This window comes from Cupressus sempervirens, chromosome 8, assembly GCF_028749045.1.
Source record: "Cupressus sempervirens isolate cs-2001-9-10 chromosome 8, ASM2874904v1, whole genome shotgun sequence".
Lineage (NCBI taxonomy): Eukaryota > Viridiplantae > Streptophyta > Pinopsida > Cupressales > Cupressaceae > Cupressus > Cupressus sempervirens.
Window position 1 is genome coordinate 704,438,026 of NC_143125.1, and position 576,716 is coordinate 705,014,741.

Here is a 576,716-nt window from a genome sequence, read left to right on the forward strand (position 1 = left end):
AGGCACTACATAGAACAGAATTTCTACCTCTTCTTTCTAGTGCTGAAAATCACTGAATAGAGGCAACTTTTTAAACACTTGACTTCCATGAAAAGAAGCATGAAAATCAAAATAACTCAAGTGATGATGCTGAACTTTGATCTGCTGATTTGGCACAGGTGTAAGATTGAAAATCTTTTACACCACTGATCAAACTTTGTAGAGTTGCCACCTCTTTACAAGAGGAATAAAATAACCACTGTTGTGATCTACTTTTACATTTCAATTCTTTATAATAGTAGGTTGCAAATAGCACTTTAAAACTTATCAAGAATTTAAAACTTCCTTTCCAAGATCTATCAACAGTTTTAGATCTGCCCATACAACTAAAAGTCTTCCAAAATTTTGCAATGAAATCAACTAGGAACAAACTAGTGCAGAGATTTTGAGAGTCGCCACTCACTCATGTGATAAATAAAAAATAATTTTTAAATTGACAAATCTGAACCAGTTCTTCAATGTAGGAAAAACTTGCAGATCACTAACACCTTGAAAAGAAAATACACTTTATAAATCATTTCTTGACTCTGAAACTTTCTCAACAGCACTTGCAAACTGAACTGATTGAAGATAGACCTATAATAGTCATAGAACACAATTTTCATCCAATTTTACAACATACTGCTATCCATGAATAAAGCTCAACTGGGGAACATGAAACTTTAGCAAGGAAAATAAGAAATGCCTCTTGCTATATTTATGCTATATTCAATCTGTCTCATGTCAGATATTTTGATTCTTTATGAATGCAACTCCCCAGAAGAGTCACCATTTTGTTGGTGTTTGAAAATGTTACAGGCTTTCTATTATCCCACTGAGAAAGTGATAGGTCTAGGGGTAGCTAACTCCCATTTTCAACATGCCCATTCAGACACCAGGCCAACTATAAGGCTAGACCCTTCTTATTCTTTAGGCTCTGCAAAACCTAGGTAGGTGCACCTATAGATTCTTTATATGGTACCAATTATCAAAGCATACACTAAATATAATATGAAGAAGATTAAACCCTTATTTCTCCTGATAACTCATGAAATAACATCAATCTATAGTAGCTAAATGTAGATCTAGGAACCTAATAAGCTAAGTGAGGGCATTCTATTATAGCTCCTCAACATGAAAGGGAAAAAGTGTTTGATTAACAATGTTGATGTTCAACAAATCATCCAACATGCAAAAGTATAACAAGTGATCCTATAAATGATTAGTGCCTAATCCATTGGGCAATTCCATGAATTCAAAACATACATCTATGACATCAGGACATATTCTATATACCCAAACATCAAATTTATCTAATCAACTTGTGATTTAGACATCAATGTTCATTCAGGTCTCATTCTCACACAATATCCTTCTCAAGTAACCAGTAAACTTGTTAGAATATATCAAGCATTTACTTGGCCCTTTGGTCCAATAGAAAAATACATCAAATGTACAACCTGAAGGGTATGCAAATGGATCTTAGATCTTTGTTCCAAGACCACATAAGGCTTATAGATTGTTGAGATAGGAGACAAGAACCAGAATGAAACTAGTAAAATTACTGCTCCTATGTATTCATTTCCTTGAAAATATACATTCAGATGCACAAAATTAAAACGTGAAACAACCTAACATCTCAGAAATTTCTATATTATATTTACACTTGATGTTCACATGAGAGAAATATGTTGAAGAATGAGGGTGGAATCACAAATTTGGATCCAACCAAGTGGTCTGACAGAAAGACTGAAGATTTTCAACCCACAATGCTCTCCCAGTAACAAAAAACTAGAACCCCCTAAATGGAAGAAAGAAAGAATAATATAGCAAGGAGATGAATTCCTAGATTGAAACTGAAGATGACAAGTGTCTATTTGGAGTTTGATCTTGTGCAACTGAAAACCTCTTTCATCTCTCTACCATTTGATCTAATTTTTTGTTTCATCATTATCTGCAACTGATTTGCAAATATCCTAGTTCAATGATGAAATTCTTTGAATAACCAAAATATCTAATTGCCCCATGAAAATACTGGTGAAAACTTCATTGTTTACTAAGTAAATTTGAAAAAATTTGACCCTAACTACATTTCCATTGCCTTTTACTGATATTCAAGTCATCACCTTATTAGAAATCAGTTCTGAGCTTTAATACCTAAATTCGGTTGCACAATAGGAATCTGGAAGAAAACCTCCTATAGCTCAAACAAACTGCTACCTATGTAAAAACTAACTCCAAAATCAAAAAGTTCATCTTCTCCTGATTTTGGCAATATATAATATCGCCTATTTTTCTTATCGAAATCCCCTCAAAAGTTGGTTTGAAAAAGACTCCTCTACTAGAAATGGCTTAGGTCTGCATATTTGGATTTTAAAATTCAAAATTTAAAATATCTAATGTTTGAACATTAGAATGGATCCCTTTGAATTTAAAATCAAATCTGAACGTGCACTCATTTTTGAGGAAAAATATTAAATTTTTCATTTTAAAAAGGACATTTTTTTTCCCTCTGCCTTCCAATTTGAGTCAACAAGCTTTGATCGAGCCTTTTTGCCACATGGTAGCCTCTAATTGGCCGACCACCACTCCCAGATGCCACATCATCATCTATGGGACCTGCACCACATGTCACCATTCTGCAATCCTACATTGTTTAACCGATGCGCATCTTCATTTTGAAGAAATGCACTGTCCATTGGATCTGCCACGTGGCAGCATCTTGTGTGTTGCATCTGAATTGGTTATCTATGCCACCTCATCATTGATTGGGCTGATGCTACACATGGCAAAAATTTGCATTCCCATAATTTTTATCACTTGAGCATCTTTATTTTGCAAAATTACATAGACTGTCCAATCTTGCCATGTGGCAAAATTTGACAATCCTATCTTGTTCTGCTTGTTTGGCACCACATCACTGATTCAGCCTGCACTGCCACATCAACACTTTCACTTTTTCATTTGAAATTTGGTATATCTTTTCTTGCTGATGTCATCCACAACCAACGGGGTCCACCTCAAGGTCTACACTCTTGCCTTTAAAAAGGTGTGTCTTTAAGACACAATGTTATATGTGTGGATTAGTATTTAAATACATGAAAACATGCCCATGGGAGCAATGTAGGACAATGTTTATGCATCTCCTCTATTTCATGCAGGTGCCTTCCTACATATCGACATGGGTTTTCAGCGGGCTTCCCTTTCCCATTACTCTTTACCATTCCTATGGATCCCTACCATAGCTTTGGGTTCTCAAGCGCTACCCCTACCTTTATGTGATTCTGCTCTTTAATGCTAGTTGCTTGTTGATGGCATTTTTCTTCATATATGCAATTTTTTTATCTCCCTTGGCATGGAGTTTTCCAATCTCATGCAGGTGCTCCTTTTGTTTTGGACGCAGGCTATTCTTCAGCGATATTTGTGTATTGCTTCCCTAATCACTGCGGCTTTAGGTATGGCCTACGTGTGGAGTGCTCCTTCCTCCTTTTAAACTGACACCCATTTTGCATGGACATGGGTAGGTGACCTCTGCCATAGTGAGATGCCTCTTTGGTAGCCGACAACCCCTTCTATTGGTGGCTCTCCTTCCAACATGGAGTTCTGTTCATGCATGCACCTTATTTATCACTGCTTTGCGTGAGTTCTCCTTTTAAATATCGCTACCTTCATCTAAAATGCAACCCCCTCATCACAAAAATGTGAGCTTCTTGTTAAAAATGTGGATTGTCTTTGTATAAAGCTTTAATGCATGGACTTTGGTGTTGACCACACACTTCTTAAAAAGTGAATCACTTTCTCACTTGCTCGCTTCAAAGACAGAGATCTATGTTCTGAATGTGGACATCTGATCATGATGCCATGAGAAACCAATTCCAAAGTGTGGATAGCTTTGATTGCTGCATGAAGGGCTGTCACTTTATTTGCACTTTCTTTGACTTTGGCTAACTATTTTGTCCTTCTAATAATCTAAAATCCATTTTCTCCAATAACTTCTTCACATGATTTCTCCCTTCTTTTTGGACTTTCCAATTCATTTATTCTATTTTCATCGTCATATGACTGTTTCCTCATGTTTCTATCTTCACCTTCATTGACATGCACTTCATGTTTTTCTTTCTTAGATTGTTTATTTCTTTCTATGGATTTCTTAACATTGGCAACTATTTTAAGGTGACTTCTTGCTTTCCATATAAGCATCTTTCTGCCAACTATCAATTTTGCATCAGGAGGTCAGTTGACTAGCCTTAAAAATTGACACAAACCTCTGATCAGGCTTTGAAATCTAACCCATTGATTTTTGTTCCACACTCTGGTACTATGTCGAATCTCATCTTATAATGATTTCCCAGTCAAAAGATATTGACTGTCAAAGTTGTCTTCTCAGAATTACCTGCAAGTAAACACGTTGGAAAACAACAAACTAGCTCTCGAATCAGCTTGGAAAACTAGACAAATGAGCACATGGGGAAATGAAAATTGTGGCACTCATTCTCTATCATGAGGACATTATGGATTTATGATTTAGGCTCATGATGAATAACTGGGCACAAATGGCAGACATTCAAAGTAGGCTACTCAGAATTTTGCAAATAGGAACACTGATTGAAAGGTGATTTTGGCAAACAGAACTGATCTTGAAAAGTGTGCATATGGATTCGTCAAGATTTGAAAACTGGCAAACTTGTAGTATTTTCAATATAAAATATAGGGAAACAAACCATTTGATCTCACCTATAACAAATCACGAGATATGACATCACGAACAGGGGTTCCAATAAATCTGCAAATACTGACACCAATAAAACTTTATAAATTCCATTTGGAATTACGTTTGAAAACTGATCAAATGAATTTTTCATAAGCTAAAACCTGAAACATAAATAGTCTTTGACCTCTACAATAAAATGCAAAAGGAATTTCAAAATTTTTGTCAACTAGTCAAAATTTATGGCACGTCAAACAACGCTTCCCAGAATTATGTGCAATGTGCATCAGCATGACAAATTTAAATGACCAAATTTGAGGGATTCAAAACTTGATCAAACAAAGTTGAAATGACTCAAAATGTGAAACATAGTTTCTTAGGTATGGATATTAGATACTCCAAAAGTGCCTAGTTATGACACATTTTTGGGTGCAAGATATTCAATCGCAAACACAGGCTCCTTTCATTGTTTGACACGTAGGGTAAAATACAAATTAAACATTGGCTCAAAACAGGACTTCGCCAAATAGCTTAGAATATCAATTTATCATTATAGAATAGGTGAATGGGCTAAATGAAGGGTGTTAGAAACATTGAACACCAATTTTGCACTAACTCAATAGTGGGGTACATAGGCTTCACAAAGCAATTATAGGCTTAATTTTCTCAAAATTTTCAAAATGTGACTAAAAATGAAGCATGCTATTTTCAGTCCCAACAATGGCTCTATCTGGGGATGCATGCCCCTTGCAGGCATGGCAACATTCCAGATCTCTCGAAGAAGCAAACCACACACCTGAATAGCATAACTTCCTCTCGAACAGCTTTATTGAAAGCAAGAAACTACTACTACTACTATGTACAAGTGATGGCTCCAGGCCACCGAAAAGTTTTCAAAACTCCTCACCTCTTTCATACACTTGATTTTCATTTACATTCTCCAGAGGTAAACTGAAATTCTCATTTCCATTTGTTTCACCAATCAAATCAGCATATTGAAACAAATAACTTGGCAAAACAAAGCAACTTCCTTCATTTTGATTGTGCATATAAAATTCAAAGACTACTTCCTCTTCATGCTTACTATGAGAAAAAGCATTAGCATGCTCATGACTACAGAAATTGAACTGAGAATCAAAATCCAACGATGATTCATGCATGCTGATTGAAAACACAAAAACTTCATAATCTATATCATTGACCAAGTTGCAAATACCAAAAACTTGCAACTCACCTTGTGTCTCCCGATGCAAAGAGTATTTGGAATCTGATTGCTGCCTACTTGCAATCGTATCATTCAATAAATTAGATTCATCTTTCACTAAAACCTCTTCACATTCAAATAACTAATTAGTCACCAAATTTGAAAACTCATTCTAAAAGTGTTGATCTAAACTATGTTGATCACTATCATTTTCTTCCTCTAACTGAATGTCGAAATAAACCTTGAAATTATCTTTACAAGACTTATCAGCACATGAAGAAAATCTATAATCTAAATGACAACCTTCACTATTTTCCTCTTCATCATATGAAACATCAAAACAATGTTCAGCAAGATCAACATAAAAACAATCTGAAATATCATTAACCTTCCCTTCATTAACATTGCCTACATCTAGAAAATTGTCATGTGTAAAGTCATTTGAGGAACTATCGCCTACACCTCCAAATTCTAACAAAGATTGTTTGGATTATACCTCTTTTTCCACATCAAACTTTGGGGAATTGATTTGAATGAATGAGAAAGTATTATGAGACAACATATGAAGATCCTTAGAGATACTTGCGTGCTTTTCAATTTCACGAGCCAACAATTCTGAGATTTCATTGAAGCTTAAGAAGATTGCCTCAAAAATCTTCTCCTGGCTGTGGTTATTATCTGGATAGCATGAAGAACTTACAACAATAGGATCCTTAGTGTAACAATCTGGAGAATCAGTATTATTACAACATTCATTCTTATCATGGCAATCACTCGATCTACTGTTGTTACAACTTTCTTCAACTTCATATGTACTATAAAAGAATTTATCTTCTCTTTTATATCCATTTGTAATCATCATCTTATATCTCCTCAATGAATCTTTCAATTTGTAAAAACCTTTGTAATCTTATAGGTGCTGGCCAATTGACTGAATCGGGCACTAGAACATCAAGGAAAACAATAGGTAAGGAAGATTCCTCAGGTCTACAATGAAAAGGCATCTTACTAGTTACTGACTTAAGCCTTAAATAACATTGTTCAGCATTTAAACCTTGAGTACTTCCTATTTGAATTCTTATAAGATTGACAATCCTTTTGTAGACCAGTCTATTCAACATAGCAATGTTATTATTCACTATTTCTAAACTCTTAGAATTTGGCAAACTAATCTCAGATCTGATATCTGATTCCATTATAGAACAGAATTTCTACCTCTTCTTTCTAGTGCTGAAAATCACTGAATAGAGGCAACTTTTTAAACACTTGACTTCCATGAAAAGATGCATGAAAATCAAAATACCTCAAGTGCTGATGCTGAGCTTCGATCTACTGATTTGGCATAGGTGTAAGATTGAAAATCCTTTACACCACTGATCAAACTTTGTAGAGCTGCCACCTCTTTACAAGAGGAATAAAATAACCACTGATGTGATCTACTTTTACATTTCAATTCTTTATAACAGTAGATTGCAAAAAAACACTTTAAAACTTATCAAGAATTTAAAACTTCCTTTCCAAGGTCTATCAACAGTTTTAGATCTGCCCATACAACTGAAAGTCCTTCAAAATTTTGCAATGAAATCAACTAGGAACAAACTAGTATAGAGATTTTGAGAGTCACCACTCACTCATGTGAGAAATAAAACATAATTTTTCACTTCACAAATTTGAACCAGACCTTCAATGTAGGAAAAACTTGCAAATCACTAACACCTTGAAAAGAAAATACACTTTATAAATTTTTTCTTGACACTGAAACTTTCTCAACAACACTTGTAAACTGAACTAATTGAAGATAGACCTATAGCAGTCATGGAACACAATTTTCATCTAGTTTTACAACATATTGTTGTCCATGAATAAAGCCCAACTGGGGAACATGAAACTTTAGCAAGGGAAATAAGAAATGCCTCTTGCTATATATATGATATATTCAATCTATCTGATGTCTGAGATTTTGGTTCTTTATGAATGGAACTCCCCAGCAAAGTAACCATTTTGTTGGTGTTTGAAAACATTACCGACTTTCAATAATCCCACTAAGAAAGTGACAGGTCTAGGGGCAGCTAACTCCCATTTTCAACATGCCCATTCAGACACCAAGCCAACTATAAGGCTAGACCCTTCTTCTTCTTCAAGCTTTGCAAAACCTAGGTGGGTGGACCTATAGATTCTTTATATGGTAATAGTTATCGAAGCATACACTAAATCTAATATGAAGCAGATAAAACCCTTATTTCTCCTGATAACTCATGAAATAACATCAATATATAGTAGCTAAATGCAGATCTAGGAACCTCATAAGTTGAGTGAGGGCATTCTATTATAGCTCTTCAACATGAAAGGGGAAAAGCGTTTGATTAACAATGTTGATGTTCAACAAATCGTCAAACATGTAGAAGTATAACAAGTGATCCTATAACTGATCAGTGTCGAATCCATTGGGCAATTCCATAAATTCAAAACATACATATGTGATATCAGGACATATTTTGTATACCCAGACATCAGATCTATCTAATCACCTTTTGATTCACACATCAATGTTCATTCAGGTCTCATTCTCACACAATATCCTTCTCAAGTAACCTGTAACCCTTTTAGAATATATCAAGCATTTACTTGGCCCTTTGGTCCAACAGCAAAATAAATCAAACATACAACTTGAAGGGGATGAAAATGGATCTTATATCTTTGTTCCAAAACCACATAAGACTTACAGATTGTTGAGATAGGAGACAAGAACCAGAATGAAACTAGTAAAATTACTACTCCTATGTATTCACTTCCTTGAAACTATACATTCAGATGCACAAAATTAAAACATGAAACAACCTAACATCTCAGAACTTTCTATATTATCTTTACACTTGATATTCGCATGAGAGAAATATGCTGAAGAATGACGGTGGAATCACAGATCTAGATCCAACCAAGTGGTCTCACAAAAAGATTTAAGATTTCCAACCCACAATGTTCTCCCAGTAACAAAAAATTGGAACCCCCTAAATGGAAGAAAGAAAGAATAATATAGCAAGGAGAGAAATTTCCTGATTGAAACAGAAGATGACAAGTGTCCATTTGGAGTCCCATCTTGTGCAACTAAAAACCTCTTTCATCTCTCTACCATTTGATCTGATTTTTTGTTTCATCATTATCTGCAACTGATTTGCAAATATCCTAGTTCAATGATGAAATTCTTTAAATCACCAAAATATCTAATTGCCCCATGAAAATACTAGTGAAAACTTCATTATTTACTGAGTAAATCTAAACAAATTTGACCCTAACTGCATTTCCATTGCCTTTTACTGATATTCAAGTCATCACCTCGTTAGAAATTAGTTTTGAGCTTTAATATCTAAATTTCATTGCACAATAAGAATCTAGAAGAAAACCTCTTGTAGCTCAAATAGACTGCTACCTATGTAAAAATTGACTCCAGAATCAGAAAGTTCTTCTTCTCTTGATTCTGGCAATATATAATATCGCCTATTTTTCTTACTAAAAACCCCTCAAAAGTTGGTTTGAAAAAGACTCCTCTACTAGAAATGGCTCAGGTCTAAACATTTGGATTTTAAAATTCAAAATTTAAAATATCTAATGTTTGAACATTAGAATGGATCCCTTTGAATTTAAAATCAAATCTGAACATGCACTCATTTTTGAGGAAAAATATTAAATTTTTCATTTTAAAAAGGACATTTTATTTTTCCCTCTGCCTTCCAATTTGAGTCAATAGGCTTTGACCAAGCCTTTCTACCATGTGGTGGCCTTTGATTGGCTGACTATTGCTCTTAGATGCCACATCATCATCTATGGAACCTGTGCCACGTGTCACCATTTTGTAATCTTGAATTATTTAACTAGTGTGGATCTTCATTTTGCAAAAATGCACTATCTGTCAGATCTGCCACATGGCAGCATCCTGTGCGTCGCATCTAAACTAGTCATCTACACCACCTCATCGTCAACTGGGCCCATGCTACCACATGGAAAAAAATTGCATTCCCACAATTTTTATCTCCAGAGCATCTTTATTTTGCAGAATTGCGCAGACTGTCAAATCTTGCCACATGGAAAACTCTGACAAAAACATCTTGTTCTTCTCATTTGGCACCACATCGTTGACTTGGCCTACGCTACCACATCAGCACTTTTTCTTTTTCATTTAAAATTTGGTATAACTGTGCTCCTTAGTGTCATCCACAACCAATGGGGTCCACCTCAAGGTCTGCACCCTTACCTTTAAAAAGGTGTGTCTTTAAGAAACAATGTTATATATGTGGATTAGTATTTAAATACATGAAAACATGCCCATGGGAGCAATGTGGGACAATGTTTATGCATCTCCTCTATTTCATGCAAGCACCTTCCTCCATATTGACGTGGGTTTTCAGCAGGCTTCCCTTTCCTGTTGCTCTTTACCATTCCTATGGATCCCTACCATAGCTTCGGGTTCTCAAGCATTGCCCCTGTCTTTATTTGATTTTGCTCTTTAATGTCGATTGCTTGTTGATGGCATTTTTCTTCATATATGTGATTTCATTGTCTCCCTTGGCATGGAGTTTTCCAATCTCATGCGGGTGCTCATTTTGTTTTGGATGCGGGCTATTCTTTAGTGCTATTTGTGTATTGCTACGGCTTTAGGTATGGCCTGTGTGTGGAGGGCTCCTTCTTCCTTTTAAACTAATGCCTTGCTTGCATGGACATGGGTAGGTGACCTCTGCGACAGTGAGATGCCTCTTTGGCAGCTGGCGGCCCCTTCTATTGGCAGCTCTCCTTCCAACATGGAGTTCTTTTCATGCGTGCACCTTATTTATCACTGCTTTGTGCGGGTTCTCTTTTTAAATACCACTATGTTCATCTAAAATGCAACCCCCTCGTCACAAAAATGTAAGCTTCCTATTAAAACCATGGATTGTCTTTGTATGAGGCTTTAATGCATGGACCTTGGTGTTGACTGCCCACTTCTTAAAAAGTGGATCGCTTGCTCACTTGCTCGCTTCAAAGACTGAGACCTCTATTCTGTAGGTGGACATCTAATCATGATGCCATGAGAAACCTATTCCAAAGAGTGGATAGCTTTGATTGCTGCATGAAGGGCTATCACTTTATTTGCACTTTCTTCAACTTTGGATAACTATTTTGTCCTACGAATAATCTGAAATCCATTTTCTCTGATAACTTCTTCACATGATTTCTCCCTTCTTTCTAGACTTTCCAATTAATTTATTCTATTTTCACCATCATATGACTATTTTCTCATGTTTCTAGCTTTAGATTCATTGGCATGCACTTCATGTTTTTCTTTCTCGGATTGTTTATTTCTTTCTATGGATTTCTTAACACTAGCAACTATTTTAAGACCTAATATAGACATTTCCTTGCATTTGTACATGGATACCTAATATGGCCTCATTGTTGAGACCCATTCTTCATCTTATCTTAGCTTTTGTAAGCTTAAGTGCATTCCCCTAAGTTGCACTTAAGGGGAGTGTTAGAGTAAATAATTATTATTTGCACGTTTACTTAAGTTTACTTAGCTTTAATGCATTTGTTTATTAGTTGTAGTCTAGGAGTTGTTGACTACATGGGAGTTTGTTCCTATCTAATTCATACTTAGATCCTCACCTTAATCAAGGACATTCCACCTTTTGTGGACATATGCTTAGTTGTCATTCTTATCTCCTAGCTTCTTCTAGCTTGTTTTAGAAGTCTCCTTGAGGCCTTTATATTTAGGATCTCTCATTTTTATTTGCATGCAGGTGATCTTGGCAAGCTATGAAGTTGTTTTTCATCAACTTCTACATTAAGATGATACATTAAGCCCCCACTTTACCAAGAGTATGGACTTGATGCAAACTATTTGCAAAGTAAATCACAAAGAAAAGATAGTCTTGTTAAAATAAAAGTGACAAAGAAGTCCTCAAGCCTCTAGACACTCAAGCCTTAATTAACTCCAATATCACAATAAGAGGGACATCTCTAGAAAAAAAGAGAAAAAGAAAAAAGAGTATGATTATATCATCCATTGAGAAATTATGTCCCATTGTAAACCACACAAGGAAACTAAACAATTGAAAAGATGGAATTGAACTACCTAGTGAATGTGGCTACTCACTAGTCTACCCATCAAGGATTCACCTTTAAGAATATTCTATTCTATGAAAGTAAAATCAAAAGAGATCCAATCTTAAGAACACCTCTAACCTTAAGGGATCAATAATATTTGAAACTAGAGTGATCAAGAGATCCTAAAATATAAATCCATACTTTAAGGATTAGTCACTAAAAAAGGAAAAAAGTATCTTGAAAAATAATAAATGTGTATTGAAAAGTTTGTGTGTGTAATAAGTGAGATGAGCATATGCTACCATACTACATTCATTTCTAACACTTTAATAGGAGCAATGGCTTGAATTTAAAACATAAAAAACTCCATGAATTAAATTTCCACTACAAACTGCCCCCAAACAAAGATAAATCAGGGTAAATACCTCATAAACATACAAAAATTTAGAAGGGATCTACCTACTATGGGGTCAATATGATCATAAGATAATATATATAATATTATTGCAAATGAATTGACATCTTTCCCCAAAGAAAGTAGAACTATAATCACAAAGGAGGAAAGATCACATAAGAAATATAAAGAAGAACCTTTTTGGACCATGACCTAGAGAACAAAAAGAATTAGTGCTACCAAGTCGCAAATTCAAGTAGATTACAAAAGGAAACATGTATGAAAAATAGCACAAGTAAAACATAACATGAAACAACATATGGAAGAATAGAGATACATATAGAGGAATATTGCAATAGGTTTGATTCTTTTATCCCGTTGCACCAACGAAGCAACAAAGATTGTATGAAAGAATCTAACAACATTTAGAAAACATATCACGGGAGAAACACAATATAATAGACAAACACACAACAAAGGCTACCATAAAGAAATAGCCAATCAAGTTTATTTCCTACATCCCCATCTCATTTTTTATAATTTATGGAAGGTGGATAACTCGTAAGATGGATTATATCCAACATAGTAGGAATAATAGCTAGTTACAAACAAGGATCCTTTTGGGAATCACAATGTTCAATACTAGGTGTAAGTGTTAATTGTAAGGAAAGAATATTGGGTAAATCAACATCAATGTCAATAGTTTCATAAGGAGTATCTTCATCATCTAAACTAATCAAAATAGGATATAAGATATGAATAGAATCATCAGAATCATGTAACTTAACATCATTATTAACAATAACCTCTTTTAACACATCCTGCATAGTTCTATCCAAAGAAGATAAAGATTTTTGAAGAATAGAATTACGAGATTTAGCTTCAACATGATTCTTTTTATGATACTTTCTAATAGATTGGTTACATTTTGTAGGATTTGAGAATTTGGCTTCGATAATGCGCCAAGATCACCTGCAATGCAAATAGCTTGTTGAAGAGAAACCTAGGGAGCAAAGAGCTTGAAGCAAATACCGCACAAGAATATTTCACAATAGAAAATTAGAATTGCTATGTGAAAATAGAATTGGAATGAATTTACAATGAGTGAGAGACCACTTATAAAGGCCTCATGGAAGCTTGTAGAACAAGCTGGAATGTGGTAGGAGATAAGGTTGACAACTCAGCACACATCCACAAAAGGTGGAAAAGATAAGTATGCTAAAGGGAAAAAACTCCCGCGTTGTCAACAATTAACCTCAACTACATGCATTAACCTAAGTAAGCTTAAGTAGTAGAATAAATAATTAACAATTAATTAAATATTTACTCTAACACATTTTACTTTACTTGAAATTTGTTGAGAACTAGGAGGAACAATTACAGGATCCTTCATATGTCCTATATGAGAACTAATATGATTACTAATAGACTAAAAAGTAATAGGAGAAGCTTGATTAATAGATGTCAAAGCCATAGATAGAGAGGTATAGAAGGTGTAGACAAAAGACCGTAGTTAAGATCCTTAGGAGGTAAGATTAACTCAAGAATATTCCACTACTTATAGGCTTGATATGAATGGAAAAGATTATCAGGTTGAGCAGGGCATGAATTAGGTAATGAAGGCCAAAATAAGTCAATGGAAATAGCATCCCTAGGCCTAGAAGTATGGTATAAACTATGATAAATTGTCTTCACTTATTCATCATAAGAAAAACTTAGGACATTTATCAATAGGTGAAGCAAAAATATGCATGGCATTTAACCATTGTAAACCAAGCTTAACTTGAAATTGATTAGAAGTAGGAACAAAAAAAAAAGGTGGTGTTCACAATATTTTTGCAAAGTTCAACTAGTAAATCAATAGAACTAAATGATGGGTAAACAAAACCATTACAATTTTGAATCTATAAATCTAATTTGTCATAAAATTCATGTTACTAAATTTTCATAAAAAGATTTTCTTCTTTAATAACATTGACTAAGGAAGTAGGATCAATAACACAACCATGAGTAGGTATCTCAAAAAATCTTAGCATAAATATAAAGGGGAACCTTAGGAGCTTTAATAGTCTCAGAATCATAAAAGGTAATCAAAAGTTCCTGAGGTTTTTATTCTTAGGTTGTTATTGAGTTCTAGGTTGAAGCTTCAATTTAGGCATAGGTTTCAGTTGAGGTAGAGCTAAAACTTGATATTGAAGTGGATGTTGAGATTGAGGTGGAGATATAGATGGAACCACATGATCCACTTGATTAACCACATGATTAAGATCATCCATCTTCGAATCATACAAAATATCCATAAAAGATGGTTGAAAAATAATATTACTATCATGTGTAAATAAAGGATTCATATAGATTTGAAAACTTTTATTAGGAGGAGAAATAGATTTATTCCCACTACCATCAAAATGATCAATAGATAAAGCATTAGAATAAATTAAGTCCTGAACCTTATGTTTTAAAGAATAACACTTCTTAGTATCATGACCATTTTGGCGATGATATTGACAAAACCTTTCAGATCAAAAAATTTAGCTGCCATTGTAGTAGGAAAAGGAGGATGAGTAGGAAGTAAAGTAATCATATTAGTAGTTAAAAACCTCTTCATAATAGAATGTAAACATTTAGAGAGAGGAATAAATGTATGATTCAATCAAAAAGCAGTGGATGTAGAAGTGGCATTGTGAGATGCAGCAACAACTTGATCAATAGCTACATTTTCTTGTTTACTTATCTTGACATAGTTGTTAAACTTTTGAACTTTATTTGGATTAGGAGTAGCATCACTTTTACCAATAGGAACAGGAGCCATTAGAGTGGTGCTCTCAAATCAACTAACTTGTAATTGATAATGATGTTCAGCACTGCGCAATGTTGTTGAAAAGAAGTAAATTTACTATGCAAAATCTTATCTCTAATATCTTTTTACAAATTTGAAATAAATATACATTGAATATCAATATCAAGAATAGGATAGGAAATATAAGCATTGAAATGCTCAAATCTACCAATAAATTTTGTCAATTTTTCTTTAGAGTTTTCTTTACAATGCACCAAATCAATCAACGACACTTGTGGGCCAATTTTTTTTTTAAATTATTGAATAAAAAAATTAGAAAGTTGATGAAATGAATGAATAGAATAATGTGTCAAAGAAAAAAACCATTATAAGGCCTTGTCACAAAAATTTTGAGCAAACAACTTTGCTAAAATCCTATGATCATGAGCATAATCACTACAAACAATTTGAAATGTTTTAACATGATGAATATGGTGTCCCTTACCATTATAATTCTCAAGTTGAGACATATCAACTTGGTGAGGAACATGAGTATGAATAATATCCTGAGATAAAGAACTTCCCATATCACAAGTAGGGATATTTTTAAAAAAAATGAGTCAAGGATGCAAGTTGTTATTGTAAAGATGATATAGTTTGAGCCAAAGTGATAATTTTAGAATCATGAGAAGAAATAGGAGGAATATCAACATTAGATGCACCAGGTAAAGTGTAAGAAGCTATAGGAATAGAAGTCACTATTGGGGAACACTAGGAACTACAACTGACCTAGGAGTAGAATAAGTAAAAAGAACATTGTGATAAGAAGATTGTGATGTAGGAAGGGACACAGGAGGAATACTCATAGGAATAGAGGGAACTATCATAGTCACCAAAGGAGTGTAAGTAGGAACACTAGGACAAGGAATAGAAGAAATTTCAACACTATTTATAGGAGGAGTCAACTCTAAATCTTGAGATTCTTGAGTTAAATGTTTAATGTTGGAATGCACAAGAGATTAACACCTTAGTCACTATCACAAAGAAATTTCTTAAGAGGCTCTATAGCTTGAATAAAATCCTAATTATGGTTTTCTTGAAAAAGCAAATTATCCATTTTATCAAGTTGGTTTGAAAGTTTTTGAATTTTTTTAGGAGGAACTCTTAAAGAATCATCCTCATTATGAGATGAGTGAGAATATTTGTTCTCCATAAGAGGATTAGAATCAAGAAGAATCAAAGTCTCATCTAGAATCCTAAGGAAACGAGAAGAAAACTCAGGCTCAAAGGTACTCATAAGTCTATGACTACATCTAACCTTAAGATTAGAAGTAGGACTAGAAGTAATAAAGCTCATAAACCAATGCATGAAAAATAAACTAAACTATTAAAAAAAATGTATTTCGAAAGAGATTTTACAATATTTTGAATTTAAAATGCAAGAGCATAAACTAAATATATTCTTGAGGCTAGAAAATACCTAATGAAATGAAAGGAAATATAACACCACAAAGTACAATAGGGCATCTCATTCCACAAAGGATAATATGACAATAAATGTAATGCAAGATTTAAATCTAACACCAAAAAAGAAAGAGTTGTAAATCATGGGTTCACTAAAATGAATAGAAAAAAAATAGAAACCCTCTTAACAACCCTAATTTTCAATGAGAAATATCCAAATTGATTAAGCACAAGAAAGCATTCAATAAAGAAATTGATCAAGTAATGAAAAATAGGGATAAAGAGGGAGTTATAAGATCTTTCTATTATGGGAGAGTATGTGCTTAAATCTTGAAATAGATAAAAGACATACACTAACCTTGAATCTAGAAAATGTTGTTTTTTGATGTATGTATGTAGTTTCTAGAAAATTTGTAACCTATTCTAGACTACAAATGTTGAGATGGAGAAAACCCAAAAATGTTTTGTCCTTTTGAAGGGAGGTCAGCCTTGACCCTGTTGGCAGGGCATAATCTTACCCCAAGGCATAACTGTACCTCGAAAAGTCACCCTTGACCTACACTGCTCTAACAAAATTTATGTTCACCTATCTTACAAGTTTGACGATAACGGTATCTTAATCTACTCTCCAATTTTTTGATCCTCACCTATATCTACAATAAAAATTGCTTTTTTGTTGGATGGGGGGTTTGCCTTATTCAAACCCCAGTTTGGAATTAAACTTAAAATATAATTGAAATAATATATATGTATAAACAAAGTAAATGGAACTATTCACTTTACTTATGTGGAAATCCTTGTGGAGGATTCAAATCCTTGAATCCACAAGTACAAATTCTCCAAATGTATGTAGGATTCCAAAAATCAATTTCATTAGATCTTCAACACCAATCTCAAATGTATCTTTGTATAGAAGAAGGCTTGGATGAATGTGGATAGAGAAATCTTCAAGAAGAGGGCTCCATAGAGATTGTATCCTTCAATGGCTAGTAATTGTCCTCCTTGATGAATTAGATGCTTGAACACTTGAATGCATGATAGAACTTCACTTCATGGAATAATGGATGTAGAAAGGTAATAGTTCACTTGATATCACAATGCATCTTTTTTCTTGGAAAAAAATGAGAGGAGGAAGCTTCCTTATATAGAGATCTAGGGCACTAACTGCTAGAGAAGGCCAACATAAGAGCATTAAATCCCATTTAACCTTATACACTAGGAATGGACATAGATTAAATGTAATTAAAGAGTCTGTCATTCTAAAACTTGAAATAGCTGACTCAAAAGTAGGAGAAGATACTTTCTGAAGCCCAAGTCCTGAAACTCCCAAAAATTTAAAATAGGACCTAGGGCCAAGGATGAGTTTGACCTTGCCCTAGGTTAGGGTTGAGTTCATCCTTGACCTAGGTTAGGGTGGAGGTCAACCTTGACCTAGAGCCAAAGTCCTCAGTTTTAAAGAGTGGTTTGTCATAAATAGGCTAGAAATAGAGAGAGAGAGAGAGAGAGAGAGAGAGAGAGAGAGAGAGAGAGAGAGAGAGAGAGAGAGAGAGAGAGAGAGAGAGAGAGAGAGAGAAATAGTTAGATTTATGTAAATACCTATTCAAGGCATTTGACATTACCCCAGAACACTTACTCAGAGGGATAAACACTACTAACATGGAAGTGTTTCCATTTTAAGATGATATAAAAGGTTTTAAAGTGTGTTGATTTAAATGTCATTAATGCCACACTCCTATTGTAGGAAAAAAAAATTCTAAAAGACACGATGATTTTCATTATTAGTTGCATAATTTTTTAAGCTTTTAGAGAAAATTTGAGTTACAAAGTGATTTAAAATGACTTTCCAGTATACAATATATAGAATTTATTGAATTATTTAGAATAAACAGCTTAGAAGGAAGGAGAATTCATTGCATAGGCTTAAATTAAAGAATTTGCATCATAAAAAAAAAAAGCCTTAGCTCATTTATTGAAGAATGGATACATATTTTTCTTGGTTCTATTAATGCAAAATCTATAAATGATCATGCTTTTAGAGATCCATATGCATTCTATAGAGATGTAGAGGTTCTAGATAGAAATGGATATGAATTATTCCAATTCTTTTACAAGAACATAACAAAGAAGGTTCAAGTTTTCCACCCTTGGGTTAAAAAATTATGCAAACTGATTATGCCATAAGTATTTGTGGATGTGGACCTAGAAAAGACATTAATCAAATTTGAAAATCCAATCAGCAAATCATTCCATGGGAGAGACAAAAGCATTTTCCTATCCCTAGACATAGAAACATTGATAGTGGTATTCAATCTAGGAGGCCCAATGTCATTTCCTATTGACATTGATGACCTAAATGAGAATTTCAAAAGCCAAAAGAGGCTTTATATGGGTCAAAAAATGACAAGACATAGCCTTATGTCCAGAAAATAAAAGGGAAGGAGATAAAATCATTCCTCTCAAATTCTTTCAAAGATATTTCCAAAATCTAGTCTTTGGCATCAACAAAGCCTTAGGTTCATAAGGAACCATGAATGCCCTAAGAGGATATTATGGCATGGCTTTAAATATTGAAGACCCTAAAACCAATGTTGGGTATAACTATGTGACATTCATCATTGACAAGATCCCTAAGAAGATCATTGATGCACAATAGGGACAATTGGAGAACTTTAGGCTCCCTCACTACTCTTTGATCATGCATTTAATCATGTTCAAAATTGATGCAGGCAAAGGATGAATAACTAGGGCCAAAGGCTCACCCAACTATCCAAACTACCCTGCAAGAGTTAACACAATAGAAGCAAACACAAGGAACACCAACCAAAGGAGGAAAAAGAGTGAAATAATTCTATTGATTCATCAAAATATCTTCATACATGCCTAGCTATAAGGCCTTTTGGGTTATGGCCAATTACAAATACATTCACATTCAAAGATTCAACAACAAATTTGCACTTACAGTTCTTCTCTTTTTTCCCTTCTTCCCAAAAACATTTCCTAACTCTAAGCCTAAAAACTCTATATATACTTTCCGAAACGGCTTACATATCATTCTAGAACATTACATAAGAGGAAAGCCAACCCAATAACAATCTGGATGCATCCCAAGAAAGGATCTTAACATAAATGTCACAATCAAAATAAATCTCACAAGTTAGCTTGTCAAAATCTCATCTAAATACTGACACTTGGCGCATGAGGGGTCACTCAACATACACTGGGTAGCTCGACACATGAAGATTCACTTGACATACACTGGGTAACTCGGCACATGAAGGAATTGCTACAGTAACTTGGCTCCCATTGAGTGCTATAGTAACTCAACTCCCATTGAGTCCTACAGTAACTCAACTCTCATTGAGTACTACAATAACTCGACTCCAATTGAGTGCTATAGTAACTCGGCTCCCATTGAGTGCTATAGTAACTTAGCTTCTATTGAGTGCTATAGTAACTTGGCTCCCATTGAGTGCTATAGTAAATTGGCTCACATTAAGTGCTATAATAACTTGGCTCCAATTGAGTGCTACGGTAACTCGGTTCCAACATGCAAAATGAACAAAAAATGGGTAAGATAACAAGGTAACCCAGGATGCTGCCACATTAGACAACCAGGGTTGAAAGAAATGATTCTTTTGAATCTTTGAGATGTTGCAATCTAAGTTGAATCCAACTCAAATTAAGAAATCCATGAAGCATCTTCAATAGGCCTATTCTTCCACTTCACCAAATATTCATAGTAATGTTTTCCTCTTGTGCTCTTGCAACCTCTATGATCCAATATCTATTCAACTTCTTCAATTTACTTCTTAGGATAATCTTTTGATACAAAAACTTCATCCTCTGACTCATGATACTTATACAAATTAGCAATATTGAATATAGGAGATATATCCATGTCATCAAGTAACTCAACTTCATAAGCATTACCACTCTCAAACTTCTTCAATATCGTACAAGGTCCAAATTTCTTCATCTTAAGCTTACTGTATGTTCCAATTGGAAATCTTCCTTTCTTCAAATGAACCATCACCTCATCACTAACTTGAAAATCATGGTGTCTTCTAGACTGATCAGCATTCTCCTTATATTTTTGATTACTTTGTTCTAACCTCAACTTCACTTCCTTATGCAAAGACTCCATAAAATCAGCAAATTCTTCTCCTAGAGTGTTTTCCTTTTCTTCACCAACAACATCTCTCAAATCTGATATACCTATAGGATGCATTCCAGTAATAATCTCAAAAGTTGTCTTCCTTGTACTCCTATTCACATAATTATTATATAAAAATTTAGCTTGTGCCAATACCATCTCCCAATTACTTGGGTAATTCCCAACTAAACATCTCAACAAATTACCCAAGCTTCTATTCACAACCTCTTTTTGTCCATCTATTTGTGGATGGAATGTAGAACTAAACTTCAACTCAATACCCATCTTCTTCTACAAAGTCTTCTAAAAATAACCAACAAACTTACTATCTCTATTAGAAATAATACTTCTTGGTAATCCATGCAATCTCACAATCTCTTTAAAGAAAAGTTCAGCAACATGCTCATCATTTGATGTCTTCTTACATGGTATAAAATGAGTCATCTTAGAAAATCTATCCACTACAAAAAATATAGAATCATACCCCTTAACTGTCTTAGGCAATCCAAGAAAAAAATCAATACTGATGTGAGTCCAAGGTTTCTTAGGAATAGTAATAGGTGTATACTGTAGACACCTAAAAATCTTTTAGAAAATAAAGTTTTTTTTATTTTCTGAAAAAGTCCTGATGACATCATCATTTATTAATTAATTAATTATTTAATTAATTTATTTATTTTTATGCCATTAAATCCCTTTATCTTAATTAAAAATATTTAATTAAGGAATCCCTCCCAAAAATGTTTAAATCTTATTTAAACATTATTTCCTTATTTATTAATTATTTAATTAATAAATTGACCAAAAATCCTAAAATAAATAAAAAATTTATTTTTTGCCCAAAAACTTGGCCAATTTCCTTATGACCAATAACCTCTTCCAAAATCTTCTAATCCTTCTTTAATTTTGATTAAAGGCTAATCCCATCATTTCCTACCCCTAATCCCAACTCAAAATATTTAATTAAGATTAAATATTAATCCTCATGTTTATTAAAAAAGTTTTAATAAATATCTCCTCAACCCAAACCCTTGAAATAAATAAAACTTTATTTATTTCCTAAAAATCTAATTTATCCTCATCCTAAGAAGTTCTAGACTCTTCTAGAAAGTCTTCATCCTCATCCTAGGAAATTCTAGACTATTCTAGAAAGTTTTTATCCTCATCCAAAGTCTAGACTCTTCTAGAAGATGTCTTTAAACCTAATCCTAATCCCCTCCTAACCTTGTCACATTCCCTAAACATGGGTTAAAACTTACTAACCCAAGCCAAAGTTAACAAATATCTCCTCCTTCACCCACCCTCATTAAATGCCATCCACTTGCCTATCCCTAAGCTAATCCTAAACCATCCTAATCCATCCTCTAATCATTTGCACAAGCCTAAACAAGCTTAAAACTTTCCTAATCAAGTCCAAGTCGAAATTGCTCTCATCACCCTCAAAATATCTCAACCATAAAACTTTATGAAGTCCACTAGGTCATAAATGACTCTTACAAGCCCTTTTATTGCTCTTACAAGTCATTATGAGGGTCTTTATGAAGATTTTATCCCTTGAGCCTCCTTTTTTGACTCATCCTTCCTCTTTCCTCCATCCTCTCACCATGTGACATGTGTCACTCCTTGATTGGCTATAAGGAAGCACAATCCATGTGCTCTCCTCTCATGCAATCTGAGCCCTCCATAAGCTTTTTCCCATCCTTGCATCTTAGCCCTCAAACCCTCAAGCCTCTTGCCTATAAATTGGATCCTTCCCCTTTTCAAAATAACACAATCCATGAAGTAAAGTTATAATGCTATTTTGAGAGCCAAATCCATACTAAAGCCATCTATCCACACCAAAAATCCACAATCATCCATTGAAGCCCTTTTTGAAGCATAAAGCTTGAGCATACATCCTATCTATTTAGACAAAGCTACTCAACAAGAGAGCTTCTTATTGAGAGATCCCATTAATGGCTCATATTCTCAATTAAGAGCTCATCTTAGTCTATCTTGAAGTTTATGAATTTTGTTTAGTTTGTAGAAGCTTTATTTAAATTTGGTTTCTATTAGCATACTAACATTTTCTGATATACATATACAAACCAGTATTTTGACTCACCCCTTTTGCAACTTGATAAACTCCACAACTTTTTACAAATTTATGAACATCCTTATACATTTGTGGCCAATAATACTTCTCTTTTAGCAAACTTAATGTCTTATCAATTCCAAAATGTCCAGCCAATCCACCACTATGCTTTTCTTTAATTAGGTTCAACCTCATAAGACTTCCAAGAATACACAATTGAATACCTTTTAACAACATACCTTCTTGAATGAAATATTAATCATACTTACTTATTTGGTTTGTCAAATTTGGTGCTTTGCACTCTCTCCATACCCTAGAAAAATTAGGATCAACATCATACAACTCTTTCATTTCATCAAAACTAAGAACTTCAACCTTCATTTTAGTCAAAAAAGAATGTCTTCTACTCAATGCATCAGCAACTTTGTTAGTAACTCCACTCTTATGCTTGATGAAAAATGTAAAACTCTACAAGTACTCAACCCACTTCATATGTCTCTGATTCAATTTATGTTGACTTCCCTAGTATTGTAAAGCTTTATGATTATTATACAACACAAACTCCTTAGGAATCAATAATGTCTACACTTCTTCAATGCTTGAAGAATGGCATAAAATTCTTAATCATGCACAAAATACTTCCTTTTAGCATCATTCAACTTTTCACTAAAGAAAGAAATAGGCTTACCTTCTTGACTTAATATAGCTCCTATTGCATTACTACCTGCATCACATTCAACTTGAAATACTTTGTTAAAATTAGGTAAATCTAATATACATAATTTAGCAACCTTTTGTTTCAAAGCCTCAAAACTCTTATTAGCTCTATGTGTCCACTTGAATTCCTTTTTATCTCCCCTCATTGTCTTATTCATAGCATTACAAATAGTACTGAAATTCTTTATAAACTTTCTATAAAAACTAGCCAAACCATGAAATGATCTTACCTCACCCACATTCTCAGGTGTAGGTCATTCCAAAATTGCTTTAACTTTCTCAAGATCCATCTTCAATCCATCAGCTGAAATCATAAATCCCAAATATACAATCTCCTCTTGCATAAAAGAACACTTTTTCAAATTAATCAACAACTTTTCCTATTTCAACCTCTACAATACTTGTCTAATATGCTCAAGATGTTCTTCCTTATTCTTGATGAATATCAGAATATCATTTAAATAAAAAATCACAAACTTACCCAAAAATCTTTTCAAAATTTCATTCATCAACCTCATGAAAGTAGTAGGTGCATTAGTCAAACCAAAAGGCATAACCAACCATTCATACAAACCATCTTTTGTTTTGAAAGTAGTCTTCCATTCATCACCTTCTCTAATTCTGATCTGACGATAGCCACTCTTCAAATCAATCTTGTTAAAATACTTTGCTCCACTTAAATAATCAATTATCTCATCCATCCTCGGCATAGGAAACCTATATTGCATTGTGATTTTATTAATAACTCTAGAATTAGTACACATTCTCCATTATCTATTCTTTTTAGGTGCTAATATAGTAGGTACAACACATGGACTCAAGCTTTCTCTAATCAAACCTTTCTACAACAACTCATACACTTGTCTGTTACGTTCTTCATTCTCTGTAGGTGTCAATCTATATGGTGCTTTGTTTGGCAAACTAGCTTCAAGAATCAAATCCATACAATGAGTTATGCTTCTTACTAGAGGTAAACCATTAGGAATATCATCAACAATTCTATAATTTCTACTGGTACTTGGCTATTACTATCTATTGTCACTTGGTGATTACTAGCTTCAATTGCTCAGCCATTACTACCAACACTCGATCCTTTACTACCAACACTCAATCCTTTACTACCAACACTCAATCCTCTAGGAACTATGGCAAAACAAACTTGATTCTTTTTCATTTCCTTTTCAAATTGTTTCCCATCAACCATGCAAATTTTTACAGTAGTACAAGTAACCTCATCTGAACTTTCAATCAAAAGCAACAAAGTTTGTTTCTTTCCATTTATCCAAAGAACATATTGATTCAACCTTCCATCATGTACAACATATCTATCATATTTTTGAGGTCTACCCAAAAAAATATGACAATAATCCATGGGCATAATATCACACAAAACTTCATCAAAGTAATGTCCAATTTTGAACTTCACAAGGCATTGTTAACTTACCAATATCTTATGCTCATCTTTGATCCATGAAACATGATAAGGTTTGGGATGTTTCAGCCTCTGCAACTACAACTTTGTAACTAGCTCTTTTGATGCCAAATTTGTAGAACTTCCTCTATCAATGATCACTTTGCAGCATTTTCTAGCCATCTTACATCTTATCTTGAAAAGACTTCTCCTTAAAACGGGTTCCTCATCACTTTCCTTATTACATAAGGTTCTTCTCACCATTAGATTTTATTTAGCCTTAGGTCCATTTGGTGAACCCTCATCATCTTCTTGAATCAAAACATTTCTACTACTTTGAGTACTTTCAAAGGATCTACATTCAAAAGATCTATGTCCCTCTTTACCACATCTAAAGCAATTACCATGAAATACACCTCTAGAATAGGAATTACCTCTTCCTCGGTAAGAATTAGTACCTCCTTGGTAAGAATTACCATTTTTCCTTTTGGTCTTTCCTTTATCATCATCCTTCCATTCAAATTTTCCTTTATCCTACATAAAAATATTAGATCTGCCACTTTCTCCATGAGATATACCTCTGCCTCTCTAGAATCTACCACCTCTACCTCGTTGCCTTTGTTCATTCTTCTTTGTCAAGATCTTCTCAGCTTTCAAGGCAGATGGATATGCTTCTTCTACACTTTCCTACTTCACAAAACTTGTTTCATCTTGAATTTCAGATCTCTATCCATTAATGTACCTTGCAATTTTCTCAATGTCATCATCCACATGTCTAAATCTGATGTCCAATCTATAGAATTCTTCAGTATATTCTTTCACAATCATTTCCTTTTGTTTCAAATTTTGCATTTTTCTCAACAGGCTAACTTGGTAATCAGCAGGGAGGAATTTGTTCTTTACCTTGTTCACCATCTTTAGCCAAGTTCCAATCTTCTCCTTTCCTCTCATTTTTCTATCAATTTGCAGGTGCTCCCACCATAGGGATGCATGACCTTTTAACCTAGTGACTACAATCTTCACCTTTCTATTATAAGGAGTGTTTTTATACTCAAAGGACTTCTCCATATCAGAGATCCAACCCAACACAACATTGGTATCCAATTTTCCATCATAAGGAACAACTTCCATAGCAGGCTTTGAATTTTCCCTAGACAACACTCACAACAATATTTCCTCATCTTGATCTTCTTCAGGTTCTAGATTATGGTTTGGTGTTACTACTTCATCATCACTCACATCATCAAGATGTTCTCCTCTCCTCTGGGCTATCTCTACAACATCTAATCTAGCTACAATTTGTCTCAACTGATCCAATATAGCATCATCAACATTTCTTCTACCATGAACCATCTTTACAAATCAGGTTTCTACAAGATCTTAACTGTCTGCAAGTTATAGGTCAAATCTGTAGATCAGCCATCCCACAACCAAATCCAAATCAAGGTTCTACATGATCCAATCTCCACAAGGATGAACCTCAGGCTCTAATACCAACTGATGTAGGAAAAGGATGAATAACTAGGGCCAAAGGCTCACCTAGCTATCCAAACCACCCTACAAGAGTTAACACAATAGAAGCAAACACAAGGAACAACAACCAAAGGAGGAAAAAGAGTGAAATACTTCTATTGATTCATCAAAATATCTTCATACATGCACTGTTGTAAGGCCTTCTAGATTATGGCCAATTACAAATACATTCACATTCAAAGATTCAATAGAAAATTTGCACTTACAGCTCTTCTCTTTTTCCCCTTCTTACCAAAAACTTTTCCTAACTCTAAGCCTAAACATTCTATATATACTTGCCAAAATTGCTTACAGATTATTGTAGAACATTACATAAGAAGAAGGCCAACCCAACAATAGTTTGGATGCATCCCACAAAAAGATCTTAAAATAAATGTTGTGATCAAAATAAATCCTACAAGTTGGCTCATAGAAATCCCATCCAAATGCTAACACTCAGCACATGAAGGGTCACTTGGCATACAATAGGTAACTCAACACATGAAGAGTCACTCAACATACACTAGGTAACTTGGCACATGTAGGAATTGTTATAGTAACTTGGCTCCCATTGAGTGGTATAGTAACTTGGCTCCCATTGAGTGCTATAGTAACTTGGCTCCCATTGAGTGCTATAGTAACTTGGCTCCAACTGAGTGCTATAGTAACTTGGCTCCCATTGAGTGCTATAGTTTCTTGACTCCCCTTGAGTTCCATAGTAACTCAGCTCCCATTGTGTGCAATAGTAACTTAGCTCCCATTGAGTGTGTTGGCTCCTAATTTAACAGTTTTGAAAATGACCACGACACTAGAAAAATGCATCTAAGGCTAGCAAATTCCAATAACGGATACACTTGAATGTAGTCTTGGGCCAACTATAAGGCATAACTCCTTCTTCACTTTAGGGTCTTCAAGACCTAGGTGGGTTAACCTTTAGATTCTGATGAATGGTGCCAGTGCAATTTAAACATAAATCTGAACCTATTTACTACATATGAAAACCACTTATATCTTCTAATAACTCATGCAATAACACGGATTTATAGTTGCTAAATGCAAATCTAGGAAATTTATAAGCTGAGTGAGGGAATCACAATTAAGTTCTTCAACATGAAAGGGAAATAACGTTTGATTAATAATGTTGAATTCAACAAACCCTCAGATATGTAGCAGTAAGACTTAATGATCCTGTAGCTGACCAGTGCCTAACCCATTGGGCAAATCCGTGAATCAAATGCATACATATGGATATCTGATACTTATTTATATATTTAGATATATGATCTATCTATTTACCTTGTAAATAAATATCTATGCTCAATATCAACCTCATTCTTACATGATATCCTTCTCAATAAACTGACAACCCTATTGATTCCCTGAAGCATTTACATAACCCCTTGAGTTACAAGTAAAAATGAAACAAAATACAGCCTTAAGGGGTTGCAACTATAACCTAACCTCTTTTTTCAAAGATCATAAAACATTGAAGCTTATTGAGAAAGGAGACAAGACTTAAAATGAAACTCAATCATTTGTTGTTCTTCGCATTTATCTCCTTGAAACAATACATTCATATGCATGAAATGAAAACATGAAAACACCTAACAGATCTAAACTATTTGTATTATCCTTCCTAATGTTGTTCATACAAGAGAATTATGTTGAAAGAATGGTGTCACAGTCATGGGAACACATCAAAAACTGGAACCAAAACCCGATATCACAGCAGTGAGTGGTTTTTTCTCCAAAAAATTGGAACCTCTACAATGAGAAAAAAAAGAGAATGATAAAGAGGATAGAAGAATTCCTCAATCTTCTCTATGCCCAACATCTGTCTACTTGGAATTCAATCCCTTGCAACTAAATAACCTCTCTCTTCGTTCTACCATTTTAATCTAATTTGGTTTCATCATTACTTTGTAACTGGTTTCAAAATATCTCTATTGAAATGATGAAAACTTTTGTGCCACCAAAAATATCTGCAAAACCTCATGAAATGCTGATGAAATCCCCATCTAACTGACTTAAAAGTGATCAAAATTGACCCAAACTACATTTTCACTGTCGTTTACCTACATTCAGGTTATTTCCATGCCAAAAATCAGTTTTGAACTTCAACACCAGAATACAGTTGCAAATTGGGAATCTGAGGACAAAACCTCCTACAACTTGAACAAATAGCTTCCTGTGTGAAACCTAACCTCAGAATCAAAAAGTTCATCTTCTCCTCATTCCAGCGATATATAACATTGCTATATTTGCCTCTCAAAAACTCCTGGAATAGTAGTTTGAAAAATAGTCCCTTTGCTATAAGTGTCTGGTTTGCAACTTAAAAATTCAAAATTTTAAAAAAAAAAAATCTCTAAAGTTTACACTTTAGAAAATATGCCCATTTTTGCATTGAAAACATGCACATATACCCATTTTTGAAAAATATTTTAAAAAGAAAATTTAAAAATTTTTATTTTCATTCACCCCCTGCACCTTAGCATGTGGCATGTGGCATCATATCATTGGCCACCCAACTACTCCATCACCACCTGCCTCATCAACACCATGTCATTTCATCTGGGCCCTGCTGCTACATGTCACCTGCTTGCATGTTTGCATTAGTTATCTGGTGAGCATCTCTATTTTGCGGACAGGTGCCCACCATTAGATGAAGACACTGGTCGCGATCCAAGTGCAATCCTCCACATCAGCATGATATCAGTTTGTCTCAAAATTTCTACAAGTTGCATCTAGCTATCTTCACAGGCCCCATGCTCAATGACCCTTGCCTTTTCAAAAGGCATTGTCTTAGGACACTAACGTACTAGTGTGGGGGAGTATTTAACATGCTTATTGTTTCAATACCCACTCAATGTGGGATAAAACTATTCACATTTTCTGCTTTTGACTGATTTTTTTACATGTTGCCTTTGTTTTGTCTTCAAGTGCACTGCTCTACATGTGTTGCCTCTGACTACATGAGGCTCTTTTTCTTTTTCACTCTCTCTTTCTAAATTTGGCACTAATCCTTTTCTTAATGCATTGACTATCTTCTTTGTTTTATCACTGGGCTCCTCTTCTCAAAATGTGGGTAGCTTTCTTAGCTACTTGGGAGCTTTTTCTGTTCCTTTATGGTGTTCTTATCTTCATTTATACAAAATATATCCTTCCACGTAGTTTGAGAGTCCCCTGCTATGCTTGAATCTTGCTTGGGTCTACAGATTCTTTCTTGTTTTAGCGTGGAGATCTCTTTTCCACTTGCTTGGCACTGAATGTGTCTTTGATTATTCTTTGTGCTTCATCAGCAATTGTGGCTTTTTTATGATTGTTAACTAATTTACTCCATTTGTAATGATTTTCTCTATTAATCACATGTCGTCTCCTACTTTTTGTGAGGCTCTTTTTTTATTTGATGGTGGCTTTTGATTCTTCTTTGTGCTTCATCAACAATTGTGGCTTTTTTATAATTGTTAACTAATTTACTCCATTTGTAATGATTTTCTCTGTTCATCACATGTCATCTCCTACTTGGTGTGAGGCTCTTTTTGTATCTTCTGGTGGCTTTTGATTCTTCTTTGTGCTTCACTAGAAACTGCAGCTTTTTTAGGATTGTTAACTAATTTACTCCATTTGTAATGACTTGCTCTATTCATCACATGTTGTCTCCTACTTGGTGTGAGGCTCTTTTTGTATCTACTGGTGGCTTTTGATTAGCTGGCTCCCTTTGGAATATGTGGGCACTTTAATTTTTTTTCATTACCATGATTTCCTGCTAATTATCATGGGTGTGGGTTGGAGTTATGTATAATATGCTTGCATCTTCTCTTGTTTTTCTCAGCTTTGACTACACTTTGTTCTTTAAAACATTTGGCTTCCTTCCACCTTGGTGTAGAGATCTACCCTTTCCAAACAACTCCCTTCATCTCTTCCTTCAATGCATGGGTATTTCTATTTATATGTTAGTTTCTCATCAATTTTAATTAAAATCCTTTGTCCATTTAGAATGCTGGTTGTTCTAAATGCACTCACGCTAAAATTCCATGCACAAATATTTGAGTCCCTCTCATTTGTATTGTTATCAAAATTTAGACTTTCAAATTATTAATGCCATCAAATAACATTAACTTTTGGAAAATGTATGGTCAGTTGTTTAATAATTAAAATTAGCATCTCCTGATTATAACTTTTGGAAAATGACCTTTGTAATGTTGTTTCCATCTTTTCTATCATTGAAACCATCTATTTGTTTTTTGTTACTCTTCTTTTCCATCTTTGTTGGTGTGTTATGTCAACCTATTCCCTCTTCGATATATCATTAGAAACCATTTCATCTTTGTGATCCACATAATTATTTAGCTTTGTTAGAATTTCAAGAGCAATATAATCACAAAACTCAACTGGCCTGGCAAAATTATTCAAGCCCCAAAGTGGGTCCCATTAAAAATTTTGCATTTCAAACACTTGACCATCACAAATCAATCCACTAACCATATTGAACTAACTAAAATCAGAATCAATCACTAAATAATCCATTAAAACATATTTTTTAACCCCTTTTGCAAGCTGTGAGATTGGTGCTAGGAGGCCCACTAGTTGGCCTTAAAAACTGATTCAGTCAAGTAACCAGACCATGAAAATTGGCATTAGTGTTCAATCCTACCTACTCTACCATACTGAAAATTCTTAGCCCATGAAGAATTCCCAGTCAAAAGATTTTAATTGTCAAACATCCATACTTCAATTATCCTGTGGACAAACAGTGTTAAGAAACATAAATTGGGCTCAGGTTCGGCATTATAAACTGGGTTATTGATCACTTAGGGTTCTAAAAACTAAGATGTAGGTTTTTTTCCATTCAAAGGATAAGAATCCATAATTATGGCTTATGAAAAATAATATGACAACTTTGGCAAATTTCTAAAAATAAGCACTTGGAAAATTTTAATTGGCAAATGTGTCAAAAAGTAATTTTTGGTAAACGGACAGACATAAGAAAGTATGCAGATTGATTTGCCATGACTTGAGAATTGGTATACTTGAAGGATTTTTAGGACACAACACAATGGTACAATCATTTTAGGCTTACTAGTCATGGGATCAAAGTTATAATGTGTTGAATAGGGGTATGGATCAATCTGGATACCTTAGCCATAACAAAACAATGCAAACTAGGTTTTAAATCATGTTAGCAAATTGATCAAATCAATTTTTCATGATCTCACAATTGGATCATATGAAGTGTCTGACCCCTAGAATACAATGCAAAAATAATTTCTTCATTTGGATCAACTGGGTCAAAGATATCATTGGTCGAACAGGAGTTCCCAAAATTGTGAATAATGACACATGCACAAAATAGTAAATGACCAACTTTGAGGGGTTCAAAGCCTAGTCAAATGGATTCAAAATGGGCTGAAAATTGGAACAAATGTTCTTTGATATGCATAATAAACATCCCCAAAGTGGTAGGTCATGACACATACCTGGGTAAAATATATTCAAAGACAAACTAGGCATCTTGTCGCTATGTGACACATGGGCAGAAATGCGAGTTTTGACACTAGCTCAAAATGGGACTTCACCAAATGATTCAAGATAGAAAAATAACATTTTGGATCAAATGAATATGTTAAATGAAAGGTTTTAATCCACTCAAACACCATCTAGGCCTCAAACTGACAACTAGCTACATATGCATAAAAAGCACTTTGGGGCATTAATTCTTCAAAATTTTCAAAATGTGACTGAAAATTGACCATGCAATTTTTATTCCCAATAGTGGCTTTGTCTAGGGAGGCATGTCCCTTGAGGGCATGGCAAGGATTCAAATCTCTGGGAGAAGCATACCACACACCAAAACTTCAAAAACTCCTCTTGCACAACTTTATTGAAAGTGGGGAAACAACTACTTCGACTATGTACAAATGATGGCCCCAGGCCACCGAAACTTTTCAAAACTTCTTAGCTCTATCATATACCTAATTTTCATTCCTTTCATCATGAGGTAAACTAAAATTTTCATTCTCCTTTGTTTCACCCAACACATTAGCACTTTCAATCACTTCGTTAGGCAAAACAAAACTACTATCATTATCTTCATAGTGTGTATAAAAATTAGACATGCTTTCTTCATCTTGCTCACTTAGAAAAAATGAATCAACATGATCATAACAACTAACATCAAATTGAAACTAATCACCATTAACTGAATCATGCATGTTGTCTACCAGAAACACAAAGTGCTCATATTCAACTTCATTCAACAAGTTACATGGATCAGATTGTAACTCATCTTGTGCATCTGGATATGAAGAAAACCTAAAATCTGATTTCTCCTCATTTTCAATATGAGCACTCCATAAATCAGACTGAACATATGCTGCATTTTCTTCACATTCCAACAAGTGATTAGATATCAATTCACAAGAATCATCATGAAATTGCCTTCTCGCAATATGTTCCGTATCAATCTCTTCCTCAAATAACTTACTAGAATGAACTAATTCATTACTATTTCTTTCCTCATCACATGAGCTATCAACATGTATCTCAGCCTTGTGAAAATAAAAAAACCATGAACCAGCAATAGACCTTATCCTTATACCTTTCGTTCCAACATGGAAGTCATGATGTGTATTGATGTACAGATTACCATCACATACACCTCCCAAACTTGACAGACCATATTCTGAAACTACATCCTCTTCAACATCAAATTTAGGGGAAATGGCTTCACCATATGGAAATGAAAAATGTGGCAAAGCAAAAGCATCCTTAGATAGATTAGCATACCTTTCAAAATCATGAGCCAACAAATTGGAAATCTCATCAACACTTAACAAGATTTTACTACTAGTTTCTTCCCCTTGGCTATGACCATTATCTACATAGCTTGATAAATTTGTAATAGAAAACTTGTTAGTAATATTATGAAAAATCAAAACTATGATTAATCCATGCATCTTCTTCTTTAGAAAATACCTCAACAACTGGCATCGTAACACATTCACATTCATCACTAGAAGAAAGACTAGTATTGTTGTTACACTTTTCCTTTTCTTGACAATCATCATCATAAAAAGATGAATCCACATTATGCATATTATTGTCCTCTAATTTATAAAACTAAGACTCTTCATATTCAGTATCACCTTCAATGGATTCATTACATTCATTAACATTAGACTCATTACCCTTCAAAGCACTTTCAACCTCCATGATAAAATCTTGGATTTCACAAATTTTATCTAATCTTCACTTGGTTGACCAATCAACTGAATGCGGCATAAAAATTTCTAAGAGCACCACAGGCCATGAAGATTTCTTAGGTCTAAAAAACTTGTCAAGATTCATAACTACTGACTTAAAATTCATGTAAATTTGGAATCCACTAAGACCCTTGACATCACCAATTTTATTTCTTATCATTATGACGGTCTTATTACAAATCTTTCTTTTCAATCTAGCAAAATTTGTATGAATGCTTTCAGGAGTGGCACATCATTTTTAGACCTAGACTTAGAATCCATCTTATAAACTATTAAAATGCCTACCTCTTTTTCTTATTGCTGAAAACACTAGATGGAGGCAACCATTTCTACCATTTAACTTTCATGAATGACAATGACATGAAAACTAAAATACCTTTATGTGTTGTTGTCTGAAACCTCAGATCTGTTGATTGGTACAGGTGCAAATATGAAATACTTCACACCGTAGATAGAATCCTTGTAGAGCCACCACCTCCTTGAAGAGGAAAATGAAATCACAAAAGTGATTCACCCTTTGAAATGAATTACTCAAGATCTTGATGACTGGAAGTTCTTTGTCCACTACTTACAATAGTAGACCTAGGATCTCATCAATTCCTCACTGAACCTTTTGAATTAGCACATCACAAATCTTAACAAGCTTATGAATGTTTCAACCTCTTCAAATCTACTCTTCTCCTACAACAACTAATCACAACTCATGTATAAAATTGCATTGGTTTAGAGATTAACTTTGAGTCACCACTCACATTAAGTGAGACATGAATTGCATTAAGCTTAAAGATACCATAAACTGATTTGAAACAACATCAGATAGAAGACACCTTTTCAGATTTACCTTGAAATTGAAAACTCTACACAAGGCTGAAACATAACTTTCTTAACTCTGAAACTAGAGCAACAACTCAAAACAAATTGAACTGATTGAAGGTATGCTCATTTCTCAACACAATTTGCATTCAATTTGAGAATTACTACTATAAGAAAATAAAGCTTACTGGGGAACACAGAATGCAACAAGGAAATGGATTGAACACATCAACTTACTACTATATAAAAACTTTCTCCATGTCATTGCTTCTATTGTGTTGAATCCCTTTAAATTCTCAAAGTTTGTCTATCATGAATCTCAACACAATTCCCCAGTAGAGTTGCCATTTTGTTGGCTCTTGATTTAATAGTTTTTAAAATGACCAAGAAACCAAACAAATGCATCTAAGACTAGCAAATTCCTATAACAGATACACTTGACTATAGTCTTGGGCCAACTATAAGGCATAACTCCTTCTTCACTTCAGGCTCTGCAAGACCTAGGCAAGTTAACCTTTAGATTCTGATGAATGGTACCAATGCAATATATACATAAATTTGAACCTATTTACTGCATATCAAAACCCTTTATATCTCCTAATAACTCATGCAATAACACAGATCTACAGTAGCTAAATGCAAATCTAGGAAATTCATAAGCTGAGTGAGGGCATCACATTTAAGTTCTTCAACATGAAAGGGAAAGAACATTTGATTAATAATGTTAAATTCAGCAAACCCTCAAATATGCAGTAGTAAGACTTAATGATCCTATAGCTGACCAATGCCTAATCCATTGGGCAAATCCATGAATCAAATGCATACATATGGATATCTAATACTTATTTATATATTTAGATATACGATCTATCAATTTACCTTGTAAATAAACATTTGTGCTCAATCTTAACCTCATTCTTACATTATATCCTTCTCAATAAACTGACAACCTTATTGATTCCCTAAAGCATTTACATAACCCCTTGAGTTACAAGAAACAATGAAACAACATACAGCTTTAAGGGGCTACAACTATAACCTAAGATCTTTGTTCAAAGATCATAAAACATTGAAGCTTATTGAGAAAGGAGACAAGACTTAAAATGAAACTCAATCATCTATTGTTCTTTGTATTTATCTCCTTGAAACAATACATTCATGTAGATCTGAACTATCTATATTATCCTTCCTAATGCTATTCATACAAGACAATTATGTTGAAAGAATGGTGTCACAGTCATGGGAACACATCAAAAATTGGAACCAAAACCCGATATCACAATAATGATTGGCTTTTTCTCCAAAAAATTGGAACCTCTACAATGAGAAAAAATGAGAATAATAAAGAGGAGAGAACAATTCCTTGATCTGCCCTATGCTTGACATCTATCCACTTAGAATTCAATCCCTTGCAATTGAATAACCTCTCTCTTCCTTCTACCATTTTGATCTGATTTGGTTTCATCATTACTTTGTAACTAATTTGAAAATATCTCTATTGAAATGATGAAAACTTTTGTCCCACCAAAAATATCTGAAAAACTTCATGAAATGCTAGTAAAATCCCCATCTAACTGACTTAAAAATGATCAAAATCAATCCAAACTACATTTTCACTATCTTTTACCCACATTCAAGTCATTTCCATGCCAGAAATCAGTTTTGACCTTTGACACCAGAATATAGTTGCAAATTGGGAATCTAAGACAAAACCTCCTACAGCTCGAACAGACGGCTTCCAATTTGAAAACTAACCTCATAATTGAAAAGTTCATCTTCTCTTGATTCTGGTAATATATAACATCACTATATTTTCCTCTCTAAAACTCCCAAAGTATTAGTTTGAAAAATAGTCCCTCTACTATAAGTGTCTAGTTTGCAACTTAAAAATTCAAAAAAAGAAATTTAAAAATCTCTAAAGTTTACAATTTAGAAAATATGCCCATTTTTGCATTGAAAACATGCACATATACCCATTTTTTTAAAATATTTTAAAAAGACAATTTAAAATATTTTATTTTTATTCACCCCCTGGGCCTTGACATGTGCCATGTGGCATCATATCATTGGTCACCCAACTACTCCATCACCACCTACCTCATCAATGCCATGTCATTTCATCTAGGCCCTGTTGCCACATGTCACCTACCTGCATGCCCACATTAGTTATCTGTGGAGCATCTCTATTTTGCAGGCATGCGCCCACCATTAGATGAAGACACTTGTTGTGATCCAGGAGCAATCCTCCACATCAACATGACATCACTTTGTCTCAAAATTTCTACAAGTTGCATCTAGCTATCTTCATGGACCCCATGCTCAATGACCCTTGCCTTTTCAAAAGGCATTGTCTTGGGACACTAACGTATTGGTGTGGGGGAGTATTTAAAATGCTTATTGTTTCAATACCCACTCAATGTGGGGATAATACTATTCACATTTTCTCATTTTGATTGAGTTTTTTACATGACACCTTTTTTTTTCTTCAAGTGTGTTTCTCTACATGTGTTGCCTCTGACTGCATGAGGGTCTTTGTCTTTTTCACTTGCTCTTTCTAAATCTTGCACTAATCCTTTTCTTAATGCGTTGATTGTCTTCTTTGTTTTATCGTTGGGCTCCTCTTCTCAAAACATGTGTAGCTTACTCTGCTACTTGGGAACTTGTTTTGTTCCTTTATGGTGTTCTTGTATTCATTTATACAAACTCCCTCCTTCTACATAGTTTGAGAGTCCCCTACTATGATTGAATCTCCCTTGGGTTTGTGGATTCTTTCTTGTTTTAGCATGTGTAGGTGCACTTTTAGTACACTATTTTTAAAACTTTTAAAATTGCCTCATCTAAAGAATTTCCCAAAATTGTTCCTAGTATGCTTAACAAAATTTCTATGAAATATTGAATTGGTTCTAAGCCTAGATATGGAAATGTGGAAGCAAATGGTTTTCCGCCATAGAGAAGCTCTTCTCGAATTTTTTGCAATGGAGTAGTCAACTTCAGATTTTCCACCGAAAGAAAAAAAAAGTGTAGTGGAAAACTCATTTTCCATTGTGTCTTTCACAGTCATTTTCAAATTTTCCATGGGAGAAGCAAATATTTCATTTTCCACCAAAAGGAAAAATACGTAGCGAAAAATTCATGTTTCGCTATGACTTTCGCAGGCAAAGTCCAATTTTGAACATGAGGAAAGAAAAGGCAAATCTTAATCCGCAATGAAGGTATATGGGGTCTAGCATCAAGATCACCCCAGAAAAATAATTTGTGAATCAATCTACATAAAAATTGTGCCCACTACATGGAAATGAAAAATTGAAGATTGCGTGCGCTTTTTGCACTCAAAAATAGAATTTCGACCAAGCATCAAATCCACAATAGAGAGATGGAAAAGAGCTTTTAATTGATTAAAAAATTAAAGATAATCTCACAATGATTTATTGCTTGAAGATTTGAACATCAAAGTGGCATTAAATGTGAAATGGAAAATTTATTTTCCACTGCACCTTTCGTAGTCAAAGTTTAATTTTCCACAAAAGGGAGAAGACACAAATTAAATTTCTGCTATAAGCATTCCAAAGAGTTTATCCCAAATTTTAGCAAAGAATTAACATCGTAAGTATGGAAGATAACATTCTTGCAGATTGAAGACATATGGATTATAGAGCATTGAAAGAAGAGTGGCTAGAAATTTTATTTTATCAATTCTAATTTTGCAACAGTCATATAGACTAGCATTCAGTAGTTCATATCTTTTGACTCGGTGATTTTTTTTTGATCGTTTTGGTTAGAATGCAGAAAACTAAGTTTGGAAGAATATATCCAGAAATGAGCTCGATCCACCAGTGGAATAAAAAGATATGCCCCACGAAAAATGACCATTTTTACCTAGCAGGAGTATTTATTTTTCTGTCTGCTCGACAAAGGAAAGATTTTGGATATTGATTTAACATATTTAAATGTCAATTGTTAAAATATAATTTAAATATGTTGATATATATCATTATTAACTTTAAAAGTTAATAAGCATACCAATTTTCAAAAGGAGAGAACGAGAAGTCAAAGAGACAAGATCAGTTACAGAACTAAAAAGTCACCAGAAGAAACCAAATGATTGCTGGAGAATGTATTTATTGTAAAACCTTTTCATTTGTAAGGGGCTCTTCTTTTCCGCAAGAGACGGGAAGCTAGAGTAGGGGGAAGGAACTTAGTTTAATTGTTTTCATTTTCATTATGCATGTTAAGAGTTCAAGTTTTTGTAATGGATTTACCATAAGTTGTGAGCAAATAAAATCTAAGTATTCTTATTTGTGATGTTCAAGGAAACATGGGTTTTATTCTGAATCAGAGCATTTAGTTATTTTTCCTTTAATTATAATCAATCAGAGTATTGTTATTTTTAGTGTTGGGCATCATCTTGCATTTTGTGTTGAATAATGAATGGGTTGTAGATCAGAGTATTTGCAGACATTCCTATTACAAGAATTGGGATTATTTAACACTCTCTTTCATTTCATTTTCTAGTGAATTTTCATACATAGAATTTACATTGCATTACCAATGTCAGGGAGTCATAGGAAGTGTGAATTCATGGGGTTTGATAGGTGTAGAACTGAATTCTCTACCTGACTTAGTTCTGTCTAGGGCTAGCTTGGTTTTCCTCTTCCGTTTTTGAGTTAAGAATGTACCCAATTAGTTTAGGAACAAAAAAATTCATTGAATATCATTGATAAGGGAGTTGTACCTTTAAATTTAGAAGAAATCTATCAACCTCATGATAGATTATCCAACTATTGCTATCAAATTGTTTCTCATAGATTTGGGCACATAAGAGTTACATTGGAAAGAAAAATTTGTTCAACAATAATGTGGAGAGCTCTTCTCCCCTTGCTTGGCACTGAATGTGTCTTTCATTCTTCTTTGTGCTTCATCAGCAACTATCACTTTTTTAGGATTGTTAACTAATTTACTCCATTTGTAATGATTTTCTTTGTTCATCACATGTTGTCTCCTACTTGGTGTGAGGCTCTTTTTGTATCTAATGGTGGCTTTTGATTCTTCTTTGTGCTTCATCAGCAACTGTGGCTTTTTTAGGATTGTTAACTAATTTACTCCATTTGTAATGATTTTCTCTATTCATCACATGCCATCTCCTGCTTGGTGTGAGGCTCTTTTTGTATCTGCTGGTGGCTTTTGATTCTTCTTTGTGCATCATTAGTAACTGCGACTTTTTTAGGATTGCTAACTAATTTACTCCATTTGTAATGATTTTCTATGTTCATCACATGTCGTCTCCTATTTGGTGTGAGGCTATTTTTGTATCTACTGGTGGCTTTTGATTGGTCGGCTCCCTTTGGAATACGTGGGCACTTTAATTTTTCTTCATTACCATAATTTCCTGTTGATTGTCATGGGTGTGGCCTAGAGTTATGTATAAAATGCTTGCATCTTGTCTTGTTTTTCTCAACTTTGACTACACTTTGATCTTTAAAACATTTGGCTTCCTTCCACCTTGGTATAGAGATCTGCCCTTTCCAAACAACTCCCTTCATCTCTTCCTTCAATGCATGGGTATTTTTATTTATATGCCAGTTGCTCATCAATTTTAATTAAAACCCTTTGTCCATTTAGAATGTTTGCTATTCTAAATGCACTCACGCTAAATTTCCATGCCAAAATATTTGAGTCCCTCTCATTTGTATTGTTTTCAAACTTTAGACTTTCAAATTTTAATACCATCAAATAACATTAACTTTTGGAAAATGTATGGTCGGGTGTTTAAAAATTAAAATTAGCATCTCCCAATTACAACTTTTGGAAAATGGCCTTTGTAATGTTGGTTCCATCTTTTTTGTCATTGAAACCATCTATTTGTTTTTTTTTAATCTTCTTTTCCATCTTTGTTGATGTGTTATGTCAGCCTATCCCGTCTTCGGTATATCATTAGAAACCATTTCATCTTTGTGATCCACATAATTATTTAGCTTTGCTAGAATTTCAAGAGCAATATAATCACAAAACTCTGCTAGCTTGGCAAAATTATTTGGGCCGCAAAGTGGGTCCGGTTAAAAATTTTGCATTTCAAACACCTAACCATCACAAATCAATCCACTGACCATACTGAACTGACTGAAATCGGAATCAATCACTAAATAATCAATTAAAACATATTTTTTAACCCCTTTTGCAAACTATGAGATTTGTGCCAGGAGGCCTACTAGCTGGCCTTAAAAACTGATTCAGTCAAGTAACTAGGCCACAAAAAATGACATGAGTGTTCAATCTTATCCGCTCTACCATACTGCAAATTCTTAGCCCATGAAGAACTCCCAGTCAAAATATTTTAATTGTCGAACATCCATACTTCAATTATCCTACAAAAAATAGTTTTAAGAAACATAAACTAGGCTCAGGTTTGGCATTATAAACTGGGTTATTGATCACTTGGGGTTCTGAAAACCAGGATATAGTTTATTTGCCATTAAAAGGATAAGAATCCATAATTAGGGCTTATGAAAAATAATAGGACAAATTTGGCAAATTTCTAAAAATAGGCACTTGGAAATTTTAAACTGGAAAATGTGTCAAAAATTAATTTTTGGTAAATGGATGGACATAAGAAAGTATGCAGATGGATTCGTCATGACTTGAGAATCGGCATACTTGAAGGATTTTTAGAACACAACACAATAGTACAATCAATTTAGGCTTACCAATAATGGGATCAAAGTTATAACGTGCCGAACAGGGGTACAAATCAATCTGGATACCTTAGTCATAACAAAACAATGCAAACTAGGTTTTTAATCATGTTAGCAAATTGATCAAATGGATTGGCCATGAAGTCAAAATTGGAACATATGAAGTGTCTGACCCCTAAAAAACAATGCAAAAATAATTTTTTCATTTGGGTCAACTGGGTCAAAGATATCATTGGTCGAACAGAGCTTCCCAGAATTGTCAATAACTACACAAATGCACAAAATAGTAAATGACCAACTTTGAGGGGTTTGAAACCTAGTCAAATGGATTCAAAATGGGCTGAAAATTGGAACACATGTTCTCTGATATCCATACTAAACATCCCCAAATTGGGAGATCATGAAACATACCTGGGTAAAAGATATTCAAAGACAAACTAGGCCTCCTGTCACTATGTGACACTTGGGCAGAAATGCAAGTTTTGACACTAGCTCAAAATGGGACTCCATCGAATGATTCAAGATGGAAAAATAACATTTTGGATCACATGAATATGTCAAATGAAAGGTGTTAAGCCACTCAAACACCATCTAGGCATCAAACTCACAACTGGCTACATATGCATAAAAAGCACTTTATGGCATTGATTCTTCAAAATTTTCAAAATGTGACTGAAAATTGACCGTGCAATTTTTAGTCCCAACAGAGTGCTACAGTAACTTGGCTCTCATTGAGTACTATAGTAGGTCAACTCGAACTGAGTACTATAGTACCTCAGTTCCAACATGCAGAATGAACAAAAAATGAGCAGGATAACAAGGCAAGTCAGGATGCTCCTACATCAAAAATTATTGATTCATTTAACCAAAGCGTCCTCAAATGCATAGAAGAATGAGGCAAAATACTACTAGTGCATACCTAGACAAGGGTATGGAAAAGGTTCCACTCATATTCAAATATCATTTCCTTTTATAATTATTTTGTGCATCTTATTTTTAAAATGATATAATTGGCTAATGAGAGAATACCTAGGAGTGTTAGGAAGGTTGTTAAGCCTAAAATATATTTTGATGATAGGAAAAAATTGACACATGATTGGGGAAGTGTATATTGTTATTAGAATATATGGATGCCCACAGCCACCTCACATCCTACCCAAATATGTCCGAGAGAGACTAGGGTTTGTAGAAGTGTTTTGGCAACTGATCTCACTAAAAATAGAATATTTAGGTAAATCTATCAAGAAAGGGACATTTTTGTGTAGATGCACTAAGGTAGGAGATTTTGAGATAGGAAAGAATGCTATAGAAGAGACTGATGTGTTAGTGTAAATAATTATTATTTATACTTTACTAAAATTTACTTAGGATAAATGCATTATTTTATTATTTATTAGGTTAGACATCTAGGAGTTTGTATATTCATATGAGTTGTCATGTTGACAACATAGTTTCTCGCACTCTTAATTAAGTACATGGTGTCTACAACATAATGTACATGACACACCTTTGTAGGCTTATTCTCGCATCATCCCACTAACTCCTGTGCTTAATGGAGGATAACCCACTCCTAGTGGACATGTGCTTAGTTGTGAGCCTTATCACATTGCTAACTCCTAGACATCCTAGAAGAATTCTAGAGGCCTTTATATACAGGCACTCCTAGTTTACTATAACATCAATTGAATATCATATTATTATTGTAATCATAATTTGTTGGTCTACTTTCTGCTAGTTATTGTGCTTCTTGGTCTTGGGTGATTTTGACCTAAGGAAAATTCTTACATGATACTTATTTGAGAGGGTACAAATTGCCAATTAGACCAGCCAGAACATGACTCCTGCAATGTAGTTAGGCATGCCCTAAAGAACATGAGGGGATGTAATTTATCTCCTACAAAACCTCTATGACAAGAAGATGTCATTGTTGACATATTGAATGAGGATGATCATATATAGAGATGTCCTAAGTTTTGAGTAGGAAATGAAAAAGTAGATCCATCTTTCAAAGGATTCTATGCTAAGGAAGATTTTTGGTCAAGATTAGATAAATGTGTAGAAATTTTTGATGAAATATTAGCACAAGTGCTAGAAGATATAAGGAAGAAGGTTGATATTAACTATTCTAATGAAGACATTGTTGTTGAAGTCAATGATGATGAGGAAGATCAATCTGAGATCTCAAAGTGGGCAAAGTAAAGGAATAAGAAACAAAAAATAGTGGAGATTCCACAAAAGGCTCAAAAAAAAGCCTTAGGGATCCTGCCTAGGGGTAGCCAGTACTTTTATGATGTCAAAAGTAGATATCGAAAATCTCAGGTCTCTAAGGATGAGAAAAGGGCTAATAAACTGTAATTGCAAGCCTAGATGATTGATGACAAGATCAATGAAGAAAATGAGTTTATGAGTGATGATAATTTGATCAAGATAGAGAGTTTAAAGTATTCTTGTTCAAGTTGAAACAAAACGAGTTGTCTCTACAAATGGTGCCAAGTGATTCTGATGAGGTAGTTGCTTATTTAGTGTAAAAACTACAAGAATATGATCCTGCTAGTGAAACCCCCATTGTAGAAGAGGCAAGAGACCTAGTGAGAAGAAGTGGTATGATTATTTTCCTAGAATGGAATATCAATTCCTCTTTTTTACTAGACTAGATGAGGAGATAAGACAATTCTATCTCATTTGAAGATAAATGCCTTGAAACTAGTCTCCTAGAATGTGCACAACAACTATCTTGTGTTGCAAGGAGTAGAATACAGATGTTTGGAGGTAGTTTCCCTATTATACACTCCATTTTTTGATAGCCTTATACATATGTTGACACAAAAGAAAGATCTTCCCAAGGTAATTGTAATAAATACTAGAAAAATGATAAACAAGGTAAAGGATCTAAATGGTTTATTTATTGGCAAGTTGTAGCTAATTCATAATAATATGAAAGTAGTTGTCACAGGAACACCAAATTTTGTTCCTATAATCTTAGAAAATGATGGCAAAGTTAAGTACCAATTGGAATGGTCAAAATCCTTTGATAATATTCTAAATCATCCTAGATTCCTAGCATACTACAATGATGAGGTATGTATAGTAGTGGTGTATGATTTGATTGACATGCTCTACAAGTTAGAAATAGAGATGTAAAAGATAACTATAGAGGTTAAGGCACAAATAGATTCCAAATGGAATAAATGCCTCAAGGAGTTATATGTAATTAGGGATGCCACTTGGACTGATATGGATACAAATATTGTCATTTGGGTGGTTATAGTAGACATAAAGGCCCTACCATCAAGGGAGAGTGACTAGGTAGTTTTAAGGATTTAGTTAGAGGCAGAAGGGACAAAAAGGAGAAGATTAAAGGCAAGGAAAGAAACAAGAGCTTGAAGACAAACAAAATTATGTTAAAGAAACCTACTAGAAGTACCACCTACTATTTTTGCAACTGCATCCTATGTTTTGATCAAAATACAAATAATGTTTGTAATGTAACAATAAAAAATATCTTCATATTTGTTTTCTAATGAATTTTTGACATGTGTCCTCCCATATGAAGCTTTTTTCAATCCTTCCTATAAAATGATTTCCAATATGTGGAATAAGGGTCCAAAGTCTATACAATTTTAATTTTTAATGCTATTTGCAACTGGTCCAATTAGTCTTTGTGTAAAATTTTGTGATATATTCATTTTTTACAATCTAGGAATACAAATGGATCCTGAATGAAAGTTTGGCATATCTTGGTTTATATTTTGAGTATTACACCAATAATGTATTGTTTTCAAGAAGGATTAATACAAAGGAATGTTTAACGATATCTATGTTTCTAAATTTTGTTTCTATTTTTCGTATGCTGGTTATTTTGGCCATATAGAGTTGTATTCCTAAAGTATACAATATAAAATTCATTAGGGTTGGGTCCCTTTTGTTAGATATGTTTTTAGAAAAGTTTTTGTGTAAAGTTTCTTATCTTTTAGCCATTATAAAATATATTTTCCCCTAGTGGTCAATGACTCAATCTTAGGTTTTGTTACTAGTCTTTGTAATAAAGTGAAAGATGGTTGATAGAAGGAAAAATATGAGATCTTATGTAAGGAAAAATTTTGATGTCCCAGTGTATATAGAATTACCAAAAGGTGGTAAAAAGAATTGGCCTAAGAAGAAAGGAGAAAGTAGTCATGCTTGGAAACTGAGAGATAATTTCTAGTTCTAGCCCATAATTGATAAAGAGGTTTTATCCCATAGCTTGAAATTAAGAATACTAGACTTTTATGAAATCTTCTAGTTACACCTTTCCATGAAGAGCTTGCTTAAAAAGAAAAAATGGTGTAATTTGTGGGAGATATTGATTTTAGACCAAATATTATATAAGAAATGAACCAGTGTCTTAGACCCAAAAGTGTCAATCTAATCTTAGGAAAGTCCCATACATTCAGAGAAATATGATAGATTTGGATGACCCTGTAGAATCTAAAGCAACAACTACAAACCATGATGACTTTTTTTTTTGAAGTAGAAGTCCTTAGAAGAAGGGTTGCTGAAGAAGAAACCAAATGCATCTGTTTGGAAAATGAGAAAGAAAAAATTACCATGAACACTCTCATTGAGAGAATTTTCTTAGGAGAATGGATGCTCTAAAGGATAAAAACAAGAAGTTGGAAGGGAGATCCTCCAAAGTGCATTCAGATGTATTTGGAGATGTTGAAGATCTGAGATCTAATGTCCAAGAGTAGGAACATTTTCTAAAAGAAAAAGAAGCACATGTTATCTCACAAATCCATCCTTATAAACTTGTTGAACTTGAGATCATAGACCTAACTATGAAACACACTCATAAAGGGGGGGGAAAAAAAGGTTGTAGGGATATAGATAAATGAACCTCAAGTTATTCTTGAAAAATCTACAAATCCTATTATGTCTAAGCTAGATCTAGATTTAGAAAAATCTAGGAAGGAAAGAGAAGAGTGAGCCAAAGAGCTTGAAAAGGTTGAGAACAAAGCTCAAGAAGCTAAAACTAGAAGTAAAATACAATTTATCAAATCCAATTCTTCTTTAGCTTCTTGGCCAAATTTGTCCTCACAAGTTGCATCCTCTATTCCCACATATGTACCAATAGTCACTAGAAAAAACATATCATAGTCAACACCTACTTCATCTTCTACTGTAATTAGTTAGATATCTGCTACTAGCAAATTCAACAGCTTCAAATCCCTATCCAAACTCAAATAGCTAGACCAAGCATGTCAATTTTTTTTTGGTTTTTTGAGAAGACCCATTTATATGGAGAAGGATAAACAAATTTCCTTTGTAGGCATTCCTAGGTTTCCACATCCTATTTCTAATGACTTGGGGGATACGGTTATAAAAAAATTTAGGCAAAAATGCCATAATAGGTGAAGAGAACCTAAGAAAACTCATTAAAATGATCAATGATTATGAAGTAGAGAATCAAGATGTAGTAATGAAGTTGTTTGTACATTCATTGACTAAGGATTCTAGGGACTAGTTTAGGAGGTTACCTGATGACAACATCAGTTGATGGAGTGATTTAGAATTTTTTTTAAAGTGCCATATGGAGATAATATAATGTTGGCTTTATCCTGAATGATTTCAATTATATTAAGAAGAGCTCAAATGAGGTCACCTTTGACTTCAATGTGAGATTTCATAAGGGAATGTAAAAACTATTCTAGTGATTAGACTTGTTGAATATGTTTGTCTCACTACTTACTTCAATGGATTTGATAGTAAGATGGCTTATACCCTCAAAGTCAAGGATCCTAGGACATTGAGAGATTCTTACAAGATGGTTGTGAATATAAAAAACAATAGGAGAGCCTTTGATAAGTTGGAAAGAAGAGATGACCCAAAATTGTTTAATCCAAGAAATAATAAGAAAGAAGGTGAAAAGCCTATTGTAGGTAAGAAACTTGAAGAGGATACAATGGGTCAAGCTCTAAACTACTTAAATACATAAATCCACCAATATACAATGAAAATAAGCCCAATACTAATTAGAAAGCCCCATTGAAAAATAATTACAATAGGCAGAATAGAATGCAAAACTTTTATTTATACCACTCAATGGAAGGATGGCAAGCCTATTGTTCCTACTACTAAGAATACTAGTGAGAAAAATGTGTCTGATCCTTTACCAAAAACATCTATCAACATGGCTGATGACCCTCAATGGTGTATGATCTTTCAATTTCCCCATTCTCTAGAGTATTGTGATGTTGCATTATCATTTGTTCTTGATTGGGAAAAGAATGAAGAATAGCTTGGTTATGATGGTGGAGTTGAAGATGTTGGGTGCAATATGGTGAGGTCATACTCTAATAATGCTTTTGACTGTGATGATAGTAAAAATGTTGTTTATGATAGAAGACATTTTATTAGTATAGTACAATAGAAAATATTCTCAAATGAAGATGAAGAAGATGATACTACTTGTAATCTGGTGTCATCAATGAATGAAGTAACTTTGAAAATGCCAACTAAAGAAGAGATTGATCATATCACTACAGGCATGGTTGCTTAAGTTTAGACTAGAGGCATAATGCATAGGGATGAAGGTAATAAATTGTCTACCTTTTTTATTAAGAAGACTGATCCAAAGAAAATAAAGATCAATGAGCCAAAGATAAGAGCAATATCAAGGTTAAGACTATTAATAAGAAATGGGAAGCCAAGAAAGAAGATATTGAAAAGGGTCCTAAAATTAATAATAATGATAGTAAGAAGGAAAAGGGATCATTGGTAATTACTATTATGAGTGACAAACAGAAAAAATTCAAGAATACAAGTTCATCTAACAAGAAAAAGGAGGTGAAAGGTATGTCAATTGATAGTTCTACTACTCCTCCTATTGATATGTTGTCACTATTATCTCAAATCATAGTAAAAGTTCCTTTACCAAAATTATTAAGAACCCTTGAGAATAAGAGTAAAGCCATAGCATGGGCCAAGGGTGTAGATAGTAAGATTAGTCATGACTATTATACAAATAAGATCCTTGATGAGCTTGAAAAGAAAATAGAAATTGAGGTTGTTTTGTTCCAAATTCAACCTATGTATTTAGATGATTCTATAAACTAGGGTCTAGGAAGTGTAGATCCTTTCTTCCTAAGTATCAATGTAAATGGAAAGACTTTGAAGAACTATATGATAGACTTTGCAACATCTAATATAGTAATGCCTTTTGATATAATTAAGGAATTAGGATAAAAAGTGGATACTCCTCAAGGTAGTTGTTGTGCTTTAGATAAAAGGAAAGTTACCATAATATAGACCATAAATACAATGCCTTACAAATTACTTTCTTATCCTAAAAGGGAACAAACCATGAGTGTCCTAGTTTTAGACATTCCACCCTAGTATGGCATTTTATTGTCTATAAAATGGAGTGCAATAATGGATGGAAGTCTATAGTCTAATCTATCATATGCCACTTTTCAAATTGATGATAAGTTGGTAAAAGTAAATAGAGAGCCCAAGAATATATACATGATTGAGCAAGAGGTTGAATATGATATGACATACTTTGTAGATATAGATGTAAATTATTTCAAGGCTGAAGTGTTGGTACTAAATAAAGATAAGATCAAGCCACCCATTCTAAAGGAAGTTGAGTCAAAGTCAAAGAAGGGTGACTTGTGGATGATGTACTTTGATGGAGATTACCACAAAGAAGGATCAAATATAGGCATTCTTTTGATTTCTTCTAAGGATTGCACTTATAATTTATATTTTACTCTAAGTTTTCAATGTACAAATAACATAGTAGAGTATGAAGCCTTATTACTATGATTGAGATTGGCTCATAAACATAGAATCAAATTCTTATATGTCATTGGTCATTCTAAGATAATTAATTCTCAAGTTAGAGGAGTTTATGTTTCAAAGAATAAAATATTGAAGAGATATAGAAATGTTGTTTGGGATATGATTGAATGTCATGATGCTTTTGGAATAGTCTAGAAAGATAGAAGTAAAAATTAGACAATAGACTTGTTAGAAAATATTTCTATTGTGCTTGATGATGTAAATTTTGTTGGTCAATCAAAAGTAGAAATACAGACTAGACCCTTAGTCCCTGATAACATCCAAAATTGGCAAGTCTTTGAAGAAGACAAAGATATAATAATATTTTTAAATTGTGAAGACCAATTTTGGGGGCAAGAAATTGATCGTGCAACTTATGTAGAGAATATTGATGGTAAGGAAACTATACTTAGACAAGAGGTTATGGAATTGGAAACCAAAATAATCCCGAAAGGGTTGGTTTTTTTTAGATACTATCTTTGACAGTCATGACAGATCCAAGGTGGAAAACAAAAAATGTAATGCTAAGGATTTGGAAGAAGTGAATATAGGGACTAATGAAGCACTTAAGAAGGTATACATTGGTAAAAAAATTAGCCCTAAGATTAGGAAAGAATTGATTAGTTTATTAAGAAAGTATAGACATGTATTTTCTTGGTCCTATGATAATTTAAATATATATAGAGAAGATTTATTTCAATATGAAATTCCTTTGAGGCATGGTGCAAAGCCTTTTAGACAGAAGCAAAGGCCAATCAATCCTACTCTTATGCCCAAAATGCAAAAAGAGCTGATAAAGTTAAGAGATGTTAGGATCATCAAGTTTATCAAGCATTCATCTTGGTTGTAAAATTTGGTTCTAGTTAGGAATAAGAATGGATATATTAGGTTATGTGTTGATTTCAGAAACATAAACATATCTTCATTAAAAGATAACTATGGTTTACCTAACATGGAGACAATGTTACAAAGAGTTACTAGAGTAGAACTCATGTACATGATGGATGGGTTCTCATGCTATAGCCAAGTGGTTGTAAAAGAGTTAGAATAGTATAAAACAACATTTACAACACCTTGGGGTACTTATGTTTATAGTAGAATGCCATTTTTCTTAACAAATGCTAGTGCTACTTTTCAAAGAGCTATGGATGTAGCTTTTGTATATATTATTGACAAATTATTAGTAGTATACCAGGATGACTTGAAATCTTACTCAAAAGATGATAATGATCATTGCATGCACATTGAAAAGGTAATCATAAGAGCTTTAAAATTTAGTATCTCTCTGAATCGTGGGAAGTGTGCATTTGATGTTATTGAGGGTAATTTATTCAGCCACTTCATTGGGAAAGGAGTTAGAATAGATCCTGAGAGAGTTGAAGCCATAGAAAAAATTTAGAAGCCAAAGAATGTAAAGGGTATCCAATCATTTTTTAGGAAAATAAACTTTCTTAGAAGATTTGTCACCAACTTTACTCAAATAAGTAGGCCCATTTCTAAGATGCTAAAGAAAGGTTCAAAGATCAAATGGGATGAAGAACCAAGTGTGGCATTTCATAAGATAAAACAAACCATCAAGGATGCCCCTATTTTAAGAGCTCCAAATTATGAAAAGCCTATGCACATCTTTTCTTTTGCCTCATTTCACATAGTTGATGTTGTCTTATTGCAAAAGAATGAGGATGGATTTGAACAACCAATTGAAATTTTCAATAAGTCTTTGTAGGCTATAGAGTTAAAATATGATATAAATGAGAAATAATCATATGCATTGGTCAAAGATATAAAGGTATTTAGGTGCTACTTAATGGGAGCTACTATAAATGCATTTTTTCCAAGTGTTGTAGTAAAAGACATCTTCTCATAATAGGAAGTTTCAGGAAGTTTCAGGGAGAAGATCTAGATGGATCAATAGGATCAAAGAATTTAATATTGATATCCAAATTACCAAGTTTTTTAGAGGTCAAGGCCTTTCTAAACTAATGGTAGAGGCTAACCTTGAAGCAAACAAGATCAATCAACTTGATGATGAATGTAGGAGTGATCTATGTGATATGAACACTACTAATTGGTACAAAGGTATAATATTTTACCTATAGCTTATGAAGGCTCCAATAGGACTCACTAAAAATTAGAAGAGGGCTATGAATTTGTAGGAAATCAGATATATTAATGTGAGAGTTTATTTGTTGTGGAGAAACATGGAAGGTATTCATTTGAAATGTGTAAATTAAAAAGAATCAAAGAAGATCTTGAGTGATATGCATTAAGGAGTGTGTGGGGGTCATTATATGGAAAAAACAACATGTCACAAAATCCTTAGGTCTAGCTTCTAGTGGCCTACTTTATTCAAAGATGCACAAGAATTAGTAAAGAAGTGTGATGCATGTCAAAAATTTAGTGAAATTTTGAAGTTTCCTAGAAATCTGCCATTGAAACTAGTTGAGGTGCAAACACCTTTCTAGTAATCGGGTGTTGATTTCATTGGTGAAATATCAAATAAGCCCAGTGGAGGGAATTCCTAGATTTTGGTTGCCATTGATTACTTTACAAAGTGGGTAGAAGCTATTCCAAGAAGAGCAGAAGAGAATAAACCAAGATACTCATAGCTATAAACAACCTAGAAAGAAATAGATTTGGGCAACCTATAACACCTAGTGGAATGAATATCACAAGCTACCTTAAAGCCCTTCTAATACTATTCCTATTCTAATTTAAATTTAGATTAGTCCTACTAAAATGCAATCTAGGAAGAGAGCAGAGATGCACATGAAAGATGAAATGGAATCCACCATGACTAATAACCCTCCACTAAAATGGAATCTATTAAGATATCATCAACTTCAAGTACATCTATCCTAAAATCCCATAGAGATTACTTTAATATGCATGGTTAGATTAGCTTGAGTAGACAATAAAAATGACATTAGAAATGTTGATCCAAAATAGAATTAATACCACATAAAATGTAGTTGTAGATAGATCAACCAAATCCTCCATTTTATACATGTCAATTCTCACTCAATTTTTGGAAATACAGGGGGAGAAGTTGCATACAATTGTGGATTCTTTCTATTAACTTAGAAAATTACATATATAGGCCCCCTACTAGGGTTCTTGACCAATTAAAAATTCATCAATTACATTACTAGAGCACTTGGATTGCTAAAAAATCCAACAGTCATCTATTACAATTCAATACATCAAAGAAAGAAAGCAGAAATGGTTAAAAATTCTCAAAATGATTCATATTCTTCTATGATCTGTTGGCACCAAAATTATATAATTTAAATCTCAATGATTTTAGTAGGTTTAAATCTCCACCATCAATCTCCTATCAATGATCATGATTAAAGTAGGAAAACCCTTTTTTATTTTTCCATTGTCTCTTCTTTATAACTTTCTTTCATTCAATATCTTTACTTGATGCAATGATGTGATTAATCATTTTTTGTTGTTTTGTTGTGTTAACTCTAGGTTTTATTTAACCCCTTGTGACCATGCCAAACACTAGCTTTTATTACTCCACTATGTTGACTCAAGGGTGCACTTAACCATGTATGACCATGCAAACAAATACTTTCACGTCATCACAATATTAACCTCAAATTACCTTCAAATACCTACAACCATGTGATCTTTGGCATTCATGGCATCACAACTTGAAATAGATCAATGTATTCTAACCTATGACCTTATGATGACCGTTTGAGGTTAACTGTTATCACTTTCATCGATTCACAACTTAAAATCTCTTGAATACTCCTTAGCTAGTAACCTTGGAAAAATAATTTACCTTAACAATTGTCATCTTTTGCACTATCACAACCTTAACTTCATGTTACCCTTAACTGCCAGTGATGATGTGACCCTTAGCTTTCACTAATTACAACCTTAACCATAGGTTACTCTTAACCTTCTATGATGATGCAATCATTCTAATTTTTCTCTTGTCGTTGCCTTAGCTCTAGGTTTTTTTCTAACCATGTGTAACCATGCAATCACTAATTTTCACTTGTTTGTCATGTTAATCCAAGGTTTACTTAAACTTCTTGTGACTCTACGAACACAATATTTTTTCTCTGTCGTGACACTAACCCTAGATCATCTTTAACCCCCAGAAACCCTACAAACAATGGTTTTCACTACTTTTCCATATCAACATCTGGGTTACCTTAAATCACCAGTGAACATGCAATGATCATTATTCTTTATGTTCTAATGACTAGAAAGATACATCTCTAAGGATCATTCTAATTCCATCTTAAAATGTCATCTATCAATCTAGTCTTCATCTAACAATCTGGATTTAATCTTTGAGCCATTTGACTTGTCAACTTTGCAATCTAGATGCATTAATTAAATATAAGCCATCAATTGGATTTCAAAGAAATTCACACCAACTTTGATCAAGTTCTTTCATCATTTCTGAGGATTTATCTACTTCTCCTATAGTCAATTTGACTTCTCTAGTTTTCATGATGGTCTTATGATCTGCACCTTGTTTCTGAATGTTGATCAAAATGTTTTTAGTCACCATATATTTTGAATGTAGTTTGATCTCTTCCTTTAGATGTATCATGCCTTCAATGAAATACTTGATCATAGAGTTAGAGTTTTTGAATAACTTCTCATCTAGAAATTCTTAAACTTACCCTTCCTTCCCTAATCACCTAATATAAATGAAAGAATTAGATTTCTTTTGAAAGCCCACCTATGTGTACGTAAAGGAATAGATGAGAAGAGAAGTTCCTTAAAGAAAATATAGACATAGACATGACATCACATTGACTTAATCCTAATTCTAGAAGTTTGAAAAATATAGGGGGCTAAAATCATGGAAACAACTAGCTCTGGTTGCGGAACTAGGCATGTTAGTGCCTAGGTAGGAACCTAGCAATCTCTAGTTTCACAAAAACTTTAGCAAAAACACAAAACAATAGGCTACGTTCTTCCTTTATTACAAAAATCATCAAATAGAAAAGATTAGTGCCTTAGTCCATTGGGTTGTAGAGTCTTAAATAACATAGGGAGATGTTATTTGTTTGGGTGGTGGAGAAGTAGGGCAGCCAAGACAAAATAAAATAAAACACACACACAAAATAGGAAAGAAAGGAAAGAAGAATAACTAAACTAAACACACACCTAACCTATCATATTTCTAGAGGTGAGATGAATCTCACCTTATGAAACCAATAGAAAAAGATACTCAAGTGAATCCACTTACAGATTGACTAAAGTATGATCCCTTCCTTCATAATTGATTTTCATCTCTAAATAGGATCCCTACTTGTAGCAGCATCAACAACATGGCAACTCCACATGTTTCTTTGATTATATGCACTAACTAACCATATATCCATTTAGGTCCAAATAACCATGTCTTGTTGTATATCTTAGTATCTTTATCTACACCTTTCCTATTATCCATTTGATGATCTCCTATCATGTTAAGTGATGGGACTCACATTTGTATCCCCCATTTTGAGTATCGTTCCAAATATTAAGTTTCTTTGAGCCCAATAGGTACATTTTCTTGCTTGTGTACCTAGTTGGTATATTAAGGTCTATGAGGTGTTTTATGTTTCTAACACCTTGCATTCAGTACATCTATTTTGTCTATAATGATAAAATAACATTCTGAATCATTCTACAAAGTTCTATTTTGAGTACTGTTCGATTCTTCAATTCTACCTAAAGTGTCAAACAGTGTATAGTAGCCTAGTTTGCCTTTGAACATTTCTTACCTAGAAATGTTTCATGATCCCACTAATTTGGGGATGTTTAATATGTATATCAAAGAACCTATGTTCTAATTTTCAACTCATTTCAAATCTATTTGATTAGGTTTCAAACCCCTCAAAGTTGGTTGTTCACTATTGTCATGTATTTGTGTAATTGTTCACAATTCTAAAAGGCCCTATTTGATCAATTATATGTTTGACCCATTTGACCATACTAAGAAATTTTATTTTGAATTGCATTCTAGAGGTCACATACTTGTGACACTCTAGATTTATGCTAGTGACAAATCTATTTGACTAGTTTTCAAAGATGATTTTGAATGTAATTTATAACTTTTTACTGGTGTCATAAAATGCCAATTGGTCAGTACCCTTGTTCATGATACTATAACTCTAAATCCATGATTTCTTGGACCAAATGGTTTGTACCACTACATTCTACTCAAAAAATTCTTCATGTGTGATAATTTGTAAACTTTGATGAATCTATCTATACACTTTCCCACAGTCATTCCATTTGCAAAAACCACTTTTCTATTGATGTTTCTAGTCTTGCAATTATGAGTAGCCCACTTTGTGTATTCTCAAAACTCACCCTATTATTCATCATGATCCCAAATCACAAAATTATGTTTCCCTCATGGCAATGAACTTATTCCAAAAAATTTGAGCCTTCAAGTGTCTATTTGCCCAGTTTTCAAAGCCAAAACTGAACACAATTTCTAGTTTCCTAACTTGCTTATCTATAGGTAGTTTTGACTAGGCAACTTTGAATGTCAATATCTTTTGACTAGGTGGTCATCATGTGATGAGATCAAACAAGATGCAAGAATGAAAAAAAGACTACGAACATCTCAGTCTTTAGAGCCTAATTATCTATTTGGGTCAATTTTTAAAGCCAGCCAATAGGGCATGTTAGTAGAAAATTACAGTTTGCAAATAAGTGATAAAATGAGTTCTAAATGATAGTTTAGTGGTTGAGTCAAATTTTAGCCAAACCCACCTTAGGGCCTAACTAATTTCATTATATTAGTGACAACTTGAGAGGCTTAAGTATGTTTTAAATGGGAGCATGAATAGAGTAGAGGATCTGATCAGTGTACTTCTAGATGGATGCAATCAAACTTTGTGATTGCAAATATAGTTTCTTGATGGTGTCAATGACTTTCAATTTCTACCACACATTGTTGGAAAATTGATAAATGAAGTTATTAATTTTTGATGGGTTACAAAGAAAGCAGTCAATAACAATTAGTTAGTTTGTTGATTGGTGATGTTGACTTGGTTTATGGAATTGATTTAGTATTAAAGGGATACCTGAGGGTGTGTCGATGCTAATGTGTAAAGTTAATTACTACCTATCTATTTCAAAATTGATGTAGGGTTATAGGCTCCAATACTCCATAACATTTTGGATCATTTAGTGATGCCTAAATTAATAACATTCTAGATAATTGAGTGATGTTTTGATTGCCATAAGATCAAAGGCCCAGGAGGAAGCTATCAGATATCCAAAAAATGGTGAGTTTGTGAGCTTGTTGTATGGTCGAGAAAGATAAATTTGAAAGCCACAATAAATATGATTAGATTATGTAGTTCATTAAGATGTTAGCATGAGATCAAAGAGAGCGAATAAGAGAATTAAGATGTTATGATTCACTCAAATATTTCAAATGCATAATTTTATGTGGGGCCTACCTAGATAATCGACAAGTGATAAGTACACATGTGGCATCATTGGACTAGAGGGAAAATTGAAAAGGATAAAAAAGATTTAAATCAGATTTTTCTAATCTAAGCGCATAGAGTTTCAAAAGTTGAAAAATTTAATTGATTTAAGATTTTATATAGTTTCAACTATGTAATTTTTTTAATTTTTCATTTTTAATGATTGTTCATGGCCTGGGGCCTAAAAATTCAAATTGATCTCAGGGGCATGATTTTTGTCTAAAATATACAGTGTAATATAATGACAAAACCAAGAAGAAATGAACTATCCATTTTTACAATCAATTTTTGTACAGATATTCATTGAATGCAGCCACAAGAGGTTTTGTGATTTCGAGGCATCCTTAGTGCAAATGCAAATTTGATGTTTTCAAAAGGAAATAGGATCAGATATAGCCAAATTTTCATCAGATTTGATTCCATTGACAACTTTAAGGATGATTTGATTGTTTTAAAGGTAGCTGGAAATAATCAATTTTTTGCCAATAGTATAGTTGAATTTCATGGCAAAAGTAGAAGTGACAAGCCAAAATCAAATTTGTGGCTCCAACATAGTTTATGATGTGTATTTGATATTTTCTTTAGAGGATATTTTGATAATTGTTTTAAAGGGATATATCAGATATTTTGTTACATCATTTATGGTTTTTGATTATAGGTAGATGAAGAAAGATCAATTTTAACAACATAAGATTGAAGACAATTTCAGTGGGACACATGTCAATTTTAGATTCCAGATCTTGAAACATCTTCTCTTCTATATATTCTTCTTCTCTACTCTTTATAATAGTTCCAATTTTTGAGATTTTCTCATTATTGTGAGACCAAAAAGGTTCTAGAGGTGGAGAATTTCCTGACTGTTGTGATACCATTCTTAGTATTTCTTATGTTATGAATAAAAATAGTGTATTTATTTTGAAGTATTCTATCCTACACAATCATTCCTTGGTGTTATTTTCAAGTGTTGACATACATATGATGTATTAATTTCAATGAGATTAATACAACAGTTTCATTTTTCTTAGTTTCATTCTGATTCTCATCTCCCTCACCTATCATCTACAATTTTTTGTATTTAAGAATGAAGAGCTTAAACTCAAGTGCAATCCCTTAAGGTTGTATGTCTGGATAAATTTTTTATTGGAATAAAGGGCCAAGTAAATGCTTATTTATATTGACAAGGTTGTAGTTTTCACTAGGAGGATTTTATAATAAGCAAGAGAGCTTTTTATGAAGATAGATGTATATTTGCAAGTCAGATAGATAGATTAGATGTCTATTTATATGAGTATACTTTAGGTGTCCATGTGTATGTTAAGGTTTAGTTGATGCCCAATAGATAAGAGACTGGTTAGTTTAGAGGTTACACACTTTTGTTGTTGCATACCTAGGTTATGTTGCTCAGATCCTAATCTTTAATTGAATATCTTTTCCCATTATGTTTGAGGAATTAAAAGAGTTTTCCCTAACTTGGTTTATCAGGTTCATGGGCCCTGCTATTAGCTTTTTCATGAACATGAATGCTTGCATAAGCATAGAAGATTAAGGGGTTTTATTTGTTATCTAGATTCAGTTGTATGACTTACAATGGTACCATATAAAGAATCTAAGGTCCACCTACCTAGGTCTTGTAGAGGCTAAAGAAGAAGAAGGAATTATGCCTTATAGTTGGCCCAAGATCAGCAATCAAGTGCATCCATCGTAGGAATTTGCTAGCCTTATATGTATTCATTTAGTTTCTTGGTTATCTTTAAATCTATTAAATTAGGAGCCAACAAAATGGCAACTCTAATGGGGAGTTTTGTAATTTGAAGGGTGATTCAATACAATTATGAGAAAGGCATGTGCAAAGGTTGTTAATAGTAACAAGGTAATGCTGAGGTTTCATGCCTCCTAGTGATTTTTTATCTAGGATAGCAGTAGCTTTGAATGTTGAAAAAGATTGTATTGTTAGTATTGATTCTATCATCAATTACTTTAGCCAGGAAATATTTTCAAAATGTTGTATTTTTTAGAGTCAAGATTGAATAAGCATGGTTTGTTCTTTGTTTTTCAAGATTGTAAATCTATAAGAGTGGTTTGATGATTTTTGTTTCTCTATCATTAAAAGTTTGGTTCAAATTTTATCAAGTGACAAATCTTGTTTTTATTTTTCATGTTTGTGAGTGATGACTCTATCTCTATACCAATGTATCCTAGTTGATTTCATGTTAAAAATTTGAAGGATTTTTAGTTGTATGGGCAGATCTAAATCTCTTGATAGTTTCTTGGGAAATAATTGTTTCTTGAATATTGTCTAGTGTTGTTACTTCTACTCTTATAAAAAATCTAATGTTTGAAGGTAAATCATAGTAGTGATTTATTTATCTTCTTAAAGGAGGTGGCAGCCCTACAAGGTTTTCATTAGTGTGTGAAAAAGTATCAGTTCACACTTGTGCCAAAATCAGTAGAGGAAAGGTTTTACATCAACATTGAAGATATTTTACTTTTCATGAAAGTTGAATGTTAAAAAATTAGTACCTCTATTTAGTAATTTTCAGCTCTAGAGAAAGAGGTGAAATTTTTATTTTAAAATGGAGTCAGACATTAGGTCTAAGGTTAGTCTACCAATTTCTAAAAATTTGGAAACTACGACTAGAAATATTGTTATGTTGAATAAGAAAATTCACAATATGATTGTTAGTATAGTCAAAGGGGAAATGGGAAGTATTCAAGGTCTAAATGTTGAACAAGTTTATCTAAAGTTTAAATCAAAAATCAGTATGATGCCTTTTCATTCTAGACTAGAGGAATCTTCCCTACCTAGTGTTTTCCTAGATATTATAGCTCCCAATTTAGTTAATTGGCCAAGACTAATAAGGTTACAAGAGCTTTTGCAAGCTGAGAGATTCAATAAGGAGATGGAAAGTGATAATGATGGAGTTCATATTATGTCTACTAATGATGATAGGACATGTGCTAAAAGTCAAGGTAATGATGAAAATAATGAATCCATAAACAATGATAATCTATCTTCCAAATGTAAAGAGATGGATTTAGCTTTTAATGAATCAAAAGATTGCAACCAGCATAAAGAAGATAAATATGAAATTGAAAATGAGTCTTGTGAGAGTGAGTATGAGATCATAGAAGTTTATAACAGTAGTAGAGGTAATGATTGCTATGATAAAGAAGAGTGTTGTAATGATTCTGATATTTTAGATTGTTGTACTAATGCTACTTCTACTATAAATTTTTCATATCATCCAAATAGTAATCATAGCCAAAAGAAGATCTGTGAGGAAGTCTTCTTGAGCCTTGATGAAATTTCAGATTGTTGGATTGTGAGTTTAAGAAATTCGTAAGTACTTCTATGGATGTTTTTATTCTCCCTCATAATGTTTCTTCATTTAGTCAAGTCACTTCCCCAATGTTTGATTTTGAAAAAGATATAGAATCTAAAAAATCTTTATCAAATTGGAGGTGCATATGATAGTACCTCAAATGTATGTGCACATGATAACTTGCTGGATGCAAGGGATGTGTTTGAGGGGAAGTTTTCTACTATCTCCATTTATTTTTCGTGTTAGTGATTGTACTACAATATGTTTTGATTTTTTATGAGATAAGGAAAACAATGAAAATATTATTGTTGATTCTAAGTTTCCCTTTCATACTAACAAATCATTTAACGGTAAGTTTATAAAGTTCAATGTTCTCTCTAACAATTGGTTTGATGAGAACAATGATTGTGATCAACATGTTTTCAATCAGCTTTTTCAGAACAATTTTTCAAACTTGGTAAATAACAAGTTTTTTTAGTGTAAAGAAGTTTCAACAAGTGGTAAATCTAATTTGATGAGTAATATGACTACAAAGAGGCAAAAATCATATTTTACATTCTCTTCATATTTGAATGCACAAGGTGAGTTACAAATTGATTCATGTAACTCATTGAAAGAAGTAGAATACTAAACTTTTGTGTTTTTGGTTGAAGGTGTCCATGAGTGAGTTAGTGATGATCAGCTTCAATTTGATATCAATATTTATGATCATGCTGATTCATATTTTCATTGTGAGCAAGATGAAGAAAGTATGTCTAGTTTTTATATGCACTATGAAAGTGATGATGATAGTTTTGTTTTGCCTAATCAAGTGATTGTAAGTGTTGATGTGTTGGGTGAAACAAAGGAGAATGAAATTTTAAGTTTACCTCAAGAAGATGTTAATGAGAATCAAGTATATGATAGAGGTGAGAAGCTTTGAAAACTTTTTGGTGACCTGAGGCCATAGTTTATATAGTTAGAATAGATTCCTTGTTTTCAATAAATTGTTTAGAGAAAGTTTTTGTTGAAGTGGTCTTCTTCCTCCAAAGATATGAATCCTTTCCATGCCCAAAACGGGTATGCATCCCTAGATAGAGCCACTGATGGGACTCAAATTTGCATCCCCCATTTTGAGTACCATTCCAAATTTTGAGTTGCTTTGAGCCCTATAGGCACATTTTCTTGCTTGTGTACCTAGCTATCATATTAAGGTCTATGAGGTGTTTTATGTTTCTAACACCTTGAATTCAAAATTTCTATGTGTTCTATAATGATAAACTGGCATTCTAAATCATTCTACAAATTTATATTTTGAGTAATGTTCAATTTTGCAATTCTACCTAAGCATCAAACAATGTACAATAGCCCAGTTTGCCTTTGAACATTTTTACCCATCCATTTTTCATGAACCACCAATTTGGGTATGTTTAATATGCATGTTAAATAACCTATGTTCCAATTTTTAGCTCATTTTGAATCCATTTGATTAGGTTTTGGGCCCCTCAAATTTGGTTGTTCGCTATTGTCATGCATTTGTGTAATTGTACACAATTCTAGAAACCCATATTTGACCAATCATATCTTTGACCCAGTTGACCATACTAAGAAATTTCCATTTTCATTTCTTTATAGAGGTTTAATATTTGCTACAATATAGATTTAATCTGGTGTCAAATCCATTTGATCAGTTTTAAAACACGATTCTAAATGCAATTTATAACTTTTTACTAGTATCATAAAATGCAGATTGGTCGATACCCCTGTTCATGATGTTATAAATCCAAATCCATGATTGCTTAGATCAAAAGGTTTGTAGCACTACATTCTACTCTAAAATTAATTCAAGTGTGCCAATTTGTAAACTTAGAGGAATCCATTTGTACACTTTCCCATGGCCACTCCATTTGCAAAAACCACTTTTCTACTAATGTTTCCAATCTTGCAATTCTGAGTATCCCACTTCGCATATTCTCCAAACTTGCCTCATGCCAATGAACTAATTCCCCATTTTTTGTTCCCTTAAGCATCTTTTTGCCTAGTTTTTGAAGCCAAAACCAAACACAATTTCCATTTTTCTAACTTGTTTATCTGCAGGCAATTTTGACTAGGCAACTTTGAATGTCAAAATATTTTGATTGAGTGGTCATCATCTAATGAGATCTGACAGGATGCAAGAATGTAGAATATGCTACCAACATCTTAGCCTTTAGAGCCTAGTTATTTGTTTGGGTCAGTTTTTAAAGCTAGCTAACAGGCCATGCTAGCAGAAAATCATAGTTTGCAAAGAAGTGATAAAATGAGTTCTAAATGATAATTTAGTGATTGAGTCTAATTTTGATTATTGACAAATGTTCATCAAATTAGTTTTAATTGGAAATTGTTTGAAAATGAAAATTTTTAGCTGGACCCACCTTGGGGCCCAACTAATTTCATTAGATTAGTGACAACTTGAGAAGCTTAAGTATGTTTTAAATGGGAGCATGAATAGAGTAGAGGATCTGATAAGTGTACTTCTAGATGGATGCAATCAAACGTTGTGATTGGTGGTATAGTTTCTTGGTGGTCTTGGTGACTTTTGATTACTACCACACATTGTTTGCAAAATGATAAGTAAAGTTATTGATTTTTGATGGGTTATAGAGAAAGCAGTGAATAACAAATAGTCATTTTTTTTATTGGTGATGTTGACTTGGTTCATGGAATTGATTTGGTATTAAAGGGGTACCTGATGGTGTGTCGATGCTGATGTGTAAAGGTACTTGTTACCTCTTTGTTTTGAAATTAATGCAGGGGTACAGGCTTTAATAATCCATAACATTCTAGATCATTTAGTGGTGCCCAAATTAATAGAAATAGTAAATACTCAAGATCTTCACAAACTAAAAAGAGTAGGTAGAAAAGCTCCATGTTATAGTAGGGGAAACTACTAGTGAAGGGAAGCCATTCAAGGAATGGAGGATGAACATCCTTTTTAATAAAAATAAAGGAATGCGTGTTTTCAAAATTTTCCAAGGATTCTTATGAAGGCAAAGGACATGGTTGATAGGAATTTAAAAATCAATAGGGTTGTGTTCGAACAAGGGACCACCTATATTTTTAAGGTTAACCCAAAATGGAGGGGGAATTTTCTACATGCATTTTGAATTAATCCACCTTTAGCTCCATTTTTAGAGACAACCAAACCATCCTCAACATTATGAATAGTATCCATTTCCCCACATTGATGATGAATTTTTTATATGCATGTCTAGAAGCTATGGTAATGAAGAAACCCATGGTGTCAAAGGAGAATAGACAAAGATCACATCTTGCAAGAAGTCTCATGCCAGATGAGGAGAAATTAGAATTGCAGAATGAAGGGTACAAAGCCCCACATTATAAGAGGATCTCCATGATATTGATGCCTAGGGCTCCATCCATGTTGAAGGCATGGTGCAAGGAGACTAGGTAGTAGTACCAATGGTGGCAGCTTGAGAACAGAACAAGGCAATCAGTAGGGGATCCCCATGCAAAGGAGGAGCATTCAAGTATTCAACATGGCCATTCAAAGGGCACCAGAGTAGATCCATGAGCAAAAGGTTCAACTGCAGCAAAAGATGCACTTCATGTAGACGAAAGGAGGAGCTTCCCATGGTTGGAGGCACCCATGTTTTGAAATGTAGCCTACACCAAGTGAAAAGGAGACCATAACATTGATGGGTGGAAGCCACAACATCAAAGGTGGCCATAGCTTAGGGGGAGCCATTTAGAGTAGGTCCTTGTTAGACAGATGGAAGATTGACTAGTCTTTTCAAGAGCCCTACTCAAGATGTATATCCCACATTGATTGGGATTTAGTTCTCAAGATATTTTAATAGCACAAACATGCAATGTTATAGTGTCTTAATACACACACTTTATGGGAAGTGTGAAGCTTATATGGAGGGGCCCATTTGGCCATCGAAATGCAACCGTAAAAGCATTTTGACCAATGATGCCTATTTCAAGGTGCCATGTGGCATCATTCTAGGAGTCTCATCTTAAGATTGGGGAGGCAGGATCAAAGACCTATGATATTATGCTGGAAAGAGGGAATCATAAAATTGTAGATGGAAAAGTAAAGAGCTTTGATGCTATGATTGTTGTGGGATCGGGGCATAAAATTTGAAGTTTCCTAATGTTCTAATTGTCATAAGATCGGGAATCCCAAGCAAAATTCATAACATATCACAAAAATGGTGAGTTTGTGAGCTTGTTGTATGGTCAGGAAAGATAAATTTGAGAACCATGACAAAAATGATTAGATTGTATAGTTTATTAAGATGTTATTGTGAGATCAAAGGGAGAAAATAAGAGAATTAAGATGCTATGATTTATTCAAATATTTCAAATGCATAATGTTATGTGGGTCCTGCCCAGATAATTGACAAGTGAGAAGTGGACATGTGGCATCATTGGATTGGAGGGAAAATAGAAAAGGATAAAATAAAGTTTTAAATCAGATTTCTCTAATCTGAGCACATAGAATTTAAAAAGTTGAAAAATTTAATTGATTTAAGATTTTATATAGTTTCGACTATGTAATTTTTTTAAAAATTCATTTCTAATGACTGTTCATGGCTCGGGGCCTAAAAATTCAAATTGATTTCAAGGACACGATTTTTCTCTAAAATATATAGTGTAATATATTGACAGAACTAGGAAGAAAAAAATATTCATTTTTACAATCAGTTTTTGTTTAGATATTCACCAGATGCATCCATAAGAGGTTCTGTGATTTTAGGGCATCCTCAGTGCAAATGTAAATTTGATGTTTAAGAATGAATAGGATCAGATATAGCCATATTTTCATTAGATTTGATTTCATTAACAACTTTAAGGATTATTTGATTTTTTTAAAGTTAGTTGGAAGTAATCAATTTTTTTTCAATAGTACAATTGAATTTCATAGCAAAAGCAGAAGCGACAAGCAAAAATTAGATTTGTAGCTCTAGCACAATTTATGATGTGTATCTAATATTTTCTTCAAAGGATATTTTGCTAATTGTTTTAAAGGGATATATTAGATATTTATTTACATCCTTTATGGTTTTTGATTACAGGTAGATGAAGAAAGATTAGTTTCAACAACATCAAATTAAAGACAAGTTCAATGGGACACATGTCAATTTCAAATTCTAGATCTTGAAATGTCTTCTCTTCTATATATTCTTCTTCTCTACTCTTTATAGGGGTTCCAATTTTTTAGATTTTCTCATTATTTTGAGACCAAAAAGGTTTTAGAGTTAGAGAATTTCTTGACTGCAATGATACCATTCTCATTATTGTAGAACTAGATCTTAGTGTGCAAGGAACATTAGCAATAAGAGAAACATTCACAAACTAAAACTATATTCACATATGAGATTAGACAAAGGAAACAATTAAGGAATGCAAACCCAAAAAAGGAAACACTCCATGCTTCCTTGATTTTGTAGATGTGTCCTTTGATGTGGATGTATGCTCAAGATGCTCAAAGCTGCTTCAATGGAGATGGGTAATGGCAAATTGGTAGCTTTGTGAGCTCTCAATTTGGCATTATAAGGTTATGGGTATGCCTTTTGGCTCTCAAAAGGGCATGGTAACTTTAGCTCAAAGATTGTTTTTGTGAAATGGCTTGGAATAGGATTCAATTTATAGGCTAAGGGGTAGAGGGATGGAGGGCTTAGATGCAAGGATGGATGAAGGCTTAAGGAGGGCTAGGATGCACTCAAAGGAGAGCACATGGATTGTGCTTGTTTAGCACCAATGGGAAGGTGACACTTGTCATAAGGAGGATGAGTGTGAGAGGGTAGGGTAAAGGGGTTGTTAAAGGCATGATGAGTGGGGTTGAGTATGTAAGAGAGATATAAGAGGAATGAGTGTGGAAGAGGGAAGAGTGTGGAAGATGGATGTAAGAGTCATGAGTGGGCTTGTAAGAGTCTTTTATGGTTTGTAAGAGCACTCATGACTTGGTGGTTGGGATTTTTGAGGGGAGACTTTGGTTTGGATTAGGAAAGTCTTAAACTTGTTTAGGGAATGTGACAACATTAGGGAGTGGATTATGCTTGGGTTTAGGATTAGATTAGGAATGTTAGAGATGTGCAAGTGGATGGCATTAATGAGGGTGGGTGAGTTAATGGCTAAGCTAGTTTAGTATGGGTGGATGGGGTGGATTAGGCTAAATGGAAGATTAGGGATAGGTTTGGATTTGAGGATTTTATTTATCAAATAGATTTATTTAATAAATGGGGATTTTTGGAATTAGATAGGAGAAAAGGATTTAATTGATAAATAATAGATTATTTGATTTATCAATTAGGACTATAGATGATTAATTAAATTAATCAACTAGGGATGGCAAAGGATTAATTAAATAAGAATTTAATTAATGAAGCCTTTAGAGATGGCTAAATTAGATTACCAAAGCATTGTAATCAAATTTAGGTGTCTACAATTATTTCTTATGTTATGAACAACAACAGTGTATTTCTTTGAAGCATTATATACTTCACAATCATTCCTTGGTGTTATTTTCTAAGTTTTGACATATAGATAATGTATTAGTTTCAATGAGATTAATACAAGAGTTTCATTTATCTTAGTCTCATTCTAATTCTCATCTCCTTCCCCTATCATTTGCAAAGTTTTGTGTCTAATAATGAAGAGCTTAAACTCAATTGTAATCCCTTAAAGTTGTATGTTTGGGTAAATTTTCTCTTGGAACAAAGGGCCAAGTAAATGCTTGTTTACATTGACAAGGTTGCAATTTTCACTACGAAGATTTTACAACAAGTATGAGAGTTTTTATGAAGATAGATGTCTATTTGCAAGTCAAATAAATAGATCAGATTTCTAGATATATGAGTATACTTTAGGTGTGTCCATGTGTATGTTAAGGTTTAGTTGATTCTTAATGGATAAGGGACTAGTTAGCTTAGAGGTTAAATGTCTTTGCTATGCATACTTGGGTTATGTTGAGATCCAAATCTTTAATTGAATATCTTTTCCCTTTATGTTTAAGGAAATAAAAGAGTTTTCCCTCACTTGGTTTATCAGGTTCATGAGCTTTGTTATTAGCTATTTCATGAACATGAATGCTTGCACAAACATAGAAGATTAAGGGGTTTTGTATGTTATCTAGATTCAGTTGTATGCCTTACAGTGGTACCATATAAAGAATCTAAGGTCCACCTACCTAGGTCTTGTAGAGTTTGAAGAAGAAGGAATTATGCCTTATAGTTGGCCCAAGATTAGTAGTCAAGTGCGTCCATCATAAGAATTTGCTAGCCTTAGATGTATTGGTCTAGTTTCTTGGTTATCTTTAAATTTGTTAAGTCAGGATCCAACACCAAGGAGGGGGAGAAACATACACTTCCTTTAAGAAAGTGAGCTAACTTTTGTAGTTCTCTATACATCCTCATGAGCCTAAGAATAGGAAGATGTCACCTTCACCATGGAATCTACTAGTTTATGGTCTATCAATTCATTGCTTTGAAAAACCAAGTCAATTTCATCCCTTCCCTCTTTCAGTGTATTAGCACCGCCTTCACAATTTGAATGAACATAAAGAGTCTCACAAGCCAATGACCTTTCTTCAAGTTTTAGTTTCATAGTTAAGTCTTCTCAAGTGGGTTCATCCATGTGGAGGGGTGATAGGAACTCAAGACAATCTCGTCTTCCTCACTATAAAAAAATTTGCATCTACCAATGGAACTAATTCTTCTATGAACTGATAGTTGATCTTAGGACTCTTCTTATCAATCACATCTTTATCAAGGATAATAGTCTTACTAGTGGGTTTGTGAAGTTCCTTCTCATGTTGACACAACCATTCTTTGGGCTAAACTTCATTTCCTCTTTCTTCAACTAGAGTCAAATTAGTAACTATTGGGAGATCATGAAGGGAATGCTCTAGTGTTGGTAGATGATCATCAAAAGATTCTTCTTTAGGGGACTCTTATGGAGTATTGTCACCTTGATCTATTACATCAAGAATAGCCTCTTATCTACCAAAGACTACAATAATAAGAGAGCTAGAATTAGGTGATATTACCATGGGAACTTCATAATTAGGTGTAGATGTTATCTTCATCTTTAGGTCCTTTCTCTTTTCCTTTTGTTGATCCTTCAACTTGTCAAATCAGTCACAGAGGTGGTCACATATATTTCTTTCTTTAGGGTCATCTCCTTTGTTGAGGCTCTCTGAAAGATTCAACAAGATCTTCTAAAAGACCTTGTCCTTATTTGTATGGATCTCTTCAAGAGTAGGCTCAGGCCTTGGCCTCTCCTTGATGTTCACATCAAGAATTTCCATTAGTAATTTAAAAATCTAAAAATCATAAAGAATAGATTCATATGACCTCACTAGGGGTTTTTCATGTTTAACTATTTTTACTTGTTTTAACTTCCTTCTTTCACTTTCTACTAGGTCTTAGAGTCTTTAGAAATGGGTACAAATGTGGTTCCAAAACATCTTTGACATATGGTCTTCTATATTGATGTTTTTTGGGGTTGCATAGGAGATGCTCTCTCTATACTTGTCAAAAATCTCATGAAGCACATTATCATTTATGGCATGAAGATCTTCAAGAGTAGGAATAAATTTTAGCCTTTCTTTCTTCAACCTCAACTTCTCTCTTTGCATGTCGAATCTGGAGCATGCACATTTCCACAAGGAAGCAAAAACATGAGCATCTTCAATGCTAATATTATTTTGGATACCATGGGAGATACTTTCTTTATATATAAGCACAAGCTCTTGTCGCAACTTGCTAGTAGTCTCACTAAATTCTTGAAGAGTGGGCTTAGGCCTTGGCCTTCTCCTGATCTTTGAATTTGTCATGGCCATTGAGTTACACTAGACCTTGTTAGACCAAAGATAATAGGTCCTTTATATAGATTCATCATCCTCCATCCTAGAGGAGGAACTATTTGATTTCTAATAATACAAACCCAAGCACTAGACTTTGATTCAAATCCCTAGTGGAGTCACCAAAAACCATTGGTTAACAGTTTGTCCCTCTTGCTAACTTTCCTATTCCTTGACTCTAGATGCCTAGAGTTGAGGAACAAAATGATGTTAGCAAAATGTGGGTTTGTGTATGTGTTATATCACTTCCCTCTGATTTATAAGGTACAACTCCCTTATATGCAATATATGTAATGAATTGTGTCTTTAATAGATCATTGGGATGGGGGTATGCTCTTAACCTAAGAGAAGAAGAGAATAAACTAGGATGCTTGTAGATATAAACACCCGAGGTAGAAATAGATTTAGGCAACCTATAACACCTAGTGGAGTGGATATGACAAGCTACCTTAAAGTCCTTCTACTACTACTCCTACTCTAATCATTTAGATTAGTCCTACTAAAATCCAATCCAAGGAGAGAGTAGAGATGCACATGAAAGATGAAATAAAATCCACCATGACTAATAAACCTCCACTAAAATAGAATCTAGTAAGATATCATCATCTTCAAATACATCTATCCTACAATCTCATAGAGACTACATTAATATACATAGTTAGATCAGTTGGAGGAGATAATAAATAGAACATTAGAAATGTGGATCCCAAATGGAATTAAGACCAAACAAAAACTAGTTGTAAATATCAATCAAATCCTCCACTTCATACAACCTCTTGATTCTCACTCAGTATCTAGAAATACAAGGGGAGAAGTCACACAAAATTATTGATTATTTATATTAACTTAATACATATATATGCCCCATCTTAGGGTTCTTGGCTAGTTACAAATTCATTAGTAACATTAACAGAGCACTTAAATCGCTTAGAAATCCAATAGTCATCTGTTACATATATTCTACTTTGATTTTTTGACACAAAATTCATATAATTTGAATCACAATGATCATAACAAGTTTAAATCTTCACCATATATTTCCTATCAATGATCATGATTAAAGTAGGAAAACCCTTTTTATTTTTCCCTTATTGCTTCTTTGCAAGTTTCTTTCATTTGATATCTTTACTCGATGTGATGAGGCAATTAATATTTTTTGTTATTTCACTATGTTAAAATTAGGTTTCATTTAACCCCTTGTGACCATGTGAACACTAACTTTTTTTTCTTCACTATGTCAGCTCAAGGTTGCACTTAACTACATGTGACCATGCAAACACATACTTTAGCTTCATCACAATATAAACCTCAGGTTACCTTCAACTTCCTATGACCATGAAATCTTTGGCCTTTGCAACTTCACAACTTGAAACAAGTTCAATGTATTCTAACATGTGACCTTGTGATGACCATTTAAGGTTGATTGTTATCACTTTTATTAGGTCACAACTTAAAATGTCTTGTATACTCCTTAGCTAGAAACCTTGAAAAAACTTTTTACCTTAACCATTGTCATCTTTTGCATTTTCACAACCTTAACTTCATGTTACCCTTAACTACCAGTGATGATGTGACCCTTAGCTTTAGCTGCATGACAACCTTAACCATGGGTTACTCTTAACCCTCTATGATGATGCAGTCATTCTATTTTTGCTATGTTTTTGCCTTAACTCTAGGTTTCTTCTAACCACTCATGACCATGTGATCATTGGTTTTTTCTTTTTCACCATGTTAACCCAAGGTTACTTAAACTACCTACGACACTAACTTGAGACCATCTTTAACCCCCTATGACCCTATGAATAATGGTTTTCATTGCTTTTCCATATCAACATCTAGGTTACCTTTAATAACTGACAAACATGCAATGATCACTAATCTTTATGATCTAATAGCTGGCAAGATACATCTCTAAGGACCATTATAATTCCATCTTAAAATGTCATCCATCAATCTAGTCTTTATGTGTCGATCTGGATTTAATCTCTCAACCATCTAAATTGTCAAATTTTTAGTGTAGAGGAACAAATTAAATATAAGCCATCGATTCAATTTAAAAGAAATTCACACCAACTTTTACTAGGTTCTTTCATCATTTCTAAGGATTTATTTGCTTCTCCTATAGTCGATTTGACTTCTCTAGTTTTCATGATGTTCCCATAATCTGCACCTTGGTTCTAAGTGTCAATCCAATTGTTGTTAGTCATCATACATTCTAAATGCAATGTGACCTATTCCTTTAGATATACCATGCCTTCAATGAAATACTTGATCATAGAGTTAGAGTTTCTAAACAACTTTCTTCTCATCTAGGAAATGCAAAGACTTATCCTCCCTTCCCTAATCACCTAATATGAACAAATGAAACATTAGATTTCTTTTGAATGTCCACCTAGGTGTACACAAAGGGATATATGAGAAGAGAAGTTCCTTAAAGTAAATCTAGACATAGACATGACATCACAATGACTTAATCCTAATCCTAGAAGTTTGAAAAATATAGGTGACTAAAATCATGGCAACACCTCAAAATAGTCTAAATGACATGTAGAAGTTCATACAGATTTATAATGAAGGTATTGTTGATGAAATAAAATTGAGAATGGATGATATCTTATAATTGGATGAAACAAGGAGGGATGCTTCTATACAAAATTCAAGGTTACAAGCATAAATGAAGTATTTCTATGACAAAAGAGCATCAAATAGAAAGTTTTAGCCTGAGGATTTGGTATTATTATGGAATGCTAGACTAGAAGAGAAAGGTGAGAATGGTAAATTTGATCCCATCTGGCTTGACCCTTATCCAATCCATGGTAATAAAGGTGAAGATTCCTATTTCATAAGAGAACTATCTAGTGATATTCTTGTGCTGCTAGTTAATGGACAGTACTTGAAGAGATATTTTTGTTAAAATACTTGAATTTCCATGAACATTAGTTAGGGTTTGTAAATTCTATAAATTTTGTAAAGCCTATGTATATCCTTGTATAGTATAGTTTTCCTTATTGTTTTTTTCTATTTCCCTGCTTATTTAGGTGTGCTCTCTGAAGTAGTTATCAATTTTTATATCAAGTATGCGGTCTACTTAACTAATAAATTTTGAATTCTTGCATGGATAAAAGTTATCCATTATCCCATACAAAGCCATTGATGGCCTAATTTATCATCTACCTAAAATTTTGTGAAATCTTGTGAAAATCAAGAAGAATTTTTTTCTCATTTCTTTAGAGTTTCTAAAAGTTTATCTTTCCCTCATGAAAAAACCCTAGTGCAATTGTCTTGTCTTTTGTTTCATTGCAATTCATTCAAAATTGACTTTCAATTATTAAATTAGGATATATAAAAAAAATTGACTTATACATTTATATCCCTAAGTTTCTGAATCCTTTGTCTCATTATATATCATGGTTCTATTATTCTTTAAGTTACGATGTTGTAGAAGTCATTTAATCACAACATCATTCTATTCTGGTCACTAACTATGTTGAAGGGTGTGAGGATGTGAAATGGTCTATCATTAGTTCAGTACAACTTTGTAGTGGTTATTAGCATTCATGATAAGGGTGTGAAGGAGAGATATAATGGAAAGTGCATGACCGTAAGTCATTTTTGTCTTAAAGAGATTCAAGTGCAATGTTATGAATAGAAGAAAATAATTAGCTTCAAATAGTCATAACAAGGTCACATCTTTAAAAGCATTGAGTACATTTAAGTTGCAAACGTGTGATGGCATACAACTAGATTTGAAGGACTTGTTTTGTCGATCGAAGCAATTAGATAAGCTTTAGAATTAAAGTTGTGATAGTGTGAAAAACATAAACATCAGTCAAAGTTGAATCATCATTTCATCATAGGAAGTTAGATAAACTATGAAGTTTGAGTCATGAAGATGTGAGAGAAGGAAGTGGTTATTTTTTAGAGTTATCACATGCTCACAGATGGTTAAAAGAAACCTTTGGTTAAGGTGGCAAGGCTGTGATAGATTGTAATCCCATCATTGCATGGTTAAGGAAAGAATTAAGTATTCTGGATGTGATGTTGTGATGGAATGAAAAGGTTAATATTAAGAGGATATTGTATTACCACAGGTCAATTAGCATTGAAGATATTTCAAGTCACAATGTTGCAATAGAAAGAAATGGTTAAACTCAGATGATCATTGCAAGGTTGTAGGAGGCAAAATAGTTAAGAGAGTTTAAGTTGTGAAGTAGTGACAACAAATGAGATAGTCAAGTTAACCTTTGATCATAGCATCACAAGGGTAAGATGGAAGCTAATGTTCCAAGTATTGACATTACAATCATGTTTGTTATTATTGATGCACACTTATTTAGATAGATAGTATCTACCAAGATTATTGTATAGTTAATAGTGTTAACTAGACATTTCAGTCTCTACCGAGTTATATATTTGCTACCGAGTTCAAGGAATAGTATTTAGTTTGCACCAAGTAGTTTCTACCATAATGATGATCAATAGTGTAAATTGAGCTTCATAAAGTTTATTGAGTTCTTCAGTGTAAATTGATTTGTATAGTGCTTATCGAATTCATAGTTATAGTAATGTGAACCTAGTGTTAATTGAGCCACTTAGTGTTAACCAAGTGATTTAGTTTATACCAAGCTCATAGTAATAGCATTGATCAAGCTATGTAGTGTGAATCAAGTGATTCAATTTATATGTTGAGTTTCATAGTATTTACACAGTCAATAGTGCAGGCCGAGTTCAGACTACTTGGAAGTGATATAATGGAAAGTGCATGATTGCAAGTCATTTTTGTCTTCAGGAAATTCAAGTTGCAATGCTATGAATAGAAGAAAATAATTAGCTTCAAACAGTCATCACAAGGTCACATGTTAGAAAGCATTGAGTTCATTTAAGTTGCAAAGGTGTGATGGCTTACAATTGTATTTGAAGGAGTCTTTTTTTTATGGAAGCTGTTAGATAAGATTTAGAATTAAAGTTGTGATGGTGTGAAACACATAAACATCACTCAAAGTTAAATCAACATTTCATTGTAGGAAGTTAGATAAACTATGAAGTTTCAGTCATGAAGATGTGAAACAAAGCAATGATTATCTTTTAGAGTTATTGCATGCTCACATATGGTTAAAAGAAACCTTTGGTTAAGGTGGAAAGGCTGTGATAGATTGTAATCACATCATCACATGGTTAAGGAAAGAGTTAAGTATTCGGATGTGATGTTGTGATGGAATGAAAAGGTTAATATTAAGAGGATATTGTATTATCATAGGTCAGTTAGCATTGAAGAGATTTCAAGTCACAATGTTGCAATAAAAAGAAATGGTTAAACTCAGATGGTCATCACAAGGTTGTAGGAGGTAGAATAGTTAAGAGAGTTTAAGTTGTGAAGTAGTGACAACAAATGAGATAGTCAAGTTAACCTTTGATCATAGCATCACAAGGGTAAGATGGAAGCTAATGTTCCAAGTGTTGACATTACAATCATGTTTGTTATTATTGATGCACACTTATTCAAATAGAAAGTATCTACCAAGCTTATTGTATAGTTAATAGTGTTAACCAAGCATTTTAGTCCCTACCAAGTTCTATAGTTGCTACCAAGTTCCAGGAATAGTATTAATTTGAACCAAGTAGTTTCTACCATAATGATGATCAGAAGTGTAAACTAAGCTTCGTAAGTTTACCAAGTTCTTGAGTCCAAACTAATTTGTGCATTGCTTATTGAGTCCATAGTTACAGTGATGTGAACCTAGTATTACCTAAGCCACTTAGTGTTAACCAAGTGATTTAGTTTATATAGATCTCATAGTAATAGCATTGATCAAGCTATGTAGTTTGAATCAAGTGATTCAATTTATGTGTTGAGTTTCACAGTATTTACCAACTCACTAGTGCAAAGGTTGTAGGAGGCAGAATAGTTAAGAGATTTTAAGTTGTGAAGTAGTGACAACAAATGATACAATCAAGTTAACCTTTGATCATAACATCACAAGGGTAAGATGGAAGCTAATGTTCCAAGTGTTGACATTACAATCATGTTTGTTATTATTGACGCACATTTATTACAATAGATAGTATCTACTAAGCTTATTGTATAGTTAACATTGTTAACCAAGCATTTTAGTCTCTAATAAGTTCTATAGTTGCTACCAAGTTCAAGGAATAGTATTTAGTTTGCACCAAGCCGTTTCTACCATACTGATGATTAGTAGTGTAAACTGAGCTTCATAAAGTTTACCAAGTTCTTCAGTGAAAACTGATTTGTGCAGTGCTTATTGAGCTCATAGTTACAGTAATGTGAACCTAGTGTTAATTGAGCCACTTGGTGTTAACCAAGTGATTCAGTTTATACCAAGCTCATAGTAATAGCATTGATCAAGCTATGTAGTGTGAATCAAGTGATTCAATTTATATGTTGAGTTTCATAGTATTTACCAATTCACTAGTGCAAACCAAGTTCAGACTACTTGAAAGTGATCAATTTGGATGAGCTTCTACATCTACCAAGTGCATGATGATGGCAAGCATTGATAGTGGATGTCAAGTATCAGAACCTCACTAAGCTAGTCTTCAAAACCTAAGTTCTTTCAGTTGGGCCATCTTTGTGTATTTTGTGTAAACTTGTATTGTAGACAACTTTGTTGATTTGTAATTTGGATTGGTATGTATAAAATATATTGTATCAAATCCAAAATAAGAATATGGAAGTAATGTAACAAGAAGAGAAGAGCATAAGAGTGAATTAGAAAGGCTACAACAATATAAGGAGAACCAAATATTTATCTATCACAACAAGGTGATCATTACACTCAAAGGAATCTCACTCAACAAACTAAGCTGCAAATCAGAGATCAACCACTGTTTCATCCTAATTGGTGGATCAATTAAATCCTTTCACAAGGTAAACTTAACAGTCTTTTTTAAATCTCTTTACTAACTATATATTTCATTTTATGTTTTTTAATCCTTTTGCAAGGTGGACCAAATAGTCCTTATTGCTCCTTACAGGGAAAATCATCAGAAGTGATCATTGTAAGCCTTAACAAGCAAACTTTATATTGCAGTACTAAAACTTGTGGGTATCATCAACACCCTAATTTTACTTTCTATTTGGAAGTTTTTTGGGTCACCATATTATGTGTCAAAAGTGTTATGAATGTTTTAATGCTTTCAATTTTTTATGCATGCAATTAAATCATATTACAAATAAGGATTAATTGGTAGTAAAGGATTAATTTTGATTGTTTATTGATTCACCCCTCCCCTCTTAGTATATTAGCATATTACATTTATTTCCAAAAATTGGTATGAGAGCTTTGTGGTTCTCAAGAAAGTAGTTTAATAGCTTGAGCAAAGATCAGAGGCTATGGAGGTTTTTAGACTTGACAAGGCTATTGACAATGAGAAATTGGATTTGGAATTGGTTATTGGGAAACTCAAGAAAGCAAAGGAGAAACTCTCTCAATCCTTGAAAAGAAGAAAAGATCTTGCAATCCAAATGAATGACCAACTCTATAGTGAAGAAAGAATTGAAGATATTCATTCAGAAAGAAAACTAGATGAAGCCCATGAAACAATCAAAGAACTATTAGAAAAGAATAGTTCACTTCAAGAAGAAGTAAGAAAGTTGAGAAGAGAGAAAAGAAATTCAGTCAGTAAGATTATGTGAAGTCATGGAAAAGAAAAACAAGGTAAACAAAGATATAGAAGGAAAGAACAATGAAATTCAGTATCTATCCCTTCAATAAGAAGACTTTATTGATTAGCTCACTAAAGAAAATGAAGAAATCATGAATCTAAGATCAAAAAATGAAAGATTACAGAATGATCTAAACACTAAAAAATAAACCAATGAGAGGATGATGAAATCTCAAGCAGACATGAATCAATTGAATGAACAAAGTCATTATAGACAAAAGGGAAAAGCAGGAATTGGATATATAGAAGAAGGTGATTCATCCAAGCATCAAGCTCAAAAGAATCAAAACCTACTTGTAGTCACTATGGTAAGATAGATCATACATCAAACAAATGTTGGAGCAATGGGAAAGAAAAATTCAATGGAAAATGCTACAATTGCAATCAACATGATCATAGAGCTAATGAATGCAAAGAAAAACCTAGATTTGAAGGCAAATGTCACAAATGTAAGAAACATGGGCACAAATCTTTAGAATAAAAAAATATGATATTGAACCTAGTAGAACAGATTGTAAAAGCTATATGTGGTAATACTTGGTGCAGATGTCATTACTATGGAGAATTTGGACACATTGGAATGAATAGTGTAAAACATCACATGAGGACAAGAGATACTACCAAAAGATGTTTCATTTGTACAAAACTTGGTCATCTTGCCAAGAACTATATGATTACTAGAAGAATTAAAGATGAAAAGAAATCCAAGGTTGGTAACATTAGAAAGTAGATGAGATAGAAATGGTTTCTAAAATCTTCTGAGAATGCTAGACTAAAAAATGATGAACATGTCATCAAGAATTGGGTGACTCAAGCATTTCCACTTGATCTCTTGCAAGGAGTACTAGAACTAAGATTCTGAAGAAGACATCTCACATTAGTTCTAGTCAATAGAATGGAAGATCCATATCAGCACTCAAGATATAGAGGGATCACCAAGTACTCAAAGATGTCAGTCATTATTGAGTTAGGTCAGGTTGTAAGACCCTACTGAGCAAGGATAGGAGCTACCCAAATTATTGTGTAAACACAGAGTCATGGATGACTCTATTGAGAACTTAATGCAAACAAAGTGGATGATAGTCGATCATTTGAGCAAACAATTGTACCAGGCATTTATGGTGATCAAAAGAAGAAATTTGATAAAAGGGTGAAATTGAAGTCATCTCTCACCACAATTTTTTTACGGCTATTTTTGTAGAATGATCTTAGTGCATCAGAGTCATCTGTGCAAATCACTCAAACCTTTTGAGAAAAATGGCATCCACTAGTAGCAAATCAAAGAAGGGATCTTATATGTTAGTTTGAGGTGTGGAATAGAAGGCACCAAACTTTAAGTTGAGTCTGGTTATCGTAGAAACCCTAGATCCAAGTGGAGCTCAATTAAAAAGTCCATCTAAGGTATTATTGATTAATGACATTTTTTCATGTTTTTGGTGTGCTATTCAATATTTTGGAACTTTGGAAATGGATGAATCCTTGAAAGAATTGTGTGTTAAAACTAGAGCATCAACACCTTGAAGCAAAGGGTTTAACTCACATTCTACACATGCCATGTGATTTTAAGATTAAATGGATAAGATTTATCCTTAGTCATGTGCATAATGGTCAACTATGGTTAGAAAAACCTATTTTGATAAGAAAGAAGATGATCTATAGGATCATTGGTCTTCCTATGCTAACAAAAGATAAAATGACCAAACCCTAAGTTGGGTCAAGCTTGAAAAGAAAACTCGTGCCCAGTGGGATGGAATAGGAATGAAGATTAGATATGTTATAGATATAGAACTAAAGTTTTGGATACATGTCATTGTGCATAAGATATATAGCTCGAGTGGACTCAATAGTGTGCCATGTGAAGTAGTGGATCTCGTATACAAAGTGGGCAAGAATAACCTATCACTTGACCTTGCCAAGTTAATGTAAACTAGTTCAACAAGAATATAGAGAGTATAAGAACTTTAAAAAATCCTTGTAAGTTTGGTTCACTCTTAACTTGTCTATTTTTCTATGTGCAAAAGGTACAATCATATGGAGGAAGGGTGTACCTATTCTTTATCATATTAATGAATATATAGCTGAAATGAGAGAAAACTATGTTCATATTATGGGCAATTACTTTGATGCATTTAAGGATAAGATGAATAATAGATTTAGGATCCTAAAGAAACTTGTTGATGATTACAAAGATGATGTTTGTTTCATGGTTGATAGTGATAAAGTATTTATTCAAGCGGGTAGACCGAGAATTGCATGCATCAAACCTCTTGGTTATGAGGTTAACATTGATAAAACCAAGGACATTATTGAGGCACTGATTAATGAGCCTATTGACCCAAAATTTGCATACTTTAGCACCTATGATGAAGCAAAGGCAAGAATAGAACTTGAAATAAAACTCCCTTAGGAAATCAACAAAGGGAAGAAGAGAATTGCAAAATAAAAAACCAAATCCACTCTTTTGTTGGCTGAAGGAAAAGGATATGAAATTGAAGAAGATTAAGAAAAAGATGAAGAGAAGTTAGAGGAAGAAGATCCATTAAAGAAGAAAGGTAAGATTATTATAACCTACCAAACCATCTACTATTGTGTTCATAAGAAGGTTATCTAGGAAGAAAATTGATAAAGAAGGAGGAGATGTAATTTTCAAGAAGCCTCCACCCACCTTTCAAGAAAAGTTAAAAGAAATAGATTCAAGATCTGGCATAAAAAACTTTAGATCTCTAAGGTATGAGACAAGGACTATAGAGGAGGAGAAGCAAATTGAAGACATGGTCATTTCTAAACTAGGAAAATGGAAATATTCTCCAGATCAACTTACTCAATAGATTCCAAAAGAGTTGATGGAAAAGATTATACCAAGATGGGATCATGCAAGGAAAACTACTAAAGACATATATGAGCAGACCCTACGGCAACTCGTACTGAGCTTGAACAACAAAAAGGTGAAAGGTTCCATCAAGAAGAAAGAAGAAAAACTTACCTTGACATTCAAAACTTGTCTTATATTGATGAATGACATTGAACGTATGGTAAGGAATGCCACCAACACATGGAAAAACATGTACAATCTTCACAAACAAAGTGATTTTATTGTTAATTTTGATGACAATGATAAGGAAGAAGAAGGAAATAATGATGAAGAGGGAAGATATGATAATATTGGTGATGAGGAATAGGAGCAAGAACAAGAAGCTACCGAGGAAGACTTACCTAAAGTTTAGAACACTGAGGAGAGTAACCCAAAGAAGATAGCAACAATGATCATAGCCTCACTTCCTCATTCTCCAAGTGAAGCACCAAAAACATCAACCCCAGCGAAAGCTACTATAGGATTGATTGTGTCAAACATTGTAAGTACAAGAGCTTAATCAATTTTTGCACTTGTTCATCTTAGTACTTCATTGAAAAAAGTGATAAGCACTTCATCTACTAAGTAGTTAGCACTTCCTCCTCCATCAATTTTGGTTACATCAGGTACTTTGACAATAAGTGTAGTATCTACTTTTTTAGCTAGTCCTACTATTTCTACCAATTTTTCTATTCCTAGCATATAAATAATAAGTGCAAGGATAGTTGAGAACAAGCCTAAACTGAGTACAAAATTTTTGAGTGAAGGTAAAGAGAAGGAAGAAGAAATTGATATTGATAAGGAGATTGTTATTCCAAATTGGGACATCTCCAATCTTAATCCTGATCAGATGCATACATTTGGAGAACTTCTTTAGAAGAAAGTTAAGCAACAGAGGCTTAGACAAGAAAGAAATAGAGAATTTCAACTAATTGAAGATGCAAAGAATATTCTAGCCAAGGCACTTAGCATAGATGTTGACACTTCTCAACCAATTTTGATTTAGTTAGTAGAGGTACTCCAGAAATTCAACAAAAATTTGAATGGATAAGAGAAATTGTTGTGGAGAGCGAAGAACAAATTTGAGAATAAAGTTTTGGAGCTAATTGCACAAAAGATTGCAATTCATCAAGTAGATATTTCTACTATTCTAAGCTCACTCAAGACCTCTTGCAACAATGTGACTTTATTATTGAGTAATCTTTGTAATACATCAATTTTCACCAAGGAAATAAGAGATAAGCTTTCAAAGATTGATGAAGATTTGCAAGCAAGTGCACAATAGTTATAACTTGACCTAAGTTATAGTTATTCCCACTAGACAAAGATCAGATTCTTAACTGATATACAGGCATAATTGCTAAGAAAAGAAGCCAAAATAAGAGCTACATTAATAAACATAGAGGGCATGATTCTACCAAACATGGATGCATTGCAAAAACATATTGTACATGGTAAAATTCTCATCCATAATAAAAAATTCTCAATTGTAGATCACATGATAGAACTTTCACTAGAAGTTCAAGTTGCATTGCACACATGCAAGTTATTGCAATAAAATTGGGACAAGACAATGACATTGATTCTAAAGGTATATCTAGATTTCTTGTCACATTTTGGAATTACTATGTAGTATTTAGCATACATCTTTGGCAAAAAGTAGGAGAGTGTGTATATTATAAAGAAGAGAAGATATATATAAGATATAGTATATATAAAAGGAGAGCAAATGTATATATCATATATGAAAAGATGTAAAGTATATTGTATATATATGTATGGGGGAGAATTATAATATTATACATGTACATATGCTTAGAGAAACATCTCTTACAAAATAAATTTTGGAAAATCTCAAAAACAAAGTACTCTACCAAGTTGGAGACATGAAGTGATAAATAATAGGTGTTCTTATTTTGTTTTGAATTTAGTTTTGACTAATAAGTATTTTTGTCACTAATGCCAAAGAGGGAGATTGTTGACATTATAGTCATGTTTGTTATTAGTGATACACACTTATTCAGATAGATAGTATCTACCAAGTTTATTATACAATTAATAGTGTTAACCAAGCATTTCATTCTCTAGCGAGTTCTGTAGTTGCTACCAATTTTTGGAAACACTATTTAGTTTGTGCCGAGTAGTTTCTACCATAATAATGATCAACAATGTAAGCTAAGCTTCATAAGGTTTTCTAAGTTCTTTAGTGCAAACTGAGTTGTGCAGTACTTACCAAGTTCATAGTTATAGTGATGTGAACCCAGTGTTAACTGAGCCACTTAATGTTAACCAAGTGATTCAGTTTATACTGAGCTCATAGTGATAGCATTGATCGAGCTATGTTGTGTGAATCAAGTAATTCATTTTATATGCTAAGTTTTTTAGTATTCATTGAGTCACTAGTGTAGACCAAGTTCAGACTACTTGGAAGTGATCAATATGGACCAAGCTTCTACATCTATTAAGTGCATGACGATGTCGAGCATTGACAGTGGATTTTGAGTATCAAAACCTCACTGATCTAGTCTTCAAAACCCAAGTTCTTGTAGTTGGGCTGACTTTGTGTATTTTTGTAAACTTGTATTGTAGCTGACTTTGTTGATTTGTAATTTGGATTGGTATATATGAAATGTATTGTATCACATCCAAAATAAGAATATGGAAGTAATGTAACTAGTAGAGAAGAGCAAAAGAGAAAATTACAAAGGCTAGAGTAGTATAAGGAGAAGCAAAGATTTATCTATCATAGCAAGGTGATCATCACACTCAAAAGAATCTCACTCAGCAAATCAAGTTGCATATCAAAGATCAGATACTATTTCATCCTAATAAGTGGATCAGTTAAATCCTTTCACAAGGTAGACTTAATAGTCTTTAGTAAATCGTTTTGTAAGGTGGACCTAGTAGTCCTTATTGCTCCTAATAGGGCAGATCATTAGAAGTGATCATTGTAAGCCTTAATAGGCCAAATTTATACTATAATACTAAAGCTTATGGGTATCATCCCCATCCTAGTTTTACTTTCTATTTGGAAGGTTTCTATGTTACCATATTATATGTCAAAAGTGTTATGAATGTTTAATGCTTTCAGTTTTTCATGCATGCAATTAGATCAGATCACACATGAAGGATTAATTGGTAATAAAGGATTAAGTTTTATTGGTTACTAATTCACCCCTCCCCTCTTAGTAACTTATTCTATCACATATATTTCAAACACTAAGTTGCAAAGCCACAAAAAGCATATTGTAGTCAGAAGAAATGTTCATCGCTCTTTCACAAGGGTTTAAGATGCAGTGACATTTTTAGTTGTGAATGTGCAAAAAGTGAACAAGAAATTAGAATCTAAATTGTCACATCATGTAAGAGGTGAAAGATAACTTAAGGTCATAGCTACAAAGTAGCAAAGGCATGGAATTGCAAGATTGGAGGAGTTTAGTTGCGGTTAAGAAGTGAAGTTGCAAGCTTTTGAACAAAGGAAATGTTATAGTTAATGGTAATCACCACATCTTTGCATGGTATTATTTTCCATTAGTATTTGAAGTTGTGAAATGGCAAAGAAAAATTTATCACAATTTTGCAAGATTTCAAAGATAGTGGAATTTTTGAGTTGAGATATTGCAAGATAGAGCAGCAGTCAAAGAAAAAGGTCAGAGCAACATCGTACAATTAGAGCAAGCATCATGTCTAGTGCTTGTGAAGGAGTGAGAAGGTAATTATGTGAAGTATCATATAGTCACAACAATAAAAGATGTTAAGTTCCAAATTATGGAAAAGATGTGAAGTAATGAATAAAGAGGTTATCGCCAGATCATAGTGGTTAGAAAGATAAAGTGTTAGTTAGTTGCAAAGTAATGAATAAAGGGAATGACAAGGTCACAAGCTAGAATTAGTAGTTAAAGAAAATAGGTGTGTGGTTTTTAAATATAAAATATATCATTATTCACATGGTCATAGCCAAAAATAACAAAAGAAAAGAAACTGCAACAAAGTAGTGATAAAGAGGTGATCGCATCATCACAACTTGTAGTTTTAATGCATAAAATAGTTTTCAATGGCCATGTTTGAGTTGGACAAAAGACTATGATCTAGTTGTAGAAAATATGAAAAATTGAATATTTTTCTATCTTTTCAAGGATTGATAGGTTTTGAAGTCTGTTGATTTAAATGCCATTAATGTCATGCTCCTATTGCAAAAATAGATAAATTCTAAAAGACACAATGATTTTCATTATTAGTTGCATAATTGATTGAGCTTTTAGAGTTTATTTGAGTTGCAAAATGATTTGAAGTGACTTTCTAGATTAAAACATATATAATTGATTGAATTATTTAGAAGAAATAGCTTAGAAAGAAGGATAATTAATTGCACAAGCACAAATTGAAGAATCCCCATCACAAACAAAAAGCCCTAGCTCATTTGTTGAAGAATGGATACATATTTTTCCTAGTTCTACTAATGCATAATTTTCAAATGACCATGCCTTAAGAGATCCATATGCATTCTATAGAGATGCAAAAGTTCCAAATAGAAATGGATATGAATTATTCTTGTTCTTTTAGAAGAACAAAATAGAGAAGGTTCCAATTTGCAATCCTTGGGTTATAAATTTAGGCAAATAGATAATGCCAAAAGTATTTGTAGATGTAGACTTGGTAGAAGCGTTGATAAAATGTTACAATCTAGTTAGCAAGTCCTTCCATAGGAGAGATAGAAGCATTTTCCTGTCCCTAGATAAGGGAACATTCATCTATGCACTTGATCTGGGAGGCCCAATTTCATTGCCTATTGACATTCACGACCTAAATGAGAAATTCAAAAGATAGAAGAGATTTTATATGGGCCAAGAAATAACAAGAGATATCCCTATGTCTAGAAAGGAAAGAGAGAGATTCCAAAGAATAAGGAAGTAGATAAAATCAAGCCTATCAAATTCTTTTAGAGATATTTCCAAAATACTATCTTTGGCCTCAACAAAGCCTTAGGTTCATATGGAACCATGAGTGTCCTAGGAGGAAATTATGTCTTGGCTTTAAATATTCAAGATCCTAACACCAATGTTGGTTATGACTATGTGACATACATCATTTACAAGATCTATGAGGAGATTGTTGCTACACAATAGGGACAACTGGAGAACTTTAGGTAAAGTAGCTAATTCATAATAAGATGAAAGAAATTGCCACAAGAACACCCAATTTTTTTCCTATAATTTTGGAAAGTGATGGAAGAGTTAAGGGTTGGGTGCAATGGTCAACATCCTTTGATAATATTCTAAATCATCCCAAATTCCTAGCATATTGCAATGATGAGGGAGGTATAGTAATGGTGTATGATTTGATTGACATGCTCTACAAGTTAGAAATAGAGATGTCAAAGATAATTGTGGAGGTTAAGGCACTAATAGATGTCAAATGGAATAAATTCCTTAATGAGTTAGATGCAGTTAGGGATACCACTTAGCCTGATATAGATACAAAAATTGCCATCTGGAAGGTCATAGAAGACATAAAGGCCCTACCATCAAGGGAGAGTGACTAGGTAGTTTAAAGGATGTAGCAAGAGAAAGAAGGAACAAAAAGGAGAAAAGTAAAGGCAAGGAAAGTAGCAAGAGCTTGAAGAAAAACATAATTATGTTAAAGACACCTACTGAAAGTGCCACTGACTAGTTTTGCAATTGCATCCTAATTTTTGATCAAAATATAAAGAATATTTGTAATGTAACAATAAAAGAATATCTTTGTATTTTTTTCCATTGAATTTTTGACATGTGTCCTCCCATCTAAAGCCTATTACAATCTTTCCTATAAAAGGATTTCCAAGATGTCAAGTGAGAGTTTGAACATTGTAAAATTTTAGTGTTTATGCTATTTACAATTAGTCCAATTAGTCTTTGTGTAAAATTTTGTGATGTATTCAGGTTTTGCAATCTAGGAATACAAGTGGATCTTGAATGATAGTTTATCTTATCTTGAGTTATATTTTGAGTACTACACCAGTAATGTATTGTTTTCAAGGAAGATTAATATAATGGAATGTTTTGCAATATCTGTGTCTCTAAATTTTGTCTCTATTTTTCATGTGCTGGTTATTTTGGGATTGAATGAGCAAGGTTCATGCAATTTAATGTAACTAGGATAGGTTGTATATCAATTTACTATTTCTTTTGATTCAAGGAATTAAGTAAATGCTTCAATAAATTGGTAGGGTTTCTAGACATATGAGAAGGATATCATAAGAATGGGGTTTAGGGTTAACTACCAATAATTTAATTGTAAGGCAAATAATAGGTCAACTTTTTTTGGCTAGACTCTATATAAAAATGGATAAGACACTAATCATTAATTAATATACAAATTATATACACAATTAAATCCAAAAAAAAATTAGCTATTAAAATGGATAGTGGGAACCTGATAAAATTCATATGCAAATTGTTAAGTTCATGTGGTTGCACAAAGCACAAATTAAAATCAAATAAATATTTACTTTCTTGTAATGAAGAATCAAACTATTGGTCAATTGTTATTTATAATAGTATCTCTCTCAATTATAGTTAGTTGCTATAATCCAAGAATTTTTGCAAATTCAAGAAGAGTTATTGACCATTTTTTGCTATAGGGGATACATCCGAAAGAAGAATATTAGTGAACATATGTTTCAAGAAGGAATCATAAAACTAGTCACATTTCCATCCCTAAGTTGCACCTACCTTGGCCCTGCAGAGCCTAAAGTGTAGAGAATCCTTGTGATCATGTTAATGTTGGTCCAGATCTAAAGAAAATCCAGTTGATTATAGGAAATAGCTAACCCTTAGATTTAAATTTGTCTACTGCATCTTAGTATTGGGTCTTTTACAACCTAGTAGTTTTAAAACACCAACAAGGTGATCTTGGTAGTTAATTGTAAAGTGATCACAATGTCACATGTTTTAATGTAATTAAAGGACTTTAAGTGGAAAAACTACAAAAAGTACCCCAAGACATTCAAAATTTTAATTGTCACACTATCGTAAGTGGTTAATGGTAATCTAAGGTTAAGTCTATGTAGGAGTGACATTATGTATTCACATGTTCACAAGTTGTTAAAGGCAACCTTGACCTAACATAGTGAAGTAATGAGAGCCAATCATTGCATTATCGCATCAGCTAAGGGTATCATATGAATGATAGTTGCAAAGAAGTGACAAGGGAAATATAAGGAGGATTTCTAGGTTTTAATTATGATTATTGATTTGAGATCAATGGTGAGAATTCAAACTTATGTGACCATTGAGATATGAATTATATGGATTTGGTGCTAATAAAAAAATATGAAGGAAATGAAGATTTTCATAGGGTTTTGAGAGTTGCATGAACATAACTAGTCACTAGGTATTCTTAGAGGTGTCAAGAGATTAGGATCATCACTTCGAAAGATGCCACACATCTATACCATGTTTGAGATTAGATATTTCCATGTTTTATTCATATTTTCATTCTATTATGTGACTATTGCACTACAATAACTAAGGAATGGTAGAAAAATATAAATGTAATTTTTGATGATAATGAAAAGGTTGACAAACTTGATAGTGAATTGGCTCTATAATTCCATTTACCTAATTTTCTCTTCATGTTTTTTTTTTCCATTCAATTCATATATTAGTTCCACATCGAGAGTTGAAGGAAGATTACTTGTGATTCTATGATCACCTTGTGGATTCCATTTCACTATGGTATATATAGTATAGGTAATTCCATTTACTTTTTCCACATGTGCTTTTGCTTCTCCTCTTGTTTGTTCCAATGAGCCTCTGAAAGCACATTATTTTGAGATCCTTTTCATCTTGTTTTAGACAATTATCTTGTAGAAACTTTTATGATTCTATGGTTTTTAGTGAAGGAACTTATGCGTTTATGAATACATTATCTATATGTTAAGACTTGAAGTTGAAGAATAGATAGTTCAGATATGCTATATTTTTTTGAATCTATGGACTTCTATGGTATAATGAAGGAATGTTACATAGTAATAAATGTTTTCTCATCCATGCTATGTTTGGGTAGATTCTTTCCTATAGCCATTGGATTTGCAAAGAGTGATAGTTTGAACATTATATCTTTTCTAACATTGATGATGAAATGAATATGTGTATGTGGAAGTTGTATCCATTTAATGTTTTGTAGATACTTGCCAAGCATATTCATAGTCAACACTTCAGTGCTAAGTCAAAGCCAATCAGATTTTTGAATCATCACAATGAGTAGAATATTGCGTGATTTCTAGTATGGCAGCATACGAATATAGCTCCCTAAACCTACTATATTCTTAGAGGAGTTAATTGTAGTTAATGATATTTCTGTTGTAAACTTTATGAGTTTGTAATTGATCCTTGTTAATGGAGTGATTGTACAAGTAGGAAGTTGTTGTAGTTTTCCTTTAAATAACACCTGTTGTAGCTTTGAAAGAAATTTTTTGAAGGAGATAGAATAGATTCATTTTCAGTAGTGTGTGATCTTATTTTTAATCAGATGTAATCTCTTACCATGAATGAATAAAATACAAGGTTCAAGTTTCCATCTTCTGTTTTGATTGTCTTTGATGTTCACTCATCCAAAGGGACCCACTTGGTGAGTGAACTTCTTTGTTAGAATAGATTTCATTTCCTTGTTTTTCTCTTCACAAGGTATAATTTTGTTGTTCCTGGAGCCATTGATAATAGAATCAGTGAATTCTTCCTGCAGCATAGGTCCATAGATAGATTTACTATTTGCAACATTACTATAAGCTCTAAGATAAGATGTTGTTTTAGTTCCTAGTTTAAGTCTCCTTTGGCATTCCCTTTGTTTTAGTGGTAATGACTTAAAGAAAAATCAAAGCATCTAGTTTGCAATCACCCTCTCAAGCTTATGCTCCTAGATTGACAATATAAAAAGAAGTTAGTATGTTATTTTTAGGAAAATACATGATTCTATCTGATGCTCCCAGGTTGATTGTATACAAAGAAGTCAATATGTTATTCTTAGGAAAATACATGATTTTGTCTGATCATGGAGTTTCTATGAAAAGATGTCAAATCTTTTGTTACTAAGGTATTAAGATGACTGGTGAATTTTAGCATTGTTGTCATGGAAGGTGTCAATCTAATTCAACCCTGAAGCCATTATGTTAGCTTAGATTTTTCATTATTTTGTATGCATATAAGATGAGACCTCCTTGGGATATTTCTTCCCCATAATATTTCAGAAGATATTGTTAATCCTAAACTTGAAGAACCTCATAGCAAGAATGAAGAAGAATCTTTTAAAAATCCATTCACTGCTACTCAAGAATGAATACCCTCATCCTCTAATGAATCCTTACATTTGAATGATCTCTTTGCTAAACTTGACTACCAAGATAATCCACTTGGCCTTATTATCTATCAACCACCACTGCTAGTACCTCCAGAAATGGATTAGCCTCATTTCCTTTTCTTATTCCTCCTCAGCATGGTAACCAAAATTTGAAGAACATATAAGCTAGTGCACTTCCCAAATTAAATGGCCTAATAACTGAAGACCTTGAAAACTTTCTCTTTGAGTTCAATATAATTTGTAAAGTTATGAATATACAACTGATACCCATAAACTGAAGTTGTTTCCTTCTACCTTAAAAGAAGCTACTCTGAGATGGTTCATGGGGTCAAGTGTCAATGCTATAGTAGATTGGCCTATAATAAGAATATTGTTTCTCAAAAAGAATAAAGAGTATTGTAGGGTCAAGATTTGAAAGGGGATAACATTTTCAAAATGTCTCAAAAATGATGAGACCCTGGACAACTATGTTTCTTGGTTCATGTTCAACTTGTAGCATAATACACAACATCAACTGAATGAGGAATCAAAGAAGCATATTTTTCTAAGAGGCATGAATGATGGAAGCATTGAAGCTCTAGTTATTATGGAAAGAGAAGATATCACTCAAAAGACTTAGACTAATATACAGAACATATGCCTAAATTATTCTAGAGCCACTATGAAGAAAGGTAGGGGACTTAGAGATCTACCACATAAGTCCAATGGTAGTTCAGGAGTATCCAAGATGGAATTATCCAATTTTTTGTCAGATTTCAAGCAAGACATCATTAATGATATAGCCACTCAGCTAGACATCATGCAAGCTAGAAGGGAGAAAGATGGAGTTGATGCCATGTTGAATAAATACTGCCCACATTGTAGGGAAAAGAAGAGCCACTATACATGTAATTTTGTTGCAAGTGTGGAGATACAACCAATGCCTACTGAGTTCAAATCCATTGATTAAAATGGAGAGGTGCTTTATGTCACTCAATGAAGGTCATGGGCTCAATGAAAAGGTATGCCACAAGATCCTCTTCAAAGTTATAGTAATAATAATCAATGGAAAAAATGTAGAATATTGGTTTTAGTGGAAATAATAGTTGGTAACAACTACACCAAGGTTGGCAAAAAGCTTAGCAAGATTGGTAGAAACCTCATAGCAACCTCAACAAGGTTGGCAACAAACTCATAATTGGAATACCCAACCTAGTTAGAAAACACTATTTCCACCACCTCACTAGCAAGCTCTAATGCCTCCTCTTGCAGCCACTGATACTCCTCCCAAGTAGACCCAACTACTAGTTTAGCCTAATCCTAAGTGAAACAATACTAAACAATAGGATCAATAGCAAAGCTATGCTATCTCCTTGAATGATATTCACTTAAGGTCAGGTGCCTCTTCTTCTTATAGTAACTAAAGTTGAAGATCCTCTGACTGAGCACACAAATGAGTCAAATTAGTAGGCTTCTCCAATAGCCAAAGAACCTCCATTCCCCCATAAATTGATGAAACAAAGCCAACCCATAGAGAACCATGTAGTCATTGATTTTCTTAATCAACTAAAGCAGATGATAGTAAAAATACCATTACTAGATGCTATTAAGGAAGTCCTTATTTATACTAAAGCTATTAAATAAGCATGCATTAAATAGTCAGGAAGGAAGAGGAAAGATCCAAAAACTATTCATGTCCTAGGAGAGTTGTTTGATTTAATGTTGGAGAAATTAATTGTACCTAATTACTCCAACTATGGGAGTCCTACAATTATAGTCACTATCCATGGGATCCAAGTTTAAAATTATTTAGTTGACTTAGGAGAATCTATAAATATCATGACAAAGGAGGTATTTTCTTGACTGCATATCATTTTCCTCAAGGAGATCCCTACCATAGTTTAGCTTGTTGATAGCTCTACCATTAAGCTAGATGGGATGGTAGAAGATGTCATAGTCACCTTAAATTCTTGGGAGTATCCAATTTATTTTGTTTTTCTCTCCCTAAAGGATAATATAGGAGGACATCTTTTAATTTTAGGAAGACCATGGTTGGCCACTATAGATGCCTATATAGCTTGTTGATTTGGAAGGAGGACAATATCCAATGCATTCATACCAAGAACCTAACTTTATACTCCCCTGCTCAATCATTGTTACTAGATGACCAAGTAATATGGTCAGGCTTGGGTGGTGATGATCTAGAAGTTAATTCCATTCATTGGTTGATGATGATATGTAGAGAATCATTTATAGTTGCTCGAGAAGAAGATGAAATAATTTCATCTATTATTCTGAATGAATATACAATAGAATCTCAAGTTTTTTCCCAAACTAAATGTATCTTAGAGACTATATTACCATCCTTGACTTCACCACATCATTCAAAAGCTCCATAATTTCTCCACTTGTTATTACCTCATGCAATGGATTCTTCTCATGTTGCCTAATTATTCATGGTAGATAAGGTTATTAAGATGGAAGTTTTTCTAGACAAAGAATTGAATGTAAAAAATGCCTTATCATCCTCCCAACAAAAGATTATTTTATAGTTATTGCAAGAAAATCAAGAGCATTTTCTTGGGATTACACAGACATGAAAGGATTAGATCCTATGCTCTACACTCACAAGAATTACATCAGCCCTAACTTCAAACTTGTTCAAAAACCTTAGAGGAGAGTTAACCTTGTTTAAAAACATATAGTTAAGAATGAATTCCAAAAACTACTAAGTGTTGGTTTTATATATCCTATCTCCAATAGTCAATGGGTCTCACCCTTGGTTATAGTCCCTAAGAAGGGAGGGAAATGATAAGTTTTTGTAGATTATAGAGACCTCAATTCAGCCACTAAGAATGACCAATTTCCCTTCCCATTCATAGACCAAGTCCTTGATAATTTAGCTGGCAAAAAATATTTTTCTTTTCTAGATGGCTTCAGTGGTTACAATCAGATACAAATAGCCCTACAAGATCAAGAAAAGAAAACTTTTATATGCCCATGGGGAACATTTACATACTCAATTTTTTCTTTTGGCTTTTGCAATGCCCCATCCACATTTCAATGAGCTGTCATCAATATCTTTTCACATATCTTTTCAAATCTACATGGATGATTTTACTATTTATGATGTCAAGACTATAAACTTTTCTTAAATAGTGAAAATGTTTTATGATGATGGAGGAAGGTGCAATGTAAGGCCATTTCATCTCATCTAAGGTCATCCAAGTAGATCCAGCAAAAACTAAAGTAATTAGTACATTACCTACACCAAAGAAGCAAAAGGATTAAATAGTTTTTTGGGATATGTTGGATATTATAGAAGATTCATTAAAAACTTTAGTCAACTTGCAACACCCCTCTATAATTTTCTTAAGAAGGATTATGAATTTCCTTAAGACTCTGATTGTGCTATATTTTTCATATAGCTTAAGGAAGTTCTTACCACAACATCTATTCTGAGAGGACTTAATTGGGGACTACCTTTTCACATTCATATAGATGCCTCAGAATATGCTATACGTGTCATGCTAGGACAAAAACCAAACTTGGTTGAACATATTATTTATTTCATCAATAAGAATTTGTAAGTTGCAGAGTTTGACTACATAGTAATTGAAAAGGAACTACTTGTAGTCATCTATGCCCTCAATAAATTCAGGCACTTTATTACTGGCTATGCAATATTTGTCCACATTGACCATTCTACTATAAATTTTTTGGTGAACAAGCCTACAATATTAGGAAGATTGGCTTGCTAGTTGTTACTCATGCAAGAATTTGATATCACTATAGTAGATAAACATGGAAAGGCCAATGTGGTAGCTTATTTTCTCTCTTTGTTACATGTCCCTGATGATCTTGTAGCCATTGAAGATAGCTTTCTAGATGAACACATTTTTCTATTGTTAGCACAAAACCCATGATATTTAGATATTGCTAACTATCTCACCATAAGTAAAATGCCAGTTTACTTCTCTACCAAAGCAAGAAAATTGCTAGCAAATAAGAGCTTTAACTATTCATGGATTGCTTGATTTATGTTCTATACTAGACCTGATCAAGTCATGATTTGGTGTCTATGAGAGGATGAAACATATGATGTCTTAAAGGCATGTCATGATGAGCCCTATGGAGGCCACTTTGCAGCTAAAAGAATAGCTTTCAAAATCTTGACAGCTGGGTATTATTGACCAAGTTTTCACAAGGATGCAGCTAGATATACAAAGAAATGTGACAAGTTTCAATGTATGAGAAGACCAACTAAATCAAATGAAATTCCCTTGTAGCCTCAAGTGGTTGTTACACCCTTTGACAAATGGGGGATTGACTTTGTAGGACTTATTGAACCTTCTTCACAAGGCAAATCCTATATTCTAGTTTGCACTGACTATGTAACCAAATGGGTAGAGGCCAAACCCATGAAACACTCAAGGGATATCAACATGGCCAAATTCTTGTATGAATCTATCTTTACATAGTTTAGAGTGCCTAGGCTTTGTTTACATCTAATTTGATAACTACTCTTATGAAGGGGTATACTATCAGGCATGATAAATGATCACCTTATCATCCATAGTCTAATGGTAAAGTAGAAGTCACTAATAGGGAGCTTGAATTGATCCTCACCAAGATAGTAGCTCCATAGGAAGGATTGGGCTACATGCCTTCTGCAGCTCTCTAGGCTCATTCAACCACCTAGAAATCCACAACTAGTTTTACTCCCTTTGAGCTTGTCTATTGTAAGCCAAAAGTAATGCATATAGAATTTGAATATAAAATATTGAGGACTATCTTGGAGCTTAGTATGGAACTCACTATTGCACAACAAGATAGAATCTTGAGTTTAAATAGTCTAGATGAATGGACAAAATTTGCATTGAATAAGACCAAACTCATTCAGCTCCAGAGAAAACAATGGCATGATAGGTTTATCAAAGAGAAAAAATTTATTGTAGGAGATTGGGCAGTCTTTTATGACTCAAAGTACTAGCATAATCTAGGAAAGTTCCAAACATGCTGGTGAGGAATATATGAGATTGTTGCCATATTTTCAAATGGTGCAGTTTAGCTATCTACCATTGACACTATCTACTTCAAGTTACTTGTCAAAAAAAATTGCCTAAAGCTTTACAATAAACCAATTAGCCATGAGGAATTCTTGCAACAATTCCAAAACAATGAGGATATTCTTGTTCCTAGAGCCAAAGAGTCTAGGTCTCCTACCCTAACTCCTAATACTTCTTGACTCTATTCAAGGCATTCATAATAAATACTTTCTTCTTGAAAGTAATTTCTTCACCATCCACTCAAATTCACCTTCTCTCTTTCCCATCTTACCATTTCATCCCATCACTCTATCAATTTTGATAATCTTCTCCAAAACATGTTTCCTACAATAGTTGCCAGGTACATACCGCATAACTTTGTATTCATTTTATTTTATTTTATTCATACTTTGTTAGGAATTGGTATTGTTCATAATTTTTCACTCTGGCATATCCTTTCCTAATGGGATCCATGCCTTTTCATCATTGGGAGGAGCGAAATATTTAAATATTTGTTTTCAATTAATTTCAAATCATGTGTAAATTTAAAAATTCATTGAAATGACTAGAAGTAATTGAATGCTTAATATCACAAGTTGATGACTTGTCCTTCTATGATTGCATCATTATGAGATTTAGGACATTAAAAGAGGTTACTTAAATTTTAATGATAATTTTCAATGTGTTCAAGTGTCAAACCTATACACAAGCCAAAATTATGAAATTTGATGTAAAAAGGCTATTATGAGATATTATGCATTAAACTCTCCAAGTACAAACCATTTTTTTGAGTTTTTTTGAGATAACCAATGCCATAACATTGCAAAATTTTATTCACCAAGCTCTAAAATATCAAGATTGTGCCAAAATTCTACTAAAGCCAACAATGGGTGTAGGTCTCTAGATGAGCAAGTCAGTTGATCACTAGGTTCTTCTGGGTGATGCAGTCAATTGTAAAATGTTTAGAAGGGGATGGTTTGATTATTAGATTATTTCAAAGGATTTGATATCTTTAATTCATGAGCACCTTAAAGGATGGCATTAAAGTAGTTAAGGGCCTGAGAATTGAGTACATAGAAGAGGTGGTAGTTGAGGTCGCTAGGTTACCCCAAGAAGGCAAAAATTGGTAAAAAGAGTTTGACCTAAGGACAATTAGGGCACAATTTAGTGTACACCAGGACCCTCCACTATAAATTGACAAGAAACAAGGTACTTCTAGATTATCCTTGTTGATGGAGCTTATTTAGCTAGAAGTTCTTTTTTGAGATTTGATTGAAAAGATCATTGCTGAGAGAGATTATTGAAAGTGGGAGATTGTTGAAGAAGACTATGTGTTTCAATCATTATTTTGTCACTGATGTCAAACCTACTATTTTCTAGTAAGACAATTTCTTATAAGATTCAAGTACTATCACTTAGTTGATTGATGAAGAGGATTTGATCAATAAGAGGTAACAATAGCACCTAGAAGAAAGGTGGAGTTATGATTATGTAATGAAGTACAAGGATCAATTATGATAGTGATGACATGATGTGTTGATAATCTACTTAAGGTTACAAAGTTTGGTTATACCTAGAAAGTTTAGAAGAAAAAGTTACACAAATTTTATCTGTCAAGCTTGACCAAGTGGATAGTAGGTGCCAAGCAAAGCCAGTGCAAGATAAGTAGAAAATTAGTTGGAGTGAAGTAAAAGTTCATTCTAGTGTATGCCAAGAAAAAAATTTGATGCTGAGTAAAGTTTAGTTGATGCCGAGCATTAGTAAACTTTAGTAGGTGCCAAGTAATTTCATAATGGATGTTAGGTAATGTAGTATGTGTTGAGCATCAGAAGATTGATAATGTCAAGCTGTAGCATTATTTAAAAGATCAAATATTCGATGAATCTAAGCCAATAATTTTATTTTATAAAATTTCATGAACCAAGTGGAAGATAAGGTTGATGAGCTAGTGGAACAAAATTTGAGGTAAATCATTTTTAGGCAAATTCAAATGGATTCTAGAAGAATTTTCTAGAAGAGATATAAGATATGGGGTAGATACATTGTATCCTACCTAATCTATCCAAACCCTAAATTTAGAAGATGAAAAATGAGCGGGAGAATATCTTAATTTCCTACTTATAGGAATGTCTAGTCATGAAACAATGTTGTCATGTGTGAGAACCTAAGGAAGACAAAGAGTCAAGGGTTTTTCTTCAACAAGTGACTTACGAGAAGAGTTTGAAATGGCATGTCAAGAAAAAGGCTTAAGGAGATGAATGCTTGAATGGTGAGCAAGCTATTAGAGCTAAAAATTATGAAGGCCAAGTAGAATTAAGGACTAAATAGAGATCTATAATCTACAAGAGAAGTTGTAAGTTGTATTAGATTAAAGCTCTACTATTACTCTCTAACAATTGTGTCAGTTTAGGGTAGATCCTTTGGATTAAGTTTGACCTAATAGTCATTTGTAAATCCTTTAACTAGGTGGCATTCCAAGTGAATGGCCTAAAGTCCTCTAACAAGGCTCACTTCTAATAGGGTGATTGAAATCACTTAACCAGGTTACATTTAACAATGTGTATTGTAACCTTTAATAGAATTGGCCTTTCATAGGGCATCACTTCAGAAGAGTGAAAAGGAGTAGCATGTTACTAGTGGTTTTTCCCAAATTTGGTTTCCATGTAAATCATTGTGTGTCAAGTTTGTTGATCAATCTATTATGTTTCATGCTTTACATTTCTGCAAGTTGATTTGATGTAACCTACAAGTTTTTAGTGATTGCATAATCTTATGGATGCATGCATGAGTATGAATGTTTTATGGGTTCACTAAGCTATGAGAATTTTTATTTATACATTTGGAACTTGGATAACTAGTTCACTCCCCCCTCTCAATTATTATAAAGAATTCCAACAATTGGTATTAGAGCCATTTGCTTGAAGAGAACTAGTTTAAAGGTACTAGAAGCCCAAAGATCGAGATTTCTAAAAGAGAAGTACCCAAGCTCAACAGACATAACTTTCCTGCATGGAAAATTTTGATGAATCTACACCTTGGAGGACTTGGAGATCATGCACAAATCTACCATTTATGTGGAACATGTTGATCCTATTTGTCCCCCAATTGCTGAGGATATGAGGAAGAAGAAAGAACACAACCAAGCAATGATGGAGATTGTCTCTGCCTTAATGTATGGCAAGTTTGATGATATCAAAGTACTTGATAGTGCAAAGAAAATTTGGGATTCCCTAACCACTATCTATGGAGGAGATGCAAATGTTCTAAGAGCCAAAGTTGGAAGTCTCAGAGGTAAGTTTGATGACATAAGAATTGAAGAAGGTGAGAATATTGCTCAATATATTGAAAGGATAAAAGAAGTTGTCAATGCAATAAGAGGAGCTACTGGTAATATAGATGATGAAACTATTTTAAGTAAATTTTTGAGAACACTACTACCTATATATGCTATTAGAGTTTTTGCAATTCAAGAACTAAGATGTATTCCTAGGAATAAACTATCACTTGAAGGTCTGGTAGGTAGACTTATTGCTTTTGAGCTATCTAACTTTGATAATTACAAGCTAGAAAATATTGAATCTACTTTCAAAGCTAAAGTTTCATTAAAGGAACCTGATGAGAAGAAGAAGAAGAAAAAGAAGAAATATGTGTTCAGTGATAGTAATATAGATGAGGAGGATGTTGAATAGCTTGAAGCACTACTAGCAAGAAGATTCTATCAAGGTAAAGGAAAGTTCAAAGGTAAGTTACCCATCATTTGTTTTAATTGCAATGAGGTTGGTCGTATTGTTGCTAGATGTCCAAAGAAGAAGAGCTATAGAGGTGGTGACAAATATAAACGTAGAAGAGATGAAGACAACAAAGATTAAAAAGAAAAAGGCAAGAAGTCTTACTACATTGTTGAAGAGAATGATTCTAATGAACATGATGATGAGGTGGTGTATGTTGCAATGAAGGATGAATCTAATGAAGATGAGGCAACTGCACTTGTGACTTATGTGAACAAGAATAATAAATGGATTATTGACAGTGGATGTTCGCATCACATGACTAGAGGCAAAAGTAATTTTATTACCCTAAATTGTTATGATGGAAATAGTGTAAGATTAGGTAATGATGCACCATGTTTGATAAAAGGAAAATGTTCTATCAAACTCACAGATAAGATTTCATGTGGCAATGCTCACCATGTTGAAGGACTAAACTATAACTTTTTGAATATGTCACAACTAAACAATCTAGGATCCAAGGCTGAATTTGAAAATAAGATTGCTAAGATATATGACACAAATGGGAAACTGATTGGAAAAGGTGATCAAACTAGAAGTAATCTATTCCATCTTGATATAGAATGCCACTTGTCTTGTTGTAAAATTCAATGATGTATCTCTATGGCACAAGAGGTTATGTCAACTTTGATAACTTAGTTAGTATCAATAACATGAATGAAGTTAGAGGTTTCCCTAAGTTGAAGAAGCCTGATAATGTAACGTGCAAATAATGTCAACTAAGCAAAATGGAAAAGTCAAGTTTTTAGAGTAAAACTTATACCTCTAAAGGAATACTAGAAGTTTTTCATACTGACTTGTGTGGACCAATTGAAGTGCAAAGCTACAAGGGAGATAAATACATAATGATATTTGTTGATGACTATTATAGGATGATGATAGTTGTGTTTTTGAAATAGAAATCTAATGCTTTTCAAATGTTTAAATGGTACTTAGCACAATTTGAAAAGGAAACAAGTAAAATTCTAAAATGTTTGAGATCTAACAGAGGAGGAGAATTCACATCAAATGAATTTGAGATGTGTTGTAATGACAGAGGAATCAAAAGACAAACATCTGCCCCTAGAACACCTCCACAAAATGGAATAGCTAAAAGAAGGAATAGATCTATGATGGATTGTGCTAGAACACTCATGATGGAGAAGAATTTTGCTTTGAAACACTAGAGAGAAGCTGTAAGCACAACTATCTACACCTTGAACCATGTGCAAATCAAGAAAGCTACTCATTCAACACCTTTTAAACTATGGTATGTATACTCACCCAATGTAAAATACTTTAAGGTATTTGGAAGTAAATGTTACATTCTCAAAGATGTTAGGAATGGAAAGCTTGATGCAAAAAGTGAAGAAGGTATATTCCTAGGATATTCCACAAGAAGTAAAGCTTATAAGTGTTTGAATACTAGCACTAACAAAATTGTGGAAAGTGTAAATGGGAACTTCAATGAATATATAGAAGTGCATAAGGCTGAACCTATGAAAATGCTAGAAGAATACAAATCATTTATATACTTTTATGAAAGAATGTTTGTTGAAGAAGATGTTGTAGATCATGTTACAAATCAATAGCAAGTTATAGTGACTACCAAGTCACACCCTATGAATGTTGAGTTGCACTTAGGAACCAAGCTGCATGCAGATGCTGAGTCATAGAATGAAATGGATGCACATTCTGATTCTGAGATTAGTACACATGAAAAAAAGTTGAGATACCTAACAGAGATACATGCAATGATTCTAAAGTTGAAAGACAAAATGAAGAAACAAGAGCTGAACCAAGATTGTCTAAGTGTGTCAAAATACATCATCTTGCTACTCAAATCATTGGAGATAAAGATGCTAGAACAATGACAAGAAACATATTGAAAAATGAAACATCTTTGCTAAGAATGAAGGAACCCAAAATAGTAAAAGATGCACTAGAAGATGTTGACTAGTACAAAGCCATGGAAGAAGAGATTGAACAAATAGAGAAGAACAAAACATGGAGTCTAGTTTTGACCAAAAGACAAGAATGTGATTGGTACCAAGTGGGTATTCAAAAATAAGCTAGATGAAAATGGTGAAGTCACAAGAAACAAAGAAATATTAGTTTGCAAGGGATATGCAGAAGAAGAAGGAATTGACTATGGAGAGACATTTGCCCCTGTTGCTAGATTGGAAGGAGTAAAAGCTCTACTTGCTTATCCTAGATAAAAAGGTTTCAAATTTTATCAAATGGATGTTAAATTTTCTTTTTTGAATGGCATATTAGAGGAAGAAGTTTACATAGAATAGCCAAAAGGTTTTTCTAATGTTAACAATAAAAACATGGTATGTAGACTGCATAAAGCTCTGTATGGTTTGGAACAAGCACCAAGAGCATGGTAGGAGAGACATCATACTTATCTTGTGAAAATTGGATTTGAAAGGACTGATGATAACAACAATTTGTACATAAAGATAGAGAAAGGAAAAGGTATTTTGTTATCTAAAATATTTGTTGATTATATCATATTTGGAGGTCAAGATGATTTATGTAAGGATTTTGCAAATCAAATGAAGCAAGAATTTGAAACGTCTATGTTTGGAGAGATAAAAAAAATTGTGGGTTTGCAACTATATCAGATGAAATATGATATATACATCACTCAGTCAAAGTATGTCGAGGAAATATTGAAAACTTTTGGATTAGAGGACTCCAAACTAGTAAGCACACCTATGGTGATAGGACAAAAATTGTCAATGAATGATGACTTTGCTGAGGTGAACCAAACAATGTATAGGTCTATGATTGGAAAATTGCAATATGTCGTACATAGCAAACCTGATATTGCATTATCACTAGGGATAGTTGCAAGATTCTCTTCTAATCCTAGGAAAAATCATTTAATGGCTATGAAGAAAATAATGAGATTTCTGAAAGGAACAGAAGAGTTTGGTTTGTACTACAAGAGGAATGAAAAATTTTAATTAAGAACCTACACTGATGTTGATTGGGCTAGAAACATTGATGACAAAAAAAGCACCAGTGGAGGAGCATTTTTCTTAGGCAAGAAACTAGTTACATGGACTAGCAAGAAGCAAAGTTGTACTTGACAATATATTGTTAAAGCTAAATATGTTACTGCTACTGTATATTGCACAAATATTATATGGATCAAACAACTACTCAAAGGAATAAATGAAGAAATCACTAAACCAATGATATTTTATTGTGATAATACAAGTGTTATTAATATATGAAAGAATCCACTGATGCATACAAGACAAAGTACATTGCAATCAAGTATTATTACTTGAGAGAGTTAGTTCAAGATAAAGAGGTGAAGATGGAATATGTTAACACAAAGGAGAAAGTAGTTGATATCTTCACAAAACCATTACCCAAGGATCCTCATGAGTATCTAAGAGGTAAACTAGGGGCAATACCCCTATCAAAAGCTATCTAAGTAAAAAGAGGAGTGCCATGCATCAAACAAGATGATATTCATATGTTACACATTGATGAAGAGGATCTTACTTTAGAGCTGCCTAATGTAATCGAAGACCTAAAACTTCAAATCGGTCACAAGCAAGGTGATAGAGGGAGAAATTGAAGAAGTTGTAAAAGCTTATATTTGCATGATTAAGATGACAATTTTTTGGCATATGTCTTTGGCATTGTTGTCAAAGAGGAAGATATTCTACTGATGAAGAGCCATAATGTATAGGGAGATATTCTACTGATCAAATAAAGAGGGAGATAGATCAAACTAGTATCAATATGATTAATGACAAAGAGAGAGATATCAAGAGATTGTTGTCAAAGAAATAGAGAAGAATATCATAAAGAGGGAGTAATCCTAATCTACCTAGTTAGAGGGAGATATAGAAAGAGTAAATTTTTCTATAGGAAAGAGTGAATTTTGTAACCTAATCAAAAAATGGAAGTTGTTGATAGAGGGAGAAATATCAATACAAGTTTTCTTTTTGGTATTGTCTTACTATTTAAACCTAGTTAGTATTGGCTGACTTAGTTAATCAATTTGGTTTGCCATTAATGCCAAAGAGGGAGATTGTTGATATTTGATTGAAAAGATCATTGTTGAGAGAGATTATTGAAAGAGGGAGATTGTTGAAGAATACTATGTGTTTCAATCATTGTTTTGTGACTAATGTCAAACCTTCTATTTGCTAGTAAGACAATTGCTTATAAGATTCAAGTACTATCACTTAGTTGATTGATGAAGAGGATTTGATCAATAAGACATAACAATAGCACCTAGAGGAAAGGTCGAGTTATGATTATGTAATGAAGTACAAGGATTAGTTAAGACAATGATGACATGATATATTGATAATCTACTTAAAGTTATAAAGGTTGGTTACACTTAGAAAGTTTAGAAAAACAAGTTACACAAAGTTTTTCTACCAAACTTACTGAGTGGATAGTAGGTGTTGAGAAAATTTAGTCCAAGTAGAGTAGAAAATTAGTTGGAGTCAAGTAAAAGTTTATTCTAGTGTATGTCGAGAAAAATAGTTGATGCCAAGTAAAGTTTAGTTGATGCCGAGCATTAGTAAACTTTAGTAGGTGCTAAGTAATTTCACAGTGGATATCGAGCAATGTAGTATGTGTCAAGCATCAGAAGATTGATAATGTCGAGTTGTTGCATTATTTAAAAGATCAAAGATTTGATGAATCTAAGTCGATAAGTTTTTTCTCTTAAATTTTTTGAACTAGGTGGAAGATAAGGTTAATGAGCTAGTGGCCTTAGGTGAATTCAAATGGATTCTAGAAGAAGCTTCTATAAGAGATATAAGATATGGGGTAGATACATTGTATCCTACCTTATCCATCTGAACCCTAAATTTGGAAGATAGAAAATGAGTGAAAAAATATCTTAATTTTATACTTATAAGAATGTTGATCATGAAGAAATGCTTTCATGTGTGAGAACCTAAGGAAGACAAGGAGTCAAGGGTTTCGCTTGATCAAGTGACCTAAGAGAAGAGTCTACAATGGCATGTTAAGAAAGAATGCTTAAGAAGATGAATGCTTGAATGGTGAACAAGCTATCAAAGCTGCAAAGTATGAATGCCAAGCATAATTAAGGACTGATCAGAGATCTATAATCTGCAAGAGAAGTTGTAAGTTGTATCAAATCAAAGCTCTATTATTACTCTATAACAATTGTGTCAGTTTAGGGTAAATACTTTAGATTAAGGTTAACCTAATAGTTATTTGTAAATCATTTAATAGGGCGGCATTCCAAGTGAATGGGCTAAAGTCCTCTAACAAGGCTCACTTCTAATAGGGTGATTGAAATCCCTTAATGGACCACATTTAACGGTGTATATTGTAACCTTTAACAAGACTGCCCTTTTAGAGGGCATCACTTCATAAGAGTGAAAATGAGTAGTATGTTACTAGTGGTTTTTCCCAAATTGGGTTTCTACATAAATCATTGTGTCAAGTGTGTTGATAAATCTATTATGTTTCATGCTTTACATTTTTGCAAGTTGATTTGATAGTAACCTACAAGTTTTTAGTGATTGCATAATCTTATGGATGCATGCATGAGTATGAATGTTTTATGGTTCACTAAGTTGTGAGAATTTTTAATTATACATCTGGACCTTGGATAACTGATTCACCTCCTCCCCCCCCCCACTCTCAGTTATTATAAACTATTCCAACATGTTTATCATCTAGTGCTTCATGTGTGAAGAATGTTAGGAATACCTACATGCCCTACCTTTCAAGATTTATGCTCACCTACAACATGATTACAGATGGGTAAACCTTCTAAATTTTCTATTTAACATTGTTAAGAAGAAAGCTTACTTAGTGAAATTGGGAAAGGATCAGTCTATCTCTCACCATTGCTTAGTAAAATTAATCATAGAAAGGGAGTTGAATAAGCAATAAATTGGGCCATGGGAAGAGTTTTTGTAGTTAAAAGAGGTAGAGCCTAGGTTGGTCCATCCTAGAGGTTAGGGTTTTGGATGTAGGGAGAGAACATCTACTAGTTTCTGTAAAGTTGTTCCCAAAGCTGAAAATTTTCTTAAAGCCTCTCCCTCTAGTTCTAGACTGACTAAGAAGAGGATTTACAAAGTTGAACCCTCCACTACTAGCAAAAGGAAAAGAAAAAATGTAGAAGTTGATAGTGCCTCTAAAACCACATGATCTACTAAGAGTATGTCTACCATTAAGAAAGGAAAAGATAAAAATATGGAACTTGAGGTAGAAAGGATAGAACAACAATTAAATGAGGAAAGTAATATTAATGAAACCATGCACCCACAAGAGGAGGAAGATTCAAAAAAACCTCCTAAAGTGCATGTGGTAAAAATATTTGTAAGCAAGAGAAAACAAAAGAATCCTCCATGCTTGTCAACACCAACCATGAGGCAAAGTGAAAGGCTTTCTAAGGGTAGGGTTCCTAAAGCCTCTATTCCCATAGTTACCCTTGAGTTTTTTGAATGTGAAAAGGAGTCCTCTCCAGGTGAAAAATTGTAGCAAAATGAAACCAGTGAAAAGGAATGCAAATTCTAGAATCTGCAACCTAAAGTTGACGATAGTGTCAACTATGTGTTTATTGACATTGATAAGGAGTCTAGTGATCTTGAAATATCTAAGGAGTTTGAGGAAAATCTTGATATGCAAGATATTGGTGAAAATTGTGTAGAGTTCCCTTTAGAGGACTATCTAGAATTTAGACCCAAATTGTTAAGGAGGTAATAGAAAAACTAAATCAAGATGGGTTAGACAAACTAGCTATAGAAACTACTGAATCCAGTAGGGAAGAAAATGTGGTGACAACAGTTCTCATAAGAAAAGGAGAATTCTCCACACCACAGAATGTCAACAAAACTCCCCATTTGTCACCTAAATGGATAGACCTCTTTAATCAAGAACCATTGCCACCACCCAATCTATCCACACCTTTGTCCACAAGAATTAATTTGTTTCAACAATTGTTATGGGAGAGAACTCAATGGAAATTGGAGAAATAAAAATTAAGTCATGTTATTAATGAGTAGAGCTACTAGTTGAAATAGATTTTAGATCATAATGAAGTCTTGAAAAGAAGAATTGAGCAGATCATAGGATTGATTCTTGAATTAATGGAATGCACATTACCATCACCAATATATGCCTTATTTCTTAAAGAGAAATTTGCAAATTTTAAATTGACTAGAATTGTGGAAGGTTTTAATCCCTCTATTTCTACCCCACATGAGTTTTATGATGCATTTCAATCTATTCCCATAGCTTTGAAAAATTTACTATGTGAATTGTATCTCCATAATCTAGTAGTACCTAATGACACAGAGTGGAACCTAGTCCTATATGTAGGAGATGTGAAATTGAGAGCAAGGATGTCATGGATACATAATTAAATAAGTAGAGAACATCAAGTTGCACCTTACAAGGAGAGTGAAATGATAGCACCATTATTCATGAGACCAAAAGTTCAACATTCTAGATAGACATATCTCAATTAGATTTCTATCTTAGGCAATTCTGTAGGACTTGGTAAGTTGTGTTCAGTTAGAGAATGGGCCTTTATAGACTGGGAACAACACTCATCTCAAAATGTTGAGACAAAAATTGTTGCCTCAAGGTAGTGGTGGATTAGGATGCCACATGATCTACAAATAAGAGAACCCCACTCTCCTTATAATCTTAATCTTGCTACAATTAGGATTCTATGGTATATTGACTTGGGGAGAAATCAATGCAAGCATCAGTTACCATTAAGGTATCAACCCCCTGTTCTCCTGCAGCCACTATTAGAAGCAAATGAAAATGTAGAAGATCATGATATGATAGTTGAAATATGGTGCTAGAAAAGGTTCAAGGTGAATTATGGTTACTTTGACTATGTGAAGAATGAGCTAGAGGAAAGGACACCAAGTGACTAGAGAGTGCAGGCCTGGATCAAGAAATTCATGATTACTGGGAAACATAAATAGATCAGTTGGGTGGAATGAAGAACCTCTAAAAGGCCATTATTTTGAGATCCTTTCTATCTTATTTTAGACAATTATCTTGCAGAAACTTTGATGACTCTATGGTTTTAAGTGAAGGAACTTATATTTTTATGAATATATTATCGATATGTTAAGACATGAAGTTGAAGAATAGATAGTTTAGATATGCTATATTTTCTTGAATCTATGGACTTCTATGGTATAATGAAGGAATGTTACATGTTGATAAATGTTTTCTCATCCATACAATGTTTGGGTAGATCCCTTCCTGACACCATAGGATTTGTAAAGAGTGATAGTTTGAACATTATACATTTTCTAACATTGATGATGAAATGAATATATATATGTGGAAGTTGTATGCATTCAATATTTTGTAGGTACTTTTCACGTGTATTCAAAGTCAACACTTCAACACTAAGTCAAAGTCAACCAGATTGTTGAATCACTACAATGAGTAAAATATTATCTGATTTCTATTATGGTAGCACATGAATATAGCTCCCTCAACCTACTATATTTTTGAAGGATTTAATCACAGTTAATGATATTTTTGTTGTAAACTTTATTGAATCTGTAACTAATCGTCATTGATGGAGTGATTGTAGAAGTAGAAAGTTGTTGTAGTTTCTCATTAAATAACACCCATTATAGCTTTGAAAGAATTTTTTAGGAAGAGATAGAATAGATTTATTTTCAGCATCTTGTGATCTTATTTTTAATCAACTTTAATCTCTTACCATGAATGAATAGAATACAAAGTTCAAGTTTCCATCTTCTATCTTGATTATCTTTTCTATTCACTCATCCAAGGGGGCCCACTTGGTGAGTGAACTATTTTGTTAGAATAGATTTAATTTCCTTGTTTGTTTCTTTGTAAGGTAGAATTTTGTTTTTCCTATGGCCATTGATAATAGAATCAAGGAATTGTTCTTGTAGCATAGGTGCATAGATAGATTTACTATTTGTAGCATTACTTTAAGCTCTAAGATAAGATTATGTTTCAATTCCTAGTTTAAGTCTCCTTCAACGTTTACTTTTTTTAGTGGTAATGACTTAAAGAGGAATTAGAGGATATACTTTGCAATCATCCTCTCAATCTTACGCTCCTATGACAAAATAAAATGAAGTCAGTATGTTATTCTTAGGAAAACACATGATTCTATCTAATTATGGAGTCTTTCTGAAAGGATGTCTAGTCCTTTAATACTAAGGTATTAATCTTATCGGCCATGTTCCATGGCATGTTAAAAATAGTTTCATTGGAAATTGAAGAATAAATATGGATGAATCTATTAGCAACTTGTTGGATTCCATTTCACCTAAGTCTGATAGTTAAAGTAATTTCATTTTACCCTCACATGCATCTCTTCTTCCTTTCCTCTTTTGCATTTAGAATAGGAGTAAGGATTAGAAAATTTCAAGACAATCTATTATAGTCATTCCATTGGGTGTGATAGGTTGTCCCAATTCTTGAATTGTTTCTAACTACAAGCAATTTGGTTAGCCTTTACTACTCTTAGGTTAAGAGCTTATTCTATCATAAAATTTTGATCTAAGAAAGACATATTCATTTCAAGTCTTAAGGGAGTTGTACCTTGTAATTCATAGGGTAGTGATAGAACACATATACTAACCCATTTGTTGGTGGCATCCTTTTGTTTCTCCAAAACATTGGGTATTAAAAGAGTTGAGTTATAAACCTTAACAGGAGAACAAATTGTTAACCAACAAATCCCATCCATATTCCTTATGAAAACTCTAACTCTAATCTTGTTTCAAAATAGGGACCCTTTTGGTAAACCTAAGTCTACATGTAACCCTAACCATACTTGTAATGCTAACTCTAACTCTAACCCTATTTCTAACCATATGTTGTTTCTATAAAGCTAAGTCTAACTATAGCCCTAGCCATTTTCATAATGATAAGTTTAACTCTAACCCTAATTCTAACCAACCATCTTTAACTAAACCTAAGTCTAACTATAACCCTAACCTTGTTCATAACTCTAAGTCTAAAGTATAACAATAACCCTTATTGTAGCCAAATACTCTTTCACTAAACCTAGGTCTAACTATAACCCTAACCATATTCCTAATGCTAATTCTAACTCTAACCCTATTTTAAATTAGAGACCTTTTGCTAAACTTAAGTCTAACTATAACCCTAACCATACTTTTAATTGTAATACTAACTCTAACCCTAATTCTAACCATCCATTTGTCATAAACCTAAGTCTAACTATAGCCATGACATATTTGTAATGATAAGTCTAACTATAACCCTAATTCTAACCAGCAACCCTCTCACTAAACCCCTAGTCTAACTATAACTCTAACCATATTTGCAATGTTAAATCTAACTCTAGCCCTAATTCTAACCAACTACAATTTTACTAGATCTAACTCTAACTATAACCCTAACCATTTTCCTATGTTAAGTCTAACTATAACCCTTATTCTAACTAGGAACTCTATTTTTAAACCTTTAAATCCAACTATAACCCTAACCATCCTTTTAATGCTAAGTATAACTCTAACCCTAATTCTAATCACACACTCTTTTTATAAACCTAAGTCTAACTATAATCCTAACCATATTTTTAGTGATAAGTCCAACTCTAACCCTAATTCTAACCAGCCACCCTTTCACTAAATCTAAGTGTAACTTGTAATGTTCCCATCCCTATGATTTTCTCTGGAAATGATCTTTTACTATCAGATACTGAAATATCACTCAAGTGGGGCTATTGTTGAAGCAATATGATCTAATGGAGCAATACAGCTAGGTTTGAGGGGGTTGCATGGACACCAAATGAGGATGTATGATCAATGGAGAGGTTTTACATCACAAGTCATAAGGTACGGTGATGACCAATAGATATGTCGTACGGTGATATGAAGTAATGTGCGGTGAGTAGAAAATGATGGTCATACAATATTTGATGTAAGCACATAGAGTGTATGAAGTTAGATAGTAGGCATATAGGAAGGCCATACGGTCAATGGAGTGGGTCGTACGATGGTGGGAGAAGTCCATATGGTTGGTGGAAAAAAAGGAGATGATCATATGGTAGGCCTAGATGGTCATACAAAATGGTAATGGGAAGATGTATAGGAGTTGTGCTTAGCAACGATGATGGATGGTGTGCGGATCGAAGAGAAAACTAAGTCTTCTAACCAAAAAATTATATATCTAAATTTATGAAATAAATCCAAAAAAGAACAAAGGTTTGAACTCAAATAACCTTCAATTAATATTTTCCAAGAGATGGTGCTCCTATTTTCCAAATCTAAGCAAATTATTACATGCAACAATGGAATAGGGTGAGGGTTAAATCTCACCTAAACCACATGAACCAAATAGGGAAGATCTTTCACTTCCAAACTAGTAAAGAAATCTAGAATTCCAACAAGAATTCACAATACAAAGAAATAATCCAAAAAGCATACCTAATGAATACTAACAATCCGTGCTTAAATACCCATTGGGGAAAACTTTCTGAGAATGTACAAAGATAGCCGAGGATTACACAAAACTACATAAACAAAACAAAAATGGGTCCAAGATATATTAAATCAATCAGCCCATTAACAATAATTTGATTAATAATTTATTTTATAATAGGAACATTACAATCCTCCCATCCCAAATTTTTCTTGTCCTCAAGAAAATGTAATGCAGGATATTGTTGAATGTTCTCACCATCCCACATCACATCATCCAAGGGAAAGTTTTTCTAATGTACCAAATATTTCTTCACCATGTGGTTTTGTAGGCTCTTCTCATGTACTTTAATGATCTTGATCGGTTCTAATATGAGTTTTCCTTCTTCATTAAGCGGTAGAAGGTTTGTAGCTATTGGGATGTTCTGTCCTAAAAAATTCTTAAGACAAGAGACATGAAAAACATTATGAATATGACTCCCCTCCAGAAATTCCAACTCATACGCAACTTCACCGATGTGGTGAACTACCCAATAGGGGCCATAAAACCATGGCTTCATTTTTTCTTTCGCATTTCCCTTCAATGAGGATTTTTATTATGGTTGAAGTCCAAGATAGACCAAGTCTCCCACTTTGAAACTTCTCTTGATTTGGTGTTTTTTAGTGTACACTTTTTTTTGATTTTGTGCCTATTGTAAGTTTTCCTTGAAGCATCTCAGGATGTCCTATCCTTCTTGAAGCTAGTCCCTTGCCCTTGGTGAGTGATTATCACCTAGAACTATGTCAATGAAGGAAAGGGGTTCATACCCATATAGTGCTTTGAAAGGTGTCATCCCGTTGGACATGTGGCAAGTGGTATTGTAGCAATATTCCCCTAATGCATCCATTTGACCCATGCCTAGTGTTTTTTTGAAATATAGTTTTGAAGGTAGCCTTTGAGCCATTTGTTTATAATCTTTGTTTATCCATCTTTCTAAGGATGGTAACTAGTACTAGGTGACAATTCTATTCTACTAGCTAAAATAGTTCTATCTAGAAGATACTAATAAATTGCCCATCCTGATTACTAACAATGTTTGGGGGCAACCCATATAGATGAAAGACTTCTCTAAAAAATAGATCAGTTACTTGTGTAGCCTAAAAATTTGAGGGAATGGCAAAGAAATGTACATACTATCAACCACCATGAAGATATAATCCTTTCCATTCACCTTGGGAAGTCTAGTTATGAAATCAATAGACTTTCCCACTCTTGTTCTGAAATTGGCATAGGTTTCAGTAACCTAGTGGGTAGAGTATGTTTGGATTTGTTCTATTGGTAGACTTCACACTCTCTTAGATACTTAAAAAAAAACTCCTTTAAGACCTTTCCATGAAAACCTCTCCCTGAGACATTTGTAAGTTTTGAGGAAGCCTGGTGTCTAGCCAAGGGTGATTCATGTACCTCCTTCAATATTTTTTGCTTCAATTTGGATTCTGGCACTAAATATATCTAATTCTTATAGTAAATGATGTCATCCACAAGTTTGTACCAATCATCCTAGGTGTCTCCATCCATTAGCTCATAGGCAAATATGTTTTTTGAATATTCTACCAATAAATTTACTTTACAATCAATAAGTAGATGGCAAGTTTCATAGACAAAGCCTCTACAACCACATTATTCTTTCCTTTCACATATTCAATGTCAAAATCAAAATCTTGAACCTTTCTTATCCATTTTTGTTGCCTCTCATTCAAGCCCTGTTTCTCCAAAAAATATCTCAAACTATTGTGATATGTATGAATGACAAACTTGGCACCCACCAAATACTATCAAAACTTGGTTAGTGCATGTACGATGGCCAACATCTCTTTATCATAAATGGAATATAAGATTTTTTCTTGCCTAAGCTTCATGCACTCATAGGCTATGGGGTGTTTATCTTGCATCAGTACAATGCCAATGCTTTTTGTGGATGCATCACACTCTAGAATGAATGATTGAGTGAAATCAAATAATGCAATTATAGGAAAAGTGTGCATTGCTTCTTTTAGCTTATCAAAAGTGAGTTGCACCTTTTCATTCCACTAGAAGAACACCTTTCTTGTAAAATATGTTAATGGGGTGCTGAGTTGAGAGAATCATGTTGGAAGCATGAATGCTAATGGTACTCCTATGGGGAAGTATTGTAGAAACATGATTAGATCATTATCATGATGATATGTTACTTTCATGATTGTATTTGTCATTGATGTCAACATAGTAGTTTTGTGCGGTATCCAATACAAGAACAACAAAAAGATTAAGTATGTATGGATAGATCGTTGAGTACTTTCACTAAGCAAGGTTAAAGGAAGATACTACTAAGTGTATAGTATATGTAGCTAACATCAAATCATAAGATATTAAGTCTAGAAGAAGTCATGTAATTTTTGGTGAAGACTATTCTCAGATAGAGCTTACAAAGGCATGTTCTAGTAAACTTGTTATATCTCTTTGTAGAGTTGTTATTCTAAGAATTTAAAGTTAAAGATGTCAAGAAGACATTTTTGAGATGGCATAGCTAAGCTCTCTCATCATAATGTTACATGTATGGAAAGTTATTCAAGTTACAAGGTGAAAGATTAATGTTATCACTAAGTGTAATGTGTTCTTAATGAGGTCCTATAATAATTAATTGAGAAGGTGTAATAGTTGACTCAGGGAATTGTTGTATGGATTTGGTATAAAGGAAGGAAATTCTTCCTTTATCATGAATGGATGTAAGTGACTAATTGTAAGCAACACAAAGACCAAAATGCAAAGATAAGTAGAGCAGAGCAAAGGTAAATAAAACTTCATTGTCAAGGTTTTATTGTGTGATCCAAAGTTTGAAACTTAGATCCAATGTTGGTGACCTAGTCTACAAGGTTTGAAAGTGATTGGTCTAGTTGTTAGGATAGAGGAAAGAAGTTAAAGAATAGTATAGACAATCATTCTACAATAAATAGTTGAGAGATTAGTTGGACAGTGAGTTCAATGGTCTTTCCCTAGAAGCTATTTGGATAGTGGCTCCTTCTATCTTCTACAACTCCTAATAGGGTTGGCACAATTCCTAATAGGGTTAGAATCTACTAACAAGGATTCAAAGTCTCCTAACAAGTACTCATATGTACTAAATGTTGTAATTGACTTCTAATAGGGTCCATCCTAGAACAAGGAATATTTATATTAGTACATAATCTTGTGGGAATCATTCTCACTAGGGTTTTTGGGCTCTAATTAAGGGTTTCTCTAGTTAACATATCTGGTATAATTATGTATGTGCATCTTGTTATGGTTGATGTTTACTTTGGTTAAATGGTTAAGATTATTTAAGGTGGATAAATGTTTTAATTATTGGATAACTTATTCAACCCCCACCCCTTTCAGTTATCTTGGTGGACTATTATTTCTAACAATTGTTATCAAAGCATTAGGTCCTTGAAGATACAGTTTAACAACTTTGGGAGATTCATGGTGAACATATTCAAAAAGGATAGTCTGAAGTTCAATGGAAAAAATTATGACAGCTAGAAGGAAAAGATGAAGACACATCTATTGTGTATGGGTCTAGGATATTGGACTTTGACAAAATAAAAAAAACAATCATTGCTGAAAAAGATTTGGAAATGTGTACTGAGGAAGAAAGGGAAGTTTTTATGTGCGACATGAGAGCTAGAGAAGCACTATTGTCTACACTTCCTAAAATTGAGTACAACTAGGTTAACTCACTTATTACTTCTCATATGATTTGGAAAGCTTTGGAAAATAGTTTTAAAGGTGATGAATATTCTAATAAATTTTTGTTACAAAGCTAGATTTGTGAATTTCAAGATGCTAAAATGATGGAAGATGAATCCATAAGAACATATATAGGCAGGATATCAGAAATTACTACATGTATTAGCTCTCAAGGAGGGACCCAAAAAGATAATGAGGTGATATGGAAGATATTGAAGAGCTTAACACCACAATTTAAGCAAGTACTTCAAATGATATAGTTGTTGATCTCTTGTACCAAATATTTCAAATGAAACATTACTTGGGAGACTTGAAGCAATTGAGAATGAGCTTAGATAGTTCAAAGAATTGATCACAGCATAAACAGCTTTTACTGCAATAAATATTTGACCTAGTTTATCAAGGAACACAAGTGCTAGAGCATAATTTGCTAGCAGTAGTAGATCTGATGAGAATAGCAAGATAGAAGAAGGAGTAGCCTTTCTAGTAAGAAGAGAAAATTATGGTAATAAAATCTTTAAATGTTAGACTTATAATGAATTTGGTCATTATACATCTAAGTACCCTAAAAGAGAAAAAAAGTATAGAGAAAATTTTAGACCTAGAAGAGATAGAGAGTGTTTTTATGCAAATGAAGAAGACGATTCTAATGAACAAGCAGTAAGTGTTAGTGATGATGAAATAGGATTTGTAGCTATTAAAGAAGAAAGTCTAGAGAAAATGGATTTGGTATCATAGGTTGAAAATAAATCTAATTGGATAATTGACAGTGGTTGTTTACATCATATGACTAGTGATATGAACAAGTTTGTTGACTTCCAAAGTCATGATGGAGGCATTGTCAGAGTTGGAAACAATGCAGTGTCATGTTAAAGGTATTGGATCTATAACTCTTGTTGGTAAGACTAACACTAAGGACGTATATTTTGTTGATAGCTTCAAACACAATCTTCTAAGTGTTGGACAACTAGTGGATAAAGGTTATCAGTTACAGTTCATAGAGAAGATATGCATGATCAGAGACAAAGATGGAAATGTAATTGGAATAGGAACTAGATCTAGAGGTAAAGTATTTCAGCTAAATCCTACTAAAATGACATGTTTGGTTGCAAAGGTAGATGACAGTTGGTAATGGAATAAGAGAATTTTTAGATAAACTTTGACAGCATTGTGAAGACTAGTAGTATGTTTACAATTAGAGATTTTCCTGAGATTGTAAAGCCTACTAACTTAATTTGCAAGGAGTATGTATTGGCAAAGCATAACAAAACATCTCTTCCTAGCAAGAAGTTTATAACTACAACAAAATTGCAGATTATACATACAAATATTAGTGGTCCTATGAAGACTAAAGGATTCTATGGTGAAAGGTATTTCATGATTTTAGGTGATGATTTTTCTACAATGATGTGGGTTGCATTTCTTAAAGAAAAATTTAAGGGATTTGATAAGTTCAAGATATTTAAGAATAGAGTTGAAAATGAAACAGGTATGATTAAATGTTTAAGATCATATAGAGGAGGAGAATTTACTTCAAATGAGTTTAACATCTTTTACAAATAAAATGAAATCAAAAGACAGTTGTTAGCTCTAAGAAACCCTAAACAAAATGCCATTGCAGAGAGAAGAAATGGGTCAGTAAAAGAAGAAGCAACAGCTATGTTAGCTAAGAATGATGTATCCAATATGATTTGGACAAAAGTTGTGAATAAAATAGTGTGCACTATGAACAAAGTGCAAGTCAAGAAAGACACAAAAAAAGACCCCTTATGAACTATGGTTTGGTCACTCACCTACAGTTAAGTATTTTAGAACTTTTAATAGTAAATGTTATATCAAAAGAGATGATGATATTGGTAAGTTTGATGCTAGAAGTGATGAAGGTACATTTCTTGGTTATTCATTGAAAAGAAAGGCCTATAGATTTTATAATTTAAGAACTAAGACTATTGTTTAAAGTGCAAATGTAAGCATTGATGAGAAATTCAGGATACAAGAAAGAATAGTTGATTACAATTTAGATGATGAGAATGTTGCTACTAAACCAAGGAATGATGAAGTATTCTTTGAGACTAACAATGATTTGTAGAATGAATGAGAGCTATTGTAGAATGAATGAGAGCTAGGGTATGAACAAAGCTCAAAACCTTAAACAAAGATAAGAGTTGAGAAAATAGCTCCTACTCCTGGTAAGAATATGACAAAGAATCATCTACCTGAGTAGATCATCGGAAGTAGAGATAAAGGTGTGATGACAAGAAGAAGAATCAATGAAGAACTACATTTGATATCTCAAGTTAAACTAAAGAATGTAGATGAAGCATGTAAAAATGACTATTGGAAGTAATCTATGAAAGAAGAGTTGGATCAGATAGTGAAGAATAAGACATGGGAATTGGTCCCTAGACTAGCAGACAAGAATGTGATAGGAACAAAATCAGTATTCAGGAATAAGATGAATGAACAAGGTGAAGTGGTAATAAACAAAGCAAGATTAGTAAATAAAGGTTACTCATAGCAAGAAGGAATAGACAATGAAAAAATCTATGCTCATGTGGCAAGAATAGGAGTAGTAAGGTTATTCTTAGCATATGCAATATATAAGAAATTCAAAGTGTATCAGATGGATATCAAGTCAGCATTTCTAAATGGATAACTTGAAGAAGAGGTATACATAGAACAACCTAAAGGTTGTCCTTTAACAAATGATAAGAACATAGTGTGCAAATTGAAGAAAGCATTATATGGCTTGAATCAAGCACCTAAAACTTGGTATGCAAGGTTGGACAAGCATTTGACAAAGCTTCGATATAGAAAAGGTATGGTAAATAGTAATCTATATTAGAAAGAAATTGATGATGGATTGATAATTTTGGTAATATTTGTTGATGATATCATATTTGGAGGAAATTATGATGAAAGTGACAAGTTTGCAGGAGAAATGAAGAAGAAACTTGAAATGAGCATGATAGGAGAAATGAAATATTTTCTAGGATTACAGATTGTGTAGGACAAAGAAGGAATCTTAATTTCTTAAACTAAATATTTGAAAGATCTATTAAAAAGGTTTGGTTTGGAAACATGTAAACCCATTGGAACACCTATGGTAACTAGACACAAGTTATCTACAAAGGATGAGACACCTACTGTTGAAAAGAAGTACAAATTTATGATCGAAGGATTGCAATATCTAACAAACACAAGGCCAGATATAGAAAATGCAGTTGGAATTGTTGCAAAATTTCAAGCTAACACTAGAGAAGCACATTATACAATAGTCAAAAGCATATTTAGATACCTGAAAGGAACACTGGAGTTCAAATTGTGGTATGAAAGCTCTAATGATTTCACTTTCTATTCTTATACTGATGTTAATTGGGTAGGCAATATGGATGATAGAAAGAGCACCAGTGGTGTAGCCTTCTTTCTTGGAGGAAGATTGGTGTCTTGGCTAAGAAAGAAGTGGGACTATACCTCATAAAGTACAATAGAAGAAGAGTCTATTGCAGCAGTAAAAAATAGTATTCAACTTGTTTGGATGAAGTAGATGCTAAAGGATATAAGGATAGGGTTCAATAAACCTATTTTCATACATTGTGACAACACAAGCAAGGTAAATATGTCTAAGAATTCAGTGTTTCATTCTAAGACTGAGCACATTACTATCAATTATCATACATTGAGAGAGAAATTTGTAGAAAAGGAAATTAGATTGGAGTATGTAAGCAACAAAGAGTAGATTGCAAATATCTCCACTAAGCCTCTTCTCAAAGAGACTTTTGATTATTTTCAAGGTATGCTAGGGGTTATGCCCCTTCGTACGTCAAAGTAGATGATGAAAAAGTGTGTCAATCAGTGTAACAAAGCACTATTGTTTGTCTAGATTGAATGTTGATGCTTCCTATATGGGGTAGTATCCATGAAGGATAGAGTCATCTAGGACTCTTGTTGGATGTTTTTTTTAACAATGTCTTTGGACACTTGAGTAGGTCAAAGATAGTTGTTACAAATATTGATGGTTGCTAAAACCTTTGACATTGATGTCAATGGGGGAGAAGTACAGAATGAAAAAGTTTGGCAGAAGCATAAAATGGAAAAAAAGTTTGATATAGAGCACATCGAGGTATATAAACAAGGAAGAATAATTGATGAAGATGATTTGAAAAGAAAGGTTAACAATCTTTTGCAGTTGGTATTTTTTGAACTACATGTTTTTCATCTATGTTGCCATCAATGCCAAAGGGGGAGATTATTGGAAGCATGAATGCTAATGATACTCCTATGGGGGAGTATTATAGGAACATGATTAGATCATTATCATGATGATATGTTACATTCATGACTGTGTTTGTCATTGATGTCATCATAGCAATTTTTTGTGGTATCTAATAGAAGAATAGTGAAAAGATCAAGTTGATATGGACAGATCATTGAGTACTTTCACTAAGCGAGGTTAAAGGGAAATAATACTAAGTGTCTAGTATATGTAGCTAACCTTGAAAGCATAAGATATTAAGTCTAGAAGAAGTTATGTAAGTTTCAGTGAAGATTATTCTGAGATAGAGTTTACAAAGGCATGTTCTAGTTAACTTGTTATATCTCTTAACAGAAATGTTATTCTAAGAAGCCGAAGTTAAAGATGTAAAGAAGAAATTTCAAAGATGATGTACCTATGGCTCCTCATAATGTTACATGTACAAAAATTTATTCAAGTTACAAGGTGAAAAATTAATGTTATCACTAAGTGTAATGTGTTCTTAATGAGGTCCTATAATAATTAATTGAGAAGGTGTAATAGTTGACTCAAGGAATTGTTGTATGGATTTGGTATAAAGGAAGGAAATTTTCCTTTATCATATATGGATGTAATTGAATGATTGTAAACAACATAAAGAGTGGAATGTGAAGATAAATAGAGCAGAGTGAAGGTAAAGGAAACTTCATTACCAAGGTTTTATTGTGTGATCCAAAGTTTGATACGTAAATTTGAGGTTCATGACCTAGTCTACAAGGTCTGACAATGATTGGTTTAGTTGATAGGACAAAGGAAAGAATTTTTTGACTAATACCACTGATGATGTGAAAGGGCATGAACTTAAACTCTGTATTTACCGACAACATGCCCTAGGTACAATATTTCTATCATATACCAATTTTGCACTTGGATTGCTTCACGAAAAAGGACCAATCCTTCATGATCCTTAGGACTTCATCCAAATGCTTCAAGTGCTCTTCCCATGTCCTTCTATAAATAAGAATATCATCAAAAAATACCAGTAAGTACTTACATAATTGTTTACTAAAGATGTGATTCATGCATGATTGGAATGTAGTAGGTGCATTTGTTAATCTAATGGCATGACCAGGAACTCATAATGCCCGTAGTGACAATGAAAGAATGTCTTTTCTATGTATTCTTCCTTAATGCAGATCTAATGGTATCTAGAATAGAGATCTATTTTCAAAAAATAGATTGCACCATGCAATTCATCTAGCAACTCATCCATCCTTGGAATGGGATATATATTTTTATTACTTTTTTGTTCAACACATAGTAGGCCACACACATGCCCATTGTTTCATCCTTCTTTTTGACTAATACCAATGATGATGTGAAAGGGATAGAACTAGGATAGAACCATCCTTTCTCTAGTAGTTCCTAAATATTTTTTTCAATCTCATCTTTGAATTTCTTGGGATGGTGGTAGGGTGTGGTTATGATCGGCTTTGCTCCTACTTCCAACTTGGTAGTATGTTCAAACCCTTGATGTGGTAATATGACAAGAGGAATGTCTATAAAAACTTTATCATGATTACTCAAAATATTCTAGAGATGATCATCCTAGGGAGGTGTTTATTGGCCTTTTATAGGTTGTGTCAAGAAAAAATAATGTGCAACCCAAGCAACATCATCACACCAAAAAATTTCCTCCATCTAATGTGTGAAAACTTTCTTTGGACCCTCATTTGTCATTCTACAGAGAACAACCTTCTTTCTATCAATAACAAAAGTGAAGTCCATCTATTTGAAGCTCTGAGTGTATTCATCAAGTGTCTCCATCCATTGTATGCCCAAAATAACCTCCATATCATCAAGGTCCATTATGAAGAAATCCTTGGTCACCATGTGATTCAACATTGTGATACTTAGCTGAGGAACAAGGTGTGTGTAGGGAAGAAGAGTACTTTTGGTAACCTTGACCTAGAATCCTACATGCATCTCCATAGGTAGACCTCTTCACTTCACCAAAGATGATTTTATAAAGTTTAGAGTGGCTCTATTATCAAGCATCATCATAACCCTTTGTCCTTGAAGGGTTCCCCATACAAGAAACATCATGCACTTCAAGCTACCAGTTAGTGTGATAGTTCCTCCATGTCATATCAATGCTGAAATTATTTTTGTATGGTTCAAACTAACCATTTTGGTTTCCTTGTGGAGTTGGTTATCTTTGGAGTGTATATCTTCCGATTTGTCCTTATCATCGGACACAACCTCAATGTAGTGGGTTTTTCCTTTTCTGAGGCATCTATACCTAGGTTCCCATGGTCCTTTGAGTTGAAACATAGTTTCTTCCTTCAAAGCTCCTGCCTAGTAGCTTCATCCACTGACAAATTTCTTGGTGGAGGTTTGTTATCTTTGTCCCTCAGAAACACAAGGGGTTTACAATGTGACTAACCTCATGAGGATGACACCAATGATGATGCCATGCTCCTTGCCTTTAATGGCCTCTAACAGGGTGGTAGGATTGAACCCTTTTACCCAACCCTTCAGTGGTTCTATTAGTCTGTTCATGAAGAGCACTATCCATATCTTTCAAAAAAGTTTGTGACCAAAATAGAGAGTTTTTGAAATTTCATAATGTATTAGTCAACTGATCTAGTTTACTACACTTGTGCCAAATTTTTGAAATTAAGTTTCGAATCTTTAGTGTCAAATTGATCTATCAATCTCTCAATTAATTTCACATAGGTATTTATTTGGTCATGTCCTAGTGCAATGGTGTAGTAATGCCACCTTTCATGTGCAACTCCCTCCAAGTGTAATGCCACAAATTTAATTGCTTCTTCTTTTAGCATAGGGTTGGGATGGAAGTAAGTATCAACCTTCATTACCCATGCTTGCACAAATATGGAGCCAGATCTCTCAAATGGAGACAAATTTACTTTACTCAACTTCTTTCTGAGATCATCATTAAAATATCCTCAATTTGTGCCTCCTAAATATCTCATCCTATGATCTGCGTAATCTTTGTAGGATATATCTTCCTCCAAATTTGTATTCCTCCAGTCTTCTCTTAGTTGTTCTTGCATTTCTTCAAAGGTCAACTACTTCCTTGCATATAATGCCTCTATCTATGGGCAAAAAGATGACATGGAAGTGTATCGTCTTAAAATGGAAACACTTCCATTTTAAGAGTGTTTAGCTCTCCAAGTAAGTGGTTTGGGGTCATGTCAATTGCCTTGAATGGGTTTTTGAATTGGATCTAGCTTTTTCCCCTATTCTACCCTCTTTTCCACTTTCCTTTTACACTTTTCTGGCACTCTAGACTAAAATCCTAAGATTCTTGACTTTTGGGTCAAAGATGACTTTAGGGTCAAGGACAATTTTCGACCCTAATCCAAGATCCAAATTTTAAGATTCCATGATTTCTAGATGTTGGGTTTTAGAAAGAATTGTTTTCTCACTTCCAGGTCAACTATTTTGGTCTCTGAAATGGTAAACTCTTAAATTACATTTAATCTAGGTCTATTCCTAGGGGTTAACTTTAAATGGGATTCAATACTCCTATGTCGACCTTCTCTAGGAGTTAGTGTCCTAGATCTCTATATAAGGAAGCCTTCTTCCCTCATTTTGACAACCATTATCTTGCATATACACCTATTATGAATTTTACACTTACAAGTTCTATGAAGTGAAGATCTACTATCCATCAAGCATTCAAGCCTTCAACCATTCAACATTCAATTCATCAAGGAGATCCATTAGTAGCCATTGAAGGATTCAAGCTCTATGGAGCCATCTTGTTGAAGATTCATCCATTTCTATTCAAGCCTCTTCCTAATCCAAGATCCATTCAAGATTGGTATTGAATATCTAAGACAATTGATTTGAGACATCTTACATTCATTTGGAGCATACCTACTTGTGGATTTAAGGATTTGAATCCTCCACAATGATTTCAATATAAACAAGGTGGATAGTTTCATTGTAAACATATTGCAATTTCAATTCAAATTAATTTCAAGGTTAATTCCAAACTAGGGTTTGACCAAGGCAAAACCCCCCATCCAAACAACAACAAAAAAAATTTCTTGCAGGTACAAGTGTGGAACATTGAATATTAGTGCAGATTTGGATACCCTTTTCATCAAACTTGAGGGATCTACAAACAAAATTTTTGTTAGAGTAGTGTAGGTCAAGGTCGATTTAACTGGGTCAAGGTCAACCTACCATCAAAAAATAAAAAGATTTCTTGGTTTTGAAGATCTCATAGTTTCAGTTTAGCAACATCAAAATTGACAATTTTTGAGATTGTTTGATAAGGTATTCAACCAATTATTTTTTGAAGGTAAGTATCTTTATTTATTTATTTCAATATTAATCTCCAAATTTACTTTCCATATCATAAGAATCTATATGTATGTGTGAAATATAGGCTTAGGGTCTCTTCCATGTGCATTATTATAAACCCTATTCATTAACCATATTTTATCCCATACACGAAGGTCAAGAGAATGTTGGATGAGGGTTTTCTTTACCTAACACTAAGTTCGATCTATGACCATTTTGTTCACTAGATATTTTATTGTCTACCAACTTCTTGAGAGTTTCTTCCATGAGATGTTGAGTATCATTGATCTATGCCTAATTCCTCGCAAGTTCTCTTCGTAGTGCCATGAGATCGATAGTTGTGGGTTCTAGTTCTATAGCCATTCTATCAATGGAATGGGTTCTTCTTCACTTCTAGCTATAAAATCCCATTCACTATCCATAGGTTGGCAAGATCGATGCTCTGACACCATTGTAATGTTCTCGTCCCTAAAATTTTCTCTATAAATGATCTTTTCCTATTCGATACTAAAAATGTCACTCATGTGGGGCTCTTGTGGAAGTAGTGTGGACTAATGGGGAAATATAGCTAGGTTTGAGGGGGTTGTACAAACACCAAGTGAGGATGTACGATCAATGGACAAGTTGTACATCGCAGGTCATACAGTAGGGTGATGACCAATAGATATTTCATACGTTGGTATGAAGTAATGTATGGTGAGCAAAAAATGATAGTCGTACAATATTTGATGCAGGCACACAAAGAATTTGTATGAAGTCAGATAGTAGGCACACATGAAGGTCGTACGGTCAATGGAGTGGGTTGTATGGTGGTGGGAGTAGTCTATAGGGTTTTCGTGGAGCAAAAGAGATAACTATACAGTAGACCTAGATGGTCATACGGAATGGAAATGGGAAGATTTATAGGAGTTGTGCTCAACCACAGTGATGGATGGTGTGCAGGTCAGAGAGAAAACTAAGTCCTATAACTAAAAAACTTATATATCCAAATTTATGAAATAAATCCAAACAAAGATAAATATTTGAACTCAAATAACCTTCAATTAATATTTGCTAAGAGATGATGCTCCAATTTTCTAGATCCAAGCAAAGTATTACATGCAACAATGGAATAGGGTGAGGGTTGAATCCCACCGAAACTGTACGAGATAAATAGGGAAAATCTTTCACTTCCAAAATGGAAAAGAAATCCATAACTATAATAGGAATTCACAGTAAAAAAATTAAAATTAAAAAGCATACCTAACAACTACTTACAAGCCATGCTTAAATACTTGTCGAGGAAAACTTTCCAAAGGTGTACAAAGATAGCTGAGAGCTACACAAAACTATGGATACAAAACAAAAATGGGTCCTGGATATATTAAATCAATCGACCCATTAACAATAGTTTGATTAATAATTTATTTTATAACGGAAACATTACATAACTATAACCTTAGCCATATTCACAATGTTAAATCTAACTCTAACCCTATTTCTAATCAACTACCCTTTCACTAAACCTATGTCTAACTATAACTCTACTTCTAACCAGGCAACCTTTCCCTAAGTCTACTTCTACCCCTATCCATAACCATGTTACTAACTCTAAGCATACAACATATAAATAAATGGTTACTGTTAGTAAACAGTTTTTCTCAAATGGATTTATATTCAAAATGGAGAAAAATGCATACCAACAAATTGAATTCCTATAAAATGTTAAGGAATTCTCTGCTTAAAAGTTTTCTTCAGTAAAATAGGCGCAACTACCTTTATGAAAAAGAATAGTTTTTCAATCTTTTACCCCAAAGGAAAGATCTTTTCAAAACATAATCTACTGAAAGTGTTGAAACAACTTATTCTATTTCATCAATATAAAGTAGATTTGAATGCTAAAGAACCACTTGATCTGAACTATCAATATTATCCACATAATTGAAAGTCAAGTAAACAAGTAGGCAAATCAAATGAAATTCACTTCTCACAACTTCTCAAATTTTGAATAAGCAATCTTAGAATGAACAACAAACACAATAAAAGCTTTTTGTATAAATAGTATCTTCAAAAATATAGATTTGAAGAAGCAAATAGTAATATCTACCTCGAAAAGCCTTTAGCAAAATCAAACTATAGAGTTCTATTTATGTTTGTTGAAAATTTGAAATGCTAGATCTTCAAAAACTTAAAATTAAACCTTAAAAAAAAAATAGTTTTGTTTATCAGTCTACTAGAGATTAACCCTATGCCATACTAATTATTACATTTATATAAGGCATGGGGCTAGACAGTTGCCAAAATTACCCCACTAGGAGTAAAATAGTCTTTTAGTTAACACAATTGTGTTAATTGAAATGCAAGAAAGTAAAAACCAAAAAGAAAAAATAAGCAACTATCTATAACATTCTGATCAAGTAGCACCATCCACGCCAGCCACATTCCTCGCCACTTTCCATGCTTCATAGGTAGTTGAAAATGCAAAGATAATAGATTGATGAGGTAGACTAATGTAAGTGAGCCATTGTTTCCAGATTTCTTTCTCCTTCTTCAATTCCACTATCTTTTCCTCATGCATTTCCAAGTGTTTTAGGTTGATTATCAGCATGGCTTCAGTGTGGGCTACATTCAAAAGGTCCCACTTAGTTGGTATCTTCTTATCTTAGAGCTCCTATAATTTCTTCTAGACTTCTTTAATCACTTCCTCTACTTGGGCAACAGAGTCATCCTCTTTACCTGTGATGTGTTTGCCAAACCATTTGAGGTCTCGCTGAATTATCTAGTGTATGACCTTGAGTTCTTGCAGAGTTTCTTTAATTTTAGTTATTCCTTGTATCAATGCTTTGTTCCTCCATTCAATACAATCCTTGATTACTTACAAGGTTTTCTTGTCCAAACTAGCTACAGGACACTAGGCTTGAAATTTCTAAAGTCCAGATTCTTGGATATCTTCCAACCATATTACTATCTTTACCCAATTGCTTCTTTCTTTCTCATACCCTTCATTGCTCAGCTTTACCTTTTTGGTGATGGCAGAGATTTCTTTCAAAGCCTTATCCAAGAGATTTATGTGTTTCATAGTGTCATCTAAGACACCTTGCATCCACTCCCCTACTCTCTTTACAACCTCTTTGCACTTTTGCATATTATCAAGGGATTATTGATTGGTTGCAGAGGACACATCTATAATTGCTGACATCTCACTAATGGGTTTTTCTTTAGGGTGAAGGATGGCATTGATATACTATGCCATGTTTTTTATTGTTTCCTTCATCTCTTGTTTATCTTATTCATCCATCCATACCCTGTGTGCAATTTTCTTATTAGAGGCTTCGATGAACTCTATATCCAATTCGTGGTTTTCTTTTCCCAAGTCAACCTTTGTTATTTGGTAATCCTAAGTGGTTAGAGATTTTCGCGAGCTTCCATCTGGTGGCATGGCTATTTCAACTAACTAGTGCCCTGAGTTTTTATCAGATTTGATTCTCGATTCTGTCATGGCTTTCTTCACCTTATGTGTTTTCCCCAAACATTTACTAACTAAATCATCAATTGGCATTGAAAGAGGCACCATGCTCTACTTCCTTTCAACAGAAGTCTCCAACCACTTAGGTGTAACTAGTTCCTTATTAGCTAAAAGGGAGAACTTAGCCAAGGCGAGATTACTCTCTTGACTATCACTATTTACTGGTGACTTCTAGGGTTCTGGTACACTGTCCATCATAGGTGGTTCTTCTGTAGTCTCAAGATCAACTATCACTGTATGCTTGCCTTTAATTTATGATGCTTTCTTTGTGCTTGAATGGGTCACCCTTTTAGCCTTAGGAGTTCCTGCTTGAACTTGAACTTGAAGTGATTGTGGAATTTCTTTAGCTTCAACTGAACCTACAATGGGACCATGAACACCTTGGTTAGTGATAGCTTTTTTCTTTTGGGAGGCCTTTTTACTTTTGGTTTTTTAAGACTTTCCAGATGGATCGGGGGTAACAAAAAAATTTTATTTTATCCAATTTTCAGTCCTAGCTACCACATCTTTAGTGTGATAGAAAAAATCATCTTCTTCTCTTCTTCCCCAATCAATCTCAGCAATAGGCATGCATTCAATTTGGTCAATATAAAATGGGTCAATCACTTCTTCTGAATCTTCCTCTTTTAGCCTACATGTGTCAAGATCAACATTAAACATATTAATTTGCTTAACTGTTAGCCTCAACTATAGCCTTTTTCTTACTTCAAACTTGTCAGGACAATTTTCCCAATAGTCTTCTAAATGTGGAATGTGAACAAAAGAAACTGCATTTTTAAAATTGTTCCTGACAAATCTTGTGTAATCAAAATTTTCTTGAGGGAAGAAAGTCTTGAAACACAGATGGGTCAATGATTCTCTTATCAACATGGCTTGCTTTAGATTAGGGCATCTGTAGTGATCAATTTCAATAGGAAACAAAATAGAAGAGGACCTCTTGGTAATTTCAAAAGACTCTAGGATTGAGACAAATTGTCTACACATTTTAGATAAAATAATAGAGTCTAAGAAATAATGAGACAACTTCAATGGTTCACCTAAATAACCACCCCATCCTAAGGTATGTGAACCTAGGGAATTGAATATAAAAATAGCCATAGACTTGTATAGCTTGCATTGCTTCCTTAGATAGATTATTTTCATGACCCTGAAGCTCAAAAACTAACCTTCCTAGAAAGACATCATTTACTCTTCTAAACTCTTTACACAAAGTAGCTTCTTGGAGATCACTATAGTGTTGATAAATGGGCATTTCATCTATCCATGGTGAATGTGGAAGGTTGCCCCATTCTTTAGATGCTGCCAAGACATAAACTAAAAAGGAAGATAGAAAAAATGGACCAAAATTGTTGATAGCCACTAAACCCTTGTGTAAATTCTCAGCAATTAGGTCACCCCAATCAATGAACTTATCCCTGTATACACTAATATAATGTGCTAGAAATACTAATCTAATGAAAGCATTTACACATTAAACTAACATAACATATAAGAGAGACAAAGAGAAGACAAACTCAAATGAGAATGTGAGCCATGGATAAGCTCTCTCAACGAGATTTTTTCTCTTGTTTTTGAGATGTGTCTATGTGTAGATTGGGGATGTATGCTCAAGATGCTCAAAGTTGCTTCAATGGTGGAGATGGGTAATGGCAAATTGGTAGCTTTGTGAGCTCTCAATTTGGCATTATAAGGGTATGGATATGGCTTTTGGCTCTCAAAAAGGCATGATAACTTTACTCAAAATGGTTGTGATTTTGAAATGGCTTGGGAGGGGGTTCAATTTATAGGCCAATGGGTACAGGGATGGAGGGCTTAGATGCAAGGATGGGGAGATGGTTAAGGAGGGTTAAGATGCACTCAAAGGGGAGCACATGGATTGTGCTTGTTTAGCACCAATGGGAAGGTGACACTTGTCACAAGGAGGATGAGTGTGAGAGGGTAGGGTAAAGGGTTGGTTAAAGGCATGATGAGTGGGGTTGAGTATGTAAGAGAGATGTAAGAAGAATGAGTGTGGAAGAGGGAAGAGTGTGGAAGATGGATGTAAGATTCATGAGTGGGCTTGTAAGAGTCTTTTATGGTTTGTAAGAGCACGCATGCTTTGGTGGTTGGGATTTTTGAGGGGAGACTTTGGTTTGGTTTAGGAAAGTCTTAAACTTTCTTAGGGAATGTGACAACATTAGGGGGTGGATTAGGCTTGGGTTTAGGATTAGATTAAGGATGTTAGAAATGTGCAAGTGGATGGCATTAATGAGGGTGGGTGAGTTAGTGGTTAAGCTTGGTTAGTATGGGTGGATGGGGTGGATTAGGCTAAATGGAGGATTAGGGATAGGTTAGGGGTTTTTGGATTTGAGGATTTTATTTATCAAATAGATTTATTTAATAAATGGAGATTTTTGGAATTAGATAGGAGAAAAGGATTTAATTGATAAATAATAGGTTATTTGATTTATCAATTAATACTATAGATGATTAATTGAATTAATTAGCTAGGGGATGGCAAAGGATTAATTAAATAAAAATTTAATTAATGATGCCTTTAGAGATGGCTAAATTAGATTACCAAAGCGGTGTAATCAAATTTAGGTGTCTACAATCCCCTTCAACAATCTTTTGGATGAAGAAATACATCCATGTCTCCCAATGAAATGCATGATCATTTCCTTTGACTATGTTCAACAAAAGCACAATGTTTGCAATTTCTTTGATGAAATGTTCAATGGTTAATGGTTTGGGCAACCTTGAACCACCTTCTTCTAGTTTTAGGAGCTAGGACTAGGCTACTTTATTGTCATAGCTATTTTTTCTTTTGGCATACAAGCATTCTGCCTCCTCAAATGTCCATGGTTCATAGGGTTCCTTATGAGGGATCCTAAGGGATGAGCAAACACTGGTCCTATTGATTTTTACTACCACTTTCCCTAAAATTTTCTTGACACATGTCGTGTTAGGATCATAGTGGTTTGTGCATTCAATGATTAACTCTGGGCATGTAATAGCTACAAGAAATGCAGTGGCTTCAAGCAATCCACTATTAACCAGTTTCTGATATATAGGACCTGATTGGGCATTTTTGGCTCTTTCAATTACATCAATCAAGCTTTTGTTAACTAGGAATGTGTCTTGAATCTTAGGTAAAGAGCTAAGGAGACATGGTTTTTTCCAATTTGGGCATTTTGGGACGAAACAATGTCATGGCTTGCTATGGGGTGACAGGGTCTAAAAGATGCAAATGAAAACCTCAAAACAAAAACAAGCACAAGAAAAATTATAGAGGGTAAAGGCGATGCACTTACAGTTTGACAAAGCTTATCCTGCTACACCTTCTCACTACTAGATGATGCCAAAATTTCCTTTTGCAAATGGTAGAATGACCAGTGAAATGGCTAAGTAATGCATTTAAGGGATAACTTATGAAGAAAATCTTAGTACAAATATGGCAAGTAAATATAATAATTACTATTCATGTTTCGCGCATCGAAAAAGACCCTCTAAGAGATTTGTTATTAATGTCCATCAAATTCGCACGCCTATTAATGCTCCATGTCATCATGAAATGACAAACTTGCCTTTTCTCCAAATCTTGCCATATCAAGACATGTGCCTCCTTAACATCCTTATTTATTATTTTGCATGCCTTAGAAAATGTCATCATTGGGGCCCATTTCACCTTTTTTTTCCAAGGATTAAACCTACATGAAAACATAATGTCAGTACACAAAAAGGATATCGAAGTTGAAGTTGAAGTTTGAGATGTTCTGACTTCAACTTCAACAGGAGTGACTCGGGGCAGTGAATGTGGACTTTGATACATGGAAGACAATGAGAGGATGTGAACTTGAACTTGAAGTTAATTGAAGCTTCAAGTTCAACTTCACAATCAAGAAATGACTTATGCGTGAGACACCCTATGACACAAGAGAAATATGAGTGTGGTAATAGTTACATAATTCAAACTTAAATAAATTACTAACATTATACTAAATTGAAGAAAAATGATCATGTATTCAAATTACACAAGTAAAGCACTACATATAAATATAATTTTAAAAAAAAAGTAATAGAATAATTTAATAATAACTTTATAAAAATAGAATTAATAATTGCAATCCGAACCCTAAGGCTAATTGCAACCATATCCATAACATTTAAACAATTTTTTTTTTTTTAAATAGAAATAAAAGATATATATATATATATATATATATAGTCCCTACCATAGGCAGGAATACTATTGCATCCATTAGATGCAATTAAAAATTATAAAATATATTAGTTTAACCAATAAGATTCAAGTATTTTTTTAGGTTCTAAGTTTTTTATAAAGTTTGAACATTTTTATTATTTTTTGAAATGGTAAAAGCTATTTAACTAAAATCTTATTGGCTCTCACTAATAATAGTAAGGGAGAAAATTAATTTTTGAAACAAAAAAGAAAAAAGAAAAATTTAAAGCTCTAGCTTTTAGCATTAATTGTGCAATTAATATAATTATAATAAAAAGATATGTCACACCACACTTTACTTTACCATTAGTCAAATTAATAATAATAGAATGTACTAACTCATAAAATTTTGATTCATTTTGTCCTTAAAGGATTATCTTTTAAAAGAATCAAAAGTAATAAAAACTAAAAAATGTAGCAAAGAATTTTTAAAACTAAAAATTAAATAATTTCAAAAAGAATTTTAAAATGGTAGCTATTGTACGTACAATTATGTTTACTGATTATGTATTTAAAATTTAAAATATCTTATATCATTTTTGGGTGTGAAGAAGTTGATTAAATATTTTTTATAAATAAAAATAGTGCATAAAGATGACAATTAATTGTTATTTTTTTTCTAATAAAGAATTTTTTGATGTTAAATATTTCTTAAAAAATTATTTTTGTTTGCTAATTTTCAATTTCTCTAGTTTTTTAATCATATATTTCTTTCTTTTAGGATAGCATTTGGTTTCTAATTTTTTATATTGCAAAAATGTTAAAAATAAAATAAATTTATTGTACTGCAAACTCAAGACACAAAGAATAAGCAATTTAAATTGTGAATATCTTTTCTATATGTAGAGTTTAGTCATAACATGCTTATGCTTTTGTTAGGGTTTTGGTTGGTATTGTTTAACCTTGCACAAGATCTCAGTGATCCATTTGTTCACAACACATTACAAGACATTTATGACAACTTTATAATTGCATTCAAACTAATATTGTAGAAATTTTATTTATTATCTCAAGACTTCTCATAGAAAAACCAATAATGCAAAAAATGTATTGCCTTGTAATGTATGCGTGATTTTTTTAATGAAATTGAACAACATTTCTTGAGGGCTTATGAAGACGCTTTCTAATCTCAAAACTCTTGAAGTTAAAGAATTACATTTTGTTCTAAAATTCGTATACACTTTTGAGTTTTCCAATTTAGAGCTTGTTGTAACTTTTTTTGTAAAGGCGTTGACATTAAAATTATAATGATGCAAATAAGTAATTTTGCACTTGGTAAGAGCTATAACTTATCTACTCACATTCAACTACAAACATTAATGAAAAATGTAATTGTCTATGTTTCTCCACCCTCTTTAGTTCTTAAGTTCTATGTACAATTACAATTAATTTTAATACGGTTTAAAGATGATTCAACTTCTAAAAGATCAAAGGATATAAATAACGTTGTTCTAATACATTTAGCATTCCTTCAAATTAAAAAGTTTATTCCTCTATCTCAAGCCTTTATTGCCACACTCTACAATACTGTAATCATGACACATATGATTTCTTGTTAAAAAAAGTCTTCTATGGTGGGTTGCAATTGTCTATTAGATTATATAGTTATATATAATATGTCAAGAAGAATCATCCTTGTGCAAATGTCTATTTTATGTCAAATCCTAATCCACACAAAATTAGTAAGTGGAAAGGTGGTGACAATAAGAGCCAACGGTCCGCAAGAGATTCAATTCCTCGCATCATAACTATTCCCCGTTCTCCCGGATCTAGTGTCCTTTGATCGTGGTCGAGAGTTTAGAAGAAATTTGGCGCAACACGGAAGCAGCGTATTTAATCTAGCGGCTCGGTCGACAAAAATGAGGGATTTTAAGTATTATATTCTTAAACCCTTACATTCACCCGGAGGTTAAATTCTTTTCAACTTTCTGCCATGGAGGGTATGCGTCACACGCATCACTGATCCCTGTGAGGCTGTGAGCGCAAAATACCCCAATCGGTTTATTAGGGTTCCACCTTTTTCCTTGGTCTCTTTTCGAAACTTCGCTTCCGGCTAATTTCTTTAATCGCCTGTTACAGAAACATGGCCGTAAACAAGTTAGGAGCCGTTCAGTTTGTAAAGATGATTTTCAAAGCAGTTGTGTTGTTCATGATGTTTGCAGGGTTGATTATGGTTTCAGGAAAATGTCATGGCGGGGGATTCTGTTCGAGTGAGAAAGAATGCCTGAAATCTCTCTGCTCAGTTTGCTGTTGGAATTCGAGTCACCCAAATAATCTGGGTACATGTGCTCTAAAGTGTTGATAAAAAATGAAAATTTCACCAGATCTGTCATCATTGGATAGAGATTTCATATTTGCAGATCTGTCAACATGCCGGACAAGGATTTTATATGTGAAGATGTAATTTATGTGCTCAAGTAGGTTTTGAGGCGAGTATCTCCTAAATAGTGCAATATTTTATGTATTCAATTGGTTGTTTAGTTGAATATCTTCTGAGTATTGCAGAAATCATGCATTTTTTTGTGGGTTGAGATAATGTATATCTTTTAGATGCTTGGAGTTTCATCAAACGCATTAAGATTTAAATTCACCTTAGAGTTGTCCTGTTTTCACCACCGCTTCCCCTGCTACAGAGTTGTCCTGTTTTCACCGCCGCTTCCCCTGCTACAGAGTTGTCCTGTTTTCACCGCCGCTTCCCCTGCTACAGAGTTGTCCTGTTCTTACCACCACCGTTTCCCCTCTCTCAACCGCCGCCGCCGCCGCCGAACAGGCCACAGAATCCACTTGCGTCAGCCACACCACGCCTAAGACATACTCAGGTATATGTGGAGGTGAATATATTCTATAATCAGTACTGAGATTTATGCATTCAATTGGGTGTTGAATTCAAAATCTTGTCCATATTGCAGAAATCCGTGTATTTGTTTGTGGGTTAAGATTAAGTATATCTGTGAGATGCTTGGAACTCGTCAAAGGCATTAAGATTCGATATCAAAACTGCGTTTTGTTAACAAGTAGTACAGAAATCTTTTAAGTACATCTATCTGAAAACGCAATACGCTCCCCGTCTTTCCTAATACTGATGAAATTGGGAATATCCATTTAAGAAGCATGAACGGGCCACATATGTAACATGCCCGGAATGGAATTTATCTACTATGATTGGATAGGCAATTAGTAATCTGTTATTCCTTTTCAATTGCAGAAGGCAATGAAGTAAGAAGATTACATGGCTTATGCAGGGGGAAGTAGCCCACCATTTTTGTTTCCCAAGCTAAAGAGATCCCCTATTTCCCAAGGCTAATCTCATATGTGAGACTCATCCGTCCATGTACCGGTGGAATCAAACCTAACCAGTTAGAAAGCCGAACCGGCCAGATGGCTAACATTCTTGGGACGGAACGTCTCCAGCCATAGTTACGGGCCAAATAAGTCTCATGCCCCGCATAGAATGTATCCGGTGATAATGGGACGCATAATTTGAAATCTGCCATTACTATTTTTGTACCTACACATTTTCCCTGGTTTCTCGCTTCCAAAGCTAATTTCCGATGCGAGACTAAACCCTGGTCGAAATCATTATTTCCCAAACCGTGACGTAACTTTTAGATAACGTTTCGCATTTGAAGGGGGGCAACGCGTTTCTCCGTGTGAAACGCTGTAAATCAGAGGTGGCGCTGCTAAAGTTCCTAAACTTTTTTGAGAAACATTATTAATGTTGCTGTTATCTCTATAAAATTCTGCATTGTTTCAGCCGTAACCTTGTTAACTGTTAATATTTACCTGTATATCTCTAGTTTTTTAACATTTTCAGGCCAAGAGACGTAATTTAACTCACTTTTGGATGCGCTAAAGTTTGTATGCATGCAATGTAGAATGAGAAAATTAACGTTTTGTATATTTCAATAATTATTTGATACAACAATTTATTTCAAATTCACAAACATAATTTATTATGATCCATTTTTAATATATATATTTTGAAATAATATATAATATAGATTAGTTTATAAATAAAAATAGAATTTTTAAATTATTGAAAATATTTAATTTGATTATGTTTTTTAATAATTAATAATTTATTATTATTATTATGAGTATAGAAATCTTAAATTTTGTATAATTATGTGTATATATGCAAATACATATGCATGTATGTATATATCCTTTTCTTATACGAAACTTTTAGATATAACGTTTCCCGTCACGTCGCAGTTGCGGTTGAGGTTGCCGTTCCGTTGAACATAATAACAATAAGAAGAAGGTTGCATTGGTCCATCGTAACCAACTACTTCACCGCCGGACTTCCCGCGCTCGTTTAAAAAGCGCGTTATCAGACGTGAGTTTCTAGGGGGTTCGTGGCCCTTGTTTTGTCCTGCTTTCCCTTTGCCCACTTCGCTCGTCTATCTCCGCGGTGAGAGCATTTTTTCGGCAACATGTATTGCAGGGACAGAATTTTTATTATAATAATAATAACAACAATGGGTCAAACCTTGAATCGCGTGGAAGACAAATATTTTTTTAATTCCTTCAGTGACAGTAACGGGAAACGGAATAAAACAGGGCGCTGTATACGAACGGTGGGCTATTGGGGGTAATAGAAGGATAGAAAAGACGTTCCCTACGTAATATCCGGTGATGGGGCAAGGGCAGGTTTATTTGCTGTAAAGCCTGTCAGCCCGCCGACTAGAGGGAGGGCCCCTGTAGATTCCCAAATAGTCGAATGGTGCCCAGCCCGAATAGGACAGGACAGCCCAACCAATGATCGATCTCCAAGCGGAGTGTAGAGGCCGAGCCACTCTTAGTGGCCATGCAGCCAGTTATTTAGTAAATGATAGTACAGAAATAGACAAGTTTTAGTTTAAAAAATTAAAACTAAGTGTCTCCTAAGTAGGCTTTAGGAAATAACTGCACGCCATAACCTAATACTGGATTGGGTTTCTTAGTCACGGACGGACTCGCCAGGGTAATAAAGAGCATGTGAGATTCGAGTCGGTTTTGTGAAGAAAACAAGCTAAGCGGAAAGCAATATCAAGTAATGATAAAAGATATCTCATACACGTATTTTTCAAGGGCCCCATGGGCAATGGAAACGCCGAAACAGCATCCTAGACCACATGCTAGTACACGTCATTTGTCTTTACGGGAGGAGTTTGATCAAAACTAAATATGTCAATTTATCTATTATCATCATTGCCTTCCTTAAATTTAGTGGTCCCTCACTTTCAATTTCTCTAATGTGGTTAATATTTTATTTTTAGTTCCTAAGGGAGGCTTAGAATGAAAGGTAAGTCTTATAAGTTTAATTATAAGCAAAATTTAAAAAGAATTTACTCTTATATATATTATTTTTTTTTTTTTTTAATGAATAGTCCTTTTCAATTAATAAAATTTACTAAGTTTACAATTCACAAAAAAAGGGTTGGGGGATACAAGATCACTCCGCGAATGAGTTCACACGGTCGAAGCCGGAATTAACAATATGGCCTCAGCTAGAAACTATTCACTATTCATTGAAAAAAAAAAACTTTTAACAACCTCAGGGTGCCAAGGCAGTACCAGCAGAAGGAGGATCATCTTTATCAAGAAATCCCCACGCATCAGTGGGATTGTGGGGCGGACTGGAAACAGTATAGCCGTCAGCAGCATCAGCAGGATTTGGGGTAGTCGCAATCTCTGCATCCTTCTTGTCTGGTCGTGGAGAAGAAATTGCCAAGGTCAGCCGAGGAAACTTGCCAGAGTGTGCCCGTCCAGGGGGAGGAGCCGGGGACCAGCCAGAACCACCACGCGGTGGGGAAGCGGAGCGGCGCCTCCAACCGCCATGTCCACCACTGGGAGAGCAGTGGCGGGGACCCTGGGAGTGCAGCGCGTGTGAATGGCGGCCAGAGGATTGGCATCGGGAACGGCGACCGCGAGACGAACAGGCATCGGCCGAGGCATCCGGAGGCACTCTGGCAATGGTGCATGGAGCATTGCCCCAATGATTTAACAATTCCTGTAAGTGCGCAACTTCCAGGGAAACTTTATTAGCTTGCACCTGTATCTGCATAATGACATTGTTACAAATGCATGCCTTAGTGTACATTGCAATGTTAACATCCAAAAAACTGTGAGTGAATAAAACTGCATTCCTATCTTTCCACAGAGAAAACAAAATTTTCATCTTGAAGGTATGCCAAATCTAGGAGAACTTCCGAGGAATTCTGGGGGAATCACCCAGCAGGATCATGTGCCATGAAAAAGGTTCGGGCCTGAAAGGCTTGAAAAAATCATGAATCCAGTGCCAATAATTCTAAGCACGCTTGCAAAACCAGAAAATATGCAAAAAGGACTCAGGTTGACCATAGAAGGGGCATCTGGGATCAGGAACCCCAATGTGCTTGAGCCGAGGCCCCAGGGGAAGACCTTGGAAGGCAAGGCACCAAGCAAAGTGGGCAATCTTAGGTTCTGTAATGGCACTCCAAATGGTGTCGAAAGGTTTTCTAAATTGAGAAAGAAAAGATTGCAAATGCCACCATTGATTAAGTGTGTCCACCATTGGAAGGTGGGGCAAAAGCCATCTGTACCCCATATTGGGCTTATAATTGGTAAATGGAGTGGCAGGATACCACTTCCAATCATGCCACCAAGGACGAACAGACTGAATCCCCACTTTATGAACTAAGTGCACAGGGATGGAAGACAACAGAAGGTCATAAGTCTGGCGATCGAAATTGACAAGGCGGTATTGAACTTGCATATCCTCCCATGACTTGAAATTCATGGTGACTCTTGAAAAAAAATCTTTGGTATTGCAGATGCCACGTTTAAAGAAACGCAGAGCACTGGCACCTTGAGTCTTGGCAAGAGGAGTACCCTGGATGGCAAACAGGGGAGACCATCAAATGTTCTGTTGATTTAAGGATAGCCCATTGCAAAACTCATCACCAGCCCAATGAAGCCAAGGTTTAACAACTTCCCAGGCTTTCCAGATGCTCTTTATAACAAAAGAGCCCTGTATGACCACTGGTTCACGCATAGTGAGAAGGGTCTGAAAACCAATCCCCTTCCACGTCGATCTGTTAACAGGGAAGCCGAAAGAAATGTCATGCCTTACCAGTTTCTTCCAGGCTTCATCTCCAGAAATAGCTCTAATAATCCATTTAGCACAGAGGATAAGGCCCTGCTTCCGAGTGGAAAGCAGGCCGAGACCCCTAGATTCCCTTGGGAGACAACAAAAATCCCAAGCAACTCTGTGAAAACCATGATGGTCAGAACCAGAGGCCCAAAGAAAATCTCTGAGCAAATGTTCTAGTTTGAGATAGGAAGCTTTGGAGGGAGCCCAACACGAAGAATAGTACACATGGGTGGCAGCCAATATGTTAATATTTGACAAACTAAAACTTTAGATATTTTACCTTTCAAATCTATAAAATTATATATCAATTATGTGATTGGTTAAAATATTTTAGGCGATATAGACAGATTATAGAAAGGAAGTGATTATGGTGTTGAAATTTATGACATTTCATGGCATGCCTCTATATTGCAATTATCTCGAACCATTTTTGTGAAACCAAATACATCAAAAGCTCAAATGCATTTATTTGGATGTCTTTCTAAGTGTTCTACTACCTTCAACCACTTTTGAGGGACATGATTAGGCACATAGAGTTCACAAAACTTAGGTATATAGTCTTAATGTTTCATGTCACTTCACACTCCTTTCTTCCCCTATTTTAAAGGATACATTGTGTATCCTGCATAGAATCAAACATGTTTCATTTTTGTATGCTCATCTATTGACATTCATTTGTCTATATGTAAATGTTTATATGCATTCTTTATTTCTCCAGATGCAGTTTTTTGTATGTATTTTGTATAATGATATACACAACCACTAATTATGTCCAAATATAATTAAATCCAAACTTAAAAATTTGATCTTCAACAATAATGTACAAATATAAGTTCCTTGTGAAAGATGTGATCCTAATAGGAATATTTTTTAAAATGCATTTAGTACAACAATCCTTTTTAGAGGAAAGTTCCATCTCGTGAGAGCTTTGAACCCTTTTAGAATGTTCCAATCAAGTTATAGGTTGAAAGGAATCAAGTAGATCTATTGCCTAACTACTCCAACAATTGTGAAAGACAATCTTTTAGGCTAACATATTTAAAAACATGAACTAATTTATTTGTAACTTACTTATCAAAATAGTTCCTTTGAAGCTCACCTCAATCAATAGTGTAGAGCACCTCATGCAATGTAGGTATCTAAGAGGGCTAACATGATTTAATACTAGTTTGGATCCTTTGGATCAACCCGATGTAGTCATTTGATCCACTTTGTAAGGCTAAAAGTCCCTAAGGTGCCTCTATAACCGTTGGGCCTCATTAGACCAATAGGACCTTTATGTGAGTCAAAAATAGGGTGTAATTGGAGTTTTAAGGTAGTTTTTCTAATAAAGGCCTTAGAAAATTTCTTAGGTCATATTTAAAATAATTGGATCTAAGCTATAGGAATAAAATTATGAAAAAGTTGCAACATTGCAAAATTGGGAAAATGTTGTCAAGCAACTTTTTGGAAAGTTGTTCAAGAAGTTGCAACTTTGCTCCCAACAGTCACAACCATTCAAAAATGAAGTTATGATCATTGGAATTGGTCTATTTATTCACGTTGAATCCATCCATGAAGTGGTTGGTTAAAATTGAATGGAGTTTCATGGAAGTTGAATGAACATCAACTGCTTTTCTTAACATTTTTCTTTGTTTTCATTGTTGTACAACCTTGTACAGATTGGGGGTGAGATCCATTTGTATGGAAATTTATATTGGTGAGTTTTATTTTCAATGCAATTGGTTCAAAGTCATTTTATTACTCTTCAAGATAGATCAATTGAATTTTGTGAAGGTTGTGCTAAAACCCTCCTTAAAGAAGGGCTTGTAAAAAATGTGGCCCTAACTTGTCATTTCACCAATGGAATTCAACGACCACTTGGGAAATACAAGTTAGGGATTTATTAAATTACCTTTACTCCCTTCCTAAGATTTTCCTTTATGCACTTGCATTTCCATTTAATATTTAAATAGTAATTATTAAGTATCATTTACCTCTTAGGGTTTCCCTTTTAGGTTTTTTTATCTCATTCTATAAGGATTGATCTTTTTTAAATATCTCTCATTCTTTCAATATGATAATATAATTTGCATATTCTCGAAGCAAAACCCCTGCCTCTTCTTTGTCTTTTCTTCTTTGTGACAGATTTTTGCATGCATGTGTTCTTTGGGTTTTGTGGATTTGTATTGCTCAAATCCTTCATGGTATTAGAACCTAACTTGTTGCAGCTTGTTCTTATTTGGAGAAAAAGGAGAATGAGGGTTTGACAGAATAGATTTGACCTTTTTCAAGTATTTTTTTGTGAAAATAGTGTGGTCTTTCAAATTTAGAGCACTTTGAGGCCAAACAAACCTCATAGTTGGATTTAAAAGATGTCAAAACCCCTATTTTCATTTAAAATGTCCAATTTGGACACAATTGTAATTTGAGGTAAAAAAATATTGCTTCTAGATTCAACAAGTTTTCCAGCGTGGAAATTTTCTAATTTTTCAGTTCAAAAATTAAGATTTTTGGCACATAAATCAAGATTTTTTGGCTTGCAGATTGAGATTTTTTAGTACAAAATGATATTTTTGTCATGTAAATCAAGATTTTTGTGTATGTAAATTGGGATTTTTTTGGCATAAAATTGATATTTTTTTCCATGCAAATCAATTTTTTTTCAAGCAAATCGAGGAACTTTTGCATGAAAATCAATGCATTTTGGCATAGATCCCAAGGCATTTGTTACCTTTTTTTTCCACTCAAAGTCAAATGATCCTTTTTATCTTTTGAGGGGCGTAACTTGCTCATTTTAGCTCTATTTTTTTATCTGAAAGAAGCATCAAAAATCTCTTCTCAATCACTTTCCAAATTCTCTATCATTTCACCAATATCGATTACTAGGTATGTGTGATACTCAACTAATTTTATTTTTTCTCTACTCTTTTATACACATTCGTTTTGCAAGTCAGAGTTCGGTTATTTGCATTGTGGGGGTGTTTTATTACTATTTTCAGTTACAATATCAGTATATTAGAAAACTTCAAAACATTTTCTTAAAAAAAAGGCCGAGACCTCTTCTTGTCTATTACTTGTAAGCCCACATAACTATCACACATGGAAATTTGCTATGCAATGACTTCTTCATTCAAAGAGTTTGTGGCCTTGTTTAGATATAATGCAACTAATATTTTAGAGTCAATATCAGACTTTATAGCATAGGAATAAGATGGATGAAGCCATGGGTCTAATTTTTTTGAGTGTTTTAGGCAACTTATAGTTTCATCTTGATGAGTGTTCCACTCCTCAAGAAATGTGGGACAAGTTCAAGGACTTTTTTTGACATAGGGCATAGTGCCTCTCATGTTTGCAGTTTGTACCTCATCTATTTTGATTCTAGAGATATTTGATACTTTCATTTTATGTTCTTTGAGATGACCTAAGGGTCGAATGTTATACTTTGATTTAGTACCATAGATGATTTACTGCTATGTTGTTCAGTTTATCATATTTGCATGTTGATGCCATTTTGAGATAAGAGTAGATCTATTATGATATCTGATAATTTGTTATTTGGACATACTTTCTGATTATGTTATGTGATGGATTTTATGCTATGGTTATTTACTTCATTCTTGTATCTTTACGCTTTATGTGAACGTGAGTGATGTAGATAGACTAATTAGGTATTTAATGCATTTTGCTTCGGCTATGATATTATATGCAATTGCACTTGATCATGTGTTTTAGTGTGCAAGAATTATATTCCTAGTAGTGGCACATGGAGTTAGTGATTCAGTTATTCATATTTTACCAATGTTGTTCTGGTATGGTCGACGTATCCTTATTTTAATTGTTTAAACTAAAACCTTTTTGTGATTATTAAATCCAAACTCATATTCATTATGTGATTAGACTAGTAAGTGTGTCTATGTATTTAGAGGTTCACATTGTCATGAAAGTTGTTAAGTGAATTTCTGTGAATTTGAGTTTTTGGGCTTTAAATCTTCTCGAATTTAATTTCTAGCAACTTTTCCTTAGGTGAATTCTTATTATGAGCAATAACCTATTTTCGTTTGGGTTGATTCAGAGTCTAGCTAGTCTAATTGGCTATTTTCCCTAATTAACTATTCACTCAAAAAGTGAATAAGTATTAAAAATGGGATTATATTATTCACTTCTCACTTTTTGAAAATAGAAATTTGGAGAGCTTTTGAATAATCCTTGTTTGAAGGATTCGGTTTTTGTTTTTTCTGGGAGCTATGGGCATGAGATCTTCGTGAGGTTGGTCTCATTGGATTTGGTTTAGGTAGACCTTGCTTTGCCATGATTTTTGTTAGATTCAACAATTGTTTTATTTTATTTTGTGGATTTCAGTTTCTGCCCCTCTTGCTGTCAAGTAGGCCTTTCCCATTTTAGCATTTTTGCTTCGTTTCAACTTCTATTTTTGGTAGCCATTTGTTAGGAGACTGAGAACTAGTGTTCCCCTCCATTTTTGTTTACTAGCTCGACTCGGTTGGTCAGGTATGAGCATTTTTTCTAATTTTTGGGATGGGGGTTTGGGGTTTTGGACCATTATTATGGTCATTTTTGCATATGATGTCCAAACTCAAATATTTTTGAATTTTTGGGGATTTTTTACCCAAAGGTCAAATGGGTTTTAATTTTAGGGTTTTTCCAAATTTTTGGATTTTTACCTCATTTTGTGTGCCGCCCTATTTTCTTGGATTTTCTTGGCACATTTTTGGTCATGGACTTGGATCATCCATTTGGATGTTAGATAGACCATTATTTCACTTTTATGTTGTATTGGGATGTGTGCCACATCTGTCCTCTTGAGTCTGTTTTTGATTAAGTGACTTTCTACTTTGTGTTCTTATCTAGTCCTTATGTTATGATGCTTGTGATGGTGGTGCACCACACATGAGTATGTGTGCATACATTTTTTGGGTGACTTGTGAGTCCTGATCTTCCATGGTACTTCTAGAATTTATGATCATTAGGGTTGGGTTGGGAATTTGCATGGTTATGGGCACTCATCATTGGATGAGCATGGGTAGGGTAGGGTAGAATATGGAGGGGGCTTCTATCTCCATAGCCCGGTGTCTATTTCCCAAGGGTTGGTGTGAAGAATTTTTAATTAAGTGATAACTAAAGAAAACATTGGATGGTAATAAAATTTAAGATAATAAAATGTGTGTATGGGGCCCTCCGTTGAGGAGTTGAAACATATGATTTGAGCTTGGTCTTGTCGATGCCAAGTGAATCTCCATGATGTCAACCCCTACTTAGTAGCCCATAGAGTGTCTGATTAGGACCTTTAGTTTATGCATTGTTTATGTTTTGGTTTCACTCATCATATTGTCTGTTGTGTGTGTTAGCCATGGATGTTTTCTTTGCATGTGTTTGTGGTTTGATCATTATCTCCATCAGCATGATAGGTGTGGACCTATGGATGCCATATGGTTGGGAGGCATAGCTACCTATACCAGTGCTAGGGACTGGCATACAAAAAATAGTATTTTTTCTTAGTGTGACCATTGTTAGATGTTTTCACTTGGTGTTTCAAGTTCTGAAGTATGCTTTCTTGTGATTTATGCTTTCATTGAGATGCATGTGCATCATGTTTAGATGATGTTATTTATTGACACATTTCCTTACTATGATGAGTAGTATATGATAGATGATGTTATCTAATTTGTAGGATTATTGTGTGCTTTACTTCTAGCATGTTAGATTTCCTTATGTTTATGATTATAGCATGTTTTAATAGTGACATCCTTATATGATAGTACCAACTATTTGATCGATAGCTTGGGATGTTACACACAGGGGATGGCTAGGGCCCATGATGGTCTTATGATGCCATTATGGTTGGGATAAATTGCATACTTAGTTTAGTTGTATTGTTCATTATGATGTTATTTCTGTTTATTGCGATGTTGCTTTACATACACTGTAATGTTTCCTTTTGTACTTTCTCTTTATACTTGGTAGATGATTAGATATTGTTTACGTCTTTTTGTAGTGTGTTTGAGTGTTCACACCTTGAATTATGGATTTAGTACTCCTCGGTGTGGAGGTTTTGTACCTTGTTTAACCCTTTTAGTTTGTCCTTAGTCATTTTCTTTCTTCCCTAGGCAACCATGTGTTGAAGCATGGTGTGATACAATAACCTGTCACACGCCTATTAGGGTTCTATCGTGCGATACTGAAAAGTATTACACCCTCTTTGGTGAAGTTTTATATGATACTAGTAAGCATCACATGGCCTTAAGAGTAGTGTCACCTTATCCTTGAAAGTGTCACCTTTCTTCTTTAGAAATGTTGTGCAATACTAGAAATTATTGCCGAGTGCTGATTTAAAATATTTCCTAGAAATTGAAAAACCAGTCCGGGTGAGCAACGTGCACTTTTCAATAAGACCTGAACTTTTAGGGAAGTGTTTAGGGTACCCTCTTAAGTTCTCTTCAATCCTTTGGTGTCACATTCTGGATTTGTTATGTTTGGATTTGAATTCAGTTGTGCATCTTTAGTTGTCAGTCATTTTGGTCAGTAGTGGTGTTTGGAGATCCATTGGTGTTAGGATGTTTGGATAGTCTTTTGTTGCAATCTTTGTGATCCTTGTATGTTGTTGCTCAGTGCATTCATACTGGTGTTTTAAAAAAAAAATATCTTGGCTTATTTATCCTTGTTTCCAAGGATCTTTGAGCGGGGCATTACATAGGGATACATGAAATAACTAGGGTCAAAGGCACACTCAACTATCTAAACCACCCTACAAGAGTTAACATAGTGGAATACCAACACAAATAATATCCAAAGGAGGGAGAAGAGAAAACATTTTCATTGATTTATTAGGTAAATCAACATACATGCCCAACTATAAGGCCTTTTGGGTTACGACCAATTTCAATATATAACTTACATATTCATGATCCAACTTCAAGTTCACATTCTAAAATCATATCCCTTCTAATCCTCCCAGTTTTTCCCCCTAAACTCAATCTTAAACTTCCTTAAATACTTGCCAAAATGGCTTATAGAAGATTCTAGAACATAGAAAAGCCCCAAGTTGGCTCTCAACAGTTATTAAGTACCTATACATAAATTAAATACAAGCAAGGTCAGCCCAAATAGGAACCAAACACAGCTAACTTGGCAAACAAAAGCTTTTCAAAATTGGCACTTGGTATTTACACAAACTTAGCATCCAAAGGAATCACTTAGTAGCTACTATGAACTTGGGATCTTCCAACGCTTGACAAACATAGGGGACTTGGCAACCAAAGGGTCAGTCGACAACCAAAGGAATCACTCAGCAGAAACTAAGAACTTGGCAACAATTAAAATTTGGCAGTTGGCAATAACTGGAACTCAGTAGCAACTGGTAGAATGAACAAAGTGTAAGATTACAAGTCAACCTAGGATGCTCCTACATTAGATGACTAGGGTTAGAAGAATCTCCTGAATCATTGAGATGCCACAATCTGAGTTGAATCCAACTCAGATTGAAAAATTTATGAAACATCTTTAATAGGTATGTTCTCCCACTTCACCAAATATTCGTAGTAATCTTTTCCTCTTGTGCTCCTACTAACCCTCTGATCCAATATCTATTCAACTTCTTCAATTTTCTTCTTAGGATAATTATCTGATACAACAACTTCATCATTTGACTCATGATACTTATATAAATCAAAAACATTGAATATAGGAGATATATCCATGTCCTTAGGAAACTCAACTTCATAAGCATTAGCACTGTCAAACTTCTTCAAGATTTTACAAGGTCCAAACTTCTTCATCTTAAGATTACTATATGTTCCAATAGGAAATCTTACTTTCTTCAAATGAACCATCACCTTATCACCAACTTCAAAATCATAATGTCTTCTAGAATTATCAACGTTCTCCTTATACTTTTGATTACTTTGTTTCAACTTCAACTTTACTTCCTTATGCAAAGACTCCATAAAATCAGCAAATGCTTCCCCTACAACACTTCTCTTTTCTTCACTAGCAACATCCATCAAATCTGATACTTCTCTAGGTTACATTCTAGTAACAATTTCAAAAGGTGTCCTCCCTGTACTCCTATTCATAGAATTATTATATGCAAACTCAAGTTGTGCCAATACCATCTCCTAATTACTTGGCTTATCTTCTACTAAGCATCTTAAAAAACTACCCAAGCTTCTATTCACAACCTTAGTGTCCATTTGTCTATGGATGGAATGTAGAACTAAACTTCAACTCAGTACCCATCTTCTTCCACAAAGTCTTCCAAAAGTAACCCAAAAATTTACTGTCTCTGTCAGAAATAATACTTCTTGGTAATCCATGCAATCTCACAATCTCTTTGAAGAAAAGTTCAGCAGCATGCTCAGCATCTAATGTCTTCTTACATAGTATAAAATGACCCATTTTAGAAAATCTATCCACGACAAAAAATATAGAATCATACCCCTTTACTATTTTAGGCAATCCAAGAACAAAATCCATACTGATGGCACTCCAAGGTTTCTTAGGAACAACAATAGGTGTATACAAACTAGTATTCTAACTTATTCCTTTTGCAACTTGACAAACTCCACAACTCTTTACAAATTTTTGAACATCCTTACACATTTGTGGCCAATAATACTTATCCTTTAGCAAACTCAGTGTCTTATCAATTCTAAAATGTCTAGCCAATCCACCACTATGCTTCTCTCTAATCAAATTAACTCTCATAGAACTTCTAAGAATACACAACTGAATACCTTTAAACAACATACCTTCTTGAATGAAATACTCATCATACTTATGTGATCTATTAGATTTGGTGCCCTGCACTCTCTCCACACCTCAGAAAAATCAAGGTCAATATCATACAACTCTTTCATTTCATCAAAACCAAGAAATTCAACTTTCATTTTAGTCAATACAGAACATCTTCTGCTCAATGCATCAGCAACTTTGTTAGCACTCCATTCTTATGCTTAGTGAAAAATGTGAAACTTTGCAAGTACTCAACCCACTTCATGTGTCTTTGATTCAATTTATGTTGACTTCCCAAGTATTGTAATGCTTTATGATCAGTATACAACACAAACTCCTTAGAAATCAAATAATGTTTCTACTTCTTTAATGCTTGGACAAAATACTTCCTTTTAGCATCATTCATCTTCTCACTAAAGAAAGCAATAGGCTTACCTTCTTGACTTAATACAGCTCCTATTACACTACCACTTGCATCACATTTAACTTGAAATACTTTGTTGAAATCAGACAAAGCCAATACAGGTAACTCAACAACCTTTTATTTCAAAGTCTCAAAACTCTTATTAGCTCCACGTGTCCACTTAAATTCCTTTTTATCTCCTCTCATTGTCTCAGTTATAGCATTACAAGCAACACTAAAAAATTTTATAAACATTTTGTAAAAGCTAGCCAAACCATGAAATGATCTTACCTCACCCACATTCTCAGGTGTAGGCCATTCCAAAATTGCTTTAACCTTCTCTAGATCTATTCTCAAACCATCAGCTGAAATCACAAATCTTAAATATACAATCTCCTCTTGCATAAAGGAACACTTTTTCAAATTAATCAGAAACTTTTCCTTTTTTAACCTCCGCAATACTTGTCTAATATGCTCAAGATGTTCTTCCTTAGTCTTACTGAATATCATAATGTCATCCAAATAAACAAACACAAACTTACCCAAGAATCTTTTCAAAACTTCATTCATCAACCTCATGAAAGTACTAGGTACATTAGTCAAACCAAAAGGCATAATCAACCATTCATACAAACCATCTTTTTTCTTGAAAGAAATCTCTCATTCATCACCTTCTCTAATTCTGATCTAATGATAGCCACTCTTCAAATCAATCTTGGTAAAATACTTTGCTCCACTCAAACAATCCATTATGTCATCCATCCTTGACATAGGAAACCTATATTTGATGTAGGAGCATCGAGTTTTGATTTTGTGGAACTATTCTTTTCATGGTTAGGGATGTGTTGGAGACACATTGAGGAACCTTTTCTCATGATTTAATAGAGATTGGATGGATTGAGTTGAAGTTTGAACTATTTTTACCTTGCTATTGGAACTACATTTTTTTGGTTTTTGGGTGCCTTTTGTAGAGCGTATAACTAATTATCCTTAATGAATGAGAAGCTATGCACTTCAAAGATTGAAGAGGGCCTAGAGTACTTCCTTGTATCAAGTGCACAAGTTCTAGCTCTTATAGGTTGGGAGATATGGCAATTCTCCTACAGTATCAATTTTTGGCAGACTGTGCAATAGTTTTCTGTGTGTGACTTTCAAGATGGATGTGCACTATTTCTTAAGGAATCAGCCTCTATGCATTTAAGAGTTTGAAGAGGACCTAGATTACTACCTATGTTTTGAAGCATGAGTTCTAATTCAGTATTCTAGTTAGTATTCAATGTTTGAAGAGGACCTAGACTACTAAGACCGAGACAGGTATTCTAGTCCAAGCCCTTTGGAACCACTTGTTGAAATCCATCATTTTCTCTTGGGGAGCACACTTTATAGTTGTGAGCTACTCTACTAGAGACAAATAATCTAGCTTATCTTCAAAATACCTTGTTAAAGCATCCCATGAATCGATTGAACCAACAGCCAAACTTCTAAACCATTGAAGCATCTTTCCCTTAAGAGACACTGCAAGTAACTTGGCAGCGACATCTTCCTCTGTAACATGATGAAACACTACACAATGTAGCAACATCTCTGATATGTTCATATGTTGTAGTTTTATTCTCTCTAGTGAAATCTAGTAAACTTTTTAAGGAAGCTAGAGGTATATCATGATGCTAGGAAAAATTTAAAGGGCTCCCCTGATCAAATGACACAAAAGAAAATGCTCTTGCCATTGGGGGAGGTGATGGTACTTGCTACTATGGTGCTAAAATCTGGATAGAATAGGCTTTTGTAAAAAACTTGTATGTGTTGTAGTTGTTGGTATGAAGCTAGCACTTGTAGTTGAAGTAGTAGAATTATCAATTTCAAACAATTTAGTTCCCACTGTTGAATTTGCTAAATGCCTAACTTTTCTTTGATGTGATTGATTTCTTCTACTATGCACTTGAATACTAGGGACTAGAAGCTACCTTCTTGATGTTGGCTTTGTTCTGGCAAGAGTTCTTCCATGCCTTTTTGGAGTTTCTAGCTTCTAGCTGTAGATATTCAAAAGAAGTGGAACTCCTTGTCTAAATTTTTTCTCATAAATTTATTGCTCTTTGTTGGCTAGTTGAAACATAATCATCTATTGTACTAGTACAACTGAAAAATGTCCTTGTGTCCCACTAGGCATGCCAAAACTGTTAAGTACCAAAATTTGCACCTGGTACTAAACTAAAAAAGTTTAGTAACTTTGGCATAACATGGGAATCACTTCTTGGTGAGACAAGTGATTGAAGTGAAACCTCTAGTTTCTAGGCTAGCTCCTATTGAATATTCAGTGACATTTCCATAAACCTAATCTAAACTTGTGGGGAAAAGGGGAGAAATTACTAAAAATAAACCAAAAAGCCTATAGTTTAAACTAAGAGATGGGTGATACACCAAAAGTAATAAGAAAGTCTGGGTACAAATGATAGAGAAGGATTATTCAGCTACTCTAAGAACAAACAAAACACTTCTTTTCTGTAAAGATTTTCATAAGTAATTTGAAATAAGGTTTGAAAAATGAATTTGCAAAAGGAGGAATATAGATGCCTCTCTCTTATCACTTTCACCTTTAAGAACATAGATTACAACCTGCAAAAAGACTTACTCCTCTACAACCAGGTGCTTGAATGAGACAAAATAACAAGGAACAATAACAGTTCACAAATTATTTTATCAAATCATTCTGATACTACACACAAAATTGTAGAAAGAGAGAAGGTTCAAAAATTGACACAAAATAACATAACTTTAACCACTATCACTTGTATTAAACTTCCAAAATGAATTACAAACTTCTGCAAATAAATCTAAGGACTCAAAAGTAGTCACAAAAACCTTCAATACATAATCAAAACTCCCCAAAATGAGTTCAAAAACTCACTAAATACAATACCCAACACTTGGGTCGAATCCAACAAAATAGCCTAGAAATGAGGACTTAAATGACTCATGAAATTAGATCCTATCGCTGAAAAAGTTCCACTACCTCATTATGAACCCATGACTCACATAAAACTTCTACACCAAGCTTAGAGAAAGCTTCTACCAAGTTGGTTGTGGATACCACTACTTCACCAAGCACCCAACCAAGCTCTAAATCTATTCTGACAAGTGTTACATTGATTGAAGTGCTCAACACTTCATCTATCGAGCAACAAGTTCCTCTATCATTAGGCTTGACCAAGAAAAAACAAGGTATTTCTATTGTTAGTGTCATTTCTACATTTATTGTTATTTCGTCTATTTCTACAATTATTTCTATTCCAAGTGTATTCATAGCTAGTGCAATGATAGTTGAAAATCAGTCTCAACTGAGCATTGAAGTTTTAAACAAGGGTAAAGAAATTGCTTCTACCATTCTAAAAGAAAAGGGTAAACAAGAGAAAGAAATTGATCTAGATGAGGAAATTTTTATTCCAAATTGGGATATCTCTCTCCTCACTCCTAATCAAATGGATACCCTGAGAGAACTATTAAAGAAGAGAGCTAAGAAATAGAAGCTTAGTGGTGCAAGGGCACCACCTCAACCATAGAGTTCAGAATAAGTCATCAGTAATTAATTACGTTATTTTTAAAGATCATGGGATTATTAATCTACATTATTATATATAGAAATTTATCTCATAATCTTTGTAATCAAGATTCCAAACATGGAATACGATTGGTCATAAAGTCAATAAAAGGTTGGCAACCACCAATCATAGTCTATAAAATAGACATGATTGTAATGAAAGATATAGAGGTCAATAGGGAGTTAAAGTGAATAGTTCAAATGGCTCTCTAACAGTAGCTAGAGAGTTATTGAATTGTAATTATAGACATCTAGTTAGTGGAGTTATCGTATATTATTATTGAAGTTTCAATTTTTGGGTAAGTCAATATCCTTATCGATTTTCTTTTGTTATATCTATGTATGTGGTTCAAATCTTTGGTGATATTATACAACAATTATTTGTTTTGGGTATTCAATCTATGTAGGATCATTTTAATGGTAATGTAATGTATTGATCTTGGGTGAGTTCAAGAGTTGAAATGGTGTTTGTTTTCCAAGAACCATTATTATTGGTTTGGCTCAGGTTTGAGAAGGAGGAACTTGATTTGAATGCTTTTGATTGTGATAAGGTGGTATCATGTCTATTCATATTCCATATGGATATCCTGTCAAAATTATGCTAACATGACAAAAGGAGAGAGCTCAATTTCTATATGAAACCCAAATGTAGCAAGGATGGTTTGGCTTGTGACCGAGCTCGATTGATATGTAGAAGATCCTGAGTGTTAAGAGAAGAGATAGCAGCTTGGAAAAACTCCATAAAGAATCATGTAGCGAGGAGAGATCTCATCTCCCTTATGGAAATTGAGCACTGCAAGGAGAGATGTGGAATTGAAGGGAGGAAAGTCAACAGTGAAGGAGTAGGTAACCATGGAGAGGTAAAAGCAACAAGGACATGATTTGGGTGGTATCTACAATGGAAAGGTGGTGATATTACTTATCTCCCTCGAGCATGGTTTTCAATGAGACAAAAGGTGGTGGAATTTTTATTAACATGTATGTATGAAAGTGGAATGGCATATGAGAAGTGGAGGTGGTGAAAGATGGCGAAGCAGGCATTCTTATGAGAACATACGACAACAACAACATATCAAAATGGTGAAAGGTGGTGGATTCTCTTGTCTGCAAGCCATGTGTGATCCAATGTGAAAAGACAAAGAGAGAAAATGTGGTGGGAATGAATAGTAAGAAATTAATATAAAAAAGGTTTATATTATTATTCATGATTAGCTTTTGGATCAATAGTTATGGAGCATTTTGTTTATGAATTATACATCATGGTGTGACTAAAAGTAAATAATGTGATTGGCTATCATAGTGTATCTTGAATTGATGGTGAGTCTTATTGGAAGGATGATTATGGAGTGATAGATTGGCATCATTATTATTGTGTTTAGTAGAATGTGGGAAGATTGAAAGCCCCTAATTAATGTTTGTAAAGAATGATAGAATATATGTAGAATTATAGTTTGGATCAAATTTCACTTACATCACTTAGAGAAGAAAAGAAGAAGAAAATTCAAGTCCTTGAGGACATAAAGAGCATATTTGTTGATGCTTTGAGTATTGAGGTTGATAATACACAACCTATTCTTGATCAGCTAATTGAAATTTTCCACAAATTAAATGAAGATCTGAATGAACAGGAAAAACTTCTACAAAGAGCTGAAAGAAAATTTGAGAATAGAGTATTGGAGAAAGTTGCCCATAAAATTGTAATAGATCAAGTACATTTATCTACTATTATTGTTTCACTAGAAACATTTGTAAGTAATTTATTTTCCTTTTTGTCAAATTGAGTGACACATCTATCTTCACAAAGGAGATCAAGGATAAATTATCCAAGATAGATGGAGATATGAAGGAAAGTGCACACCATCTGTCACTTGACCCAAGTTATAGTTTTGCACACTTTACAAAGATCAAATATCTGACAAATCTATAGGTAGAATTATTGAAGGAAGAAGCCAAAATTAGGGTCAGACTTGTAGAAATTCAAGGCATGATTCTTCCAAACATGAATGCATTGTAGAAACACATTGCACATGTAAAGACTCTCATCCATGACAACTTCTCCATAACTGACCACATGATGGAATTATCAACAAAAGTTTAGATTGCCTTGCATGCAAGTAAGGTATTACAAGAGAATTTGGACAAGACTATGGTACCAATTTTGAAGGTACATTCTGAGTTCTTGTCACATTTTGGTATTAGCATATAGATGCTACACACCTTTGGCATTTATGTCAAAAAGGGGGAGAAGATATTGTATATTGTATTATTTCATAAAGAGGGAGAAGATAATGACAAAGGGAAAAAATATTATTATACTCTAGATGTATGTATATAGGAGAGATATATATATGGGGGGGTAGTATAGTATTATGCAAATATTGTTGAAAATAATAGGTTAATTTTGTATTGTCTTTGATGTTACATAAAATATCATATCATTGCTAGTCAATGTATGCCAAGATCACTCAAGTGATGAAGATAGTTTACTGTGTCTATTGAGGATTCTAGAGTTTTCCAAGTTTAGAAGATAGTGTCTATTGAGTCCACTCAGGAGAAAAAGGGAAGATCACAGAAGTTGAGTGTTAACCAAGCCCACTCAGTTAATGAAGAAAATGTTGGATGGAACCAGTGTTAACTGAGCTTACTTGGTTACCAAAGGAACTTTTGAATATGCATTATTAACTGAGTTCACTGGGTTAACATAGGAAAATCTATTCTGGTTAGTTTCTATTGAGCAGGGTGGGCTAACAAAGGATTTTCTTGTTTTGGCATATTGAGTTCAATTGATTTGTTTTTTTGTTCTAGCCAACTAAGGAGATGAATATTAAGCATTCTAAGTTGTATTCAAGATGACTTGATAATTTTTAAGATATAAATATAAGGTCAAATTGAGGATTGAATGTGTGGAAGACAATAGAAGATTTGAAGTTGCTTAGAGGAAGCAAATTTGAAGGCTAAGCATAATAACCTTGTAGAGCGAAAAAGATACATTTGATAAGGAAGGATTAATTATTAAAGCTATAATTGAGATTTGTAATTAGAAATTCAATTGTATTAGAAATTGGGTCATCTCATTGTTACTTTCTAACTAATGTACCAGTGATCTAAATCTCTTAACTGAGTTATCTTAACAACTATTGGTAAATCATCAAAAAAAGTGGCATTTCTATTTGAAGTGTCTTGAAGACCTCTAACAAGGCCACTCCTAATAGGGTGATTAAATCCTCTAACAAGGTCACACCTAATAGTTTGTTTTCTAACCTTTAACAAGGTTGGCTCCTAACAGAGCTCACTTCAAAAGAGTGAAAAACATTAACCAATTGCAATTGGTGGCTTTTTCCAAATTGGGTTTCCACATTAAATCTAGTTGTCACTTGTGTTCATGCTATTTCTTTTATGTGTATGCAACTAAGTTAAATTTATGTTTAATCACATTAAGATCAATATATTCAATCATTGCCAAGTTATAGTTGATTCTTAATGCTTGCTGAGTTACAATATTTGCTAGTGTTAATCGAGTGCATGTGTGTTTGTCGAGTAACAACAGAATAAAATTTAATTAGAGTTTATGTTTTGATTTGTATTGACATCTAAGGGATCTAAGATTTATCTTTTGGTAACTGATTCACCCCTCCCCTCTTAGTTACTTATATCATATTTCCAATAGATACATGTACAAATAACCAAAAAAATTAATCTTTACAAAAGCAATTTCGAAAAATCAAAACAATAGAGTATGCTACCTAGCTATAAAAGATGGAAGTCAAAATCGAGTTGAAGACATAAAATTTTGATAAAGAAATTTTTTGACTTGTAATTTTGATTTTTGGTTTGATAAGTGTTTTTGTCACTAATGCCAAAGAGGGAGATTGTTAACATTTAAGGTCAATTTGTTTATCAATGACTCAACACTTAATCAATTGGTTACATTTCTACCAAGCTCTATAGTTGCTACCAACCTTATCATTCACTCAATAGTGTTAAGAAAATGTTTTAGTTTCTCTTGAGCCAAATAGTCAATATTGTAGTGTCTACAGAAAACCTGAGTAAGTTTATAGTGTTTAGCAAGTTCCATAGTGTTTATCGAGCTTCAAAGAGTATGTACCATGAAAACTGAGCATAGTAAATTCTATTGAGCTATTTAGCATAATTGAAGAAGATCATAGTGTTAATCGATCTTTGTAGTGTTAATCAAGCTCTATAGTGTCTACTAAGCTCATAGTGTTAATGATGTGAATCTAGTGTTGACTGAGTCATGCAGTGTCAGTTGAGTGATTCAATAGCTATTGAGTTTGTCAGTGTTCCAAGAGTCACATAGTGTTGACTAAGTTTGAGCTACTTGGAAGTGATCAGTATGGACCAAGCTTCAAATTCAACTGAATGCCAAAGTTTTTTGAGTATTGATAGTGTTAGTCATGTATCAGAACATCACTGAGTTTATCTTCAAAACCCAAGTTACAATAGTTGGTTTGACTTTGTGAATTATGATGAAATTGGTATTGTAGTTGACTCTAGTAAGTTGTTATTTGGATTGGTATATATGTAATGCATTGTATCATATTCAAATATATCATTGAAGAAGATTATGAAGTACAAGAGTGGAAATTGAAAAAGGCTACAAGCAGTATAAAGGATAGTAGAGATTTATCTATCATAGTTAGATGATCATTGTAATACAAGAAATCTCATTCAACAAATCAAAGTTGTAGATCATAGATTAGCCACTGATTCATCCTAATAGGTGCATTACTCAAATCCTTTAATAGGGTGGACTTAATATTTCTTTGCTAAATTTCTTAACCAAGTGCATACTTCATTGTATGTTTGTAAATCCTTTAACAAGGTGCACCTCACAGTACTTATTACTTCTAATAGGGTAGATCACCATAAGTGGTCAATTGTAAGCCTTAATAGGTTAACTTTATACTACAGTACTAAAGCTTGTGAGTATCATCCCCACCCTAGTTTTACTTTCTAATTGGAAGGTTTTTGGGTCACCATATCTTGTAAAAGTGTTATGAATGTTTTATTGCTTTCATACTTTCATGTATGCAACTAGATCATAATATTATATGAAGGATTAATTGGTGAAGTAAGATTAAGTTTTATTGATTCTTGATTCATCCCTTGGCTCTCACTAACCTTGCCTACCTTATATTTCCAACAAAGTCATGGGTTAATATTCCATGTTCCTTTAGATTATCTATAATATCTTCAATGAATAGATTTTAATTATGCATATCTCACATTGTTGTAATCTGTTTATATTTTCCTTAGCTACATACTCCACCTTGTCTTTATTATTCTTATGAAATAATTTTGCTAGATCCTTGGATTATTCTTTTTTCCCTTGATCTTGTACATCTTGAACTAACTTTTTGATGGAATAGAGAGGGTTTTATTAATTATATTTCCTTCCTCTTCTATTTCTCCTTCCTTTGTTTGCTCTGTTGGTTGGAAAATCTTACTTTCTATGTGTAACCTCGGAGTTAAATGGTTGTGCTCTATTTCTTTTCCTATTAATTATAAGATCTGATCCTCCCAAGTTACTCAATCTTGATCCCTAGTTTGTTTCTTATTCCATTTGGTGATATTAATAAATACATCTTATAAAATTAAAACTTCTCATAATTGAATTTAACTATCCTCACATTTTTGGCAGGATCTAATATGATTATCACATGGATGTAGCCTTCATATTTGGAGTAATTAGTATCATAAATTGATCTATCTGTTATTACTTTTAATAGCTTGAATTCATGAAGTCTTGGTTCCATATTGATTAGGATTTTGATATCATTAAAATTATTATAATATGCTTTTAAACTTACTAATTCTCTTGAAGCTAGACCAATGTGTTTCAAAACTTGAAGATGTAATAGCTTTATTGGTAATGCTTTAATTGTCACCCAAGTAGGGATTCATAGTTTTTTTGCATTGTAATCACTGAAGTTTCGATTCCATTTTATGAATTTTATGAAATATCCTTTGTAAAAACAAATATAAATTGAAAGAAGTCATTTTCTAGTTATTTTTTTCTTTACACTAAATGTATACTAATATGTTGGATAAGGAGGATATACTTACCTATTATGTATAGTGTCCTTTCAACCATCTAGGAAAGGTTGGAATATTTTTTTTTATCTCATTCTAGTATGTGAATAGCCTCAAATATTGGCATTAGAGCCATCTAATCTCATTGTTCTTATCACTAATAATCATATTAATTTGACATTCTTTGTTATTGGTATAGATAGTCCTTGTATGCTCAATTTCTCTCATTGTGATTTCCTTGGTCTTAGGGAAACCTTCTTGCTTATTATTGAGTGAGGTCTTTTCCCTAACTGCATTGTTAGCATGTTGTCTCTAGGGTATAATATATAAATTTCCATCTTCCCTCCTCTTTAAGGTTGAGGGAGGTGTCTTTTGGGGAAGCTTTGAATGCTAATTATTTAATTCCTTTTTAGAGTTACTTTTGAGATTTTTTCCTATTGGCATCTTATTCAAATTTGAGACATGATTTGATCACATGTAGGGTTTGACCTTCATGATGTTGACTTGTTTCCTTTTGTAGTTTCCTTTTTTGTTTACTATGAACCAGTCACCATTGCTTTTCTTTCTTTCTTAGATAATGCAATTAGGGTTTTCCTAGCTTCATTTCTCATGATTGTAATATATATTCTCTTTCTCTTTAAGATTTTGGGATGGCTCATGATCTTGGTGTTTAATTATTTCCTCTTGATGCTAGAGCATCCTAGATTTTCTTGCAATTCTACAATTTGTTCATTTTGGCAATGTTGGTCAAGTTCTTGTAGACCTTGTCGAGCCCTTTAGTGTTGATTGAGTTATTCTTGTGGTCATCAATCTATATCTATGATGATGTCAAGTGACTTTTTTAACTGAGTTACAAGTCCAGTATTGGTTGAGTTACTTTTGGTGTTGAGTTCTAGTTTTGATCAAGTTCTATGTTAATTGAGTTTCTTTCATGACCAAGCTCTTTCATGTGTTGAGTAGTCTGATGATCTTTGTGTTGGTTGGTCATGTCTTGGTCCTTCTTTGACTGAGTTGTTTATGTTTTGGTTCTTAATTGGAGCCAACTTTTGTATTTAGTTTAGATCATGAATTTAATGATAGGGTCTTGTCTAGGGATGAGTTTTGACCATTTTGAGGTCGGCCTTTCTTTCATATAATGTTCTAGAATCTTCTATAAGCTATTTTGTAAAAGATAAGTAGAGGTATTTGGTTTAATATTATAGGAGATACATAGAGGATTTAGAGATAGTAAATGTGTATGTATCTAGAATTGTGAATGTGAAGATGGATCATAGATGTGGAAGTTATATTTGAATCTAGCCGTAACCCAAAAGACCTTATAGCTGGGCATATATGTTGATAACTTGATGAATCAATAAAATTGTTTTGTTATCTCCTTCCTTGGTGTTGTTCTCTATGTTGTTTTATCCAATTTTGTTTACTCAACAAGAGGTATTTGGATATTTGGGTGAGCATTTGGCCCTGGCTACTCACTGTCCTCCTTGCATCTAGTGCTATTAGAGCTTGAGGTTCACCATTTTGGAGATTGGATTGTGTAGAACCCTAAGTTAGATTTGGTTATAAGCTAGAAGATTTGAGGATTTGACCAGTAACTTGTAGAGGGTTTATGATCTTGTAAGAACCTAATTATAAAGATGGTTTGAGGTAGAGGAAATGTTGAAAATGCAATATTGGATACTTTGAGACAAATTGCAGCTAGATTAGATGTTGTGGAGATAGCCCAGAGTAGAGGGGCATATCTTGATGATGTTAGTGATGATGAAGCAATGGCACCAAACCCTAATCCAAAACCTAAAGAAGATCAAGATGACAAAAGATTGTTGAGAGTATTTTCTAGGGAACATTCAAAGCTTTTTGTAAAAGTAGTTCCTTATGATGGAAAATTAGATGCCAATGTTGTGTTGGATTGAATCTTTGATATGGAGAAGTTCTTTGAGTTTGAAAACACTCTTGATAATAGGAAGGTGAAAATTGAAGTCACTGGGTTGAAAGATCATGCCTCATTATGGTGGGAGCATTTGAAAAATGATAGACAAAGAAGAGGAAAGGAATGTTAGCTTAAAGAATAAATTTGAAAACTGAGTGTCAATACACTTAACCAAGATCAAGAGTAAGTGCCGAGTAAGATAAAGTGTCGAGCGATAACAAGTGTTGAGTGTAATAGGTGCTGAGTTCAATAACAGGTGCCGAGTGATAATAGGTGTCGAGTGATAATAGGTGTCGAGTGATAACAAGTGCCAAGTGTAACAGGTGCCGAGTGTTAACAAGTGCTGAGTACAACATGTGCCAAGTGATACAGTTTTGTTTAGATGCTGAGCTATCCAGGAAACAGCATGTGCTGAGTATCAGAAATACTTCAAGAGCCAAGTACCTCAGTAGATTAGCATAAATGTTTGAAATTGCACAAACTATGATGCAAACAGTTTTTGCAGCTGATAGAAGGTAAACTTCGAGGGATTTAATGATAAAATCGAATCTTTTATTTTTCTGAGCAACTCACATGCAGCCAATAAGAAAAATGATAAAGGCATGCAACCAATCAGTAAAAAACAAGTATTGAGCGAGAAATTGAGATTCAATATGGATCATAGATCCAAATCAAACCCTAAGCCTTTGAAGTCTTTATAAGGAAGACAAAATTTCATTGTAAATATATGGAAGGACATACAAGGGTGCATAAGAAAATCTATTTTCAGAAGCAAGGGTTATCAGATCACAAAGGATCATGATCAGGAGAAGGTAGAAAAGGAGCCTGCATTCAACAATCAAGGATTGTAATCTATCAGGTTTATTGTATCTAATACTCTCTAGCAATTGTATTAGAATGAAAATCCTATGGTGATAGGTTAGCTTTACAACTATTTTGTAAGATCCTTTTGATTAGGTGATTAAAATCCTTTAACAGGGTGACACTTCATGTTAAGTGTTTGTAAATCCTCTAACCAGGTCACTATTAATATAATGTAAAGCCTTTAATAGGGCAGGCCTTTAACAGGGCAAACCATCAGAAGTGGTTGAACAATATTGCTGCAGTAAATTTTGTGGGTATCATCCCCACCCCATTTTTGCCTTCTTATTCCTGGAGGGTTTCTGGGTTACCAAATTCCATTGTTATGAGTTATTGATGCATGAGTTTTGTGACATGTTTATTTGATGTATTTACATGCATGCAATTTACTTTAAGATAGAAGTTTTATTGACTAAAGTGTGATACTTATGATTCACCCCCCCTCTCATAAGTACTCTTTCCATATTTGAATATTCCAACAAGGAAAAGATTGGGACTTGGCTAAAAATGGTGAACAAGGTGATGAAGAAGTTCCTTCCTATTGGTTACCAACTTAGCTTGTTAAGTAAGATGCAAAATTTGAGACAAAGAGACGTGACTGTGAAGGAGTATACTAAAGAATTCTATAGATTGGACATTATATCTAGATATGTGGATGATAATGTTGATAATGTTGCAAGGTATCTATGGGTTGAGATCTAAAATTCAAGATGAGATAAGTTTTGTAAAATTAAAAAGTGTGGAAAGAGCATATCAATATCTGTTGAAAGTTGAGGAGATGTTGACAAAGAAGCATGAACAAAGACAAAGAGGTGGAGGTGGTAGATTCAATAGAGGCAGAGGTAGATCTTATGGAGAAGGTGGAAGATCTGACAATTTTGTGCAAGAAAATTGCAAAAATGAATGGGAAAATGATTACAAAAGCAAGGCTGAATGGAAGAGTGGTAATTCTTACTAAGGAGGTACTAGTTCTTACCGAGGAATAAGTAATTATTATTCTAGAGGTGGCTTTTGTGGTAATTGTTCTAGATGTGCTAAAGAAGGGCATAGATCCTTTGAATGTAGATCCTTTGAAAATGAGCATGGTAACATAAATGTTATGATTCAAGGAGACAATGAAGGTTCACCAATTGGACCTGAGGCTAGAAAAAAATCTGATGGTGAGAAGTACCTTGTGTAATAAGGGAATTGGCGAAGAACTAATCCTAAGGAGAAGTCATTTCAAGACCAGATGTAAGATGATTAAAAAATGCTATAAAGTGATTATTGAAAGTAGAAGTTCAACAAATTTGGCATCAAAAGAGTTGGTTATAAAGTTGCAATTGTAGAGGCTAATGCATCCTAAACCCTATCATGTTTAAGATATGAGTAAGTGAATAATGTGTGTGAAGTTTACGATTGGCATTATTTTGATGAAGTCCTATGTGATATTATGCCTATAGATTGTTGTCATATTTTGTTGGGAAGACCTTGGCAATATGATAGATATGAAATACATGACGGAAGATTAAATCAATATACTCTTTGGGTGAATAGGAGAAAACAAATATTGTTTCCTTTGATTGAGAGTCCAAATAAGGTAAATTTTACTATTGTAAGATTTTGCATGGTTAATGGAAAGAAATTTCAAAAAGAAGTGAATAAGAATCAAGTCTATTTTTCCATAATGCCTAGGAGACCAAGTTAAGCCAGTAGTAACCAAGTGGCAAATAGTGGTAACCGAGTGACAGAAGAGGATGATAGTATAGATCGAGTACCAAATTTTTTTATTTTTTTTGAAAGAGTATGAAGATATTGTTGTAGATGATATACCTAATGGTTTGCCACTAATAAGGAGTACAATTTATTGTATGAACCTGATCCTTGGAGCTAGTTTTCTAAATAAAGCACCATATGGATTGACACCTACATAGAATGAAGAGCTTAATAGACAAGTGCATGAGTTATTGCAAAAAGGTTTCATCATAGAAAGTTTGAGCCCATGTGTTGTACCTAATGTATTACAACCTAAGGAGAATAAAGAATGAACAACGTGTAATGATTTCATAGCTATTAACAAGAGCACAACAAAATATAGGTTTCCTATACCAAGGATAGATGACATAATAGATTTTTTGAGAGGAGAAAATTATTTTACCAAGATTGATTTAAAGAGTGGTTATCATCATAGCAGAACTAGAGAAGGTGATGAATGGAAGATTAGTTTCAAGACAAAAGATGGATTGTATGAATGGTTGATAATGTCTTTTGGTTTGATTAATGCACCTAGTACTTTCATGAGGTTGATGAATGAAGTTCTCAAGAGATTCTTGGGTAAGTTTTTGATTGTTTATTTGGATGATATTATGATATAAAGTAAGACTAAGGAAGAACATGTTGAGCATGTCAGAAAAGTATTGCAAAGATTGAAAGAGGATAAGTAGATGATTAACTTGAAAAAGTGTTCCTTTATGCAAGAGGAGATTCTATATTTGGGATTTATGATTTCAAATGATGGTTTGAGAATGGATCCTAAAAAGGTTAAAGCAATTTTGGAATGCCTACACCTGAGAATTTGAGAGAGATAAGATCATTTCATTATTTGGCTAGTTTCTATAAGAATTTTATAAAGAATTTTAGTTCTATTTGTAATGCTATGATTGAGACAGTAAGGGGAGATAAAAAGGAATTCAAGTGGACACATGGAGCTGATAAAAGTTTTGAGACATTGAAACAAAAGGTTGTTGAGTTACTTATATAACCTTTGCCTAATTTCAATAAGGTATTTCAAGTTGAATGTGATGCAAGTGGTAGTGTAATATGAGTTGCATTGAGTCGAGAAGGTAAACATATCACTTTCTTTAGTGAGAAGTCAAATGATGCTAAAAGGAAGTATTCTATGTATGATCAAGAGTTTTATGTTATTGTTTAAGCCTTAAAGAAATGGTGACATTATTTGATTCCTAAGGAGTATGTGTTGTACACTAATCATAAAGCTTCACAATATTTGGGAAGTCAACATAAATTGAATTAGAGACATATGAAATGAGTTGAATACTTATAGAGTTTCACATTTGTGATCAAGCATAAAAATGGAGTTACTAACCAAGTTGCTCATGCATTGAGTAGAAGACATTCTTTATTGATCAAGATAAAAGTTGAAGCTCTTGGTTTTGATGAAATGAAAGAATTGTATGATACTGACCTTGATTTTGCTAAGGTGTGGAGAGAGTGCAAAGCACCAAATCTATCAGACACATGAGTAAATATGATGAGTATTCCATTCAAGAAGGTATGTTGTTCAAAGGAATTTAGTTGTGTATACCAAGAAGTTCTATGAGAGTTAAATTAATTAAGGAAAATAATTGTGGTGGATTGGCTAGACATTTTCCAATTGATAAGACATTGAGTTTGTTGAAGTATTATTGGCCAAAAATGTACAAGGATTTGTAGAATTTTGTAAGTATTTTATGGAATTGGTCAAGTTTCCAAAGGAGTATGTTAGAATACTAGATTGTATGCACCTATTTTTGTTCCTAAGAAACTTTGGAGTGACATTAGTATGGATTTTGTTCTTGGATTACCTAAGATAGTAAAATGGTATAATTCCATATCTGTTGTTATGGATAGATTTAATAAGATGACTCATTTTATACCATGTAAGAATACATTAGATGCTAAGCATGTTACTAAAAATTCCTTCAAAGAGATTGTTAGATTGCATGGATTACCAAGAAGTATTATTTCTAACAAAGATAGTAAGTTTGTTGGTTATTGTTGTCACAGAGGTTTGCACCCTTGTTCAAAGTCTTACCTAAGGACAACCTCGTGAAACATGGAAACAAGAGGTTGAATCTCTGGAGAACGTTGGCTTCCTCTTACTATCAGGGTGCACCTAACTATTCTTGGAGAGGAAAAGGGAGAAAGAGAGCATAGAAACAAATCTACCTATTCTAACCTAAAGAGGTGATGCACCAAAATAGAGTGTTCAAACCAATCTCTACCCATACATGCACTATTGAAGCATTATGACACCAAAAGATATACACATTCAAACTTGTTTTAATCTAACAACCACATGCAGATCAAAAAACCAAAATGAATGACACAAAGAAAGAGAGATTCACTTATATATCATTCATAGGTCAAAGAGTTATAGTCATGCAAATCATAGATTTCTACAAAACATCAATAAGAGGCAAAGGGTTCTTGCACTTTCACACCAATGGTTGAAGGAGATAAGCAGGATTTCATTCATTTTAGAGGTAAAGGGGGATTTTACACTAAAGATTTGCAGAGCAATATCAGAGAAATCAGAGAAGGTTCGACCTTTTTAAAATTTACAAAAATTTCCTTTATAGTTCAAGCATGATTGAGATTTTTTCCAATTGACATTACTCTACAACTACTGTCATTAAGCCTTACAGATAATAATCATGGGGATCCAGATGCAATGATGTCTGATCTTGTTGGAACAAGGTCCTGAGAAGACAGAAATGGTGCCATTAAATTGTTTGACCAAGTAGATGGATTAGATCAGAGGTGGTGGAGTGTTCTCCTAGGGGTAGCATTCATTCCAGAGTGGTTGGCATCGATCACAAGGATCAGATCATGTGGGAAAACTTGATCTCCCCTGTTCTAGCTTGTGGATCAGTAAAGTCAGTGGGTCAAATGAATCCTACAAGCAAAATGAGCCACGTAGGCCAATGATCTTCCTTTATTTTGTCACCCCGCAAAGTCCCCACATAGTTGACCACACTTTTTAACTAACCACTCCTCAGAACCCTAACCATGACAGCCACATAACCGCCAACCCAACTATCCATGCTAACTATTAATACCCTAGTCGGGCCCATCGGGACACGTGTTGCAAGGGGCCTTCCCCGCAATGTTTAATCTTCATGCAACTCCATAATGCAGGAAAGCCTTGATCATTGATCTCTTACGAGATTAATGATTGGGAAAGATCCCATATACTGTGTTTGCCCACCCAAAATTCTTGGGCCCATGAGACACTTATCATACATCTGGCATCCAACTCAGCAACCACCCTGGCAGCACCTTGGTGACCTACACAAGAAATAGGTCCCACAGAGACACGCAGCAGCAAGGCGCTTTCCCACATTACTTAAAGTCTTCACATCTTGATAATGCAGGGAAGCCTTGGCCATGGATCTATTCACATTGAATGGTCAGAACTCAACACGTATCTCCCTACAAGAAGGGCAGGCCCGTGACATCATTTGAGACAGGTGTCACTAGGGCACTTGCCCATGATAATTAAAACCCTTGCACTTCCATCAAGTAGGAAAGCGCCAACCCTTGATCCTCGTAGATCTGATGGTGGAAGTTCCTCATGTGTTATGCTTTGAACAAGGTGAGCCCATGATGTTGTTCTCTTCACGTGTCATAAGGAGGCATGCTCACATTTTTTAAAACTCTCACAGCTTCATATTGCAGGCGTGCGGTATCCATAGATCTTAGGGAATCTGACGGTCAGAAAGTTACAAGCCGACAGCAATGGACTTTAGGAAATACGAAATAATATAAGGTTTGGATGTTTACCTTTTTAATATTTCTTGGGCATTTAAATAATATTAAATCTGGGAACTAGCCATTGGGTGGGTGAAACTTTTGAATTCAAACTTGGCAGGGGCGAAACAGGATAACATTCTGGCAACTCAGAGGGGATCCGAGCCTACTATGCATAAAACCAGTGACCTGGAACATCCATTGGGCTATAGGGTCATGAAAGATGTGGGCAAGTGCATTGAGAAACCCTAACCCTACCTCTACAACAACAAAATACTAGAAATCTCTATCTCTGCAACCAAAACCTGAAGCAAAACTTTTTGCAGCCTTCAAAACTTGGAAACTAGCTATCTCACAGAGAGAAACCTATGCTTGTGCACTTCTTGGAAAGCAAGAAACTATAGAAAGGAAACTAAACTACCTATGTACAGGAAAATTCAAGCTCTTTCAGAAACATGGTTTGAGATAGATCTCATTGATTGGGATAGGCAAGATTTCACCTCCAGGCCCGCTCAATTGAAAAGCATTGGCCTACTTGCAACTGACAATCAGATAGGGACCACTCCACAGTGCATCAAATTTTGAGTGCCTCCCTAGTTTTTCCCTATCTACATCCCATTTCAAGACCAAGTCACCTTCCCTAAAGGTTCTGACCCTATCCTTCCTATCAAAGCTTCTTTTCACTTGCAGTTGATGTGCTTCTAGGGTTTGCATGGCCTGGCTTATTTTCTCTTCTAGCTCCACCAACTCTACCATTCTTACCATCATGGCATCATCTTCAATTAGCTCCAGTTGATGAGCTAGTTCCAAGGATGGGAACTCCAATGAAATTGAAAGCCTTGCTTCTCTACCATATACTAACATGAATGGTGAATTTCCTAATGACCTCTTAGGTGTTATCCTATTAGCCCACAGCGCTGTTCTCAATTTTTTATGCCAACACCTCTGGTTATTTTCTATTTTTCTCTTTATGATCCTAATTAAATTCTTGTTTGATGACTCAGCCAAGCCATTAGCTTGAGGATACTAGCTTGAGGATGTGCTCAAATAGATATTATGGTCAACTGCCCATGAACAAATTTGAGCTCCTACAAAAGACTTTGCATTATCTGAAATAATGGTTGAATCAGCACCGAACCTGGTCACAATTCCATCGAGGAACTCAACAACTAAAGATTCTATGGTGTCCTTCAATGCAACTACCTCTGTCCATCTGGTGAAGTAATCTGTAGCATCTAAGATTCACTTGTGACCAAAACTACAAGGAGGATTGATAGGGCCTATGAAATCCAACCCCCACTGAGAAAAAAGGTTGGTCCACCTAGATGGGATGAAGAGGAAGAGCTGCAAGCTTTTGCTTACCAGAAAAGAAAGCACATTTTTCACATTTCCTCACATACCTATGACAATCATGGAACAAGGATGGCCAGTAGTAACCAGCTCTCATGATCTTCATTATAGTTGTTATGGCTGAGAAGTGACCACCATTAGGACCATCATGAAGCTCTTTGATCATTCTTTTAGCTTGGTCTATGTTAATGCATCTTAATAGGGCTCCATTTAAATCTTTCCTAAAAAGAATACCCTCAACTATGACATAAGGAATTGACTGCAATCTATATTGTCTTCTTTTAACTCTATCTAGTCCTTGAGGGTACCCATTACCTAACAAGAAGTTCTTCATATCATCCATCCAATTCCTTGCGTCATCATTTCTTGCCTCTTGTTGCTCTGTTAGTATCATAGCAACTTCCTCATTTGATTTCTGAGAGGATAACATCTGTTTACACAATCCTTTCCCTCTTACCAGCTTGGTAATCTAGATGTCAACATCATATTCCATCACTTTTGTGATCCAACCAGCTCTTTTCTCACTAATATCTTTTCTCAAAAGGAAATCCTTCACGTTGGCATGAGGTACTAACAAATGAATCTTATTGTGAGACAGGAGGTGTCTGAATTTCTTCAAAGCTCTGATGATTGCAAGGGCTTGCTTCTCTACAAAACTGTACTTGTCTTCATACTCTTTAAGCCCTTCATTAAAGAAGGCTATGGGTTGCTCCTCATTTTTATCATTTTTTTGTGTCAAGATAGCAGAAATACTTGACTCACCGCCTAGGGTATAGAGAATGAAATCCTTCTCAAAGTTTGGATTAATGAGAGTAGGGGCTAAGGCTTTGGTCCATGCAAAGACAATAATTTTCCTGAGCATAGCTGTAAGGGGTTTCACCATGGTAGCAAGATTAGGGATGAATCTTCTCACAAAATTTATCCTACCAAGGAAACTTTGTAGCCCTTTCTTATGTTTAGGAAGAGGAAGAGTAAGTATTGCTTTTGTTCTCTCTGGATCAATAGTTAAGCCATCTTTAGATACAATGTGTCCTAATAAATTTTCTTGACTGGTAGCAAAGACACATTTTCTTGGGTTAAGGGATACCCCAAACTCTCTACACCTTAAGAGTACCTATCAAAGATCATGATCAAAATGATCCTCCACATTCTTTGAATATACTGTGATATCATCAAGGTAAATTAACACAAACCTTTCGATCATATTCTTGAAAGCCATTTCCATTGCCTTCTAAAATGTTGCACCTGCATTAGTTAGTCCAAATGGAATTTTACAATAAGCATAAGTACCCCACTTGTTCGTGAATGCAGTTTTGTACCTATCAGATTCTTTGACTAGTACTTGATTGTAGCTAGAAAATCCATCAAGAAATGAAAACCTCTTTGAACCATGGACTTTGGACAAAATCTGCTCCATGGAAGGGAGAGGATGGTGGTCTTTAAGGGAAGCTTGGTTAAGGTCCCTAAAGTCCAGACACAATCTAATTTCTCCATTCGTCTTCCTAACAGGGACAAGGTTTGCTACTCATGATGAGTGCTTGATAGGGAAAATTATGTTGGCCTCAATCAATTTGGATAGCTCCTTTCTCATTAAGGGTTCAATTTTAGGGCTCACTGGCCTCTATTTTTGTCTTACTAGTTTGACATTGTCAATTAAATCTATGGTATGCTAAAACAACCTTGGGTCAAAACCCTTTAAATCATCATACGTCCAAGAAAATAAATCATTAAATTCTTGACATAGATGAATAAAACTTTCTTGTTCAATTTCAAAACATACCTTCCCCAAATTTAAGGACTTTCCATCAGCGACCATGGTTGGGGTGTAGTCATCTTCATCAACAGCTAGGTTCATGACTCTACCTCTTGCTTGGTCATCAGGGTTGAAAAAACTCTCTAAGGTAATAAGAACTTTAGGCAATTTGTTGGAGCTGAGATTAATGATTTGGTCCCCATACTGATCCTGCAATCTTGATTGATTTCTCTATGAAAACTCTACTTCATTCTGCAAGAAGCTCACAATTTGTTCATCAGATTCAAACACTTGCCAATCTATGTTATTGTCAAGGAAGGTAGGCCTTACTACCACTCTAATTTGTTGCTCTTTCTTCTCCTCAAGATTCCTTGGCACATCATGAGATGCACCTATTGTTGCGAGTCTATCAGCATGTCTATTTTCTCTTCTTGGGATGCTTTGAATATTAAATGTATTGAAACCTTCAAGCAGATCCCATACCCTATGTTTATAAGACTTGAGCAAATGATTCTTGGTGACATTCTAATTTCTTACTTGATTAACCACCAACTCACTATCTCCATATACACTTAAGATTTGGATTCCTCTCCTTTGAACAAGTAGGAGACCCTGAATCAAGGATTCATACTCGGCCACATTATTAGTGCAACTAAATTGGAGCTTGAATGAGAAGTAATACCTTACTTGTGCAGGAGAAATCAACATCACACCAACCCCTGATCCATTTTTTTTCTTGATCCATCAAAGTACATGATCCATGTATTATTCATATCTCCTTTAGTCTTCACAAGATTGGGAACTAGAGCATCCCTCTCTAATATACAATATGTACTAAGGCCTGTCTCAAGGGTTTCTAACATAGGATCAAATTGATATGCATTAGCCCATTCATCTAAGAGAAAATTAGGTATCTCTACTAGGGAAGTAGTAGGCTCATTCACTATGTCATTCTCATCCACTTCTAGGATAGTGCAATTCATGTTGATGAGATTAGGGGTGTAGGGTTCGGTATGATGGAGGGCTAGAGGCTCTACTCTGATTGAAGCTTTGGCCCCATATCTTGTTCTAAAAAATAGATATGACCAATCAGAAGATATGTAACCCCCTATTTGGGAGGTGAAGTCTCTTGACAAACAAATGGTAAAATGTGGCTTAACTTCAGCAACTGATATATCTTGAGTTACAATACAACTAGGGCATGCATGTAGGGCCATCTCTACATTCCTAAGGATCCCTATAGTGTTGACAATACTACCATCTAACTGTAATACATCCTTAACAATGGGCTCATATTTCATCTCCAAAACATCAGCAACACATCATTGAACTACTAGCCCCTGAATCAATCATGTAATTGTGGACTAGTTTATCCCTTATAATTAGAGAAACATAGAATGGAGGAGGTCTGACCTTTTTACTTGTTTCTGCCCTATCTGATGGTTGAACTAGACTTGTGGCACTTCCCATGCTAGGTATCTGATCGTTCGGTTCAATACTCTCCAACTCTTGCTGCAACAACCTCTTTTGCATGGGTATAGTAGCAACAACATCCCACATGGAAATATTCACATTTGTCTTCTTCATTTGTTCTACCACACTGAATGGAGTAGAGGGCACTTTGATAGAAGCCTTGAGAGCTGTCCTTGCAGGAGGCTGAGATGGAACAATCAGAGGGTCACTCACATCCTTTCTGACATTACTTTGCCTTTGCTACTGAAAAACATTTGATTGAACATCTACTGCTGATTTATCATGAGGTGTTGCATTTGGAGTTGAGGCCTGATTAGGAGGAGGAGGGGCAACATCTTCAATAGCCCTTCTTTTGCTCCTAGTATTGTGAGCAATGGAATCCTGGTTTACATTACAGTGTTCCTCCACCTGATGATTCATAAAGGAGCAATCACCTTGTCCCTGCATATGTGAGGCCTCCTTAACTTGGTCCTCCTTGTATTATTGTCCTGCTGCAGGCTCTTGGATGGTCAAAGACAAATAAGATTGAGCCTTCTGACACATACAACGGGCATAGGAGTAGTTACAAGAGGGACAAAAATCTTGATCATGAGCCATGTTATTTTGAGAGACTATGGCCCTACTTTGATTTACATTTGAGGTTGAAGCATGGCTATTCTGCCTATTTTGATCAAAAGAATTATTCCCATAATTATGTTTTGGAGGCCTACCATTGTTCAGAGTTTGATATTGCAACTTATGAGCTTTACTACCTTGGGGTTGCCTTTCTAAAGTCACCACCTTGTTGCTCATTTTTTGCATCATAAAGAAGCTATCCTCCAACTTCTTTTCTTGGCCCTGCAATCTCTTATCTAGGTTCAACATCATAGATTGCGTCATTTCCTTGATTTCATCTATCCCATTTGGAGATGTGGAAGCTTGAGGGACTAGAGCAAGGGATTGTGAGGTGGAAGCTGTGGGAAGAGGAACCAGTGTTGGTTGATGGTTTGGGACATCAGGGAAAAAGGGCATAGGAGGCCTTAGAGCTAACTTCCCTCCTTGCATCAATATGTTTTCTGCCCGTATTGTTGTGTTCATAAGCATTAGGTAAGGTATCCCCTCCCATAGTTTGGATCGTAGTGGCAATGGCACTATTGAAAGCTTTGAGGTAATGCAAGAAGGCATTACCAGGGGTAGGTTTTACTGAAGCAGGTATTCTATCCCACGTCTTTTGAAATCTATAGTTGAAATTAGTCATACGTTCATGGGAGGCTCTTTTTATAGTAGTCAACTACTCTAAAAGTGACAAATGGTCACTTTTGTCCTCAAAGTGTTTGCATAGTCCTGCTCCTAACCCATCCCAATTTGTTATAGAACCATGAGCCAAACCTCTATACCACTGTAGTGCTTTTCCTTTCAGAGATGAGGCTAGAAGCCTAACTACAACATCATCTTTTGTAATGCCATGGATATTACAAACATTTGCAACCTCTTGAATGTGTTCTAAGGGAGAGATAGAAGTTTCACCAGTAAACTCTGGTATACTTTTAAGTGCAGCTATTGGTATGTCACGTCTTTGGGTTGATAAAAGAGGACTTCCACCATTAAAGGTGACAAAAGCATGAGCTCTGAGCTATGCCATATAGACCAGTGATCTATTGATATGTGCTTATGGCAATCTAGGCTGAGATTTAATAATAGGAGGGGTAGAAATAGATCTTGCAGGTGTATTTGTTACTATTTCACTCCTAACTGATGATAAAGATACTCTAGTCCTCCTTCTTCTAGGATTTGAAAATGACAGCTCTTGGTACTGGAACTTACCTCTAGAAGATGCCCTTGTTTCGGCTTTGGGCATGAATTACTGCAACTTTGGTCTAGAACCATATGTGTTTGAAGCTCAGAGTCACCAAGTACTTGAAGAATGAACCTCTTGAAGGCTTGAACACTGAAGCCAGTACTATCTCCTCAGTATTAATCTTGAAATCTTCCTTTTTGACACCAGAAGATTTGAAATCTTTTGATATATGTCCCACTGGGCGTGCCAAAACTATTGTCACAGAGGTTTGCACCCTTGTCCAAAGTCTTACCTAAGGACAACCTCATGAAACATAGAAACAACCTCCAAGCTGTGGGACTTGAACTATGAGGTTGAATCTCCGGAGAAGGATGGCTTCCTCTTACTATCAGGGTGCACCTAACTATTCTTAGAGAGGAAAAGGGAGAAAGAGAGCATAGAAGCAAATCTACCTATTCTAACCTAAAGAGGTGATGCACCAAAATAGAGTGTTCAAACCAATCTCTGCCCATACATGCACTATTGAAGCATTATGACACCAAAAGATATACACATTCATACTTGTTTTAATCTAACAACCACATGCAGATCAAAAAACCAGAATGAATGACACAAAGAAAGAGAGATTTGCTTATATATCATTCATAGGTCAAAGAGATATAGTCATGCAGATCATAGATTTCTATAAAACATCAATGAGAGGAAAAGGGTTCTTGCACTTTCACACCAATGGCTGAAGGAGATAAGCAGGATGTCATTCAGTTCAGACGCAAAGGGGGATTTTACATTGAAGATTTGCAAAGCAATATTAGAGAAATCAAAGAAGGTTCAACCTTTTTAAAATTTACAAAAAATGCCTTTATAGTTCAGGCATGATTGAGATTTTTTCCAACTGACATTACTCTACAACTATTGCCATTAAGCCTTATAGAGAATAATCATGGGGATCTAGATGCAATTCTATCTAATCTTGTTGGAACAGGGTCCTAAGAAGATAGAAACGGTGCCATTAAATCATCTAACCAAGTAGATGGATCAGATCAAAGGTTGTGGAGTTTTCTCCTGGGGGTAGCATTCATTCCAGAGTGGTTGGCATCGATCACAAGGATTAGATCGCACAGGAAAACTTGATCTCCCCTATTCTAGCTTGTGGATCAGCAAAGTCGGCAGGTCAAACAAATCTTGCAAGAAAAATGAGCCATGTGGGCCAATGATCTTCCTTTGTTTTGCCACTCTGGAAAGTCCCCACATGGTTGACCACACCTTTTAACTAACTGTGCCACCTCCTCAAAACCCTGACCATGATAGCCACATAACTGCTAGCCCAACTGTCCATGCTAACTATTAATAACTTGGTTGGGCCTGTTGGGACACGTGTTGCAAGGGGGCTTCCCCGCAATGTTTAATCTTCATGCAACTCCATAATGTGAGAAAGCCCTAATTGTTGATCTCTTGCGAGATCAACGATCAAGAAAGACCCCATATAATGTGTTTGCCCTCGTGAAATTCTTGGGCCCATGAGACACTTATCATACACTTGGCATCCAACTTAGCAACCACCCTGGTAGCACCTTAGCGACCTACACAAGAAATAGGTCCCACAGAGACACACAGCAGTGAGGCGCTTTCTCGCATTACTTAAAGTCTTCTCATCTTGATAATGTAGAGAAGCCTCAGCCATGGATCTATTCGCATCGGACGGTCAAAACTCAACACGTATCTCCCTATGAGAAGGGTGGGCCCATGACATCATTTGAGATAGGTGTCACTAGGGCACTTGCTCGCAATAATTAAAACCCTTGCACTTCCATCAAGCAGGAAAGTGCCAGCCCTTGATCCTCGCAGATCTGATGGTGGAAGTTCCTCATGCATTATTCTTTGAACAAGGTGGGCCCGTGATGTCATTCCCTCCACATGTCATAAGGAGGCATGCCCACATTTTTAAAAACCCTCGCAACTTCATATTGTGGGTGTGCGATATCCATAGATCTTGGGGAATCTGATGGTAGGAAAGTTACAAGCCGGCGACAATGGACTTCAGGAAATATGAAATAATATAAGGTTTGGTCGTTTACCTTTTTAATATTTCTCGAGCATTTAAATAATATTAAATTTGGGAACTAGCCGTTGGGCGGGCTAAACTTTTGAATTCAAACTTGGCAGGGGCAAAATAGGATAACAGTTATGTTTGGAGGACTTTGTAAAAAATGATGGGTACTGAGTTGAGATTTAGTTCTACATTCCATCCATAGACAGATGGAAAGACAAAGGTTGTGAATAGAAGCTTAGGTAATTTATTAAGATGCTTAGTTGGAGATGAACCACATAATTGGGAGCCAGTATTGGCACAAGCTAAGTTTGCATATAATAATTCTATGAATTGAAGTTCTAGAAAAACACCTTTTGAGATTATTACTAGAATGAAACCTACAAGAATATTAGATTTGAGGAATGTTGTTGGTGAAGAGAAGAGAAGTGTTGCAGGGGAAGAATTTTCTGATTTTATGGAGTCTTTGCATAAGGAAGTGAAGTTCAAGTTGGAACAAAGTAATCAAAAGTACAAGGAGAATGTTGATAATTCTAGGAGACATTATGTTTTTGAAGTTGTTGATGAGGTAATGATTCATTTGAAGGGAGGTAGATTTCTTATTGGAACATATAGTAAGTTAAAGATGAAGAATTTTAGACCTTGTGACATCTTGAAGAAATTTGACACTAGCAATGCTTATGAAGTTGAGTTACCTAATGACATGGATATATCTCCTATATTCAATGTTGCTGATTTGTATAAGTATCATGATTCAGATGATGAAGTAGTTGTATCATATGACTATCCTAAGAAGTAGATGGAAGAGGTTAAACGGGTATTGAATCAAAGAGTTAGTAAGAGAAAAAAAGAAAAAGATTTCTATGAGTATTTGATGAAGTCAAAGAATAGATCAATGGAAGATGCTACATGGATTTCACAATTTGAGTTGAATTCAGCTCAAGTTGTGGTACTTGCATGATTTAAGAGAATCATTTATTTCTGCCTTGGTTGTTTGATGCAAGAGAATCCTAGGTTTCCTTACAATCCTGCAATTTGTTCATTCTAGTTGTGTTGACTAAATTCTTGCAGACCTTGCCAAGCTCTTTAGTGTCGACCAAGCTATTCCTGTGGTGACCAAATTGTATCTGTGATGATGTCGAGTTCCTTTTTTGACCGAGTTACAAGTTTGATATCGAATGAGTTGTTATTGTTGCCATGTTCTAGTTTTGACCAAGTTTTATGTTAACCTAGTTAGTTTGGTGTCCGAGATCTTTCATGTGTCAAGTAGTCTGATGGTCTTTCTATTGGTCATTCATGTCTTGGTCCTTCTTTGACCGAGTTGTCTGTGTTTTGTTTCTTAATTGGAGCCAACTTTTGTATTTAGTTTACATCATCAATTTAATGATAGGATCTTGTCTAGGGATGAGTGTTGACTATTTTTAAGTTGATCTTCTTTCATGTAATGTTCTAGAAACTTTTGTAATCCATTTTGGCAAGTATAAGTAGAGGTATGTTTTTAGTTTTAGAGGAGAGACAAAGGATTTAAAGAGAGTAAAGGTAGATGTATCTAGAATTGTGAAATTGATCTCATAGATCTAGAAGTTATATTTGTATATGGTCATAACCTAGAAGGCCTTACAACTAGGCATGTATGGTGATAGCTTGATGAATCAATAAAAATGTTTTGTTCTCTCTTTCCTTGGTTTTGTTCTCTATTTTGTTTTCTCCTATTGTGTTTACTCAGCAAGAGGTAGTTGGATAGTTGGGTGAGATTATGGCCCTAGATATTCAGTATCCTCCTTGCATCACTTCCTCATCCTTAAGAAAATATTTTTTCTTCACAAAATATTTTTTCTACTTCTCAATGGAGATCATTACTGAGTTTTTATTTGTCCAACAAGTGTCATAGATCTCGAAGTTATGTTTTGTCCCTTTTCCCTTACCCACCACTAATACTTCCTTTGTTCTTTGTAGGATTCCAAATCTATTATGAGTCAAGAAAGGTTTTAGAGATGGATTTTTTTTTTTGCAAAATATGAGGTGAATTTGTTTACATGATTATTCACAAGTTGTAGAGCCATAAGCACTTGCTCTAAAGAGATATTGCTTTTTATTGTTGGAAAATTTTAATTCTTAAGATGATTGTTGATTTGTTTGTAGATGATTTTTCATAATATTTTTGACTTTGACTTAATTCGGTTAGGTTTACTAGGGTTTGTTGGAAGAAGGCCTTAATAGATTTTCTAATAGTTTTGAATCCAAGACTATAGAGATTCGCTAATTTCAAACTGGTTTTTTACCCTAGGTATGTTTAATATGAATTTTGTTAATTTGTAACTATAAATACATAACTTATATTATGAGAAGATAATAATTAAAATAAATTGAGAAAATATTTGCATTCAAGAAAACAAAAATAGTCTATATTGAGAAGAAGAGTTGAATTTATATCACTCGATTAGTGACATTTGAAAGTTTGATAGAATGTTTCCAACATATATCCTTAATTTGATCTTCTGCTGCTATAAGGAGTTTTTTCTATTGGCATGTGCAAGGAGCTTAAGAGACAATAACCTTATTGATGCAATTCACTACTATCTTTGATGTAATTCATTGACAATAAAAGATACATACTACCAGAAATTGTTGTATTCTCAATTATCAAGATCACTGATGGAATGATGTCAATTTTCAGTTTATAAGCCTTAGATTTGGGAATGAAGGAATCTTGCAACTTTGGGCACAATCTTAGATGTGTTGTCTTCTAAACTACCATTAATCTCATTGTTAGAAATCTTGTGTCCAAGATGATACTCTATGGTTGTCACTCCTAAAAAAAAGAATGAATCAAGCCACTATTCGCGCTATGGGGTGCAATAAAAATATGTAGATTATTATTTAAAGGAGGAGCTTAGATTTTAGGTTTAATGCTACAGATAGCACTACGTGAAGAACTTGCAAAAGGAGTTGAATGTTTCCCTAATCAACACACTTTAAAGTTGAATGTTTGTGCCCACATTCATTAATTTCTTCCAGATCAAGGGAGATCAATACATGGAGAACTTGGATCAATGGAGGGAGGGGTTGCTTGTGGATGCTAGTGGGATTGGGTTGATGCTTTCATAATATCTTATTGTCTTCCTTGACCCTAATTTTTTTGGTGCCATTAGAGAGTCTCTTCAAAATCTTATCTCTCAACACATTGATTGACTTCATAGTGCAAAGTTAAATTATTCAAAAGATGCATGATAATATTTTTGCATAGAAAGAGGTAATGTAGGCTATTTAAATGCAATGCTTTTCTTGAACTTGTTGCAAAAGTGCACAAAGATGAAACCCTGAGAAATAAAACTTGCATGGTAATTGTAAGCATATTTTTAACACCTAGTTTTGAACTTTGAAAATCAACCCTAGAGGAAGAATCCCTAAATTCTCTTTGTGCTTTAGTTGGTCTTCATTTCTAATAACGATGTCCATGTAAGATTTTATCTACTAAGATGGATTGTTCCAAGGCTTTGTTGAACTTGAACTTTGGATTAGAAAGTTCAAATTTTAAATTCAGGTTCAGATGCAAAAGTACAAGGTTCAAAGTTTGAATTACAAAATGACAGTTTTGGTACGAGGGCAATATCTCCAAATTCAATTGTTGGATTTGTCTTCATTTTGGATATGTTGTTAAGAGACAAATTTTCTAGAGTTTCACTAGAGTGATTAGTGAACTTTTATTAGAGGTAAAAACATGCCTATAAAAATAGATTGATACCCTTAGGTGCATATTGAAGTTGAACCTTGAACCACCTAGTTCAAGTTAAAAGTTCAACTTCACAAGTTCAAAATGTGTAGGTTCATGTTTAATGTTCAAGAGTTCATCAGTTTGAAAACTCAACTAGTTCAATAGTTCAGAGTTATTTTTCAAACTTTCAAGTTAGAAAGTTGTCATATTGAACTTGAATTGTATAGTTCAAGTTCGAAGGTTTAGATGTGCAAGTTCTATGAATCCTCTCCTAGCTAGTTTGAAAGAGTCATCATGGATCAAAAGATATGAGTGTTGGAGTGAAGCATTGTCTAAACTGTCAGTGACAATCATAAGATGATAACACCTTGCTACCAGCCTATGCCACCTATCAAAGAATACAAATGGGATGCATTTTAATTTGGTAAACATATTTTTTTATTTTCCATGAGACTTTAAAATGGGTGAAATATGAAAGTTTTAAAAAAATGATAAGATGGAGATGATTCATAGGAATAATGAAAATGATTTCCAAGAAATAGTTTTAGGAACCGAAATGTGATTGCAAAACATTATTTATACTAAAAATCTCAATGCAATGAGGGTTCTTTTTCTACTTTCTGAGAGTCTTGTGGCTACAAGGGAGAAGGTGAGAATAAATTCTATCTGTTGATTATAGCTGAGGGAATGGAGAGATAGTTTCTTGTTCTACAATTTGATTATAATAAGAAGGATGATTTGATTGGTATAGTCATATCATTTTGTATCTAAAAAAGAGTTTAATCATATTTTGGGTATGTTGGTCTAGATATTTATTTCTTTGATTAAGATAAATTGTATGGTGATCTTTTTCAAGTTTTGATTAATGTCTTGCATTTCCCATTAAATGGATGTTTGAGCATGTAGATTTACTCATCCTTTATGTTGCATAAATTGTTTCTTTTTGTTTTCTTTGTGATGTAAAAGATTTTTGTTGGTTTTTTCCTTATTTCCATTTATAAAATTGATTATCAAATTGATTTCATGTTGATGAATGAATGTTAACTGCCTTTGTGTCTTCAGTTAAAGGCATATAAATAAATTTGATTCATTGTATATCTACTAAGAGGGAGATGTACCTCTAAATTTAAAGGATGATTAACAATACAATGATAATCTATCCAACTATTAGTATTATTTGTTCTACATGTTGAGCATCTTGATTCATTCCTTTCATTTCTCTTTGAAGGACAAATTTATTTACTTGCAAATTTTTGGCAACTTTGTTGGGGAATTGGAAGCAAAGGTTAGTACATGATATTTGGTTTTTGAGTTTTTATTATGTCTCCATGTGTAGGAGATTGATGACTCTGTGCATTGAGCATGCTGAATAGAAAGGTCACAAAGAAGATGAGACCTAACCCTACCATCTTGGAGATTATCCAGATGAAGTGTTGCAAAACTTCTAGGAACACTACAAGCATTTCACACATCATGAAAATAAACCTCAGCATTGAAGATGAACACAATTCTTCTTTCTTATGGAGAAGTTTGTGTCACATGTTTCACAAGCTAAAAGACCTCTAAGAATAGAAAATAAAAGTGCTGAAACTTGAAGAAGAACTAGAGGTTTGTGATGAAAAGGTTATAATAATTCTATCTCTTCCCCCCATACAACTACCTTATTATGAGTGAGAAAGAAAAGAAACAAGAAACCTCAGAGCCTCATGAAGAGAAAGCATGGGTAAGTCCAAATGAACAAGGTTTTGGAAATATAGCAAATCTAAAAGAAAACGATGTACAAGATTCTATTTTTCTTCCAAACTTTGAGAGTTTTGGTTTTGAAACTTCAGAAGATTATCCTTCTATAACAAGTTTAGAGGATGGAAATTTTCATAATTCTATGCTTCCAAAGTGTGAAATTTTTAATTTGATGCTAGTAGTTGAAAGTTCTTCTTGTCTTGATGAATGTAATGATCATTTTTTGAAATCTTTTTCCTTGCAAGATAAGGTTATTTTATGCTCTTCTAATGCAACTTGTGATGCAAGTGATTTGGAATTATGTCCTGGAAGGAAGACTTATAAATTTGAAACTCTTCTTAGAAAGGAGATTCCTGAAGAAAATGAAGAACATGTTGATGATTGTGTTGAGGAAACTCAGCCTCAAGAGGAGCACCAAAAATCCTAAGAGGTTCCCCTTGTGAAGATGAAAACACAAATAGACCACTCTTATCTGTTGAAGAAGAAATATTGTAGCCTTATAGAAATCAAGCATTAGCAAGGATGGAAGATATGCGTGTACATTTAGAATTTGAAGTTTTCTTTTCTACTTGGGATGAAGATGAGTATGGTTCTCTAAATCAACCTGCTATAGAATCTTTTCCCTTGTATGAGTTTTCTTATGCTGAAAGTGAAATTAATTCATGCTTGGTTGCTAGCTTTTTAGACTCTAACAACTTGGGGGGAAGAAATAAATTTGAAATTGATAGAGCATTGAAGAATGATGAAGATGTTGAAAGACTACAACTTAGATTAACATCAACTTTCTCAAATGGTGATTCTTTGTATGAAGAAGATATTATTGAAGGGTTCTTATCAACAATCAAGCAAGAGGATCTCGAAGGTAAAAGTCCAAATATTGATTTGATTAGTGCATTCATATTGGATGGAGAGTTTTTAGATTTGGAGGTAGAAAAATATGATGAAACTAGTCCAATCAATGTTGATCCTATAATGGATGAAGTATACTCATTTTTTAAAGATGCTCTAAACACTGAAAATTCTTCCAAAAAGTGGGCTCTTGCAGATGCTAATCATATGGATGATATGACTTTCTTTGTGGAGATATTTGAGCCTAATTCTTTTTTAGCCACTAGCTCAAGAACTTCATGTTGGGAACTCAAGTAAAGGAAGAGGTCTATGATGAAGTATGGTTTTTTGGACATGGATATCAACTTGATAATTTACTACTCAATCAAATAAAATCACAAGGAGATATTTTTTGCCATGCAGAGGTTTTAATCAGGTTGTCTCATCTAGGAGTAGCCCATTGTTTTGGAGAGGCTCTTTCTTCTCATAGCCAGTAAATGGCTTTGTGTAAGTCTCCCTTAACTCTAATTTTTCATGGTGAGATTCCTCTCACCTATACATGTTGTAAACAGTTCTCTTTTATTTGCAGTTTTGGTGGTGTGTAGTGTGGTTGGTTGGTTTTTGCTTGCTAGTAGCTTAGGTATTTTGGTGTTGCCCCACTCTTCCCCCTCTCTATAAGAAACTCCTCTTGTTTCTTATCCCATGACTCTATTTTCCCAATGGCTAAGCAATGGTCTCCTACTAGATGTTTATGGATTCTTCATGTCCCTTATGGTCCACATCCCCAGTCAGAGCCAACTATAAGCATATTTATAGCACCTGAGTTTTAAACTTTGAAAATCAACCCTATCAGAAGAATCCCTAAATTGTCTTGGTGTTTTAGTTGGTCTTCATTGCAATAATGACATCCCTATGAGATTTGATCTATGAAGAAGCATTGTTCCAAGGGTATGTTGAACTTGAACTTCAAAGTAGAAAGTTTAAAGTTCAAGTTCAGGTTAAGATGCAGAAGTTAAAGGTTGAAATTTCAAATTTCAAAATGATAGTTTTGGTGCGAGGGTAATATCTCTAAATTCAACCATTGGATTTCTCTCCATTTTGGATATGTTGTTAAGAGGCAAATTTCTAGATTGTCACGATAGCGATTGATGAAATTTTATTAGATGCAAAAGTTATTAATTTGTGAGTACATGCCTATCAAAAGAGACTAATAGCCTCAAGTTCATATTGAACTTGAACCTTGAACCACCTAGTACAAGTTCACATATTCGAAATGTGCAGGTTCAGGTTTGATGATCAAGAGCTCATTAGTTTGAAAACTCAACCGGTTCAATAGTTCAGAGTTGTTTTTCAAACTTTCAAGTCAACAAGTTGTCATATTGAACTGGAATCTTGAACTACATAGTTCAACTTCGAAGGTTCATATGTGCAAATTTAAATTGTCCATTTTTTAACAGTAGCAACCTGTAACTACATATTTTCTAAAACTGAAAAAATGGGTTTATAATGCAGGGGGGCTAACTTTTATCTCCACCATTGGATCTTTCTAATTTTTGGATATGTTGTCCAAAACTAAATTTTCTAAATAATCAATAGTGCGATTTGTGAAATATGGTCACAATTGAAAGTTATAATGATGTGTATAAGGGTCTATCAAATAGACCAACAACCACAAGTTTTATGGAATCAAAAAAATAGTCATGTTGTGGGGGGGCATAAATTTTAATACCATTGTTGGATTGAGCTAAATTTTAGAGGTGTTTGGGAAAATCTAGTTATATGATTCCTCTCCAAGCCTTTTTGAAAGATTCATCGTAGATCAAAAATTATGAGTGTCAGAGTAAAGCATTGTCTAAATTGTCAATGATAGTCAATAGATGCCATCACCTTATCACCAACCTATGCCACCTATCCAAGAATACGTATGGGCTATAGTTTAATTTGGTAAACATATTTGTTATTTTCTATGTTACTTTAAAATGGGTGAAATATGAAAGTTTTTTTAAAATGTTAAGATGGAGATGATTCACGAGAATAATGAAAAGGATTTCCAAGAAACTGTTACAGGAACCGAAATGTGACAGCAAAACATTATTTATGGTAAAAATATCAGTGCAATGAGGGTTCTTTTTCTACTTTTTGAGAGTCTTGTGGCTACAAGGGAGAGGGAGAAAATATTTTCTACGTGTTGATTGTAGCAGAGAAAATGGGGAGAGTTTCTTTTTGTACAATTTGATTGTAATAACAAGGATGATTTGATCATATGGTCATATCATTTTGTATTTGAAACAAAGAGTTAAATCATATTTTGGGTATGCTGGTCTAGATTTTGATTTCTCTTGTTATGATAAATTGTATGGTGATCTTTTTCAAGTTTTGGTTATTGTCTTGTATTTCTTATTAAATGGATGTTTGATTATGTAGTTTTACTCATCATTTATGTTGCATAAATTGTTTCTTTTTGTTTTCTTTGTGATGTAAAAGACTCAACAAATGGTCATGTGGCCGATTGTTGGTCTTTTCCTTATTTCCATTTATAAACTTGATCATCACATTCATTTCATGTTGATGAATGAATATGTTATTTGCCTTTGTATCTTCATGTTAAAGGCATAACAATTCATCTAATCATTGTATATCTATTAAGAGGGAGCTATAACTCTCAATTTAGAGGATGATTATCAATACAATGATAATATGTCCAACTGCTAGTATTCTTTGTTCTTTGTGTCTGGTGTCTTGAGTCATTCCTTTCATTTCTCTTTGAAAGACAAATCTATTTACTAACAGTAATGAAGACAAATATTGAGACAATAATAAAACACAACAATTTTTTATTATTCAATAACTATGAACAATTTAGCTTTGTTAAATATAATATTTTTAAAATGATAGAAAGTCATAACACAAGTTAACAAAATTAGTAGTTTAAGGTGAACACATGAAAAATACAATTAAATTTTTAATGAAGTTGCAACACTTAAAAGAGAAGTTTCCAAAATGGACATAATTCTCTTATAGAGATATTATTATATTTCCATACATGTAAGGTACGTTGGTGAAGGACAACTTCAGATAAAGATAACAACCTAGAGAATCATAGAGCCACCAACAATACATCGGTGAATTGGCATGGCTTCCTTAAGGAAGGTCATTAGTTCAAATGTGGGCCTAATATGTTTGGGATAGGCCCTTCGGGGAAGATATTAAAATTCTTAGATAAATAATCAGCCAGTAGTATCAATGTATTTGTACAAAAACTTCAGTATGTGATTAATTGTACAAACTTTTGATTGTCTTATATCCACCTAGACTTTGAAATTGACCAATTTAGAACCTTACGATACTTTAATTTTATAAATTACTATTAAAATTTTTAAAAAGCAATCTGATATATAAAAATTAATCAAACTAAAATTTAACATAATATAAATTCTATAAAGGCACAAAATTAACTATAACTATTACATATGTTGATGTGCTCCTAAATAAGTTTATAGTACATTTTTTTCAAAAAAAAAACTAAAAAGTCAATTTTTTTGGGTGGTTAAACTTTTTTATGGTGTTGTCTTGTAGAAGGAGCTTCCTAAAAAATATTAAAATTTTGTAGTGAAATTTATGTTTATAAGCTTAACTTTCACAATCTATACAAATTATAGAAGCTAATGGAAAGAGATGGTTTTATAAAATAGTTTTATAGAATTATTTTATTAGACAAAATAATTTTTAAAAATATCGAAAATAATCAGAAAAAACATATGATGGACAAAATAATAGACAAAAAGCCCAAATTGATCTAACAATTTTTAGCCCTTATAACTTTTTCCACCCTTCAAATTTTAAACACTGCTACTTTTAAAGAATATTCCAATAGCCCTTTTTCCCTTTATAAAAATAGATTACCCTCATGGGACCGTACCCTTAGTTGAGTCCCATCGTTTTTGACAACTTTCCGGAAAAAGAAAAACGAAAAACGAAAAGCGTTGACGAGTAAACGTGAGGACGTTAAAGAATTTTCGTGTACAAAATTCGATCTCACGTGCCGCCTCATACGAGTCCAAAATTGCAATTGCAAACTTGCGGACCCCAGCAGTCAATTGTTTCTTTCAGTTCTGTAAACTCGAGGTAGAAAAAGACAAGTGCCACTTAATGTCCTGTATTTCTATTATATTCAAGTGTAATTGTATTGAGCTTACTTAATATCAATAATTGATTATTATATATTTTTAGTGATTCAAATATCGTGTTAATAAATATTTATGTTTGAAAAATTATTGTGGAAAGTAAAAACAAAAGAATTATAATTAATATATCGTCAAGTATAATAATAACTATATAAGTAAAAGTGTTTAAAAAACAAAATTTGTTATAATGTAAATATTATAATATTGTCTCGAACTTTGATTATGTATTAATTGAAATTTTAATTTTATTAATTTTTTAATTGTTAAACATATGTGTTACAAAAATATATTATAAGATCATAAAAATATAATTATATTATAATAATCATCTTATGAAATGTGTTTAAATAATATAATAAGAAAGTAACTCTTAGGTGAATCTAGTGGAAAAAATTGGAATATAGAGTCTTCGAAAAAAGGGCTCCTATAACAAAGTTGCATAGCAACTAAGTTCCTGCCAGAATTTTGATAGAATTGGTTAAACTATTTAAAAACCTAATAAATATTTATATAAAAAGAGTTAAAATTGTAAAAATATGTAATAAGTATTAATGTAAATATGTACATTATTGAGAAATATCAAGGTTATGTCCATTTAGTTTTCCTACAGCAGGAACTAATAATGTAATTATATGAAGAGAAAAGAAGGTTGTAATTATGATAAACATAATTAAAAATAGATTGTCTAATTGAAAATAAGTTTGGAAATGCTTCATAAAAATGACTTTTAAAGATATTTATTTATGGAAGGAGAGGTTGTGCATATAAATTTTATTGCAATAAAATTCTTATTAGAATGAGGTTTACATAAGAATAAATTATTTTGTTATTTAAAAAAAATAAAAATTTAAACTATGTAAATGCAAAAGAGAAAATATAAGAATGCAAGAAAAATAAATTTTAAAAGTTAGAAAATGAGAAAATGTTTAAACCTATTCTTAAATACATAAAAAATTAAAATGTCAAATTAGGGTTGATGCACTTGAAAGTAGTCTTATGTGTGCAAATTAGAGTCTCCTAATGTGGTCCATAAACTACATTAAAAAAAAAAATTATTAATTGCTAGATACTTTATAAAAAAACTTTGTTAATGTGGTTCATCAATCACATTAAATTCAATTTGGTTGATAAATCACACAAATCCCTAATTTGACTCATGGATTATTTAAAGCTTGACACATGTATTGAAGGGTTGATCAATTCACACATATTATATAATCATTAAAAGTACAATTTCTTTTTTCTTACCATTATCAGATTTTACAATTCATTTATACTGTGCATTATATTTTTGAATTGGATTGTGTAAGGATTTTTAACGTCAATATTTTAGATCACGCTCTATGATCTATGATCTATCATTACGATGAAAGAATACTAGAATACTTCATTTACTAAAAACATTAATATTAAAATACACACATTTCTTTTTCCTCATGAAATCTGTTCAATCTGACCTCCCATTCCATCTCCCATTCCATCATCCCTCATTTTTCATGCAAAAATCTGGCCTTGCTTCTGCATGTAGAAAATATAAATATAAATAAAAATTAGAAAATAAATCTATATGTAGAAAGTATTTAAAATGAATAATAATATATAAAAGACACTTCTATGCGAAATAAAATATATATAGCAATAATAAATAATTATAAATACAAAAATCTCCAATAAATTAATAAATCTTGAAATTCAGTGCTTACGCTATTTTTATTAAGGCTGCTGCCTGTGATGAAGCAAAGAAAGGAAAGAGAGTAGTGGATAGGTTTAGAACCCTCTCCGTCACGCGGCCTATTAACTGTACTTACGCTACCCATTTGAGCATGATGCACTTTATAGCACCTTACAAACGTAAACATAGTAGTTTGAACCATTAGCTCCAATATTTATATTTATATGTAAGATTTTTAATATATACAATTTTAAAAATAATTTTATTTAAGTTTTGATTGGTTCTTATATTTGGGATTTTATAGGAACGGATCACTACCTTGATATTTTTAGCATGTACCATTTATATTAACTTTTAAATATTTTTAATTTGTGAAAGATGGCTATAATTAGTGTACATATTAAAATATAGTATTTCATATATAATTTTTTTTATAATACTTAATACTATTTATATTTGTGAAAGTGGGTATAATAATAAATGAAAAGATAAAAATATTACATAAATAATTTATTTATATTTTAAAATATTTTGTTATTAGTCTTCAAATTGAATAGAATTATTTTATGATTATCTAATAGCCAAAATTTCTACATCTTAATACTATTTCTTTTACAAATGGTTTGTTATATATTGGCAATTTTTTTTCTTTGTAAATTGAAATTGAATTTTTTTATTTAAACTTAATTTTATCTAAAACATTAATCAAATATTAAAATATTAATCAATTATTAATAAAATTATATTAATTATCTACTTAATTAAAACAACATAATCCCAAATTTTAAAAATAAATTAAAAAATATATTTTGCTATGGTCAAAATTATAAAAGCTCATAATTTTAAGGAGTTGGTCTATTTTTAAAAGATTATAAGGATCTTAAAGTTATTTTTGTAGATTTTTTAAATTATATTTGGGGTATTTCTATCTTGTAAGGGAGATATGGAAGATTTTTTTGGGAGATTTTTTATTATTATAAATGAGGTATTTTTATCTTCTAAGGGAGACATGAGGGATATTTTGTAAAATTTTATTGTAACTCTAGTTTAACACTTGTAAAGGTATTATAAGGGGGTAGTTTAGGCTTGGAAGATCAATGTGAATTCCCTTAATTAGCAAGTTTGTAAAACAAGTTTATGTACTTAGATACGAGATTTTTGAGTGGTGGGTTTGGAGAGAATTCTTAGTAATTCATTTTGTTCTATTGTACTTTAAGGAGGATTATTGTGACTCTACAAATATAGTGGAGATTTATGTCATAATTTTAGAGATTAATCTAACCAGACACTCTTTGAAAAGGATCCAGAGATGTAGTCATTATTTTTGGAAAATTCCATTATCAAACTCTATTTGCATCTCCTTTCTTCTTCCTTTGTGTTTGTGTTTAATTAATCTTTTGTGAATGTTAATTCTAATTTGATTACTTGGACTTGATCATTCAAATTGTTAATCGTTGAATTAAGCAATTGTCATATATCCTAAGTTAGATCAAGTTTGGTATCAAAGCTTTGTTTGACTAGTATTTCAGAATTGAATGCTAATGAGATCCAAGAGCCAATGAGGTGAAGGCACACTTGCAAAGTATAATCTTGATATTGGGAAGGGGAATTTCTTTGCACTAAAAAGTTAAAGATTGCAACTGAATGTGAAATTTTGGAGCTCAATGAATTTTCGAAAAGCCTTCCATGGTGGACGAACTCTATAAAGAAATGCAAGCATGGGGGAAATCTAAAGAAGGTAGTCCCTTGAGGCGTGAAGATTATGGAGAGCATGAAGACAAGAGGAAACAACTAGGAGGTGGTGATACACCACCCAAAATATCCTCCTCCTCCTCCTCCTCTTGTTGTTGCTCATCTTCCTCCTTCTCCTCCTCCTGCTCTTCCTTCTTTTTCTTATCTGCTCTTGCTCTTGCTCCTTCTTCTAATGCTACTTCTTCTTCCCCTGCCGCCTCCTCCTCCTCTTCCTCCTCCTCCACCACCACCTCCTTCTTCGTAGATTGCCTAAATACCATGTAAATCTTAATGTTGAAGAGTTATATGATTGGAACCAATAGATAAAAGTTTATTGTAGGATACAAGGCCTATTAGAGGATACTTCTAGGATTCAATTAGCTACTCTTCAATTGGGAAGTAAAGTTCGCACAAGGTAGTAGAGAAGGACTGAAGAGGGGATTTCTCACCATGGTAGTGTTAGCACAACTTGAATATAATTTTTTACTACACTTAAGAGATAATTCATCCCTCTAGCACATATGCAACAATTGACAGTGAACTAATAAACCTTTAGGCAAGCTAAGGGTAGGTCTTTGTAGGATTACACCCATGACTTTAGGAAAAGGGCAATTTTTTTAACATCCAATTGTATACTCAGGATACTTTATTTAAATACATAGGTTGTTTTCATTCTTACCTCAGACACTCTATACTAATGTTGAATCCTAGTAATCTAGATCAAGTATGTGTCCAAGCCACTCATTTAGAGTCTAGTTGTAAGAATAAAAAATAGTATTAATTTTGTACAAAAATTACTTAAGCCTAATGATGTAGGTGAAGAGAAGAATACAACTACACTTGAGAAGGAATTTTCATGCTCTCATTGTGACATGGAATATTATAATGAAGAACAATTGCATCTTGAGTTGAAACCAAAGTGGGCATAGAAACAAAAAGGTAAGGACAAGGTCATAAATGTTGTCGTGGATCTTGGTTTATAGTTTGAGGATGAAACTAAGATCTAACAATAGAGGGCTTGAAAGGTAGGGCTCTTAATCCCAATATTTCCTTTAATAGCTATGCTTCTACTTCTCAAGTTGATGATGTCCCCAAAGATAATAATAATTTTTTTTCACTGTAATATCTTAAAATGGAAACACCCACCATTCAAGACCTTTTAGCTCCCACATTTTAGGGATTTTATGGTACTTGAATGTATTTGTGCTCAAACAACTCCTTTTCCCTTTGTTTTCCTCTTTTGTAGTTATGTCTATATAATTTTAAGGATCCAGATACTATCCCTCATTAGGATAACCCTAGTATAGTTTGACCCATTATAACTATATTAGTATAGGTCAACTAGGTTGAAAAATACCCTAACCATTTTTTGTTGTGCGACCAATTTATTAAGGTTTTAATTTGGAAAATCTAGTGACCCCCTTGGCTTGCTTTGTTTTTAATCCCAAAAACTAGTACAAAAGGAAGGTTGGGAACTTCATTTTTACAACATATAGATATCCACTAGAAAGCACAAGATATCTATACACATGAACTCAAACATACAATAGGAAAATATTTTCAAGGAATTCATAAAAAATCAAAGCGTTATCAAGATTTGAGGATCCTTTATGAGAAATTCCTCCTCAAGATTTAGCATTTTGTTAGCTATAAAGGGAAGAGATATACATTGTGACATTCATATTCTTCTTTCTTTAAGCACATCTACATCCATGGCTCCATGATTTGGTATTGATTAGGTCCATTCCATTTGTAGAGATCTTGATGCAGAGCTCTCCCTTAAACAAAAAAATTAGTGTGATGTAGCCTTAGGACACTTTCAAGTACTCCAAAGTAGAGTCAGGAGAGGGCTCTACACCTTTGAAACAACTTTACTCCAAAACATAGCCTAGGCAAGAAAGTTGCACAACTAAGCTTCCAAAACAAAAAATCGACACTAACTAGGTTTTTTCTTAGATATGGAACTTATGAGTTTAGAGGGGAGTGGAAAGGTTCCCTAATGATCAACCATCTTAAACTGATGAGTTTGATTAGAAGGTCCAATAGCTATATTACCTTTTAGGCCAAAGAGCCCCTTTTAGCCCTATCAAGAAGGTAATCAGGACTTGATTTAAAATTCTTCCAAAGGATGCACAAAAAAATGGGCATATATGGATACCCCTTTGGAAGAAGTCTAAGATTCCAAATTTATAGACTCTAAATTGGTCAAATTATCCCCTAACCAAAAATACAACAAGTTCCTTGTTAAAGCCTACTTGCTAGGGTTTGAGGAAGAAATGTTGAATAGATGTTTGACTGGGTAAAACTATCAATGAGGAAACATGTAGGGAACTAGGCTTCATCCATCCCCCAAGTTCTTGCAACACTCCAATACCTAATGTCCTACACCAAACACATAAAGATGTTTAGCCTAGGGCTTGCTAGCAAATATAGGAGCCTTGACTTTCATCTCCCATCCTTTAGGCATCTTATAATACAACTTTCTAACTTGCATTTTACCAAGTGGTTTGGAAATCCCATGATGGGAATACAAGTTAGGTCTTCATTTCTAAATCTAGTCACCAAAAGGAAGGTTTTGGTGCACACGAGAAAGAACTTGGAATATCTTGAGTTGCATAATACTTCAAACCCTCATTGCATTGATCAACTATGATATTGAGGATTTCAATAAAATATAGGTTATTTACATGTTCCAATCCGTACCTATTTGTACACCTAGAAATTTCAACATTTTACAAGGGAAAATGGGATCTTTATTTGATTTAAAAGGCAAAATTACAATGTTTGACTTCCTATTAGAATATATAGTCCACTAATATAACTTGGGGGGGGGGGGGGGGTTGAATTAGTTATATGAATAATATCACCAATAACAAATTTAAACAATCTTAACCATATGAGTAATGTAAACTGAAGCCACAACAAGATACTCATACACAATAACACTAGATATGTTAACTAGGGAAACCCTTGATCAGAGGGAAAACACTAATGGGGATGGTACCCACAAGATGATGTACTAATATAAATATTCCTTGTTAGAAGATAGACCATGTTAGGAGTGTGTTACAACATTTAGTACATATGAGTCCCTGTTAGGAGAATTTGAATCCCTGTTAGGAGTTGTGGAAGATAGCTAGACCCACTACCCAAACAACTTCAAGGGAAAGAGCAATGAACCCACTGTCCAAATGATCTCTATATTATTCATTGAAGAGTGATAGAACTGAATTGTACTTCCTCCCTCTATCTCTATACTATCAACCAAAATTTTGCTCCTTCAGATCTATTAACCAGATCACAAACTACACATCCAATAATCCCTTGGATTGCTTACACACATTCAATCAATACTTTGCTCCTTTTCACAGTTTGCACTTCAAAAATGATCGCAACACTTCAAAACACATTACAATAAAGGAAAACATTGTTCCTTTATACCATATCTTCATAATAATTACTTGAGTCAGCCTTAAGGCTTTCCCAATTAATTAAATAAGATATATAATTAATTGCAATTACAATAATATTGTCGGTTCACAGTCTAAGCAAAACTTTACATGTGCAACTCCAAGTCTTGCACACTTGCTGATGTCATCACCTGACTGTCTTCTATCACCAGTTAACTATACATCACCTCATTATATATTGGCTGAAAGATATAATGCAAACGACAAAAACTACTAACCAGGTGCTCTATTTATGCACTGCTCATAGTAAATCATATACAACTACCATACATCTTTGATTTAGACTTTATCCTCTTAACCACATCATCAAGACACATCTAGAAACATGTCCTCAACTGTGCATCACCTAACCCTTAGTTGCTATGCAACATAAGATCTCTGACTGCTATTCTTCTAGCTTCTATACGAAACACTACTATGTTGGCATCAATGACAAACATAGTTATGCATACAACATATCGATACTCTTCAATGCTTACGATACTCCCTCAATGTAGTATCTTCAGCATACATGCTAAAAATATCCCCCTTTGGTATTGATAGCAACATAGATGAAAAACTAAATTCCAAGAATACCAAGTAACCTTTTGTTGTTGCATATTCCCGCATCTTTACATGAATCTTTCTAAATCTATGTAAAAGATCTCTTCCCCATTCCTTAGGAGTATTTCTCATGCACACTCTCATCTATGACTTAGGAGATGTTTTTCATGCTTAACTCTCCCCCATTGACATCAATGTCAAAGGTGTCAATCACAACCCCAATTGATAAATACCAATTGTTAATCAACTATTCAAATCATAAAGTAGCTCGAGTGTCCAAAGACACTATTCAATACCATATACCAAATACCAAGAGTCCTCAATGAGTTAGTACATACTAGATACCCCCCATTCAAGAAACATCATTATACAATCCAATCAAATAATAGTACTCTGCACCACTGGACTGATGCATTCTCTGTATCAACTACTTAGAAGTAGGCAAGGACATAATCCCAAGCATACCTCTTAAGTACTCAAATGTATCTTTAGGAAAGGGCTTCATAAAGAAATCTGCAATATGATCTTTGGTACTTACATACTCTAATCTAATCTCCTTTTCTATTGCTTTCTCTCTCAACACATGATACTTAATTGATATATGCTTTGTCTTAGAATGCAATACAAAATTCTTAGACATACTCACTATACTTGTGCTATCATAGTAAATGATAATAGGTTCTTTTATCTCAATTATGACATCCTTCAACATTTTCTTCATACACATAACTTGATTGCAATTATTTGTTGCTGTAACATACTCTGCCTAAGTTGTACTTTGTGAGATACAATCTTTCTTCTCACTTAACCAAGAAACCAATCTTCCTCCAAGAAAGAATGCTCCACCACTAGTTCTCTTTCTATCATCCATACTTCCTGCCCAATCAACATCAACATATGCACAACGTGTGAAATCATTTAATTTGTCATACCAAATTCCATAGTTAGATGTCCCTTCAAATATTTGAATATTCTCTTTATAGCTACAAAATGATATTCTCTAGGATCAACTTGAAATCTAACCACTATACCAATTGCATTTTCTATATCTGGTCTTGTGTGAGTTAGATATTGCAAACCTCCAATCATTGATCTATAATTATTCTATTCTATTGCAGGTGTTTCATCTTTGCTTGATAACTTATGACCAGCTATCATGCATGTATGAATAGGTTTACAACTTTCCGAACTAAAACTTTTCAAAAAGTCTTTTAGGTACTTAGTTTGTGAGATGAATATACCATCATTACTCTGCACAATTTGCAATCCTAGGAAAAAAAATCATTTCTCCTATCATGCTCATTTCAAATTCATTCTTCATATCTTCATCAAATTTATCACTAGCTTCATCATTGCCTCGAAAAATGATGTCATCAAAAAATATTACAATGATTAATAAACCATCTTTAATCTCTTTTAGATACAAGTCACTATCAGCTATACCTTTAGCAAATCCAAGCTTTACCAAGTAACTGTCCAACCTCACATACCAGGTTCTTGGTGCTTGCTTTAGACCATAAAGAGCTTTCTTCAATCTACATACCATGTCTTTGTCTTTTGATAAAGGAAAACCTTCAGGCTACTCAATATAGACTTCTTTTAGTTCTCCATTCAGAAATGCAGACTTGACATCCATCTAATAAACCTTGAATTTTGTGTTCGGTGCATAAGCCAAAAACATCCTTAATACTTCCATTCTTTCTACAAGTGTATATGTTTCCTCATAATCAATGCCTTCTTTCTATGAATAACCTTTACAAACAAGTTTGGCCTGTTTCTTACAACTTCTCCTTACTCATTCATCTTATTCTTGAAAACCCATTTAGTTCCTATCACATTATTGTCTTTTGGTCTAGGGACCAATTCCCATGTATCATTCTTTATTATTTGATCCGATTCTTCCTTCATTTCTTAGATCCAATAATTATCTTTGACTACTTCATCTACGCACTTTGGTTCAACTTGAGATATCAAACATACCTCCTCATTTACTCTATTTCTTGTCATTACTCATTTGTCCTTACTTCTAATTATCTACTCAGGAGAGTGATTCTTTGTCAGATTTTTGTTAGGCATATAAGTTGACATCTCAACTCTTATCTCTTCTCTAGGTTTAGATCTCTACTCTTCTCCTTGTACAATAATTTGCACATCATTTTGTAAGTCATTGTTAGTCTTAAAGAAAACTTCAACATTCTGTCTAACAATTCCAAATTTATCCAATTCTTCATCTGAATTGTAATCTATCATATTTTCTTTAGTTCCAAAATTCTCATCAATCCTTACATTTTCACACTCAACTATTATCTTAGTTCTATAGTTAAAGCATCAGTAATTCTTACTTTTCAAAGTATAGCCAAGAAACATACCTTCATCGCTTCTTGGATCAAACTTACCCATGTCACCATCTCTCTTAATATAAAATTTGCTCCCAAATATTTTGAAATATTTGATTGATGGTGAATGACCAAACCAAGTTCATAATTTGTCTTATCCATATCTTTTCTGATCTATACTCTATTTAGAGTATACACTATTGTATTCACTGCTTCTCTACAGAATGTCTTAGAAACATCATTCTCAAATAACACTGCTCTAGCTGCCTCTGCTATAGATTTATTTCTTCTCTCATCAATCCCATTTTTCTTAGGTGTTCTAGGTGTAGATAGCTATCTTTTGATTCCATTTTCTTCATAGAACATATTAAATTCTCTGGAGATAAATTCTCTAGAGATAAATTCTCCTCCTCTATCAAAACTCAAAAAATTAATCTTAACACCTGATTTATTCTCAACTCTATTATTAAATATCTTGAACTTCTCAAAAGCTTCTAATTCTCTTTAAGAAATACTACCCACATCATTATAGTGAAATCATTAATAAAAATCATAAAATACCTTTCACCATAGAATGCTCTTGTTCTTGCAGGACCACTTTGGTCTGCGTGAACAATCTCCAACTTCTCTATGGTAGAGAACTTCTTGCTAGGAAAAGACACTTTCCTCTTCTTAGCCAAAATACATTCCTTGCATACAACATTAGTAGGCTTGATAATCTTAGGAAGATCTCTCATTGAAAATATACTACTATCCTTCAATATAATATCAAAGTTCATATGAAAATTTTTTCTATACCACAACCAAATGTTATCAACTTTTTCTACCAGACATGTCATCTCAATAGGATTCAACTCAAATACATTAACTCTGGATCTAGTGCCAATTTTAATCATCTTACCATCTCTATCTTTGATAGTGTGTGTCTTCTCAATAAACTACAACTGATAACCTTTGTCCACCAAATGTCTGACCCTCAACAAGTTATGCTTCAATCTATCAACAAAATAGACATCAGCAGTGTTAGTTTTCCCATCAAGAGTAATGGATCCAATTCCTATAATATGACAGGCTGCATTGTTACAAACTTTAACAATTCTTCCATCATGATTCATGAACTTAACAAGCTTATTCATATCACCAATCATGTGATGTGAACAACCACTATCAATTATCCAGTCAAATTTATTTTCCACTTGGGTAACTAGAGCTCTTTCTTCTCTAATTTCTCTATCGAGATCATCTTCCTTGATAGCCACAAATCCTAATTCATCCTCATTTGCATATAAGAAATTTATATCTCTATCTCTTCTAGGATTAAACTTTCCTTTATACTCTCTCTCTCTCTCTCTCTCTCTCTCTCTCTCTCTCTCTCTCTCTCTCTCTCTCTCTCTCTCTCTCTCTCCCTCTCTCTCTCTCTCTTTGGACATTTAGATGCATAACGATCAAATTTATTACAAGTCCAAAATTTAAAGATTTTCTTACCATCTTTTTCTCTTCTCACCAGAAGGACTATTCCTTCCTCTATCTTCTTGTCCTCATCAGCTATGTTGTTGCTAACAAAATCTCTATGAGTGCTTACACTCCTTGTCAAATTAGGTTGAATTTTTAGGGAACTAAAGGTCATTTTGACTCTTGCAAGTTCACCAGACTGTCTTAGACCTACGTTTATTGATTCCAATCTACCAAGCAAGGCTTCCTTGGTAAAATCCTTAGTATAGGGCATCACTAGTTGTATCATCTGTGTAATTGGCTTGAAAGTTGGTAATAAAATTTTCAATATCTTCCATATGATTTCATCATCATCTTTGGTTCCACCATGAGATTGAATTCTTGCAACCATTTATGATATATTTCCAATATAACTTCTTACATATTCATCTTCCATCATCTTAGCATCTTCATATGCACATACCCAACTTTGTAACCTCATTCTTTTAGCATGATCATCACCTTCAAAAGTAGATTCTAATGCTTTCCAAATTTCATGAGACGTTTTAAGTGACTTTACCTGATTGTATTCATTCTCTAGAAGGGCCAATAATAGAGCTTCTCTTACTCTCATGTTACACATGAACACATCTCTTTCTTCCTCATTGCAATATTCTAGCTTAGATTCTTCAATGATTTTCTTCTTCTCTTTTGTCAAGATTCAATATCCCAAACCCATGCAGAATAGATGAGTCTTCATCTTCTCCTTCCAACTGTTATAGTTGCCCCCATCAAATCTAGGACTACACTTTCTAAAAAGATTCACCATTGATCTCCTAAACATATTAGCATGCTTTGATACCAATTTCTAGAATATATAGTCCACTAATATAACTGAGAGGGGGGTGGGGGGTGAATCAGTTATATGAATAATATCACCAATACCAACTTTAAAAAATCTTAAACATATTAGTAATGTAAACTAAAGCCACAACAAGATACTTGTACATAATAACACTAGATATGTTAACTAGGGAAACTCTTGATCAGAGGGAAAACCCAAATGGGGATGGTGCCCACAAGATGATGTACTAATATAAATATTCCTTGTTAGAGGATAGACCCTATTAGGAGTCTATTACAATATTCAGTACATATGACTCCTTGTTAGGGGACTTTGAATACTTGTGAGGAGATTCCAACCCTATTAGGAGTTGTGCCAACCTTGTTATAAGTTGTGGAAGATAGCTAGACCCACTGCCCAAACAAATTTGAGGGCAAGACCAATGTGTTGGGACTCAAAATTGCCTTCTTGATTTGAGTGCCATTCCAAGCTTTTGAGCCATTTTTAAGCATGTTTAATGCATGTGTACTCGACTGTCTGTTTGAAGGCCTAAGAGGTGTTTAATGTTTCTAATACCTTGCATTCAACATATCCATTCATCCTTTGAAGATAAACTGCCATTTCAAATCATTCTATGAAGTTCCATTTTGAGCAATGTCCAACTATGCATTTTTGCCTTAGTGTCAAACGACAATAGGAGGCCTTATTTGCAATTGAATATCTCACACCTGGTTATGTTTCATGACTCACCACCTTTTGAATGTTTAATATGAATATCAAAGAACCTATATTTCATATTTTGAGTTATTTTGACATTTTTGGCCTAGGTTTTGAATCCCTCAAATTTGGTTGTTTACTATTGTTGTGATGATGTAAATTGTTTAGAATTCTAGGAGGCCCTGTTTGACTAGTTATAATTTTGACCTAGTTGAATAAAATAAGAAAGTTCCTTTTTCATTACATTCTATAGGTCAGAGACCTACTATGTTTCTAATTTGAACATATGACAAATCTATTTGATCCATTTTTGAATGCGATTCCATATGTAATTTGTAAATTTTTACTGGTGTCAAGAAATGCAGATTGATCGGTACCCCTGTTCTGGATGTTGTAACTTTGAATCAATGATAGGTAAGATCAAATGGATTGTGCCATTTTTTTCTACTTAGAAATTTCTTTAAGTGTTTCAATTTTCAAGTCTTGACGAATCCATTTGCATACTTTCCCAGGTCCATTTCATTTGAGAAAATCACTTTTCTACCAGTGTTCCTAGTTCTGCAAATCTAAGTACCTCACTTTGATCGCTCACCAAATTTGTCTAGTTATTTTTCATGAGCTCAAATCATAGATCCATATTTTCCTCATGATAGTGAACGAATCCCTTAGTTTCCATGCCTCCAAGTGTCAGTTTGACCTATTTTCAAAGCCAAATATGATTTTTTTTAATGGTTTTCTAACATGTTTTCTTGCAGGAAGTTCTGAGAAGGCAACTTTGATAGTCAATATCTTTTGACCCCAAATTCATTATGAGACAAGATACGATAGGGTAAGAGAATGTGGAGTAGAGAGTTGACATCTTAGATCTTAGGGCCCAACTATCTGTTTTAGTCAACTTTTAAAGCCAACTTATAGGCCTCTCAATTAGAGAACCTCTCTTTGTAGATAAGAGGTGAAATGAGTTTTTAATGAAAAATTAGTTCTCAAATTTGAATCTAGTCAATGTAGGATGTTCAGTAGGCCCATTTGAGACATTGGGTGTTTAAGTTCAATTTTTTTTTTGCCAGATCCACTTGGGGGCCCTACTATTCCTATCAGATTGATAAGATGTTGGGGAATGAAGGTGTTTTAAAGGATTCTATAATGATTCCTTCCATGTTGATTGTTTTGGCATATTAACATAATCATAAAAAAAAAATGGTCCATACTCTATAGATTCAACAAATGTTGATGTTCAAGCATTACTTGAACTTAAAGCAGGACTAAATCAATCTATAGATTTACTTGGAGCTTAAGTCTCAAGTTTAGTGCAACCTTCCACTAGTTGGTCTCACATCACCTATAGTAGAGGGCATCTTATAGTTGCACACTTGGAATCTATGGGATTTTCATATACCTTATCCCCTTATATTGGTGATCTAGGATTCCTCAATATCCTAAGGCTACAGGATAAAAAATCAATTCTCATATCCCTCTACTCTCTTTTCAAATTGAAGTGTCTTCAAAGTCAAATTTGGAATTTGATTTTTGATGCTTTGAAAAATGAGCTCCATGGTGTTATAAAAGGAAATGTAGGGAATCTATCCAAGGATTTTCATGTCTCATGCAATCTAAGGATCATTGATGAAGAATTGAAGTTGAGTCTAGCAGGATCATGAATACTATTGCCAAAACTTGTGAGAGGAAGAACATAATCGACTACCATATAGGAACTCAGCTGGACTAGGAGAAGTTGAGATATTATGTAGTTTATAGACACAAAGGAAATTTCATACACTATGCACCTATGAAAAGCACCTAGTACCAAGAGAAAGCCACAGTTATATAGGGTAAAAACAGGATCTTTGACATTTTAAGAGTGAGGAGTTTGGAAGTACTTGGAGTTGGAGATGGAAAACCTTGGCATGATATTGAAAAATATTGACTAAATGTTGAGTTAAACTATTTCAGTATTGTGAGTAAATATTTTTCCCCAGCCTATTGAACACATAAAAAAGAAGGAATATGTCAATGTCTAGGAAGGTCTGAGTATCGCCGCTTGGGTCCACTTTTCCCTCTAATTTCTAGTTGTAGGGGATGGAGATAGCTACCTAATAACCAAATCAAGAATTTCATCTAAGTGTGGAACTTCATCGTCAAATGTTTTAGAGAAGAATATGGTATGTTTTTAACATTTATCTACATTCAAAATAGATTAGCAGTGGAGCTGAAGTGAATCATTTTTATTTGTAAACATAATCTTAGCATGTTATTTGGTGATCATGACTCTGGCATCCCAAGTGCAGACATTTCTATGCATATGCCATTTGTAAGGATAGAGACATCATGGTTGAAGGCACAGGGCAAATGGAATAGAGGATAATGAAAAGTGTTTTATCCTAGATTCATTGTGGGAGGTTTTTTCTATGTGTTTAAAAGCATGAAGGCACAATTACTAAGTGTCTGAAAAGATATGACCTTTTTGAGAGACAAGTTGTGCATGGAGGGGCCCACTTCATGGTCAACCATATGAGAAGATAAATAAATTTTGACCAAACACATGGCCCAAAGATTGATGATGTGGCATTTCTAATGACCAATTAGAAATTGAGATTTGGCAAGGACCCTCCAAAATTGGCACAAATTTTGAGGTGGCCACATTAGCAAGGAGCGACACATGGTGCAAGGTTGCTATGTTGCTAGTGACATGGCGATGCTGAGATGACATAGAGACATAGCAATAGATTGTCACGTAGTAGAGTTGGTGATGTGGTAGTGGTGACATGTTAGTGATGACAAGGCAGATGACTATACAATAACATGGATGGAGGTGCCATGTGTCACAATGTCACTATATTGCAATGATGTGGCAACCATGCTAACTAGGATAGCGACATAGTGACCCAATCAGAGACTGCCACATGGAAAAGGGCTTGATCACAAGTGGCAAAATGAGGAATGATCTGGTGGTGCCATGTGGCACCTAGATGGTAGATCATGGTGTAGAACTAGCCAATGATGTGTTGACAGATGTCAAGCTTAGTAAAACCTAGTTTGACCCAAAGGAAATTCTAGAAAACAAAAATTGAAATTCAAAAATAATAATTTTTGATTATTTCTTTCATTTCTAAACGTGCAACCAGTTTTAAATCAAAATGATTTAACCTATTGTTTAAAATTTAGGATAAAATTAAATACTTTCAAGAAAATGCAGACCTCAGAGCCATGATAGGAGCTTGATTTTCAAAATAAGATTCTGGGTATCTTCGATATGCAAATATTGCACTATTATATATCACCAGAACTAGGAGAGGAAATTTTTTTTGTTTTTGGAATTTTTTTTCACACAGGAAGCCATTTGTTCAAGTTATGTAAGGTTTTATCTCAGATACCCATTTTTCAGTTTGATTTAGTTGGGGCAGTTTAGATTTGATGTATGATGAAATGATGAATTGGGTGAATGCTAGAGGTAGTAAAAATGTAGTTAGGTGGATTTTCTCACCTCCAAGTTAGTTTGGTGAAGTTATAGAAAGATGAAAGATGCATTGCAACAATAGGGAATGAAGATTCAAGTGGACACATGTTAGTTTTAGATCAGATCTAGGATTACATTCCTTTCCTATATCTCTCTCTTTCTCATCCGTCATAAGGGTCCCAATCTTGAGTTTTCTCAGTATTGTGAGACCAGGGTTCTAGTTCTGGAGAAAGTTTCTCATGGCTGTGATACCAATTCTTTTTAGCATATTTCTCTCTTGTATGAACAATAGTAGTTAAGCTAATATAGATAGTTCTAATCTAGTTAGTGGTTTTATGAATTGTTTACATGCACCTTGAATGCATAGTTTCAAAGAAATGAATACAATGAGCAAAAATATTCTAAGTTTCATTCTAATTCTCTTCTCCTATCTCTATAATCTACAATGTTTTGAGGTTTAGGGACAAATAACTTAGATCCTTTTTCATCCCCTTAAGGTTGTATGCTTGATATGTTTTTCTATTGGAATGAAGAGCCAAGTAAATGCTTGATGTATTTAATAGGATTGTTGGTCGTTTGAGAAGGATATGTTATGAGAATGAGGTCTTTATGAACACTAATGTCTGATTCACAAAGTGATAAGATAGATCTAATATCTTGATATATGGAATATGTCACTAGTATCATAGATGTATGTATGTGATTTGTGGAACTTCCCAATAGATAAGGCACTGATCAGCTACAATATCAACTTGTTCTTACTATTGCATATTTGGAGATTTGCTAAAATCAAAATTATAATCATCCATTTCACTTTCCATTGAAGAGCTGAAAGGATGCCCTCACTTAGCTTATCAATTTATTAGGTCATGTCATTAGCCATTTCATGTCTATGATCTTTGCATAAGTACAAAAGATATAAGGGTTTAATCTTCTTTATTTATATTTAGTCTATGCTTTGAATACTGGTACCATATGAAGAATTAATAGGTCTAGCCACCTAGGTTTACCAGAGCCTAAAGTAGAAGAAGGGTCTAGCTTTATAGTTGGATTGGTGTCTAAAAGGATATGTCACAAATGGGAAGTATCTTCCCCTAGATGTATTCTATCCTCATTGGGGTAATTTGAAACCCTGATGTTTCAAAATACCAACACAATGAGCCCACTGTCCAAATGATCTATGTATACCTTGTAGAATAATAGAACTAAATTGTACTTCCTTCCTCTATCTTTGTCCAGTCAACTAGACTTCTACTCCTTTAGATCTTCTAACCAAATCATGAGTTGTGCATCCAATAATCCCTTGGATCACATACACACATTCAATCAATATTCTTCTCCTTTTCATAATTCACACTTCAACGATGATCTCAATACTTCAACACACATTACAATAAAGGAAAAAATCTTTCCTTTATACCATATCTTGATAATAATTCCTTGAGTCAGCTTTAAGGATTTCCCAATTAATTAAAATAAGATATATAATTAATTACAATTATAACATCATTGTCAGTTCACAGTCTAAGAGAAAATTTACACATATAACTCCAAGTCTTACGCACTCACTGACATCATCACCTAAGTGTCCTCTATCACTAGCTGACTATGTATCACCTCATTAAATCTTGACTAAAAGATATAATGCAAACATCAAAAACTACCAACCAAATTCTCTGTTTTTGTGCTACTCACAGTAAATCATATACAACTATGATACATCTTTGATTCAGTGTTTGTCCTCTTAACCATGTCATCAGGACACATCTAGGAACATATCCTCAATTTCACATCACCTAACCCTTACTCAATTACTTCACAACATAAGATCTCTAATTTCTATTCTTCCAGCTTCTATAGAAACACTATTATGTTAACATCAATGACAAGCACAATCATGAATGCAACACTTCAACACTCTCCAATGCTTAGAATGCTACTCCAATGTAGTATCATCAACATTCATGCTAACACTTCCACCCACCTAAAAGGGATATTTGAAGTCCTTACCTAACCATCCCAACTGATATTCAAAGGTTTTGACTCTTGGTGGAAAACTTGACAACTTTTTGCAAAAGTTGTCAAGCAACTTTTTGTAATTTTCACAAATTCCACAATCTGACCCATCTAGGACCTTTTCCTTGTGCCCTAGGGGCATATAATAAGTTTAGAAATCTAAAGGCATTCATATCCTATGCTAGGTCTAGAAAATGCCTCTTGATCATCGTCAAAACCTATGGTTTATAAAGTACCAAATGGGAACTAGGTCTTACAATTAGGCTCAAACTATTGAATAATTATCACTACCTTATTCCAAATGTCTCTTGGGCATAAATTCATTTGAGTAGGACTCATAAAGAGTTAAAATTGTAGATAACATAGTAAATAGAGGGTTAGGTGCTTCTACACCTTACTCCTGTGCTTAGTAAATCCAAGTCCCACTTGAGGATAGTTGTTCAACAAATGTGCCATCCTTGGAAATGCATTATTCATTCTTCCATGTGGAATCTATGTTTAGTAGACCCTTCCATTTGACCAAATAGTCAATATAGGTCTTCCTCCTTGTCTTCTTCATTACCTTTGAATCCAAAATCTTTTTCAAATGAAGTGGTTGGCTAGGTGGTAGATCCTTGATCCATTCTTCCTAAATCTCATTAGTACCCTGTATGACATCTTTAGTACCTACATCACCTTTGAAAAGGGAGAGATTGACAACATTAAAGATAGGGATAATTGATATGTTAGGAGGTAATGAAATTTCATAAGAATTCTCTCCAAATTTGTGCAATATTTGACATGGTCCAATCTTCTTCATCTGAAGTTTGGCGTGTCCCCTTGGAAGCCTTTCTTTATTTAGATATGTCCATACTTGATCTCCCACTTTAAATAATACATGTCTTCTTGCTGCTTATACTTGGTTGTGTTTTGATTTAGAGTATCTCTGACATGACCATGGATATGTTTTATCCATGTTGAGAACTCTTCACCTTATGCACTGGTTCTTGCATCATTAGGCAAGTCTCTTAGTTCCATGAATCCTCTACGATGGAACCCATAATTAATTTGAAATGAATTTTTCCTCGTGGATTTATTGACTAAATCATTAAATGCAAACTTTTCTTGAGGGAGAATCGCTTCCCATGTCTATGTTGGAAATATTCAAGACTATGCTAAGTTATTGATAGGGGAGGGGTGAATCAATAACTTCTAAAACTTCTACCAATTTCAATTCTTAATCCAATAAGCCATTTAGCATTTAATTCATCACATTTGATCTAATTGCATGCATGAGAAATTGAAAATATAAAAGCATCCACAACACTTGAACATAAAGATTTGATGACCCAAAAATCTTCCAAATAGAAAGTAAAACTAGGGTGGGGATGGTACCCACAAACTTTAGTGCTACACCATAAAGTTGGTCAGTTAAGGCTTACATTGATTACTTCTGATGATTTTCCCTATTAGGAGCAAATAGGACTACTAGGTCCACCTTGTGAGAGGATTTACAAACATACAATGAAGCATGCACTTGGTAAAGAGATTTAGAAAAGATTGTTAGGTCTACCTTGTTAAAGGATTTTGATTGGTTCACCTATTAGGATGAAGCAATAGATCTCTGGTATGCAATTGAGTTTGCTAATAGAGATTCCTTAGTGTATTGATCACCTTTTGTGATAGATTTGTCACTGCTACTCCTTGTACTAATATGGCCTTTACAATTCTTTATCTGTTGCATTCATTTCACATTCAAATTCTTGCATTTGCATTATACATTTATTAAATTCCATACATTAGATATGATACAATACATCACATATATATACCAATCCAATTTACAAAATCACAAAGTTAGACATGACACAAGTTAACACAAATATTACAAAGTTAGCCCACATGAAGATACTTCGGTTTTGAAGACTGACTCAATGAGGTTCTGATACTCAACATCCACTATCACTTCTTGACATCATCATGCTCTTGGTAGATGTAGAAACTCAATCCATACTAATCACTTTCAAGTAGTCTTGAACTTGGTCTGCACTAGTGACTCAATAGATATTGTGCAACTTGGCAAACACTAAATTACTTGGTTACCATGGAGTGGCTTGGTTAACATTGTCTTCACATCACATGAACTAAGTACTTGGTAGATATTGTGATGCTTGGTAACCACTGGCTTTGCATCACATGAACTGCAAACTCGATAACCATTGATAAACTTGGTATACTTAGAATTGCTTGGTTTGAACTACTGAACTTCACACTAACTTAATCTGCTCAGTAACCATTGGAGTTGGTCCAAAGGACTCGGTAGAAACTGTAGCAGCTTGATGGTTGTAAAAAATATGAATAAGTGTGTGTCACTAATAAAAAACTTGACTAATATGTCAACAATCTCCCCCTTTGGCATTAGTGACAAAAATACTCATTAGCCCAAAATTGAATACCTTGTATTCATCGCCATGTGATACTAGCTTGGTCTTATTTTTGAGATTTTTCAAAATTGATCTTTGTAATATATATACAGAATATATCTACATCATAGCATATGTCTCCCCCATACTATGTGATCTATTATGTACATGTAACTTGTTCTTGTATACATATCTCCCCTTTTAACTCTTCTCATATCTCATCTCCCCCTTTAATTCTACTCTTCTCCCCCTTTTTGATAGTAATGGAAAAGATTTATTCTAACATATTTACATGGAGACACCAAAATGACATAAAATTCAGAGTGTACCTTGAGGGTGATTACTAGGGTTTTATCCTAGTTCTCTTGAAAAACCTTACATGTATGGATGTCAATTTTCACTTCAGCTAATAGTTCAATCATGTGGTCAGCAACAACAAAGTTGTTATCATGAATCAAGGTTTTTGAATAAACAATGTGTTTCTACATAGAATCCATGACTAGAAGGATCATATTTTGTAGATCAAATAGTCTGGAACAGATCCTTGCTTCTTCTCTTAGTAACTCTACACGCGTATCTGACAAAAATCTAATCTTCTTAAAATGTGTAGGGCTTGAATTGGGGTCAAGTTGAAACTATTGAGCACTTGCCTTAAGATCAATATCAATTTTGGACAACTTGTCCTTAACTTCATTGGTATACTTGGTGACATCACATAGCTTTGCAAAAAGTGATGACACATTGGAACAAGATGCCTCAAGATTGACCAAAATTGTTGATAATTGAACTTGATTAATAGAAATTTGTTGAGCAATGTGCTCCAACACTTTATTATTGAACTTCTTTTCTGCCTTTTAAACCAATTTCTCTTGTCCCTCGATGTTCTCTATAAAATTTTGGACTGCTTCACCAAGTTGAAACAAAATAGGTTGAGAAGAATCAACCTCAATTCCAATAGCCTTAGACAAAATATTCTTAGCATCATCTAATATCTTGTATTCTCTGTCTCTTTCTTCTCTCAATCTTTATTGCTTGGCCTTTTTCTGAATTTCACCAATTATGTGCATTTGTTTTGCAAAAAGATTGTACAAATCCCATTTGGGAATTTCTATCTCCTCCTCTAATTCAATATCTTCTTCTATCTCTTTTCCTTTCAAAAATTTTGTAATTAGTTGAGCCTTAGGTTCAACTATCCTTGTACTTATTGCCTTAGTGCTCATAATAGAAATAATAGTGGACATACTCGAGCTTGCAGTAAAAACTAATATAGCACTGACTAGTGGAATATTGATATAAATGCTAGAAGAATTGAAAATTGATGAAGCCAAAATTATAGAATCCAAAATTGAAGTAGACAAGATTGAAGTGCTTACCATGGATGAGCTCAAAAATGAAGAAGTCAAAATTGAAGAGCTGATGACTAAAGAACTTAACATGGCAGATGAAGAGAGAGTCTACAACTTGGTTGATGAAGTGGAAGTCACTTCTTTTAATGATATGATGAGTTGTGTTGGGGAAAAGAGTGATTGGACATTTGATGTATCTGATGTAGTCACAACCAAACTTGGTGAAGTGAGGCAATGACTATAGTTTCTATCTTTACTGGGTCAGTCTCCTCATCATCTTCCTTATCTTCCTAGGTAGCTTCAACACATTTCTCCTCTTCATCTTCCTTTTCTTTAGCTTCTTGCTCCTTATACTCTTCATAACCAATGATAACATAATGAGTTCATTCTCCATCATCCTCTTCATCCTTACCTTCTTCTTCATCATGATCCTTTACATCCACTGGGAAATCACTTGGTTTATGTAGCAAATAAATATTCTTCCAAGTGTTAGTGACATTTATCACAACATGCTCTATATCCTTAATCAAAACTAAAAAAGTATTAAATCTTAGAGTCAGTTTTTCTTCATTTTTTATAAAGACTCTTTAACCTTAGCATCTATTATGCTCAATGGTAACTGCCTTAGGGTTTGTGCATGTATGTCTTTGGCTGTTTGCATGGAAAAATCCCATCTTTGCTTAATTTTCTCCAATAATTCATTAGAGATTTCAGAGGCAATCTGGTCTAGTTAATACTTCCATTTTCCCATTTTGGTTAGCACTAGTTCTTCAACTTGTTTCTACTCTACCTCTGTCCTTGTCTCATACTTCAAAGATTTGAATTTTTTTATTCCAGTTCCTTCTTCCAATAGCTTTAATCTTTCCTGGAAGGTGAGTGGAGATTTACTGAATATAATGTCACCTCCTTCTTTATCAGCCTTCTTCCTTGAAGATCTTCTTCTGAAGACTGCAATGGATGTCTTTGGAGGCTTGGTGATAATTACTTTTCCCCTTTTCTTCAAAGGTTCTTCTTGTTGGAATTGATGAAATCCATAGGTTTCTCTTTGGCAAGCTATTTGCACTGAAGGTGATCTTGGCGACTGCAGAGTTGGATTTCATCAACTCCTACATGGTATCAGAGCTTAGAGGAAATAAAGCAAGAGAAAATATTTCACAATAGGAAAAATGAAATTGCTATGTGAATGATGAATTTACAATGAGAGAGAGACCAAATATAAAAGCCTCATGGGAGCTTGTAGAACAAGCTAGAAAGTGGTAGAAGATAAGGTTGATAACCAAACATCTACAAAAAGGTGGAACATGCTAGAAGGGAACAAACTCCCATGTTGTCAACAACTAACCACTACAAATATTAAATACTAAATATTAAATAAATGCATTAACCTAAGTAAGCTTAAGTAAATAGAATAAATAATTAATAATTAATTAATTATTTACTCTAACACTTCTTCTTCTTCTAATTCTTCTTTATCCTCTACCTATCATTCATCTTCATGTTTTCCCTTGGTTAACATGAGAGGTGCACTAGATTTTAGTTTGGCTATCCTCCTCTTTCCTTTCTTAACCGCCTAAGGGAGCTTTATTTCCAGCTTTATTCTTGCTTTTGCCTCTTCATAGGTACCAAAGTAAGGGGCCTTGGGATCCACAAGTTCATTAATAAGGGCTTCAATGACATCCTTGGTCTCATCAATGTTTACCTCATAACCAAGAGGCTTGACCCACACAGTTCTAGGCTTGACTGCCTGGATGTATACCTTGTCACAATCAACCATAAAGCACACATCATCCTTGTAGTCTTCAACTAGTTTCTTAGGTATCCTAAACCTATTGTTCATTTTGTCTTTAAACACATAAAAGTAGATGTCCATGATGCTGCCATAGTTTTCTTCCATTTCTACAATGTATTCATTTATTTGGTACAATACTGACACATCCTTTCTCTAGACTACTGTGCCTTTGGAAGGGAAAATTTTTTGAACATAAAAGAATAAACATGTTAACAAAAAACCAAATTTTTAAGGATTATTCTTGGAGGTTCTAATACTTTCCATATTCTTGTTGAATTGCCTAAATAACAACTCAGCGAGGTCATAAGACAAGTTATTCTTCACCACTTTGTACACCAAGTCCACAACTTCACATGATACACTATTGAGACAGCTTGAGCTATATATCTTGTGAGCTATAACATGAATACCAAACTTGAGTTCTGCATCTACAACATTACTTATTTTCATGCCTCTACCATCCCACTTGGCTAGGGTTTTCTTTTCCAATTTAGCTTGACCTATGGTTTTGGTCATTTTGGCTTTGGCAAGCATGGGAAGGCCAGTGATTCGATGAATCATCTTCTTAGTTATCAATACTAGCTACTCCAACCACAGTTGACCATTGTGCACTTGGCTAAGAATATACCTAATCCACTTTATTTGAAACTCTTAGGGCATATGGGGAATATGAGTTAATCCTTTTGTTTCCAAATGTTGATGCTCAGGTTTCAGGGTTCCATCAACACACAACTAAGCTAGGGCATCATCCATCTCAAGAGTACCAATTTCTTGAATTGTGCATTTAAAATGAGTTATAATGTCATTAACAAGAACTATCTTGGGAGGGATTTGTGATTGAGCTCTGCTAGGGGCTAGGGTTTCTACAACTACATGCACAAGCTTGAAGTCTAGTGCCTTCCATTCAACACTACGAACCAACATATCATAACCTTTCTTTGCCTTGTTGCTATTGTTGGATGCCATTTTGCCTGGTAGTTTGAGAGAACTTCAAAAATGATTGCAAGAAATTTTATCAAGTCACTTGGTCACACAAAAAATAGCACTTCACAATAGCTCTTGAAAATTCACAGTGAAAAATGAATTTGCTTCCATGCCTTTTGTTAAAATTGTGCCATTAATGCTCAATACGGTGGTAGATAAGTGACGCAGTTCAAGGTGGAGGAGAATCCCCAAAGGAGATGTCCTAAGCCCTAGATATACAACCACATAGTGGAAACACAAAAACAATAAAAAAAAATGCAAGATCTGATACCAAATTACAACAATTCATTGATATATAACTGATTGTATGCAATATGCCCGACTGTAAGGCCTTCCAGATTAGGGAAAAATACAAATAGAAAATTAAAAAATTAGTTCTAAAATATCCAACATTATCCAAATTACAACCAATCTTAGCTAGTCCAAATACACAATTAGATAAGAACACCAAGAAGTTCATCCACACTTGTACCTACAGGTCCACCAAGAGATCCTCTAGTTCCTAAGTTGCAGCTCTAGCTTTGCTCCAAATTTGCATCTACTCTTCCTCTCCAAACTCAATAAATGACTAAAAGACTCCACAAGATCCATATGTATACCAATCTAAGCCAAAAGTTTTCCCAGAAGACAAATTAAATACAAATACATAAATTAAATGCCACAAGTTAGCCTGCAACAACAATTAAATGCCCAAAAATTGATATTTGAGTAAAATCATGATATCTCCTAGATTTGATTAAATTAGGACTCTTAATTTAAACTATAGGAAGAAATCTAGGTCCTATACAATCCATTAAATGCAAAAGGCTTATTCCCCAAGGAAAAGTGTGCATTCATCCTGAAAGTCACCCACAACAGACTGTCATGTGAAACTACTAGAAATCAATGCTTTAGGAGATTTGCCATATCTCCCAATATATAAAGAGTTAGAACTTGTTCACTTGACAAAATGAATTAATATAGGCCCTCTTAAAACCATAAAGTGCAAAACTTCTCATTCATTAGGATAATTAGTTATATGCTCTGCAACGTGCACCCGAAAACCAAGAAAAAATAGAGTTCTAGCAGTAATGTTCAAACAGTTCAAACTTCAACTCAATTCATCCAATATCTATGAAATCATGAGGAAAGGTTCTCTAATATGTCTCCAACACATCCTTAATGATGAAAACATACCTCCACAAAATCTAAGATTGATGCTCCTCAACACTCAACCAAATCCCTCCAAACATGCAGGATTGTAGGAAAGCTTAGGATGCTCCTGCATCAGACACCCTAGGTTTGAGAAGATGTTCTAGTAACTAGAAGAAAATCTTCTAGGATTCAACACATAAATCCCAAATTGGTTCTTCACATACACTTCCTCCAAGTCTTCAACTTTCATACTCTTTCCCTTGTTTTTCTTCTTCTTCACATCCACCGCAGGTGTTCCATAAGTTTGCTTTCCATGTTGATCTCCAACCTTCTTAGAATCTACCAACTCAACTCAACTACCAATAATCAGGTTCCTCCTACTGAGCTCTTCATTCTGTAAAGGAATCAAGGAAAACTTCTTACCACCTTTCTCAATAGTAAACACATTCCTAACATAATCATGCACAACCTTACAATCATATTGCCAAGGTTGACCAAGTAACACATGACAACTGTTCATATCTACAATATCACACAACACTTGATCCTTATACTATCTAATTTGGAAATCAACAATGCATTGCTCCCTCACTTCCAAAGAATGCTCACCTTGTAACTAGCCAATCCTATAAGGATAAGGATGTCTCATTCTCTTCAAACCAAGTTTTTGAACCATCTCTTCAACAACAAGGTTACTAGTACTACCACCATCCACACTCACTTTGCATACTTCACCACCAAAATTACAACAAGTCCTAAAAAAACTAGTCCTATAACAAGAATCCAATGTCTTCTCACCAATTAGCACTCATCGAGGTATCAAAATTTCTCCTTGCTCAGACTAACCACCCTAGACTTCCACCTCATTCACAATAGCAACTATCCTACCAATCAAACATTCGAAAGATGTATGCCCTTCTTGACCACACTTGAAACAATTACCTTTGAACCCACCTCCACCTATCATTCTTCTTTGTTCAACAAGTTTTGGTTCACCTTCTATTTTTGGTTTAGCTTATGTTGAACTATCTTGCTTTTCCTTCCCTCGGGAACTACCTTGATTCCTTCTCTTTAGCTTCTCTTCTACTCTCAAAGCATACTGATAAGAATCCTCAATTGAAGAAATATTTAGCATACCAACCTCATCCTAAATATTGAATCTCAAACCATTAATATATCAAGCTACCTTCTCTTTTGAAAATTCTCTATGTCTAGACCGAATAGTCAACTTGTAGAACTCCTCTATATAAAATTTTACACTCATATCTTTCTACTTCAGATTCTACAACCTTTTAAACAACTCAAGTTCATAATCAACTAGAATGAACTTAGCCTTCAATTTAGTTACAATCAATTTCCATCTAGTGATCTTCATTTCACCTTCCTCTTCTTTATGTCTTTGTAGTTCCTTCCACCAAAGAGTAGCATGTCCTTTCAACTTAGTTTGTGCCAACCTTACTCTAAGTGGATCCTCAACATCCTCAAGCTCAAAGTAGTCTTTCAATTCACCAATCTAATCAATTTGATCTTTAGGATTCAATGTACCTAAAAAATTAAAAACCTCCATCTTATGCTTCAGCTTCAACGAAGATCTAGGTCAATCAAACTAACTAGCCCTATTTCCCATAGGTCTCTCCATATAATTAGTTCTGGCCTCACCACTTGATTCAGTAAATTCAAAGTCTTCAACAACTTCCTCATAACCATGTTCAGTACCCACATGTCTAGGTACACCACCTAAAGCACTTACAATTTCAACAATAATATCATTTTTCATCAATGCAATCTTAGATCTAAATTTTGCTCTCATCTTCTTTGAGATCCACTCTTCTACAGTATCAATACGATCAAAAATTTCCTTAGGGTTTGATCTTCTTAGAGGCATCTTCCAAAATTTTAGCAAACCCTAAGCAAAAAATCCACCAATCTATAAGATCAACCTTCTTCAACCCAAGTCTTGGTGCAAACTACCTCAACTTCAGCAATCTGTCTACACACTCAGGAACAACCTTTGCTCTAATACCACATGACATAGTGCAAGGTAGGAGAATCCCCAAAGGAGATGTCCTAGCCCCTAGCAATACAACCACACAATACAAACACAACAACAAGAAACAATAATGCAATATTTGATACCGAATTACAACAATTCATAGATATATAACTAATTACATGCAATATGTCTGGCTATAAGGCCTTTTGGGTTAGGGTAAATACAAATAGAAAATTACAAAATAAGTTCTACAAGATCCAACATGATCCAACTTACAACCAATCTTAGCTAGTCTAGATACACAATTGGATAAGAACACTAAGAAGAATCCACACTTGTACCTGTAGGTCCACCAAAAGATTCTCTAGTTCCTAAGCTATAGCTCTAGCTTTGCTCCAAATTTGCATCTATTTTGTTGGAAATGATTGAAAAGATCATGAGGGAGATTGTTGGAAATGATTGAAGAGTTTATATATAAAAAGTAATGGAACTAGTAAAGAATGTTCTCAATCATTATTTTATCATTGATGTCAAACTTGCTACTTGTAGAAATGATAATTGCTTTAGTGATCCAAATACTATCAATTGGTTGATTGACAAGGAGGAGGCAATCAATAAGATGTAACTAGTACACCTAGAGAAAGGTTGAAGTTATGATGTTGTAATGAAGTACAAGGATCAGCTAAGCCATTGATGAAAAAGTGTATTGATGACATACTCTAAGAAATAAAGAATGGGCACACTAAAATATATCAAAGATGTAAGATTTTAGCTAAGTCATTTGTAAAGCCTAACTAAGTCTATTAGAGAGGGAGCTGAGCAAGCTAGTAAGTGCCGAACAGATTCCTAGTTGAAGTCGAGAAAGTTCAACTTTAGTAAGCACCGAGTGAACTTCAAATGCCGAGTGAACTTTAGATGTTGAGTTCAGATGCTGAGTGAACTTCAGAGGCCGAGTGATCTTCAGGTGCCGAGTAGATACAAGTGTCGAGTCAAGAAACAAGTGCTGAGAAGATACAAGTGTCGAGTCAAGAAACAAGTGCTGAGTAGATACAGGTGCCGAGTAGGATACAAGTGCCAAGTAACACAAAGGTGTCGAGCATTGGTAAACCAATAATACTGAGTTGCTGCATTATTTCTAAGATCAAAGATTTGTCAATAAGGTTGTTATCTAGAATTTTGTGAATTAAATAGAAGATAAGAGTGATGAGTTGGTGGCACAGAACACCATGTAGAATATTTTTGGAGAATACAACTGGACTCTAGAAAAAGTTTCTAGATAAGAGCAAGATATGGGGTAGATAAATTGTATACTACCTAATTCATTTGAAAACCTAAAGTTGGAGAGGGAGAATCAAGTGGCAAAGGCAATCCAGATCTCTATTTAAGGAGTAACAAGGTCACAAAGCAAAAGAGAGGAGGTCAAGCATGAAAGCATAAAGTGCTGAAGGAGGTGCCGAGGAGTAAGAAAGCATAGTTACTCCACTTCAACAAATGACCACATATATGGTTGCATTGGTATTATGAGTAAGAAGACTTAAGGAGATGAAGCTTGCAATGAAAAGCTGTCAGAGCTGAAGTGATTAAAGCCAAGCAAAAGGACTAAAACTGAAATGTGATTTGAACTCTGCAAAATATGTTGTAAGTTGTATCAAATCAAAAAGCCATTATTGTTACTCTTTAATAGTTGTAACAGATAGTTTAAATCCTATGGACATAGGTTGGTTTAATAGCCATGTTATAAATCCTTTAACAGGGTGACATTCCAAGTGAATGTTCAAAAGTCCTTTGACCAGGCCCATTCCTAACAGTATGGTGAAATCCTCTAACAAGGTCACATTTAATAGTGTGTTGTAAGCCTTTAACAGGGTATCACTTTAGAAGAGTGAGAATTAAGTAGCATGTTACTGGCGATTTTTCCCAAATTGTGTTTCCACCTAAATCACTGTGTCATGTGTTGATCTTGCATGTTTTATCCCTGCATATTGATTTGTTGTAATTTGCTAAAATGATTGATTTAAGTTTGGATGGATGAAAAGTTTATGGGCTCACTATAATTAGAGAAAAAGTATTATTAGGGCATTTAGACCTTGAATAACTGATTCACCCCCCCCCTCTCATTTATTTTAAAGAATTATAACAATTGGTATCAGAGCCAAACTGTTGATTCAGTTTAAAGGGACTATAAGTAGAAAAGATCAAAATGCTTAAGAGAGAAGTCCCCAAGCTCAAAAAAGACAACTTTGTTGCATGGAAATTTTTTATGAAGCTACATCTTGGATCCATAGGAGATTATGCCTAAAATTCAATTGTTATTGAACATGTTGATCCAACTAGTACTCTTATTGTATAAGACTTGAAAAAGAAACAAGAACACAATCAGACAATGTTGGAGATTGCTTCTATACTCAACTATGCTAAATTTGATGATATCAAAGGATGTGACACTACATTCAAGATGTGGAAGGCCATATCAGACATTTATGGAGGAGATCAGAATGTCCAAAGAGCAAAAAGAAAAAGCCTCAGAGGAAAGTTTGATGATATGAAAATGGAGGAAAGCGAGAATGCTGCTCAGTATGGGGCTAGAATAAAGGAAGTGGTAAGTACAATAAGATTTTTGAGTGGTCAATTGGATGAAGATATTGTTAATAGTAAGTTCTTAAGAACCTTGCTCCCTATCTATGCTATTAGAGTATCATCTATACAAGAACTAAGATGTGTACTAGGAAACAATGTAAGTTTTGAAGGAGTAGTGGGTAGACTGACTGCATTTGAGTTATCTAACTTTGATAACTACAGACCTGAGAATGTTGAATCTACTTTCAAGGCCAAGCTATCACTGAAAGATGCTCAATGGGTGAAATCAAAGAAAGGAAGAAAAATGAAATATGTATCCAGTGACAGTAGCACTGATGAGGAAGATGTGGAATAATTGGAAGCATTGCTGGCTAGAAGATTTCACAGAGGCAAAGGAAAATTCAAAGGTAAGATGCCTATCATTTGTTTCAATTGCAATGAAGTAGGATATATTGCTGCAAGGTGTACAAAGAAAAAGGATTATAAGGAAAGCAACAAGTACAAATATAGAAGAGAAGATGAAAAGAGAGATTACAAAGACAAAGGCAAGAAGTGTTATATTGTTGAAGAGAATTCTGATGATCATGATGATGAAGTTGTTTATGTAGCCATGAAGGACCAATTTGATGAAGAAGAACCTATAGTACTGGTAACATGTATGAACAAGAATGACATATGGATTATAGACAGTGGATGCTCACATCACATCACAAGAGATAAGAGTAAGTTTGTTAACTTTACTCAGTATGATGGAAATAGTGTTAGATTTGGTAATGATGCTCCATGTCAAATAAAAGGAAAAGTCTCCATTAAGTTCACAGAACAAATTTCATGTGATAATGCATACTATGTTGAAGGATTAAACTACAATTTGCTAAGTGTCTCACAGTTAGGAAATTTAGGATGCAAAGTAGAATTTGGAAACAAAACTACAAAAATCTATCGTACTGATGGTAAATTGATAGGAAAAGGAGATCAAACAAGAAGTAATCTATTTTACCTTGATATGGATGATGTTTCTTGTTTTGTTGCAAAATTTGATGATGAATGGTTATGGCATAGAAGGCTATGTCATGTCAACTTTGACAATCTGGTCAATATTAGTAAAATGAAGAAAGTAAGAGGTTTACCTAAATGTAAAAAAACCTAACAATATCATGTGCAAACAATGTTAGCTAGGAAAGATGACAAAATCAAGTTTCAAAAGTAAAAACTATACATCTAAAAAAGTACTTGAGTTAGTTCATACTGACTTATGTGGTCCAATGGAAGTACAAAGCTATAAAGGAGATAAATACATAATGTTGTTTGTTGATGACTATTCCAAGATGATGACTGTTATGTTCTTAAAGAAAAAATCAAATTCTTTTCAAATGCTTAAGTGGTATGTGGCTAGAGTTGAAAAGGAAATAGGAAAGAGTTTGAAATGCCTAAGATCAGACAGAGGTGGTGAATTCACATCAAATGAATTCAAGATATTTTGTAATGACAAAGGAATCAAAAGACAAATGTCAGTCCTAGAACTGCCCCATAGAATGGAATTGCTGAAAGAAGAAATAGATCTGTGATTGACTGTGCTAGAACATTAATGATGGAAAAGACTATTGCTCTAAAATACTGGAGAGAAGCTGTAAGTGTAGCTGTTCATACACTAAACCAAGTACAAGTCAAGAAAGGTACTAGTGCAACACATTTTGAATTATGGTATGGTCACTCACCCAATGTAAAACATTTCAAAGTATTTGGTTGCAAATGATTTATCCTTAAAGGTGCTAGAAATGGAAAATTTGATGCAAAAAGTGATGAAGGCATATTCCTTGGTTACTCCACTAGAAGTAAAGCATATAAGTGTTTGAATACTAACACTAACAAATTTGTGGAAAGTGCAAATGTAAACTTTGATGAGCATATAGAAGTCCAAGCTGAAGAACCAAAGAGAATGGACGAATACATAACCTTTGTGTATTCTTATGAAGGAATGCCTGTTGATGAGGATGCTGTCAATCAAATTGAAATTCAACAACAAATTTTAGTTCGAGCCAAGTCACAACTAGTGAATGCTGAGTTACATTTAGAAGCCGAGTTGCAGAATGAAGAAAATGCAAATTCTGATCCTAAAGTCAGTACACATGAAAAAGATGAAGAACAACGTGACAATGAAGAGCATAGTGACCCTGAATCTGAAAGATCAAACATGGAAACAAGGACAGAGCCAAGATTATCCAAATATGTAAAAAAAAATCACCCTGCTGAACAGATAATTGGTGACAAAGATGCAAGACCACTGACAAGGAATAGACTAAAACATGAATCATGTTTGATCAGTAAAATTGAACCTAAGATAGTATATAGTGCATTACAAGATGATGACTGGTATAAAGCTATGGAAGAAGAGATTGATCAAATAAAGAAGAACAAAACCTAGTGTTTGGTTCCCAGACCAGTTGACAAGAATGTGATTAGCACCAAGTGGGTATTCAGAAACAAGCTAGATGAGAATGACAAGATTACTAGAAACAAAGCTAGACTAGTATGCAAGGGTTATGCTCAAGAAGAAGGATTAAATTATGGGGAAACATTCGCCCCTATTGCTAGAATGGAAGGAGTAAGAATGTTACTTGGATATGCTACATATAAAGGTTTTAAATTCTATCAGATGGATGTAAAGTTTTCTTTTTTAAATGGTATATTAGAAGAAGAAGTCTATATTGAACAAACAGAGGGATTTTTTGATTAGAACAACAGGGATATGGTTTGTAAATTACATAAAGCACTCTATGATCTGAAACAAGCACCCACAGCATGGTATGAGAGACTTCACAAGTATCTAGTGCAAATAGGATTTGAAAGAACTGATGATAACAACAACATGTACATCAAATCAAAAGAAGGTAAGGATATTATTGTATCTAAAATCTTTTTGGATGACATAGTTTTTAGAGGAAAGGTAGTGCTTTGCAGAGGCTTTGCTAACAAAATGAAACATGAGTTTGAGATGTCTATGTTTGGTGAGATCAAATTTTTTGTTGGATTGCAAGTACATCAACTAAAACATGGTGTATTTGTGACACAATCAAAGTACATCAAAGAGATACTTAAAACATTTGGATTGGAGGAGTCCAAACCAGTCAACACACCAATGGCAACAAGAAATAAGCTATCCAAAAATGATGTATCAGCTGAAGTCAATCAAACAACTTATAGATCCATGATTGGAAAACTAAAAAATGTTGTACATAGCAGACTAGACATAGCATTAGCAGTTGGAATAGTGGCTAGATTCTCTGCTAATCCCAAAGAAAATAATCTCATAGTAGTATAAAGAATAATGAGGTATCTCAAAGGAACTGATAACTTTGGTTTATATTACAAAAAGAATGAAAAGTTTGAGCTCAATGCATATATAGATGCAGATTGGGGAGGCAACATTGATGACAGAAAAAGAACAAGTGGTGGTGCATTATTTTTAGGTAAAAGGGTAGTTACTTGGACTAGCAAGAAACAAACATGCACATCCCAGTCCACTGCAGAATCAGAATATGTGGCAGCAGCAGTCAATTACACAAACATTGTGTGGCTCACACATCTATTGAAAGGAATGAAAGAAGAGGTAACTAAACCTATGATATTGTATTGTGATAATACAAGTGCTATAAACATATCCAAAAATCTAGTAATGCATCCAAAAACCAAACATATTGCAATCAAGTATCACTATGTCAGAGAATTGGTAGAAGACAAAAAAGTGAAGTTGGAATACATTCACACAAAGGAACAAACTGCAGATATCTTCACCAAACCACTGCCTAAGGATGCTTATGAATATATTATAGGAAAGTTGGGGGTAATGCCCCTAACTCAAGTAGTGTAAAACAACAAGGAAGCTGCCCTGCATCAATAGGAATAAATCATTGAAATATCTGAAAAATGATGCAGAGGATGATAGCAGGAGCAAAAACTCCAAATCAGTCACAAGAATGGTGACAGAGGGAGAAGACATCATAGCCAAAGCTTATATTGTGCATATTAAAGATGCTACATCTTTGGAATTTATGTCAAAAAGGGAGAAATATGCAAAAAACTGATCAATACAAAGCAAGAGGTAGATATATATGAAAGAGGGAGATATATGAGATCCTTACTAAGGATGCAGTAGTCAAGAAAGTAGCAGACAACATATACAATCTTGGTGGAAGCTAAGTTGATCAATTGATCAGTTTGGTTTTCCATCAATGCTAAAGAGGGAGATTGTTGGAAATGATTGAAAAGATCATGAGGGAGATTGTTGGAAATGATTGAAGAGATCATATATAAAAAGTAATAGAACTGGTAAAGAATGTTCTCAATCATTGTTTTATCATTGATGTGAAACTTGCTACTTGCAGGAATGACAATTGCTTTAGTGATCCAAATACTATCAATTGGTTGATTGACAAGGAGGAGGCAATCAATAAGATGTAACTAGTACACCTAGAGAAAGGTTGAAGTTATGATGTTGTAATGAAGTACAAGGATAAGCTAAGCCATTGATGATAAAGTGTATTGATGACATACTCTGAGAAACAGAGAATGGGCACACTGAAACATATCAAAGATGTAAGGTTTTAGCTAAGTCATTTGAAAAGCCTAACTAAGTCTATTAGAGAGGGAGCCGAGCAAGCTAGTAAGTGCCGAACAGATTCCTAGTTGAAGTCAAGCAAGTTCAACTTCACTAAGTGCCAAGTGAACTTTAGATGTCGAGTGAACTTCAGATGCTGAGTGATCTTCAGGTGCCGAGCAGATACAAGTGCTGAGTTAAGAAACAAGTGCTATGCAGATACAAGTGTTGAGTCAAGAAACAAGTGTCGAGCAGATATAGGTGCCGAGTAGGATACAAGTGCTGAGTAACAAAGAGGTGCCAAGCATCAGTAAACCAATAATTCCAAGTTGCTACATTATTTCTAAGATCAAAGATTTGCCGATAAGGTTTCTATCTAGAATTCTGTGAATTAAATAGAAGATAAGAGTGATGAGTTGGTGGCACAGAACACCATGTAGAACATTTTTGGAGAATACAACTAGACTCTAGACAACATTTGTAGATAAGAGAAAGATATGGGGCAGATACATTATATCCTACCTAATTCACTTGAAACCATAAATTTGGAGAGAGAGAATCGAGCAGCAAAGGCAATCCAAATCTCTATTTAAGGAGTAACAAGGTCACGAAGCAGAAGAGAGGAGGTAAAGCATGAAAGCATAAAGTGCTGAAGGAGGTGCTGAGGAGTAAGAAAGAATAGTTACTCTACTTCAATAGATGACCACAGATATGGTTGCATTGGTATGATGAGTAAGAAGACTTAAGGAGACGAAGCTTGAGATGACAAGCTATTAGAGCTGAAGTGATTAAAGCCAAGCAAAAGGACTAAAACTAAAATGTGATTTGAAATCTGCAAAATATGTTGTAAGTTGTATTAGATCAAAAATCCATTATTGTTACTCTTTAACAGCTATAACAGATAGTTTAAATCTTATGGACTTAGGTTGGTTTAATAGCCATGTTATAAATCCTTTAACAGGGTGACATTCCAAGTGAATGTTCAAAAGTCCTTTGACCAGGTCCATTCTTAATAGTATGGTGAAATCCTCTAACAAGGTCACATTTAACAGTGTGTTGTAAGCCTTTAATAGGGTAGACTTTTAATAGGGCATCACTTTAGAAGAGTGAGAATTAAGTAGCATGTTACTGGTGGTTTTTTCCAAATTGGGTTTCTACGTAAATCACTGTGTCATGTGTCGATCTTGCATGTTTTATCCCTGCATATTGATTTGTTGTAATTTGCTAAAATGATTGATTTAAGTTTGGATGTATGAAAAGTTTATGGGCTCACTATAATTAGAAAAAAAGTATTATTAGGGCACTTAAACCTTGAATAACTGATTCACCTCCCCCCCCCCGCCCCCTTTAAGTTATTGTAAATAATTCTAACATATTCTTCCTCTCCAAACTTAATAAATGAATAAAATACCCCACAAGACCCCTAATTATACCAATCTAAGCCAAAATTTGGCCCAAAACACAAATTAAATATAAATACATAAATTAAATGCCACAAGTTACCCTGCAACAACAATTAAATGCCTAGAAATTGATATCCGAGTAAAATTCCAATATCTTCTAGCTTGATTGAATTAGAACTCCTACTTTGAACTATAGGTAGAAATATAGGTCCTATTTAATCCCTTAAATGTGCAAAGGATGATTCTCCAAGGAAAAGTGTACATACATCCTGAGAGTCATCCATAATAGATGGTCGTGAGCAATTGCCAGAAATTGATGCTTCGAGATAATTGCCATATCTCCCAATCTATAAAGAGTTAGAAATTTCACACTTGACACAAGGAAATAATCTAGGCCCTCTTAAATCCTTGAAGTGAGTAGCTTCTAGTTCATTAAGGATAATTAGTTATGTTGGAACTTACAAGTGAGAAGATTTACTTCTAAGAGGGGGGGAGGGGTGTGAATCAGAAGTAGCAATATTTAACCTCTAAAATATTTTAGCTGAAATCATTCACATGCATCTAATTCATCTAATAAACATGAAAGTAAAGACATGCATGAAAATAGATAACACAAGATTTTGGTCACCTAGAAACCCTCCAAAATGAGAAGGTAAAACTAGGGTTGGGGTGACACCCACAAAGTATCACTACAACAATATGTAACTATTTAAGGTTACAAAGTTTGACCACTTCCAATGGTCTACCCTCTAAAAGGCCTATCCTATTAAAGACTTTACACCCTATTAAAAGTGACCTATTTAGAGGATTTACAAACACTCACATGGAATGTTACCCTGTTAAAGGATTTAGCACCTTGTTGAAAGGCTTACAACATGGCTGTTAGACCAACCTATCATCATAGGCTTTTTATTTCTAATACAATGGCTAGAGAGTATTAGAAAGTCTTGACCTAATGACTTGCAATCTTCAATTGCTAATTCTAGATCATTGTTCTACTTTTCCTATTCTGATCCTTCCTTGATCTAATATGTCTTTCCTCAAAATTTTGACACTCTATTCTTGATCAACTGAATTCTATAATGTTCTTCTTCTTTTCAAAGTCTTTACACCCCTCTGCACTTTGCTAGCATTCTCCCATAAACTCTCACTCATTTGAATAATGAGGTTTTGTCCTCCTTTTAAAGGGTTTGAAGACTTAGGGTTAGGTATGAATCTATGATCAAAAATCATTCTTCTTTTCTTGCTCAATTCTTTCACTTGTCCTATTGGTTGCATGCCTTCTCCATTTTTTTGATTGGTTGCATGCTAATTACATAAGAAATGCAAAAGATTTGATCTTATCTTCAAGATCCTTCGAGATTCATCTTAAGTGAGCTTCAAAAATGATTTACATCTAAGTTTGTGAAGGCACAAAATCATATGTTGATTCTGTGTTACTTGAAACTTACTAATTGCTGATGCTTAGCACATATAGGAATTTTGTCTTGCTCGGCTCCTATAACAATTCTATCTTGCTTGACATCTATAGTGACTTAGCATCACTTATCACTCGACACTTGAAATTTTGTTGACACCTGAAGTTTACTTGGCACCTGTTGAATCTTTGGGTCAACACATACTATAGCTCGACATATGTATTATACTTAGCATCATCTTGAGAATTGGTTAAGTGTGTTGACACTCAATTATCAAAACCTATTTAAAGCCAGCAATCTCCTCCTTTGACATGAGTGAAAAAACACTTAACTAAGCATTATTAGTCTAGTCTCTATGAGTATAATACACATTCTTTTTGACATATGTACAAAAATTCAAAAACTTGTGTATAAGACTATATACCTCAAAAAATTATAACTCCCTTTGAGCTGATGTGCCATTTTTGTAACCAAAATCTATTGTGCTGAATTTGTCTCATCTTGATGTTTCTGATACTCTTTTGCCTTATCTTCTATGTGTCTAGTCTATATCTTCTTTTTTTTTACTCCCCCTTTGTTTTTGCTCCCCCTTTTTACATCTCCCTGTAGTTTTTGGATTTATTTCCTTATCTCTCCTCAAATTTTATTTTTTAGTGTCTCCCCCTTTGGGTATATCTCAAAAATGTATTTCTCCTTTCTTTATTATATCTCCCCCTTATATGAAAATCTCCCCCTTTTTGACACTTATGTCAAAGGGTCCTACGAATGAATATAATATTTATCCAAAAATGTTTTGTTTACCTCCATTATCTTCTTTAGAGAAGGATCCCAATTATCTAAGGCAATTTCCAATGCTTTGAGCTGGATGGTTATCTCTATTGCAAGATGTACTAGGCCTTCTAAGGTAGAAAGATTGGGGTCTTTCTTTAAATTTTTTTTTGCATAGGCCACTTCCTTATGTAGCACTTCTAGATGTGGGGTGATTTTAGATTGAATTTGTATTAGTTTTTCCTTGACATTAGCCTCTTCTACTATTAATATACCTAATTCCTTCTGAGTGTGAAGTGTTGTAGCAAAATGCTTCTCACTTTGAGATGGATCCTTAGGTAGATGTGTGCTTGATATCTTAAGGTTCCTCTCCAAGCTCAATATTCTTTGGCTAGTTTCTTGTGTGAAATGTGATGAATCACACAATTTGGAGTACACTGAGAATATGTTCTCAAGTACTATTTTAACTTTCTCAACCTTTTAAACTAGTTCAACCTATGATAGTGCTATCTCACTGGATATCTTCTCATTAACTTTCATTTGAAATTTCTTTTTAGACCATTCTAATAATTTGACATTAGTATCAGGGTCTTCATTTTGTACCTGATCCACTATGTTGGACAATTGCTTCATGATGGGCTTTGTTTCATTAGGTACTAGCAAGCTAAATGCATCAAGGAAGATGTCTTTGATTTCTACTGATTCTTTCTTTTGCCTATACTCATTCCTAAGTATTGCTTGCTTCTTCTTCCTCTCAAGTGCCTCTTGCACTTCATTTATTTGTGCTAGGTTCATTGTCTTATAGTCATAACTCAGTATGACTATTTCCTCATCAAGTGTAGGGTCTCCATAGTGAAGTACCCTTTCTACCTTGGTGGAGCTTGAGCCTAGTGCTAAAACTTGCAATGGTACTACATTAGTGCTCGGCTGCTTGGTAGGAGTCCCTAAGGTAGGAAAACTTACCAGTGTCTATATTGCCTCTTTCTCTCTTTCCTTGGGGGTTTTATCATCTTCGTTGTCTTCTTCTCTTCTACCTTGATCACTCACAATTATTTGAGGAGGTGCACCTTGGCTTTATGCTATAGGATCCTTTTGTCCTATCTTCTCCTTTGCTAACTCCTCAACAGTTGTTGTTACTATCATTGTGGGATCAACCTTAGGAGTTTTGTCTTGTTCTGCTTGCTCTTTTGGTTGATCATTTGTAGCTATAGGAGCTTGTGAAGGTGGTTCTTTTGTGTTCACCTTTTCCTTGGTAAATTTAGCTATGACCTTTTGTAACTCTTCTACACTCACCAAAATAGGATTTGTGCACAATTGTGATTACAATGTTGTTTGGTAAAGGATCCTTTTGAGATCCTCTATAGTCAATGGATTGGTGTTCTAACTTGAGGTGTCAGGAATATCCTTTATAGCTACAATTTCTATAGATGTAGGTGGTGCATGTGGAGGATTGGGTGGTAGTATTTGGATGTCTTGGACACTCTATTCTTGCTACTACTCCTTAGTTGTTGCCTTGTCACCTTTCTGTGTCTTTTCCTCCATAGTTACCTCTTCCTTCTCTTTCTCTCCTTCTTCATCCTTTTCATTCTCCTCTTCTTCCTCATCATTTCTTCCCCCAAAGGGATCTTCTTATCCTTCTTTGACTATTTGGAGTCCATATATAACTTTCCACATAAGAGTGGATTTCTTCACAACATCCTCAATTTAATTTTGTAGAATGCTAAAGGCTCTGTATTTGGGTGCAAATTTGTCCCCATGTTTCTTGTTAGCCTTGCTTATTTGACCTTTTGTAAGGTTTGGAATTACATGAGCCAATTTTGACTCCCTTATTTGCTTATCCATTTTTAGGCAATAATGCCATTTATTTTCAACTATTGAGGTTAGCTCCTTAGGCATTGAATTATCTAGTTCAAGTGGAGTAGTCTTGAACTTGGCCATCATAGTGTAGATAGATTCTTCCACTATGTTTTTCTCTTCTCTACTTAGTTTATTAAAATCAATGCCTTTTAATCTAGTCAAATCTACATTGTCCCTAATGTTGTCACAAATATTTTCAAGATTCTATCCTTTTTGAATGTGGTAAGTTTGGTGGTGTGACTTACCACTTTGAATTTCTCATTGTTAGATTCTATCTTTTCTTCATTTGACTTTGGAGTCGCTATATATTTTCTTCTTTTCTTCTCTACTGCTCCTCCTTGCTCTGTGGCTTTTTTCTTCTCTTGTTCCTTTGCCATGTTAGTTGTAGCCCTTGTATTTTCCCTTGTGGTAGGCTTGGGTTGGCTTAGCTTAACTACTTTCTTCTTTCTTTGGGCAATGTAACTGGCTATTTTTGTGCATTCCTCTTCTTAGGATCTAGTTTTGGTGCTTCCAGCTTGGCACCTTCTTCTTCTTCTACATCCTCACCCATGCCTTGGGTTAATGTAGGTGGCCCTTATCCTTGTTCATCTTCATCATCTTGTGCTTCTTCACCTCCTTCTTCTTTAGCAGTACCCTGACCCAATTTAGCCTTTAGCTTCTTCACAAATTTATCCTTTTTCTTCAATATGGAGGTAGTCTTCAATTCCATGTCCACTTTTAATCTCACCACATCATAAGTACCAAAATGTGGTGCACGCTTGTCCACTTCTTTTGCTAACAGTGTAGTTATGACTGAAAATGCCTCATCTATATTTGTCTCATAGCGAAGAGGTCTTAGCCATCTAACTCTTGGTGTAATTGCTTGTATATAAGTATAGTCAATATCTACAAGAAAATATACATCATTTACATGTTGTTCAAACAATGAAACTGGTATCCTTAGCCTCTACTTCATAGATTTCTTGAAATCCTCAAAATAACTTGTGATAAGAGTTTCAAAATTAGCTCCCATTTGTTCTATATATTCAATCACTTGAGCTACTATAGACCTATTTTCTTTCTAGACAACTTTTCCAAAAGATGGAAACTCATTTTGTACATTAAAAAATATGCAAATCAAAGGGCTCCAAATTTGCATTGGGCTCCCTTGGTTCTCCTTATTGCTCCTAGGTTTTCATTGATTTGTTATAATTGCAATTCTGCAAGATCATAAGTATGATCCTTTTTCACTAGTTTGTAACCAACATCCACTGAAATGTAGGGTACACTATTAACTCTGTTGGATTGATACAATTTGTGAGAAATAACCCTAACAACAAAGTCAACAAGAGGGTGTTGGATAGTATCTATAGTCATTCCTCTCTTATTCCATTTGGCACCTATGTTCTTTTCAATTGCTTCCTTGGAATCACTTCTGAGGGTCTTTGGCTGATCTAGGGTTGGATATCTTGTTACTCTATGTACAATCCTTTTTGTTATTTTCACTAGACCATTATCCAACCATAAACTTCCATCATGAATCTTGCTTAACACTATCCTTATCCATTCAATTTTGAAAACTATGGGGAATTCTAGGGCATGCATCAAACCCTTCTTCTCAACAATCGGGTATTCATTTTTTAATACTCTATTTTCAAACAATCTCTCATATGCTTCCCTAATTTCCATATCTCCTATAGCTCCAATTTTGTAGTTGTAACATCTTCTTACATCTCAGACCATAAATACCATAGGAGGTATAATAGATAGGGCTCTGGTTGGGTCATTTTTGTATGCCACTTATGGGATTGGCTAGAAATTAGGTTTTTTTACTTCGTTTGACACTAGTTGAACCTCAAATGGCTCTTTCTCTTGTGGTTTCCTAGAATTGGAGGCCATTTGTGCTAGCTAGGGTTTTTACACAAAGAAATTTAAAACTACGTAGCTCGGCACTAGTGTAAATACCTTGAATTCAATGAAACTATGCTAAATTGCTATTGAAATCAGCTCAAATGCTGGATTTTCTACTTTGAAGTTATTCTGCACTCTTCTTCATCTTAGCTCTTTGTTTATGATGAAGAAAAATGATTCAAAATGCGATAATATACCCTTCTTTCATTGCATTTAATGATTAATGCATTTACAACTATCCACTCAGCTTCCATTTAATTTCAAACATTCGACATCTACTGAAGTTCCCCTCACTCAGCTTCAACTAAAATTTCTCTTCACTCAGCTTTCACTACCAACTCGGCTACAACTAATCATTTGGCTTCTACTGATTTTTGCAATCAACTCGACATGTATTAAGGTCTCACTCAACATCTGAAGGCAACTTTTCTAACTCGACAACATTGATCAAAACTTGAAATTTTAACTTTGCATCTCTATTCATGCTTGTCTTTCCTTTTTAGTACTTGCTTGTTTAGGAAATGATGTATGATAAAATTTTGTAAATTAGTCCCACATTCCTTCTCTTTGCTTATTTTGATAAAGTCTGACCACTTGACCTTTTAGGTGAACTAATCCCTTCATTTGATGTGCTAATCCCATCTTTCTTCTTCCATGTCTTATTCATTTCTCCTATGATGTCTTCAACATCTACCTTCTCTTTTCCTTTGTTGAACTTTGAGTTAGGTGCCTTCAACCTTATTGGACAATTTCTACTGATGTGACCAATTTTCAAACAACTGAAGCATGTGGTTTAGCTAAGCCATCTACTATAGTTTCCACTAAAATCCATTCTTATGCAATTTTTAGGAATATGTCCATATTCTTGACAGTAATGGTAGCTATTCTTGGTGTTGTAGTCCCAATTATAGTGATATCCATGGCTTTTTCCCCTTGCTAATTGATTAGATGTCTACATAGGCTTTGACCTATAGTCAAAAGCTCTATGTCCATACTTCTTGCAATTGTAGTAGTGACCTTCAAATCTTAGTGTTTTGATAGTCCTAGTCTTGCAATTATGTGCTTGATGTCTCTATTTGTTACACTTGTGATAGTGACCTAGATTCTTAGGTTTGTCATGCTAATGAGCATTCTTTCTCCTACATACATTAGAGTTATGTCCTTTTTTGCCACAAAAATGACAAGTAGGTTTAGTGTTCTTACCTTTCTCACTCCTTTCTTCTGTAGTCTTGGATGACTCTCCTTGTTTAGTGCTGGTGTAACCTAGTCCTAAAGTATCATTGCTCACTCTTGGTGATTTCAGTAGCTGCTCAAAGTATTTGACGGCCTTGTTTGTTTTGTTGAAGCTTTTTGCAATCTAATTCTCTCTTTTCAAGTCATGTTGCAATTGTTCATTTTGCATCTTCAGTGTAGAGATCTCAATATCTTTGACATTTAGTTCATGATGTACATTCATCATCTGACTTAGGGTGTCTAGCTACATGTTTGAAAATCTTGCAAGATCAATTAACTTTTCCTCCATTCTATTGGCAAGGTTTCTCTTGTCTTTATCTAGCATATCATTATCTTCAATGGCTCTTTTCTTCTATTCAGTCACTTCACAAAGCATCATGGCTTGTGATTCTTGTTCAATCTTGAGTGTTCTAATTTCTTCTACTTGGGCTCTATTCTTCTCTGTCAGGTTTGCTATTGTTGCATCAAACTCTTTGGAATCTCCATTTGAAAATAATTTTGAGGCATCAATCTCCTTGTATAATGTATCATTCTCAAATATTGCAATCTCTCTTCTTCTCTTTAAGGATTTTCTCAATTCTTCTTTGGCTTCTTCTAAAGTGTGTAGAGAAAGTTGTACATCAAATGCTTGATTCTCTATGATCTTCCCAAGTTTGTAGACCTCCATTTCTAGATCTTTTCTCCAAGATGTAAGGCTCCTCCTTGTGAGAACTTAGCTTTGATACCAATTGTTGGAATTTACAAGTGGGAAGATTTACTTCTGAGAGGGGGGGGGGGGGGGTGGGCGTCGGAGGGGGGGTGAATCAGAAGTAGCAATATTTAACCTCTAAAACCTTTCAGTTAAAATCATTCACATGCATCTAATTCATCTAATAAACATGAAAGTAAAGAAATGCATGAAAATAGATAACAAAAGATTTTGGTCACCTAGAAACCCTCCAAAATGAGAAGGTAAAACTGGGGTGGGGATGACACCCAGAAAGTATCACTACATCAATATGTAACTATTTAAGGTTAAAAAGTTTGACCACTTCCAATGGTCTACCCTATGAAAGGCCTGTCCTGTTAAAGAATTTGCACCTTGTTAAAGGATTTAGCATCTTGTTGAAAGGCTTACAACATGGCTATTAGACCAACCTATCATCATCCAATTTTTATTCCTAATACAATGGCTAGAGAGTATTAAAAAGTCTTGACCTGATGACTTGCAATATTCAATTGCTGATTCTAGATTCTTGTTCTACTCTGCCTATTCTAATCCTTGATTTGATATGTTTCTTGTCAAAATTCTGACACTTTGTTCTTGATCAACTAAATTTTTTAATGTTGTTCTTCTTTTCAAAGTCTTTATACCCCTCTACACTTTGCTAGCATTCTCCCATAAAATCTCACTCATATGAATAATGGGGTTTCATCCTCCTTTTAAAGTCTTCAAAGACTTAGGGCTAGGTATGAATCTATGATCAAAATTCATTCTTCTTTTCCCACTCAATTCTTTTATGTTTCCTATTGTTTGCATGCTAATTACATAGGAAATGCAAAAGATTTGATCTTATCTTCAAGATCCTTCAAGATTCATTTTAAGTCAGCTTCAAAAATGGTTTACATCTAAGTTTGTGAAGGCACAAACTCATATGCTAATTCTATGTTACTCAACACTTACTAATTGCTGATGCTTGACACATATAGGAATTCTATCTTTCTTAGCTCCTATAATAATCGTGTCTCACTCAATATCTATATTGACTCGACATCACTTATCACTAGACACTTGAACTTTTCTTGGCACTTGAAGTTTACTCTATAGCTATTGAATCTTTGGCTTGACACATACTATAGCTCAACATCTATATTATACTTGGCATCATCTTGAGAATTGGTTAAGTGTGTTGACACTCAATTGTCAAAACCAATCTTAGACCAACAAGTTATACGCTCTACAATAGACACCCAAAAACTAGGAAAAACATAGTTCTAGTAGCAAGGTTCAAACAGTTCAAACTTCAACTCAATCCATCCAATATCTATGAAATCATGATGAAAGGTTTCCCAATGTGTCTCCAACACATCCCTAACCATGAAAAAATAACTCCACCAAATTGAAGATCAATGCTCCTAAACACTCAACCAAATCCCTTGAAACATGCAGGATTACAAGAAAGCCTAGGATGCTCTTGCATCAGTGAGTTGATATTATGCTTGACAGACTATCATCCACTATTCTATATTGATCACTCGGTGAAGTCTTCATGACTTAGTAACCATAAGTGCCTACATTACTCCTGACCTTTCTCGGTAGAGTCTATGGCCTTACCTCACTTGGTAGAGAAGATAACTCGGTAATGACTGATATAGATCTTGCTCAGTGATCACTTTGTATCTTGCATACAGATTTGGATCTTTGTCACCTTTCAACAAGAACTAATTCTGATGTCTTCTTTGATAGGTTGGTTCTAGTTCTTTCTTAAGAAATCAATTGGAAATGGTAGAGTCACCCATTTCTTGAGTGACTTGACCATCATCGCTCGGACCAGTATCTTTAGTAGACTTAGGAATCCATTGATGTCTCATCTACTTTTGAATGTTACTAACTTTTTCCTTCTCATCTTCAATCTTACTAATATTCATTCAATTCTTGGCAATATGACCAAGTTTTGTAAAAATGTAACATCTTATAGTGGTATCTCTTTCCTCATATGATGTTTAACACAATTCATACCAATGTGTCCATATTCTCCATAGTAATAACATCTACACTAGGTATTGTAATCCCAACCAAATATTTCTTTCACAATTTGTTCTACATGATTCAATGCCTTTATTTTTCATTTGGATGCCTTGCATCCATGTTTCTTGCATTTATGATAGTTGCCTTCAAATTTTAGTTTCTCTTTGCATACATTAGTCTTGTGACCATGTTGATTGTAGTTGTAACATTTTCCATTGAATTTTTATTTTCCATTACTCCAACATTTGTTTGATGTATGACCTATCTTACCACAATTATTGCAAGTATTTTTTTGATTCCTTTGAGCATCTTGTTTGGAGGATTCACCTTCTTCTTTGTATCCAATTCCTACTTTTCCTTTTCTACCTATAGAGGTTTTGCTCACTTAGTTGAACAATGTTTGCTTGAGATTTCATCATTCTTTTATTGATTTGCTTCTCAGTGTTTAGGTCATTTTTCAATCTTTCACTAATTTTATTTTGATCTTAGCTCATTTCTTATTCTTTCATTGATTTGTCTTTCATTGATATGTCTTTGGCTCATGATTTCCTCATTTGCATTAGAGAGCTGATCAACAAGGTCTACATGTTGAAGGGATTGGTTCTAGAGCCCATTGTTCCTTCCATCCATTTCTTATTTTATCTTATTTTTCTATTCCAAGACTTCACATAACCTTATCGACATTTCTTGTTCTCTTTTCATCTTTCTTACTTCTTCTTACAAGGAACTATTTTTCTCTAGGAGTTCTTTGATTGCATCATTTGCTTCTTCTGAACTACTTGAAGGGAAAAAAATCTTCAATTCTTTCTTCAATGTAGAGATGATCATTTATTTGATTTGCAAGTTCTTTTCCTCTTTAAAGGGATTGGGAAAGTTTCTCCTTAGCTTTCTTGAGTTGGGCAATGACCATTTCCAAATCCAACTTTTCATTGTCAATAGCTTTGTCAAGTCTGAAAATTTCCATATCCTTGATCTTTTCTCAAGTTGATAGACTTTCTCTTGAGAACCAAAAAGCTCTGATATCAATTTTTGGAAATATTCAAGACTCTACTAAGTTACTGAGAGGGGAGAGGTGAATCAGTAACTTCTAAAACTTTTACCAATTTCAATTCTTAATCCAATAAACTATTTAGCATTTAATTCATCACATCTAATCTAATTGCATGCATGAGAAACTAAAAATATAAAAGCATCCACCACTTGAACACAAAGATTTGATGACCCAAAAACCTTCCAAATAGAAATTAAAACTAGGGTGGGGATGATACCCACAAACTTTAGTACTATAGCATAAAGTTGGCTAGTTAAGGCTTACATTAATCACTTCTGATGATTTGCACTGTTAGGAGAAAATAGGACCACTAGGTCCACCTTGTGAGAGGATTTACAAACATAGAATGAAGCATTCACTCGGTAAAGAGATTTAGAAAAGACTATTAGGTCTACTTTGTTAAAGGATTTTGACTGGTTCACCTATTAGGATGAAGCAGTAGATCTCTAGTATGCAACTGAGTTTTCTGATATAGATTCCATAGTGTACTGATCATCTTCTGTGATAGATTTGTCACTGCTACTCCTTGTACTAATATGGCCTTTACAATTCTTTATCTGCTGCATTTATTTCACATTTTCATTCTTGCATTTTCATTATACATTTATTACATTCCATACATTGGATATGATACAATACATCACATATATATACCAATCCAATTTACAAAATTACAAAGTCAGCCATGACACAAGTTAACACAAATATTAAAAAGTCAGACCACATGAAGATACTTGGGTTCTAAAGACTGACTTGGTGAGGTTTTGATACTCAACATCCACTGTTAGTACTCGACATCATCATGCTCTTGGTAGAAATAGAAGCTTGGTCCATACTGACCACTTTTAAGTAGTCTTGAACTTGATCTACACTGGTGACTCGGTAGATATTGTGCAACTTGGCAAACACTAAATTACTTAGTTATCATGGAGTGGCGCAATTAACACCATCTTTGCATCACATGAACCAAGTACTGAGTAGCTACTATGATGCTTGATAACCACTAGCTTCACATCACATGAACTGCAAACTCAATAACCATTGATAAACTTGGTATACACAAAACTGTTTAGTTTGAACTGCTAAACTTCACACTAACTGAATCTACTCAGTAATCACTAGAGTTGGTCCAAAGGACTCGGTAGCAACTATAGAAGCTCAGTGGCTGTACAAAATTTGAATAAGTGCAGGTCACTAATAAAAAACTTGACTAATATGTCAATAGTTTACTCATGTTTTTTGGTAAGGCACCTTAAAATGTTACTCAGTGATCTGTTCACTTCTTTAGTCTTCCTATTTTTGTGTGGATGGTAGGCATAATTGAAGGATAGGTTAGTGCCTAGCCTTTTCCATAAGGCCCTCCAAAAATGACCCTAGAATTTAACATCTCTATCTAATAATGTGACTATTGGCAATTCATGTATCTTGACAATTTTCTTACAAAACAAGTTAGCAATATGAGAAGCATCATTAGAGCTCTTACAAGGAACAAAGTGAGCCATTTTGCTAAATATATCAACAATGAAAAAAATTCTATCAAATCCCTATCTTGTCCTTGGGAGGCATAAGACAAAGTCCATACTCATATTGTCCCATGGCTTTGTTGGAATAGGTAGGAGTTGGTAAAGTCCCTGATTTTTCTATACTCCTTTTTCTCTTTGGCATATGATGCAGCATTCAAAAAATTTACTAACATTAGTAGGTAGTTTGGGCCAAAAATAGTTTCTTCTTACCAATTCCAAAGTTTTTTAATCCTAAAATGTCCTCCTAAAGTGCCATAGTACTTCTCTCTAACTAGGTTTTCCCTCATGAAGCACTTAGGAATATAAAGTTTTCCTCCTTTGAATAGAAAGCTATTCTACAACAAGTACTCTGAATATGTGGTGTTATAGGCATCTGATAATGTAGAACATACCTTTTGAATCTCTCTAAAGTTTGGATCATCCTTGTACAAGTTTTTCAGGGAATTGATCCCCATACTTTGCATTTGAACTTATTTAACCAAGGTGATTCTCTTGCTTATGACATTTGCTACCTTGTTTGTAGTGTCTTTCTTGTGTTTGATGGAGAATGTGAAAGCTTGAAGTTTCTCCACCCATTTCATATGTTTGCAACTCAACTTTTCCTAGATATTGAGAAAGCTTAATGCATGGTTGCCTATATAGACAATGAACTCCTTAGGAAGCAAATAGTTCCTCCATTTCTTTAGGGCTTGAACCATAGCATATAGTTCTAGGTCATAGGTACCATACTTTTTCTTTGAATCAAAAAGGTTTTTTGAGAAGAAAGCAATTGTTCTTCCCTCTTGATTGAGAACTACTCCTATGGAAAGGTTGCTAGCATCAATCTCTAATATATATATCTTGTTGAAGGTAGGTAGTGTTAAGATAGGATATTGTGCTACTCTTCCTTTCAAATACTCAAATGATGTATTTGCTTGAGTGGTCCATTGAAACTTTTTTTTCTTACCTCCTTTGATGGTATCCAAGAGAGGTGCACAAATGTGACTGAACTTTTTGATGATTTTTTTGTAAAATGTGCCCAATCCATTAAAGATCCTGACTTCTCTAGATTTCTTAGGTGTTGGCTAGTTGAATACAACCTCTACCTTTTCAAGATCCATCTTTAATGTACCCTTTGTGATGACACAACCCAAGAATGTCAATTTTGTCTGCAAGAATGGGCACTTTTCAAGGTTGATTTCCAATTTTCTATCATGCAACCTCTTGAGGACTTGTTCAACATGTTTAAAGTATTCATCCTTATTGCTACTAAAGATCAATATGTCATCAAGATAGACAACTATAAATTTTCCTATGAAATCATGCAACACTTCATTCATCAATCTCATGAAGGTGCTAGGGGAATTTCAAAAAATAAATGACATGACAAGACATTCATACAACCCTTCAGTGGTCTTAAATGTAGTTTTCCACTCATCTCCAAGCCTAATCCTTATCTAATGGTAGCTTTATTTAAGGTATATTTTGGTAAAATAGCATGCTCCTCCTAGTTGATCAAGTAGATCTTCAAATCTAGGAATAAGGAACCGATACCTAATAGTTATCTTTTTTATTGCCCAAGAGTTAGTGCATAGCCTCCATTTTCCATCTTTATTATGGGCTAGGACACTAGGGACTTCACAACGGATAAGACTCTTTTGAATGAGTCCTTTGGACAACATATCACTGATCTTGCTTGACACCTCTAAATTTTGATCATGGGTTAGTTTATATGCAACCTTATTAGGAAGAGAGGCACTTGGTATGAAGTCAATCTAATGTGAGATGTCCTTTAATGATGGGAGTTCATTTTGTGTATCTCTTATAAGTATTCCCTTATACTTATGTAGTAGGTTATTGACCTCTTTTGGTACTTCTTGATGGATTGCTTTTGTCTTTGGCTTGAGAACTAGGGTATACCCAATCTGAGAGTCTTGAATGGTTTGTAATATTTCTTGTTCACCTACCATAACAACTAATTGTTCCTTGGGATTCTCTTGGTGAGTGTCAGGGTTGGGAAGAAGATTTAACTTTTGACCATCTTTCACAATTTGGATTTTTTTTGTTACCCGATTATGTTTTTCTTTGAGAGCATATTTCCATGGAGGACTTAGAACAAGGTGACATGTCCATATCCACAATATCATAGAGAACCCTATCCCTATAGTTTTTTATTGAGAAATCTACCCAAGCTTGTTTATTGATCATGGTTTGTTAGCCTTTTGTTAACTAAGATACATGGGAGGGATTTGGGTGGGGTATCCTTCCAAGATTCAATTTTTCTACCATTTCCTTAGAAATAAGATTTTTAGTAGAACTAGAATCAATGAAAACTTTACATACCTTTCCATGGCTTTTGAAATTGATCCTAAAGAGAGTATTCCTTTGTGGAGGTTCCACTGGCATAGGTACTTGAATAAATGTCCTCTTCATCATGAGAGTAGCCCCCTCTTTACCAGTACAATCTTTGACACCTTCATTATCATCATCTTCTTGAACAATGTTGGCCCTTCTTTCTCCTTGGTTATTCTACTTCTCATGACACTTGTTTATGTAGTGATCCATCTAATTGCAATTATAACACTTGATCTACCCATTGTTCCTTCCACCATTCCTGCCTCAGCCATTACCTCTCCTTCCTTAGTATCTACCTCTTGAACTAGTCTCCCATTGGGTGTTTTCTTTTTCAGAGTCTCCTTGGGTTTTGTTACCTTGTGTTCCTTTGCCCCCACAATTTCCTTTTCCTTTATCATTCTTCCCTTTATTTCTACAACTTTTCTCATTTCTTCTTTTGAACTTCTCAACTTTAAGCACCAATTGATAGCACTAATTTATAGTGGTAGGGCTTGTTAAACATAGTTCATCCTAGATGGAAATCCTTAATCCTTGCATGTACCTTGAAAGCTTCACACTTTTAGGTTCAAAATTTTTGGATTTCATCACTAACTTCTAGAATTCCTTAGTGTAGGTGAGGATGTCCATCTCTTTCTGCCTCAAACTCATTCTTTTCTTGTGAAGTTGAACTTCATAATCCTTACGGACATATGTCTCTTAGTAGGGTCACCATATTCTTCCATGTGGTGACTGGATTCTTCTCATTCTTCACCTTATCATCTTGGATGAAGTTCCACCATGTGAGTCAAGAGGCCTTGACTCTAGACTTGCCAATCTTCACCCTTTGGTTGTTAGGGATGTCTTCACATTTAGAGAAACTATTTAGGGCATCCACCAAATCCATTGTAGCCTCTGGGTCCATCTTCCAATTATATGTGGGCAAGTCAAACTTAGCATCCATGGTTCTCCTCTCCATAGATTTTAGAGTCCTCACAAGTAGCCTCTAGTCTATAGGAAATTCTTCTTCCTCCTTCTCAAGGGGTTCTTCATCACTCCCTTGTCTAACTTCTTTAGAGTTTTCACTACTTCTATTACAAAGTTCCTCCTTAATTTTGTTCATTTCTTGTCTTAGTGACGACATCTCTTTGTCTCCTTTCTCATCTTGCCTTAATCTATAGTCTCTCAATTATTTCATAGTCTTTGCATTGGTCATCCTTGAAGATAGTCCTCCTTCATCTTCTTATACCATGGTGTAAAAAAAATTATTCGCCTAAGGGATCTTATGTATGTTCTGATACCACTTGATGTAGAGCTCTCTCTTAAATGGAAAAATTGGTGTTATGTGGCAGTAGGAAACTCTCAAGTACCCAAAAATAGAGTCAAGAGAGGGCTCTACACCTTTGAAACTACTTTACTCCAAAACATAGCCTAGGCACTAAAGTTGCAGAACTAGGCTTCCAAAACATAGAATCTACACAAACTAGGCTTTTCCTTAGACATGGAACCTTTGAGTTTGGGGGGGAGTGCAAAGGTTCCCTAATGATCAACCATCTCAAACAAGTGAGTTTTATTAGCCCATTTTGTTCCCAAAGGTCACCAATAGCTATATTTCCTTTTAGGCGAAAGAGCCCCTTTTAGCCCTATCAACAAGGTAATTAGGACTTGATTTGAAATTATTCCAAAGGAACCAAAAAAATTTACATTTATGGATATCCTTTTGTAATAAGTATAAGATTCCAAACTTACAAACTCCAGACTGGTCAAATTATCCCCTAATCAAAAATACAAGAAGTTCCTTGTTAAAGCTTACTTGCTAGGGTTTGAGGAAGAAATTATAAATAGATGTCTAACCAAGAAAAACTATCAATGAGGAAACATGTAGGGAACTAATAGGATTAAATATCCACTATTATATTGGCTTCATCCATCTTCCAAGTGCTTGTAACACTTTAATACCTATTGTCCTACACCAAACACATAGAGATGTTTGGCCTAGGGATTGCAAGAAAATATAGAAGCCTTGACTTCCATCTCCCATCCTTCAAGAATCTTATAATACAAATTCCTAACTTTAATTTTATCAAGTAGTTTCGAGATCCCATGGAGGGAATGCAAGTTAGGGTTTCATTTCTAAAACTGGCCACCACAAGGATTGTTTTGGTGCACGTGAGAAAGAAATTGGAATATATTGAGTTGTAGAGAACTTAAAACCCTAAAATAAATATTGTTAACAAAATATGATATCCAAGATTTTAGAACAATAGTTTATTCACATGTGCCAATCCATACATATTTGTACACTCATAAATTGTGGTGTTTTATAAGGAAAAATGGGATTTTTATTTGATTTGAAAGGTAAAATTACAATGTATAACTTCCACCTACCTGAAAGGGATATTTGAAGTCCTTCTCCAACCATCCCAATTGGTATTCAAAGGTTGTGACCATTGGGGGGTATTTTAACAAAACTTGATAACTTTTTGCAAAAGTTGTCAAGCAACCTTTTGTTGCATTTAGCAACTTTTTGAAATTTTCACAAATTTTGCAATTTGACCCATCTAGGACCTTTTGTGTTGTTCCCTAGGGGCCTAGAATATGTTTACAAACATAAAGAAACTCTTATCCTATAGTAGGTCTAGAAAATGCCTCTTGACCATAGTTAAATCCCATGGTTTATAAAGTACCAAATTGGGACTAGGTCTTACAATTAGGCTCAAATTATTGAATAATTATTACTACCTTATTCTAATTGTCTATTGGGCATAAATGCCTTCGAGTATAACTCATGAAGAGTTAAATTTTAGATGTGATGGTAAATGGAGGGTTAAGTGCTCTTGCACTAGATCCCCTACATTCTTTTTGAATAATCAACATCAATAACATCTAGCACTAAAAAAACTCTTTCCAACATGAGTTTCATCAAGTAAGGTGAATCATTTAATATTTCTTATTAATTTACACATTTTTTTTATAATTGTCTCTTTCAAGGCTAATTCCTAATGAGGGAGCTTTACCAAGGAAAGCCAACCCCCCATTACCAAAATTTTAAAAAATATATCAATTTTTCTTATATTTGGCAAGAGGTTATCAGATTTACAAATTGGGATTCAAAAACATATAGTCAATAGCTTCTAGGAGATCTAGCATTGATTTTTTTGTACCTTCTTGGAACACATCTATCAAGCTTTAAACCTACCCATATAGGTCGATTAGGTTGATTCATACCTAGATATCTAATATTTTCAAGGTTTTCCATGCTTTCTATTCTAGTTCTAGATTCATAGTTAGATCTTCTATAAAACTTTCAACTCCATAGTTTTTTAGAAGAAATACACTTTCCCTTGCATATTTTGAGGTCATATTTCCTCATTCATTTCATTTCATGTCATAGATTTGGTTTCCCACATTAATTAGACTAGTTTCACAAATATTGTTCCTAGATCTATTAATTCTACATTTTTTTTGATCAATTGGATCAATTAAATACTTTCATATCTCACATGTAAGGTTAATGAATATTCTATGAAAGAGGAATTTCTTTGTTGACATATCAGTCAAGTTTGTTATTAGTGACACACTATTATTCAGATTGTGTATAGCTACTGAGCTCATTGTTCAGTTCTTAGTGTTTGCCATGTAATTTAGTTGTCACCAAGTTCTATAGTTTCTATTGAGTCCTTTGGACAAATCCTAGTGGTTACCGAGCAAATTCAATTAGTGTGAAGATTAGTAGTTTAAATTGTGCATTTCAGCATATGCTGAGTTTATCAATGGTTACCGAGCATTGCAATACTTACCAAGTTTGTAGTTCATGTGATGCCAAGCTAGTGTTAACCTAGCTACTCTATGCTATCCAAGTGATTTAGTGTTTTTTGAGTTGCACAATATCTACCCAGTCACTAGTGTAGACAGAGTTTGAGACTACTTGAAAGTGATCAATATGGACTAAGCTTCTATGTCTATCAAGGGCATGATGATGCTGAGCATTGATAGTGGATGCAGAGTATCAAAACCTCACCAAGTCAGTTTTTAGAACCTGAGTGTGATAATGTGGGCTAACTTTGTAATATTTGTGTTAACTTGTATCATGGACGGCTTTATAATTATGAAATTTGGATTGGTATATATATGTAATGTATTGTACTATATCAATGTAATGTGAATGTGGATGCAAAAGTTCAAGTTATGAATGCAACAGAAAGAAAAACTGAATTGTAAAGGCCATAATAGCATAAGGAGCAACAAAGACATATCTACCATAGAAAGGTGATCTATTCATAAAGGAATCTCTTTTAGCAAACTTAGTTTCAAACCAAAGATCTACGACTACTTTATCCTAATAGGTGAACCAATCAAAATCCTTTAACAAGTTAGACCTAATAGTCTTTCATAAAATCTCTTTACCGAGTGCATACTTCATTGTATGTTTGTAAATCCTCTCATAAGGTGAACCTAATAGTCCTAATTGCTCCTAGTAGGGTAGATCATCAAAAGTGATCAATGTAATCCTTAACATGCCAACTTTATGCTGCATTACTAAAGTTTGTGGGTATCATCCCAACCCTATTTTTACTTTCTATTTGGAAGGTTTCTAGGTCACCAAATCTTTGTGTATAAGTGCTATGGATGCTTTCATGTTTTCAATTTCTCATGCATGCAATTAGATCACATGTGATGAATTAAGTGCTAATTGAATTATTGGATTAAGAATTGAAATTGGTAAAGTTTTAGAACTTATGAATTCACTCCTTTCCTCTCAGTAACTTAACATAGTCTTGAATATTTCCAACAATTGGTATTAGGGCTCTGTGGTTCTTAAGAGAAAGTTTAATAGCTTAAGAAAAGTTCAAGAATATGGGGATATTTAGAATTGAAAAAGCTATTGACAATGAAAAGTTGGATCTAGAAATGGCCATTGCCCAACTCAAGAAAGCTAAGGAGAAACATTCCCAATCCATGAAAAAAGAAAAGAACTTGCAAATCAAATGAATGATCATCTCTACATTGAAGAAAGAATTGAATACTTTCACCCTTAAGCAACTCAGATGAAGCAAATGATGCAATCAAGGAACTCCTAGAGAAGAATGGTTCTCTACAAGAAGTGAGGAAACTAAAAAGAGAGCAAGAGATTTAGTTAGTAAGGCTATGTGAAGTCTTGGAATGTATAAACAAGATAAAATAAGAAATAGATGAAAGGAATAATGAAATCCAAAACCATTCCCTTTAGCAAGCAAACCTTATTGATAAGCTCTGTAATAAAAATGAGGAAATTATGAGCCTAAGATTTGAAAATGAAAGAATTAGGAATGATCTAAATCCTAAAAGGAAAATTAGTGAAATAATGAAAAATAATTTGAAATCTGAAAGAAAAATCAATGAGAAATTGAGGAATGATCTAAAATCTAAAAAGAAAATCAATGAGAGAATGATGAAATCTCAAGTAGACATGAATCAATTGAATGAGAAAAACCTCTATAGGAAAATAGGAAAACCAAGAATTGGATACAAAGAAGAAGGTAAATCCTCCAAACAAGGTGCTCAAAAGAATAAAAGACCTACTTGAAATCACTATGGTAAGATAGGTCATATATCAAAAAAATGTTGGAGGAATGGGAAAGCAAAATTCAATGGAAAATGCTACAATTGCAATCAGCATGGTCATAGGACTAATGAATGCAAAGAGAAATCAAGATTTTAAGGAAATTGTCATAAATATAAGAAACATGGACACATGGCATCAAAATGAAAAACTAAGACATTAAATCCTACAGAGAAAATTGTGAAAGCAATATTTGGTTGGGACTACAATACCTAGTGTAGATGTCATTACTGTGGAAAATTTGGACACATTGGTATGAAAACATCATGTGAGGAAAAGAGATACCGCAAAAAGATGCTTGATTTGTATAGAACTTGGTCATCTTGCCAAGAATTGTATGAATACTGGTAGAATTGAAGATGAAAAGAAGGAAAAGGTTTATAGCATCTGAAAACAAATGAGACAACAATGGATTCCTAAGTCAACTGAGGATACTAGTCCGAGCAATGATTGTCAAGTAACTCAAGAATTGGGTGACTCTACTATTCTAATTAAGTTCTCAAGGAAGAAGTAGAACTAGGCTATCAGAGAAGACATCCTAATAAGTTCCAATTGAAAGGTGACATAGATCCAAATCTATATACAAGATACAAAGTGATCAATGAGCAAGATCAATATGAGTTATAACCAAGTTACCTTCTCTACTGACTAAGGTCGGGTCATAAATTCTATCGAGCAAGGTCAGGAGTAATAAAGACACCTATTTATACTGAGTCATAAAGATGTTACCGAGTATTCAATGTCATACAGTGGATGGCAGTGTATCAACATATCTACTTTCATACCAAGCATTAGTGCTGAAATTTTATTAAAAGGCATGAAATTGAATTAATTTCTTATCATGACTTTTCAAGTGCTATTGCAAAGAGTGATATTCAGTAGGATCAAAGAAACTTGAGAAAATTTCCAACAAAAGTTTTTCAAAGTTTTCTTAATCTATCAAGAAAAAATGGCATCTAGCAATAGCAAGGTTAAGTGAGGATCTGACATGTTGGTTCATGGAGTCAAATGGAAGGCACCAGATTTCAAACTCACTTGCATGATTACTAAAACCCTAGATCCAAGTAGAGCTCAATCCCAAATTCCTCCTAAGGTACTTCTTATCAATGACATTCCTACTCATTTAAAATGTTCTATTCAATAAATTGGTACTCTAGAAATGGATGGTGCCCTAGGTTAGCTATGTGTGAATGGAGCCTTAAAACCCAAGCATCAACATCTGGAAACCAAAGGGTTGACACATACCCCTCATCTGCCCCAAGAATTTCAAATCAAATGGATTAGGTTTATCCTCAGCTGGGTGCATAATGGGTAGCTATGATTAGAACAACCCATTTTGATAACAAAGAATATGATTCATTGAATCATTGGCCTCCCTATGCTAGCCAAAGCCAAAATAATGAAAACCCTAGGTTAGGTAGAGTTGGAGAAGAAAACGCTAGTTGAATGGGATCGTAGAGGAATGAAAATTAGTAGTGTCGCTAATGTAGAATTAAAATTTGGAATTCATGTTATTTCACACAAGATATATAGTTCAAGCTGACTAAACAGTGTGTCCTATGAAGCCATGGATTTGGCATACAAGGTGGTTAAGAAAAACTTGTCATATGACCTTGCCAACCTATTGTTGAGACAATTCAACAAAAACATGGAAAGCATAAGAACATCAAAGAATAACCTGTGGAATTTTGGCTCATTGTTAAGCTGCCTATTCTTTTATGTATAGAAGTTCCTCCCTTCTAAAGGGCTATAGTCCGGAGAAAAGATGTGCCTGTGCTCTACCAAATAAATGAGTATATTGCCAAGATGGGTGAGAACTACAAAAATATCATGGACAACTACTTTGATGTATTCAAGGAGAAAATGAACAATAGGTTTAGGATTTCAAAGAAGTTAGTTGAAGACTATAAGGATGATGTATGCTTCATGGTGGGCAATGAAAAGGTGTATATTCAGGTAGTTTAGCCTAGATTTGTGTGGATAAAACCTCTTGGCTATGAGGTGAATATTGATGAGATAGAGGATATCATTAAAGCTCTTGTCAATGAACTAGTTGATCCTAAGGCCTTTTACTTTGGAACTTATGATGAAACCAAGGCCATGATTGAACTTGAAATAAAGCTCCCTTAGGAGATCAAAAAAGGAAAGAGAAGGATAGCAAAGCTGAAATCAAGTGCGCCTCTCTTGTGAACTAAGGGAAAAGGTGAGGATGTGGAGGAAGTAGAGGATGAGGAAGAATCTAAGAAAGAAGAACCTTTGAAGAAAAAGGGCAAGGTGATCATCACTAAGCTAGAAAAGTCATCCACTGCAATCTTCACAAGGAGGTCACAAAAAAAAGTTAACAAAGAAGGAGGTGACATTATATTTAGTATACCTTCACCCACCTTCCAAGACAAGTTAAAGAAATTGGAAGAAGAAGCAGGGATGGAAAATTTTAAATCATTGAAATATGAGATTAGGATGGTAGAAGAATAGAAGCAAGTTGAAGACCTAGTATTGAATAAAATGGGTAAGTGGAAATACTCACCATATCAGATCACTGCTCAAGTCCCCAGTGAATTATTAGAAAAGATAAAACCACGATGGGATTTTTCTATGAAAAAAATCAAAGACATATATGCACAAAACCTAAGGTAGTTATTATTGAGCATATCAGATGCTGAGGTGAAAGATTCATTAAAGAAAAATGAAGAAAAATTGACTCTAAAGTTTAATACTTGTTTGGTTTTGATCAAGGACATTGAGCATGTTGTTAGGAATGCAAAAAACACTTGGAAAAATGTCTATCATCTTAACAAACCAAGTGAATTTCTAGATGAAGTAAAGGATGATGATGATGATGATGAAGACAAGGATAAATAGGATGATGAAGGATCAACTTATTTTCTTATAGTTGATTATGAATAATACAAGGAGTAAGAGGCTACCAAGGAAGAAAAGAAAAGTGATGAGGAGACTAACCCAGTCAAAATAGCTACAACAATCATTTCCTCTCTTCCTTACTTCCTGAACAAACCATTGACTACATCAAGTATGGAGACAACTTCAGCAAGTTTGATTGTGACCACTAGTGATATATCAAATGTCCAATCACTCTTTGCCCCTACTCAAATTAGCACATCATTGACAGAAGTAACTTCTACTTCATCTACTAAGCTGTAGATTCCTTCTTCATCAACTAAGTTGGCATCATCAACTATAGATACACTAGCTACTTCAGTTTTAAGTACATTAGTTATAAGCACACTAGCTTTGACTGCTTCAATTTTGAGTACATCAATGGTAAGCATACCAAATTTGACTACTTTAGTTTTGGGTACTACAATTTTGACTTCAAGACTTTTGGATTCTGCAAGTATTTTTGTAAGTATTCCTTTAGTTAGTATAGTATTAGTTTTTTCTGCAAGCCCAAGTATGTCTACTATTGTTTCCATTCTAGATACTAAAGCAATAAGTGTAAGGATAGTTGAGCCTAAGGTTCAACTGAGAACAAAATTTTTGGGGAAAGGAAAGGAGATAGAGGAAGAAATCAATTTAGATGAGGAAATAGTAATCCCCAATTGGGATATTTACAAGCTTACTCCATACCAAATGCAGACATTTGGTGAACTTCTCCAGAAAAAGGCTAAACAAAAAATACTAAGAGAGGAGAGAGATAAAGAGTATAAGATAATTGAAGATTCCAAGGACATTTTGATAGAGGCAATAGTAATTGAGATTGATTCTTCTTAACCTATTTTGTATCAACTAGCAAAAGCAGTCCAAAAATTTAATGAGGACACCAATGGACAAGATAAGCTAGTTGAAAAGGCTAAAAAGAAATTTAATAATAAAGTGTTGGAGCACATTTCTTAGCAAATAGCCATTCATTAAGTTGAGCTTTCTACAATTTTGGTCAAACTTGAAATGTCCCGTTCAAATGTGTCATCACTTTTTGGGAAACCATGTGATGTCTCTAATTTTACAAAGGAAATAAAGGACAAGTTGTCCAAAATAGATATAGATCTAAAGGCTAGTGCTCAGTAGCTACAACTTGACCCTAGTTCAAGCTCTGCACATTTCAAGAAAATTAGATTTTAGTTAGACATGCAAGCTAAATTGCTAAGAGAAGTAAGGATCAGATCATCATTGATTGACATACAAAATATGATCCTTCCAAACATGGATGTAATGCAAAAACATATTGTATATTCAAAAACTCTAAGCCATGATAATAACTTCTCTATAGTGGACCATATGATTGAACTATTAGAGAAGGTATAAATTGCACTTCATACATGTAAGGTCCTAGAAGAAAGTTGGGATAAAACCTTGGCAATCATTCTCAAGGTACATTTTGAATTCTTATCCCATTTTGGTGTTTCTATGTAAATAAGTTAGAATAAATCTTTGGCATTACTATCAAAAAGGGGAAGAGACACATAGTATGAGGAGAAAGACAGAAGATAGTATGGGGGAGAAATATGCTATTGGGGAGGACATGTAATAGGTGTGAAATGATCAATAAGACATGTTGCATATAGAAAAAGATGTATAGTATACTGTATGTACATTACAAAATCAATTTTGAAAAATCTCAAGAAATATAATATACTCTACCAAGCTAGTATCTCGTGGTGATGAAAATAAGGTATTTAGCTTTGGTTGATAAGTGTTTTTGTCACTAATGCCAAAGGGGGAGATTGCTGAAATATTAGTCAAGTTTGTTATTAGTGACACACACTTATTCAAAATGTGTATAGCTACCAAGCTCATTTTTAAGTTCTCAATGTTTTCCATGTAATTTAGTTGTCACCGAGTTCTATAGTTGCTACTGAGTCCCTTGGACAAATCCTAGTGGTTACTAAGAAAATTTAGTTAGTGTGAAGACCAACAGTTTAAACTCATTTCAGTATATGATGAGTTTATTAGTGGTTATTGAGCATTGCAATGCTTACTGAGTTTGCAATTCATGTGATGTGAAACTAGTGTTAACCGAGCTACTCTATGCTAGCCAAGTGATTTAGTGTTTGTCGAGTTGTACAATATCTATCAAGTCATTAGTGTAGACTGAGTTTAAGACTACTTGAAAGTGATCAATATGAACTGAGCATCTATGTCTACTGAGTACATGATGATGCTGAGCATTGATATGGATGTCATGTATCAGAACCTCACTAAGTCAATCTTTAGAACCTGAGTGCCTTCATGTAGGTAAACTTTGTAATGGTTGTGTTAACTTGTATCAAGGACAACTTTGTAATTATGAAATTTGGATTGGTATATCTATTTAATATATTTTACCATATCAATGTAATGTGAATGTGGATGTGCAAGTTCAAGTTATGAATGTAGCAAAAAGAAAGTGAATTGTAAAGGCCATAACAACATAAAGAGTAGCTGAGACACATCTATCATAGAAAGGTAATCAGTACATAAAAGAATCTCTTTCAGTAAACCTAGTTGTAAACCTGAGATTTACTACTACTACATCCTAATAGGTGAGCCAGTCAAAATCCTTTAACAAGGTAGACCTAATAGTCTTTCATAAATCTCTTTATCGAGTGTATACTTCATTGTATGTATATAAATCCACTCTCAAGGTGGGCCTAGTAGTCCTCATTTCTCCTAATAGGAAAAATCATAATAAGTGATCAATGTAAGCCTTAATAGGCCAACTTTATGTTGTAGTACTAAAGTTTATGGGTATCATCCCCACCCCAATTTTATTTTCTATTTGGAAGGTTTCTGGGTCACCAAGTCTTTGTGTTAAAGTGTTATGGATGCTTTCATGTTTTCAATTTCTCATGCATGCAATTAGATCAGATGTGATGAATTAAGTGCTAATTAAATTATTGGATTAAGAATTGAAATTGTTAAAGTTTTAGAAGTTACTCATTCACCCCTCCCATCTCAGTAACTTGGCATAGTCTTGAATATTTCTAACAGTTCTTATGTACATCCTTAGTATAATTTGGATTTGGTATTGACATCCCTTTGTCCTATTTATGTTTTGATTTAATCTAAATTAAGTTATATTAAAGTTATGTTTGGAAATTAAATTTCTTAGGGTAAAGATGTTTAACTATTGAACTCATTTAATCTAGTTTACATTGTTAAATTAATTACTTATGTTTTCCTCCTAAACATTTTGGTAAACCTGATGCATGACACTTCCTTCTTATATTTTTAAGTTAGATTTTTCCATATTATGAATTTATATCATTATCTTCTTTGTGCATCTAGGTCTACTTTGTATTCTCTGTTGGAATTACAATAGGAAAGGTAAACTTCGGGGGGGGGGGGGGGGGGGGATGTCAATTAGTAGTTTAAACTTGGACCCATAAAAATTTCACCACAGATCCATCTCATACATTTACTAAGTAAAATAAAATATCATGTGAAGCATGCATATATAAAACATGTAAGCAAGTAAATATTCATAGACATATGACATCAGATATGATTACCCAAAAACCCTCCAATGAGAAGGTAAAACTGGGGTGGGGATGAAACCCAAAAATCTTCACTACTGTAGTAATAAAGTGTATCCAATGAAGGTTACAATGTTTTAACCATGAAACATGATCTACCCAATGAAAGGTCTACCCTATTAAAGGCGTACAAAGACTACTAGGTCTCACCTTGTTAAAGGATTTCAACACCCTGTTAGAAGTGTGCCTTGCTAAAGGACTTCAACTCACAATTAAGTAAGCACCTTGTTAGAGGATTTCAATATAGCTTGTTAGGACTACTCTCCTAAGAGATTTGACTAATTCAGCTACTAAAATGATTCAATAATGATAATATGATCAACACTTGATTTCTCTATAATAGATCACCTCTAAACTATTGTCTTCTCAATCCTTCTTGATCAGATGTCTCTTTGATGTATACTCTTCTCTTTCCTCTGTTCTACTCTAACTGATTCTACAATGAAATCTCTCTTCATAAATCCTTAACCATGATGAATGCTCTATTTTTCACATGAAAGCTACTTTATTTGCTCCATACACCTTACACATGCTAGAGAGTTTAGGGTTTGTCCTCCTTAAGAAGAATTTGGTGACTTAGGGTTAGGTATGAATCAATGGCCATGTTTCATCCATTTTGCTACTTAAACCTTCCCTTTTTCTGATTGGCTACATGTAATTGCATTGGGAATCCAACATAAGATTTGTCCTTATCTCAAAAATATCATAATTCATCTTTAAGTTAGGTCAAAAATGTTTTACATAGTTTTTTGTGCCATTACAAACAAATATGTCAAAACTGTGTCAATCGACATCTAAAGTCTCTTATGCTTAGCATATACTAATCTCTATGCTATGACTCAACATTTGTATCACTCGACATGTACTACTTGCTCAACTCCTGAATCACTTAGCATACACTATCTACTTGGCACTTGAGTGACTCAACACTACTATTAACTCAACATGCTCTATAATATATGTTGTGCTTAGCATGTACTACTTGTTCGACATGAACTAAGTAGATAACTTAAGTTTTTGGACACTCAATTATCAAAACCAATTTGAGATCAATAGTCCCCCCCTATGACATGAGTGTGTAAAACACCTTTTTTTTACATCAATATCCTTAATCTCGTGAGCATAACATACCTCTAACTCAGCTTATGTACAAAACTTCAAAATTTCAAAATTTTGTGACAACTTAGATACCTCAAAATCTAATAACTCCCCTTGAGTTGATATATCTATTCTATATCCAAAGTTTTATACTCCTACTGATTAAATATGCCATAACTGATACTCTTTGACTTCATGCTCTATTTATCCTTGCTCTGACTTAGGTTAATTTGTATTTTCTTTGTCCCTTTTCTTACTCTCCCTCTTGTTTCTCTTATTTTTATTTTCTCTTTTACTCTTTTCTTTCCTCTCCCCCATTTCTCATTCTCCTTATATCTCCCCCAAAATTCTCTCTTTTTGTTCTCTCCTTTTATCTTACTCCTTTATCTTACTCTCCCCCAATATATTTCTCCCCCTTTCTGACATTTATGTCAATGGGCTATACACTTATTGTGTGTTTTTCTAGAAATGATTTATGGACATCTTGGATTATCTTAACAGTGGCATCCCAATTTTCACATGCTACATCCAAAAAATTGATTTGGATGGCCAACTTGGCAGCAAGGTGGATTAGGCCATCTAATGTTGAAAGATTTGGGTCTTTCTTCATGAAATTTTTAGCATAACCTAGTTCCTTGTGCAAAATTTCCATATGAGGGGTCAAAGTTGATTGAATGCTAGTCAATTTAGCCCTTATACTGGCTTCTTCTATTGATAGTGTAACTAACTAACTCTGGGTTTGTAGCAATGTTTTGAAATGCTTTTCACTCTGAGCTAGTATCATTGGTAGTTTTGCATCTGATGAACTAATCCAACTTTCCAAGATCAAAATGTGACATCTGGTCTCTTGTGTGAACAATGTTGGATTACACAATTTTGTGTGCAATGAGAAGATATTCTCAAGTACCTTCTTCACACTTTGTACTTCAATTTCCAATGAAACTTGTGTTAGTTCTATGTCACTTGATATATTTTCATTTACTTTGCTCTAAAATTCCTTTTCTAACCATTCTAATAATTTGGCATTTGTATCTAGGTCAATATCACTAACCTTTTCCACTATATGTCTCACTTATTCAATTAGTGGCTTGGTCTCATCTAGAGTCGGTAGACTGAATGCACCTAAAAACATGTCTTTGATATCCTATAATGCTTTCTTCTACCTTTTCTCTCTTCTAATAATTTCTTGATGCTTCTTACTTGCTAGGGCTTCCTAAAGTATGCCCATTTGTTCTATAGTCATTATATCATAATCATATTTTTGTAGAACAATTTCTTCATCAAGGCTCACATCTCCATATTGGATTACTTCTTTAGCCTTTGATGAGCTAGGACTCGGCATTGAGATCTGCAAAGGAGTTGCATCTATGCTTGGCTTTTGAGGAGTTTGACTTGAAGGTGTGCTAGATATTGGTAAGGTTACTAGGGATTGAATAGCTACTTTCTCCTTCACCTTTGGAGTCAACTCAGTCTCTTCAGTTTTATCCTTGACTTCTATGATGTCTAGTGATGCATCTTGTGCTTGTGTTGGAGGTGTAGATAAGTCTATTTGACCTGCTTCACTCTATTCTACTATAGTGCTTTGTGATTCCACTGTATCCTGTTCAATTGTATAAACCTTTTCAGATGTAGTTTTTGGTATGTTGTGCAAAGGTTGTACATGAGTGACTTGTGGGGTAATATTAGGTGGTTCTTGTGTATTCACCTTTTCCCTCTTAGTATCAGTCATTGATGCAAGGAGGGAACAAAATCACTAGGGCTAGAGGCACACCCAACAATCCAAACCAACCTTGCATAATTAACACAACACGAGAAAACATAGAAAGAGAATAATTCCATAGAGAGGAAATAATATACTTTTATTGATTCAACAAATGATCACCATACATGCCCAACTGTAAGGCCTTCTAGGTTATTGCCAGATACAAAATACATTCTAGATCTAAGATCCAACTTCAAATTTTCACTTTCTAGTTCTGCTCTAAAATCTTCTCTAAAAACTCACCAAAAACTACCTAACTCTAATCCTAAACACTCTATTTATACTTGCCAAAATGGCTTATAGATCATTCAAGAACATTACATAATAGCAAGGTTGACCCAATAATGGTCTAGCAAAATCCTAAGATAAGATCTCATCATAAATGTTGTGATCAAAATCAATCTCACAAGTTGGCTTTCATCAAAAAATGCAAAAATCACATCCACAATGCTAACACTGGGCATACATAGGAAAACTCATTACATGAAGAGCCACTCGGCATACACTAGGTAACTTGACACATGAAGAGTCACTTGGCATATACTAGGTAACTTGACACAAGAAGAATAGCTTGGCACATAGTGCAAAATGGGATAACATGTGAACTCAAGTGTTAATATGAGGTGGGATAACCTCAACTCGACATAAACTGTAAAATTATTGGCACTCAGTACTTGCTATAACTCAGCAATGTTTGAAACTCAATAATAACTGGTAGAATGAACACAAATTAGCAAGATAACACATCAACCTAGGATGCTCATGCATTAGACAACTAGGGTAGAAAGAAATGATTCTCCTAAATCATGCTAGTATCACAACCTGAGATGAATCCAACTTAGATTGAGAAATCCATGTAGAATCTTCAATTGGTCTATTTTTCCACTTCACCAAATATTCATATTATTCTTTTCCTCTTTTGCTTTTACCAACTCTTTAATCCAATATATGTTCAACCTCTTCAATTTGCTTCTTAGGATAATCATCGAGTACATCAACTTCATCATCTGACTTGTGATACTTATAAAGATCAACAACATTGAATATAGGAGATATATCCATGTCATCAGTTAACTCAACTTCATAAGCATTTCCACTATCAAACTTCTTCAAGATGTTATAAGGTCCAAACTTCATCTTCATCTTACTATATGTTCCAACTAGAAATCTTCCTTTCTTCAAATGAAGCATCACCTCATCACCAACTTCAAAAATATAATGTCTTCTAAACTTATCAGCATTCTCCTTGTACTTCTGATTACTTTGTTCCAACTTCAGCTTCACTTTCTTATGCAAAGACTCCATAAAATAAGAAAATTCCTCTCCTACAACACTTGTCTTCTCTTTACTAGAAACATCTCTTAAATTTGATACTCCTTTAGGCTTCATTCTAGTAACAATCTCTAAAGTTGTCTTTCATGTACTTCTATTCAGAGAATTATTATATATAAACTTAGCTTGTGCTAATACCATTTCCCAATTATGTGTTTCATCTCCAACTAAGCATCTCAACAAATTAACCAAGCTTTTATTCACAACCTCTATTTGTCCATCAGTTTGCAGATGGAATGTAGAACTAAAATTCAGCTTAGTACCCATCTTCTTCCACAAAGTTCTCCAAAAATAACCAACAAACTTACTATCTCTGTCAAAAATAATACTTCTTGATAATCCATGCAATCTGACAATGTCAATTAGTAGTTTAAACTTGGACCCATAAAAATTTCACCACAGATCCATCTCATACATTTACTAAGTAAAATAAAATATCATGTGAAGCATGCATATATAAAACATGTAAGCAAGTAAATATTCATAGACATATGACATCAGATATGATTACCCAAAAACCCTCCAATGAGAAGGTAAAACTGGGGTGGGGATGAAACCCAAAAATCTTCACTACTGTAGTAATAAAGTGTATCCAATGAAGGTTACAATGTTTTAACCATGAAACATGATCTACCCAATGAAAGGTCTACCCTATTAAAGGCGTACAAAGACTACTAGGTCTCACCTTGTTAAAGGATTTCAACACCCTGTTAGAAGTGTGCCTTGCTAAAGGACTTCAACTCACAATTAAGTAAGCACCTTGTTAGAGGATTTCAATATAGCTTGTTAGGACTACTCTCCTAAGAGATTTGACTAATTCAGCTACTAAAATGATTCAATAATGATAATATGATCAACACTTGATTTCTCTATAATAGATCACCTCTAAACTATTGTCTTCTCAATCCTTCTTGATCAGATGTCTCTTTGATGTATACTCTTCTCTTTCCTCTGTTCTACTCTAACTGATTCTACAATGAAATCTCTCTTCATAAATCCTTAACCATGATGAATGCTCTATTTTTCACATGAAAGCTACTTTATTTGCTCCATACACCTTACACATGCTAGAGAGTTTAGGGTTTGTCCTCCTTAAGAAGAATTTGGTGACTTAGGGTTAGGTATGAATCAATGGCCATGTTTCATCCATTTTGCTACTTAAACCTTCCCTTTTTCTGATTGGCTACATGTAATTGCATTGGGAATCCAACATAAGATTTGTCCTTATCTCAAAAATATCATAATTCATCTTTAAGTTAGGTCAAAAATGTTTTACATAGTTTTTTGTGCCATTACAAACAAATATGTCAAAACTGTGTCAATCGACATCTAAAGTCTCTTATGCTTAGCATATACTAATCTCTATGCTATGACTCAACATTTGTATCACTCGACATGTACTACTTGCTCAACTCCTGAATCACTTAGCATACACTATCTACTTGGCACTTGAGTGACTCAACACTACTATTAACTCAACATGCTCTATAATATATGTTGTGCTTAGCATGTACTACTTGTTCGACATGAACTAAGTAGATAACTTAAGTTTTTGGACACTCAATTATCAAAACCAATTTGAGATCAATAGTCCCCCCCTATGACATGAGTGTGTAAAACACCTTTTTTTTACATCAATATCCTTAATCTCGTGAGCATAACATACCTCTAACTCAGCTTATGTACAAAACTTCAAAATTTCAAAATTTTGTGACAACTTAGATACCTCAAAATCTAATAACTCCCCTTGAGTTGATATATCTATTCTATATCCAAAGTTTTATACTCCTACTGATTAAATATGCCATAACTGATACTCTTTGACTTCATGCTCTATTTATCCTTGCTCTGACTTAGGTTAATTTGTATTTTCTTTGTCCCTTTTCTTACTCTCCCTCTTGTTTCTCTTATTTTTATTTTCTCTTTTACTCTTTTCTTTCCTCTCCCCCATTTCTCATTCTCCTTATATCTCCCCCAAAATTCTCTCTTTTTGTTCTCTCCTTTTATCTTACTCCTTTATCTTACTCTCCCCCAATATATTTCTCCCCCTTTCTGACATTTATGTCAATGGGCTATACACTTATTGTGTGTTTTTCTAGAAATGATTTATGGACATCTTGGATTATCTTAACAGTGGCATCCCAATTTTCACATGCTACATCCAAAAAATTGATTTGGATGGCCAACTTGGCAGCAAGGTGGATTAGGCCATCTAATGTTGAAAGATTTGGGTCTTTCTTCATGAAATTTTTAGCATAACCTAGTTCCTTGTGCAAAATTTCCATATGAGGGGTCAAAGTTGATTGAATGCTAGTCAATTTAGCCCTTATACTGGCTTCTTCTATTGATAGTGTAACTAACTAACTCTGGGTTTGTAGCAATGTTTTGAAATGCTTTTCACTCTGAGCTAGTATCATTGGTAGTTTTGCATCTGATGAACTAATCCAACTTTCCAAGATCAAAATGTGACATCTGGTCTCTTGTGTGAACAATGTTGGATTACACAATTTTGTGTGCAATGAGAAGATATTCTCAAGTACCTTCTTCACACTTTGTACTTCAATTTCCAATGAAACTTGTGTTAGTTCTATGTCACTTGATATATTTTCATTTACTTTGCTCTAAAATTCCTTTTCTAACCATTCTAATAATTTGGCATTTGTATCTAGGTCAATATCACTAACCTTTTCCACTATATGTCTCACTTATTCAATTAGTGGCTTGGTCTCATCTAGAGTCGGTAGACTGAATGCACCTAAAAACATGTCTTTGATATCCTATAATGCTTTCTTCTACCTTTTCTCTCTTCTAATAATTTCTTGATGCTTCTTACTTGCTAGGGCTTCCTAAAGTATGCCCATTTGTTCTATAGTCATTATATCATAATCATATTTTTGTAGAACAATTTCTTCATCAAGGCTCACATCTCCATATTGGATTACTTCTTTAGCCTTTGATGAGCTAGGACTCGGCATTGAGATCTGCAAAGGAGTTGCATCTATGCTTGGCTTTTGAGGAGTTTGACTTGAAGGTGTGCTAGATATTGGTAAGGTTACTAGGGATTGAATAGCTACTTTCTCCTTCACCTTTGGAGTCAACTCAGTCTCTTCAGTTTTATCCTTGACTTCTATGATGTCTAGTGATGCATCTTGTGCTTGTGTTGGAGGTGTAGATAAGTCTATTTGACCTGCTTCACTCTATTCTACTATAGTGCTTTGTGATTCCACTGTATCCTGTTCAATTGTATAAACCTTTTCAGATGTAGTTTTTGGTATGTTGTGCAAAGGTTGTACATGAGTGACTTGTGGGGTAATATTAGGTGGTTCTTGTGTATTCACCTTTTCCCTCTTAGTATCAGTCATTGATGCAAGGAGGGAACAAAATCACTAGGGCTAGAGGCACACCCAACAATCCAAACCAACCTTGCATAATTAACACAACACGAGAAAACATAGAAAGAGAATAATTCCATAGAGAGGAAATAATATACTTTTATTGATTCAACAAATGATCACCATACATGCCCAACTGTAAGGCCTTCTAGGTTATTGCCAGATACAAAATACATTCTAGATCTAAGATCCAACTTCAAATTTTCACTTTCTAGTTCTGCTCTAAAATCTTCTCTAAAAACTCACCAAAAACTACCTAACTCTAATCCTAAACACTCTATTTATACTTGCCAAAATGGCTTATAGATCATTCAAGAACATTACATAATAGCAAGGTTGACCCAATAATGGTCTAGCAAAATCCTAAGATAAGATCTCATCATAAATGTTGTGATCAAAATCAATCTCACAAGTTGGCTTTCATCAAAAAATGCAAAAATCACATCCACAATGCTAACACTGGGCATACATAGGAAAACTCATTACATGAAGAGCCACTCGGCATACACTAGGTAACTTGACACATGAAGAGTCACTTGGCATATACTAGGTAACTTGACACAAGAAGAATAGCTTGGCACATAGTGCAAAATGGGATAACATGTGAACTCAAGTGTTAATATGAGGTGGGATAACCTCAACTCGACATAAACTGTAAAATTATTGGCACTCAGTACTTGCTATAACTCAGCAATGTTTGAAACTCAATAATAACTGGTAGAATGAACACAAATTAGCAAGATAACACATCAACCTAGGATGCTCATGCATTAGACAACTAGGGTAGAAAGAAATGATTCTCCTAAATCATGCTAGTATCACAACCTGAGATGAATCCAACTTAGATTGAGAAATCCATGTAGAATCTTCAATTGGTCTATTTTTCCACTTCACCAAATATTCATATTATTCTTTTCCTCTTTTGCTTTTACCAACTCTTTAATCCAATATATGTTCAACCTCTTCAATTTGCTTCTTAGGATAATCATCGAGTACATCAACTTCATCATCTGACTTGTGATACTTATAAAGATCAACAACATTGAATATAGGAGATATATCCATGTCATCAGTTAACTCAACTTCATAAGCATTTCCACTATCAAACTTCTTCAAGATGTTATAAGGTCCAAACTTCATCTTCATCTTACTATATGTTCCAACTAGAAATCTTCCTTTCTTCAAATGAAGCATCACCTCATCACCAACTTCAAAAATATAATGTCTTCTAAACTTATCAGCATTCTCCTTGTACTTCTGATTACTTTGTTCCAACTTCAGCTTCACTTTCTTATGCAAAGACTCCATAAAATAAGAAAATTCCTCTCCTACAACACTTGTCTTCTCTTTACTAGAAACATCTCTTAAATTTGATACTCCTTTAGGCTTCATTCTAGTAACAATCTCTAAAGTTGTCTTTCATGTACTTCTATTCAGAGAATTATTATATGTAAACTTAGCTTGTGCTAATACCATTTCCCAATTATGTGTTTCATCTCCAACTAAGCATCTCAACAAATTAACCAAGCTTTTATTCACAACCTCTATTTGTCCATCAGTTTGCAGATGGAATGTAGAACTAAAATTCAGCTTAGTACCCATCTTCTTCCACAAAGTTCTCCAAAAATAACCAACAAACTTACTATCTCTGTCAAAAATAATACTTCTTGATAATCCATGCAATCTGACAATCTCTTTGAAGAAAAGTCCGGCAACATGCTCAACATCTGATGTCTTCTTACATGGTATAAAATGAGCCATTTTAGAAAATCTATCCACAACAACAAGTATAGAATTGTACCCCTTTGCTATTTTAGGCAATCCAAGAACAAAACTCATACTAATGTCACTCCAAGGTTTCTTAGAAGTACTAATAGGTGTATACAAACCAATATTTTGACTTACTCCTTTTGCAACTTGACAAACTCCACAACTCTTCAAAAATTTCTAAACATCCTTATACATCTATGGCCAATAATACTTCTCTTTCAACAAACTCAATGTCTTATCAATGCCAAAATGTCTAGCCAATCCACCATTATGCTTTTTCTTAATCAGATTCATCCTTAAAGAAGTTCTAGGAATACACAATTGAATACCTTTGAACAACATACCTTCTTGAATGAAATATTCGTCATACTTATTGATGTGATCTATTAGATTTGGTGCTCTGCACTCTCTCTACGCCTCAAAAAAATCAGGATCAACGTCATACAACTTTTTCATCTCATCAAAACCAAGAACTTCAACCTTCATTTTAGTCAACAAAGAACGTCTTCTACTCAATGCATCAACAACTCTACCAGTAACTCCACTCTTATGCTTAGTCAAAAATGTAAAAATTTGCAAATACTCAACCCACTTCATATGTTTTTGGTTCAATTTCTGTTGAGTTCCCAAGTATTGTAAAGCTTTATAATTAGTATACAACACAAACTCCTTAGAAATCAAATAATATCTCCACTTCTTCAATGCTTGGACAATAGCATAAAAGTCTTGATCATACACAAAATACTTCCTTTTAGCATCATTCAACTTCTCACTATAGAAAGCAATAGGCTTACCTTCTTAACTTAATACAACTCCTATTGCACTACCACTTGCATCACATTCAACTTGAAATACCTTATTGAAATTAGGCAAGGCCAATACGAGAAACTCAACAACTTTTTGTTACAGAGTCTCAAAACTCTTATTAGCTCCATGGGTCCACTTGAATTTCTTTTTATCTCCTCTCATTGGCTTAGTCATAGCATTACAAAAAACATTGAAATTCTTTATAAACTTTCTATAAAAACTATCCAAACTATGAAATGATCTAACCTCACCCACATTCTTAGGTGTAGGCCATTCCAAAAAAATTTAACCTTCTTTGGATCCATTCTCTAACCATCAGTTGAAATTAAAAATCCCAAATACACAATCTCCTATTGTATGAAAGAACAATTTTTCAGATTAATCAACAACTTCTTCTCTTTCAACCTCTGTAATACTTGTCTACCATGATCAAGATGTTTTTCCTTAGTCTTATTGAATATTAGAATATCATCCAAATAAAAAATCACGAACTTACCCAAGAATCTTCTTAGAACTTCATTCATCAACCACATGAAAATACTAGGTGCTTTAGTCAAACCAAAGGCACAACTAACCATTTATACAAACCATATTTTATCTTAAAAGTAGTCTTCCATTCATCACCTTCTCTGATTCTGATATGATGATGATCACTCTTCAAATCAATCTTGGTAAAATACTTTGCTCCACTCAAACAATCCATTATGTCATCCATCCTCAGCATAGTAAACCTATATTTCACTATAATATTGTTAATAGCTCTGGAATCAGTACACATTCTCCATTCTTCATTCTTCTTAGGTGCTAATATAGTAGGTACGACACATAGACTCAAACTTTATCTAATTAATCCCTTCTATAGTAATTTGTACCTTGATTGTTAAGTTCTTCATTCTCTGTAGGTGCCAATCTATATGGTACTTTATTCAGCAAACTATCTCCAGGAATCAGATCCATATAATGACTTATGCTTCTTACTGGTGGTAATCCATTAGGAATATTGTCATCAAAAATATATTTATATTCATTCAAAAATTCTACAATTTCTTCTGATACTCGACTACCACTATCTGTTGTCACTCTATCATTACCAACTTCTACTACTCAGTCATTACTACCAACACTTGGTCTTTTAGGAACTATAGCAAAACAAACTTGATTTTTCTTCACTTCCTTTTAAAATTGTTTCCCATTAACCATGCAAACTTTTATTGTAGTACAACTAACCTCATTTATACTTTCAGTCAAAGGCAACAATATTTGTTTCTTCCCATTCACCCAAAGAGTATATTGATTCAATCTTCCATCATGTACAACATATCTATAATATTGCCAAGGTCTACCCAAAAAAATATTACAACAATCTATAGGCATAATATCACACAAGACTTCATCAAAATAATGTCCAATCTTGAACTTCACAACACATTGTTCACTTAACAATATCTTATGCTCATCTTTGATCTATGAAACATGATAAGGTTTGGGATGTTTCAACCTCTACAATTGCAACTTTTAAACTAGCCTTTCGATGCCAAATTTGTAGAACTTCCACTATCAATGATCACCTTGAAATATTTTCTAGCCATCTTACATCTAGTCTTGAAAAGACTTCTTCTAAGAATAAGTTCCTCATTTCTTCCCTTATTACATAAGGTTCTTCTCACCATCAAATTTTCTATAGCCTTAGGTACACTTGATAAACTCTTAATGTCTCCTTGAATCACAACATTTCTATTATTCTGTCCACTTTCAGAAGATCTACATTCAAAAGATCTATGCCCTTCTTTACCACATCTAAAACAATTACCTTAGAAACCACCTCTAGGATAAGAAATACTTCTTCCTCGATAAGAACTACCACATTTCCACTTAGTCTTGTCTTTTTCATACTTCTTCTGTTTAGATTTGCCTTTATCTTACACAAAATTGTTAGATCTACCACCTTCACCATAAGATCTACCTCTACCTTTCTGGAATCTACCACCTCTACCTCTTTGTCTTTGTTCATACTTCTTTGTCAAGATCTCCTCAGCTTTCAAGGCATATTGATATGCTTCTTTCACACTTTCCAAATTCACAAAATTAATTTCATCTTAAATTTTGGATCTCAATCCATTTATGTACCTTGTAATTTTCTCAACATCATCATCCACATGTCCAGATCTAATGTCTAATCCAAAAAATTTCTTTAGTATACTCTTTCGTAGTCATGTCTTTTTGTCTCAAATTTTGCATCTTTCTCAACAAGCAAACTTGGTAATCAATAGGAAGGAATTTGTTCTTTACCTTGTTCACCATTTTTGTCCAGGTTCTAATTTTCTCCTTTCCTCTCCTTTGTCTATTAGTTTGCACATGCTCCCACCATAGTGAAGCATGACCTTTAGCCTAGTAATTGCAACCTTCACTTTCCTATTATTAGGAGTGTTTTCATACTCAAATAACTTCTCCATATTAGAGATCCAATCCGACATGGTATTGGTGTCCAAATTTCCATCATATGGAACAACTTTTATAGTAAGCTTCAAATGTGCCTTTGACAATACTCTTAGCAATCTTGATCTTCTTTAGGTTCTGGATTAGGATTTGGTCCTACTACTTCATCATCATTGAGATCCTCAAGATGTGCTCCTCTCCTCTAGGTTGTCTCCACAACATCTAATCTAGCTATAATTTGTCCCAATGCATCTAACGTAGTATTATCGACATTTCCTCTACCATGAACCATCTTTAAAAATGAAGTTCCCACAAGATTCTAACCCTCTACAAGTTATAGTTCAAATCCATAGATTTGCAACCCTATAATCAAATCTAAGTCAAGGTTCTACATGATATAAAGTCCTAGTATAAATTGCAAAATTATTGGCACTCGACAATTGCTACAACTCGACAATGTCTAAAACTCAACATCAATTGGTAGATGAACACAAGTGAGTAGGACAACATGTCAACCTAAGATGGTCTTGCATTAGTCACTGTCTTTTTTAGTTCATCCACACTAACCAATATAGGATTGTCAAAAAGTTTTTCCTACAATGTGGACTGATCAAGTATCTTCTTGAGATCTTCCTCTATGAGGGGATTGCTGTTTTGAGCTATGACATAAGAAACATCCCTCACTGATACTATTTTAGCAATCTCACCTATTACATGTTGGGGGTTGACATTAGGCAATTTTTTATCTTGCACAATCTATTCTCCTTGTTGCTATGCTTCAGTTGTTGCCTTGTCATCTATATTCATTTTAGTTCCTCCCTCAATAGTGTCATCATTGTTATTATCTTCTTCGTCATCCTTGATCTCCATGGGTTCTTGCTCACCTTCATTCCCTATAGTTAATCCATATGTAAGCTTCCACATATGTGTGGACTTCTTAACTACATCTTCAATGTTGTTTTGAAAAATGCAAAAGGCTTTGTATTTAGGTGTAAACCTAACTGCATATTTTTGCATAGCCTTGGAAATCTGTGCCTTACTAAGTTTGGGCATCACTTGTGCAAGAGATATCTTTCTAATCTATCTCTCCAAGTTTAGACAATAATGCCATTTCTACTCAACTCTATCTTATAAGCTTTTGAGCATTGAGTTGGCAATATCTAGTGGGTTTTTCTTGAATTTTACCAGCATGGCATATATAGTCTCCTCCACTTGGTTCTTCTCCACTTTGCCAAGATTATCAAAGTCTATATGAGATAATCTTGATAAATTTGCACTATTCTTGACATGTTCACATAGATTTTCAAGATCTAATAGAGGATTATGACTCACCATTTTGAATTGGCTATTAGGTAAAAGCATAAACCTGTGTCACCTTATATAAAGAAACACGATATCAAAATGTGACAATCCAACATTACTGACAAAAAAAAAAGGTATTTGTGTTTGAATTTGATGATAATGTAAACTAATGAAATGTATGTAATTGGATGAACTTTATGGCTATAATTTTTATATTTTTTTGAGTAAGAATTTAATCATTTTCTTTTATTTTGAAGTCCCTTTTGTAATAATAAAAAATATAGGGTGTAGTTCCCGTCTAACAAGTACATGCAAATCATCTTTTTTTGTTCTGATTTGAAAATATCTTAAAGATAACATGCATAGTTAGGTAACAAAAAAGAAATAATTATTTTTGATGTATATTTTCTTTGTTATAAGAATTCAAGCTCAACCTTATCAGAGTCCAATAATTTTTTCCTCCCGTCAAAACATCCCTACCAAATCTACACCTTCTTTAGAAAAAAATGACATAATTGTGAAGAGGACTCTCTCCTCTAGATATATATATGTGTGTGTGTGTATGTATATATATGTGTGTGTGTGGATGTATATATATATATATATATATATAGATATATACATACATATATATATGTATATATATCTACATATATATATATATATATGTATGTATATATATCTACATATATATATATATACGTATATACATATACATATATATATGTATATACATATACATATACACACACATATATATATATATATATATGTATATGTATATATACCTATAAATATGTATATGTATATGTATATACATATACATATACATATATATGTATAGGTATATATATATACATATACATATATATACATATATTTATGTATATATATATATATATATATTGATATGATTTACTATTTTTTTTTTTTTAAGGGAGCATCTTCTAAAATGTTAAAATATTGACTTATAATATTTTGAATTGTAACATATTATAACTAATCAAAACACTCAAAAAATTATATAATGATGATATTGAATCTAAGATCTGTAAAAGGGTATTTTTAGTTTTTGGAAAAAAATGAGTTTTCATAGGGAAATGAGATTTGACCAAAATAGGTTTTGGTATCCTAAATGGTGACACAGATTTGTACTTTTACCCTATTATCATCTGATTCTATTTTCTCCTCATTTAATTCAACTTGTGCAATATACTTCCTTCTTGGCCTTTTTTTCCCTACTCTGTAGGCTTTGTCTTTTCTTTAGCCTTTTGTGTAGTTGCACATGCACTAGCCCTTGTAGTAGGTGCTATAGGCTTGGGCTAACTCAACTTGGCTATTTTCTTTGCTTCTGTTACTGGCTGTGCCTTATCCTTCCTTTTTTTTTATTCTGTGGGAGTAGGTGCTTCCTCAACTTCTTCTCCCTCAGTATCTTTAGTAACTTTAGTCTCCTCTTCTTGTTGGTATTCTCCAATACCCTAAGTTAGTGCAAGAGGTGCTTGAGATTGGATGTCTTCTTCCTTTTCATCCTCCTCCTCCTCTTCTTCTTCTTCTGTTAGAATTCTTTAGAATAACTGAGAGGGGGGGTGAATCAGTTATTCAAGGTCCAAAATGCCCTATTAATACCTTTTTTACTACTTTTCATGAATCCATACACTTTCCATCCATCCAAACTTAAATCAATCATATAAGCAAGTTACAGTAAATCAATATGCAAAGATAAAACATCCATAATCAACACATGACACAATGATTTACGTGGAAACTCAATTTGGGAAAAACCACCAGTAACATGCTACTTGATTCTTACTCTTCTGAAGTGATGCCCTATTAAAAGCCTACCCTGTTAAAGGCTTACAACACACTGTTAAATGTGACCTTGTTAGAGGATTTCACCAAACTGTAAGGAATGGGCCTGGTTAAAGGTCTTTAGAACATTCACTTGGAATGTCACCCTGTTAAAGGATTTATCTTATGGCTATTAAACCAACCTAAGTCCATAGGATTTAAACTTACTATTACAATTGCTAGAAAGTAATGATAATGGTCTTTTGATTTGACATAACTTACAACATACTTTGCAAATTTCAGATCACACTTTCAATTCAGTCTTTATGCTTGGCTTCAATCACTCCAGCTCTGACTGCTTGTCTTCCTCTCAAGCTTTGTCTCCTTGAGTCTTCTTACTCATTCTACCAATGAAATCATCCTTGTGCTCATCTATCCAAACAAAGTTCCTGTGCTTTCTTCTCCTTAGCACCTTCTTCAGTACTTCATGCTTTTATGCTTGACCACTTCCCTCTCTCTTTTTTTTCATTAACTTATGTCTTCTTTAAATAGAAGTCTGATTTTCCTTTGCCGCTCAATTCTTCCTCTCCAATTTTAGGGTTTCAAAATGGATTAGGTAGGATACAATGTATCTACCCCATATCTTGTTCTCTTCTAGAAAATTCACTAGTTGTATCCTTAAAAATGTTCTACATGGTGTTCTGTGCCACCAGCTCATCATTCTTATCTTCCTTTTAATTCACAAATTTCTAGATAACAACCTTATCAGCTTAGATTTGGTGAATCTTTGATTTTCAAAATAATGCAGCAACTCAGCATTATTGAGTTACTGGTGCTCGACACTTGGTTCTGCTCGACACTTGATTCTGCTCTGCACTTGGTTCTACTCGGCACTTGATAAACTCTGTGTCACTCGGCATTTGAAGTGTACTCAACATCTGGAGTTTACTTGGCATCTAGAGTTTACTCAGCATTAACTAGGCATTTGCTTGGCTCTTACTAGCTTGCTCGGCTCCTTCTCTCTAATGAACTTAGTTTGAGCTTTACAAAAGACTTAGCTAAAACCTTAAATCTTTGATATGTTTTAGTGTGCCCATTCTTTGTATCTTATAGTATGTCATCAAATACACTTTTTCATCAATGGCTTAGCTGATCCTTGTACTTCATTACAACATCATAACTTCAACCTTTCTCTAGGTATTCCAGTTACATCTTATTGATTGCCTCCTCCTTGACAATCAACTAATTGATAGTATTTGGATCACTAAAGCAATTTTCATTCCTGCAAGTAGCAAGTTTGACATCAATGACAAAACAATGATTGAGGAAATTCTTTACCAGTTCCATATATTATTCCAACAACTTTTCTTATGATCATTTCAATCATTTCCAACATTTTCCTACTCAACATCCTCTCCAAGTTATTCTTTTAGCTTCCTTGCCAATTTATCCTTCTTCTTTATTACAGAAGTAGTCTTCAGTTCCATTTGATTTTGGACTTTTCCATTTTGTAATTTCCAAATGGCTTAGCAATTTTATCTACCTATTTTGCAAGTAAAGTTGTAATAGCTACAAAGGCCTCATCTATATTTATTTCATATCCAAGTGGCCTCAACCATCTGACCCTCAGTGTAGTAGCTTGTACAAAAGTGTAGTCAGCATCCACTAGAAAATAGACATTATCATAATGCTTTTCTACTAGAGATACTAGTATTCTCAATCTTTTCTTCATTAACTACCTAAAATCTTCAAAATAGCTTGTCATCACAGATTCAAAATTTTGACCCAATTGTTCAATACACTCACCTATCTGTACTGCTAGTAATCTATTGGTTTTCCTTGAAACCATGCAAAATGTAGGAAAAGTGTTTTGCACATAAAAGAATATGCATATTAGAATAGAACCAAATTTACATTGTGCTCTCTTTATCTTCCTTATTGCTCCTAAATTATCAACTAGCTGTTGTAGTTGGAGTTCTACCAGATCATATATGTGATCTTTCTTGACAATTTTATATCTCACATCCACTGCTATATAGGGCACATTGTTCAATCTACTGGATTGATAAAATTTGTGTGAAATAACCCTTACTACAAATTCTATCAAAGGATCAGTAATTATGTCAATAGTCATGCCTCTCTTGTTCCATACAGCTCCAATATTCTTCTCAATGACCTCTTTTGAATCACTCCTTAGTGTCTTAGACCAATCTAAGGTTGGATAACTAGTAGCCCTATGGATTATCCTTTTCATTATCTTGATAGGTCCATTGTCTAGCCATAATGTACTGTCATGAATTTTTCTAAGCACTATTCTTATCCATTCAGTTTCAAAGACATTTGGGAAATCTAGGGCTTGTGTTAACCCTTTCTTTTCTACGATTCTAAATTCTTCCTTCTAAATTTTGCCTAATCTCCATATCTCCAATGCTACCAATTTTGTAGTTATAACATTTTCTGACATCTAGCACCATTAAAACATTTAGTGGTATCATGGATAACACACTGGAGGGTTCTTGCTTGTAAGCACACTAGTACATTTGCACTTGTTTTTCTACCAATTTTTTTGACAAAAGCTATGATTTTTTTTTTGTTTTCATTCCTACACTGGTCAAAAATAAAAATTATATGTTTGATTTGGTCAAAATTTTGACCAACTTATGTTTTCCCAAGTTGGTTAAAATTTTGACTAACTTGAAAATTGTATTATGAAATTATAACAAAAAATGACCTTATGTTGAAAATCACATTATGTTATAAAAAAAGAAAAAGGTTTATAATGTCTAAATCTTTGTATGATTACAGGAAGTTTTGTTTGGGCTTCATTCACGCAGGCAATTTTACTAGGGCTTCATTCGCACATCGGGTAATCTATAGAGAAATTTTCCTCTTAGATCTAAATGAGTGTATGTATTACCATCTCAAAACATAGTATGAATTATCAGTAATAGAGCTGCCTCTAAATGGATGTAATTCCCAATACTCAAAGGTAATTTATACCAAAACCATTGCAAGAAAAACATCCAACTAGACCTTGAAAATGTGAAAATTATTCCCAAGATCTGGTTGCTAAAGCCTAAGGTTCATCATTCATGATTGCTCAGACAAATTGTTTGGTTAGATCTCATAGATGAGTATAGTGACTTGGTGATGATGTTGAGCATAATATTTAAATGCTTGCAATCTTTCATTTTCAAGCCTTGGATGTAGTATTGTATTGAAGAAGTTACCAATGGAGTCAAGGTTGTGGATTGGTCAAGGATTATTAGTGGCAACCTAGACAAGTGATACACAAATTTGGATTAGTCCAAAAGTTTTTATATGATCTCTTATGTTACATAAATGCTCACAAGGATTAAAAAGTAAAATGGATTGATGACTCAAAAACCCACAAGTCATGTTCCAAATCAATTGGATTTACACAAATATTAGCTAGAATTACACTTGTATAATGTGCCTAGTTACGTAAAAGCCAATGATGTCTCCACCATGCATATAATTAGATCTCTCTAGGAAGAATTTCACACAAGGTTTCCACAAGAAGCCATGAAGTTAATAGAAAAGTACAACCCTTGGTTCATCCAATTCTTAACATTCTCACATATTACGTTTCAATGATTATCTTCTCACCCTTAAAGACTTCTAAGGTATCAAACATATAAACTTTTGTTGCTAGGATTCATGAGGCAATCGATTGCATATGACAAACCAAGAGAAAGAATAGGAAGGGTGGAATTGAATTCCCAATTATAATGGCAACTTAGGATGAAGTATGTCCATGTCTCCCAACTACCAAAAGGTTAGTGAAAGAGTTACAATTTTATCATTTAGAAATTCATACAAAATATAAAATTTTATCCTTATTATAAAATTAGAATGGTTTTTAGTAAGAAATACAAGCATAGTCTATGTTTTCCAGCAACTGAAAGATCAACAAAAGAGTTAGACATCTATCATTTAGCTGTTCATATTGAAAGTTCATCTTTTTATCCTTATAGTAAATTATAATGGTGGATCACATGAAATAAAAGCATATTATGCCACCTTGAATAATATTGGGCTAATGCTAAGAGTGAATATGAAGTTAGGAAAAGGTTGTTTTCTAAGTTGCCTCTTTGAAATATCAAAATGTGTAGGATTCACCACTAGATCAAGTGAAGGAGGATGCAAACATGATATAGAAAAACATTAAGAAAGTAAAGAATAAGACCATCCAACCATATTTATTGGAAGGGACTTAGAGAAATAAATCTTGGCATGCTATCCAAGACAATCATAAAATTCTCAAGGTTGTGGATTGAATGTCAAGTCAGAAAATTATAAGCAAAGAATATTCTCTTGACATATGACCAAAGAGGATATTTGGACTCAAAAGATAGTAGATTTGGACAACCATTAGAAGTTAGGAAAGGAGAAATTTCACCATGGAAGAAAGGGCCTAGAAAAGATAAAAGCATCATACAAGAGAAAGGCCAAAGAAAAGATCAAATGTACCTAGTGAGAGGTGTCCAAACAAGAGATAGAGGCAAGAGGTAGAAGAATCGTTACCAGCTAGTTCCATTAGTGTACAAACATTTGAAATTCTTATATAATGAAGGATTAAAAGAAGTGAAAGGTGGTTGCAAGACTAAATCACTTATCAATGCATGATAGCCTAGAAGTCAACTAGCCAATGAATAAGGAACAACGACCTCCTTTAGAAACTAATCTTTAGTTTCAAGAATCTCTCAAGGAAATTTTAGTTGAAGAAGAAAGAGAGCTAGAGATCCCCATCTCAAAAGAAGAATGTTACCAATAAATAATGTCAGAGGAAGAATAGATATAAGTGCATGAGTAGGAATTTGACCCTCTAGGGTGGTTGAAGCATAGGCTCCAGAGAGTATGACCAACACCTACTTGGAGACTTGTGCCATGACTTAATCACTACCCATGGGTTGAATTAAATGTGTCATTTGTATCAAGTGTTGATATTTTGAACTTTTGGTGCAACTCATTGCAACAATTAGAATCAAAGCCTTGGGTTACAAGTTTGATTCTCCCTTCAATGGGTATTGAAGGCTATATTAGTGTTGAGAGGGAGATTGTTAACTTGGTGTTCAAAACCTCCTTGGAAGACTCATTATATGACTTAACATCCTCTCATGGGTCAAATTCAATTTTATAGATGAGGGTCTAGTGGCATGAAAGGGCTTGATAGCTGAAAACTTAAGGAATTCAATGTGATTGTGGCACAGAAGAGGCATTTCTAATTGTGAATTTAGCAATAGGAAGATTCTATTTTTTAGACATGTCATAAGAAAATTAGGAGTCTAAGTGAACCAACAAAAGACCCAAGCAATTAGAGATTGGCCATTCCCCAAGAATTTATTGTAATTAAGAGGATTCTTAAGATTATAAGAAGTTTCTCTTATCTTTTAGCTACTCATCAATTTGACTAAGAAGTGAACATTCAATTGCATGGGTGTTGTTTTGTAGATCTTTAACAAACTGAAAAATTTAATACATTCTTCTCTAGTTCTTGCTATCCCAAATTTTTCATTTTTTCTTTTGTTTTGGAATGTGGTGCTTCTAGTGAAGGCACTAGAACTATTTTGATACAATAATATCTTTGTTGCCTTTGAAAGTAAAAAACTAACACAGGAAGAAAATAAGTTTTCTATTTTTAGTTGGGAGATGCTCACAATCATGCATGCCTTAGTGAAGTTTAGAAAATTCTTACCAATGTGTAGCAATTTTATGGGTAAGACTAATCATAACAATCTTAAGTACTTTTTCAATTAGAAAGACTTGAACAACAAACAATATGTGGATCATAATGTTGTAGGCATATGATTTTGATATTGAAAATTGTATAATATAGTTGTGAATGCATCATCTTTGAGACTCGGTCTACGTGTCCTTTTTCTATATCATTACTAATTGGATCGCCACCATTATATTTGAATTTTTCATGATTGATTTTGCTTTTTAGTATTAAGTTGCTTGATGGAAGAGTACATATGATAGTTTCAAAATGGTGGGAAACCAAATTTTGCATAACAAAAGGACATCTAATTCCAAAGTCAAAGATGACAGAAAATATTGTAAGAGCGATGCATGATACTATTTTGGTAGGGAATCTAAGGGATTTTAAGACATAGAAATAGATTAAAAATAGATTCTTTTGGAAAGGAAGGATGTGCTCAAACACATGAAAGCATGGTGATGGATAGACTCACCAAGGATGCCATTTTTATGTCATTTTTTTTTTGACTCCAGGGCTTCCCAAATGACTTATTTATTCAAGGAAGTTCTTAGATTATAGGGGTTACCAAAGAACATTGTTACTAATACGAAAAGCCAATTTTTGAGTCACTTTTGGCAATATTTTTTTTTTTGGAAAGAACATAGCTCACCCTTATGAAAAGTTATCACCTTAGATGGAAAAATTCAACATAGAAACAAATAAACCAAAGGGTACTAAAGAATTCTAGTTTTTGGGTAGCAATGAGTTAAGTTGTTACATTTGAGAGAACATTTCTATAACACCTATCATATGTCCACAAGTATGTACCTTTTTATTATTCATGGTTTTGTGTGGATATAATGTTCTAACCTTTGTGGATCTTGGAGTCACAAAAAATAGGGTGCTCAAAGCAAAAAACATGATTAAGAAAGTCAACCAGTAATGGAATCTCTCACAAACCATCTATAACATACCTAAAACCAGAAAAAGCTCTATGGAGACTAGAGGCATACTAAAAGAGTTAATGATGTATAACCTTCTTTTTTCTCTCTTCAATATTGTATGACTATTCTCATTGCTGGTGTAAATAAGTATTTAATATTTACACTTTAATTAAGTTTACTTAGGTTAATGCATTATTTTATTATATTCCATTATTTTATTATTTATTTAGGTGACACACTTAGGAGTTTGTGTACTCTCATGAGTTGTCATGTTGACAACATAGAAGTATGCAACTCTAATTTAACACATGGTGTCTACAACACTAGAGTTTGTATCATTCACTAAGTTGTCATGTAGACAACACAATTATTCGCACTAAAATTTTAGCACATGTTGTCTACCACATTATTTGGTGTGCTACACCTTTGTAGGATTATCCTCACATCATCGTACTTACTCCTGTGCTTAAGTTCACAATCACAGACATTGCTTGTCAAGGATACATAAGAGTAGAAGTCAAAGTAGATATTAGATCCCTCTTCAACTAGTTCATCATCTTCTAAGAAAAAGAAGAAAAATAAGACTGAGACTCCTACCTATTCTTATTATTAGAAAGGATCTCATGATGAGACACATTCTTTTAAGAAGAGATTTAATGGCTATGAGAAACAGATTGTAGATTTGCAAACTCTTCTTCAGAAGAACATTGTTTCTTCTCCATCCTCTTCTACCTCATAGGGGTTTACCTTTTAGTCTTCTTCCACATCTTTTCCATCTACATTGGATCTTGGAAAGGGTCATGCATTACAGGCTTCCATTGCATCTCCTCCATAGGTTCCTTGGATACTAGATTCAGGTGCTTCTCACCATATGACATCTTCTTAAGGTGTCTTCTCTACTCCTGAGGCTTCTCCTATTCCTCATATTCTCATGGGGAATAAAACTACCCTACCAATCTATGGGAAAGGTTTAGTTTGCATCTAGGATGGTATATTCAATGATGTATTGTATGTTCCATCTTTGTCTTCCAACCTTCTCTTGATTTCTTAGATTACACGTAATGGATCAGGGAAGATACTTGAGTTCACTATTGATTTAGTTTTCATTTAGGATTGTGCCATAGGAAGCCTTATTGCTACAAGGACAATTGATTCTTCCACTTGTCTCTATACCTTATCACACCTTTACCCACCATCTCCATTTTTGGACTACACCTCTTCTCTTTCATAGGAGCATCATGTGGTGTAGTCCAGATACTTGAACCTTTGTATTATTCCTGAGATCCCTATTTTTACTGCCACACCACATCCATTTGAGGGCTTTTATCCTCTGCAAGATTCTTCTTCTACTTTTCCCGATCCTCTAGCTTCATTCATTAAGACTCAATGTACACTTGTTGTAGATACTACATTGGACATTCATGACAGTGTCATCACACCTACCTTGGGGATTCCATTTCTAGATCCTCATATTTTTTCCTTTGGGCATTAGCTTGGCCTTCTAGTTTCCCCTCTCATTCAGGGGTTCCCTTATTATGTGCCCTTTTTCCTTTTGTATTGGAGTCTCATTGGTTTGATTATTTCTATAGGAGCTCCATCATTCCGGGGGGGCTTTGGTGTCTATTCTCATGGGCGGGGGGGGGTTGGTTGGTTGGTTGCACTTATGGTTTTGAGAAAGTCTCTTGAAACATTTCCAGTGGGTGTTGTCCTTGGGGGGTCTTGTTGAGGCCTTCATTTTTTCTACATGTTTGTACTTACATCTTTTTGGGGGAGAGTTTTTCCCATGAGGTTTTCCCTCTTTCTCCATTTTTAGAGTTTCTTCATTTTCAGAGGTTGCATTTATTTTCATTGTACATGGCTACCTAACATGGCCTTGTTGTCGAGACCCATTTTGCATTTTCTCTTAGTTTTTATGAGCTTAAGAAATTTCCCTAAGTTGCACTTAAGGGGGGTGTTAGAGTAAAAATTATTTGTTAATTATTTATTCTATTATTTAAGTTTACTTAGGTTAATGCATTAGTTAATATTTGTAGTGATGAGTTTTTGACAACATGGGAGTTTGTTCCCTTCTAGCATGTTCCAACTTTTTGTGGAAGTGTGCTTAGTTGTGAACCTTATCTTCTATCACTTTCCAGCTTGTTATACAAGCTTCCATGAGGCTTTTATATTCAATCTCTCTCATTATATCTCACATCCAATTTTTCATTGTAAATACATTTTCTTTGTTTTGAAATATTTTCTCTCAAGTCCATTTAGGGTTTTTCAAGCTCCACCTCTTCCTTCTTTGGTTTTCCTTCAACAGGTTATTTGCATGCAGGTGATCGTGGTGAGTTGTGGAGTTGGATTTCATCAACTCCTACACTAATAACCCTTTTCCAACCTCTAAAATCCCTGATGGCCACCTCTCTGATAATCACCAATATGTCTTTATTTACCTCCAAAATGGTAAAGAAAGAGAAAGAATACGACCCAAGAAATGTGTCGGTGTGACATTGATAACCTCATCTGATTGTGTTTTCTATAAATTCCATTATTATAATTACTTAAACCCCAACTCTCACTAAATATCATTATAATAGTTAGATATCTACCATACCTTCTTGGATTTTTTCCAGCTCAATTAGGCTTTTCACCTCTTCTTAGAAAATTCTGCTAGAATTTCGAATCATCCCCTTTTCTTGCTTAATTGCTTCATTGGCAAACTAGTCTGCCACAGAATTTTCCTCCCTGTATTCATGGGTGACATGGACACTTTCAAAAATTTCAAGAAGGGAGTGGGTCTTTTTTAATAATATTAGCTATTGAGCATGATTGTTGAGTGGCCCTTTTAATACACCTTATTATGTTATATGAATCCCCCTCCAACCATAATTTTTTAACTCCCATGTCCAAAGCTAATTTCACTGTGTGGCATGCAACACTGGCTTCTGCATAATGGTTTGTCTAATATCCCAAAGGATGGGAAAAATCCGCCTCCCCTCTACCAAGTTGAAGGTCCAGGGTTTCCTTTGGCTGCACCATCAACATTTTCTCTATGTCATCCCTCCGAAGGGAGCAACCATTTCACCTCCTATCTTTTAGTCCTCCTGTCCTTATATTTCTCCTTTTTCTTAGCACCACTTTCAAAATCTCCCCCATTTCTTACTTGATAATTTTCCTTCATGCCTCTATATATCTTGTTTGTTAGAATGAAAGTAGGTTCCTCTCTTTCTTTGAAGATTCGATTGTTTCTTTCCTTCTAGACACCCCAAAAGAAATGAGGAAAATACTAGGTACTTAAATCCCACAAATCTATTCCTTTAAACATACTATTCCATTGACAAAAGAAATCTAGTATATTTCTTGGCTTGCACCAACTTATCCCAAGATTCTTTTTTAAGCTATCCCAAACCTCCCTTGAGTAAGGATAATGGATAAACAAATGATTTACCATTTGCATTTTATTTTTACATAGTATGCATCTATTAGGCATATAATATCCTATTTTAATTAAATTATCCTCAGTAAAAAAAATTCTTGTAAAGCTAGCCAGGAAAAAAATTGATCTTTGGGGTAAGACGAGGAATCCAAGCTTTAGCCTAGGGGAGCTTCTCATTCAAGCTCCAAAGAGAGTTATAACTTGATACAACCAAGTAAAAACCATTTGGGTTGTCTCCCCAAATTACCTCATCCCTCTTGTTATTAAGAATCAAAGAGTTCAACATTATCATAACCAACTTGAGGTCATCTGAAATGAGTGATAGGTCTCTCCAACCCTGGTCAATTCTATAATCACAAAATTTTAAACCAAATTGCCTAATACAAACATTTGATCAGTTTTCAAAGATAGGATTATTTATAAGAGGTCCTTGAATCGACCAATTTTTATGCCAAAATAGAATTTTTTCACCATTACCCACTTTCTACTTAATCTTAGCTTTGGCCAAATCCCTTGCCTTAAGGATTACATTCCAAATGATAGATCCATTTGGGATGTCTTCATTATTGAGCAAGAACTAAATAGTAGCTCTTCCAATATACTTATTAACAAAAATATCTCTCCATTCCCCTATGCTATTAAAAATGTGCCAAATCTATTTAGCAAGAAGAGCTTTATTAAGATGCTTTAATTTCCTAATTCCTAGGCCCCCATAGCACTTTCAAAGATAGACATTATCCCAAGCCACAAGGGGATATCTATTATGACCCTCAAGGCTATACCAAAGAAAATATCTCTAGATCTTTTCCATTTTTTTAGAAAACTTTACTAATATCCCAAAAATACTTAAGGCATACATCGAGAGATTCTGAAGAGTGGATTTTACCAAAAGACATTTGCTTGCTTGAGTAAGAGAAGCCCCTTTCCACCCCACTAGCTTCTTGCTAAACCTATTAAGAATCCCATTCTAGAAAGAATCAAGAGGCTTTGAACCCATAGGGAGACCAAGATAAGTAGAAGGGAGATTTCCCACACCACACCCAAGAATCCTCATTTTTTTTCTTTGTCTATCCTCTGGAGTATTAATGAAGAAGACAAAGCTTCTCTCTAAATTAATAAGCTATCCTAAACCTCTAATATATAAATCTAGAATATCCTTCATCACTTTAGCCTCCTTAATAGATACCTCCCCTCCCATAATAGTATCATCCACAAACTACTAATGAGAAAAAGAAGCACTCCTCAAAGATAGTTTGATCCATTTAAGTCTCCCTTCTTAGTTTTCCTTTCAATCAACCTTCCAATACATTCAACCATGATAATGAACAAAATAGGAGAAATAGGATCCCCTTGTCTTAACCCTCTCAAAGGTTTAAAAAAATTTGAGGCAGCCCCACTTACCAAGATTGCAAGAGAAGAAGTAGAAATAAGCTGAGATATAAACTTACAAACTTTCTAATCAAATCCAAAATCCTAAAGCACCAAACCAAGGAAGATTCAGTCCACCCAATCATAGGCTTTGGAAATATCCAGCTTAAGAAGGATACCTTCTCTTTTTCCTGCTTCCATGGAATGAATCACTTCATGAACCATCATGATAGAATCCAATATCTACCTTCCAAGGACAAAGCCCATTTGTTTTTGTGACATAATCAAAGGGAGAATTTTGAGGATTCTTGAGGTTAACACCTTTGAGATAATCTTGTAGAAAGAATTACAAAGACTAATAGGTCTAAATTTATCCAAAGAATCAGCCCTAGTGACTTTAGGGATGATGAGAAAGAAAGTAGAATTGATTTCCTTAAGAATGCTTCTTGCTCCAAAAAATTCTTGGACAACCTTCACCACATCTTCCATAACCACTTCCCAATAAATTTGAAAAAAGAAAGTTGGAAAACCATCTAGTCTAGGGGATTTGTTAGCAGGAAAAGAGAACAAAGCTTCTTTAATTTTGTATGCTTTTGGAATTTCCCTCAACATCTTGTTATGATGGGATTGAATAATCTGTGGGAGACAAGAGACAATTTCGTTCTGATCCAACTTCAATAGCAAAGGATCCCAGGATAGAAGAGAGGAGAAATAAAAAATAGCCTCAATAGAAATATCATTCTCTCTTGTCAAAAGATCTTGCCCTTTTTTAAATCTGATATTCTATTATTTACTCTATGCTTAAGAGTAGAGATATGAAAAAATCTAGTATTTTGATCACCCTCTTTAAGCTAACAAATTCTTGATCTTTTCTTCTAGAACTTCTCCTCTTTGCTAATAATATTATGCAAGCCAATTAAAATAAACATCTCAACATTCCATTTTAAATCATTATATCCATCTTTTTGAATAGTGTCCTAGATAGAAGTGAGCTTGATAGACAGCTCCTCTTTTTCCTAAAAGATATAGCCAAAGTCAATCTTATTCCAAACTTTAATCATTCATTTCACATTACTCAAATTCATAGCAACTCTTAACATAGTTGTTCCTTCCACTTCCATTCCCCACCAATAGTATATCCTATTCAATAAATTAGGATGGGAACTCCACATCTTTTCAAACTAAAAAGGGAAGTTCCTCCTAGGTTCAAGAGAGACAACCAAGAGGGATATAGGGGAATGATCTAAATCAACTCTTGGGAGCAAGGACAACCTACAAGAGAAAGAATTCAGCTAGTTTGGAGAAATAAGAGCTCTATCCAATTGAATCTGGATATAATTACTTCCAATTTTTTTGTTGGACCAATTGTAAGTTCCACCCGATAGATCCACATCCAACAAAGCCAAGCTATTAATAAAATTGGAGAGATCCATCTTGCTTTCCCAATCTAGAGCCAAACCTCCTAATTTGTCCTCATCCATTAGAGGAGCATTGAAGTCCCCCATAATAATGCCTTTATTCAAATTACTAGTTTGCACCATATCAAAAATCTTAGTCCAATAATTCTTCCTTTTCCTTTTAGAATTAGGAGCATAGACATTCAAAAGGAACCAATATTCATTGGAGTGCAGATGAAACACTTCATAAAAGATAATATTACCATCATTATATAGTGAAGTAAATATGAACTGTTTATTATTAAAAAGTGTAAGAAAACCCCCTAACACAACTTCAGAGTCTACTTCCTCACCTACCATATTACTGCTAAAGGACATCTTACCCAGAATCTCCTTCTTTATTTTAGTCTCTTGAATCATCAAAATATCGGGTCTCTAATCTCTAATCATATTCCTAAGAATTTCCTACTTATGGAACCCATTGAGGCCCCTTATATTCCAAGAAATTATCTTCATTTTAAATTAGAAGTACATTCAAAAATAGTTCTTTGGCTCCCATCCGCCAAACTCCTTCTGGCCTGATCTTGAATGACTTGACTAATAATCTTCCTTCCTACTAACCTTGACCTCCCTCCCACCTCTAGTCTACCATGACTCTTGGTCTATGCTGGAGAAGCTAGGGAGGTCTCTCAGTTGTTTTTCTTTTTGAGCTTTCCTTTTTTATCCTTTAAATAGTGATTAGCCCTTCCCATCTTAATTGGAGATAAGGAATTGTCCTTCTCAAATCTCTCTTCTAGATTACAAGAAACAAAGTAGTCCTTCCTAGAAGAAGGAGGACCTCCCTCTCTACCTCTTGGTTCTCCCTCTTTAATTCCCCTTCATTTCTCAACACTTGATCCCCCTTTATTTTTGACAAAATTATCATTCTCTATAATATTCTCTAATATAGACACCTTAGCCGAAGAATCCACCTCCTTAACTCCAAGGAAACTAGGGTTCTTGATTAGATCGACCACCTCACTAGGTCCAAGCAAAACCTTATCCTCTGTCTTGTCTTCTACTATGATGGGGTCTTCCCCTATTTTGACTGAGTCTTCCACCCTAATAATCTTTGGTCTAGTCATGACCTTTTCCACTATCTCATCAACCTTTGGGTCATTTTGGACTGATTTGTTTTCTCCTATGATAGGAGTCACTAGGACATCCTCTGAAATCTCCTAGGGTTTCTAGTCTTCCTTTATATGCTTTCTTTTCCAAATATTTTTCTCCTTTCTAGGATTAGGAAAAATTAGAATCCTTCCTTTTCAGCTTTAGCCTTAAGACACTAATTTGCCTTATACCCAAATTTCAAGCAGTGAAAATAGGCAAAAGGAATGCTTTCATAATCCAATTTCTAAGTATGTGTCCCAAGTTTTAAGTGAAAGCACACAACTTCTAGCATATTGGCTCCTTCCCTCACTCCAATATAGATCCTTACATATGTTAGTCTCCTTCTAGAAGCCATTATCAAGTCTAAAGACAAAATCTCACCAAAGGAATTTACCACCCACATGAAGACATCCTCATTCCAAAACTCTAGAGGCAACTTTGGAGGTCCAACCCAAATAGGTGCTTGCACAAAAAATGAGTCATTTAGATCCAACTTTGAAGACCACTTTTGGAACACCAAGGTCAAGCGACCTATGCTCCAAGGCCCTTCACATAGGATGTTTGAAAAGTCCTAATTACAAGAGAAATCAAAAGATAGGAAGCCTTTCACCATCGCCATTACAATGACCTATCCTTTAAATTTCCATTTTTTTTGAGTGAAGGATCTTACAATATCTATGTTTAGCCTTGGCCCAATAAAATTTCCCACAAAGGTTGAAGCCATTGAAGTAATGCTATGGCCTATCAACTCATCTGGAACAAAAATCACACAAGAACCCTTTTCCAAGCTAGATAGAATTTTAATAAGAGGAAAGCAAGACATACCAATAGGCTTAAGTTCAAAAAGAGAAGACCATTTTGTGGGAAATATCCCAGATTGATCCATCTTGGGTGGTGGAAAAAGCTTGTCCAGATCTCTACTCTTATCATGTGGGTCCCCATATTTATTCTATGTTGCATCTCTAATTTCTATTATGCCCTGACACTCCATAAACCCCTCCTACTTTCCAAGCTTCCAATTTCCTCCTCCCTGGGGAATCCTGCCTAGGATAGACTTAAAATTTATAAAAGGCACACTTCCTCATCCTCTTCCTTGTTTGATCTCACTTTCCATCTTATGCATAATTGGTTTTATGTTAAATGATTTTAGTAATATAAAAAGGAGCCCAAATGAGTCAACCCTTGATTTTAATGTGAGATTTCTAAAGGGGATGTAAAAATTATTCTAAGTAATGAGATTAGGGGAAGATGTGTATCTTACAACTTACTTCAATGCATTTGATAGTAAAATGGCTTATACTCTTAGAGATAAGGATCCTAGGACCTTGACAGATGCATATAATATGGTTGTAAATATAGAGGAAAATAGAAAAGCATCTCGAAATATTGGGAGAAGAGATGACTCAAAGCTATTTAGTCTTTATGGTAACAAAAAGGAAGGTGAGAAACCTACTCCAAGCAAGAAGACTAAGGATGACAAGGTAGACTAGATGTTAACCATACTAAAGAACATGAACCCTTAGATGGGAAATACTTATAAAGAAAGTGTTGGAGATAAACCATAGTCCAACAATTTCAATAGGCATAATAGAATGCAAGATTTCCCCTATACTACCCAATGGAAGGATGGGAAGCCTATTGTTCCTCCTGCTAAAAATGGTAATGAAAAGAGCACACCTAACCCTCTACAAAAAACATCTATCAACATGGTTGATCACCCTCAGTGGTGTATGATTTATGAATTAACTCATGTGCTAGAGTATTGTGTTGTTGCATTATCCTTTCTTGTTGATCAATATAGAAATGAGGTGTAACCTTTTCATAAGGAAGCTATCCATAGTGATGATGATTTTGAATGTGATGATAATGATAATGATGTTCATGATAAAAGATAATTCCATAATACAACACATCAAAAATCTTCTCAGATGAAGATGATGAGCACGACACAACCTAGAATATTGTGTCATCAAAAATTGAAGTAACCTTAAGGATGCCCACTAAAGAAGAAATTGATTAGATCACTACAAACATGGTTGTTCAAGTTTAGACTAGAGGTATGTTACAAAATACTGAAACAAAATAAATGTTTCATGTTTTTATCAAGAATACTGATCCAAAGAAAATAGAGATTAATGAGCTAACGGATAAAAGTAATATCATGGTCAAAATGGTGAATAAAAAATGAGAAGCCAAGAAAAGAGATATTGCAAAAGGTCCTAAAGTTCATAGTAGTGATAGTAAAAAGGAAAAAGGGATCATTAGTGATCACTACTATGAGTGAGAAACAAAAAAATTGGAACACTCCAAGTTCATCTAACAAGAAAAAGGAGATGAAATGTATGTCAATTGATAATTTTATTGTTCATCCTATTGATATGTTTTCATTTTTGTCACAAATCATAATAAAAGTTCCTCTTTCAAAGTTGTTAAGAATCCCTAAACATAAAAGAAAAGCCATAGCATGGGCCAAGGGTGTAGATAATAGGGTTAATAATGATTACAATACTAATCAAATCCCTGATGAACCCAAGAAGAGATTAGAAACTAAGGTTTTTGTGTCTCAAATTCTACCCATGTATTTAGATGATTCATTGAATCAATGTTTAGGAAGTGTGGATCCTTTCTTCTTAAGCATTATGGTTAATGGAAAGACTTTCAAGAATTGTATGATTGACTTTGGAGCATCTAATATAGTAATGCCTTTTGAGGTAATGAAGGAATTAAGACTTAAAGTGGATACTCCTCAAGGTAGGTGTTATGCTATGGAAAAAAGTGAAGTCACTATCATAGGGACAATAATTGCAATGCCTTCTAAATTACTTTCTTATCCTAAAAAGGAAAAAAACATGAGAGTGCTAATTGTAGATATCCTACCCTAGTATGGCATGTTATTGTCTAGAAAATGGCATGCAGTGATGGAGGAGAGTCTACAATGTGATCTATCATATGCAACTTTTCAAATTGATGATAACTTGGTGAAAGTGAATGGGTAAAACCACAAACCTTTGTCACCCTTTTGTAAAGGAAAATGCTAACAAAAGTATAAATGTTCACCTTCAATGACATAAAATTAGCATTATTATTTTAGAATTTGAAAATGACATAAACTAATGAAATGTGTAGAAATGGATGAAGTTTAGGATTATAATTTTTAATAATTATTTGGAATAAGAATTGATATATTTTGTTAACTTTTATAGATTTTTTTAAGCTACTAAAAAATGTTGAAAATTAGGGGTCTAGTTCCCACCACAAAATTATATGAAAATAAACTTATTTCCCTTTGATCTCTGACTATGTTATAGATAACATATATAGCTAGAACAATAAAAAATGAAAATTGACTTTAAAACTATATTTTCTCTTTTATAATGGTTTAAATTTCAACTCGCATGAAATTGATAGTTCTCATCTCCCACCACATTTTTCAAAACAAATCTATTCTAACCAGGAGAAAAATTATACATTCTAGAAGAGGACTCTCTCCTCTAGAATGTCATATAATTCTTAATTTTTTTAATATGATTTAATATTTTTTCTTTCTCAAAATTGAGATCTTTTTGAGTGTTAAAATACATGCTTGTAAATTTTTTTAATTACAATATACTATATCTAATTAAAACACTATAATATCTATATGAGAATATTATTTACTTTGAGCTCTATAAAATGGTGTTTATATGTTATTAGAAATATATCATAAAAAATAATAAAAGTTATTGAAATGCCACTTTTCTGAAATAATTTTATTTCATTAGTAATTAGATTCAAACTAGTATAAAACATGCATTTAATAGACATTTCCAATTAGAAAAGTGTGAGAGTATATATAACTTAGTAGAATGAATCTATCTAGATCATATGTTTGCACAATTTTTTTTTTATAGATAGAAATACAAAAATTCTGTCATTCTGATAAGTTAGCCTAAAAGGTGACACAACTTTGTACTTTTACCCGAATAGAGAGCCTAAGAGTGTCTATATGATTGAAGAAGAAGTTGAAAATGATATGACATGTTTTATAGACACTAATATCAATGCTTTTGGAGCTGAAGTGTTGGTATTGAATAAAGAGAAATTTAAGGCACCCATTGTAAAGGAAGTTGAGTCAAAATTAGAGAAGGGTGACTTATGGATGATGTATTTTGATGGAGCCTACTAGAAAGAAGGATCTGGAGCAGGTATTCTTTTGATTTCTCCTAATGGCCATACTTGAAAGTTCACATTTACTTTGAACTTTCCATGCACAAATAACATAGCAAAATATGAGGCTTTTCTAAATTAAGTGTTTCCCAACTAAGGGAAGTATATGTTTCAAAAAATAAAAGGCTAAATCAATATAGAAATGTTGTTTGGGACATGATAGAGATTTTTGATACCTTTGGAATTACATGGAAGGATCGGAATAATAATAAGATTGAAGATCTATTGGAAAATATTTCTATTAGACCTAATGACATAACCTTTGGTGGTTTTCCAAAAGTGGAGATACAAATTAGACCCTCAGTCCCTAACAATATCTAGAATTAGAAATTCTTTGAAGAAGACAAAGATATAATAAGATATCTAAATTGTGAAGACCAATTTTGGGGATAGGAGATTGATTGTCCAGCACTTTTAGAAACCATAGATGATAGGGACATTGTTTTTGGTGAGGAAGTGGTTCAATTGAAGACAAATAAGATTCCCATGGGCCTGTTTTTTTAGAAATTGTTTTTGATAATCATGATAGATTCAAGATAAGTGTAAAAGAACATGATGCAAAGGACTTAGAGGAGGTAAGCCTTGGAGCCATAGAAGCACCTAAGAAGGTGTATATAGGGAAGAAAATATCCCCTAAAATTAGTCAAACTTTGATTGAATTATTAAGAAAATATAGACATGTTTTTTCTTGGTCCTATGATGATTTGAAGGCTTATAGAGAAGATTTGTTCTAGCATGAGGTTCCATTGAAGGAAGGAGCTAATCCTTTTAGACAAAAATAGAGACCTATTAACCCAACCTTGGCACCAAAGATGCAAGAAGAGTTGGTAAAATTGAGAGATGCAAGAATCAACAAGCTGATTAGGCATTCCTCTTGGGTATCAAATTTAGTTCCTATTAGAAAGAAGAATGGTGACATTAGACTATGTGTTGACTTTAGAAATTTGAACATATCATCATTCAAGGATAATTATTTTTTTCCAAACATGGAAGTTATGCTATAAAGAGTTACTAGATCAGAACTAATGTCTATGATGGATGGCTTCTCTGGGTATAATCAAGTAGTTGTGAAGGAATCAAAGTAGTACAAGACTTCATTTACCTAACCTTGGGGAAATTATGCCTATAGAAGGATTCCCTTTGGTTTGACCAATGTTGGTGCCACTTTTCAAAGAGCCATGGGTGTGGCCTTTGCACATATTATTGATAAATTCTTAATGGTGTATTTGGATGACTTGATAGCATATTCAAATCATGAAAATGACCATTGCATGAACCTTGAAAAGGTTTTCGTCAAAGCTCTTAAATATGGCATTCCTTTGAATCTGCGGAAGTGTACCTTCATTGTTACTGAAGGTAAATTATTAGGCCACTTGGTTAGAAAGGAGTTAGGATAGACCCTAAAAGAGTCGAAGCCATACACAAGATTCAAAACCCTAAAAATGTGAAGGGGATTTAGTATTTCTTTGGGTAGATCAACTTCCTTAGATGATTTGTCACAAACTTTTTTGAAATAAGTAGACCAATCTCTAGAATATTGAAAATGGGCTCTGAGATTAGATAAAATGAGGAACCAAGAATAGACTTCTAAGAGATAAAGAAAGAAATAAATTATGCTCCTATTTTAAGAGCCCCTAATTATTCTAAGCCCATGCACATATTCTCTTTTTCCTCATTCCATACTATTGTAACAGTTTTATTGCAAAAGAATGAGGATGGGTATGAGTAGCCTATAGCATTTTTCAATAAGTCTTTGCAAACTCAAGAATTGAAATATAATATATATGAGAAGTAGGCTTATGCATTGGTGAAAAATATGAAAGCATTTAGATGCTATTTGATGGGAGCCACTGTAATTATATTTATTCCAAGTGCTTTAGTAAAAGACATCTTCTCATAATAGGAAGTTTTAGGAAGAAGATGTAGGTTGATCAACAAGATCCAGGAGTTCAATATAGACATTCAAATAACTATTTTGTGAGAGGTCAAGGACTTTCCAAGTTGATGGTAGAGTCAAACCTTGAAGCAAATCAAGTAACTCAACTTAATGATAATGGTACAGAAGGATTGTTGGTGTTTTGAAACAACATAGTTTCAAATTACCTTGGTGAGAACAAGATACATCTAGGGGCAGCTACTTCCCATATTTAATGTACCCTTTTAGACACCAGTCCAACTATAAGGCTAGACCCTTCTTCTACTTCAGGCTCTACAAAACCTAGGTGAGTGTACCTTAGATTCACTTATATGGTACTAGTGTTAAAACATACACTTGAATCTTGACAAAGTAGATAAAAACCCTAAATCTTCTAACACTTATGCAAAGATCTCATACATGGAATAGCTAATAGCATGGCCAAAGAAATTTCCAAGCTAAGTGAGGGCATCACATTTCAATTCTTCAACATTTAAAGGGAAAAACATTTAATTAATGATGTTGACTTTTAGAAAAACTCCAAACATGTAGGAATAAGAACAAGCTAATCTTGTAGTTTATCAATGCCTTATCTATTAGGCAATTCAACAAATGAATCACATACATCTATAATACCAATGGAATATTCTATACATCATGATATCAAATCTATCTTACCACTTTATGAATTAGATATCGGTGTTCATAAAGACCTCATTCTCATGAAATATCCTTCTCAAAATAACTAGCAACCCTATTAAACACATCAAGCATTTACTTGGCCCTTTGTTCTAACAACAAGATATATCAGACATACAACCTTAAGGGGATGTAAATGGGTCTTAGTTCTTTGTCCTTAAACCACATAAGATTGCATATTATAGAGATAGGAGATGAGAATTAGAATGAAACTAAAGAGACTCTTGCTCATTTGTATTCACTTCCTTGAAACTATACATTCAGATGCATGAAATTAAAACATAGAAATGCCTAACAGATCAAAACTATCTATATTATCTTAACTACTATTGTTTATACAAGAGAAATATGCTGAAGAATATGGTGGAATCATAGTTTTGGACCCAACAATGTGGTCTCACAGACAAAACTAGAACCAACAATGTGGTCTCACACTGAAAATTCCCAACCCTTACAATGGATGTTAAAGAGAAAGATATAGAAGAAGAATGGAATCTCAGATCTAATCTAGAAATGACACATGTCCACTCAAATCTCCATTCCTTGCTATTGTAAAAAACTCTTTCATCTTCCTACCCATGAGATTCAATTTGGTTTTCATCATTGTTTTGTAACAAACTTGAAATATCTCTTCCTCAATGATGAAAACCCTTATGCTACTAAAATATCTGAAATGCATCATAAAATGCTAATGATACCTTGATTTAACTAGCTAGGATGTGACAAAACTCACCCATAACTGCATTCATGCTACCTTTTATGTTCATTCAATTCATCATTTCATTGGAAATCAGATTTGAATTGCCCCAACTAAATGAAACTACAAATTGGGCACCTGATACAAATCCCTACATAACTTGAACTAGTGACATCTTGTGCAAAAGTAAACTCCAAAAATAGAACGTTTGTTCTCTCCCAATTTTGGTGATATATAATATTTCTATTTTAGCCTACTAGAAATTCCCAGAATCTTAGTTTGAAAAAAAAGCTCATGCTATGGCCTCAAAACTACATTTGAGCAAATATTTTGACTTTTCCCAAAGTTTTAAACTATAGGTTTAATGAAATTTTATTTAAAATTTACCCTACACATTCAGAAGAGGAGAACAATAAAAATATTTTTTAAACTTGTTGATTTTCCCTCCTTTTCTCCATCTAGGTCAAACCCATTTGACCATCCTTTTGACATGTGTCATCACTAGATTGGCTAATTCTTGCATAGTTGTCTAACATTTGCTACATGGCTACCACATGTCTGCCATGTCACATGATGAGTTAGCATCATGCTACATCATCATGAAATAGTGACCATGTGACATGTGTCATTTTCTACCACCTCAACATCCAACCATTGGTCTACCTTAGATCATGATGTCACCACCACATCAGCTTGCCACATCATTGCCACATTAGCTAGTCACCATGTCACATGGTATTCAGTTGAGTATCTCCATTTTAGCAACATAGTGACCAGTGTCTGATGTGCCACATGACAGGATTTGGTGCATTTGGTCTATCTTGATCTAGTTGGCTCCACACACTACCACTTGTTGCCTCCTAATTTGTCAGATTTCCACATCATTACTTTGTCATTGTATTAGTTCAAAATTTAACTTTACACATCCTTCGATTGAGTGGGACCCATGCACATGGTTGAGGCTTCAAAAGCCTTTTTTTCTTTAAGACACTTAGCATTGAAGTGTTCTTGTATTTAAACATAGAAAATTTTCTAGCATGTGCAATGTGGGATAACTGTTTAAAAGGAAAACCCCTCTTCTCTTAGCAAATGTTCAGATGCCCCAAAATTGGGTGTGCTTCTTGCCTATCTCATAGGAACTGATGTTATTGACCACATTTAGAATTAAAAACTCACATCCATCTTGGTCACATCCACTAGACCTTTTCAAGGACTGTTGGAGGATTCATGCCCACAATAGACATCCCTCATGCATTTGTTTAAAACATTTGACATATCTCTTCATCATGGATGTGGTCTACTTTCTTCATTACTTTCCTTTGCTATTAAAAATGCTCCAACTCCACCATGGAGTGCCCTATCACTACTCAATGCCATGAATTATCATGTAAGACTTAACACATTCCCTTCAAAGGTCCCCTATTTATATGTTGGTTTAAGGTTATAAGTGAATTCTTCCCATACATGCTACATATGGCAATTCATTTGCTTCCTCCTTTGTAACACATAGCATATTTGAAAACAACCAACACCATTACTATCCAAATGAATTTTATGTTTGGAAATAAAATACATTCTGCACGATATTTCATTAATTTTTCATTGTGGACTAGGTGGGTCATTGGGTCTAGGAACAAATACACTCTGAATGATGGTTTTGTTTTCATCTCTATATTCAATAATGATTGATACTCATTGTGATCCCATAGAGTTTGCTATATTTTTAACTCTATTTGATGTTGGCCCATATCAAGGTGGGTAGTAGATTTGGATTATTCTATTCTAAGAAGTTTTCAAATTTTTTAGGTTAAATGAAAGTTACTTTTCCTTACATTTCATGAAGACCTATCATCTAGTATGCAACTAAGGTAAGAAAATTAATGTGGCAACCTCCCACCATGATCTGTCTCTTTTTGGCATGGATCTCTTTTCTCTATGGTTTCCTCATCTTTTATTTTCTTTGAATAATGTCCATCCCCTTCAAAATACTCATGCTACTCGGAATGATGTGCATAAGCTTTTGTTTTTTTATCATTTCTTGCATCAGGAACATTTAATGTGTTGTCTTCTTCCCCATTTGAAAAGTCATCCTCAACCATTTCATTACATAAAAAGATATAGGCATAATATCAACTTGATGAGAATTTTTTTTGTATGTTCATTCCTTACATGCCATTCAATCTTCAAACAAAGGTGTGCAAATCAAGAAATAATAATGAGTAAAATCACTACACATCCCTTTTATAACCAATGCCTAGTCAAACCACTAAAATAGGTTGGGCCCCAATGTGGGTCTGGCTAAAAAAAAATTGAATTCAAATGCCTGAATTCTCAAACCAATCAAATGAACATTTGATACTAATTGAAAAAAATTTGCATTACTGATTAATTCTTTTAAAACTCATTTTCACCTCTTTCTACAACTTGTTAACTTTGTGCCAGAAGGTCCTTTGACTAGCCTTAAAAACTGACCTAGACACTTACCCAAGCTCTAAAAATTGATACACTAATTCTCTATTCTGTATACTTTTACCCCGTTGAATCTCATCCCATGATGAATTTGAGGTCAAAAGATATTGACTATCAAAGTTGCCTTCTCAGAACTGCCTACAAGCAAACATGTCAGAAAACAATAAATCATGTTCGAAATCAGCTTTGAAAATAGGGCAAATTGACACTTAGGGAGATGAAAACTAGGGTATTGGTTCACTGTCATGAGGACAACATAAATTTTAGATTAGGGGTTGATGAATAACTAGGCATGTTTGGCGAGTGGTCAAAGTGGGCTACTCAGAATTTGCAGATTAGAAACACTAACAAAAAATCAGTTTTGCAAATAGAATGGACCAAGGAAAGTGTGTAGATGGATTCATTAAAATTTAAAAATTGTCACATTTAAAGTATTTTTAAGAGTAGAACACAATGGTACAATCTATTAAATCTCACCTAACATCGATTCTGAGTTATGACATCATGAACAGGGGTACCGACCAATTTGCAATTATTGACACCAGTAAAACTTTACAAATTTCTTTTGGAATTGCTTTCGAAAACTAGCCAAATGGATTAGTTATAAGCTTAAAATTGAAAGATAGGAAGTCACTAACCTCTAGAATGAAATGCAAAAGGAATTTTATCATTTTGGTCAACTAGGTCAAAGTTATAACAAGTCAAACAGGGCCTTCTAGAATTCTAAACAATTTGCATCAGCATGACAATAATAAATAACCAACTTTGAAAGATTCAAAACCTAGTCAAAACATATCAAAATGACTCAAAATATGAAACATAGGTTCCCTAGTATGGATATTAAAAACTCCTAAAGTGGTGAGTCATGAAAAAATTCTAGGTGTAAGATATTCAAATGCAAACAAGGCCTTTTGTCGCTATTTGACACTTAGGCAAAAATACAGATTTGAAGATTGCTCAAAATGAAACTTTGTGAAATGGCTCGAAATGGAAACTTATCTTCATGGAACAAGTGGATATACTAAATACAAGGTGTTAGAAAAATTAAATCTCTCTTAGACCTCAAAAGGATGGTCGGGTACATATGGATCAAAAAACACTAATAGGGCTTATTTTTAGGAGGGTACTCAAAATCAAGGCTTCAACTTTGAGTCCCAAGAAGGACTATGTGTTATGGATACCAATGGTTTGTATAAAGATGTATTAATTTACTTGCACTATATGAAAGCTCCACTAGGCCTAATTGATAGTTAGAGAAGGACCTTGAAGCTATAGGCAATTAAATATGTCATTGTGAGTGTGAAGTTATGATGGAGAAGTATGGAAGGTGTATTACTAAACTGTGTTTATAAAGACCGTTCAATCACAATATTGAATTAAATGCATAGTGGAGTGTGTGCTAGACATTATATGGCTAAAAAAATAGCTCACAAAATAATCAAAGCATGATTTTGGTGGCCCACTCTGTTTAAAGATGCATACAAATTAGTGAGAATATGTGATACTTGCCAAAGGTTTAGCAGAAAAATTATTTATTTTTTAGAAACATGCCATTGAAATTAGTAGAAGTGAAAGAACCCTTTTAGAAATGGGGAATAGATTTCATAGGTCAAATTTCAACCAAAATCAATACTAGTTACTCATGGATATTATTGGCAACAAACTATTTTACAAAGTGGGTAGAGGTAATTCCTACTAGAAATACCACTAGTAAAGTGGTGAAAATTTTCCTATTGAATAAAGTCATAACCAGGTTTGGGGGCCCTAAGAATATTGTAACTGATAATGCTATTTTCTTTAGATCTAAAGAATTTATCATTTTTTTTGATAAATATGCTATATTAAGATCAACATCATCCCCATATCATCCCTAGGGAAATGGGCAAGCACAATCAAGCAACAAGAGTTTGTTGAAGATCATCAAGAGAATCCTAAATGAGCACAAAAAGGCATGGGAATCCAAATTTCCATTGGCACTCTAAGTTGATAGAGTAACAATGAAGAAATCTATAGTTGTGCACCATTTGATCTTGTGTATGGAATACAAGCTAGACTACCACAAAACAACTTAAGAAGTATGTGCAATTTTTTTCAATATCATGTTGATGATCTCATTGATGAAATGTATATTAGAATGGATAAAACTATGTAGCTAGATGAGACAAGAAGAGATGCTTCTACTAGAAATGCAAAGTTGCAAATCCAAGTTAAGCACCTCTATGACAAGAAGTTAGTATCAAGAAAATTTCATCCTAAAGATATGGTATTGTTTTGGAATGATAGTTTAGAAGACAAAGGAAAACATGGAAATTTTAAACCTATCTAGTTATGTCCATATCTAGTTCATGAAAATTGGGGAGAATACTCTTATTTCATAAAGGAACTATAAGGTAACATTCTTAAATTGCCAGTTCAAGGACAATTCTTGAAAAAATATTTCTATTGAAGATATTTAATCTCCATGAATAGTAGTTAGGTCTATACATTTTGTAAACTCTTGTATATATGTGTATATCCATATATAGTTTGGTTTTTCTTGTTTCTCTATTGTTTCTCCTACTTTCTCAAAAATCCCTCTCTAAGGTTGTCATAAGTTTTCATGTATGTAATTTTTTGTAACCAAAATTTATGAATTCTTCCATGGATACAAGCTATCCATCATCCCTAGATAAAGCCATCGATGGCCTGATTTTTCACTCGGCAATTTTTTTTGTGAAATCCTATGAAAATAAGGAAGAAAGTTGTTTTAGTTGCTTAGGGTTTCTTAAAATATATTTTTTGTCATGAAAAAACCCTAGGGAAATAGTCATGTCTTGTATTTTGTTGAAATTTTAGTAAATTGACATGCAAATGTCAAATAGGGATACATAAAAGCTTTGGTTACATGTTAATTTTCTATATCTCTAAGTCCTTTGAATAATTTTCATCTATTATATATCTTACCTCTAAATTCTTTTAAGTCATGATGTTGCAAAATATTTTCAATCACTTCATCACTTTGTAGTAGCTACAAAGTAGCAAAATAGTCATCAACATGGTCATCATGACATCAAAAATGTTAGTGCTAATCTTCAAGTTTGGGTTGCAAATAGGAAATAGACTATAAATCTCAAGGTTGCAACTTTTATCAAGCTTCAGAAATTTTAAATTGTGAAGATGAATGATAACCACAATAGTTAAGGTCTAAGCAATTGCAGCATTGTAATGAGTTAAGGCTAACTTCTAGTAAAAGTGTTAAAACAGTGAAATTCTTATGATCTCATCTTTGTGGGGTTAAAGTTTTGGCTAAAATTTAGGGTTCTGAGGTTGTGAAAAAAAGAAAAGGTTAAAATTAGATAGTTATCACTTCATTGCACATAGTAAAGAATGACCCAAGGTTAAGGATACGAAGTAGTGATATATGATCATTGCACCATCACAAGGTTGGATCATGAGTTGAAATATTAAGTTGGGAAGTTGTGCAGAAACTAAATAATTGAACCAAAAATGGTCACCACATTATCATGGGTGGCAATGTTGATAAGATATTTTAAGTTGCGAAGAAGTGAAAAAGAACCATGTAGTTAAATTTTTAAGCCATTGCATCATTACTAAAGGTTAAGTTTGTCTCAAGGTCAAAGTGGTAAATGTGTGAAAGGTAATAGTCATAGTTATGTTCAAGGTTCTAACTTCCATCACAAGAACTTAATTGTAACCCATGGTTAAGGTTGCAAAGCAACAAAAGCATGTAATCACAGCTTCATAATGTTAAGAGATGAGTTAAGGTATTAAGTTGTGAGAGTGTAAAAATAATCAGAATAGTTAAAAGCTAAAGGCTATTGCATCATCACAAGACTTAAGTTGTATTTAAGATCTTTGGTTGTAAAGTTGCAAAATGAAATAGCAGTCAAGAAAAATAGCGATTCCAACATCACAAGGTTAAGAAAAGATTTGTGTCTAGTGGTTGCAAAGAGGTGACAAGTTTAATGTTTGATTCATTGCAACATCACAAGTGAAAGAGATTTTAATCCCTAAACCAAGAAGAAATTGTGAAAATGTTAGTTTAAGGGATTTCACAACTTCACAAGTGTTAACATGTAGTTAGTTTCTAAAGTAGTGATACTGTGATAAACTATCTTGTAGTCATTTCACTTGATCATAGCAGTTAATAAAGTAAATACTTAATGAGTTGTAAGGAAGAAATAAGGGATGTAATAAAGAGATCATTGTTTCACAATCTCATGTAGTCAACAAGGAATAGAATTGCAAAGTGATAAAATAGTTAAGATAGCCTTCTTTTCATGGTTGTAGCTAGAAATAAAGAAAGATAGAAAACCACAATGAAGAAATGATAAAGAAGAGATTGCAATATTGCAACCCCAATTTTAAAAGCATAAAATAGATTTAGATGGCTATGTCCAAGTCAAAGAAAAAAGATATGAGGTGGAAGAATGAATAATGAAAAAGTAAATATTTAAACATCTTTTCGATGATTGATAGGATTTAAATCATGCTAATTTTAAATGCCATTAATGCCATGCACCCTTTGCAAAAATAGATAAATTACAAGAAAACTAGTGATTTTAGGAACAATTGCATAAGTGTTTGAGATCATAGAATAGACTTTGAGCTGCAAAGTGAATTTGAATGAGTTTCTAGCATACAATAGTCAAAATTGTTGAGACTATTTTGAAGAAATGGCTCAAAAAGAAGGTGAATTGATTATACAGGCACAAATTAAGGAATTTAATTCAAAAACAAACATCCCTAGATCATTTTTAGAGGAATAGATGCAATTTCTACCTAGATCAACCAATGCACAATCTTCAAATGACCATGCTTTCAAAGATCCCTATGTGTTCTGCAGAGATGTAGAGGTTCTTGATAGGAATAGAAATGAATTATTTTGGTTCTTCTATAAGAAAAAAATGAAGAAGGTCCCAATTTCCAACCCTTGGATGATAAATTTGGGTACACTAATTATTCTAGAGGTCTTTGTGGATGTTGACCTAGTAAAGGGACTGGTAAAATGTTACAACCCAATCTACAAGTCATTTCATAGGAAAGATAAAAGCATCTTCTTGGCATTAGATAAAGAAACATTTATAGAAGCCTTTTATTTGGGAGGTCTAATGTCATTTCCTATTGAGATGGAAAAATTAAATAAAAATTTTAAGATTCAAAAAAACTTCTATATGGGTAGAACAATGACAAGGCACATCCCTATGACTAGGAAATAAAAAGGTTATATTCCAAAAAAATAGGAGATGAAAGACCTCATGCCTATCAAATTCTTTCAAAGGTATCTACAAAACATTGTTTTTTGTCTGAATAGGTCTCTAGGTTTAGATGGAACCATGAGTTCTCTAGGTGAACATTATGTCATGGCATTGAATATCCAGACCCAAACACAAATGTTGGGTATGATTTTGTTACCCACATCATCAATAAGATCCATGATGAAATTTTTTCTACAAAGGGGGGAAATTGGAGAACTTAATATTCCATCATTACTCCTTGATCATACATTTGATCCTATTCAAAAATATAGAATTCTTCAATCAAAGCTTCTTTCAGTTTATAGAAGAATGGGGAGAAAGACTACTTGTGCAAGCATAGACAAGGGTATGACAAAGATTCTACCCATACTCTAATGTTATTTTTTTATAGAATGACTTTATGCACCATGTATTAAAAATGATAGGAGTTGTTAATGAGAGGGTAGCTAGTAGTGTTAAGAAGGTGGTTAAGCCCAATTTGTATTTTGATATGGGGAAACAATTAGGGCAAGATTGGGGAAGTGTTTTTCTATTTGAGGAACATATTGTCATTAGAATTTATGTATGGTCTCAACCATCTCACATTTTTCCAAAGTATGTCCCAGAGAGACTAGGTTTTGTAGAAGGTTTTTGGCAATTATCTAGGCAAAGTTTTCAAAAAGGGAACATTTTTGTGTAGACGTACCAAGGTAGGAGATTTTGATATAGGAAAAAATTCTATAGAGTAAACTAATTCTTTCCTAAGGAGCTATAAATTGAAAACTTGGCCTACAAGAACATATGACCCTTGAAATGTAATTAGAATTTCCTTAAAGAAAATTAGGTGATATACTTTAGCTTCAACAAATTGTCTATGAGAGGAAGTTTTCATTATTGACTGATTAGATAAGAATTTATGTAGAGAAAGGATGATCAAATATGGAATGTCCTAAATTTTGAATAGGAGATGAGAAAAGTAGTTCCATCTTTTAAGGGATTCTATCCTTAAGAAGATTATTGGTCTAGGCTTGACAAGTGTGTTCAAAACTTTGATGAAATATTAGCACATGTAGCCAATATTTTGGTAATGTAAGGAGAAATTATCTAGTAGCTCAAGCCACTAAGGATAAGAAAAGGGCTAAAAGATTATAGCTATAGGCTCAAATGATTGGTGATAGGATCATTGAAGCCAATGAGTTTATAAGTGATGAGAATTTCATCAAAACTAAAGAATTTGAAAGCTTCTTGTTCAAGTTAAAACAAAATGAGTTTTCTCTACAATTGAAACTAGGTGACTCTAATGAGGTACTTGTTGAACTAGTATAAAAACTACAAGGGTATGATCTTGCTACTGAAACCCTCACTATGGAATAATCCATAGAGCTAATATAAAACAGTGGGATGATTTATTCCCAAGATGGGATATTAGTTCTTCATTTTTGTTGGATTGACAACGAGGTAGGACAAGACAATATCATTTGAAGATGAAAATCAACTAGGAGAATTGATAGGGTTGAGGTATAATATTGATGTTCAAACCATGGGAATATGGATTTTAGCTCTAAAGCATCAAAAGCCCACCCTTGTGGAGATCAAAGAGTCCCCTAGGGTGAATGTCATATTTTGGAATGTGCACTCTACTTCTAATAGCTAAATTTATGGAACTAAAATTTAGTAGTGTTGTTGGGAAAGAGGAGGATTGATGTCCTGAAGGAATAGCTGGGAATAGCCTATGAGAGGTATATCAAGGCTAGGAGACACTATGAGGAAGAAATGAAGAAGACTTATGTCTTGGAGTAGAAAACCCTCAAATTAGCAAATGACATAGTAGCATTAGAAAATAATGTTAGATGAACTATAGAGATGGAATAAAAGGGCTTACAAATAGAAGGATATGTGCCTAAATTAGAGGATGTCACAAGTCAAGCTATGGATTTTGATGAAGAAGAATTGGAGTCTAGAAAGGAGATTCAAATTAGAACTATCAAGAACCTATTAAATCACAAGATATATGCATTGAAACTTGTTTCATAGAATGTGCATAGAAATTATCTTGTTATTCAAGGGAAAAAATACAAATGTTCTAAGGCAATTGCTTTGTTGTCTACTTTATTCACTACATGGGGCCCTTACACCGAATTCTTTGATAATCTTGTACCTATGCTGACATAGAAGAAGGACTTTCCAAAGGTAATGATTATGACTGTCATAAAAATGATTAATAAGGTAAAAAATTTAAATGGTGAGGTAGATGTCATTGTAGTTTATGATTTGATATATCTGTTATATCAGTTAGAATTTTAGATGGGAAAGAAAAATGTAGACATTAATGCTATTGTAGATGCAAAGTGGAACATGTTGGCTTTTGAATTAATAGTTTTTGAATAACCCATTGATAAGAATGTTGGAAATGAGAATAGAGTAACTGAGAGGGGGAGGGGGTGAATCAGTTACTCCAAAGACTTTCACTGTCCCTGAGATGTCTGAATATCTCTTCTGGATCTGATTAACATGAAGTGCTAAAACTTGATAATGCAGCAAATGACAAATATTAAGAACTGATATGTTATCATGGGCAAAGAAATTTAGCAATTAAGAATGCAAGAGACACTAGATTTAACGTGGAAAACCAATATGGGAAAAACCACCAATGTAACTAGATACTATTTTTCACTCTTCTGAAGTGAGCCCTGTTAGGAGCCAACCCTATTAAAGGTTACAAAAACACATTGTTATATGTGACCTATTAAAGGATTTAATCACCCTATTAGGAGTGGCCTTGCTAGAGGTTTTTAGAACAATTCAACTGAACTATCACCTTGTTAGAGGATTTATTGAATGGTTGTTAAACCAACTCTGTTAAGAGATTTTGAATTCACTATTACAATGGTTAGAAAGCAACAATTAAGTGACCTGACATAAGGTACAACTTATCTTTGCTGATTGCAAATCTCTGTTATGCTTGGCCGGATCCTCACTGATCAAATGCAACTTTACAGCTCCTTCAACACATCCGATCCTTCATTACACTTTGCTCAACATTCGCCTTATTATTTCATACTATAATTCACATTCATAACTTCCTCCTTTTTAATCTCACACACTTAATTCATAATTAAAATGACCATATATACCTTTCAGATTATCTAAGTCGGCTCGAATCACTGACTAGACAAACAATTACAATAGTCAGCTAGAAGTAATTAATTTGCAAATCCCTATACTGGCCGACCCTGCACGGTAATCTTTGTCAAAAAATAATTCCTATATTGACCGACTGAGCTCAATGAATACGACGAATTTCATGACAATCCTTCAATCGCTGGGGAAACTCAGTAATTACTAAGTTTCTTGAGATAACTGAGTGAGCTCGGTGGAAACTATCCTTTGGAGACCGAGTGAAGCTCGATTAACACCGACTTCTCCATAATTCCTTTGATGACCGAGTGAGCTCAGTGAAAACTTCCCTTTGGAGACCAAGTGAAGCTCGATTAATACTGACTTCCTCATTTCCTTCGTTGACCGAGTGAGCTCGGTGATCACTGTCTCTCACCTTTCCTTTGTTTGACCAAGTTAGCTTAGTTGACACTGTCTTCCACATTTTTTTCGATGACTGAGTGAGCTCGGTTGACTTTGTAGATTGCATTGCAAATAGTTTGATCTTGGTGAATTTGAGACTAATGATTGATATGAAATTTGTGTGACATCAAGGACAACATTATCCAACAATGGTCACATCTAACAGTGTGTTTTTGTAACCTTTAACAGGGTTGGCTCCTAACAGGGCTCACTTCAGAAGAGTGAAAAACAATATCTAGTTACATTGGTGGTTTTTCCCATATTGGGTTTCCACGTTAAATCTGGTGTCTCCTTCATTCTTAATTGCTAAATTTCTTTGTCCATGATAACATATCAGTTCTTAATATTTTTCATTTGCTACATTATCAAGTTTTAGCACTTCATGTTAATCAGATCCAAAAGAGATATTCAGACATCTTAGGGACAGCGAAAGTTTTTGGAGTAACTAATTCACCCCCTCCCCCTCTCAGTTACTCTATTCTCATTTCCAACAATTGGTATTAGAGCATTTGTTGCTTGCAAGAAGAGATTTCAAGGATGTAGGCCAAAGATCAAGATGTCTTACAAAAGAGAAATTCCAAAACTCAACAGAGATAACTTCTTCGCATGGCAAGGATTGATGATACTTCATCTGGCTACTGTTGGTGATACTAGACTAAAATACCTTGAAGAAAAATATGAAGAACCTCCTGGCACATTGCCTGTCAATGACATTTCTGAAAAGAAGACTCACAACAATATGATGATAGACATAGCATCCGCTCTCAGTTATGAAGAATTTGATGACATTAAGGAATGCAAAACTACCTTTGAGATGTGGAACAAGCTAAAAGAAATCTATGGAGGAGATGATAATGTGAGAAGAGAAAAAGTAGAAAGTCTAAGAGGACAATTTGATCAAATGAGGATGAGAGAGGATGAAAACATTGCAAAGTATGTTGAAAGAGTTAAAGCATGTGTGACTGCGATCAGAGCATCTGGAGCTGATATCAAAGGAGAAACAATTATAAGCAAATTTCTTAGAACATTGCTTCCTATTTATGCACTCAGAGTTTCTAGAATTCAGGAAAGAAGGTGTGAAGCAAATCATCAGATAAATCTTGAGGCCATAGTTGGAAGACTAACTGCATTTGAACTAGATAACTTTGACAACTATGTCCCAACTTCCAAGAACATTGAATCAGCATTTCAAGCCAAGCTCTCACTCAAGGAGAAAAATAAAAAAGAAGAAGGGATCTCAGTCAGAAAGTGAAAATGAATCAAGCCAAAGTTCAGACAGTGACCTTGAAGTGATTGAAGCTCTACTAGCAAAGAAATATTCTAGAGGCAGAGGAAAATACAAAGGTAAAGTTCCCCTAATCTATTTTTCTTGTGAAGAAATTGGTCATATTGCAGCAAGGTGTCCAAACAAGAAAAACCATGATGAAAAGAAATGGAATGGCAAGAAAGACTTCAAATCATCCAAGAACAAAGGTAAGAAATCATGCTTCATGGCTGAAAATTCTAAAGATTTTGATAATAGTGAGGATGAAATTGTTTATATTTCCATTAAAGATGATTTTGATAGTGATGAGGAAGATAAAATGGCACTTGTTTCTCATATAAGTAAGAATAATACATGGATTATAGATAGTGGTTGCTCACATCATATGACTGGTGATAAAACTAGGTTTGATCAGTTTGAAGACTATGATGGTGGTAGTGTAAGGTTTGGTAAGAATGAACCTTGTTTCATAAAAGGAAGAGGAAGAATCTGTCTAACCAAAGAACTTGTATGTAATAATGCCTATTGGGTTGGAGGTCTTAAACATAATTTGCTAAGTGTGGCACATTTACTCAATACTAGATTCAAGGTGGAATTGATGCATGGAAAGGCAAGACTATTGAATGACCAAGGAAAACTGATAGGATCTGGCACCCAAACTAAAGGTAACTTGTTTTATCTAGAACTTGGTGAATGCTCATGTTTAATTTCTCAAATTGAAGAAAGTTGGTTATGGCATAAAAGTTTGTGTCATGTCAATTTTGATAATCTAGTAAAAATAAGAAAATTCAAGAAAGTGAGAGGCATTCCTAACATTAAGAAACCTAAGGTTGGTCTATGTAAGAATTGTCAGATTGGTTAAATGGGAAAGACTAGTTTTAAAAGTAAGAACTATCAGTCTGAAGATATATTAGAAATTGTGCATACTAATTTATGTGGACCCATTGGAATAGAAAGCTATACTGGAGAAAAGTTTTTCATTCTTTTTGTTGATGACTACTCAAGAATGATGACTATCATGTATCTAAGGAATAAATCAGAAGAATTTGAGAAATTCAAATGGTATTTAGCAAGAGTTGAAAAAGAAATGAGAGAAAGACTAAAATGTTTAAGGTCAGATAGAGGTGGTGAATTCATCTCACATTAATTCAACAACTTTTGCATTGAAATAGGTATTAAAAGATAGGTTTTAGCACCAAGAACTCCTGAACAAAATGGAATAGCTGAAAGAAGAAACAGATCCATCATGGATTGTGCAAGAACCCTGATGATAGAAAAGAACATTGCTATCAAATACTGGAAGGAATCCATCAGCACTGCAGTTCATACCTTAAACCGAGTACAGTTGAAAAAGGACTCATTCAAAACTCCCTATGAATTATGGTATGGCTACAAACCCAATGTAAGTTATCTGAAAGTATTTGGAAGAAAAAGTTATATTTTGAAAGAATCTAGAAAAGGAAAATTTGATGTAAAAGGTGATGAAGGAATATTTTTAAGATATTCTTGCAAAAGCAAAGCATATAGATGCTTAAATCTATCCACTCACAAAGTCATAGAAAGTGCACATGTGAAAGTTGATGAGTTTGCAGACAAATCTGAGGAAGAAAGCAAAAAGGCACCTGAAGATTACGAAAGATTTGTTTACATTGAACCTGATAATAGACCAAGCATACCATTCACTCAAGAATCCTCAACTCCCAAGTCATCAGTAACCCAGTTACAAAAAGATCAAACCGAGCAACAACAACATTTAGACATTACCAAGAAAGTATCTATCGAGTCTAAAGCACTCGAGCCAATTCTTATCGAGCCAGAATAGCCTGAACATGAAATTGAAGCACAAGGAGATAGCAATGAAACTCATTCAAGAGGCAAAGAACCTGTATTAGCTAAATATGTCAAAAGACATCATGCACCAGATCAAATCATTGGAGACAAGTCTGAAGGAACCTTGACAAGAAGCAAGCTGAAAAATACTTGTTTACTTGCTGATTTTGAACCTAGAAGCATTAAAGATGCATTGACAAATGATAGTTGGATTGAGGCAATGAATGAGGAAATAGAACAGATAGAGAAAAAAAGACATGGACTCTAGTACCCAGACCTAAAAATAAGAATGTAATTGGAACCAAGTGGGTATTTAGAAACAAGTTGACTGAAGATGGTAAAGTATCCAGAAACAAAGCTAGATTAGTATACAAAGTGTACTCTCAAGAAGAAGGCATAGATTATGGAGAAACCTTTGCTCCTGTTGCAAGATTGGAAGGAGTCAGAACCTTACTTGCATATGCTGCTCACAAAGGATTCAAAGTTTATCAGATGGATGTCAAGTCAGAATTCCTCAATGGAATACTAGATGAAGAGGTTTACATTGAACAACATGAAGGTTTTGTTGATCCAGATAAAAAGAACATGGTTTACAAATTACACAAGGCACTGTATGGTCTGAAACAAGCCCCTAGAGCATGGTATGAAAGATTGCATAACTATCTTATTCAGATTGGTTTTCAAAGAACTAATGATAACTGTAGCTTGTATATAAAGGAAGGACCAGATAATAAGATTGTCGTGGCAGAAATATTTGTAGATGATACTGTCTTCACAGGGCATGATGATCTTTGCAAAGAATTTTTAGAACAAATGAACAAGGAATTTAAAATATCTATGTTTGGTGAAATAGAATTCTTTGTTGGTCTCCAAATTCAATAGAATAAGAATGGCATCTACATCACTCAATCAAAATACATCAAAGAGATATTGAAAAAGTTTAGTATGGAGGACTGTAAACCTGTTGGAACTCCTGTGTGCACTGGATTGAAACTTACCAAAGATGATGAATCTAAAGAGGTAGATCAAACATTGTATAGATCTATGATTGGAAAATTGCAATACATAGTTCATACCAGGCCAGATATTGCCCTTGTAGTTGGTATTGTTGCAAGATTTTCAGCAAAACCAAGAGAAAATCATCTGATGGCAATCAAAAGAATAATGAGATATTTGAAAGGAACTAAAGATTGTGGCTTATGGTACAAATTTGGAGGTAATTTAGATTTGAAAGTATTTACTGATGGTGATTGGGCAGGAAACCTTAATGATAGGAAAAGCACAAGTGGAGGAGCATTCTTTCTTGGAAAAAGATTGGTTTCTTGGACAAGCAAAAAGCAGAATTGTACATCCCAATCTACAGCAGAGGTAGAGTATGTTGCTGCATCAGTAAACTATTCAAATATTGTTTGGTTTAAGCAGTTATTGCAAGGAATGAAGATGGACATCAAAGAACCAGTTGTCATGTTCTGTGACAATACTAGTGCAATCAACATATCTAAGAATCCCGTGATGCATTCCAAGACCAAGCATATTGCAATAAAATTTCATTTTGTCAGAGAATTGGTGCAAGACAAGGAGATCAGATTGGAATATGTCCATACAAAGGAACAAATTGCTGACATATTCACAAAACCTTTACCTAAGGATGCATTTTTGTATCTCAGAGGTAAGTTAGGGGTCATTCCCCTATCTAAAGTTCACTAAAAATGAGCTCTAGTGATGCATCCACACATGAAAGATTGAAGATCTATCTGTTGATGCAGTTTAATCAGAAATCATTGCATATGAAACAGTACTAAAAGTACATTACAATTCACTTATTTTCTGTCATCTTTGGCATGTGTTGTCAAAGAGGGAGAGATTTACTGTCATATCCTTATGAAATTTGTAAAGTTTGTTAAGTCTATCATCTAGTCCCTTAACAGAGGGAGATTATTGAAAGAGGGAGAAGTCTGTTATCTTGTTGGACTTGTTTTCAAAAATTTCATTCTGTTATGACATGTTGTGTTGCCATCAATGCCAAAGAGGGAGATTGTTGGATAATGTTGTCCTTGATGTCACACAAATGTCATATCAGTCATTAGTCTCAAATTCACCAAGATCAGACAGTTTGCAATGCAATCTACAGAGTCAACCGAGCTCACTCGATCATCGAAAGAAATGTGGAAGACAGTGTCAACCGAGCTAACTCAGTCAAACAAAGGAAAGGTGAGAGATGGTGATCATCAAGCTCACTCGGTCAATGAAGGAAATGAGGAAGTCAGTATTAACCAAGCTTCACTCGATCTCCAAAGGGAAGTTTCCACTGAGCTCACTCGGTCATCAAAGGAATTATGGAGAGGTCAATGTTAACTGAGCTTCACTCGGTCTCCAAAGGATAGTTTCCTCTGAGCTCACTCAGTTATCTTAGGAAACTTAGTACTTACCGAGTTCTCCCGACGATTGAAGGATTGACACAAAATTCGCTGTATTCACTGAGCTTAGTCGGTCAATACAGGAATTATTTTATGACAAAGATTACCGTGCAAGGTTGGCCAGTATAGGGATTTGCAAATTAATTACTTCTAGCTGACTATTGTAATTGTTTGTCTAGTCAGTGATTCGAGCTGACTTAGATAATCTGAAAGGTATATATGGTCATTCCAGTTATGAATTAAGTGTGTGAGATTAAAAAGAAGGAGGAAGTTATGAATGTGAATTATAGTATGAAATGATAAGGTGAATGTTGAGCAAAGTCTGATGAATGATCAGATGTGTTGAAGGAGCTATAAAGTTGCATTTGATCAGTGAGGATCCGGCCAAGCATAACAGAGATCTGCAATCAGCAAAGATAAGTTGTACCTTATGTCAGGTCACTTCATTGTTGCTTTCTAACCATTGTAACAATGAATTCAAAATCTCTTAATAGAGTTGGTTTAACAACCATTTAATAAATCCTCTAACAAGGTGATAGTTCAGTTGAATTGTTCTAAAGACCTCTAGCAAGGCCACTCCTAATAGGGTGATTAAATCCTTTAACAGGTCACATCTAACAGTGTGTTTTTGTAACCTTTAACAGGGTTGGCTCCTAACAGGGCTCACTTCAGAAGAGTGAAAAATAGTATCTAGTTACATTGGTGGTTTTTTCCATATTGGGTTTCCACGTTAAATTTGGTGTCTCCTGCATTCTTAATTGCTAAATTGCTTTATGCATGATAACATATCAATTCTTAATATTTGTCATTTGTTGCATTATCAAGTTTTAACACTTCATGTTAATTAGATCCAGAAGAGATATTGAAACATCTTAGGGATAGTGAAAGTTTTTGGAGTAATTGATTCACCCCCTCCCCCTCTCAGTTACTCTATTCTCATTTCCAACAAAGAATGAATACACCTAGGGGAAACTAACTCCTATGTTCAATGCACCTATTCAGACACCAGGGCCAACTATAAGGCTATTTAATCTCCTTCTTCTCTTCAAGCTCTACAAGACCTAAGCTGGTGGACATTAGATTCATTTATATGGCACAAGTTGTTCAAAATCATACACTTGAATCTATATAATAGATAATACCCTTAAGCTTCTAATGCTTATATAGAAAACATAGGCATCAAATAGCTAATAACACATCCTACAAACTAGATAAGACAAGTGAGGGTAACTCTTTTGGCTCTTTTGACATGAAAGAGAAAAAATTTGATAAATGATGTTGATTATTAGCAAGACTAAGGTATGAACAATAGAAACATGCATTCCCCGAGCTGATCAATCCCTTATCCATTGAACATTAGCTAGGTTATAACATACACCTGGATATCCAAATATACTCATACACTTAGATATCTAATTTATATATCTACCTTATAAATAGATATCAGTGTTTGTAAAGATCTCATACTTATTATTATAATATCCTTCTCAAATAATCAACAACCCTGTTAGATGTATCAAGCTTTTACATGGCTCTTTGTTCCAATAGAAAAACACATAAGACATACAACTTTAAGGGGATGCAAAAGGGTTTAAGTTCTTTTTCCCTAAACCACAAAATATTGCAAATAATAGAGAGAGGAAATAAGAATCAGAATGAAACTAAGAAATTGGTTGTTCTTTGTATTCATTTCGTTAAAACTAATACATAAAGTGTATACAAAACTTATATAAGACACAATAGGAAGCTATATAAACTATTTGCTTCAAGGAAACTACATGATGCAGGAGCATCCTAGGTGTAAGTGCAATCTTGCATCACCCAAAAATATTTTTAATTTCAATCTTTTCTATTTTAATAAGGACTAATAGACAGTGTGGTTACTCTTAATGGGAACTTGCTATTTTTAGTAAGTTTGTCATATGAGCTTAGAATGTTCTCATTTTCTACAGGAAGGTTCATTTTAGAGTTGTAAGCATACAATCAAAATCTCATTGCTCAAGTATAAATATCGGAGAATTTATTGCAGATTTTTAGTGGAAAAATTTGCAGAAAAATCTTCAGGCTCACCATTGGAGGTCTTAGAGTGCCTTGATGAGGTCCAAAAACTTGATAGAAGGGCACTTGCATAGTTTTGAGCTTGTAGATCAAGAGATGGCATTTTTGAAAAGTGGTTATAATGGCCAGTCAAATCAATAGTTCATGAGTTATGGCCTTTCAAATTTGGGCTACCTTAAATATCTAAAATAGTTGTCAAATATGTATTTGGCTAACTCTATATGTATTGTTAGTGTGTGTCAACCCTAGGTATTAAGTTTCAATGTCTAGAACCTTCCTAGGTGGCATAAAATTGCCTATTTAAGAAAGGCCCAAACATTGTCTAGGATAGCTCTAGGTGATAGTTTGCAACTTGTCTTGTAGATTATTGTAATGAAGGTGCCCATGTAGGTGGGCATATTGTACTTGTGAATTTTGTATTTTTTCATTTGCGCTGCAAATAAGATATCCATAATTTATTTCATTTTGTTTCTATTATGAGTTTATGGTTCTAAGGGGAGCACCCTTCATCACTACAACACTATTGTTCATAATAGAGAAATACTAAAAATGGGTGGTATCACAAAAATAAAATTGGAGTCATCCTTGTGATCGCAATAGTAAAGACTGGAACCCCTATTGGTCTCACAGTGATAAAACTAGAGCTAACCTTTGCTCCTCATCATGGGAATCCCTATAAAGGATTGCAATAAGCTACAAATGAGAGGACCTATCAAAATCCTGACTAGAAAATACTTGTAGAGATATCAAAAGATATTACATTTAAAATATTCTTTATCTTTAGACTAAACCAAGATAATGACTGCTAAATTGACATAGTGGAACTTGCTACATGAATCCACAACTTGATTTGGTTTTTTCCTCTTCTGCCTTCAATCATGAAATTCTCAACTACCTCTACAACTACATTCAAAATATTTACTCTCCTTTGGTGGTAATTCCATGAAATTGATTTGATCTAATTTCCACCATATCCTTACTCTACCAAACAAATTGATCCTCAATCAAAATGTGTTGCTTGAGCAATAAAATCAAATAATCTATCTAGTACCACTCAAATCCATGTCCTATTTTTGTGTTATAAAGTCAAAATTCATTCACCACCCTAAGGGTGAAAACCTTGGTTAACTAGCAAGTGAGATCCACATACACAATAGTTGAAAATTCAACTTTGATCTTTTTTGACTCATGATCTCATCGCTAGATGATCACATGATAAACTAGATAAGGAATCCCTCTATATCATCTAAACATGGAAACCTTAGCCTTATAATCATACATCAGTAGTTATCCTATGTGCTTTGTAGTGTTGGCGGTCAATGTGTAAACCACTATGATCACAAAATGCTATCATGAGATCGGGGACCAAAAGATCTTGCCATGAGATCATATGATAACCTTCTATTGTAACATCAGTAAATTGGAAGATCAAGGGTCCCTAGTTTCATCATAGCATCGGGAGCCATTCACTTTACCCTTGAGATCTCACAATAAGCCATCATTTTCATATAATTAGAACTCTGTGTTCTGGTTGTAATATCTCAAGCCAGACCCCTTCATTTCATGATCTCATGATAGCCTTCTAAGATCATAACTTCAATATATCAACAAAAAATATATTGAATGAACTCTCATTTTATCTCTATCAACCGGTTCATTCGAAAGGTGACCCCACTACTACCTATTGATGTTTCATCCTTCCTAGAATGTACCATGTGTCAAATTTTGATTTTCTCACATCCCACCTTAACTCGACCACCTGGGCCCACAAGGACACATGTTCTTACCTCACTTCCATGCAATCCTTAAAACCCTTTCAATTTCAAAATGTGGGGAAGTGCCTATCATCAATCTCCTTATGATTGATAGTCCCACAAGATCTTCTATGTTTTAAATTCAATCATCAAGTGTATCCAATGAGATGAGCCAATTTGCCAACTTGTCCTAAACCTTTTCTAGCTATTCTGACATCCTTCTTATTTTGTGATCTGCAAAAGAAATGACCTCAACAATTCCATGTGCTATCAAGGAAATTCATCACTTTCTCTAAAATCATTTCATCTTTATAATCTGGGAAAATGCCTATTGTCATGTTGGTGTTGTTTTCACTTTAGGTTTATTTGAATATATCTCTAAGTGAATGTTCAAGGTTTCTTTTGTGAGAATTAGGATTTGGTGTTTTTAATTTTTTTAAACCCTAGAGGAACCCCAATTTTTGTTTCACTAATTGTTTCCCTAGAAACCTTGGGTTTATGTTTGCATAGAATGCCCTATCAAAAAATGTGTGCATGAGAAAAGTCATTTAAAATACCCCTTTATTACTTCCCGAGCACCTTTTTGAATTTTTTTGCATTATATAAATAATTCCTAAGTCTCTAAACTAAGCTTTCACTTTAATATTTTTTGAGATTACTTGAAAAATTAATCGAGTAAAGATAGCCCTTGATCTTACTTAAGATAAAGTGTTGTCACTTTTGTCGCCATAAGAAATCACATGTTATTTACCACTAGCAACATAGTAACCAACCCTGTTGGACCTAGTCAATGAAGAAACAAGGTTTTAAAGTGAATGGCCCACATCATCATATCTTATCTAAATCAACTGTGGTTAGTTTTTTTCCATGGGAAACCACAAGGTTTTTATCCTTGGCAACATAGTGACCACCCACCACGTGGATATGTGGCGGAACCACCCCTTGAAGATGGCACAATAAATTTCCATGTCATGAACAACTTGTTAGAATGCCAAATGCCACAAAGGATTTGCACTAAAAGAAATGTAATATTGATCTACACTGTCAGATCTTCCCAAGATCAACAATGGTCTCTTTGTCACCATGGGAAGTTGCATAAAATTTATCCTTGGCAACATAGTAACCAAGAGGAAACACCATGGGCCAACTCTATTTATAATGAAATTATCATACGAGTTCTATTGTTCGATGCGAGGATCATCAATAATGGTCGCTATGTCACCAATGGGAGTTGCTCAATTTTTACCTTTGGTGACATAGTGAGAGCATGATACATATCCAGAAGTGTAAGTGGGTCCAATGTAAGTTGCCAGTAGTAAAAGAAAATGCTTATGTAGAAATATTTGATTGGATTGACTACCAACTTGGAGGGTTGAAGCCAAGTCATTAAAGGTTTTATTCCTAACTTGTCAAAATTTTCAAAAATTTATGGCCTATTTTCAAATTTGAAAGGTGGTGCCACTCTATTTCTCTATGATCCATTTATGAGAATTAAAGCTCCCCATGTGAAGTAAAACTAGGAATATAGTGTGGACAGTCAAGATTTTATTCATTGCAAAAGTATTACTGATTTTATGAGAGCTAGAACTTGTTGAAGAGCTATTTTCCTGCTTGGTTAAACTATGAAGAACTTTTTATAGAAATGATTCACTATAGAATTCATAAAGAAGAAATAGGATAGCCAAGTAAGTACCTCAGTCCAAATATAGTTCAATGAATTCTATATTTTTTGCATTATTATCAAACATTCCTCCAAAGAAGGGTTTTTCAAAAAAAATAAAGTATGCTAGTAGGAATATCCATGATGATTTACTCAAATAATTAAGTGAATCCATGAATGAATCAGCCCAAATGAAAAAATTATTTCCTGTAAACCCTAGACTCTAAGTTGTAGATGGTTTGTTTGATAAGGGGAATTGGATTGGGGATGCCATAACATCTAAAACAGGGCTTCAATTGTTTAAGAAATGGTTCTTAGAAAGGAAATTGTTTGCCCCCCATTTAAATATTTGAAAAATTGATTTGGGAAAGCTAGTAGTCCCTAGGGTTTCCATGGATTCAAACCTTCTTATTGAAGTGGCCCTAAATTATGACCCAATAGCCAAGATGGCGAGGAGAGTAGATGGGGAGTGTTTGATAAAAATCACTATAGAATAGATTCAAGAGGGTTTTGGGTTGGAGCCAACCATAAATTACCATGAGATCATTAACTTTCAGGGCTTAGAAAAGGAATACTTGTCTCAAAAGGATCAAGTTAGACAAGGTAAATCAAGAGGACACTTGGCCACAATTGGAAACTTGACCTTTGTTATAGCATCAACTAAAGAGCCTTTCAAGAAGTAGCTTTTTACTACTAGGGCCATTGATATTTACATGACTTTATGCAGGGCTTTTGTTAAGGATGATCAAGATTTTATGCCAATAAAGTTCATGTATGTGATGACACAAATCTCTTCTTTTGGTGTGGATGTAATTTTTTATTTTGCATCCTATTTAGCAAAGGAAATTCACATAGGTTTGATTGGAATTGCAAAGGGGAGAATTGAAAAAGGAAATTGGCCACTATTCCTTATTGATGCATATGTTCTTGTTTAAAGGGGTTACTTATTTTGAAAAAGAAATGGTATTAAATAGAGAGTATGAGGGAGAAACTCTACTAGTCCAAATATGCAAAGCAAAAATGACTTGGGATATAGAAGAGGCCAGCTTTGTGAGATTTGATAGATACTTTACACCTAGGTTGAGGAGCCTTATATTAAGGGACAATTCTAGAATACCTAAGGCACTACTGGATTTTATTAGGCCTATGGACAACCTTGTTGGTTTGAAGGTGTTCAACAAATAGGAAAATAAAATACGCTACCATGTGTCTACAATATTTAGAGTGTATGGATTCCAAGGGACTCCTCGTGTACTTCGCTACCAAGTACCTTTGAAGGTGGGAATAGATGAAATACTATAGTAGGTAGGTGGATTGAAGGAAGTACAACTAACTGGTTAGTCTAGAGGCTCAATTTTCCTATCTTGTACTATTGCCCACCAATTCATTATCGCCAAGGGTGGTTGATTTTTTTTGTATAAATTTTTAGATCAATAGAAAATGGCTATCTCCCATGATTGGTTTGATTATAGTGAAGGATTATTTGATATTTTCAAATGGAGGGCTAAGGCTAGTGGTAAAAAACATCAGCTCTACTTCCCTAAAGATATAAGTAGAAATAAATTCTCTCTCCAAGAGAAAGAGATTAAGAAGGAGAAGTGGATAGTTTACTCCAAGGTTCTAGAATTCAATAATTATTTTGATAAAGATTACAAGCCTCTAAAGGATGCCAAGACAAAGACAAATAAAATAAATAAATTGATGATTCACTTTTCCAGAGATCATGGAGGCTATGAAGTAAAATAAATTATTCTTTATTAATTCTTATCTTGATAAGTCCTAAGAGTTCATTAAAAGGTTATCTTTTACCCCTATAGTAGGACTAGGGTAGCTAGTTATTCAATGGAGACTTGGCTACAATGTCATTCAAAATAAAAGGTCTATAATTGACAAAGGAAAATAGTTAGTTGAGCCAACTAGTACTGTTATGGAGGAGAGGCTTGATGAGCCAATGCCCAAGAGGAAGAAGATAGAAGAGAAATAGGTTCCTCAAATAGAGGAGTATTCACCCACTCATTCCCCATTGCAAATAGGAGATGAATAGCTTACTAAGGAGAAAATGGAGTAAAGATCTGAAGGGGGACCATTTATCACTCTTTCTAAACTAGAAGATGGGAATCCTCAAGAACCTCCCATGCCAAGCCTGTGAATATTGAGAATAGTAGGAAAGCATCTAGTAAGCTAGGAAGGAGAGATGACCCAAAATTGTTCAACCCTAAAAAAAAATAAGAAGGAAAATGATAAATCTCCTATAGATAAGAAGCTTGAGGAAACCACAATGGGTCAGTTGTTAGATTTATTAAAAAAGATGAACCCACCAACTTTCAATATTCACAAATCCAATGCTGGTGAAAAAGCCTCGGTAAATAAAAATCATTTCAATAGGCATCCAAGAATGCAAAACTAACTGTACACTACTCAATGGAAAGATGGTAAAACCTATTCCTAATAAGACTCAAAATGTGAAAGATAAGGGTACCCCAAACCCTCTACAAAGGAGTTTTATTAACATAAATGATGATGTGCCATGGTGCATTATTTTCCAATCACCTCACTCCTTAGACTATTGTACAACTTCTCAATCATTTGTTACAAATCAGAATGTGTAGAATGGGGATGAAGAAGAAGAAAAGAATTATGATTATGTAAGTTTTTACATGGTTAATATGTGTGACGACTATGAAGATTTTGATCTAGGAGAGCATGAAAATGACATTATAGACTATGATGAAGATAAGGTATGTACTACATACTCAGATGTTGGTCATATAAATATGAAAATGCCTTCTAAAGAGGAAAATGGTAGAATTACAATAGAAGTGATCTCTCAAGTTCATAGTAATTATAATTTGAGAAGCAAAATGGTTCACAATGGCACTGGTAAGCCTTCTGGTATTTTTATAAAGGATATTACTCATAAGATGAAGGATGATATTAAGAAAGATAATTCAATAAAAAAAAGGATTAAAGATAGTAAGAGAAAGATGTGGGAGCCCAAATAGAAGGTATAATTTTAGACAAATGATATAGTTAAAGTGAGTTTGCAAGAGAAGAAGTTAGGATCTGATATTGCTATGCAACTAGTGGTGCTTGGTGTTCAAAAGACCTTAGCTCTAGGTATTCTTATAAAACCTACTGTATGTGAACCAATTGACATGATATCTATGTTGTCTCAAATAATTGTCAATGTGTCTCTATCTAAATTGTTTAGAATTGGTGAACATAAGAGTAAAGCTTTAACATGGTTGGGTGGGATAGGTAATAGTAGTAATACTGCTAAAAAAAGTATCATACAACAAACACCAATGGTAGTTGAAGATAGTGCGATTGTATCATAAATTCCTCAAATGTTCTTAGATGATTCATTTGCATCTTACTTGCAAGATATTGACCCATTCTTTCTTAGTTTAGTTATAAAAGGAATAACTCTAAAGAATTGCATGATAGACTTAGGAGCTTCTAATATCATTATCCCCTATGTTTACAAGTAGACACCAAACAAGGTAGATGTAGGGAAGTGCCTAATATAGGTACTATCAATGCATTACCCTTCAAACTAGCTACATATCCTAATGTAGAATTGACAATGTTAGTCCTTGTAGTTGATATACTCCACATTATGGAACATTGTTTTCCAAAAAATGGAGCACTCATATGGGAGGTAGACTACAATGTGACTTATCCTATGCTACTTTTCATATAGGTGACAAGGCTATTAGGGTAGATAGGGAGCCAAGGGCCAATCATATTTTTGGGGATGAAATTGACAAGGATTCCACTTGTTTTCTAGATACTAGAGTAAATGCATTCAGGGAAAAACTAATTATCCAAGAAGTTGAGAAACTTCTAGCTGTGATTGCACATGAGGTGGAATGTTGCATGGATTCATATATTTGTGGACCATGTATTTTGATGGGGCAAGTTCTAAAGAAGGTTTAGAAGTAGGAGTATTTTTTGTGTCTCTAGAGAAGAACACTTTAAGATATTCATTCACCTTGAACTTTTCTTGTACTAATAACATCATAGAATATGAAGCACTCTTGCTAGGATTAAGAGTTGCAACCCATCAAAGAATAAAAGAGTTATGTGTTATTGATGACTCTAAATTAGTAGTCTCTCAAGTGAGAGAAACTTATGCATCCAAGAACAAGAGATTGAAGAAATACAAAAAGGTTGTATGGGACCAGATTAAGTTATTTGATGCACTTGGTATGTCTTGGATGGAGAGGAGTTATAATAAAATGGCTGATCTATTGGTAAATATAGCTATTAAACCTAAGGATGTATCATTTGTAGGGATTTCATAGATTGAAGCACAAAATTGGCCTTCAATACCTAATAATGTAGAACATTGGCAAGTGTTTGAGGATGATAGAGATATTCTAAACTTCTTGTCAAGTGAAGATAAATATCATGGCTAAGAACTAGATTGCAAAGCCTTAATTGAAACAACAGATGGCAAGGAGATAATCTTTGGCCAAGAAATTTTGTAGCTAAAAACTAACAAAGTACCCAAAGGATTGGTAGTGCTAGAAAGAATTTTTGATAACCAAGATAGGGTGAAATCTAGGGTTAGGGATCAAAAACCACAAAAAATCAAAGACAAAAACCTTTGTACTTCTGAAACCCCAAAGAAGGTTTATATTGGTCAAAACCTATCTACTGAAATTAGAAAGCCTTTGATTTATTTGTTGAGAAAGTGTAGACATTTTTTGCATGGTCTTATGATGACCTTAAATCCTATAGAGAAGACTTATTACATCATGTTATACCACTTAAGGAAAATTTTAAACCTTTCAGGAAAAAGCAAAGACCAGTAAATCTCACCTTAGCCCCTAAAATGAAAGAAGAATTAATAAAGTTGAGGGATGGGGGGAATAATTAAACCAATTAGGCACTCTAATTGGGTATCAAACTTAGTGCCTATCATAAAGAAGAATGGAGACATAAGGCTTTGTGTGGATTTTAGGAAATTGGATATTTCTTCCTTGAAAGACAACTATAGTTTGCCAAATATGGAAGCCATGCTACAACAAGTGATTGATTCTGAACTAATGTCTATGATGGATGGATTCTCAAGTTACAACCAGGTTCTTGTAAATGAAAAGGACTAACTTAATATAGCCTTTATTACTCCAAGGGGCACCTATGTTTATGTGAGAATGGCATTTGGGTTAATTAATGCAGGAGAAATATTTCAAAGAGCCATGGAAGTAGCCTTTCATGATTATATTAATAAGTTTATGTTAGTATATCAAGATGACCTCACAAAATATTCTAAAAGGGCTAAAGACCACTATAAACATTTGGAGAAAATTTTCATCAAAGCCTTAGAATATGGAGCATCCCTAAACCCAAAGATATGTAAATTTGGAGTAATAGAAGGGAGATTGTTAGGTCACATAGTGTCAAAGGATGGTGTAAAGATTGGCCCTAAAAGAGTAGTTGCCATTGATAAAGTTCCCAAGCCAAAGAATATAAAAGGAATGCAATCATTTTTCAAGCAAGAGAACTTTTTAAGGAGATTAAATATCAATTTTTTTGAGATTAGTAGACCAATATCTAAAATTCTCAAAAAGAGAGTTGTTATAAGTTGGGATGGTGAACCTTTAGAAGCTTTTCAAGACATCAAGAATGCTGTAAAAAAATACCCTAGTCCTCAGGCCTCCTAATTATACAAAACCAATTCATATATTTTATTTTTCATTCTTTCATATTGTGGCATTAGTTCTACTGTAGAAAAAGGAGGAAGGGTATGAGCAGCCTATTGCATTTTTTAGTAAGTCCCTTCAACCTGTTGATTTGAAATATGAGATAAATAGAAAAATAGGCTTATGCCTTAGTAAAAGATGTCAAGCTTTCAGGTGTTATCTTGTAGGTGCCATTGTTATAGCATTTGTACCAAGTGTAGCTATAAATGATATATTTTCTTAGCAAGAAGTGTCTAGTGAGAGATGCAAATGGATCAATAGAATTCAAGAGTTCGCCATGATAATCTAGATTATTGAATTGGTAAGAGGTCAAGGACTAGCAAAACTCATGGCCCAATCAAACCTAGATGCCAATCAAATAAATGTGGTAGTAGATGATTTAAGATCAAGGTTATGTGATATGGATTAGTGTGAATGGTATAAAAATTTCATTTACTAATTGTAACACATGGAGGCTACACTACAATTGACATATAATGAAAAGAGAAGCAAAAAGTTGCATGCAATAAGGTACATTATTGTAAGAAACAATCTATGGTGGTGGAACTTTGAAGGAGTACTACTGAAGTGCATTGATCAAGAAAAATCCAAGGAGATATTAAATGAGATGCATTTAGGAATATGTGGAGGACACTACATGGCTAAAACTACTACCCACAAGGTGATAAGGGCTAGTTTTTGGTGGCCTACTCTTTTCAAAGATGCTCAGTTACTTGTTAGAAAATGTGATGCTTGTCAAAGATTTGTAGGTAAGATAAAGTTTTCTAGAAATACTCCTCTAAATATAGTTGAAGTCCAAGCACCCTTCCAAAAATGGGGCATGGATTTTATATGTGAAATTTACCCTAAATCTAGCACTAGTTATTCATAGATCCTGATAGCTACTGATAATTTTACAAAGTGGGTAGAAGTTATTCCTATAAGAAATGCTACTAGAAAATGTTGAAAATTGGCTAATAGTGATATGTAATTTTTGTCATCTATGGAAACACATGATGTACATGCTCATAGAAAACATTAAAAAAAAAAGATACTCAGTGTTTGGTAATCAGAAATTGTCTAAGTATAGAATTTGGTTTACAATAGTGTGTTGTTTTGTTTATAACTTGTTGTTGACATCATATTATGAATATTGAAGTTACATAGAGATATTATACATGATGGTGATGACATGTATAACCTCAAAAGTTAGTATGAACTATATGAATAGAGATAATCATATTTTGATGAAGCAGGACAATTAAATTGAAGGAAATAATTATTTTGTTTACACAACAATTACTTGTCCAATTAGGGCCGACATGCTAGATGTTTGCTCTAACGTGGAAAAGTGGTTTGTGGTCTTAGCTAACCTAGCTATAATTTATGTAAAGAAATGATATTTATGCAAAGGACATTTTGTGGTAAGATTGTGAAGTGTGCTATCTTGATTTGAAATGCAAGTTGTGCGAATATTGGACTATATGCAAACTTCTGTGAAAGCAATAAATGCAAATTTTTATATGAGCTATTTGGTGATCTAAGATTGAGATGAATATTAGAGGTCAGTTAAGGAAGAAGATAACAATAAATTACTTATTTAAGAAGTGAGCTCTTCTTGTAGTTGAAATTACATGTTTGGGAAATGGGCTCTTCTTGCATACATTATATCACAACTCCTTACAGGGTTAAAGATTAAAAATCTAAAGTTGACTTTAAGAAATGATCCTAGCAAAGTTGAATCTAACTTGAAGACCGAACATGCAAATCTGAGAGCAAGTCTCGCAAAGAAAATATCTGAGTTTGAAACATTAAAAGAAGATCATGAAGAACTCCATAAGTACAATACTATTGTGGAAGGTGAATTAACTTAGTGTAAATAGCAGCTTGAGAAGCTTTACTCTAGTAGAGAAAAGCTTGATGATTCAATGTCAATATAGAGACCTACTTATGATAAGACTGTTCTTGGTTATCTAATTAACATGTCTACAAATAAACTTGAGATTAGATCAAATCTAAAAGGAAAAGATAAATTTGATGATAAGATTGAATCTAGTCAATCTTCTAAGACACCTAAAGAAGTTGAGCAAAAAAAGGAAGTTGAAATCTTAGATGAACCAAAGAAAGTGGAAACTCCTAAGGAAACTAGGTATGAATTTAGAGTTAAGTGCTTTTTATGTAATGAAATAGGTCATATGAAAAGAGATTGTAAAACTAAGTCATTTAATCATGTCAAAGACTTTTATTAACATAATTGTGATGGCATGGGTCATAATGCAATTGATTGTCAGAAACCTAATTATGACAATGATAGAGGAATTAGTAGAATGTTTAGAAATACTAACCCTAGAAATAGAAGAAGATCTAATGAAAGAACATTGAGAGAAGAAAGATCTTATGAAGATAGAGATAGACCATGTGTTATAAGTATAACAACTTAGGACACATTGCTTAGAATTGTCATGCACCTAACAATTAGTAAAATCCTACAAGAAGACCACCAATATGTTAGCTATGCAACAACTCTAGACACACAATAAAGTACTACAAAATGGATAGAAAATTTGGAGATAGAAGAAACAATGGAAGAAACTTCAAGAATAGAAGGAATGATGGAAGGAACATTAGAAATGATAGAAGGAACCATGAAAGGAACTCTAGAACTAACAAAGACAATGAGGAACATAGAAACATTGTTAGTGAACTTCGAGAACAACTTAATGAAGCATTTGTAAAAGGAATAGATATCTCAAAAGAAAATTTAGATGATGATAAGACAAGAAGATTGAAGTAAGTTGTTGAGTTTGATTCAATTACATTGAATTAAGCTTGTTCTTAGCATCAGAATTTGAGAACATTAGTGAGAATCTAAATTAGATGTAGTGATGTTGGGAAAAGGTGTATCCAATTATGTTTAGATGGTACCTAAGCTCACTTGTAATTTGGAGCTCATCTAAATAAGTTATGAAGGAATTCAGAGTTACTGGTATTACAGTAAAGGCTAATTCTACAACAAAAGATGAAAAGTATGTTTTTGCAAAGGATTTCATGATGCAAAGTCTTGAGGATGTTTTTCATGATGGAAGGAGGCTATAGTAAACCTCAAGTGACATCTAAAGTTTAGATAGATGATCTTGAGTAGTTATTTGATTTTCACTTCATTGCGAACACATCCAAAGTAAAGAGCATTTAGAAGTGACTTGTCAGAGCGATTTCGAAGCAAAACCTATTTTTGGAAAGAGGTATTTTATCATTTTTCTACAAATTTGTTCAATAAAATATCATAATTGATAGAATCATGGATATGTGAATAGTACATAGAGTTGAGAATGGGGATAGACCTAAGTTAAAGATAGTTTTCATAAAACCTACTAAAGGAAACCCTAAATCAACATTTTTTGTCACTCTGAACAATGTAATTTATCTTGAAGATGTAGGAAGTTATTTGAATAGAAAGTTTGATTCTATTGGTAGTGAATTCTTGAACAAAGATATGGAATTAGTTTTTAACCACGTCATGGCTGTGAAGCCCAGATTTGAACATCTAAGGGAATTAGACTTGTTTAAGTATCACTTCTACTATGAGTTAGACATAGATGAATGGACATAGATTATATTGAGTAGGATACATGATGGTAAATTATAGATGCAAGATAATGTATTTGATATTTTTGCTGACCTTATTCATGAGGTGACTAGTCTTAGTAAATAAGGCAGTGTACCTCTAGGTGAGAAATTGGTAAAGAAGAAATTTTAAAGCTATACTAAAGTAGTATACAATGGAAAGGATATGGTGATAAGAACCATCAAGCAAGATGATGTGAGATTTTTAAGTAGAATTATTGCTTATTCTGTTTGTTCAAGTTCTAAGATTGATGAAATTTTAGTAGGATTCATATATGCAACATATAAGAAATGTTTAGAGAAAGAGAAAGTGAATCTTAGTGAAATACTAAGAATGTAATTCTTGAAAACTTGGAAAAGATCAAGAGAACAAAGAGTGATGTGTTTAGATTCTAGTCATCAATAAGTCACATATTCTTTCATGTACTTAAAATATTTCCTTACTTATTAGTCACAGACATAATGAGTAGTGATAGATGCATGATGGAGAAGATTACAGAGGTATGCAGAAGGCACCCTACAGACAAGATATTGGACAATGGCAATCTGATAATGAGGACATTTTAGAATGAAATGAAATAAAGATTTAGAATTGCACATGCAATTGTGGACAAATTCAAGGAAGAAATTTGTATATTAGTTGATACAGATCACACTTATATTCAAGTAGTGGAACCTGGAGAGACATTTCTTGATCCCTTTAGCTATGAATTGAATGATGATATAATAGTTGGTTGTATTGATTTGTTGCTAAATTTAGATAGAGACAAAGTAGAGTATAGATTTGGTACATATGATGAGATCAGATAGACCACTCATCAAGCAACCTTGGAAAATGCATCACATAAGAAAGTAGAATCTATAATGAAGAAAGCACTATTAGAGGCTGAAATGACAGAGAGTGAATCTAAGGCCATAAGATAGACAATGAAGCAAGGTATACTAAACATACAACCTTTGTTAGTATTAGTTGTTGAGACATATTTGGAATAGAGCATTCCATATGCAGCAGTATCTGATGGTCAACCTAGTGAAAATAAAAGAAAATTTGACAGATTTAGTGGAAGTAGTGTCTACTAAGATAAAGAGAGTCAAAAAATAGGCCATCAAATCTAGAAAAATATAGAAAATATTGTTGATAATTGATTCTAGTAATGAAGAAGATGAGGATTAAGAAACCAAGCAAGTAGAAAAAGTAAGTCCATCTAAGCAAGTAGCATGAAAAGCTCGAAAACCTTGGAAGCCGAAGATAGAAAAGATCAATACAACTATTGCAAATGAAGGTAAGCTTGTTCTAATGAACAAGTTTTATGATTTATATAATAATTTTGAGGACTAGATTGATATATCTATTATGATATATATCATAGAAAACAATCTAAGTTAGAAGAATATTGAAGGAGTAGTGAACCAAAAAGTCTATGAGAGGTTTATAGATAAAAAGACTCTTGTAAGAGAAAAAGACCTTGAACTTTGAAAGTTTATGTTTAGAACTATTTGCAAGACTAATGATGAAGATGAAATAAAAAGATTGTTGAATAACCTCACACCATACTTGAGGAATAATTTAAGACCATTTCTATTTATGGTTGGTGAAAATGATAAGCTAAGGAATGAGACTACAACAACTATCAATCAGTTTTTGATAGAGTCAAGGATAGAATCTCCTCCAACTCCTAGAACCTTAGAAGTGTCAATAAGTGGTGACACTATACAAATTGATCAAACCAATGTTACCCATAACATTGATGATACCAATCTATTTAGTGGTTTTGAACCAAATGAACTAGACACTAAGGATAAGTTGAGACAAATTAAGGAAGAGAAAAGGCTACTAGAAGAAGAAAAGAAGAAAATAGATGAAGCCAAGAAGAAATTTCTTGAGGAAGTTAAGAAAAGAAATGAAGAGGAAGAAAAGAGAAGGATTATAGAAGAAGAGATGAGAAAGAAAACTATAGAAGATTGAAAGAAAAGATTGGAAGAGAAGAAAGAAAGAGAGGAAAAGGAAAAGAGAGAAGAAGAGAGAAGAACAAAAGAAGCAACAAAGAAATAGAGGGAGGATGAGACTAACTCATCTAGTTCATCTACTCTACTATCTCTCATCAATTTATCTACTAATGATTAAGATCAAAAAAATTTGATCTCATCCTTGACCAAACTAAGTGAGAAAAATAGTAAAGTGAAGAGTTTACAAAGAACATTAATGGAAGTAATAGATAGACTACACAATACATTGGTAGTTCAACACACTAAATCAGATCCTAAATAAAGAGGACAAGGCATGCTAAAATCATTTGATGAAGAATTTTCCAATTTATTGAATGTTGTAGAGACAAAGGCACAAATTTCCCATGATTAGAATATCAAGAATGACTTAGTTAATCTTGATACTTGTATAAAAAAACTCCAAAAATTCTAGCACTAAGGGAAAACTATGTATGTTAAGTGTACCCTACCATACAAGCTAACTAAAGACATTGACAGATAGATAGAGATAAAGATGAGTGAGCTAGAGGATTTGTCTTGTCAAATCCAACATCCATCTTGCAAAGTAGATGATTTTGAAATTCAAGTTGCTGGTATTCATAGTGACATCAAGAAACTAGAACTTCAAAAAGAACATATTTTGAAGAGGATATCAAATTTCAGGGAATCCATTGCTCTAAAATTAATTTTCATTGAGAAATATTTAGAAGAATGTGTCAATGCTAAGGACACATATTCCAACTTTTTGTATTCATATATTAATGCAATTGAGATTGCATCATATGCTTTATGTGTAATTCTCATTTCAGCTAAGTCTGCAAAGGAAACATGGACCAAAGGTATGAATAATCTGAAGGCTAATTTTGATGACTGTATGAAGATCATTTCGACATAAGAAAGGACTACATTTTTTGGATAATTTTTGGACAGAATCTTGACATTTTGACCTTTGTCATTGATGTCAAGGGGCACATACAATGCGAAAGTTGAATTATTAGAAGGGGAGTAACAATTGAGTAATAGTTGTAGAAAAGTGTAAATTAGAAAATTTGGATAGCAGGGGGGGAGAAATACAATTGGGAGTAGTACTAGTTGTAGAAGAAAATATTGTAAAGTATATTGTAAGGGGGAGCATATGTAAAGTTGAACAAGTTGTAATAGATGTAATGTTTACTTTTATATAGTTTGTTTTTGTCACTTAGCTAATTTTCCCTATTTTGTTTCCATCAATGCAAAAGGGGGAGATTGATGAAAATTGGCTAATAGTAATATGTATTTATTTTCATCTATGGCAACACATGATGTATATGCTCATAGGAAACCTCATAAATAAAGATACTTAGTGTTTGGTAATTAGAAAATTGTCTAAGTATAGAATTTGGTTTACATCAGTGCATTATTTTGTTTGTAACTTGTTGTTAAAATCATATTATGACTAGAAAATTTACATGGAGATAGTATACATGATGATGATGTGTATAACCTCAAAAGTTAGTACAAACTATACAAAGTAGAGATAATCATGTTTTGATGAAGCAGGATAGCAAAATTGAAGGAAATAATTGTTTTGTTTACAAAATAATTACTTGTCCAATTAGGGCTGACATCTTAGATGTTCACTCTAACTTGAAAAAGTGGTTTGTGGTCTTATATAACCTAGTAGTAATTTATGTAAAGGCATGGTATTTATGCAAAGGACATTTTGCAGTAAGATTGTGAAGTGTGCTATTTTGATTTAAAATGCAAGTTGTGTGAATATTGGACTATATGTGAACTTATGTAAATGTGATATATGTGAAGTTTTATATGAGATATTTGGTGATATGATATCAAGTTAGAGATCAAATATCACTCAAGGAGGAAGATAATAGTAAATTACTTGTTTGAGTAGTGAGCTCTTCTTGTAGTTGGAATTGCATGTTTGGGCAATGGGCTCTTCTTGCATACATTATATCACAACTCCTAATAGGGTTGGAATCTCTTAACATGAATTCAAAGTCTCCTAATAGGGAATTCTTACATTGAACTTGTTCACTAACTCCTAATAGGGTCCATCCTCTTAGAAGGAATTTTTATAGTAGTATATATTATCTAGTGGGTATCATCCCCGCCGAGGTTTTCCCTTGGCTAGGGTTTCCCTAGTTAACAAAATATTTTGTTATGAATTATCTTTGTGTATTGTTATTGTTACTATTCAAAATTACTTTATTTCTTTGTTATGCATGGTTAAAAGTAAGTAATGATATCTAGTTGATGACTAAAGTTTGTGGATTACTGATTCACCCCCCCACAGTAATCCCTATTTCTAATAGAAAAGTGGCCAATAACTTTCTTTTGAACAATATTGTTTCAAGGTTTGGATGCCCATAGAGGATTGTAACTAAATATGCAATGTGTTTTAGGTTAGAGGAATTCATAAAATTCTATGATAAAAATGGCATAACAAGGTTAACATCCTCACCTTATCATCCACAAGGAGTGACAAACTGAATCTACCCATAAAAGCTTGTTAAAAGTCATAAAAAAGACTCAGGATGATCACAAAAAGGCATCGGATTCCAAATTATAGTTGGCATTATGGGCTAAAAGGGTAACAATCAAGAAAGCAATCGGTGTAGCACCTTTTGATATTGTATATGGAATCTAGGCAAGAATGCCCCAAAATAATCTAATAGGTCTATGCAATTACATTCAAATGTCATTAATGACATGCAAGAAAGAATGGATGAATTGGTAGGATTAATAGAGACTAGAAAAGAAGCTTCTATCATAAATTCAAAATTTTAGTTACAAGTGAAAACATTATATGATAGAAAGATAGTGAGTAAGAAGTTTGAGATTGAAGACCTAGTTCTCATGTGGAATGTTAGGATTGAAGATAAAGGGAAGCAGGACAAGTTTAATCTTATATGGCTAGGCCCTTGTCTTGTAGAATCTACTTGGGGACAAGATTCTTATATTCTGAAAGATTTATCAGGCAATATTCTTGAACTGCCAGTTCATGGATAGTTCTTCAAGAGGTATTTTTTCTAAAAATTCTTGTTGCTTTCATGAATAGTACTTTTAGGGTTTTCTGTATAACTTATAAATCCTTGTAAATTCTTGTGTGGCTTGTATAGTTTTTCCTTCCTGTTTTGTTGCTCTCTTAGAGTTTTCATAAAAGTGTGTTTCAAGTATGCGGTTTTCTTCTTCCAGGGATTCTAAAACCTCATATGAACATGCATATTCATTGTCCTAGACAGAGCCACTATTGGTCTTATTTTCAGTTCATGTTTATCTAAATATATCTCTATGTGAATGTTTCAAGCTCCTTTTGTGAGAATTAGGGTTTGGTTTTTTTATTTTTTGTTAACCCTAGAGGAACCCTAACTTTTGTTTCAGTAAGTGTTGTCCTAGAAAGCCTTGGGTTTATGTTTGCATAACATTCCCTTTCAAAAAAGGTGTGTGTGGGAAAAGTCTTTTAAAATACCCCTTTATTAATTCCCAAGAACCTTTTAAAATTTTGTTGCATTATATAAATATTTCATAAGTCTCCAAAGTAATTTCACAATCTAATTTTTCACTATAATATATTGCTGGATTACTTGAAAAATCAATCGAGTAATGATAACCCTTGGTCTTCCTTAAGACCAAGGGTTGTCTCTTTGTTGCGATAAGAAATCACATAGTATTTACCACTAGCAACATAATGACCAAACTCATGGGACCTAGTCAATGAAGAAACAAGGTTTTAAAGCAAATGACCCACACCGTTAGATCTTATCTAAATCGACAGTGGTCACTTTCTCAGCATGGGAAATCACAAGGTTTTTATCCTTGGCAACATAATGACTGACCACCACATGGATATGTAGCAAGACTAACCCTTGAATATGGCACCGTAAATTTCCATGTCATGAATAGCTCATCAGAATGTCAATTTGTCAAAAAGTTAGATGTCATAGAGGATTCACACTGAAAGCAATGTAATATTGATCTACAGTATTATATCTTCCCAAGATGGTGTTAGAAATAGATAATACTGAGAGGGGAGGTGAATTAGTATTTTCAATATTTTTTCCCACACCTAGATATTATTAATTACTTTACTACATGCATAAAAAAGTAAACCAATAATGATGAATAATATAAAACATCATACATAAAGAGAAATCATAACACCATATTTTTTTAACTAGGGAAACCCTGGCCAAGGTAAAATCCTAGTGGGGATGAAACCCACTAGATGATTCACTATATAAAGAATATAGTTAAGGATATTGACCTTATTAGGAGTCTATGAAGAATTTATAGTGTCTTGAGTCCTTGTTAGGAGACTAGTCCTTGTTAGAAGCCTCGAACCTATTAGGAGTTGGTTGATTATATACACATGTGTGCAAGTAGAGCCCACTACCCTAGCATGCAATTATACATTAAGATCTTCAGGAAATAAGTATACATACAATTCTAAGATACTTGTTGTACTTTGTAAATCTTCTAATTCACAATTCTTCATACAATAGTGACTATGCACATATTAATCTATATAATATCTAGCATAAAAATTCTTTGCATCATATATCACAATTCAGATTCATTTGTTACTGGCATTTCAAAAGATCATATGAACTTCACAATCAGTAATCACACATCATTATCATCATGTACTTCATCTCTACTAACTTTAGAGATGAAGTTATTTACTTATAACAAGCATATTGGTAAATTCTTCCTTAGTTGGGTCATATAACATAATTAGAGTTGGCTTATTAAGAAATAATAATTAAAACAATAAATCAAGTCATTTAACACAATTTTCTGGCATGCTCTGTTTTGCGCTAAATCATCACTACATTACTAATTCCTTCATAACTTGAACTTGGCTGATTGTATAGAAATGTGCACTGATATAAGTCATTATTATGATGTCCTACATTTCTACTTAACTGCACAAGTGAATATTTCAAGGGAATATTTTGTTATCATCAAAACTGTTATGTTGTTGTAACATTGTCTCATACTTAGAAAATTTTCTTTACAGATGAGCAAGACTGATCTACAAAACAAATATGTTGCCATAAATGACAACCATAAATTACCTTATCACATTGATTGAACATATTTCTAACAATCTCCCCCTTTGGCATTGATGTCAACATTTTGGGATAATTGGCTAAGTCCCAAACATGTTGTCATACCAATCAAATCAAATAACCATAACATAATTAAAAACATTTATATTCATGTTATGAAAAGGTTACATCCCTTATAACTCCTATTACAATGTATTGCTCCCCCTTACAATTATAATTAATTACAATTTTTCCATATATCTCCTCCTTTGACATCAATGATAAAGGTATAAAAAAGAGACTATCAAAATTTGGTGGCTACATCAAAACTTGGAAAAGCAATCAATGAAGTTGGTTTTTAACTGTGCAAAATGTTTCTTCCAACTTTCTTTTAGTGCATCAGATACATTGATAAACACACATAGGGCATATGTGGCCAACCCTACTATGTTCAAGCATGTAGCTACAAACTTGTCATAAGAAGATTTTTCTGAAAAAAATTCCTCTAATTTATTCTCCAACAATGTTACTTGTGGGAACAAGCGTTCTCTTAGGAGAGTGAATCTCTTTAGAGCTTTGTCCTTTTCTACTTGTAAGTCCCTGATGCTATCATGAAGTATCTATATTGAGGGCTCAGTGGTATCCATCGTCTGATTTTTCTTCAAAAAGTTGTTTGTGATCATCTAAAGCTCAGTTACCTTTTCTTTGATCTAATCATCAAATTCTTGAAGATAATTATATGCCAAGTTGCACTTAGCGTAAACCTTTTTTTCTTTCTCTATACACTGTCTCAATGCTTTAATACATATATCCAAAGTTTCTATATCATTTCTCATATTAGAGCACATGGTATTAAGAAGTTTACCATCATGATCTATTTTTTGTTGAATTGTAGCCACATTTGTGAGTGTTGTGAACTCATCATCAAAATTTTTACACAAAATTATTGTGTGCTATTGAATATTTTTAGGGGTGTCAATAAGGCTCACTATATTCTTTGTTCTATTCAAAACTAAGGTCAAAGTCTTCTCAATTGACTTGACTAATTTCTTCTTCTCAAGAAATTTACTCAAAGAAGATAAGAGATTTTGTACTTCATCTTCTTCATCTAACTGTGCTATTGCTACAACTTGAGTAGGTGGTGTGGATGGTGTTACTTCTGCTAGTGTAAAGGGTACATTTGAAGTATCTACTTCATTGCTAGGTTCAAATTTCTTTGTAGAAGGTGCTCTTCTTCCTTTTGCTCCTAATCCTTTTCTTCTTCATCAAAGCTACTATAGTCTACAATATTGCCAACAATGTTGGCACCATACTACTTGAACGGGTCCTTAGTTCTGTCAACTATCACATCAGTGTAATCTACTTGCATAGATTCAATACCAATGGTGATATTTGGTGAAAAACTTGGTGTAGCCACTGGTTCAAAACTATGAGGAGGACTGCATGTTGTAGGACTAGCTTCCTATGTCTACGCACACTTGTTAGATTCTTTAGGCATAAGACTTGCCTTCTCTATTTGTGCACTTTTCTCTATCATAGTGCCTTCCTTCTTTGGCTATGCACTCTTATCTATCATTGGGTTTGCCTTTTATGGCTACACACTCTTCTTAAGCATAGTAGACATATATGAAACTATAGCCTCTTGATTTTCCTTATTAACTTCTTCATAATTTCCTCCCATGAGGAGAATGGATCTCTTTTTATGTCTCAACAATGGTGCTATACCTTTCAAAATTTCTATTATTTCTTCCTCATTATTTATAGAACATAATTTTCCCACCATATTCATTATTATTTGTTTTTCTTCCTCTACAACTCTACTCTTTCTATTTCTCAATCTATTATACAAGTCTTTGGGTATCTAACCTCTTATACTATCAAATCTCTTATCTTTAAGAATCATGTTTCTAACTATGAAATTTTCTAGTTGTCTCCTATCCATATTATTATACAAATCATAGTATTTATTCAACTATAAAAAACTATTATCATTAATGATTTGCATGTTTATATTTTCTACCTTTGGCTTCCATGCTTTTTGCCCTACTAATGTCTTTGCTTCTTGATCAACTAGCTCAACTAATCTATCACCAATTTCTTCTTTAGATTCAGATGAGCTAATCTGCAAGGTTCTTCTCTTTTTTCTTGGGCCACTTGTAGTCTACTTTACTCTTCTTTTAGGAGGTTTTTTGGTCCTTTTAGGCTTTGTAGGTTTCCTTGTAGCTGATGCTTCTTCAATCTTCACTAGATTCCTTGGAGGTTGCTATTGCACAACTACTACATAGGGAACATTAGGTGTGTGCACACTTGTTTGAGAAACTATGACCTCTTTAGTAGGTCCTGCCACTACAATGGGTGTAGGGTTCAATAGTTCAAATTGACCATTGGCCTTCATTTTCATGGCTATACCCTTCAATTGATCAAATTTCTTCCTAGTCATCTCAAATTCTTTCAAAATAGAATCAATTACTTTCTCCACCATTTTCTTGGAATCCTTCATCACTTGACTAGTTTTGACTTCTCTCATTTTCTCATAATATGTCCCCCATCTAGTACATTCATAATCAACTTCAAAATGAAGAATTATTTATGTATATCCTTCAATCAATTCCTCACTCATCTCATATCCCATAGGTTTAATGAATTTTACCAAGGAACTACTGCCTCCATACATGTGAAATCTATCTCAACTATAAAACACAATTCATCCTTATACTTCTCTACTAGCACAGGAGGTATCATATACCCTTGCTTCATTTAAGCTTGGAAGGATTTCATTATTTTATCAATATCAACGTCTCTCACTATTTCAGGCCTTAACCTATATGCTCGAGTGAATAACTGCATTGTGCACTCATTTTCATTCCAATTTGTGATTCTAGGGGACTTCTTGGTAGCATAGAAAAATATATTTGTCAATAGGGATTCAAATCTAAAGACTACACTCCTTGATTTCTTGATTCTAGATATGTTATCTAGCAATTGTGTTTGGATAAAGTCACGCATATTAACCTCTTCACCTCTTACTGCCAAGTAAGTTGCATGAAGAAATCATGTAGGTGTTGAATCTATCCTGGATCTGTGATTGTACTTATATCCCAAAATCTTACAAATGTGTCTCACTCCATCATCTTGAATGGTGTGACTTTCATGTTTTTTCCATCAAAATATGTATTGAGATTCATCTCAACTATCTTGTGCACACTCTTAATGTTTACTAGATTGCATTCTTCATTGCTCAAACCTATGACCTTGTGAATTAGGCCATCATCTATACATATGATAGAATCTCCCAACCATAGAAAATCATCATGTACTCTACTCAAAATTATCCTTGTCCATTCATAATTTTCAAAATCCATGCAGAACATATGCTTAACTAGGTTAAGTCATTCTAGGTATCTATGTTCAGGTTTCAATGACAAGTCATTACTACACATTTTCTCTAATTCTTTATGAATCTCTGAATCACCTATGCTTTCAATCTTACAATGAATATATCCTCTTATATATTCAACATGAAGAACATTTTTTAGAAGATGTGAAAATGCTCCAATAGGGTCATCAAGCAAAGAAACAAATGGGTGTTTCTTGAAATAGTACCTAGGTCTATTATTTTAATTAAACACCTCTTGTCTTGCCATTCTTGGAAGATTATGTTCAATATTTTAGAAAATATCTCAATTTTGCACATTAGGATTTTTTGTGACTTTGCATTATTGTAGGCCTCTTTAATTCTCCAAATCTTGCTTCAATCTTGCACTCGAACTTTGTACAAGCAAGTGATTTGCATATATTTGTGCACATATTTGTTCTTTAATGTTACCACTACTAGTATATAATTTCTCAAGTTGTTGTTTGGTTTGTACCAACTCACCTCTTATAATAGTGTTGTATTTCTCTAATTCTACTTGCTCTAACTTGATAGATTCCAATTTAGATGTTACCTTTCTTAATCGTGATCTTAGATCAGCATTTTCAACTTTAATTTAGAAGTCATTCTTTCCTCCATTTTTCTTAAGACTTAGCTTAAGTTCAACTATCTTTAACTCATGTTTTAGGATCTCATTTTCTTTCTTTATATCTTCAATGTCATCATCACTGGTTTCATTACTAGATCCCTTTTTCTTCAGGTCATGAATTTTGTCCTATAATTCACCAATATAGGCTTTTACATCCTTGTATCTATCTTTAAGGCCATCTCTTTCATTAGTAAGGAGATCAATCTATTCAAGTGCTTCTTCAAGATTCTTTTTCAATTGTTCCATATCCACAAGGATCTTATTCAAGATATTAAGCCTCTTCTAAATAACCAAGCTCTAATACCAATTGTTAGAAATATATAATACTAAGAGGGGGGTGAATCAGTATTTTCAATCTTTTTTCCCACAAGCGAATATTATTAATTACTTTATGACATGCATTAGAAAGTAAACCAATAATGTTGAATATTATAAACAACCATACACAAAGAGATATCACAACACCATATTTTGTTAACTAGGGAAACCCTAGCCAAGGGAAAATCCTGGTGGGCATGAAACCCACTAGATGATTCACTATATAAAGAATTTGGTTAAGGATATTGACCCTGTTAGGAGTCTATGAAGAATTTATAGTGTCTCAAGTCCCTATTAGGAGACTAGGCCATGTTAGAAGCCTCAACCCTGTTAGGATTTTCTTCAACCCTATTAGGAGGTGGTGGATTATATACAAATGTGTGCAAGAAGAGCCCATTGCCCTAACATGCAACTATACAATAAGATATTAAAGAAATAAGTATACATACAATTCTGAGATACTTGTTGTACTTCAAAAATCTTCTGATTGACAATTCTTCATACAATAGTGACTAAACACATCTTAATCTACATCACATCTAGCATAACAATGCTTCACCTCATATATCACAATGTCATATTCACTTGTTTATTGTGTTTCAAAAGATCATATCAACTTCACAATCACAAATCACACATCATTATCATCATGTACTTCATCTCTACTAACTTCACAAATGAAGTTCTTGACTGATACCAAGCATATTGGTAAATTCTTCCTTAGTCAGCTCATACAACATCATTAGAGTTAGCTTATTAAGAAATAATAATTAAAACAATAAATTAAATCATTTAAAACAATTTTTTAACATCCTCAGTTCTACATTGAATCATCACTATGTTATTAATTCCTTCATAACTAGAACTTAGTTGACCATACAAACATGCGCACTGGTATATGCCATCAGTATGATGTCCTGTATCTCTAGTTAACTATGTGGGAGAATATTCTAAGAGAATATTATGTTATCATCAAAACTATTATGTTGTTGTAACATTGTCTGACACTTAGATAATTTTCTTTATAGATGAGCAAGACTAATTTGCAAAACGAATATGTTGCCATAAATGACAACCATAACTTACCTTATCTAATTGATTGAAAATATTGCCAATAGATTGATGGTGGTTGCTATGTCACCAGGGGAAGTTGCATGAAATTCATCCTTGGTGACATAGAGACCAAGAGGAAATACTGTAGGCTCACTCTATTTATAACAAAACTATCATATGAGTTCTACCATCTGATTGGAGGATCATCAATAATGGTCACTATGTTGCTAATGGAAGTTTCTCAATTTTTACCCTTGGTTACATAGCAATAGCATAACAACTGTCCAGAAGTGTAAGTGGGTTCAATGTAAGTCACTAGTAGTGAAAGAAAAGGCTTATGTGGAAATATTTGATTTGATTAATGGCCAACTTGGAGGGTTGAAGCTGAATTATTAAAGGTTTTATTCCTAAATTGTCAATTTTTTCAAAAATTGATGGCCTATTTTCAAATTTTGAAAGGTGGTGCCACTCTATTTCTCTATGATCCATTTATGAGAATTAAATCTCCCCATGTGAAGTAAAATGAAGAATATAGTGTGGACATTCAAGATTTCCTTCATTGCAAATGTATTTCTAATTTTCTAAGAGCTAGAACTTTTTGAAGAGCAATTTTCCCACCTGGTTAAACTGTGAAGAACTTTTTATATCAATGATTCACTGTAGATTTTGGAAAGAAGAAACAGGAGAGAGAAGTAAATACCTTAGTCAAAATATAGTTTGAAGAATTCTAGTTTTTTTGCATTATTATTAAACATGCCTCCAAAGAAGGGTTTTTTGGAAAAAATAGAATATGCTAGTAGGAATATCCAAGATGATTTTCTCTAACAATTAAGGGAATGCACAAATGAATCAACCCAAATGAAAAAATTAATTCTTGCAAACCCTATACCATAACACCTAAAATAGGGCTCCAATTATTCATGAAATGGTTCTTAGAAAGGGAATTGTTTTCCCCCCATGGAAATCTTTGGAACTTTGACTTATGAAAGCTAGTAACCCCTTGGGTTTTAATGGATTCAGACCTTCTTATAGTAGTGGTCCTAAATTATGACCCAGTAACCAAGATGGTGAGGAGAGTAGATGGGTAGTGTTTGATAAAAATCACTACAAAAGAGATTCAAAGGTTTTTGGGTTGGAGCCAACCACAAATTACCAAGAGATCATTGACTTTCAGGGCTTGGAAAAGGAATACTTGTCTCAAAAGGATCAAGTCAGACAAGGTGCATTGAGAGGACACTTGGCCATAGTTGGAAATTTGACCTTTGTTACAGCATGAACTAAAGAGCCTTTCAAGAAGCAACTTTTTACTACTAGGGCCATTGATATTTACATGACTTTATGGAGGATTTTTGGTCAGGATGAACAATATTTTATGCCAATAAAGTTCATTTATATGATGACATAAATCTCTTCTTTTGGTGTGGATATAATTTTTTATTTTGTATCCTATTTAGTTGAGGAAATTCACATAGGTCTAATTGGAATTGCAAAGGGGAAAATTGAAAAAATATTTGGCCACTATTCCTTATTGATGCATATGTTCTTTTTTAAAGGGGTTACTTACTTTGAAAAAGAAATGGTATTAAATAGAGAGTATGAGGGAGAAACTCTCCCTATCCAATTATGGAGTGTAGATATGACCTAGGATGCAAAAGAGGCTAGCTTTGTGAGATTTTATAGATAAATTTTATCTAGGTTGAGGAACCTTATATTAAGGGACAATCCCAAAATACCTAAGGCACTACCAGATTTTATTAGGCCCATGAACAACGTTTTTGATTTAAAGGTGTCCCACAATTGGGCAGATATCATACCCTACCCTATGTATAAAATATTTAAAGTGTATGGATTCCAAGGGACTCCCCATGTACTTCCCTACCAAGTACCTCTGAAGGTGGGAATAGCTAAAATTCTATCATGGATAGGTGTATTGGAGGAAGCACAACTAACTAGTCGGTCTAGAGTCTCAATTTTCCCATCTTGTGCCATTGCCCACTAGTTCATTATCATCAATTGTGGTTGGTTGTTTTTGTATAAATTTTTAGATCAATATAAAATAGCTATCTCCCATGACCGGTTCAATGATAGTGAAGGATTGTTTGATATTTTCAGATAGAGGGCTAAGACTAATGCTAAAAAAGATCAGCCCTAATTCCCTAAAGATATAATCAAAAATGAATTCTCTCTCCAAGAGCAAGAGATTAAGAATGAGAACTGGAGAGTTTACTCCAGGGTTCTGGAATTCATTAATTGTTTTGATAAAGATTACAAGCCTCTGAAGGACGCCAAGATAGAGGTAGATAAAATAAATAAATTGATGATCACTTTTCTAGAGATCATGGAGGCTTTGAATGAAAAGAAATTATTCTTTATTAATTCTTATCTTGATAAGGCATGAGAGGTAATGAAAAGGTTATCCTTTACCTCTATATTAGGATCAACATAGTTGGTTATTCAAAGGAGACTTAGCTACAATGTCATTCAAAATAAGATGTGTGTAATTAACAAAGCAAAATAGACATTTGAGTCAACTAGTACTATTATGGAGGAGAGGCCTAATAAGCTAATGCCTAAGAGGAAGAAGATAGAAGAGAAATAGGTGCCTCAAATAGATGAGTATTCACACACTTAGTCCCGATTGCAAATAGGAGATGAATAGCTCACTAAGGAGAAAATGGAGTAGTTTGGATCCAAAGGGGGAGTTTTTATCACTATTTGTGAACTAGAAGAAGGGAATCCTTAGGAACCTCCCATGCCAAGCCTAAAATTAAGTGTTATTAGTTATCCACTCTATGAGAAAAGAATCTAGATCTAGCTTCTCTTAGCTCGATGGTTCTAATTTGATTAGAAATTTAATTATATAAATGTGGAGGATACTCCAGATGAAGAGGCCATAGAGCTAAATGTTGGAACAACCAACATCACCCTAGCTATAGTCTTGAGGGAGAAAAGGGATAGACTAGAGTTACAAGAAAAATATGAAAAGGTTATGACTTATAATAAATAAATGTAGAAGAGGATAGAATTTGAGAATAAGTTGATAGGGCACCAAGGATAGTCTAGTAGGCCTAGAATTACTTATCCTTGTCCACTAGTGGAGCCTTTTAAATTCACTCCTTTGATTGAAATTCTAGACACACCATAGAGACCTCAATATTATACTGTGGAGGATTTTGAAGAAGAAAAGAGCAAAGTGTGGGCATTACATGTAGAACTAGATATCCAATATGAGGATAGATTGAGGAAAGCAATTATGTATTCGTGGATAAAATTGGTTTGCCAACATTCTATGACAAATTAGGAAAAATAATAAACATATGGAATGAGCTGAAAGAAAATGAGGAGGCCTTGAAGCCAATTGATAATAAGTGGAATAACAAGGATAAATATGTCACTCTTCTATGTTTTTCAGTTATCACTCTATCTTGTGAGTATGTAGAAAAAACTTATGATATGACTAATGATCTCTCTAAGTTTTATGATAAAAGAATTACATTATAGAGAAGAATCACAAATTATCTTGCAAAATATAAGAGTAAATAGTTTGGACTCTTCCCCCATGCCTTGGATATGAAATATAAATTTAAAAAAGAAGAAGAATGGGTCCAAGAATTGGATGATCTATTATGTCTTAGGATGAATAGAGTCATAAATGAGAAGGGAAATGCATGGTAGGAAAATACAACTTAAGTTTTAAAACTATAATTATATTATGATTCTTTAAAGGAAGATTTTATTGAAATAGATAAATTGGGAGAGTATGTTCTAAAGAAATATCATGATGTTTTGAGTTTTAACTTGCTAGATGAAAAACTTCTTCAGAAGTGGATGGTAGATTTTGTACATGCAAAGTAGTTGGAATTTGGTGAAACCAATGATGATGACATGGAACAAGATGATTTGCAAATAATTGATACATTGATAAAAGTAGAAGAAGACAAAGGAACATGTTGTCAAAAAATCTTGCACCCATGAAACATGGAAACAACCTCCAAGTTGTGGGACTTGAACTATGAGGTTGAGTCTCTAGAGAAGGTTGGATTCCTCTACCATTAGGGTACACTTTAAATATTCTCGATGAGATAGGGGAGAAGGAATACATAAAAGTAACTATCTAATCTATTCTAATGAGGTGATGCACCAAACTAGGGTCTCTAGACCAATCTCTACCCATACATGCACAATGTTATTATTATGACAGTCCAAAGATACATGGATTCAAGTTTTCTTTAATTTGTAAACTACACCAAATATTAGAAAACCATATGAGTGACACAAGGAAAATACTTCACTTATTGTCATTCATGGGCCAAAGAGATGCAGAGAATGTAGATTACAAATATTCACAGTATGTCAAAGATAGGAAAACAAGTTTACACAGTACAATGATAGTTGAAAGAGATAAGGTAGAAAGTCCTATAACTCAAAGGAAAAAGGGAATTTATAGAAACATGCCAAGGAAATACTAGAGAAAATAGATAAGATCTAACCCTAAGAAAGAGTACAATACTTTCCTTTATAGCGCAAGCATAACTTAGATAACTTCCATCACAAGACAAAATTCAACCACTACAATCAAATACATAAAGAATAGTCACTACAAGACTAGAAGATCTAATGATCACATAAATCCATGTATTAAAGGATCACTTGTTCACCAAAAAAAACTCTGAGAGGTTAGGAATGACAGTTATTTAATCTCTAACTAAATGAATGGATCAACAAATGATAGTGGAGTATTTCTTTGCACTTATCAAGCCTAGGGATTGATGAAAAAAATTGCATGAGACCAAAACATTGGATTCATCATTCAAGGGACTATTTCTATTGTCATTAATCCACCAAATTGACCATGATTTTAATCAGCTAGTATTTAACTGTCAAGTCCCACCATGTGGACCAAGCATTGCTCACCATTATGTCACCCTGTCAATGGTCCAATCCCTATGCATTGCATTCATTCACCCATGATTGAAAACTCAACACCACCTTTCCTTAATAATTGTTACTACTTGTGAAACCATGATCCACTAGTCATCATTGCCTCGTAATCTGCACTTGTCATTCTTTACTAACTTCCAAAACCTAGTGAAGGCTAAGCTTAGACCATATTCATACCATTGCAACTTAAAAAAATGTTACTCTCTAGTGCTCACAATCAAGTGAAACCAAGGAAAATACCCAATGATAACCCAAGGCTTAGCCATCTCTTAACTCACAGTGACTATGTGCTAGCTGTAGATCTAGAAGATCCAGCATGTAGGATGTATCTTGAAACACTAAAGATCTATCTTCTCTACACTATCACAACTTAAACTATAGAATATCAATATAACCATGTGATCAAATGAAATCTAAAAAATGTGCACCTTTTCTATCTTGACCTTAGTCAGTACTTAACTGACTGTGACCATGCAAATTGCGTGATCATGACTTGAAATATTACAAGTCAAAATATGAAATAAGGAATATGGCCAATGTTAAGTCATTTCATGAAAACCTTAGGTGACCATTACAATAGATCATTATTTGAATTTGATTTTCTTCAAGAGGACAAATTTGGGCTAACACTTCTGGTGACTCAGGGGGGATGCAAGCTTACTTAGCATATGGCTAGTGGCCATCAAAAGATCCATTGGGCTATAGAGTCTCTGAAACTATAAAACTCATCAATCTACCACCTTTGCTACATCCTGACCATACCATGCCTTTTTCCTCTACAACTTGGAAAGCTTAGAACCATACCTTCTACTACAAAACAAAAATGTGTGCTCATGCACTTCTTTGAAAATAGGAAAGAATGGGAAAGAAAACTACTTTGACTATATACATGGATATTTATTTTCATCAAAATAAGGCTTAAGATATATCCCATTAACTAGAACATGCAAGACATTTCCATTGGGCATGCTCAACTAAAAGGCATTAGATTATTTACAACTGATGATTATATAGAGGCAACTCCATAAGGATCAAACTTTGAGTTTCTCCCTACTTTCGCTCTTTTTGCATCCCATTGCTACCTTAGCCTTCTTATTAAAATTCCTTTTCATCTATTGTTGGTGTCTCTCTAAGTCTTGATTGCTTGACCTCTTTTCTCTTCTAGCTCCATTAGATCTACCATTCTTATAGACATAACATCATTTTCAATCAAGTCCAACTGTTGAGCCAGCTCAAGAGCAAGAAATGCTAGCAAGACAAGAATCTTAGCTTCCCTACCATAGACTAACATGATGGGATAATTCCCTATGGCTCTTTTGGGTGTTATTCTATCAACCCATAAGGAAATTTTCAATTTCTAATGCCAACACCTTTCACGATCTTCAATAGTCCTCTTGATGATCCTGATGAAATTCTTATTAGATGACTCAGCCAAGCCATTACCCTGAGGGTAATAATTGGAAGATGTGTTGAACTAAATACCATGATCAAGTGCCCATGTACAAATCTGAGCTCCTATGAATGATTTAGCATTATCTAAAATAATAGTTAAAGGAGCACCAAACCTGGTTACAATTTCATCAAGGAATTCAATGACTGAAGGTTTTGTAGCATCCTTTAGTGCTATTTCCTTTGTCCACCTTGTAAAATAATTTGTAGTAGTTGGAATCCATTCATGACGAAAGCTAGAGGGAGGATTGATGAGACTAAAAAAATCTAATTCCCATTGGGCAAAAGATTGATCAACCTGGATAGGATGAAGTTGAAGAGCTGCAAGTCTCTACTTACCTAAGAAGAAAGAACACTTCTTACACTTCCTTAAATGTCTATGGAAATAATCTAACAATGATGGCTAGTGGTAACTAGCTCTCATAATTTTTACTATAGTAGTTCTTGCTAAAAAGTGGCCACCATCAAGACCATCATGAAGTTCTTTAACTATCCTCTCTACTTGATCTATATCAACACATCTTAGTAGGGCTCCATTGAAATCTTTCCTATTAAGAAAACCATCAATTATAGCATAAGGAATACACTAAATTCTAAAATATCTTCTCTTAGCTCTATCTAACCCTTGAGGATACCCATTCCTAGCTAAGAATGTATTCATATCATCCATCCAATTCCTTAGATTATCATTTCTTGCCTCCTATTGTTCTACTAATACTAGGAAAACCTCCTCATTAGGTTCATGAGATGAGATCATCTATTTTCACAATCCCCTTCCCCTTACTAGCTTTTTAATCTAAATATCCACGTCATACTCCATTATCTTGGTGATCTAACTAGCTCTCTTCTCACTAATGTCTTTTCTCAACAAGAAATCCTTAATACTAACATGTGGGACCAGTAAGTGTATTTTCTTATGGGACAATAGGTGTTTGAATTTCTTTAAGGTTCTTATGATTGCAAGGGTCTACTTTTCCACATAGATATACTTAATTTCATATTCCTTGAGTCCTTCACTAAAAAAAGAAATAGGATGCTCTTCATTTTTTTCATTTAGCTAAGTCAAAATAGTAGAAATACTTGACTCACCTCCTAAGGTATATAGAATGAAATCCTTATCAAAATTTGGATTAATAAGAGTGGGAGCTAAAGCTATGGCTACTTTGATCTCTTCAAAACTTGATTTCCTGTCCTTGGTCCATGAGAAAGCCATATTCTTTTTTAGCAAAGTTGTAAGAGATTTCACCATGGTAGCTAGGTTAGGAATAAATCTTCTCACAAATTTTATTCTACCAAGAAAAATTTACAGACCTTTCTTGTGACTAGGAAGAGAGAGGGAAAGTATTACCTTTGTTCTCTCTAGATCAATGGTGAGACCCTCTTTAGATACAATATGTCCTAATAGTTTCCCTTTATTAGTGGCAAAGACACATTTTCTTGGATTCAGGGATACCTCATACTCTCTACATCTCAAAAATACCTACTTGAGATGACCAAAATACTCTGCTATATCCCTTGAGTATACTACAATATGATCAAGGTAGACTAATACAAACCTCTCAATCATATTTTTGATGGCCATCTCCATTTCCATTTTAAATGTGGCACTTGCATTTGTTAGTCCAAAAGGCATCTTACTATAGGCATAGGTGCCCCTTTTGGTAGCAAAAGTTGTTTTATATCTATCAATTTCCTTAACCAACACCTGATTATAACCCAAAAATCCATCTAAAAAGGAGAGACTCTCTGAGCCACTAACCTTAGACAATGTTTGTTCCATAGAAGGGAGAGGATGATGATCTTTTAGGGAGGCTTGGTTAAGATCCCTAAAATCTACACACAATCTAATCTCTCCATTCTTTTTCCTAATAGGGACAAGGCTTTCCACTCAAGAGGAGTGCTTGATAGGGAAAATGATATTAGCCTTAATTAATTTGGACAGATCATTTCTCATTAGGAGCTTAATCTTTGGATTTACTAGTCTCTATTTTTGTCTAACAGGCTTGACATTATCCACCAGATCTATAGTATGTTGAAACATACTAGGGTTAAATCCCTTTAAATCATCATATGTCCAAGAAAATATATCATTAAATTCTTGACACAGATGGAAAAATATTTCTTGCTTAGTTTCTGAACATACCTTCCTCAAGTTCAACATCCTTCCATTAGCAACTATGATTGGCACATGGTCTCCTTTTTTTGCAACAAGATTCATACCTCTTTTTCTCACTTGGTCATCATGGTTGAAGACACTCTCTAAGGTAATGAGACCCTTAGGTAATTTGTTGGCACTGAGGTTGATGATTTGATCACCATACTAGTCACACAATCTCAACTGATTTCTTTCTAAGAACTCAGCTTCATTTTGCAAAAAATCACTATTTGTGCATCATATTCAAAGACTTGCCAATTAATATCATTATCAAGAAAAATAGGCCTGACCACCATTTTAATCTTATGTCTCTTCTCATCTTTGAGGCACCTTGGGACATCACAAGATGCACCCACTATTGCAAGTTTGTCGGCATCTCTGTTTTCTTTTCTAGGAATGCTTTAAATATTGAATGCACTAAAACCTCCAAGCAAATCCCATACCCTATGTTTGTAAGATTTGAGAAAACCATTCTTAGTAACATTTTGATTCCTCACCTGATTAATCACTAGCTCACTATCCCCATACACACTCAATACTTTGATTCCTCTTTTCTAAGAAATTAAAAGACCCTAAATCAATTCCTAATATTCATCTACATTATTGGTACACTTGAACTATAGCCTAAATGAGAAGTAGTACATTTGCAATTCAGGAGAAACGAACATTACACCAACCTCTAACCCATTTTTATTTCTTGATCCATCAAAGTACATGCTCCATATCCCACTTGTATCTTCTTTGGTTTTCATCAAATTAGGCACAAGAGCATCCTTTTTTGATATATAATAAGTTCCTAAGACAACTTTTAAGGTTTCTAATATAGAATCAAACTAATAAGCATTAGCCCATTCATCCAAGAGGAAATCGGGTGTATTAGATAAGTGGTAGGCTTATTTGCTATATCATTTTCATCTATTTCTAGGATGGTACAATTCATATTGATGAGGTTAGGAGTATAGGACTCAATATGATGGAGGGCTAATGGATCTACTTTGATTGAAGCCTTTGTTCCATATCTAGTCCTAAAAGACATATATAACCAATCAAAAGATATGTAACCACCTATTTGAGCAGTGAAATCTCTTGATAGACAAATGGACAAATGTGTCTTGACCTCAACAATTGATATATGTTGAACTACATTGCAACCTAGACATGCATGTAAGTCGATTTCCACATTTCTAAGAATTCCAAAAGTCTTGATAGTATTACCATTTAATTGCAACACATCTTTCACAATGTATTCATATTTAATTTCCAAAGTATTAGAAACACATTTGGGCATTACTGAACTACTAGCTCCTAAATCAATCATGTAGTTGTGAACTATCTTATCTCATATACGAAGAGAAACATAAAATGGAGGTCTAACATTTTTTTTGTTTCTACCTCCTTTGATAGTGATGAGCCTAAAAAATGTCATATCTATATCCATTTGTTATAACACTTTAACCCATAGTTTTAATATATATCCAAGCCATTTCCACATATTAATTTGGTTTATGAAGCATTAGCTATGATAAATGATGTATTGATTAAAAATTGCATGTATAGCTAGTTGATGCTAGACATGTGATTTATTGTGATAAATGGTTAACATTGAATAATAATATTCTTGAGATGGTTAACATGTTGTATGTGAGTTATTTGGGTCATTCATACAGCTGGAACGAAGGAAAAGAAAGTTGACACTTGTCAATATTCAGCAAGTGCAGAAAATGAAGAAAAAGTTAAAAGCCAGTTCCAAAAAAATAGGCATATATTGCTCAATTATTAATAAAATTAAGAATGGCTTATAGTTTTGGAAAGGTAAGAGAAAGGAGCATAAACCCTTTTGAGCATTTGAGTTGGTTTGAAGCAGTTAATGAGCAACACAAATCAGAAGTTGGTTGAGGAAAAAGTGGCACATTTTCAAGCAGCATAAAACCACTTTTAGAAAAATGATCATAATTTCCACATTAATTAATGAAATTCAGATTTTCAAAATGATATAGAAAGATGAAAAGGAGGAGCATAATATGGTAAAGTGGTTTGGTAAAATTTACAATAATGAAAGAGAGCCATGCGTTTGAGTGGACTACTGAAAATGTGGAACTAAAATTCAACACTTTGTCATTACTTTTGTAATAAGATTCTTCCTTATTTAAAAGGATGATGGGAAACTTGTTAAGTAGTTAGAGGGTTGTTAGAGAGAGATGTAGAGAGGTAGAGGTAGAGGTAGAGATGTAAATAGTTTAGATAATATACAGTTCCCGCAGCAAATACTGTGTAGTTTCATGTAGTCATTACTGTGTATTTAGTTTGTTTCCAGCATTATTATTTTGCAATGATAGAATAACTCAGAGAGTTTCATGGTGCATATACTTTGCAGACTTGTTTCAAGTATACATCCTTAGGTTGATAATTTAAATGAACCTCATAATGGGAGAAATAGTCCTTAGTTTGAATATATTATTCCTAAGCAAGACCTAGTGCATGACTATGATACACCTATTGTGAGGCAGTCAGCATAGTACTTTGGTAGTGAAGGGTTAAAAAGGTATTAAATTGGCTAGTCAGATAGTTGCACCAAACTCACAACATTCATTGTGCTAGGTGGTTGATCTTTGGGTTCAATGCTTTCCAACTCCTAATTTAGTAGCCTCCTTTATGATAGCACAATCGTTATAGCATCCCACATAGAAATGTTTGCAATGGTCTTCCTCATCTACTCTACTACATTAAAAGGAACATTAGATGTTCTAGTAGGATCCATGGAAGTAGAAGCCTAAGGCAGGATAGTCTATGGGTTGTTTACATTATTTCTACTTTCATCATGTCTCTATTGTAGAGGAACATGAACAAGCTAATTTGCATTGTGTTGCTAGGTGACTACTTTTATATGTGGTGTTGTATTTGATGTGGAAGGCTAATTAGGAGGTTGAGGAGCTATCTCTTCCATAGCTCTTTTCTTGCTCCTAGTATTGTAAGCACATGAATCTTGGTTTACATTACCATGTTCTCCCACTAGGTGGTTCATAACAAAACAATCATCCTATTGAAAGGCATCAATAGGCTAAGTAGCATAATGTTGTTGGACAACCATTCACTTAGGTACAGTTAAAGACAAGTAAGATTTTTCCTTCTAACACATGCAATATCCATAGGAGTAGCTATAAGAAGGGCAAAAATCATGATCTTGGGCAAGGTTGTTCTAAGAGACTAACACCCTATTTAGGTTGGTGTTCGAAGATTGGGGATGGTCAATAGGTCTATTATGATTGTGAGGGTGATCAATAGGTCTATTCTAATTGTAGGGGGCATGACTCTGGTGTGGAGGTCTACCGTGCATGGGACCTTGACTCTAGAGTTGGAGAGGCTTATTATTCTGAGCTTGTTGCCTCTTCATGGTTACCAGCTCATTTCCCATCTTTTTCACTACTACACTATTCTCCTCCATCCTCTTTTCTTTATCAAGCATCCTTCTATCTACATTCTACATCAATTTTTACTTCATAGCCTCAATCCTATGAACTCCATTAGAGGATGTAGAGGCTATTGGGACTATAGCAAGAGGCTAGCTTATAGAGGGGGCATCAATAAGGGCTATAGTGGGTTGATGATTAGGCATGTCAGGAAAGAAAGATATTGGGGGCTTGGGGCTAACTTTCTCCCTATATCAAAATATTTTCAGCTCTTATAGAAACATCATAAGAATTTGGTAAAGTGTCTCCTCCCATAGATTGCAAGGTGGTACAATATCACTATTGAAGGCTCTAAAATAATATAAGAATGCATTACCAAGAGAGGGCTTCACTGCCATAAGTATTCTATCCCACATTTTCTAAAATCTATAATTGAAATCAATCATACATTCATGGGGGGCCCTTTTGATAGTTGTTAGTTGTTTTAAAAGTGACAAGTGGTCACTTTTGTCCTCAAAATGCTTTCATAGGGCTGCCCCTAACTCATCCCAATTAGTAATAGAGTTATGAGGAAAACCTCTATACCATTGTAATGCCTTTCCTTTCAAATATGAGGCCAAAAGTCTAACTACTACATCATCCTTGGTGATACTATGGATGTTGTAGACATTAGACACCTCTTGAATATGTTCAATGGGGGAGATAGAGGTTTCACTAGTAAACTTAGGTACACTTTTCAGAGCTGATACTAGTATGTCATGCCTTTGGGATAATAGGAGGGGTCTCTAACCATTAAAGGTGGAAAAAGGGTGAGCTCCAGCCATATAAGCAAGTGTTTTGTTGATGTGAGTAGATGGTATTCTAGGTTGAGACCTAACAATAGGAGGAGTGGAGATAGATCTTGCAGGAGTATGTGTTACTATTGCACTCATAACTGATGATAAAGATACTCTAACCTTTCTTCTTAGATTAGAAAATGAAAGCTCTAGATAATGGAACTTACCTCTAGAAGATGCCCTTACGTGTTTCTTGGGCATGAATTATAGCAACTTTGGTCTAGAAACTAGATGCATTTGAAGCTTAGAGTCATGAACTACTTTTGAACAATGGGCCTCTTAAAGGCTTTATACTAAAGAAAATATTATCTCCTTAGCATGAATAAGGAATATTTTTCTAACACCAATGAACTTTAAATATCTTTAATGTATGAGTCCCACCAAGCATTCCAAAAATTGCCATCATAAAAGCTTACACCCTTGTCCAAATTCTTACCTAAGGATAACCTCATGAAACATGGAAACAACCTCCAAGCTATGGGACATGAACTATGAGGTTGAGTCTCTAGAGAAGGTTAGCTTCCTCTACCATTCGGATACACTTAAACTATTCTCAAAGAGAAAGGAATATATAAAAGCAAATACTTAATCTATTCTAAAGAGCTAAAGCACCAAAATAGGGTGTCTAGACCAGTCTCTACCCATACATGCATAGTTTATTATTATGACAGTCCAAAGATATATAGATTCAACTTTGCTTTAATTTTTTAATTACACCAAAGATTAGATAACCATATGAGTGACATAAGGAAAATACTTCACTTCTTATCATTCACAGGCCAAAGAGATACAAAGAATGAAGATTCCAAATATTTATAGTATGTCAAAGAGATGAAAAAAAGGTTTACATAGTACAATGATGATTGAAAGAGATAAGGTAGAAAGTCCTATAACTCAAAGGCAAAAGGGAATTTAAAATAGCATGCCAAGGCAATACTAGAGAAAATAGAGAAGATTTGACCCTAAGAAAGAATACAATACTTACCTTTATAGTGCAAGCATAACTTAGATAACTTCTATCACAAGAAAAAATTTAACCACTACAATAAAATCCATAGAGAATAATCAGTGCAAGACTAGAAGATTTGATTATCAGGTAAATCCATGCATGAAAGGATCACTTCCTCACCAAACAAAACTCTAAGAGGTTAAGAACAATGGTTATTTAATCTCTAACTAAATGAATGGATCAACAAATAGAGGTGGAGTATTTCTTTGCACTTATCAAGCCTAGGGATCAATGAAAGTAGGTGTACGAGATTAAAAGATTGGATTCATCATTGAAGGGACTACTTCTAATATCACAAATCCACTAAATTGACCATGATTTTAATCAACTAGGATTTAACTATCAAATCCTACCATGTTGACCAAACATTTCTTACCATAATGCCACCCTATAAATAGTCCAATTCCTATGTCTTGCATTCATTCACCCATGATCACAACCTCAAGACCACCTTCCCTTAATAACTATTACTACTTGTGAAACCATGATCCACTAATCATTGTTTCCTTGCAACCTGCACTTGGCATTCTTCACTAATCATTGCAACCTGGTGAAGGATGAGCTTAGAACATAACCACACCATCACAACTTAAAATGATGTTACTATCTAGCCCTCATGATGAAGTGAAACCAAGGGAACCACTCAATCACAACCCAAGGCTTAGTCATCTCTTAATTCATGGCAACCATGTGCTAGGCATAGATCTAGAAGATCTAGTGGTGTAAGATTTATCATGAAATAGTAAAGATCTACCTTCTCTACACCATTACAACTTAAACTATAGTACATTAGTATGACTATGCAATCAAGAAAAATCTAAATAATGTGCACCTTCAGCATCTTGACCTTAGTCAACACTTAACTAATCGCAACCATGTGAATTGCATGATAGTGACTTGAAATATGAAAAGTCATAATATGAAATATTTAATTGATGTAGGAGCATCTAAAGGTATAAGGGCAATCCTGTGTCACCCAAAAAAATGTACTTAGACTTAGTTTCTATTTCCTGTGTTTTCATTTTTGGACACCCATTTAGGTCAAATAAAGATTCCAACTCTCACAGTTCCACTATCAGTGTGCTAGAAAATCCTAAAAAAATAGGAGTATGTAATTGGGCCATCATTTTGGTAAACTAGAAGGTGTGAATTGGCTAGATGAATGTAACTATGATTTAGAGCATTCTAGAAAAAGAATTAGGTCAAAAGGCCCCATGGTTGGAAAGTTATTGTTGTTTTTTGAGTTTTGGAGACCTCCTAAGAATGCTTCAAAGTCAGGTTAGGGGCATTAAATGACCCCAAAAAGGGCTAAAAAAAGGGGAAAAAGTGGAGCTGGTCCATAGGGCTATAGAGCACTTCAAGAGCTTTTCGAAAATGTAAACGGTTTGTCAATCAGAGCTATGGTTCAAAAGTTATGCCTCCCAGAAGTTTGGTTACCATTTCTAGATTCTTCTAGATTTGCGCCAACTTCTAACGCAGCTTCTGGAGCCTTCTATTTGGTCAGTGGATGCCTACTAGCACTTTCTAGAATGTATTCCTAGTCCTTAACCCTTTGGGGTCTATTTAAGGATATTCCTGGCATTGTAAAAGGCAGTTCGGAGTGGAGTTTGAGAGGAGGTACTGAAAGGAGAAATTATCTCCAAATTTATGCTATTGTAAGCCCTTAGGGCATGTTTTGAAGTTTATTTTCTTGTATTGTTTGTACTAGCTTATTTTCTAAGTTAATATAATTTCCCCTTTTCTGTTGTGTCCATTCTATGTGGGTTGTGTCACCATCAAGTGGTATCAGAGTAAGTTTTCTTGAGTCTATAGACAGAGCACCGACTATGAGGTAAATTGCACCAGGACTGTGTGGTTGTGGGTTTGAGTTAGAAGATGCCTCCATGAAAAGAGCATGGTGGAAGGGCTAGAGCTATTAATCCTAAGGAGCTTAGAGCCCTCCAAAGGCAGGTATAGGCATTGCAAGAGGAGCTCCATAGAGAAGCAAATGTTGCCGCAGGTGACGATAGTGAGGATGACAATGAAGAAGAAGAAATGGGACCAGAAGGGGAATTTGATGGGGAAGTTCTGAATCATGCAAAGGAAAAGTTTTTTAGGTCCATTACTAAGTTTGGGAACAGACCTACAATTGAAGTGGGTGTATTTTTAGGAAATCTAAAACCAGATGAATTGATTGATTGGATCAATGAACTGGAAGAATACTTTGAGTATGAGGATATCAGGGACCTAGATAGGTTTAAGTTTGCAAAGGCCAAACTGATAGGCCATGCCAAAATTTGGTGGCAAGAGGTTCAATTGGAAAGAAATAGAAGAGGAAAGCAGAAGATCACAAGATGGGATCGCATGGTGGAAAAATTGAAGAAGCAGTTCATTCCTGTGGACTACAAGCTTGATTTGTTTAAGAAGATGCATGGTTGAAAGAAAGTAGGAAGATCAGACCAAGAATATACAGAGGAATTTTATTGACTCTTGATTAGAGCAGGGCATGCAGAAGCAAACAAAGAGAAGCTTTCTTGTTATATCAGTGGGTTGCAACCTAGCATCCAGGAGGAATTAAGTATGGTAAGAATGACCACAATTGAAGAGGCATACCAGTTTTCCCTATGAGTTGAAGAGAAGCTGAATAAAAGGTTTGAAGGAAGACAAAGAGGGTGTGGTCAAGGAGGAAGGGGAAGTGGTAGATAATCTAGAGGCTGCAATGAAACCCAAAAGAAAAATGAAGATGTGGGTACTAGCAGGAACCAGAGGAATGAGGGTTTCAGCCACTACCATGATCAAGACTTTGGAAATTAGAGAGGAAGAGGTAGAGGACATGGAAAAGGAAGAGGAGGCTTCTGTGGTACCTATTTCCATTTCAATGAAGAAGGTCATCATGCCTTTGAATGCCCTCAATGACAAGGAAGGATAGATAGGAGAGCTGAGGGCCAAGCTAGAGTTGCTCATGTGGATGAGGATGCACAATCATCACATTCAGAGGTTGTAGAAAGAGGAGAGACCTTGGTAAATGAAATAGTCCTACTAAGTGATAAAATTGAACTAGGACAATAGAGGAGTTTTTTCCATACCAGATGCAAGTGTGAGGATAAATGTTGTGACGTGATCATTGATGGTGGTAGCACTGATAACTTGGTACTAGAAGAGATGGTCTCTAAGTTGAAGCTCAAGAGGGAGAAACATCCCCAGCCCTATTGGATTTCTTGGGTAAAAGATGATCATAAGGTCATGGTAAGTGAACAATGTTTAGTGAAATTCAAAATTGGGAGTTAGCATGATGAAGTTCTCTGTGATGTTATTCCGATGGATGTTTTACATCTATTGTTGGGTAGACCATGGCAGTTTGATAGACATGTAGTACATGATGGGCATGCAAACAAATACTCTCTAAAAAAGGATGGAGTTCACCACAAATTGAAACCCATGAAACAGGAAGGTGAAAAGGTATGTAGCAGTGCTAGGATTTGTCTTGTTAATAGAAGCATGTTTTTAGATGGCATGAAACATCAACATATGTGCTATGCTTTGATTCCTAGGAAAGATAAAGAAGGTAGTAGTGAAATACCACTTGAAGTTTTAGATTTACTAGGTGAGTTTGGAGATATTATCTCTGATAATGTTCCAGATGGATTGCCACCAGTAAGGTAAATCAATCATCAGATAGATTTAGTCCCAGGAGCTAGTTTGCCTAACAAGGTTGCTCACAAGATGACTATTACTAAAATAGAGGAGCTAAACAGACAGGTTCAGGAGCTTTTGAGGAAGGGCTTGATTCAAGAGAGCCTAAGTCCATGTGCAGTACCTGTAGTACTTGCACCAAAGAAGGATGGAGAGTGGAGGATGTGTATAGATTCTCAAGATATAAATATGATAACCATCAAGTACCAGTTTCCTTTGCCAAGGATGGATTATCTTATGGACTGGTTGAGTGGAGCTCAGTACTTCACAAAGATAGATCTGAAGAGTGGTTATCACCAGATATAGATTCAAGAAGGAGATGAGTGGAAAACAGCCTTCAAGACCAAGGATGGTCTTTATGAGTGGTTAGTCATCCCCTTTGGATTGACGAACACCCCAAGAACTTTCATGCGGCTCATGAATGAGGTACTTAAGAAATTCTTGGGAAAGTTTGTTATTGTCTATTTGGATGATATTTTAATTTTTAACTAGACTTTGGAAGAACATTTATTGCATATTTATAGTGTCCTTGAAAGGTTAAGGGAAGAGAAACTATTAATTAATCTAAAGAAGTGTATCATTGCAAAAAGGGAGTTAGTCTATTTGGGGTTCGTTAAATCACCTGAAGGTCTCAAAATGGATCCAAAGAAGGTAAAATCCATCTTGGAATGGGCTACTCCAAGGTCTGCTATTGAGGTAAGATCATTTCATGGTCTGGTTAGTTTTTATAGGAAGTTTATTAAGAATTTCAGTGGCATATGTGCACCCCTAACTGATACAATAAGAGGGGATAGAAAAGAGTTCAAAGGGACTGTAGTAGATGCAAGAAGTTTTGAATTGCTAAAGAAGAATTTGACAGAATAGCCTGTGTTGGCACTCATAATTTTAGAAAAATGTTCCAGGTGGATTGTGATGGTAGTGGTTGCGCTATTGGAACTGTATTAAGCCAAGAAGGTAAGCCTATTGCATATTTTAGTGAAAAATTGAATGCTGCAAAGAAGAAGTATTTTGTTTATGATCAAGAGTTCTATGTAATAGTTCAGAGCTTAACAAAATGGAGGCATTATTTATTGCCAAAGGAATTTGTTTTGTATACTAATCATCAGGCATTACAATACCTAAATAGCCAAGGTAAATTGAATCAGAGGCATATGAAGTGGGTAGAGTTCTTGCAGAGTTATACATTTGTTTTGAAGCATAGAAGTGTATAATCTATTAGGGTTGCAGATGCATTAAGTAGGAGGCAGTTATTGCTTACAGTAATGCAGGTTGAAGTAGTTGGGTTTGATGAACTCAAGAATTTGTACCCCGAGGATCCTAATTTTGCTGAAGCATGGAAAGCTTGTAAAGAACCTGTTGTTGTAGATAGAACCAAGTAGTTAGACTATTTGATTTAGGATGGCATGTTGTTCAAGGGTAGTCAATTGTGCATTCCAAGGAGTTCCATGAGGGAAAATCTGATTAAGGAGAAACATAGTGGAGGGATGGCAGGACATTTTGGTCGAGATAAGACCATTGCCATTCTTAGAGAACATTATTTTTGGCTTCAAATTTCATAGAATGTGAAGAAGTTTGTACAGATTTGCTAGGTTTTTCAAGTTGCCAAGGGGTTTAGTCACAATACTGGCCTATATCAGCCATTGTCTATTCCATCAAGGCCATGGGAGGACATAAGTATGGATTTTGTTCTTGGATTGCCAAAGAAACAAAGGGGTAATGACTCTGTATTCATGGTGGTTGATAGGTTCTCCAAAATGGCACATTTCATTCCATGCCACAAAACTCATGATGCTGTGCACATTGTAGACTTGTTTTTCAAAGAGGTGGTAAGACTACATGGTCTTCCAAGGAGTATAGATTCTAACAGAGATACTAAATTTGTGGGGTATTTCTGGAAGACATTTTGGAAAAAGTTGAGAACAGACTTGAAATTTAGTTCCATGCATCACCAACAAACTGATAGCCAAAAAAAAGTGGTAAACAGAAGTCTGGGCAATTTGTTGAGATGTTTAGTTGGGGATAAGCACAAGGGATGGGATTTGATTCTACCACAAGCAGAGTTTGCTTACAATAACTCTATAAATAGGGTTACTGGAAAATCACCATTCCAAATTGTATATGGGAATAGCCCAAGGACTGCACCAGAATTGAGGAATATAGATCAAGGGGAGAGGACAAGTGCTGAAACAAAAGAATTTACTGAACATATCAAGTGTCTACATGAGGAGGTTCAAGCATACATTACCAAGATGAATCAAGAGTATAAAGCTAGTGCTGATCAAAGGAGAAGACATAAGGAATTCCAAGTAGGGGATCTAGTCATGGTGCACTTACGAAAGGAAAGATTTCCAGCCGGTACTTACAACAAGCTGAAAATGAAGAAATTTGTCCCCTACAAAATTTTGAAGAAACATGACTCAAGAAATGCATATGGGGTGGAGCTGCTAGATGGTAGTCACATTTCTCCCATTTTCAACATTGCAGATTTAACAAAGTATCATGATGATGGTACAGATGAGGAGCTGGTGTTAGAGCCATGTCTGATTCCTGCTTCTAAGAGGGAGGAGATAGAAGACATTCTAGATCATCATGTGCGTAGGAGTACCAAAAATAGGTAGTATGAAGAGTATTTTTTCAAATGGAAAGGACGACCGATCAAGGACTTAACTTGGATTTCAGCAGCTGAGGTTTCCCATTTGGGATTTCCTCTACCATTCATAAAGTGACAGGGTCACTTTTCAATCTACCCTGGATGTCTGATGCAGAAGCATCCAGAGGTATAAGGGCAATCCTGTGTCACCCAAAAAAATGTAAGTAGACTTAGTTTCTATTACATGTGTTTTCATTTTTGGATACCCATTTGGGTCAAATAAGGGTTCCAACTCTCACAGTTCCACTATCAGTATGCTAGAAAATCTTTTAAAAATAGGAGTATGTAATCGGGCCATCATTTTGGTAAACTAGAAGGTTTTAATTCACCAACTGAATGTAACTGTGATTTAGAGCATTCCAGAAAAAGAATCAGGTCAAAAGGCCCCACGGTTTGAAAGTTATTGCAGTTTTTCAATTTTTTGAGACCTCCTAAGAAAACTTCAAAGTTAGGTTAGGGGCAATAAATGACCTTGAAAAGGGCCAAAAAATGGGGGATGAGTGGAGCTGGTCCATAGGGCTATAGAGTGCTTTGAGAGCTTTTCAAAGATGTAAACGATTCGTTAATTAGAGCTACGGTTCAAAAGTTATGCCTCCCGAAAGTTCGATTACCATTTCTAGATTCTTCTAGATTTGCACCAACTTCTAACATAGCTTCTAGAACCTTCTATTTGGTTGGTGGATGCCTACTAGAACTTTCTAGAATGTTTTAAGAGTCTTTAACTCTCTGAGGTCTATTTAAGGAGATTCCTGGCATTGTAAAAGGCAGTTCAGAGTGGAGTTTGAGAGGAGGTACTGAAAGGAGAAATTATCTCCAGATTTATGCTATTGTAATCCCTTAGGGCATGTTTCAAAGTTTATTTTCTTGTATTTTTTGTACTAGCTTATTTTATCAGTTAATATAATTTCCCCTTTTCTGTTGTGTCCATTCTATGTGGGTTGTGTCACCATCAAGTGGTATCAGAGTAGGTTTTCCTGAGTGTGTAGACAGAGCGCCAACTGTGAGGCAGTTTGCACTAGGACTATGTGGTTGTTGGTTCAAGTTATAAGATGCCTCCATGAAGAGAGCCTGGCAGAATGCCCAGAGCTATTAATCTTGAGGATGTTAGAGCCCTCCAAAGGCAAGTACAATCATTGCAAGAGGAGCTCCATAGAAGAGAAAATGTTGTCGTAGCTGACGACAGTGAGGGTGTCAATGAAGAAGAAAAAATGGGACTAGAAGGGTAATTTGATGGGGAAGTTCTAAATCATGTAGAGGAAAGGCTTTTTAGGGCCATTACTAAGTTTGGAAAAAGACATACAATTGAAGTGGGTGTATTTTTAGGAAACCTGAAACCAGATGAGTTGATCGATTGGATCAATGAACTGGAAGAATACTGAGTATGAGGATATCAGGGACCCAGATAGGGTTAAGTCTGCAAAGGCCAAACTAAAAGGCCATGCCAAAATTTGGTGGCAAGAGGTTCAATTGGAAAGAAACAAAAGCGGAAAGGAGAAGATCACAAGATGGGATTGCATGGTGGACAAATTGAAGAAGCAGTTCATTCCTGTGGACTACGAGCTTGATTTGTTTAAGAAGATGCATGGGTTAAAGCAAGCAGGAAGATCAGTCCAAGAATAAATAGAGGAATTTTATCGACTCTTGATTAGAGCCGGGCATGCAGAAGCAAATAAGGAGAAGGTTGCTCATTATATCAGTGGGTTACGACCTAGCAGCAAGGAGGAATTAAGTCTGGTAAGAATGACCAACATCGAAGAGGCATACCAATTTTCCCTATGAGTTAAAGAGAAGCTGAATAAAAGGTTTGAAGGAAGACAAAGAGGGGGTAGTCAAGGAGGAAGGGGAAGCGATATATCATCTGGAGGCTGTAATGAAACCCAAAAGAAAAATGAAGATGTGGGTACTAGCAGGAACCAAAGGAATGAGGGTTTCAACCGCTCCCATGATCAAGACATTGGAAATTAGAGAGGAAGAGGTAGAGGATGTGGACAAGGAAGAGGAGGCTTCCGTGGTACCTATTTCTATTGCAATGAAGAAGGTCATCATGCCTTTGAATGCCCTCAACAAAAAGGAAGGAAAGATAGGAGAGCTGAGTGCCAAGCTAGGGTTGCTCATGTGGATGAGGATGCACAATCATCACATTCAGAGGATGCAGAAAGAGGAGAGACCTTGGTAAATGAAAGAGTCCTACGAAGTGGTGAGATTGAACCAAGAAAATGGAGGAGTTTGTTTTGTACCAGATGCAAGCGTGAGGATAAATGTTGTGACGTGATCATTGATGGTAGTAGCACTGATAACTTGGTATCAAAAGAGATGGTCTCTAAGCTAAAGCTCAAGAGGGAGAAACATTCCCAGCCCTATCAAATTGCTTGGGTAAAAGATGATCATACGGTCCTGGTAAGTGAACAATGTTTAGTGAAATTCAATATTGGGAGTTACCATGATGAAGTTCTCTGTGATGTTATTCTGATGGATGTTTGCCATCTATTGTTGGGTAGACCATGGCAGTTTGATAGACATGCAGTACATGATGGGCATGCAAACACATACTCTCTTACAAAGGATGGAGTTTGCCACAAATTGAAGCCCATGAAAAAGGAAGGTGAAAAGGTATGTAGCAGTGCTAGGATTTGTCTTGTTGATAGAGGGATTTTTTTTAGATGGCATGAAACATCAACATATGTGCTATGCTTTGATTCCTAGGAAAGATAAAGAAGGTAGTAGTGAAATACCACTTGAAGTTTTAGATTTACTGGGTGAGTTTGGAGATATTATCTCTGATAATGTTCTAGATGGATTTCCACTAGTAAGGCAAATTTTTCATCATATAGATTTAATCCCAAGAGCTACTTTTTTGAACAAGGCTGCTCACAGGTTGACTCCTACTAAAACAGAGGAGCTAAATAGACAGGTTCAGGAGCTGTTGAGGAAGGACTTGATTCGGGAGAGCCTAAGTCCATGTGCAGTACCTGCAGTACTCTCACCAAAGAAGGATGGAGAGTGGAGGATGTGTATAGATTCTTGAGCTATAAATAGGATAACCATCAAGTACCAGTTTCCTTTGCCAAGGATGGATGATCTTATGGACTGCTTGAGTGGAGTTCAGTACTTCACAAAGATAGATTTGAAGAGTGGTTATCACCAGATATAGATTCAAGAAGGAGATGAGTGGAAAATAGCCTTCAAGACCAAGGAGGGTCTTTATGAGTGGTTAGTCATGCCCTTTGGATTGACGAATGCCCCAAGCACCTTCATGCGGCTCATGAATGAGATACTTAAGAAATTATTGGTAAAATTTATTATAGTGTATTTGAATGATATTTTAATGTTCAGAAAGACTTTGGAAGAACATTTATTGCATATTCATAGTTTCCTCGAAAGGCTAAGGGAAAAGAAACTGTTAATTAATCTGAAGAAGTGTATCTTTGCATAAAGGGAGTTAGTCTATTTGGGGTTTGTTATATCACCTGAAGGTCTCAAAATGGATCCAAAGAAGGTAAAAGCCATCTTGGAACGGGCTACTCCAAGGTTTGCTACTGAGGTAAGATCATTTCATGGTTTGGTTAGTTTTTACAGAAAGTTTATTAAGAATTTCAGTGGCATATGTGTACCCCTAACTGATACAATAAGAGGGGATAGAAAAGAGTTCAAAGGGAGCGCAGTAGCTGCGAGAAGTTTTGAATTACTGAAGAAGAAGGTGACAGAACAACCGGTGTTAGCACTTCCAGATTTTTGAAAAGTGTTCCAGGTGGATTGTGATGCTAGTGGCAATGCTATTGGGGCTGTATTAAGCCAAGAAGGTAAGCCTATTGCATATTTTAGTGAAAAATTCAATGATGCAAAGAAGAAGTATTTTTTTTATCATTAGGAGTTCTATGCAATAGTTCAGGCCTTAAAGAAATGGAAGTATTATTTATTGCCAAAGGAATTTATTTTGTATACTAATCATCAGGCATTACAATACCTAAATAGCTAAGGTAAATTGAATCAGAGTCATATGAAGTGGGTAGAGTTCTTGCAGAGTGATACATTTGTTTTGAAGCATAGAAGTGTATAATCTATTAGGGTTGCAGATGCATTAAGTAGGAGACAGTTGTTGCTTACAGTAATGTAGGTTGAAGTAGTTGGGTTTGATGAACTCAAGAATTTGTGCCCTGAGGATCTTGATTTTGCTAAAGCATGGAAAGTTTGTAAAGAACCTGTTCCTGTAGATAGAACCAAGTGGTTAGACTATTTGATTCGGGATGGCATGTTGTTCAAGGGTAGTCAATCATGCATTCCAAGGAGCTCCATGAGGGAAAATCTAATTAAGGAGAAACACAGTGGAGGGATGGCATGAAATTTTGGTTGAGATAATACCATTTCCATTCTTAGAGAACATTATTTTTCCCCTCAAATTTCACAAGATGTGAAGAAGTTTGTATAGAGTTGCTAGGTTTGTCAAGTTGCCAAGGGGTTTAGTCACAATACTAGCCTATATCAGCCATTGCCTGTTCCATCAAGGCCATGGGAGGACATAAGTTTGGATTTTGTTCTTGGATTGTCAAGGACACAAAGGGGTAATGACTCAGTATTCGTGGTGGTTGATAGGTTCTCCAAAATGGCACATTTCATTCCATGCCACAAAACTCATAATGTTGTCCATATTGCAGACTTGTTTTTCAAAAATGTGGTAAGACTACATGGTCTTCCAAGGAGTATAGTTTTTGACAGAGATACTAAATTTGTGGGGTATTTTTATAGGACATTGTGGAAAAAGTTGAGAACAGACTTGAAATTCAGTTCCACACATCACCAAAATACTGACGGGCAAACAAAAGTGGTAAACAAAAGTCTAGGCAATTTGCTGAGATGTTTAGTTAGGGATAAGCCCAAGGGATGGGATTTGATTCTACCACAAGTAGAGTTTTCTTATAGTAACTCTATAAATAGGAGTACTAGAAAATCACTATTCCAAATTGTATATGGGAATAGCCCAAGGACTACACCAGAATTAAGGAAGATAGAGCAAGGCGAGAGGAAAAGTGCTGAAGCAAAAGAATTTGCTAAACATATCAAGCATCTACATGAGGAGGTTCAGGCACACATTACCAAGATGAATCAAGAGTATAAAGCTAGGGCTGATCAAAGGAGAAGACATAAGGAATTCCAAGTAGGGGATCTAGTCATGGTGCACTTACGAAAAGAAATATTTCTAGCCGGTACTTACAACAACCTGAAAATGAAGAAATTTGGCCCTTGCAAAATTTTGAAGAAACATGACTCAGGAAATGCATATGAGGTGGAGCTGCCAGATGGTAGTCACATTTCTCCCATTTTCAACATTGCAAATTTAATAGAGTATCATGATGATGGTGCAGATGAGGAGCTGGTGTTAGAGCCATGTCTGAATCTTGCTTCTAAGAAGGAGGAGATAGAAGACATTCTAGATCATCGTGTGGGTAGGAGTACCAGAAAAAGGCAGTATGAATAGTATTATGTCAAATGGAAAGGACAACCGATCGAGGACACAACTTGGATTTCAGCAACTGAGGTTTCCCATTTGGGATTTCCTCTACCATTCATAAAGTGACAGGGTCACTTTTCAATCTACCCTGGGTGTCTGATGTAGAAGCATCCAGAGGTATAAGGGCAATCCTATGTCACCCAAAAAAATGTACTTAGACTTAGTTTCTATTTCATGTGTTTTCATTTTTGGACACCCATTTGGGTCAAATAAAGGTTCCAACTCTCATAGTTCCACTCTCAGTGTGCTAGAAAATCCCAAAAAAATAGGAGTATGTAATTGGGCCATCATTTTGGTAAACTAGAATGTGTGAATTGGCCAAATGAATGTAACTATTATTTAGAGCATTCCAAAAAAAGAATCACATCAAAAGGCCCCAAGGTTTGAAAGATATTGCAATTTTTCAAGTTTTGGAGACCTCCTAAGAATGCTTCAAATTCAAGTTAGGGGCATTAAATGACCTTGAAAAGGGTTTAAAAATGGGGGATGTGCAGAGCTGGTCCATATGGCTATAGAGTGCTTCGAGAGCTTTTCGAAAATGTAAACGGTTCGTCAATCAGAGCTACGGTTCAAAAGTTATGCATCCCAAAAGTTTGATTACCATTTCTGGATTCTTCTAGATTTGTGCCAACTTCTAACATAGCTTCTGGAGCCTTCTATTTGGTTGGTGGATTCCTACTAGCACTTTCTAGAATGTATTCCTAGTCCTTAACCCTTTGGAGTCTATTTAAGGAGATTCCTAGCATTGTAAAAGGCAGTTCAGAGTGGAGTTTGAGAGGAGGTACTGAAAGGAGAAATTATCTCCAGATTTATGCTATTGTAAGACCTTAGGGCATGTTTTGAAGTTTATTTTCCTGTACTTTTTGTACTATCTTATTTTCTCAGTTAATATAATTTCCCCTTTTCTGTTGTGTCCATTCTATGTGGGTTGTGTCACCATCAAGTGGTATCAGATTAGGTTTTCCTGAGTGTGTAGACAGAGTCTCGACTGTGAGGCAGTTTGCACGAAGACTGTGTGGTTGTGGATTCAAGTTAGAAGATGCCTCCATGAAGAGAGCGTGGCAGAAGGGAAAGAGCTATTAATCCTAAGGAGGTTAGAGTCCTCCAAAGGTAGGTACAAGAATTACAAGAGGAGCTCCGTAGAGGGGAAAATGTTGCCGCAGGTGACAACAATGAGGATGACAATAAAGAAGAAGAAATGAGACCAGAAGAAAAATTTGATGGGGAAGTTTTGAATCATGCAGAGGAAAGGCTTTTTAGGGCCATTAGTAAGTTTGGGAAAAGGCCTACAATTGAAGTGGGTGTATTTTTAGGAAATTTGAAACCAGATGAGTTGATCGATTCGATCAATGAACTGGAAGAATACTTTGAGTATGAGGATATCAGGGACCCAGATAGGGTTAAGTTTGCAAAGGCCAAACTGAAAGGCCATGCCAAAATCTGGTGGCAAGAGGTTCAATTGGAATGAAATAGAAGAGGAAAGGATAAGATCACAAGATGGGATCGTATGATGGACAAATTGAAGAAGCAGTTCATTCCTGTGGACTACGAGCTTGATTTGTTTAAAAAGATGCATGGGTTAAAGCAAGCAGGAATATCAGTTGAAGAATATACAGAGCAATTTTACCGACTCTTGATTAGAGTGGGGCATGTAGAAGCAAATAAGGAGAAGTTTGCTCATTATATCAGTGGGTTGAGACCTAGCATCCAGGAGGATTTAAGTCTGGTAAGAATGACCAGCGTTGAAGAGGCATACTAGTTTTCCCTATGAGTTGAAGAGAAGCTGAATAAAATGTTTGAAGGAAGACAAAGAGGGGGTGGTCAACGAGGAAGGGGAAGCGGTAGATCATTTGGAGGCCACAATGAAATCCAAAATAAAAATGAAGATGTGGGTATTGGCAGGAACCAGAGGAATGAGGGTTTCAATGGCTCTCATGATCAAGACTTTGGAGATCAGAGAGGAAGAGGTAGAGGAAGTGGACAAGGAAGAGGAGGCTTTCATGGTACCTATTTCTATTGTAATGAAGAAGGTCATCGTGCCTTTGAATGCCCTCAATGACAAGGAAGGATAGATACGAGAGCTGAGGGCCAAGCCAGGGTTGCTCATGTGGATGAGGATGCACAATCATCACATTCAGAGGATGCAGAAAGAGGAGAGATCTTGGTAAATGAAAGAGTCCTACTAAGTGGAGAGATTGAACTAGGACAATGGAGGAGTTTGTTCCATACTAGATGCAAATGTGAGGATAAATATTGTGACGTGATCATTAATGGTGGTAGCGCTGATAACTTGGTATCAGAAGAGATGGTCTCTAAGATGAAGCTCAAGAGGGAGAAACATCCCCAACCCTATCGGATTTCTTGGGTAAAAGATGATCATAAGGTCCTCGTAAGTGAACAATGTTTAGTAAAATTCAAAATTGGGAGTTACCATAATGAAGTTCTCTGTGATGTTATTCTGATGGATGTTTGCCATCTATTGTTTGGTAGACCATGGCAGTTTGATAGACATGCAGTACATGATGGGCATGCAAACACATACTCTCTAACAAAGGATGGAGTTCACCACAAATTGAAGCCCATGAAAAAGGAAGGTGAAAAGGTATGTAGCAGTGCTAGGATTTGTCTTGTTGATAGAAGGATGTTTTTAGATGGCATAAAACATCAACATATGTGCTATGCTTTGATTCCTAGGAAAGATAAAGAAGGTAGTAGCAAAATACCACTTGAAGTTTCAGATTTACTAGGTGAGTTTGGAGATATTATCTCTAATAATGTTCCAGATGGATTGCCACCAGTAAGGCAAATCAATCATCAGATAGATTTAATCCCAAGAGCTAGTTTGCCTAACAAGGCTACTCACAGGATGACTCCTACTGAAATAGAGAAGTTAAACAGATAGGTTCAGGAGCTATTGAGGAAGGGTTTGATTTGGGAGAGCCTCAGTCCATGTGCAGTACCTATAGTACTCGCACCAAAGAAGGATGGAGAGTGGAGGATGTGTACAGATTCTTGAGCTATAAATAGGATAACCATCAAGTACTAGTTTCCTTTGCCAAGGATGGATGATCTTATGGACTACTTGAGTGGAACTTAGTACTTCACAAAGATATATCTAAAGAGTGGTTATCACCAGATACAGATTCGAGAAGGAGATGAGTAGAAAGCAGCCTTCAATACCAAGGATGGTCTTTATGAGTGGTTAGTCATGCCCTTTGGATTGATGAATGCTCGAAGCACCTTCATGTGGCTCATGAATGAGGTACTTAAGAAATTCTTGGGAAAATTTGTTATTGTCTATTTGGATGATATTTTAATTTTCAGCAAGACTTTGGAAGAACATTTATTGCATATTCATATTGTCCTTGAAAGGCTAAGGGAAGAGAAACTGTTAATTAATCTAAAGAAGTGTATCTTTGCAAAAAGGGAGTTAGTCTATTTGGCGTTTGTTATATCACCTAAAGGTCTCAACATGGATCTAGAGAAGGTAAAAGCCATCTTGGAATGGGCTACTCCAAGGTTTGCTACTGAGGTAAGATCATTTCATGGTTTGGTTAGTTTTTACATCAAGTTTATTAAGAATTTTAGTGGCATATGTGCACCCCTAAGTGATACAGTAAGAGGGGATAGAAAAGAGTTCAAAGGGACTATAGTAGCTGCGAGAAGTTTTGAATTGCTGAAGAAGAAGGTGACAGAACAACTTGTGTTGGCACTTCCAAATTTTAGAAAAGTGTTCCAGGTGGATTGTGCTTTTAGTGGAAATGCTATTGGGGCTGTATTAAGCCAAGAAGGTAAGCCTATTGCATATTTTAGTGAAAAATTCAATGATGCAAAGAAGAAGTATTTTGTTTATCATCAAGAGTTCTATGCTATAGTTCAGGCCTTAAAGAAATTAAGGAATTATTTATTGCAAAAGGAATTTGTTTTCTATACTGATCATCAAGCATTACAATACCTAAATAGTCAAGGTAAATTGAATCAGAGGCATATGAAGTGGGTAGAGTTCTTGCAGAGTTATACATTTGTTTTGAAGCATAGAAGTGTAAAATCTATTAGGGTTGCAGATGCATTAAGTAGGAGATAGTTGTTACTTACAGTAATGCAAGTTGAAGTAGTTGGGTTTGATGAACTCAAGAATTTGTACCCTGAGGATCTTGATTTTGCTGAAGCATGGAAAGCTTGTAAAGAACCTGTTCCTGTAGATAGAACCAAGTGGTTAGACTATTTGATTTAGGATGGCATGTTGTTCAAGGGTAGTCAATTGTGCATTCCAAGGAGTTCCATGAGGGAAAATTTGGTTAAGGAGAAACATAGTGGAGGGATGGTAGGACATTTTGGTCGAGATAAGACCATTGCCATTCTTAGAGAACATTATTTTTGGCCTCAAATTTCATAGGATGTGAAGAAGTTTGTACAGAATTGCTAGGTTTGTCAAGTTGCCAAGGGGTTTAGTCACAATACTGGCCTATATACGCCATTTTTTGTTCCATCAAGGCCATGGGAGGACATAACTATGGATTTTGTTCTTGGATTGCCAAGGACACAAAGTGGTAATGAATCAGTATTTGTGGTGGTTGATAGGTTCTCCAAAATGGCACATTTCATTCCATGCCACAAAACTCATGATGATGTCCATATTGCAAACTTGTTTTTCAAAGAGGTGGTAAGACTACATGGTCTTCCAAGGAGTATAGTTTTTGATAGAGATACTAAATTTGTGGGGTATTTCTGGAGTACATTGTGGAAAATGTTGAGAACAGACTTAAAATTTAGTTCCACGCATCACCCACAAACTGACGGCCAAACAGAAGTGGTAAACAGAAGTTTTGGCAATTTACTGAGATGTTTAGTTGGGGATAAATCCAAGGGATGGGATTTGATTCTACCACAAGAAGAGTTTTCTTAATATAACTCTATAAACAGGAGTACTGGAAAATCACCATTGCAAATTGTATATGGGAATAGCCCAAGGACTGCACCAGAATTGAGGAAGATAGAGCAAGGGGAGAGGACAAGTGCTGAAATAGAAGAATTTGCTGAACATATCAAGTGTTTACATGAGGAGGTTCAGGCACACATTACCAAGTTGAATCAAGAGTATAAAGCTAGGGCTGATCAAAGGAGAAGACATAAGGAATTCCAAGTAGGGGATCTAGTCATGGTCCACTTACGAAAAGAAATATTTCTAGCCGGTACTTACAACAAGCTGAAAATGAAGAAATTTGGCCCCTGCAAAATTTTGAAGAAACATGACTCAGGAAATGCATATGAGGTGGAGCTGCCAGATGGTGGTCACATTTCTCCCATTTTTAACATTGCAAATTTAACAAAGTATCATGATGATGGTGCAGATGAGGAGCTGATGTTAGAGCCATGTCTGATTCCTGCTTCTAAGAAGGAGGAGATAGAAGACATTCTAGATCATCGTGTGGGTAGGAGTACCAGAAACAGGCAGTATAAAGAGTATTTGGTCAAATGGAAAGGACGATCGATCAAGGACTCCACTTGGATTTTAGTAGCTAAGGTTTCCCATTTGGGATTTCCTCTAGCATTCATAATGTGATAGGGTCACTTTTCAATCTACCATGGGTGTCTAATGTAGGAGCATCCAGAGGTATAAGGGCAATCCCGTGTCACCCAAAAAAATGTACTTAGACTTAGTTTCTATTTCATGTGTTTTCATTTTTTGACACGCATTTGGGTCAAATAAAGGTTCCAACTCTCACAGTTCCACTATCAGTGTGCTAGAAAATCTTGAAAAATTAGGAGTATGTAATTGGGCCATCATTTTGGTAAACTAGAAGGTGTGAATTGGCCAGATGAATGTAACTATGATTTAGAGCATTCTAGAAAAAGAATCAGGTCAAAAGGCCCCACGGTTTGAAAGTTATTATAGTTTTTTGAGTTTTGGAGACCTCCTAAGAATGCTTCAAAGTCAGGTTAGGGGTATTAAATGACCTTGAAAAGGGCCAAAAAATTGGGGACAAGTGGAGCTAGTCCATAGGGCTATAGAGCACTTTGAGATCTTTTCGAAAATGTAAACTATTTGTCAATCTTAGGTACAGTTCAAAAGTTATGCCTCTCAGAAGTTCAGTTACCATTTCTGGATTCTTCTAGATTTGCGCCGACTTCTAACGCAGCTTCTGGAGCCTTCTATTTATTCGGTGGATGCCTACTAGCACTTTCTAAAATGTATTCCTAGTCCTTAACCCTTCGGAGTCTATTTAAGGAGATTCTTGGCATTGTAAAAGGCAGTTCGGAGTGGAGTTTAAGAGTAGGTACTGAAAGGAGAAATTATCTCCAAATTTATGCTATTATAATCCCTTAGGGCATGTTTTGAAGTTTATTTTCCTAAACTATTTGTACTAGCTTATTTTTGAAGTTAATATAATTTCCCCTTTTTTATTGTGTCCATTCTATGTGGGTTGTGTCACCTTCAAGTGGTATCAGAGCAGGTTTTCCTGAGTGTGTAGACAGAGCACCGACTATGAGGTAGTTTGCACCAGGACTGTGTGGTTTTGGGTTTGAATTAGAAGATGCCTCCATGAAAAGAGCATGGCGGAAGGGCCAGAGCTATTAATCTTGAGGAGGTTAGAGCCCTCCAAAGGTAGGTACAGGCATTGCAAGACGAGCTCCGTAGAGGAGAAAATGTTGCCACAGGTGATGATAGTGAGGATGACAATGAAGAAGAAGAAATGGGACCAGAAGGGGAATTTGACGGGGAAGTTCTAAATCATGCAGAGGAAAGGCTTTTTAGGGCCATTACTAAGTTTGGGAAAAGACCTACAATTGAAGTGGGTGTATTTTCAAGAAATCTGAAACCAAATGAGTTGATCGATTGGATCAATGAACTAGAAGAATACTTTGAGTATGAGGATATCAGGGACCTAGATAGGGTTAAGTTTTCAAAGGCCAAACTGAAAGGCCATGCCAAAATCTGGTGGCAAGAGGTTCAATTGGAAAGAAACATAAGAGGAAAGAAGAAGATCACAAGATGGGATCGCATGGTGGACAAATTGAAGTAGTTCATTCTTGTGGACTACGATCTTGATTTGTTTAAGAAGATGCATGGGTTAAAGCAAGAAGGAAGATCAGTCCAAGAATATATAGAGAAATTTTATCGACTCTTGATTAGAGTGAGGCATGCAAAAGAAAATAAGGAGAACGTTGCTCATTATATCAGTGAGTTGCGACCTAGCATCCAGGAGGAATTAAGTCTGGTAAGAATGACCAGCATTGAAGAGGCATACCAGTTTTCCCTATGAGTTGAGGAGAAGCTGAATAAAAGGTTTGAAGGAAGACAAAGAGGGCATGGTCAAGGAGGAAGGGGACGTGGTAGATCATCTGGAGGCCGCAATGAAACCCAAAAGAAAAATGAAGATGTGGGTACTAGCAGGAACCAGAGGAATGAGGGTTTCAACCACACCTATGACAAGACTTTTTAAATTAGAGAGGAAGAGGTAGAGGATGTGGACAAGGAAGAGGAGGCTTTCATGGTACCTTTTTCTATTGTAATGAAGAAGGTCATCGTGCCTTTGAATGCCCTCAACGACAAGAAAGGATAGATAGGAGAGCTGAGGGCCAAGCTAGGGTTGCTCGTGTGGATGAGGATGCACAATCATCACATTCAGAGGATGCAAAAAGAGGAGAGACCTTGGTAAATGAAAGAGTCCTAACCGTGGTGAGATTAAACCAGGACAATGGAGGAGTTTGTTTCGTACCAGATCCAAGTGTGAGGATAAATGTTGTGACATGATCATTGATGGTGGTAGCACTGATAACTTGGTATTTGAAGAGATGGTCTCTAAGTTGAAGCTCAAGAGGGAGAAACATCCCCAGACCTATCGGATTGCTTGGGTAAAAGATGATCATAAGGTCCTGGTAAGTGAACAATGTTTAGTGAAATTCAAAATTGGGAGTTACCATGATGAAGTTCTCTGTGATGTTATTCTGATGGATGCTTGCCATCTATTGTTTGGTAGACCATAGTAGTTTGATAGACATGCAATACATGATAGGCATGCAAACACATACTCTCTGACAAAGGATTGAGTTCGCCACAAATTGAATCCCATGAAAAAGGAAGGTGAAAAGGTATGTAGCAGTGCTAGGATTTGTCTTGTTGATAGAAGGATGTTTTTAGATGGCATGAAACATCAACATATGTGCTATGTTTTGATTCCTAGGAAAGATAAAGAAGGTAGTAGTGAAATACCACTTGAAGTTTTAGATTTATTAGGTGAGTTTGGAGATATTATCTCTGAAAATGTTCCAGATGGATTGCCACAAGTAAGGCAAATCAGTCATCAGATAGATTTAATCCTAGGAGCTAGTTTGCCTAACATGGCTGCCCACAGGATGACTCCTACTAAAATAGAGGAGCTAAACAGATAGGTACATGAGCTATTGAGGAAGGGCTTGATTCGAGAGAGCCTAAGTCCATGTACAGTACCTATAGTACTTATACCAAAGAAGGATGGAGAGTGGAGGATGTGTACAGATTCTCGAGCTATAAATAGGATAACCATCAATTACCGGTTTCCTTTGCCAATGATGGATGATCTTATGGACTGCTTGAGTGGAGCTCAGTACTTCACAAAGATAGATCTAAAGAGTGGTTATCACCAGACAAGGATTCGAGAAGGAGATGAGATAAAAATAGCCTTCAAGACCAAGGAGGGTCTTTATGAGTGGTTAGTCATGCCCTTTGGATTGACGAACACCCCAAGCACCATCATGCGGCTCATGAATGAGGTACTTAAGAAATTCTTGGGAAAATTTATTATTGTCTATTTGGATGATATTTTAATTTTCAGCAAGACCTTGGAAGAACGTTTATTGCATATTCATAATGTCCTTGAAAGGCTAAGGGAAGAGAAACTGTTAATTAATCTGAAGAAGTGTATCTTTCAAGGAGTTCCACGAGGGAAAATCTGATTAAGGAGAAACACAATGGAGGGATGGTAGGACATTTTGGTCAAGATAAGACCATTGCCATTCTTAGAGAACATTATTTTTGGCCTCAAATTTCACAAAATGTGAAGAAGTTTGTACAGATTTGCCAGGTTTGTCAAGTTGCCAAGGGGTTTAGTCACAATACTGGCCTATATTAGCCATTGTCTATTCCATCAAGGCCATGGGAGGACATAAGTATGGATTTTGTTCTTGGATTGCCAAAGACACAAAGCGGTAATGACTCAGTATTCATGGTGGTTGATAGGTTCTCCAAAATGGCACATTTCATTCCATGCCACAAAACTCATGATGCTGTGCACATTGCAGACTTGTTTTTCAAAGAGGTGGTAAGACTACATGGTCTTCCAAGGAGTATAGTTTCTGACAAAGATACTAAATTTGTGGGGTATTTCTAGAGGATATTGTGGAAAAATTTGAGAACAGACTTGAAATTCAGTTCCATGCATCACCCAAAAACTGACGGCCAAATAGAAGTGGTAAACAGAAGGCTAAGCAATTTGCTGAGATGTTTAGTTGGGGATAAGACCAAGGGATGGGATTTGATTCTACCACAAGCAGATTTTTCTTATAGTAACTCTATAAATAGGAGTATTGGAAAATCACCATTCCAAATTGTATATGGGAATAGCCCAAGGACTACACCAGAATTGAGGAAGATAGAGCAAGGCGAGAGGACAAGTGCTAAAGCAAAAGAATTTGCTAAACATATCAAGCGTCTACATGAGGAGGTTCAGGAACACATTACCAAGATGAATCAAGAGTATAAAGCTAGGGCTGATCAAAGGAGAAGACATAAGGAATTCCAAGTAGGGGATCTAGTCATGGTGCACTTACGAAAAGAAAGATTTCCAGTCGGTACTTACAACAAGCTGAAAATGAAGAAATTTGGCCCCTACAAAATTTTGAAGAAACATGACTTAGGAAATGCATATGAGGTGGAGCTGCGAAATGGTAGTCACATTTCTCCCATTTTCAACATTGCAGATTTAACAGAGTATCATGATGATGGTGCAGATGAGGAGCTGGTGTTAGAGCCATGTCCGATTCCTACTTCTAAGAAGGAGGAGATAGAAGACATTCTAGATCATCATGTGGGTAGGAGTACCAAAAACAAGCAGTATGAAGAGTATTTGGTCAAATGGAAAGGATGATCGATCGAGGACTCAACTCGGATTTCAGCAACTGAGGTTTCCCATTTGGGATTTCTTGTACCATTCATAAAGTGACGGGGTCACTTTTCAATCTACCCTGGGTGTCTGATGCAGGAGCATCCAGAGGTATAAGGGAAATCTTGTGTCACCCAAAAAAATTTACTTAGACTTAGTTTCTATTTCATGTGTTTTCATTTTTGGACACCCATTTGGGTCAAATAAAGGTTCCAACTCTCACAGTTCCACTATCATTGTGCGAGAAAATATTGAAAAAATAGGAGTATGTAATTGGGCCATCATTTTTGTAAACTAGAAGGTGTGAATTGGCCAGATGACTATAACTATGATTTAGAGCATTCCAAAAAAAGAATTATGTCAAAAGGCCCCACGGTTTGAAAGTTATTGCAATTTTTTGGGTTTTTGAGACCTCCTAAGAATAGTTCAAAGTTAGGTTAGTGGCATTAAATGACCTTGAAAAGGGCCAAAAAATTGGGGACAAGTGGAGCTAGTCCATAGGGCTATAAAGTGCTTTGAGAGCTTTTCAAAAATGTAAATTGTTCGTCAATCTTAGGTACAGTTCAAAAGTTATGCCTCTCGGAAGTTCAGTTACCATTTCTGGATTCTTCTAGATTTGCACCGACTTCTAACGCAGCTTCTAGAGCCTTCTATTTGTTCGATGGATGCCTACTAGCACTTTCTAAAATGTATTCCTAGTCCTTAACCCTTTGGAGTCTATTTAAGGAGATTCATGGCATTGTAAAAGGCAGTTCGGAGTGGAGTTTGAGAGGAGGTACTGAAAGGAGAAATTATCTCCAGATTTATGCTATTGTAAGCCCTTAGGGCATGTTTTGAAGTTTATTTTCTGTACTGTTTGTACTAGCTTATTTTCTCACTTAATATAATTTCCCCTTTTCTGTTGTTTTCATTCTGTGTGGGTTGTGTTCCCATCAGGAATATAGCTAATGTTAAATCATTTCATGAGAACATTAGGTGACTATCAATTTGTCAATACAGAATGATATGGATGGAGAACCCTAGTTTCAACTTAGTTTTCAAGTATCAAAATAGGGCCCATCGCATGCAGGTCCAAGGGCCATATGCTCTGTGGAATGATAATTTGACAAGGCCAATCACAAACTCCTTAGAAAAGAATGCAATAGAAGTGGTCCCATAAGAGAATTTTTATGATGTAAACCATTCTATTGCACCAATTTTTTTCTTTTATGATAGTAACCTTGTAAATATATTTTTAACTTAAGGATGATTGTCAGTACTCTCAAGCCTAAAGCTTGTTGCATCTCACATTATATAAGTGAGATTCCAAGGCTAGAGAAAGGGTCTAAACTATTGTATAGCTTTTAGTTCTTTCTAATTTCTTCTATCCAATTTCCTTGATGCCATTTTTGTGATGTATTTTTTCTACAAGTCTAAGAATACATTAATTTTCAAGGATCATGGTGCCTTGTCTTGAATTTTTTTGAGTATTATTCCATTAGTTGCATAATTTTCAAAGAGAATTAATACAAATATGAATCACCACCATATCTATTTTCTTTGAATCTTGTCTCCACTTTTAGTGACTAATTATTTTGAAGTTATGTGGGTAAAGCCTTTCTTAATTGAATCCAACTAGGATAGGTTGTATATAAGTTCACTATTACTTTTAATTGAATGGATTAAGTAAATGCTTCATTGAATGTGATATGATTTCTAGGCAGTAAGAAGGATATGCATAAAAATGAGTTTTTGGGAAGATTGTTGATAGTATTGATTGTAATATAATCAATTAGGTCAAAATAGTTGGATAGACTCTGAATCCCAATAGATGAGGCACTGATCAATTATTTTAGTTAGCATATGAAGATATCATGGATAAGAATCAAACGCAATCTCAAAATAAAAATCAATTTTACTTTAAATGTATGAAGAGTATCATAGCTAGTCAATACTTGTTTGCATATAATATATGTGTTTTAGTTAGCTAATATTACCCAAAATTACTTGTAAATCTGAGAAGAATTATGACCAATCTATTATAGGGGATGAATATTGTAATAGAATGTCATTGAATGAATGAAATGTGAAGGTAGTAGTAAGCTTTGAATCTTTTATCCCTCAGATGCACCCGCCTTGGTTTTGTAGAGCCAAAAGAGTAGGAAATCTTTATGGTTTTTTTGAAGTTGGGTTTAGATCTAAAGACCATCTAGCTAATTATAGGAAGTAGCTAGTCCTTAGGTCATTTGATCATCACCATCTTAGTATCAAGTATCTTACTACTTGGTAGTGTAAGAACACCAACATGTCAATATTCTCAAGGTCTAACAGATAGGAAATTTGCTTGATCATACAATATTTCAAAAGGCTAAATAGGACCCATAGGGACCAGTGTCACAATTTTGTTTCCCTAAAGTTTCGGCATTTTCATAATGTAGGAAAGCACCTATCATTGATTTTATTTTTGATTAACTATTGAAAAACTACATAAAGCTAAAAAGGTAACTACCTCGCTCCATCATGAATATTTTATGGTTAATAGGAAGTGAAGTTGCACTAGAGGGCTTGTTGCAACATCGCAACTTAAGATATATGAGGGTACATGAAAAGGAATAAAGGGCCAAACTTAAGGATATAAGATATATGCAGGGTTTTATGAATCCCAATTTAAATAGTCAAAAGAAAACCCTAAGAGAGATAAAGGAAAGGTAAAACCCTTAGGGTTTTAAACATGAATTCCAATTATTTGAAACCTTATGCAAATTAGGCAAAGCTCCTTCCTAATTTTCAGGGTATTTGCCAAAAAATTATCAGATGGAAAATCAAGTCAAGAGAACAAATGCCTTGGAGAATTGAATGGAATCAGGGATGCCACTTGACTTAATGTGGACATAGACATAGACATTTTGGAGGTCATAGCATAATTAAAGGATTTACTATCAGAAGGTAGTTGTTGAGAAATTAAAGATACAACTAAAGGTAGAAAAGATAATATACATAGTAAAGGCAAGGAAAGTAAAAGGTAGTTAGAATAAAAATATAAATATGTTGAAGATGCCTACAGAAAGTACCACCTACCAATTTTGCAATTGCTTCCTCAATTTTGTCTGAATACAAAGAATGTTTTTCATGTACCTGTTACCCATTTTTATCACCATGCACCAATAGGTAAGTTGACCAGCCATATTACCTAAGGTGGTGAGAATAAATTTTCTAGTTCATTAAATACCTATGCAATTAGGAGATATGCAAAACATTGGCTATGCCTTATCATTATATCCCTAGGTTTTAATCTTCTAAGTCTGCATGTCCTATGGTTATGAAAAAATTTAGTTATTAATGGATGTGGGTCCCCTTGTGCCAAAAAATTAGATGAATTGCAATGGCCCTTGATCTTCATCAAATCAATGGTAGTCACTTTACTACTTTGGGAAGCTACAAGATCCTTATCTATAGCAAAAATAAAGGAGGTGACACATGTCTGGGTTTTGATGTCATGATTGTGGCTTGTCATAGGATCATGAATGCCAAAATAAAGAAGCCTGATGGCATGACAATAAATTGTTGTAAGATTGTAGGTAATAGGGCAAGGTGGGCATAGGAACATTAAGTGAAAGAAGATGCATGTGTTATTTTGAGGCCCTAGTAATACAATAACCAATGTTTCATGAGATCTCAAGGATCATTCATGTAGGTTACAATTTGACAATTATTGTTTTCCATAAGATCATGGAAGTTAAACATCAAGTTGTTGATGGCCAGCAAAGGAAGGGACTAGTCATAAGGTCGTAACTGGCCAAAAAGACATGTTTTGATGCTATGTCATGTGACTTATCATATGGTTGTGGAATCATTTTTATGGGCTCATGATGATATGATACAAGGAAAATTTCTTGTGATCATATGATTGTGAGGCTAGGATTTTCATGAAAAGATATTACAAGGGTTCTTCCTCCCAGCATGTTGTAAGGTTGTAATATCAAGAGATCAAGAGTGAAAGTTAAGGTTTACTTTTCAATTATGTATATGAGCCCACTAAACTAACAAAGGGTGGTGCACTTGACATATCACGTTGTGACACCTAGACACATCTTGACAGTCAGTTAATATTTTTCCCCAAAGTGGTGCAATAACATTATAGAAATTAAGCGGCATAGGTTGGCATTAATTGAGGAGATGAGTTGGTGATCCAAATGGCCCAATTTAATGAATGTTTGATCAGAATTTGAGTATAGGGATGGTAGAGATCATATTAGATTATTAAAGGATTTACTATCAGAAGGTAGTTGTTGAGAAATTAAAGATACAACTAAAGGTAGAAAAGATAATATACATAGTAAAGGCAAGGAAAGTAAAAGGTAGTTAGAATAAAAATATAAATATGTTGAAGATGCCTACAGAAAGTACCACCTACCAATTTTTCAATTGCTTCCTTTATTTTGTTTGAATACAAAGAATGTTTTTCATGTACCTGTTACCCATTTTTATCACCATGCACCAATAGGTAAGTTGACCAGCCATATTACCTAAGGTGGTGAGAATAAATTTTCTAGTTCATTAAATACCTATGCAATTAGGAGATATGCAAAACATTGGCTATGCCTTATCATTATATCCCTAGGTTTTAATCTTCTAAGTCTGCATGTCCTATGGTTATGAAAAAATTTAGTTATTAATGGATGTGGGTCCCCTTGTGCCAAAAAATTAGATGAATTGCAATGGCCCTTGATCTTCATCAAATCAATGGTAGTCACTTTACTACTTTGGGAAGCTACAAGATCCTTATCTATAGCAAAAATGAAGGAGGTGACACATGTCTGGGTTTTGATGTCATGATTGTGGCTTGTCATAGGATCATGAATGCCAAAATAAAGAAGCCTGATGGCATGACAATAAATTGTTGTAAGATTGTAGGTAATAGGGCAAGGTGGGCATAGGAACATTAAGTGAAAGAAGATGCATGTGTTATTTTGAGGCCCTAGTAATACAATAACCAATGTTTCATGAGATCTCAAGGATCATTCATGTAGGTTACAATTTGACAATTATTGTTTTCCATAAGATCGTGGAAGTTAAACATCAAGTTGTTGATGGCCAGCAAAGGAAGGGACTAGTCATAAGGTCGTAACTGGCCAAAAAGACATGTTTTGATGCTATGGCATGTGACTTATCATATGGTTGTGGAATCATTTTTATGGGCTCATGATGATATGATACAAGGAAAATTTCTTGTGATCATATGATTGTGAGGCTAGGATTTTCATGAAAAGATATTACAAGGGTTCTTCCTCCCAGCATGTTGTAAGGTTGTAATATCAAGAGATCAAGAGTGAAAGTTAAGGTTTACTTTTCAATTATGTATATGAGCCTACTAAACTAACGAAGGGTGGTGCACTTGACATATCATGTTGTGACACCTAGACACATCTTGACAGTCAGTTAATATTTTTCCCCAAAGTGGTGCAATAACATTATAGAAATTAAGCAGCATAGGTTGGCATTAATTGAGGAGATGAGTTGGTGATCCAAATGGCCCAATTTAATGAATGTTTGATCAGAATTTGAGTATAGGGATGGTAGAGATCATATTAGATTTCTTCTATGGGAAAATCACCAAGAAATATATGATCTTTTCTTAAAATCAAGTTTTGACTGTTAATTTTGTACTGGCAGGGTGGTTGTGGATTTGATCTTTGAATACCACAAGGAGAAAAGGGCAGTTAAGGTACTCCTACAACATGTAACACCCAAATTTTTCATGATTATTCTCCTACTATTACCCATAATAGGAGGTGTAAAACTTAATGGTGAATGTAATTCTTTGAGATATCTATACTCTTCCATTGATTTTATGACATGTGCCCCTCCCATTCAAAGCTTGTTGTAATCCTGGTCTATTTAAGGATTCCTAAGATGTGGAGAAAGGGTTGGAATTTTTGAAGTCTTATGCAAGATAGTATTGTTGAGATCTCTTTGGATTCCTTCATGCTTTCTTTGGCACATTAGCTATATTTTTATAGTTAATCTAGACGAATATTGTTCAATGACCTTTGAAACTAAATGAAGGAATAGTCTTAGGACCCTCATTGTGTCTATTTGTCACTTAAGTCTTTGATTTGATAGAATTTCTTGAGTTTTAATCTTTGAATCCCTATATTCCATCTTAGTTTTAACTATAAGTTGGATTTGATTATTCATATAGGTTATGAGTTGAGATACTCCATTTCCATTCAAGTTTGTGACATTGTGAATGTTAGCATTCCGTTCAACATCTTGTCTAAATTGCATCCTCCCTATGAAATACTTATATATGGATGATTCTTTCCAATATTGAGTTATTGTTAGCTTCCCAAAAGTGTTCATCAAGTCAAACCAAAAATATCTTCATCCTACCATCCAGTGTATTGCCCCCCTTTATGTTTTTAGTATTTACTTTCTAAGAAATCCTTCTATCCCTTTTCCCCTTCAAGTTTATTTTCCTATCCAAAGAAGTAAACTAGTGAGACATCAAGAGCAGCTAGCCTATAATCTAAAGATTCATTCCTAACTTAGGTATTTCCCACTACTTAGGAATGTTTCCATGTTGCTTGAAGTTGACTGAGTTACAATCCAGTCATAGGCACAATTTTTAGAGATAATAGTAACAGTATAGAAATATCTTTTTATTTATTTTCAAATTAGTTTTTGACATCTGGCCTCCCATCTGAAGCTTGTTGCAATCCTTCTATAAAAGTATTTCCAATATGTGGAGTGAGGGTCCAAAGTTTACACAACTTTAGTATTTTTTCTATTACAGTTGGTCCAAGCTTTGTGTCAAATGTATGATGTATTCAATTTTACAAATCTAAGAATACAATAAATCTTGAATGATAGGATTTTTCATGTTTTGAGTTATATTTTAAGTTTCATACTAGTAATGTTTTGTTTTCAAAGAGAATTGATATAGAGGGGAGTTTTGCATATCCGTGTCTCTGAATTTTGTCTCCATTTTCATGTATCTATTATTTTGAGATTGAAATGAGCAAGATTCTTTCAATTAAATGCAGCTTGGATGAGTTGTATGCCTTTTCATTTATTTCTTTTAATTCAAGGAGTTAAGTAAATGCTTTCATGAATTGATAGGGTTTCTAGGTATATGGGAGGGATATCATAAGAATGAAATTTAGGGTTAACAGCTAATAAGTTTAATTGCAAGCAAATTAAATAGGTCTAGCGTAACTATTTTGACTCTATGTAATAATGGATAAGGCACTAATCATTAATTCAAATATAAATTGACATAGTCATGTGGTTTCACAATACACATCTAAATCTAAATCAATTTTCTATTTTTGTGATGAAGAAATAAATTGCTAGTCATTCCCTTGTTGTATCAACTTTCTTGGAGTTTATAGTTAGTTGCTATAACACATGAGTTGATTACAATATCAATAAGATTATTGACCATTTATCTACTATAAGGGATAAATCTAAGAGGAAAAATAATAATGAGCAAATTTGAAGAAGAAAATCATAGAAGATACCCATCTAAATCCCTAGGTGCACCCACCCTTGTCCTATAGAGCCTAAAGAGTAGAAAGTATAGACCTAAGATCATTTATGTTGAATATGGGATCTAGTTAAGCCTTAAGAATTTTATTGTCTTTTACATCTTGGTACATGATTTTTAGCAACCTATAGTTTTAAAACACCAACACTTGTCTATAAAAATTTACTTCAAAATTATATCATTACTCTACTTGATAATTCTCATCCCTATGATCTAAAACCATGACCCACATGGTGGAATAAGAATGCATATTGTGAATACCATCAGAATAAGGGTCACAAAAAAAAAACTATATTAATCTACGTCATAAGGTTCAAGACCTAATTGATGATGGTAAAATAGTTGTGGGTGGACATGACAAGAATTTTGATCGCAAATCTTTTAAAGAACCATTACCACAATATGATAAGGGAGAATTCTCTAAATAGAAAAGAAATAACAAGGTCAACTATACATACACCAATGATGATAATGTGAAAAATATGGTTGAACCTTTAGACTCTGAACATTGCGATGTTATCAAAGTTAAGGGAAAACATGATAATACAAAACCTAAGACTTCATTTGTCTTAAAAGGTGTTACATCTAATCATGAGTAGTCACAATCTTGTACCAATCTTGTCATACATTCTCATGCCAAGATAGAACTCAAAGGCCTTGCACCTTCTACTCCTAAGGTAGATCAACATAAAGAAAAATCTATTGCTAGTCCATTTGGAAAAAATAAAAAAATCACAACATCATCCACAACTACAAATTATAGTATCCTTGACCAATTATAATGGAAAAATGCTCAAATAAAAATCTTTGAACTACTCAAGAGCCTACTTACTCATATCAATATTATAGACAAATTCCTCAATGAGGCAAGCGTACCTCAAGAACTTGATCTTCACAGGTTTCAATCTATTTTAGGTCAATTTGCCTCACCTCATTATTTTTCCTTTTTTTGAAGAGGATGATAATTCATTGACTCATCCTAATAATTAACTATTACATATTGAGGTTATGATACGTCAAAAAAATGTCACAATGGAGCTAGTCTAAATATATTTGTTCTGCTACTTTACTCAAAATATTGGGCTATGATGAAGAGTCTATTGACCCTTATCACAATATAAGCATCAAACCATATGATGAGGTGGAATGCAAATCCCTAGGTCTTGTTGTGTTTCCTCTTTGAGTTGGTCCTATTGAAAGAGATGTTACTTATCAAGTTCTATACATTCTATTAGCATAACAATATCTTGTTAGGTAGACCATGGATACATGAAATACAAGCAGTGCCTTCAATATACCATTAATGCGTCAAGTTTCCATTCTAAGGGTCAGAAGTTACTATACCTACTAATACTAGTTACACTTGTAATAGCTAAAATATGCTAAAAGATTTGTCCCTGCTAATAGAGATTCTACTGATAATCATTTCAACAAGCTAAAAAAATGAAGAAGACTCTCAAGTTAACAAAAACTAGAATGGTTGAATATAACATTGAACTAGTTCTATCTTTGACATCTCTTCTTGAATCTCCTCATCATTGTGGGAGGCCATCTAAAGAAAAGATACCTTTTGTGCTATCACCTTAGACTAAATTTAACGGTTCCTTTTTCAAAGCCACTATAACACGACCTCTAGAAGAGGAGGAGGAAAAAAAAGCCATTAATGCATGGTTATACAAAGAAGAAGTCCCAGTTGATCTCACAAACCCTTCTCATGATATAACTCTAGGAAAGTATGGACTAGGCCTTAAACTAATTAAATGTCTTACCTATCAAGGTAATGATCCAATAGAATGTAAAAATAATGGCTTGACTGATCTGATCAAAGAAATATCTAAAATTCATATGGATACAATAGGTTAGGATTCAAGAAAGTTCCCTTTCATCTTGGGATAAATAAATTTGTGCCAAAATCTAATAGTTATTCTAAATATGAGTCACAAACTAAATCAAATAATCAAGTGGAAAGCTTTGATGATGAGGATACTTTTCCTTATCCTATTCTACTAGACCTTGCTAAGCTCTCAGTAGAACCAAATGACTTTGTACCACATGTTAATATTGCTAAAGCTGATAGTGATTCCTTTGAAAATATTGTTGATACTTCCCAAATTCAACAAGAATAGGGTGAGTCCAATCATACTATATCTATTGAATGACTTTGTAAAAATCAAGATGAAAATGAAAGTGGAGAATGGGTCCCCATAACTATTGAGGAATTCTATAATTTTCCTCCAAGTAGCACAAACTCTCGTGATTACAAATTTGAGTCTCTCTCAGAGGAAACTTCAAAAAAAGATGTAGATCAAGTTCATACATATGAAAACTAGCTTGAAATAAGGGAGAAATCTAGGATTTGGTTGGATGACTGTCATCCTACTAGTGTCAATGAGTCTTTAATTAATGTCCTTAGAACTCTAAGGAATTCAAACATACCTTTAAATGAAATTACTTTCGGTCTCAAATTACTTGTCCACACATTTGATGACTATACTATTTAGATAGGGAGGGATGAGATAACTATTGGAAATATGAGATAGGCTAGGCTACTAAGAGGGGAGGGTGAATCAGGAACCAATAAAACTTAATCTCAATTCACCAATTAATCCTTCATATGTATTATGATCTAATTGCATGCATTCAAAATTGAATGCATTAAAACATTCATAACACTTTGACACACAATACAGTGACCTGATAACCTTCCAAATAGAAAGTAAAACTAGGGTGGGGATGATACACACAAGATTTAGTACTACAGTATAAAGTTGTCTTGTTAAGGCTTACAATGATCACTTCTTATGATCTACCCTATTAGGAGCAATAAGGACTGCTAGATCCACCTTGCAAAAGGATTTACAAACATAGAATGACGTATGTACTAGGTAAAGAGATTTACAAAAGACTATTAAGTCTACCTTGTGAAAGGTTTTAACTATCCCACCTGTTAGGATGAACCAGTGGTTGATCTATGATTTGTAACTTAGATTTGTTGAATGAGATTCCTTTAGAGTGTAATGATCACCTTCCTATGATAGATAAATCTTTTTTGCTCCTTATACTACTCAAAGCCTTCTTACTTTTCACTTCTACTTTATGTATATCTTTTTTATATTCATATCATTTTCTTTTGGATGTGATACAATACATTACATATATACCAATCCAATTTACAGTTCATCAAAGTCAGCTACTATACAAGTTTCACCAAAATAAAAAACATCAGCCCAACTACTGGTACTCAAGTTCTAAAGACAAACTCCATGAGGCTCTAACACTTGGAAACCATTGTCAATGCTTGGCATCATGCACTTAGTAGACATAGAAGCTTGGCTCATACTAATCACTTCCAAGTAGTCTAAACTCAGTCTGCACTAGTGACTTGGTGAATACTATGAAACTCAACATATAAACTAAGTCACTTGGTTGACACTACATAGCTTGGTCAATGCTATCACTGGAAACTTGGTATAAACTGAATCACTTGGTTGATGCTATATAGCTCGGTCAACACTAGATTCATATAACTAAAGTTGTGAACTCAATAAACACTAGAGAACTTAGTTTTCACTAAGAAATTTGGTAAACACTAAGAAGCTCAATTTACACTGATAGTCACCAACTTCGTAGATACTACTTGATATGAACTAAATATTGTTCTTGGAACTCAGTAGCAATTGTAGAATTTGGTAGAGCCTGAATTACTTGGTTAACACTTTAAACTGCAAGACAAGCTAGGTAGCTACTAACCATCTAATTAAGTGTCTGTGTCACTAATAAAAATAACTTGACTCTAATTTCAAAGATCTCTCCCTTTGGCATTAGTGACAAAAACACTTATCAATCAAAATAGAATTCTCAAAAAGTTCAAAACAATCTTTAGTCTCCATCTTGTGTCTAACTCAGTAACATACTCTTTTTTTGAGATTTTTCAAAATTACTTTTATAAGAGATGATTATATGAATATCTGTACATGTATATGCATAATATTATGATGCTCCCCCATTACATATGTACTCAATATACTTTACATGTTATATTCATGTCTTATTTTTTTATATAATAGCTTCTTATCTTCTCCCCTTTCATCACATATTCTCCTGCTTTTTACATATTCTCCCCCTTTTTGACATAAATGACAAAGGTGTATGCTACATGGTAATACCAAAATGTCACAAGAAGCTAGAATGTACCTTTAAAATCATTTACATTATCTTGTCCCAATTTACTTGGCACCTTGCTTACACGCAATGTAATCTGAAATTCTACTGATTATTCCATCATGTGATCAACGATTGAGAAGTTTTTGTCATGGATGAGAGTTTTGGCATGTGCAATGTGTTTCTATAATGCATCCATGTTCAAAAAAATCATGCATTGTATGCTTAAAAGTGTGGCCCTTATTCTAGCTTCTTCCCTTAGTAATTCTGCTTGTATATCAATAAAAAATCTAATCTTTGTGTAATAAGAAAAATTGTAGCTTAGGTCAAGAGATAACAAGTGTGCACTTTCCTTAAGGTCTTCATCTATCTTGGAGATTTTATCTTTGATTTCGTAAGTAAATATTGATGCATCACATAGTTTACTGAATAGAGAAGTGACATTGTTGGTAGAGGTTTCTAATAAGCCGAGAATAGTAGACAAGTCTACTTGATATATTGCAATGTTTTGTGTAACTAGCTCCAATACTGATGAAGGCACAAGGAAAAACCGAAATGAATGTAATAGGAAAAATGTGAATATTATTATCAGTAAAATTTTCTTCTACATTCAGCACATGTAAATAGACTCAAAGACATGCCCTATGGGCTTACAATGGTCAAATCCTAGAGAAAAGTCCTTCTCACTGTACCTTCTCTCAAACTCCACCAAGAATTGCCTTTACATTGCCAGGAATGTTCTTAAATAAAACTCAATTAGGTTTAAGGTTAGGAATAAATTCTCAAATATGTCATTTAGCATCCACCACCAAAATAGAAGGTTCTAGAAATCACGTTGGAAGCTGTTGTAAATTAGAAGAATCCAAAAATGGTAGTCCAACTTCCAGGAGGCATAACTTTTGATCAACAAATTTGATTGAAAAATCATTTACATTTCTAGAAAGGTCTCAAAACACTTTATAGCCCCATGGACCATCTTCACTCATCCCCCATTTTTTGGTCCCATACAATGTAATTTAATGCCTCAAATCTAACTCAAAAGTGCTCTTTAGAGGTCACCAGGCCACTTAAAATTGTAATAACTTTCAAACCATAAAGCCTTTTGACATGATTCTTTTTTTGGAGTTTTTAAAATTACAAATATAATCATACCTCCATCTTAAACTCTCTAACTCATCATTATTATGGCTCAATTACAAAATAACCCATTTTTTGCATTGGCACGTAGAAAACCAATAGTAGAACTATGAGAGTTGGAATCTTTATTTGACCCAAATGTGTATCCAAAAATAAAAACACTTCAAAAAAAAAATTAACACTAAGCATATTTTTGGGTGATAGAATATTTCCCTTACACCACTAGATGCTCTTGCATCAAACACCCAAGGTAGATTGAAAAGTGACCCTGTCACTTTATAACTAGTAGAGGGAAACCCAAATGGGTAACCTCTATTGTGGATATCCAAGTTGACTCTTCTATTGGTCATCCTTTCCACTTCACCAAATATTCTTCATATTGCCTATTTCTAGTACTCTGGCCCATATGACTATCCAGAATGTCATCAATCTCTTCCTTCACCAATGTAGGAATTAGACATGGCTCTAGCATCAACCCCTCATCTATACCATCATCATGATATTCTATTAATTCTACAATATTGAAGATAGGAGAAATGTGAGTCCCATCTAGCAACTCCACCTCATATGCATTTCCTAAGTCATGTTTCTTAAAAAAAATATGGGACCAAATTTCTTCATCTTCAACTTGTTGTAGGTACCCATTGGAAATCATTCCTTCCTTAAGTATACCATAACCAAATCCCCTACTTGAAACTCCTTATGTCTCCTCTTTTGATCTTCCCTATTCTTATACTATTGGTTTATCTTGGTAATATGTGCATGTACCTCCTCATGTAGATTCTTGACATGTTCAACAAATTCTTATGCCTTCACACTTGTCCTCTCCCCTTGCTCCATCTTTCTCAGCTCTGGTACAGTCTTAGGACTATTCCCATACACAATTTGGAATGGTGATCTACCAATACTCTTGTTTACATAATTATTATAAGATAATCTAGCTTGTGGTAGAATCAAATCACATCCCTTGGGCTTATCTCCCACTAAACATGTTAGAAAATTGACTAGACTTCTATTTAGAACTTATGTTTGTCCGTTAGTGTGTGGATGATGTGTAGAACTAAACTTCAATTCCATCCTCAACCTCTTCCACAAAGTCCTCTAGAAATACCCCATAAATTTAGTATCTCTATCAAAAACAATACTCTTTGGGAGACCATGTAGTCTCACCACTTCTCTAAAAAACAAATCTATAGTATGTACTACATCATGAGTCTTGTGGCATGGAATGAAATGCACCATCTTGGAGAACCTATCAACCACCACAAATACTGAGTCATTAGCCCTTTGTGTCCTCAATAATCCAAGAACAAAATCCATACTTATGACCTCCCAAGGATTCAATGGAATAGGAAATGGTTGATAGAGTATTGTATTCTAACTAAATCCTTTGGCTACTAGACATTCTTTGACATTTCTGCACAAACTTCCTCACATCCTATGATAATTAAGGCCAAAAATAATGTTTTCTAATAATGAAAATAGTCTTATCCTAACCAAATTGTCCAGCCATTCCTCCACTGTGTTTCTTCTTGATCAAGTTCTCCCTCATAGAACTCCTTAGAATATATAATTAACTACCCTTGAACAACATACCATCCTGAATCAAATAATCTAGCCACTTGGTCATGTCTAGAGTAACAGGTTCTTTACGAACCTTCCATACTTCAACAATATTAGGATCCTTGGGGTATAGATTCTTGAGTTCATCAAACCAAATCACTTCAACCTATATTACTATCAGCAACAACTGTCTCCTACTCAATGCATCTACTACCCTATTAGACCTTCCACTTCTATGTTTCAACACAAATGTATAGCTTTGTGTGAACTCTACCCATTTCAAATGTCTCTGATTCAATTTACCTTGGCTATTTAGGTACTGTAATGCCTGGTGCTCAATATACAAGACAAATTCTTTTGGCAATAAATAATGCCTCCATTTCTTTAAGGCTTGAACTATTGCATAGGAATCCTGATTATAAACATAATACTTTTTCTTTGCATCATTCAGTTTTTCACTAAAGTAGGCAATAGGCTTACCTTCTTGGCTCAATACAGCCCTAATAGCACTACCACTAGCATTGCAATCCACCTAGAACACTTTATTGGAATCAAGAAGTTCCAACGTAGGTTTCTCTATCACCTTCTTCTTCAAAAATTAAAAACTCCTTATAGCTCCTATAGTCCACTTGAACTATTTTCTATCCCCCCTCATTGTTTCAGTTAGGGGTGCACATATGCCACTGAAATTTCTAATGAACCTCCTATAAAAACTAACCAGACCATGGAATGACCTTGCCTCAATAGCAAACCTTGGAGTAGGCCATTCCAAGATGGCATTTACCTTATCTGGATCCATTTTGAGATGTTCAGCTGATACAAAAAACCCCAAATAGACTAACTCCTTTTTGATGAAGTTATACTTCTTCAAATTAATCAATAATTTATCTTTCATCAAACTTTCTAGGATACTACAAATGTGCAATAAATGTTCATCCAAATACTTTCTGAAAATTAAAATATTATCCAGATAAACAATAACAAATTTTCCCAATAATTTCTTTAGTACCTTATTCATAAGTCACATGAAGGTTCTTGGCACATTGGTCAGTTCAAATGGTATGACTAACCACTCATATAGACCCACTCGAATATAGTCTTCCACTCATCTCCATCTTGTATCCATATTTGGTGATAGCCACTCTTGAGATCTATCTTTGTGAAGTACTGAGCTCCACTCAAATAGTTCATAAGATCATCCATTCTTGGAAAAGGGAACTGATACTTGATGGTTATTCTATTTACTGCCTAAGAGTTTGTACACATTCTCCACTCTCCATCCTTCTTTGGTGCCAGCACTATAGGTACTACACATGGACTTAGGCTCTCTCAAATCAAACCTTTCCTTAATAGCTCCTAAACTTGTTTGTTTAGCTCCTCTGATTTAGTAGGAGTCATTCTATGAGTAGCATCGTTAAGAAAACTAGCTCCAATGATTAAATCTATTTGATGACTTAATAGGCTAGAAACTTCAAGTGGAATTTTACTACTACCTTCCTTATCTTTCCTAGGAATCAAAGCATAACACATACATTGATGTTTCATGCCATCCAAAAAAAAATTTCCATCAACAAGACATACCCTAGCACTACTGCATACGTTTTCACCTTCCTTTATCAAGGGCTTCAATTTGTGGTGAACTCCATCCTTTGTCAGAGAGTATCTATTTGCATGACCATCATGTATAACATGCCTATCAAACTTCCATGGCCTTCCCAATAATAAATGGTAGACATCCATTGGAATGATGTCATAGTGAACCTCATCATGGTAACTCCCAATCTTGAACTTCACCTAACATTGTTCACTAACCAGGACCTTATGATCATTCTTCATCCAAGAAATCTAATAGGGTTGGGGGTGTTTCTCCCTCTTGAGCTTTAACTTTGAGACCATCTCTTCTAACACCAAGTTGTTAGTGCTCCCACCATCAACAATCACATCACAACATTTACCCTCACACTTGCACCTAGTACAAAACAAACTCCTCCTTTTTCCAAGTTTAGTCTCACCACCTAGTAAGACCTTTTCATTTACTAGAACCTCTCCTCTTTCTACATCCTCTGAATGTGATGATTGTGCATTCTCATCTACATGAGCAACCCTTTCTTGACCATCAACTCTCCTATTTATCCTTCCTTAGCATTGAGGGAATTCAAAGGCATGATGACCTTCTTCATTGCACTAAAAATAGGTACCACAAAAGCCTCCTCTTCTTGAACCTTTTCCACATCCTCTACCTCTTCCTCTTTTATCTCTAGAGTTTTTATCACAAGAGAAATTGAAACGCTCATTCCTTTGGTTTTAGCTAGTACCCACATCTTCATTTTTTCCTCTAGTTCTCATTTCAGCCTCCAAATGACCTACCACCACCCCTTCCTCCTTGACTGCACCCTCTCTACCTACCATTAAACCTTTTTTTGAGCTTTTCCTCAACTCATAGGGAAAACTAGTATGCCTCTTCAATGCTAGTCATTATAACTAGACTTAACTCCTCCTGAATTCTAGGTATTAACCCACTAAGGTAATGGGCAACCTTCTCCTTGTTTGCTTCTACATGCCTTGCCCTAATAAGAACTCGCTAAAATTGCTCTGTATATTCCTAGATAGATTTTCCTACTTGCTTCAACCCTTATATTTTCTTGAACAAATCAAGCTCGTAATCAACAGGAATGAACTGCTTCTTTAGTTTGTCTGTCATGCAATCCCATCTTGTGATTTTCTACTTTCCTCTTATATTTCTTTCTAGTTAAATCTCTTACCACTAGATTTTGGCATGGCCTTTCATTTTGGCCGTTGCAAACTTAACCCTATCCGAGTTCTCAATATCCTCATACTCAAAATATTCCTCTAGTTCATTGATCCAGTCGATCAACTCATCCGGGTTTACACTTCCCAAAAAAATACTCATGTCAATTTTAAGTTTTTTTCAAGCTTAGAAATGGCCTAAAAGCCTCTTCTCTACCTAGTTTAGTACTTCTCCATCTCCTTCCCCTTTTAGCCCAATATTTCGTTCCTCTTCATTTTCTTCCTCACTTTCATCGCCTATGGAAACATTCATCCCTCTATAGATACTTGGACTTGTCTTTAGAGGGCTCTAACCTCAAGAGTAAAAACTCTGGACCTTCCACCAGACTCCCTTTATGGAGGCATATTCTTGTCTCAACCCATAACCACACATCCCTAGTGCAAACTGCCTGATAGTTGGCACTCTATCTACACACTCAGGAAAACTTGCTCTAATACCACTTGATAAAGGCACAAGCGACAACCAAAATAGATGCAATTGGAAAAAGGGGAATGTTTTTATTAGTAAAATTTTCTACTACATTCAGCACATGTAAACAAACTCAAAGACATTCCCTATGGGCTTATAATGGTTAGATCCTAAAGAAAAGTTCTCCTTATAGTACCTTCTCTCAAACTCCACCAAGAACTACCTTTACATTGCCAAAAATATTCTTAAATAAACCCCAATTACATTTAGGGTTAGGAATGAATTCTCAAATATGCCATTTGACATCCACCACCAAAATAGAATATTCTAGAAATCATATTAGAAGCTGGTGTAAAATTAGGAGAATCCAGAAATGGTAGTTTGACTTCCAAGAGACATAACTTTTGATCTAGGACTCTGATTAATGAACCATTTACATTTTTGGAAAGTTATCAAAGCGCTCTATAGCCCTATGTACTAGCTTTTCTCATGCCCAATTTTTTGGGCCCATACGAGGTCATTTAGTGACAAAAATCTGACTTGGAAGCACCCTTAGGAGGTCTGTAGGCAACTTAAAACTGCAATAACTTTCAAACTGTAAATCCTTTTGACCTGATTCTTTTTTTGGAGTGTTTTAAATTACAAATATGATCAACCCTCCAGCTTACACCCTCTAACTCATCATAATTACAGCTCAATTACAAAATAATCCATTTTTTACATTGGCACAAATCCCAAGGTACTCAAAAGCTCTAACCTAGAAAACCAATAGTGGAACTATGAGAATTGGAATCTTTATTTGACCCAAAAGGGTATCTAGAATTGAAAACACTTTTTAAAAAAATAACACTAAGCATATTTTTGGGTGATACAGGATTGCCCTTACACCACGCAATGCTCTTACATCAAATACTTTGTTTTTAAATTTCTTCTCTGCTCTTTGCAACAATTTTTCTTTCCCATTTTGATCTTCATTAAACTTATGAATAAATTTTGCTAATTGAGCCAAAATAGGTTGAGAAGTATCAACCTCCATATTGAGTGCATCTGCAAGAATGTTCTTTGGATCTTCTAGCACTTGATGTTCTTTGTTTCTCTCCTCTCTAAGCCTATATTGTAGCTTTCTTCTACAAGAGCTCACCTACTATAGGCATTTAATCAGGATTTAGAGTAGAGATATCCCAATTTGAGATAACTATATCCTCATCAAGATTAATGTCTTCTTCCTTATCTTTTCCTTTGTTAGGAACCTTTGTACTCATTTGAGGCTTGCTCTAAACTATCTTTTTACTAACTACTTGTATACTGGGAATAGTAACAATAGTTGAAATAGAAGGACTAGTAAAAAAAGTAGATATTGCACTAATTATAAAAATACTTAGTTACTGAGTGGCCAAGTTTGATGAAGGAGGAAGCATTGACTACTTAGTAGATGAAGTGTTGATCACTTTAGTCAATGAAGTACTTAGCTGAATAGGTGCAAAGATTGGTGTAGTGCTTGGATTTGTAGTTTTTCTCATAACCAACTTGGCAGAAGATTTCTCTGAGCTCGATGGCTTTAAATATTTTCTCAGAGTGGGAGGAAATGAGGCCATAATCATTGCTACAAGCTTCTCAAGTTTGGTTTCCTTAATGCTCTAAATCTCAGGGACATTCTCCTTGGTGGCTTCCTATTCTTGCTCCTCATCATCATTATTATCATCAATTATTTCTTCTTCATCATCATTGTCCTTTTCTTCCTTGTCATCATCATCATCATCTTTATCATTAACATGAACAAAAAAAATCACTCTTTTGATGAAGATTGTATATATTTTTCCATGTATTAGTGGCATTCTTCACCAGATGTTCAATGTCATTAATCAGTATCAAGCAAGTGTTAAATTTCAAAGTGAGTTTTTCTTCATTCTGCATCATGGAATCTTTTACTTATTTGTCATTAAGACTTAGAATGAGTTGCCTGAGAGTCTGTTCATATATATCCTTTGCAATTTTATTGGCAAGATCCCATCTTGGCTAGATTCTTTCCATCAATTCATTGGGAATTTGTTGTGCAACTTGGTCAGGTGAATATTTTAATTTACCTAAATTAGACATCTAGTTATTATAACCTTAAATTTCTTGTTGATTGACTCTTCTTCCTCTAATTTAGATTCATCTACCTCATCTTTTGCATCATCTTCTACCATATCATTTCCTTTACATTTTTTCAATGGGAGAGTAGAACTAGTTTGTCTATGTTTTGCTATCCTCTTATTTCCTTTGCTGACAGCCTGAGGAAGCTTTATTTCTAGGTTAATTATGGCTTTAGCTTCATCATATGTATCAAAATATGTAGCCTGGATCATCCATAGGTTCATTCAACAATGTCTCAATGATGTTCCTGAGTAAAAACACAAACCTATGTCACCCTTTTGTAAACAAAAAGGCTAAAAAAAGTATAACTATACACCTTCAACAACATAAAATTGGTATTATTATTTTGAATTTGAAAATGAAGTAAACTAATGAAGTGTGTAGAAATGGATAAAGTTTAGCATTATAATTTTTAATAATTATTTGAAATAAAAATTGATATATTTTACTAATTTTTATAGATAATATTTTAGTTGTTGAAAAACATTAAAAATTTGGGGTTCTAGTTCCCACCACAAAATTATATGGAAATAAACTTATTTCCCTTTGATCTTAGGCTATGTTATAGATAACATATATAGCTAGAACAATCAAAAATAAAATTTGGCTTTAGACCCATATTTTCTCTTTTATAATGATTCAAATTTCAACTCACCTAAAATTGATAGTTTTCATCTCCCACCACATTTTTCAAAACAAATCTATTCTAACCAAGAGTAAAATTATACATTCTTGAAGAGCATTCTCTCCTCTAAAACTTCATATTAGTTTTTTAAAAATTGATATGATTTAATATTTTTTTCTTTCTCAAAATTGACATCTTTTCGAGTGTTAAAATGCATGTTTGTAGAATTTTTTAATTACAATATACTATATATAATCAAAACACTATAAACTTTATATGAGAATATTCTTGACTCTAAGATCTATAAAATGTTTTTTATATTTTATTAAAAAAATCATAAAAATTACCAAGAGTTATTGAAATGCCACTTTTATGAAATGATTTTATTTCTTTAGTAATTGGATACAAACTAGTAAAAAACATGCATTTAATAAACATTTTCAATTGGAAAAGTGTGAGACCATATATAACTTAGCTAGAATAAATTTATCTAGATTATATGTTGAACAAAAATGATTTTTACATAGAAATACTCAAATTTAGTCCTTCTGATAAGTCATCCTAAAAGGTGACACAACTTTGTACTTTTACCTCCCTAGTGTCATCAGTGTTAACCTCATAGCGTAGAGGCTTAACCCACATCACTCTAGGTTTGATTGCTTGTATGTGTACCTTGTCATAGTCTACCATAAAAAAAACATCATCCTTGTAATCTTCAACAATTTTCTTGGGAATTATGAATCTTTTATTCACTTTTTCATTGAATGAATCAAAATAATTATCCATGACACTAACATAGTTTTCACCCATCTCTGCTATATACACATTGAACTGATTTAGTATAGGCATATCCTTTCTCCATACAAATGTACCTTTTGAAGGGAAAAAAATTTGTAAAAAGAAGAATAAATAGGTTAAAAGAGAACCATACTTACACCAGTTTCTCTTCAAAGTTTTGATGCTCTCCATGTTCTTATTGAATTGGTTCAACATTAGCTCAGCAAGGTCCAAGGACATGTTGTTCTTCACCACCTTCAGAGCCAGATCAATTGCCACACATTATGTGCTATTGATGACTAGAGCTATATATTTTGTGTTCTATTACATGAATTGCAAACTTCAGCTCCATGTTAGCTACATAGCTAATCTGCATACCTCTTCCATCCCATTCAGCAAGAGCTTTCTTTTCTAGTTCTACCTAACTTAGGGTTTTGGTAGATTTTGCCTTGGTCAACTTTGGGAGCCCTATGATTTGATGAATCATTTTATTTGTTATGGGAATAGGTTGCTTCAACTATAGTTTCCTTTTATGTACATGGCTAACGATAAACCTTATCTATTTTATTTGAAAATCTTAGGGCATAGGTGGAATTTTGGTTAAACCCTTGACTTCCAAGTGTTGATGCTCAGGTTTTAACGCACCATTCACACACAACTTTTCCAAAGTTTCATCCATTTTTAGGGTTCCAATACCTTGAATTGAAAAACAAAAAATATAAGAAAATATCATTAACCAAAATTAGCTTTGATGGAATCTATGAATGAGCTCTGGTTGGATCATTTTTTCCACAATCACTAGACTTAACTTGGAGTATGGTGATTTCCACTCAACTCCTTGAACCAACATCTCAAACCCCTTCTTAGCTTTTCTATTGGAGGATGCCATTGCTCAGTAGGGTTTACAAAAACATAGAAAACTTCAAAAATAAATCACATAGATTGTTTGGATGCATAGAAATATCTCTTTGCATATAGCTCTTTGAAAATGCATTATAATAAATAAATTTGATTTCATCCTTTTTAACAAATTTCAAATTCCAATCACCATAAATGCTTGGTATGTTCACTTGGTTGGGGATAGACTATCCTCCACTTGGTTTGATCTAATTGCTCAGTAGATTTATCCATGATTTGATGTCCATACAATGACTTAGTTACACTCGACCTTGCTTGGCAAGGTTTTGCAACCCAACCTAGATCAATAAGGTCTAGAGTTTCCTTAGACACTCAATGATCCCTTTGCATCTTGAATTCTGAAATGGATCTTTCCTTCTTGCTGACTAAAATTGATGTAAAATATTTTCTTTAGAATCTTAGTTGTACTTCTCCTTGTAGGAGATCAAGTAGAAATTCTTGAGTCACCCAATTCTTGAGTGACATGTCCTTCATTTCTCAGACTTGCATTCTTAGAAGATTTTTGAATCCACTGTTGTCTCATTTTCTTTTTGATGTTGTCGGCCTTAGCCTTCCTTTTATCTTTAATTCTTATAGTGTTCATATAGTTCTTGGCAAGATGTCCAAGTTTTGTACAAATAAAATATCTTCTAGTGGTGTCTCTTGTCCTCATGTGATGTTTTACACAGTTTATTCTAATGTGTCCAAATTCTCCACAATAATGACATCTGCACCATGTGTTATAGTCCCAACCAAATATAGCTTTTACATTTTTTTCTACTAGATTCAATATATTGGTTTTGCATTTAGAATATTTGTGCCCATGCTTCTTGCATTTGTGAAATTTTCCTTCAAATTTAGGTTTCTCTTTGCATTCATTATCTCTATGACCATGCATATTGCAATTCTAGCATTTTCCATTGAATTTAGCTTTATCATTAATCCAACATTTTTTTGATTTATGACCTAGCTTACCATAGTATTTTAAGTAGGTTTTTTATTCTTTTGATCTCCTTACTTGGATGATTCACCTTCTTTTGTATATCCAATTCCTTCTTTTCCTTTCTATCTATATTGGTTTTGCTCATTTAATTGATCCATGGTTGCTTGAGATTTCATCATCCTCTCGTTAGCTTTTTAGTGTTTAGATCATTTTGTAATCTTTCATTCTCTGATCTTAGATTCATGATTTCTTCATTTTTATTAGTAAGATGATCAATGAAGTCTTCCTATTGAAGGGATAGATGTTTAATTTGATTATTCTTTTCTTCTATCTCTTCTTTTATCTTTTTTTCCTCTTCCATGACTTCACACAATATTACTAATTGAATTTCTTGTTCTCTTTTCAACTTTTTGAATTCTTCTTGAAGTGTACTATTTGTTTTAATAGTTCTCTTATTGCTTCATTAGCTTCATCTAAATTACTTTTTGAATAAATATCCTCAATTCTTTCATCAGTGTAGAATTTTTCATTCATCTTTCCTACAAGATATTTTCTTCTTTTTAGAGATTGAGAGAGTTACTCATTTTCTTTCTTAAGTTTCCCAATAGGCAATTCCAAATCTAGCTTTTAATTGTCGATGGCCTTATCAAGTCTGAATACCTCCATTACCTCTGATATTTCCTCAAGTTGTTAAACTTCTTCTTTGAGAATCACAAAGCTTTGATACCAATTGTTGGAAGTATGAGATAGGCTAGGTTACTGAGATGGGAGGGGTGAATTAGAAACCAATAAAAACATAATCCTAATTCACCAATTATTCCTTCATATGTATTCTAATCTAATTGCATGCATGAAAAACTGAAAGCATTAAAACATTCATAACACTTTGACACACAATATGGTGACCCAAAAACCATCCAAATAGAAAGTAAAAATAGGGTGGAGATGATACCCACAAGCTTTAGTATTACAATAAAAATTTGGCCCGTTAAGGATTACAATGATCACCTCTAATGATCTGCCCTATTAGGAGCAATAAGGACTATTAGGTTCACCTTGCAAAAGAAATTAGAAACATATAATGAAGTATGTACTTTGTAAAGAGATTTACAAAAGATTGTTATGTCTACCTTGTGAAAGGATTTAACTGTTCCACCTATTAGGATGAACCAGTGGTTGATCTTTGATCTACAACTTAGATTTGTTGAATGAGATTCTTTTGGAGTGTAATGATCAACTTATTGTGATAGATAAATCTTTGATGCTCCTTATATTTCTTGAAGCCTTCTTACTTCGCACTTCTTCTCTTACATATATTTTTTATTATTCATATCATTTTCTTTTGGATGTGATACAATACATTACATATATACCAATCTAATTTATGATTCATCAAATTTGGCTACTACAAGTTTCACCAAAATACACAAAGTCAACCCAACTACTGATACTCGGGTTTTGAAGACAAACTTGGTTAGGTTCTTGTTAGAAATAGCAATATTATTACTTACTTTAAACCATGCATAACAAAGCAATAAAGTAATGTTGAATAGTAAATATAACAATGCACAAAGATAACTCATAACACCATATTTTGTTAAATAGGAAAACCTTGGGCAAGGGAAACCCTGATGGGGATGATACCCACTAGACAATATACTAATAAGTAAGTTCCTTGTTAGGGGATGGACCTTGTTAGGAGTCAATAAGAAAATTCAGTATAAGAAGTCCTTGTTAGGAGAGTTTGAATCCCTATTAGAAAATTCCAACCTTGTTAGTAGTTGTAGTACAATGTATGCAAGATGAGCCCACTGCCCAAACATGCAATTTCAACTACAAGAAGAGCTCACTGCTCAAACAAGTAATTTATTATTATTTTCCTTCCTTTTCTAATCTCTAGTCTTCAACTTGATCTTAGATCACCAGATAATTCATACAAAACTTTGCATATATCACTTTCACAAAAGTTCTTTCGCTTTGCAATCTTACTTCGCTTACGCCAATGTTACACAAAATAACACACTTCTTATCACAAGACATCCTTTGCATAAATACCATTCCTTTACATAAAATACGACTTAGTCAGCTAAGACCATAATTCACTTTTCCAAGTTAGATTAAACATCTAGGATGTCGGCCCTAATTGGATGAGTAATTGTCTTATAAACAAAGCAATTCTTTCCTTCAATTTTGGTGTCCTACATCATCAAAACATGATTATCTCTATTTTGTACAATCTGTACAAACTTTCAAGGTTATACACATCATCACCAATATGTATACTATCTCCATGTAAATTCACTTGACATAATATGACATCTACAACATGTTATAAACAAAACAATACAATGTTGTAAACCAAATTCTATACTTAGACAATTTCTTGATTACCAAATACTAAGTATCTTTATTTTTGAGGTTTCCTATCAACATGGACATCATGTGTTTCCATTAATGACAAAAAATACATATCAAAATTATCCAATTGTCAACAATCACCCCCATTGGCATTGGTGGCAAAAAAAAAGGGGAAATTAGCTAAGTGACAAAAACTTAATTAAATAATACATAACCATTACATCTATTACAACTTGTTCAACTTTACATATATGCTCTCCCTTAAAATATACTTTACATTTTTAAAATCTTCACATGTATCTCTCCCCTTTGTATCTTTCCCAACAATGACATGTATATAATTTTGACATGAATCTCTCCCCTTATGGCATCAATGACAAAGGTCAAAATGTCAAGATTTAGTCCAAAACTATCAAAACTGTTGAAACTATTCTCTTCCCTTGTGCTAATGTTAACTTCATAAAATCATCAAAAATGGTCTTCAAATTGTCCATATCTTTGTTCCATGTCTCCTTGGTAGACTCAGTTGATGTGAGAATTGCACATGATGCATATGATGCAATCTCAACTACATTGATATTTGAATACAAAAAGTTTGTATATGTGTCCTTGGCCTTGACACATTCCTCTAGTTGTTTCTCAACAAAAGATAACTTTAGAGAGATGGATTCTCTCAAATCAAATATTCTATTCAAGATCTACTCTTTCCAAAGTTACATTTTCCTAATCACATTGTAAACACTGGCAACCCAACTCTCAATATCATCAACTTGGCTAGATGGGTGTTGGATTAGGCTAGATAAAGCCTCTAGCTCATTCATCTTTGCCTCTATCTGACTATCCAAGTCTTGAGTTAGTTTTTATGATAAGGTACACTTAACATACAAAGCTTTCCCTTCCTAGAAACATTTTTGATGTTCTTTTATGCATGTATCAAGATTGACTAAGTCGTTCTTGATGTTCTAGCAGATGGTGATAAATAGGTAAACTCTTCATTAAAAGGCTTTAGCACTTCTTGTGTTCTCCATTCAAGATCTAACTTAGTATGTTGTACTATCAAAGCATTGTGTAGTATGTCAGTAATTTCCATTAATGATCTCTAAAAACTCTTAACTATCTTATTTTTCTGTAAAATTTTGGATAAGGATGAGATCATATCAATTTGATCATTATTATTAGTAGCCAAACTAGCAAGAGAGAGTAGAGTAGATGAACTAGATGGTTAAGTCTCATCCTCCCTGTGTTTCTTTGTTGCTTCTTGAGTTTTCCTCTCTTCCTCTTCTTTCCTTTCCTTTTCCTCTCTTTATTTCTTCTCTTCTAGTCTATTCTTCTCTTCTTCCTCTATTTTCTTTTTCTTTTCTTCTTTTGTAATCCTTCTCTTATCTTTATCTTCCTTTCTTTTTCTGTCTTCCTCAAGCAATTGTTTCTTGGCTTCTTCTATCTTCTTCTTTTCAACTTCTATTAGCCTCTTCTCTTCCTCAATTTGTTTGAACTTTTCCTCAACATCCTTAGAGTCTACTATTTTTTTTAGATCCACTAAATGGATTGGTATCATCAATGTTAAGAGTAACATTGGTTTGATCAATTTTCATAGTGTCACACTTCGTGATACTTCTAAGGTTCTAGGAGCTGGAGGTTATTCAAAAATCTTTTAATTTCATCTTCATCACCAATCTTGCAAATGGTCCTTAGCATACACATCCAAAGTTCAAGGTCTTCTTCTCTATGAGTCTCTCATAGACTTTATGGTTCTCTACTCCTTTGATATCTTTCATACTAAGATCATTTGCAATGATATGTCTTATAGTAGATATATCAATCTAGTCCTTTTCAAAGTTATTGTATAGATCATAAAAAAATTTCATCTAAACAAAGTTTTCTTGATTTACAATCATTGTGTTTATCTTCTTAATATTTGGCTTCCATGGTTGTCAAGCTTTGTCTGCTACTAGCTGAGGTAGAGTCACCTTTTCAAATTTTTTGGTTTCCTGTTCCTCCTCCTCTTCATCACTTGATTCAATTTTCAACAATGTTTTCTACCTCTTACCAGGTCCTCTAGCCATCTGTTTGACTCTCTTAACCTTTGTTGTCACTGCTTCAACCAATCTCTCTAATTGTCTTTTCTACTCACTAGGCTAAACATCAAAGACTTCCACATAAGAAATTCTCTATTCTGAAGATGTCTTAGCAACTAAAACTAACAAGGGTTGTATGTTTAGTACAGCTTGTTTCATTTTCTATCTCACAACCTCAAATTCACTCTCTATCATTCTAGCCTCAGATAGTGCCTTCTTTATGATCGACTCAACTTTCTTATAAGATGTTTTCTCCAAGGTTTCGTGGTGAAAATGCTATGTAATCTCATCAAATGTAACAAATCTATACTCAGCTTTATCTTTCTCTAATTTCAACAACAAATCAATATAGAAAACTACAAAATCATCACTTAATTCATAGCTCAAAGGATCCAAAAATGTCTCTCGAGCTTCCACTGCTTGAATGTGAGTGTGATCTATATCAACTAACATATAAATGTACTCCTTGAACCTATCCACAATTGCTGGTGACATCCTAAATCTCTATTTCATCCAATTTTGGAAAGTCCTCATAATTAGGTTCCCACTATCCAATACTTTGTCTACAAGGTGTCTTCTGCATACCTCTGATATCTACTCCATAGTGCATCTATCACTACTCATTATATTTATTACTAACAAGTAGGGAAATCTCTTTAGCACGTGAAAGATATATGTGATTTATCAATAATTGGAACCTAAACATACCATTCTTGGTTCTCTTAATCTTTTCAAGGTTTTCCAAGAGTTGTATTCTCAATATTCCACTCAAATTTGCTTGCTCTTTCTCAACACATATCTTATAAGTTGCATAAATAAATATTGCTGAAAGTTCATCTATCTTAGAACTTGCACAAATTGAATAAGCAATAATTCTGCTAATAAATCTCACATAATCCTTCTTGATGGAGCTAATTACCATAGTTTTCCTATTTTATACTACCTTAGTATTGTAATACCTCAAAATTGGCACATTTCCATACTAACCAACTTTGGTTTATTCAACTATTCCTAAGTCCTATTTTACTAGGCAATTCTAATTCTAATAATCACTACTTGACCTAGGTGTCAAATGTAGAAAACCATAATTTTTATTAATCATAATATTTATTTAATTCCTAAATATTGACTCAAATTAGCTACACAAACCTATTAATTTAATTTAATTTAATTATAAGTGTTCTACTTTAATTAAATTAAAATTACCTCTTTAGCTAATATACAAAGGAATTAAATACATTTAATTTAATAAGATATCTCCTCTTTTTAATTATTGGATTTAATTATTCAATTAGTTAAAGTTATCCATTTATGAGGTCATATTCTATTTTACTAAATTAAATATTCATTAAAAAAAAAGAACTAGTCAGCTCCTTTTATCACTCAAAAAGGACTCAGTTAACTCTTTTTATCACTCAAAAAGAACTTAGTTAACTCCTTTTATCACTCAAAAAGGACTCAATTAACTCCTTTTACCACTCAAAGGCATCTAGTTAACTCTCTTCTAATGAGGAAGTTACTTTTATGACTGGCTCTCCTCTTCAATCTCGACCATCAATCTCCTCTTGGATTATAGAAAAGAAGTTCTCCATTCCTCATTATAGAGGATGAATTTTGGAATTTGCATCGAATTTATGCTGAAATTCTTACTCACTTTGCTCACATTTGCATAGCTTCATTCCTTTCATTGTAATATCATTTAGATTTTAAATATGCATCCATTTAGCATACTATGCTTCTTCATTTCTTAGATTAATAATTGCATCTCTAATCTAGATTAATTACATTTTCATTTACCTACATAAAACATTTGTTCTAGAGGTCTGGTTGCCCACTTCTTGTTCTGAGAGCAAAGGCATAATCCTTCTAGTTAGAAGGCAACAAGTCACTCTGTTAGACTTTCCAAATAAACAATACAATGTTTATTTCAAGTTGGTCTCATAGGTAATGATCATGTTGAAGTGTATGTGAGGATCAGAGGCCCCCAATTTTGCATATAAATTTCTAGCACCCATCGTGGGGTAGAAAAAATCAAATTTTCTTGCCTCATTTATTTTGTTTTATGTACTTTTTATGATTCTGTTTTCTAGATATTTGCAGTTGTCCATACTATTTTCCAAATTTTCGTGTGAGAAATCTCATTCTCATGTGAGGAACTAAGGATTTTGCCTCTTTCATTGCACTTTCTCATGCAAAAAATTGCATAAATGCACATTTCCTTGTGCGGTGCATGTCATTTTCTTATGCAGGCCTATGCGTGATCTTGCAACGGCATATGCAAATGCAGTATTCAAAATTTAGAATTTAAAATTCAAATTATCATCATGCATTTGACTAACAGTTTTTTTTGAAGCATTTTTATTTCTGATTTCTTTTTTCTTTTTTCTGTAGCTTAACAGTGGTTTGCAGGACGTTTTGACTTTTGGCTTTTTCATAGGTTTTGGCTTTTTTGAAGCTATTTTATGGGTATCAAAAAGAACAAAAAAATTAAATTTTATTTTCCCATAGTGAAGCTTCTATTTGACTAATGGTGTTTTTTGAAGCATATTATTTCTAATTTCTTGTTATCAACAACTTAACAATGGTTTGCAAGATGCTTGATGAAGATACCTTTTATCCAAATACTTGAAACATATATTGACTATGTGAATGCAGGATGCTTGTCAAAGATATGCATGACAAAGATTTGTTTCAAACCCACATAAACGTTGTGTCTTCTTTTATTGCTTTTCACATATAGTATAAATAGGGCTTGTGAACTTCATAGGGTGCAAGACAGGGGAGTATGCTCTTTACCACTTGGAGGTCATGACCAAGGGTAAATTAGAAACCTAGAAGCCTCTGAAAGATGGAATCTGAGGGAGGCAAGAAAGTTAGTGGTTCTCCCAAACAAAGCCTTTAATGAAGAGATGATGATTTCCTTTTAGGGGATCAAAGTCTTGGTATAGGACATGGTGGGATTGATTAAGCTAACTTGGTGATTAACATGTCTTGCATGTTTGGGTGAGAAAATGAGGTAGAGGAGTATGGTCTTTTCCCTTGAGGGAAATTAGAAATTTTGACCCTTAGATTTGAACCACCAGTCTGAGTCTATCCTTTAGAGGGCCTGTCGAAGTGATCCAAACTTCGAGAATGACCCAAGTCATATTTAAGAAGCTTTGTTGAGTGAAAGACTCAAAATCCATATTAATTTCCTCTTCTTCATTCTAATATCACATATCAAGAAGAGGCTCTATAAACTACACTAATTGACACCAGCCCCAGTCTTGCTAGTCAAGAGTGTGCACTTACAGATGCTGGTGTGGGCTGCTGGCCTCTTAACTTGCGAAGCCACCAGGGATTAGTATGAATAGAAGCCAAGTAAAAACCTCTTAGTTAGTTGCTACCTAGTTCACCTTCAAAAGGAGGCATAATCTTTGTGCAAGGAGGGGGAAGAATCTCTCTTGTAGAACTCACCATAGGCATGCAGCTGGGTGTTAGGAGGTGGTATATGCACTTGACCCCTACCATAAGGGTTCATTTTCTGTATATGTTATTGAGCCCTTTGAATACACCAAAAACATGGGTGCCCTCTAAGGGGTGACACGACTGTGTGAGGTGCGTGCATGCACATAAGTCGTGGGAAAAAGGTTTTGCCTTCTCTACCAATTTTATTTTTTAGGGATAAAAGCATGTTTTTTATTGAATTTTTAAACATTGTACAAACCTATCAAACAAATTAAACCTCAATACTCCCCCACTCTTCTGAGTTTCTTTTTCCTTGATTGGGTTGTTTGAAACTATTTCTTGCTTCCTATGTTTATCTAGAAACCAATTGTCTCATTCAAAACGCTCTCCAAAATTTGAAAATAGTCTTATTGTCTATCTAAAATCTATCCACAATAGTCTGAAACTTGCAAAAATCACTTCAAAATTTAGTATCTACTTGTGCTCTAAATTTGGTTTGTTATTTGCAACATTTTTCCTCTTCTTTGTCTACAAACAATGTCAAATAGTGGCTTCCTACTTGGCTAATGACCTGTGACCTACACATAAACTAGTCTTGTCTCTTGTTCACTTTTTCTTTGGTCTTTGGTGCTTGTCATACTCCATGTCATGATCATCATAATCTTTGGTTGTTCTAGCCATTACTCAGATGACTCATACCTTACAATACAATACCCTTATCTTGCTTTGTTTTTGAGACTATGTTGTAGTGTGGTCCTTGTTTAAGCTTTAGCCTTTTGTCCTTGTCTATGACTGCAACAAGAAGTGGAAAAGTGTTTTATCCCCAAAGACCTAGACAAGGTAGAGATAGGGGTACTAATTGTGGCAAAGGTTGCTCTTCAGTCCATACGTGGTCTATCTTTAGTTCATCTAGTGAGGAATCTTCATGATCCCCCTCACCTGTCAGATCATTTTGGGTTCGTAGAACGTTCTCTATAAAGTTCCAAAAAACTAGGAATCCTTTGTATCAAGAAGATCCTAAAACTATCAAAGGTTTGACATCTCCAAACAACATATCTGAATTCTTTTTCAAAGGACCTTTGCAATCACAACATATTGAAATTGAACACATTCCAACAATGGCTGATTATGAACCTGAACATGGTGAACATAGTAGAAACCAAGACCAAACTAGGAATGACAAAGAAAAAGACCATGACATTGATAGGGAGTAGGAAGAGGTAGAAACATTTTATGAAATTGCCAACTTGTTTGTCCATCAATATTCTCATGACATTCAACACCTTGTTAACATCCGAGATTTATGTAATCTTAAGTAGAAGATTGGGGAACCTTTCCTCACATTCCTTCAAAAGTGGAGACAACTTTATCCTAAATACTCATGCAAAATCCTAGAGACAGAGAAACTTGACATTTTTATGGATAACCTCCTACCTAATTTTGGGTATAGAGTGCAACTTCAAGGTCCACGTACCTTTGAAGACATGGTCACTAAGGCTATCTACATAGAAGAATTCATGGTCAAGAAGGGTGAACTTACTTTTCAAAAGGACACAAAACAAGGCTCCACCTCTAACAAGGACAAACTCAAGTACATCAACAAGAACCAAGAAATTGTACATGATGGGGTTTTTGACAATGTAACTCCTAGGCCTACTAAGGTAGCCTTTAATCTCACAGATAGTCTCAATGCATCCAATAATACTGAGAAACCTCCTCTTGACAACAAGACATCTGGGAATAGACTGAGAAACTTGTGGGCTACATGCCCTAAATGAGAGTATACACCCTTGGGTAAACCTTTGGATTTGGTTTACAAAACATTTCTCCAACACAAGCTTATTTCACCACTGGACAACCCTCATCCCTATGATCTGCAACCATGCCCACCATGGTGGAATGAAATCTCATTTTGTGAGTATCACCAAAATAAGGGACACAAAACTAGCAACAGCATAAAATTGCACCATAAAGTCCAAGACATGATTAATGTTGGTGAACTTATGGTAGATGGACATAACAAGAACTCAAATCATAAGGCATTCAAAGAGCCTTTCCTAGCTCATGAAAAAGGAGAGACTTCAAAACCAAAAACCCAACAACAAGGTCAACTATGCATACTCCAATGATGACAATGTGATTAACATGGTTGAACCTATGGATTCTAAATATTGTAATGTCATTACCATTAAGGGAAAACAAGATAATAATAAACCCAAGACACCATTTGTCTTGAGGGGCCCTACTTCCAACACAATGGATAACACACCTTCACAACACTATGCTAATGTTGTTACTCGTTCTCATGCCAAGTTGGTGCTCAAAGGCCTTGTTCCCTCTACTTTCGATCTTGAACAACATAAAGACAAAACCCTTGCTGGTCAATCTATAAAAGGTGCAAAACTCATGATTAATTCAATAGCAACCAGCTATAGTGTTCTCGATCAATTGAAATGAACTAATTCTCAAATCTCTATCTTTGAGTTGCTTAAAATCTGATGTAGGCAAGGGATGAATAACTAGGGCCAAAGGCACACCCAGCTATCCAAACCACCCTGTGAGAGTTAACACAATGGAAGCAAACATGAGGAACAACAACAAGGAGAGAGAGAACAAGGATATATTTATTGATTCATCAAAATATTCAGCATACATGCCCAGCTATAAGGCCTTTTGAGTTATGGCCAATTACAAATGTATAACTTCCAAATCTCCAAATCAGCTTTTTAAATCCACGTATCTCTTTTCTTTTTCAACTCCCCCAAAAATCTTCCCTAACCCTAAACCTAAACACCCTACTTATACTTGCCAAAATGGCTTATGGATAATTCTAAAACATAGAGAAACTACAAGTAGGCCCTCATCAAATATAATTAACTATACCAAAATTAAATGTGAGCAAAGTTGGCCCAATTGGAACTAGGCAGAATGAACTAATGTGTAGGATTACAAAGAAACCTAGGATGCTCCTACATCAAACAACTAGGGTTGGGGCAAAAAATGATTCTCCTGAATCATGCAAGTGTCACACCCTGAGCTAAATCCAACTCAGACTAAGAAATCCATGCAGCATCTTCAACTGGTCTATTCTTCCACTTCACCAAATATTCATAGTAATCTTTTCCTCTTGTGCTCTTACTAACTCTTTGATCTAATATCTATTCAACCTCTTCAATTTTCTTCTTAGGATAATCATTAGGTACAACAATTTCATCCTTTGACTCATGATACTTATACAAATCAGCAATATTGAATATAGGAGATATATCCATGTCATCAGGTAACTCAACTTTATAAGCATTACCATTATCAAACTTCTTCAAGATCTTACAAGGTCCAAATTTCTTCATCTTTAGCTTACTATATGTTCTAGCTAGGAATCTTCCTTTCTTCAGATGAACCATCACCTCATCACCAACCTAAAAATCATGGTGTCTTCTAGACTGATCAACGTTCTCTTTATACTTCTGATTACTCTGTTCCAATCTCAACTTCACTTCCTTATGCAAAGACTCCATAAAATAAAAAAATTCTTCTCCTGCAGCGCTTCTCTTTTCTTCACCAACAACATCTCTCAAACCTGATATGCCTCTAGGATGCATTCCAGTAACAATCTCAAAAGGTGTCTTCCCTGTACTCCTATTCACAGAATTGTTATATGCAAATTCAGCTTGTGCCAATACCATCTCCCAATTACTTGGCTTATTCTCAACCAAACATCTTAGTAAATTACCCAAGCTTCTATTCACAACCTCATTCTATCCATCTATTTGTGAATGGAATGTAGAAATAAACTTCAACTTAGTACCCATCTTCTTCCACAAAGTCTTCCAAAAATATCCAACAAACTTACTGTCTCTATCAGAAATAATACTTCTTGGTAATCCATGCAATCTCACAATCTCTTTAAAAAAAAGTTCAGCAACATGCTTAGCATCTGATGTCTTCTTACATGGTATAAAATGAGCCATCTTAGAAAATCTGTCCACTACCACAAATATGGAACCATACCTTTTCATTGTCTTAGGCAATCCAAGAACAAAATTCATACTAATGTCAGTCCAAGGTTTCTCAGGAATAGTAATAGATGTATACAAGCCAGTATTTTGACTCACTCCTTTTTCAACTTGACAAACTCCACAACTCTTTACAAATTTTTGAACATCCTTATACATTTGTGGCCAATAATATTTTTCTTTTAGCAAACCTAATGTCTTATCAATTCCAAAATGTCCAGCTAATCCGCCACTATGCTTTTCCTTAATTAGATTCAACCTCATAGAACTTCTAGGAATACACAATTGAATGTCATTGAACAACATACCTTCTTGAATGAAATACTCATCATACTCACTTATGTGATCTATTAGATTTGGTGCTCTGCACTCTCTCCATGCCTCAAAAGAATTAGGATCAGCATCATATAACTCTTTCATCTCATCAAAACAAAGAACTTCAACCTTCATTTTAGTCAACAAAGAACGTCTTCTACTCAATGCATCAGCAATTTTTTTACTAACTCCACTCTTATGCTTAATCACAAATGTAAAACTTTGTAAATATTCAACCCTCTTCATATGTTTTTGATTCAATTTATGTTGACTTCCCAAGTATTGTAAAGCTTTATGATCAATATACAACACAAACTCCTTAGGCATCAAGTAATCTCTCCACTTCTTCAATGCTTGAACAATAACATAAAACTCTTGATCATACACAGAATATTTCCTTCTAGCATCATTCAACTTTTCACTAAAGAAAGCAATAGGCTTACCTTCTTGACTTAATACAACTCCTATTGCATTACCACTTGCATCACATTCAACTTGAAATACTTTGTTGAAATCAGGTAAAGCCAATATCGGTAATTCTACAACCTTTTGTTTCAAAGTCTCAAAACTCTTATCAGCTCCATGTGTCCACTTGAATTCTTTTTTATCTCCCCTCATTGTGTCAGTCATAGCATTGCAAACAACACTGAAATTCTTTATAAACTTTCTATAAAAACTAGCTAAACCATGAAATGATCTTATCTCATTCACATTCTCAAGTGTAGGCCATTCCAAAATTGCTTTAACCTTCTCAAGATCCATCTTCAAACCATTAGTTGAAATCACAAATCCCAGATACACAATCTTGTCTTGCATAAAAGAACACTTTTTTAGATTAATCAACAACTTTTCCTCTTTCAACCTCTACAATACTTGTCTAATATTCTCAAGATGTTCTTCCTTAGTCTTGCTAAATATTAGAATATCATCCAAATAAGCAATCACAAACTAGGTGCATTAGTCAAACCAAAAGGCATAACCAACCATTCATACAAACCATCTTTTGTCTTGAAAGCAGTCTTCTATTCATCACCTTCTTTGATTCTAATCTGATCATAGCCACTCTTCAAATAAATCTTGGTAAAATACTTTGCTCCACTTAAACAATCCATTACGTCATCCATCCTTGGAATAGGAAACCTATATTTCACTGTTATCTTGTTAATGGCTCTGGAATTAGTACACATGTTGGTGTTTTAAAAGGATTAAAACCACTAAGCAACAAAATGCTTAATACCAAGATGATTATACTCACAAAATCTAAAGGTCAGCCAATTCTTATTAACAATTGCATTTGTAAAACATTTGGACCCAGCTTCAACAAAACCAAAGGTGGTTTTCTACTCTTTTGGCTCTGCAAAACCAAGGTGGGTATACCCAGGGATGATTCACAACTAGGAAAGACTATAAGAGGATTATTTTAGTTTCATTCTGATTCTCATCTCAAATCCCTAAATACATACATAATTCATGAGAATTTGCTAAATACATCCCATATAACAGATATGGCCAAAATTTCTTCTATAGATCTGCAGATGTTCTCAACAATAGTGGCTAATTGAAGCTAAAAAATTCCATGCAGACAAGTACTGGCCAGCCTTTGAAGATCTGTAGGAAATACAAGTAAAATTTGATTTGATGCTGCATTTTGATAACCATTTATGATATATTTCTCCTTCAGCTAAATCAACTTGATCAGTGCCTAATCCATTGGGGTTCAGAGTCTATAGCAAATTCTTAGATCTAATTTGTTGCCTTACGACAAATTCTATCAGCAATTCTTACCAGAATTCATCATTCAAAACCCTTTCCACTACTGAAGAAACCTTATCACATTTACCAAAGCTTTTATTTAATCCATTGAAATAACAACAGTGATAAATAGATATACAACCTAGCTGGATTGAATTCAATTGCACAAGCCTTTACTTATACAATATCAAGATAACCAAGTAATAAAAAGGAGACAAGATTCAAAAAATAATGATATGGGAACAGTTCACAATTTGTATTTATTTTCTTTGAAAATTGTATACCATTTACAATAGACTCAGAATGACCTTCAAAAAGAAACACAGTTTATTCTACATTCATGTATTCTCAGAGAATTGATAGAGAAAATACATCATGAATTTTCTTTCAAAATTTTAGACCAAAGACAAACTAAGCATATTACTTAGAAAAATAGAATTCGGACCCTTCTTTAGCCTTGTAATCTCACTTAAATAGTGTGAGATGCAACAAGCTTTAGGTTAAAAGAAGGTGACATGTGTTTTCTAAAAGATACTAACAAATGTTTGTCATAAAAGAAAAAAGCAAATAACAGAAAGGCTATTACATCAAACATTCCTTGGTGGGTCCCTTTCTGTTATGCTTCTCAGTTGTTGAGACAAGAAAATATGATTTGATTCTTCAATTATTCTTCATCCTCAAAGTAAATAGCCATGAGGTTTGAAAGTGTTGTATCATCTTTAGTTACCTGCAAACTTACTTTAACCTAGGGATTTTCCATGTCCTCATTACTAACTATGAGGGTAACTTTTACTTTTGTATCTTCCTCATCATCTTTTGACATTTGTTCTATAAACTGATTTTTCCATTTATTATAAGCAGCATCATCTGGCCAATCAAAATTCAGAGCCCCTCTTTGTATTACAACTAAAGAATTTTCAATTTCTTTTAAATTATCAAACTCTTTTCTCATGGCATTATATAATAACTATATCTTTACTAACTCTTCATTTGTCCTTGCCCAGAACCAGTGCCCAGTTTCACACATGATGTTCTTTATCCTTTCATAAAATAACTCATCCAACTCCTTTTTCCACTTTTCCCTTTCCTTTATTGTATCAATAGATTATAAAGCACAAGGAAATAAAGTGAATTTTTCAGCAATATACTCGAAAAAATAGATTGTTAATCTTCTTTGTAAAGAATCCCTTTTATCATCAAAATCTTCTAGCTTATTTAACAAATGAAAATTTTTCTCTACTTGATGATAAGGCATTTGGATGGTAGATATACATATAATTGTGATATCATTATTCCTCTCCCTCCACTTCTGTGCAAGGGGAGTCAATTTATCCTTATCTCTGTTCAACTCATCCATGAGGGTTGCAATTCTTGTCAACTGATCAAAGAAGGTTGACCATTGTATTTTATACCTTAAATACATCACAACTTGCTTTAATTTTCCTTCATATTGATTTTTTAATTCTACCTGCAACTCATGTAATTTGGTTTTTTCTTCCTCAAAGTCTTCTGTAGTATAGAATTGGGGCCTTTCAGGTGTGTCTGGTATTTCAATAATAGGGGTTGCTCCAACAAATGACTATGAAGGGTATGCAATTCTAGGTGCACTAGATTCTCCCACCTTTCTTTTCCCAAGTATCTTCTCCATTTGAGACACCTTTTTTTCAAGTGACTGTATCTGGATACCCCTTTCCTCATATGCTTTTAAAACTTATTCAAACCTAGCATTGAGTTGGGTAAACTTATCTTCTTCCTGGCCAGATACAACACCACCCAATTTCAGCACTTCTAAAGCCATTCTCGTTACTTGTTTACTACTTACCTCACCAGTCCTGTATACTATCAATGTACCAGTATGCTTTGCTGTGGGAAACTCATGCATCCTGGTATTTTCCCTCTTATCTATGGACCATATAACAAGGGCTTGGTGGTCATCACTAAATTTTACTCCTCTATGATCCTGTAGTATTTCTTTAGCAGTTACTAGTTGAACATCCGTCTACTTCCTTACTGAATCAAAAACAATAGCATTTGATATATCCCATTCCAGCAAAAGGAATACTCCTGATTGTCTAACTATTTGCCTCTTGACTTCAGGAGTAAACTAGGAAAAATCATTTAAAATTTTTTATTTTACCTCTCCCTTAATAACCAGGTCGGGTTTATCTAGTTGCTCAGCCTTGATCTTCTCACAAGCTTTCTCAAAAATTTTCATATTTAATCTCCACAAAAACTATGCAAAGGCTCTAGATCTTACAAAATTTTCATCATTAATAAATCTTTCAGAAGCCTAGGCAATGATTGGGTCAATTTCCTTACCTTAGTAATCAGCAATGGTTAGGTCCAAGGAAGGTGTAGGAGGTTCTTGTGGCTCTCCAATATCCAGGTCTATAGAAGTGACAATCACATCCCCTTCTCCACCCATTTCTCTAAGTTGTTCCCTTAGAGATGCCTCACCATCTATTTGGATTGGGGAGTGGCTTGGGGAGTATTGTTCCTTTTGAGAAGAAGAAGACACCTACTCTATTTTTTGTCTTTTTGGAGAGCTGGCTGCAGATGAACTTCTTGACCTTGGTTTCTTATGAGGGGGTGCCTATTGCACATTTTGAATCATGACATAACCTGCCCTTTTTTGCAATGTATATTGGCCAGGAGCTACCACATTTCTATTGCTTATTCTTCTTTGTACTTCTGCTGCCTTGTCTGAATGTGCCTCAACATACATAGCTTTCTTTTCATTCATGGTTTAAATTATTATGAAAAAATTATTCATTAATGCCTATATTTTAGCTCCCCAGTATTTCTTATCTTTCAATGGGTCATACTGGGGGTCAAAAGCATTAATGAATTCTAGGCTTTTACTGAAAACTATCCATTTCTCTTTCCTTAATTCTTGCCCCTGCAATGTGAAGATATTTCTAATTATATCTTCTAGATAGTAAACATGATGTAACATATGGGAAGCTCTCACCCTTTCTTTTAATATGTCATATAATCCTTGAAGGTCAATGAATTTGGCGTGAGACTCTGCCATGCTATACCTATCCAAAAACAAATTCAAGTGCTTCCATCCTTTTTTGACAAAGACAAAATCATGCACTACAGTAACCATTGGAAACAAAGTGCCCTTCTTAAAAAATTCCCTCTCATCTATAGTACCTATCTACCATAAGAGCTTAGAAATCCCTATCTTCAAAGGCACATGAAATAGTAGCACATGTGGTTTTCCCAAAATACCATAAACTCTTATCACTGTTGAAACATTGTAGGGAATTATATCCCCCTAGTTATAACTGACAAGTAGCCCTTTAGCATGGTCCTTGGGTCTGACCAATTCTAATAATGCTTGTAGGATTCTAGGGCTATCTCCTCTTAAAATAATTCTAAGCTTTGATTAAAAATACCTATCAAATCTTACATAACTAGCATCTGTGGCTTCAAAAGTCATATCCACACTCCACAACTACACTGGATTCCTCTGTCCGTCCTTTGTCATTTCCAACTCCATACCCTTGGAGAAGAAAGTATATCCTTTGTATAAGCATACATGCATCATCAATGAATACTAACAAAATGGTTTGTTTACTGTTTCCCTTGCTATTCCAACCAAACCATTGTGAATCTCTTTTGCTAGAAAAGTGGAAAAATCTAGAATGGTACTCATTCCAAATTGAAGGGTTTGAGCAATTATAAGGACAACAAAACCTAGAATTTGATCACCTTCATCTATCCCAAAGATCTTGGAAAGAGAAAAATATAGTGCTTGAGCTCTCAAGTTGAAATGTCTTCTCAACAATGGCTCTGGGGTACTGGCTGTAATCACAGGAAAATTACCAACCTTGGTAGCATGCTCCTATAGTGGCCATCTTCTTAAGTACATTCATTGTGCATCATATCTAGCTTGCAAATCATCAATATCAATGATTTCATGCACAGTGTGTTTAGAGTTAAGGTTGAAAACCTCACTTAATAGTTCAGGGCAAACCCTAAAAAGATTGACTCCAGAATGATTTTTTACCCATCCCGTGATAGGATGATACTTCTTTGCCAAGTCCATCAATAAATCACTATCAAAGAAAACAGTGGGGACTATTAATTTTCTAATATAAAATTCCTAAACATTTCTCATAGGAGTGTTCAATTTTTGCTTTGAAAACCATTTCTTAAACAACTCTAGACCTACCATGGAAACCTGGGAATCTCTTATCCAATTAGCTTTGTCATAAAAGCCTTCTGCTACAACTATTCTAGGATGTTTCGAAATGAGTTCCCTCCCCTTAGTTATTTCATGCACTTATAAGGGGAATTGTTCAAGAAAATCATCATGGACAGAATGTTTCAAATAATCCTTTTGTCTAGTAAAATCTTTCGAGGAGGGATTTTGAATGAACCCTAGGAAATGCACAACAACAGATGCTTCAAATTTAATTAGAAAGTCACAGAGCACTTACCCGCTAGAATTCACACTTCTACACTATATGATGTCTTCTACAATTTTACTGGAGTATTAACCAAGAATTCTTGTACCCTAGCTCTAAAATCTTGTATGCCCTGATGTTCTTTATGCACTTTAGTGGTTCATTAATGGTCAAATCATGGGCTCTTTTCATAAATTAAAACCACACACATAAGGTCTGAATCATATTTACTCTCAGTAATCGTTGCCTACAATTTGCACTCAAGTTTGAATCCCATCCGTAGATTTTATCAGATTAGATGGTTTTGATTTAAAAATTACAAGCTTTATGGCTTTTGAAAAAATGCTACGTGTCACAAATGCGCTTCCTTGCATTACTTAAAAACCTACAACTTCATAATGCTGGGATGCGCCGTCCATTGATCAAGACAAGATCGACAATTAGACTAATCTACTTTTTATTAACAACCAGCTAGTTGAACTGACCAATAAGAAACCACCATATGAGCTCATACTAGCTGACAACATTCCATGCTAGCATGTCTCATATCTTCTTTTGAGCAAGCAAGTACTTGACATCATCTAGTCCATGTGTCATAAATGCGCTTCCCTGCTTTACTTAAAACCTACAACTTCATAATGCGAGGATGCGCCAATTGTCAATCTTCAAAAGATCAACGGTGATGCTAATTCCACCCTATGGGGCATCTAAGAAAAAATTTGGATGTCACCATGGACACGTGTCTGCAAGGTGCATCCCCGCTTTATTTAAACTTTGCTCAAATACAAAATGCGGGGATGTGCCGTTTGTTGATCAAGACAAGATTGATGATCGGAAACAACTCTTTCTTTCATGCTTGAATTATCCACTTGGGCCAATGATATGACTACTATTAACCCACATTTTCTAACTATTGTAATTTTTTTAACACCTTTCTGGCCCACATGGATGAGTAGCTCCAGCTAAGCACAATTGTCAGATCCTATGGCATGACTTCTACATTCTTCATAGTCTGATCCCATTGTGACACGCATCATAAATGCACTTCTCTGCTTTACTTAAATTCCTACATCTTGATAATATAGGCATGCACTAATCATAGATCTTCGAAAGATCTACGATTGATAAGATTTCACTTCCATTTAGTAGCCAAAATCCTTCAGTGCACATCTAGCAGTACACGTCATCAATCATTTACAGTGTAGCACACTGAATTAAAAATACCCGACCCCACTTTGCCACACATCACAAATGCACTTCCTCACTTTACTTAAAAACCTACATCTTCATAATGTGAGGATGCACTGGCCCTTGATCTTTGATAGATCAACGGTGAACACTCCTTGGCAATTAACTTCATAGCTTTGCTGGCGAATCCACCAATGATATCGCAAGAAGATCAGAACACATGCAAAAGTAGTGACAAACCTACAAAAGTTCCTGACAATCTAACATACAAGACCTTTTGCCACATATTGGATCTCAAAAACCATCAGGGGCTACGTGTCACAAATGTGCTTTCCCGCTTTACTTAAAAACCTACATCTTCATAATGCGGGGATGCGCTGGCCCATGATCTCTGATAGATCAATGGTGTTTGAAAAACACTTCAACTTGGCATCCTTTCAAAAAGAATATTGCAATTAAAGGCACATGAAAGGCTTATCACAAGGATTTAAAGATATTCTGATGCGAACAAAACATTAGGATAAAAAGTCCCGCCAAGATACTTGAAGAAAAACCCCCCTTTTCTTTAAATTTGAAAACTAGGGCAACATAAAACCAAGGTATAAGGGTTTTTCACGCACTTAGGGCCTTTTTATGGATAATTTGAGATCAAACCTTGAGGAATTAAAAGGAAGATACAACCTACAGAATAGGGCATAATTAGGGTGATCTAACAATTTTCAAGATTTCACAAAATAAAACCCTAATCTGCAAGAATCAAAGACTTAATTGATTTTTCACCCAAATATCAAAATTTTTCTATACTATGAAAAATCACACCAAAAGTGGCTCTATTTGGGGATGATAGACTACCTGAGTCTATGCAAAAAGTTAGAATCTCTGGGAGAGTAGACCACATATTTGGTAAAATGACAACTTTTTCATAGAGCACTAAGCAACACAAAGAAACAAGGAACCAGATTGCACAAGGATACTAACAAAGATTTACAAAATATACAGAATTTATTAAACACCAAGAGACCTTAAAACTAATGTTCATGGAGAAAATAAATATTTTTCAAGAAAAATACGTCTTCAAGAACTGTCCATGAACTGGGAATTCAAGAATACTGTTGAATACATCTTTGAGTATATAAGAATCCTCACCGCAAGTATTTTCAATTAGATATGGGCCTAACCAAATAGGATCAAATTTGCCATGTTTTCCTTTATCCTCAATTCTAGCATTCCACATTAAGACCAAATCTCCATCTTTAAAATTTCTACTTACCGTTCTTTTATCATAGAGTGTCTTAACTTCCAGTTGCAACTTTTGGTTCTTTAGAGATGCTTCTCTTCTGGTTTCTATCAGTCCTACCAATTCATCCATTCTTTCTTCCATTTCATCTATGGTATCTTCATCATACAATTGGATGTAATTGTAGAGTCCCATCAAATTGTTTTGAGGCATTCTGGCTTGAATTCCATACACTATATCAAATGGAGCTACACCAATGGCTTTCTTTACAGTTACTCTATCAGCCCATATTGCCAACTGTAACTTGGAATCCCATGCCTTTTTATTATCATCTAAGGTTCTCTTAATGACCTTCAATAGGCTCTTATTTGTGGACTCAGCTTGTCCATTCCCTTGTGGATGATATGGAGAAGATGATGACCTTGTCATTCCATATTTATCACAAAATTTAATGAATTCCTCAGACCTGAAGCACATAGCATTGTCTATTACAATTTTTTGTGGACAGCCAAATCTAGAAATAATATTGTTCAGTAGGAAACTATTAACAACTTTACTTGTTGCATTTCTTGTGGGGATAGCCTCTACCCACTTTGTAAAGTAGTCAGTAGCCACCAGAATCCAAGAATAGCCAGTGCTAGACTTGGGGAAAATCTCTCCTATGAAATCCAGACCCCATTGTTGAAAAGGTGCTTGAATCTCTAATGGCTTCAAAGGAGTATTTCCTAAGAATTTTAGTTTTCCAGAAAACCTCTGACAAGGGTCACACTTCCTAACCATAACTCTAGCATCCTTGAAAAGGGAAGGCCACCAAAATCCAGCCCTCATTATCTTATGTGCAGTAGTTTTGGCCATATAGTGTCCCCCACACACTCCAGTATGCATTTCTTTCAAGACCTCTTTTGCCTTTTCTTTATCAACACATTTCAACAATACTCCCTCAAAATTTCTCCACCATAGGTTGCTTTGGACAATTACATACCTGATGGCTTGCAATTTGGTATTCCTCTTTTCATTTTCAGGCAAATGGGGAGGAGCTTCCATGTGTCGCAAGTAATATATGACATTGGTGTATCAATCACACTGGTCCATGTCACATAAGTCAGCTCTGAGGTCATCATTTACCAAATTTATCTGATTAGCCTCTAGATTAGCTTCAACCATGAGTTTGGCCAAACCTTGATCCTTACTAACTTAGTTATTTTTATATCAATGTTGAATTCCTAGATTCTATTGATCCATCTGCACCTTTTGCCTGATACTTCCTGTTGAGAAAATATATCCTTGACTACAACACTAGGTACAAAAGCAATAACAATAGCACCTACCAGGTAACATCTAAAATATTTTATAGCCTTTACTAAAGAATATTCTTATTTTTCATTTATTTCATACTTCAGTTCAGTAGGTTGCAGTGACTTACTAAAAAAGGCAATAGGCTTCTCATATCCTTCTTGATTTTTCTGCAATAAGACTGCAGCTACAAAGTGGAAGGATGCAAAAGAAAAAATATGCATGGGTTTTGAATAATTTGGAGTTCTCAATACTAGAGAATTTTTTATTGCAATTTTAATATCCTAGAATCCTTGTGAAGGCTTAGCATTCCAATCTATAGTGGCTCCCTTCTTGAGCATCTTTGAGATAGGTCTACTGATTTCAGCAAAATTGGTAACAAACCTCCTAAGAAAATTGACTTGGCCAAAGAAGGATTGAATTCCTTTTACATTTTTTGGCTTGGGGACTTTATCAATAGCTGCTACTCTTTCAGGGTCTATTTTCACCCCATCCTTAGATACTATATGTCCTAGTAATTTGCCTTCTGTGACCTCGAATGTGCATTTCTTTGGGTTTAAAGATACTACATATTCCAAAGCTTTGATAAAAAAAATTTCCAAATGTTTGCAATGATCCTCAGCCTTATTAGAATATGATGTAAGATCATTCTGGTACACAACCATAAATTTATCAATATAATCATGAAATGCTACATCCATGGCTCTTTGGAAGGTAGCTCCTACATTAATCAGGCCAAATGACATCCTCACATATACATATGTTCCCCATGGGGCTGTGAAGGTTGTCTTGAACTATTCACTTTCTTTTACTAGAATTTGATTATATCCAGAGAAACCATCCATCATTGACATTAACTTAGAGCCAGTCACTTGCTGCAACATGGCTTCCATATTTGGTAACCCATAATTGTCTTTCAGAGATGCAATGTTTAAATTTCTAAAATCCACACATAGCCTAATATCTCCATTCTTCTTCTTGATAGGAACCAAGTTTGAAACCTAGGTGGAATGCCTGATTGGTTTGATTATCCCACCATCCCTTAGTTTCATCAGCTCTTCTTGCATTTTTGGGGCTAGGGTAGGATTCACTGGTCTCTATTTTTGCCTGAAAGGTTTTACATTATCTTTTAATGGTATGACATGCTGGAATAGATCCTCCCTATAAGCCTTAAGTTCATCATATGACCATGCAAAAACATGTCTGTATTTTCTAAGTAGGTCAATCAATGTTTTCCTAATTTTAACAGGCAGATTTTGGCTGATATAAACCCTTTTTGGAACTTCATCAGTACCCAATTTTATCTCTTCTAAATCCTAAGGTTTGGGTTCATTAGCTCCTGATTTTACTTTGTCCTAGTTATCAAAAATATTTTCCAAGACTACTAACCCCTTTGGCACCTTATTTGTTTTCAGTTGCATAATCTCTTGACCAAAAATGGTTTTCTTTCCATTTATGGTTTTAATCAATTCACTGCAATCCATTTCCTGATTGTGGTACTTGTCTTCATTTAACAAAAAATTTGTAATATTTTTGTCATCTTCAAAGACCTACCAATTTTCAATGTTATTAGGTATGGAAGCCCTATTTTGTACCTCAATCTGAGAGATTCCTACAAATGATATCTCTTTTGGCTTGATTGCTACATTCGCTAACAAATCAACCATCTTATTTTGAGTCCTATCTCTCCATGAGATCCCAAATGCATCAAAGAATTCTATCTGAACCCAAATTGCATTTCTATATTTCTTTAATCTCTTATTCTTGGATGAATAGGTTCCTTTGATCTAAGAAATAATTAGTTAATAATCCCCTATGACACATAATTTCTTAATTCTATGATGTGTGACAACTTTCAGTCCTAGCAACAATGCTTCATATTCTGCAATATTATTTGTGCAGAAAAACTTCAAAGTGAATTAATACCTAAAAGTGTTATTTTCAGGGAATACAAAAACTACACCTACCCCTACACCCTCTCTAGAGCTAGCCCCATCAAAGAACATTGTCCATAATTTTGGTGAGTTCATGCAACATTCAAATTCATGATTAATGATAGCAGGTAAATTTTCAACTTCCTAAATAATTAATTCAGCCTTGAAAGCATTGATCCTAGTATCTAAGAAACAAGTGGCATCTTTGTCAACTTCTTCACCTAAAATGTGATTAACCCTTGGCTCTCTATTTACCTTGACAACTTTGTCCCCTATGTGGAAAGTAGCATAAGTCAGATCACATTGTAGGCTTCCCCCCATGGCAGCACTCCATTTCCTGGAAAGTAACATTCCATAGTGTGGAGGTATATCTACCACAAGGACAGACATGGTTAATTCTACTTCAGGATATGTAGCCAATTTGAATGGTAAGGCATTTATGGTACTTATGAATGGGACTTCCTTAGCATCCATTCCTTTGCATTTGCCCTGCTTGGTATCCACTTTCAATCCTAAGGCATCCATTACTTTGAAAGGCATTATGGTGTTGGAAGCTCCTAAGTCTATCATACAATTTTTTAGGGTCTTCCCTTTTATGATTAGACTAAGGAAGAAAGGATCAATATCTTCTATAAATGCCACTGAGGAATCATCTAGAAACATTTGGGGGATCTGGGATATGATACCATTATCCTCCACTGCTAATGAGTTTTGTTGTGTAGCAATTTGATCTACAATAGTATTATTGTTTCCTATCCCACCCAACCATGATAAATTCTTTTTCTTATGCTCTTCAATTCTAAGAAGTTCAGACAAGGGCACTTTTACAGTAATTTGGGACAACATAGATATCATATCAATATTTTCAATTATAGTGGGTTTTACAAGAGTACCTGGCATTGGAGTCTTTTGAACAACAGGCACCACTATTTGCTTGATAGTATCAATTTCTAATTTCTTAGGTTGCACCTTTGGTTTTGTTGTTTCATTTATCTAAAACTAAACCTTCTTTTTTGGTTCCCACTTCTTACCCTTTTTGTCCTTGATCTTAGGCACATCTTCATTGACTCTCTTATTTTGATCATTCATCTTATGGGTGATATCTTTGATGAATACACTAGATGGCTTTCCTGCATCATTATTTATTGGTTTGTTTCTCAAATTATAGTTACTATGGACTTGTGAAATCATTTCTGCTATAATTCTATCAATTTCCTCTTTGGAGGGCATTCTTAAGCTTGTGAGATCTACATAAGTGGATGTAACAAATACCTTATCTGTATCATAACTTTCATCATCTAAAAGCACTCACTAATGATGTAGATGATAAGTAATTCTCTGACTAGTAATATCATTTTCAGGCTCTTCTATATCTGAATGTATCAAATCATCACACATGCTTACAATATTGCAACTTATATCATCATGGCTTTTCTCTTCACTTTCTTCTTCAGGTTGCACACCTTGAGCCTAGGCAAATGATTGAGCAACAACACAATAGTTAGTAGAATGAGGTGATTAACATATAATGCACCATGGTACATCATCATTCATATTCACAGTGTTCCTTTGCAAGGGATCTGGAGTACTCTTATCCTTCACATTTTGGGTCTGATTGGGAATTGACTTACCATCTTTCCACTGAGTGGTATAAGGGTAATTTTGCATTCTAGGCTACCTATTGAAATTGTTTTTATTCAAAAGGGTTCTTTTAGCAACATTTGGCTTATTAAAATTAGGGGGATTCATCATTTTAAGAAATTCCAAAACCTGGCCTATAGTGGGTTCTTTCGGCTTCTTTCCTATAGGATTTTTTCAGTCTCCCTTTTATTATTGTTTTTAGGGTTAAAAAGCTTTGGATCATCCCTCCTACCTAGTTTAGTAGATGCCTTCCTATTATTCTCTATATTTACTGTAATTTTATAGGCATCCCTTAAAGTCTTAGGATCCTTATCCCTCAATTGATAAGCCATTTTGCTATCACAAGCATTGAAATATGTTGTGAGACAAATATCTTCATTCAACCTCATAACTTGAAATAGTCTGTACATACCATTCTGAAATCTTACATTGAAATCAAATGTGGACTCATTTGGATTCTTCTTGATGTTGTTGAACTCATTCAACATGAATCCTGCATTAGTGTTGTCTCCATATTTCTCTTTGAAAAATTTCTCCAAATCATTCCAAGAAGTGATATTATCGTCAGGCAACCTCCTAAACCAATCCCTTGCATCCTCTGTTAGTGAATGCACAAACAATTTCATTACCATATCTTCATGTTCAACTTCATAATCATTCAACGTATCAATGAAAATTCTCAAATTTTCTTCATGAGTAAGAGCATTATTCCCAGAGAACTTAACCACTTTGTCTCTTAAATCAAATGATATGGGATGTGGAGCACCAGAAATACTAGCAAATGATATTTGTCTATACTTTTTCAGGTATACAAATTTCTTCTCGAAACCAGGAACATTTGAGGTACTAGCTATATTAGCTTGATTTAGAGGAGCAGTTTGGGATTGTTGAGGTGGGACAAATGGGACTTGGGTGCCAATAGTGGAAGATGAGGTATGAGTAGATTGGGGTACTCCCTGAGTTGAGATTATTGGACCACTAGCTAGTGCAAGAATTGCAGGTGGGATAGACAAATTGGGCCATGAAGCCAATGCAGAATTAGATTTTATAAATTGGATTTTTCTCCTAGTTTCTGTAGCTTGAGCTTCATTCTCAACCTTCTCAAGTTCTTTTGCAAGATCTTCCCTCTCTTTTCGAGCCCTCTCCAAATCCAAATCTAATTTTGACATGGAGGGTTGTATGGGCTTTCTTGGTATAGCTTGAGGTTCATTTATTTGGATTCTTATAGCCTTGCCTTTCCCTTTATCTGGAGCTTTTGTAGTGGGTTCTACAGGGTCCACTTGAATAGGTTTATAGGCTTGTACTTGAGCAATAATTGGTTCTTGCCTTTGATTTAGGAATTTCTCTTGTTCATGAACTTTAGCTCTCGGATTGTCTACATCTCCGAATACATCAGTATGGAGAGTTGTGGTATTTTCTTCTAACTTTTTATTCTACTCCTTTAAAGCAGCCATCCTTCTTAGCAAAGCATCCCTTTTTATTATGGCATCCAAAGTGGCTTGCTCCTTCTCTTTTTCAAGATGAACGCATTTAGCTTCTTCCTCAGCAATCCATTTCTTCAAAAATCCTATCTTAGAGTGCACTTCTTTAAGATTAGTAGTAGAAGTAGCTTCTAAATCAGCAGGATCATCCAGATCTATAAGGTTTGGTTCCACGTATGGGGCTACTCTGGGATTAAAAGGATTATCAAATGAACTCCTAAATCCTAGCCTATAGTTCATATCTACTACAGGATATGGCCTTGATGGAGCAATTCCTATAGTGGACACATCTTTATCCTAAAAGACTCTCTCATCTGGTAATGGGGTACTAAAAATGCCTCCTAAGAGTCTTGTAGTTTTGGATTCAAAACTAAGTGAAGAAGACTCTCTTCCTAATACTGGTTGATACTGGGAATTGACGGATGCATTGCCTCTGGGTTTCTAGGTGGGAGTTGGATCTGTCTTTTTCTTATTTTGGTTCTTTCTACCACCTTGGAGTAGATCAGTATACATTGATACACCAAGATTAGCTCTCATGTAAGCTCTTGTGTTTTTTCTCTTGTCAACCATATTCACCTTTTGTTAAAACAAGCACTAGCTTCAAAACGTTGAATGAGTCGCCACCCTATTCTCGAGAAATATAAAATGACACTTAATGCTGACTCAAAGAAAACAACACATAAGTAAAACAAAAAATATCTGACACTAATAGACCAATCACTGATGCTATAGGACTGCAACTCTTGCTTGTTAGATAAGACACTTGGACAGGCTAGATACGTTAGAGTGTAGCAATGGTACTTGGGCTTTATCTTCTTTAAATTCTCAAGGTTTGTCACTAACATATTCCCTTATAACCATGGGTAAAACTTGGATAACATGATACACATGTACATAGCAGGAAAAAAGAAATTGTAGTACTTTTCACAGATGTGTTGGACAACTCCCCAGCAGAGTCACCATTTTGTTGGTGTTTTAAAAGGATTAAAACCACTAAGCAACAAAATGCTTAATACCAAGATGATAATACTCACACAATCTAAAGGTTAGCCAATTCTTATTAACAATTTCATGTGTGAAACATTTGGACCCAACTTCAACAAAACCAAAGGTGGTTTTCTACTCTTTTGGCTCTACAAAACTAGGGTGGGTATACCCAGGGATGATTCACAATTGGGAAAGACTATATGAGGATTATTTTAGTTTCATTTTGATTCTCATCTCAAATCCCTAAATACATACATAATTCATGAGAATTTGCTAAATACATCCCATATAACAGATATGGCCAAAATTTCTTCTATAGATCTGTAGATGTTCTCAACAATAGTGGCTAACTGAAGCTAAAACATTCCATGCAGACAAGTACTAGCTAGCCTTTGAAGATCTACAAGAAATACAAGTAAATTTTGATTTGATGCTGCATTTTGATAACCATTTATGATATATTTCTCCTTCAGCTAAATCAAATTGATCAGTGCCTAATCCATTAGGGTTCAGAGTCTATAGCAAATTCTTAGATCTAATTTGTTGCCTTACAACAAATTCTATCAAAAATTATTATCAAAATTCATCATTGAAAACCCTTTCCACTACTGAAGAAACCTTATCACATTTAGCAAAGCTTTTATTTAATCCATTGAATTAATAGTAGTGATAAACAGATATACAACCTAGCTGGATTACATTCAATTGCACAAGCCTTTACTTATACAATATCAAGATAACAAAGTAATAAAAAGGAGACAAGATTTAGAAAAGAATGATATGGAAATAGTTTACAATTTGTATTTATTTTCTTTGAAAATTGTATACCATTTACAATAGACTCAAAATGACCTTCAGAAAGAAACACAGTTCATTCTATATTCATGTATTCTTAGAGAATTGATAGAGAAAATACATCATGAATTTGCTTTCAAAATTTTGGACCAAAGACAGACTAAGCATATTACTTAGAAAAAAAGAATTTGGACCCTTCTTTAGCCTTGGAATCTCACTTAAATAGTGTGAGATTCAACAAGCTTCAGGCTACAAGAAAGTGACATGTGTCTTCTAAAAGATGCTGACAAATGGTTGTCATAAAAGAAAAAAGCAAATAACAAAAAGGCTATTACATCGAACATTCCTTGGTGGGTCCCTTTCTGTTATGCTTCTCAGTTGTTGAGACAAGAAAATATGATCTGATTATTCAATTATTCTTCATCCTCAAAGTAAATAGCCATGAGGTTTGAAAGTGATGTATCATCTTAAGTTACCTGCAAACTTACTTTAACCTAGAGATTTTCCATGTCCTCATTACTAACTATGAGGGTAACTTTTACTTTTGCATCTTCCTCCTCATCATCTTATGACATTTGTTCTATAAACTGATTTTTCCATTTATTATAAGCATCATCATCTGGCCAATCAAAATTTAGAGCTTCCCTTTGTATAACCACTAAAGAATTTGCAATTTCTTCTAAATTATCAAACTCTTTTCTCATGGCATCATAAAATAACTATATCTTTACTAACTCTTCATTTGTCCTTGCCCAGAACTAGTGGCCAGTTTCACTCATGATGTTCATGATCCTTTCATAAAATAACTCATCCAACTCCTTTTTTCACTTTTCCTTTTCCTTTATTGTATCAATAGATTCTAAAACACAAGGAAATAAGGTGAATTTTTCAGCAATATAATGGGAAAAATAGAGTATTAATCTGCTCTGTAAAGAATCCATTTTATCATCAAAATCTTCTAGTTTATTTAACAAATAAAAATTTTTCTCTACTTGATAATAAGGCATTTGGATGGTAGATATACATATAATTGTGATATCATTATTCCTCTCCCTCCACTTCTGTGCAAGGGGAGTCAATTTATCCTTATCTCTGTTCAACTCATCCATGAGGGTTGCAATTCTTGTCAACTAATCAAAGAAGGTTGACCATTGTATTTTATGCCTTAAATACATCACACCCTGCTTTAGTTTTCCTTCATATTGATTTTTTAATTCTACCTGCAACTCATGTAATTTGGTATTTTCTTCTTCAAAGTCTTTTATAGTATATAATTGGGGCCTTTCAGGGGTGTCTAGTATTTCAATAATAGGGGTTGATCCAACAAATGACTGTAAAGGGTATGCAATTCTAGGTGCACTAGATTCTCCCACCTTTCTTTTCCCAAGTATCTTCTCCATTTGAGTCACCTTGTTTTCAAGTGACTATATCTGGATACCCCTTTCCTCATATGCTTTTAAAACTTCTTCAAACCTAGCATTGAGTTGGTTAAACTTATCTTCTTCCTAGCTAGATACAACACCACCCAATTTCAACACTTCTAAGGCCATTCCCATTACTTGATTACTACTTACCTCACCAGCCCTGTATACTGTCAATGTACCAGTATGCTCTACTACAAGAAAATCATGCATCCTTGTATTTTCCCTCTTATCTATGGACCATATAACAAGGGCTTGGTGGTCATCACTAAATTTTACTCCTCTATGAGCTTGTAGTACTTCTTCAGCAGTTATTAGTTGAACATCCTTCTACTTCCTTACTGAATAAAAAACAATAGCATTTGCCTAACTATTTGCCTCTCGGATTCAAGAGTAAACTGGGAAAAATCATTCAAAAAATTTGATTTTACCTCTCCCTTAATAACTAGGTCGGGTTTATCTAATTGCTCAGCCTTGATCTTCTCATAGGGTTTCTCAAAAAAATTCATATTTAATCTCCACAAAAACTATGAAAAGGCTCTATATCTTACCAAATTTTTATCATTAATAAATCTTTTAGAAGCCTGGGCAATGATTGGGTCAATTTCCTTACCTTGGTAATCAGTAATGGTTAGGTCCAAGGAAGGTGTAGGAGGTTCTTGTGGCTCTCCAATATCCAGGTCTATAGAAGTGACAATCACATCCCCTTCTCCACCCATTTGTATAAGTTGTTCCCTTAGAGATGCCTTATCATCTATCTAGATTGGGGACTAGCTTGGGGAGTATTGTTCCTTTTGAGAAGAAGAAGACCCTTGCTCTAATTTTTGTCTTTTTGGAGAGCTGGCTGCAGATGGATTTCTTGACCTTGGTTTCTTAGAAGGGGGTGCCTGTTGCACATTTTGAATCATGACATAACCTGCCCTTTTTTGCAATGTATATTGGCCAGGAGCTACCACATTTGTACTACTTATTCTTCTTTGTACTTCTACTTCCTTATCTGAATGTGCCTCAACATACATAGCTTTCTTTTCATTCATGGTTTGAATTATTATGGCAAAATTATTCATTAATGCCAGTATTTTAGCTCCTCAGTATTTCTTATATTTCAATGGGTCATACTGGGGGTCAAAAGCATTAATGAATTCCAGGGTTTTACTGAAAAATATCCATTTCTCTTTCCTCAATTTTTTCTCCTGCAATGTGAAGATATTTTTTATTATATCTTTTGGATAGTAAACTTGATGTACCATATGGGAAGCTCTCACCCTTTCTTTTAATAGGTCATAGAATCCTTCAGGGTCAATGAATCTAGCATGAGACTCTGCCATGTTATACCTATCCAAAAACAAATTCAAGTGCCTCCATCCTTTTTTGACAAAGATAAAATCATGCACTACAGTAACCATTGGAAACAAAGTGCCCTTCTTAAATAATTCCCTCTCATCTATAGTACCTATCTGCCATAAGAGCTCAGCAATCCCTATCTTCAAAGGCACATGAGACCGTAGCACATGAGGTTTTCCCAAAATACCATAAACTCTTATCACTGTTGAAACATTGTAGGGAATTATATCCCCCCAATTATGACTAAAAAGTAGCCCTTTAGCATGGTCCTTGGGTCTGACCAATTCTAGTAATGCTTGTGAGATTCTAGGGCTATCTCCTCTTTAAAAGAAGTCTAAGCTTTGATGCAAAATACCTGTCAAATCTTACATAACTAGAATCTATGGCTTTTGAAGTCATATCTACACTCCACAACTGCATTGGATTCCTCTCTCCATCCTTTTTCATTTCCAACTCCATATACCCTTGGAGAAGAAAGTACATCCTTTGTATAAGCACACATGCATCATGAATGAATAGCAACAGAATGGTTTGTTTACTTTTTCCCTTGCTATTCCAACCAAACCATTGTGAATCTCTTTTGCTAGAAAAGTGGCAAAATCTAGAATGGTACTCATTCCAAATTGAAGGGTTTGAGAAATTATAAGGACAACAGAACCTATAATTTGATCACCTTCATCTATCCCAAAGATCTTGCAAAGAGAAAAATACAGTTCTTGAGCTCTCAAGTTGAAATGTCTTCTCAACAATGGCTCTACGGTACTGGCTATAATCACAGGCAAATTACCAACCTTGGCAGCATGCTCCTGTAGTGGCCCTATTCTTAAGTACATTCATTGTGCATCATATCTGGCTTGCAAATCATCTATATCAATGATTTCATGCACAATGTGGTTAGGGTTAAGGTTGAAAACCTCACTGAACAGCTCAGGGAAAACCCTAAAAAGATTGACTCCAGAATGATTTTTTACCCATCCCGTGATAGGATCATACTTCTTTGCCAGGTCCATCAATAAATCACTATCAAAAAAAATAGTGAGGACTATTAATTTTCCAATATCAAATTCCCAAACATTGCTCATAGGAGTGTCCAATTTTCACTCTAAAAACCATTTCTTAAACAACTCCAGACCTCCCATGGAAACCTGGGCATCTCTTATCTAGTTAGCTTTGTCATAAAAGCCTTCTGCTAAAACTATTCTAGAATGTTTCAGAATGAGTTCCCTCCCCTTAGTTATTTCATGTACTAATAAGGGGAATTGTTCAAGAAAATCATCATGCATAGAACGTTTCAAATAATCCTTTTGTCCAATAAACACTTCTGCACTATATGATGTCTTTTGCAATTTTACTAGAGTATTAACCAAGAATTTTTGTGCCCTAGCTCTGAAATCTTGTATGCCTTGATTTTCTTTCTACGCTTTAGTGGTTCATTAATGGTTAAATTGTGGGCTCTTTTCATAAATTAAAATTGCATGCATAAGGTCTGAATCACATTTACTCTCAGTAACCATTGCCTGCAATTTGCACTCAAGTTTGAATCCCATCCGTAGATTTTATTAGATTAGATGGTTCTAAATTAAAAATAAAAAGCTTTACAGCTTTTAGAAAAATGCTACATGTCACAAATGTGCTTCCCTGCATTACTTAAAAACCTACAACTTCATAATGTGGGGATGCACTGTCTGTTGATCAAGACAAGATCAACGATCAGACTAATCCAATTTTTAGTAATAACTAGCTAGCTGAATTGACCAATAAGAAATTTCCATATGAGCTCATACTGGCTGACAACATTCCATGCTAGCAGATCCCATATCTTCTTTTGAGTAAGCAAGTAGTTGACATCATCTAGTCCACGTGTCAAAAATTTGCTTCCCCGCTTTACTTAAAAACCTTCAACTTCATAATGCGGGGATGCGCCAATTGTTGATCTTCAAAATATCAATGGTGATGCTGATTCCACCCTACCAGGAATCTAAGCAAAATTTTGGACATCACCATGGACACATGTCTGCAGGGTGCATCCCCACTTTGTTTAAACTTTTCTCAAATACAAAATGTGGCAATGCACCATTTTGATCAAGACAAGATCAACGATCAGAAATAGCTCTTTATTTCATGCTCACATTATCCACTTGGTCCAATGATATGAGTGCTATTAACCCACATGTTCTCACTATTGTATTTATTTCTGACACCTTTCTAGCCCACATGGATGAGTAGCTCTAGCTAAGCACAATTGTCAGATCCTATGGCATGACTTATACATTCTTCATAGTCTGGTGCCACTGTGACACGCATCACAAATGTGCTTCCCCACTTTACTTAAATTCCTACATCTTCATAATGCAGGGATGTGCTAATCGTAGATCTTCAAAAGATCTAAGGTTGATAAGATTTTGCTTCCATTTAGCAGCTAAAATCCTTCAGTGCGCATCTGGCAATACATGTCATCAATCATTTGTAGTGTAGCACATTGAATTATAAATACCCAACCCCAATTTGTAACGCATCGCAAATTTGCTTCCCCTCTTTACTTAAAAATTTACATCTTCATAATGCGAGGATGTGTTGGCCCTTGATCTCTGATAGATCAATGGTGAATGCTTCTTGGAAATTAACTTCATAGCTCTGTTGGAAAATCAACCAATGATATCGTGGGAAGATCAAGACGCTTGCAAAAGCACTGAAAAACCTACAAAAGTTCTTGAAAATCTAACATACAAGACCTTTTGCGGCATACTAGATCTCAAAAACCATCAGGGGCTACGTGTCACAAATGCACTTCCCCATTTTACTTAAAAACCTACATCTTCATAATGCGGGGATGCACTAGGCCTTGATCTCTGATAGATCAACAGTGTTTGAAAAACACTTCAACTTGGCATCCTTTCAAAAAGAATATCACAATTAAAGGCACATGAAAGGCTTATCACAAGGATAAAAAGTCCCACCAAGATACTTGAAGAAAAACCCCCTTTTTTAAAAATTTGAAAACTAGGGCAACATAAAACCAAGGTATAAGGGTTTTGAATGGACTGAGGGCCTTTTTATGGATAATTTGAGAGCCAAACCCTGGGATATTAAAAGGAAGATACAACCTATAGAACATGGCATAATTAGGGTAATCTAACAATTTTCAGGATTTCAAAAAATAAAACCCTAATCTGCAAGAATCAAAGACTTAACTAATTTTTCACCCAAATATCAAAATTTTTCTATACTGTGAAAAATCACACCAACAACACATTCTCCATTCTCCATTCGTTTTAGGTGCTAATACAGTACGTACAACACATGGACTCAAGCTTTCTCTGATCAAACCTTTTTGCGACAACTCATGCACTTGTTTGTTAAGTTCTTCATTCTCTATAGCTGTCAATCTATCAAGAAGATCATCAGCAATAATCTCTTTATATTCATTGAGAAATTCTACAATTTATTTTGGCACTTGGTCAATACTACCATCTATCACTCGGTCACCACTATCTGGCACTCGGTTAGCATTATTCTCTTGCACTTTTCCTTCATTGAAAAAACTTGGTTTTCTTGAAATTATGGCAAAACAAACCTGATTCTTCTTCACTTCCTTTTCAAATTGTTTCCCATTAACCATACAAATCTTTACAGTAGTACAATTAACCTCATCTAAAACTTCAATCAAAGGAAACAATTTTTATTTCTTCCCATTCACCCAAAGAGTATATTGGTTCAATCTTCCATCATGTACAACATGTCTATCATATTGCCAAGGTCTACCCAACAATATATGATAGTAATCCATGGGCATAATATCACACAAAAATTCATCAATATAATGTCCAATTTTAAATTTCACAAGGCATTGCTCACTTACCAATATCTTATGCTCATCTTTGATCCATGAAACATGATAAAGTTTGGGATGTTTCAGCCTCTCTAACTGCAACTTGGTAACCAGCTCTTCTAATGCCAGATTTGTAGAACTCCCACTGTCAATGATCACTTTGCAGCATTTTCCAGCCATCTTACATCTTGTCTTGAAAAGACTTCACCTTAAAATAGGTTCCTCATCACTTCTTTTATTACATAAGGTTCTTCTCACCATCAGATTTTCTCCAACCTCAGGTCCACTTGGTGAACTTTCAATGTCTTCTTGAATCACAACATTTCTATTATTCTGTCCACTTTCAGAGGATCTACATTCAAAAGATCTATGCCCTTCTTTGCCACATCTAAAACAATTACCATGAAATCCACTTCTAGAATAGGAATTACCTCTTCCTCAATAAGAATTAGTGCCTCCTTGGTAAGAATTACCACCTTTCCATTCGGTCTTGCCTTTATCATCACTCTTCCATTCAGATTTGCCTTTATCTTGCATAGAATTATCAAATCTACTACTTTCTCCATAAGATCTACCTCTACCTCTTTGGAATCTACCACCTCTACCTCTTTGTCTTTGTTCATGCTTCTTTGTCAAGATCTCCTCAGCCTTCAAGGCATACTGGTATGCTTCTTCCACACTTTCCAAATTCACAAAACTTATCTCATCTTGAATTCCAGATCTCACTCCATTAATGTATCTTGCAATTTTCTCAACATCATCATCCACATGTCCAGATCTGATGTCCAATCTATAGAATTCCTTGGTATATTCTTTCACTGTCATGTCCCTTTGTTTCAAATTTTGCATCTTTCTCAATAAGCTAACTTAGTAATCAACAGGAAGGGATTTTTTCTTTACCTTGTTCACCATCTTTGGCCAAGTTCTTATCTTCTTCTTTCCTCTCCTTTGTCTATCAATTTGCAAGTGCTCCCACCATAATCATGCATGACCTTTTAGCCTGGTGATTGCAATCTTCACCTTTCTGTTATCAGAAGTGTTTTCATACTCAAAGAACTTCTCCATATCAAAGATCCAATCCAACATAGTATTTGTACCCAATTTCCCATCATAAGGAACAACTTCTACAAAAGGCTTTGAATTTTCCCTAGACAATAATTGCAACAATCTTTCCTCATCTCAATCTTCTTCAGGTTCTGGATTATGGTTTGGTGTTGCTGCTTCATCATCACTTACATCTTAAACATACACACCTCTCCTCTGGACTATCCCCACAACATCTAATCTAGCTGCAATTTGTCTTAACTAATCCAATATAGTGTTATCAACATTATTTCCTCTACCATGAACCATCTTTACAAATCAAGTTCCTGCAAGATCGTAACCCTCTGCAAGTTATAGGTCAAATCCACATATCTACCACCATACAACCAGATCCAAATCAGGGTTCTACATGATCCAATCTCCACAAGGATGAACTTTGGTCTCTAATACCACCTGATGCAGGAAAGGGATGAATAACTAGGGCCAAAGGCACACCCAGCTATCCAAAAAAAATTGCAAGAGTTAACACAACGAAAGAAAACATGAGGAACAACACCAAGGAGAGAAAGAACAAGGATATATTTATTGATTCATCAAAATATTCAGCATACATGCCTAGCTGTAAGGCCTTCTAGGTTATGGCTAAGTACAAATGTATAACTTCCAGATCTCCAAATCAGCTTTTTAAATCCACATATCTCTTTTGTTTTTGAACTCCCCCAAAAATCTTCCCTAACCCTAAACCTAAACACCCTACTTATACTTGCCAAAATGGCTTACGAATAATTCTAAAATATAGAGAAACCACAAGTTGGCCCTCATCAAATTAACTATACCAAAATTAAATGTGAGCAAAGTCGGCCCAATTGGAATTAGGCAAAATGAACTTATGTGCAGGATTACAAAGAAACTTAGGATGCTCCTGCATCAAAATCTCACCTGCTCACAAGCATGTTCTAGACAAAGCCCTCACCAAGGAAAATGTTTCTCAAGATCTTGATCTTGAGAAATTTCAATCCATGGTAGGTCACTTGACCTCACCTTATCTTATGACTTTCTTTGAGGAGGATGATAACTCACTGAGTCACCTACAGAATCAACCTCTACACATTGAGGTCATGATACATCAAACACATGTTCGTCAGGTACTCATCGATAATGGTGTTGGCCTAAACATTGTCTCTACTACTTTTCTTATACAATTAAATTACTCTGAGGACTCTATTGATCCTCATCGTAGGATTACTATTAAAGCGTATGACAAAGTTGAAAGAAAGTCTCTCGATCTTATAGTCTTGCCCCTTTGTGTCAGTCCTATAGAAAGGGATGTCACTTGTTAGATCCTCAACATTCCCTTGGCTTATAAAATTCTACTAGGAAGGCCCTGGATACATGAGATGCATGATGTGCCTTCCACATACCATCAATGCATCAAATTCCCATTTCATGACTCTGAAGTCACTATTCCTGCCAGTACTGTTACACCTACAATATGCTCAAAGCTGCTAAGAATTTTGTCCCCACTAATAGGGAATCTATTGATTATCATGATAACAAGCTGAAACAAATTGAGCAATCACTCAACCTAAAAGAAACTAGCATGGGTGAGTACCATATTGAACCAATGTTGTCATTAACATCTCTTCCAGAGTCTCCTCATCATTATGGAAGACCATCTAAGGCAAAGAAGTCATTTGTGTTGAAACCTCAAACCAAGTATAATGGCACTTTTTTCAAGGCTACAATTCCCTTAGAAGATAAAAGCAAAATAGAGCCATTACTACATGGCTTTACAAAGAAGAGACTCCAATAGACTTAATAGAACAAGATCATGAGATCACTCCTGAAAAGTATGGTCTTGGTCTTAGACTCATGAAGTGTTTTGGCTACAAGGGAACTAGCCCTATTGGGTGCAATAAAAATAGCCTAATTGATCCTATCAAGGCAATATCTTGAAGCAACAATGATACAATTGGTCTAGGATTTAAGAAGGTTCCTTTCCATTTGGGACCTAATGAATTCATACTAGAACTTGAGAGTTCATCTAGAAAAGAATCACAAGTTGAGTCTGATACTCAAGAGGAACAATCTGACAATGAGGATCCCTATCCTTATCTCATTCCTCATGATCTTGCTAAATTCTTTGTTGAGCTAGATGAGTTTGTGCTACATGTTAGAACTGTGGATGGTACTAGTGATTCTTCTAAGGACAATACTATTTCACACTGTGCCCATTCAGAACAAGGAGAGTCTAGTCAGGTGTTACATATTGAGTACTTATGTAAAAATCTAAAAGATGAAGGTGAGTATGTCCCTATCACTATTGGGGAATTCTAGAGTCTCTCGCCATGTAGCACTGATTCTAAGGAATATGAGTTTGACTCTCTTTTAGAAGCAACTATTGATAAAGAAATTGACCAAGTTCATGTCTATGAAAACCAAATTGAAGTGGGTGAAACATCTAGGGTTAGGTTAGATGGGTTTGATCCAACTAGTGTCCTAGAATCATCGATTGCTAACATTAGTACTCAGAGGTGTTCAAACACACCTATGGATGAAGTCATCATAGGTCTTGAATTGCTAGTCCAAGCACTTAATAACTATATTGAGAATGCAATCAAACCCATCACTACTCTTTCACTCACACATCTTGAGTTTATAGACTGGAACCTAAATGTTGTCAAACCTATAACATCTTCCACCAATGAACAAAGCATCAACATGACTAAAGTTAACATCAAATATCTCGATCATACAATAAAAAAGAAAAAATGCAAAAGGTTTGATGGTGAAAACCACATTGTGGCAGTGTCAGAACCCAAAAAAATAAAAATAAAAGACATATCCAAAGGTGAAAACCTCTCTAAGGCACCCATGGATGAGATATTTGATGCACTTCCAAGTCACTTTCAAGGGAGATCAACAGTGTTGATAGAGCCAACACAACCAATTAACCTGTGTATAGAAGAACATCCTCATATGATACATCTGGAATAGTCATTGTCACTTGAAGAAAAGGAAAAGTTCATTGCCTTTTCCTGAGAGAAGAAGAGAATTTTTTCTTGTACATATTGTGACATGCCAAGACTAGATCCTGATCCTATAATGCATCACTTGTCCATTACACTAGGCATCAAACCAGTTAAATAAAAACTTTAGAAAATGCATCCTCATGTTGCATTGCTTCTCAAAGTAGAACTGGAGAAACTTTTGAAAGCTATTTTCATCCGTGCAATTGATTGTGTTAAATGAATATCCAATATTGTTCCAGTCTCCAAGCATGATAAATCTATCACAGTTTGTACTAACTTCCATGATCTCAACTTGGTATGTCCTAAGGACAATTTTCCACTTTCCAAAATCGATATGATAGTGGACATGATGGCAGGCTACGAGATGTACTCACTAATGGATGGGTTTTCTGGTTACAATCAAATAAAAATTGTGCTAGAATACCAAGAGAAAATTGCTTTCACATGTGCATGGGGAACCTTTTACTAGAATGTAATGTCATTCAGTTTTAAAAATACTGGTGGAACTTATCAGAGAGTAGTAACTACAATTTTCTATGACATGATGCATAAGACCATGGAGGACTACATGGACGATACCTTGTTCAAAAGTGTTGAATGCAATACTCATTTGAAATATTTGGGACCCATCCTAGATCACATGGAAAAGTTCAGTCTCAGGCTCAATCCTAAGAAATTCACATTTGACGTCACATCAAGGAAACTACTAGGATAAATTGTGTCTACAAAAGGAATTGAGGTGGATTCGAAGAAGGTTCAAAAAATCATGGATATTCCTCCACCCCATAACATCAGCTAGATGAGAGGCCTAAAAGGAAGACTCCAATCTATCCATAGGTTCATCTCACATTTTGAAAATAGATCACAACCTTTTACAAGGACTTTACACAAGGGTGTCAAATACAACTAGAGTCAGGATTATGAGTAAAGCTTAACACAAATAAAACAATATATTACTAATCCACCAATCTTGATGCCTCCTATCTATGGGAAGCCTTTGATTTTGTACATTTCAACAACTAAAACATCTCTAGGAATCTTATTAGCTCAAGAGGAAAATGATAACAAGGAGAGAGTTGTTTATTATTTGAGTTGCACACTAATCTCTTATGAGAAGAATTACAACATCATTGAGAAAGCTTGATTGGCAGTTGTCTTTGCTTCCCAAAAGTTGAGACACTACATGCTTGCCCACACTACATGACTGGTGGCTAAAATAGATCCACTAAAGTACTTTCTCAGTAAAGAAGCTCTCATAGGATGATTGGCTAAGTGTGTCATGATACTTAGTGAGTTCAACATTCATTATGTTGAATGAAAAGCTATCAAGGGACAACCAATTGCAGATCAACTAGCAGATGCACCTATGTAGAGTCTTCTCCCAATGAACATTGATTTCCCTAATGAGTCAATTATGACACTCACACACCAAACATGGGTGATGCTCTTTGATAGATCCTTCACACAAGGAGGATCTGGAGTTGGATTACTCTTCATAATTCCACAGAGATATTCATTGCCCAAAGCATACAAGATTTTGTTTCCTTGCACAAACAACATTGCTGAATATAAGGCTTTGATTAATGGCATGAAGATTGCAGTTGAATGGAGAGTTGATCAATTAGATATCTTTGGGGACTCCCAACTCGTAATCAACTAGGTCAATGATGTGTATCAAACAAAGGATGAGAAATTGATCCCTTACAAATACATGGTTAATGACCTAAAGAAGTATTTTGTACACATCACCTTCTAGCAAATTCCTTGAGAAAATAACAAAGCGGCTAATGCAATGGCTACTTTGGCCTTCTTGCTACAGATGCCCAACAATGATCTCTAACATGAGTTCCTGCTGGAAGCATTACACTACCCAGCCTATGATACCCCTGATTCTAGGATGATTTTTTCTATTGTAGGACAAGACTCATCTCACTACCATCACATTTACTACTATCTCCATAACCAAACCATTCTAGATGGTCTAAGCTAGAATGAAAAATGCTACCTTATCTGTAATTCTTTATGGCATGTCATTATTGGTGATGACTTATTTAGGAGAGGTCTTGAGGGAACACTCCTTAGGTGTTTAGAACCCAAAGAGTCCAAACATGCATTAATTGACATTCATGAGGGCATTTGTGGATCCCACTCGAATGGCTTGACACTAGCTCACAAACTCATTAGAGCTGCTTACTATTGGCCTAAAATGGAGCAAGAGGAAATCAAGTATGCCAAGTCCTACAAGTAGTGCTAGCTCCATGGGAATCTGATTCACACTCTAGCTAGGGAACTCATTCCATCTACCATGATGTGGCCATTTCAATAATTGGCCTTTGACTTGGTGGGTTAGATTCACCCATCTTCTTCTAATGGACATAAGTGCATTATTACAACTACAGACTACTTCATGAAATGGGTAGAGGTAGTACCCCTCACAATAGAAAATGGAAAAACTCTAGCTCTTTTAATCAAAAACTACATCATATATAGGTATGGTGTACCATCCTCCATCATTACTAACAATGGCAGACAGTTCAAAAAAAAGACTTCAAGGAACTATGCAAAAGATTCAAAATCACACATTGGTCTCTTATCTATTACCCCCAAGGTAATGGTCAGGCAGAGGCATCCAACAAGGTGATCCTTAAGATCCTCCATCACATAGTCAGCAAATCTAGGAGGGATTGACACCTCCAAATTAATCTAGCTTTATGGGCATATAGGACAAGCATCAAGACTCCAATGGGTACAATGCCCTTTTGTTTGGTTTATGGAGTAGATGTTGTACTTCCAATAGAGGTCGAGATTCCTACCTTAAGAATCTCTATGAAAGGCCTTATTATTGATGAAGAATATAGAATAGCTCTGCTTCAAGAGCTAGTCTTACTAGATGAATGTTGACAAGTCGCGTGCGATCTCCTATGAGCTTATCAACTATGAATGTCAAGAAGCTACAATAAGAAAGTTAAGCCACGTGACTTCCACCTAGGTGATCTCATCCTGAGAGAAAATCATAGGAATCAGCAACAACGGGTCCAAAAAAGGAAGTTTGAACCAAACTGGCTTGGTCCTTACATAATGATTGTAGTGTATGGATCTGGTGCTTACCAGCTTTCAATAGCTAAGGGAGAAGTGCTCAAGGAGCCTATCAAAATTCTCCACCTAAAGAAATTTTATAGCTGATATGATCTTAGAAGCTCTTTGTACATATCTAATTGTCTTGAAAATATCTAAAAATTACAAAAGGTCCTAAAAAAAATCATTACCTTGGTGAAAACCTAGCAATAGGCACCTTGGTAATACCAAAAAAAAAATTGAAAATTTTGAAAAATACCAAAAAAAATCAAAAAAAAGAGAAAAATACAAAAAAAAATTGAAAAACAAGAAAGTGCCATTGGTGAAAACCTAGAAATAGGCATCATGGTAGCAAAATAAATAAATAAAATGAAAGCCCTGCCAAGAAGGTGAAAACCTGGCAAACAGGCACCTTTTGTTCCCAATGCTCCATCTTGCAGCTCATATTTTGGCTCCCTGTATAGTTGCTTTCCTACTTTACTTTATTTCTTTTTTATCATGTATCCATGGACTGATTCTTGTCACAAATTGGGGACACTACTCTCCAGTGTCCTAGAATCTCTTTCATGACAGTCACCAATTCTTTTAGCTGTGTCTGCCTACTATTGCCAGTGTCATGCTTTGTCAAGATTCTCTTCATAAAATCTCTTTCACAAAACTCACCAGTTGTTTTAGTTGTGTTTTCCTACTATCACTAGTGTTACTCTTTGTCAAGATTCTCCTCATAGAATCTCTTCTGTGATAGTCACCATTTGTTTTAACTATGTCTACCTACTATCACTTGTGTCACTTTCCAAGATTTCTTAGTGGTAGATCTCTCTTGCATTAGTCACTAGCCGTTCTAGCTATGTTTATCTACTATTGCTCATTCCTCTTTAGGTTCTTCAAATTGAAGATTCCTCTTTGACCTTAGTCACCAGTTGTTCTGGCTGTGTTTGTCTACTGTTATCACTATACTGAAGAGATTTCTTCCATCTATGTTCTAGACATTAACACTTGACATCAATCTCAAAAATATGAACTCAAAATGACATACTTGTTTAGATATACTGAGCATTTTCTTTGTTTATTTCATTTTCACTTCATTATGTCTCCTTGAGCAACTCAATGATGTTATTTTTGACTAGAGAAGCAAGGACTAGGGGGCATGATCTTTTCTTTGCTTTATGTTTGTGGTTTAGTTCCAATGATCTGATGCATACATATAAATGGGGTGTCCACTATAAGAGCCTCCATCTTGTATTGGATGGCCATGTGTACCTTGACTCCTTTTATATGGATAAACCAATGAGGTTGATCCTTCTCCTTGCTTTTTGGAGTGAACTCTTTATGCTACAATAAATACTAATGCTCGTCCTACTAAATGAATGTACGAGTCACTGAGAGTGTATATGGAAACTTTTGTCTCAGGTTATGGACACAAGGGTCATTGCAGATAAAATACTTATTGATTACTTAGCATAAGAGGGATCCCCCATGTGTCTGGTGTGTCTGTATATAGGAAACATTATTGTCATCCTAGTGTTTATGATCTAATGATTATGTTCACTTGCTATATTAAAAGGGACAAATGTTCTGGTCATTCTGGCTTCTTATGCCTCAAATTATTACATTTAATCCTGACAAAACTAGAACAGATGTCCTATTCATATTCCTATGATTGCGATGTTAGTAGGGATTGTATGACATTTGGGATTCACTATACGCTCAGTGATTATAATTGTCAAACCTTTTAAACCAAACCTAGGGTTACATCTAGTTTAAGATTTTATCTAGCATAAGACTGCATGCATAAGCACATGGTTTGATTGCAGATCCACTTACATCATTTATGATGAGGAATTTTTGGCTTATTCAAAGTATCATGTTTCTTCATGATTGCACAAATGATTGGTTCATCACTCTCTTGGCTACTTTGATTTCTCTAAATCCATTTTTGGGATTGAATTCAAAATCTGACACACTTAAATAGCCCAAAATCACATTTTCAAATTTTGAAACTGTTGTGATTGAATGCTTGTGCAGTCCATTTTTTTGTTCTGATACTTTTTGAATCTTGAAATATTTTCAAATCACACTTTCTTCAAATTTTCCAAGATTTCTTCAAATTGGCTTCTATATTTCTTTTGATCGTACTAATCTCTTCTAAATTTTTCTAATCATTCTAATCTCTTCTAAATTCTTCTAATCATTCTGATCTATTCTAAATTCTTCTAATCATTCTAATCTCTTCTAAATTCTTCTAATCATTCTAATCTCTTCTAAATTATTCTAATTATTCTAATCTCTTCTATATTTCTTTTGATCATTTTGATCTCTTTTATGTTCTTCTAAACCTCAAATTTCTTCAGTATCTTTTAGCATATTGTGCTACATCACATTTTTGGTGTTTCATCTTTCAATTTTGTTTCCGAGGGGGTAGGATGATTACATCATTGAATCTGAGATTCAACTCAATCTAAATATTATGTCCTCATTACTTGGGGCTTCTTGTTTCCATATTATGTTCTCACCACTAGGGGCATCTTGTTACCCTCTATCTAGCATCATTTGTAATCTATCTCATATTTTCATCAGCTAATCACATCTTATAACATTTCTAGTCAAAGTTTAATAGACAGGTATCAGGACACTCTAAACCCTGACTCCTGAGGATCAAGCCTCATTCTGAGGATGATTCTACGACTCATGATTGGATCATATTTTCTTTTATGCTTAGGTATCTAGGTGTTTTATCTAGATCCTTAAAGATTAAGCTTTATTCTGGAGGAAACCTTTAAACTGCTTATTCAACTTAGGTATCTAGGTGTTCTATTTGGATCCCTTAAGATTAAGCTCTATTCTAGAGATAATCTTTAAAATCTTGTCAATTTAGGTATCTAGGTGTTCTATTTGGATTCCTTAGAATTAAGCTCTGTTCTAGAGATAATCTTTAAAAGCTTATTCATCTTAGGTATCTAGGTGTTCTATCTAGATCCCTTAATATTAAGCTCCGTTTTGGAGATAATCTTAAAAATCTTGTCAATTTAGGTATCTAGGTGTTTTATCTAGATTACTTAGGGTTAAACTCTATTCTAGAGATAATCTTTAAAAAATTATTCATCTTGGTATCTAGGTGTTCTATACGGATCCCTAAAGGTTAAGCTTCGTTCTGGAGAAAACCTTTAAAATGCTTATCAATTCAGGTATCTAAGTATTTTTCTTTGATTCCTTAAGGTTAAGCTCCATTTTGGAGATAATCTTTAAAAGCTTATCAATTGGTCTCTATGTCATCAATTTTAGAATGAATCTCATTTCTTGATCTTCGCATCATGCTTTCTAATTTTCTTTGAATTGAATGTGCTACTCACACATTCATTCAAAGATGGGCAAAATGTAATACCCCAAAATTGGCACATTGTCATATTAACCAACTTTGGTTTATTCAACTATTCCTAAGTCCTATTCCACTAAGCAATTCTAATTCTAATAATCACTACTTGACCTAGGTGTCAAATGCAAAAAATCATAATTTGCATTAATCATATTATTTATTTAATTCCTAAATATCGACTCAAATTAGCTACACAAACCTATCAATTTAATTTAATTTAATTATAAGTGTTCTACTTTAATTAAATTAAAATTACCTCTTTAGCTAATATACAAAGGAATTAAATACATTTAATTTAATATGATATCTCCTCTTTTTAATTATTGAATTTAATTATTCAATTAGTTAAAGTTATCCATTTATGAGGTCATATTCTATTTTATTAAATTAAATATTCACCCAAAAAAAGAACCAGTCAGCTCCTTTTATCACTCAAAAGGCAATTAGTTAACTCCTTTTATCACTCAAAAATGACTCAGTTAACTCCTTTTATCACTCAAAGGCATCCAGTTAACTCCCTTTTCATGAGGAAGTTACCTTTATTACTAGCTCTCCTCTTCAATCTTGACCATCCATTTTGGTTAATATTGACCATCGATCACCTCTTGGATTATGTAAAAGAAGCTCTCCATTCCTTATTATAGAGGATGAATTTTGGAAATTGCATCAAATTTATGCTGAAATTCTTACTCACTTTGCTCACATTTGCATAGCTTCATTTCTTTCATTGCAATATCATTTAGATTTTAAATATGCATCCATTTAGCATATTATGCTTCTTCCTTTCTTAGATTAATAATTTCATCTCTAATCTAGATTAATTGTATTTTCATTTACCTACATAAATCCTTCATTCTAGAGGTCTAGTTGCCTGTTTCTCATTCTGAGAGCAAAGGCATAATCCTTCTAGTTAGAAGGCAATAGGTCGCTCTATTAGACTTTTTGAATAAACAATACAATGTTTATTTTGGGATGATCTCACAGGTAATGGTCATGTTGAAGTGTATGTGAGGATCAGAGGCCCCCAATTTTGCATATACAAGTATAACTTTCTACTTTCTTCTTAACCATCTTCTCCTTATGTGTACATTCCCTTGTTTGCTAAGACTAGTTACCTTATGTCTATGGTCAGCAGAAATGTCTACTACATTATCTTGCATCGAGAGTTTACCATCATGTATCCTACTCATTATAATTTGTATCCATTCGTCTATATCTAACTTAGTAGAAATGATACTTAAACAAATCAAATTCCTTTAAGTGATCAATTTGGGCTTCATAGTCATATCATGGTTAAAGACTAGGTTTTATGAAAACTACCTTAAACTTAAGTTGATCCTCATTTTCAACATTGTGTACTAACAACATATCCATGATCTTAATTACTATGAACTTTTTATCAAGAAAATTTGTAGAAAACTATTAAAATACCTCTTTCCAAAAATAGGGTTTTCTACGAAATCACTCTGACAACTCACTTCTAAATGCTCTTAGCTTTGAATTTGTTTTCAATGAAGTAAAATTCAATTTTGTACTTTACTTATCCCTCAACTTGGGCTTGCATCAATTGTGTACTTCATAAATATGAAAACCCTATCAACTATGTTCTATAATCAAATAATTGTCTAGAATTCGTTGTATGATATTCAAATGCCACCCAAGGTTTACTATAGCCTCCTTTGATCATGAAACCATCCTCAAAACTTTGCATCACAAAATTCTCTGTAAAAACTTACTTTTCATTTTTTGTTATAGAATCAACATTTACTGCAGTACTAGTAACTCTAAATTCATCATAACTTGTTTATATGAGCTCCAAATCATAAGCAAGCTTAGGTACCATTTGAACGTAATTAGATACACCTTTTCCCAACTTCACTACCTCTAGTTTGGTCTTTAAGTGAATTTCTCAAATTATAATGCTATGAACAAGCTTAATTCAGCTTAATTGGATCAAACTCAGCAACTAACTTTGATCTTTCTATCTTATTATCATCTAACTTTTCTCTTTAGATATCTATTCCTTTCATGAATACTTCATGAATTTCTTCTCAAAGTTCACTCACAATGTTTCTTTGTTCTTCACTATTAGTTCTGGAGTTCCTTTCATGGTTCCTTCTATCATTCCTTCTATTTTTGAAGCTTCTTCCATTGTTTCTTCTGTCTCTAAAGTTTCTATCCATTCTACAGTACTTTGTGATATATCTAAAGTTGTTGCATAACTGACATATAGGTTCTTTTCTTCTAGAATTCTTCTAATCATTAGGTGCATGACAATTCCAAGCAATGTGTCCTAAGTTAATACACTTATAACACACAATTTTTCTTTTATCTGCATAAGATATTCTTTCTCTCAATGTCCTTTCATTATATCTTCTTCTATATGTAGGGTTAGCATATCTAGACATTCTAGTATTCCTTCTATCATTATCATACTTAGGTTTCCTACAATCAATTGTATTATGACCCATACCATGATAATTATGTTAATAAAAGTCCTTAACATGACTAAATGACTTATTAATACAATCTCTTTTCATATGACCTATTTTATTATATAAAAAACACTTACCTCTAAATTCATACTTAGTTGTCTTAGGAGTCTCCAATTGGTTTGGTTCATCCAAGATTTCAACTTCATTGATTTACTCAGTTTCTTTAGGTTTCTTAGAAGATTGACTAGATTCAATATTGTCATCAAATTTTTCTTTTTCTTTCTGATCTAATCTAATCTTGGGTTTCTTTGCAAACATGTGAATTAGATAGCCAAGACCAGTCTTTTCATAAGAAGGTCTCTATATAGACATAGAATGATCAAGTTTTTCTCTGCTAGAATAAAGTTTCTCAAGTTGTTGTTTGCATTGTGTTAATTCACCTTTCACAATAGTATTATACTTATGGAGTTCTTCGTGATCTTATTTTAATGTTTCAAACTCAGATGTTTTCTTTGCCAGACTTGCTCTTAGATCTACATTTTTAGTCTTTAAATTAGATTCAACTTTGCTAGGATCATTTCTCAAAGTCAACTTCAGATTAGTAATCTTCAACTCATGCTTCAAGATCTTGTACCTTATCTTCAACTTTGAATAGTCATCGTCAGTAGTTCCTAATTTAGTAGATTTAGGCTTGGATTTCAAATTTTTAATCTTTTCCTTCAACTAACTGATGTATACTTTGGAATCTTCATATCTGTCCTTTAGCATATCTCTTTCTTTAATAAGGAGATCAATTTTTTCAAGAGCTTCTTCAAGGTTCTTCATCAAATATTCCATATTCATAGGGATCTTACTTAAGTTGTTAAGCCTCTTCAAAGTAAGTATACTCTGATACCAATTGTTAGAAACATGGATTACTAAGAGGGCAGGTGAATCAGTAATCTACAAACTTTAGTTGCCAACTAGATATCATTACTTACTTTACACCATGCATTAAAAAATAATAAATTAATGTTTAACAGTAATAGTGACAATGCACAAAGATAACTCATAACAACATATTTTATTAACCAAGGAGACCCTAGCCAAGGGAAAACCCCAGTGGGGATGATACCCACTAGTTAATATATTTATATATAAGTTCATTGTTATAGGACGGACCCTATTAGGAGTTAATGAGAAAATTTAGTATAAGAAGTCCCTATTAGGAGACTTTGAATCCCTATTAGGAGATTCCAACCTTGTTAGAAGTTGTAGTACAATTTATGTAAGATGAGCCCACTACCCAAACATGAAACTTCAACTACAAGAAGAGCTCACTACTGAAACAAGTAATTTACTATTATTTTCCTTCCTTGTCTAATTCATGATCTTTAGCTCAACCTTAGATTACTAGATAGTTCATAAAAAACTTTGTATATATTGCTTTCACAAAAGTCTACTCACTTTGCAATTTTACTTCGCTTACACAATGCTACACAAAATAGCATACTTCTTATCATAAGATGTCCTTTGTATAAATACCATTCCTTTACATAAAATACTATTGAGTCAACTAAGACCACAATTCAGTTTTTCAAGTTAGTGTAAACATCTAGGATATTAGCCCTAATTGGACAAGTAATTGTTTTGTAAACAAAACAATTCTTTCCTTCTATTCCACTATCCAACATCGTCAAAACATGATTATCTCTATTGTGTATAGCCTGTACAAACTTCTAAGGTTATACATGTCATCACTAGCATGTATACTATTTCCCTATAACTTCACTTATCATAATATGATGTCAACAACATGTTATAAACAAAACAATACACTGTTGTAAAAAAAATTCTATACTTAGACAATTTTCTAATTACCAAATACTAATTATTTTTATTTTTGAGGTTTCCTGTCAACATGTACATCATGTTTTTCCATTAATGACAAAAAAATACATATCACAATTATCTAATTTTCAATAGTGCTAACACTCAAAAACCATTGCCAATGCCTGATAGCATCATGCACCTAGTTTTAGGGCGGGGGCCCTAGCTCAGTTGGCTAAATCTTCCCTGTTGCAGGGGGTTGGTCACGAGTTCTAGTCTCCCCCATCCTCGTGGTACCGGTGGGCATGTCGCACCAGCACTACTGATCATGTTAAAAAGTTTATCAGGCACACTGCAGTTTATAGGGGGGCCGTGTTGCATCTATTCCTGCAGTCTTAAAAAAAAAAAAAAAATCATGCACCTAGTAGATGTAGAATCTCAGCTCATACTAGTCACTTCCAAGTAGTCTAAACTTGGTCTGCATTGGTGACTTGGTGAACACTATGAAACTTGACATATAAATTAAATCACTTAGTTGACACTACATAACTTGTTCAACACTAGATTCATATAACTGAAGTTATGAACTTGATAAACACTAGAGAACTTGGTTTGCACTAAGAAATTCATTAAACAATATGAAGCTCATTTTACATTGATATTCACCAACTTTGTAGATACTACTCGATGTGAACTGAATATTGTTCCTAGAACTTGGTAGCAATTATAGAACTTGGTAGAGCCTGAGTTACTTGGTTAACATTGTAAACTATAAGATAAGCTTAGTAGCTGCTAACTATCTGATTAAGTGTGTCACTAATAAATAAACTTGACTATAATGTCAACAATAACTAGGACCAAAGGCACACCAATCTAAGCAAACCACCTATGAGAGTAAGCATAGCAAAAAACAAACACCAAAGTAGTAAACTTAGGAGATAGAGGAACAAATGCTTTCATATATTCACTCAAATAATCAGATACATGCCTAGTTATATGGCCTTTTGGGTTTTGGCGACATTATAATTTAATTTCAAACTGTAATAATCAAACTTTGTATCTTAGCTTTCTTTTTCTCCTACTATGCTTTTATCTCTCTCATTCCCTTTTTAAGACTCTACCAAAGACCTCTTTAAATACATGCATTGCTACAAGTTGGCTTGTTGCAATTACAAAAAAATAAAATCTCATATTAAATGAAAGAATAAGCCACAAGTTGACTCTCAGAAAATACCTATCACTAAATTAAATGTAAAGGTTAGCTTCAATAGGAAACTGCACATAGATAACTCAATGAGTGAAGAATCCAAGAAATGTTGCAACTCAGCAACCTCATCGATACTTAGGAACCAAAGGAGACTTGACAGCACTCAGCAACCAAAGGAACTTTAAAATGCTTGACAACTAAAGGAACTTGGAAATTCTTGGTAACAAAAGGAACTTGGCAATGCTCGAAAACCAAAGGAACTTGGCTATGCTTGGCAACCAAAGGAACTCGGCAACCATAGGATAACTCGGTAGTAACTATGAACTCAACAAACATAGAAAACTTGGAAATGCAAGACATTGCAATTTAGTAGTAACTAAGTAACTCGATAAATATGTAGGATAGCCATGCAACCCAAGATGCTCCTATATTAGAAAATTAAGGTTGAAATAAATGATTCTCCCGAATCATTGACATGTCACAACCTGAGCTAAATCTAGCCCAAATTGGTAAATCCATGTAGCATCTTCCATAGGTTTGTTCTTCCATTTTATCAAATATTCATTGTAATATTTTCCTCTTCTGCTCTTACCAATTCTCTAATTCAATATCTGTTCGAATTATTCAATCTACTTCTAAAAATAATCATTTGACATAGCAACTTCATCATCTAACTCATGATACTTGTATAAATCAATAATATTGAATATAGGAAATGTATCCATGTCATTAGAAAACTCAACTTCATAAGCATTACCACTATAAAACTTCCTCTAGATTTTACAAGGTCCAAACTTCTTCATCTTCAACTTAGTATATGTTCCAATAGGAAATCTCCCTTTCTTCAAATGAACTATCACCTCATTGCCAACTTCAAAAACATGATGTCTTCTAGACTTATTAGCATTCTATTTGTACTTTAGATTACTTTTTTCCAACTTCAACTTCACTTCCTTATACAAAGATTCTATAAAATCAGAAAACTCTTGTCCTATGTCACTTCTCTTCTTTTCATGAGCAATATCCCTTAACTTTGATACTCTTTTAGGTTGCAATCCAATAACAATCTCAAAAGGTTTTTTCCCTATACTCCTATTCATGGAATTATTATATGCAAACTTACCTTGTGCTAATACCACTTCCCAAATATGTGATTCGTTCCCAATTACGCATCCCAACAAATTACTCAAGCTTTTATTCACAACATCTATCTATCCTTTTTTTTGGATGGAAAGTAGAAATATACTTCAACTCAATACCCATCTTTCCCCACAAAGTTTTCCAAAAATATCCAACAAACCTATTGTCTCTGTCAGAAATAATACTTTTTGGCAATCTGTACAATCTAATAATCTCTTTAAAGAAAAGTTTAGAAACATACTCAACATTTGATGTCTTCTTACATGGTATGAAAATGAGCCATTTTAGAAAATCTATCCACAACAACAAATATAGAATCATATCCCTTTACTATTTTAGGCAATCCAAGAATAAAATCCATACTAATGTCACTCCAAGGTTTCTCAGGAATAGAAATAGGTGTATACCAACTAGCATTCTAACTTACTACTTTTGCAACTTGAAAAATTCCATAATTCTTTAGAAAATTTTGAACATTCTTATGCATCTAAGGCCAATAATATTTTTCCTTCAACAAAATTAGTGTCTTATAAATTCAAAAATTTCCAACCAATCCACCACTATGAATTTCCTTAGTCAAATTCAACCTAATAGCACTCTTAGGAATACAAAACTGAATACCCTTAAACAACATACCTTCTTGAATAAAATACTCATCAAACTTACTTGGTTGTTATGTCAAACTAGGTGCTCTACACTCTCTCCAAATCTTATTAAAATTAGGATTATTATCATACAACTCCTTTATCTCATCAAAACCAAGAACTTCAACCTTCATCTCAATCAACAAAGAGCATCTTCTACTCAATGCATCAACAACTCAGTTAGTTACTCCACTCTTATGCTCAATTACAAATGTGAAATTTTGCAAATGCTCAACCCACTTCATATGTTACTGATTCAACTTATGTTGACTTCCCAAGTACTATAAAGCTTTATGATAATTATACAACACAAACTCCTTAGAAATCAAGTAATGTATCCACTTCTTCAATGCTTGAACAATAGCATAAAATTCTTGATCATACACAAATACTTCCTTTTAGCATCATTTTACTTCTCACTAAAGAAATCAATAGGTTTACCTTCTTGACTAAATAAAGCTCCTATTGCACTACCACTTGCATCACATTCAACTTGAAATACCTTATTGAAATCAGGAAAAGCTAATATATGCAACTTAGCAACCTTTTGTTTCAAAGTGTCAAAATTAATATCAGCTCCATGTATCCACTTGAATTCCTTTTTGTCTCCTCTCATTGTCTTAGTCATAGCATTACAAATAGAACTAAAATTCCTTATAAACTTCTCTTAAAAACTATCTAAACCATGAAATGATCCTACCTCACTCACATTATCAAGTGTAGGCCACTCCAAAATTTCTTTAATCTTCTCAAGATCCATCTTCAAACCATCAACTATAATAAAAAATCTCAAATACACAATCTTCTCTTGCATAAAAGAACACTTCTCTGTATTAATCATCAACTTTTCCTCTTTCAATCTCTGCAATACTTGTCTAATATGTTCAAGATGTTCTTCCTTAGTCTTACTAAATATCATAATATGATCCTAATAAACAATTATAAACTTACCCAAGAATCTATTCACAACTTCATTCATCGATCTTATGAAAGTACTAGGTGCATTTGTCAAACCAAAAGGCATAACCAACCATTCATACAAACCATTTTTTGACTTGAAAGCAGTCTTCCATTCATCACCTTCTCTAATTTCAATCTGATGATAGACACTCTTCAAATCAATCTTGGCAAAATACTTTGCTCCACTCAAACAATCCATTATGGCATCCATCCTCAGCATAGGAAACTATATTTCACTGTGATCTTGTTAATAGTTCTAGAATTAGTCCACATTCTCCATTCTCCATTCTTCTTAGGTGCTAATATATAAGGTACAACACATGGATTCAAAATTTCTTTAATCAAACCTTTCAACAAAAATTCATACACTTATTTGTTAGGTTCTTTATTATCACTAGGTGTTAATCTATGTGGTGATTTATTTAGAAAACTAGCTCTAGGCATTTGATTCATATAATGAATTATACTTCTCATAGGAGGTAAACCATTAGGTATATCCTCTACAACAATATCTTTATACTCATTCAACAATTCTATAATTTACACTAGCACTCGATCAATACTACAAGTTTCTGTTGTCACTTAGTCACCAATGATTGATACTCGGTTAGCACTATTTTCTAATACTTAGTTGCTACTGGCACAAGTTGGTCTCTTAGGGATTATGGAAAAAAAAAATTGATTCTTGTTCATTTCCTTTTCAAAATTCTTTCCATTAACCATGAAAATTCTCACAATATTAAATTTAACCTTATATGTACTTTCAATCAAAGGCAACAATATTTGCTTTCTTCCATTCACCTAGAGAGTATATTGACTCAATTTTCCATCATGTATTGCATATCTATCATATTGCCAAGGTCTACCCAACAAAATATGATAAAAATCCATATGCATAATATCACACAAAACTTCATCAAAATAATGTCCAATATCTAATTTCATAATACACTATTCACTTACCAATATCTTATGCTCATTTTCTATCCATGAAACATGATAAGGTTTAGGATGCTCCAACCTCTGCAACTATAACTTTCTAGCTAGTTCCCTTATCTTGCACAAGAATTGTCAATCTACCAACTTCCTCATAAGATCTACCTCAGTCTCTCTAGAATCTACCACCTCTACCTCTTTGCCTTTGTTCATGCTTCTTTGTCAAGATCTCCTCATCTTTTAAGGTATATTGCTATGCTTCCTCTACATTTTCCAATTTTACAAAATTTATTTGAAATTGAATTTTAGATCTCAATCCATTTATGTACCTTGTGTTGAGATAATGGGTGTTGCACACATTGCATAATATTGTTATATTTTATTATTTTATTTTGTTATGTAATGTTGTACCTAGATGGACGTGCAACATGTAAAGATTCCCATGAAATATTCTTGATGAGTTGTATTGTAACATTGTGATAATATTTCATGTAATTATTTAATATTGGGTAAAAGAATTAAGTGCCTAATATTAAATGTGGGGTTAGTGGGTTAGGTAGCACATGGTTTATCTAATACCACTTAGTGGTTTTGTAAAACTTACTACAATATAAGCAGCCATAAGGGTAGTTATTGTAGAGTAAGAGTGATAAAGGCAAAAGTTGAGCAGGACAAGGCTTGACAGGTTAGCCAAGGGAGCATTTGTGAAGGTTGGAAGCATGGCATGGGATGTGTGGATTCATGCTTGTTCACATAAGTTTTCTCAGTTGTGGCTATGGCCATGAAGGCTTCCACAGTTGTATGGAAATGGTATTTTTTTTAAATAATACATGGTGATGGATGCTTTTCGAGGCTAGTTTTTCCCTCAATAAGGGTTTCCCAGGGTATATCTTGTGTCAAAATTTTGTGGGTATGTTGACTATTCTCTTGCATGTGGATTTTAATTCCATATTTATTTTAAATCTATGAGATGGGTTATGTGGAAATGGTTTTATTCTTTTTTGCCAAGTTTCTTTACAAGTGGTATCAGAGCTATGATTTTATTATTTGTAACCCTATATTGAATCCATGGGAATGCATGAGAGGATAAAAGAAAGGGCAAGATATATGAGTTTTATTGCAGATATGAGGATTTTGAGTTTGTTGTTATGATGGGATGTTAAAAGATTTGGGCATGTGAAATTTTTTGGACAAAGGGATTTTTTGGATGTTTCATTTAAAATGAGGTTTTTGGGGGGTAGCATGCAAAAATGACCTCCTACATAAAAACAGACCTCACCATTGGATCCGGGTCGACATTTTCATAAATTTTGATATATAATATGCCCTAGTTTGGCCATGTTAAGAGAAAATGAAAGAGTTTTTTGATTTCAGCCCATGATGGCCATCAAATTTAATCTCGTTGGAATTTTCATCACAATAAAAAATGAAAAATCATAGTGAAAATGGTAAAAAGACTGTCTTAGTAAAATGGCCATAACTTTCTCTCAGAATATCAAATTTTAGAGTTCTAATAGGCACTGAAAAGCTAATTTAGAGCACTACAAGATGGTGTAGGTTTGATTTTGTGATTTTGATATTCTATTAAGTTTTAAGGGCCCTAAATTTAGATTTTTTTTTAACATGAATTAGGGCATAACTTGGCCATACGAAGTCAAAGTTTGGACTTCGAGTAGTCAATGAAAAGCTCTTGGAGAGCTCTACACATTGGTTTAGATTTGGTGTAGGTTTGGCATAGTTTATTTGGTGATGTATTGATCTGAACAATTTATGGTATATATTTTGACTATGGTAACATTGTGAGTTTATGGCATTAGAGATTTAAGATTTGATATCATTGTATACTCAAGTTTGGTCTCATGATGATATGGTTATCAGTGTTTGGTTTGGATATGTATGATGACTTGTTGGATCTACAAGTTGTGTATTGTTGTAAGTGGTCTATACTTACAGGTTGCATTTATGGCTTGGTTATGGGTTGTCTTTTCCCATTGATCTTTCATTATTGATGCATATTGGTGGCTTGAATTTTGGTTGTCTATGCCCTAAGTCACATTATTTGCTGATTTTTTTCTTCATGTAGAAGGGATGAGATGTTGTTACCATGTACAGTCATGGTTGAGAATTGTGGTTGACTATTTTATGCTGATAGGTTGGACACTTTGAGAGCTAGATGCTCGGTTCATGGATGTGATCATAGTGCCATAGATTTTGGCATGACATGATTGGTTATACAGGTACATTCTTCATGTTCATTAGCTTGGATTTTCTAATTCAGTTATGGTGGTATATTTTCTTGGTTGAGGATCATGGTTATTTGGTTTCTTTTAAGGAGCTCATGATGTGTTCTTTGAGTTCTTTGATGGTTTGATGCCTTCGTTGATTCTCATGGTTAGAGGATGGATTTTTTTCATCATGATGTCATGGATAGCTTGGATACACAGTTTAGTGGGAGCTTGTGATAGTGATCGGGTGATAGTGTAGGATTAGTTCTTAGTTTGGTTTAGATCTTCATGTAGGAGATGGATTTTATGATGCCATAGGTGACTTGGTACCACGGTTGAGTGGGATTTGTTGGCATTGATATATTTATTGATTGTTTGTAGATGTTGGAGGTTTGTCTTAGATCCTATTGTTGCAGTACCATCTTTGACATTTGCATGGTGCACTTGTTATCTTCATGGTATGTGGAGATGGATTTTCATGGTGTGTGGAGATGGTTTTCTTCATGGTGTATGGAGATGGCTGCATCTTGAGGACTTGTGGGGTTCTTAGAAAAGGTGTGGTTTATGCTTTTATTTGGCATGTTATCCTTAGTATGAGGATGGTTTCATTATTATGTCATGGTATACTCTTGATACGCATTTAAAGTTGTGACATGTTATAGTAAATTCATGTGGAGTATGTTATCTCTTTGGTTGAGATGGTTAGATCATGTTGTCGTGTTTATATTCTTGAGGCCATGGTTGGAACTTTGACATTGATCTTGGTTTAGTTTCTTGGTATTGAGTACACTGATCATAAGCTAGATACTTCATGATATTGCTATGTTGCATTTGGAGTTGGCATGGATTGATTGGTTACAGGTTCTCATGGATACTTAGAGATGGTGGTGATGCTGACTTCGCTTGGATTAGAGAAGTATTTGTTGGGACGGTTGATGGTTTCAACAGGAAGTCTGAGGGGTAGTCACCTGATATGGACTTGAGAGGAGATTGTTCTTAGATGAGTCTTGGTTGGAAACTTGGGTATCTTGATGAGCATTCTCATTCCCCACTCTTGGTCTACTCAGCAGTTTTCTACTTGAGAGGTATAGCCCATTTGTTTCTCAAGTGCATTATATTTATCTTTCATGGATATGGATCTTGAGCTACGATACATGAGTTAGTTCTAGAGGGTTCATTTGAGAGATGGTTTAGCATTGGTTATCTCCATTTGCATATGTTTTTATGCTGGTTGAGTTTGGGAGATGGTTATATATTGAGCATATTTCTTGGTTTAGGAATGGTTTACTGAGTTTGATCTTCTTGTGAGAGGCTTACATCCATTATTAGTTATATGGTATGGTTTGGGTGTTGTTGAGGATTCTTGTTGGGGTTCTATGGAGGAGATCATACTTGCACAATTTACATCTAGAAGTGTGTGTAGAAGGACATGATACAGGTTATGATTTACATGGTTTCTCCAATCTTGGTTATCTTCCTAGACGTTTAATTTTACTTATATTGGATTTGAGATTGGTTAGAGATTGTGATCACTAGTTTGTGCTCATGTATGTCATGTGAGAGATGACATGGTTATTACTTTATCTCTTTCCTCTATTGGTTGTGTTCAACTTGGGAGAGCATTAGAGACTTGTTCTTGTAGGATATTAGTTTATGTATTGCGGATGTCCTTGATACTACATGGATTCACTTATTTGAGATGTTCTAAGTGGATTGGTTATAGATTTGACATTATCTTTTATAGTGGAAGTTTCTTGGTATATATGTGGTAGGTATTGCTCTTGAGGCTTGTGATTGTAGGTTGCAGATTAGATACATTGATGATGTGAGATTCACTTGGTATACGTTTGAGGTACGGATAGTTGGATGGGTTGGCACTTTGTTGTGGGTTCTATTTTAGCTATGGATATTTTGACAACTACGAATACATGTGATTAAATTTGGATCAAGTTTTTTTTTGTGCTTAGAATTTTAGCTGGTACAAGATTTTATGATCTTCTAATGTGATAGGTTGGGTGGCTTTCTCTTTGCATGGCTTCTATGTATGTCTAGTGGTAGTGGCATAATAGGAGGTGAGATCATTCATGTTTGAGATTTTGGATACTTTGATTTTGTTGCAGGTACCAAGATGGAGCACTTGGTGTATTTAGATCCATGATGGTGGATGTGCTAGGAGGGGTTGTTCCCTTGTTCATTTATGTGGCTACGGATTGACCCTATGCAATGTATACAAAAAGTGGGAGATTTTTGAGATAATGGGTGTTGCACACATTGCATAATATTGTTATATTTTATTATTTTGTTTTATAATGTAATGTTGTGCCTAGATGGACATGTAACATGTAAAGATTCCCATGGAATATTTTTGATGAGATGTATTGTAACATTGTGATAATATTTCATGTAATTATTTAATATTGGGGAAAAGAATTAAATGCCCAATATTAAATGTGGAGTCAATGGGTTAGGTAGCGCATGGTTTTAGCACATGGTTTATGTAATACCACTTAGTGGTTTTGTGGGACTTGCTACTATATAAGCAGCCATAAGGGTATTTTTTGTAGAGTAAGAGTGAGAAAGGCAAGAGTTGAGTGGGACAAGGCTTGTCAAGTTAGCAAAGGGAGTATTTGTGAAGGTTGGAAGCATGGCATGGGATGTGTGGATTCATGCTAGTTAACATAAGTTTGCTCAGTTGTGGCTATGGCCATGAAGGCTTCCACGGTTGTATGGTATTGGTATATTTGTTGAATAATACATGGTGATGGATGTTTTTGGAGGCTGAGTTTTTCCCTCAATGAGGGTTTCCTAGGGAATATCTTGTGTCACAATTTTGTGGGTATGTTGTTTATTCTCTTGCATGTGGATTTTAATTCCAGATTTATTTTAAATCTATGAGATGGGTTATGTGGAAACTGTTATATTCAGTGTTGTCAAGTTTTGTTACACCTTGCAATTTTATAAACATCATAATCTACATGTCTAGATTTGATGTCCAATCTATAGAATTCCTCGGTATACTCCTTCATAGTCATTTCTCTTTGTTTCAAATTTTGCATCTTTCTCAATAAACTAACTTGGTAATTAGTAGGAAGGAACTTATTCTTTACCTTATTCACCAACTTTGGCCAAGTCTTAATCTTTTCCTTTCCTCTCCTTTTTCTATTAGTTTTCAAATGCTCCCATCATAATGAGGCATGTCCTTTTAATCTTGTAACTAAAATCTTCACCATCCTATTATTAGGAGTGTTTTCGTACTTAAATAACTTCTCCATTTCAAAGATCTAATCCATCATAGCATATCCAAATTTCCATCATAAGGAACAACTTCTACATGAGGCTTTTGAATTTTCTCTACACATCACTCTCAACAACCTTGCCTCATCTTCATCTTCTTTAGGTTCTAGATTAGGGTTTGGTGTTGTTGCTTCACCATAACTCACATCATCAAGATGTGCTCCTATTCTCTGAGATGTCTCTATAGCATCTAATCTGGCTACAATCTATCATAATGTTTTTAACATGACATTTTCAGCATTTCCTCTACCCCACACCATCTTTACATTAAGTTCTTGCAAGATTTTAACCCTCAAAATTCATGGGTCAAATTCACATATCTACAACCCTACAACCCAAATTCATGTAGGGTTCTAGATAATCCAATCTCCACAAGCAAGAACTTTTAATCTGATACCATCTAATGTATGGAGGGATGAGATAAGTAGGGCCAAAGGCACACCCAGCTATTCAAACCACCTATAAGAATAAACATAGTAGAAAAAAAATACCAAAATAGAAAAATCAAGAGATAGAGGAACAAATTCTTTCATATATTCATTCAGATAACTAGATACATGCCCAGCTATAAGTCCTTCTGGGTTTTAGCTACATTGTAATTCAATTTGAAACTTCAATGATCAAACTTTTCATCTCAACTTTCTTCTACTCCTAGTATGATTGTATCTCTCTCATTCTTTTTTTAAGACTCTAACAAAGACCTCTTTAAATACATGCATGGAGTTGACCTATTACTATTATAACAAAATAAACTATCATATTAAATGCTAGAATAAACCACAAGTTGGCTATTAGCAAATACCTATCACTAAATTAAATGTAAAGGTCAACTTCAATAGGAAACCACACATAGACAACTTGATGAATGAAGAATCCAAAAAATGTTGCAACTTGGAGAACTCAACAATACTCAAAAACCAAAGGAAACTAGGCAACACTCAGTAATCAAGGGAACTTGGCATTACTCAACAACCAAAGGAACTAGGAAATGCTCAACAACCAAAGGAAATCAAAAATACTCAATAACCATATAAACTTAAAAATTCTTAGCAACCAAAGGAACTCAAAAACCATAGGATAACTTGGTAGCAGTTGTGAACTCGACAAACATAGAAAACTTAGTAATGCAAGACATTGCAACTTGGTAGTAACTAAGTAACTTGGTAAACATGTAGGATAGCCATGCAACCTAGGATGCTTCTACATCAACTATGAATGTCATCAAGCTTTTCACTTCTCTCTCACTCACTTATCGCAAGTTAAGAGACTAGAATTCCAATACTACATATAATGAAGTCCCTATATTCTAGAATGACTATGCTCTTCCCTACTATCTACATGTTGTTGAACTAGTAACATCTTCCACTAGTGAACAGAGTGTCAATATGACTAAAGATAATATCAAATATCTCATACATACAATTAAAAGAAAAAAAGAAAAAAAACATTCCAATGGTGAAAATCACATTGTGGCATTATCGAAACCAAAAATAGTAAAAACAAAAGATGTATCCAAAGGTGAAACCCTCTCTAAGGCACCTAAGTATGAGATATTTGAGGCCCTTGCAAGTCATTTTCAAGAAATATCATTAGTGTTGATAGAGCCAACACAACCAATCAATTTGGAACTAAGAAACATCTCATGTGATACATCTTGCACAAACCTTATCTACAGAGGAAATAGAAGAATTTGTTGCTTTCTTCCAAGAGAAAAATAATAATTTTCCATGGAATTACTCAGATATGCTAAGCTTAGATCATGATCTCATAATGCATCATTTGTCTATTGCACTAGGAGTATAATTGGTTAAATAGTGATGCAGCACAAGGTAGGAGAATTCCCAAAGGAGATGTCCTATCCTCTAGCTATAAAACCACATAGTGGAACCACAACAAGAAGAGATAATAATGCAAGATCTAATACCAAGTTACAATTCTTGATTCATAGATATATAACTAATTACATGCAATATGCCTAGTTTTAAGGCCTTCTAGGTTAGGGCCAAATATAACTAAAAAATTAAAAAAATAGTTCTACAAGATCCAACATGATCCAACTTACAACCAATCTCAGCTAATCCAAATACACAATTGGATAAGAACACCAAGAAGAATACACACATGTACCCCTAGGTCCACCAAGAGATCCTCTCATTCCTAAGCCACAACTCTAGTTCTAATTACTAAAAGACTCCATAATGACTAAAAGACTCAACTCCATAATGACTAAAAGATTCCCCATAATGACCCCCACTTATACTAATCTAAGCCAGAAGTTGGCCTAAAACACAAATTAAATGCAAATTCATAATGACTAAAAGACTCCCCATGACCCCCACTTATACTAATCTAAGCCACAAGTTGGCCTAGAACACAAATTAAATACAAATGCATAAATTAAATTCTATAAGTCGGCATGTAACAACAATTAAATATCCAAAAATCAATATCCACTTAAAATCATGATATCTCCTAGCTCTGATTAAATTAGAACTTGATCTTTTAACTAGAGGTATACATCTAGGTCTTATACAACCCATTAAATTTGAAAAGGTTCATTCCCCAAGGAAAAGTGTACATCCATCTTGAAAGTCACCTATAGTAGACTATCACACAAAACTACCATAAATTGGTGCTTCAGGAGGATTGCCATATCTCCCAACCTATAATGACTTAGGACTTCCACTCTTGATAAAAGGAATTAATCTAGGTCCTTTTTAAACCCTAAATTTTTGAGCCTCTAACTAATTAAGAATAATTAGTTACACCTCTCACAACAGGCACCCAAAAACCAAAAAAACATAGTTCCAGCATCGAGGTTCAAATAGTTCAAACTTCAACCCAATCCATCCAATCTCTATGAAATCATGAGAAAAGGTTCCCCAATGTGTCTCCAAAACATCCCTAACCATTAAAAAATAACTCCACCAAAATCCAATCTCGATGCTCCTTAACACTTGACCAAAATCCCTCCAAACATGTAGGATTGTAGGAAAACCTAAGATGCTCCTGCATCAAACACCCCAAGTTTAAAAAATGTTCTAGTAACTAGAAGAACATCTTCTAGGATTCAACACATAAGTCTCAAATTTTCTTCACATACACATCCTCCATGTCTTCAACTTGCATACTCTTTCCCTTATTTTTCTTCTTCTTCTTCACATCCACCATAGGGGTTCCATAGTTCTACTTTCCATGCTGATCTCCAATCTTTTCAAAATCTACCAACTCAACTTGGATTCCAATACTCAAGTTCCTTCTACTAAGATCTTTATTATACAAAGGAATCAAGAAAAAATTCCTACCACCTTTCTCAATAGTAAATACATTCCTAACACAATCATGCACAACTCTATAATCATACTGCCAAGGTCTACCAAGCAACACATAACTATTCATATCCACAATATCACATAATACTTGATCCTTATACTACCGAATATCTAAATCAACAAGGAATTTCTCCCTTACTTCCAAAGCATGTTCACTTTTCAACCATCCAATCCTATAAGGATAAGGATGTCTCATTCTCCTCAAACTGAGTTTTTGAACCATCTCTTTAGCAACACGGTTATCAGTACTACCACCATCCACAATCACTTTGAAAACTTTACCACCAAAATTACAATGAGTTTTGAAAAAACTAGTCCTCTAATAAGAATCCAATGTCCTCTCACCAACCAATACTCATCGAGCCAGCAAACTCTCTCTTTGCTCTAGCTAACTACCCTGAACTTCAACCTCATTCACAATAGTAGCCATCCTACCAATCAAACATTCAAAAGATCTATACCCTTCTTGACCACACTTGAAAAAATTACCTTTGAACCTAGCTCCACCTATCCTCTTTTTCTAATTAGTAGGTTTTGGTTCACCTTCTTCTTTTGGTTTATCTTGTGCTAAACTATCCTACTTCTCCTTTCCTTGGTAACTACCTTGATTCTTTCTCTTTAGCTTCTCTTCTGCTCTCAAAGCATACTTATAAACATCCTCAATTAAAAAAATATTTAGCATACCAACCTCATCTAGAATATTGAATCTCAAACCATTAATATATTGAGCTACCTTCTCTTTTGACAATTCTCTATGCCAAGACCAAATAGTCAACTTGTATGACTCCTTTGTATAATCTTTCATAGTCATATCCTTCTACTTCAGATTCTACAACCTTTTAAACAATTCAACTTTGTAATCAGTAAGAATTAACCTAGCCTTCAATTTAGTCACCATCAATTTCCATCTAGTGATCTTCATTTCACCTTCCTCTTCACTGTCTCTCTGTAATTCCTTCCACCAAAGAGCAACATGTCCCTTCAACTTAGTTTGTGCCAACCTTACTCTAAGTGGATCCTCAATATCCTCAAGCTCAAAGTATTCCTCCAATTCAAAAAATTAATAAATTAGGTCTTTAGGATTCAAAGTACCTAAAAAATTAGAAACCTCCATCTTATGCTTCAACTTCAGCTAAGATCCATGTTGAGCAAACTAACCAGCCCTAGTTATAATAGGTCTCTCCACATGATTAGTTTTGTCCTCACTAATAGATCTATTAACTTCAAATTCTTCAACAAATTCCTCATAACCATCTTTAGTACCCACATATCTAGGTACACCACCTAAAGAACTTACAATTTCAACAATCATGTCACTCTTCATCAATGCAATCCCAAATATGAACTATGCTCTCATCTTCTCTGAGATCTATTCTTCTATAATATCACTAAGATTAGAAATTACCCTAGCATCTAATATTATTAGAGGAATCTTCCAAAATTTTAGCAAACCTTAAGCAATAAATCCACCAATCAAGAAGATAAATCAGCCACAAGATCAACCTTCTTCAACAAAGTCATAGTGCAAACTGCCTCAGCTTTGACGATCTATCTACACACTCAAGAACAACCTTCACTCTAATACCACCTAGTATAGCACAAGGTAGGATAATCCTCAAAGGAGATGTCCTAGATCCCAGCTATACAACCAAATAGTAGGACCACAACAATAAGAGATAATAATGCAAGATCTTATACCAAATTACAATTCTTGATTCATAGATATATAACTAATTACATGCAATATGCCCGGTTATAAGGCCTTCTGGGTTAGGACCAAATAAAAATAGAGAATTAAAAAATCATTTTTACATGATCCAACTTACAACTAATCTTAGCTAGTCCAGATACACAACTAGATAAGAACACCAAGAAGAATCCACACTTGTACCCACGGGTCCACCAAGAGATCCTTTAGTTCCTAAGCCGTGACTCTAGCTCTTCAAATTCGCATCTATCCTTCTTTCTACCCAAATCCATAATTACTAAAAGACTCCCTAAGACCCCTAACTATAATAATCTAAGCCACAAGTTGGTTTAGAACACAAATTAAATACAAATACATAAATTAAATGCCACAATTTGGCCTGCAACAACAATTAAATGTCCAGAAATTGATATCTGAGTAAAATCATGATATCTCCTAGCTTCAATTGAATTAGAACTCATGATCAAAAAAAAAGTTATAAATATAGGTCCTCTAAAATCCCTTAAATATGAAAAGTTTGGTTCCCTAAGGAAAAGTGTGCATCCATCCTAAAAGTCACACACAGTAGATTGTCATGAGAAACTGCCAGAAATTGATACTTAGGGAGAATTGTCATATCTCCCAACCTATAATGAATTAGGAAGTGTGATATTGGTAAAAGTAATTAGTCTAGTCCCTCTTCAAACCCGAAAGTTTTAATAATTTAATTCATTAAGGATAATTAGTTACGCCTTTCACAATAGGCACCTAGAAACTAGAAAAATGTAGTTCTAGCAGCAAGGTTCAAACAGTTTGAACTTCAAACCAATCTATATAATCTCTATGAAATCATGAGGAAAGGTTCCCTAATGTGTCTCAAACACATAACTAATCATGAAAAAATAACTCCAACAAAATCTAAGCTCAATGCTCCTCAACACTTGATCAAAATCCCTCCAAACATGTAGGATTACAAGAAAGCCTGGGATGCTCCTACATTAAATTGAAGCTCAAGAAGATGCATTCTCATGTGGCACTACTTGATAAATTTGAACTATAAAAGCTCTTAAAATTTTCTTTCATATATTCTATTGGTTATACTAAATGGATCTCAAACATAGTTCCTGTCTCCAAACATGACAAGTCTATCAAAGTTTTTATAGATTTTTGAGATCTAAACAAAGCATGTGGGTATGTGCACCAAGTTGTGGTGCCAAAAACATGACACATAATTTTATTTTATTTTAAATTTCAAAGTGAATATGCACATATGCACTTTTGAAAACTAAAAAAAATTATATATGGGCTGTAAGTCTGCAACCCATTTTATTGTTTTTAGGTTTTGCATTGTTTCTCCTCAATAGCATTCACATGGATTGGAAACATTGAAGAATTTTGTCACCTGCCTCCTCAAAATGCCTCCTCATCACTAAAGATCAAGATTGGGATCATATTGTATGTTTTCTACTCTCTTTTTTGCATTGTTTTATATGTTTATGCATTGTTTTGTAAGTTTTTACATTGTTTTGTAGGTTTTTTAGTTTTTCTTTAAATTTGTTTATTTATTTAGATTGCAATTGGTTTCTTATTAGGAAATTTGAGTAATAAATTGCTAAATCCCCAAAAAATCAACAAAATCAAAATAAAAACCCTCTACAAGATCCAAATCAAAATGCTCCACAAGATGAAAATCAAAACCCTCCACAAGAAGAGCAAGAAATTCCACAACCTCCATTAATTGGAAGACCTCCTCATAGCACCCAAGAAAACATAATGAATAAAATAGAAAGATGGAAAAATGAATTAGAAGCACTAATTGGTAGGTTTATAGCTTGTGGAGAAACCAATCTAATCAGAGCATAATTAGCATCCTCCCTTGAGTCCATTATGACCCATGTAGCTTTAGTTAGTGGTTAGTTGGATATTTGGCATGTTAAGAGGGACGAACAAAGAAGATATTATGCAAATAAATTATCATATCAAGATGTAAAAAAAGGAAATAGAAAAAGGTAGCATTTATGCATTGTTTAAAAATTCTGGAGAACAAGACAGTATTAACCCTACAACTAAAAGTTTCTCCATCCATTGGTGCATACATGATGGTATTAGAAATAACTTTTGGGATAGATGATGGATGGTCTTTGGTGCCCCTCCCTACAATAATCATGAGGTTATAATGTATTTCTTGAAGAAATTATATTGTAAATTTTTCCTTGAGGAGATCCCCAATTATTTTGATATATTAGAATCTTAGGGTAGAGGTGGGGGGTCATCATTTGAGAGGCCAGGGGCACATCATAACCCTAATGTAGTTAGGGCATCTATTGTCAAGACATAGGGTAAGCATGTGATTATTCCTTCAATTGTAAAGGAACATGTAGAGACTAACACTCTAGGAACTATCAATGGTTTGATGCAAACCCTCATTCATTGCACCAATCCATTAGTTGAGGAGGATCCTTCTATGCATCAAAATCACATGTGCACATCATGAGGATCCTTATGCACATTTTGCAGTCATGTTGGAGATAGTATAGATGATGGGCTAGTCACTAATGAGTTCTTGAATGACACATTTGGCATTGACACATAGGTAAATTACAATTATAATAAACTAATTTGACCATATTTTGTATGTATGGCGAATGACTAATTAATTAGCACATATTGACATTGTTGAAAATTCAAGGTTGAGAGTGTTGTTGGCCCTAGTACAGATTCCTTAGCCCCATTTTTCATCTCATTGACGAGTTGAGAGTTATGTATCAATTTAATAATTTAAGTTAATATAAATATTTATTAATTAATCATATGAATAATTGACAAAAAAAATTATGCATGTGCATCAGTTCTTTACTTGACCATTGACATTCACTAGGGACTCTAAGCCTAGGCATGATACGAGCTTCATAAAGGTACATTTGTTTCATGATAATTTAATTCATTTGATTATATTTGTTTCATTTTCCATTTTACATATAAATTGTATTATATGACATGCAGTTGTTAATGTTTGAGACTCCCCCTCATCTTCACCAATCCATTGATCATGGAGTTGTTATAGTGATAGCTAGTTCAGAGCCATTGACCAAGGTATGAAAGAATTTTCTTGGTTTTAGTTATTGTTAATAATAGTTATTATTGAAATTTTAAATGTTATTTATAAGTGATTATATTGATTGAATTTTTGTAGGGCCTTATTACAACCAATCATCTACGAGCCTTTCAGGTCACCATACTAAGTGACTATTTGATTATAGTAAGAAAATAATTAATTTTGTGCATACATTTATTTGATTTCATTGTATAATAATTATTGATTCATATCTAATTTGTTTGTATCAACTTGAGTTAGAGAAGAGCCTAAACAAGAGTATAAGTGAGCATGTGAAGAATGTTAGAGTAAATAATTAATTATCTAATTATTTATTCTATTACTTAAGCTTACTTAGGTAAATGCATTTATTTAATATTTTGTATTTAATGCATGTAGTGGTTAGTTGTTGACAACATAGGAGTTTTTTCGCTTCTAGCATGTTCCACCTTTTGTGGATGTGTGCTAAGTTGTCAAGCTTATCTTCTACCACCTTCCAGCTTGTTCTACAAGCTTCCATGAGCTCTTTATAAGTGGGCTCCCTCATTGTATTTTATGAGAGGCATTCTCATTGTAAATACATTTTCTCTCGTGTTTGCATACTTGTGTTCTCTCATGTCCATTTAGGGTTTTACCCTTGCTCCATGCTCTTCCTTTCCTTAGCTTCTCTTTGATAAGTTCTCACATATAGGTGATCTTGAGCATCTTTGGAGATGGTTTTTTTCAACTCCAACATGGTATCAGAGCCTTCCTGATGCTGCTTCATTGAAGAATTTTTGAAGCCATGATTTGAAGTCACAAACCCTAGTTTGTTTATGCATTTTTTCTTCAAATCAGGGAATAGTAATTTTTTGGAGCATATTGGAGCCAAACGAACATCGCCATTAGATCCGAAAGGCCATTTGCAGTCAGGATTCATATAAAGCTTTTCATTTTTGGAGACAAAGCTCCAGGAGGCAAAAAAAATTGCCACAAGCCCTTCGTACGAACTGTACAGACATTATCAGCAATTTTTTAAATAAAAAAAATTCACAGCACCACCAGCGCACCACCAGGTGGCCACCCGTTCTCCACTCACTGGCCACCACAACTGGCTTAGTAGCCACTAGGCAACCCCTGCCTGACTGCCACTAGCAGGCCACCCCAGCACCGCCTGTCATCGGTGGCGCCTGCTGTATTCTATGCCCTCCTCCTGTGCTTCGCCTCAGTCTGCCACCCACCACTAGTTCTCCACTCCTCTGTGCCTAGTCTCTACCAACTCTGTTAGCCTGTATAGTTAGCATTCACGTGGATCAGTCACCATCTGACACATGTATACTGCACGCTGCGTCAAACTTTTTTGCATAGTTAGCGCTTTGTCAGCTGCTGCAGCCAATCCAATTCTGACACGTGGACAACATACTTGCCCCTACCATGTCATCTAATCTGCCACATGGTAGCCACATGGCCCTCCTTTTTTGCATGATGGCTGATGTGGCTATCAAATTTATTGCCACAATTTGCTGATGTCAGCATGATGTCATCCTTGCATCATCCTTCTTGCACCTCTCATGATTTTGTTTTGGAGCTATTATTGGTTTTTTTGCCATAACTTGAGCATACAGAGGTATTTGTTTGATCTAAAAGAAGTGTAAAAAAGCTAGTTCTGAGATAGAGACATTAGTGTAGGTATTTTTAGGTTTTGATATTTTTTAATTGCTTGTTTTTGCAGTCAAAATTTGAAGTTCTTTTTTTGACTCCGGCAAGCATATCTTTTGCGTCCCATGCCCATTTTTTGAAAACTTTATATTTTTGGAAAGTTGGTTTTGTCACCTTTTTAGAAATGTGGTCCTTTTTCTTAGTTTTTGGACCATGCTCTTTCTATCATAGTTTTGGCAGTTTTTCTATATGGTGGATATCTTGAGTGTTTTAGGCCCAAGGATCATTTTTCTGGTATGGTTTCCTTTGTTTTAGGTTGTACTTTCTTTTGTATTAGCTTGTTTTTAGTTTTGATCATTGTAGCTATCATTTTGAAGCACTTTTATTTATCTCACTGAGATAAAGTGCCACTTTTGCATTCTGGGGATCATGAATGTTGTTTTGAGTCAGTTGTACATGCACTATTTTCATAAAGCACCATGGGGGGGATAGTTGTTTGCTATTTTAGGCCTTCTCCCTTTGTCAAGTGAGTGTCCCTTCAATAATATTAGCCCCATGTAGAGTCGATTTGACCGTGTCTTTATAGGTGTCTGTACCTCTTTTCCTCTCTTGTCATTCTTGGTTCGTTTACAGGAGACTTTGGCCCACCTTCTTAGTTGCCTATCATCACGCCTCATCTGCATTAAGGGGGGTTATGCTATTGTTCTAATGCATCCATGGTTTGATGGTTTGATAGTGTAAACTATGTATTTAGTGGTTGATCCTATGTACAAGGCAATTGTAGTGGCTGGCTACCTATGCATTTCGATGAGATGGATCATCTACCATATAGACATGCTCAGTTCATGCCTTCTTCTTCCATGGAGGTTCTTCAAATTATTAGTTTAATAGATTTGTGGCTTCTTCATGCTTCATTGATGCTTCTTCGTGATCACTTATTGTTCCTATTTTAGGGGACATTCCCTAGTTGGAGACTTCTTTAATTCTTCACTAGGTTCTTACCTCTTTTTGGGGGAGAGTTTTTCCCATGTGGTTTTCTCTCTTTTCCCATTTTAAAAAGGTTGCATTTTGTTGTATTTTACATGGGTACCTAACATGGCCTCATTGTCGAGACCCATTCCGCATTCATCTTAGTTTTGTGAGCTTAAGGAATTTCCCTAAGTTGCACTTAAGGGGGGTGTTAGAGTAAATAATTAATTATCTAATTATTTATTCTATTACTTAAGCTTACTTAGGTAAATGCATTTATTTAATATTTTTTATTTAATGCATGTAGTGGTTAGTTGTTGACAACATAGGAGTTTGTTTCCTTCTAGCATGTTCCACCTTTTTTGGATGTGTGCTGAGTTGTCAAGTTTATCTTCTACCACCTTCCAGCTTGTTCTACAAGCTTCCATGAGCTCTTTATAAGCGGGCTCCCTCGTTGTATTTTATGAGAGGCATTATCATTGTAAATACATTTTCTCTTGTTTTTGCATACTTGTGTTCTCTCATGTCCATTTAGGGTTCTACCCTTGCTCCATGCTCTTCCTTTCCTTGGCTTCTCTTTGACAAGTTCTCGCATGCAGGTGATCTTGGGCATCTTCAAAATTGGCTTTCTTCAACTCCAACAAAGAAGACCCTATCATCCCTATTATCTCCCTCCACATGATGACCAAAGACCCTATATTTTATGTATGACATATATTTGATGCATGACATTATTGGTTAATATATGACATGTTTATTCATGTAAGACATTATTGGTAATCATAATATATTATATGTTTGTTAATGTATGACATTATTGGTTATCATAATATATTTTATGTTTGTTCATGTATGACATTATTGGTTATCATAATATATATCTTGTTTTTCTTGTTTATGTTTTAAGTACATTGAACATTTATTTCATTTTAATGTAATTTGCATCCAAAATGATGCAGAGTGCTCACCCCAAAAGCTAGTGGATTCCCAACAAGAACACTTTTAAGGAAAACTACCGTTCACACCTTCCTAAGTGTCTTCAAAGACTCTTTCCAACTTGGTTGCAACATTGAACAAAATTCTACCCAACTTCAAAAAACTACTTGATCACTTTCCCTATTCAAGACTTGGAAAGCAATAAGAAAAAAATGAGCAAATTTGAGAAATGGATTATAATCAACTTCTTACTTCAAACTAATACCTTACACACTTCAAGGAACACCTAATAACTATCTCACAAGCTTTATTCTGTCATTTATTCCATCCTTCCAAGAGATTATTCAACATCCTATGAGTGAAAATAATCTTCCAACATCTTATGACTGTATTGTGTTTGCAACAACATGTAATTTGATGATTTTTGGACAACTCTTCACAAAGGGAACTGCTTATGTTTCAAGCCCATGAAATTGCTACTAAGACAACCAAGAAGATCCCTAACATATTCCACTAACTCCATTCAATGATAACATGTAGCTAAAGTGATGTTTCATTGTAATAAAGTACAATTTTTCTATTCCAAATAAGAAGTAATGATATTTGACAATAACTCAATGATCCTATATACAAGTTTAACATCAACAGTGATTCCTTGCCATGCAAAAAAATTTAATAATCAAAAATAGCTTATGCCTCCTCTAACTCATAGAATTTAATTTCATTATTTGACATCCATTCCAACCAATTATTAGTTGGTTTGATTGGTTACAAGGTTAATTTCAACATTTTCCAAAAAATGGCTAAAATTGCCAAAAAATTGTCAGCAAATTTTATTGCAAAATGCAATTTTTGCACTAACTCTTCCTAGAACTTAACTTGTGGTTTTTGGTAACACATAGGACCTATATAAGGTGTAATGAATCTCAAAACACTTATTGAGTAAACTTATTAACAAAAATAACAACAACAAAAAAAATCGTTAGGACCAAGGCAACTTGGGTTTATAGGTGACCTCAAGTTCCTTGACCTTAAAAACAAGGATCAGCTTATTACAATTTTAAAAAAGCATGTTCAAAATGAGGTGTATGATCACCCCTTTACCTTCTATCATGAGTATCCATCATTGGATGAGATGACATATCCAGTTGCCACCATCAAAGATCACTACCTTATGGCATTTAGTGACTCTTAAGGATGATTTGGTTTGGCATGCCCAAGAATGTTTATATGCTCAATAGGATGGGAGGAGCTTGGGGATAGTTTTTACTTAGCCACCCAGAGCTAATAGAATAGATAGTTTGATCCCACGATGAAAGGTAAGAGAGGATTCACAGTTGGCAACTTTGTACTAGCCAACACTACAAGTTTCAGCATCACTTGAGATGGGGTCAGAAAATCAAAATGTAATAAGATCTCCAGAAAGAGAGATAATTTATTGTAGGTCTTTGCAACATGGTCCTATAGAACCTAAAATTGTATCCATACCTCATACGAGCTCTAAGATATGCCCCATCAAAGATCACTTCCCTATGGCATTTAGTGACTCTTAGGGATGATTTGGTTTGACATGGCCCAAAAAGTTTGAGTGCTCAATAGGATGGGAGGATATTGGGGCTAGTATTTACCTAGCCACCTAGGGCTAACAAAATAGATTATTTGGTCCTACGACGAAAGGTGGGAAAGATTTGATAATTGGAAACTTTGTACTAGCCAACACTACAAGTTTCAGAATCACTTGAGATGGAGTCACAAAATCAAAATAGAATAAGATCTCCAAAAAGAGAGAGTTTATTTTATTTCTCCATAACATGGTCCTCTAGCACCTAGAATCGCATTCATACCTTACATGAGCTCCAAGATATGCCCCATCAAAGATCATTGCCCTATGGTATTTAGTGACTCTTAGGGACAATTCGGTTTGGCATACCTAAGAACATTTGAAAAATCAATAGGATGGGAGGATCTTGGGGCTAATTTTTACCCTACCATCTAGAGCTAACAGAATAAATAGTTTGATCCCACAATGAAAGGTGAGAGAGATTCAACAATTGGAAACTTTGTACTAGCCAACACTACAAGTTTCAACATCACTTGAGATGGGGTCACAAAATCAAAATAGAATAAGATCTCCAAAAATTAAGAGAGGTTATTATAGGTCTCTACAACATAGTCCTATAGCACCTAGAATCACATCCATACCTTGCATGAGCTCTGAGATATGCCCCATCAAATATAGTTGCACTATGGCATTTAGTGACTCTTAGGGGTGATTCAATTCAATGTGCCTGAGAACATTCTAGTGCTCAATGGGATGAGACAAGCTTCAAGCTAGGGTTTATGCAACCACCTAGAGCTAATAAAATAGACATTTTTATCCCATGATGAAAGGTGAGAGAGATTCAATAGTTGGCAACTTTGTATTGACCAACACTAAGTTTTAGCATCACCCAAGATGGGGTTGAAAAATCAAGATAGATAAGATCTCTAAAAAGAAAGAGAGATTATTGTAGGTCTCCACAAAAAATTCCTATAGCACCTATAATTGCATCCATACCTTGCACGAGCTCCAAGATATGCCCCATCAAAGATCCCTTCCCTATGGTATTTAGTGACTCTTAGGGACAATTCAATTCAACATGGTCAAGAATGTTTTAGCACTCAACAGGATAGGAGGAGATCGGGGTTAGGGTTTACCCAGACACCTAGAGCTAATGATATAGATAGTTTAATCCCATGAAAAAAGGTGAGAGATATTTGATAGTTGGCAACTTTGTACTAGCCAACACTACAAGTTTCAGCATCACCCGAGATGGGGTCACAAAACTAAAATGGAATAAGATCTCCAAAAAGTGAGAGAGGCTATTATAGGTCTCAACAACATAGTTCTATATCACTTGGAATCACATCCATACTTTGCACGAGCTTTGAGATATGCCATGTCAAAGATCACTACCCTATGGCATTAAGTGACTCTTAGGGATGATTTGGCTCAGTATGCCCAAGAATATTTGAGCACTTAATGGGATGGGAGAAGCTTGGGGCTAGGGCTTACCTAGCCACATAGAGCTAATGAAATGGATAGTTTTATCCCATGACAAAAGGTGAGAGAGAGAGATTTGATAGTTGGCAACTTTGTACTGGCCAACACTACAAGTTTTAGCATCACCCGAGAGGGGGTCACAAAATCAAAATGGAATAAGAGCTCCAAAAGGAAAGAGATGTTATTTTAGGTTTCTATAACACCTAGAATCACATCCATACCTTGCATGAGCTCTGAGATATGCCCTATCAAAGATCACTACCCTATGGCATTTAATGACTCTTAAGGATGATTAGGTTTGGCATGCCTGAGAATGTTCAATTGCTTAATAGGATAGGAGGATCTTAGGGATAGGGTTTACCTAGCCACCTAGAGCTAATAGAATAGATAGTTTGATCCCATAATTAAAGGTAAGAGAGATTCAACAGTTGGCAACTTTGTACTAGTCAACACTACAAGTTTCAACATCACCTAACATGGGGTTGTAAAATTAAAATGGAATAAGATCTCCAAAAAAGTGAGAGAGGTAATTCTAGATCTTTGCAATGTAGTCCTATAGCATCTAAAATTGTATCCATAACTTGTATGAGCTCTAAGATATGCTCCATCAAATATTGTTGCCCTATGGCATTTAGTGACTCTTAGGGATGATTTGGTTCAGCATGTCCGAGAATGTTTGAGCACTCAATGGGATGGGAGGAGCTTGGGGCTAGGGTTTACCTAACCACTTGGAGCTAACAGAATAGACAGTTTAATCCCATGACAAAAAGTGAGAGATTTGATAGTTAACAACTTTGTACTGGCTAACACTACAAGTTTTAGCATCACCCAAGATGGGGTTGCAAAATCAAAATGGAAAAAAAATCTCCAAAAAGTGAGAGAGATTATTTTAGGTCTTGAAAACACAATCCTATAGCACCTAAAATTGCATCCATACCTCGCACGAGCTCTGAGATATGTCTCATCAAAGATCATTGTCCTATGGCATTTAATGACTCTTAGGGATGATTTGGTTCAACATGCCCAAGAATGTTTGAGTGCACAAAAAGATAGGAGGATCTTGGGGCTAGGGTTTACTTAGCCATCTAGAGATAATGGAATAGATAGTTTGATCCCATGAGGAATGGTGAGGGAGAGTCAACAATTGGCAACTTTATACTAGTGAACACTACAAGTTTCAGCATCACTTGAGATGGGGTCACAAAATCAAAATGGAATAAGATCTCCAAAAAGAGAGAGAGAGAGAGAGAGAGAGAGAGAGGTTATTATAGGCCTCAATAACACAGTCCTATAGCACCTAGAATTGCATCCATACCTCACACAAGCTCCAAGATATGCCCCATCAAACATCATTGCCCTATGGCATTTAGTGACTCTTAGGGATGATTTGGTTTGGCGTGCCCAAGAATGTTCAAGTTCTCAACGAGATGGGAGGAGCTTGGGGCTAAGTTTTACTCAACCACCTAAAGCTAACAAAAAAAATAGTTTTATCCCACAAGGAATGATGAGGGAGATTCAATAATTGGCAACTTTGTACTCATCAACACTACAAGTTTCAACATCACCCGAGATGGGGTTGCAAAATCAAAATGGAATAAGATCTCCAAAAAGTGAGAGAGGTTATTATAGGTCTCTACAACATAATCATACAATATCTGGAATCACATATATACCTCACATGACCTTTGAGATATGCCCCATCAAAAAATTTCTACCCTATGGCATTTAGTGACTCTTAGGAATAATTTGGTTTAGCATGCCCGAGAACATTCGACTGCTCAATGAGATAGGAGGAGCTTGGGGCTAGGGTTTACCCAGCCACCTAGAGCTAACATAATATATAGTTTGATCCCATGATGCATGATGAGAGAGATATGAGAAAGATATGTATACCTAGGCCTCTTTGTGCAAGATATGAGAAAAAGTTGCTAATTAGAAAAAATTGGGTCTTCTTGAGTTTTTGGTTAAGATAGCCTAGGATTAGGTGTTTTTAGTTATTTTTTAATAGTTTGGAACCTTTTCCGAGTCCTACAAGTGAAATCTAGTGACTATCTTTTTAATACAATGACCAACAGTTGGCCTCACTCCCCATTCCTTCTCATTCCTATGGAGGAAAGCTTAATATACAAAAGAATATATATAGAGGAATTGTAGCTACATCGATTAAATATATAGAGGAAGATATAGAAAACCTATTTGATAGAGAGATTAATCTAAGAGAAAAGGAAATTTTAGAAGAAAATGGTTATCTTGGTGTCATCCATGGTATTCTAATTACTTACGATTAAGAGAAAAAACCTATAGCTATTGGGAAAGAGTGCACATGTACACAAACACAAAAAAATTAGATAGAGAAGTAACAAGTGTTATAGAATTATCCATGAAGCAATGTGAAGTGAAACCTCAAATTGGCTCATTAGTAGGCAAAGAAGTTGGTCACACACTTCATTCTAGCACCACATATGTTTCAATTAGAAATGCCTATTCATCAATGGACTTGCATTTATAGGACTTGGGAAGCTAGGATACTCAAGCTGGGCATGTGATGGGAAAGCTTGGGATAGACTAGCTAGTCTATGCTCCTGATCCTCAACTAGATCTAAGTTTTCTTCTAACACCTCTAATGGTCTCTAGGATTCCTTCACAGTCAAGGATCCCTTGACATACCCAAACCTACCCACCAAGTCAAGAATTCAAACTCCTTAGCATTGCCATTTTTCTCTCTAGCAACCAACTCTCTACAAGCTAATAAGGGTCATCTATGGTTTTTCACCAACATAAGATCTAATAGGGATTTTGAGGAGTTTTATAGAGATTTTACAACCTATTCCACATGATCAAAGTGATAGTCAAGTTGGGTTGATACCTGATTGAATAGTTCCTTCATAAATAGAGCTACTAGAGGAGCCCCAATTAGGCCTCCTCGCATATTTCTAGGGCTTTTACCAACTTTTCCTTAAGGTTTCACAAAATCTAGTAGCAAGAACAATTTTTTCCAATGACCAACCCTAAAGGAATTTTGGGGTCTTGAGAAACCAAAAATATGTACAATAACTATGCTAAAATTAAGGGTTTTGAGGGTTTTGAGGGTTCCCTACTATTATCACTTTTTAAATACCTTCCCAAGCTTATCAAAACTTCTCCTTCACAACATAACACCTTCTAATACTCCTCTTGAATCCCTCCAAAGGTCTTAGCTAAAAACCCACTCCTCTGCATTCTAGAGCCAATTTGTTGTTTTCCACTCCTACCTAGATACTATTGTATTCACCTAGGGCAAACTCAAAAAAAATGTTGCACATGCATCGAAGGGTCCTGCAATTTTGTACAAACAAAATGGGGTCTACACTTCAAGATTCCAAGGTTCCATGGTTTTCCCATGGTGGAAACCAAAGATACAACCCCTAATTTACCTGGTATGCCAAAACTAGTAGCACACTATACAGTTTGAAAAGAATTTTATAAAACACTACCAAAACTATAAGAATCTAAACAATAATGCATTGAAAATTTACACAAAAATCCACTTTATTCACAAGAAATCAATCATGAAAGTGATTATTCCTCAAAGATTGTTGCATATAGCCTATTGTTCTAAAATTTAGTCATACAATGACTTTCACCAACTCTTGGTTTGGGGTTTCTCATCACCTTTATATTCTTCCCATTGGGATTTGTGTTTGGTTAGGGCTTTTTAACCTCTTAGTAAAGTTGGAAAAACAAAAAAAATAAGAAAAGTTGCTAGCAACTTTTTAGAAATTTTTTGTTGCTTGAGAAACTTTTGCTCATACATTGCCAATGACCATTGTAGGTCCTCCTAAATCAAAAATGTGCTTAAAATCAAACCAAAGACCTATCCTTAAACTTCTAACGAATCAATGAACTCCTTATGCATTCATCAAAATATATTAACGATCTTAACAAAATAACAAAAAGCTGATTGCCATCTTTAAATGGAGACTTGAGTTTAAATGGAGATTGCTAGTTCCCAAACATGTCCCAGTCAAGTAGATAACCAAGATGTTTCTTGAGTAAAGGGGATACTAGTTTATTAAGGTATCTTTATGATCCCACTTGCGTTCAGTTACTATTTTTTGAGCAGCTAGCTTGTTGCTTTGGTGTGGGATTTCTGTAATATATAATGTCCTCATACAAGTACATGTCATTTTTTCTAAACATTTTCTATTGTAAAGGATTAGTGAGCAATATCTATAATTTCCATTTTTGGGACTAAAGAATATAACTATTAAAATCACAAAGCTTCCATGAGTTGTTGTAATGGAGATTATGTACAATATGATTTTTCTAATTCTGATTTGGTCAATAATATTGTATACATATGTAAGAGTAATCAGGTTCATATATATATATATATATATATATATATATATATATATATATATCTGGTTCTTAATTGTCTGACTATTATGAATGACTTATTGCCTTTGGTTTGGAAAAATATTTATTGTATAAAATACTCAATATCTACATTCCTTTATATTTTTTATTGGTTAATGTACATATATGCATATATATCCTTCAATGATGTTCCTTTCTTTATTGGATGCACTTGCTTCATATTCTCAGAATGACTATTTATTACCTATTGGAGGGTTGTGTCTCTTTGGCTTAGATCTCTCTCTGCCTCCTTCCCTATTCAATCTAATGACCAACTAGATCTTCCTCTACATTTTAATGTTTCAAGTATTGCCTCATGATCTGACTCGCAAACTTTCCAAAGAGTCTTATTATGTGGTTTTCCACCATATTTTATCAAGTGGACATTTGATGCGACAACAAGGTTTGAATAAAATCTTCCTCTCTATTTCTCAATCCTTGAATAACCACAAGTTAGGGTTCTTCATAGAATATCATCTGATACATGTGCCGGTTACAACCACTACACTGATATGGTACTCTAATGCTTCACCATCTATAATACAGTGATCCAATTTTTTTTGGGCTTGGACATAACAACACAAATAATAATTTGTCCCTTCTTCATTGTCTTCAAGTGCAATAACAAAAAAACATGGCTTGTATTGATAAATGTATTAAATGCGGTCATTAATTTAGAAAATACTTAGGTAAAAGTTAAAAAGTTACATATTGAAATTACAAAGATGTATATATATATTACAAAGTTGCACTAGATCAAACAACCAATCAAAATCAATGGATGAATCTATCTCTACCATCTCTAGTGCTTGTGGGGGATGATAGGTGTCAATTGGGTCCAAAACCCATATATCTTATTCATCCACCCATTTAGTTGACTCACACTCATCCCAATTTTCCTCTATACATGATGGAAAATAGCATGCTATTTTTCATGTGTGGATACTAATGAACCTTCATCAAATTTTTTAAAGAGTACAACTCACTTGATCCTATTACTGTGCAACAATCTTCATATGGTGCAATGTTACTATTATCTATCAACCAAAAAAATCTATGAATCGTAGACTCACCTTTCTTACCTAGACCCATTGTAGCATTACACTTTTGGACAATGGATTTTGCATCTATCAATATTGCTCCATCTTTTTACTTTAGTTCTTTATGAGCTAAGGCTCTTTTGATGCATGTGCCTGCACTATTGTGCTCTCCCTTTCCATGACTAGCCTCTATGAAATTCCACATATATTGAATTCTAGACAACCTATGCATCTTGCTCAACCAATAGAACATCCATGCATTATTGAATTGAGATGCACAATTGTCTGACCAAATAATGTGTTGATGATATGGTGTGACACTTTTAGCCAAATCTCCATAAAATAGTTGAAAACAACCATGTACAAACTCTATAGATTGTGATTGATCATCACTCATGTACTCATGTAAAAATGGTACTCCCTCAAAATCTTCTTGTTATCCTTTTTATTTGTAGGTGAACACATGAATGTTATGTAAAAAAATATGGAAACCTGTTAAGAAGTGTAACACTTTGTTTGCACCTCATTTTGTGGTTGTAGTGTGTAGTTCTTTGGAAAGTCTACAACCAAAACATTGGTATCTAGTGGAAACATGTCCTTGCACAACTTGAATTGCAAATCTAGCCATCAAGCTCTATGTGTATGCCTTGCATACTCTTAAATAATCTTTTTCCAAAAAATATTCATGAACTCATACACTAAAATCTTTTCAATGACTAAATCACATCTTTTATCCTATTTCCCATATTTTAGAGCATATGTCATTGTCTTATATTTTGCATAATCTACTATTTTATTTTCAATTACATGTGTACTATCCATATGTTCATAAGTTGATAAAAGTTGCAAAGAACCACAAAATAGGAATGTACCATCCAAGCATGATGTCTTGTCAAAATTTTGACCATTCTCTATTTCTCATAAAATTTTGGATATGAATTCCCTTGAAGATCTAGGTGGCTCATTCATGTCACATTCTTGTAAAACAAACTTAGAATGCAAAAACACACATATATGTCTAAAACCATCAAAATGGTTAGAAAATTCAATATGTATCCTACAACAACAAGTTGTGCGTGTGTGATTTATCTCCACATAAAAAGGTTTACCCATCTCAAAAAAAAATTGACTTACTCGAATTTAAGGATGCATACCAATAAATTTTACAAAAAATTGTGTGTGAGTTGAGTCCAAAAAATGTTTTGCATGTGGGTTGCAATTTTGGCTACCAATCCTCCTTACAACATCTCTTTGATTGGGGAAACATGTGTGTTATTTGTCCAAAAATCTTCAATCAATGATTTCAAAGCTTCAACAATTTTTTTATCCTTTTGTAGTAGTCAAATACTAAATATTCATAATTCATGTTGGATCTTCCAATCTCTAATGCCTTATCATGGCTCCCCTTAGAGTACCTCTACCAACTTTTAATGTTTTTTTTTTCTTTCTCATGAGTCAAGCTTTCTTCAATTGGGTACTTACTATTGTCGATGTAAGTACTTGTCTCTCTCCCATCCCCTACTCTCTCTCTCTCTCTCTCTCTCTCTCTCTCTCTCTCTCTCTCTCTCTCTCTCAGGCTACTCTCTCTCCCATCCCTTAATCTCTCTCTCACTCTCTCTCACTCCCACTCTCTCCCTCTCTACTCTCTCTCCCATCCCCTACTCTCACTCTCTCTCTCCCATATCGTACTCTCTCTACCACCCCTACTCACTCTATCAGTCTCTCCTGTCCCCTACTCTATCTCTTACACACACTCCCATCCCCCTCTCTCTCCCTCTCTCACTCCCTCTCCCACCACCTACTCTCTCTCACACACTCTCTCCCATCCCCTACTCTCTCTCACTATATCTCCCATCCATTTCTCTCTCTTACACACATTCTCATCCCCCCATCTCTCTCTCCCTCTCTCACTCTCTCACTCCCTCTCCCACTGCCTACTCTCTCTCACACTCTATCCCCTACTCTCTTTCTCTCAAGCTACTCTCTCTCCTCTCCCATCCCCTACTCTCTCTCGCTCTCTCTCTCCCTCTCCCTCTCCCACTCCCTCTCCCATCACCTACTCTCTCTCATTTTCTAGACCTCTCCCATCCCCTAATCTCTCTCTCTTAGGATACTCTCTCTCACTCTCTCTCTCTTCTCTCCCATACCCTATTCTCCCTCTTGCTCTCTCTCCTCTCCCATCCCCTACTCTCTCTATCTATCTCCCTCTCCCACTCCCTCTCTCTCTCTCTCGCTCTCCCTCTCCCACTCCCTCTCCCACCACCTACTCTCTCACACTCTCTTTCTCCCATCCCCTACTCTCTCTCTCTCACTCTCCCTCTCCCACTCCCTCTCTTATTGCCTACTCTCTATCACTTTTCTCTCCCTCTCCCACTCTCTCCCCCACTACCTACTCTCTCTCACTCTCTCTCCCATCCCCTACTCTCTCACTCTCTCCCTCTCTACTCTCTCTCTCATCCCTTACTCTCACTCTCTCTCCCATCCCATACTCTCTCTCTCTACCACCCCCTACTCTCTCTCACACACTCACTCTCTCCCATACCCTACTCTCTCTCTTACACACACTCTCATCCCCCTTTCTCTCTCCCTCTCCCACTCCCTCTCCCACTACCTACGCTCTCTCACACTCTCTCTCCCATCCCCTACTCTCTCTCTCCCCTCTTCTATCCCCTACTCTCTCTTTCACAAACTCACACACTCACATCCCCCTCTCTCCTCTCTCATCCCCTACTTTCTCACACACACACTCCCATCCTGCTCTCTCTCTCTCACTCTCCCTCTCCCACTCCCTCTCCTACTGCCTACTCTCTCTCACTTTCTCTCCCTCTCTACTCTCTCTCCCCCATCCCCTACTCTCTCTCATTCTCCCACCTCCTACTCTCTCTCCCATCCCATACTCTCTCTCTCCCACCCCCTACTCTCTCTCTCTCTCTCACTCTCCCTCTCACACTCCCTCTTCCACTACCTACTCTCACTCACATCCCTTACTTTTTCTCTCACTCTCTCTCCCATCCCCTACTCTCTCTATTTCTCTCTCACATCCCCTCTCTCTCACTCTCCCTCTTCTACTCCCCCTCCCATTGCCTACTCTCTCTCTCACTCTCTCTCTCCCATCCCCTACTCTCTCTCCCACCCCCCACTCTCTCTCACTCTCTCTCCCTCTCTACTCTCTCTCATCCCCTACTCTCATTCTCTCTCTCTCATCCCCTACTATCTCTCTCCCATCCCCTACTTTCTCTCTCAAACTCTCTCCCCTAACCCCTACTCTCTCTACCACCCCTACTATCTGTCACTCTCTCTCTCCCATCTCTTGCTCTCTATCTCACACACATGCATTCCCATCTCTTTCTCTCTATCTCCCTACTCTATCTTTCTCTCCTATCCCCTACTCTCTCTCTCTCTTTCTCTCCCATCCCCTATTCTCACTTTCTCTCTCTCTATCCCTCTCTCCCTACCCCACCTTCTTTTCTCCCCTACTCTCTCCCTATCCCACCTACTCTCTTTACATCTTCTAATCTCTCTCATTCTCTACCCTCTCTACCTTGTTCCTTCCCTCTTTATTGAAATTTAGGTCTTAATAGCATGTGTGCACTAAAGTGTGTATGCACTATTAAGACCCAAATTTAATAAAGCTCTAAAAAGCATGTGTGTACTATATATAGCACACACATGCTATTCAAAGCTTTGCATTCTACCAAGCCTAAGGCTTGGTTTTACCTTGGGGATCTAACCCAAAGGTTTGGATCTCTAAACTGGTCTAAGACATGTTTTGCTACAAACATACAAAAAAAGATTGATTTGTCTTGTGTGCTCTCCAAGTTTCCTCATAGTTGAGCATAGATAAAATTAGGTTAGATAACATTGTAGATCTCTATGTTAGCTATATAACGATATAATTTATTTTTTATTTGAATTATTTCAACCCTTTCAACTATAATTTATTTTGAATGTATGTCCATTTTTTGTCAAAAACCAACATGTACTAATTGGGTTGTAGATTTTAACTTGTCCAATTAAAAAATTCATTAAAAAAAAACATATTATAAAATTGCCCAAAAAATCTAGGATAAACTACATAGTGTTAGGTAACTTTTGACTAGAGTGATTAAATAATTTCAAAAAAAGGAGTTAAATTTTTTTGGAGGCCACACTTTGTACTGTGTTATGTTTTTTTTGAATAAATAGTACCACTTTTTGTGGCCCTCTTTTTTGAGGACCTAAGAGTAAACCATTTTGAAAAAAAATTAGTAGCTTAGAAACTAGATTCAAAGGACTACTATTTTTTTTTTCATATTTAAAAATTTTGAGTGTAACTATCTTCAAATTCTTATTGAAGTTCAGAAACTGTTGATTTCTAAAAAAAGGTGTCCACTTATAACCCACTTTTGGCACCACAACTTGGTGCACTTACCCATATCCAAAGGATGAAATTATACTACCCAATATTGATATGATAGTGGATATGACAATATGATATGAAATTTACTCACTAATTTGGATAGTTTTTCTAGTTGCAATCAAAATAAAATTGTACTAGAAGAATAGGAGAAAACTGCTTTCACTTGTGCATCGGGTACTTTTGGTAGAATGTGATTTTGTTTGTCTAAAAAATGCTAGTGCTACATATCAAAGAGTAATTACAAAAAACTTCCATGAAATGATTCATAAAATGATGGAGGACTATGTGGATGACACCTTGGTCAAGAGTACATAGCGCAAAACCTATCTTCAAGATCTAGGACCAATTCTAGATCATACGGAGAAATTTAGTCTCAAGTTAAACCCTAAGAAATGTGCATTTGGTGTCACATTAAGGAAGTTACTTGGCTATATTGTATCTATAAAAGGAATCAAGGTGGACCAAGAAAAGGTTTGAGCAATAATGGAAATGCCTCCACCTCATAACATTAGTCAAATGAGGGGGTTACAAGAAAGCCTTCAATCCATTTTAAGCTTCATCTCATAGTTGGCAGATAAATCACAACCTCTTACTAAGACTTTTTATGAAGGTGAAAAATATGACTATAACAAAGATTACGATCAGAGCCTAACATAGATAAAATAGCATCTTGCCAATCCACTAATTCTAATGCCTCCTATTTATGGGAAGCCTCTCATTTTGTATATCTTAGAAATAGAGTCATCTATTATCATCTTGCTCATTCAAGAAGATAATGACAACAAGGAATGAGCTATCTACTATCTTAGTCATACATTGATCTTTTATGAGATAAACTATAGTGTTATTGAAAAATCTTGCTTGATACTTGTTTTCACTTCCCAAAAGTTCAGACACTACATGCTTTCTCATACTACATAACTAATTGTCAAAATTAATCCATTGAATTATTGTCTTAGCAAGGAAGCTCTAACAAGAAGGTTAGCTAAGTGGGTCATGATCCTCACTAAGTTTGACATTAAATATGTTAAAAGAAAAGTAATCAAAGGAAAGCCAATTTCTAATCAACTAGCAGAAGCACCAATGCAAAGTCTTCTACCATTGAATATTGAATTCCCTAAAGAAACTATTTTATTATTAATACATCAAGCATGGGTGATGTTCTTTAACAGCTCCTTCACACAACAAGGATCTAGTGTTGGACTCTTATTTATAACACCATAGAAATATTCTTTTCCTAAGGCATATAAGATTCTATTTCCTTGTACAAATGATATTGTAGCATATAAATTCTTAATCAATGGCATGAAAATTGTAGTTGAATGGAGGGTAGATGAATTAAATTAAATATCTTTGGTGATTCATAGCTAGTCACAAATCAGTTCAATGATGTTTATTAGACAAAGGATGAGAAGTTGACAATTTATAAAAGAATGGTTGATGATTTTTAAAAATAGTGTGCAAATGTCACATTTCAACAAATTCCTTGGGTAGATAATAAGGTAGCCGATGCAATGGCTACTCTCACTTCAATGCTCCAAATGGCTGAAAATTATTTTTGACATGAATTCCTAGTGGAGACATTACCCTACCCTTCGTATGATTCACCTGAATCTAGGATGAGTTGTTCTATAATAGGACATGATTCATTCTGCAACCATCATATCTATTCTTACATACATGACCAAATAGTTCTATACAATCTAACCCATAATGAAAAATGCCACCTAATCCATAGTGCATCATGCTATGTCATCATTACCAATGACTTGTTTAGGAGAGGTATCAACAATACACTCCTTAGGTGTCTAGAACTTGATGAGTTAAAGTGCACATTAATCAATGTACACAAAGGCATTTTTGGATCTCACTCTATTGGCTTCACACTAGCTTGTAAACTTATTAGAGATGGTTACTATTGGCCAAATATGGAGAAAGAAGAAATTAAATTTTCCAAATCTTGCAAATAATGCCAACTACATAGAAATTTGATTCATGCTCTAGCCAGGGAGCTAATTCCTTTCATTATGCTTTGGCTATTTCAACAATAGGCCTTCAATCTAGTAGGTCAAATTCATCTATCTTCTTCAAAAGGGCACAAGTTGATTATAATAGCTACAAAATACTTCACAAAATGAAGGACAATTCAAAAACAAGGATCTCAAGGAACTCTATTCAAATTTCAAAATCACACAACATTGGTCTTCCATCTATTATCCCTAGGGTAATGGATAAGCAGAAGAATACAATAAGGCTATCCTTAAGATCTTAAATTGTACAGTCAACAAATCTGGAAGGGATTGGTACCTTCACATCAATCTAGCTCTATGGGCTTATAGAACAAGTATTAGAATTCCTACAAGAACAATGCCTTTTGCTTTGGTACATGGCACAGATGTTGTGCTTGCTATTGAGGTCAATATTTCTACTTAGTGGATCTCTCTAAAAGGTCTCATCACTAATGATGATTATAGAATATCTCAGCTACAAGAGCTAGAATTACTAGATGAGCATTGGCAAGTGGCATTTGATCATCTATGAGCTTATCAAAAGTGAATGTCTAAAAGCTACAACAAGAAAGTCAAACCACATGACTTCCAAGTGGGTGATATCATCCTAAGGGAAAACCCTAAGAATCAACAATAATGGATATAGAAATGGAAGTTTGAATCTAACTGGCTTGGTCCATACATAGTTACTATAGTGTTCAGATCCGATGCTTATCAACTCTCAACAACTGAAGGAGAATTAATCAAAGAGCCAATCAACACCCTCCATCTCAAATGGTTCTACAACTAACATGCTTTAGAAGCTCTTTGTACATACTTAAAAGTCCTAAAAAAAATTATTAGCTTGATTAAAACCTAGCAATATGCACCTTGGTAATACCAAAGAAATTAAAATTTTGAAAAATATTTTTTTTAAATTCAAAAATTCAAAAATATCAAAAAAATTCAAAAATTCAAAAATACCAAAAAATTAAAAAACAAGAATAGTACCATTGATGAAAACCTAACAAATAGGCATCATGGTAGCAAAAATAGAATTTTTTCCAAGAAGGTGAAAACCTAGTAAACATATACCTCTAGTTTCAAATGCTACATCTTGTAGTACATCTTCTGACTCTTGTATAGTTTCTTTTATACTTTTGTTTCCTACTTTTTCTCAAACATACATGGATTGAATCTAGTCATAGTCTTGGGGGAAACATCATATGGTCATTTCCAAAATCTTGTTTGCATTAGTCACCAGTTGTTCTAGTTGTGTGTGTCTATTGTCATTTGCTTTCCTATTGAGATTCCTCTAGAAGAAAATCTCTTACACATCAGTCACTAGTTGTTCTAGCTATTCTTGTCTACTATCTCTTACTTTACTATTGAGATTACTCTCAAAGAAAATCTCTTACAAGTTAGTCACTAGTTGTTCCAGCATTCTAGCAATGTCTGTCTACTATCACTTACTTTACTATTGAGATTCTTCTCGAAGAACATCTCATTCACATCAGTCACTTTTTGTTCTAGCCATGTCTATCTATTGTCACTTAGTTTCCTATTGAAATTCCTCTCTATGATGATTCCTCTCTAATGTTAGTAACCAGTTATTCTAAGTTTGCCTACTATCATCTTACTACTGAAGAGATTTCTTACACATATGTTTTGAATATCGACACTTCACATGAATCCATTGAAACTAAAATTGAATTGAAATTTTTGACATTATTTGAACTATGGTGAACATTTCTTTATTAATTTTTTTTCACTTTTTCATTCCCTTTTTATAAACTCAAGGATTTCTTTTTGGACAATATAAGTGAGGACTAGGGGCATGATCTTTTCTTTATTTTCTACTTGATGGTTTGGTCCTAATGATCTAAAGCATACATATAAAAGGGGTGTCCACTATAAGAACCTCTATCTCATGTTGGATGGCCACGTCTACCTAGACTCATTTTATATGAACACTTTAGTGAGGTTGGTTCTTCTCCTTGACTATTTGAGTGAATTATCTATGCTATAGTATAACATTGATACTCATACTATTAAGTGAATGTATGGGTCACTATGAGTATACTTAGAACACTTCTGTCTTGGGTTATGAACACAAGGGTTGTTGCCGATAGAATATTTACTAAATACTTAGAATAAGAAGATCTCTCATGTGTCTGGTGTTTTTCAAGGAAAGAAAAAATCTAGTCATCCTATCATTTCTACTATGATGTTTATGTTCGCTTACTACATCAAAAGAGACAAATGTTCTAGTCATTTTGGCTTCTTATGGCTCAAATGCTTACATTTACTCCTGAAAAAACTAGACAAGTGTTGTATTCATATTCACATGATTGCAATATTAATGTGATTTGTAGGACATGCATGGGTCTCACTAAAAGCATGGTGATGCTATCTTATAGTTTCAGTAACAAATTGTAGGGCTTTCATCTAGCATAGGGCTACATCTAGTATAGGTTTGTATTTCATACTCACTTTACATTTTGATATAGCATATGGTTCTTCTTCACTTATATCTTTCACTCTTTTATCTCTTCAATGTATCACATTTCACCTTGACTACACAAGCATATGATTCCTTGGTCGATCTTTGTGAATTTGACAAACCACCTATCATGAACAACAAATTTGAAACCTAGATGAGATGCTAATCAATCACATATTCATATCTATGCCACATATTCATACATCAAAGAAATTAGCATCCATGACATATATAGCTATACATCTCATCTATGAAAAAACATAAGAAATAAAGTGTGACACATGTAATGGTACAAAAACAATAGCTCATATATATATATATATATATATATATATATATATATATATATCCAATGGAGTCAAATGTACATTGATACAAAAATGAGTGCTACTCGAGCACTGTCGATCTCAAAATAATACAAAATGATGCTAGTACATCATGCAATACATAGCCAAAAAGAAGACAAAAGAGGATAAACTAGCTACATCCCTCTTCTTCATCCCCAAGTGGAGGAGGAGGGGGAGCATCTACTCTAGCTAGAGGGTGTGCACCCTTTGATGCCCTCATGTACTCTAAAAAATAGGGCACCTACTCTGTCACCTCTAGAACTACCCTAACATTAGCTACATTATAGTATGTTACTCTGATTGTCTGGATTTGGGCCTTCTCTCACTATTGCTCTAGCTACTCTTGTAAATCATAGATCTCTTGATCCTACTCTAGTAAATGCATATCCCGCATAGCTAGCTATATCTTTAGCTCTCCCAATTATCATTGTCTAGTCTTGACTTGATCTCTAGATCTCATGAGGGCATCCTAGGTCTATCTCATGACATCTTTTCCTTGTGGCTCAAGAGCAGATTGATCCTACATCTTTTCATTGCCCACTTCATGCTCTTCCTACTGAGGAGGTTGGTCCTCAACCCATTACCTCTATGCATCCCTACCAATGGCACCCAAGGTACTAATCTTACCCTAAGCACATCTCTACCCAAACCCACTCTCACTAGCACCTAGATCCACTCCCATCTGATGGGGAGGGATCAGAACCTATGTGGTCATTATTTTAGACCCTATTGCTATGGTTGTTATGGTGCCTACACTCACTCCACTGGAACAACCATCCCCATTGGATCTATAAATTGAGGGAAGGAATGACTCACAAATTTCTCCCTATACTTAGGAGTCATTCCTCCATCTGTCACTGCTGCCATGTAGTCCCACTAAGCCATCATGATGGCACATGCATCAATCATAGACCTCCTAGATTCCAATCTGACTGACTATCCTTTCTTCACCTCCTTGACAAAGTGGGTGTAGGTGTAATACTCTTGTGAAATATCCCATGCTCAGTTGTACTATCACCACATGCACGTCAATGGAAATCTCTCAATCACATTGATCGAGTGAATAATCAGTGGCTGAGAGGTGAACATATAACTAAGTTGTAGTTGGGTATCATCCCATGCCTTTGCCTCTCTCTAGGGCCTCCATACTACTACCACTAGGTCATCTAGCTGAGCTCTCTACTTCTCAATCTTACCTGGAGAAAACTAGGTCATTTTCCCTTGATATTTACAAATATAGGGCTCATGAGGCTATCTCATGTCCTAGCAAATTGGTCTAGTCATAGGTAGGTACTCCTATGCCATACCTATAGAACATAAATCCTAGTCACCATGATCTTTGTCTCTCTATAGATGATCTCATGCATCTCATGAAACATGTGGGCTAGTATGCACCAACCCCACCGAAAATGCATTGGCTGCTCCAACATCCTTTGTAGCATGCGACCCCATCCACTCTCTAAATTGTGTCAGCCTCTATTAGGTATCAAGTAGCATCCAAGAAATGTTCCAAGTGCTACTAATAATATTTTTGAACATCTATATGCCTACACCAACTCCTCCCAAGGGATCATCCTACCCATAATGATGGCATCTTGGAAAATGGCCCTTAGTGCCAATGTCCCAGGTCGTGGTTATGTATCATACTCAATCTACAACCCATGGAATGAAAAGTGTTCATCTCCAAGTGGAAAATTTCTACCAATGTTGTTAATAAACTATGATTCATCCATAGATCAAGGATATCTCAAAGATGTGAGAGACCCAATGCATCAATATGTGCTAACTTGGTAGCATCTAGCAACCTAACCAATACCCTGATGGCTAGATAATGTGATCTAAATTCAACATCTAGAAAGCTAACTTGTGAACAAGAAAACAACATGAACACAATCAGTATCCAACCTCTAAATGAGACATACTAATGCTACTACAACCAAAACATACTGCAAACATTCTACAAGGACTTATGACAATGCAAAATGATGAATGAACATGTTATTTTCATCACACTTGAAGCAAAGTTGATGTAGGACCATGCAATGGTGTAAGGGAAGTCCTGTATCACCAAAAAATATGCTTAGTGTTAATTTCTGTTTAAAGTTTTTTCATTTCTAGATTCCCATTTGGGCCAAATAAATATTCCAACTCTCATAGTTCCACTATTATTTTTTTGGGTTAGAGTTTTTGGGCACCTTGGGATACGTGTCAATGTGGAAAATGGGTTATTTTGTAATTGGGCCATAATTATTATGAGTTAAAGGGTTTAAGTTGTAGGGATGATTATATTTTTAATTTAAAACACTCCATAAAAATAATCAAGTCAAAAGGCTTTACGGCTTGAAAGTTATTGTAGTTTTAAGTTGCCTAGAGACCTCTTAAGAGCACTTTCAAGTCAGATTTGAGGCACTAAACGACCTTCTATAGGGCCCAAAAAATGGGGGAAGAGAAAATATAGTCCATAGGGCTATAGAGAAATTGGAGAGATTTCTAAAAATGTAAATGGTTCATCAATTAGAGCCCCAGATCAAAAGTTATGCCTCCCAGAAGTTGGACTACCATTTCTGGATTCTTCTAATTTTACACTGGCTTCTAACATGATTTCTAGAACCTTCTATTTTGGTGGTGGATGCAAAATGGAATATTCTAGAATGTATTCCTAACCCTAAACTTAATTGGGGTTTATTTAAGAACATTTCTCACAATGTAAAGGTAATTCTTGGTGCAGTTTGAGAGAAGGTATTGTGAGGAGAACTTTTCTCTAAGATCTAACCATTGTAAGCCCATAGGGCATGTCTTGAGTCTATTTACATGTATTGAATGTAGTAGCATATTTTATTGATAATAATATTCCCCTTTTTCTTGTTGCATTCATTTTGTTTTTGGCTTGTACCTTCATCAAAAACAATTTATTTTCTCATGTGAGACTTCACAACATAGGGCCCACTTCCTTGCATGAGGAAATACAAGGTATCACACAAGGAAACATTCTTGTATGAGGTAGAACACAAACATAAGCACAAAATAAATCTAACCTATAGTTTCTTGCATAAGAGATGGGTGTCTCTAGTGCTAGGAAACCCAACATCCCATGTAAGAAAGTGCGTTAATGACATTTTCTCGCATAAGGTTACCTAGAGGCTCATGCAAGAAAATGAGTTCTCACATGAGGATCTCAATAATAACCAATTTATATCAATCAAAAATATTCAAAATTTCAATCAAAATACATGAAATTTCAAATGCATATGGAATTTTTTGACTACTCAGTAGAAGTCCATAGTCTGTTGGCCAGTCGTGTCATCTTGATCACTCAAATTGGTGCAAGTGTATAGGAACCACCATTTTTGCCTTAGTGTTCCTTCTCCACAAAAGAAAAATGCACAAATGATTTGAATGACCCTTTGGACCCTTATATAGGTTGTGACCTAATTTTTCAAAGTGCTCCTATGACCATGAAAATTGTTGGCTAATTGGACTACTCTAAACTAATTTGTGGGATCAAATTCAAAATCTTACACACTTAAATAGCTCCAAATTGCATTTTAAAATTTTGGGACTGATGTGATTAAATACTTGTGCATTCCATCTTAATGATGCTTTGTGAATCTTGGAATATCATCAATTTACACATTGCTCCAACTTTTTCAAAATTTTCATAAAAACTCAACCCTAGTCAAATCTAGTCAACCAAGGTCAAACTTGGTCAACTAGACCTTCAAATCACTCTAAATTCACTCCAAATTTTCTTCATGTTCTTTTCATCTCTTTCTCATTCTTTCAAATCTATGATCACTTCATTTTTTTTCAATTGTTTGCTCTACATCACTATTCTAGTGTGTCATCTTTCAATTTTGCTCTTGAGGTGGCATGATGATTGCATCATTAAATCTTAATCTGAATATAATTTCCTAATCACTAGGGGCATCTCATCTCTTATGGCATCTTGATTTCCTCTATTTGATCAACTTATCAAAATTATAATAATTCTAATCATAGCTTGATGGACAACTATCTAGGTGTTCTATCTAGACTCCTGGGGAAAAAGCCTCTTTTTGGGGATAATTCTACCACTCATGATTAGGTCTTGTTATCTTTTATGGACCAGTTTTCAAGTGTGTTCTCTAAACTTTGGAGGATTTAGCTCAATTTTGGAGATAATGCTAAGCTCTTTTTTCAATAACTATTTGATGGATAGGTATCAGAGTATTCTAACCTTGACTCCTGAGGATCAAGCCTCATTCTTGGAATAATCCTATGAATCATGATTAATCTTGTATTTTCTAATAGATAAGTATTGGGGCAATATAATGTTGACTCTTGAGGATTTAATATCATTATGGAAACAATTATATAAAGTTTAACAATCTTTATTCTATAAGACCAATATCTAAGTGTTCTATTTGGACTCCAGAAAGTTAAGCTTCATTCTGGAGATAACTCTAAAAATCTCATTAATTGGTCTTTATGTCATCAAACTTAGAATCAATCTTAGTTCTTGGTCTATACTTTAGACTTTTGATTTCCTTGAATCAATGTCTTGCTCACATATTTATTAAAAGAGGGGCAAATGTAATACCCCTAAATTGGCACATTGATATTCTAAACCAATTTTGGTGCATTAATCTTACAATATCTTTTTTTTGATTTAATTAAGTCCTATTGTACTAGGAATTTATGATTCTAATCATCTCTACTTGACCTAAGTGTCAAATGTAGAAAATCATTAATTTGTATTAATCACTTACTTTATTTAATTCCTAAATATTAATTGAATTAGCTAAATTAATCTCTTAATTGAATTAATTTAATTATAAGTCCTAAGTACTTTTATTAAATTAAATCTACCCCTTTAGCTAATACACATAAAGAAGGAATTAAAATACATTGATTTAAATAAATATATATCATAAGTGTTGAAACTAATTATTTATTTAATTAGAATATTCTATTATGATGACATGTTTGAATGGATCAATATCCTTTCCTATTTCATCTCATATGAAAAAGGAAATAATAATATTGATTAAATCAAGTATGCTCATCATAATTGTTGAAACTAATTAGAAAAATAATTATGAGCACATATTTGAATGGATCAATGTTAACTTCTATTTCATCTCATTCAAATCCATCAAAAATAGAGGACTCAATCTCACATTCAATTAGGAAAGTACATGGGGTTTAATCTTGAATATTGATTGAGTCCAAGATTCCATAAAAGAAACCTTTGATCTCTCATTTTGGACAATACACATGAAGAGTATCAAATCGATGTTGGATTGATTACTCAAGTTCCTTGCATTCAAATTTTATTTTCTTTCATATGCTCATCATTTAGACTAAAATTCATTCATTTAGTTTCAATTACTTTTCCTTGGTCTTAGATTAATTGCAAATTCATTTAGATTAATCCAATATCTTTGTATTCAAAAACAAAAAAAGACTAATCATGCTAATGGAAAAGAAGCTAGATCTACCAGACAAAATCATGATAGTGAAAGAAGGCCTAGAAATAGTAAAAGAATTATAGTCTTCTTCAATGGCACTTGTAGATGATACAAGGTAAGATGAAAATCTTGTCACAAGGGATTGAGCCTTGTATCCTACCAATTTTAGATGTTGATGATAAAATGAAAGATTGGAAAGAGTGGTTAGATTCTTTCAGCTCAATACTAACACAAATAGGAATAATAGCAGTGACATTCTATTTAATAATTTAATTCATTCAATGTTTAAAGTTGAAATATTTTTTTTTTAAATTAGTAGAACCAAAGGCCATTACAGTTGCCAGGTGGAATAAGGTAATAAAACACTTAGATGAATTCAAAGGCACCAAGTGGCCCACCAAAAGGGAGATATATGTTTGGGAGGTAGTTGGATAAATCAGGTTGTGCCAACAATAAACATTTAAAGAGCTATAGTAAAAGGAAGATGAGACAAAATAAAGAAAAAGGAAAAGAAAGCAACAGGTTGGTAAAGAAAAAACAAGTTTATGTTGAAGACACCTAAGAAACATACCATCTCCCAATTTTGCAACTGCATCCCCAATTTTGATCGAATACAAAGAATATTTGAAAAGTAACAATGTAAAATATGTTGTATTTTATTTCAATTATAATTTTGACATGTTTCTTCCCATCTAAAGCTTGTACAATCCTTACTATAAAAGGATTTCCAAGATGTGGAGTGAGGGTCTGAGTCTTGTAGAATTTTAGTATTATGCTAATTATAGTCCATCCAAAGTTTTGTGTCAATTGTATGTTTTTCATATTTGCAAATCTAAGAATATAATGAACATTGGTAACTAAGTTTATCATATTTTGAGATATGCCTTCAGTTTTATACTAGTATTGCATTACTTTCAAATAAAATTAATACAAAAGGAGAGTTCTACATATCTACGTCTCTGAGTTTTGTCTCCATTTTCATTTATGTATTATTTTCAGATTGAAATGAGCAAAGTTGTTTCAATTTAATGCAGCTTAAATGAGATATATATCATTTTATTGTTGATTTTAATTCAAGGAATTAAATAAATTCTTTGATTAATTGATAGAGTGTCTAGGTATAAGGGAGGGATATCATATGAATGAAATTAATGGTTAACAGTTGATAAGTTTAATTACAATTCAATTAAATAGGTCTAGGGTTACTAGTTTGACTATGTATAACAATGGATAAGGCATTGATAATTAATTCATATGCAACTTGATATAGTCATGTGGTTGCACAAGACATATTTAAATCAAAATCAATTTTCCATTTCTATAATAAAGATTTGAATTTCTAGTCATTCCCTTATTGTAACAACTTTCTTTGAATTTATAGTATGCTAATGTGAATCAACAAGCTAATTAGATTTTAAGAAGTTCTTTGACCATGTGTCTTCTATAAGATAAATCTAAGAAGATGAATATTAGTAAGTTTCAAAGAAGAGAATCAAAGAATAAGCCAATAAATCCCTAGGTGCACCCGCCTTCACCTTGTAGATCCTAAATAGTAGAAAGCCCTTGTGTCCTTTGTTGAAGTTGGTCTAGATCTAAGATAATTTCTACTAAATATGAGAACTAGATAATCCATAGGATTTTATTTTATCTTATGCATCCTGATAGTGGTTGTTTAAACCTATAGTTTGAAAACACCAACAAAATGGTGACTCTCCTAGGGAGTTGTGTAAAGAAAATTATTGTATGAACTACTATAGTCTATGCTGTTATTTATGCATTTCCACTTTGAGTATCATTCATTGTTCTTGTCCATGTATTGGTCTTTTTCTAGTAACAAACCTTGAGGATCTAAAAAAATTAATAGTGCCTTATCTGTAAAGTAGAGTTTGTATTCCCAAAAGTGTGTAGTATTAAAATTTCTACTAATTGACCTTCATGTGTCAAATATGTTTTTAGAAGTCTTCTTCCCTAATATTTTTCCAATTTCCAAAGCCATTTTAAATATTTTCCCTTCAAAGGGTGGTGACTCAGTCAAAAGGTTTTATAGCTAATGCTATATATTCTAAGTGATTCTAAAAAAATGGAAAACAAGAGGAAAAGTACACAAGCATCTACAAAGGCCAATCTAGAAGTCCCATTGTACACTAAATTACCTCATTAGGGTAGGAAGAACCAAGCAAAAAATAAGGTATTTACTAATCCTACCTAGAAGCCTAGAGGTAGTGTGTCGGTCCATTCACAATACTAATCTATGGTCAAAAGAGAATCCTCTTCCTGCAATTATGAATAAAAAACTACTAGACTTCTTGGAGTGATGTTCACCACCCCATTACAAGAAGAAAGAATTTACCAAGATAAAATTGTCTCTTCTATAAGGGATATCCCTTTGAGGCCTAATGTAGCAAGAGAAATGAACCATAGGTTGGGATATAAAGATAATCTGGATGCTAGATTTAATCCAAGAAAGGTACCATATGTTGAGAGAAATCTCATAGACTTGGATGACCCAATGGATATAGAATCCACTTTTGCAAACCCAAATGTGTTATTTTCAGAACTTGAGACTCTAAGGAAAAAGGTTACAAAAATTGATGCTAAACAAATTTGTTTAGAGAAAGAAAAGGAAACAATCACAATGAATGCCCTAATGGAAAGGGAATCTCTATTAAGAAGGATGGAGGTCTTGAAAGAACAAAATAGAAAGTTGGAAGAAAGGTCTTCTATCTTGAATTCTAAGCTTTTTGTGGATTTTGACAAGTTAAAGTCTAGAATTCAAGAATAGGAATGCCTCCTAAAAGAAAAGAAAGGGTTTTTTGTCTCTCAAATATAACCTTATAAACCTGTTGAACTTGATGTCATAGATCTAGCTATGAAGAATCCTAATAAAGGAAAACAAAATGTTGTTGGAATAAAAATTAGTGAACCCGAAATTCCCTCAAAAAAACCTACCATGTCTAAGCTTGACTTTCAATTAGAGAAAGCCAAAAAGAAGAGAGAAGATATAGCCAAAGAGCTTAAGAAATTTGAAAATGAGGCCCAAGTCATAGAGACTAGAAGAAAGTTGCATTTTCTTAAATCTACTTCTACCTTAGCATCAAGGCCTAACCAACCTTCATAACCCATGTCTTCTATCCCAATTTGTAGACCTATATTAATATGCAAAAATATATCATAACTTAAGCCCCTATTACTTCATCCACAACAAGTAGTCAAATACTTGTTTCTTAACAATCCCAGAAAACTCAAACCTTGATACAAACCCAAGATAGAGGAGCAAGAACTTCATGTATTTTAGGATTCCAAAAAAGGTATGTGTACATGAAGAAATATAAACAAATTTCTTTTGTGGCAATTCTTGGCTTTCGTCATCCTATCTCTAATGATTTAAGAGACAAGGTTATCAAATTTTTTAGGAAATAATGTTATAACTAGTGAAGAACACCTCAAAAAATTCATTGACATGCTTAATGACTATGAGGTAGAGCATAAGGATGTGCTGATGAATTTATTTGTTCACTCATTGACTAAAGATGCAAGGGATTGGTTTAGAAGACTAGTTAATGATAGTATAGGCTCTTGGGATGATTTAGAGAAGCTTTTCAAAGAGTAGTATGATGATAACACCATGCAATCTTTATGTTAAATGAGTTTAATAGCATAAAGAAGAACCTAAATAAATCTACACTTAATTTCAATGTGAGATTACAAAAGTGTATGTATAAGTTTTTCCAAGTGATGAGATTAGGGGATGGTGTGTGTCTTACAACTTATTTTAATGCCTTTGATAGTAACATGGCTTACACCCTAAAAGATAAGGAGACTAAAACATTGAGGGATGCTTGAAAGATGGATGTCAACATTGAAAATAATAGATAAGTATTTGGTAAACTTGGAAGAAGGGATGATGCAAGGTTGTTAAATCCAAGGGGTAATAAAGAGGAAGATGATAAGCCTTATATAACCAAGAAGCCTTAGGATCATAAAATGGATCAATTTTTAAATTTACTTAAGAATTTGAATCCACTAGCAAATCATACTAACAATCAAAACACTGGTTAGAAGCCTCAGTTTTATAACCATTATAATAAGTAGACTAGAATGCAAAATTATCCCTATACCACGTAGTGAGAGGATGGAAAGCCTATCTCTAACTTACTAGTCAAAGCACTAAAGATAAGGGTACATCACACCCACTATAGAGAAATTCTATGAACATGATGGAAGATATACCCCTTTTCATGGTATAACAATCTCCTAATTCCCCTGATTATTGTGTAGTTGCCCAATATTTGTCAGCAAAACCAAGCACATAATAAAGAAGAAGAGCAAATAGAAAAAATTCATGAAGATGAATCATGCACCATGATCAAAATATGTGACAATGGTGAGGAGTTTGATTTAGAAGATACTAATATTGATATCAATAATCAAAGAAATATGTATCAATTGTATCATCAACAAATATTTTTAGAAGATGAAGATAGGATATGCAACATGACATAAGATATAGAGCATGTGAATTTTAGAAAACCATGCAATGAAGAAATAGATAGAATAACTGTTGAGATGGTACCCCAGTTCAAAGCACTTACAATCTCAAGAATAGGATAGTGCATAATACTATTGGTAAGGCATCTAGTATTTTCATCAAGGATATCCTCATAAAATGGATGATGAAAATAGAAAACAACCCCTAGTCATAGTCAAGATCAAGGACAATAAAAATAAAAAATGGGAACCAAAAAAGATAGTGTAGTTTCAAGCTGTAGAGGCAGTCAAGGTCAATATACAAGAAAAGAAAATAGATTCTGATGTCATCAAGCAAGTTGAAAACTCTACTGTTCAAACACAAGAAATTAGAGGTAATCTTTGCAAACCTATCCTGTAGATATGATATCCATGTTACTTCAAACTACTATTAAAATTACATTATCTAAAATGTTCAGGATAGAGGATTTCAAAAATAAAGCCCTCTCTTGGTTAGGAGGAATAGGAATAGTAATGTTGCTAAACATGAGTCATTAGTGAATTAGGAAGTGCTGGTTGTATTAAGAGAAAAGGAAGACAAAGGAATCATGTCCCAAATACCCTTGATGTATTTGGACAATACATCTACAACTTACATAGAAAACATTGATCCATTCTTTCTTAGTTTGGTCATAAATGGAAATTTTTTTAAAATTGTATGATTGACTCGGGGGTATCAAATATTGTTATGCCTTTCAAAATCATGGAGGCACTTGGTTTGAAAGTAGATACCAAATAGAGTAGGTCTCATTGACACAAGAGAGGTCCTTGTCATAGGAATAATCAATACATTTCCATTTAGATTAGTTGCATAACTTGATGTTGACCTAACTATGACTTTCTTGGTAGTTGATATTTCTCCATAGTATGGAATGTTTCTCTCTAGAAAATGGAGTGCTTCAATGGGAGGCACCCTATAATGTCATTTATCTTATGCTACATTTCACATTGGATATAGAGCCATCAAGGTGGACAGAGAATGAAGGCTTGCACATATGCTAGAAGACAATATTGACACTAATGCCACATGCTTTCTAGACACTGAGGTGAATACTTTCATAGCAGAAATCACCATTCAAGAGATTGAGAAGCTAGTTCCACTAATATCATAAGAAGCCAAAAAATGCCTAGATTTCCTTAGTCTCTAGACTATGTATTTTGATGGGGCTAATTCTAAAGATGGGTTGGGAGCTGGGGTAGTTTTTATATCTATAGATAAGAATAACTTTAGGTACTCATTCACATTGAATTTCACTTGCACTAATAATATTATAGAGTATGAGGTATTTTTACTAGGATTAAAAGTGTTAGCTAATCATGGAATTAAATAATTATGTGTTATTGCTGACTCAGAGCTAGTTGTGTCTCATATTAAGGAGACATTCTTCCAAGAATAAGAGGCTAAAATAGTATAGGAATTTTTTTGGGACTAAATAAAAGCATTTGATGCTTTTGGATTTTCTTGGATGGATAGAAGAAACAACAAGATGGCTAACCAATTATCTAATGTAGCAATTAAACCAGTTGACATATCATTTTTTGGTGTGTCTAAAATTGAGATGCAGAATAGGCTATCTATCCCTAACAATATTGAAAATTGGCAAGTGTTTGAAGATAATAAAGATATCTTGAACTTTATTTTAAATGAGGAGAAGTACCATGGCCAAGAAATGGATTGTAGTACCTTAGTTTAAATATTTAATGGAAAGGAAATTAATTTTGGTCAAGAAATTATGTAGCTAAAAACTAGCAACGTACCTAAAGGGTTGGTGGTACTGGAAAGTGTCTTTGATAATCAAGACAAAGTACATTCAAAAGTTAGATATCAGAAGCCATGAGAGCTAGAAGAAATAAATCTTGGCACAACTAAATCTCCCAAGAAAGTATACATTGGTAAAAATTTGTCCCCTATAATTAGGAAGTCTTTGATTGATATACTAAGAAAATTTAGGCATGTTTTTGCATGGTCATATGATGACCTTAAGGCTTATAGGGAAGATTTTTTCAACACATAATACATCTTAAAGAGAATGTTAAGCCATTTAGGAAAAAAAAAAAAGGCATGTCAATCCCACCTTAGCCCCTAAAATGCAGGAAGAATTTATGAATCTAAAGGATGGGGGGATAATCAAACCAATCAACCATTCTTCATGGGTGTCAAACCCAGTACAATGAGGGAAAATAATGGTGATATTAGGTTATGTGTTGACTTTAGGAACCAAAATATTGCATCCTTCAAAGAAAATTATGGATTATCAAATATGGAGGCCATGTTGTAGCAAGTCACTAGTTCAAAGTTGATGCCCATGATGGATGGTTTCTTAGATTACAATCAAGTCTTTGTTGGTGAGAAAGAATAGTTCAAAACAACTTTTACAACTCCTTGGGGAACTCATGTATATGTCAGGATACCTTTTGGCATGATAAATGTAGAAGCAACATTTTAGAGAGCCATGGATGTTGCATTCAAGGAATCTATTGAAAAATTTGTTGTTTTTATCATAATGATCAGACCATGTACTTAAAAAAGGTTGAGGACCATTGTAAAAATTTAGAAAAGATTTTTATCAAAGCCTCTGAGTATGAGATTTCTTTAAACCCAAAGAAATGTACTTTTCAAGTGATAGAAGGAAATTTGTTTGGTCATGTAGTATCTAAGGAAGGAGTTAAGATTGAACCTAAAAGAGTGGCAACAATTGACAAAGTACCTAAGCCCAAAAATGTCAAGGGAATCTAGTCATTTGGGTAATTCAATTTCTTGAGGAGATTTGTAACTAATTTTGCTAAGTTCAGTAGACCAATCTCCAAGATTATCAAGAAAGGAGCAACCATTACTTGGGAAGGTGATCCTACTATTGCTTTCAAAAATATTAAAAATCCACGAGTCCTTAGGACACCAGATTATGCAAAACCCATGCATTTTTTTATTTTGCATCTTTTCATACCATAGCAGCAGTTTTGCTTCAAAAAAATGAAGAAGGTTATGAGAAACCAATTGATTCTTTTAGCAAATCCCTCCAGCCTATTGAATTGAAATATGAAATTAATAAAAAGAAGGCTTATGCTTGGTCAAAGCTATAAAATCTTTCATATGTTATTTATTGGTGCTACTATTGTTGCATTAGTGCCAAGTGCAGTATTTAAGGATATATTCTCTTGGTAGGAGTATTTGGCAAAATGTGTAGATGGATAAACATGATTCAAGAGTTTAATATTGAAATCTGAATCATTAAGTTAGTGAGAGGTCAATGATTAGCAAAATTGATGGCTCGATAAAATTTGGATGCTAATTAGATAAATATTGTATGTGAAGACTTCAAGTTAGACACATGTGATATGGTTCAGTGTGATAAGTATAAAAATGTGATACATTACTTGCAACATATGGAACCCCCACCTCATTTGATAGATAATGAAAGGAGAATTGTTAAGTTGCATTCCATTAGATATGTCATTGTTAATGGAAGTCTGTGGTGGAGGAATTTTGAAGTACTCTTAAAATGAATTGATCGCAAGGAATCATAAAAGGTACTAAATGACATGCATTTAGGGGTATGTGGAGGTCATAACATGGAAAAAAAGCCACTACCCACAAGGTGATGAGAGTTGGTTTCTAGTGCCCTAGTTTATTCAAAGATGCACTGCTTTTGCTTTAAAAAGCATGACCCTTGCCAGAGATTTATAGGAAATCTTAAAAAAAAATTGAATACACCTTTGAAGTTAGTGGAAGTATAGGCACATTTTTAGCAATGGGGAATGGATTTCATAGGTGAAATTTCAACCAAATCTAGTACTGGCTATTCATGGATATTTTGAAAATAAATGGTTAATTGTGTATTGTCTTTCATGTTACACAAAATGTCATATCATTTCCAGTAAGTGTATATCGAGCTCACTTGAGCAATGAATTCATTTTCCTATTTCTATCAAGCATTCCTATGTATGCCAAGCTCAAAAGCCAATGTCTATTGAGTTCACTGAGGAAACAAAGGGAAGATCACGAAAGTTGAGTGTTAATGAAGCTCATTTGGTTAAAAAAGGAAATGTTGGATGGAACTAGTGTTAACAGAGTGAGAACATGCAGTGTTAACCAAGTTTACTTGGTTAATATAGGAAATCTATTTTGGTTAGTGTCTACCAAGCAACGTCAACTAATGAAGGATTTTCTTGTTTTGGCATATTGAGTTCAATTGATTTGTTTGTTGGTTCTAGCCAACTGAGGAAATGAATATTAAGTATTCTAAGTTGTATTCAAGATGACTTGACAATGTGTAAGATATAAATATAACGTCAAGTTGAGGATTGAACAAGTGGAATAAAATAGAAGATTTGAAGATGCCAAGAGGAAGAAAATTTGAAGGATAAGAAGAATGTCCTTGAGAAGCTGCAAAGATACATTTGATTAGGAAGGATAAAGTATACAAGCTAGAATTGATATCTTAATCAGAAATTTAGTTGCATCAGAAATACGATTTTCTAATTGTTACTTTCTAAAAATTATATTAGTGATCTAAATATCTTAATAGTGTTGGCTTAACAACTATTTATAAATCCTCTAACAAGGTGGCGTTTCTAGATTGAAGTTTCTAAAGACCTCTAACAAGGCCACTCCTAACAAGGTGATTAAATCTTCCAATAGGGTCACACCTAATAGTGTGTTCTGTAACCTTTATCAAGGTTGGCTCCTAATAGGGTGCACTTTAGAAGAGTGAAAATAGTAACTAGTTGTAATTGGTGGTTTTTTCAAAATTGGGTTTCACATTAAATCTTGGTGTCACTTGTTTTCATGCTATTTCTTTTATGTATGTAACTAAGTTAAGTTTAAGGTTAATCACATTAAGATTAATATGTTTAGTTACAGTTGATTCTCAATGCTTTCCAACTTGTAGTATTTTCTAGTGTTAACTGAGTACCTATGTGTTTGTTGAGTAATAGTAGAATACAATTTAATCAAAGTTTATGTTTTGATTTTTATTGACATCTAAGGGATTTTGGATTTATTTTTGTGATAATTGATTCAGCCCTCCCCTCTTACTTTCTCCTCTTATATTTACAACAATTGGTATTAGATCTTTTGGTGCTTGCAAAGAAGGTTTCAAGGACCTAAGCTAAAGATTAGGATGTCTTACAGAAGAGAGATTCCAAAGTTAAATAGAGACAACTTTTCAGCATGGTAGGAACTTATGATGTTCCACTTGGAAACCATTAGTTATTCAAGTTTGAAAAACTTGGAAAATTCTTTCAAGGCTCCTACTGGAACATTGACTATGGAGTAGATTGTTGAAAAGAAAAATCATAACATCATGATGATTGACATTGCATTAGCTCTTAATTATGCTAAATTTTATGTGGTCAAAGATTGCACTACTTCTCATGAAATGTGGACCAAATTAAAAGACATCTATGGAGGTGATGACAATGTAAGGAGAGCCAAAGAAGAAAGTCTTCAAGGCCAATTTGATCAAATGAAGATGAGAGAGGATGAAAACATTGCAAAATATGTTGAGAAAATTAAAGAAAGTTTGAGTACAATCAAAGCATCTAGAGGAGACATTGATGAAAAAATAGTTGTAAGTAAGGTACTCAAAACCCTTCTTCCTATCTATGCAATTAGAGTGTCTTCTATTCAAGAGATGATATGTGTTTCAAATAATAAGACAAATCTAGATGCTCTAGTGGGAAAATTGACAGATTTTGAGTTGGATAACTATGATAACTATGTCCCTAGTTCCAAATTTATTGAGTCTACATTTGAAGCCAATATTTCACTCAAGAAAAAAGGTGGAAAATCAAAAGGAAAACAATCTAAAATTGAAGAAGAGGAAGAAAGTTTAGATAGTGATCTTGAATTTGTTAAAGCCCAACTTGCAAGTTTCCAAAGTTAGAGGAAAGCACAATGGTAAGATTCCTCTAATCTATTTTTCATGTAAAGAAGTTTGTCACATCATTGCAAGATTCCCCAACATAGAAGGAAAAGATGAAAAGAAAATTAGTAAGTTCAAAGGAAAGAAGGAATTTAAGAGCTACATGAACTACAAGGAAAATGGTAAGAAATCTTTTTTTATTGCTAAAGATTCAGATAGTAGTGAAGATGATCAAATGGTATATATTGTTGTAAAAGATGAATCAGATGATGAGTCAAATAAAATGGCGCTTATTTCTCATGTCTAGTAAGAATGATACATGGATTATTGATAGTGGTTTCTCACATCATTTTACTAGTGACAAATCAAAGTTTGAACATATAGAACACTATGATGGTGGAAGTGTTAGATTTGGCTATAATGAACCTTGTTGCATAAAATCAAAAGGTTGTATCTCATTAACCAATGAACTTAGATATGACAATGCTTATTGGGTTGAAGGACTAAAGCATAATGTACTAAGTGTGGCATAGTTGAATAACATTGGATTCAAGGTAGAATTCATGAATGGGAAGGCCAAACTAGTGGATGGAAAAGGAAATCTAGTTGGGTCTAGCAAACAAAAAAAAGGTAACCTATTCTACCTAGATCTCAATGAAAGTTCATGTTTTATTGTTGAAGTAGAAGAAATTTGGTTATGGCATAAAAGGTTGTGCCATGTGAACTTTGAAAATCTAGTCAAGATAAGAAAGAAGAAAATAGTAAGAGGTATTCCTAGTTTTAGGAAACTTGATATGGGTCTATTCAAAAATTGTCAAATTGGTAAGATGGGAAAGACAAGTTTCAAAAGCAAGGACTATCATTCTGAAGAAGACTTGGAGCTAGTTTATACATACTTATGTGGACCTATTAGAATAGAGAGTTATAGTGGAGATAAATATTTTATTATTTTTATTGATGATTATTCTAGAGTGATGACTATAATGTATCTAAACGAAAAATCTTAAGATTTTCAAAAATTTAAGTGGTATCTGAAAAGAGTAGAGAAACAAAGTGGAAAGAAGCTAAAGTGTTTGAGATTAGATAGAGGTGGTGAATTCATCTCCAATGAGTTCAATGAATTTTGCATTAAAAGAGGAATTAAGAGACAAGCATTAGCCCCTAGTACACCATAGTAGAATGGTATAGCTAAAATAAGGAACATATCCATCATAGATTGTGCAAGAACTTTAATGATAGAAAAGAGTGTTGCATTCAAATATTGGAAGCAGGAAATTAGTTGCATACCTTCAACATAGTATAGCTAAAGAAAGACTCAAATCAAACTCCTTATGAACTATGGTATGGTTACAAACCTGATATAAGTTACTTAAAAGTATTTGGTAGAAAATGTTATATCTTGAAGGAATCTAAGAAAGGTAAATTTGATGTCAAAGGTAATGAAGACATATTCCTAGGATACTCATGTAGAAGTAAAGCATAGAAGTGTTGAAATCTAAATACTCATAAAATCATTGAAAGCGCATAAGTAAGAATTGGCGAGTTTGTAGAAAAAAGTGAAGAAGAAAGCAACAAAGAACCTAAGGATTACAAAAGATTTGTGTACTATGAACTTGATACATTGCCAAATCAAATTGGAAGTTAGTAGACTTCACCTCCCATGTCCCCAAAATCTCCAAAAGATATTGAATTGCAACTAATGCAACCTAAGTCATAGTTTGAAGGACTTGAGTCATAGTTGAAAGCTATCAAGCTATTGCCAGATCAAACTAAGTCTAATGGACTTGAGTCATAGATAGTGAGACCCAAGCTTGATATAGAAGATCATGGTGAGATTAGTGGAACAAATTCTAAATCTAAAGTACCTATGTTAGCAATATATGTCAAAAGGAACCATGCACTTGATCAGATCATTGGGGACAAGATAGATGGAACAATGACAAGAAACAAATTGAAAGGTATGTATTTGCTTGCTAAATTTGAACCTAGATTAGTAAAAGATGCTTTGGATAATTAAAGTTGGATTGAAGCTATGAATCAAGAAATCAAATAGATAGAGAGGAATAAGACATGGAATCTTGTTCCTAGACCAAAGGAAGAAAATTTAATTCACACAAAGTGGATTTTTAGAAATAAGTTGAATGAAGATGGAGAAGTTTCCAAAAACAAAGCAAGGTTAGTATACAAAGGTTATTCTCAAGAAGAAGGTATTGATTATGGTGAAACTTTTTCTCCTGTTGCAAGATTAGAAGGTGTTAGAACTTTACTATCATATTTAGCACATAAAGGTTTCAAAGTTTATCAAATGGATGTGAAATTTTCATTCTTAGATGGAATTCTTGAAGAGGAAGTGTACCTAGAACAACCTGAAGGTTTTGTGGATCTTAGAATAAAGGATATGGTTCATAAATTATACAAAGCATTGTATGGTCTTAAGCAAGATCCTAGAGTGTGGTATGAAAGACTTCATAACTACTTGATGAAGATTATGTTGGAAAAAATGTTTGTGGATGACACTTTATTTATAGGAAATGGCAACTTGTGCAAAGCATTTTTAGAAGAGATGAGTATAGAATTTGAGATGTCCATGTTTGGAGAGATAAAATTCTTTGTTGGATTGTAGATTCAATAGAAGAAAGATGGTATCTACATTACTCACTCTAAATATATCAAGGAGATACTAAAGAAATTTGGAATGGAAGATTCAATACTAGTTGGAACAACTATGACCATTGGACATAAGCTTTCCAAAAATGATGACTCAAAATAGGTAGATCAAACCACGTACAAATCAATGATTGGAAAATTACAATATGTAGTACACACAAGGCCTAATATTGCATTAGCAATTGGTATGGTGGCAAGATTCTCAACAAATCCTAAAGAAAATTATGTGATGACAATCAAGAGAATCATGAGGTATCTAAAGGGTACTAAAGATTATGGATTATGGTGCAAGAAAGGAGGCAATCTAGATTTAAAATACTTCATTAATGTTGATTGGGTAGGAAGCATTGATGACAGAAAAAGCACCAATGGTGGGGCATTCTTTCTTGGTAAACTATTAGTGTCTTGGACAAGTAAGAAGTAGAATTGTATTTCTTAGTCCACAGCAGAGGCAGAATATGTGGTAGTAGTAGTTAATTGTTTTAATGTTTTTTGGTTCAAGAAATTTTTGGTAGGTATGAATATAGAAATAAATGGTCTAATGATTATCTTATGTGATAACACCAATACAATCAACATATCAAAGAATCTAGTGATGCATACCAAAACCAAGCACGTTGCTATAAAATATCACTTTTTGAGAGAATTGGTACAAGATAAAGAGGTAAGATTGGAATATCTAAATACTAAAGAACAAATTATAGACATATTCACTAAGACATTACCTAAAGATTCATTTTTGTATCTAAGAGGTAAGTTAGGGCTCATTCCCCTATGCATCAACCAAAGCATGTTGAAGATCAATCAATTGATGCAGTATTGAAAAGGGTACATTGCATATGAATCAATACTTAAGTCACATTGATATTCTTTGAATATTATCTTTGGCATGAAATTTTAAAGAGGGAGAGTTTTTTGTCATATAACAAAAAAATTATAAAGATGGAGAGTACACATTTCATAGAAATTTTGTCTAAGAAAGAAGAGGAACTTGGTCTAATATCATAAAGGGAGAATTTGCTATTGGAAGAAAATGTTGAAGGAAAAGTTTTGCTGATAGAGGGAGAAGTTAAAGATAGAGGGAGTTTTTGAGAGATTAATTATGATGATATCCCTATAGGGGAGTATTGTAGATATGTTACATTCATGATTGAGTTTGTCATTCATGTCAACATAGTAGTTTTATGTGGTATCTGATAGAAGAATAATAGAAAGATCAAGTTGATATAGATGGCTAGTTGAGAATTCTAACTATCCAAGGTTATGGGAGATATTTTTGAGTATCTAGTATATGTAGTTAATATTAGAAGAATAAATGATAAGTTTGGAAGAAGTTATGTAAGTTTTGGTGATGTATGTTTAGAGATAGAGTTTATAAAGGCATGTTTTGGTAAATTTGTTATATCTCTTAGTAGAGTTGTTATTATAAGAATAAAGGTTGAGGACATGAAAAAGACATGTTGGTGATGATGTGGCTAAGCTTTCTCATCATAATATTGCATGTAATAGTTATTTAGGTTGCAAGGTGGAAGATTAATGGTATCACTAAGTGTAACATGTTCTTAATGTGGTCCTATAATAATTAATTGAGAAGATCTAAAAATTGAATCAAGAAAATTTTTTATGGACTTGATATAAAGGAAGGATATTTTACTTTGTCATGAAATATGAATGAAATTGTATGGAATTTTATAAGATACAAAGAGAGAGAATGCAAAGTTGATCAAAGTAGAGCAGAAGCGAAGGAAACTTCATTATCAAGGTTTGATATTTGGATCTGAGATTTGTGACCTAGTCTACAAGGTTTGACAGTGTTTTTTTTGGTTGAAAGAGCAAAGGAAAGAAGAAAATAATAGTAAATTGCATGTTTGAGTAGTGAGCTCTTCTTGTAGTTGAAATTACATGTTTAGGAAATGGGCTCTTCTTGCATACATTATATTACAACTCCTAACAACATTGGCACAACTCCTAATAGGGTTGGAATCTCCTAATAAAGATTCAAATTCTTCTAATAGGGACTCTATGTACTAAATTTTGTAATAGACTCCTAACAGGGTCCATCCTCTAACAAAGAATGTTTATATTAGTACAACATCTTGTGGGCATCATTCCCACCGAGGTTTCCCCTCTGATCAAGGGTTTCCCTAGTCAACATATATAGTGTACCTATCTATGTGAATCTTATTATGGTTGTTATTTACTTTGGTTGAATGGTTAAGTTTGTTTAAAGAAGATAAATGTTTTAATTTTTGGATGACTAATTCACCTTGCCCCCCTCTTAGTTATATTGGTGGACTATTGTTTATAAAAGGAGTTCACACTAATAGAGGGAGTTCTCATAGATGAGAATTATAATGAAACTAAGTATATGTTTCTTACTTTATTCTTGCTCTAAAATTTCACTATATTATGACATGTTGTGTTGCCATTAATGCCAAAGATGGAGATTGTTGAAAATAATTGGTTAATTGTATATTGTCTTTCATGTTACTATTGTGGTTTTATAATGCATGCCCCATTTCTTCTAGAAATAGGGACCCCCTAGTATAATTTATAGCTTTCCAAATCCCTAGTCTAGGGTTTGGGTCTTTTTAGGGTTCTACCTAGTATTTATGCCTAGTCTAGGTCTCTACCTAAAGAACCCATTTTCTCGAGAACTAGAGATTTTGAGGAGAAAAAATCAATGTTCATTCAAAAGGGTGCACTAGTACACCTGGCACACCTATTGCACCCTTCAAGGTGCACTAGTATGCTAAGTCCCCAACTATAAATCACTTCCCTTTAGAAGTGCACACATGTGTATAGGTGCAAGTGCACACACCCAAAGGGTGTGCTTCATCCCAGGTTTTTAATAGCCTAGGATTCCCTCTCCTCTCCATTCACTTTCTTCTTCCAAATTTAGCCTAGTGTATCTCTACACTTTGTGAGGTGTGTTGATCTTCATTGGAGTGACACCTACACACACAAACACAATATTAGAAGGTGCACACCTTGCACACCTATCGAAGGTGCTCAAAATGTGCACCTTTTCTTTAATAAAAAATTAATCAAAGAAAAACTAATTAAACTCCACCTAGTGAAAGGTGTACACATTCACACCTTTCAAAGACCTTAAAGATTTCAAGTTACATTGCGTGCACCCTACAAGGTGCACTATGTGTGCACCTCTTTCAATACACAAAATATTTCTTTGCACTATAAGGGTGTGCACCTAATGCACCCCACAAGGTGTGCTATGTATGCACCCTTAGTGTTGGGTTTCTTCTTAGGAATGGCACACCTAACACACCCTCAAGGTGCACAAGTTGTGCCAAATTTTGTTCACTAGAGTTAAAATAGGGTTTTTTGGGTGTTTTAACAGTATTTAACATGAGCGATCATTTTTTAATTAGGGTTTATTTAAATTAATATTTCCCACCTTTCAAACTAATGGATGTCTATTTTGGGTAGATAAAATGAATTCCTCCTCATCCTCCCTTGCTATAAACATGGCTCCAAAACTGGTGGTCTTCAAATTTCAAGGTGTTCCATCAGAATGACACTCTAGGATGCATATTCGGAGATCTAAGACACTAAGCCAGACCATATTGACTGGAATGCATTCATGGTCCTATGCAACAAAAAAAATGAGAGGCCCCCTATGATGTCTTCACTGATCAAATCGAGGTTAGTAAACACAACTTCACACCTGATTTTGGTACAATCTTCTAAACTAGTTATGACATTAGTAGAGAATTATGTTTCAGAGGAAAGGAAAATAAGAAGCATAACTAGAGAGATCATTCTAGATATAAGGCCTAAGAATATAGAGAAATTTTTCCATCTTCCAAGGGAAGATCAATACATTAGGTTGACAGACCATCAAACAAAAAGATGGTATAGAGAGCATGAACTAGAAGCTATAGAAATCATTCAATCCTCATATCTCAATTATAGGACTCCTCTTGGGCAAAAAGTATGGAAAGTAGATATGGAAAGAGGTTATATGAAAGATGATATTGGACATTTCATAGTGCTACTAAGTAGAATCATGGGATTACTAGAAATGGAACACTTAGACATATGGATGGTACACTTCATGGAAACCATCAAAACAATGAACATGCCAATTGATTGGGCCTTAATTCTCAGTGAGAGTTTAGATGAACAACTAGTAGTAGTCAAAACTAACCTAAGGTTCTATATGGCATTTTATCTGGTGTATCTATTAGTAGTAAGGGCTACAAATTACCCAGGGTTGTTTAAAAGGGGCAACTTGCAAGATGCTAACACATGGCCTTATGTGGCATATGGCCAATTGGTGAGGGAAAAGCTTTCAAATCATAGCAAGGGATATAGAATATTGAATGATGCTTTCATTTTTGTAGTCATATAATTCATTAAGGGAGACTCTACAAAAAGGATGTCAGAAGAGGGAGCTGTATAGATCAAAAGAATCATGAGATATCTGAATGGTATTGAAGAATATGGTTTATGGTACAAAATAGGAGGCAATTTGGATTTAAAAGTATTCAGAGATGTTGATTGGGTAGGAAGTATTGATGACAAAAAAAGAACCTATGGTGGAGCATTCTTTCTTGGTAAAAGACTCATGTCTTGGACAAGCAAGAAATAGAATTGTATCTCTCAGTCCACAGCAGAGGTAGAATATGTGGTAGCAACAATTAATTGTTCTAATATTGTTTGGTTCAAACAATTATTGGTAGGTATTAAGATAGAGATCAATGATCTAGTGGTTATATATCGTGACAACACTAGTGCAATCAATATATCAAAGAATCCAGTGATGTATAACAAAAAAAAAGACATTTCTATAAAATATCATTTTTTGAGAGAATAAGTACAAGATAAAGAAGTTAGATTGGAATATGTAAATACAAAAGAAACAATTGTAGACATATTCATCAAGCCATTACCTAAGGATGCATTTCTGTAACTAATAGGTAAGCTAGGGGTCGTTTCCCTATTTGAAGCTCACTAAATGATGTTTAGTGATGCATCAACCAGAGCATGTTGAAGATGAATCAGTTGGTGTAGTATTGACAAGGGCATATTGCAAATGAATCAATACTTGAGATACATCGATATTCATCGATTATTGTCTTTGGCATGACATGTTAAAGAGAGAGAAGTTTTTTTTCATATCTCATAAAAAAAAATTAAAGAGATGTAAAAAGGGAGAATGAACTTGGACTAATATTAAAGGCGGAGTTTGCTATCAGAAGAAGTTGTAGCAGACAAAAGTTTTTTGACAGAGGGAGAAACTGAAGGTAGAAAGAGTTCACACTAATAGAGGGAGTTCTCATGGATGAGAATTAGAATGAAACTAAAAATAATTCCTTACTTTATTATTGCTCTAAAATTTTCATTTCATTATGAAATATTGTGTTGCCATTAATGCCAAAAAGGGATATTGTTGAAACACTTGATTAATTGTGTATTGTATTTGATATTACACAAAATGTTATATCATTACTAGTGAGTGTATGTTGAGCTCACTCAGGCATTGAAAATAGGTTTCTATGTCTATCGAGCATTCCATAGTTTTCCTAGTTTAGAAGATACTATCTACCGAGTTTACTTAGGTGTCAAAGGAAAGTTTGAAAAAGTTGAGTGTTAACTAAGCTCACTTGGTTAAAGAAGGAAATGTTGGATGGAACTAGTGTTAACTAAGCTCACTCAATTACAAAAGGAACTTTGTGAATATGTAGTGTTAATCAAGTTCACTTGGTTAACATAGGAAAAACTTTTTTGAGTTAGTGTCTGCTGAGCAGGGTTGGCTAACAAAGGATTTTTCTTTTTTGGTATATTAAGTTCAATTGAATTGTCTGTTGGTTTTAGCCGACTGAGGAGATGAATGTTAATTATACTAATTTATATTCCAACTAAATTGGCAATATGAAATATATAAATATAAGGTAAAGTTGAGATTTAGAAAAAGTGAATGCATGTAAGAGGAAGCAAATCAGAAGGATAAGTAGAATATCCTTGTGAAGATAAAAAAGATACATTCGACCAAGAAGGATCAAGTATACAAGATAAAATTGAGATATGTGATCAATAATTCAATTTCTTCCAAAATCAATTCATCTCATTGTTACTCCCTAACTATTATAGCAGTGATCTAAATCTCTTAATAGAGTTGGATTCACAGATATTTGTAAATCCTTTAACAAGGTGGCATTTATATTGAATTATCCAAATACCTCTAACAAGGCCACTCCTAATAGGGTGATTAAATCCTTTAACAAGGTCACATCTAATAGTGTGTTTTGTAACCTTTAACAGGGTTGGATCCTTATAGGGCTCACTTAAAAAGAGTAAAAATTAGTAACTAGTTACAATTGGTGGTTTCTCCAAATTGGGTTTCCACATTAAATCTTGGTGTCAAATGTGTTCATGTTATTTCTCTTATGTGTTTTCATCTAAGTTAAAGTAATAGTAATCACAGATAATATCTTAATATTTTCATGTTAAGTATTTACTAATCATTTTTAGTGTATAGTGAGTTATAGCATTTCTCTGTGTGTTAACCAAGCATTAGCAGAGTTCAGTTTTCAAAGTTTATTTTGTACTAATATCTAAGGGATCTGGGATTTATTTTTGAGGTAACTAATTCACCCATCCCCTCTAATTTACTCCTCTTATATTTCCAATAGTAAAATTATTTTCAAAGGTTTCTAATGAGATGAGACTACTAGGCAAGTCTACTTGATATATTGCAATTTTTTGTGCTACTTTCTCCAATACTTTATTTTCAAATTTCCTCTCTACTCTATATAGAAACTTCTCTTGTCCATTCATATCTTCATTGAATTCCTTAAAAACTTCTACTAAATAAACCAAAATAGGTTGTGTTCTATCAACCTCAGTACTTAGTGCATCTACAAGTATGTTCTTCACATCTTCAAGCACTTGATTTTCTCTACGTTTCTCTTCTCTAAGCTTCTGGTGCTTAGCTTTTTTTTGTAATCGTTCTCCTACAATGTTCATTTGATTAGGATTCAAAGTAGAGATATCCTAATTTTGGATAGCTATATCCTCATCAAGATCAATGTCTTCTTCTTTACCTTTGCTCTTACTTGAAACTTTAGTACTCGGTTGAGATTCACTCTCAACTGTCTTTATACTTACTATTTACATACTAGGAATTGTAACAACAATAGAAATAGAAAGGCTAGCAAAAAAATAGATACTACACTGATAGTAGAAATACCTAGTTTTTGTGAAGCCAAATCTGATGATGGAGGAAGCACTAGCTACTTGGTAGATGAAGTGTTGATCACTTTAGTCAATATAGTATTTAGTTGAACTAGTGCAAAGATTGGTTGGGTGCATAGAGTTGTAGTGGCTGCCACAACCAACTCAGCAGAAGCTTTCTCTGAGCTTGATGGCATTAAAGCTTTGCTTAGAGAGTGAGGAAATGAGGCAATAACTACTATTGCAACCTTCTCTAGTTTCCTCAATACTTAGAATCTCAAAGAGATTATCCTTGGTAGCTTTTGATTCTTGTTTCTCATCATCCAGATTTACATTATCTATTTCTATATCTTCTTCATCATTATTATCCTTTTCTTTCTTGTCATCTTCATCATCTTTATCACTGACATGAACAATAAAATCACTTTGTTGATGAAGATTTTAGATATTCTTCCATGTAGTTGCAGTTATCTTCACCACATGTTCAATGTCATTAACCAATATCATGCAAGTGTTAAATTTTAGAGTGATTTTTTCTTCATTTTTCTTCATGGATGATTTCACTTCTTTATCACTAAGACTCAGCATGAGTTTCCTATGAGTTGCCTCAGAGTCTATTCAAATATATCTTTTGCAATTTTTGTATCATTTCCCCATCTAGGCTTGATTCTTTCCATAAGCTCATTGTGAATTTTTAGTACAAGTTGATCAGGTGAGTATTTACATTTACCTAATTTTGACTTCAACTTGCTTCTTCTCATCTACATTCCTTGTTTCATATCTGAGAGATTTGAAGTTTTCCATGCCAGCTTTATCATGTCTTCAACTTGCTTCTTCTCATCTACATTCCTTGCTTCATATCTAAGAGATTTGAATTTTTCCATGCTAGCTATTGCATCAATCTATTTTAATTTTTCCTAAAATATAGGTGGAGGTCTTTTGAAAATAATATCCTCTACATCTTCTTCACCTAATTTCAATTTCTTTCTAGATCTAGAAGCTCTTCTAGTGAATACTATAGTAGATGACTTGGTAGGTTTGGTTATGATAACCTTACCCTTTTTCCTAATTGACTCTTCTTCTTTAGGTTTTTTTTCTTTTGCCTCATCTTCTACATCATCTTCTTTCATATCATCTCCTTTACCTTCTGTCAACAAGAGAGTAGAACTTGCTTGCCTTAGTTTTTCTATCCTCTTCTTTTCTTTGTTGACTACTTAAAGAAGCTTAATTGCAAATTCTATTCTAGCTTTGGCTTCATCAAAAGTACCAAAATATGTGACCTTGGGATCCACAAATTCATTCAACAATTCCTCAATGATATCCTTGGTTTCATCAGTGTTAACCTCATAACTTAGAGGTATACCCGCACCACTCTAGGTTTAATTGCTTAAATGTACACTTTGTCATAGTTTACCATGAAACAAACATCAACCTTGTAATCTTATACAAGTTTCTTATGAATTCTAAATCTATTATTCATTTTTTCCTTGAATAGATCAAAATAATTATCCATGGTACTAACAAAGTTCTCACCCATCTCTTCTATATATTCATTAACTTGATATAGTACTGGTACATCTTTTCTCCATATGACTAAACCTTTTAAAGGGAAAAACTTTTTCACAAAGAATAATAAAAAAATAAAGAGGGAACCAAAATTACATGGTTTATTCTTTGAAGTCCTAATTTTCTCCATCTTTTTGTTGAGGTGAATCAGCATTAGCTTGGCAAGTTTGAAGGACATGTTGTTCTTCACCACTTTGAGAGCTAGATCAACTGCCTCACATGACACATTTTTGAGACAACTATAGCTATAGATCTTATGAGCTATCACATGAATTCAAAATTTTATATCCATTCTAGTCACACTACTAATCTTCATATCTCTTCTATTCCACTTGGCAAGAGTTTTTCTTTCTAGTTCTACTTGACTTGGGGTTTTGGTAATCTTTACCTTGTTCAACATTGGGAGCCCTGTGATTCAATAAATCATTTTCTTTATTATTTGAATAGGTGACTCCAACCATATCTTCCCATTGTGTGCATGAATAAGGATAAACCTTATCCATTTTATCTTAAAGTCTTAGGGCATATGCAGAATGTGTATTAAACCCTTGGTCTCCAAGTGTTGATGCCTAGGTTTCAATGCACCATTATAAATTTTGTAGAATCTCATCCATCTCTAGGGCTCCAATATCTTGTATTGAACAAAAAAAAATTGAATGAATATCATTAATAAGTAATACCTTTGGTGGAATTTGCGACTAAGCTCCAGTTGGATCCATGCTTCTATAGTTGCCAAACTCAACTTGAATTTGAACCAACATCTTGGATCCTCTCTTTTTTTTTCTACTAGAGGATGCCATGCTTGATAGGGTTTATGAAAACATGAAAATCTTCAACAAAAAATGCATAGATCACTTGGAAGCATAGAAACCACTCTTAGCAAATAGCTCTTTGAAAATTCATGATAATAAATGGATTTGATTCCTTTCCTTTTAACAAATTTTTATTTTCCAATTGCCATAAATTCTTTGTACGATCACTTGTTCGGTGATAGACTACCTTCCACTTAGTTTGACCTTAGTTCTTAGTAGATTCATTCATAACTCGATGTTTGCACAATGTTTTAGTGTATCCCAACTTTTCTCGGTAGGGTCTTGCAACTCGACCTAGGTCAGTAAGGTCTAGATTTTCCTTAAACACTCAATGATCCCTTTGCATCTTGAATGTTGATATGGATCTTTCCTTCTAGCTAGCTAGAACTAATGTAAGATGTCTACTTTAGATTCTTAGTTCCAGTCATCCCTATGGGAGATCAAGTAGAAATGCTTAAGTCACCCAATTCTTGAGTGACATGTGCTTCATGGCTCATAATTGTATTCTTAGAAGATTTCAAAATCCATTGTTGCCTCATCTACTTTCTAATATTGTCAACCTTGGCTTTCTTTTCATCTTCAATCCTTTTAGTGTTCATACAATTCTTGGCAAGATGTCCAAGTTTTGTATAAATAAAACATCTTCTAGTGGTGTCTCTTGTCCTCATGTGATGTTTCACATCGTTTGCTCCAATGTGCCCAAATTCTCCATAGCAGTGGCATCTACACCATGTGTTGTAGTCCCAACCAAATATAGCTTTGACAATCTATTCTTTTTGGTTCAATATCTTGATTTTGCATTTAGAAGATTTGTGCCCATGCTTCTTGCATTTGTGGTATTTTCCTTCAAATTTAGGTTTCTCTTTACATTCATTGGCTCTATAACCATACTTATTGCAATTGTAACACTTTCCATTGAATTTTGTTTTACCATTACTCCAACATTTATTTGATGTATGACCTAAGTTACCATAGTGATTGCAAGTAGGCCTTTGATTCTTTTGAGCTCCTTGATTGGATGATTCACCTTCTTCTGTGTATCTTATTCTTGCTTTTCCTTTCTGTCTATATTGATTTTTCTAATTCAACTGATTCATTTCTACTTGAGATTTCATCATCCCCTCATTGCTTTTCTTTTCATTGTTTAGATCATTTTACAATCTTTCATTTTATGATCTTAGATTTATGATTTCTTCATATACATTAGTAAGTTGATCAATGAAGTTTGCATGTTGAAAGGATAGATGTTGAATTTATTATTCTTTCCTTCTATCTCTTATTTGGCCTTCTATTTTTCTTCCATGACTTCACAAATTCTTGACTAAATTTCTTGTTCTCTTTTCAATTTTCTAAATTATTTTTAAAGATTATAATTCTTTTATAATAGATCTTTGATTTCCTCATTAGCTTCATATAAATTTCTTTCTAGATAGATATCTTTAGTTCTTTCTTTAGCGTAGAGTTTATCATTTATTTGTACTACAAGATTTTTTCTTATTTTCAAATATTGAGAGAGTTTCTCCTTTTCTTTCTTAAGTATCCAATAGCCAATACCAAATCCAACTCTTCATTGTCAATAGCCTTATCTAGCCTAAATACCTCCATTGAGTCTAATCTTTGCTCAAGTTGTTAAACTTCTTCTTTGAGAACCATAATGCTTTGATACCAATTGTTGGAAGTATAGGATAGGCTAGGTTACTGAGAGGGGAGGAGTAAATCAAGAAATAATAAAATTTATTCTTAATTCACCAATTAATGATTCATATATATTCTGATCTAATTGCATGCATAAAAAATTAAAAGCATTAAAATTTTCATAACACTTTGAAACAAGATATGGTGACCCAAAAACCTTCCAAATAGAAAGTAAAATTGGGGTGGAGATGATACCCACAAGCATTAGTACTATAGTATAAAGTTGGTCAGTTAAGGCTTACAATTGATCACTTTTGATGATCTACCCTTTTAGGAGCAATAAGGACTGCTAGGTCAACCTTCCTAAAGGATTTAAAAAATATACAATGAAGTATGCACTTAGTAAAGAGATTTTCAAAAGACTGTTAAGTCTGCCTTGTGAGAGTATTTAACAGTTCCAACTGTTAGGATGAACCAGTGGTTGATATTTGATCTACAACATTGATTTCCTAGTTGAGATTCCTTTGAAGTGTAATGATCACTTATTGTGATAGATAAATCTTTGTTGCTCCTTATACTACTTGTAGCCTTCCTGCTTATATTTTCATCATATGTTCTTCCCTATCTTATTGTTTAGATGTGATACAATACATTACATATATACCAATCCAAATCACAAGTCATCAAAGTCAGCTACAATACAAGTTTTACCAAAATACACAAAGTTGTCCCAACTTCTGGTACTCGAGTTCTGAAGACAAACTTGGTGAGGTTCTAATACTCAACAACCATTATCAACACTTGGCATCAATATGCTCTTAGTACACATAGAAGCTCATTTCATACTAATCACTTCCAAATAGTCTGAACTTGGTCAACACTAGTGACTCAATGAACACTACAAAACTCGGCATATAAATTGAATCACTAGGTTGACATTGCAAGACTTGATCAACACTAACACTGCCAGCTTGGTATAAATTGAATCACTTGTTTGAAAATTCTTGGCTTGGTCAATACTATATTTTCATCACTAATGATGAACTTTATAAATACTATGAAGCTTAGTTTGCATTGATCCTCATTAACTTAGTATATACTGCTCGGTGTGAACTAAATACTAATTCTAGAAATTGGTAGCAACCATAGAATTTAATAAAACCTGAATTACTTGGTTAACAAGTTGTAAACTACAAAATAAGATTGGTAGTTGCTAACCATTTGACTAAGTATGAGTCACTAATAAACAAACTTGACCATAATGTCAAAACTCCCTTCCTTGCTCTATTGTTTTGACCTTTTATTCTAAGTGCTCCCATGTATGATCCGATTTATTACAATGTTTGAAGTCTACAAATCCATGTTAACACTACATTGTAAGTTGTATTCATGATTGGGATGCAGTTACTTCCACGTTTCTATGCCAATGGTGCTTTTATCCTTGGATACCATGTAGTCCTTTTTAATTCTTATTTTTCCTCCCTCATGTCTCCCATTTCCTTTGACTATTAGTATGTGGTGGAACTGCTACCTCATGACCCCTCATCTAAGGGTCATGGTTAAATTGTGTTCAGTCATATAACTCTATATTTATTCTATAGTTAGTTCAAGTATTTATTTATTTAATCTTTTAATGAATATTATTTTCTATTAATATATCAATGTATTAGGATTGCTTATGTCTTTTTTTAATAAATATCATTTGAATAGTATAAATGCATCTAATATTGTTATTAATTACTATAGGTAATCAAAATAATGATTTGAATATATATTTGTTTAAAATTTAAAGTAATGGATGTTACACATATTTATAGATGTTGCATGTCAATAGGGGGTTATTACAAATTATGTAACTATTTGGTGAAAATTGGTTTTGAAAGTACAAATGATAATAGTAACCTATATTTGAAGAATGGTAAGAAAAATAAAGTATTTTTATTTGAAATATTTGTTGATGATATTATATTTGGAGGAAGAGAAGCATTATGAAAATTATTTGTTGATGAAATGAAGCAAGAATTTGAAATGTCTATGTTTGGTGAAATCAAATTCTTTGTTGGATTATAAGTATGTCAAATGAAGTTTGTATTTTCATTACACAATCCAAATACATCAAGGAGATACTAAAGACTTTTGGCATGGAAGATTCTAGAATAGTACATACACCTATTTCTATAGGACATAAGCTATGATGATTCTACTAATGTGAACCAAACCTTATACATGTCCATGCTTGGGAAATTGGAACTTGTTGTTCATAGCAAACTAGATATTTCTTTAGCAGTTTTGATAGTTGCTAGAATTTTAGCAAATACTAAGGAGAATCACATGATGTTTGTGAAAATGACAATGATATATATAAAAGGTCTAGAAGACTATGAATTCTATTACAAAAGTGACAGATTTGAACTAAAGGTGTTTGTTGTCTCAAATTGGGTAGGAAATATTAGTAACAGAAAAATCACTAGTGGTGGTGCATTCTTTCTAGGAAACAAATTGGTGCCATGAACGAGCAAGAAACAAAACTTTATTTTCCAATCAATAGCTAAAGTCAAGTATGTGGTAGTTGCAGATAAGTGTTCAATCATTATGTGGATCAAGCAATTACTAAAAGGAATAAAAGAATAAATTACATATCCAATGGTTATCCATTGTGATAACACAAGTACTATCAACATTTCAAAGAATCCAGTGATCCACACTAAGGTAAAGCACATGCTATCAAGTATCACTACTTGAGGGAATTAGTTCAAGATAAGGAAGTAAAGCTAGAATATGTGAATACCAAGGAAAATATTGCTAACATATTCACAAAACCCTTACCTCAATATGATCATAAATATCTAAGAGGTAAACTAGGAAAAAATCCCCTAACTAGAGCTACTTAAGGAGACAAGATGCATTACATAACATGTGCTCATCAACATATCCTACATAGCGATGCAATACAACTCTAATTTGGGAAATTTTTAAGGTAGATAGTTTAGTACAACATAATAGGTTAGTCATAAATAAATGGTAGATATCAGCCAAATATGCAACATCTACATAACTTAGATGTACGAAGAGATCGAAACCATGAAAGAAAAGTATCTTTTCTAAATAAATTGTCTTTGGCATTATTATTAAAGAGGGAGAATATATAGATGAAATAATATACAAAGAGAGAGATAAAACAATGAGGAAGATACAATAATTCACCAACTTACACATTCATCAATATATAAAAAACAATTTTATTCTTAATCATTTTTATGAATAGTATGTCAAATTTATACTAAAAATTTAATAACAGAACTAACAATTTGATTCAACATTCCAAGAGGTATTGACCAAGTATAAACTCAACCACATATTTGTTGACCATGTATTTGTCTTATGTGCTTCTCATGTATTCTAGAGAAAATTTGATAGAGAAAACCCAAGCTAGCTAAAGATGTCCTATAGTTAGAATAGCAAGGGGTGGGGAGGATGAATATCATGACCAAACTCTACATAATCAACATGATAGCATCATATAAATTATATATACAACAATCGGCATAACCCTTGCACCCTTCAAAGGTGCAAGTGCTAGTTATAATTTCTTTAATGTGTTAGTTTCAACATTTTGCTAAATAGGTTGAAGCATTTGTAGGTACCCAGTGGTGTTGGCTACCTTTTGGCAATTTTCAGCTTACAGTGTATGCCATGTATAGGAAGTCAAAGGAAGAACATATAATTACAAATGGAAAGAACTCAGTTGTTTAGGTCACAATTTGATGAATTATCAATGCATGAAAGTAGTCTTTGGTTGAATACATGTCATCTGAAATCCAAATAAAATTTTGCACCACCAAATTAAAACTTAAAAGTGACAAAAGTGTTTAGAAATAATACTAATTATGTCTTTGTCACTTTGTATTGTTTTCCATTATGGTGGTGGGTTATTTTATGAGATCTCATTTTAGACTAAAGTTAATGAACTTTTAGACTAAAGTTAATGGACCTTAAAAATATTTTGAATGGTTAATGAATTCTATGTGCTATTTACCTTATTCATTTTAATCAATGAATTGTTTCATTTAAATATTTTTTCAAATTTAAATTAAAATATTTGAAAATAAGATATTTATAAAATTAAAAAACTATAGATTATAGATTATAGTTTATTTTTAGGCAATTTAGTGAAGATATTTATGTTTGTTTGAAGCTAGAAGAAAGATTTACCATTTAAGTTTATGTTTTTCTTTTTCTTTTTCTTTGAATTATATATTTATCAGGTTACACAACGACAACATTACTTGGTTATTTAGAGTAGAGATAGATGTAAGAGTAGAATTATTTTACAAAATAGGGGATAGGAACTTTAGCATGTTAGTTTTTTAATAAAATTTAATATTTCATGGAAAATTTGGAAATATGAGTTATGAAAATGAGTTTTCAAAACAAAAATAATGATAAAGTTTGCATATGTAATGTATTGTTTTCACTTTCATATTCACAACATGTTTCAAGTAATAATATATGTTATATATGTAGATGCATGTAACCAAGAAGGAAAACTTTAAACATGAACAAGAAAATCATAAATCATATAATAATGAAATATTGCAAATGATAAATTTATGGCTTGAAAAATGATAAAGTTTACTAGTAATTAGTATTATATCAAAGTTCTAATTAGATAAAGTGGGATTAGATGACCCAAATGTAAGAATATGGTAAAATCAAGTTGAAATGATAGGAAGAAAGGAATTTGCAAGAGGTGGATTCAAAGATCTTTTGAATAGAGCAACAGCTAATGGGATTGGGTCCCAAAAATACAAAACTAAGTTTTGGAAATAAAGGAGTTTAGGAAAGAACCTTAAACCAACAACAAGACAAACCCTCTAGCTCAATAGAAAGGAAGAATTAGGAAGAAAATAGAAGGAAACCTCTATAAAAAAATATGTTCTCCAACTACTCAAACTAGGGCAAGATAGCGTAGTATCTCACTAGCCACTAATTTTAAGAAGTCAAACACCTCCATAGGATTACCCACCAATAAAGAGAAAAAATGCCAACCAATTGTCACCTATAGCTCATGTAAAAACCAACAAAAGGGAGCTCTCCTCAATAAGGTTTGATTCCACCTCAATGGAAGGAGCTAGAAGAGTAGGAGCACACCCTTCAGAAAATGGTTAGGAGACCACCCAACACCATTACACCATCGAATCTCACCAAGAGTGGGAAACAAGGAAAGCTCAAAACTACAACAAAAAGACCAAGAGTGGAACCTAGGCACAAATTAATGCCACAAACACACCAATGTTGCACCACATAACCTCTCAAGAAAGGAGTAGATAAGAGATGGAGCCTTCCTAAGATGAGAATATGAAGAGTCCCTACACAACCATCGACACTTAACACTTGAGAGGTATGGTGAGGGAAATAAATAACCTTTGATGAAATAGGGGAAAAAGAAAAGCCCAAGCTAGCACACAACCAAAACCTCCAGGACAGCATGAAAATCATAAAACAAGAGGAAAAATGATCTCTCTACCTACCCACAAACTTCATCATCTCATATGTACAATAATAATGTAGCAAACAAAAAAGCCTCCAACCCAAAAGGACAAAGAACAAACTAAAAATAGAGAACATTGCAACCATGAAATATATCACAACTAGAGATGGAGTGAGAAGAAAGAACCTTCCCCAAGAGAAGAACAATTCTAGAGAAAATATAGCATTAAGACCCATGGAACCCCTCAATCCAATTGAAGAGAGACCAGTCCCAAGAAAACAAAAAATAATCCAATGCATAGAGCAGATGTAGGAAACAAAGAAATTCCAAAAGTAGAAAAGGAATGGAAACTACTCTAAAAGAAAAGAAACAATCATAGGGAAAGAATCCAGAGGAAGCATCTTTAAACAAAAAACTTCCACCAAAAAGAACCTAAAAAGAGGGGCTAAACAATGACAAACCAACAACCCACCATAGAGTAGGTCCAAAAAAACAATAAAAATGTATCCAACTTCTATTGGTGTGATTTTTCACAATATAGAAAAGTTCTGATATTTGGGTGAAAAATTAGTTAAGTCTTTGATTCTTGCAGATTAGGGTTTTATTTTGTGAAATCCTGAAAATTGTTAGATTACCCTAATTATGCCCTGTTCTGTGGGTTGTATCTTCCTTTTAATTTCTCAGGGTTTGGCTCTCAAATTATCCATAAAAAGGCCCTAAGAACGTAAAAAACCCTTATACCTTTGTTTAGTGTTGCCCTAGTTTTTTTTTTTTCTTTAAAAGGTTTTTCCTTCAAGTATTTTGGTGGGGCATTTTATCCTAATGTTTTGTTTACATCATAATACCTTTTAATCTTTTTGATAAGCCTTTCATGTGCCTTTAATTGTGATATTCTTTTTGAAAGGATGCCAAGTTGAAGTGTTTTTCAAACACTATTGATCTATCAGAGATCAAGGGCCAGTGTATCCCCGCATTATGAAGTTGTAGGAATTTAAACAATGTAGGGAAGTGCATTTGTGACACGTAGCCCTTGATGGTTTTTGAGATCCAGTGTGTCGCAAAAGGTCTTATGTGTCAGATTGTCAAGAACTTTTGCAGGTTTGTCAATACTTTTGCACACGTCCTGATTTTCTCGTAATATCATTGGTGGATTCGCCAGCAGAGATATGTAGTTAATCACCAAGAAGCATCAACTATTGATTTCATCTAAATCAAGGGCTAGCGTATCCCCAATATTTTAAGATGAGAGTAATTTAAATAATGCAGGGAAGTGCCTTTGTGATGTGTGTCACAATGGAGCCAAACTATGAAAAATGTAGAAGTCATGCCATAGGACCTGACAATTATGCTAAGCTAGAGCTACTCATCCATGTGGGCTAGAAAGGTGTCAGAAATAAATACAAGAGTCATAACACATGGGTTAACAGTAGTCATATCATTGGCCCAAGTGGATAATGTGAGCATAAAATGAAGAGTTGTTTCTGATCATTGATCTTGTCTTGATCAATGAAAGGTGTTTCCCCGCATTTTTTATTTGAGTGAAGTTTAAACAAAGCGGGGATGTGCCCTATAGACATGTGTTTGTGGTGATGTCAAAAAAATTTCTTAGATGCTTGTCAGGGTGGAATCAGCATTGCCGTTGATCTTTTGAAGATCAACGATTGGCGCATCCCCGCATTATGAAGTTGTAGGAATTTAAATAAAGCGGGGAAGCGCATTTGTGACACATGGACTAAATGATGCCAAGTACTTGCTTGATCAAAAGAAGATATGGGATCTATTGGCGTGGAATTTTGTCAAAAAGTATGAGCTTGTATGGCAGTTTCTTATTGGTTAGTTTAGCTAGCTGGTTGTTAATAAAAAGTGGACTAGTCTGATCATCAATCTTGTCTTGATCAACAAACGGTGCATCCCTGCATTATGAAGTTGTAGGAATTTAAATAATGTAGGGAAGCACATTTATGACATGTAGCATTATTTTAAAAGCCATAAAGCTTGTTACTTTTAAATTAGAACCATCCAATCTGATAAAATCTATGAATGGGATTCAAACTTGGGTGCAAATTGTGGGCAACAGTTACTGAGAGTAAATGTGATTTAGACCTTATGCGTGCGGGTTTAATTTATGAAAAGAGCCCATGATTTCACCATTAATGAAACACCAAAGCACAGAAAGAACATCAGGGCATACAAGATTTCAAAGCTAGGGCACAAAAATTCTTGGTTAATACTCCAGTAAAATTGTAGAAGACATCATATAGTGCAGAAGTGTGAATTCTAGAGGGTAAGTGCTCTGTGACTTTCTAAGTAAATTTGAAGTATCTGTTGTTGTGAATTTCCTAGGGTTCATTCAAAATGCCTCCTCGAAAAGAGTTTACTGGGAAAATAGATTATTTGAAACATTTTGTGCATGATGATTTTCTTGAACAATTCCCCTTATCAATGCATGAAATAACTAAGGGGAGGGAATTCATTTCGAAACATCCCAGAATAGTTGTAGTAGAAGGCTTTTATGACAAAGCTAATTGGGTAAGAGATGCCCAAGTTTCCATGGGAGGTCTGGAATTGTTTAAGAAATGGTTTTCAAAGTGAAAACTGGACACTCCTATGAGCAATGCTTGGGAATTTTATATTGGAAAATTGACAGTCCCCACTGTTTTGTTTGATAGTAATTTATTGATGAACCTAGCAAAGAAGTATGACCCTATCACGGGATGGGTAAAAAATCATTCTGGAGTCAATCTTTTTAGGGTTTTCCCTAAGCTATTCAGTGAGGTTTTCAACCTTAACCCTAACCATGCTATGCATGAAATCATTGATATGGATGATTTACAAGCCAGATATGATGTACAATGAATTTACCTAAGAACAGGGCCATTGCAGGAACATGTTACTAAAATTGGCACTTTGCCTATGATTATAGCTAGTACTCCAGAGCCATTGTTGAGAAGACATTTCAACTTGAGAGCTCAAACACTATATTTTTCTCTTTGCAAGATTTTTGGGATAGATGAAGGTGATCAAATTCCAAGTTCTATTGTCCTTATCATGGCTCAAACCCTTCAATTTGGAATGAGTACCATTCTGGATTTTGCCACTTTTCTAGCAAAAGAGATTCACAATAGTTTGGTTGGGATAGCAAGGGGAAAAGTAAACAAACCATTCTGTTGGTATTCATTGATGATGCATGTATGCTTATACAAGGGATATACTTTCTTCTCCAAGGGTATGGAGTTCGAAGCAACCAAGGATGGAGAGAGGAATCCAGTGTAGTTATGGAGTGTGGGTATGACTTCAGAAGCCACAGATGCTAGTTATGTAAGATTTGACAGGTATTTTGCATCAAAGCTTAAACTGCTTTTAAGAGGAGATAGCCCTAGAATCCCACAAGCATTGTTAGAATTGGTCAAACCCAAGGACCATGCTAAAGGGCTACTTGTCAGTCATAACTGGGGGGATATAATTCCCGACAATGTTTCAACAGTGATAAGAGTGTATGGTTTTTTAGGAAAACCTCATGTGCTACCACTTCATGTGCCTTTGAAGATAGGGATTGCTGAGCTCTTATGGTAGATAGGCACTATAGATGAGAGGGAATTGTTTAAGAAGGGCACTTTCTTTCCAATGGTTACTATAGTGCATGATTTTACCTTTGTCAAAAAAGGGTGGAAGCACTTGAATTTTTTTTTGGATAGGTATAACATGGCAGAGTCTCATGCCAAATTCATTGACCCTGAAGGATTCTATGACCTATTAAAAGAAAGGGTGAGAGCTTCTCATATGGTACATCAAGTTTACTATCCAGAATACATAATCAAAAATATCTTCACATTGCAGGAGCAAGAATTGAGGAAAGAGAAATGGATAGTTTTCAGTAAAATCTTGGAATTCATTAATACTTTTGACCGGCAATATGACCCATTGAAAGATAAGAAATACTTGGGAGCTAAAATATAGGAATTAATGAATAATTTTTCCATAATAATTCAAACTATGAATGAAAAGAAAGCTATGTATGTTGAGCCACATCCAGACAAGGCAGCAGAAGTACAAAGAAGAATAAGCAGTAGAAATGTGGTAGCTCCTGGCCAATATACATTGCATAAAAGGGCAGGTTATGCCATGAATCAAAATGTGCAACAGGAACCGCCTCATAAGAAACCAAGGTCAAGAAGTCCATCTACAGCTAGCTCTCCAAAAAGACAAAAATTAGAGCAGGGGTCTTCTTCTTCTTAAAAGGAACAATACTCCCCAAGCCAATCCCCAATCCAAATAGATGATGAGGCATCTCTAAGGGAATAGCTTAGACAAATGGGTGGAGAAGGGGATGTGATTATCACTTCTACAGACCTAGATGTTGGAGAGCCACAAGAACCTCTTACACCTTCCTTGGACCTAACCATTGCTGATTACCAAGGTAAAAAAATTGACCCAATCGTTGCCTAGGCTTCTGAAAGATTTATTAATGATAAAAATTTTGTAAGATCTAGGGCCTTTGCTCAATTTTTGTGGAGATTAAATATGAAATTTTTTGAGAAAGCCTGTGAGAAGATCAAGGCTGAGAAACCAGATAAACTAGACTTGGTTATTAAGGGAGAGGTAAAATCAAAATTTTTGAATGATTTTTCCCAATTTAATCTTGAAGCCAGGAGGCATATAGTTAGACAATCAGGAGTCCTCCTTCTGCTGGAATGGGATATAGCAAATGCTATTATTTTTGATTCAGTAAGGAAGCAGAAGGATGTTCAACTAACAACTGCTGAAGAAGTACTACAGGCTCATAGAGGAGTCAAATTTAGTGATGACCACCAAGCCCTTGTTATATGGTCCATGGATAAGAGGGAAAATACCAGGATGCATGAGATTCCCATCGCAGAACATACTAGTACGTTGATAGTATACAGGGCTGGTGAAGTAAGTAGTAAGCAAATAATGGGAATGGCCTCAAAAGTGCTGAAATTTGGTGGTGTTGTCTCTAGCTAGGAAGAAGATAGATTTACCCAACTCAATGCTAGGTTTTAAGAAGTTTTAAAAGCATATGAGGAAAGGGGTATACACATACAGTCACTAGAAAACAAAGTGTCTCAAATGGAGAAGATACTTGGGAAGAGAAAGGTGGGAGAATCTAGTGCACCTAGAATTGCATACCCTTCACAGTCATTTGTTGGAGCAACCTCTATTGTTGAAATACCAGACAGGCTTGAATGGATCCAATTCAATACTGCAGAGGACTTTGAAGCAGAAAAAACTAAATTACATGAGTTGCAGGTAGAATTAAAAAATCAATATGAAGGAAAATTAAAGCAGGGTGTGATGTATTTAAGAGATAAAATACAATGGTCAACCTTCTTTGATCAGTTGACAAGAATTGTAACCCTCATGGATGAGTTGAACAGAGATAAGGATAAATTGACTCCCCTTGCACAGAAGTGGAGGGAGAGGAATAATGATATCACAATTATGTGTATATCTGCCATCCAAATGCCTTATCATCAAGTAGACAAAATTTTTGATTTGTTAAATAAACTAGAAGATTTTAATGATAAAAGGGATTCTTTGCAGAAAAGATTAACACATTGTTTTTCCTAGTATATTGCTGAAAAATTCATTCTATTTCCTTGTGCTTTAGAATCTGTTGATACAATAAAGGAAAAGGAAAAGTGGAAAAAAGAGGTGGATGAAATATTTTGTGAAAGGATCAAGGACATCATGAGTGAAACTGGCCACTAGTTCTGGGCAAGGACAAACAAAGAGTTGGTAAAGATACAATTATTTTATAATGCCAAGAGAAAAGAATTTGATGATTTAGAGGAATTTACAAATTCTTTAGTGATTATACAAAGAGAGGTTCTAAATTTTGATTGGCTAGATGATGCTGCTTATAATAAATGGAAAAATCAGTTTATAGAACAAATGTCAGAAGATGATGATGAGGAAGATGCAAAAGTAAAAGTTACCCTCATAGTTAGTAATGAAGACATGGAAAATCCCTAGATTAAAGTAAGTTTGCAGGTAGTTGAAGATGATATGTCACTTTTTAACCTCATGGCCACTTACTCCGAGGATCAAGAATAAATGAAGAATCTAATCATAATTTCTTGTCTCAATAATTGAGAAGCATAAAAAGAAGGGACCCACCAAGGAATGTTCGATGTAATAGCCTTTCTGTTATTTTCTTTTGTCTTTTATGACAGATGTATGTTAGTATCTTTTAGAAGACACCTGTCACTTTCTTTTAGCCTAAAGCTTGTTGCATCTCACATTATTTAAGTGAGATTCCAAGGCTAAAGAATGGTCTGAATTCTATTTTTCTAAGTGATATGCTTAGTCTGTCTTTGGTCCAATGTGTTTGAAAACAAGTTTGTGATGTATTTTCTCTATCAATTCTCTGAGAATACATGAATATAGAATGAGTTGTGTTTCCTTTCTGAAGGTCATTCTGAGTCTATTGTAAATGGTATACAATTTTCAAAGAAAATAAATACAAATTGTGAGCTATCCCCATATCAGTTCTTTATGAATCTTGTCTCCTTTTCATTACTTGGCTATCTTTATATTGTATAAGTAAAGGCTTGTGCAGTTGAATGCAGTCTAGTTAGATTGTATATCTGTTTATCATTGCTATTAATTCAATGGATTAAATAAGAGCTTCAATGAATATGATAAGGTTGTTTTAGTAGTGGAAAGAGTTTTGAATGATAAATTCTAATAAGAATTGCTGATGAAACTTGTTGTAAGGCAACAAGTTAGATCTAAGAATTTTCTATAGACTCTAAACCCCAATGGATTAGGCACTAATCAAATTGATTCATCTGAAGGATAAGTATGTCACAAATGGTTGTCAAAATACAGCATCAAATCAAATTTTACTTTTATTTCCCGTAGATCTTCAAAGCTGGCTAGTACTTGTCTGCATGGAATGTTTTAGCTTCAGTTAGCCACTATTGTTGAGAACATCTGCAGATCTATAGAAGAATTCTTGGCCATTTCTATTATATGGGATGTATTTAGAAAATTGTCATGAATTATGCATGTATTTGAGGATTTGAAATGAGAATCAGAATGAAACTAAAATAATCCTCATACAGTCTTTCCTAGTCATAAATCATCCCTGGGTACACCCACCCTAGCTTTGCAGAGCCAAAAGAGTAGAAAACCACCCTTGGTTTTGTTGAAGTTGGGCCCAAATGCTTTGCACATATAATTGTTAATAAGAATTGGCTGATCTTTAGATTGCGTGAGTAATGTCATCTTGGTATTAAGCTTTTTGTTGTTTAGTAGTTTTAGTCCTTTTTAAAACACCAACAAAATGGTGACTCTGTTGGAGAGTTGTCCAACACATCTGTGAAGAGTACTGCAGTTTCTTTGGTCCTGTTGTGTACGTGTGTGTCATGTTATCTAAGTTTTTCCCGTGGTCATAAGGGAATCTTTTAGTGACAAACCTTGAGAATTTAAAAAGGATAAAGCCCAAGTACCGTAGCTACACACTGACGTATCCGACCTATCCAAGTGTCTTATCTAACAAGAAAGAGTTGCAGTCTTACAACATCAATGATTGGTCTATCTGTGTCAGATATTTTTGTTTTACTTCTATGTTGTTTTCTTTGAGTTAGCAATAAGTGTCATTGTATTTTTTCTCGAGAATAGGGTAGCGACTCAGTCAAGGTTTTGAAGCTAGTGCTTATTTTAACAAAAGGTGAATATGGCTGACAAGAGAAAGAACACAAGAGCTTACATGAGAGCCAATCCTGATGTATCAATGTATACTAATCTACCCTAAGGTGGTAGGAAGAACCAAAATAAGAAAAAGATAGATTCAAATCCCATCTGGAAACCCAAAGGCAATCCATCCGTCAATTCCTAGTATCAACCAATATTAGGAAGAGAGTCTTCTTCACTTAGTTCTGAATCCAAAACTACAAGACTCATAGGAGGCATTTTTAGTACCCCATTACTAGATGAGAGAGTTTTTCAGGACAAAGATGTGTCCACTGTAGGAATTGCTTCATCAAGGCTAGATCCTGTAGTAGATATGAACTATAGGCTAGGATTTAGGAGTTCATTTGATAATCCTTTTAATCCCAGAGTAGCCCCATACATGGAACCAAATCTTATAGATCTAGATGATCCTGCTAATTCAGAAGCTACTTTTGCTAATCCTAAAGAAGTGCACTCTGAGATAGGATTTTTGAAGAAATGGATTGTTGAGGAAGAATCTAAACGCATTCATCTTGAAAAAGAGGAGCAAGCCACCTTGGATGCCATAATAGAAAGGGATTCTTTGCTAAGAAGGATGGCTACTTTGAAGGAGCAGAATAAAAAGTTAGAATAAAATACCACAACTTTCCATACTAATGTATTTGGAGATGTAGACAATCTAAGAGCTAAAGTTTAGGAACAAGAAAAATGCCTGAATCAAAGGAAAGAACCAATCATTGCTCAAGTCCAAGCCTATAAGCCTGGACAAGTGGACCCTGTAGAGCCCATTACAAAAGCCTCAGATAAAGGGAAGGGCAAAGCTGTAGGAATCCAAATAAATGAACCTCAAGCTCTACCAAGCAAACCCATACAACCCTCCATGTCAAAACTAGATTTAGATCTGGAGAAAGCTAGAAAAGAGAAGGAAGATCTTGCAAAAGAGCTTGAGAAGGTTGAGAATGAAGCTCATGCTACAAAAACTAGGAGAAAAATACCATTCATAAAATCTAATTATGCATTGGCTTCATGGCCCAATTTGTCTATCCCACCTACAATTCTTACACCAGCTAGTGGTCCAATAATCTCAACTCAGGGAGTACCCCAATCTACTCCTGCCGCATCTTCCACTATTGGCACCCAAGTCCCATTTGTCCCACCTCAATAGTCCCAAGCTACGCCTCTAATCAAGCTAACATAGAAAGTACCTCAAATGTTCCTAGTTTTTAGAAGAAACCTATATACCTAGAAAAGTATAGACAAAGATCATTTGCTGGTATTCCTGGTGCCCCACATCCCATATTATTTGATTTAAGAGATAAAGTGGTTAAGTTCTCTGGAAATAATGTAGTTACTGGTGAAGAACATCTGAGAATTTTCATTGATATGTTGAATGATTATGAGGTTGACCATGAAGATATGGTAATGAAATTGTTTGTGCATTCACTAACTGAGGATGCAAGGGATTGGTTTAGGAGGTTGTCTGACGATAGTATCACTTCTTGGAATGATTTGGAGAAATTTTTCGAAGAGAAATATGGAGACAACACTAATGCAGGATTCATGTTGAATGAGTTCAACAACATCAAGAAGAATCCAAATGAGTCCACATTTGATTTCAATGTAAGATTCCAAAAAGGTATGTACAGACTATTTCAAGTTATGAGGTTGAATGAAGATGTTTGTCTGACAACATAATTCAATGCTTTTGATAGCAAAATGGCTTATCAATTGAGGGATAAGGATCCTAAGACTTTAAGGGATGCCTATAAAATTATAATAAATATAGAGAATAATAGGAAGGCATCTGGTAAACTCGGTAGGAGCAATGATCCAAAGCTTTTTAACCCTAAGAACAATAATAAAAGGGAGACTGATAAAACTCCTATAGGAAAGAAGCCAGAAGAACCCACTATAGGCCAGGTTTTGGAATTGCTCAAGAAGATGAATCCTGCTAATTTTAATAAGCCAAATGTTGCTGAGAGAACCCCTGTGAATAAAAATAGTTTCAATAGCTAGCTTAGAATGAAAAATTACCCTTACACCACTTAGTGGAAAGATGGTAAGCCAGTTCCCAACTAGACCCAAAATGTGAAGGATAAGGGTACTCCAGATCCCCTACAAAGGAACACTGTGAATATGAATGATGATGTACCATGGTGCATTATATGTCAATCACCTCGTTTTGCTAGCTATTGTGTTGTTTCTCAGTCATTTTCCCAAGGTCGAGGTATTCAACTTGAAGAATAAACTGAAGAGAAAAGCCATGATGATATAAGTTGCAATATGGTAAGCATGTGTGATGATTTGATAGATTTTGATTCAGAAGAGCCTAAGAATGATATTACTAGTCAGAGAATTTCTTATCATCTACATCATTAGAAAGTGCTTTCAGATGATGAAAGTTATGATATAGATAATGTATGTGTTACATCTGATGATGTAGGTCCCACAAGCTCAAGAATGCCCTCCAAAGAGGAAATTGATAGAATTACAACAGAAATGATTTCACAAGTCCATAGTAACTACAATTTGAGAAATAGAACAATAAATAATGATGCAAGAAAGCCATCTAGTGTATTCATCAAAGATATCACCCATAAGATGAATGATCAAAATAAGAGAGTCAATGAAGATGTGCCTAAGATCAAGGACAACAAGGGTAAGAAGTGGGAACCAAAAAAGAAGGTGTTGGTGTTTGAAAATGTTACCTATTTCCAATTACCCTGATGAGAACAAGACACATCTAGGGGCAGCTAACTTCCATTTTCAACATGCCCATTCAGACACCAGGCCAACTATAAGGCATGACCCTTCTTCTTCTTCAGGCTCTACAAAACCTAGGTGGGTAGACCTATAGATTCTTTATATCGTACCAGTTATCAAAGCATACACTGAATATAACGTGAAGCAAATAAAACCCCTAATTCTTCTATATTTAACCAAGAATCACAAGCATGAAATAGCTAAGAACATAACTCATGAAACTAGCAAGCTAAGTGTGCGTTAACATTTGAATAGCTTTCAATATAAAAGGGAAAAATGATTTAATATGTTGATATCAGCAAGACCCAAGTATGAGCAACAAAACTTAATTATCCTATCTCTGATCAGTTCCTTATCTATTGCACAATTAAATGAATTATAACCATACATCCCTTAGAAATCTCAAACATATTTCTACGTCAAGATCCCTAATCTATGCTTCACTTTGTGAACTAACATCTGCTACAAAATGAATCTCATACTCAGAACATGCTATCATGAAATCTGCAAACCCTATGACAAACATTAAGCAATTACATGGTTCTTTGCTCCACCAACAAGATATTTTAATCACATACATTCCTAAATGAAATGCAACCTAATATATGCTCTTTGATCACAAATTAGAAGAAATAATAGATCCATAATCAGGAGACAAGATTCAGACTGAACTTAAAACCTTTGTTGCTCTTTATTTGCTTTCCTTGAAACCAAATACATGAAAGATATATAGAAATGACTCATGAAATCACCTAACTAGAATAGAACTATATGCATAAAACATGGATGTTGCTTAATACAAGAGAGAAATGTTGGGTGTGTGGCTTTCACAGCCTGAGCAGAGCTCCAAGAATTGGAAATATAAAACCCACCAACAACCTGCTTTCAGAGGAGAAGAAAGAATAAATATGAAGAGGGAAATTCTCGGATTGAATTTGCAGTCAACAAGTGTCCCTTTAGAATTCCCCTTTAAGAAGATGAAAAAACCTCTCTCCCCCTTCTCTCTATAACTGCATATCATATCTAATCCTCATCATTTGGCCTCTACCAGGCAGAAATATCTCAGAAATCTAATGATGAAAAGCATGTAACTGATCTTGATGTAAAAGCCAATTCAAGGAAAAAGTAACAAATTAGTTGAAAATGCCTTGAGAAGACAAGAAAACAACCTCAAGTTGATTTTCTTCACTTTCAAATTGCAACAGACCTTTAAAACCATCCTCTAACCAATCTTAATCATTACTAAAGAACTCAGCCTATTCTGTCACCAATGCCTCTGATTTCACAAATTGTCCTAAAACTTGAACTAGGAAGCACCTGTGCAAAAACAAACTCTAGATTTGGAAAGTTTAGGTTCTCCCAGTTCCAACAGTATATTGGAGTGCCCAATTCAGTTAAAAATTGCCCCAGATATGGCCATTTGAAAATCAGGCCTTTGTTCATGGCTTTGCATTATTTATGCAAAAAAAATTAAACTTTCATTAAAGTTTAAACTAAATAAAGTTTAGACATTATTTAAAATGTCTGACCTGCACATTTGGAGGAAAATCTTTAAATTTTAATTTTTTAAATTTTTCTAAAACTTTTGAATTTTTCCTCACAAGTTCCATCCAAGTCAAACTTGGTTTAACCATGCTTGACATGTGTCATCTTTTGATTGGCTTGAACCTGAGCAGAACCATGTGTCACATTCTGATTGGACATCCTCATCAGTGCTATGTGTCATCTTCTTGCTACTTTGCCATGCTTAACTGGTGAGCAACTTTGTTTAGCGAGATAACGAGAACTATTGGATGTGCCATGTGGCACGATCTCGTTCAACAATCTTGCCACATCACATCTGTCTTGAAGTCTGTGCCACCTTGCACCTTGTGATTCATTGCAAGTGAAACCCATGACCATTTTTGGCTCTCGCCAGATTTTGGAAGTTTTTCGACTAGTCGCTACCTCGCTAGCCAAATTTTTTGAATTTTTTTAGCTAGCGAAGTAGCGCAGCACCGAATTTTTGACTTTTCTGATCACCTTCATTTAGCTGACGTCATTGACCCTTATCTACCACTGTTCAAAATTTATGTTTGTTTTTCCTTCATCTCACGTTATCCACGGGCTCCACCTTATGACCCACGGCTTACAAAAGCCTCTTTCTTGAGGATATCTTTTAATGCGTGTCAAATTATATTTAAAAATTAAACTAGCTCATCGTATAAACAATGTGGGATAAATGGGTTTAAGACCCTTCTCACAGTGGCTTCCCTTGATTCTCCTTTGACTGAGCTCCATTTTTCTCTGAGTGTCTTCCTCTCGATTTTGAATGCTGGCTACCCACGTGGATGCTCCTTTTAATTTGCGTAAACACTGTTGCTCAGTAGCTAGGATAGAGCTCCCTTATTTTGAACTCGTGGCTCCTTTTAAGGCATGATCTCCCTTTTAATTCAATGTAGGGTATTCTTTTAAAAATGTTGCCACTTTACTCTGGTCTGTGGCTTCACTGCTGACATCTTCTATTCCCCCCATGTTCAAAATATGCATCTTACTAATCTAACTGAAGAAATCTTGCATGAAGATATGGATCTACTACAGTTGTGGGAGCCTATGCACGTATAGTTTCATGTGGTTGAGTTCACAAAGCTATTATACTATGCACTATATACATATATACTATTGTGGAAACTGATATGTGATGTATGCAAGGATTGCTCATTTCTCAATATTCAACGTGTCTTTGTTTCTTCATGCTATGGGTTCAAATTTTTTCAAACTACGGGTTCCTCTATTCATGTTACCAAGCGGCTTCTATACTTTTGAATGCATGGGTTGGCATGTTCCTCATGTCGCCCCTCTTCAAAACATGGAGTTTTTTTTTTAAAGTGCACTCCCAATCTACCTGTATGATGCACGGGAGGCTCTATTTTGTGTGGATATTCTTTAACAAGGCATGGAGATTGCCTATACATTGTTGTTGCATTTTTTGCTTGTCAATTGGCTTCTTTGCCTCTTAAAACTGCAACTTCTTCCTTTATATAGCAGTGTGTCTTTCCTCTGTCTCAAGTCGTGCCTTGTTTAATGCATTTTCTTGTGGGCGTTATTTCTCATATGTCAAAAATTGTCTTCTCTTTATGTGTGGGACTTCTACCTTTTAAATGGCGTTTGCATGGGCTTTTCAACATGGCAGTTTACTTGAAATGGCATGGTTCTCTTTCTACTTTAGCAGCCTCCAAACAGCTCCTCTGTTCTTGACGTGTGAGGCATGCTTTTAACATCGACAAGTTTGATTATATTCCTTAAATCTAAGCTGCTCCCCTACTAATGAAACCTTTGAATGTAGATTTTTTGCTCATTTGGTCTTTTCTTTATCACTGGGGATTTGTCTTTTGTTTGCAAGCAATGGAGGGGATCTCTGCCTGTTATTGCTTCCATGCGCTTTGAAGATTAAGGCAGATCTCATCATATTTAATGCTTGAGATGCTTGCTTGCAGCTGTTTCACTCCTTAGCGTGAGTTCCTGTTGAACATGGTCTACTTCAACTTGTTAACTTCTCCCCTGTGGCTTGGTTTCACATGTCAACTATGCCTTCTTTTTAAACTAGTATGAGCCTTCTCCTTTCTTTTTGCGTTGACTATTGCCCTTTTTTTATCATGTCGCTAATTGTTTCTTCTATACTATAGATTTGATGCCCCATGGTTGGCTATCTTCATTCTCTTAATAAAGACCAAATTGCAGAGGTCAGACTTTGACTCTGAGGAACAACAGTGATCTTGGCCCGTTGAGTGTCTTTCACTCAAGGAAATTAGACTCTTAGGTCTAAAAAAATGGAGTAAAAAAAAAACAAAATCATTTATAGTTTAAGCTAGCATATTCTAAATATATTCTACGTTTTCCTCCTAGTCGACTCCCTCTTCCTCACATACACGGCTTTTCAATTTGAGGAAAACATCAATTTGGTACATTTTTGGTTCGAACCCCCTTCAATTATCACTTTCATAGGTTATGTCCCTTTATCAATGAACTTAAATGGATCTGTTAAATTACCAAAGCAATCTCTATCTTTATCTTGATCACCATTTCCCATAAAGCCTGATCATTTTGACAAGATTAGTCAGACCCTTAAGTGGGTCTGGCTAAAAAAAAAATTCATTTTCGAACAACTAATTCTCTAAATTGATTCATTGATCATCTTGGACTAACGGGAATCAAATTTGATCACTGATTGACCATTAACACTCATTTTAAATCAGTTCCGCAACACTGTGAAACTTGTGTCTAAAGGCCTATTGCCTGGTTTTAAAAACTGACCCGGACAACTGGCTAGGCTCTGAAACTTGACCCACTAATTCTTTGCTCCACATACTTTCACCCTATCAGATCTCATCTCATGACAAATTTGGGGTCAAAAGATATTGACCATCAAAGTTGCCTTCTCAGGTTTATCTACAAACAAATACGTTAGAAAACAACAAATTGACTCTAGAATTGGCTTGGAAAACTGGACAAATGAACACTTCAGAAGACGAAAACTAGGGCATTGATTCTCTTTCATGAGGAAAATATGAATTTGTGATTTGGGCTCATGAAAAATAATAGGGCGTAAATGGTGAGTGTTCAAAGTAAGCTACTCAAAATTACTAACTGGAAACAATGTTTGAAAAGCGATTTTTGCAAACGGAATGACCCTGGAAAAATGTGCAAACAGATTCGTCAAGATTTGAAAACAAGCACACTTGTACTATTTTTAGTATAGAACATAGGGAAATAGACCATTCGACCTTTCCAATCATGGATTTTCGGTTCTAACATCTCGAACAGGGGTACTAATCAATCTGCAAATACTGACAGTAGTATAACTATAGAAATTGCATTTGGAATCACATTTGAAAACTAATCAAACAGATTTTTTATAAGCTAAAACTTGAAACATAGCAAGTCTTTGACGTCTACAATGCAACTCAAAAGGAATTTTAGTATTTGGGTCAATTGGTCAAAAGTTACAACACATCAAACAGGGCTTCCAAAAAATTTGAATACTTTGCAAAAACATGAAAACAGTAACTGACCAACTTCGAGGGATTCAAAACCTAGTCAAACGGACTTGAAATGACTCAAAATCTGAAACATAGGTTCTTAGGTATGGACACTAGACGCTCTCAAAGTGGAAAGTCACAAAACCTTTCTAGGTGCAAGATATTCAAATGCAAACACAGCCTCCTATCGTTGTTTGACACTCAGGTGAAAAAGCAAGATTAACAATTGTTCAAAATAGGACTTCACCAAATAGCTCAGAATGATGATTTGACCTCATGGAACAGGCAGACAGGTTGAATGGAAGGTGTTAGAAAAACTAAACACCATTTATGCATTAACTCAACAGTGAGGTACATAGGCTTCACAAAGCATTTATAGGCCTAAATTTTTCAATAGTGCTCAAAATTGACCATGCAATTTTGAGCGCCAACAGTGGGTCTGTCTGGGGATGCATGCCCCTTGTGGGCATGGCAAGATTTCAGATCTTTGGAAGAAGCAGACCATTCCAAAACTTCAAAACTCTCCTGAACAGCAAAACTTTCTTGAACAGCTTTATTGAAAACAAGAAACTACTCTAACTATGTACAACCGATGCCCCTGGGCCACCAAAAGTTTCAGAACTTCTTACCTCTGTCAAAAACCTAATTCTCATTTGCATCCTTCTAAGGCAAACTAAAACTCTCTTTCCCATAATTCTACCAATCAGATTAGCACTTTGAAGCAAAACACTCAGCAAAATTGAATTTACACTTTCATTCTCATAATGCATACATATATCAGAATTACCCTTTACTTCATGCTCATTATGAGAGAACAAATCAACATGCTCATAATTATACAAACTGGTTTTAGAATCAAAATCCAACAATGATTCATGCACGCTGATTGGAAACACAAAGACTTCATGTTCTATATCATTCACCAAGTTGCATGTATTAAAGGCTTGCAACTCACCTTGTGCCTCTGGCTTCAAAAAATACAATGGATCTGTATCAACTTCATGTATCATGTCATCACATACCGAATCAGATCTGAAACTTATTGAAAAATTATCACCATAGTCCTCAAACAAAGGTTCATCAGACATATGAAAAGGATCTTCATTAAAATTCTCATCAGTAGGAACTCTACTGGCATCAATATTCTTATCAAAGAAATTGCTAGAGATACTTGTGAATGCATCAAACTCATTAGCATAAGATTCACCAACCTATAGAGAAGATTTAACTATAGATTCATGTGTACCATTGTTGGTATTCACTTTACTGCATGAATCATCAAATCTCATCTCAAGTAACTGCAGATTACTGTCATATACTCCATCTGGATCAGATAAAAAACCAACTGATCTCTCATCATCATTAGTAACATTAATCATAGGAATTTCTTCATTAAATGTTAAATCAGAATCAAAAGATATCAACAACCTCTTGTTATCATCTCTATAACATAGATCTAATTTAACATCACTCATGACAGTAGTAAATACATCTCTACTGGTCTTCATTTCTTCAAACAAATCTTCATGCTTATGTTGAAAGTCTTCAAAAGAATAACAATGTTGATATGCAAGAGAACAAACATAGGGGTATACATCATACCTTACATCATCCTTACAAGATGCATGCACTAATAAAGGCGAAGTTGAATCACACTTTGACATATACCTTTCAAACTCATGTTGCAACAAGGCTGAGACTTCATTTGTATTTAGTAGATCTCTTTCACAAACTTCTTCATCTTGATTGCAATTATTTCTGAGATAATCTGAAGAACTTATAATAGGAAGATCATTAGTGTAATAGTTTGGAAAATTAGTAGTACTTTCACAATATATATCCTCTTCCCTACACCACATCTAGACATTAGATGCTTCACTACATTCAACTTCATTGTAGGAAGATATTTCAAGACTATTGTTATAACTCTTTTCATTCTCAAACATATTGTCATAGGACTCATCACTCTCACTATGACTATCAACATTTTCAATTTCAACAATACAGTAACCATTTTTTTCTAAATAGCTTTCACATTCTCTAAATATTCTCTCAAAGTATTTAATCATTTCAAATCTTGCTTTCGTTGTCCAATGTACTGAATCAGGCATGAAGACTAGTAAAAACACAAAAGCCCATGATAATTCACTGGGTCTTGCTAAAATGGGAAGCTCTAATATTTCCAACTTGAATTGCATGTAAATCTGAATTGCATCTAAATCATCTACACTTCCCACATTCCTTCAGATAGAAGAAATGAGTTGACTATGAAGCTTTCCATACAACATAAACAAATTTTCATGTACCTCTTCATAGCTTTATAAAGTATTATCATATCTACAATCTGAATCCATTTTGAGAATGAAATTTCTACCTCTTTATCCTAGTGCTAAAAACCACTGAATAGAGGCAACCCTTTTAAAACACTTGACCTTCATGAAAAGAAGGATGAAAATCAAAATACCTCAAGTGCTGATGTTGAACTTCAATCTGCTGATTTGGCACAAGTGCAAGACTAAAATTCTTTACACCACTGATCAAACTTTGTAGAGCCGCCACCTCTTTGCAAGAGGAATGAAATAACCATTGTTGTGATTCACTTTTTATATTTCAATTTCTTATAACAAAAGATTGCAACCAGTACTTAAAAACTTATCAAAAATTTAAAACTTCCTTTCCAAGATCTATCAACAGTCTCAGATCTGCCCATACAACTGAAAGTCCTTCAAAATTTTGCAATGAAATAAACTAGGAACAAACTGGTACAGAGATTTGAGAGTCACTACTCACACTTTGTGGGAAATAATACATAATTTGTCACTTGACAAATCTAAACCAGACCTTCAATGTAGGAAAAACTTGTAGATCACTGGCATCTTGAAAAGAAAATATACTTTATAAATGAATTCTTGACTCTAAAAATTTCTCAATAGTATTTGCAAAAATTGAACTAATTGAAGATAGACCTATGATAGTCATAGAACACAATTTTCATCCAATTTCAACATACTATTGATAATGAATAAAGTTTAACTGGGGAACATGAAACTTCAGCAAGGAAAAGGAACACATCTTGCTATTGATATGCTAAATCCATTCTATTTCACATCAAAGGCTCCTGTTCTTTCAACAAAATGGATTGCCATCTTATCTCCCCAGCAGAGTCATCATTTTGTTGGTGTTTGAAAATGTTACCTATTTCCAATTACCCTAATGAGAACAAGACACATCTAGGGGTAGCTAACTCCCATTTTCAACATACCCATTCAGACACCAGGCCAACTATAAGGCATGACCCTTCTTCTTCTTCAGGCTCTGCAAAACCTAGGTAGGTAGACCTGTAGATTCTTTATATGGTACCAGTTATCAAAGCATACACTGAATCTAATGTGAAGCAGATAAAACCCCTAATTCTTATATACTTAACCAAGAATCACAAGCATGAAATAACTAAGAACATAACTCATGAAATTGGCAAGCTAAGTGCGGGTTAACATTTGAATAGCTTTCAATATAAAAGGGGAAAATGATTTAATATGTTGATATCAGCAAGACCCAAGTATGAGCAACAGAACTTAATTATCCTATCTCTGATCAGTGCCTTATCTATTGGGCAATTAAATGAATTATAACCATACATCCCTTAGAAATCTCAGACATATCTCTACATCAAGATCCCTGATCTATCCTTCACTATGTGAATTGACATCTGCTACAAAATGAATCTCATACTTAGAACATCCTATCATGAAATCTGCAAACCTTGTGACAAACATCAAGCAATTACATGGTTCTTTGCTCCACCAGCAAGATATTTTAATCGCATACATTCCTAAATGAAATGCAACCCAATCTATGCTCTTTGATCACAAATTAGAATAAATAACAGATCCATAATCAGGAGACAAGATTTAGACTGAACTTAAAACCTTTGCTACTCTTTATTTTCTTTCCTTGAAACCAAATACATGAAAGATATATAGAAATGACTTGTGAAATCACCTAACTAGAATAGAACTATATGCATAAAACATGGATGTTGTTTAATACAAGAGAGAAATGCTGGGTGTGTGGTTTTCACAGCCTGAGCAGAGCTCCAAGAACTAGAAATAGAAAACCCACCAACAACTTATTTTCAGAGGAGAAGAAAGAATAAATATGAAGAGGGCAATTCTCAGATTGAATTTGCAGTCGACAAGTGTCCCTTCAGAATTACCCTTCAAGAAGATGAAAAAACCTCTCTCCCCCTTCTCTCCACAACTGCATATTATATCTAATCCTCATCATTTGGCCTCTACCAGGTAGAAATATCTCAAAAATTTGATGATGAAAAGCATGTAACTGATCCTGATGTAAAAGTCAATTCAAGGTAAAAGTAACAAATCAATTGAAAATGCCTTGAGAAGACAAGAAAACAACCTCAAGTTGATTTTCTTCACTTTCAAATTGCAACAGACCTTTAAAACTATCCTCTAACCAATCTTAATCATTACTGAAGAACTCAGCCTATTCTGTCACCAATGCCTCTGGTTTCACAAATTGTCATATAACTTGAACCAGGAAGCACCTGTGCAAAAACAAACTCTAGATTTGAAAATTTTAGGTTCTCCCTGTTCCAACGGTATATTGGAGTGCCTAATTTGGTTAAAAATTTCCCCAAATATGGTCATTTGAAAATCAGGCCTCTGTTCATGGCTTTGCGTTATTTATGCAAAAAAAATTAAACTTTCATTAAAGTTTAAACTAAATAAAGTTTAGACATTATTTAAAATGTCTGACCTGCACATTTGGAGGAAAATCTTTAAATTTTAATTTTTAAAATTTTTCTACAACTTTTGAATTTTTCCTCACAAGTTCCATCCAAGTCAAACTTGGTTTGACCATGCTTGACACATGTCATCTTTTGATTGGCTCAAACTTGAGCAGCGCCATGTGGCACAATTTGATTGGACATCCTCATCAGTGCCACATGTCATCTTCTCACTACTTCACCATGCTTAACCAATGAGTGAATTCGTTTAGCGAGATAACAAGAACCGTTGGATATGCCATGTGGCACGATCTCATTCAACGATCTTGCCACATCACATCTATCTTGAAGTCTGTGCCACATGGCACCTTGTGATTCATTGCAAGTAAAACCCATGACCATTTTTGGCTCTCGCCAAATTTTGGAATTTTTCGGCTAGTTGCTACCTCGCTAGCCGAATTTTTTGAAATTTTTTGGCTAGCGAAGTAGCGCAGCACTGGATTTTTGACTTTTTCGATCGCCTTCATTTTGCTGATGTCATTGACACTTATCTACCACTGTTCAAAATTTATGTTTGTTTTGCCTTCGTCTCACGTCATCCACAGGCTCCACCTTATGACCTGCAGCTTACAAAAGCCTCTTTCTTGAGGATATCTTTTAATGGGTGTCAAATTGTATTTAAACATTAAACTAGCTCATTGTATAAACAATGTGGGATAAATGGGTTTAAGACCCTGCTCACAATGGCTTCCCTTCATTCTCCTTTGATTGAGCTCCATTTTTCTCTAAGCGTCTTCCTCTCGGTTTTGAATGCTGGCTACCCACGTGGATGCTCCTTTTAATTTGCATAAACACTATTGCTCAGTAGCTGGGATAGAGCTCCCTTATTTTGAACTCGTGGCTCCTTTTAAGGCATGATCTCCCTTTTAATTCAACACAGGGTATTCTTTTAAAGATTCTACCGCTTCACTGTCATCTGTGGCTTCACTACTAACATATGCTATTCCCTCCATGTTCAAAATATGCATCTTACTGATCTAACTGAAGAAATCTTGCACGGAGATATGGATCTACTGCAGTTGTGGGAGCCTATGGACATATAGTTTCATGCAGCTGAGTTCACAAAGCTATTATACTATGCACTATATACATATATACTATTGTGGAAACCGATATGTGATGTATGCAAGGATTTCTCATTTCTTAGTATTCAGTGTGTCTTTGTTTCTTCATGCTACGGGTTCTAGTTTTTTCAAACTGCGGGTTCCTCTGTTCATGTTACCAAGCGGCTTCTATACTTTTGAATGCGCAGGTTGGCATGTTCCTCATGTCGCCCCTCTTCAAAACATGGATTTTTTTTTTTTGCAGTGCACTCCCAATGTACCTGTATGATGCACAGGAGGCTTTGTTTTGCGTGGATATTCTTTAACAAGGCATGGAGATTGCCTGTACATTGCTGTTGCATTTTCTGCTTGTCAATTGGCTTCTTTGCCTCTTAAAACTGCAGCTTCTTCCTTTATATAGCAGTGTGTCTTTCCTCTGTCCCAAGCCGTGCCTTGTTTAATGCATTTTCTTGTGGGCGGTATTTCTCATATGTCAAAAATTGCCTGCTCTTTATGTGTGGGACTTCTTCCTTTTAAATGGCATCTGCATGGGCTTTTCAACATGGTGGTTTACTTGAAATAGCATGGTTCTCTTTCTACTTCAGCAGCCTCCAAATGGCTCCTTTGTTCCTGATGTGTGAGGCATGTTTTTATCATTGGCAAGTTTGACTATATTCCTTGAATCTAAGCTACTCCCCTACTAATGATACCTTTGAATGCAGATTTTCTGCTCATTTGGTCTTTTCTTTATCACTGCGGATTTGTCTTTTGTTTGCAAGCAATGGAGGGGATCTCTGCCTATTATTGCTTCCATGCGCTTTGAAGATTAAGGCAGATCTCATCATATTTAATGTGTGAGAAGCCTGCTTGTAGCTATTTCACTCCTTAGCGTGAGTTCTTGTTGAACATGGTCTACTTCAACTTGTTAACTACTCCCTTGCGGCTTGGTTTCACATGTCGACTATGCCTTCTTTTTAAATGAGCCTTCTCCTTTCTTTTTGCGTTGGTTGTTGCCCTTTTTTTATCATGCCGCTAACTATTTCTTCTATACTATAGATTTGATGTCCCATGGTTGGCTATCTTCATTCTCTTAATAAAGACCAAATTGCAGAGGTCAGACTTTGACTCTGAGGAACAATAGTGATCTTGGCCTGTTGAGTGTCTTTCACTCAAGGAAATTAGACTCTTGGGTCTAAAAAAATGGATTAAAAAAAAAAAAAAAACAAAATCATTTATAGTTTAAGCTATCATATTCTAAACATATTCTACGTTGTCCTCCTAGTCGACTCCCTCTTCCTCACATACATGACTTTTCAATTTGAGGAAAACATCAATTTGGTACATGAACTTTGAACCCCCTTCAATTATCACTTTCATAGGTTCTGTCCCTTTATCAATGAACTTAAATGGATCTGTTAAATTACCAAATCAATCTCTATCTTTATCTTGATCACCATTTCCCATAAAGCCTGATCATTTTGACAAGATTAGTCGGACCCTTAAGTGTGTCTGGCTAAAAAAAAAATTTATTTTCAAACAACTGATTCTCTAAATTGATCCATCGATCATATTGAACTAACTGGAATCAAATTTGATCACTGATTGACCATTAACACTCATTTTAAATTAGTTCCGCAACACTGTGAAACTTGTGTCTGAAGTTCTATTGCCTAGTTTTAAAAACTGACCCGAACAACTGGCTAGGCTCTAAAACCTGACCCACTGATTCTTTGCTCCACATACTTTCACCCTGTCAGATCTCGTCTCATGAAAAATTTGGGGTCAAAAGATATTGACCATCAAAGTCGCCTTCTCAGGTTTATCTGCAAACAAACACGTTAGAAAACAACAAATTGATTCTGGAATTGGCTTGGAAAACTAGACAAATGGAATCTTGCGAAGACAAAAATTGGGGCATTGATTCTCTGTCATGAGGAAAATATGAATCTATTATTTGGGCTCATGATGATTAACAAGGTGCAAATGGTGAGCGTTCAAAGTAAGCTACTCAAAATTACTGACTAGAAACAATGTCTGAAAAGCAATTTTTGCAAATGGAATGACCCTGGAAAAATGTGCAAACGGATTTGTCAAGATTTGAAAACAAGCACACTTGTAGTATTTTTAGTATAGAACATAGGGAAATAGACCATTTGACCTTGCCAATCATGGATTTCCAGTTATAACATCTCGAACAGGGGTACTGATCAATCTGCAAATATTGACACCAGTATAACTATAGAAATTATGTTTGGAATCGCATTTGAAAACTGCTCAAAAAAATTCATCATAAGCTAAAACTTGAAACATAGCAAGTCTCTGACATCTACAATGCAACGCAAAAGGAATTTTAGCATTCAGGTCAACTGGTCAAAAGTTACAATACGTCAAACAAGGCTTCCCAAAAATTTGAATACTTTGCAAAAACATGAAAACAGTAACTGACCAACTTTGAGCGATTCAAAACCTAGTCAAACGGACTCAAAATGACTCAAAATCTAAAACATAGGTTCTCATGTATGGACACTAGACGCTCTCAAAGTGGAAAGTCACAAAACCTTTCTGGGTGCCAGATATTCAAATGCAAACATAGCCTCTTGTCGCTGTTTGACACTTAGGTGAAAAAGCAAGATTAACAATTGTTCAAAATAGGACTTTGCCAAATAGCTCAGAATGATGATTTGACCTCATGGAATAGGTAGACAGGCTGAATGGAAGGTGTTAGAAATACTAAACACCATTTATGCATTAACTCAACAGCGAGGTACATAGGCTTCACAAAGCATTTATAGGCCTGAATTTTTCAATAGTGCTCAAAATTGACGATGCAATTTTGAGCACCAACAAAAGGTTTAGTTTCAAATAAATGAAACAACTAAACTAGTGGTCCAACCTAAGAAATCAAAAATTGATACTATCAAGCAAATAGTGGTGCCTGTTGTTCAAAAGACTCCAATGCCAGGTGCTCTTGTAAAACCCACTATTACTGAACATGTTGATATGATATCTATGTTGTCCCAAATTACTATAAAAGTGCCCTTTTCTAAACTTCTCAGAATTAAAGAGCATAAGAACAAGGCTTTATCATGGTTGGGTGGGATAGGAAACAATAATACTATTGTAGATCAAATTGCTACCCAAAAAACCCCATTAGCAGTGGAGGATAATGGTATCATATCCCAGATTCCCCAAATGTTTTTAGATGATTCCTCAGTGGCATTTATAGAATATATTGACCCCTTTTTCCTCAGTCTAATCATAAAAGGGAAGACCCTAAAAAACGGTATGATAGACTCAGGAGCTTCCAACACCATAATGCCTTTCAAAGTAATGGAAGCCTTAGGATTAAAAGTGGATACCAAGCAGGCCCAATGTAGAGGAATGGATGCTAGGGAAGTCCTAGTCATAGGTACCATAAATGCATTACCTTTCAAACTAGCTGCATATCCCGAAGTAGAGTTAACCATGTATGTCCTTGTGGTGGATATACCTCCACACTATGGAATGTTACTTTCCAAAAAATGGAGTGCTACCATGGGGGATGCTTGCAATGTGATTTAACCTATGCTACTTTCCACATTGGGGATAAATTTTTCAAGGTAAATAGAGAACCAAGGGTTAATCACATTTTAGGGGAAGAAATTGACAAAGATGCCAATTGTTTCTTAGATACTGGGGTCAATGCTTTGAGAGCTGAATTGATTATTCAAGAGGTTGAAATTTTACCTGCTATAATTGAACATGAAGTTGAATGTTGTACAAACTCATGAAAAGTATGGACAATGTTCTTTGATGGGGCTAGTTCTAAAGAGGGCTCAAGGGCAGGTGTAGTTTTTGTCTCTCCTGAGAATAATACCTTTAGATATTCATTCACATTGAAGTTTTCTTGCACAAATGATATTGTAGAATATGAGGCATTGTTGCTAGGATTGAAAGTTGCCACACATCATGGGATTAAGAAGTTACATGTTATAGGGGATTCTGATTTAGTCATCTCCCAGATAAAAGAAACTTATGCATCCAAGAATAGGAGATAGAAGTAGTATAGAAATGCAGTTTTGGATAAGATAGAATCCTTTGATGCATTTGGTATCTCATGGAGAGATAGGACTCAATATAAGATGGCTGATTTGTTAGAAAATGTAGCAATCAAGCCTAAGGAAATATCATTTGCAGGGATATCTCAAATTGAGGTACAAAATAGGCCTTCCATACTTGATAACATTGAAAACTGGCAAGTCTTTGAAGATGAAAAAGACATTACAAATTTTTTTTTGAATGAAGATAAGTACCATGGTCAGGAAATGGATTGCAATGAACTAATTGAAACCATAGATGGTAAGGAAACCATTTTTGGCCAAGAGATTATGCAATTGAAAAAAAATAAAGTACCTAAGGGGCTAGTGGTCTTGGAAAACATTTTTGATGACCAGGACAAAGTAAAACCAGGAGTTAAGGATCTTAAACCTCAGGAATTTGAAGAGATAAACCTAGGTACTGATGAAGCCCCCAAAAAGGTTTATATTGGCCAAAATTTGCCTATAAAGATTAGAAAAATATTGATTGACCTGCTTAGAAAGTATAGACATGTTTTTGCATGGTCATATGATGACCTTAAGGCTTATAGGGAAGATCTATTCTAGCATGTCATACCCTTAAAAGATAATGTAAAACCTTTCAGACAGAAGCAGAGACCAGTAAACCCTACCCTGGCTCCCAAAATGCAAGAAGAGTTGATGAAACTAAGGGATGGGGGAATAATTAAACCAATTAGGAATTCCACCTAGGTTTCAAATTTGGTTCCTGTCAGGAAGAAGAATGGAGATATAAGACTATTACCAATTGTTGGAATATTCAAATATGGAAAGAATACTTATAAGAAGGGGGGGTGAATTAGAAGTATTGTACTTTAACCAATAAAACTTTTAACTGAAAGTAAATTGCATGCATGTGAATACATCAAAAAAACATGAAACTGAGACATGCATCAACAACACATAACACTAAAATTTGCTAACCCAAAAACCCTGCAAGAATAAGAAGGTAAAACTGGGGTGGGGATGATACCCACAAAAATTACTGCAGCAATATTGTTCAACCACTTCTAATGGTCTACCCTGTTAAAGGCCTGCCCTGTTAAAGGCTTTACACTATGTCAATAGTGACCTGGTTAAAGGATTTCAAACACTTAACATGAAGTGCCACCCTGTTAAAGGATTTAATCACCTTTTGATAAGAATCTACAGATAGTTGTTAAGCCAACCTATCTACATAGGATTTCCTTTCTAATATAATGGTAAGAGAGTATTAGGTATTATAAACTTGATAGTTTGCAATCCTTGTTTGCTGAATGCAGGTACTTGTTCTGGCTCTTTCTCTAATTTCGATCCTCTGAGATCTGATTTTTATTTTTCTACTTTGCTTTGTTCTGATCAACTGATTATTGAATTGCTGCTCTTACTTCCTATGTCTCCTTTCACTGAATTCCATTATGTTTCTCCTTTTTACTCTACTCTCCTTCTCTCATCTCTTTTTTTTCAATGAAACTTTCATCTTCCTTAAAAAGACTTCGAAGACTTAGGGTTAGATATGGATCTACGATCCACATTGAATCTTAATTTCTCGCTCAATAGTTTCCTTTTTCTGATTGGTTGCATGCTTTTCCAATTTTCCAATTGGCTACATGTAGATTGCATAGAAAATGTAAAAGACTCATTCTTATCTCTATATCTTTTGAGATTTATCTTATGTTGGCTACAAAAATGGTTTACATCATAGTTTGTGCAATTAAAAACTCTTATGCTGATATCCTGAGTTACCTGGCTCCTGAAGCATTACTGATGCTCAGCACATGCTATTTCCTGGATAGCTCAACACCTAAACAAAACTATATCACTTCGCACCTTATGTTACTCATCACTTGTTATTACTCGGCACTTGTTATTACTCAGCACTTTTTGTTACTCGGCACTTGTTGTTACTTGGCACTTGTTATTACTCAACACTTGTTATTACTCGACACTTGATATCACTCGACACTTGATATCAATCGGCACTTGATATCACTCAGCACCTTATGTTACTCGGCACGTGATATCACTCGACACTTCATATTACTCGGCACCTACTCTTTGCTCAGCATGTATAGTGAAAAATGGTTAAGTGTATTGACACTCAGCTATCAAAATTATTCTTTAAACCAACAATCTCCCCCTTTGACATGAGTGGCAAAAACACTTAACTAAGATCTTGTGATCTTTGACATTATTTCATGTATCTTCTTATTTGCTTCAAAAATTTTAGGAACAAATAACAATATATCTTATGACTTCTTATTATGCTTTGTACACTCAGTGACTTCTGTCCTATTTTTGCATTCTGACCAATATGAATTTTTAAAATTCTCTATCTCCCCCTTTCATCATATCATTCTACACTTGACTCCCCCATACTTAATCTCTTCTTAACACTCCCCCATACTTATTCTCCCCCTTTTTGACACTTATGTCAAGGATTCTATAGGAAAATGCCATACTTAGCCAAAAATGTACTATTTACTTCAAGGAGTACCTTCAGAGCTACATCCCAATTTTCTAGTGCAACATCCAATGACTTATACTGGACGGCAATCTCTGCTACTAGGTGTACAAGTCCATCAGATGTAGAAAGATTGGAGTCTTTCTTGAGGATTGTCTCTACATTCATTTGCTCCTTGTGAAGTAATTCCAAATGAGGAGTAATAGAGGATTGAATTTGCATCAATTTAGCTTTGGTGGTTGCCTCCTCTGCTGCTAAGACAGCTAACTCTCTTTGTGTGTGAAGCGATTGGGCAAAATGCTTCTCACTCTGAGCTGGATTTGTACGGAGTTGCATGCTAGAAATCTTCAGATTTCTCTCCAAGCTCGGTATCTTCTGGCTAGTGTCCTGTGTGAATGTAGAAAAATCACACAACTTGTTGTGTAGGGAAAATATGTTTCCAAGTACAGTTTTAACTATTTCAATTTTCTTAGCCAATTCCACTTGTGATAGGGCTATATCACCGGATATTTTCTTGTTTACCTTGCCTTGGAATTTTTTTTCTGACCATTCTAGTAAGTTGGCATTTGTTTCTTGGTCTTCACTAGTCACCTGGTCAACTATATCAGATAGTTGCTCTATAATTGATCTTGACTCATCTAGAGACTGTAAGCAGAAAGCTTCTGTGAATATGTCTTTGATTTCATTCAAGGTAAGCTTGTGCTTGTGTTCTCTTCTTAGTGCTTCTTGTCTCCTTCTTCTATCCAATGCACTCTAAATTTCATTGATCTTCTCTTTAGTGAGAGTGCTAGATTCATAATATAGAATCTTTATTTCTTCATCAAGATCAGGAACTCCATAGTGAAGTTTCTTGACTGCCTTTGATGAGCTCAAGCCTGGTGTCCTAATTTGAAATTGTAACCTATTAGTGCTCCACTACTGAAGAGTCTATGTTGGAGTACCATATTTTGGTAATGCAACCAATGTTTGTACTGAAAACTCCTCCTTCTTGCTTGTGTCATCTTTTTCTTCAGCTTGTCTATCCTTTTGATGATCACTAGGTGGGGTTGAACTTGTTGGTTGTTCAGATGTTTCTTTAATTTCCCCTATTGCTGTACTCGGCAGCTGAAGTGTGTCAATGACTGCACTCAGTGGAGGTGGTGGTGGAAGGAATAGAATACTAGTAGTTTATATGGTCGAAGGTGGTTCTTGTGTTTTCACCTTGACTGCCTTTGTTTTGACTTCTAGATTCTGCAATTCATCAACACTGACCAATACAGGATTTGAACATAATTTTGCTACTAGTGATGATTGGTCAAGGATTTCTAAATCCTCTATAGTTAATGGATTGATGTTTGGACTTGAAGTGTCTATAACATCCTTGATTTTGATAATTTTTGCAGGTGTAATGGTGGCATGAGGAGGACTAGGAGGGGATACTTGTGTGTCTTGCACACTTTGATCTTGTGGCTTAGTTGTATCTTTCTCTTCCTCTTTCTCCTCTGTATGTGACTTTTCTTCCTTTTCTTCTTCAACCTTCTTCTCCACTTGTTCCTTCTCTTTTTCTTTGATTCTTGATGCCTTCTTCTCCTTTATCTTAGCACTTGCCTCTGCCTTATATTCTTCATTATACACATCTTCTATTTTCTTGTAAACTATTTTCCACAATCTTGTAGATTTTGTAACTACCTCTTCAATTTTGTTCTATAAAATGTTGAATGATCTATGTTTGGGAGTGAATCTATTGTTATGCCTTTTGACTACATTCATTATTTGATCCTTAGTTAAATCAGGCAACAATCTTGCTAATGTTGATTCCCTTATCTCCCTTTCCATTTGTAAACAAAAATGTCATTTATCCTCTATAATTTTATACAATTCTTTAGTCATTGATTCATCTAATTCTAGAGGTGTGTGCTTATACTCAGCCATCATAGCATACATAGATTCTTCTAATTTATTTTGCTCTTCTTTGGTGAGCTTAGAAAAATTTAGGTTCTTTAAACCTTTCAAATCATCATTCCTAATCTTTGAGCATAATTTATCAATAGTAGTCTGAGGTTTGTGCCTTACCACTTGAAATTGGTTGTTATCCTCTGACTCGGTCTTTTCCTCATCTGTTTGAGGCTGGGCAACAAATTTTCTTTTCTTTTTAGGCTCGGCAGCAGTCTTCTTTAGAGATTTCTTCTTCTCTTTTGTCTCCTCTTGGGCTTTTTGTGTTGCAGCCCTTGTAGTAGGTCTCTTTGGTGCAGGAGCAGCTACTTTCTTTCCCTTGGGTTGAGGAGCAGGAGGAGTTGTGGCCTTTCTTTTTGTGACCTTTGTTTCAACTTGTGCTTCCTTGGCTTCTTCTTCCTTAGCACTTTCCTCTTTGTCTTCTCCTAACCCTTGAGTCAAACCTTGTGGTTCATCTCTGTCATCTTCAATGTCTTCTTCTTCCTCTTCTGCTATTCCTTCTCCTTCAACACCAAATTTCCTCTTGATTTGTCTCACCAATTTTTCTTTCTTCTTTATTGCTAAGGCAATCTTCAAATCTATTATCACCCTTGATTTAACAACATCATAGGTTCCAAAGGCTTTTGCATTCTTATCAACTTCTTCTGCAAGGAGGGTTGTTATTGATGTAGAAGCTTGATCAATGTTGAGTTCATAGCCTAGTGGCCTAAGCCATCTTACTCTAGGTATGACTGCTTGTATATAGGTATAATCAATATCTACAAGAAAACAAATATCTTTTTCATATTTCTCAGTCAATGAGACTAGAATCCTCATTCTTTGTTTCATGGATTGTTTAAAGTCCTCAAAGTAACTAGTCATTTGGGCATCAAAATTTTCACCCATCTGTTCAATATATCCATTGATTTGTTCAAAAATTATTTTGTCTAGACTCCATCTCACCTTACCTACAGAAGAGAATTCTTTCATCAGATAGAAAAATATTCACACCAAAACTGATCCAAATTTGCATTGAGCTCCCTTGCTCTTCCTTATAGCTCCCAAATTCTCATTAATCTGTTGAAACATGAGCTCTGCTAGATCATAAGTATGATCCTTTTTTATTATCTTGTATGCAACATCAACTATTATACAAGGCACACTGTTTAACCTGCTTGACTGATAGAATTTGTGTGAAATAATTCTCATAGCAAAATCTAGTAGGGGATCTATTAGGGGATCCATTTAGCACCATTTTTTTCTCTATTACTTCCCTTTTTTCACTACACAAGGTCTTTGGCCGATCTAGGGTTGGAATACCAGTAACCCTATGAATAGTTCTCTTGGTGAATTTCACTAGCCCTGATTCTAACCAAAAGGCTCCATCATGTATTCTGCTCAAAACTATGCGTACCCATTCAACTTTGAAAACAATCAAAAAGTCTAGGGTTTTGGTTAATCCTTTTCGCTTGACTATCAAGAACTCATATTTTAGTATCTTGTTCTCACATAGCTTGACATATGCATTGTAAATCTCTAAATCTCCTATGGCTCCAATTTTTTAGTTATAGCATCTACGAACATCTTGGACCATAACAACTTTATCAAGAATAACTGATAATGCACTTGCAGGATCATTCTTGTATGCAACTTCTGGAATGGGCTTGAATTTAGGTTGCTTGACTTCATTACTAACCAACTATATTTCATGACTCTCTTTACCCTTAGTGGTTCCAGACCTAGATGCCATTGTTTTCCAAACTAGGGTTTACAGTTTAGAACAAGTTTATAAACTCTATGTAGGTTGGCACTTAAGTAAAATACCTCAAATCGATGACACTTATGCTGAATCACTGTTGAAATCTTCACAAATGGCTTCTGAGCTGACCTTGATCTTCTCTACTCTTCTCGGCTTTGCTTCATGTTTGAATGGTGGGAAGAGATCAAAAATTGAACTATGTACCCTTCAAAATAGAGTAATTAATGCTTAGTGTGCTGACAACTATCTACTCAGCACGTGAAGGATTTTGACATGACTAAGCACCCATTTTGTTTCACTTTGCTCAACTCCCATTAGTATTTCACAACTCGGCATCATCTATCAACTTGGTCATTGTTAGCAACTCGACACCTGAAGACAATTTTGGCAGATTTTGCAAGACTCTTAATTTTGACTTAGCATCTTTGCTTATGCTGATTTCTTCTTTGCAGTTCTTCTATCTTTTGGGACTGATATATGATGTAACTTAGTTTATCAATCCCACACACCTATTCTTGCTTAATTTGATGAAGTGTGATCACTTGACCTATTAGGTGAAGTGATCTCTGCACTTGATGTGTTGCACTCATCTTTCTTCTTCCATGTCTTATTCATCTCACTTCTGGTATGTTCAACATCTATCTTTTTCTTTTCATTGTTGAACTTAGAACTTGGTGCCTTTGACCTTGTTGGGAAATTCCTACTAACATGACCAATTTTTAAGCAACTGAAGCATGTAGCTTGACTCAGCCATCTTTTATAGTTCCCCCTGAAATGTGTTCTTATGCAAATTTGAGGTGTATGTCTGTATTCTTGACAATAGTGACAACTGTACCTAGTGTTGTAATCCCAAAATTCATGGTTTGATGTCTTTGCTGGTTGATTTGATGTCCACATAGGCTTTGATCTGCATTCAAAAGCTCTATGTCCATATTTCTTGCAATTACGATAGTGACCCTCAAATCTTGATGACTTAGTAGTCTTGGTTCTATATTCATATGCTTGATGACCTTGATTCTTGCACTTATGACAATGAATTACATTCTTAGATTTATCATGTTGATGGGTATTCTTGCTCCTACATACATTAGATGTATGTCCTTTCTTTCCACAAAAATGACATGTAGGTTTGACATTTTTACCTTTGTCACTTCTTTGTTCTGCACTCTTTGATGATTCTCCAACTTTAGTGTTGTCATATCCAAGTCCTGATGTATCATGGGTTGATCTTGGGGATTTCAGTAATTGCTCAAAATACTTGATGGCTTCATTGGGTTTATTGAAATTTTCTAAAATTTCCTTCTCTCTTCTTAAGTCATTCTGCAATTGTTCATTTTGCATCTTCAGTGTAGAGATCTCAATGTCTTTCACATTAAGTTCATGATGAAGGTTCATCATTTGGGCAAGTGTATCCATCTGCATGTTTGAGATCCTTTCCAATTCAGTACATTTTTCTTCAAGCCTATTTGCAAGATTTCTTTTGTCATTTTTCATCATGGCTTTATCTTCAATTGCTCTTTTCTTTTGTTCAGTGATTTCACATAACATTATGGCCTGTGATTCATGTTCCATCTTAAGAGATCTTATCTCATCTGCTTGAACTTTGTTTTTCTCCATCAATTCTGCAATTCTTTCATCAAACTCTTTAGTATCTCCATTGGAAAATATGTTTGTTGTATCAATCTCCTTGTATTTTATCTCATTTTTGGCTATGGCTAGATCCTTCCTTTTTTTCAATGAGTTTTTCAACTTGTTTCTAGATTCCTCCAAGTTATGTAGAGCAAGTTGCACATCTATCACCTAATTTTCAATGATCTTTCCAAGTTTGAAAACTTCCATCTTTAGATCTTTTCCTCCAAGCTACTAGGCTTTTTCTTGTGAGAACCTAATCCACTTTGGTACCAATTGTTGGAATATTCAAATATGGAAAGAATACTTATGAGAGGGGAGGTGAATCAGAAGTATTGTACTTTAACCAATAAAACTTTTAACTAAAAGTAAATTGCACGCATGTGAATACATCAAGAAAACATGAAACTAAGACATGCATCAACAACACATAACACTGGAATTTGGTAACCCAAAAACCCTCTAGGAATAAGAAGGTAAAACTGGGGTGGGGATGATACCCACAAAAATTACTGCAGCAATATTGTTCAACCACTTCTGATGGTCTGCCTTGTTAAAGGCCTGCCCTGTTAAAGGCTTTGCACTGTGTCAATAGTGACCTAGTTAAAGGATTTCAAACACTTAACATGAAGTGTCACCCTGTTAAAGGATTTAATCACCTTTTGATAAGGATCTACAAATAGTTGTTAAGCCAACCTATCTACATAGGATTTCCTTTCTAATACAATGGTAAGAGAGTATTAGGTATTATAAACCTGATAGTTTGCAATCCTTGTTTGCTGAATGCAGGTACTTGTTCTGGCTATTTCTCTGATTTTGATCCTCTAAGATCTGATTTCTATTTTTCTACTTTGTTTTGATCTAATCAACTGATTATTGAATTGTTTCTCTTACTTTCTATGTCTCCTTTCACTGAATTCCATTATGTTTCTCCTTTTTACTCTGCACTCCTTCTCTCGTCTCTTTTTTTTCAAAGAAACTTTCATCTTCCTTAAAAAGACGTCAAAGACTTAAGGTTAGATATGGATCTACGATCCACATTGAATCTTAATTTCTCGCTCAATACTTGCCTTTTTCTGATTGGTTGCATGCTTTTCCAATTTTCCAATTGGCTGCATGCAAATTGCATAGAAAATGTAAAAGATTCGTTCTTATCTCTATATCTTTTGAGATTTATCTTATGTTAGCTACAAAAATGGTTTACATCATAGTTTATGCAATTACAAACTCTTATGCTGATATCCTGAGTTACTGGGCTCTTGAAGCATTACTGATGCTCGGCATATGCTATTTCCTGGATAGCTCGGCACCTAAACAAAATTGTATCACTTGGCACCTTATGTTACTTGACACTTTTTATTACTCAGCACTTGTTATTACTTGGCACTTGATATCGCTCGGCACTTGATATCACTCGGCACCTTATGTTACTCAACACTTGATATCACTCATCACTTCATATTACTCGGCACCTACTCTTTGCTTGACATGTATAGTGAAAAATGGTTAAGTGTATTGACACTCAACTGTCAAAATTATTCTTTAAACCAACAGTGTCAACTTCAAGAACTTAAACATTGCATCTTTGAAAGACAATTATGGATTACCCAATATGGAAGCCATGTTGCAGCAAGTGACTGGTTCTGAGTTAATGTCAATGATGGATGGTTTCTCTAGATATAATCAAGTTTTAGTAAAGGAAAGTGAACAATTCAAGACAACCTTCACAACCCCATGGGGAACATATGTATATGTAAGGATGCCATTTGTCTTGATCAATGTTGGAGCTACTTTCCAAAGAGCCATGGATGTGGCATTTCATGATTACATTGAAAAATTTATGGTTGGATACCAGGATGATCTTATAGCATATTCTAAGAAGGTTGAGAAGCACTACAGACACTTGGAGAAAATCTTTATCAAAGCTCTGGAATATGGAGTATCCTTGAACCCAAAGAAATGCACATTTGGGGTGACAGAAGGAAAATTACTAGGACATATAGTGTCTAAGGATGGGGTGAAAATAGACCCTGAGAGACAATAGGTCTATACACAACCAAAAAACTAAACAGAAGTCAATGATCTTAATCAATGTCCTTAGCTATGATTCCCTCCACCAGTTACCCCCTAAGTACCCACTAAGTAGTCAGTACTTGGGTTTGTGTTCTAGTACCTAGTACATGTCCTAGGGGTATGCATACAAGTATCCATGCAACATAGATATTTATAAACTCTTTCATAAATGTCCCATCCTACCCCTAGTGGTATTGCTTGTATAGTTCTAATGTTGTTAATTTACTACACTAGTGTCATATATCATTATGATAACAAAATTTTCAACCCTTCAACCTACACTTGAAACAAAAAACTACTAGCTTGAATAAGGTATATTGTCATAGGAACCATTGAGATTCTCTTATGTCTTTTGAAAATCACAAATTCTTCATTTACAATCAAGCCCAACAAAGATTTGAGAAGAATATTAAAATCTCTTGAAAATGCATGTAGTGTTTGTATTAGTTCAGTATACATGTATCATAAAGATATACCTTAATGGATTTTTGTCATATGTATATTATGCTTCTTGTATTGTATATGTACTTCTAAGAGTTTATTTTTTATTTTTATTCATTCATTAAGTGTAACTAGATTATGAATGACTATTTGGATGTGTCAGAGGATGGAAATGTGAAGTGAGATGAATAGATAAGAGCTAAACTAAAAAAAGATTATCTTTGAGATATTGCAAATGCAATCACCATAAAAATTAATGTACTATGATGCATTTTAAAGAATGACACTATGATACTAATGCTAAATAATATGAAAAAGTGCTACGTTGGCACTTTCATTTTAATAGCTCCAAGTTGCTTCATTCTAACTTGAGGACATTATTTTCATAGTATATTTTTTATTTCAAAGAGTTTCTAAATTAAGTGATAAATCTTAGTAGAAATTTGGTTTTATCACAATTTAATATAATTTCAATTATATTTTGAGTATAAATAAGTGAAAATGTGTACTTTTTCCTATTATCTTTCATTATTCAATGAATAGGTTATGAGCATTTTGGTGAAAGTGGGTATTTGCAGATTTGAGATTCCCTAAATCTAGTCATGTTGTAGCATGTGGTATGGACACATTTTGGAGACTCGAGAACTCTATTTATATTCATTCGAAAGATATGTGAACTAACTTTCTTTTCCAATTGGTTTGAGTCATCTTCATTCATATTTATGTAAGTTATTTTCCTTCTAATGAATACTTGTGTTTATGGATCTCCATTGAAGTTACAGGACACAATTGGTCCTTGTAGAATGATTTATGCATTATAAGAATTAATGGCTTATAGATTCTAAAACTAGATTCATATAAGGTTGAATGGAAATTGGTTTGATGTTACATGGAATAATTTTGAAGAATTGTCTAATACCTTTTTTAATTAAGCATTTGAAGACATAAGAAGAAATTGTCTGGGAGTTGGGGTTGATAGGAGGTCATCTGGGGGTAGTTCCTTTGTAAATTGGGCATTTTCTATTCATTAGAAATAGGGGTACAGTCAAGGATAGGTGTGTTGGTCCAAAACAAGCACATGGAAGGTTTTGATATGCTATAGAACATTGTAAACAGTATCTAGAAATATCATTTTCTTATTTAGTGTGGTGAGAAAAGATAGAGTTATTTATACTCCAAGTCTATTGTTGGGTACTGGGATAGCCTGTTAGGTTTTTGGGTTCAATTTGAGGATGTTTTGTGGAGTGGGAGTGTGAGATTGAAGTAAAACCTTGGAATTCCTTGAATATAAGAAATTGGAAGTCCTATAAACTAAATTCATCATTTAGGATCCTTGAAGGTAGTCTTGATAGGTAATTTTTTTGAAGCATTTAGGATTGTTGATAGGGCCAAGTGTCTTGGACTCTAAACTTTGCAACTCAAACTTTGTTTCAGGAAAAAGGAGTTGGTTGTACAAAAGTACACTAAGGAATTCAACAAGCTTGATATTAGAGTAGATCATGAGGAAGAAATGGAAGAAAAGATTACAAGGTATATGGGGGGGGGAGTTGAGGTTCAATATCCAGGATGAACTTAGTGTTTCTACCCCAAGGTCGGTTGATGAATGTTATCAGTTATCCTTGAAGGTTGAAGAGAAGATAAAAAGGAGAAAAGAGAAGCAAAGAAGCAATAGAGGTGGATCTTCCATAAGAGGAAAAGGGGGAAGAGGTACTACTAATTCTCAAAATCAGAATGACAAGGAAAAAGGTAGAACATTTTCAGAACCAAGAGGAGGTTATAGAGGTGGAAGAAGTAGAGGAAGAGAAGCACTTACAGGAAGATGTTTCAACTACAATGAACTAGGCCATCAGTCCTTTAGTTTTCCTAAATGGAAAGAAGACAAAGGGAGAGATCAAAGAGTGAACTTGGTCAATGAAGAAACAAGAAAAGATGAGCAAAGAGAACCCATTTAAATTCATCCAAAAGAAGGAGAGTGCTTGCTGATGGGAAGAAGTAATCAAATACCAAAAGATCTAGGCATATTCAAATCAAATTGTCTCATTCAACTCAAGATATGCAAGTTTATATTTTATTCAGGGGCAAGTAATAATGTGTTACTGTATGAAGTTGTTAAGAAATTGAATTTGAAAACTTTTACACATGTTGCTCCTTATTATGCTACTTGGGTCAATGAGAGTTAGAATCTATTGGTTAAGGATCAAGTGATGGTTGAGTTTTTAGTTGGGAGTTATAGGGACAGGGTATTTTGTGATGTCATGCACATGACTTGTGGGCATTTGATTTTAGAATGATCTTGGAAAAGTTCAAGAAGATTTATGCATGATGGCTATGAAAATACATATTTAGTCCAATAAGGAAAGGTGAGATATAAGTTGCACCCATTGGTGAGGAGTCATAAGGCATCTATACTTATGTGTTTTGGCAGGAATGTTCTAGTGCAGGGTCAGAATAGCCTACAATATGATACTAGTTAGAGTTTGAAATAATGGAAGATTAAGGGGAAAGATAGTCTAGGGGTGGCAGGGCTATTTGAACAACTTTTTGGTTTGATTGGGATAATGAAGTGTCCTATTGTGGGATAGGTAGATGAAGATAAACTAGTGACAAGGCAAAGACAAATGAAGTTTGTTCAGGAATATAGAGTACAATAGTAGTACTATCATAAAGAAAGACAATCATCTCCAAATAAGTTAGTACCTAATCTTTTGTGTGTGCATATAGGTAGGAGGAGACAACAATAGGTCACTATGAGAAAATATAGTGAGTACAAGTACAACTCTTGGGGCAAGAGTTCTTCTCATGGTGAGGAGTATGGTGTCAGAGCACCTCATACAACCAATTTGGAGAAGGATACTATGCAGACTTTCAAGACCTTTAAAGAAAATTCAGAGGATGGAATGCACAATCAGAGGCTAAGGCAAATCAATTGGGAAATACTAAAGCCTATAATTGCTTTTGATTCTATGTAATAAGAACTAATCCTAGAAGTTTTTACAAGTCCTAATTGGATGAAATATTGATTGGATAAGGACCAAAAGTGTCCAAGAATACATAAATAGTATAAAGATTTTAGAATAAGGCTAGTGTGGAAGTTCAAGTCTTTAGGAAAGGGTTTAATGTTTAATAAATCCTTGTATGGTTTTTAAATTCAAACATTTGAATCTAAATAGCTAGGAATGTGTTTGGAGGGAGTTATTGTTTAGTATTATGTTAGGCTTAAACTAAACTCCAACTGATGAAATTGGTTGAGTTAGTTTTAAGAAGTTATGTTTTTATTTAAGGAGTCTCTGTTATAGGACAGCAAGGTAGACTGGTATGAGAAGACTGGTGTATTGAATTGGAGAATGAAGCAATAAAATACTATGTTTTCTACAACTTGTACAATTCTTGATTAAAATAGAATTGGTTTGAATTCCTTATGCACTGACAGAGTTTTCTTGATCATTTGACTTTCTATTTGACTAATTTCATAATTGTTTTCAGTTTCTTGTTGTGCCAGTAACTATTACCAGCTAGGTTTTTGTTTAAGTTTATTGTTGCTATAGGGTTCTTAGAATAATGAATAACATTCCATGAATATAAAGGCCTAATATTCATGGAATGAATTAAGTTAATTTGTATTATGAATGACTAACCAAGCATATGCAGAATTGGATTGAATAAAGGTGATCATAGTCGATATATTGGGAAAGGTTATTGAAGTTGAACACGAAGGTGTAGTAGTGGATGATCTTTCCACTTAGGCATACATTTTATGCTTTGATAAATTTGATTATGGATAATGAAAGGTGATTTAATCACCAATTTGGTTCAAAATTTTGGAGAACTAGAAGATTGAGGAATCCCTAGTTTATAAGGATTTGATGGCACAATTTGGGGTTTCTTAGGTTGCAAAGTGTTGGAGTCTAATTTCTTTTGGAATTAAGCATTTGAAGACATAAGAAGACACTTTCCAGGAGTTGGGGTTGATAGGAGGTCATTACGGGGTATTTCCTTTGTAAATTGGGCATTTTATATGCATTAAAAATAGGTGTACAGTCAAGGATAGGTGTGTTGGTCCAAAAAAAGCACATGGAAGCTTTTAATATGTCATAGAACTTTGTAAAGGGTATTTAGAAATTGTTGGAGTTTACAAGTGGGAAGATTTACTTCTGAGAGGGGGGAGGGGGTGAATCAGAAGTAACTAATTTTAACCTTTTAAAATGTTTTAGATGAAATCATTCACATGCATCTAACTCATCTAATAGACATGAAAGTAAAGTCATGCATGAAAAGAGATAACACAATATTTTGGTAACCCAGAAACCCTCCAAAATGAGAAGGTAAAACTGGGGTGGCGATGACACCCACAAAGTATCATTGCAGCAATATGTAATTGTTTAAGGTTACAAAGTTTGACCACTTCCAATGGTCTACCCTAGGAAAGGCCTATCCTGTTAAAGTTTTTATACCCTATTAAAAGTGACTTGGTTAAAGGATTTACAATAACTCACTTGGAATGTTACCCTATTAAAAGATTTAGCACCTTGTTTAAAGGCTTACAATATGGTTGTTAGACCAACCTATCAAAATAGGATTTTTATTCCTAATACAATGGCTAGAGAGTATTAAAATGTCTTGACCTGATGACTTTCAATCTTCAATTGTTGATTCCAAACACTTGTTTTTCTTTTTCTATTCTGATCATTGCTTGATTTGATTTGTCTCTCCTCAAAATTATGATACTCTATTCTTGGTCAACTGAATTTTTCAATCTTGTTCTACTTTTTCTAAGTCTTTACACCCCTCTACACTTCGCTAGCATTTTCCCATAAAACTCTCACTCTTACATACACACAATGGGGTTTCGTCCTCCTTTTAAATGCTTCAAAGACTTAGAATTAGGTATGAATCTATGATCAATATTCATTCTTCTTTTCTCATTCAATTCTTTCACTTTTCTAATTAGTTGCATGCCTTCTCCATTTTTCTTATTGGTTGCATGCTGATTACATAGGTAATGTAAAATATTTGATCTTATCTTCAAGATCATTCGAGATTCATCCTGAGTCAGCTCAAAAATGGTTTACATTTGAGTTTTTGAAGATACAAACTCATATGTTGATTATGTGTTACTCGGCACTTACTAGTTGTTGATGCTCTGCACATATAGGAATTCTATCTCACTCAGCTCCTATAGTAATTCTATTTCACTCGGCATCTATACTTTTCTTAGCACCTCTAGTTACTTAGCATCACTTATCACTCAACACCTAATACTTTCTTAACACCTGAAGTTCACTCAGCACCTATTGAATTTTTGGCTCAACACATATTATAGCTCGGTATTTGTATTATACTCAGCATCAACTTAAGAATTGGTTAAGTGTGTTGACACTCAATTGTCAAAACCAATCTAAAACCAACAAAAATATCATTTTCTTATTTATTGTTGTTAGAAAAGATAGAGTTATTTATACTCCAAGTTTGTTGTTGGGTATTGAGGCAGCATGTTAGGTTTTTGGGTTCAATTTGAGGAAGTTTTGTGAAGTGGGAGTGTGATATTGAAAAAAAACTTGGGATTCCTTCAATATAAGAAATTAGAAGTCTTATAAACTAAATTCATCATTTAGGATCCTTGAAGTTAGTCTTGATAGGTCATCTTTTTGAAGTATTTAGGATTGTTTAAAGGCCCAAGTGTCTAGGAATCTAAAATTTGCAACTCGCACTTTGTTTCTAAATACCATCACCCTAACTGCTGCATCATAACCAAATTTAAGGAATAATTGTTTTAAAAATATAGATGTCCACTTAGATTAAGTCCAAAGAGGTTTAGTTATTTATCAAGTTTTGCAAGTTAAATGCTTGGACTTTTTATGAATTAGTTGAAGCATTGCAAAAAGAGGTCTAAATTTTGTATTAAGGTGTGGATTTTTTATTAGAAAGCTATAATACTTCTATGTATAGGTTTTTGTAACATGAAATAGGTTTTATCATATAATATACTCTTAAGGTTAGTTGTGGGTGTATTCTCACCCTAGAATAAAACATAATGTGAAAATTTCATAGAGAAAACTTCATTATATGGTCTTTTCTTGGAATAGTTTATGTCATGCACCAATGGTATTTCTATTGAAACTCCCAACCAAAATTTTTGACCTTCCATTTTTTGGAGGAATTTCTTCCCTCAAAAAAGTGTAACCCACTATTGAGGGTGTGGTTTAGATGATATGAACTAACCCATTACTAGGAAAAACTTAAAAGATAAGTTGTCTTTTGTTTTGTATATTTTCTAAGCTCATTCATACTAAGAAGCACAATTACACTTTTTTCAATGCAAAGGAAAGGTCATTGACTTGTATTGGTGGAAGTTAAAAACTTAGTAATAACAAAAAGTTATAAACATACTAGGCATGCAAACTGAATGGGGAAATTTATAACATTATTATTATTAAGTTTTCTTAAAGAAACTATAAAAGTTTGATTATGAGGCATAACTTTATGATGAAGGGTACTCCTCTTACTAATGAAGACATAAACAACACAACAAAGTAAATAAATAAATTTTATTATCTTCAATCCAACAACATTATAATATTTAGAAAGTGACATCTTATAGTCACATGGGAATTTTTAATGTAATAATCTACAAGCCAGAGCCACCATATGCACGATAAGAACTACCCTCTGTAACCCCTATTTTTCTCATTTATATCAAGAATTTTAATAACCCTAAAAGGATTTAGAAATTCTAATACCCTTATTTGAGGTTGACCACATTTATATTATTTTTCCCAACATTTGTATAAGATAGGAATATTCTCCCATGTGGGTTTTGGCACTTGTTGGAGTATTTGAAGGGATTTTATTTTTCTCCTAAAATATTGTAACTTTTGAAGGCCATATCTCATGAGCTACGTACCTAATTTTCTATTATAACCACTTTTTAAAAATCTCTTGAAATACTCTATAATTTAGATTGCATACCATTATTCCTAACAAGTTTGACCCCCTTTTAGAGCCTCTAAGGTCATCAAAATTGATTTTAATTTTTTTGTATCACCCCAATCAAAATAAAAAAGACTCAAAATCTTTAACTTAGACTTGATTTTTCCACAAAACTTTATATTTACATACTTATAAACCCAAAATGATCCTCTATGAATATCATTCAAACAATTTTTGTTCAAATGAAATACCTACTATAAATAGTAATCTCATCAAAAATTAAAAAATTGTGCAAAATAGCACCAATTGAAAACTTGAAAATATTCTTCAGTGATGCAAGATTTCTCTTACACCCTGAATATTCTTGCATCACTTAGTAATATTTAAAATATGGTTAAGGAAAAATATTGGATTCCCTCTTTGGAAAGAGAGAAAATGAATGAAATAGTCAATGACTTTGTTAGCATTTGGTCCTATTGTTTCTCAAAGCCCTAAGATAAAGACAAAGTAGGATGCATTTGATGAAGACTAGACTCATATTGGCAATAAAAAAAGAAACCAAGTAAAAAAGTAAATGTAAGTGTATAATATAAACAAGGAAAACCATCTCAAAGTGATATTCTAGCTATAGATAATGAAAGAGATGTTTCCATTAGAAAGAAAATAACCTTTAATAATTTATTTCCAACAAAAGCTAAAAGGAAATAAACTAGTGGGTAGCTTTACTAATTGCTTGTAGTTTTTCAAGAAGTTTCAATCTTGGAATTTAAGGAGGCTTAAAACATTTCTTAACTAAATCTTGTTGAAACATTATCATGGACTCAAAGGTGGATATTGCTAGTTTAGAAAATTAGGATGGGCATAACTTTTTTTGAAATTGTAAAAAATATTTAACCTGATGCTAAGAATCTAGTCACTAATGTTGGAGGTGCTTCTGGTGTCATGATGACCCTTTGAAATCCTCTTATATCTAAAGGAATAAAATAGTCTTACACAATTATAATGGATCATTTGATCACTTCATAAAAATGGATTCTTCTCAATAGCTATGTAGAGTTTTAAGGAATCATTGGTGGAACTCATTGGGTGATTATATTTTAAGGGAAAAAAAAGGATTAAAGACAATTAGGATGAATTTTTACTCTCCTTTATTCCCCTTTTAGAAATATGGCTTGGATGACTTCATAGATAAAATGATGGACCTTGATACATATATGCACATACATACTCATATATGCATACATATATACATCATATGCACATACACACATATACATGTATATACATATACATAATTATATATGTTGAGATAATTGGCATTAAAAGATACCATGAAGATAAGTGGAAGGCATATGATTATAATATGGTTGTCATTGATGGAAATTTTAGTATTTATAGTCCACTTACCTTTGATCGATGAGAACTATGCTTTCAACAGGTTACCAAGTAATAGGGTAGACACCTATCATAATCAATGATCACTAAAAAATGAGTAGTGATTACATGAAAGAGTGAGGATAGTTAGCTTAGAGGTCAAGGAAAAATTACAATGGATAATGTGAATCCAATAGTAAATACTAAGAAAATGCATACGTGTTATCTTGGGATATGTAATACATTTTGATATAGAGAAGAGTGTTCATGTTTGATAGCTTCTATCAGATAAACCTATAAATAATTATGTATGAGATATAATTTATATATGTGTTTATTATACTTGAGATATAAGATTATTTTTATATGAGAGAAATATATATCTATATATATAATTATTTTTTATTGTATTAATTATCTAATTAAAAAATTATGGGACAGGTATAGTCATTACTTTATGCCCAATATAAATATAAGTGATTTTTGCATTTGTAAAACACATACCTTGAAAAGGTAGTGCCATTACAATCGTAGCAATCTTCCAATAATCAATATGGTATCAGAGAAAGCAAATTGTAGACCTGTTAACACTAAGATGTTTGTAATAGAAGATAAAATAGATGAAAATATGCATTGATCCTCAACCTATAACAGAGAAGAATATCCAGCTCAGCATTGGAAGAGGAAATATGGTGAATAAGGAGCTGACTCAGCATTATTTACTGAGTGGAGGACAAAGGATGAAAACCATAGGAGGATATCCATTAAACTCTGGTTCTAAGTCCATTCGTAGTGACCCACAAAGTTATAGAAGACAATAGTCATGGTGGTAGTTCAAAATACCCAAACAATTGACCCTCTATCTTGTAGCCATTCATCACCTCAGAGAAATGTGATTTGATGGGGAATCATGAATTTAAAAGTCTGCATATAGTGAAATTTTATCAGCTATTGAAAAGTTGGATTCCACCTCCTTATGCAATATTGGAAGATGTATAATAGTTTGGGGCTTTAGAAACATTCAATCAAACACAATTATATGTGTAGATAAAATTTAACTTTCAATATCACTATACTCCCTAACTATTCCAAAAGAGATTAGTAAGCAATGTTAATCTAAATAATATAGAAAACAAATCCACAACCCTCAAAAGTCTCCTCTTTGTGTATACCTAAGAGAGAGAAATAAGCATCAATGATGAAAAGACATTGGAAAAACACCTCTCATAATTGGTGGTCACTGAACGATGAGAGGTGATTACATGATGGAGTGTGGATAGTCAAAAAAAGAGGTGAAGGAAGAATTACATTGGATAATGTGAATCGAATAGTAAAGACTAAGAAAATACATACATGTTACCTTGGGATATGTAATACATTTGGACTTTATATATAATACATTTTAATACAAAAAAGAGAGGTGTATAGTACAACAGAATAAAATTAGAGAATATAAAGGATTTAACATGAAAAGAGTGTCATATATAGATTAGAGATTTAGTTATTTCCTAATAGTTATAACTAGTAAACCCCTACACTGAGTGGACCCTAACATGTTCAAAGTTGTAAATCACCTAACAGGGTAGAATTTTAAAAGATTTCTAAAAATCATTTTATGAGGTAAATATTAGTAGATTTGTTTGTACATCTAACAAGATATAAAGTCACTCCTAATAGAGTGAACCCCTAAAAAGGGTATGTGTATTCTCTTAACTAGATAAACTCATTTATTATAGTGGTAAATATTTGTGGGTACCATCCACACCATGGTTTTTACCTTCTAACCAAGGGTTTCCACAAAATGAAAAATAAACAAGTGTGGAAAATTTGCAAAATTGAGCAATCACACATAGCAAAGAATTTTACGTGGAAAAATCTAGTAGATTGTGCTAGTAAAAAATAATGGGCCAATATCTGAACTTTTATTGATTAGGAATTTTTCATAGTTACAACAATGTTCAAATTTTATGAACAATAATGACTTCAACTTGTAGATAACAACCAAGTTGTAGAGTTTAAATTATAGACCACTTACTAGATTTGGTAACTTTCTCAATTTTGTAAGTATGAATCATACAAATACATATTAATAATTGCCAAAATTAATATTTTAGGAAATCCACCTAAACAACTTATTATATGAGCATTCCGATGACTCAACACCTTTGATGACTCAATGACAACTAGATAACTAGATGGGTGACTTCACATTACAACATCCACATGACCAAAATCATTATGTTATGTGTCACATATATGTGATGAATTGATTTTATTATGATTTATTTGTTGATACCAATTATGATGAAGGAGCATCCTAGGATTCCTTATACTCCTTCTCATTTGATTATTCTTGTAGTGTTAAACAAGTTCTAACAGTGCTTACCAAGTTGGGGGAGTTACCAAGTGGCTATATTGGTCGAGTGATAATTTTGACCAAGTTCATTTATCGATCAAGTTGTAGTTCTAACTAAGTTCCAATATTGACTGAGTTGCATTTTGGGCTAACTTTAGTATTTTTTATGTTGTAGTTATGACTGAGTTTAGTATTAACCAAGTTCTAGTGTTAACCGAGTGTTCCTTCATGTGCCGTGTAAACTTGATATTTTTTGATGCTCATATCCTTATTTGATCTAATTTTTCTATGATTGGTTCTTAGTTTGAACTGACTTGTGTATTTAATTAGAATCATAAACTTAACAATAGGATCTTATCTTGGGATGAGTTTAAACCATTTTGAGGTTGGCCTTTCTAATACATAATGGTCTAGAATATTTTGTAAGTTGTTTTAGAAATTATAAGTAGAGGAATTTGGTTTAGTTTAGGGTAAAGACTTAGAGAGTTCAGAGAAGATGTATCTGGAATTACAAATTCAAAGTTGGATCATAGATCCCTATGTTTTTTCTTCCATTTTGTTTACTTAGCAAGGTGTTTGGATAGTTAGGTGTACCTTTGGCCCTAGCTATTCATACCCTCCTTGAGTTAGGTGGTATGAAAGGTTGAGGTTCATCCTTATTGATATTTGATCATCTATAACCCTAAGTTGAATTTGGTTGTAGGGATATGTGGATTTGACCTATAACTTGTAAAGGGTTATGATCTTTCAGTAACTTGTTTGTAAAGATGGTCCAAGGCAAAGGAAATTCTAACAAGTTTATGACATGTTGAGACAAAATACAGCCAAATTAAATGTTGTGGAGATAGCCCAGAGAAGAGGAGCACGTCTTGATGATGTGAGTGATGATGAAGCAATAGTGCCAAACCCTAATCTAGAATGTAAAGAAGATCAAGATGAGGAAATATTGTTGAGAGTATTATCTAGGGCACATTCAAAGCCTACTATAAAAGTTATTCCTTATGATGGAAAATTGAACACTAATATTGTGTTGGATTGGATCTCTAATATGGAGAAGTTATGTGAGTTTGAAAACATTCTTGATAATAGGAAGGTGAAAATTGTAGTTACTAGGTTGAAAAGTCATGCCTCACTATGATGAGAGCTTTTGTAAATTGATAGACAAAGGAAAGGAAAGGAAAAGATTAGAGAATGGCTGAAAATGTTGAGCAAGGTGAACAAGAAGTTCCTTCCTACTAATTACCAAAGTAGCTTATTGAAAAGATGCAAAATCTAAGACAAAAGGACATGATTGTGAAGTAGTATACTTAAGAATTCTATAGATTGGACATCAGATTTGCACATGTGGATGATGAGCTTGAGAAAGTTGTAAGGTATCTAAATGGATTGAGATCTAGAATTCAAGATGAGATAAGTTTTATGAAACTAGAAAGTGTTGGAGAAGCATACCAATATGCCTTGAAAGATGAGGAGATCTTGACAAAGAAGCATGAACAAAGACAAAGAGATAGAGGTGGTAAATTCCAGAGAGGCAGAGGTAGATCTTATTGAGAAGGTGGAGAATCTAACAATTACGTACAAGATAAGAGAAAATATGAGTGGAAAGTGATGACAAAGGGAAGATTGAATGGAAAGGTGGTAATTCTTATCGATGAGGTACTATTTCTTACTAAGGAAGAAGTAATTCTTACTCTAGAGGTTGTTTTCATGGTAATTGTTTTAGATGTGGTAAAGAAGGGCATATATCCTTTGAGTGTAGAACCTCTAGTGAGAATGAAAAGGGTAACATAAATTCTATAATTCAAGGAGACTTTGAGGGTTCACCAAGTAGATCTAAGGCTAGAGAAAATATGATGGTGAGAAGAATTTTGTATAATAAGGGAATTGATGAGGAACCTATCTTAAGGAGGAGTCTTTTCAAGACTAGATATAACATGGATGGAAAATATTTCAAGGTTATCATTGATAGTGTAAGTTCAACAAATTTGGTATTAGAGGAGTTGGCTACAAATTTTTATTTGTAGAGGCTAAAGCATCCTAAACCCTATCATGTTTTATGGATCAAGGATGAGCATAAGATATTGGTAAGTGAGAAATGTGTTGTAAAGTTCAAGATTATAAATTACTTTGATGAAGTTCTATTTGAAGTTATGCCTATGGATTATTTTCATATATGATAGATATGCCATACATAATGGAAGGTTGAATCAATATACTCTTTGGGTGAATCAAAGAAAGAAAGTATTGTTGTCTTTGATTGAAAGTCTAGATGAGGTTAATTGTATTATTGTTTGAGTTTGTGTGGTCAATAGAAAGAAATTTTAAAAGGAAATGAAGAAGAGTCAAATTATTTTTTCCATAATTCCTAGGAGACCTAGTTATGCTAGTCATAATTGAGTGACAGAAAATAGTGATGACCAAGTGATAGAGCTTAGTAGTAATTGGGTGACAACAGAAGATGGTAGTATTGACTGGGTGCCAATAGAAATTGAATTTTTTTTGAATTAATATAAATATATCATTGCAAAGTATATACCTAATGGTTTACCACTAGTAAGAAGTATAAGTCATTGTATGGACCTAATTCCTAGAGCTAGTTTGTTGAATAAAGCACCATATAGATTGACACTATAGAGAATGAAGAACTTAACAGACAAGTGCATGAGTTATTGCAAAAAGGTTTGATCAGAGAAATTTTGAGTCCATGTGTTGTGCCTATTGTATTAGCACCTAAGAATAATGGAGAATGTAGAATGTGTATTGATTCTAGAACTATTAACAAGATCCTAGTAAAATATAGGTTTCATATGCCAAGGATGGATGACATAATGGATTATTTAAGTGGAGTAAAGTATTTTACCAAGATTTATTTGAAGAGTAGTTTTCATTACATTAGAATCAAAGAAGGTGATAAATAGAAGACTACTTTCAAGACAAAGTATGGTTTGTATGAATGGTTGGTAATGCCTTTTGGTTTGACTAATGTGCCTACTACTTTCATAAGGTTGATGGATGAAATTCTCAAGAGATTCTGGGGTATGTTTATGATTTTTTAATTGGATGATATTTTGATATTCAGTAAGATTAAGGAAGAACATCTTGAGCATGTAAGACAAGTATTGCAGAGATTGAAAGCAGAGAAGTTGATGATTAACCTGAAATAGTGTTATTTTATGCAAGAGGATATTGTATTTGGGATTTGTGATTTTAGCTGATGGTTTGAGAATGGATCGTAAGAAGGTTAAAGAAATTTTGGAATGACATACACCTAAGAATGTGGGTAAGGTAAGATCATTTCATAGTTTGGCTACTTTTTACATGAAGATTATAAAGAATTTCAACTCTATTTGTAATGCTATCACTAGGATGATGAGAGGAGATAAAAAGGATTTTAAGGAAACGCATGGAGTGGATAAGAGTTTTGATACTTTGAAACAAAAGGTTGTTTATTTGCTTGTATTGGTTTTTCCTAATTTCAATAAGGTATTTCAAGTTGAATGTGATGCAAGTGGCATTGCAATAGGAGTTATGTTGAGTCAAGAAGGTAAACTTGTTGCTTTCTCTAGAGAGAAGTTGAATGATGCTAAAAGGACACTACTACATTTGGGCCTAAATTGTGACTATGACAGCTACCTGTTACCCAAGAAATACCATCATGATTTGGCTCCCATTAGACAAGTGTTAGACTTTTGTTGTCATAAATTATGACAGAAGGGTTCTTAGCCACAATTGTGATGGCTAAATTTGTCATGAATTGGAACAAGACCATGACAAGAGTTCATCTTTAAACCCTCACAATTGTGATGGCTAGCTATTGGAGATGTCATTGCAAGTGTGACATCAAAGTGACAATAATGTTGTGGGAGTGATGGCCAGCCACTGGCACATGTTGCAGCCATAGTGATGGGTATGTGACAACAATTTTGTGGGAGCAACAGCTAGATGTTAGAATAAGCCAATGTAATTGCAATGGCTTGTTGTATTAATCAAAAAAGTTATCTCAAAGTGAGTTATGATGCTCTCATAGCTCACAGTAGATTCACATAATTAGTTATCATGAAATCATAGATTCACACAATTATTTGTCATGCAATCATAGGTTAATATTGAGCTTCACTTGCTTTTGAGAATACTCTAATATTCTCTACTAATCAAGGCCAACCATGTGAAGGTGGAAGCTCATTTGGCCCAACCCCCCCTAACATCTAAATTCTCATTACCATCTAAAATATTTAAGAAATGATCAATCTTGAAAAGTACAAAAAAAGATTCTAGACCTACAAAAGTGACATCATTTTCCCATGTTCCAATGCATGTCATTTTTTCATCACATCCAAAATAAGATGATGCCACTCTAAATTGAGAATGTAGGTGCAGTAGCATTCTATTTGCATGGACAATAGTTGGAGCTAAAAAAACCCAACATGTTTACCTTTTTTTAATAGGTCTATGCAAACCTCTAACAAAAATGAAAACATATTGGGTTTTTCAGCTCCACTTGGTGTTGTATGCATATGAATTAAGATTGTATATTGAACTATTTCTTCCTTCTACATTTCTTGAAACCAAGATATTCACATAGTTAGTTGTCATGCAATCATAAGATAATGTTGAGATTCACTTAGTTTCAAGAATAGTTTAATATTCCTTACTAATCAAGGCCAACCACGTGAAGGTGAAAGCTCATTTGGCCCCACTGGCCCCCCACAGCTCACCCCCCCAACAACTAAAATCTTTAAGAAATGATCAATATTTTAAGTACAAAAAAAGGTTCAAGACCTATAAAAGTGAAATCATTTTCCCTTCTTCTAGTGCATGTCATTTTTCTGTTGCATCCAAAATAAGATTTTGTCACTTTGAATCAAGAATGCATGTGCAGTTGCTTTCAAATGCATGGACAATAGGTGAAACTAAAAAAACACAACATGATTATATTTATTTAATAGGTTTATTAAGTTTTTAAAATTATAGACCATCATGGACAATGTTCATGATGATCTATAACTTAAAGTACCTAATCAAAGAACTCTAACAAAAATGAAAACCTATTGCATTTTTTAGCTCCATTTGATGTTGAATGCATATGAATTGAGATTTCACATTGGACTATGACATCCTTCTACATTTCCTAAAAGCAAGATATTCACACAGTTAATTGTCATGCAATCATAGGTTAATGTTGAGCTTCACTTAGTTTCAAGAATAGTTTAATATTCTCTACTAATTAGGACCAACCACATGAAGGTGGAAGCTCATTTGGCTCCACCACCCCCCCCCCCCCCCCCCCAAACAGCTAAATTCCTTGTTAACATCTAAAATCTTTAAGAAAGGAACAATCTTTAAAGTACCTAGAAAGTCCTCATCACCTCCTACTACTCTTAGAGGAAGTCCATCTTCATTGCTCATGAGAAATTCGTCACACAGGCACATCCAAGAATGTCCTCATCACCTCTTACAAAAAATGAATCCAATATTAAAAAATGCCCCCTAAGAAATAATAGTTCAAGTGAAATAAACACATAAAAAATGAGAAAGAAAAAGAGGAATATACTTACCAATAGGTTTTTCCATCGCATCTATGGCCATCCTACTTTTTCAGTGAGCTTTATTGTTTGTTTGTTGTGTCAATATCTCTTTATTTATATACATACATACATAGACATGCATGTGTGTATGTATGTATATATACACATATACATTATATATGTCTATACATACATACATTCAAAGATATCACAAGGGCACAGCAATGAGATGAAAAGATCACAAGGGCATGATAATGAAATATAATGATCACAAGGGCATGGAAATGAAATCCTAGATCTCCACTCATATCCATAATTCAGAAGATTTCTCAATATACATACATGCATATATATCCATACATATAGATATATACATACACACATAGATATATACATACATACACATACATACATCCTTTGCATGATTTAGAGGTAATGTCATTGTGGTAGAGGCTTCTACAAGGGAATGAGCCTCGTGATTATAGCATTTACACAGAAGAAGGACTTGTTTATTCAACTCCTTACGCTCAACTCTTCACTGAAGTTATTCTTCCTACAGTGAGAATAGCTACTACAAATTCTTGGGAGCCAAGAGACCCTAAACCTATGCTACATTTTCTAGAGACATGGGAGAAGTTACTACCAACTTTAATACTTCATAACATTCTGGATCATATAGTGATGCCCAAATTAACAGTAGCAGTAGATACTCAAGATACTCATAGGGAGAGTATGACAATACATGCATGGTTACATCCTTGGCTTCCATTGGTGGGCTAGTGTATGGAGCCTTTATATCCAACCATTCATTATAAGTTGGGGAATGTGCTTCATGTGTGGTATTCAAGTGATGCATATGCATATGTAATTTTATCACCTTGGAAAATTATATTTGATCCTACTAGCTAGGAACAGGTGATTGTTCATTTTGTTGTACCTAATCTAACAGTTGTTCTACAAGAATTTGTAATCAACCCAACTAATCATAAACTAGACCAATTTAACTGGGTTATGGCTTGGGCATCTTTTATTCCCATTTATCATATGGTTTCAATGTTGGAGGTAGAATTTTTTTCAAAGTGGTAGTAGGTTTTGTATCATTGGCTTTGATCAAATCCTAATTTTAATGAAATAACACAATGGTTTTAGGGTGGAAATGACTAATTTTTCCCAAGTTTATTGCTAATGAGATGATAAGAAGTTATTTAAATGTATCCCTTGAAATGATGAATCAATCTATGGGGGTATGACTATTGAAAAACCTAGGGCTAGAGAGAATGTAGGCTATCTTAGGGTGATAGAGTAGTGCTAATTTGAGGCACTTCAGTAGCAATAAGCAATAGCAACATATGCTCAATAGAAAGCCTTAGCTTCCATGGGAAGTGGGATTCACTTGAATAATTTTATGGGTGCACCATAGTTGAGTTTGAAGGAATTGGTTGAAACATATGCACAAGAACATAACATCCAATTTTTCCTTAAAGAGGGATGCACACATGATGGTCTTCAAGTTTATGGATTTGGAACTGGTAGTACTTATCTAGATTCTATAAAACAACAAGTACTTTTACAATCTAGAGATACATGGGTGATTGCATCACTGGAGTAACTAGATGAGATGCATCGTAATTGAACTGGATGAAATCATTGATAAACCAAACATATAATGAAGAGGAAACTTGAAAACTTGAATTTTGAAATGAAAGCTATTGAGGATTAAACATCTATGCCAGAGTTACAAAATAATGTGAAGTTGATTTTAGATATAAATAAATAAAAAAGAAAACACAACATAAATCATTCCCAAATTTATGTTCACAACTCAAATTCTCTCCTGCAGATAAAACCCTCATTACTACATCCAATATTAAGGAATAATGGTGCAAATGGAGAGTGAAATGGTCATGGTGATAATTTGTGTAGGATGTTGAGGTAAGCCACTTAGCATGAGTTTAGTGACTTTTATTATTTTAGAGGTAAGGTCATTTTGGTAGAGGCTTCTACAAGGGAATGAGCCTCATGAGTTAACATATAATGTCTTAAAATAGTTAAGTGAAACCTAACTATGTCCAAAGCATCTGCACACTAGAGGAATACTCTACCTACGAGGATGCCTACATACCTGTATCCATGGGATCAAGACCCTTGAACTACTCACACTAACAAATATGTAGTTATAGTTTCTAATTGTTTTGATGTAGTTGTAGTCTTATAACCACTAGTGAGCTTTACTTACCTAATACAACTCTTCACCATCTTACACCCACTTAGACAAATTAGTTGGTTTTCTGTAATTACAATATTGTAATATGCTAGTGCAACCTTTGTGTTTTAGTTTATAGTTAATGCAAGGTTAACCTATATACATCCTAACTCACTCCTTATATAGTTTTATTCAAAATTTTGTGATAATAATCAATGGGTCTAAATAGATCAATCAAGTTAATGCTAAAATGTAGATTTTAGTCTTCTATTTTCAAAAGCCAGGTACACTAGGTACATCCAAGAATGTCTTCATCATGTTCTACAAAAAATGTATCCAATATTACAAAATCCCCCCTAACAAATAATAGTTCAAGTGAAATAAGCACATGAAAAATGAGAGAGAGAAAAGAGTAATCTACTTATCAATAGGCATTGTCATCACATCTATGGCCATGCTACCTATTGAGTGAGTTTTATTATTTTTCTATTGTGCCAAGATCTCTCTGTTTATATACATACAAATGGGAAATAATTAATGTCATGTTTTCTTTTTTTTTCTTTTTTCTTTATAATCCATAATCCACAAACCACAAGATCTTTCTATATATACATACATATGTATGTATGTGTATGTATGTATATACACACATATATTTTTTAAAATCTAATTGAAAAGCTCATTGTTGAAGATCAAAGAGGGAGATTGTTGCAAAGAAGGAAGATTGTTGTTAAAAGAATGTTTTTAATCATTGTTTTGTCATTGATGTCAAACTTACTATTTGTAGGAGTAACATTTTCTTATTAGATCCAAGAGCTATCACTTAGTTGATTGATGAAGAGGATTTGATCAACAAGATGTAACAAGACTAGCTAAGGGAAAGGTTGAGTTATGATAAAGTGAAAAGATTAGTTAAGACAATGGTTAAATGATGTATTGATAACATACTCAAAGATATAGAGGTTGGTCACACTTAAAAATATTAGAGGAATAAGTTGTAACAAGGTTGACTGCAAAGCTTAAACTAAGTTCATTAGTGGGTGTCGAGTAAGCTAGTTGAAGCCAATCAAATTCTCAGTTTGAGTCAAGTAATAGGAAATTCTAGTGTGTGCTGAGTGAAGTTCAGATGTTGAGCACTAGAAAATCTTAGTTGGTACTGAGTGAACTTCAGGTGCCAAGTTTCAGGAAAAGCATAGTTGATATCGAGTAAAATAGTATGTGTCAAGCTCCAGTATTTCAATAGTGCTCAGTTACTACATTATTTTAAAGTACAAAGATTCACCAAATCTAAGCTAACAAAGTGGTTACTTTGAATTTTGTGAACTAGTTGGAGGATTTTGACAAATTGGGTTTCCATGGAAGGACCACATCTAAGTACAAGGACCACTTCTAACAGGGTGGATAAATCATCCAAAAAGGTCACATTTGACAGTGTGTTGTAAGCCTTTAATAGGGTAGGCCTTTCATAGTGCATCACTTTAGAAGAGTGAGAATTGAGTAGCATGTTACTGGTGGTTTTTCTCAAATTGGGTTTCCACGTAAATCACTGTGTTATGTGTTGATCTTTTATGTGTTATGATTGTATGTTGATTTGTAGTAACTTGTTGATTAGAATAGTTAAAGCTTAGATGAATGAATGGTTGAATGGGCTCTCTACACTTAGAGAAGAAAGTTTGAATATGAAATTTGGACCTTGAATAACTAATTCACCCCCCCCCCCCTCTCAGTTATTCTAAAGCATTTCTAACAATCGGTACCAAAGCCATCTGCTGATTTAGTTTCAAGGTACTAGAAGTAGGAAGATCAAGATGTCCAAGAGAGAAGTTCCCAAGCTCAAAAAAGACAACTTTGTTTCATGGTAGAGTCTGATGAAATTGCACCTTAGATCAATAGGTGATTATGCACAAACCTCAATTGGAACAGAACATGTAAATCTAGCTAGATCTCTTACTGCAGATGATTTGAGCAAAAGGAAGGAGCACAATCAAGCAATGTTGGAGATTTCCTATGCATTTAGTTATGTAGAATATGATGACATCAAAGATTGTGACACTACATTCAAGATGTGGAAAGCCTTATTAGATATCTATGGAGGAGATTAGAATGTCCAGAGAGCAAAGAGAGAAAGCTAAGAGGAAAGTTTGATGACATGAAAATGGAGGAAGGAGAAAATGTTGCTCAATATGTTGCTAGAATAAAAGAAGTAGTAAGTGCAATAATAAGTTTGGGTGGTCAATTGGAAGAAGAAACTATCATCAGAAAATGCTTAAGAACTCTGCTCCCTATTTATGCTATTAGAGTTTTAGCCATCCAAGAGATAAGGTGTGTACAAAGAAACACTCTAACCTTTGAAGGTATTGTTGGAAGACTTATTGCATTCAAGCTATCCAATTTTGATAAATACAAACCTAAGAACCTTGAATCCACTTTCAAGGCCAAAATGAAAACAAAAGACACTAAGGAGGAGACATCAAGATAGAAGAGAAGAAAGGGAAAACATGCATCTATTGATAGCAGCATAGATGAGGAAGATGTGGAATAGTTAGAAGCACTATTAGCTAGGAAATTCCATAGAGGCAAAGGTAAATTCAAAGGTAAGCTCCCTATCATATGTTTCAATTACAATGAAGTAGGTCATATTGCTACAAGATGCACACATAAGAAGAACTACAAAGAAGAAAACAAGTATAGAAACAAGAGAGAACATGATAGCAAGGAATAAAAGAAAAAAGGCAAGAGATGCTACATTGTTGAAGAAGACTCTGATGAGAATGATGATGAAGTAGTCTATGTGGTCATGAAGGATGAATCAGATAGAGATGAAGATGAAGCAACAACATTGGTTACCTGTGTGAACAAGACTGACAAGTGGATCATAGACAGTGGATGCTCACATCACATGACAGGAGATAAAAGTAAGTTCATTACCTTTACTCAATATGATGGAAATAGTGTTAGATTTGGTAATGATGCTCCATGTCAAATCAAAGGAAAAAGTTTCATTAAACTCATAGAGAAAATTTCATGTGATAATGCATACTATGTTGAAGGATTGAACTACAACTTGTTGAGTGTATCACAGTTAGGCAATATAGGTTGCAAAGTAGATTTTGAAAAAAAAACTCCCAAGAACTATGACACTGATGAAAATCTGATAGGAAAAGGTGAACAAATTAGGAGTAATCTATTTAACCTAGATATGGAGAATACAGTGTGTCTTGTTGTTATACTTGATGGTGTGTGGTTGTAGCATAAAAGATTGTGTCATGTTAATTTTGATAATTTGATTAGCATCAGCAAAGAGAAAAAGGTCAAAGGGTTGCCCAAATTAAAGAAACCTGAAAACACAATGTGCAAAAAATGTCAACTAGGGAAAATACAGTGTGTCTTGTTGTTATACTTGATGGTGTGTGGTTGTACCTAGATATGGAGAATACAGTGTGTCTTGTTGTTATACTTGATGGTGTGTGGTTGTAGCATAAAAGATTGTGTCATGTTAATTTTGATAATTTGATTAGCATCAGCAAAAAGAAAAAGGTCAAAGGGTTGCCCAAATTAAAAAAACCTGAAAACACAATGTGCAAAAAATGTCAACTAGGGAAAATGACTAAGTCTAGCTTCAAAAGAAAAACTTACACTTTCAAAGAAGTACTAGAGTTGGTCCATACAAACTTATGTGGTCCAATAGAAGTGCAAAGCTACCTAGGAGATAGATATATAATGCTATTTGTAGATGACTACTCTAGCATGATGACTGCTATGTTTTTAAACCAAAAATATGATGCATTTCAAATGTTTAAGTGGTATTTGGCTAGAGCTAAGAAGGAGACAGGGAAAAATCTAAAATTCTTAAGTTCAGATAGAGGAGGTGAGTTTACATCAAAAGAATTTGAGATATTCTGCAATGACAAAGGCATCAAAAGGAAAACACTAGCACCAAAAACTCCACCAAAAAATGGTATTACTAAAAGAAGGAATAGATTAGTGATTGATTGTGCTAGAACATTGATGATGGAGAAAAATGTTTCACTAAAGTATTGGAGAGAAGCTATAAGCACTCCAATCTACACATTGAATAGAGTTCAAGTCAAGAAAGGTACAAATGCAACACCTTTTGAACTATGGTATGGTCACTCACCCAATGCTAAACATTTCAAAGTCTTTGGTTGTAAATACTATATTCTTAAAGATACTAGAAATGGAAAGTTTGATGCAAAAAGTGATGAAGGCATATTCCTAGGATACTGCACTAGAAGTAAGGCATATAAGTGTTTGAATACTAACACTAACAAGATTTTGGAGGGTGCAAATGTAAATTTTGATGAGCATATAGAAGTTTAGGTTGATGGAACTAAGAAATTAGAGGATTATAGATATTTTTTATACTTCTATGAAGGAATGACTATTAAAGACAATGTTGCAAATCAAGTTGTGAGTCAACAAAAAATTTCAATATCAACTAAGTCACAGCTAGTGAATGTCAAACTGCATTAAGAAGCTGAGTTGTCAAATGTAGAAAATGCACATTTTGATTCTAAAAATAGCATACATGAGAAGAATGATGAAATATCAGATGGAGAAAAAGAAAATGACTTTGAAGTTGAAGGATCAGACATGGAAAGAAGGATAGAACCATGGTTAGCCAAATATGTAAGAAGACATCACCCTGCTAATCAAATCATTGGTGACAAGGATACCAAACCAATGACAAGGAATAGGCTCAGGAATGAATCATTTTTATTAAGCAAGGTTGAACCCAAAATAGTGAAGGATGCACTGCAAGATGGTGACTAGTATAAAGCTATGGAAGAGGAGATAGATCAGATTGAGAAGAACAAAACCTATACCCTAGTTCCTAGGTCAGCTGACAAGAATGTAATTGGTACCAAATGGGTGTTTAGACACAAACTTGATGAGAATGGTGAGATAACAAGAAACAAAGCCAGATTAGTTTGTAAAGGCTATGCACAAGAAGAAGAACTAGATTATTGGGAAACATTTTCCCCTATTGCAAGAATGGAAGGAGTAAGAACACTACTTGCATATGCTACATATAAAGGTTTCAAAGTCTACCAAATGGATGTGAAGTTTACTTTTCTGAATGGTATACTAGAAGAGGAATTCTACATAGAACAATAAGAGGGATTTTTAGATGACAAGAACAAGGACATAGTTTGCAAATTGCACAAGTCACTTTATTGATTGAAGCAAGCACCTAAAGCATGGTATGAGAGATTGGATAAATATCTTGTGAAAATAGGATTTGAGAGAATAGATGACAATAGTAACTTTTATATCAAAGTTAAAAAAGGTAAAGATATTTTGATATCAAAAATCTTTGTTGATGATATAATATTTGGAGGAAAAGATGTCCTTTGCAAAGATTTTGCTGATCAAATGAAACATGAGTTTGAAATGTCAATGTTTGGAGAAATCAAATTCTTTTTTGGATTGCAAGTACACCAATTGAAGCATGGAATATTTGTTACCCAATCCAAATACATCAAGAAGATACTCAAGACATTTGGGTTAGAAGACTCAAAACTAGTCAACATACCAATGGTAACAAGACATAAGCTATCCAAGAATGATGAGTTTGATGAAGTAAATTAGACAATGTATAGATCAATGATTGAAAAGTTGTAGTATGTTGTACATAGTAGACCATACATTGTATTAGCTATTGAAATATTGGCAAGATTTTTTGCAAATCCAAGAGAAAGTCACTTAATGGTAGTAAAGAGAATACTAAGGTATCTAAAAGGGACCGATGACTTTTGTTTGTACTACAAGAGAAGTGAAAAGTTTGAGTTAAAAGCTTGCACTAATACAGATTGAAGAGTTAATATTAATTATAGAAAGTGTACCAGTGGAGGAGCACTTTTCTTGGGAAAAATATTGACTACATGGACCAGCAAAAAGCAAAGTTGTACTTCACAGTCCACTACTAAAGATGAATATGTTGTAGCTGCTATAAATTGCACCAATATTGTATGGATCAAACATTTGCTACAAGATATGAAGGAAGAAGTAAAAGAGCTTGTGATACTATATTGTGATAATACAAGTGCTATCAACATATCAAAGAACCCTATAATGCATGCTAAAACCAAGCATATTGCAATCAAGTATCACCATGTAAGAGAGTTGGTGGAAGACAAACAAGTGAAGATGGAATATGTTAGCTCAAAGGAACAAATTACTAACATCTTCACAAAAGAACTACCTAAAGATGCTTTTGAGTATCTTAGAGGTAAGTTAGGGGTGGTACCCCTAGCCAAGGCTACTTGAAGTAAAACCAAGACTACCTTGCATCAAATGAGATGATTGTTGAAGATTTTACACATTGATGTAGAGGATGTTTACTTTATAATTCATGCCAAAAGTAGTTGAAGTGTTGAAGTTCCAAATCAGTCATAGGCAAGTTGATAGAGGAAGAAATTGAATGAACCTGCAAAAGTTACACTTGCATATTAATGTAGACACCTAAAAACCTTTAGAAAATAAAGTATTTTTATTTTCTGAAAAAGTCCTGATGACATCATCATTTATTAATTAATTAATTATTTAATTAATTAATTAATTTTTATGCCATTAAATCCCTTTATCTTAATTAAAAATATTTAATTAAGGAATCCCTCCCAAAAATGTTTAAATCTTATTTAAACATTATTTCCTTATTTATTAATTATTTAATTAATAAATTGACCAAAAATCCTAAAATAAATAAAAAATTTATTTTTTGCCCAAAAATTGGCCAATTTCCTTATGACCAATAACCTCTTCCAAAATCTTCTAATCCTTCTTTAATTTCGATTAAAGGCTAATCTCATCATTTCCTACCCCTAACCCCAACTCAAAATATTTAATTAAAATTAAATATTAATCCTCATATTTATTAAAAAAGTTTTAATAAATATCTCCTCAACCCAAACCCTTGAAATAAATAAAACTTTATTTATTTCCTAAAAATCTAATTTATCCTCACCCTAAGAAGTTCTAGACTCTTCTAGAAAGTCTTCATCCTCATCCTAGGAAATTCTAGACTATTCTAGAAAGTCTTTATCCTCATCCAAAATCTAGACTCTTCTAGAAGATGTCTTTAAACCTAATCCTAATCCCCTCCTAACCTTGTCACATTCCCTAAACATGGGTTAAAACTTACTAACCCAAGCCAAAGTTAACAAATATCTCTTCCTTCACCCACCCTCATTAAATGCCATCCACTTGCCTATCCTTAAGCTAATCCTAAACCATCCTAATCCATCCTCTAATAATTTGCACAAGCCTAAACAAGTTTAAAACATTTCTAATCAAGTCCAAGTCGAATTTGCTCTCATCACCCTCAAAATATCTCAACCATAAAACTTTATGAAGTCCACTAGGTCATAAATGACTCTTACAAGCCCTTTTATTGCTCTTACAAGTCATTATGAGGGTCTTTATGAAGATTTTATCTCTTGAGCCTCCTTTGTTGACTCATCCTTGCCCTTTCCTCCATCCTCTCACCATGTGACATGTGTCACTCCTTGATTGGCTATAAAGAAGCACAATCCATGTGCTCTCCTTTCATGCAATCTGAGCCTTCCATAAGCTTTTTCCCATCCTTGCATCTTAGCCCTCAATCCCTCAAGCCTCTTGCCTATAAATTGGATCCTTCCCCTTTACAAAATAACACAATCCATGAAGTAAAGTTATAATGCTATTTTGAGAGCCAAATCCATACTAAAGCCATCTATCCACACCAAAAATCAACAATCATCCATTGAAGCCCTTTTTGAAGCATAAAGCTTGAGCATACATCCTATCTATTTAGACAAAGCTACTCAACAAGAGAGCTTCTTATTGAGAGAGCCCATTAATGGCTCATATTCTCAATTAAGAGCTCATCTTAGTCTATCTTGAAGTTTATGAATTTTTTTTAGTTTGTAGAAGCTTTATTTAAATTTGGTTTCTATTAGCATACTAACATTTTCTCATATACATTTTGGCACGCCCGGTGGGACCCCGCATGGGTCATCTTCATTAGCTTTTTTAGTCAAGTTTTGTATGTCATTTGCTGATTTTGGCTAATTTTTCTTGTTTTTGTGATTGGTAGGATTGTATAAATTGGTTTTGTAGGTCTACATGAGCATGAAGAAGACAAAGGAACTCATAGTCAATCTCATAGTGTTTGCAGATTTTTCAAGCTTATAGGTGGAGAAAGCACTTGGGATTATTCTTCCTCTTCTTGTCTATATTCTTCTTATTCCATCTACTTCTTCTTCTTCTTCTTGTGGGAGATCTTGGCCATTTTTTTTTGTTAAGGAAGCAAAATCATACACACTTCTTTTTAGTGCTTAAAATGAACCCCCAAATCATACTTAAATCCATTGAAAAACTAACAATTTGCAAAAAAGAAAAAATCTTTTAACAAGTGAAACTAAACCAATCTAATCATTTGCATCCTTGCAACATCAAGGTTTTAGATGCATTCATGCAAAATTAGGAACACTTCATTTTTGGGAATTTAAAAAGAACTTCAAGTTTCTATTTCAAAAGGTTCAAAATCAACACTAAGTGCACACTAAAGTTCTTTTAAAAAAAATTCATGAAAACTAAGAGTCCTAAATGGTTGCCAAAAATTGTCCTAAAAGCTTTGTTATTTGTTCCAAACAAATGTCTTATTGCAAAATCTTGAATGTTTCTTAGGATTTTCATGCATCAAAACAATCTAGGAATATCATTTTTGGGCTTAAAACATGCAAACTAGAACACAAAATTTTGAATGAAAACCAAAGTCCAAAGAGTCATTTTCACTTTTGAGTCCAAAACAAAATCTTGAATGATCTAAGGTTAAAACAAAGCATTTCAAAGTTCTTAAAACAACACACAAAATCTCAATCTTGAATGCTCAAAAGAAAACACTTGAATGTTTAACCACTTGTCTTTGAATGCATGTTGCTAAAATCACTCTTGAATGCATGTTGCTAAAATCACTCTTGAATGCCATGGATTAAAATCAAATTTTCCTTGAATGCATGATTAAAACAACAAATCCAATCTTGAATTCTAAGGATCAATTAACCATTGCAATATCAAACACTTCATTTGGAGCTTCTAAAAATTGAACAAAACAAATCTCTTTTTGCAATCTAGGTAAAGTTTGATTTTTGGACATTTAAGAAACCTTGTTAAGTTAAAATACAAATTTGCAAAAATCAATTTGAGTAGTTCCTTGGACTCACCTCTTTTCTAATCACCCATCAAATATTAACCATTGGTTGCAATCTCAGCGCCATTTATGGGGATGGGTCTACTTGAAAAAGGTGTTAAATGTTCCACAATCTAACTCACTCACTTGGTCTTTGAATGTTTGCTTTAACTTTATCAAAATTCTTAAATGATCAAAACTCTAGATTAAATCGATCACACTTCAAGTTTGGGCACTAAAATTGAACAACAACTGACGTGGAGAGCCTCCGGGCGCGCGCTTGAAATCGAATCTCACACACTTTTGTTTTGGGCTTAAAACAAACTCACACTCAATCTTGAATGCCTTAAAGAAAATTAATCGATACTTGACGTGGAAGGCCTCTGGGCGCGCGAGTTTGCTTTTGTTGACCCTAACTCTTCTTATTTTTTTCATTCTTCGATCGATTTACTTTTGTTGGCGCTTCAAGTTGGAATTGAACATTGTCTCTTAAACATGAGTGCTTGCAAAGTCTAGATTAGCACACATAAGAGTCAGTTGGTGAAAGAACAAGCGTGTTTTTTAGCCCAAGGTCATCCAAGTCTTCTCTCCCCTTGTCGTCTTTCGAGGCCATCTTGGGTGCATAAGATTAAGATCCAAAACCTTGTTTCTTTTTAGGAGGCCTGCTTGGGGATTTCATCACCCCTTGGACGACCTCAACTCCAGCGTTCTGGCGGAGTATAAGAATCGGAAGGTGAATCGAAAGACACCTCTCTTGGGATCAAGATTTTGTCACTCGGGCTAAGCCTCAAGGAACTTTATACCCTTGAGAAGTGAAAGAGGAGAAGTGGGTTACCGCTCCTCTCGGCTGTGTGACATCTTTTTGGTCTCATCTACGGATTTGGGCCTCACGTACCTTGGGTATATCGAGGACTCCTTAGCTAAACCAACTGTCAACCTTGTAGACAACCATCTAGGATGTTAATGTGTTTGAGGTGACTGATTGAAACATTTGTAGAACATACACACTCCTTGACGCAAGTATCACTTTCTGAGAATCAAAAACTTCTATCTGGTTGTTTCTATCTATTGCTTGATCTTTTATTTGTTGAATAAATATTTGCCAAACTTGGTCAATCCTAGCTTAGGGCATACTTAGCGTAGTCACTGCCTATTCCAGAAGTTGAATGAGTTGAAGCAAAACAACCAAGATCTCTCAAAGCCAAGCAGATTTAGAAATTGATGTCAGAGCAACCCAAACCCAAATAGAAGTTCCACAAAGTTAAACTCAAACCATCTCTAGCATACCAAGAACTTTCAGCCAAGAGAAAAGAAATAACACCAAGCCCACGAATTGCCAAACTCCACAAAGTAGAGGCAAAAGCTACCGACGAAGCACTTCAAGAGGCCTGGTTAGAGCGCACCATCAAATTTAGCCAACATCCAGGAGTTAATCCTGCTTATGCCTTACCAACTAGGCATGATTTCTATGATTAGACACCCTTGTTTCTCCACATCTTCTTGGATAAGCTTCACTTTAAAGTCATTTTTGTAGAAAAGCCAGCCATCTTAGGTTATCCCCTTAAGCATTATTAGCTCATCCATATAATTTAGAATCAAACCATCTAGCCAGCAATCAAAACCTCACATCCAAGCCTTCAAAATTGTTGTCACTTTTGCCAAAAGTTTGCCACTCCTAAAATCTTCCAAATCCATCAATCTCACCAAGGTTATCCCTTTGACAGAGCTTTGTCTAGGGTAATCCATCTTTGTCACTTGTTATCCCTCATCACCTTGAGCTAAAGGTTGGGATCCACAAGTGGTCAATCTCGTGTTCTTCCTAAAGGATCATCAGTCTATCCTTAAGTTGACACAATCACCACCAAGCTTGCACATAGGAAAGCAGACCTTTCGTGCTTTGGCAACGTATCTTTGAAGTTTGAATCTCCAACCCAATCCTCCTTAGGTTTTTTCATATAGCTTTTCCTTAACCTAGGAAATCATTTGCATAGAGAAGCCTTCCCGCTTTTGCATCCATCAGCATTATTGCATCTCATCCCTAGGAGCATTTTTCATGCCACCCGTCACTCGCTTAGCCAAGAAGAAAGAAACAATGGAGCCCTATCATTTGGATCGAACAACCTCACCCCCCTTGAGCACTCAGCCATCCTTCAGCCCAGAGAAAGCTATGCCATCATGTACTGACATTGAAGCTTTCATGAACCAACCAGGAAATGCAATATTGGTAAATGCCATTATAGACAAGAACAAAGAGACAATCATGGCTAATTTTCGAAGGGAAAATGTAGGAACCTTTGACTTTGGAAGACCCCCTCCATTATCAGATCCATCTCACCCATTGTTTGGGCAGCTACCACCACCCATAGGCTCTTATGATCCAAATTATCCTCAATATATGCCAAAAGAAGAGCCTCCAGCCAATCCATATGATCCAACAGACCCAAACATACCATCATCCACCCAAGTTGAAATCTTCATGCCGCAAGCCAACCCATCCACCACCACTCCATCCTTGGTTCATACCTCTTCGCTCCAAACCCCCTTTACCAAAAACAGCTCACCGTTCACCCCCTTCACTATTGCTGCTGCTGCTCCCCAACCCAGCCTTCCAAATCCACCCATCTCTCAAATCAGTGCTAGCATCTTTGGCCAACCTCAGCAATATACAACAGGGATGCCACCCATGGGGCCAAGTAATCAACCTTTCATCACCCCCAGCTTGTTCACTGCAGCCCAAAGCACAATCCCATCATTTCCATTAGGTCTTGGGAGCTCAATACCATTAGCCACAAATCTACAAGCTACTACCCTCACTCCACAAAGCTATCAAATCCCACAAGCTACTACCAATTTTCTACCAAGCTCCCAAGTGACCCCAGCCCCTGCCACCACTCTACCAAGCTTCCAAATCCAACCACAAAGCTATCAAACCCCATCAGTTCCATTCCCAAGCT